This window comes from Triturus cristatus, chromosome 8 (genome assembly GCF_964204655.1).
Source record: "Triturus cristatus chromosome 8, aTriCri1.1, whole genome shotgun sequence".
NCBI classification, from domain to species: Eukaryota; Metazoa; Chordata; class Amphibia; order Caudata; family Salamandridae; genus Triturus; species Triturus cristatus.
The window spans coordinates 1,616,954,848-1,617,421,691 of record NC_140591.1 but is presented as its reverse complement, the minus strand read 5'-3'; the positions used below and the strand labels follow the sequence as shown (position 1 = coordinate 1,617,421,691).

At 46.7% G+C, this 466,844-nt stretch overlaps 1 protein-coding gene across 2 annotated transcripts; it reads left to right on the top strand.

The window, feature by feature from the left end:
• The first annotated feature begins 6,318 nt into the window (after nucleotides 1-6,318).
• Nucleotides 6,319-465,317, top strand: LOC146806345 (F-box/WD repeat-containing protein 7-like). Of its 2 annotated transcripts, none has more exons than XM_085623550.1 (13): nucleotides 6,319-6,527; nucleotides 31,158-31,361; nucleotides 168,704-168,955; nucleotides 311,797-311,879; nucleotides 342,101-342,236; nucleotides 349,403-349,537; nucleotides 355,672-355,795; nucleotides 388,423-388,559; nucleotides 391,320-391,433; nucleotides 402,799-402,980; nucleotides 437,683-437,908; nucleotides 439,974-440,184; nucleotides 463,951-465,317. In XM_085623550.1, exons 1-13 carry the CDS (start codon nucleotides 6,330-6,332, stop codon nucleotides 464,217-464,219), a joined length of 2,271 nt encoding a protein of 756 aa, XP_085479676.1. In that variant the 5' UTR covers nucleotides 6,319-6,329; the 3' UTR covers nucleotides 464,220-465,317. The 2 variants fall into 2 exon arrangements, with proteins under 2 accessions (XP_085479676.1, XP_085479675.1); XM_085623549.1 differs by having other exon boundaries at nucleotides 342,095-342,236.
• Nucleotides 465,318-466,844: the final 1,527 nt, after the last annotated feature.

Sequence of the window (466,844 nt, the reverse complement as noted above, 5' to 3'; positions counted from 1 at the left end):
CACCGCAACGAGCACCGCATCACTTCACACCGTGACCCTGGCCTCACCGACGCCGCCATCTGACGCCGCCACTGAGCTGCTGCTTGCACCGCGACCTGAGGGCATCGCACGCCGCACCGCTGCACTTTGCACTGCAGCACCCGACGCCTGCTGATGCCAGTGCTTCTGACTTCAACCGTGAGGAGTTCGATTTGCAACACGTGTGACTTCAAGGGCCCGACGGCTCCTGCATCGACCTCTGGAACGACTCCTGCGGACGCCGTGCTTTCGGAAGCTCAACGAGAGGTTGCTGACGCCCTGAATTTCTAATGGTACTGTTTTGCGGGTCTTCCTGACACCGTAGCTGGCCCGCTACGCCACGGTCCGCCAGAACTGTTTGGATTTATTTGTTCACGGCGCTGTGATAGCCCCAGAGGGAGCTATCGACTTCAAGGAACTGTTTTTCAAGGTTATTGTGATAACTGAAGATTTCTTAATACTGGTGTGGTGTCCTTTTGTAGTGCTTACACTGTATTACTGTTGGTTATGTGCAAATGCTTTACATATGAAAACAAGCATTTGCAATGCAATAGGTCTCGCATTTACGAGAGTTTGAGCTATTGGCATTGTAAATGCCAACAGCTTAAACTCTCACAAATGCTAGACCTATAGTATTGCAGATATTCTTGTTGTTGTTAAATCCCCATGCCGCACTTTCACGTGCATGAAGGCCGCACCCCTTTCTTTAAAGAAGCAGTGTCTAACAAAAGGTGCGCGGGCGCTATTAAAGTGAAATGGGGGCTTTTACAACAAAAAACGTATCTGTTCGTTAAACAAATGTTTTTTTGTTTTTTTTTTAAACCCTTGCTGCGGTTTCACTTCCATAGCGGCTGCGCTCCTTTCCTTAGACACGGCTCTTCTAAAGAAAGAGGCGCGGCCTTCATGTACATGAACGTGCGGCATGGGGGCTTTGACAATTATAAAAAAAATGTTTGCAATGCCATAGGTGTTGCATTTGCGAGAGTTTTAAGCTATTGGCATTTGCAATGCCAATAAATCAAACTCTTGTAAATGCGAGACATATGGCATTGCAAACAAGCGCCCGCTATTGTCCCGCCATCTTTGAAAGTGAAAGTGCGCATGGCGCGCTGAATAATTGGCCTTTTCTTGCCACATAAATTAGTCAGTCCTGCCACAAAATGCAGTCAGCCCCTGCCGCATAATTATATTGGCCCTATCTATAAGTCACACACATGCAGGATTTCTGCACTGCCTCGTTCATCACAAGTCACCCCCACCACTGATCTGTGTAACCATTCAACCGTTTATGATCCAAGGAACCGCTTTATTATCATGTACAAAGTTTTGTCGCAAAAAACATTCAAACGATTTGTGCTTTATATTTGGACCACGGAGTTACACGGCACTTGTGAACTTGCACACACGGATACTACTGTGCTCATCCGATTGGGGATATAATAGACTGCAAGCTCAGAACAGTCCGATCTCTAAACAGCGTAGTGTGGGCTGCGTCTCAAATGCCATACAAATATTGCATCTTGCAAGCGTTCTCTCCATATGAGAAACCGTCCACCTCATGGGCAGGCAGACACCTCCCGCCTCAGCACACTGAAGGCAGTAACGGCTATCCCGTTACGTCTGGCCTCTACCAGAGATGAAAGGGGCCCTTGACTGGGGTCGGGCCCTTGTAACCCAAGCCAGCGCCCGAGCTGCACCGAATGTGCAGAGCAGAACCAGGCTCTGCTCGGGGTCTGAGCTCCGCATAGAAGTGATATCCTCAGGTGGTCACACAGAGGGACAGAATCTCACAATAGCAACGACTTTGGAACAAACCGAGATTGTGCAACTCTGATGGTCTAGGCCCTGCTGCGTTGCGTGTCCACGTAATGGCAATTCAAAGCACGCGCCTCAAGTACACTTTAGCAGTGTGAGGGTGATAGTAACACCTGCGCTCTGCAATGCTCACAGTTAGGCACGGTGGACAAGAAAAGTGACTACAATTTAAAGAACTCGAGCGTTCCTGATAGTGAAGAGGAGGAGATGAAACGTGCGGCCCTTCAGCTGGACGAACCTCCGGTTTTAAGTGAGGCGGCTGAAGCCTTCACGATGACTGCACCGGGCACGGGAAGCCGGGGGTGCACTCGAACTCTAGTAAGGACACTTCCTTTTAGTTTGTCAGTTCAGATCTGCTCGCCCATAGCCCGAGCCTTAATACAACTGTTATATTTCACGGCGACGTCACAGAGTGGACCCTACAAAACTCCAAAGCATTAAGTAACTCTTACAAGCCTTATGTTATGTTATGTTATGTTATGTTATTACAACGAAGATCCCAGAATGATACGTCTGGCGTCCACGGATATATCTTTGAACTCTAGTAACCCCGGCATCGCCCCTCTATCCCCATCACAACAATTTTGGAATCTGACTGGAAATGCTGCAGTGCGCAGTACATACATATTTCAACAAGCCAAAACAAACAAAGCAATACCTTGCAAGATGCCGGTGTTCTTTGGCGCAACTTTCGGCTAAACGTCTGTGGCATTGAGATGGGGAAACGGACGTGCCGAAACCATGAAAGCGGTCATCAGTTGCCCGCCCGGACACACTACCAAGCGGGGACGCCCGAGCCTCGTCCCTCGATGCATTCCAGCAGAAGAAATTAACTGTGCATGCAAGCGCAAACGCGGCATGCCACCAATGTAAAAAAAAACAAAGGCGCGTGGCCGCTATGAATATTAAGTTTGTCCAGCCGAGATCGCCAGAGACGCCGTGTGTGAGGAAAAGGAAATAAAAGTGAAAGCACGCAATTCACACATGTGCCTGAAACGCCGCGAGCGAAAGAGACGCCGTGCGCGTGCACATCTCCTTTCCGGGCAGGCACGGCGAGCAGGAGACAGGGAGGGAACAAAACATGCCTCCTTCCCAATGAAAAGCACGCATTTGGGAGCCGCGCCAATCAGAAGCATGGGTGGAGCTTCCATCCCTGCTTTGGAAGCTAAATCGACAACAATAGATCTCGCAAGCGAGCATGCGCTGCGTCGCTAGGCGAGCCCTAAAAAAGGGAGTGACCCCACTAACCAAGAGACAGGGAACCACAGGTACAAGGTAAGAAAGAACTCTCTTGGACCATATATTATTCCCAAATATCATACAACTATATTTCAATCTTCAAACATCCGATCATTCAAAAGATCTCTCAATGATCATGAACACGGGCCCTAAGAACAATTATAAACACATTGATAAAGACTATAACTTGTATAAAAATAATTTTATTTAAAAATATATTTTCTTAGAAAGTGTTCATGGTTAAAATCAAAATGACACCAATGTAATTACAAACAACAAATAATCAAAGTCTAGAGTACACGAGAGTCAACAGACATGTGAAACATTCAGATCATCATAATACGGTTATTTCAAGTGAATCAATCAATTTCATAAAAGTCCATCAATGAATTGTGTGATTGGACATAGAGAGTTCCTTGAATATAACCTAAAAGAAACAAAGGGCGTCGACACGTTTCGGTGGCAGTAAATTATACAAAAACCACCTTCATCAGGACAAGAGTAATAATTGTCTCTCATAGTGATACAATACCTGGTGCAATTTCATGTCACCTAATTGAAAACACAAACACAGAAAAATCACAACCATATATTTTTACATCAACGAATATTACAAACACAATATCAATTACTAAAATTCTTTAAAACAGTTAATTCATCCTATATCCTCTCAAATAGAGGAAACATATTAAGAATGTGATTTTACAATTATTTGTAGTGGTCCGTAGCTATCATTTCTATCATCCTGCATACATACCCACACCAAGCGGGAGAGACATTACTCATTCAACCGTACCACACTATACTCACAACCTTGTTGATTAGCTCTTTAGGAACTACTATTTTTCAGACTTAATGCTAATGGCATATTTAGACTTTTATATAAAAAACAGGGGGAATGCCTCGCCTGGGCTTATTCTTTTAACGTGAACGACTACACTCATTATACCTCTAAATAGAGATGTCATGTCAACTCTCGTATCTAAAATGTGTTGTAATGATGGAGACCACATATGTAGGTTTAATTTTTAAGGAACCTTATATCCATAACACCCACCTTCTCAGTAAATGTGGAATGATCTACCAACCTCCAGCGTTATATGGAGACACAGCGATGATAAAATACTTTAAAAATCTTAGGCCAGTAAAAGTCCTACGGGAGAAATGAATATTTCTTCATTTAGGTTACTTGATCACTGCTAACCTACTCGACCATCCCCCAACTCCCCACTGTTAATAGCTCAATACTTGTATACCTACAGCCTATAATGCTTTTCAATGTAAAGACTGAGCTTTCCTTAAATCTTAAGCGAAGTTCGATACGTGATCCGCCTCAGGTCCAGGTCAGACCTGATCCCCTGTTATGTCAGTGGGATCCTAAATAAGGGACATAAACAATGGGTGTTTGTGAGTGTCTTTTTTATATATGCTCTCTATCTTCACTCCCCCGTTATACCCTGATCCAATGATAAAGCATCTCACCTACCTTTAATTTACGAAATTATCCCTCCAAGACAACTTTTATTAAAATATATTGCGTTTTTGTACTAGGGTGTCGGGAGACAATGCGTCTTTTGTTGACCGTTGTTGCTTCCCTCTGTTATGTTTAGTCTCTGAAATGATATATACATATGTATGCATACTAATCCAAAGAGTATAATGTCAAATGATCAGTAATTTTAGCAAAAAAGCATATGACCTATGTCAATGGTCCAATAATTACCATTCCCTATTTGCTAAAAGCTATTTGGTTTTATTATTTCTATGGTAAGAACACAGCCTCTACCTAATAAAGCAGATCTCGTTATTTACAGCCCACTTGTTAAATTGTATAATCCTTCCTACTTTCAAAAATAAGGGTCGCTTCCATAGTACTTACGCTAACACTTAGTGAGAACGCTGTCTTCTACACCATATCCGTTTCTAAGAAAATATATTTTTAAATAAAATTATTTTTATACCAATTATAGTCTTTATCAATGTGTTTATAATTGTTCTTAGGGCCCGTGTTCGTGATCAATGAGAGATCTTTTGAGTGATTGGATGTTTGAAGATTGAAATATAGTTGTATGATATTTGGGAATAAAATATGGTCCAAGAGAGTTCTTTTTAACCTTGCAAATGCTTTACACACTGCCTCTAAGATAAGCCTAACTGCTCATGCCAAGCTACCAAGGGGGTGAGCAGGTGTTATTTTAGGAATGTAACTCCCTTATCCTGACTAGAAGGAAGGGTCCCTACTTGGACAAGGTGCAAACCATTGCCAACTAGAGACCCCATTTCTAACAGTGGCCCAGGGTCTGCTGATGTGCTCCGCCATGCCTAGTGACCAGTGCAAGGGAGACTGCTGTGCACCATCTGGTGTTTGGGAGGTTGCCCCTGATGTTCGGCCATTTGGCCCCAGGTGCACTGCCAATGCCCCACTGTGCCCAGCCGACTGGTAGCAGGGAGACTACCGCGGCTGACATGTAGGCACCAAAGGTGCACCCGCAGCCCCCTCTGACTTGGACATTCCAGTGGCATGTCCCCCTCGCTCGTCCCTCCTGCCCCATCTCAACCCCAATCCGTGTGCTGGGTTCAGCAACACAGAAGCAAACTTTAGTACCTCCATCGGCACCCTGCAGGCCCCTGGGGATCTCTGCTGCTGCCTTGGAGGTGCTGAAGCAACTGGGACTGTGGGTGTGGGGGACATCTGGACATCACCAGCTCGAGCATCACTCCAGGCCCTAGATCACCGCTGGTGAGTGCAACAGGACCCTGAAGGCCAGGCTGAGTGTGCACCGCAAGAACCCCTGTAATGACAAAAAGATCATGCTCTGTACACATGTAATATATATTTGTCCAACCCTAACCGCTTCAACTCTTCTTAAAATGTAATCTTGAGTGAATTTGCAACTTGTAAATTTTAGAACTGTAACCGCTAGTATCTGTAGTAGACATATGCACTTACTACCATTCTTATGTGAGTTTAGAGGTTATTTGTTTTAAGTTTATTTGTTTAGAGTTTATTTGTTTGGTATATTTAGTTATTCATGTACTCTGAAGTCCTTATGCAATGTAACCAGTTCCATTGTAAAGCACTCTGACACCTCTCGCTATATAAATATGTATAAAAAAAAAATAAAGTAACTGTGTGTGTGTGTGTGTGTGTGTGTGTTTTGTCTTTTGTTTATCCTTTCACCTTTTTGCTTGGGCGGAGCTTGTTTCAGGCTCTTTTTTCGGTTCGCTGTGCCGGGCAGCACCGGCTCGCACTGCGCATGCGTCCGGAGGCCTGTAGGTCCTCGGAGTTTCCTGGCTGTGGTCGGAGTAGATACCCGGGTAGAGAGAGCATGGAGGATCCGGAGCCTCAGCGGAGGAGCGCGGTGGACATCAACCGAGCGGGCGTCAAGGAGCTGGAGGGGGCGCTGAGGGGTATCGGCAGGAGGAGAGCCCGGGGGATCGTGCGGAAGAGAGAGGTGAGTCTGGGAAGGGAGAGGCGAAGCCTGGGGTGCGGGGGCCTAGCCCTGGAGTGAGGGAATAAGCGAAGTCCGTGGTGAGTGAGGCTTGAGGAGGTTCTTTAAAGAGAAGTGCGGTGTGAGGGGCGAAAGGGACAGACAAAGCCTGGGTAAGATGATACTTAAGGGGACTAGCATGAGAGACCATGGGGTGGAGGGCTAGAGGAACCCTGGGGTGAGATGATACTGGGGGGCGCTAGCATGGGAGAGAGGGGACACCAGGGGGTGGAGGGATAGAGGAGCCCAGGTGTGAGAGAGAGGGGAGAGACCAAGGGGTGGAGGGGCAGATTAACCATGGGGTGAATGATACTCGAGGGGGAGGGGGTAGCATGAGAGGGAGTGGAGACCAGGGGGAGGAGGGATAAGGGAACCCTGGAGTAAGAGGATACTTCAGGTACTAGCATGAGAGAGGGGGTAAAGGAACCCAGGGGTGAGAGGATATTTGGGGGGTGGTAGCATGAACGAGAGTGTAGACCAGGGGGCGGAGGGATAGAAGAACCCTAGCATGGGAGAAAGTGGAGACCAGGGGTGGATGGATAGAGGAACCCTGGGGTGAGAGGATACTTAGGGGTGCTAGCATGAGAGAGGAACAATAAGGGGGTGGAGGGATAGAAGAACCCAGGGATGAGAGGATACCTGGGGGGAGGAGGGGGCGGCTAGCATAAACGAGAGGGGAGACCACGGGGTGGAGGGATAGAGAGACTCTGGAGTGAGAGGATACTTAAGGGAGGCTAGCATGGAAGAGAGGGGAAACCAGGGGGTGGAGAGATAGAGGAACCCTGGGGTGAAATGTTACTTGAGGGGACTAGCATGGGGGGCGGAGGGGACCGATGGCTGATAGTAGGGATGAAGACTGTGGTGAGAGAGTAGTCAAGAGGTGCTAGCATGGGAAAGAGGGGATGGAGGGAGAGAGGAAGCATGGGAGAGAGGGGAGGCTAAGGCGTTGAGGGAAAGAGTTAAGTGTGGGTTGAGAGACGCACTAGGAGAAAGGTAGATGCCCCATGGGCGAGGATGGGGCTCTGAGTGGAGGGGGGAGCGAGGTGAGACCAATTAGAGAAGGTAGACCCGTGTAGGGGAGAGGCAAAAACATAGTGAGAGGGGACACGGAGTGAGGTAAAACTATAGATAGGCGCAAGACACTCATGATTGAGGACTAAGGGAAGGAGTGTAGAGTAGTGAAACGCCAGAAGAGGGGCAGTGAGACTGGGGGGGGGGGGGGGGGGGAGGAAGGGTGAGCTGGGACCAGGGATGAAGAGAGATGCAGATACTGGGCCAGGAGCTGAATACTTGTAGTCAGTGGGGTCCTTAGAGATTGAGACTGATGGGCACAGTGATTCAGGTGTATTTGGAAAGTTTTAGGTAGGCCTGAACTAGGTCACAGAAGGCATCAGTGTACTTACTATTATTACAGTTTACACTACAGCGAATATAAGAGCTATGTTAGAAGAACAGTTCCAAGCGTTAGTAAAATAGAATGGATTGTTGTGTACAAATTGACACTGTCATTCCACTAAAGGCGCTAACGAGGGACTTGGGTTACACATAGCATCTTTCTGAAGGCATGTAATGATGTGTTGTTTGTGAAAGATGTATTTGCTTGGAGGAATGGAAATAAAACAAGGTAGATAAGTATGAAAAATTAAATGTTCAGGTATTTTCCAAATAAATGTGATTTTCGGCAACATTTACAAGAATAAGAGTTAGCAGCCTGATAAATGTAGGTAGGTTTTCCATGTTTGTGTGTATGCCCTGAGAAGGAATGGGCAGAGGGTGAACTTTTTAGAAACACATTTCGCATAGGTTTGTTTTGCTTCTGACCATGAATTAATACCCAGAGATCTCCAGGTTCTGAGATGAGCCTGAATAGGGTAAGAGGTGAGATATGAGAGAAGAATGAGGTGAATCTGAGAGGAGGAGTTGAGAGCTTACGAAAGAAAGTGATATCAGTGGGGGAGGGATTAGTGAAACTTAGTGCTGGAGTGATGGGTTAAACCTGACAAGAAAGCATGTGAGAAATGGGGGAGATGGGTAAAATTGAGTTTGGTTGAAATACCTGAGACTCCGTTTGAAGGGAGTTGAGACCTGGTTGTTTTGGACGGTGGGAATACGTGAGACATGGTAGGAGTGGGAAGGAAGGGAGAGGTGGGGTTGGGTGGTGAGACCCAGGCAGAGATGATTACTGTTTGACGTGAGACATGACAAGAATGGGAGCTGGAGAGAGGGACTGTGTTTGTGTCTGAATGAACCCGAGACTGGACGTCTTGGAGACGATGCTAAGGTATGGATGACCGGCCTACACACCTGAGCCCTTTCATGGAACTGTTCTGTATTTGACTGTAGTTGTGTTGATCTTTACATATGAAACCATGGGGAGATTAAGCAAGTTACCATTTTTTCGATTCACTTCTATTCTTGCTACCCCAAATTGTTTTTTTTGGACCGATTTTACGTTTAAGCCCTGATGAAGTTCAATGTCAATTGAACGAAATGCGTTAGCTGGAGTTGTTGCATTGACATTATTTGAATAAAGGAGAAGCAAAACAAGGAACTCTTGTCCGTATATTATATACTTTGGGAAAGATCTCAGTGGTGTACCATTCCAATATAATCCATATGTGTGTGTGTAAATATAAATATATATATGTATATATAATGGGTATTTGTATAATGCAGACCTAGATGAAAAGTACAAGGTTAAAAGCAACTATGCAGTCAATGAGTGATTAGAGGTGATGCTGGATTCTCAGAGTGGAGGGGCACTTTTACTTGGTTCTGATCTTGCTTTCTTTAAAGATGTGTGTCTTGAGCGTCAGCTCTTTCCTTAATTGTAGCAGTGTTGGGTCTGTTTTGATGGATATGGGGATGTTGTACTAGATCACGGGTACATAGATGGGGAAGACCTGTTGTCTTGTGTTTTCTTTTTTGCACTTCTTATTCTCTAGTCTAATGATGTCTTGGGAGGGCTGTGAGCCACCCAAGGTGGTGAACTTGTAACCCAGACAGATTGGTGTGCTGGGTTTGATGGCTTTGTGAATTATGCAGTGAGTTATTTTATATTACTTTTTATTTGTGTTTTGTTACATGACAGCATACAATAGAGAACTGAAGAAAACAAACAAACATCACAATATTGCAGGCAAAACTTGTGTTGACAGATGCAGCACGAGCTAGCAGTAACAAAACATCAGGTGTCTCGATTCAGTAACATGTTCTCATAAATCAGGTTACCATTAAGGTGATTCCATCATGGTTTAAGGCACGATGACTGGTAGTTTCTCAGCATATGATTTTATGTGTTATTTACAAAAGACCAGCTCTGAGATCCACTACTGCTTCGTGGGCGTTTACCCCAGTGTATCGCCACTCTTCTTTTGGCCATTGACCATGCCACTGTTGCCAGTTTTCACGTTGCTTGTTGAATCGCCTTCACAGAAATACACGTGGTTGCATTTGTACATGCCCCAGTAGCATGTCGGAGAGGACTTCAGTAGTAAGTGTCTGGTATTGGTATATTGGAGGACAGCCCCATGCCAAATGTATAAAATTTGCCCTTGGCGCCCCACATCACCTGAACCGATGCAGTTTTGCTGGGGTGTGATATATTTTATGTAGGTTTTTTAAATTTTATATACGCAGATTACATTTAAAAGTTAACTTTCCTGTTTGGGAGCAGCAGAATGTCCAGTCCGTATGTGTTAGCGGCGGGTCTAGTTCCATATTCGAATTTTCTAGTGCTATATCAGGTGTTGCTGGTCTGTCATTTTGCATAGAGGTGTAGAGCTTAGCAATAATCCCTTTACGTGTAGTATTTAATAGTGTATGTAGTGCGCATGGGGTCGAAGGTTCGTTTGGGTATTGGGGAACTCTTGCCTGCACAGCAGTGCGGAGCTGGTAATATATGAAAACCAATAAAGAGGTGTCTCGCTGTGTTCTAAGTATATCTTCTAGCCTAAGGAACTCTCCTCTCAGGTAGATGTCTTTCATGCTCTTCAGGCTTGCCTGAGGATCTTGAGTGCTTTTTGTTTGCCTGTTACCGATATCGATGGGTAATAAAGTAACTGTTGTGGTGCAATGTTATGTGGCAAATTCTTTCCTTGTAATATTATGCACTTGATTTGGTGAGATGACGTTTAAGGGATCGGGCTCATGCTATCGTTTTCTACTGCTATATATGGCATGTAGTCATGCGGAAAGTAGAGATCTGTGAGCACGTTTCACCACCGGTAGGTTGGAGAGGTTATCAGCTCCAAATAGTCATTAACATAGTTTCCACATCAAGCTCAGTTCTGCCAGTATTAGTAGATTCTGAGATTCCATAATGCGCATGTTGTTGCAGTGCGATCATGCCTCAAGGTCTTCATTTTTAGGTCTTGCCTGCGTTGCAGCGCGCAAGCGTTGCTTCGCCTTGGCGAGCTGTATTGTTGCCGCTTTTGTGTCCTGCTTCTCTGGAAGCGGGGTTTGTGTCCGCCCTGTCTGCATTAGGCCCCGCTCGTGCACGGCGTTTCTTCCAGACACGAGTGTTTATATATGCATCGCGCTTTCACTTAAGGTGAAAGTACGATGCATATATAAACAAGTTGCAGACATGCGCGATAACAGCAGCACCATGATGTAAGCTATTTTGATGATGCCCTGTGTGTGTTGGACATTCAGTGGAAAATGTGGCTTGTTACTGTAGCGTCTAGTATTCATAGCTGCCAAGGTTTCAGATTGCTAAGTGTGACATTTTCATAATTTCAGTGTAATTATGAGTGACATTTCAACAACTAGGAGTGACACTTTCTTGCGTGCAAAATCAAGCAAAGAAGACAAGGTAAATATATAAATATCACTAATTAGACCCATTTGAGCAAAAAGAAACTCTAAGAAGCTCTATAAAGCGCTGTAAAGCACGAAAAATGGAAGGGTGCTAACCTATTTCAGCAGTTATCCTAAGCAGTACTTTACTTTTGTTCCCAATAGTCATCGTATTATGCGGTAAAAGATCTCAGCTGCTATAATATAAATCAGTTATCTAGAGCCACTGTAGCTGACCTCGCTGCCCAGCCTGCAAAGGCACCATTTCAGCGTAGCCTAGGACACGAGCAGTGAGCTACAGCCTCATGCAGACGCACGCTCAGCTTCAAACTAAATATATTGAGAATGAGCACTAAGTAAATGTGTGCCACGGCCGCGATGAGTCGCCGGCATCCGGTCCTACTGTCAGAGGACAGACTGTACAGAAGTGAATAATCATGATGCTAGTTTGAGTTGCTGCAGCTTGACTCTTATTACGTCCTTGTCCTTTCAGTGCACCTAAACTCAAGCGCAACTCAGAGCGCAGTCAGAGGAGCTTCAGGATAGAACATGTAGCAGCAACTGACTGCAGTCCCGTGTCTCGCACTCCTTGAGAAATCCCATCAGCCCCGTGCCCTCCCACCGCTGATATCCGAAGCCTGCAATGCCACAGAGCCTCGGCGGCCTAGGCCCTTGATGAGATAAACAAAGTTAGAGGAAGGCTATATTCTCGGCCTGTTTGTTTGGTCGACGCTCACCACCAGCCGGCGGTAAGTTGTTACCATCGTATCGTGATGCGTAAGCTGAGCGGAGCGCTGCTCAGTGACGCTCTAAAACTAAATATTTTTCAAGTTCGATATTACTGACCTGAGTGTCCGTGACGGAGATCCAAGCGACGACGAGTCTGCAGCAGCCGTCCGGTCGCAGGGACGTATTTGCATGACGAAAGCCACAGGCATCAGCAGTGCGAGGAACGGTGGGCTGCCTGTGCCAAACAAAACTTAAGCATAACTGCCGCCCGCTAATCGCGCCATTGCAATTCAGGGACACAATGTTGCAGTCATGTGACGCCATGTCACGTGACTACCGATGCGGAGCAGTGCACTTCTGACTAGACTGTCTCACATACACTGAGCTGCCTGATGAGTGCTAATAGCAGCGCTCCCATTTCCTGCGTAAGCTGGTGTCCGCAACGTCACAAGGCTCTATGAAGGAGTGACCTTGCATTTTTGTACGGTGATGCGGATCATCACACGAAAATGTGTTAGTCTAACGCCTAATGCGTGATACTTGGCAGGGCTGAGTATTAGTGCTCAACAAATACGCAGTTTAATTAAGTTCCTGGGGAAATGTTAATGCTGTGCGCGAGATTAGTGTGGCACTGTCTGGGATGGGACATTTTTACCGATGCAGTTGGCGTAAAAGCTGCTTTTAGAGTGATGCTAGTAATGTACAGTACAGAAGGTTTGAAGGATGGATTCCCCTGTGGACATCTTGCACGGGTCCCAGAGATTTGAAAGCCTTTGCGTGTAAATGTGCCAAGTGCCACATAGGTGCAGGAGGTGTTAAAATCCTAGGCTTTTTTCATTTTTGACCTACAAATACAAATCGTAGCCTGTGAGTATTTTGATTTGCAGACTTTCAAATGGCTGCTGTGTTTTATTTGTTTTTTTTTTTTTTTTTTTTTTGAAAAAGTTTTATTAAGCAATAATTCGGTTACAAGTACGGGCCTACAACCACTCGGGCCGGCCGCTAGGTACAGAAGGAAATCTACACATATCAAAGCTACAATCAGTTCCCAGGGCACTGCCCTGCAGTGGCTCCAGATAGTTCTCGAGGAACAGGAAGCGTAAGTCCAACAATCACAAAAACAAAAAGACAAACAATACACAACATAAGGCGAGTTATGAGGGAAACCAGTGCGGGTCAGGCTCCCCCCGGGAAACTCCAGTCAGGACAATTGAGCAAACCGCTAAAGAAAGGAGTACCGGGAGGCCGGGGACGGAGGGGGGGGGGGGGGAGGGGGTCAAGGAAGATGAACGTCCATATGTAGTTGTTCCAAAAGGCGCCAGGAGCCATCAAGGGTCAGGGGGACATGGCGATATCAGTATCTACCAGGGGGGGCGTACAGATGCCTCCGCGATACGCGTTCCATTGCCCCCAAATTCTACCCCATGCCCCCGGCTTGCCACGGGCCACATACACAGTCTTCTCCCTAAACATACACCAGTCCATATTCTCCTTCCATACTGACACGGTGGGCGGCCGTTGAGCGCCCCAAAGTTGCGCTATGTCCCTCTTGGCAATCATGTTCCCTAGGGCCGCCCACCGAGTCTGAGCCGCGCTGTAGTCATTGGGCTCCCACACATTCAGGACACAGCGACGCACCTCCGGCAGCAGCACAACCCCGGTGACCTGTCCCATAACCGTGTGGACCCGGCGCCAGTAGTCCGCCACCTCGCGGCACTCCCAAAGGATATGAAGAAAGGTGGCGCTGAGCCCACAGCCTCGCTTACAGAGCCCGTCGCCGGAAAATCCCATCGAGACCAAGCGCGGACCCGTCACATACACCCGGTGGAGAATCTTGAGCTGTACCAACCGAAGACGAGCCGGAATGGCAACCTCCTTGGGGGACGACAGTGCAGACTGCCAATCTTCGTCGTCCAATTCCACCCCGTCCCCAGTCCAAGCCTCCCGAAGGCGAACAAGAAGGTCCGCCCGGTGATTGATTAATTTTTTATAAATTAAAGAAATAGTACTATCAGGGACATGTCCATCAAGTATGCGGTCCTCGAGGGGCGATGAAACAGGGATCTTGGTCCCCTCCCCGAAGACCGAGAGCAGGGCGTGCCGAACCTGGGCGTAGCGGAAGAACTCCCTGTCGGTCAGCTCGTATTCGGCCTGGAGCTCCGCGAAAGTCTTTACCGCGCCCTTGTGCCACAGGTCTCCCACTTTGCTGATACCAATCGTGTCCCACTGGTCAAACCCCTTCGTGGTCCACAAGCTTCCCAGGCGGTCGGAAGCAAACAAGGGAGTAGCACATGTTAATCGCTCACTCCAGCCCATGGCCGCAGTGGCAGCCCTCCAGGTCCGCACCGCAATCTTAGTAGGACCCGTAAGGGTCCGGCCAGCCAGGCGGGAATAAAGTGCCCTGTTGTAGTTCCCGCCGGGAAGCAGGAACTTGTCCATCTCATACGCCGGATTCAAGCCGGGCGCATACGTGGCGTGGTTAATGGCAGATAGCTGCGAGGCCCAATAGTACCTGCGAATGTCAGGAAGCGCGATGCCCCCGTCATACCAGGGGAGAGTGAGCTTGGCAAGAGCAATACGCGCCCGCCCGTCCCACACCAGTCTCCTCTGCAGGCTCTCCACCTCCCGAAAGTAGGCCACTGGGATAACATCGAAGGAGTTCTGGAGTGCATAGAGGAACCTGGGAAGGGACATCATTTTAAACAGCGCGGCCCGACCCAGCGGGGACAGGGGGAGCCTGCACCACCGGGCCGTGTCCTCCCGCAGCCGCCGAAGTGGACGCAGGAGATTCTGCTCATAGCGAGCCACCGGGTCCAGCGAAACGTATATCCCCAGGTACTTAAAGCCGCTCAGAGATATCTGAATCGGGAGCCGAGGCGGCAGGAGAGGAGGACCACCAGAGATGGGATAAACGCAGGATTTAGACCAATTGATCGTGAGACCCGAATTGTTCCCAAAGGAGGTCAGAACGTCAAAAAGGACGTTGAGTGACTGCCGCGGTGAGGTGAGATACAGGAGAATGTCGTCCGCATACAGCGAGACCCGATCTTCGAAGCCCGGGCCCCACCGGATCCCTCTAAGCGAGGGCTCCCAACGGAGCCAGGCAGCGAGTGGCTCCAGGGCGAGAGCAAAAAGCAACGGGGACAACGGGCACCCCTGCCTCGTGCCCCTGCCGAGGGCAAAGGGCCGAGAGACCCGCCCATTCACCACCACTTGAGCCATGGGTCCCGTGTAAAGGAGCCTCACCCAGCCAATAAATCCCTCTCCAAAGCCGAATTTATCCAAGACGGCCCAGAGGAAGGGCCACTCAATAGTATCAAAGGCCATCGTGGCATCCAAAGAAACCAGCACGGCCGGTTCGGAGAGGAACTCCGCCCTGGCAAGGGCACCGTGAAGACGCCGCAAGTTAAGAGCGGTGTTGCGGTGCGGGATAAAGCCGCATTGGTCCGGATGAATAAGGTCGCACACGACACTCAACAATCGATTGGCCAGGACTTTCGCCAGGATTTTGGGCTCCGCATTGAGCAGTGAAATGGGCCGGTAAGAAGTACAGCGGTCTCGCGGCTTGCCCTCCTTGGGGATAACGACTATAGTGGCCAAGCGCTGGTCGGCCGGAAGGGAACCCGCCGCGAGAGAGTCGCGGAACATGCGGCTGAGGAAGGGCGCAAGCTTATCAGGACGCAATTTGTATAGTTCAATGGGCAGACCGTTAGGACCCATAGCCTTGCCCGAGCGAAGGGAACGGATCGCGGTCGCTATTTCATCCGACGACAAGGGAGCGTCCAGCCGCTCCCGGTCCTCAACGGACAGGCCGGGCAGAGCAATATCTCTCAGTAGGAGGCGAGAGTCCTCCTCATCCCTGTCAGTCACCGGGGAGTACACCGCCCGGAGGTGGTCAGCGAAACATTCCACAATCTCATCCGGCTCAGTCACACACACACCGTCAGCAGCACGCAACTCGGGGACCACACGATTCACTCTCTCCTTTTTGTCCAGCCACGCGATCAACTTTCCCGCCTTGTCCCCCGCGCCATACAATCGGCCCTGCTGCTCCCTATACATAGTTTTGGCCGCATCAGTGACCATGGACCTATATTCGAACTGTTTCAGGCTAAGGGCATGTAGCCCGTCCGGAGTAACATTCGCCTCCAGGGCCGACTCCAACCCCGAGATGTCAGTCTCCAGCTTCACCACCGCCTCGCTCCTAACCTTCTTGGCCACCACTATCTGGGCGAGGGCGTGTCCGCGTATCACAGTTTTAAAGGCTTCCCAAAGGGACAACGCAGACGACACCGACCCCTCGTTTTCACTGAAGTATTGGTCCATGGCCCTAACCAGGCTGTCACGAGTCGCAGGGTCCCGCAGGTACCAAGGGTTAATAGGAGCTACCCGCCCTGCAGACCGCGACCCGGTGTCAAAGAGAAGCCACAGCGGAGAATGGTCGGAGATACCACGCGCCAAGTGTCTGACCTCTCGAATCCGACCAGTCTGCGCCGCGGGCATAAGGAAGTAGTCCAGCCTAGAGAGACTCCCATGCGCCCCCGAATGAAAGGTAAACTGACACTGGGTCGGATGCATTAGTCTCCAACTATCCACCAAGCCGAAGGTCTCCAACATCCCACCCAGCCATGACTGGGCAGCGGGGAGGGTCCTCGGTGGGTGACGATCCAGTTCACCCGAAACCACAGAGTTAAAGTCCCCGCCCATGAGCAGGAGGCCGTCCGGAAGGTCAAGCAGCATTCGACCCAAGTCAGTAAAGGTGGAGTTCTGGAGACCCGGGGGAACGTAGACTGAAACCAGGGTAAGGGGCTGCCCCTCCCACCTCCCAATCAAACACACATAGCGCCCTCTGTCATCCGAGACTATCCTCGTGATCTCCACCGGAAGGGAGGTTCGCAGGAGAATGCCCACCCCCCTGGAGCCCGTTGTGAAACCAGAATGAGCTACGAGGCGGTATCCCCCCCTGTTCATCGCATGGCAGACATTGCCGACCAAGTGCGTCTCCTGGAGAAACACCACATCAGGAGTCACACGACGCAAATATTGCAGTACAACACCCCGCTTAATACGATCCCCCAACCCATTGACGTTCCACGACATAAGCCTCAACCCGTCTCCCCCCATCCCCTCCAATAGATCAAGAGGCCCCCAGCCCGCAGCACGGTTCCCAAATATGGACAAAAATCAATACCTCGCCCTGTAAACAAAAAACACACAACAAAACAACCCCCCTTCCCCCCCAACCCCACCCCAAGTCCAGCTCCCCCCACCCTGCACCCCTGCGGGCCAATGACCCCCCCCAACTTGCAGTGTGCCTGTCGCCCCCCTAACCCCATTCTACAAAAAGACCCCGGAGGAGGAAAGGGACCCGAACCCGCCCGCGCCCCTCACGGGTCCTGGTAAGACACAGTATGCAAAAGAAGTAAGACCCAACTGCACAGTGCAAAACCGCAAAAGCAAGGACCAAATGTCAGTCTAAGGGGACCCGTCACCTGCGGTGCCCCCAGAGGGCCCGGGCCGGCCACCCCCGTCCGGCAGCGAGTCCAGCCAGTCACTTGCGGCCACAGGAGAGTCAAAAAAGGCTGTCCGCTCTCCATGCTCCACTCGGAGTTTCGCCGGGTAGATCATCGAATACTTCAGGCCCCGCTCGCGGAGACGGCGCTTCACCCCTTGGAATCCCATCCGCTGTTTCTGGACCAGTTGCGTGAAGTCCGGATAAAAATTGATGGTCGAGTTCTCGTAGCGGACCGGGCCACGGGTCCGTGAAGCCTGCAGAATAGCGTCGCGGTCCCTGTAGTGGAACAGTTTAGCCACGATAGGCCTCGGGGGGGCCCCCGGCCGCGGCCGGCCGCCCGGAACTCGATGGGCCCGCTCCACGGCGAAGAATTTACTTAGGCCAGCCGGGGACAGCTGTTGCAGGATAAGTTCCTCGACCACGAGGTCCACCGGGCGGCCGTCTGAGGACTCCGGTACACCAATGATGCGGATGTTGTTGCGTCGGGCCCGTCCCTCGAAGTCCTCAAGCCGCCGGGCCATATGGTCGTTGACCACTCTAATGTCCCCAAGCGCGGCCCGCAGATCCGACACCTCCGCACCCAGGGTGGAGGTCCGTGTATCAAGGGCCTGGACCTTCTCGTTGGTTTTGGAGAGGTCGGCCCGAATCAGGGTGACATCGATTGCGACAGTGTCGATCTTACGGGCCAGGGCCTCATATTGCGTCGCGATGGTTTCCCTGATGCCCTCGATGGCGCCCATAATGTCCTGCAGGGAAAGTTCCGCAGAGACGGTCGTGCCTCCCCCCGCAGCATCCGGGGAGAGGCCAGTAGCGCCAGGGGGCCCCCTGCCCTGGGTGTAGCGGTCCATGTTGTTGCTCTGGACCGCTCCCCCGCGCAGAGAAGCCTTGGTCTTGCGTCCCTCCGGACCCCCTTTGCCCGCCATGCGAGCGCAGTCTCTCAATGGGACCTCCGATCAAAAGGTGTGCGGGCGCCAGCCAAAGGACCACAAACTGCCGATGTGGGGGTCGGAGGCGTCAGGCCCACCAGTAGCAGATGGAAGCAAGCCTCGGGCAGAGGCCCAGGAGGCACCTCGCCACCTTGAGCACGCACGCCAGCCGATCTCCTGAAGGCCAAAATCGAAACCGAAAGCGCTGACTCGGCAACTGGCACCGCGCTGAGGCCGCTGTTGTTCAATTGCAGCCCGGCCCCACGGGTCACCTTCACCCCGGCCACCTCCGCCGGGTGGGTCCCAAAAGTTCCGACGACGACAACTCAGGATTCCCAGGTCCAATTAGAGTTTTAAAAAGAGATATATGATCAGCTGGTCTTCATCTCCCAGATTCCATAAACCAAATCAGGATAATCTCAGGATATAGTCCGAGGAGCAGAAAGGGTCCGGGGAGCCCTGTGCTCACGCGACCATCTTAGATGCGCGCTAGGCTCCTCCTCCCCTGTGTTTTATTTGTTGATGGTAACCTGCTTGCTGTGAACTGGCTAGCCTGCAGGTATCGGGGGCATCAATATAAAAGGAATCCAGGCCTGCCGGATAGGGAGATATATGAATATGTGCCTGGTAAGAGCAAAAAAGAGGACTCGGGGTCCTGACATAAGGACAGTAGAGGGGCCCAAATAGAGCACATGAGGATGAGGGGTGACTTCATTTATTCTCTTGAACTCTGAAGGCAGCACCCTCAGATCCCCCTCCATCACTCTAAAATATCTAGTTCTTGCAAAACTAGCGCTAAATATGACACATTAGGTGGGTGAGCAGTGTGGCTACTACTTTCAACACCCTTCCATGGCCCTTTCTGCTAGGAAGGTCTGGGATCAGAGAAGCTGGCAGCCCATAATGAGAGCATACTTCAGGCTCAGCCCCCATCAGTCTGGTTACACAATTTTGGCACCATAGTGCAGCATCTTTTGCTTGGTTGCCCCTCTAGTGAAACAGCATGGAAATAGCCAAATGTCTTCCTTGTTTAGTATTTAAAAAGTGTTTAGAGCAGACTAGTCAGTATTCCTGCTTGGATTTGCCTGTTGGGGGTAAGCAGGTCTTAAGCCTTTGCAGGAATCAGCTAATGCTTACAAACAGATCACCGTCGACTGTGAAATACACATAGCAAGAGTAACCAGCATTTGCAATACAATAGGTCTCGCATTTACGTAAATCACAATACCTTTTATTTATGTTTTTTAAAAACAAAAATAAAAAGCATTGTCGTTTGCAATGTCAATAGCTCAAACTCGCGTAAATGCGAGACCTATTGCATTGCAAATGATTGTTTGCTTGGGTCACTGCCAGAACCTTTTCTGTTTTTATAAACTGATGATGATAAAACATGAAAGTAAACAATAAAGCATAATCAATAGCGCCAACACATGTGACATTAAGCCAATAAAATCAGTTATGACGTGTACACAGTTGCTTCTCCAATTTGCGCATGACGTACAGGGTGGTATTCGGACAACAAGGAGAGTAATTATTCCAGCAATCCCAGCTTTTTACCCCAGATCTTGTGCTTTACCGGACAGCCTCTGGCCTCGTATAACGGTAGTTCCTGAACGGCATACCAGTCCACTCCTCTGTGCCATTTAGTTATAGTGGGCGGGGCGGGACTATTCCATGCAATTGCAATGTCTTGCTTGGCCACCACAAGGGCGGCTCCCAGAAACACTTTATCAGCTCTTGAGCCGTCCAGCCAGTCTCTAATATCCAGCAAGGCTTTTTCGGGGGTTGTGTGGGACTTACCTTTTCTGTGTTTAAGCATTTGGTTGAGGCTTGTTTTACATCATCTTAAGTGTCAGAGATGCGCTGTTCCACTGTGGTGATGTGTGCGATTTATCAAGCTTCACCGATGTACTATCAAAATGCACAAGTGTAATATGTCTATCTTTGCATCTGTTGAATAGGCTTTCTTGCATGGCCTGTAACGTTATCAATTCCTTTTCACTTGAGTCCTTATCTGTTATTTCAGGGCTCATATTTTCATCCATGGCGCCATCAATTTGAGGTGTGGTGATGCTCATTGCCTCAAACATGAAGCGGGACTGGTTTCGTTTGGTTTTCCCCATGCTTGAGTATGCTCTTGTGGTACATAGAAAAAGAAGATAAACAAATGTATTCATGGTGGATGAAGTACTCCGTAAACATAGGCACCCTGACCGGTGCTCATGGCATCTTTTGAATGCGTTTTGTACTTTGGCCGGGTGTCTGGTGAGTAGCCAAAATGCCTGCCCGGTCCATGTCCTACAGTTCATTTTAGGCGGGAGAAAAATCAGCGATTTGTTCTGAAGTGAGTGTGCTTCACTCTAGTCCCAGCCAGAGGGCTTATCCAGGTAGCAACTTTAGGGCAGTAATATTCAACAGTACTTAACACTGAGGTTTGGCTCCATGTCATCATTGAAGAGTCGGCTGCTGCCACCGTGTTTGCAGAAGGGGGCTGTCAGCACCCGGCAACCTCCAGCCCACTTAAGCTCCCGAGTCGAAGGATGCAGTCTTCTCAATCTGGGTCTCATTCCTTACTCTGTCTCTCCGCCACCCTTCGGAGCTGTGTAATCCTCCTTTCTCGATGGATCAAGCGCAGTGTAGTCACTGCACGGGAGCTGGACAAGCCAAGAGCGACCTGCCTGCGGACCACTGCCTCAGATCCCCCGTGATTTCTTGCTCCGAATAACTTCGGGTTTCTGCAATAGCTAGCTCCTGTAATGCCCATCAGCTACCTCCCATTATAGTCCTCTTCAGCACAAATTGTATAATATTTGGCGGATATTTTATTGCCAACCGGCATAGCGGCCATCTTGCCGTGGGCAGTCTAGCACCCCAGATTATGTAGCTAGTTTTGAAAAGCCAACCCCATTTTATTTTCACTTGCGTGTTGCTGAATTTTGACACTGTTATCCTAAGGGGCTGCATCTAGGGGTTTAACATCATGGGAGACGAGGTGTTTTTTCCATGAGGAACTTCACACGTGACAGGGATGTTGTAGAACCAGGAAGTGCCAATGTGAGTGGAACTGGTGATAGTTGGATAAGTAGAATGAGAACCTATAAAAACCCATTCCAGACTCAATGGTGTGGATGAGAGTGGGATGGTCTACAGTGTTCAAGGTAGCTGAGAGGTCCTGCAACATCAGGAGGCAGTGATCATCTTTATCTATGTTCAGGAGGGCGGCGTCTAATGTTCAATTAAGCCATTACTGTGCTTGTGGTCCTACAGGAAATGGTTGGCGTTGATAGGATGTTAGAGTATTGTATAGGCTGCTTTTTCAGTCGTTCTGCTGATAAAAGGTATGTGAGTGGTGGGCAACTTGTTCGTGAGGTCATCATCAGGAGGTTGCCTGTCTTGAGAACGTCTGCAAAGATATCTTGAGTGTGGGAGGCATTGAGGATGGTACGGGTGAGAGCGTCTTTGGAGATGGCTATGGTGAATGACAAGTCTGACATCTTCATAGAGTGTGGCTTTGGTGTGAATGAAGATGTCATCAAGGTCTCTGATAAATGCAGCCATATGTCCAAAGGAGAGACTCATGAAATTCGAGGTTGGGTGGGCCACCTTTAGGAAAGGAGTTTAACAAAACGTATGATGTGCCCAGCAGGCATTGTTAGAAGAACCCCAAGATATGAGTGGACAGGTGAGATCGAGGGTTAAAGAGGAGAGAGAGAAACCTGTACCCACAAGCAGCCACCTTCATACCTCTCACACTCCGGTGCAAAGAGCATAGGGCTAGGGAGTCCATGGTCTGTCCCTGACTGTTCGTATTGCAATATAATGTGTTGTCTGGCCACTGTCCAGAATTTGTGGCAGACCTGGGATTGTTGGACTTAAATAAATCAGGGTTGTTTCACATCATGGTATTGAATTAAATTGATTGCTAAAGTGAAAGTTGTTAGGAACATTCGATTAGTGGCATTTATCATCTCATTGTGCTAGATCTCTTTTTTGTTTATGAATCTCTGAGCCGGACCCTCTTGCTGAACCATCAGTCCCTAAATGCCCAGATGAGTTTGCTTTGAGTTTTTGTTGATTTCTTGTGGCCGTGATTAGAGTGCAAGCCTTTCCTTCATGTTCTCATTAGCAAATGCACCAAGATTCTCCATTTCCTGTTCAGTTTAGTATCTTTCAGTTTGTGCTGTTGCTGCGAACCCTAAACCTGTATTCTACCAATGCAGATAACAAGTAGACAATCTTTTCATTTAAATACAGTAAATGTTTTGATAAAAACGTAATAAGTAGTGACTGGATGCACCTCACTACTTTAAAATTGAATGGGGCCTGGATTGGGGTGCTGCTGCATGGGCCCCATAATGTCTTGAAGATAACACCCTCTTTCCCTAGTCTGCTTTTGGACAATACATTTCTTTTGCTACTAAAGTAAGACATCTGGGCAATGTTTGGTATGTAATATCTGAATGAAGTTCAAATCTGAGCTTTTGTCTTAGGGGTGAGTTATGGGGGGACCTTAAACATACACCAGGAGTTGCAATTTCAGTGTTGGGAGGCTGAGTCCAGGGGAGACCTCAAGTTGGAGAACATGGGAGAGAAGAAGAGGGAAAGATGGGTTAGATGAAGGGGGTGGTACTGGGAGTAAGTTAAAGACTGCTTACAGTGTTCATGGTAAGCTCAGAAAGACAGAGGACTGAAGTACGACTGGTAGAGGTAAAAGGAAAGAGGTGCAGTGGGTGGTGGATCGGTGAGACCATGAACATTAACTCTGTTGCAGCAGCAAACTACGAGTTTGTGATAAGGTGGGGACAAGAGTAGTAATCCATATGGGAGAAAGATGAGCTATATAGGTGCACCCCAAGGCACAACGCGTACAAGAGATTTAAGGCCTAGGGTCAGAGAGAAAGGACTAGCAGCAAGCTAGGAAAGTGCCACAGAGAGGGGGGAATATTTTGGCCAGGTGGAGCACAGAAAGGAATTGTGGGTTTCAAATAAGCAGCGAACATGGTCAGATCCCATAGAAGTGTGCATAGAGGTCTGAATGAGACAGAAATAAACTCCTGAAATCTTACAGAAAAGAGGCAGGGGTCATAGGAAAAATGTGAGTAAGGAGGTTGTGAGAAGTGAATTCTTGATGAAGCACAATAACAGAGCCCAGGGCATCTTATTGCACACAGGCAGATAGTAGGAGAGGTAGAAGGAGTACCCAGGAGTTTCAGCAGAAGGGAGGTAGTGCCTGGGGAGAGACCTCAGTGAGGGTGGCCTTAGATTGGAGACCCTGGAGTAATATAGGCTGAAGGAGGCGGCTCAAGGGAAAGAAGAGAAACATGAAGCGGCGGAGGATGTTTGGAGGTGATGAGGTGGGACAATGCCATAGGGGGTGTAAGAAGTGGGGGTTAGCGTGGGGAAAGGCAGACTGGTGGGTCAGGGGTTTGTTTAAAAGAGAGGTGAACCATGAAGAAGAGTTGGAGAGGGAGACCTGAGAAGAATGGGAGAGTTGAGGATGGAAAAAGATGATAAGTAGCAGGGGACAGCCAGTGGGACAATTGGAGGAGGGGCAGTAAAATATAGCAACATGGGGAAGACCCTGAGAGCAAGGCAGAATAGGATGACCGAAAGAGTAAGGCTGGCAGAATGACGGTGTGTGTATGGAAAAAGTGCTCCTTTTTAAGATTATATTCACAGTGTAAACGATATCTGACTTTTCTATACCTTTTCGAAACAGTAGATTATTCTAATCCCATATGACAACACTAACAAAGTTCACTGTTTGTTATTTATTAAACTTAAAAAAAGCAGCCAAAATTCAGTTTTTAACTTTGTGGAATTCTGTAACTTTTCCATGTGGTCAAGTTATCCACTATATATGAATGCCAACGGTCAAGCTTGAAAGCGTTGGTGGAAACTTAGATTTTTCGTTTCTTTTCAATGCCTCCAAGGAGGTCTTGATTTAGATTATGGTTGGGCTAGAGTTCTATGTATTTGTAACAGTCTCTGAGAATGAATTGGCTGAGGAGCACTATTTCCAAAAAGAGGAAGGTTTTTAGTCTGAGCTCTGAATGAAGCAGCTCCCACATGAGATAATTGGTAGTACAACCCTCTTTGAAAATACTGCAACCTTCAACTATCCATTAGAGGATGATGCAGATTAGGGGGTTGTGCTGAACGCATCTGACTCATAATAACAACCTGGTTGTGGCGTGAAGGGCTGCCTCAAGAGGGGCAGGATTAGGCGCATATATACCTGCGAGCAGTGCATTTTCAAAATGTAATCTTGAAACGACTAGTGACTTTACCACTGTTTTAATTTTGCTATTGAGTCCTGTTTACATTGGACACCATTTTTTTCTGAAGTTGATGTTCGCTTGGAAATTGATTTGTCAAGAGGGGAAATGCAGAGCTTTGATGCGTAGGGTGATGGTAGTTATATAGTCAAGCATGCGGAGCGAGTCAAACAAGCATTGGTAGGATGAAGCTCTTGAGTGCGGTGAAGGTGATAAACAGTAACTCAAGTTTGAAGGCTTTAGTTTAAATTGGTGAAAATACACCCAAAGCTGAACGTCTTAATAAGTCCGACAGAGTAGGAGTATGTCTTGGGTTCATATAAAGACGAGAGCCATCTGCATAGGGAGGACAAACACATGCGTGTTTGTGAAAAGAGGGCAGAGGTTCCCGGTAGCATTAAATGGAGTGTGAGATAGTTGTAGCCCTGTCAGATGAGTGATGGATTGAAAAAATTGCTGATCACTTTTATTTCTTGGTAGTGGCTTCCCAGGTAAGGAGTTAGAAGCGGTGGAGGAATAATTGCTGTGCAGGATGAGCTATTTTTGAAAGGGTTTCTTCCGTGCTCTTGATTCTCATTGTCTGCCGCTTCCGATGTTGGAGGAGATCACAGGTGTTTCCCTCTTCTTTTAGGTTTATTCCGATAACAGTGTGGTATTTTTTTCTGGTGTATTTATCAGTTGTCTTCATCTGTACTCTTGTGGAGTGTAATTTCTGTTCATTGTGATGTAAACCTTTTTTTAGCACCATTTTGGTGGAAGAATACGTTTTTAAATTCAAGCCATTTCTTTCTGATCCCCGATGATGGGCGCTGTTTATTCAATTACTTGTACCTTTCCACTGCCCTTGTCGGAGCATGTAGAGGGAGAGCAGGCAAACGCCACAGAAACTAACTCTGCAGTGGTCTCTGCTCCATTTGAGATGAAGCGATGCACTGCTTGGGTCATGGGTCTGTCGTCGGTCAGACAGACACACTATCTCTTTCCACTGCTGCTGAGTAACAGCGTGCCACCCAGCCCTTCCCCTGGGCGTTAACACCTAGAACAAGTGGTGTGACCTGCCCAGGCCTAGGAGCCTGACTGAAGTGCCAGTCCGCCCAGCTAGCGACCTGACAGTTAACTCTTTCCTGCTCTTTCAAAGTTATCCTCGAAGTAAGAGACATTTTAATTTACTTTCGGGAAGAAAAATACTTTTCAGTGCCTAAGCTTTGCAATTCACTGATTTGTGTGTTTTTGTAGCAAAAATATGGAATCCTTTCCTTTAAACTAGTGGTGGAGGAACAGCATGTACCCATTATTCAATGTGTAAGTGTTGCAAATGGTAATTTGAAATACGCAAAGCTGCCCTGAGAGTTGCACGTGTGCTTTCATGCTAGTAACTGGGCTACTGGAATCATACGGCTGTAGAGCTCAGAATTATACAACAGGATTCACCAATTTACACATTAATAAAGGGCAAGTTATGAGGCGCTATGTAGCAAATTTAGAGGCAATATTTCACTTTCATATTCTAACACCCATTTCTCTCAAACGGAATATCAGCTATGCTGAATCAAAGGTCTCTTCAGTGAGTTTTTTTTAAATATGTTTGCTTCCAAAACTTATAAGCTGCACAATTTCCCCATTGATTTGATTGTAATAGTCGTGCATAGTATCCCCAGTGCTGGCGCATACATTGTACGGTAATCTCTAAAGAACACAAACAGTTGGAACCCTAGCACACTTTAGCCGCATACACCAGGGGTTCTTAACCTGTGGTCTGGGGACCCTTGGAGGCGACTGCTCAGAAAATAAAATATATTAACAGAGTGATATAAAGTGTCAATAAATAAACAACCGGTTCACTTAATATTTTTTAAAACATCCTGTACCTGTTAAGCAATTGGAGCTTAAGAATTGAGTTGATGTCCTCAGATTGATTAGCCTGAGCAGTTCAAGTGCATTAAACGTGGCCTCAAAAGCTTCAACCTCCCATTGAAGATTTAGATTTTTGTTTTTAATATTTGTGAATAAAATTAAATATTTCGTAATTTGTGTATGTGTTGATGAATGTGTTGATGAATGCTTGTTTCTGTAATTTTTGTATTTTATTTTGCAGTTAAATCATCCTTAGGCTATGGTTCTAGTGGCGTGGACAGTTGGGATTTTGGGGGAGGGGTCGGTTAGTAGCACCCCTCAATAATTTCCATCAAAATGTATCTCAAGCAATCCCCCATGTGTGACCGTTCTCTTCTGAGACAATCACTGTTGCACCCTACTGTTTGCCACTGATACTGTGGCCTTCCTGTCAGTTGCTACAAAGCTGGGTATAAACCAGTGTAGTATAACTCATAATCAATATGCTGAATGCATATTCAGCTCTCTCCAACATAGCTACTTGTCTCGGCATAAACCTGTCAAAGTTCAGTTCCGAGCAACACACCACTATCAATAATCATTATTCTCTTAGGAATCACGTGGCCAGCGCTCATGGTAGCCTAGTATTTTGAGGGGAATTCGGTAATCTTATAATCTCTGACCACGTCTTGAGGTCCTCTATTCATTTTTCTTCCTACCGAGTTTGCTTTAACGCAAAAGGCACACAGATGATGGGTGGAATGCACAGCAAATCAAACATTCATCCATCGTTCTTTTGAACACCATGCCACCCCAGTTTAGACCCATCCATATGCAAATCAGTCTTGCCCTGTGCCTCATAGGAACCGTCCAGGCCGATCTGCCAAGTCAGGTCCTACCTGGACTGGAAAGAAACATCATGGGACCGGTTTCAGGGCATCGCCCCTCAACAGCCGGCCAGCTTGAATCCAGTGGCACAGTGAGCCCCGACCCACGTCTAGGCATACCTGGCACACGTAGGGCGAGAAAGCAAAATACACAGATGATGGATGGAACGCAGAGCATTCACCCACAGTCAATAGATCTGGGTTAATCAATTTTTCTTTTGCTCACGTTGCCACCCCAATTTATGGTCAAGACTGATTTGCATATGGCTGGGTCTAAACTGGAATGCCATTGTGTGTAAAAATACGATGGATTTAACCCAGATCTGTGACTGGGGGTGAAAGTCTGATTAACTCGGCATTCCATCCATCATCTGTCCTTTTTGAGTTTGCTTTAACACTAGTTCTTTGGCTGTGGCACACACAACCATTTCTTTCATTCATTTGTCAACTTTTGGCAGCCAAACACCAAGCCGCTCAAAGCGCATTTCCTCACGGGTAACATCCCCAGCAGTTGAAATGTACTAGTCACCGTCCCCTTTTTCCACTTGGGTGGAATATTGAATGGGCCACATCGCCTTTGCTGTGTGCGAGCTTATCCAGTACATCTGAAACTCTGTACCACCAGGTAATGTGTATGAAATCAGCTGCTTTGCCCTGACAGTACGGATGTCAACAGAAACACAAAGGGTGTATCTGAGTTTGTTAGAAGTCTGGTAAATCGCGTGATCATAATTATATTGAATATGTTTAAAACGGGCATTGCTAGACACTTGTCTCACCCCCATAGACTCTTTCTCTCAGTCTACATGTGTAATACGGTTGGAACCACTTCACAGAACTAATGAGTCCTGTGTTTTTAAGCTCGGCAGAGGTCTGTCCCCATGAAGGGCTCTCTGTACAAATGTTGCCTACAGTCTGCAGCTTGAAAGGTCATACGCTTTGACCATGGTTTAGCTGGGCGTGGGGGCTTACGGGAAAGTGGCCTAGATCTCCCTAGCTGTATGTGCTATTTTTCATACTAATGGAAAGGGCCTGCTCCCATAGCAAAGTGCTATAGTAAAGCGCAAAAATCTATTATCGGGGTACAGATCTGCCAGTGTCTAGCATCTCTCCCCTCCCAAAGATCCGGACACAAACTTTGAGCACTGTGCAAAGGGATAAATGTTACAAATATGCATAGCTGGTGCACACAGGGAGCCTTTTCAGATCTTTTTGATCACTGTGTCCCATATACCACAAACTTGTTTTTATGACAAATGGTATCTGGAGGGGCATCCTCTGATCCCCATCAATAAACTGCCTAATGCATTAAGCAGTCTTTTGCCCAGTTTTCCTGCTTCGCCAGCCAATGCACATCATGCTATACCTGGGATGCCTTGTAATACACCTCCATGTTGGGTATCTCCAGCCCTCCCAAGGTCCGTTCTCTCTTCAAAGTAGTTCTCTTTCTTACCTCTACTTCATTTCTCTGTCCAATCAGTTCAACGAGTAGTGAATCGAATTCCACAAACACTTGTTGTGGCATCTCAATCATTGTGACCTGATAGACATAGAGGTACCAAGGCAGAAAGGCCATTTTAGATAGTGCTATCCTTCCCATAACTGACAATTGTAGCATATTTCAAAATGTAATCGAAGTTTGAAGCCCTGGCACCACTCTTCGCATATTCAGCTTCTAGCTCTCGGTCTCATTATCAACACAACTCCCCCAATTATCTTCAGTTTGCTTCAGTGCAATCCAGAACCACCGTCTGTAGCTGTTGAGCTTCTAGTCTAGATCCATAAGTCCTTCCAACAGAAGCAACTTCAATTTCGTATAGTTGATGCACTGTACCAATACCTCCTCACATTGTTCAAAGGCGTGTAGGGACTGGGCAAGTCGACTGCCGGTCATAAATCAAGGCATCGTCTGCATACATAGACACTATGCGAGTGTGCCCCCTCCCCAAATAGCCGCAGGGCACTCCCAAGCCAGCCAGCTGGTGGCTCCACTGTGAGGGCAAATAAAGGGGAGAGGGAGCACCCTTGGCCTCGTCCCCACTCCAATGCAGATCGCTCTAGGACTACCTGACGTGCGCTCCCTTGCCAAGGAGTCGGTGTATAAAAACTTAACTCATCTGACATAGTTGTACCCTAATCCCAACGGAGTCAAAACCTCCAAGCATATACTCCCAGTTTACGGTGTCAAAGACTTGCTCAGTATCAAGCAGGGCCAAGGCGAACTCGTCATTCCCCTAGCTGTGCTTCATGTATGATTTGGGACAGCTGCGTAGGTTACAATTCTTGTTAATTCTCGAGATGAACCTGCACTGATCCTCGTGCACCAGTCCAGGGACAATTTCAATCCGCCTAGTCACTGACGCTTTACTAAGCACCGACCCATCAATTCTTAACAAAGATAGATAGCAATACGCAGACAGGTCGGATGGATGTCAGTCTGACTTGGGGGATGGGTACTGTCCCCGCCTTATGCATTGACTCGGGGAGCATACCGGATTGATATGCTTTAACATAACCCGCTAATAATTTTTCTGTCAAAAACCCCACATTGGCCGAGATAATTCTATAGGTAAACCATGCAGCCATTGCTTGAAAAGTCAATGGATAAAAAATCAAAGGCAGCTGCAGTTCTGTAACATTTGCAGAGCAGTAGCTTGATATTAACTAATGCGAGACATATTGCATTGCAAATGCTTGTTTCCTTTGTGAGTGGGACATTGAGTATTTCCTGTTGTTGGAGTGTGACCCTGCAGGGAGAGAGCTCAGAAAGGTGTAAACAGCGTAACCGCTGCAAATCATTGCCGAGGGCCGGTTATTCAACATGTCTGATATGACTGCCCTTAACCTCTATTATGGGAGCATGTGGTGTCTCTCTTGATGAGCCATGCCAAAGGCCTACCCTCTCTTTGTTTTCTCTGGCGATAAGTATGGCGAATGTGGTGATCCAGTCTATCCCTTATTGCTTTCTTCAGTGAGGTGTACGCATTCACCAGATATTAATGAAAATATTGTCCCCAACAATAACTGTGTTCTTGTTCAATCACAGGAACACTATTTTATTAACCCTTATGGGTCAATATAATATGAATTTGCACGGGTAATGAAAAAGCATTTTCCAGCAAAAAAGAATTATTAATTTTACTTTCTCTGAATGACATACAGATTCTACACGCACACACCACACAAATTGTATTTTCATGTTACACACAAAATATGATTCACGGTCCACCAGATATGTACATTAGGACTCTGTGGGCAAAAGTTGCACTACATTAGTACCAGTTTAATGGCTTACAATTACAATCCGCAATTGAAGTTGTCCAGCTGAAATGTACCTGTCACTGTGCTGCACACGGCATGGTATGTTTCTTTAATACCACTTGAGCTTTTTATGCTAAAACTAAGCTATTTTCTGTGAATTAGTCAGCAAAAGGAGCAATATATGGCAAGTTCAAAAATACATAATTATGCAGAAAACATTGCAACCACATAATTTTGTTTTTCCTGTGCTCCTGACTGTGTGTGCTGCCTTTTCAATTTGATACTGCAACCGTTAGATGTAAAATTGTATCTGTGCTTGTTTTGAGCTGAATTTCGTTTCTTACTATGCTAGTTTGTGTTCACAGGAGCTGAAGGGTTTCAACTCCTTAGAAGACCTCCTGCATGTGAAGGGGATTACCACTCGCATTCTGGAAATTAACAGTGACCGCCTGACGTGCAGGAAGAGGCAGTGCAGTGGTGATACTGGCCGGGGTAGCTGCTCGCACAACAACACACAGCCAAGGCCATCCAGTTCTACAGGAGATGCCTTGAATGGCAATGTATCTCAGGTATGTGGGAACGGAGAAACAATTCACTGGTAAAGTGGCTCGTTGTGACGGGTTAACTGCCCATGGAAAACACCTTCAACACACATTACCCACTGATGTTTAGGTGCAGAAGTTGGAGTTGCCATCTTCACATACCCTTGGAGTGCCCCCTGGTGCACTTGCCTCAGACCGGTTTCTGTTCTCCTTTGTCTGTTTCTTGCCACCCGAAATCCTCAGACTGTTTTAGAGTGGCAAGAAGCTTATTGTGGATAACAGTAGAGCCTGGCATTTTGTATAATAGGCCTACTCCAAGCTCTGATGAACATTGCAACCAATGGGATGCTGCAGCCGTGGGATGACTTCAGCTTAGATGGCACTCCTCTGTGTGTACCTGGGTCGTGTAATGCTTTTTTTTGTCGCCAGTGGGTCAAACTGTGCCACAGTTGAGTTTTATTTTTAATGAAACTTAGCAGGTGCTACAACAGGTACTTCATACTGCTTCATTTCTCTGGCACCAGATTCAACACCTCGGATAAATTATGTTTCATTATCAGCAATTGCTAAGTATGCTAATATTCCGCCATTGAATGAACCATTATTACTCTAAACCCACTCTGTGGCTCAATGTCCTCGTTTCCAGTCATGGAATTGGTGTGCATCCCCTAATCTTTTTTTTAAATTGCTTTTTATTTGCATTTTCAAAATGAGAGCAACACGAAAAAGAACATACATTGCAGTGCTGTAATAATTAAATCAGACATGTCAACATTCCAAGTAGTCCAGCCCTTTGTGTGGGCTTCACAATAGTTCCTGTAATATAAAGCGTCAATTAACATTCGTTTTGCAGTAGGACATCTCTGCATTACATCCCCGGGGTAAAGCTACATCTCGCAGTCTAGTGGGTATCACATTAGGAACACATATCATGGAATCGATACATTAATCATCTTCCGCTCTAGTATTTAACCAAGCTACAAATGGTTCCCAAATGTCTTTAGGTCGGGATTTGGTCGGCTGGAGTTCCCAGTAGGTAGACAGCTGTGTCCCAATCTTTAACGGGGGTCTAACTGCTCCCCGGTGTAAGGCTATCTGTCGTTTTGCCATCAATAGGAGCATTTCAGGTAGCTTGCGTGATTTAGGGGGTACCTTCACTAGCACTCCAAGCAGGGACGTAAGAGGTGTGCAGGGGAGGTCCAACCCAGTGATATCTTTTATATGTCTGTAAATTTCAAGCCAGAAGTTTGCTATTGGCCTCCAGTGCTAAGCTAAATGTAAAAATGTTGCTTTTGGGGTACCGCATTTCCAGCAACAATCATCTACCCGGAGCCCCATTCTGTGCAACTGTGTGGGCGTCCGATAAAGGCGATGGAGGTATTTGAAGTGTATAAGCCGGAGGCGGTAGTTGGGCGACAGACGTTCCAGCTGTTGACAGCTTTCCCCTAATGATCTTTCAATCCAGAGTCCCTATAGTGCTTCAGCTTCACCTCTAGCCCTCCTCTTCTGAGGGGGTGGGGGGTACATGCATGTTGGCAAGAAGCATATGCTGATATCTCAGGTTACATTTACATCTTACTCTGAGCCCCATTTTGTTTCGTTTTTTTTCCAGCACAATCCAAGTTTGATCCTGGGTAGTTAAGTACATTACTGCAGTCTCGTTTTGTAGTGCTGTTGGTATATTTCCTTAGCGCAGCTCTGCTTGTTATCTTTCCTCACTCTTTCTTTTGAACTGTGTTTTTTTTTTTTGCTGTTGTGCACTTTTATATTTATTCAGTGTTGTCTTGACATTTGTTTTTCTGAAGCTGGTGTAGCTTGTTTTTTTTTCTATAGTTTTGAAAAAGGTCTGTTAACAAAAATCTGTCTTGGTTAGTGCTTAAAGAGCTGGAGTCTCCCTGACTCTCCTTCCCTCTCTGTCCCCCTCCCTTTTTTGCTCGCTTCTAAGCCTACAGCGTTTGTAATCTTCAGTGAGCAATGGTAGAGCTTGGCTATCATGATCATCTTATTGCAGCATGAATTGCTAGACGGATAGGAAGAAAAGAGGGAAACAAAAGTGTGGGGTATAGTGGGTGTAAGAGGGCTTCAATTTATTGCTGCTTGTTTTGCGTGCATGTTGATGAGAAATTATTGTTAGTTTGTGGGTAGCTGTGTTAAGTGGTCCATCTGTAACTTTGCTTCTTACCTTTGTGATCATCCTCACCTTAGAGGTGTCACCTTTTGACTTGTACTAAGTCCTCAGGTATATGGTCTTTAGAATTCACCATTCAGTCTGATATATTTCGGCTCGTGCCAGACCTGCCTCAGTGACCGTGTCCCATTAACCACAATCTTAGGTAACTCTCTTGTCACTACATGTAGTTGCTTCTGACTGGTCAGGGGTGGAGGGGATGTGTTTTCTCGCTCTTGGTCCCGTCCTCTGTGCTGCTCTGCAACCCCCCAACTCTTGTCTGTTGCTCCCCCATTCACCATTCTGTTTGTTTTTCTTTGCCTCTCCTTCTAAGTGCTGGCACTTGGCAGCATTTAGTTGCTTACCGCACACGTCTCCTCCATTGCTCCCACAGATATTTTTTTTCATGCCAGTCCCCTCATTGCTGTTCAGCTCTGCAACACATTTTTAAAAATTCTTTGCCGATGTTCACCATCAATAACAAGCATTGGGAAAGCCAAAAGGTAAGTTATAGCCTTTTATAGGTGAAACTAAATCAAGGCAAAGGTCCCAGTGCTTGTTCTGTCAGCTGTTTTAAAGTTATTACAAATTGTAGTTATTCTACTATGACTGAGTTACATGTACCTCTGCTGGTAACTGTGGTAAATGTAGATCCGTGTTTTGCTTATCTTAAGTGGGAATGTTTCAAGCTGACTCGCTTGATTTGTAGTCTTCGTGGATTGTATTAAGAGGCTGATGACTTGAATCCAACCAAGAACCAGGACTACTACTTGAAATTTACAGAGGTTAGGGCCATACTTTTAACGTGACAGACTCAAGACTTTGGACAGGCAGGCTTTCTCTACAACAGCCTTACATACATTCACAATTGTCTACCCCATCAAACATCTTAAGACTAAACTTAGCTTTGCTAACACAGCACAATACCGTATTATTTTAATATCGCAGTTTACAGGTACTTTTGGCATTGTATAATTTTTAACTATGTATTAACAGAGCTTGACCCAAGGGCCTTGAAATCTATCTCGTCAGATGTAAAGAAGCTATTTACTATGTTGTACTGGTGGATTTTTGCACATCATCTGCATTCCTCAGTTGTAAGTGGGACCGGGGGCCCTGTTTGAACCTTGGTTTTCTCTTACTCAAAAACGTTTGTTAATATTTGGTTATTAACACCACACAATCAGTTACTTAGGACTTGGATAACATATGCCTGCTCACTGAACCAGTAATGGGGATATTGAATAAATGTTCATTGTTATGGAAATCCCAATATTGATAAATGTATTTCCACACCCACACCCATTGCCCTTGTGCCTGTACTGTCATGTGCCACAATACACCGAATATGAACACTACAGTACACAATAAATCTTTAATGTGTGAGGCACTCGTAGACTCCTTGTTGTGTTGAAGTTTGCTCTGGCTTGATTTGTATGTGAATATGTTAGATTCAAAATACATGATTATGAATTTGGACATATAAATCTGCTGTCTCTTTTGTTTTTTGTTGCTCTTGAGGTACTGTTGGTGTAAAGACAAATCTGCTGTTTCTGGGGTGGCTAAAATTAGGGCGGTTATACTCTTTCAGCAGCTGCAGACTATGTAACCTATTTTACCAAGCCTGAACTCCATTCGTAATTTATCCTTACGATTTTTGGAAAAAATAAAATCTAAGGTTGATTCTCTTTGTATATAAGCAACCCCTGTGTAAATAAGCATTGTTAGCATAATGTCTAGCCATCTACAAAGTTTTTTTTATACAGTGGAAATGCATGCACAGGTACGCCACGCTATCTGTGGGTTCGTGAATCCCCATTGCATTGTGAGCTGACAACTTCAACCTAGTAGTGGAGACCCAAATGGTAGCTACCTGGAGATTGTGACTCTAGGATGTTGAACAAGTGCTGCAGGAATGCAGAAGAAAGGGGTCAAAGCCGAGAGGGAAGAAGAGAAGTCTACATTCCTGTGAAAGACTTTCCTTACTTTAAGGAACACGATACTTAATTCTGAATGGAGGACTGAAGAGAGGATGGATGCAGGTACTGCACGCAGTCCAGAAACTTTGAAAATGCCACAAGATCAGGATTAAAAGTGTAGTAGTAGCAAAGAAAGTTGACCCTCGGCAGATGGCAAACGGAACAGAAGTAGGGACCCTCATTCAGTTGTGCTATGTGTAGTCAAAGGTGGCCATTAACTTAGGCTTCAAGAACTCGGGTGTTCTTTTTTGTAAAGCCATCTGTTACGTACAGACCCCTTTTGTATTTTACTCTTGGGCAGTACATGTACACTGGATATCACAGAGCCATGGCATCCTACTTACTATGAATGTAGTGCTTGGAATGGATGGATATTAGTGGTCTGTGCTCCAAAGAAGAGGAAACTCAAGCTGCCTTCTTATCCAAAGCTTACCTCACTTCCATGACTAACATATCTACAGCTGAGCTCGACTCTGGAATCAACTCTAGATTTTGGCTTTATATGATTTGGGGACCATTTTCTGTAAAACCCTCAGACTTCAGAAGCGCAGAGAGCAGCACATTGTAAGTTGGTGGCACTTGAGGGTGAGGGTCATGCATTTTGGGAGTGTGGATAAAGACATAATTAGGATGGTAAGCTACATTGTATGGTAGATCGCTGTGTTCGGCTTCTTCATATAGGTCCAAATGAGTTAGTGCCAGTTATGTCTGCCTATGCATTCATAATTCCTTTGCTGTGGGCATTTGAATCTTTAAATTAGGTTGAGTCATTATTTTCAAATAGTTTGTATTTCTTTAGCCATAAAATTATTTTTCTAATGCACTGAATGTGGGATACCAGGAGGTTCCTTATGAATTCGTCTTGAGCTAACTAGGGATTTTCCTTTCTGCCAGGAGTTGGCTTGCCTTTTCGAGACCTCCTATTGGAATTTTCATTCTATGCCTCTTGTGAACTGGAGTTGAATAATTCCCTACCTGGCTCGCTTTTGCATTTCGTTACACACGTTCCTTTTGTTTGTCATGTTGTTTGTCGGAGTTTAATTTGTTTTCTTGGTGTCCCTTGTTATTAAACGTTACCTTGCTTCCTTTTGCAGGAATATCATCTGCCTTTCAGACGGAAGGGATGATGCGATGCTTTGAGTAAATGTTTTCTTTGTTCCACCTGCCATTAGCTTGCGTTAGGTCCATCGTATATGAATCATCAAATGTTTGTGTTAATCATAGGATGATTCTGGAGGTTTTAGGGTTTTGAGAGCGTTTCCCACTTCTCTTCCTTTCTTCTTTTTGCTCTCGGGTAATGGCTCTGCTGTGATGAGTATTTGTGGTGGGGAGGCTCTGAATAGCTAATGCTTTGATAAGCTAATGCTTTGATAAATGTACTTTGAGAGTGTCCAGGCACCCTAGAGAGGGTTCCAATTGCTGTTGATTAGAGACTGATGCTGTGGTGTAGTGGTTGAAGAATCCTATAACAGTTTCTGGTCTTGACTACAGACCGCTTTTTAAAAACTTTATTCAAAGTGTTGGCAATGTTACAAACATTATATTGACGGTGTCTTGAACGACATAGCACATACCTTATGAATACCGTTACAGTTTTAGGACACAGCAAGAAGAAAGACAAAAAAAAACATTTGCGAGGTCTTAGAAAGGGCTTCACCTCCCCCGCTCCTCACCACAGCCTCGCCCGGTGCCTTCCCCATTGTCCATCCGGAACATGTTACATTTCAACCATGAGGGTTATCAGAGAAGGGTAATGGAGATTAACAGCAGTATGAAACATGATATAGCATATGTCCTTAAGATGGAGGTTCCGTAATCTGTCCATCGAACTTCGAAGGAGGGGACTCTGATAGCCGGAGGTGGTAAGCCAAGGGCTCCCAGATATCATGAGGGCGAGATTTCAGTGGCATCAGCTCCCAGTGGTTGACCAGTTGTTCGTGACCGTATGTAATGTCTTTGAGCCAATCTCGGACTTGCTGTGCCTGGGAGCACCCCCAGTTCATTGCGACTCTGTTTTGCAAGAAGAAGCAGTATTAAAGCAACAGGTTTGCAGGTGCCACGGGCCACATCCGCCACATATCCCAACAATCGCAATAGTGGGGAGGGGTCTAGTGGAGCGTCTATGACTTTCCCAATGGCAGTGAATATCTTCCCCCCCAGTCTGCAGTGATAGCGGGGTATTGCCAGACAAGGTGGATAAAATCTGTCGCTGGCAAGTGACCGCGTATGCAGTAAGGGTCTGGAGATAATCCCATTCGATGTGTTTGGACAGGGGTTTGATATACGGGGTGCAGAAATTTAAAATGGATGAGGCACAATCTGTAGTTGAGGGATAAAAACTCCAGTTGACCACAGCAAAATGTCCACTGCTCGTCGGTAAGGGAAGTGGGGAGGTCATTTCCCCATGCTTCCCGGGCAGGTGTGTCTGTCACGGGTGCTGAACGTTGTATTTGGTTGTACGGGGACGTGATGAGCTTGCGGGCAGAACTGGATGCATATATGGATTCTAGCCTTGTGGGGGGGGGGGGGGCTGGAAACGTGTCGTACACTGTCCGGCAGATCGCACGTAGTTGATAGTACAGGAGAATGTCCAGAGGTGCGCTTGTGCGAGATCCCGGGCCGGGGGGGGCAAGAAAGCGGTCATTTGGGTATAGATCTGCAAAGGTGTGAATGCCGAGCTTGTCGGCATGAGCGCAGGCGTCTTGCATCTGCGGCAGCATTGGATGTTTCGCCACTGGGACAGACCGAGCATAGAGGTGTTTGTGCCCTGCACACCGCGCCAACCCTGTCCACGCCCACCTCGGGCACTGTGGGCTGTCTGTCGGTGCCAGGGCGTTTGTATGGGAGAAATAGTGCTGTTGATAGCTGCCATGGGGAGACCATATCTATTTCCACCGCAGCATGTGGCTGGAAAGGTGTGGGATGTGCCCAGTAGTGTAAAAAATGTGCTTGGGTGCATAGCGCGTACAGCTGTAAGTCTGGCGCACCTAGTCCGCCTTGTGATTGTGGCAGCGTTTGGAGGTCTTATTTTACACATGGTTGTTTCCCTGCCTAGACTAGTGCGATTAGATTAAATCGGAGTCTCGTGAAAAAGGCCTGTGTAATTGGTATAGGGATATTCATGAACAGGTAATGGAACATGAGGAGGACCACCATTTTTGCAATGGCTATTCGCTCTGCCAGTGACAGTGAGAGTTTAGTCATTGCGTTGCCGAAATTGGCCCTCCAAATCTCCTCTGTGTCGCTACACACAAAGATCCCCAGATACTTAACAGGGCTATTTGCGCATTGGAGTGGACACTCCATGGGAAATGGAGTCATAGCCTCCGTTAGGGGAAGCAATGGTGGACATTTTTTCCCAGTTAATTTAAATGCCATGCATGCCTTCAAAGCGTAGAATTTCGCAAATGATTGGCAAGAGATTGTATTCAGGGTGATTTACCTTCAAGGTGATGTCATCTGCGTAGAGGGACACGACAATTTGTGAGTGGAAAACCCCAGTCCCCGATTCATGTCATGCTGCCAAATTTGCGAGTTCGGGAGCTCCATTGCGACAGCAAAGTGTAAGGGGGAGAGTGGGCATTCCTGCCACGAGCCCCTGCCAACCGGAAAAGGGTCCGATATCTGTCCGTTGAGACATATACGAGCCGTGGGCAGGGTATATACAAGGCATATCTTTGCAATGAAGTTACAGCCCATTCCCATTCTGCCCAACAGTGGGACCATATAGTTCCATTCCAGAGTATCAAACGGTCTTGTATTGTCGAGTAAAGCAGCTACCACAGGAGTCTGGGGATTCAAGTAATGCATCACTGCAAACATGGTTCGGAGGTTGTGGATTGTAGACCGGCCCGTAAAAATCCTTATTGATCAGGCCTGATCATCACCAGGAGAAGGAGTTTCAGCCTGTTTGTTAAAACCATAGCGAATATTTTTTTATCGATATTGATGAGCGATAGCGGTTTACAAGAGTCGCAAAGGTGGGCAGGTTTATCCGGTTTGAGGAGTGGAAAAATTACCGCCTCGCTCATCGAAGGGGGGAGCAGACCTACTTCCAATGCGACATGATAGACTTAGAGAAGCTTAGGAGCTAGGATATCTAAATATTCTTTATAAAAAGTGGCTGTAAGCCCATCTAATCCAGGAGCTTTATCTGGGGATACCCCAGCAATTGCATGCTGAAGTTTCTCAACCGTGACAGGGGAGTCCAGGAACTCTTGATGAGAGCTCAATAACCATGCTAACTCGATATCGTCTAAGTAGGTCTGGGGGGGTTGTTTTCTGAGCGGTGGAATAAAGATGCGTGAAGAAGTCAACCATGATCCTCATCAATACTGGTGTGGAAGAATGTCGTTGACCCTCTAGATCAAGCAGCTCCAAAATGTAAGATGCGGAATGCGGCTTGTGGAGCAGGCTGGTTAAAGTTTTGCCAGGGCGGTCTCCCTCCCCGTATCTACGCGCCTGGGTCTCTTTGCCTAAAATCAGGACTTTCCGCGTCGCCTCCCTCTTGGTACTCTGACATCTTTTCACTTATGCTGGCCATGATGTCATCGTCGCCACAGCTGTAAAACCGGACTTCGAGTGTAGAAATGTCTGCTGCAAGCACCGTGATCGTGCTGCGGATAGACTTCAAAATACCATGTTTTTTGGCTAAACGTTCACCCCGGATCACAACCATAAAGGCGTCCCAGATTATGGCAGGAGAGCCTACCGGCCCAGTGTTCTGCTCAAAATATTACTGAATTGCTGTGCTTATTTCCTCCCTGAAGGCTGAGTCTCTGAGAGCCCTATGGGGGGAGTCGCCCTGGAATTGCATTCGGAAGTGTGTTTGGGGGCTGGATAGACAGTTGCACAGTGGCGTGTTCCGAGAGCGTGTGAGGCAAGTGTGTGACTGTAGGTCGCCAGAGAAGCAGGTCTCTAGTTGCTAGTCAGTAATCTATTCTCGACCATGCTCTCTGTTGCAGGGAAAAACATGTGCCCAAGAGTGTTCTAGGGTATGTATCTCGTCAAATGTCCATGAGATGATTGTCAGCTATGATCGTGGTCCGAGTCAGGGCAGCTTGTGGTCTTCTGGGGCCGCCCTCCCTGTCCAGAGTGTCTATTAACGGAACATTGATGTCGCCACACCTTATCGTTGTCTGTGGTTCAGTGCCTGCAATCAAATGCAAGACCTTGGTAAAAAAAAAAAACTGCCTCGTCCCCGTTGGGACCGTAGACTGTAGCAAGGGTTACTGTGTGGTTATAAATGGGGCTGTCAAGTTGAGATATTGCCTGTTGCTATCACAAATGCAATTCTTTGTAGTCCAGGCCCATACAGATGAGAATACAGAAGCCCCTTGTGTAATTAGAATATGTGGCTAAGTAGGAGGTGCCCCATCCCCTAGTGAGTAGTGGAGGAAGAGCTTGGCCAACAAGGTGGGTCCCCTTGAGTAGGCAGATGTTTATTTTATGTCTATTCAGGTAGGCATGTACCAGACGGACCTTTCTGCCGTCATTCAGGCCCCTGTCATTCCATGTTATGAGCTTTACTTTGGCTAATGAGAATAAAGGGACAGGGTTTTGGACGGATGTGGTAGAATATGGCGTCTACAACAAGTTTACGTGTTATCTGGCTATGATGTGCATAGGACGGTGCCAACAGGAGGGGGTTGACCCTGAACCCCGAGTTACAGACCAGAGGTCATACTAAATTATTACAAGCTGTGCACACGTCAACAATCGACTGCAGAGTGAATACTCTGTGTCATGCAATTCTTCAACAAGGACATTCAATTTACAGAAATGTATTAAAAATGACGAACAGTCAGGAGTATTGTGTTCTTCTTTTAATCCTGATCGGTTGCCCAGCCAACACATGTTTCGTCTTGGGAAGTACCCCAAGACTTCTTCAGGGCTTATGGCAAAGGAAAGGAGATTATGAATCTTTCATCCGGTTGTACTTCCGTTCCAGCTAGTTAATGAAGGAGAGTGTTTATCGACATCTACGAAGGGAACACTGTCCTGGGCACACGAAAGGAGGATAAAACAATGGTAGGAATGTCTCGTATTGTACCAATTTCTGTGGGGGGCGTGGCTAAGTCAGCCACGATGGCGGTCGTGTATAGCTGAGGCTCCGTGCCCGGGCGCCTCTCTGCTGAGCTACGGAGCGTCGCAGCGGGTGCTTGGCGGCTCAAAGAGCACCGGACTGCGCCTGAAGGGTGGCAAGATGCAGCGGGACGCCTGGTGATGTCCTGAACCTCAGGACTGAAGCTTTATCTGGAGGGACTGGACACCGCCGCAGCCCGGGACCCAAGATGACGCCGAGACTCCCGTGAGTGAGACGGGGACGGTGCGGGGAGAGACGCTGGGGACAGCGGTGCATCGCGCTGTCCCTCCACCGCTGCCTAACCGGGAAAAGCCGAGAGCGGACCCGGGGCCACCGAGGCGGGACATCGCGAGGCGGGGGAGCATCGCCGCCCCGGGCGGATCCGCTATCTTGAACGCGGAGTGCCGGCTTCGAACCGGGAGAGGTTCCGGACACTGCCGACAAGAGCCCCAGGTACACTTGCTCCTGGGGGGGGCTGTGAGGAGGAGCTGGGACCCGGCGGGAACACCGCGACCTGGGGGTATCTTGACCTTCCCCCACGTCACCTGCCTGACCCTAAAATGGCCGCCGAGCAGACACCGGGCCCTTTTCTACACCACCAGTGAGGCCTCTACGTTTGGGACTGTCGCAGCGACGACCTCCTCAGGGGCGTCCGGGGGGGGTTGCTGCGTCCCAGCCTGTCCCACCTGCCGCCTGCCCACATCGAACTGCCAGGGAGCCTCCTAGTGCCCCCGGGGGGGCCTTGATGATCAAAGAGTACCGGAGTGACGGGCCGCACTGGTGAGAGGTAACAACGAGCCCCACACTCTGGAGGGGGAGCCCCGGACACAGAGGTCACCCAGGAGACACGAAGCGGGCGGAGACTCTGGGGAGGCGTGATGCGAACCCGCACTCCCCCGCCACACACAACCAGGCCTCGTCGACTACACCCTGAGGGACTGTGGGGGTCTCGCCTCTGTTAAGGGTCTCCGGAGGGGACTTGATCTAGGCGGCCACAGAGACGCTCACCTTCGCACCTGGTGGAATGCGCCCCTGGAATTCGTGGGCGCTGCAGGAGAGATCCCGCCTGCGGCATCGGAGACAGACGTGAATTCTGAGTGGGGATTCTGCAACCGGAGGCGCCGTGCAGGTGGCTCCTGGGGCCTGACATCGGTGACTCCTGTGCCCTGCCTGCGGAGGGAGACCCAGAATACCGGCCCGGGCCGCTGCCCTTCGGCACCGCCCTCTCGTCGCCCTCTCCCACTGCGCACCTCGCGGACCCCTGGCGCCACCGCGGGCTCCTGAGCCCTGACCGGCGGCACTGGCCTGTCCGCCGCACGTGACGTCAAGATGGGGAAATCAAGGCCTGCGCAACACCATACGGTTCCGGAGACCGCCCCGGAGAACATGCCGAAGGCCTCGACCTTTTCATATCCAGGACCAACTGGGCGATCGCTACCCTCGGGCGGCGTGCCTCATTCTGGACCTTGAGAAGGCGTTTGACACCCTAACATGGCAGTTCCTCTTCGCCGTCCTCGGACGGGCGGGACTGGGTCCCACGCTTTTAGCCTACACTCGCCTGCTCTACACCGACCTTACATCTCGGGTCTCTCTCGGTCGCTACATCTCCCCGGAATTCGCAATACACGGGGGCACACGACAAGGGTGCCCCCTCTCACCTTTATTATTCGCGCTCGCAGTGGAGCCCTTGGCTATCCGGCTCCGCCGGGACGAGCAAGCCTGGGGTATTCCACTAGCGGACGTTACGCACTGTGTATCCATGTACGCTGACGACCTCCTCATATACCTGCGAGATGTGACAGCGGATCTCACCATACTCGAGACCGCTTTGACGGAGTTCACGGAGGCCTTGGGCTTGAAAGTGAACTGGGAAAAGTCGATGGTATACCCCCTCCACCCGGACGCCCCCTCTCAGGATGTCTGGATCGGGGACCGAAAACTACATTGGGCGGCAGAGGGCCCCCGATACCTCGGGATTCGTTTATATCACTCCCCAGCCGACCTATATGAGGGTAACCACTGCAGGGCGCTCGCAGGGATACGGTCCTCCATTGGATTCTGGCGGAGCCTCCCATTGGCCCCTATAGGCCGGGTAGGTCTGGCAAAGATGATACTGGTCCCGCGGCTCTTATATTATTTCACTAACCTCCCAGTAATCCCGCCTCGCTCCTTCTTTAGGGACTTGGACACACTCCTCAGTTCTTTAATATGGGGTAAGGGGCGGCATAGGATCGCGCTAGCAAAGCTGAAGTTACCCACGACACAAGGGGGGCTCGGCGCGCCATCATTTGAAGCCTACTTTCTAGCAGCGCAGCTCCAGTGGCTTTCATATTGGACGGCAGACAGATATACACTCGAAACAAATACAGTCACGGGTCACATACCCATGCCAGAGTTATGTCGCCTACTTCTACCAGGATCCCGCCCTGCGCGTACATACCCCCTACAAGTAGACATAGCCCGGAAGTGCATTCAGCGTATACATCGCATGGCGCCAGATTGCCCCCCATACACACCATTACTGCCACTAGTCGGCTGGCCCAGACATGGGGGGTTCTTTACATCTGCCATGCTTCGGGAATGGACGTTTAGAGACCTCACCGAGGCGTAGACGCTGTTTGAAGAGGAACAGCTCCGGCCGTACCGACAGCTTATGGACGACTATGACCTACCCCCAGGAGAGTTCCTGCTTCACCGACAACTCCTCGGCTGCTACCGACCATACTCCGACCTCACATTAGGGGAACCTCCCACCCACCCAGTTCTCCACACAATCTTGCGAATGGGATCGGGTCGCCATCTCACCACATGGCTATACAAATCGATCAGAGAACTGACACCCCCACTACTGGGATCTCTACGGGCCTTGTGGGAGGAGGAAGCGGGGCGACCGTTTCATGATAGCGAGTGGGACAGAGCGATAGAGTTCCCCAAAAAAGTCTCCAGGAACGCTCGGTTTAAGAACATACAATTCCACATCCTACATAGGGCCTACCTAACGCCAGCGCGCCTTCAACCCCGACACGACCTTCCTCTGCCCTCGTTGTCAAGCGGGGGATGCAGCCTTTTCCCACATGTTCTGGACCTGCCCGGGCATTCAGGCCTATTGGTCATCTATCCACTCGACGCTCAGAGATCTCACCGGGCTATGCCATCTGACCTCCTGGGAGGGTTGCGCACTCTGCATACTGGGACGGAGGAAACGACACAAAATACCAATGCGCTTTGTTTTCCTAGCCCACTTACTGGCCAAACGCTGTATAGCCATGCACTGGCGGGCCCCATCAGGTCCTCCGATCGCGGCATGGGTGGGGGCGGTTCTCAAATGGGCGGCGGCCGAGGAAGATGCAATCCGGGAGGAAGAAGCCAAAGGTATCCGTAAGGTCCCAATCTCCCTAGAATGGGCGCTCCTGCTGCCTCAATTTCGACAGTCCCAGACCCCGGAGACCCCGGTCATCGACTTAAATACCCCCGGCACCACACAACCTCACACTGCACAGGCTCCCAGGATAGGAGGTTCCCCTCCACAACCCTCCGCGCTACCTCTAGACCCGTCGGGTCCATCCTCCCCCGGCAGGAACGCTCAACAGCACTCCATATCAGCCCGCACACCCACTCCCTCCTAGGCGAATAATAGTTGCACGATGGAGTAGACAATAATGGACTCGCAGTATGCGCCTGATCCAAACACTAAGAACCCCATGGCACCCCCCAGTTCAGTTCTCCCCCCAGTTTTTCTTTAACTGGCACAGACCTGCTACACCACAGACCACATTCACACTGACCAAGATGTAAATGTACTCTCTATGTCAACGATGGTCTACCTTGCTACTTATATATTAGTCATTAATGCGAAACATGAGGACCGTATGATTATATTACCAAATGCCAATAAAAAGAATTTTCAAAAAAAAAAATTGTACCAATTTCTGTGGTCGACACCAGTGTATTGTTCAAAAGTATTTAATAATGCAACTACGAAAAACAACCAGCCAACACGTGTTTCGTCACATTAGGGAACTATCCCGTGACTTCTTCAGGGCTGAGTGGCGATGCAGAGTGACCAGACAGTGTCGCGAGGCCGGTGATAATTCCAACACGGCCAGAGGGTCAAAGAGGACCAACCGGTCCACGTAACAGTTCCAGCTGGGAGGGTAGCCCAAAGTGGTGGACCACTATGGATGGGGCTGTAAGAGGGCCAGTATAGCCCTTAATTACAAGCAGACCTCTATTTTGATTGTAACACGTCTGGGTGTGACGTGTTGATGCGAGGGTGACAAAAAACGAGGAAAAGTGGGACGCCTAGGGATTAGTATTCTCGTCCGTCCAGTGTCTGGAGGAGGTAAGTGGGCAGGTGTGCTGTACTACTAGAGTTAGTATTGAGAAGAAGAGAAGACACTGGTTCAGTCTCGATTTCCGGATCCTCGTTTTTCATCACCCTCACATCAACACGTCACACCCAGACGTGTTACAATCTGGGTACAATCGGTTGGTCCTCTTTGACCCCCTGGCCCGGTTGGAATTATCACCAGTCTCGCGACAATGTCTGGTCACTCTGCATCGCCACTCAGCCCTGAAGAAGTCACGGGATAGTTCCCTAATGTGACGAAACGCGTGTTGGCTGGTTGTTTTTCGTAGTTGCATTATTAAATACTTTTGAACAATACACTGGTGTCGACCACAGAAATTGGTACAATATGAGACATTCTTACCATTGTTTTATCCTCCTTTTGTGTGCCCAGGGCAGTGTTCTCATTGTTGGTGTGAGTTTTTTGACTCGCACATTTACGGGGGTTACAGGGTATTTCCCCCGACCTGGCAGCACCGTGCACACTCTTAGCATAGCAGACACAACGCGAACTAGCCTGAGCCTCAATCTTCCTGTTTTTACTAAAAACCCTACCACGAGATATGACATCTACGAAGGGTCCGGAATATGGACCGAAAGGTGGAGCAAAAATAAGGGCTTCACTCTTGACCGGTTATACATCCAACCTGGCTGTAAAGTGTAGCCCAGGGAATGGACCAAAGGGTGGAGCCGGAGGTATGGGCTTCACTGTTACAGTGAGTACGCTGTGTGACAACGATTACCGCAGCGTCTGGGACCGGCTAATCCATCCAACCCTGTCCTGTGAGGTAGTGGTAAGTCACGGAGGTGGGGTGTCGCCATATGCAGGTGGTGTGAGCCGTGTTCCCAATAGCGTACATGATAAGAGAAATGTATGTGCAAGTCAGAAAGCCAACATTTTTTAAATGTCGTAAACAAATTTCAAGGAACTGAATAATCCATCCCCCCTCCTGTCCCCTCCGACCGCCCAATTAGGTTGCGAAAAAACCTCCCATGTCTGTAACACCTGGGAAATATCCTTGGGGGCAGCGGAGTCGCCGTGTGAACTAACCCGCCAGAGGAGGCTAGGTGGCCGAGCATTAAGCTGTAGAGAACGGAGCCCTCAGTCACAGAAACTCTCACATAGCGTTTTGGCGCCCCCCAACAGTCCCATAAACAAAATGCAACTTAAAGCCAACTAGAATGTGGTTCTGGAAAGCCCGGGGTAGGGTATCACAGGATTGTCAAAGTCTTTAAGGACCCAGGCTGTCCACTAGCATGTCCATATCATCAGCCTTCGATGCAAGGCCCAAGCAGTGGCAGGTTGCATTCTAATTGTTGTTGCTCAGCTGCGCTTCCATGGGTGTCTGAGGAGACGCCCCCTGTATGCTCAGACGTGAGTCCCTTGCTCACTTTGCCACTGGATTCAAGCAAGCCTGGCTGAAGACGGCTGAAATGCCAGAAACCGGTCCTAGGAAGCTTGTTTCCGGTCCAGGGAAGACCTGGTTTGGCAGTTCGGGCTGGGCTGTTCCCATGAGGCAAAGAACGGTGATGGATTAAACCCAGATCAGTTGACTGGGGGTGAGTGCTTGCAATGTTCAACACTCCGTCCATCATTTCCTTTGGTTTTTCTCCAGGATCTTGCCCAGGAGTGGGAGGAGCGTAATAGGTCTAAAGTTGGAGGGGACAGTAGGATCGGCACTGTTTTTTTTAATAATAGGAATTACCGCGGCTGCTTTGAAAACATCAGGTACAATTCCTGAGGTAATAACGTGTTAAGCAGGGTAATAGGGGTGGCTGGACAATGGGAGAAGATCTCCCTTAAGATATGTGCCGGGCAAACATCAGCGGGGGAGCCAGTTATGACTTTTCCCAGGAGAGTACAGAAGGACTCTTCTGAAATCAGGGGAAATTGTTCGAGAGAGGAGGGGGGCGGGGGTAAAGGAGGGCAAGAGAACAGGGGAGGTGCCCTGGGAATGTTCTGCTTGATGGTGGCAATCTTCTCAATAAAAAAGTCATTGAGGGAGTTAGAGGGATTGGGAAGGAATGGGTCTAGATGCGACTCTGTCGGAGGCAGCAAGCTTGCGGACGATCGCAAAGATCTCCTTGGATTTGTTGGCTGCCTGATGAATTTTCCGGGAAAAGTATTCAAGCTTGGCGGTGAGTATGGCTTTTTTATAGGCCCTAAGTAGCGTCAAGTAGAGGATTTTAAGGTCAGGGCAGTATCTGCGGCGCTACTGGCGTTCAGCCTGCCGGAGTGCCAACTTCTGGTCTTTTAAAGCATTAGAAAACCATCTGTTGGCATCGTGAGAGCGGCACGTTCTGACCAGTCTAAGAGGCGCAACCCATCTATCGTTAGCCCTCTCTCTATTTGCACAGGCACACTAACGGACCCGGCCCATAATTGAGCCTCTCCGATCAAGTAAATGTAGACTGCTCCGCCCCTGCTCCACACTTGTATGTCAATCAGGGTATCAAAGTCTGCCGGCCCGTAGCCGAGCCAATTCGGGATGCCGCTCCGCAGGACAGAGAACGGCGCCTGGAACTCGATCTTCTGGTACCTTTTATTTCACCGAGGGCCCCCGCCGAGCTACCTCCGACGAGGAGGAATCTGACTCCCTTCCAGGTGGTGTATGGGCCCGCACCGTTTCGTCAGTCCATTTAAACACCTCCTTCTGGCGAGTCAAAGAAATAAGTACGGGAACGGTAGTGTTCTATAGTTTTAACATGGCTGGTTGCAGGAATTGAGTTCACGAATGCCTTTGCAGGATGAAAGCCACCAGCATTGCCAGTGACTATAGTGGCTACCACAAAGCATTGTCAAAGCAAGAACTGTTGGCCTTGCCTGTGCTTGTTTTGCTTTGGCTAGCAGCATGCTCGCTGTGTTGTTTAATGGCATGCCATAAGCTGCTGGTTAATAGGTGACAACTGTGAGGCAGAAGCCTTTCAAAGCAAGTGTGTAGTTTAGGTCGAAAGAATAGCATTGCCACACTGATCCCAATTCATAAAGGTTTTTGTTGGTAGGTATGACTTGTACATTCTGGAAATTCAGGAGTAAGTGACTTATTTGTTCTCTCAAGGACTTGCTGGAGGGGTGGCGAGTCTTGACATCGAAGTAGTCCTTTGGCTTGGGACAAACCAAAACTATTGATGCAGGGAATGACAAGTCGTTCTAAACTTTAAAGAGAACAGGATTGTTTTCCTTCTAGGCCGAGTGAAAATGTCACGTTGCCCTTAAAAAGCTAAAGTTGTATAGATTGTTTGTCTGGAGCTGTCACACTTCTAGCCGTCATCTACGGCAACCTTTAATAAAAATGTAAACGTGGCAAAGAGCAGTTAACACTAGCTGCAGACGCTGACGGGTACATTGTAGAATATGTGAATTTGCTTTGCATCTGTTTAACTTAAAGAGTGGTGAAGAAGGGTTTCCTGTTGGTATGCTTAATCTCGCTCACTTCTCACTTTTCCAGCAGTCGAGCTTCTCATGTAGCTGGCGATAGGAGTGAGCACTGTGTGGCCTTCAGTGGGTGCATTACAAGAAAGTTATTTTCTCAGAAGGTGTTTTTATTTGACATTTGTGCTTCTGGTTTAAAATAAAGGTAGAGCACAGCAGTGTCTTAATCGTACCTAAATGATGGGCTGTTATCACCATTCAATACTTTACACCTTGGTTTTGAAACAAATCAGAAGCCGGACCATGGCTAATACCAGGGCGGGCTTTATAGCATCCTGCCACCTCTGCATCTGAACCCTGACACCAGGATGGGCTTTATAGCATCCTAATGCCTCTGCATCTGAACCCTGACAACAGGCTGGGCATTATAGCGTCCTAACGCCTTTGCATCTGAACCCTGACACCAGGATGGGCTTTATAGCATCCTAATGCCTCTGCATCTGAACCCTAACACCAGGGCAGGCTTTATAGCATCCTAACGCCTCTGCATCTCAACCCTGAAACCAGGGCAGGCTTTATTGCGCCCTAACGCCTCTGCACCCTGACACCAGGGCGGGCTTTATAGCATCCTAACTCCTCTGTATCTGAACCCTGACAGCAGGACAGGCTTTATAGCATCCTAACCCCTCTGCATCTCAACCCTGACACCAGGGTGGGCTTTATAGCGTCCGAACGACTCTGCATCTGAACCCTGACACCAAGTTGGGCTTTATAGCATCCTAATGCCCCTGCATCTGAACCCTAACACCAGGGCAGGCTTTATAGCATCCTACGCCTCTGCATTTGAACCCTAACAAGAGACTGTTTCGATGGCAAGTTGGGTCATGTTTTAGGCTTAGTACAGATGAGAATATATTCCAATGTCTTTCCTCCAGAAAAGTTGAGATTAAAAACATAAGTCATTTTTTTCTTTACAAACACTGTTTAGACACTCTTTCCGTAGGTATACACCTGTTTCGTTCATGATGTTAGTTTTAAACCCGGATACCATTTAGAAGTGATGAATGAAATATTGGACAATGACTGGCTCTCTCTAAGAGTTTATGAGATATGAGAACTGGATTAAAGGTGGGAATATCCTTTGCCATTTTCGCTGTCATGTCTGGTCACTGTTATCAAGACTAATTCTATAATAACACTTTCTTCTTGTCCCTTCCCTTGTCTCTATTCTTCCATTTTGATCGATAATTATGAACTCTTCATCCCATCTCTATTACCTTAGGACATACGAATGCCTGCATTCCTCCCCGTAATGTTTTATTCCCAGAAGCATCACTATTGGTCCTAATCTTAAAATTCATCACGGCTTGGAAGCTCTTGAAAATGATAATTATTCATGAATACTCTTCCCCTGGGCTTTTTGTGTCTTTTGTGTTTGACCCAAAGGACAAAATAATTTCTCATAAAATATGCTTTCAGTGCATGTTACTGAAAAACACAAAGGTCATCCGACCACACAGTATAGCGGGTACTACCCTCGTGGAAAGCGTAGTAATACAAAATGTATATGTTTTATGTATTTCAAGCAAAATCGAATACATCAAATTATACAGAGCTAGGTCATGTATGCACTATGACCCCCTGCGGGTATTTCATATGGTTACCTGTTACCAAGGTTAGTCCTACCCTCAGTGATATAGTTGTCTTAGATCAGTTAGTTAACTTGTGCTGGGATTTTGACAATCTAGCATTAATATAGTCCTAAAACACAAAGGTTTTTCAGGGCACACTGTTCAGTTCCATTGGCAAATATACCGAGCTGGGATTTTTCAGATAGTGAGGTCTTCTCTTGAGGTCCTGGGACAGTGAGTGGGTGTGAGAAAGTGGCTCTGTATATACTGTTTCTTAATAGGCACAGGGTGTAGAGTCCACAGTCCCCCAGGGTTGACAGAGGTTAAAGTTAGATATAACCTTACTCTCTAAAGTGGTAGCTTGTTCGAGCAGTAGTGCAGTATCGGAGGACAGTGTAAAGCATTTGTTGTACACACTCAGTCAGCAAATGGTCTCACACACTCAATAACTGAACTCTAGGCCAATGGTTTATATATAAAATAAAAAAAAATATGCTTGTTTTATTTTAGAACCAACAATTGGATTTAATATATACTTTCTCAGAATGAGATGCTTTATATAATTACTTTTGCAATATGCAATTGACTTTTGTAAACGGTTACAAGTGGTTGCAATAGGCAACTCTATTTTAAATACAACAATGCATTGGGCTCAATGGAAATTTCAAGTTATTTGCAACAGATTACTTTTAGGATTACTTTTGGAATTCCAGGACTGGATCCTAGATTCAGTCCTGGGTCAGTACTTAGAATCAAGTGATGAAAGTCGACTTAATTACTGTGATGATTTTTAAACAATATTTAGCTATTTTTAAAGTTGACACTTAGAAAATATTTCAAAGATAACAGTCAATGATTCCCTATGGAAGAAAATTCAAGTTACAGGTACAGTATGTTCTCGTTACTTTTGTAATCCAGTACTGGGTGCCTAGACTCAGCACTGGGACCTTTATCCAAAACAGGTAAGTAATTACGTTTTCAGATATTATACGATTTTTAAAGAATATTTAAAGATTGCAGAAATTGACACTTAGAAGAAATTTCACAGAAAAACAGTCAATGATTTCCTATGGGGGAAAATTGGGTTACTGGTAAGTACAGTTGTAAGTATTTTTCAGAGTCAGTGCTGGGCACCAAGATCCAGCACTGGGAGCTCACCTAAGAGCAGGTGAGTATTTTCGTTTTCGTTACTCGGCTGATTTTTGGTGAATATTTGAAGAGTTGAAAAGTCCACACTTAGAAGAAATTTCAGGAAAAAGCCAGTCAATGTTACCCTATGAAGAAAATAGAGTTATCGGTTCAAAGGTAAGTACTCGACTGGCAGAGTTGAGGTTCTGGGCATAGACTCAGGAGTCCCCCAGGGTCAGGTAGGTACAGTTTGTTCACCCTCAGCGACTCTAGGGCGGCCGGGTGCAGAGAGAGTTAGGCCCAATGTTATCCTATGAGGGATAGGGGGGCCTTGGTTGGTGGCTGCTGACTAGCAAGCCACGCGGCTGTGGGAGCTGGGCTCCTGGTCATTTACTCAGGGCAAGTGGGGAAGTAGGTAGGTGTAGTGGTTGCACTGCCAGGGCCACTCGGGCGGCTGGGTGCAGGGTGCTTTTGAGCCTTCGGGCGCTCAATTGATTTCAATGGGAAATCTCCGGTTTAGAAAAAGACTGCAAGCTCGGGGACGAGGATTCTTCAGGTGCCACCACCACTTCGAGAGGTAAGTTGGGTAGTTGGAGGATAGGTAGGTACCCCGGGATTGGGAACAGGGGGCCGCGGGCACCGCGTGCAGGGGTGCCTTTTGGTGTCGGGAAATCTTACCCTCTGTTGATCGCGGTAAGGGGGGCACCTTGTTCTGAGGCTGCAGGCTTCTTCAGGAGTGTCGAGGGAGGTCCTTGGGTGCCGGACTCGGGGTCACAGTCGCCGTGGGGTCGTCCTCGTGGTCTTTGTTCACTCCGGCACTGGCCAGGCTTGGTTGGTGCAGAGTGTGCTGGGTTTGCGGTTCCGGGCTGCTGCCAGGGATTAGAGGTAGGTTTTGAGTAGAGCCTCTACTCATGGGAGTCCCAGGGGCTTAGAGCCAAAAGGTTGCCAGGTCCTCCGGGGTTTGTGAGGTTGCTGGCCACAAGAGATGCCGGGTTGGAGCAGGAGCAGGTTCGAGGGTCGACAGGCCGGTAGGGCTGGGGCCAAAGCAGTTGGTGTCTTCCTCTTCTTAGCAGCTGCAGGGCAGGTCTTCTTTCTTCTTGCTCTTCTTTGTATTTTGGACTCTGGAATCTGGGGAAGGAAGGTTCAGGGTGCCCCTAAATACTAGATTTAGGGGCGTTACAGGTAGGTGAAGGGCAGGGACCAATGGGCCCCTGTCCTGGGGTGGGTACACCCCCTATCCTGCCTCTCTCCTGTGGGAAGGGGGCAGTAGCCTAGTCCTGATAGGGTAGAGCTTCCCATCTTCAAGATGGCGAGAGCCCGGAGATGTGCTTCACTTTGCCTCCCCCACCTGAGGGGTGGGGTTGGCAGGCTGGCACATCCCCTGTCCTTATTTGGGGTTTCCGGCCAAGCTTCCCGCCAGAGTGGGGGGTTGCAGTGGCCTGGGGAAGCTCACAGAGGCGGCATGCCTTTGAAGCTTCCCCCTGCCCATCCTGGGGGAGGAGATTTAGCACCTCGCCCAGGATGTGCATTGTTGCAGGCCCAGGAGAGCAGGGGCTCTCCCACCCAGGGGTTCCAGCAACATGTCTGCTGTGTGGCAGCCTAGGCAGCCTCAGAGCAGACGTGGATTGTAGGTTAGGTTTGGTTTAAGGGGGCATCTCTAAGATGCCCTCTGGGGTGCTTGGTACATTAAATCCCACACTGGCATCAGTGTGGGTTTAATGTGCTGAGAAGTTTGATACCAAACTTCTCAGTCTTCAGTGTTGCCATTATGGTGCTGTGGAGTTCGTGTTTGACGAGCTCTCAGCACCATGTACTCTTAAATGGCAGCACTGCACTTACAGTGCTTAGGAATGGACCTGGGTACTGTAGGGGCACAGGGCTCCTGCTCCTGTGCCCACACCATTGGCATAAGGCACCCAGCTAGAGGGGTGGCTGATGTATGCCATGGCAGTGTAGGTGATTGGCATGGCACACAGGGATGTGTGCCATGTCGATTTTGTTCTTGTCTTGCACCCAGACACCCAGCCTGCAAAGGCATTGTGTGTGTGTAAGGGTACAGGGCCCCTAAGGGTGGCACAATGAGTGCTGCAGCCCTTAGGGGCCTTCCCTGGTCACAATGCCCTGGGTACCTATGGTACCATTTACCAGAGGCTGACATGTGGCCAGGGTTTGCCAATTTGGGTTTTGTGTGTTTTAGGGAAGGAACATAGGCCCTGGGCACCTGATTGGCAGGAGTCCAGGGCACACTCAGTCAAAGTACATCCAGCAATTCAGCAAAAAGTGGGGGCATACTATGCAAGAAAGATGGCACTTTCTCACAGTGGGTAACTCTGCCGTTCTTTGTTGCACTCTGTTTAGAATTGTGGCCCAGAGCCACTAAAGAGCTCAGTAGTCAACATATTCTTTTTTTGCAATTACTTCTCTGTAACTTGCAAGGGCTAGGAGACGAGGCTTACTCTAGGAAATCAGAAGGATTAGAAACTTGGATACTGTATGAGACAGCCAGAACTATAAACGGAGCTACTGGAATTATGTGGCAGGAGAGGGTCCAAATATGTGGCTGGCTTGACTAAATCAAGCGGCAAGAAAAGGCAAATTACGTGGCGTAATGCAGCACATTTTGTGGTAGTATTACTTAATTATTTTGTTATTTTTATGTCTCGCCTGAGCCAATGCGCATGCGGTACTCTGTGAGGCTTTTTGTAAGGGGGCTTTAGAAATCTGACCACACGCTTGTGCGTGTGGTTTGTTTTTGATTAGAGGCTATTGGCCTTTGCGTGCGCCTTTCTAAGAAAGACAGCACTCAATAGGGCAAAGGTTGGTGCATGTCCCGCCTTTGCCCCGCCCACGGCCTATTGCTTGCGGTTACCCACCCAGGCACCATCTGTTTTGAATTATCGTGCCCAAACGCGTGTGCGATATTTCAAAACAGCTGTCTCGCTGTGGAGCGTGCACGCGTACCACTTGCGTGCTTGTTTTCTCCTTCCTGTTACAATGTATCCAGCCTGTCAACCAAGGGAATACCAGCAATATTTCCTAGATATTTTTTTCAGTATCCTATAAATGTTATTTGACGACAGCTAGCCACAGCAATATGAGGTCTCCTGATATATCTGCAGTTAAATATAAACCTCTAGCACAGGTGGCTTCACGACTATCTTGGGAAAGGCAATTACTGTGTGGAAATGTGTATATTCAGCGGTTAGTGTGCCTAGAAATGTTTGTTACACTTCGAAATCATTAGGTGGTGGTGATGATGTTACCATGCTAAAAATGTTCACAGAGCGATCTACTTCTGCATTTACATTGAGTTATAGTTATTTGGTAGTATTTTAAAGTTATGGCACTCAGTTAGTTTAAGGGACTTTGTATAGTCTGCATTGGAAACTGTTGGATCGCTCTTTTGTTGACGCCTTGGAACAAGACATGGCAGTGTTATTGTAATTGCTGAGCTGATAATGTCCATCCTTATCTGCCAATATCTGTGTGGTGGCCGTTGCCGCCCTCCTGTCATGCTGCTGCCCCCTTAAAAACACTCACACTCACTCACTCACTCACTCACTCACTCACTCACTCACTCACTCACTCACTCACTCACTCACTCACTCACTCACTCACTCACACACACCCTCTCTCCCACACACACACCCTCTCTCCCACACACACACCCTCTCTCCCACACACACACCCTCTCTCCCACACACACACCCTCTCTCCCACACACACACCCTCTCTCCCACACACACACCCTCTCTCCCACACACACACCCTCTCTCCCACACACACACCCTCTCTCCCACACACACACCCTCTCTCCCACACACACACCCTCTCTCCCACACACACACCCTCTCTCCCACACACACACCCTCTCTCCCACACACACACCCTCTCTCCCACACACACACCCTCTCTCCCACACACACACCCTCTCTCCCACACACACACCCTCTCTCCCACACACACACCCTCTCTCCCACACACACACCCTCTCTCCCACACACACTCACTCTCTCCCACACACACTCACTCTCTCCCACACACACTCACTCTCTCCCACACACACTCACTCTCTCCCACACACACTCACTCTCTCCCACACACACTCACTCTCTCCCACACACACTCACTCTCTCCCACACACACTCACTCTCTCCCACACACACTCACTCTCTCCCACACACACTCACTCTCTCCCACACACACTCACTCTCTCCCACACACACTCACTCTCTCCCACACACACTCACTCTCTCCCACACACACTCACTCTCTCCCACACACACTCACTCTCTCCCACACACACTCACTCTCTCCCACACACACTCACTCTCTCCCACACACACTCACTCTCTCCCACACACACTCACTCTCTCCCACACACACTCACTCTCTCCCACACACACTCACACACTCACTCTCTCCCACACACACTCACACACTCACTCTCTCCCACACACACACACACACTCTCTCCCACACACACACACACACACACTCACTCTCTCCCACACACACACACTCACTCTCTCCCACACACACACTCACTCTCTCCCACACACACACACTCACTCTCTCCCACACACACACACTCACTCTCTCCCACACACACACACTCACTCTCTCCCACACACACACACACACACACACTCACTCTCTCCCACACACACACACTCTCTCCCACACACACTCTTCCCCCATTCGCTCTCTCTCACCTCCCCCCTCTCCCACCCTCCTCCCCATGCTAGTGCGGAAGCATGAACGGGGCGCCATGAAAGCATGACCTGGGAGTTTGTCACTTTGGTTGAAGACTTCTCTACTTTTGAAGTTGAGTTCAGCGTGAGTGACGCCTCATCATTTCCAGACAGCGCTGACGTCACAGATGATGAGCACGAATTAACTGTCAATCACTGAGAGCCGCAGGCCGCCATTTCTTATTTCTGTGTCCTGCCTCAGCTTTCAGCAAAGCGCTGCTCCCAGCTTTGTGGTGGGAGGGGCATTGTGTGGCTGCCGATGTAGGACCAAGTTTTGAATTACCATTTATGTAGCCGTTGATTACAAATCGCCCCAGCCAATTATAGTGCAGGCCCCATCCAGCCCCTGTCATTGAGAAACCATGCAATTTCATGCATGGGGCGCGTGCTCCCCGCTCTGCGGAGCTCAGAACGCAGAGCATTCCTTTATTCACCGTATACACGAGAGAGGCCCGGAAAGCCGTTACATTTGCATCTATAAATTCATTTTGTCACATTGTTGACTAAAGCATATGGTGTTTCCTAGTTATGTTGCACACATCAAATATTAAGGGAAGGTCAGCGCATGGCGCACATCCCCGAACCTCATTAGGCTACAGGGACCACATCCCCTGGAGCTGAATTGAACTAAAAAGGAGAGGGGCCATCATCCCCAGGGACCACAGGTGGGTGCCCCATTGCCTATAAGGGGCACCCTCAAACCTGGGGGAGCCCCAGCCCCCCATGGCCCCAGCTGGCTCCCTGCATGATGGGGAAGCCGGCATTGCTCCTGCTTGGAGGAAGCAGCTGTGTTTTGTATGCTCCCTCCGTATGTATATTTCACTGAACTCCTCCATAATATTGCAATTTAACTTGAAATAACAAAGAGGGAAATGGGGCCCCACACTAATGATGTAGTAAGAATAATAAGCATTGGCATAGCCAATAGGTCTCGCCTTTGGGACCTTATAAGTGTTTAGTTATGCAGCACAATATCCTTGGTGCAACAACATTAACTGTTGCATGGCTAAGCACTTTTAAGGTCCAAAAGGCGAGACCTATTGGCTATGCCAATGCTTGTTACATTTAACACTGTCTTGACATAGTTTACACAAGACAAAAGAAAGGTGACCAGTCAACCTTTACAAAGGGCTTTCCAGAACGCAGCAAAATGTGTTGCCTTCATAGTAACTTTTGAATCGTTTGAGCTAGAAACAATATTTTTTGTTGAAGTCTGCAAAATATGCAGCAGGTGATAGATTATGTAATAAATGCAGCAAATCCATAATCGTGAGAAAAAACGCAGTGGCCGCACATGTGCATAATTCTGGTGGCCCTGAAAATACTTCAGTAATAAAAGTGCTACTGTTGAACCTAGAAAAATAGAGTACATCAAAAAACGATAACCTGATAAAATAGATGTTATCAATTAGTTGCTTTGGGAAATGGTTGTGCGATGGACCCTTTTGGACTGTGGACTCTGGAAAGGTGGCAAATTGTCAGGTTTTACCTTATTGAAGGACATCTTCCGCCACAACGTACAATTTGTGTAAGGAATACCAGCGAACTGTTTTGTGGCCAAGTCCTTGTACTAGGTCACCTCTGGGTAACGGGCTGGCTGCCGAACTTTCAGCATCTAAAGAACAAAAATAGCCTCATTTTGAATCTGGAAAATCTTCCCAAACAACAAACCAAATCCAGAGCCAGGGTGTGAATACAGTCAACCCTCTGTCCCTATGGAAATCCTAGTCTCAAAGCAGGACAAGGGTGGTGCGGGTTCACATATTTGAATTGGGGGGGGCAGGTGGTTCAGAAGCTACACAAACTAGGTGATATTAATCTTTAGACTTTTCTTGTCATGGCCAGGTAGCCTTGGTCCAGTGACGATTTTGCATGCAAATACATCAGTGAAATGGGTCTTGTGACAGTCTCTCAAGGATCAAGGCAGTTCTCCTCCTGGCATACGCAGTCCAGCTCCTACTGCAGGTGCAAGCTCTCAATTTCTCCTCAGGTCACAACAGTAAGGGATTGTGGCTGGGTGCAGTCTGGGGGAGGAGCAGCTGACAGATTCAGCTCATGGCAACATGGTGCTTGTGCGCTGGTTCTATGAGCCACATGGAAGTCCCAACTTGTAAAACTTACTGGCTCAAAAGGAAGGGGCAAGTGTCACTCAAAATTTTCGACATTAAAAACGCACTAGTACTGAGGAATTGCAGTCTCCCATTGTTACCCATGTTTTCCAAGTTGGTGGAGCAGGGTGTACAGATGAAGAAAGTTATGACTGGTCAAAGGACCATTGATTCCAAATTTGACAGAGCCCAGCAAAGCCCACCATTACTTTGATGATCAGTCACAAAAGAGTGGTAGTAGGGTGCAGTTCGCTCAACTGTAGCGAAATGGAATCTATCAAAGAGAAGGGGTAGACAGTCACTGCTGCCCTGTGCCGTCCTACCCATCTTGGGAGGTCATGGGGCCCTGAGCAGGAGTTTGTGCAGTCTCTGTTGCCACCCTGGAGACTGAGCAACCATCTTGTGCAGCATGCACGCCAGTTCCAAATGGATCCTATCACTCACTTGGTACTAGTGAACCACCTACACCATATATACAAACCCTCCAGAGATTGCACACATGAGTACGGCTTGGGTCCCCAGTTATATAAAGGGGACCGACTATTAACTGAGGAGCACAGTAGACATTCTCCTCAAATCAGTACAGGGGAAGAGCTGTGTACCCCCAAAACATGGGCAGCACTGACAGTGGCCACCCTTACTGAGAATGGGGGTATGCTTTTGGGATTCCCTACTTTTAATGACCTAGCTCTGATGGAGAACAGTAAAGACAGGAAGAAATCTCTCCAGTGCTCTTTCACAGCTGTCACTCACTGCAGGATAAGAAAAGGGCTGGGTAGTGGCAAGGCCAACATTTCTGGCATTGGCTACAAGCCTTCCTGATTTGTCGTTGCTTGCTTTATTTTTCCACGTTTTTTTGCAAAACTTTGAAGGGAAGCTGCTGGGCCTTCCTCATCCTAAAAATAAAACATAGGAGAAAATGAAAAATATTTATTCATGAAAAAAATACATACATTTCCCTAATAGTCCCAAGGTCTTAACGGAACAACTTTTTGTGTGTACCTTGTAAAAGAGCCGAATGCCATCACTCACAGTGAAGTTAAATGATGGCTGAAGTGGCCTGACCCGTTGCTGTATGCTCTAGGGAACGCAAGAAAAATGTGAACGACAAGATAACAGACAAGTGCATCAAGAGCGCTGGCTAAACCCCCTTTTAAATAAGGATGTAAGATGAATGTAAAAGGGAGCTTTCGCTCTTTACTCTCTTTTTAAGTTCTTTCAAAACCTCGCTTGTTAAAAAAATATATACCTCATTTGTGCTCTCATTCTACTGGGGAAGGTTGTGAATTTGTTCTGGAGGGGGCTGTTGAATTACTTTACTGTGGGTCTTTGACACACTTTGAAATTACACTTTAGATTGCATTTTTGCTCTTTAATGGCAGCGGTTTAACTCCACTGTGATTCCATCGCCTTTCCGCTCCTGTTGCAGCGGGCGGGTGGCTCGTTATCTCTTGATCAAATGCAACCTAAACATGACCAAAGCGTGGACGCCACATCAAAGTGATAGCCAATCTGCTCATTTCTTGAGCTACACCATGGTAAGATTTGGTATATTCAAAAGATTTGCTAGCCCTTCACATCTCTGCTATTTTCCCCAATATACTAAACCCTCATGAGGTGTACATTGCCCCTACCTGCACTATCTGCGGCTTTGAGATAGTTGTCTTATCCTATAAGGGAGTCTTGCTGGTTCATAAAAATAAAAATCCTCCCCCAGGTAGACCAATAGTCTCTGGCATTGGTTCCATTTTGGAACCTCTGTCCAAATTCACAGACCACTTCTTGAGACCACTGGTAGAGAAAATGCCATCCTATTTAAAAGACACCCAAGACATCTTGTGTAAACTCCAGTCTTTAAGTTTCCAACCAGCAACAGATCTCTTAATCACACTGGACGTGGAAGCGCTGTATACCAGCATTCCACAAGAGGCCTCCTTAAGAGTGATTGAAAAATTACTAAGACAAGAAACATGGACGGCTATAACACCGATTCAGTTCGTGGTGGATTGTGCAAGACTAGCCCTAACAAAGAACTATTTTGAATTTGAGGGCGAATACTTTCTCCAAACCCACGGAACTTCCATGGGCATGACCTGTGCCCCAAGCATTGCCTGCCTTTACGTCCATGATTTCGAGACTACATACATCTTCAATGAGACGAATCCATATCAGATGAATCTGAATGTCTGGAAGAGATTCATAGATGATATTTTTATAATTTGGAGAGGAGAGGAAAATGAAGCACAAAACTTCCTTACATGGTTGAATACTAGGGATGAATATCTGAAATTTACCATGACTTTGAAAGGAGACTCAATAACATTCCTGGACCTGAAAATCTGGGCAAAGGAAGGAATATTGGAAACTGAAGTGTTTTACAAACCAACTGATGTAAATAACTTATTAAGATATGACAGTTTCCATCCAAAGGCATTAAAAGACAATTTGCCGGTAGGGCAGTTCTTAAGATTGAGGAGAAACTGTTCAGACAAAGCCAAGTATGAAACCCATGCAAAACAACTATCTAATAAATTAAAGACCAAAACATACCCAGAGAGACTAATAAAACAAGCATATAGAAGGGCCAAAAATAACAACCGAGAAGGACTTCTGGAACCGGCAGTAAGACCAGAACAGAAAAGAATTGTGTGTGTTACCACCTTCGGAACAGACTCAAATAGAATAAAGAAAATTGTCTTACGACATTGGAAAACCTTGAACTCAGGGGGCCTGAAACTGGAAAAACCTTTGTTTGCCTTCAAAAGAGGGAAATCGATAAAAGATTCTGTTGTACACACCCGCCCGAAGTTACCAACAAGACAAGGACAACAAAATACATTGTGGAACCTACCAGAGGTGGTCGGACATTTCCCATGTGGATCATGTAATGTGTGTCGGCTGACACAAGCTAGTAAGACGATCGACGTGGGTTTACAAACCCCTTGGGAGCAACGCTCCTTTAGCAACTGTAACAGCAAGAATGTGGTGTATGTAATGACCTGCATTTGTAACCAGAAGTATGTAGGAATGACGACTAGAAAAGTCAAGGTCCGAATTAATGAACACCGGAGCACATTCAGATGTGGGAAAACGATAACAAAAATGATGCGTCACTTCCTGACTACTGAACATAATGAAAATGACTTCACGTGGACAGTAATCGAAAAGTTACCAAACAACAGTACTGAGAAACAACTATTTAAATTGGAACAGCGATGGATCTACCGCATGTCTAGCACAACACAAGGATTGAATGAAGAAATACCGTGGATTACCTTGAGTTAGCTCTAAATAACCATTAACTGATGGCAGACGCTGGAGGCCAATGGGCAAAGAAATTTTGTTTAAAAACAACATCAAAGTGCGTAGACCTGAATGCAGGACACACAGTAGGCTGGCTCCCATATACCGTATTAAGAATAACAACGAGGAGCGGAGAGTGAGAAACTGAACATGAAATACAATTTAAAACTACCGCCAACTAAACATTGTAAACAACAAATGGCCATGGTCCACAGGATCAGAAAGGTATCAAACTGTTTATAAATTGATTCCATCATTTTCTGAGTACATTTCCAAAAAGCGAGGGTGGAATTTGTTGTGCTGGTGTATACATAAAAAACACGTGGTTTAACACCAGATTTACACTGATGCACATAGTCCCAACGAAGCGCTTCAGTCCCTGAACACTAACAGGAGCGCGCTAACATATGAGACAAGGGATCGTAATAAAAGTGTCCCACAGAAAACGCGAAAAAACCGCTATAAACTACAATACCCATGATCACCCAAAATACAAACGCAGCACTTCCCGCGAGTCGAGTAGTCCTCCGATTGACGATAGAGGAAACACGCGACGGGATAGAGCGCCAGACAAACCAATCAGGAGCAAGGTTTAAAACAAGCCGAGGAAGTGCCATCATCATTCGACGGCAGGCGAGTGGTGTACTAGGCATATCGGCGGTGGCGGCTCCTTGACGAAGTAAGTTGGGAACATCCTGCTATAATAGTTTATGATATAACATAGACCAAAGCGGGTTGGCGAGTAGTATGCTAAAACCGGATTCGCATAGTGGAACGGGAAAAGGGGACGTGAATGGGTGCTTGTATTTAAGAGGAAATAAGTGTCACACGCCCACTGTTTGTTGTTTGCTTGTAAACGTTAAACCTAGCGAATCACGAGTAACACGGAAAAACGGTTCACTTTGACAACCGGAATGGGGATGTGAACGAGCGCTCAGAACACATAGAAGACCCACTGGGTTTTGTAACAGGTTGACAACCAAAATCAAGAATATACAATGGAAGCGGGACTTTACTACTCCCATGACCTAGAGGGACAGGGTCAGGGGAGAACAGTCGGCAAGATGTAGCAAACCGAGGGCGGAAATTACAGAGAAAGTATGTAATCAGCCATAATACTGGAGGTAGAATCACCATATAGGGGAGAATAGAAGTGAGCAGACTTTGGTAATAATGTCTACACGAATCCCTCATCCTTCACCCTGCGTTTACTATATAAGGGCATGTGAATAATTAATAAACTTAGTGGGAGTTCGAAGGTCGGAGACACACATACAAACGGAAGGGAAAAGACAGGATGTTTTAAATAACTAAACCCTTGTTATCTAATGCAGTGTGTGACTACAGGACGCCACCTTTGACACACTCCAGCCTGCATGATGCTTAATAGCATCCACCAGTAGGTGAGCAATGCACCAAGCAGGGTGCTATATTTTAAAGAATTGTTAGTTGAATTCACACACAATAAATAGTGATATGAGCACTCAACACGCTGCTATAACCTACGGATAAGAGCACAAAAAGACCACCCAGAAGTAGGGCACGTGTGGTCACAACTGAAACCCGAGGGGGTCTATTACACACCGATGGTTCGGATCCCAAGGTTAAACATTCGCTATGTCTACCAATAAACTAAGAAGAACTTCGTGTTTTTCTACAAACATCACAAATATGGATTAGAACATCACTAAAGGCGGTGGAAGTCATTTTTGAGGTTGCAAATATAATGGAGATGGCATAAATATATGTAACACGAACAAATAGTCTCACATACAAATGAATAGTGAGCACGTAGTCAGTTGGCACTAAATCACTCAATATCATTGCAAAACTTATGAGCACTATAACTGCACAGAAGTCATGGAATATATGAACTAGAGATGCGAGTGTATATTAAAGAGATCTTTTTTACTCCTTATAGAAATACTACTGGAGTTCGAACAAAAGACATACAGGTGAGTGCACTAGGCCTCACATTTGGTGTGCATGGAACACATGTAAGAAGCCCAAATTAGGACTCATAAGTAGGCTTTATAAACACCACGCCCTGACGAAGGCCCCAGACCCGACTGGGCTATTTAGGGAGGGCCGAAACATGTTGGCATTGAGCAGAGGGTAAAATTGAACACACTAATGTTCAAAAAAACCCCAAACTTAGGCTTTTATCGATATCACAAGTGCCTCAGAATAAAGGACCAAGAGGAGGTACACTTGTAGGTATTTTTAACGTATGCACCAAAAAATCTGGTTCGCCTCTTAAACCAGTGACCTACTTATCAGAACTCCCGGTATATCTATGGTTGAGTCCGCCCAGATAGTATCACCTTATCTGGGTGTGGAGGTAACGCCGATGATGAAGCATGTCACTATTATGTGAGTGAGGCGTTTCCGTCAATATCTTTGATATTCCAACTGACGCAAATACAGTAGGACCATCTCGAAAAAACTGTACCCCCGGATGGGGAATACAGTCTCAGGCTACAGTTGTCCTTAGTGAAAAAAAGTCTTGCTGGAATCCCTCCCCCAATAAAGGTATAGACTCCATTAACGCACTCCTTATTAACCCACGCTCCCTTCAAAAGCATGCGGTTTGGGTACACAACCTTTTTTGTGATGAGAGGCTTGATTTGATTTTTATCACGGAAACGTGGCTGTCATCCTCATCCAAGCCAATTTTGGAAATCGCCTTAAGCTCTGGATACAAGATTCAGAACCTAGGCCTTGCCAGTGGGAGAGTAGGTGTTAGCCTCATCATTTTTAAGCACTTTTATTCTTGCTCTAATTTTCCGGTAGGTGACTGACTTGAGGCTGAAGCTTTAGAGTTTTGTTTAGCGTTGAATACCCAGCAGTCAGATAGCGTCTTGTGAATTTTAGGCCACCTGGTCCATCGGGCCTCTTCTTGAACTCCCTCAGTGAGGCAGGCTCTTACGCGTTTTTCACATTGTATCATACTAGTTGACTTTAACATACACTGGGACTCCCCCTCTGATAAATATATGATTCGCCTTAAAGACATTATGGCCCCTCTAGGCCTCTCACAAGCGGTCACCAAACCCACACATACTGATGACCACACTCTAATAAATGTTTGAGCATGTCCGACCCCCTTCCTCTTCCATAGACAGACATCACCGTTTCCATTTCAGTTGGCAGGTTGCCTTACATGGAACCGAGAAAATCTGCCAACCCTGGGCCAAACTCGACCTTATTCCAGAATTACCCTTACAGCCTGCTGAGTGCCCTGGAAAACACAATGCCAAATGTTCTGGGACCACTTGAGTCGGACTTGCAGGAGTTCAACAAGTGAAGTGGATTCAGTCCTTGGTGGAACAATTGACCCCCCCGCCCCCCCATACTCCCTCCCCACACCCATACTAATGACAGCTAGAGCTAAAATCTCATGTCCCTTGTTCAATGAAACCCTGAAACTGGAGGAATAAATTGCAGAAAGGCTGAAAGAGCCTGGCGCAAAATCTACAGCTCTTAGGATAAAGCCAAGTACAAAACCGCACTTAAGAAATATTCAAATAAATTCAATTCCATAAAAAGGAAATTATTTGAGGGAAAGTTTGAAAGGACAGAAAACAAACCAAGAGAACTCTTTAAAATAGTAAGAACATTTTCAGATCCAGTGATTTGCCACCGAAAGAAAGGTCCTCTCGGCCAGGTGGTGTGAACAACTGACCTGCTTTTGTCAGAATAAAATTTCGGAAATTCGTAAAAGCTTAACCAAAACAGGGTACTCACATAATGGCTCTTCACCTCCTGCTAGGCCCCCCGGTATTGCCTCCTGCTGCCTTTCCTCTTTTGACCCAGTTTCTAGGACGACTGTGGAGCGGGCATTTTAGACCTTAAGTTGGGCTCCCCCTCTGATCCATGCCTCCCATTTCTTCTAGCTATGAGAGTGGATGTCATTAACCAAGTCATGACCTCCCTGCTCAACGTGTCTCTGGCATAGTCCATTCCATTTGGAAATAGGCCAAAATTCTGCCCCTCCTGAAAAATCCAACGCTGACCCCTAATGTGCCAAGCAATTACAGGCCTTTTTCCATGCTGCAAGTTTGTTAACTGGCAGCTGTCCAACTACATTGAATCTAACATGCTTCTTCACCCCAGCCAGTCTGGGCTTAGGCTAAAATTTAGTGAAGAGACTGCGCTTCTGGTAATTTCTGAACTAATGAAAAGCACTCTAGATGCAGGAGAAATGGAAGTCCTGGTACTGCTAGACCGGTCAGCTGCATTTGGCACGGTTCTTAATGCCAGGCTGCTCGCTTGCCTTCATGACTTGCGTATCAGGGGCACAGCACTAAAGTGGCTGAAAGTTTTCCTCGAAAATAGAATAGGAAGTTTGGCTGCCATTTTTTTCGTCTGGTGAGAGCCCCAGGGCTAGCCAATAGCCCTACTATTTTTAACCTCTCTATAACCCCATTAGCAGCATTGCTAGGGTCTTTTGGGGCCAAGATAATTTTGCACTTAAAAGAAATTTCACAGAAAAACAGTCAATGGTTTCCTATGGAAGAAAATTGGGTTACTGGTAAGTAAGGTTGTGAGTATTTTTCAGGGTCAGTGTTGGGCACCAAGATCCAGCACTGGGATCTCTCCTAATAGCAGGTATTTCCGTTTTCGTTACTTGGGTGATTTTAGGTGAATATTTTAAGTTTTAGAAACTCCACACTTGGAAGAAATTTCAGAAAGAACCAGTCAATGTTACCCTATGGAGGAAAATTGGGTTATCGCTTTTGGGTAAGTACTCGACTGGCAGAGTTAAGGTTCTGGGCACAGACTCAGGGGTCTCCCAGGGTCAGGTAAGTACAGTTGTTAGACCCTCTGCGGCACAGAGGCAGCCGGGTGCAGAGTAAGTTAGGCCCAATGTTATCCTATGGGAGGCAGGGGGGCCTTGGTTGGTGGCTGCTAACTAGCAGGCCACGCGGCTGAGGGAGCTGGGCTCCTGGTCACTTGCTCAGGGCAAATGGGGAAGTAGGTAGGAGTAGAGGTTACACTGCCAGGGCCCCTCGGATGGCTGGGTGCAGGGTGCTTTTGAGCCTTCAGGCGCTCAATGGATTTCAATGGGAAAGCTCCAGGATGAACAAAGGCTGCAAGCTCGGGGACGAAGATTCTTCAGGTGCCACCAACACTTTGAGAGGTAAGCTGGGTAGTTGGAGGATAGGTAGGTACCCAGGACTCAGGCACAGGGGGCCGCAGGGTGCCGGGGTGCCTATTGGTGTCGGGAAATCTTACCCTCTGTTGATCGCGGTTGGGGGGTCCCTGGTTCTGAGTCTGCAGGCGTCGTCAGGAGCGTTGAGGTGAGTCTTTGGGTGCCGGATTCGGGGTCACAGTCGCCGGGGGGGGGGACGTCCTCAGGGTCTTTGTCCACTCCGGCACAGGCCAGGCTCGGCGGGTGCAGAGTGTGCAGGGTTCGCGGTTCCGGGCTGGTGCCAGGGGATAGAATCTTGCTTTGAGCAGAGCCACTGCTCATGGGAGTCCCAGATGCTCAGAGTCACAAGGTAGCCAGGTCGTCCGGGGTTTGTGAGGTTGCTGGCCACGAGGTCCTGGGATTTAGCAGGAGCAGGTTCGGGGGTCGACAGGCTGGTAGGGCTGGGGCCAAAGCAGTTGGTGTCTTCCTCTTCTTAGCAGCTGCACGGTAGGTCTTTTTTCTTCATGCTCTACTTTGCTTTTTCGGAATCTGGAATCTAAGGAAGGAAGGTTCAGGTTGCCCCTAAGTTCGAGGCATGTGGGCTGCTGAATTCATATCTGTGCATAGATCGCCGCCTAGTGTTGGGTCCGGATGTTTGCACGTTGTTGTCCTGGAAGAGTCTTCGAAGTACCCTGAGATAGGTGACTCCTCCCCTGGACCACAGTGCGCATGGGCATCCTCTCCATCCTCAGATTGTTTTTTTCCGCCATTGGGTTCGGATGTGCTTATCTTGACTCAAGTTAGGGAAAACTTTTTTCAGGCCAAAAGGCCTTTAGTTCGCGTCGGTACTGTTCCCGATCGGTATCAACAGTTACTTGTTAGTTTACTGACTTCAAAAACGACTTTTTCGCATCGACCATCGACCCACATCGACGATGGAATCGAGGACACCATTCAAGCGGTGTCCTGTTTGCAATGCGAAATATCCCCATGTCGACGTCCACCCGGTGTGCAACAAATGCCTTTCACCGGATCACGACAAATCCACATGTATGGCCTGTGCCCGATTCCGATCCAAAAAGACTCTCCGGAATCGACGAGCAGCGAGACTTGAAGCGCAGCAAGCGGCACCGGCCCCGACCAACATCTTCAGCGCCGAAGACGAAGATGTGGAAGGCGTGGAGAACCTACCCTCCAGCCCCGCTTCCGAACACGATTCCGGATCGGAAGACATCGAAGAACAACTCTTTCACAGGGATGAAGCCGACACCGAGGTGGGAGACTACGATGAGGCCTTAGGGGCCGAAGAAAGTAGCTCCAGTGACGAGCAAGGCCTACCCGTACAGACGGAGGATATCCCAGTGCGTCAGTCTATGGCTCCGGTCGAGGGATCGCCTTCGGGCCTTACCCAAGACCTATCCCGCAGTTCTTCGGCCCCGCCCTCGGGCCCGGCCTCGGACATTCAGCGACAGCCATTAGTACCCAAAATGACTGATTTCCCTTCCTCGAAACCGAAACCGAAAGTCGTATCGGTTCCACAGAAACCGAAACTGAAAGTGACACTGGTCGGATCGAAGCCCACTACACCTTCGACGCCAGCCAAACCCGTCGGCACCGACCGCACCAAACGGGACTTCGGTGCCGAACTCGCAGCAGCCGACGTCGGCGCCGACACACGGAAAAAGGCCATCGGTACCGACAAACCGCCTCGGCCCCCGGCACCGAAACAATCTGCTCCGGCCACAAAGGTCAAAATGGCCGCTGCGTCGCACACCACTTCGAAAGCAGCACCGAAGGCCCAATCATCGACGCCTTCGACAGCTACTACCACTCCTCGACTCGATGACCTCGTGGCCCCAAAGAAGTCCACGCCTGCCTCTACAGAACCGCTCGGCGCCAAAGAACCGTCGGCGTTCCAGGTGCGACAAGTTGCAGCGTCCTTGCAACGCATCAAAGAAAAGGCAGCCCTCCAGGACACGTCAGGCTCCGAGCCGAAAAAAGCTCAAACAGCTTCTCCAGCACCACCCCACATCACTTTTGGCCTGCCGCCATCCACAGCGCCCAAACTGTTTGAAATAAGAACACGTGTCACCCAAACTAGGATCACACCTGCCGAACGCTCTCCTACAGAGACGTCACCGTCCCACATCATCGATGCCGACACCGGCAGAATTATGCTCCACAAGCGGAGAATATCTTCCGAACAAGCTTTGGACTCCTACCGGATCCCGCTAAAGAAAAAGCTGCCAGCGGATTCAAAACCAGTTCTTTACGAACGTCTCCATACCTCTTACTCACACTGTCCTTCTCTCCGACACACTCCGAAACCGACGTTTTGGAGGACTACATGGGTGACGACGTCCCCTACCCCAGAGAGATGGACCCTGAAGGCCAACAGGACCCTGACCAGGCTTGGGATGACCCTGTAGACCCGGGTGCACCTATGGATACACAGGACACGCAGCTATATGGCGCGAAAACGTCCCCCACAGAGGACACTGCCGCATTCAAAGCCCTTATTGAACGTGCTGCGGCCAATCATGGTGTGCAACTCCACTCTGACACAATCGAGGACGATTTTCTAATGGATACTTTCGCATCCTCAGAAAGGAATATCAAAACTCTACCCATGTTGAAAGGTGTCCTCAAACCAGCAAAGGACATTTTCAAAGAACCCACCAGGGCAAGAGTAATAAACCCCAGGATCGACAAGAAATATAGGTCGGCGCCTGGGGACCCTACGTACATTAAAGGCCAGTTGCCTCTGGACTCCATCGTAGTCGCTAATGCTCGCAAACGGGCGCACTCGCAGACAACTGGGGATGCTCCTCCCCCGGACAAAGAGTCCAAGGTGCTAGAGACCTCCGGCAAACGGGTTGCAGCCCAGGCAGCTAACATATGGCGTATTGCCAATACCCAGGCGCTCCTAGCTCGCTACGATCGCGCACACTATGACACATTAGAAACCCTACTCCAACATCTCCCTGACCAATACAAAGAGGGAGCAGAGATCCTCATCAGGGAGGGACAACTCCTCACAAACGCATCCATTAAGTGTGCACTGGATGCCGCAGATACAGCTGCCAGAGCAATAAACACCAGCGTCATGTTACGACGACACGCCTGGTTACGAATCTCCGGATTCAAACCTGAGGTTCAAAATAACCTTCTCAATCAACGGTTCAACCCCGACTACTTATTCGGACCAGAGGTTGACACCACCCTAGAAAAAATAAAAAAGGACACAGACACTGCAAAGTCCATGGGGGCTCTCCAAACGCAGACCTTTCGGAGTGGCTCCTTTCGTCGCCCCGGAAATAGAGGAGCAGGTAGAGGACAGGGGTCACAGCAAACCTACAACAAGGGCAACACACAAAGTACCTACGATAAAAACACCCGGGGTGGATATCGTGGCTCCAGCACAAAAGGCAGAGGACGCGGATACGGCAATACCAGGTCCTCCCCCAATAACAAACAGTGACGCACTCTCCCTTCCTCCCGACCACATAACACCTGTCGGGGGAAGGCTACAAAGGTTCCTGTCCACGTGGAACACCATCACCACGGACAGGTGGGTCAAAGATATTATCAAACACGGTTACTGCCTAGAATTAACCTCCACTCCACCCACAATACCGCCAAAACACCGTCCTATGTCCTCAGAGCACTTAGCGCTATTACAGCAGGAAGTGCTAAGTATGCTGAAAAAAGGCGCAATAGAGGTCGTACCCGTCCACGAGCAAGGTACGGGAGTGTACTCCCTGTACTTTTTAATAACAAAAAAGGACGGGTCGCTCAGACCAATACTAGACCTGAGACCCCTCAACCGCTACATTCTCTCAGAGCATTTCCACATGCTCACCCTACAACAAGTCCTCCCGCTTCTCAAACAGGGAGACTTCCTGGCCACGCTAGACCTCAAAGATGCGTATTTCCACATACCCATTCACCCCTCCCACAGAAAATATCTCGGGTTCACTATTCAGGGGCAGCACTACCAATTCAAGGTTCTTCCCTTCGGCGTGACAACAGCACCCAGGGTTTTCACAAAGTGCCTAGCTACTGTGGCTGCACATCTACGGAGGCAACACATTCACGTCTACCCTTACCTGGACGACTGGCTTGTTCAGGCAAAGTCAGCCCAGCAATGTGCCAGCCACATGTCCCGCACCATTCACCTTCACAGTCTAGGGTTCTCACTAAATTACCCGAAATCACATCTCCAACCCGCACACGTACAACAGTACCTAGGTGCGACCATAGACACTCTGGCAGCCACAGCTCAGACACATTTAGTGAGGATCAACAGCATGCAAATGCTGATTTCCAAGTTCAAACCCCAACACTCCCTTCCCGCGCGAGTGTTCATGCAGTTGATAGGCATGATGGCCTCCTGCATTTTCATAGTCCCACACGCGAGACTACATATGCGCCCGCTTCAGGAGTGCTTAGCACGTCAATGGAATCAGGCTCACGGGCAACTAAAAGACCTAGTGTTGGTGAGCGGTCGGGCATACAACTCTCTGCATTGGTGGAATCCACAAAACCTTTGCAAGGGCCGACCGTTCCAAGAGCCTGTTCCACAAATAATACTGACAGCGGACGCGTCTCTCCAGGGATGGGGAGCTCATGTACTCAATTACACAGTGCAGGGACTATGGACAATACAACAAAAGAAGATGCACATCAACCTTCTAGAACTGATGGCAATCTTCCTGGCAATGAAAGCATTGAAAGTACACTTGTGCAACAAAGTCGTGTTGATCCGGACGGACAACATGACTGCCATGTACTACATACAGAAACAGGGAGGAACACACTCTCCACAGTTGTCTCACCTGGCTCAGAGCATGTGGAAGTGGGCCATTCAGAGGATCATGTTCCTCATGGCGGAACACCTCCCCGGCAAGGACAACCAGATGGCGGATCTGCTCAGCAGACACAGCCACCAGATGCACGAGTGGGAGTTACACCCATCAGTACTCCAACCGTACTTCCAGCAGTGGGGTCATCCAGAGATAGACCTATTCGCCACAAACGAAAACGCAAAATGCCAAAGCTTTGCCGCCAGGTTCCCACATCTGCAGTCGCAGGGCAATGCGATATGGATGAACTGGTCTGGCAGATTTGCGTACGCTTTTCCCCCAGCACCATTGATACCGCTGGTGGCACGCAAACTCAGACAACACTCACTAACACTCGTCCTGGTTGCTCCAACATGGGCACGCCAACCATGGTACACCACCTTTCTCGAACTTTCCGTGGTGCCGCATCCAAGGCTGCGGATCAAACCCGCGCATTTGACGCAGAACCATGGAGAGATTCAGCACCCAGATCCGCAACAGCTGAACCTGGCAATCTGGCTCCTGAAGTCCTAGAGTTTGGCTACCTAAACCTGCCACCTGACTGTATGGACATCATTAAGGAAGCTAGAAGACCCACTACCAGAGCTTGCTATGCAGCCAAATGGAAAAGGTTCGTCATTTATTGCAATAACAATGACATTAACCCGCTAGACGCATCCATCCAAAACATAATTTGTTACCTCTTACACCTATACCGATGCAATCTGGCATACACCTCAATACGTGTCCATTTGACCGCAATATCGGCCTATCTCCAGAACAGGCAGCACCTCTCTTTATTCAGAGTGCCTGCCATCAAAGCATTCTTGGAAGGACTCAAACGTGTAATTCCTCCAAGCCACCCACCAGCTCCAATGTGGAACCTCAACTTGGTCCTCACACGCCTGATGGGTCCACCCTTCGAACCTCTACACTCATGCGAGATTCAATTCCTCACCTGGAAAGTAGCTTTCCTAGTAGCGATCACTTCTTTGAGGAGAGTTAGTGAACTCCAGGCACTAACCGTTCAAGAGCCATTCATACAGGTTCACGCCAACAGGGTCGTACTACGTACCAACCCCAAATTCATGCCCAAGGTGATATTGCAGTTCCACATGAATCAAACTATTGAACTGCCTGTTTTCTTTCAAAACCCACAAACTGTCGCAGAAAGAGCACTCCATACACTGGATGTAAAGAGAGCCCTCATGTACTATATAGACAGGACTAAAGTCTTTAGGAAAACAAAACAACTTTTCGTTGCCTTTGCCCCACACCACAAAGGTAACGCCATCTCCAAAGCAGGTATAGCCAGATGGATCGTTAAATGTATTCAAATTTGCTATCAAAAAGCTAAACGCACATTAACGATTCCCCCACGAGCCCACTCAACACGTAAGTTAGGGGCCTCCATGGCTTTCCTGGGAAACATTCCTTTGCATGATATATGTAGAGCAGCCACCTGGTCCACTACACATACATTTACCAAACACTATTGTGTAGATGTGCAATCAAAACAGCAGGCAGCTGTAGGACAGGCTGTTCTCAAAACTCTTTTTCAGACCGCTGCAGCTGGCACTGGTAGCCGCCGCTAAGAGAGGGTACTGCTATATATTCTATGCACAGATATGAATTCAGCAGCCCACATGCCTCGAACTGAATATGCTACTTACCAGTATGCATCTGTTCTTGGCATGTAGGGCTGCTGACATTCATATCGCCCACCCTCCTCCCCGGCGCCTGTGGCAGCTGCAGCTCTCAGAATTACTGTAAGCATGGTCATCACTTTCTGTATCTACTCCATCACTGCCACAATGGCGAAAAACAATCTGAGGATGGAGAGGATGCCCATGCGCACTGTGGTCCAGGGGAGGAGTCACCTATCTCAGGATACTTCGAAGACTCTTCCAGGACAACAACGTGCAAACATCCGGACCCAACACTAGGCGGCGATCTATGCACAGATATGAATGTCAGCAGCCCTACATGCCAAGAACAGATGCATACTGGTAAGTAGCATATTCAATACTAGATTATGGGGCGTTACAGGTAGGTAAAGGGCAGGGATTGGTCCCTGCCCTGGGGTGGGTACACACCCCCTTTCCTGCCACTCTCCCGCGAGAGGGGGGCAGTAACCTAGTCCTGATTGGGCAGGGCTTCCCATCTTCAAGATGGCGAGAGCCCGGAGATGCGCTTTACCTTGCCTCCCCCACCTGAGGGGTGGGATTGGCAGAGGCTGGCACATCCCCTGTCCTTACTTGGGGTTTCCGTCCAGTCTTCCTGCCAGAGTGGGGGTCAGAACCGGTGGGGGCCAGTTGCTGAGTACAGCAAGTGGCCTGGAGAAGCTCACAAAGGCGGCATGCCTTTGAAGTTTCCCCCTGCCCATCCTGGGGGAGGAGATCTAGCACCTCGCCCAGGATGTTCATTGTTGCAGGCCCAGGAGAGCGGGGGCTCTCCACCCAGGGGTCCAGCAACATGTCTGCTGTGTGGCAGCCTCTCAGACCAGACGTGGATTGTAGGTTAGGTTTCAGGGGGCATCTCTAAGATGCCCTCTGTAGTGCTTTGTACACTAAATCCCACACTGGCATCAGTGCGGGTTTAATGTGCCGGGAAGTTTGATACCAAACTTCTCAGTCTTCAGTGTTGCCATTATGGTGCTGTGGAATTCGTGTTTGACGAGCTCTCAGCACCATATACTCTTAAATAGCAGCACTGCACTTACAGTGCCCAGGAATGGACCTCATGCTCCTGTGCCCACCCCACTGGCATAGGGCACCCAGCTAGAGGGGTGGCTGATGTATGCCAGGGCAGTGGGTTGTAGGCATGGCACACAGGGATGTGTGCCATGTCGATTCTTTACTTTGTTCTGCACCAAAACACGCAGCCTGCAAAGCCAGTGTGTGTGTGTGTGTGTGTGTGTGTGTGCGCAAAGGTACAGGGCCTCTAAGGGTGGTACAATAAGTTCTGCAGCCCTTAGAGGTCTTCCCTGGTCACAGTGCCCTGGTTACCTGTGGTACCATTTACCAGGGGCTGACCTGTGGCCAGAGATTAGTTTGGGGGAAATAACACAGGCCCTGGGAACCTGATTGGCAGGGACCCAGGGCACACCAAGAAAAAGTGCATCAGTAGTCTTTCATACACGTGCTAACTGGCTACAATCAGTAGAATATGAGTGGTGTAGTTGAAACACGGTTTGAAACTACCTCCTTCCCTCCTGCTGAAGGGAGTAAGGAGGTTTATTGAGCCGGTACCAGTGAATCATAGCTATCACAAGATTAAGCCATTTATTTACTACTTCCAATCAATAATGAAACACTGCAGCGCACCTTGGACCTACAGCCTCTTAAACACTTAATATTTAGATGAAGCATTTATATGCTTGTTCGATGTATGATGGAGGGAGGATGCATGGTCACAGGTTGGTCCTCACACTTCTGGGTCTTGTCATTTAACATTAGGAACATTAATATTCACAAGTTGTCTGTACATGGTTGCAGCACACTTCCAAAGACATGTACATGCACCACTCTTTGGAGGATCAACTTGCAAGTGGATTATCTGCTGATCCATGCCTTTTGATCACACAAGCGAACACTCCTGTTACTGTATATGTGAGGCTACGTGGTCGCTAAAAGTCTCATTTGGTGCCGACAAAGCATGTTAAAGTCAAATTAGCATCATTCATGAATCCACAGACCATGGTAGCCTGTTCCACTGCAGACAGAAAGTAATCATTCCCCAAAGTGATAGAGGAGTCCTAGCTGTGTGGGTCTGTGATGGTGAGCATACTAAAGTCTTTATGGAGGAGACTTGTGTATTGAACTAATGCCTTATGGCAGGCTGTGGTGCACTACAGAGATATATCTGATCAACAAAGCGACAAAATGTAGCAATTGGACTTCCCACAGCGTAGGAAGCTGAAATCCATCCTTGGAGGGAACAGATTTGTCTCTGAATTTCAAGTGAGAGTATTAAACTGCAGGTGCATGTCCAAATAGGTGAAGATTAGCCAATCGAAAACACACAGCTACCAGATGTAGCACAGAAAAGTTACTTGTGCCCTAATTGAAAATATTGATAAGGTTTATAGGGTGAGATATGATGATGATCAGCGTTATCTAGCAGTAAAGAGCTCACTTAATCAGCTAACAAGAGACTCTGGCGTTGTGGTGGTAGGCTGTTGCAAGGAATTCTGCTTGAACTCGCATGCTGGCAGCAGAGACCAGCGGAAGTTGAGAATATATATTAAAGTGGCTACTGAGAAATGCTTTGTTGAGCCGTTGGTTGTCTCTGCTCATCATTCATAAATGGGCAGTCATTGCAGTGAGGGTGATGGATCCCGTAGGAGATCATTCATATAGCTCCTCTTAATAGTCATTCCATTCTGCTGCAGCTGGGTGTTCTTGGCTACCAGCATTCATGTGCTATTTTGAACTGAAAGGCTGAGATCCCTGCTGTCTTGGGTATAACTGAAATATTACATGCACTTTGTACAAACTCCCTAGCAGGTAGTTCTGGTTCCAGGGCGCTCCGTTGGGACACCTTCAATCACGAGAGTCACTGGTACCACGTGAGTGCAGGTCAAAGTTTACATTATCTAAGACACCTTTGTGATGCCACTGTGTCATGTGAACCACGTATGACTGCATCAATTTAAGAAGCGTACTTGATGCTGCTTAACCTTCATAATCCCTTTCACCCCTGTGTCCCTCAAAGCACACGTGTTTATTTACAAGCAATTTCCATTTCCGTAATGGACCATTACTAATAATCTCTAGATTTGTTTATTTTGAAAGGGCTGCTTTTAAAGCTGCACGCTGTATGGTCCAGGGTAGCCAAAACTGGATGGTGGAACATTGGAATCCCAATTTGGGAAGTGGTTTTGTTTGGAAGGTCAGATGGTCCAAGTCCTTTTTATCATGTGTACCAAAGAGACAGCTGGTTTCCTTGACAAATATTATCTTGAACCAACCATAATCTGCTGACCTGTGGGGTTTAAGAACTACCAACTGTGATCATGTGGGCTTGATTGATGCGCTTATTGGTGCTCTATAAGTGGCACTTCTTGATTTTGTTGCATATTGGATGCTTTTAATATGCAAAGGATTAAAGAAAAAATTTCAATTACCCTGCCGTAGAAACTTGCATCTGGTCTAGCCCTGACTGGATATCCTGCCTGTATTCCTGCATCTGTGAAACTTCATCTTAAGATGAAAGAGCCTTGCAGAGGTGATTTATTTTTTATCTTTATAGGGCTCGGTAGAGGCGGGATCCCAGGTTAAGGACTTGAATCAAATAAGACAAGAGACTTGTGGTTCTTGACCAACGTCTCTCAGAGACAGACAGTTCTGTGAAAAAATATTCCCTGCAGCTCTAATTGCTTTTATATTGGTTGAGGGTAGTTCAGTTGTAGCTGAAACAATCGAGCCCCAACCCTTGGAAACTGTCATTGGCTTCATCAGTTTGGTGAAACTGCAGGTAGGTGATGAGAGGCTAGATGGGAGAGTGCCAAACTCGTAAATGTGGGAGTCAGCGCCATTTGAACTGAAGAACCGTCTATGAGGTGGGAGAATGGCTAGAATAAAGTATGTATTTATTGGGTACTACTGGCCCATCCTGTTTGCAGGTCCTTCAATAAATGGATGTCCTTTGTCTTTGAAGCCAACTGTTTAATTTGCAATGTTTTTAGCTGCCAAGACACTACCTTTTTCTTCCTACCTCAGAAGAAGATATTGCTTAGGGAGCCTTTGGATTGTCCCTTATCCACAAAGCTCTGTGAGCCTCTCAATATTTGATAGGTGACCTGTTGAGAAAACAATTTGATGGGTCAAAATAATTTTTAACGGGGGGCGTTGTGACACCCTTATGCATTATCCCTTACTGAACTGAAGCATCCTTGTATATTTTTCTCTAAGCAGAAATTCAATTTCAAGCTGTCCCCTGCTCTTACTTGTGGAGAAGGGATCAGGCTTATCTGATTCTTTTCAGTAGTTTTTCTCTTGGCTCGCTAAGAGTTTCCTTTACCGTAAGCACTACACATACCCCTTACGTGGGAAGGGCAGAAGGTGCTGAACTGCCACCCCTCTCGTTCACCAGGGCACTCAAGATTGCACGCCCTTGTATGCACTTCAATCTTAGCATATAGATGAAGACATCCTAAAAATTCACTAAATAAACAAGGTTGCACTTCCAGGCCATCTTCATATACAAATACTTGCAGAGGCATTTGTCATGCCCCCCCAGCAGCAGATTTCGAATTCTGAGGCCTGCATTTGAGACTACGACACCTAATTGTAGATTCCTAGAAGGGAGCAGTAAGTGGCATCTTTCTTTGGAAATGTTGCAGTTGGCTTCGCAGAAGAGGCATTTTTCTCCCCCCCCCTGCCCCAAACCCACCAACGTCCATGCAGGTGAGGTATCTGGGTCTGTGGCCAGTCCATCCTCTTGTAGGGACTGCCATGTCAAATATCCTGGGCCTACCATGTCTAGGAATTTATCCTGACAGACTGTCATCTTTTTTGGAATCACTTGCAATCTTTCCCAGAGGTGTTAGCATTTTTCGTCGTTGTCAGGGATAGAAGGCACTCTGTTCTGCTTGGGACATTCTGCTCTACAGGCATTTGTGGACTACGTTGGCGACTGTGGGAGAGCTTGTACAAGCCTCCACCTTTCTTTGTTGTTCACAGACAGCCCCAAACCAGAAAAAACCCGAAATAAAAGCCACACTATGAGGGGACATCAATGGGCAGGTTCGAGCTTCCCTGGCATGAGCGCAGAATGCGCTGCCACAGAATGGGAAGGGTGCCAAAAGCCCACACAAATAAAGTATTATTCATGAAATCTTGAATAAAATGGTGGGGGGGGGGGGGGGGGGAGACTCTGGTAATGCACGGAGAACACATAGGAAAGAAAGAGGTTGATGTTGTTGCGAGATATGGACATTGCTACTCTGTGCCACTTTTAGTTACTTTCCCCACATGATTTTAATCATTGACTCTAAGTTTCATGCAGATATCCATTGTTTTTGGGTTGTGATTTTCATACTGCTAAATATAGTAAAGGTTCTGAGAGTCCTGCTAGTTTTTTAAGAAATGTATTTCAAATGGAACCACTAGGTGGCAGGATTGTGCTAGTCATTTCCCTCAATGACCAACTTGATACTGCAATACTGCAAATCCCTAGGTTTACAGTAAGTAACTGGCACAGTAGGGACATTTCTACCAATGCATGATACCTGCATTGAGACCATGTGGGATATTCTCTTTGAGACTTTGCTTCATTCTCTTCCACTAAAATGTCTTGCATCCAAGCCACCTGCACCATGATCCTTTCGGCCCCCTTCATGTACTCCTATCCCACTTACTCCACCTAACATGCCTGTTTCCTCTCTCTCCCCCTTCAATAGAGCCGATACCAAATGTACACCTCCTCAGAACTTTAAGCCCCCAACCTAATCGTACTGTAGCCTTCAACTCCTGGCTTCTGTCTTGCCAGAATTCACTGTTTGATTGGCTCCTACCCAAACTTGAAATCCACCTTCTACTTCTCAAATCCTTAGTTTTGATAAAGCTCTTCAGTATGTTGCATTTCATTGATTTGTTCACTTGCCAACTGCTAGACATTGGTCTTCTGGGCAACTCATTTGTTGGTAGGCAACTCATTTGTTAGTAGGCTGCTCTTGAACATGTCCAATCTGATGAGCTGTGCACATCATGATTAATCTTCTCAACTGTCCTCAAACTCTGATCTCTCTGTGGCATTCAGCACTATTTACTAATGCACACTGCGATCCGCCCATTCAGCATCACTCTATCAGCTCTTGAATGGTTCTTAGACTTTTTCTCTCTTCATTTTCTGGCTTTTTGCTCTCTGCTCTCATTTCCTCCACCACGCTTTTGCGTCCTACAATGCTGTGTGTGGCACCTTTCCTGTTGGACCCGGCTTCGTGGCGTGGTCCTGACTTCCCTGGGGTTGGGCCCGTTCCCCGCCCTGGCCTCCACGGGCCACCCGTTCGAGCCGCACGAGGTCGCATACACCTCGGGGCTCCACCATTTTGTTGCCTGCCACGTGACCCTGCACACCAGTCCCCCTGACTCCGCTCAACCCGGCCTCGGCCCCAGCGAGGCCCAGACATTGAGGCACCAAGAACTGGCCAGGGGGTATCACGTGAACACCTCATCGCCCTGGCAGAGGGCGGTATCGTTGGGACCCCCAACCGTCCCCACACACCGAGGTGCGATCGGCCTCCATCTCTGCTGGGCCCGGCGCCTCTCCTGCTGGGCGTCTGGCCGCTCCCAACCCGGCCTCTCCGCCCCTCCGGGCGCAAGGGTCCGGACTTCAAAGGGCTCCAGGCCTATATCTGGGGCAACCCCACAACAGACCGGCAGTTGTATCCCGGAGTCGAGAGCCCTGCTGATTGAATCGCGGCCGACCCTACGGAGAAGAACTCTTGCTTGAAACCACCACGAGCCCTGCAGACTGCGTCGCGGCTCCTTCTTGCTGAAACCTTGAAGCCCCCCGGAACATCGGGGCCCTGCTGACGCTGTCGCGGCCCAACCTCGCTGAAACCTCCCTCGGAGCCCTGCTGACGACGTCGCGGCTCGAGCTGAGCGGAAACCATCTTGAGAGCCCCGCTGACCTGGTTGCGGCTCTCCACGAACTGAACGCCAGAGCCCTGCTGACGCCGTCGCGGCTCGACCCCTCCGAGTTCCGGAGGCCCTCCAGCTTGAGGATAAGAACTGGGCCCCAGGTACCCTCATACCAAGCTCCTGCCAAGGACTGTCCCGCTACCCCTTCCCTTCTAAAGAGACACTGAGACCTTTGTGGATCCCTTGATCCCCTTTCGTGTAAATATTGATCCCGTAACGTGCTGATAAAGAATTGCTCGTCTTGAGACAACCTCCTTGAGTCCTGTGTGGTGGTGTTACTGTGCTAGTACATAATAGGAGAAGGATCTCCCAGGAGGCTTCTCTGCAGCGCTCGGCTACTTCGTACAGTGTGGGGGCCCCTCTGGGTGGTCTCTCCGACTCCCCGAGGTCCGCCTTCCAACATTTCCCATTTACCCTTTGCTCAAAGTCTTTGTTGGCTAGCTACTGGTTTGGTTTTTCCTACCTCATTTGCGTGGGTGATAACTCTTTTTCTCACTTGCAACATTCTTCTCTCACTCCATCCACGATACTCTTAAATGTTTACCAGCTATCCATCATGTAGTTGCTAGCTCCTTTCTCGTTCTGATCTTCTCTAAAACGGAAATCCTCTATTTCCCCACTTCTTTTGCATCACGCACCCTACCTAATCTAGTGTAGTTGCTACGATATGCTCCAGCGCACACACACTCCAGCATACAAAGTCATTCATATTACAGTTTCTGCTGCTAGGTTCTGGGTGGTAAATATTATAAAATCTGATTTCCTCACGTGCCTTCCACATATTTTTAATTGACTAAGAGCATGATCAGCTGTCACAACAGCCTTTTAGCTGACCTATTGCTTTTTTTCACTGGGTTGCCCCTGAACCCATTTTAATCTTCTCATGCAAATATCTATTTCCCCCCTACCATCAACAGGTCGAATGTTCAAATATCTGAACCCATTGACGCCTTTCCACAAACCCTTACTTCCTGCCCACATTGTCCTATCAAGCCTCCTTGGCATCACATACCACCCTGTGCTAAGTCTTGATTCTGTCTTTTAGCGTGCTAGGTCTTCTTCAACAGAACTCACTCCCACTTGTCCTGAGCTGCCTGCTGGCTGCAAATGTTCGTGCCCATCTTCAAGGGCCACTCCTCCAGCTCATTCTCCCAACTTCCAGGTAACTGCCTTCATCCATTAACCTCCGCCTTACACACATTGCTTAATGTACATATATATAGCGCATCAGCTGCATGTAAACCACCTAGACTAAGCAGGTACTTCAATCTGACCTATGTTGTTCTGTTGCAGTTCATTCTAAACCTGCATGTTACCTCTCATTTGGCCCGAAGCACATTCTGCAACCAACTTGCCACCGTTTCTGATTGAATGATGCTCAATTGCGTAAAATGAAATATAGTTGTAAGAAAGGTTGTGGGGGTTGAGTAACACCCCCAAAATCCCCCCCCTCGGCTCTTGGTCTTCGTAGTCAGGTTTGTCACACCAATGTTCCACACCTAAAACAGACAACAAAACATTACTAGGGGATATATTTCAACATCCAGTGTCCAAGGATTCATCGCCCGGCTTCGTCATTTAAAAGTTTTGAGAAAGAATCTACCTTTTTTTCCTGATCACAAACATTATAAGATCCTTCAGGCAGTAGTAGGCTCTTGGCCTGACTGACAAAGCTCTGTACCTTGGGCTTCCTTCCTGCACAGCTCAGCAGCTTCAGTTAGTTCACAGTACAGCATAATAAATACTTCCACCATAACTTTACCTTCAACATAGCTGTTCTTATTTTCCTAAAAATGCTACTTTTTCAAATAAATACAAATGAAGAGTCGAGATATGATGCAATAATTTATCACAGTAGATGTGGTGACCTGCATCCAACAGACCCTATTGTGATCCCAGAGGATCCAAAGATTCTTGATAAGGGAATCTCACCCATTCAGTTGCGGCATGCTTCGGCATAGGTGGCCCTACCCCATCCTGGCTTGGTCAATCTGCTTATGGGATTAGGGGCGGGGGGGAGGAGTGGTCAGCCTCCTCTTGGAGGCAGTTTTTAAGAAACTCAGCGCTGGATATTCATTATGTATAAAATTACTCAAAGATGAACCAAATAATTTTATTTGTGGTACTCCGGGTAAGGTTAAAAAGTACCTACCACCCTCTAGCAATGGTGGACTGGTGCGCACAACCAGAGCGACCTGACTACGAGGCCTGGGGATGCTCCCTGAAACATGGTTGAGTATGGGGGATGTGGCTGGGACAATTTACCTGGGGCCCCATCTTTTGATACGTGTTGATGTGTTGCCCCTGATCCATGATATTATACCGCCCTAATGACCTGTACTGTGGTTATCTGCTGTAAAACCTTCTACCGTAATAATTATGTGCATGTTATACATCTTGTGCAAAAATTCAATAAAATCTGTTTATCCAAAAAAAGTATATAACAACCAGTATGCACAGTGAGGACAATTACTCTAGCATCCCTATTGCACCAACATGTTTCTGCCTTTCTTAAAGCCTCTAAAGGTTGATGGCCTTCTTCAGGGCTAAGCCTGATCCTGATCTGTACACACATTAATACAGTCAAAAGCAATGTCTTAATTTGAGAGATCAAACATATTAGCACCTTTAAGGTTAGTTTTCTCATAATGTAGAATCCTTGCAAATAAAACAATGGATGTTATACTCAGGGTGGATTTAATTATACCCCAACGGTGAGTACAAATGCAGAAGCAGTGATCCCAAAGTGAAATAGAGTGGTAACACTATAAACGTGTGTGACGGGGGGTCAGGGACAGACAGGACACGGGTACGTTGTAAACGTGGCTTTATTGAAATGTATCTCTTTTTTAAACGACTTGTCAGTCTCTCCCTTGGCCACACGGCGGGATCCGTGGTTCCTCTGGGGTTGGGGTCTTCTATCCCGCCTTTGGTCTTGGTCCTCGTGTTTCGTGGTACGACGGGAGGTAGGTGATAAGGATCTCCCCGGGAAGGTCCAGGCCCCAAAAGACAAGGACACAAACAAGGAGAGTGTCAGGGAACCTTTCGTTACAAGTACTACCTGAGACCGGGACCGGGAAGTGAGGAGACACCCTAATGCGTGCACCCGTGAACAACCTAACACTCTACTCTTTGTGCAATCGTGTATTCAAACAGGAGGTGGGAACAAGGGAATATATACAGAGCACTAGGTACTGGTTTTAAGTATTCGGCTTCTCCCCTCTCGCTATCCAGCCCGCTACGCGGTCCCGTACCTGTCCTAGCCACGCTCCTCCCCTGGGAACGTGGCGGGGCGCTTCGCGGGATCCGGGGCTTCCTGGCCGACTGCCGATCGTCTCTCCGCTTCCTCCGCCGTATTCCTCGCTCTCACTCCCCGATGCACCCTCTTCTCCTCCTCTCGATACTCCTCTGATGTTCCACTCTTCACCTCCGCTCCTCCAGGAAACGCCGTCCGTCCACTGTTGGGTTGCTCCTCCTTTTGACGTTCCCGGTGCCGCGACGTCACTCAGGGGTGTGTCCGCTGACACGTCATGGTTCCACTTAAAGGGCTCCACTCCTTCCCGCAGCCGTCCTGTACTCATAGGAGATGGAAGCCACTCGTTCTGCTGTGGGGGGACAAGAGGGGGTGAGCACGGTACGTGGGTCCACCATTCTTTCATGTCATTCCGTCCTGCGTGTCCCGCTCCGTCACACTCCTCCCCCCCCCCCTGGCTGCTCCCGATCTGGGAGAGGAAAGGACCGCGACAGAAAGTCCGCATTACCATTCTTACTCCCTTTCCTATGCTGCACATCAAAGGCGAACGGTTGTAAGGATAAAAACCATCGAAGAACCCGGGGATTCTGACTTTTGTGTCTGTACATCCACTTCAGGGGGGCGTGATCCGTGTACAAAATAAAGGGCTTGCCTTCTAGGTAGTACCTAAGCTTTTCAACTGCCCACTTAATTGCCAGGCACTCCCGCTCTATGGTAGGATATTTGACTTCCCTAGGAAACAGCTTCCGACTCACGTACAGAATAGGATGTTCTAGCCCGTCCAACCCCACCTGGGACAATACCGCCCCTATCCCTGTTTCTGAGGCGTCTGTGGCGACCAGGAAGGGTTTACTAAAATCGGGAGAGACCAGTACTGGATGGGTGGTGATCACTGTTTTCAGCTTCCGAAATGCCTGTATTGCCTCCTCGGAGGGGGAGCTTAACCTGCTGGTAGAGCTCTATTTTCTGAGGAGGTCTTTTAAGGGGGTGGCTACCTCCGCAAACTGCGGAATAAACCTCCGGTAATAACCGATGAGCCCCAAAAACCCCCTAAGCTTACGTTTGGTAGTAGGGAAAGGGGTCTCGGCTATGGCTTTGATTTTCTCTGTCTGGGGTGCGATGACCCCATCTCCCAGTACGTACCCCAGGTATTTAACTCTATGAAAGGCTGCTTTTGATTTTTTTGCATTAATATGCAGGCCTGCTTGTCTGAGGTCATTGAGGATGATTGTCAGATGTTTTAGATGATCAGCCCAGGTTGGGCTGTACACTACAATGTCATCCAGGTAAGCTGAGCTAAAGGAGGAATAGGACCGTAGTATGGTGTTCATCAGACGTTGAAAGCCCCGTGTAGCCCGAAGGGTAGGACGGTGAACTCGAACAGCCCTTGGTCTGTGGAGAAGGCAGTTTTCTTACGGTCAACATCTCTTAAGGGTACTTTCCTTAGTAACCTTTCGTTAGGTCGAAGGTAGTGATGTAACTGGCATCTCCTATTTTCTCAATAAGTTCATCGACCCTTGGTATCGGGTATGCATCAAAGGTGGAAATCTCGTTCAAGGCTCGGAAGTCCATGCAGAATCGCGTCGACCCATCCGGCTTCGGTATCATCACAATGGGGGACATCCATTCACTCGTGGACGGTTGGATCACTCCTAGTTGTAGCATCTCTCCAACTTCTCGGTGTATCGCCTCCCTCCTGGCTGCCGGGATCCGGTAGGATTTTTGTCGGATGATCTTTCCGGGCACCGTCTGGATTCCATGTTCCACTAGGTGGGTCCGGCGTGGTAGGTCTGAGAACATCTGGGAGAAGGGTATCATGATCTCATTCAGTTCCTTTCTCTGGGTTTCTGTGAGCTCAGGGTTAACCACTAGTTCTCCGATCGTGGACATAATGTGGTCACCGCTGGGAATCCAAAAGTGGGCCGCTTTAGGCAAGGGACCAAGCCATTTTTTAAGCAAATTGATATGATAGCTTTGTACGTTTGCCGGAGACATCTGCAGTTTATAGGTCGTCTCCCCTATCGTTTCCCGCACTTGATACGGGCCTTGCCACTCACTCCTAAATTTGCTAGTGGAGGAGGGAAGAAGGACTAACGCCCAGTCCCCTGGCTGTAGTCTTCTTACTTTCGTTCCTTTGTCGTAGTGTTTTTTCTGTTTCGCTTGACTTCTTTCCAAATTCGAATAGGCGAGATCCCTTAACTTGCCAATTTTAGACTTCAATTGTGTGGTGTACTCTAATAAGGCGCAGTGGTCCTGTCTGTCTTCCGTTTCCCATGCGTCTTTAGTCATCTCGAGCAGAGACCTTGGTTGTCTCCCGTATAATAACTCGAAGGCCGAGCATCCCAAGCTGCTCTGGATTTGGGAACGGAGCACATATAACGCCAAGGGAAGCAGTCGGTCCCGCTCTCTTCCTTCGACTGTCAGCATTTTTTTTAACGTGCTTTTTAGGGTGCGATTGTACCTTTCGACGAGTCCGTCCGTCTGTGGATGATATACTGACGTACGCAGTTGATTGATGTCTAGGGTGCGACAGACTTCTCTCATTAACCGCGACGTAAAAGGGGTACCTTGGTCGGTTACCACCTCCTTGGGGAATCCGACACGTGAAAACAGTTCAATTAGCTTTTCTGCCAGGTTTTTAGTGGTAGGGGTCTGGAGCGGGAATGCTTCTACAAACCGGGTGGCGTAATCTACTATCACTAGGGCGTGTATGTGTCCTTTGCGTGTACGTGGTAGGGGCCCTATAAGGTCCATTCCTATTCTTTCAAACGGTACCCCTACAATAGGCATTGGTTGTAAGGGGGCAGGAGGTGGTCTGTAGGCGTTTTTCTTTTGGCACGTCTCACAGGTTTGGCAATACTTTTCTATGTCGCGATATATTCCCGGCCAATAAAACCATCTCAATACACTGTTGGTTGTTTTCTCCTTTCCTGCATGCCCTGCGGTCAGATGTGTGTGTGAAAAAAACAGAACCTGTTCTCTGAAGGGTTGAGGGACCAATAACTGTAGAGACTCTCCCTTTTTTCCTTCGCGGTATAATAAGTCATTTTTGATGAGGAATCGTGGGTATCCCTCCCCCCCCTCGGGTTTGGTTCTGGTGTGCCTGTTCCCATGCATTAAACAGTGTCCTGTCATTGGACTGGGCAAACCGAAAGCTACGGTCAATGACCCAGGGGTCGGGGCAGACCAAAGCAGGGGCGGGTAGTTCACTCCGCTGCTTGGCCTCTCTTATTTCCTCCCTAAACATTGACAAGAAACCGGGGTTGTCCACCCCTAGAATCACTTCTTCGGGAAGCGTATCCACTACCCCTACCCTTACCTGTTGAGTGGGTCGGTTGAGGGGAGTTATCGGGACCAGGGCAAGGGGGTAGGGCCTCACGTCCCTATGTATACACCGGATGTGAACTGTTGTGTTGGAGAGGTACTGGTGGGGGCGCACTAAGGTTTTTCTCACTACGGATTGTCTACACCTTGAATCTAATAGTGCTTTGACTACAGTCCCATTCATCCTTACACGTACATAGTAGGAGGCACCCAATTCGGCAGAATATAGTACTGTCTTTGGTAGATAACCAACTTCCATTGGCTCCTCGGTCCTTTTCCTGGGGCAAAGGCGGACAATGTGGCCCCATTCGCCGCAGTCGTAACATTGCGGTCCTCGCGTAGGTGCTAGGTCCATCCTGACTGGCTTAGGACGGACTACTTCAGGTTGTACCTTGCCTTTCTTCTCTATCCGGGCCAGAGGGACCGCTTTGGCGGATTTATCGTAGTCTCCAGCCCCATAGCGTGGTTGTGCTCTCCCAAAGTGTGTAGCCATCTCAATGGTTTGGGCCACTGATAGGTTGGGGTGCTGCTTCACCCATCTCTGTGTTCCGTAGGGTACGGCTTCCATGAACTGTTCTAAATAGACTCTGGCCATTATTTCTTCCTTGGTACTACAGTCCGGCTTCAGCCACTTATCTACGGCCATTTTTAGGCGGAAGTATAAAGTCTTAGGGTTTTCTCCTACCACCCCTCTCTCCTTCCGGAACCTTACTCGGTACGCCTCGGCGTCGAGGCCGAGATGTTCTAGGATGACTTCTTTGATGACCGAGTATGGGGTGGCCCCGGTCGTGTTGGCTACTTGGTAAGCGGCCTGGGCTTCAGCCGATAACAGGGGTGCTAAGAAGAAGGGCCACTTGTCTTCTGGCCATCCACACGCCCTTGCTACCCTTTCAAAATTGGTCAGGAAGGCATCAGGATCTTCGCCAGTTACGTATTTTTGAAGGGCCATACCGGTAGGGTGCGGAACATGTTCTCGTCGAGCGGCTGGTATCGGCATCCCTGATTCGGGGGCGGTCTTTTGGAGAGATTCTATGTGTGCCGTCATGGTGTTTTGGAAGGACTCCTGGTCGGCTTGGGCGGACGTCATTTGGCGTTCGACTGCCAACTCGAGCTTCTCCTGTCCCTGAATCAAGTGTTGTATAAGGGCCTCCATCTTGTTGCAGACAGAGTCTGATGGTAATCCCACTTCTGACACCAGTTTCTGACGGGGGGTCAGGGACAGACGGGACACGGGTACGTTGTTGAACCTTTCGTTACAAGTACTACCTGAGACCAGGACCGGAAAGTGAGGAGACACCCTAATGCGTGCACCCGTGAACAACCTAACACACTACTCTTTGTGCAATCGTGTATTCAAACAGGAGGTGGGAACAAGGGAATATATACAGAGCACTAGGTACTGGTTTTAAGTATTCTGCTTCTCCCCTCTCGCTATCCAGCCCGCTACGCGGTCCCATACCTGTCCTAGCCACGCTCCTCCCCTGGGAACGTGGCGGGGCGCTTCGCGGGATCCGGGGCCTCCTGGCCGACTGCCGACTGCCGATCGTTTCTCCGCTTCCTTCGCCGTATTCCTCGCTCTCACTCCCCGATGCACCCTCTTCTCCTCCTCTCGATACTCCTCCGATGTTCCACTCTTCACCTCCGCTCCTCCAGGAAACGCCGTCCGTCCACTGTTGGGTCACTCCTCCTTTGGACGTTCCCGGTGCCGCGACGTCACTCAGGGGTGTGTCCGCTGACACGTCATGGTTCCACTTAAAGGGCTCCACTCCTTCCCGCAGCCGTCCGTACTCATAGGAGATGGAAGCCACTCGTTCTGCTGTGGGGGGAACAAGAGCACGGTACGTGGGTCCACCATTCTTTCATGTCATTCCGTCCTGCGTGTCCCGCTCCGTCACAACGTGACTATCATACGACTTACAAGATGTAGGTTAAACATTCGTCAAGATCAGTAAGAGGGGCATCCTCTGTAGTCAAGCACTTTAATAAGTGGAAAAGTCTTGAATAAGTGTAAGCTGATATTTCCATTAATATGCTTAACTTCCTTGCAGAAGTAAGCCCTAAAGGCGAGATCTTAAATAGAATGCCCTTAGTTTTTTTTGTGTGAATTTCTAAGGTTTTTCAAATTTGATTTACTAATTATAGCGTTCCTGTAACCTTAACTATTTTAAGTGAATTTCTATGTTTATCTGGTAGTCATGTTTGCAGAGTGTTAGAGAAAGGGGGCAGTACTCCCTACTAGCTCTCAGGAATCCCACTGTAAGGGACTAACTAGAAGTGACCGGAGGGCTTTTTGGCCCCCCACGGTCCCTCAGCAGCCAAGGGGACTTCATCCCCCAACTAGTAGTTCACACGGAGGCATGTTTGGGAGTGGTGGAGAAAGGGGGCAAGGCCTCTGAAGTTCTCACAGCAGTTGTGCTCTGTGGGACTTACGGTAGGTAACAGCAGGGGTAGTTGGTCCTTAAGGACCCTCTGGAGCCAAGGGGACATCATCCCTTAACCGCCTGTGCACCAGGAAGTTGGTTTGCAGAGTGGTGGCGAAAGGGTGTGTGGCCTCCGATAACCTCTCAGCAATACCACTGTGTGCGACATACTGGAGGTAACGGGGGGGCTTGTTGTCCCCGAAGGGGACTTTGTTCCCCAACCAGAAGTGTGCCGGGATGTGCGTTTGCAAAGTGGTGGAGAAAGGGGGCATGGCCTTCGAAGACCTCTCCTCAATCTCACTCTGTGGGACTTCCTGGAGGTAAGAGGAGGAGATTGTTGGCCCCCAAAGCCCCCCCTCATTTCATTGTAATTAGCCCCAGGAAGGTAGTGGCCCCTGGGCTGTGGGGGAGGCCATATGGGCATCCCCAGCACTAATTTTACAAATCGCCCAGGGGAGGTGTGGCCTCCGCATAATTTTATTGATTCCCCCAGGGAGGTGGTGGTCTCACGTGGGCACTCCCGCATAATTAACAAATACTGCCCTCGGCATTTGGCCCACCCAGGGGCTTCATGAAAAAGTCATGCGGGAGCACACAATGTCTTTTTAAAAAATTTGACATAGATTTACGGGTCCACCAGCGAATTTGCAGTAAAATTGAATTTATTGAAGAAATGCTTATAACCCCCGGCAGGGTCCCTGTGGGACCCCCACCATATATGGGGGGGGAGGCGGAGGTTCAGGGTATTCCCAGCCTGCCCCTTTTCTTTTCACATTTTTTGTGGAACAAGATGGCTGCCAGCACTTCCCGGTTGTAGTGTTGGCAGCCAATCAAATTTCAGTAGGATACGTGAGTCAGTCCGTGGCTAAGATGTTGACAGAGCCAGGTGTGCAATCTGGAGCTCCGCAGCAGGTATTAAGGTGAGGCCTGTCCTGAATCATGGCCCGGCCTGACTGCGGGGCGCCTGTCACTAGCTCACTGCAGACGCCGGACCTGTCTGCTGCCGTTCTGTGAACCTGAGGGGTGTGCTTGCCGGTGGTGTGGCAGCTCCCACTCAAGACTTCCAACCGACGTGGAATTCCAAGTGCCGCCGCGCGGGGACCTAGTCCTCAATCAGATAGAGGTGAAGGGGGCCTACCTGGGGATTGCGTATGCTACCCTGACTAGTGCCCCAGGCAGGGTCCTGTGTGCTCTGGGCGGACTCAGTCGGATGTTGGACCCTTGGGCTGCCTGGGTCCCGCCGCTGGTATGCATGATACCTGGATGTTCTCGGCTCTCCACTTGCCCTGCGGGTGTTACTGCGGTACCTCTGTGACCCGCCCCACCATTTCCCCTGTGATTAGGCCACATCCCTGGCACCTGGCCACTACAGGAGACTGCTGAGGGAGAGACGACTGGCCTGCGACTCGTTCCGGCGGCTGGGGCAGCCCGTGTTATACAGATGGGCGCCCCACTGACTGCCGATGGTTCGAACCGGGCACTGAGGCCTTCAGAATATTGACTGGCTGTGTGACGGGACCTTGTCACTTGAGGCCCACTGGAAGGTGGACCCTCATCATCTCCCACACGATGCTTGTGGACATGAGAGGGACATCCCTACTTGCTCTTTAATTTTCTGACGCTCCCTCTGTGGAGCGTACGTTTCAGTGGATGATTTCTACGCGGCCCTGCTCAGCGGGCGGACGGTGCTGCGACGCGGTCCGCACAGTGATCCTTTACCCCTTGAACTACTGGGCCCTGTGCACCGTGGTGCTGGCAATTGCAGACATTGTCGGACCAGAGATTGATGAGGCCTTGTATATTTACTGCATCTCTGTGCACGCACCTGGCGGGCAGTGCCTGTTTGTCTCTCATTGCGCTTGATCCCACCTTTGGGCTTGACCTGGCTGGCCTGCCCACCATGGGACTCAAAATCTTTGATCCCTTAGGGAGTCCCTGTGGACCCGCCTGATGGTTACGTTTTTCGCTTGCTGAATTGGTACACCTCTGCATGGTGTCAGATCCTGTGAGAACATGTCCCTTAAATGAGCCTGACCGTGCCTACAACTCTGAGGGTCGCTGGGGGGCCGCCCAACCAGGGATCTCCGCCTCCGAATCCTAGTATGTGCTGGTGTTCTGAGTGTGCATTGACCCCGGGGATGCAGCACCTACATGCTAGTTGAAACACATCTACTTGCTGCTAGTTGGACCCCTGCTCTCCCAGGCCGCGACGCTTGATCTCCTGACTGTTCTGCAGCTCTCTGCATTGTCCTGCCACGGCCCTTCCTCACCTCTGGTTGAGGTCATCTGTTACCAGCATCTCTGGAGCCTTGACCTCTCTTACTGTGGTGGACATCCTCTACAGTGGCCTACCCGAGAGATTGAGCTGCCTCACGGCCATGGAGAAACCTGAATCCGCCAACCTGCGCCGGACGAAGACGACGCTGTGGATTCGCATTGACATGGTTTCGATAGAGGTCAACCTATTACGTGCTGAGCACCGCAAATTGACTGACGGATCCTTCTCCCCTCCAACAAGGAAACTGCAGGAACAGCTGAAGAAGGTGGAAGTGGAAGTCGTCCTCTTACATCACAGAGCGGAAGATGCTGAAGGCAGGTCTTGGCGCAATAACGTCCATCTGCTGGGCTTCCCAGAACGCTCAGAGGACCCCAACATGGAACTGTGCCTCGAGGAATGGCTGGTGAGAAATGTCCTTGATGGGAAGGCACCAAACTTCTTCTCAATTGAGAGGGCTCATCGTATCTTGGGCCACCTCCCTCCCCCTTCCCGGGTGCTCCCCCAGCTCCATCATAGCATGTCTCCTCAACTACCGAGATTGTGACCTGCTCCTGCAGTGTTTTCACACCAAAGGTCCTTGGACATTTAAAAAAAAAAAATAGCTCTAATCTCTGCTCACCCTGACTTCACACTGGAGGTGAAACACTGCCACGGCTTGTTCCTGCATGTCAACGCCTACGGGAACTGGACATCAAGTATGCACTCTTGTTAAACGGAAAGCTGCAAGTGTATGATGAATACGGGACCCACATCTTCCAATCTCCAGAGGATGCCTGGATATGGCTCCACGCAAAGGATTTGGTAAAAATGAAAAACCCGGAGAGCTCTGAGGACACCTGGCATGACCCCAAACCGTGGCAGTGCAGAAGCCGCCCACCGAGGTCACGCCCTTCTACTGTCCAGGCGGTGGCGGAGCATGCTCTGGCAGTGGTGGAAGCCACCCTTTACAGTACAAACCCTGTTGCCTCTTTGCGGGACAGTCACCCTTCGGGATCAGACTCTGGTGGCTCTCGCTCCACATTAGATGGGGTTCACCGAGGACCGATGGTGACTCCCAGGTCAGCAGATGATCTGTGAATATTGTTACGAAGCTGTGCTGGCACCCCCTCTCATTGCTTGCTGTTGACTTGTAAGTAGCTCATCATGTGTAAGACACTGAGAGCTGGTTCCATTAGACATTGTTGTTACTGCGATGCTGCTGCTTACAAGTGAACCCACGCCTCCCGCAGGTTCCTACTTGGACTTTATGCTTTCATGTAACACTGCTTCTACTATTTTTGTTGCTTATGCCATTTGGCTTAGCAATGTTTAACTGGACGGGGCCCATGGGGCAATGGTCCTGGGAGGGGGGTTGTGTTATTGTTATGCTTTCATGAGATGCTCTACGCGAGTCCAATTTACTTAACGACACTTGCCGCCATGGACTCCTTACACTGTGTACATTTTTGGGTGGGTTGATGGATGGGACAGCACGCATTTCTACCTCCTTGGCGCACGTTGCCCTCCCTGTGCCTTATCTCCAGACAAACACACAAGTCCCACTATATCCTCTCAGTGCCTCGAATGTACAAGGCATGGCCACGCCACTGAAACGCCATCTTATATACGCTTACCACATAGCAATGCTTCAGGAAACACACCTCACCGCCACTGAATTACAGAAACTCCGGGCACGCTGGCGGGGACAGGGACATGGCACCACATCCTCAACCTATTTGCATAGCACCTGGAGTTCCATACATTATGGCTACCCAGAAGGTGGACACGGAGGTTAGATATGTGGTGCTTGAGGCCCCCTCTTTCCACAAGCAAAGACGTTATCTGATCCAATCTTTCAGACTGACCTTGCCCAATGTATAGACTGATATTTTGCACTTAATGCTGGCACTACATCGACCTGTGCTATCGAATGGGATGCTCACAAGTCAGTGATACAAGGCTATTGCCTCTCAGACACGTGGGCTATACGTAAGAGACCTGACCATTGAACACTACCCTCGCGGCGAGGTTGACCAACCAAGCGGCTACACTTTTGGAAAAAAAGGGGACCCCTACATAACCAATAAACTTGCTATACGCAGGGACAAGACACAATGGGTAAAGAGATTATAGCAAGCTTCAATAAAATACGCCATAATATTCTAGGTGTGCAAATCGAGACAACCACTAACTATGATACACTTAGATTAAGAATACACAGTTGTTATTAAAGAAATATATGATTTTATTTATTTTCAACTCATTTTTTAAATATGTTTCTTAAATTCGTTTCAGTTCATTTAATTAGAAAGAATATACAATGACAATAGATATTAGCAAGACGTAATAAATAGAAAATTTATATTCAAAAATAGAAATAGAATAAAATAAATCATCATATTCACAAGGCAATCCAACAATTTGAACAAATAAAGTTGAATATACGGTCGATATAAGTGCAATGCGGTAGATGTGAACACTTAGAATATTTTGGCGTATTTTATTGAAGCTTGCTATAATCTCTTTACCCATTGCAATCAAGCGGCTAACACCGCACAGTTCACACAATTAGGCAAACAGCGGTCTGAAGCAGAACAGATCATAAGCAAGCATGATTGCAAGCAGCGTTGCTGAAGGTGACTCTGCCCGGAGGTTGCTGGCTATGTTGGTACGTGAGGCGCAGCAGCACGCCCCTATAGCTGCAATAAGGTCGAGGGATGGCATGTTGTTGTCCACATAGGTGGATATTATTTGCGCCGTGCACGACTACTATAATGAACTTTACTCCACCCCGACTCACGCAGACCTGCACCATGCATGGCTTTTTAGACACGTTACAGCTACCGCGCCTGAATGTGCTGCAGAGTGCTGACTTGGAGGTACTGCTGCGTTTTGATGAGGTGTGCACTGCCGTGTCCCAGATTGCCTGTTGTAAGACCCCTAGCTCGAATGGACTACCTATCAAGTATTTTGCCATATTTTCCACCCAGACCACACAGCGCCTCTTAGATATCTTTAACGAGGCCAGAGAGCATTGTCTCTTATCTGATGCACTCTGTGAGGCTCTCATAGTGGTCCTACCCAAACGAGGCAGGGATCCCCTTGACGTCTGCTCCTACCGCCCATTATCCCTCCTTAATTTAGACTGCAAGATATTGGGTACGGTCCTGGCCAACTGCCTCCTCCTTGTTCAATCACTGATCCACCCAGACCAATCTGGGTTTATCCCAGGTCGCAGTACATTTTTGAATGTCTGCAGCTTACCCCTTCTGCACAACATCTCATTGGATGCTCGTGGCCAAGTGGCAATGTCGCTGGATATCAAGAAAGCATTCAATCAACACACTGGCTTTCTGGGCTGGGTGTGCACTCTTTACGCAGACTTGGAAGCATGTGTTCTAACAGGACAGGCGATCTCTGATAAGTTCTTTATCCATGGGTGCACTAGACAGGGCTGCCTGTTATCTCCCCTCATCTTTGCCCTTCCTATGGAAACTCTGGCCTGCCAGCATCGCCAACGCGCAGTAGACTGGGGCATACACGAACATGATCTGCACCATATAATCTCGTTATATATACACTAATCTTCTTGTACAATGTCAAATTGTCCCTTCCTGACCTAATGTGGATTCTTGAGGATTTCGCCTCACTCTCCGGTTTACGGGTAAACTAGTCCAAGTCTTGTGTGTTCGCTCTGATGCACACATTGACTGCTGACCGCCTGACACATTCGGAATCCCGCCTATGGTGGTGCTACGACAATTTCAAGTGTCTGGGTATACAGATATACCACTCAGATCGTGATCTTAGAGAGGGCAAACTGGACATGGCCATCACTTCCATACGTCGCTCGCTCCCCTTCTGGCATGTCTTCCACTGTCCCCTCGGGCCGGGTCACTATCTCCAAAAGACTCATACTGTTGTATTATTTTGCAGCTCTCCCCCTCGTGCTCCCTAGAACCCTGTTTCATGATCTGAATGGACTGCTGCTGGAGTTTATTTGGAGCTCGGGCCACCGACTGGTAGCTCTGATGACACTGCAGCGCCCACTTATGGAGGGTGGGCTGCGGGCACCCAACTTTGAGTTGTATTACGCTGCAGCATAGCTACAGTGACCCAGGTCCTGGCTGTGCACCCCAATACGCCCGGAATCCTCACTCATCCGCACAGTCCTGCGGGAAACAGATACTTATACTTCGATGTCTGATTCTACAATCCGGCCTACACTTCGATTCCGACTGATGGTGGCCCGCACTTGCTGTCGCTGCTATTTGCACCACAAAGGCCCTCACCCTACCATACTCTCCCTCCATTCCCATTTGTGAGCTGCCTTTACTGCACCGGCACAAAGGCGAGTTGACTCGCGTCCATGGACCGATGCTGCATTCAGCTAGGCGAAGGACCTATACAATGAAGGATCACTCACGTTATTCCCAGATTTGATCAAGACATACGGACTACATGCTGCCCTATTCCTCTCCTATCATGCTTTGCAGTGGGTCTCTCATGAGTCATGGGGTGTTGGGTAGACCGAAGCGCTGTTGTCTCATACTCTTTCCCTATTGCTGACGTCTGACTATGTCCCATGCTGTCACGCTCCTGTACTGTGCCGTAAACGTTTCCTCTTCTGATCACACCATGAGGGCTTGCGCCTGATGGGGTACAGTGCTCCACCAACCTTTAACTGACACTGCGTGGGCCTGCACCCTAGATCGACTAAGGACGTTTCCCGTAATCCCAGGTTTCACTTCACCCAATTTAATTATATACACCACACTTATCTTTCCCCAGTCAGCATCCAATGCATGTTTCCCTCAAGTTCACCGGAATGCCCGCAGTGCAAACTACAGAATGCACACTTTATACATATGGTGGTATGGACTTGTGCTTCAATATTTCTGACATGGGTGGAGGTGACAACACTGGTGGCAGAGCTGTCCACACTTCCTTTCACCTCCTCTCCTGAATCCTGCTTATAGGGGTTGCGACTCCGAGCGAAGGGAGACAAACACTTACATCGCTTCATTGACCTGACCTTCGTTCTGTTCTAATAGAACATTGGAATGGCATAGAAATCCCCTGCGCCGAGGTTCGTAGCTGGCTTCGGGTATTGTTGACATAGACTGGAGTTGAGGCGCACACTCTCGGATTCCTCTGCATGAGGGGCTATTCCCGCACTGGAGGTGAGGAGTGGGAGTGGTTTTTGATTGCAGTTGAGGTCAAGAATGATGAACGCGACTTCCTTCCCTCTACACGCAAGTACTGTTGATGGGATTAAAGCACTCTGCTATGTTGGGGTGGCGGGTAGTTCGGGATTCGTCTGGCAGGGAAGCAGGGAGGGGGGTAGTTGAGGGGCGAGGGTTTCCATTATGGAATTGTTGGATTTTTCTGTTTTCTTTTTTAGTTTCTTGGTTTGTCAGTCACCTTCAGTGGGTCACGGGAACATACATACATGAGACACGTTCATCGACTACGACTATAAAAACCAGGGTAGATACACTAGGGGATTTGATCCTGACAGGGGTCGACTTGCACATGATTAGCAGCCACTCTGATGACAACTACAGTTCCGCAACCAGCTAGTGGCCAGGCCCCGGGTGGTCCATTGACAGTGCTGTCGTGGAATGTGAATGGCCTGGGCAATAAAATCAAACGGGGGTTGGTACTACAACACCTTAAACGGCATACCCCATCGGTGGTGCTACTGCAGGAGACCCACTTAGTGGGAACAGCCGTTAAGGCACTCGATAGATGGTGTTTCACAATGATAGCACATTCAGAGTTAACCGCTGGCTCTAGGGGCGCGGGGATCCTTATCCGGAAAAGTTGCCCCCTGGTGGTGAAAGGGAAGTGGACTGATGACCAAGGGCGCTTTGCTGCGATGGCCGGGCAGTGGGAGGGGCGCAGCTTCAATTTTGTCACAGTATATATTCCTCCGGCATTGCACTCTCTTGCTTTCCCGGCTCTGGGGAGTTTTCTGCTAGGCCTACCCCCTGGAGACCTGATACTAGGGGGCGATTTCAACACTACAGTGGACGATGCGTGGGACAGGCACCCCCCGAGGGAGCGAAGCGCGGCTACATCGCCCTTGCGCGGCTTTATAGATGCGATGGGATTGCAAGACACCTGGCGCATACACCACCCCACGGAGCGTCAATACACGCATCACTCCAGCGCGCATAACAGTCTTTCACGTATCGACTACCTCCTTACTTCCCCGGCATGCATTGAGAAACTACTGGAGGTCAAACACCTCCCCAGGGGGATATCAGATCACTCCCCGATGTTGCTGTCATGTTCCTCGGGCCTGTTGGGGCGGAGACGCATCTTCTCGATACACCCCAGCTATTTAAAAATCCCCAACATACGCAAGACCCTACATAAAACCACAAAACACTACTTCAAGGACAACACGCAGTCAGTTACCTCACCCGTTACCCTCTGGGAGGCCTACAAGGTAGTGCTGCGTGGACAGGCCATTGCGTCCATTACAGCCCACAGGCGCACCTCGGCGCAACAGATATTAGAGCTTGATGAGGCGGTGACCGAGGCAGAAAGGGAGCACGCACAAGAGCCCACTGACACGAGAGTCCAGGCATTGAACCTCGCTAAACAGATCTACAGGGACCACTTATGGGAGGCAGCCCGGGTGCGTCTTACGAAAACGCAACACACAATCTATGAGGTGGGAGATAAGGCGGGCAAACTACTAGCGTGGCTAGATAAAAAAGAGAGGGCAAGCAGATGGGTAGCGCAGATACGGTTGGCCACAGGTGAGGTTGTGACGAATCCTGACGAAATAGTGAGGGCTTTGCAACCCACTACGAACAAGTGTACACTCCTGTGGTAACGGCCTCTGTTGATGACAACCTGGCATCTCTGCGGGACATACGTCTTCCGCGATTGCCTGAGGAGGATGCGGAGGCATTAGAGGCTGACCTCTCCGCAGAAGAGATAGCCCTGGCCGTTCGGGGCCTCCAGTCTGGGGAAGGCCTTGGGGCCGAATGGGGTTCCGATAGAGTTATACAAGAAGGAGACAGACACGGTAGTTCCCCACCTGCTGAAAATGTATGAAACCAGCTTAAAGGAGGGCATACTCCCCCGCGACCAGAGAGTCGCGACACTGGTGGCGATATTAAAACCCGGGAAGCCTCCCCACGACTGCACCTCCTACAGACCTATCTCACACCTTAACGCAGAAGTAAAAATTCTAGCGAAGGTGTTAGCGACCCGTCTGCAGCCTCATTTGCAGAAGCTCATACACCCTGACCAATCCGGCACAGCGATGAATATTAGACGACTGCATGGCATATTGGCCGGAGGACCCCACATTCAGGAGGACGCGGTTATCTTGTCGCTGGACGCCAGTATGGCGTTTGACCGTGTGGAGTGGCCCTTCCTCTTTGCAGTGCTTGCGCGTTTTGATTTCGGGCCCAAATTTCGTGCTTGGGTACGTTTGCTATATAGTGCGCCTCTGGCACAGGTGGCAGTGAACGGACGGCTATCGGAGGACTTTCCGCTGGGGCGTGGAACTAGGCAGGGGTGTCCTCTCTCCCCACTGCTGTTAGCTCTAGTGCTGGAGCCCTTGGCGGCGTGGATCAGGCAGGATCCGGTCATCACGGGACTGAAGTGGACTGAGAGCTGGGACGACCGTGTCTCCCTCTATGCAGATGATATTTTGGTATACCTGACGCGGCCGAAATGGTCTATCAGTAGTCTGTTGGACATCTGTGAATCGTACGGTAGATTATCCGGTTATCTGATCAATTGGGCAAAGTCAGTACTCTACGTCCTGCATGGATCCATACCACAACTCCATAGAGGAGTAACACGAACGGTGGCGGTGGATGGTTTCCGATACCTCGGCATTAACATCACACCTGACCCGGCCCTATTCTTTGAACGCAACTTACTTCCGCCCCTCCGCAGACTCCGGAGCGATGTCAAACACTGGCACTCTCTTCCGCTGACGTTGCTGGGGAGAGCAGCCCTGTTCAAGCTGATGGCCCTCCCGCGTTTCCTCTATGTGCTACAAAACACGCCCATGCCAATCCCAGACTCCTACTTTAAATTGGTTGAGGCGGAGATGGGCAGTCTGCTGTGGGAGGGCGGACCCCACCGCATTGCTCTCTGCAAACTGATGAGGAGTTGGTACGACGGGGGAATTGCCCTACCCAACATACGCTTATATTACTGGGCCTCCCAGCTCACGGTAATCAATCAGTGGCTGCATGCGCCGCAGGACGATCCGGCTCTGCGCATGGATAGGCATAAGATGGGGGTGACAGGAGTACTTCGTGCCTTGTACAATAAATCCCCCCAAAATACACTAACGGGCCCCACAAAACACACCCTACACATATGGCACACGGCGCAGCGCAGGCTTGGTTGGGAGGGGGTGATCACTCGGCAGACACCGCTATGGGTTTCTCCCGCGATAGGCATGATGCATTTAAGTAAGGAATTTGCGGGGTGGGACCTGATAGGCATCTCCAGGGTCGGTGACCTCTGGAAGCGGGGTGAGATGGTCCCGTTTGAGCAACTGCAGATAGAATATCAGCTGCAGCGAGCGGAAAGTTTCAAATTTCTGCAAATTCAACATGCCTTGAGGAATGCTATACCTAGAGGGACCACCCCACCTGAGTCCTCCCCACTCGAGGATCGTTTACTCACAGACCATCTGACCAAGAAAGCAATATCACTGACATATCGTAAGTTAATAAACCATCAAAAAGACCCCACAGAACTTCTTAAACGGAAATGGGAGGTAGATATTGGGGACATGGATGAGCACGAATGGCAGGAGGCGACTGCGTCCCCGCGGGAGGTGGCGGTTTCGTCCAAACTAAAATTGGTGCAGCTTAAAATACTGCACAGGATATACTACACTAGATCCACGCTACATAAAATGGGGAGAGCGGTTGATCCGCTTTACCTGCGGGGATGCGGCCTCCAGTGTACCTTTTTTCATACGATTTGGGATTGCCCTGCCATTGCCGGATATTGGAGAGAGGTTATGGCAACGGTCTCCCGGGTAACCGGGCGTGAGGTTCCCCCTGAGCCTCGGATGTGTTTACTGAATATATGGGATGATACAGACCTAAACCACGCTGAACAGACCTGGATGACCATAGGGCTAGTATTGGCCAAGAGGAATATTGCACGACACTGGGGGGCGCAAGCAGTCCCCTCACACGCATGGTGGTGTCGTGACTTAGATAGTGCCATGGTAGCGGAGAAGGTGGTATGTGCTAATAGGGGTTGCCCCCGGCGATGGCAGATAATATGGGGAAAATGGAACACATTCAGGGGTCGTATATGCACACCCCCGTCATCGGGCTCAGAGTCCGACCTCAGTGAATGATGCAGAAGGTACACTTCATGATTAGAGGGGCGGGGGTCCACGTATGGGAATGCTTGCAGGAGGTACTCTGTGTTATATGTACAGATGACGTATGGTTGTTCCAAAGTGATATCACCTATGTTGATTTTGACAAAAAAGAATTCAACCTATGTCGTGAACGTGAACTCTATATATGGAAAGGTGCAAAATTACTGTTACTAAAAATTGTTTAAAAAAAAAAAAAAAAAAAAAAAAGATGAACGCCCACCATAAACCCTCAGGCACTGTGAACTCCCACATGAGTAACATCATTGGTCAACACTCTGTTGATCTCATCTGCCCTCTCTCTCACGTCTGGTGCCGTCTCCCTTGACACATCACCTTTCGTGTCATTCCGTTCAGAGGTTCAGGCTGTAGTCATACTCAAAATTCCCATGGGAAAAACATGTTTTGGGGCCCCCCTTTTTTCTCGGCCCCTGCTTGACGGTTCACCCCAAAACATTCAGTACAGCAACTGAACCAAAAAGGGGGAACGTTTTGTAAATTTCGTGAAGACTCGTCAAGGGGTGCCAAAGTTATTGGCGAAACTAAAAAAACGCTTTTCCTATGGAAACATGGTACGAACTATAACTACCAACTGGCGACCACCAGTGGGTAATAAATATGATTTGAGTTTTTATAAATCGCAGTCAAATAACCTGAGACTTCGTGTTAAGCAGGTTAAGACCGTGACCGCAGCTATTATTGTCGGAAAAAACATGTCTGTAAGGACTTTCGAAATCTCATGAGAGGGCTCTGTTTTTTATTACAAAGGGGAGCAAATTCCAGTTCCGTGTAGTATAAACCACAAAGCTCCTGGTTCACCTGGAGGGAAGTTTATAGGAGGGGACTACCAGGTTTCTGACTGAACTTGTGACAGCCTAGGGATTTTCATCTACATCCTAGCAGCCGAGTTCTGGAGAACACAGAACTTTTTGGGAGGTTTTGATATAGGCCGTTACAATAGTCCACTCTAGATAGTATAAGGGCCAGAACAACTGTCTTTAAGAGGTCGGATGGAAGGGACTGCACTTTTTTCCTGACAATGCAAAGAATATAGACGGTGGTGGAGATCACCTTACTAGCTTATCCTTGTAGGTAAGTCTGTCATCGATCAGTAGTCCCAGATTTCTTTACTTTATTTACTGGTAGTGGGAGTGATCATAGTTCATCTGGCCACCATTGTGGTAAATAAAATTCCTTTACCGGGACTGAATTTGATACAGAAACATTATAAAATAGCTCAGTAAAATGAGAGGCAGAATCCGTGATATTAGAGTTTCGGAATGGGCTTTATTCCAGTAATCGATTATAATCGGTTGCTCCAAGTTCCATCACCACGGGGGTTCAGGAAGTGAAGTACATACATTACTGACATGAAATGGCTTTTATAGAACATACATTACAATGAAGCGAATACAGTAGGCGTAACAATTGATAAGGAAAATGACGATATATCTACGTAACCAAAAAATGGGTGTAATAAGGAGTAAAAAGGAACATAATTGGTTGTGATGTCATGTATAGGTGGATCTATAAGATAATACTTGGCATAGATGCGCGCGCAGCAGTATGACGTGTAATTGACGTGTAACTAGGGGGTGAAGGGGACTTGACATTTAGCTCTACATGTGGAGACGAAAAGTCTGGGGGGTCAAGTCAACCTAATCCCAAATCATATCTAACATCCTATGTTTAAAGAACTATGTTATCCACAAAAGAAGGACTCTCGGACAGAATCTATTCTATACTGACTGTGCGTGAGTGTACAAGCGTCTAAGTGTCTACACTAAATGCGAGGGCAGGAATCTTCCATAGTAACAGGGCTATGAATTACTTGTATTAAGACAGAGAAGCCGGGCCCTTTGCTTGGTAACTGGAAGAATGTTTACTTAAACTACTAGGCAGGAATGCATCGGCTGAGGGGGAAGCAGATAACTCGAAGGTGAAATACAGTTCTTGGCAGAGAATAGGCTGATGTCAGGCTTCGTGAGCCGCGCAGAGAATGAGACAAAGTTCATGGTCACAGATGCAGGCTCAGACTGGAGCTTTCAGAGGCAGAAGGCAAAAGGAGTTTTGATGACAGAATCAGGGCCTACTTGCCTGGACTGTAAAATGGCATAAGTGAGCCATACAAAGCCGGTGGCCTTTCATATTTAGGAATGGAATATCCGGCCTGTTCATGGCGGATCTGACAGAGGACATGTTGACGGTGGACGCACATGTATTTGCGTCTTCATAACTGGAACTGGAGGGAACATACATGTACTTGTGACACGCACATAGAACCGTTGGGGTCCAAGATAGGGGACATAACTGACCAGAAAAATCCATATTTCCACATTCCCTCCTTGTCCCCTACTTGCCCTTCAAGAGATATCAATCTTCATTAATCCATTGATCTGTTCATATAGCATCATTTGTTCTTCTTTCTTCTTCCGTGACGAATGAAATCTTGGTGGTGGAATACACGATGTGGTACACAGACCACAGATCGCTGGTCCACATTGTAGACATAGACAGCAACTGAATAGTAGGAGAAGGCCAATACCTAGGAAGGATAAAACTCTCCATCCCCAGGCTGATATCACATTCCAAAACCAACTGGACCAAGTCCAAGTGCCTGGGTTCTGGTGTATCTGGCTTACAATCTTATGAAGGCGAGTGATGGCTTTATATACAGATGGCGAATTTTCTGGTATGAATACGCAGCAGCTTGATCCGATGACCCTACAAGCTCCGCCCCTATCAGCCAGGATGACGTCAAGGACAAGACGATTTTGAAGCACAACAATCCGCATAGCAGACTGCTCTTCTGTTAAATTGCCTAAGGCGGAAATAGTCTCATTCACTACTGCTTCAAGGGTTCTAGTTAATCTACGTATCAGCTTACTATTAGTAACGGTACCTATGTAGGGAAAGATGCCTTTATTAAAATCTACATACTTGTCCCATGCCGTCTCAGTGTAATCGACAATGGGGAGATCTCTCCGCTCTCTGTTGTGTACTAAATGAATATTTCTGTAATAATCAGGAGGAGCTAGGAAAACAGGTGGCAAAAGGAATGCAATGTAGCAGGTACCATCCCAATCTAGAGGTAAACGCATATATGCAGTCTGACCACATACAAAGTAGGAATGGCGAGAAGCTCTAAATGAAGATTTGCCTTGATCACTGAATTCTACTATAGTAGTGCATTTACTATGGCCCATATGTATGGAACCAACCTTTCTTACACACAATTCACCCTTCGCTGGAAATACTGACATGGTGGGTAAGACTAGTTCAACTTCGGATACGACATTTAGAATCATGAGATTAGGTGTAAAATTACCTAATCCATATACTTCATTTTCTAGATCAGTTCCTGTTCTTTTGGGGCGACCCTCCTTGTCAGGGTAGCAGACTTTGAGTAAAACTAGGTTCAGGTTTCCCCATTCCCAATGATCTTGGTAAACTGCTGTGTCTGAGTCTATGGAATTGATTAAACTAAACCATGCTCCACAGGAGCCGTTATGTGTAAATGGATGTGGAAAGAATGGCAGGACTCCTTCATAATTCTGATAGGGAGGGAGCCGGCCACACACCCAACAATTAGTGGCATTACTAGTCTGATGGGAATGATGTAACATACTAATGAAAGTATTATTGCGCAGCGCAAGTCTATAAGACAATTCATGCGGAGGTAAGTCACTAAAAGAATGTTCTGCAATAACATTGTGAACATTTCTGGCAATAGGGTAATATATGTGCAACAACATACTTGTAATAATTATTAAAAGACTTAAGGAAAACAAAATTAATAATGTCACTATACAATGGCTACGCAGTGATTTACAATACGCCTGTCGTTTCAACATTTTCCGGGTATTTTCTCTACTCAGGTCCAAGGGATACATGTCAGAGACAATTCAACCGCTTCACCTTGGAGAGGACTTAAACAATCAAATTGCTCGACTTGTTGGGCCTAAGCTTTAGTTTGTAAAGTTCGGTTTCAGTCTTTTCAACCAAAGGAAGTTTTGAATCAGTCTGTGAGGTAGTGCAGGGCATAATGTCTATTTTCGAGGATAGTCCATGAAATTTCTTGATATGACTTGAATGAATCCAGCCCTTGCGGCCCTCGATCTTCACGGCTGTCCTTGTAGTGAGCAGAACCAACTTGGGTGCTTTCCACCTGGGCTCCAGCTGAGTCTTTCGGTCGAAATTCCTCACACAGACGAGATCCCCCGGAACTACGTCATGGGGTTTTACCTCAGTGTTGTCAGGAAAAGCTGCAGCTACCTGTGAACGACAAGATTGTAGTGCAGACATCAAGGAAGCCAAATAATCTGTCAGCATATTACAGTCAACATCAGTTATTTTGCGTGGTATGGGCGTCCCCCACATATTTGGTGGTCTGCCGAAGATCACCTCATACGGGGATAGCCCTGTTCGAGAGTGTGCTACCATTCTCATGTAAAAGAGTGCAACTGGTAATGCTACTACCCAGTCGACACCTTTCTCTCTGCATATTTTGGACAATCTGATTTTCAGTATCTGGTTATGTCTTTCTACGAGACCTGCTGCCTCGGGGTGTCGGACACAGTGGAATTTCCACTGATATCCTAACAGAAGTGAGACATGTTTCATTAATTCGGATGAGAACGGCTGGCCGTTATCTGAGTAGACAACACGTGGTAAACCGTATCGTGGGAAGAATTCTCGAACTAACTGTTTGGCAGTGGTCGGGGCAGTGTAATCTGAAACCGGGTATGCCTCCGTCCAACGGGACAGAGCGCAGACAACTACGAGAACATATTTGAATCCTCGACAACGTTCCATCTGGATATAGTCCATCTGGAGTACTTCAAAAGGATTATTAGGAGGATGAAATCCACCCTGTTCTACGGGAACGCTTTTTCCTGGGTTAAACTGACAACAGATCATACAGGTACGGACTTTTTGCTTTGCTGCTGCTCGTAAATGTTTATTGAACCAACTGTGTTGAATGCTGTCTAGCATAGCTTTTTCTCCTAGATGTGCTGGACTATGTATAGTGTTAATTATAACTTGGACCATTGAATCAGGAAGGAACCATACAGACTTTTCCTTCATCATCCATCCTTGGTCCGTTTGGATCCCTCCTAATTCAGTCCATTTCTTTATTTCGTCTGGTGTAGCATGTGTCTGTATGTCAATCACGTCAAGAGTAGGATCTTTAACTGTCATACAATGTGTCGGTATCGGGACTATTGTCTTTGTCATGTCGGGGGTTTGAGTTTGAGCCGTCTGTTTAGCTGTTCTGTCGGCTAGATCATTGCCTTGGGAAATGATATCAGTAATCTTCGTATGAGCCTTACATTTCATAATTGATATTGCAGTGGGTAGATGTATTGCATCTAATAAGGCATGAATGAGGGGTCCGTGCTGAATGTGGGCACCGTGGGAAGTTAAATAACCTCTCTCTCGCCACAGCACGCCGAAGTCATGTACAACTCCGAATGCATAACGTGAATCAGTGTATATGTTGACTTTTTTATCTGTGGCTTGAATACAGGCTTGTGTCAGAGCGATGAGCTCTGCGGCTTGAGCTGACAAAGTATTTATACGATTAGTTTCAATGACTTCAGTATCTGTGGTGACTGCGTAAGCGGCCACTAATTCTCCTGCACTTGTTCTCATACATGAACCATCTACATACAACGTCAGGTCTGGATCGGACAATGGGACATCGGTCAAGTCTTGTCTGGGTTTTGTCGTTACAGTAATAACTTCAATACAGTCATGAGCTAGTGGGTCTGTTCCGGTTACTGGCAAAAGTGTGGCAGGATTCAATGTGTTACAGCGTCTGATTTCTATGTGTGGCTGAAACAATGTAAGTTCGTATCCTGTAAGTCGCGCTATAGTCAAGTGTTGTGTTTGTGTTCTATTTACAAGAACCTCCACTGCGTGTGGTACTTGAACTGTCAATGGATGTCCTAACACTATGGCATCGCTTTGTCTGATTGCTAAAGCTGTCGCTGCCACTGATTTCAGGCATGCAGGCAAAGCCTGAGCTACGGGATCTAATGTACTAGAAAAATAAGCACATGGTTTGTGTGCTCCTGCTTGATCCTGTGTGAGTACTGACAAGGCAGTACCTTCGCGTTCTGTAACAAAGAGTGTAAACTGTTTTCTGTAACATGGTGTTGCTAAAACAGGTGCTTGGCATAAAGCTTTCTTTAGGCTTTCAAAAGCTTGTGTATGTTCTTGAGTCCAAGGGAGAACAGTCGATGTGGCTGCCTCCTGTGTGGTTAACTGAATGAGTGGTTTTGCTAGAAATGCATACTGAGGGATCCACTGCCTACAATATGAAGTGAGGCCTATGAAAGCTCGTACCTCTTTTTGTGTCTTGGGTATAGGCATATTAGCAATTAGCTGGATGCGATCTGGTGTAAGCTGCCTTCCCTCCTTGGACAGCGAGTGTCCAAGATAAACAACTCGCTGGACACAGAATTGCAGCTTAGAAGGGGACACCTTGTGCCCCTTTTCGGCTAGAAATTGTAAAACTGTCAGTGATGCTTTTTCACATTCCGGTTCGCTTCTCGCGGTGATCAGCAGATCATCGACATATTGAAGCAAGGCGGTGTTAACTGGCATGTGGATACTGTCAAGTTCTCGTTTCAGTGCTTGGCTATAGATGCTGGGGCTTTCTGTAAATCCTTGAGGTGCGCGTGAGAATTTAAAGCTACGTCCATTTAAACTAAATCCGAACAAATATTGGCTCTCCGGATCTATTGGGACGCTGAAAAAGGCATTCTTGAGATCAATTACAGTAAAGAATGTTGCTTCGGAATCAATGGCTGTCAGTAATGACGAGATATCTGGGACCACAGGAAATTGTGGCACAATGCACTTGTTTAATTCGCGCAGATCAATAACCAATCGATATACTGGCGGGGCCTTTGGATCTGTTCGTTTAAGAATGGAATTATCGGTGAATTACATACATTGGAGTCCGTTTCCACGACTACTCCTTGGACAATGAGCTCGTCAATGATTTGTAGTAAAGCCACTACAGCATCTGGTGGTAACTTGTATTGTCGCATTCGTGGTAGCACCACTCCTGCCTTTAATGTGACTCTATATGGTGTAATATTCATGCATCCAACATCAGTAGGGCCTTGTGCCCATAGACGTGTAGGTAAAGTCTGCAGTCGGGGATCCATGTCTCTAGACACATAGTGACCTTTAAAATCACGTAAAAACAACCTTACACCTTCCGGAGAACAACATATTATGGCTCCTAGAGCTTTCAAGGTTTTAATTCCTAACAGATTTTCTGGACATGATTTAGTAAGCAATAAATCTGTAGTTCGGGTCAGAGGTCCTATCGTAAGTGGCAGAGGTTGTGACACTTCATTAACAATAGGTTTTCCTGAAAAACCAAGGGAAATATTTTGTGAGCCTGAGAGGGGTGCCCCTGGAACCTCACTACGTTTTATAGTTGTTCGACTTGCCCCTGTATCGAGTAAAAATTTTCTATCTTGACCTAATAATTCACTGTGTACATAAGGTCCTTCTTGATCTACAGGTATCTCGATAAGGTGTAAGTCAACTTCCCTCTCTAGGCTAGTTCATGCGTAACGCTGGTACTCAGGATATTCATACTGTGCGGTCTGATACATTTGTCGTGTTGTTGTCTGTGTGGCAGCAACAGGCAACGCTGGTGCAGCTGGCACGAACTGTATTGGCTGTTGTGCGGCTGGCATGGCCTGGGCATGCTGCGTAGCTCCTTGTTCATTCTGATCTTGTCTGAGTGGCCGTGATCTTTCTTGTGTTTTACCTATGCTGATATTATGTTTCAAAACTGGACAATCGTGTACGTAATGACCTGGCTTTTTACAATAATTGCATGTCCCTTTTACAGGTCCTGCTGAATCGGAATGTGTCATACCCTTTTTATGTCCTTCAGCTGGAACAGTCTGGGAAACTAGCATTTTCATTTTCGTGTCTTTCATGCGTCTGTGTTCATGTTCTTGTTCTTCTCTAATTCTATTGTGATGGTACTGTAACATTTGTAACATTTGTGATGGAGTGTTACCTTGCCAGGTACTCTCGAATTTTAATACTCTATTCTTTACTGGGGGCAGGGCATTTTCCACTAACTTTGTTACAAACAGATGTGGGTATGATTCGCTACTTGCTTTTATGCCACTATTTATACCAAAACATTTTTCAAATCGGGCATAGTAATCACTAGTGTCTTCATCTTGCTTCTGCTTACAGGCTGAAATCGTTCCCCAATCTTCCTTTTTCGTAGTTAATAAACGTGGCAGTACCTGTACTAGTAAACCTGGTAATGCTTTAGTTTTATCCCCAAGTCCTGCTCCTGCAGTTCGGGCCTTTTCTTCTGCTTCTAACCTGACCATTCTATCTTTTGGTCTCCTACCTCCCACTCTTTTTCCTTGAGTTTCTCATAAATACCAGCAGGCATTAATACCTTTAATATTGTCATAATGTCGGGATAGGTATACTCTCCCATGAGTAACATGTCTTTAATTTCTCGGTGAAAACCCGCTGGATCTTTGTCATGACTGGGTACCACTTTCTTCATTTGTAACAATTCTATTTTTGATATGGGCGTATATACAAATACGCGCCTAAACTCGTTGTCCTCGCCTTTTATTGGGTGCACTTCTCGTAAGGGATTCTGTCTATCCATGTGATACGTGGTTCTTTCTTTGACGGGCAATGAAACATGCTCTGAGCATACAAAAACAATATACTGCTTTCTTGATTCTAGAATTTCTTTAATTAATTTAGTACCTGGACCTCTCCATTTATTCATAAGCAATTCAGTCAATATGTCAGGTAAGGGACCAGGGTCCGAATGCTGACTCCGATATAGTATAATGAGTTGTTGAATCATATAAATCCCAGCTAACCTCTGTTCATCTGGGGTGAGATTCAAAAATGTGCGTACTACTGTATCATCACTATATTTTCCGGGACTGTCCACCCAATGGACAGCTGCCCTGGCTAAATCTTGTTCGTCCATAGAATCGAGAAAATGATAACCCCTTCGTTCTCGGAGTAGTTTGTCGGCGGTTTGGAACGAATGCTCGTTAGACCTTATATTAATTATAGGTATTTGAAAATTCCTGTTATTATCTGGACATATCGGATGTATTGAGTCAGTATGACATCTAGTCTGATTCCTATTACAAGATCTTCCTCTACCTACATAGGCGATGGTGTCCGACTGTCCTGCGGGCAGTCCTGACCCTTCTTCCTCGCTTTGTTCGAACTCGTCTGCCTCTAATCTCTCTTTGTGTAGGCGTTCTATTTCTTTACGGATCTTTCGGCACATGGCTATTATACAATTTTGCTTGTCATGTCTCCCTTCTGATATATTCTGACTCCATCTGGTAAGAATTTGCATTGCTTCCGGGTCTACCCCCGGTCGGTCTACATTTCTGATCACACAGTTTATGAGGAAACGTAACAGTTCCCCCTGTATCTCTACTTTCTGGTACTCCATAGCTCTGTTAATACATTCTGGATCTCGCCCTGTTTGGACAAAATGATATATTTCGTCTAGATGCACAGTCATTCCTGGTAACTTCGCTAAATACACTGCGGCTCGTCTGATACGCAATGATGCCAGGGTCATTTCGTCCTCTTTACCGGGCACAGGGTCATATCTACAATCTATAAGAAGTTCCTTCAGCGTACGGGCACTTATGAGTTTCGGTGTACGTGGATGTGCTGACTCTTGAAAAGTAAGTTTATTTATTCTGGGTGGCGTAGAAAAAATGTTGCTAGCACCTCCCGTAGCCCCATCTGGGGTGTCGGGCGTGAAAGGATTCGTCGAACGTGACACAGCAACTACAGGTGTGGACATAGCTGTAGAAGTAGCTGTAGGAGCGGATGCAGAAACAGATGTGCTTGCCGGAACTTGTGACTCGATATGTTGCTGTAGGGATACGGGCACTGGATCTTGGCGTTGAACCTCCCTGGTATGCGGTCTATGTGGGGCGGAGTTAGCATACTCGGGAGCTGCGTCATCTAAATATGAGGAAAGAAAAACATCTTCTGCGGTTCTAGGATGCCCCTTAGGATGTACCTTTATTGGGAACAATGGGGGTGGCAAGTCTTTCGGTATTTCTGGAGTAGCCTTAGGTAATCCTTCGGCCAGAAGGGGATACATACCATTCATAAGGGCATTTCTTTGTCTGTCTACTTGTTCTGATTTCACTCGGCTACCTTCCTCAATTAATAGATTCTCTCGAACTTTATTTTAACTTTCTTTATTCTTTTCTTCCTGTCTACGTGCTTTTTCTGTACGTCTATGAGATTCTTTACGCCATAACTCAACGGCGTCCTTCTGTGACTGTCTGACCTTCCTTTTCCATAACTCTTCCTCAACTTTCATGATGCACTCTGCATCCCAGGTTCCCGCTGTGGGCCACCTCTGACTTTCTGGTAATCCCTTGGTGTAGTCTACCCATAAATCAAGAAATAATATAGCGTCTAAGCCATGTTTGTGATACATGAAGTGCCCTGGAGTGTCCCTAGGAGGAATAGGAACGGCTTCTTCGAGAACCCCTTTTCTAGTAGTGATCTGTCTTAATTTCGAGAAGAGCGGCATATTGAGAACTGACCTTATACTTGATTTTGACCAACTGACCTGATACTTGAATTTGAACAGACTTAATACAATAAACACGATAATGAACAGTCATTCATACCACACTATACAGGACGTTTTTAAACACATTAAACATTTAACATTAAACCTTTAACTGAAACAACAATGATGATCGTCTGCATAACTAATCACCAAGCTTAATTCTTGACAATAACTGGATACTTCGGAATACTTGATATACTGCTAAACAGTACAGATACACTGCTAAAACAGTGCAGACCGGATTTGTGTACCCAAACCCGTCTTGACCGGCACAACCTATGTGCACGTCAGAAATGCCTCCCCAGCAATGGTACTCACCGGGTAGCTTCGGAAACGGAAGGCCTCAGTAACTTGAACTTGAACCGGACTGGACTCGACTCGACTCGTCGGACACTGGGCTTGACTTCGGACTGGTGGGTCTCTGTGTACCTCGGATCTTGCTCTCTCAGCTAGGCTCTGGTCGGGATACTTCGCACTTCTCACCGCCTCGTCTGGGTGTTGATCGCAGTCTCAGTCGCCCCCGCTTGACCGGAGGGAGATACAGGAAATCCTGCTGGTACGCGTTATTGTCCGTCCAGCTGTGGCAGGAGACCGGGCCTGCAACTCACCGCCGGCGCGTGAGATGAGAAAGTGTCCCTGTTCGGGCGCCATCATGTGGTAAATAAAATTCCTTTACCGGGACTGAATTTGATACAGAAACATTATAAAATAGCTCAGTAAAATGAGAGGCAGAATCCGTGATATTAGAGTTTCGGAATGGGCTTTATTCCAGTAATCGATTATAATCGGTTGCTCCAAGTTCCATCACCACGGGGGTTCAGGAAGTGAAGTACATACATTACTGACATGAAATGGCTTTTATAGAACATACATTACAATGAAGCGAATACAGTAGGCGTAACAATTGATAAGGAAAATGACGATATATCTACGTAACCAAAAAATGGGTGTAATAAGGAGTAAAAAGGAACATAATTGGTTGTGATGTCATGTATAGGTGGATCTATAAGATAATACTTGGCATAGATGCGCGCGCAGCAGTATGACGTGTAATTGACGTGTAACTAGGGGGTGAAGGGGACTTGACATTTAGCTCTACATGTGGAGACGAAAAGTCTGGGGGGTCAAGTCAACCTAATCCCAAATCATATCTAACATCCTATGTTTAAAGAACTATGTTATCCACAAAAGAAGGACTCTCGGACAGAATCTATTCTATACTGACTGTGCGTGAGTGTACAAGCGTCTAAGTGTCTACACTAAATGCGAGGGCAGGAATCTTCCATAGTAACAGGGCTATGAATTACTTGTATTAAGACAGAGAAGCCGGGCCCTTTGCTTGGTAACTGGAAGAATGTTTACTTAAACTACTAGGCAGGAATGCATCGGCTGAGGGGGAAGCAGATAACTCGAAGGTGAAATACAGTTCTTGGCAGAGAATAGGCTGATGTCAGGCTTCGTGAGCCGCGCAGAGAATGAGACAAAGTTCATGGTCACAGATGCAGGCTCAGACTGGAGCTTTCAGAGGCAGAAGGCAAAAGGAGTTTTGATGACAGAATCAGGGCCTACTTGCCTGGACTGTAAAATGGCATAAGTGAGCCATACAAAGCCGGTGGCCTTTCATATTTAGGAATGGAATATCCGGCCTGTTCATGGCGGATCTGACAGAGGACATGTTGACGGTGGACGCACATGTATTTGCGTCTTCATAACTGGAACTGGAGGGAACATACATGTACTTGTGACACGCACATAGAACCGTTGGGGTCCAAGATAGGGGACATAACTGACCAGAAAAATCCATATTTCCACACCATAAAGGGGTCCAGAAAGAGTCGAGTAGATAACTTAAGACATTTGTTGTCTAGCTACAAGCTCTCTTCCCTCATACAGTTTTGTAAGGTGTCATTCAGCTCTGGACCCTTGCTAGAAAGTGAGACCACGATCTGGGTTTTATCAACGTATGATACTAGCGACAACCCGAAGGATCGCACTAGAGCCGCCAGTGATAAGACGGAGAGATTACATAGAGTTGGGTTTAACAATGAGCACTGTAGAACCCTGGATGGTAAAGATAAGGGTTCTGATGTAATTTCCTCCAGGGTCACTAATTGCACACTGTCAGAAAAGATGGCAATAAAAATACAGCCACACCATCTATTGCCAGGCCTTGTAACCGGTCAGTCAAGAGCTCATGATCGTGTGGAAGGCTGCAGACCGCTCAATTTAGATAAGGACTGCATTGCCGCCCTTATCTACCTTTGCCCATATCATCTCATTGGCCACAAAAAGGGCTGACTCCGTAGCGTGACCGTTGCGTAAACCAAATTGGGAATCATCCAACAGATGGTTATTATCCAGGAAGGTAGCTAATTCATTGCCTTTTCGATCATCTTGGTGGAAACTTAAGCCTAGAGATAGGTCTGTAGCTATTAGGATCAAGGATGTTCAAATTGGGTTGCTTTAGCAATGGCAGAATTGATGCAGATTTCCACACTTTGTAAAAAAAATCTGTCTGAAACATAGCGTTAAAGATTTTCGTAAGTTGCGGAGAGACTAAGTGGAATACAGGGATCCAAGTGAGAGCCAGACTTGATGGTGAGAATGGTTTGTTTAACTTGCTCCTCCGAAAGAGATTCCAATTTCGTGAGAAAGTTCTTATTTTTGTCCCGGGGTTCAGGTCCTTAGTGATCTCATCCCTGGATCTGGATACATTAGAGGGGAATCTATTAAAGATGATCTCAACTTTGTTCTGAAAGAACTGTGGCAGAAGTCCTGATTATATCCTTCTGCGTTGTTTTTGGCAGGGGAGAAGAGTATAGTTACGTCTTGAAATAAAGCTCTATTAGACCAACAAGCCGATTCTATAGATTTGAGATAGGTGGCAGATTTTTCATGGAGGATGTTATTTTATATTGTGCGAGCAAGGTTATATATTTTTCTTTTTCTTTTGAATTGTACATTTTCCTCCAGATGCCTTTCTTGTCAGCGACATCCCTGCTTTGCGACACAAAGCGTTTCACCAAACGAGGGGGCTGAAGGTTTGCTTTTACATTTAATAGGGGCTAGTTTATCTGCTGCAGCAGTAAGCCATTCTGGGTAGTTAGACAGTAGATCAATGTCATCAGTCTGTTTTGCCTGTGAGTTGTTATAACAACCAATGGCCTGCCCTACGATACACCTACTCATATAATGCCTCACAGGTCGTGGTGTATCAATTTAAAAATGTCAAAGAAACCATCATAGCACCACTTCTACCCAAAGTTGACTAGAAAAAAGGTGAAGGAAGAGAAAGAGCACCTCACGGTAGTAACACCAAGGGGGGTTGCTGGTTGGTACTCACCGGCATACCCACTTATCATCATAGGTTGCTCTTACTCCATGTGAAAAACAAAAATTGTAATATACTGATACATAATCTCAATGTAGTGAGGTGGTGAAAGGAATATCCGTGCCAAATGCTTTTATGCGTGCCCAATGGACCCCAGTGAGAACATGAAAATATCATTCTCACCATTAAAAAAACGGTAGTGCTTACTAGCTTGACGTAACTTTATTAAATTCTGTAAGCTCCCACGATTAAAAACCTCTGATGATATAATAAAAAGACACAAGGAATTTTCCGCCAGTTAAAAAGGACGTCTGACTATCGAGATGAACTCATAGACTCAACAATTTTAATCTGAGAAAGTATACTTAATTCCATCTTTACCAGAAGGTTGCGAAGTCTTCTTATACCAGCATCTGTCTTCAGGATGGAACACGTGTCCTCTGATCACGTGCCCCTGGGGTGACTACCAAATGTCTCGTCCCCTATAAATGTGTAAAACAAGGGAACCTCGTTTCATCTTTTTTGCTGTTATAATTTTCTTACAAACCATAATCTATTCAGAACGTTATTCTAACACTTAGAAAACATAGCTTCTCCATACACAGGTAGGAAAAATCGCATCAAGCCCACTACCAGTCAGTAAATCGTACAACCATGTTAATGCATGGATGTACCAGTATTCAAGTCGTGCCACACAATGATCTTACATTGGCTTTTGCTCTGTTGGTGTACCTCAATCAGATCTCTTAAACTCATAGCATCACCAATCACCAGCGGCTCAGCAGTTAACTATTCCCCCCCATGTATCGCAACGTTTCACTTCAAAATTTCGAAGTCTACAGCATACTAAAACCAAGGGCGGTGTTTCAAAACATCCCGCCATTCCCTCAATCGTGCATCTCACCCGTGCCGCATCCCACCGGCGTGTGTGCAGCTTCCTCATTGAGCTCACACCACGCACGGCTATGGGACGTGCCAGACCACGCCCCACTTCAGGCGCATCATCAAACAGGAATGTATATCCATGCTATCCCAATTTGGTGGCCATCTTAGAGTGGAGGAAGTACCGGAACACCAACCATATCTGTGTACACCTCCACGAGACTCCTACTAAACTAAGTCCATTACCATCAAATATTGTAAGGATATTTTACCAAAAAATCATGTCGAACGAAATATCCAACCGTGCATTACCGTCAGACCTTCTGAAATCGATACTCATCGATACATTTGTAACTGGCAGCCATCTTGGAATGGGGACGGCACCCGGACCTGAAGCAAGCCTATGGACATTTTTCAGAATAATTTTATAAAATGTATAAAAATCAAACTCAAAGGTTTTAAGAGTGGATGTATAAACTCAAAAAGCCTAGGTCCAATTTAACAGCCATGCCTTAGTCATCCCTTTATATTTAACACAACACACCCAGCTCCAAACCAATTCAAACCTTCTCCCTTAATCATTCCAAACACTTGTTCAGTGGTTCAATCATCCAATACTGATCTATGTTATCGAATATTACTTGTCAGAGAGACCTTTGCACCCGTGCCTACCATGCTGCCCCCGGTGGTAGTCAGAGCAACAACCCCACGATGTTTATGCCAGGCCTAACAATATCAATCCTGAGAAACAGTCATGTAGACTCATGCAGGGTCAAATGATAATTTTTATACCTAGTAACTTCTAGGTGGGGGGCACTGATATCTAGTAGGCAAGACATTTTATCGTCTACTGATTTTGTTCCACTCAATTGAGTCATTCAATCCAGTCTGATCTGCCTTCTCTGAGAAAATCAATTTCGCCACTTTTCTTGCCAAAATGGAATCAATGTTGTATGTTTCACCCAACACTCTCTCCAGTACAGTCCATCTCAGGTCCCTAGGGTCATGATGTTTCCATTTAAATGTTGCACCAGCCGGGTTGTTAACTTTTTGGCCCTGAGAGTACTCAAATGTTTTTGTATGCGTACTTTCACCTTCCGCGATGTTAGACTGATGTAATGCAAACCACAACTACAGGAGAACCTATAGATGACAGACATTAACTGTGTTGCAATTACTAAACTTGTTCAAAAACCAAGTTTTACCATCTTGCAGGGTTACACTTCTAGTGACCAGAGTGAGGTTGCAGACTGAACAACCCCCACATGGGTAATGGCCCGATGGGAGATTGACTATTTGCGTTGTCATGAGTGTGTGGGTGTGGACAAGTTTATCCTTTAAATTCGGTGCTCTTTTGAATGCGAACCGTGGTGGTGGCATCTTACTGGAGGACGTGTCAAGGATGGACCAGTGTTTCCTCACTATCTGCCTCATTTTTGTTGAAAGGGGATCGAACATCATACCTACAGGAAGGCACTCCTTTTTCTCTTTCTTATTCCTCTCCAGTAAGACATCACGTGAAGTGTTTAAAGCACGTTTCCTCGCTTGTTTAATGGTTTTAATAGGGTATTCCCTTTCTTTCAACTTGTTCACCAATTGGTCTGATTGTTCCACAAATTTACAAGTTGTGGAACAATTGCGACGATATCGCAAAAACTGGCCCACTGGGAGATTATCCCTCAAAGCTCTAGGATGGAAAGAACGATAGTGGAGTAAGGAGTTCCTATCTGTGGGTTTTTGGTGTACTCTGGTGGCCAACCTCAGTTCTGTAGCCGTGATGTCTACATCCAAATACACCGCAGATGTGTTACTGAATGCCCAGGTGAACCGTAGACAATCATCAGCCTGATTTAACCACGTTAGAAATGCCAAAAGATGGTCCTCTGTACCTGTCCAGATACAGAGGACATCATCAATATAACGCCTCCAAAGAGAAATATTCCCTCTGAAGGGATTGGATGCATGGTATGCAATATTCTCCTCGAACTGGCCTACATAAATGCAGGCCAGACTAGGAGCGAATGTGGCCCCCATTGAAGTCCCAGATACCTGGAGGTATAGTTGTGAGTGCTAATTCTCGATACACTGCAAAACGAACGATTGGGGGGTGTCATAAAACCATTCAAGAGCCCCCAGAGCCCGCGCTGCTGCCACCAGCGTGGCGCCCTGGGTTATTCTGATATACAGTGATTCAATATCAATAGTAACCAGCAATTGACTCACAGGATCAAACTCCACAGTTTTCAGGATGTTCAAAATATCTGAGGTGTCCTGTGAGCATTGTGTTATCACTGATTCCCTGAGAAAGAAATCAGCGAATTGAGACAAAGGCTCTAACACCGACTGAATCCCCGAAACAATGGGGCTTGTGGATTTTAGGCAAGATATAAAATGCCGGGATCCGTGATTTTTGGTTGATGATAAAATCCGCCTCTTTACAGGTTATCCATTTTTTCCCCACCGCATCCGCCACCAGGGTTTTGATGATACTGAGGAGTTCAGATGTGGGGACTGGCATTAAGGGTTGAGAATTAGTGCGGACCCCCAAGAGTCTAAGGACCTCCGCTTCGTAGTCACAGGTGTTAAGTACTACCACGGCTCCACCTTTATCTGCTTGCTTTATAGCTATAGATTTATTATCCTGTAACGATTTTATGGCAGTCCAATCATTCTTACTCATGTTATTAGTATGGACCTGATCATGAGATTGCTCCAGTGCTTCAATGTCGCGTAATACCCGTTGTTCGAAAACAGCGACTTCAGGGCCCAAAGAGGAAGTGGGCGGACAGAAACCTGAAGGACGTATAAATTCGTTGCAAAAATCGATGGTGGAGCTCTTTCTGTTCCCACAAAAAAACCTGAATTTTGATCTTCCTCATCATTTCGAAGATTTCAGTCCGGCAGTTGACAGTGTCATGGCGTGGGGTGGGGACAAAACCCAGACCCTTATTCAACACTCTCATTTCTTCACCTGGTTGGTACTCAGCGGCATACCCACATGGCAGCCAGTGAATCTGGTATTCAGACCAAGCAGTTTGTAAGTCCTTCGTTACTGGCTATGTCTCTGTGGTGCTCCAATTAAACCAACTTGGACATTATGTAAATGAGGGTTGTGTTGTTTGCCATGAAAAGCACTGAAGAAGGCGATGTGCCGGAATGCATTTGCTTATCTTTTAATCTATTGTCCCGTGTGTGCTCCGCACCTGGTAGCTTTGATATATATTTTATCTTTAATAAAGAGGTGTTTCAGCAGCTTCGCGGAGTGGCAATGGGGGCATGTTTTTCCCCCACGTTGGCTGGTGGGAGGAGCATGTCCTCATGACCACTCACAAGGAGGCGTTTGAAACACATGTGATACAATGGTGGCGATTCATAGATGATGTTTTTGTCATCTGGTAAGGTACCAAAGAAACGGCATATGAATTTGTAAACAGTATCAATAATAATGATTTAAACCTTAACTTTACAGCAGAAGTAAATGAGGAGAAAATACAGTTTTTAGATGTTGAGATCTACATCAAAGACCATCTCATTCACACCAAACTACATAGAAAAAGCACAGCAGGTAATGCGGTACTGCACGCTAGTAGCTCTCATCCCTATCATCTGATTAAAAGTATCCCCTATGGGGAATTCTTGAGGATCAAACGTATATGTAACACAGACCAAGACCTCAAGAATTGCCAAAGGGAGGTATTTCAGAGATGTATCTATCGGGGGTACAAAGAGAAAGACCTAATGATAGCTATGAACAAAGCCAACACTTCTAGTAGTGATGTGGAAACAACTGAAAATGTTTGTCACGATAAGAAAATGATTGAATCAGATAACAACATAAGACTCATTACAGCATACAGCCAACAAGAAAAACAACTTAAAAAGATCATTTATAAAAACTGGCCTATTATCAAAACAGACATTACTATGTCTCAAATGGTGCCTAAGATACCGAATATTACTTTCAGACGGGCACCCTCAATGAGAGACGCATTAGTCCGATCTAGTCCAGAGGTTATGAAGACATCTAATTGGCTGACCAAGAGAAAGGGTTTCTTTAAATGTAGCTCCTGTAGAGCCTGCAAATTTGTTAAAAACACAAGTGAGATAATTGGAGCATTTGACTTAAATCCCATAAAAATCTCCAAAGTACTGACATGTCGTACAGAATTTGCAGTGATGTCATGAGTGATGTGTAAATTAAAGAGTATGCAGTTCCTCAAAGAAAAGGCGGGGGGGTGCCAAAGGAAAGAAGAGACCGTAAAGCAGAGGAATACCTCTATTCGGAACTAGGGTCCTCACACACCCAGCAAGCTAGGTGTCATGCTTCATCATATGGACCTGCTCCTCGTCGGGCCGGCGCTGCAATGCCCGACGGGCACCCTAAAAGGGGCTCTTTGGCGGAGATCTTCAGTTCCTGGCCGTATGATGCAGTGTGTGTGAGAGGGACCTAGTGGTGTAGATGTGAGTGCAGGTAAGTGAATTAAAACAAGTTAGGGAGTCCAAAAATAATTTTATTGGGGATGGCTCTCTACCTGAATAAAAATGTGTGGGAGCAGAATGGCAGCTAACTGATGTTAAGATTCAGTCTGGCTATGCTCATCTGCGCTGGTCGACATGTTTCTTGCCTGATGGTCCTATTGATCCGTGGCAATTCCTCAGGACCTACAAAAGCTGTCAGTAATCTACACTGGGTGGTAAGTACGGCTGTTACCTACTACCTGTTGTTAGGAAACGATCTCGCCATCTGCCTAGGGAAACCTAAAAGAAGAGAAGATCATAAGCAAGGCATCCCAAGCAGAGGCAATGTAAAAAGTGGATGTATTACACAGGTCTAGTTCACAAAGTGATATAAACCCCCTATTGACTAAATGATCTAACATGACTTCTATATTCACCATGTGTCAGTGACTCTATACAGTAAGTAGTGATAGACCTACAGCTAGTGAAATTAAAAACCAATTAAAAATTAAAACAGAAGACTGTAATTCACATGTTATCCAAATCGGTACTAGGATAGAGTGACTAAGGTGTTCTAGAGGCTCAAGGTGAAACTCATGGGACACTCACCTAATATGGTTTAGTACCATACTCCTATCCGTGGCCGTGGCGCCACCTGGACACCAAGACTCTGGTGTCCTAGTGAAAAACAAAGTGATATATGGGGTGACAACAACTGGTCCGACAAGTATTTACGGCAAATATAAATATCAACTCTAAAGCCCATGTGTGGTCCTGTTGCATGAGCTGCTGTGATGCGAGTCTCAGGCCGCTGGAGGTGATCAGATGATGGGATAGCACCGCGGAGCCAACTTAAAGATAAAGAAGAAGTCACAACAATTGTTAATGCCCAGCCGGTCAGGGTATCAGCCGGAATCCCTATGTGGGATTCCGGCCATGGTTTTCAACTTAATTACCATACTCGTTTTCCAAGGGTTACTCAGACTTGTATGTACTTAGACACCATCCCAAGATGGCCGCCGTTGTCTGACACTCTCATGCGAGGCTTTGTCCATACTCACGCATTCTACAAACTTCCGGGTACTAGACACGCCCTCCGCTAAACGATTCAGCCGGTATATCTGTTCTGGCACCACACCGGCCATCAGTATTCCCGGGTCGAGTGGCGCGAGGGTAGGTTGATAGCCCTTACTGCAACAACCTCAAAGTAAGTAGATCGGCGATATGACTGCACGCGCTGAGGCTATTGACTGGTCAGGTGAGTGGTGTGTTTGCGCTGTCAGCATTGATTGGGATATCTTTTGGTGATCTTATCTCCGCCGCCAAACTGACAATACATGACTTTGACACAGTGTTGTCAGTGCCTGCTCCATTCTAGATTCTGTCACCATATCTCGCTAGTGAGTGACACGGGACACATACTATGGGCGGAATTACGCGTCTCGCTCGATACTGGGGAGAGCTGGTGGTTCCTTGATATTTTGCCGATTTACACTCACGGCAGATCCGGACTTGCCCCGGACTCTCCGAGTGGTACGAGTGAGTGTGAATTGGTGCCATTAGTCAACGGTCACGCGGTTTCTACTGGCTGATACCCTGACCGGCTGGGCATTAACAATTGTTGTGACTTCTTCTTTATCTTTAAGTTGGCTCCGCGGTGCTATCCCATCATCTGATCACCTCCAGCGGCCTGAGACTCGCATCACAGCAGCTCATGCAACAGGACCACACATGGGCTTTAGAGTTGATATTTATATTTGCCGTAAATACTTGTCGGACCAGTTGTTGTCACCCCATATATCACTTTGTTTTTCACTAGGACACCAGAGTCTTGGTGTCCAGGTGGCGCCACGGCCACGGATAGGAGTATGGTACTAAACCATATTAGGTGAGTGTCCCATGAGTTTCACCTTGAGCCTCTAGAACACCTTAGTCACTCTATCCTAGTACCGATTTGGATAACATGTGAATTACAGTCTTCTGTTTTAATTTTTAATTGGTTTTTAATTTCACTAGCTGTAGGTCTATCACTACTTACTGTATAGAGTCACTGACACATGGTGAATATAGAAGTCATGTTAGATCATTTAGTCAATAGGGGGTTTATATCACTTTGTGAACTAGACCTGTGTAATACATCCACTTTTTACATTGCCTCTGCTTGGGATGCCTTGCTTATGATCTTCTCTTCTTTTAGGTTTCCCTAGGCAGATGGCGAGATCGTTTCCTAACAACAGGTAGTAGGTAACAGCTGTACTTACCACCCAGTGTAGATTACTGACAGCTTTTGTAGGTCCTGAGGAATTGCCACGGATCAATAGGACCATCAGGCAAGAAACATGTCGACCAGCGCAGATGAGCATAGCCAGACTGAATCTTAACATCAGTTAGCTGCCATTCTGCTCCCACACATTTTTATTCAGGTAGAGAGCCATCCCCAATAAAATTATTTTTGGACTCCCTAACTTGTTTTAATTCACTTACCTGCACTCACATCTACACCACTAGGTCCCTCTCACACACACTGCATCATACGGCCAGGAACTGAAGATCTCCGCCAAAGAGCCCCTTTTAGGGTGCCCGTCGGGCATTGCAGCGCCGGCCCGACGAGGAGCAGGTCCATATGATGAAGCATGACACCTAGCTTGCTGGATGTGTGAGGACCCTAGTTCCGAATAGAGGTATTCCTCTGCTTTACGGTCTCTTCTTTCCTTTGGCACCCCCCCGCCTTTTCTTTGAGGAACTGCATACTCTTTAATTTACACATGATTAACTGGGCATGTATGCTGGACCTCCTTGAATAAAAGCCCATCAGTCCCTCTCTTGTTTACATGTCATGAGTGATGTCACTGACCATGTCATGAGTGATGTAATATGTGATGTGATCAGCAGTGCATTGCGCGTGCGCGCGAGTTATAGTTAGCTGAACTAACTATAACGGGGGGAATTTCCATGGTTTTGTACGAGTGAAAAGTCCAGCTAACTATAACGCCCCTGAAACCTATGGTTTTTTCAGTTAATTTCTAAGGTTTTTTAAATGCTAATTCCTAACTATAACGTGCCTGAAACCTATGGTTTTTTCAGTGAATTTCAAAGGTTTTTTAAATGCTAATTTCTAACTATGCCTACAGAGATAGGACATGTGAAGAAAGACGAAAAAACGCACAGAAAGAAAAAAAAGAAATGCAGAAAGAAGCAACAGAAGTCCTCAAAGACTAAGAAAAGTGCAGGTAGAAGGAGAACGTGCAGAAAGAACAAACAGAAGAGCAGAAAGAAGCCTTGTTGCAAAATCATCCTGTACCCTCAACATTTTCAGACGGATACTGGTGGTAACTGAGTCTGACTAACCAGTCCTAGAGCCAGTGCTATGTTAAAAGACACTCCGAATACAGTGAAAACACCTACATACACTAGGGAACACTATGCGTTGGGGTCCCCCTGTGATCAGCATGACCTCCTCTGTAAGCCCCTAGTATATAATAGGGCAGGGGATTAAAACTACCTCTTAAAACGCGCCACAGGGCATGTTTGCACACGCCACCTCAGGCCCCGTCCCCTAACTTCCCCACTGTGTAAACACGCCCTGTGGCCGTTTTAAGTTGGGAGATTAAGTCCCCTTGAATCCTGAGGGTCCCTAGGGTCCAACTAGACCACTAGGTACCTCCAGTAAGCGCCACAGAGCTGCGTTGCAGAGAGATGTAAAAAGGGGCACGGCCTAGACCACCTCTCTGCAATGCAGCGGAGTGGTGCTTACTGGAAGCACCTGGTGGGCTAGTTGGCCCCCAGAGTCCCCCAGGATTGAAGGGGAATTATTTCCCCAGCTTAAAACGCACCACAGGGCTTGTTTGCACACGTTAACTCAGGCCCCGTCCCCTCCCTTCACCACTGTGTAAACACGCCCTGTGGCCGTTTTTTGTTGGGAGATTAAGTTCATTTGAATCCTGAGGGTCCCTTGGGTCCAACTAGACCACTAGGTACCTCCAGTATGCGCCACAGAGCTGCGTTGCAGAGAGGTGTAAAAAGTGGCACGGCCTGGCCCTCCTCCTCAGGCCACTTATGGCTCCGGGGACCCCATCCCCCGAGGCCGGCCTTTATTTTTTATTATTTTAAAAATATATATATTTATAGAAACACCTAGGACATGCTGGACCTACCCTTTTCACGGGCATTACATTTTGCGATGGGGGTGGAGGGTCAGGGGGTGTTTCTGCCAAGTGAGCCCGGAGTCACAGTCACAAACGTCCTCTTCTTCCTGAATAAAAGTGAGATTATGCTGCATACTTGTTTATATTTTAAGTAGTTCGCACAGACACACATTTTAAAAACAATAAAGTTCCTAATACCCACCTTCTCTGAACAGTTAGCTTGCTGCCCCATCCACCTCCTCCCTATCCTCTGTTGTCTGAATCCATGGACTAGCCTCCTCCCTCCTGCCATGCATGGTCTGATGTGCTGCCACTGCCCTCCATTTAGCATGATGTACCAGTCCACTCCTCCTGCCCTCCATTGCCCAATTCTATGGCCCATCATTGACCTCCTGCTTAGCCTCTGTGCTTAGCTTGCTGCCCCTATTCTCCTTCCCCCTGCCCTCCGATGTCTTTGTGCATGCCCCTGCTCCATCCTTTTTGCCCACTATGTTCCATGGACCTGCCACTCCTATCTACTCTGAGTGTTCTGTTGAGCTGCCACTCCCCTCCCACCTGCCTAGCATTGTCAGATGACTGTAACTTGTCCCTGCCACCTCCACCCTGCCTGTCCACATGCCATGCCCCTATCCCCTTACTCCTGTCCTCCAAGGTCCATTTTACTGCCACACCCTTCTGCCCTCCCTGGTCTGTTGTGCTGCAACTGCTCCTCCTGCCTGCCCCGTGCGGTCTGTTGAGAAGCCCCTTCCCCTGAACTCACTTGTCTGTGCCAGGTCCTGACCCTCCCTTCTATCCTCCATGGTCCTTTGTGCATGCCCCTGCACCCTCCTTCGTGCCCATCATAGCATTTGTGCTGCCACTAACCCTCCTGCTTGCCATGCATGGTCTTCTCTGCTGCCATGGCCCCTCCCACCTTCCCTGTGTGGTCAGCTAGCTGGCCCTGACCCCCTCCCACCCTCCCTCCATGGTCTGTGTGTATGCCACCATAGTCTCATTGTTGCTCTCCATGGAGTGTCTTGTTTCCAGTGCCCATCCTGCCTGACCTCCATGGTCATCTTGCTGCTCCTGCCCTACCACCTTGCCCCCAGCCCTCTGTTTCCATGTGCAGACCCACTATTCCCTCCCTCCTGGCTTGTCTGTTCCATTGTAATGCCCCTGATCCGTCCCTCCTGCCCTTTATGGTCTGTTATGCTGCAGCTTTCTCTCCTGTCTGTCCATTATGGTCAGCTAGCTACCATTGCCTCTTTCCCATCTCTTCTCTGTTGTCCATGTGCATGGTCCTCTCCCCTCCCTATTGCTTTCTATGGATTGTTGTGCTGCACTCCCGTCCCGCATGCGCTGTGTGGTGTATTGTGCTGCTGCAAACCCTGATGCCTGCCCTGTAGGTTCAGTTTGGTGCACCTCTCCATGTCCCTCCTGTCCTCTGTTATCCGAATCCATGTCCCTACCCCAACTCCTCCTGCCTACCATGATCCAATGTACCATACTTGCGAACATTTTGAACTTGGTAAGAGGGAGATTTTGAAAAAAAACTGGGGTATTGATTTTCCCCTTTGAGTTACATTGAAAAAGAGGAGATTGTAGACAGGAGACAGATCAAATAAAGCCCATTTGAGCATAAAAACATTGGACGTTTCCTGGCTGAAACGGGTTTGTTGGCATGTATGGTTGTACTACCACTGCCTCTTCCTTCTGCCCACAATGGTGTATTATATTGCCACAGCCTCTCTTGCCAGTCCTGTATTGTTGGTTTGTTGCCCCTGCCCCCCTTTCCACTGCCCTCCATAGTCTGTTGTGCTGCCACTGCCCTAACTGCCTGCCCAGTGTGGTCAAATTGTTGCCTCTGCACTCTCCTACCTGCCTTCAATTTTCAGAGTCCGTGCCCCTGGCCTCTGCCTCTCAACAGTATCCCAATGAACAACTAGATTGCTAACATTCTATATTTATTACAAAAGTGTGGAACGCCTGACGTCATCTTGATGTAATCAAAACTGTAATACCTAGAGTATTTCCTTTAGAAATTACATATATGAGAGGGTCTTATTTGCATCAAAATTATGGTTAGTGCTCTAAAAAACTAAAATGAGGACATATTTTCTGAGTTTTCAGATAGCGACAAAGAACTTTTAAATTATGTGTAATCTTTGTTTTTTTATCCAGTTGACCACTTGATTAAATGTTGCACCTTGGCAAGAGGATGTGGTGTTACTTCCAGAGCTGCAGACTTTGCAACTGGGGAACCAGGTTGGAGTTTCTGCTTCAGCTCAACATTCTGTGATTGTGGTCAAATCACTTGATCTCCCCATGTCTACAACCAAAATGAATTTGATCTTGTGTGATGTAACCAATGCTCATGTAAAGCATTCCAATACCTGACAAGTCTGCACTATATAAAACTGCAAATACACAAAAAATAAGTGTTTTGCACACTTCTGTCATTGGGCTACATGTGGGTGATATTCGTGCTGCATTTAGGCTCTTTTGTGTCTGGTGGCCATCTTGGGAGATTTATTTGTTATGAAGTTTCCTAATTTCCTCATTTACTGCAGTATCCTCAGTAGGAAATGCTTTCAGTTTTTTACTTTGATTCCGTCAAGAAGGTATTCAGATATGTCACACATTTGCCATGAATTCTGAATGTTAGCACTCTAGTTGCTCATTAGATCACTGTAGTAAAGCTACTGCTCACCACGGAAGTCTGCTGCTGGTATTAAAAGTGCATGTTTCAGTCTGCATATCAGAATTTTTTAATGAAATAAAAGAGGATTTGATAAGTCAAAATGTGCCCTAATTTTTCTTTCTGCAGAACTAATCATAATTTCTATGGCAAAATGAACCCACTCATTTTGTTCCTTTGTAAATTAAATGTTTTAAGTGTTACCACTTTATTCCAATCAAGATGGCTTCAGGTGTGCCATACTTTTGTCATAAGTAAGACTGTTAACGCTCTAGTTGTTCGTTAGAACACTCTGGGACATTCTGTCATTGGGCTATACTTGGGCTACATCTGGGTGATATTTGGGCTACATTTGGGCTCTTTTGTCTCTGGTGGCCATTTTGGGAGACTTATTTGTTATGTTTCCTAATTTCCTCATTTACTACAGTCTCCTCAGTAGGAAATACTTTCATTTTTTTACTTTGATTCCATCAAGAAGGCATTCAGATGTGTCACAAAATTTGCCATAAATTCAGAATGTTAGAACTCTAGTTGCTTATTAGATCATTGTAGTAAAGCTACTGCTCACCAGGGAAGTCTGCTGCTGGTATTGAAAGTGCATGTTTCAGTCTGCATGTCAGAATTTTTTAATGAAATAGAAGAGGATTTGAGAAGTCACTCAAAATGTGCCCTAATTTTTCTTTCTGCAGCACTAATCATACTTTCTATGGCAAAATGAACCCCCTCATTTTGTTCCTTTTTAAATTAAATGTTTTAAGAATTACCACTTTATTCCAACCAAGATGGCTTCAGGTGTGCCATATGTTGGTCATAAGTATGACTGTTAGCGCTCTAGTTGTTCTTTAGAGCACTCTGGGAAGCTGCAGTAGAACACAAAGGAATCAACTGACAGTCTCTGCCCTTGTTGGATGTACATGTTTTACTGAGAATGTCAGACTTCATTCTCACATGACTGAGAAAGATAATGTGAATTTACAGAAAATATGCTCTCAGTTAGCTAATAGATCACCTTCCAAACCTCTGTGGGAAAAGCATGAGAAAATAGTTTTCTCTCAAACATGATTCATAATATCACAGCAGAAGGCTTTTTCACATGGTAAAATCACCTTAGAACACACCACAATTTCTAAAATGAGTATGGTACCATCAACAAATGATTTATAATGTAACTAATGTCTTACAACTTTCTATTAACTGCAATGCTTTTTAATGAGGTGCTATCATGTATATTGGTCCCAAGATGGCTGCCAACACTTCTTGGATGAAGTGCTGACAGCCAATCAGATCTCATGATGAGATGTGTGGTTAGGCTCCGCCCAGATATATATGTGATTTTACTTTTGATTTTCTCAGGAACTACTGAACGGATTTACACCATTTAAGCAAAAGGCACATGCCTGACCTGAGGACTACCTCTTTGCCAAATTTCAAGTAATTCTGCGCCAAAGTTATTCAAAATAGAATTTTCAGATTTCCTATGGGAACTCGGTCCTAACTATAACTATCTAATAGATAATATATATGTATATGTATATGTGTGAGTGTGTGTGTGTATATATATGTGTGTATATATAGAAATGTTTCTATATATTCTCTCTAGTAGAAGGCTGTGTGCCGAAACGCATAGACAGTCCTTCTTTTTGCACGAATGCAAATAAAATAAAGTTTAAACTGTACCCGAGTCTGCTTTTCTTCTCGTTGGAGGTAGCGAGACAGTGTGAAGTGTGTGTGTGTGTGTGTGTGTGTGTATATATATATATATATATATTCAGTGAAAAAACCATAGGTTTCACACATGTTATAGTTAGCTGGACATTTTACTCGTAAAAAACCAATGAAATTCCCCCGTTATAGTTAGTTCAGCTAACTATAACTCGCGCGCCCGCAATGCACTGCTGATGACGTCACATATTACATCACTCATGACATGGTCAGTGACATCACTCATGACATCACTGATGACATCTCAAATGACATCACTGATGACCTCACTGATGACATCATCCAGTGAATGTGTGTTTTTCTGAAAATTAAATATGTTTTATATATGTACATCTCAAGGTCGATGGAAGAATAAATGGGTATATTACTGTCTAAATGGATGATTTCTTTTTGAAAAATGGATTGTGTAACTGACTGATCAAGTGTATCATAGTGAATACATGGCTTAGTGAGTATGTTTAAATATGTAAATATCTGTATCAGTCTCTCACTTTGTGTATAAGTGGCTGCATGGGTTGGAGAGTAGCTACATGGGTGTCTATATAGGTTATTAGTTGGTTTTTTGAGTATCAGTATGAGTGTCTGCATGGTTCGGTGGGGGGTATGACGTAGTGCATAGGTGCATGAATGAGTGACTCACTGTTTGTATGTGTTGAACAGAGCATGTGTGCAGGACTGCATGGGTGGATGAGTGTGTGTATGGGTGTGTTAGTGAGTGAATGACTGTCTCAATAGTGTCTTTATGAGTAACTACATATGTTTAAAACTAGTATATGTGACTATTGGTTTATATATGTGAGTATATGTGAGAGTGAGAGATTGAAAGAGTTCCTGTATGAATAAGTATGTGTTTCTATAAGTGATTGTTAAAAAGACTAAGTATGTGTACGTTTCCGTAGAAGTAAGTGTGGTGGTGTGTGTTTAACTGTATATGCAAGTAAATGGATGTTTGATTCTTTATTGGCATGAGTGACTATGTGTGTGAGTAGCTCTATGGATGAGTGGCGTTGTGTAATAGGATGTATAGGTGTATGAGTACATATGATAAGTGAGTACATGTATGAGTGACTGTATTGGACTGTTGGTGAATGAGTGGATGTGTATGTGGATCTTAGAATTACTGAAGAGGTTGTTGTAACTGTTATTGGTATGTCCATTGTTTTGTAAATTTGAGTCTCTATTTTTGATTGTGTGTATCAAAGGTTTTATTAGGGGAAGAGGAGGTCTGCCACTCTATCACAAGGATGATGTCATCAGTGAGGTCATCAGTGATGTCATTTGAGATGTCATCAGTGATGTCATGAGTGATGTCACTGACCATGTCATGAGTGATGTAATATGTGACGTCATCAGCAGTGCATTGCGGGCGCGCGAGTTATAGTTAGCTGAACTAACTATAACGGGGGAATTTCATTGGTTTTTTACGAGTAAAATGTCCAGCTAACTATAACATGTGTGAAACCTATGGTTTTTTCACTGAATTTCTAAGGTTTTTTAAATGCTAATTCCTAACTATAACGTGTGTGAAACCTATGGTTTTTTCACTGAATTTCTATGGTTTTTTAAATGCTAAGTCCTAACTATAACGTGTGTGAAACCCATGGTTTTTTCAGTGAATTTGCAAGGTTTTTTAAATGCTAATTGTTTTTTTTTTCTTCTATTTTTTTTAACATATTTTTATTTTATTTTTCTTACCTTTTATAAAGACTATGGTTAAATTTTTAAAATTCTTTAATGTTTTTTTTTTTATATTTTTTTTAAAATAAACATGTAAAATTTATTTGCAGTACTTTTTTTCTATTTTTTTTATTATTTTTTTAGTACGCGTACCGTAAGCTCACGGTAAGCGTACGGTTTACGCTACGTCCGTAATTTATCCACGCTGCTTGCGTATAGTTACGCAATTTGCGTAGCCGCGCGTACTCCGCGTGGGACGCGTACGCATGTGCGCTACACGCGCACGTTACGCGGAAGTGTCGGGTAGTGTCTGTTATGCGCATGCGCGCAAGCGCGTGTCTTTTTTACGCGCATGCACACTTTTGCCGTAAGCGTACCGTAAGCGTACCGTAAGCGTACGGTAGGTCATGTGATCATGAAACACAACTTTTGATTGGTTGAAACTACTTTCAGTTCTAGAACTCTCCTACACCACACCCATTCCCCTCATTTCTGCTTGTGATCCCTTAGGAGAAGGAGCTGGTTTGTCTTTGGGATACGATGGCAGAACAGCAGAGCTCTTCTGAGAGTGAGGCTAGCACTAGCAGCACTGTCTTGAGGCAGAGATCGAGGAAACAAAAGCCCTCTTATGTATGGGATTATTTTACTTTTCCTGAAGGCCAGCAAAAGGTGAATGCACCCTTAGTAACTTGCAGGCTGTGTCAGCGTGTACTTTCTAGAGGTAATCCTGACAGGAAGTATTCCTTTGGGAATCACACCATGAAGAGACACCTCAAGGATGTACACAAAAGGACACATGGTCATCTTTTTGGAGGTAACTCTTCAGAAAGACAAGCAAGTACATCCACAGCAGCTCAGCCTGGACCATCATCTGCAGAGCTGACTCCTTCTTCTGCAGGTCAGGTGAGCCCTTCATCTGTGGGGGGAGCATCTCCTTTTGCTGGCCCTCTGGAAATTAACCCTCGGTTTGCGAGGGTTGAAGTACGGTGCGCCACTTGTCACGATCTAATTACTTATAGGGAGACCAGTGTTTCCCTAGTGAACAGTAAAATAGATCAGCACACTTGTCGTACCGTCTAATATTCCCAATCTTTCTTTCCTCTGTCCCTGCATGAACACAACGGCTCTTTTAAGAGCCAACCTTACCTTTCATCTATTTTTTATATATGTTTTTAAAAACTTTTTTTTTTTTTTTACCGTACGCGTACGGTACGCGTAATTTTTTTTTTTTTTTTTTAAAAAACACTAAAAATCAATTATCACATTACAAGGTCCTTGAGAGACTACAATTATTATTATTGACTTACCATACTCACTCAAAAAAATATTTATTCATTTGTTTTTTTTAAAAATAGCTTTAAAAATGGTTCTAGTTTTCAAAAATTTTCTATATGAATCTGAAAAAAAAGAAAAAAGTATTAACATTTTATAATACAGTACACATATTTACATTTTTTTCCAAAAAATATTTTTGCCTTATTTTTGCTGTTTTCAGAATATATTGCATTTCACTATAAATTGTGAAAGCAATTGCATTCATCATTTTACAGCGGGCAAAAAAAAATAACAATCACAAAGATTGTAATAAAAAAGCCCAGAATCTCTTTTTACTTAAACTTAACATTATAGAAATGCACAATATTCTAAAAAAATATCATCTAATACCAATAGTTATTTCTTTAAAATACCGTCTGATATGTTTGTTTCAGAAGTATAATCACAATATTATATCTCAAATAACTCCACAATACATCTGATTCCATTTCCTTTAGGGCAAATAGTAATTTTAAAATTTTGTTTGGAATAATTTTCCAACAGTAATCAAATAAAATTCTAAAGTTTAATTTGTCCAGATCTCACTGATTCTCTGTTACATTTTGGTTCACGAAAATTTTTGGAATAATTTATTAAGTCCACAATAGAATTGGTTACTTTTCAGCATGGCCAAATAGTAATTTTTTAAATCATTTTTGAAAAAAATTCCAATGGCAGTCCAATAACATTCCAAAATTTAAATTGTGCAGATGTTACCGATTATCTCTAAATTATTGGTTTTTCAAAGTTTCATTAAAAATTAAAAAAGTCCACATTACAATTGGTTATCTTTCCATTAGGCCAAATGATAATTTAAAAAATAATTTTTCTACAAAATTGTAATGGTAATGCAGTAAAATGGTAAAATTATTTTGTCCAGATCTTGCCAAATCGGTCTAAAATTTAGGTTTCAGGAAGATTAGATAGGAATTTGCTAAATCAAAAGGCAAACGTTGTTTGAAAATCAATTGGGAATCATTACACAGTGTCCAGCCTTTTTCACATTTAAGATAAACTGTGTAATGTCCAGAAGTAACAGTAGGTCCATCATGGAAAATTATTGCAACAGTTACAAAAGTTTTTCCTGAAATTGATAATTGCTGTCCTGTAAACTTCTTTATTAAAGTATCCAATTTTGAACCATCAGCTCTACATCGTTGCATCATTAAAATTACATACTGTCCGTATTCCTTTAAAATTAATGTTGAAAACATGTCAGATTTACACTCACCACATTTCATGCTATGATTAGCATCTTTAACTAATTTTGCAAAAGTAACTGTTTTACTTTCTGGCAATGTCAAATAAATAAACCTTTCATTATCAACATTAGAACCACATATATTATAACAATTATCACAACTATGTTCCCATTTATAAGAGAGACCAAAAAAAATGTCAATGGGAACTCCTTCTTCTTCCACTACCTGAAGAAAATACATCAAAAATTCGTGTGCATCTTGCTGTTCATTTTGAGAAAACTGTGTTCGTCCTGAACATATATCTAAAAGTTTTCTAATTTCAGTAGCACTTTCTATTTGAGTTTTATCTTTACTCAGCTTTTGAAAAAGGAGACTCAGCTCTGAACAGAATCTTTTTCCCTGATTTACTATTATCTGCTCTTGCAAACTTTCCAGATAAAATGCAACATTCAGCACTACATTTGCGTAGCAGTTGACACCAGAGCTATTTTCAAAATGACATCCTACAACCTGTTCTTCATTTTCCTTTTTCTTTTTGCTTGCAATTACATCACTCCTTTTTTTTCCTCTTCTCTACATCTTCATTACAGATATTCTCATTTTTTCTTTTACGAGAAACTACACGTTTCTCCAACACAGGATACTGACCTAAATGAGGAGCATAGCTTCTTCTTAATCTATTATACTCCTTTACACAGTTTGTATCAGCACTAACTTTTGAATCATCAAAGTCTATCATGAATAAACCTGATAATGTTTTCACTCGTGACAAAGCAACATATGCCATACCTTCTTTGAACACAGTTGAACCAATGTTCACAAAAGCACAATCTACAGTCAATCCGTGAGACTTGTGAATAGTTACAGCATATGCTAGAGAAAACGGAAACTGCTTCCTACGTACATATAAGTCTTTCACAAGCATGAAACGAACTGTACAACGACAAATATCTTTAACTTCTTCTATCTGATCAAATTTTATTTTTAAACATTCAATTCCTTCTTTTTTCTGATAATTAATAAAACCCACAACTCTTCCCATAGCTCCATTAACTAAACCTTTTTCAACATCCAAATTTCTTCTTAAAAATACTCTACAGTTCATGCAAACATATAGATTTTTTTCTAATCCAGCTGTTTTGGAGATTTTCTTCTCTAGTGAGTCCAATTTATTTTTCAGTTTGCCTGTTACTGTGACAGTAATTCTTCCATCCTCAATTTTGTCCACTGCTTCCAATTTCCTGATCTCTTCCTTTTCCAATTTCAAAAGCTCCTCATTAAATATTGAGCATTCACGTAGAGTTGGCATTAAGCAGATGACACTTTTGTTTTCTGCAATGTTCTTGTATATCTTCTCTGCAACTATTTCTTCCTTTGGAAATAAATTATGTAGCAGCCGACTCTGTAATGCTTTTTTGCCAACTTCTGTGAGTAGTCCAATTCTGATATCTTTCAGAATACTTCCATATTCTTCATCGCTTGCTTGCCTCATATTAGTAGTAAGTTCCTTGTACTCAAAGAAGGACCAAATATTTGTATTTCCGATGCTTCCCAATGACTTCTTTGTGTCTTCATGTGTGACAGTACTAAACACTGGTTGTCCTTTAACTGGAGTAAGTTGCAAAAGATCTCCAAAAACTATGACGTGTTTTCCACCAAATAACATGTCATAGTCTGTCTTAAAAATTTGCTGCATTCTTAAATGCACAAAGGCAAGCATTAAGTTTGATACCATGCTCACCTCATCAATAATGAGAACTTGCATCTTCTTCAATACTCTTGAAACTTCCAAGGATGCTTCTCCAGTTAGCTTGTTGTATTGTATTTTGTTCTCATGCTCCACTGGTAACATTAGCAAACGATGTAAAGTGATTCCTTTTATGTTATATGCTGCTAACCCAGTTGGAGCAGTAACCACACAAGACAAAGTAGAATCCGTTTTTGGCTTTAGGTAGCTTCTGATGACTTTTATTAGGAAACTTTTTCCAGTTCCAGCTTGTCCGCTTACATACATCCTGATTGGATGAAATGATGTGCATGAGCACTCTTTTTTTTCATGTAGAAATCCGTGATCAATTTTGTTTTTGATCTCTTCATAAATTTGTTGCTGCTCTTGATTCAGTTGTCTTTCCAAATTTTCTAAGTCTATAAATTCTTCTTGAGCTTGATTCATAGCCGTTTCCACTTCATTCATGGCTATTGATGCTTCATTTTCAACGATTGGTTGTCCTAGGGGATCTTGACTGAGTGTTCCTGAACTTTGGCTGTCCTGAGAACTGTCTCTAGCTATTTCTGCTGCAATTGTAGTTTCCTGTTCAATTTCTTCATTTAACATTTGCAGATAAGTTGAGAATGTACTGCATTGTATGCTGTCTTTGCAAGCATTAAAAGAATCTTCATAGCTTTGAAATTCTCCCAGTAGTTCATCCTCTGTACGCCATGGTTTAAACTACTGTAAAAGAGCCAAGTAGTAAAATTCCTTCTAGTCAGTAGTGTCACAACTCAGCTTCCGGTGATTTATCAAACTTCCTTTTGTTTGCTTCACCAAACATCCTTCTTCACCAACGACTTTATATTTTCCATTGTTGATGTCTTCTGCAGCTTTCCGTGAATAAATGTAGTTCTGCAACACTTCATAGAGACACATGTTCTCCAGATGATGACTTCTCTTGGGATAATAAGTGTCCAACATGTTTGATTTCAAAATATCTGTACTTTCTGGGTCATTCTCGGCCAAATATTCAATTTCTCCTACAGATTTCAGTACCCGATTTCTCATTGCTGCAAGGCCTAAACTTGCCCAAATTATTCTTCTTGACTTCGAGTAGAGACTTGCAGAAGATAACCTATCTGAACATTCGTAGGATCCAATTTCTCGATGCGATAACATCTTCAAACTGAAACTGTACAGCTTCTTACTGACCGTCTTCTCGTGAGAAATCTCTTCCCACATTTCCTTCAATTCTGTTTTTTCTGATTTCGTAATGTAAGACGTTACATATCGAGCAACAGCAATGGAATTGTCAGCAACATACTGTATATCCATGTTAGCGTTCCACATGGATAAAATGACTGGGTTGTAGTCATTTATATTTTTTGATTCTTCTTTTCTTTTAAGGTTGTAGGTATTCTTTGGTGATTTTCTTGTGATAGTATGTCTCACAGCTGACATAAAACTGTTTACTCTTCCATTTGAAAGAACAGGTCTAGGAAATCCAAATCGACATTTAGTGTAGTATTTTTCTTTGCTCTTGTATTTCCGTCGACAGTATTTTCCACACCGATGACTTTGGAAACGTAAAACTTGCTCCTTTAACTTTTTCTCTTCTGTGCTTTTTGGTATAGCACATGTTGCATATTCTTCAATGTAAGATAACACTGCTTCATCAGTATCTGTTCCAAACTTTGGGGCATCCTTGATCCACAACAGCATATGAATATGAGGAGCACCTCTTGCCTGGTACTCTTTTCTCCAAAAGAAATCCACTACTTCTCCAAGAGGTGGATTTTTTTTATTGCAGATGAAGGACATCATAGCCTCAAATCTATGATTGAAATATCTGCAAACATTAACCGGATCCAATGAGCACAGTTCTCCTGCTGTCTTGTATTCGATGTTTTTAATGTTTGAATTGGCCTCTCGTAGAAAATCCAGTAAATCATCCGAAGCGTACTCGGCACAGCTTAGGGTAAGGAACCATGTTGGTGTTCCTAAATTCCGTAACATGCATTTTAGTTCACCATGGCGTCGGTACCAATATTCATTTGTCCCACGCTGACAAGCCATCAGATTGATCAGTTGTGTTTCCAAATGATCATCTCGGTGCTGCACTTTCTCCATAAAATCCTTAGCAGACACATTTTGTAAATGTACTCCACTTTTTAAAATGTGATTTACTGCATAAGACAGTGCAGACAAGTCGCTTTCAAATAAAAGATGGAACAAATAAGGAATACTTTGTCGAAATCTGGGATCTTCAGCATATAGTCTTGTAGTCCGATACTCAGAAGCTGGAATCTGTTCTGGACGTTCATCGTATCGTCCTCCTTTTCCTTTAGGAAACAGCTGGGGAAAACATAAAGCTTCCAAGCTCTCCTCCCATACACTCACGGGAGTTCCTTTTGCTTTCTTCATCTGAAAGAGATCAATATTGTCTCCCATAACTTCTTTTGAATGAAGAGGATGTATGCTAAAATGTTCATAAATTTCTTCTTCCTTTGACTTGTCCACTTTTTCAATTTGTCCAGTTGGTGTTTCTGTGTCTTCTTGTAAATCTTCTTCTTCTTATTCTTCTTCTATATAAATTGATTCATACCATTTGTTATTCCTTTTCAAATACAAATTTGCTTTTTGTACTTTCCGTACATCTACCAGCTCCTGCCAAATCTTCTTATTCTTTGTAGGTACACCATTAACCAGAATAATTAATGGTTCAGTTTCCAAAGTATCCGCATCAATAGTTTCCATATTTCTTTTCAAATCCAAGGGCACATACACCACTCTACCTTTTAAACCTCTCAGTAAATCTGAAGGAGGTAATTTACCAGTTTTGGGCTCCATACGTACTATGGTCTGGAACGGATGAACACATTGAATGAGTATAGACTCATATGTATTTAATTCAGAAAGTTCAGCAGGAATAGCATCCAATTCTAAATTATTATGTACAGCTCTGGTCGGCATTCTATTTTCCTCTAACTTGTTGTAACAGTATTTACAAATACGCTGATCTTCACCCAATTCAAAACCATTTTCTAGAAATATATATGTGGCAAAATCCTTCCACTTATAATTATCTTCATTTTCACTCTTTCTGTAGAGATCAACATTCCTAGTTTGTTTTCTATAATGAGTTCTGCGGCAACAAATACAAGTAAAATTTGGTCTTTCATTAGAGACTATTGCAAATTTTGTTATGTGATCATTAAATGTGTTACTTACAGAGGGTTCTACATTCTCTTCCACTTCTTCCTCATTTACTGTGTCCTTCTCTGCACTGTTTTGTTCAGGACCAAAGTAACAAAACTGAATTTCATCAACAACCTTCTCTACATCTGATACCGTTCCTCGGAACAGAGCCCTATTCAATTCATTTAACTTTATTGCTGGACTTTTGGCAAAATACAACCGTCTCACAAACTTTCTCATTTCAGTATGATGAACAGCCAGCATCCTAAAATGATGGAAAACACTATTGCACACTTTTCTAGATAGACAAGCCAGAGAATGACCCTGCAAACCAGTATTCTCTCTCACTCTGCATGGATCCAGACTTTGAAGCACCTTAATCTTCTGTTTTATACTTTTTTTACTATATTCTCTTAGAAACTCTCGAAATTTGTCAATAGATTCCTGACGCACAGTGCAAATACTACTACAATTCCAAGTGTACACTGGGGCTTTAGGACGTCTCCCCATTGCCTCATCTGCCATCACTTGTACCTCATCTCTTGGAACCATTATCTCCTTCTCCATTATGCAACCATTTTTTACTTCGTATGAACGACCTCTGGTGTCAACTGCATGCAGCAAACTATTACTTTGAAAATAGCTCTCTTCATTAAAAAAAGGTTCACTACTTGAACTATGCATCCACTTTCCTAAAAACACTTTACAAAAGTTTGTTCTGTTCACTACTCTTTTCCTTTTGCTATGTGATTTCAGTACATTAACCATTTTGTCTAATGTACGCATCCTATTCAAAATTAATATGAATATTTTCCTTTTTAATTCTAATGCCTTTGCTGCAATGGCTTCAATTTCTTTTTTTCTCTTATAAAACTTTGCCTTTTGCTTATATTTCTTCACATCCTTTATCAAATTGGACATAACTCTTCTCTGAAACATTTTTCTACGTATCTCTTTAAACGCTGTTTTTCTGTTTAAGTTTAACTTTTTAGTTGCAGAAGGTATATTTGCATTAACTAAATTCTCAATTTTTTCTTGTCCTTTTTGTTTGAAATCATTCTTTCCTGTACAGACATTTTGTACATTTTTCCTTTTTTTGAATATATTCCTTAGAAAATCTTTTTTTTGCTTACCAGAAGATTTTTTCTTCCTCCCAACATCAGCATCTTCTACTAACTTTGATCCTCTAGTTGTCTTCAAATATAGTTTTTTTTTTAGCGTTTTTTGAACTCTGGATTTTGTAGGCATCTTAAATTTTGTTCACTGCTCTTCAGCAATACCTGAAAAAAACTAAAAAAAAAATTCCTTTATTTTATTTAAATATATTACTACATTTCTTTTCACAATACTCACAAAACGAAATTTCTTTGCCAATTTGAATGCACACTTACTGCTCTTTTTTTTGGGCAAGTGAAAATCACTTTTACAAACTGACACATTATGAAACCACTTTTCAGATTTTTTAAAAAGCCCATGTCCAGACTGCTACACTCCAGCAAGGGCAACCAGCCTTAGTGATGCTGAATGTTTTTGCATTACAGACTGAAACCTGAAAACCCCACTCGCTTGTAAATACTGTGCATGATTATACATGGCAAGCAGATGGGTGTGTGCTAAGAGTCTGCTTCTTCCCCCAAAAAATAGCTCCCCCTTTCCATCTAATGCAACTGTGAAATCACCAGAAAAAAACGCAATAAATCTCTGCCTATAATTCCTCTTTGCACACAGAGTCATGTTTTCACATTAGTCCCAAAACGAAATTTCTTTGCCAATTTGAATGCACACTTACTGCTCTTTTTTTTTTGGCAAGTGAAAATCACTTTTACAGACTGACACATTATGAAACCACTTTTTTGATTTTCTTAAATGCACATGCCCAAACTTCTTTTTCAGACCACCACCATGTGTAACCTGGGTGGCTGCCTACACTCCAGCAAGGGCAACCAGCCTTAGTGATGCTGAATGTATTTGCATTACAGACTGAAACCTGAAAACCCCACTCGCTTGTAAATACTGTGCATGATTATACATGGCAAGCACATGGGTGTGTGCTAAGAGTCTGCTTCTTCCCCCAAAAAATCGCTCCCCCTTTCCATCTAATGCAACTGTGAAATCACCAGAGCAAAACGCAATAAATCTCTGCCTATAATTCCTCTTTGCACACAGAGTCATGTTTTCACATTAGTCCCAAAACGAAATTTCTTTGCCAATTTGAAACCACACTTACTGCTCTTTTTTTTTTTGGGCAAGTGAAAATCACTTTTACAGACTGACACATTATGAAACCACTTTTTTGATTTTCTTAAATGCACATGTCCAAACTTCTTTTTCAGACTACCACCATGTGTAACCTGGGTGGCTGCCTACACTCCAGCAAGGGCAACCAGCCTTAGTGATGCTGAATGTATTTGCATTACAGACTGAAACCTGAAAACCCCACTCGCTTGTAAATACTGTGCATGATTATACATGGCAAGCACATGGGTGTGTGCTAAGAGTCTACTTCTTCCCCCAAAAAATCGCTCCCCCTTTCCATCTAATGCAACTGTGAAATCACCAGAGCAAAACGCAATAAATCTCTGCCTATAATTCCTCTTTGCACACAGAGTCATGTTTTCACATTAGTCCCAAAACGAAATTTCTTTGCCAATTTGAATGCACACTTACTGCTCTTTTTTTTTTGGCAAGTGAAAATTACTTTTACAGACTGACACATTATGAAACCACTTTTTTGATTTTCTTAAATGCACATGTCCAAACTTCTTTTTCAGACTACCACCATGTGTAACCTGGGTGGCTGTCTACACTCCAGCAAGGGCAACCAGCCTTAGTGATGCTGAATGTATTTGCATTACAGACTGAAACCTGAAAACCCCACTCGCTTGTAAATACTGTGCATGATTATACATGGCAAGCACATGGGTGTGTGCTAAGAGTCTGCTTCTTCCCCCAAAAAATCGCTCCCCCTTTCCATCTAATGCAACTGTGAAATCACCAAATAAAAACGCAATAAATCTCTGCCTATAATTCCTCTTTGCACAGAGTCATGTTTTCACATTAGTCCCAAAACGAAATTTCTTTGCCAATTTGATAGCACACTTACTGCTCTTTTTTTTTTGGCAAGTGAAAATCACTTTTACAGACTGACACATTATGAAACCACTTTTTTGATTTTCTTAAATGCACATGTCCAAACTTCTTTTTCAGACTACCACCATGTGTAACCTGGGTGGCTGCCTACACTCCAGCAAGGGCAACCAGCCTTAGTGATGCTGAATGTATTTGCATTACAGACTGAAACCTGAAAACCCCACTCGCTTGTAAATACTGTGCATGATTATACATGGCAAGCACATGGGCGTGTGCTAAGAGTCTGCTTCTTCCCCCAAAAAATCGCTCCCCCTTTTTCCTACTAATGCAACTGTGAAATCACCAGAAAAAAACGCAATAAATCTCTGCCTATAATTCCTCTTTGCACACAGAGTCATGTTTTCACATTAGTCCCAAAACGAAATTTCTTTGCCAATTTGAAAGCACACTTACTGCTCTTTTTTTTTTGGGCAAGTGAAAATCACTTTTACAGACTGACACATTATGAAACCACTTTTTTGATTTTCTTAAATGCACATGTCCAAACTGCTTTTTCAGACCACCACCATGTGTAACCTGGGTGGCTGCCTACATTCCAGCAAGGGCAACCAGCCTTAGTGATGCTGAATGTATTTGCATTACTGAGTCCAACCTCAAACCCTTAAACTATTCTTTTTTTTTCCAGTACACCTTAATTTATTGTGAAAACATAGTCCATATTATTTTACATGTTCCTCACATTTAAATTTCTCCCAAAACAGAAAATGATAAACGCAACTTCAACAAAAAGAATTTCCATTTCTATTATTCATTTCTTAATTTACCATATACATCTCCTCTCAAACTCTATCCTCACCTTTAAAATTAGTTAGTTGTGAAAGAAATGTGGCACTCAAACAGCAGATTATCAGAGCCAGGATCTCTGTTGTGTTCACCTCTCTCCTCTCAGCAGAACCAGATAATGGCAAACTTTCCCTCTATTTTTCCACACATATACATGTAAGTTTCAAATCTCAGTGCTTCCCCCTTTTTTTCAAATGTAATCACACATTTCTATTGGTTGAAAACCAACCCTTTTCCAAAAGTACCCTGCCCCCAACTTGACTTCTGCCTAGTACCCTTCCCCCAACTTGACTTCTGCCTGCTACCATAGCAACAGCTCATGGAACACTGCTGTGTGGAGTTAGGTCAGAAGTTCGCCACACAATGTTTCAATTCCACAGAGCAAGAGTGCTTGACTTTTCAAACCTAACAGCAAATCCATAGTACTGTTCTTTGGTAACACATTTTTCTGTACCAATACAAAACATGCTTCTATTAATTTACACATACAGCCTAGTTTTTATTCTAGAATGGTATGAAACAGCCAATCAGTTCTTTTTGTTTTGAAAAAAATATGTATGCCTCCATTTCCAAACTGTCTTTCTTTTCATATTGCCATTCTACTGAAAGACACCTCCTGAGTGCATCCAGTTCTCCTTTGAAGATGTTCACAGTGTGGATTGTAGGGCACAGCTATGTCTTCTGGAGTGAAAAGTTTGCAGAGAAAACAGATATGGTGAGAGACCTTGCTTTGCCAAATGTAGACATTAAATGGATTGGTCAGAGAGGGTTAAAGTGGCACCAGTTGATGCCATTGGTGAAATCCTTCATGCGAATCCAACACCCTGACCTCATAATAGTGCACTGTGGTGGCAATGACCTAGGCACTTTGACTGGGGTAGGTCTGGAAATGCTTATGAAGGACACCTTTGCACAACTGTTTTCACTTTTCCCTAAAACTGCCTTTGTGTTTTCCAACATATGCCAAAGGCAAAAATGGAACTGGTCCAATCATTTCTGTCCGCAGATTGACAAAGCAAGAAAGCACGTCAACAAATCTGTTTCTGCTTTCCTCCGTGACTATGGTATGGGTGCCATTTACCACAACAACTTGCGTTATGACATGCAAGACATTTATCGAGGAGATGGTGTGCACTTCAATGATGAAGGGAACAGAGTCTTCCTTTTGAACCTTAGACTCTGCATCGGTACTTACTTGTAAGTACCACTTAAAAAAATGACTTCATAAACACAACAGCTCTTTTTAGAGCTCCCTAATATCTAAACTCTTAAATCTGCATTTCATTTATTTATTTATTTTTTTTGTTACCGTACGCTTACCGTACGCGTACCCCGTGATTTTTTTTTAAATCAATAAATGTTTTTTTTGTACTTTTCTGTCCTTCTTTGACCCCCTTACAAATGTTAGGGGGTCTGTAACTCTCCTCATTGCCCCCTTTTCTTGTTTTCACTCTTTTTTTTCAGAGTGAAATACACAAAATGGCGGCCGCCGCTTCCTGGTTTCGGCCGATTCGAATGTTTACTAAGATCTAAGAGCCAATCAGAATCGCGCTCGCGCACGCCACCGTACGCGTACGGTAAGCTTACGGTAAGCGTACCGTAAGCGGGCTCAGATATATATATTGATTTAAAGGCTATTTTCTCAGAATCTACTGAACAGATTTACACCAAACCTACAAAAGGCACTTCCTTGACCTGAGGACTACCTCTCTGCCAAATTTCTAGTAATTCTGTTCAGCCGTTCGGGCTGTAGCTCGTTCTAAAGGTCCTATGGAAAAATGCATGGGGAAAACGCGTTTTGGGACCCCCCTTTTATCTCAGCCCCCGCTTGACGAATCCCCCCCGAGACTTTCAGGGTAGGAGCGGAGCGTAGCGCCCCACCTATTTTGAGAAATTCGCGAGGATTCGTCAACCGGCGCCAAAGTTATTCAAAATAGAATGTTGCGGATTTCCTATGGAAAAGGGGTCCTAACTATAACTACCTACTGGCGACCGCCAGTAGGTAATATATCTATATATATTACCTACTGGCGGTCGCCAGTAGGTAGTTATAGTTAGGACCACGTTTCCATAGGAAATCCGCAACATTCTATTTTGAATAACTTTGGCGCCGGTCGACGAATCCTCGCGTATTTTTCAAAATAGGTGGGGCGCTACGCTCCGCTCCTACCCTGAAAGTCTCGGGTGGATTCGTTAAGCGGGGGCTGAGATAAAAGGGGGGTCCCAAAACGCGTTTTTCCCATGCATTTTTCCATAGGACCTTTAGACAGGGCTACAGCCCGAACGCCTGAACAGAATTACTTGAAATTTGGCAGAGAGGTAGTCCCTAGGTCAAGGAAGTGCCTTTGGTAGGTTTGGTGTAAATCTGTTCAGTAGAATCTGAGAAAATAGCCTTTTAATCAATATATATATCTGTGGCAGCTTACCGTGCGCTTACGGTGCGCTTACCGTACGCGTACGGTGGCGTGCGCGAGCACGATTCTGATTGGCTGTTAGATCTTAGTAAACATTCGAATCGGTCGAAACCAGGAAGCGGCGGCCGCCATTTCGTGTGTTTCACTCAGAAAAAAAAGAGTGATATCTTGAAAAGGGGGCAAGGTGGAGAGTTACAGACCCCCTAACATTTGTAAGGGGGTCAAAGAAGGACAGAAAAGTTCAAAGAAAACATTTATTATTTTTAAAAAAAAATCGCGGGGTACGCGTACGGTAAGCTTACGGTAAGCTTACCGTACGCGTACGGTAGAAAAAATAAATAAAAAGAGAAATAAAATTCAGATTTAAGTGTTTAGATATTAGGGGGCTCTAAAAAGAGCCGTTGTGTTTATGAAGTGATTTTTTAGTGGTACCTACAAGTAAGTACCGATGCAGAGTCTAAGGTTCAAGAGGAAGACTCTGTTCCCTTCATCATTGAAGTGCACACCATCTCCTCTATAAATGTCTTGCATGTCGTAACGCAAGTTGTTGTGGTAAATGGAACCCATACCATAGTCACGGAGGAAAGCAGAAACAGATTTGTTGACGTGCTTTCTTGCTTTGTCAATCTGCGGACAGAAATGATTGGACCAGTTCCATTTTTGCCTTTGGCATATGTTAGAAAACACAAAGGCAGTTTTAGGGAAAAGTGAAAACAGTTGTGCAAAGGTGTCCTTCATAAGCATTTCCAGACCTACCCCAGTCAAAGTGCCTAGGTCATTGCCACCACAGTGCACTATTATGAGGTCAGGGTGTTGGATTTGCATGAAGGATTTCACCAATGGCATCAATTGGTGCCACTTTAACCCTCTCTGACCAATCCATTTAATGTCTACATTTGGCAAAGCAAGGTCTCTCACCATACCTGTTTTCTCTGCAAACTTTTCACTCCAGAAAACATAGCTGTGCCCTACAATCCACACTGTGAACATCTTCCAAGGAGATCTGGATGCACTCAGGAGGTGTAATTCAGTAGAATGGGAAAATGAAATGAAAGACAGTTTGGAAATGGAGGCATACATATTTTTTTCATAAAAAAAAGAACTGATTGGCTGTTTCATCCCATTCTAGAATAAAAACTAGGCTGCATGTGTAAATTAATAGAAGCATGTTTTGTATTGGTACAGAAAAATGTGTTACCAAAGAACAGTACTTTGGATTTGCTGTTAGGTTTGAAAAGTCAAGCACTCTTGCTCTGTGGAATTGAAACATTGTTTGGCGAACTTCTGACCTAACTCCACACAGCAGTGTTCCATGAGCTGTTGCTATGGTAGCAGGCAGAAGTCAAGTTGGGGGAAGGGTACTAGGCAGAAGTCAAGTTGGGGGAAGGGTACTTTTGGAAAAGGGTTGGTTTTCAACCAATAGAAAGAGAATAGGAGAGAGGTGTAAAGAAAAGAGATCCTGGCTCTGATAATCTGCTGTTTGAGTGCCACATTTCTTTCACAGCTAACTAATTTTAAAGGTGAGTTTAGAGTTTGAGAGGGGATGTATATGGTAAATTAAGAAATGAATAATAGAAATGGAATTCCTTTGGTTGAAGTTGTGTTTATCATTTTCTGTTTTGGGAGAAATTTAAATGTGAGGAACATGTAAAATAATATGGACTATGTTTTCACGATAAATTAAGGTGTACTGGTATAAAAAAAGAATAGTTTAAGGGTTTGAGGTTGGACTCAGTAATGCAAATACATTCAGCATCACTAAGGCTGGTTGCCCTTGCTGGAATGTAGGCAGTCACCCAGATTACACATGGTGGTGGTCTGAAAAAGCAGTTTGGACATGTGCAATTAAAAAAATCTGAAAAGTGGATTCATAATGTGTCAGTCTGTAAAAGTGATTATGACTTGTCAAAAAAAAGAGCAGTAAGTGTGCTTTCAAATTGGCAAAGAAATTTCGTTTTGTGACTAATGTGAAAACATGACTCTGTGTGCAAAGAGGAATTATAGGCAGAGATTTATTGCGTGTTGCTCTGGTGATTTCACAGTTGCATTACATGGAAAGGGGGAGCCATTTTTTGGTGCAGAAGCAGACTCTTAGCACACACCCAGCTGCTTACCATGTTGAATCATGCACAGTATTTACAAGCGAGTGGGGTTTGAGGTTTCAGTCAGTAATGCAAATACATTCAGCATCACTAAGGCTGGTTGCCCTTGCTGGAATGTAGGCAGTCACCCAGGTTACACATGGTGGTAGTCTGAAAAAGCAGTTTGGACATGTGCAATTAAAAAAATCTGAAAAGTGGATTCATAATGTGTCAGTCTGTAAAAGTGATTATCACTTGTCAAAAAAAAGAGCAGTAAGTGTGCTTTCAAATTGGCAAAGAAATTTCGTTTTGTGACTAATGTGAAAACATGACTCTGTGTGCAAAGAGGAATTATAGGCAGAGATTTATTGCGTATTGCTCTGGTGATTTCACAGTTGCATTAGATGGAAAAGGGGAGCCATTTTTTGGTGCAGAAGCAGACTCTTAGCACACACCCAGCTGCTTACCATGTTGAATCATGCACAGTATTTACAAGCGAGTGGGGTTTGAGGTTTCAATCAGTAATGCAAATACATTCAGCATCACTAAGGCTGGTTGCCCTTGCTGGAATGTAGGCAGTCACCCAGGTTACACATGGTGGTGGTCTGAAAAAGCAGTTTGGACATGTGCTTTTAAAAAAATCTGAAAAGTGGATTCATAATGTGTCAGTCTGTAAAAGTGATACAATTACATTTTAATTATAAATTAAATTGTTGGGTGGGACAGGTAAGTGAGAAATTAGAAGGTCTCTTTCTTCCACTTTATCTCAAAAAGATTTTTAAAAATTAGTTATTAATTTCTCAAGGATCTTGAGATGTGGTAATTGATTTTTAGTGTTTAAAAAAAAAAAAAAAAAAAAATACGCTTACCGTGCGCGTACGGTAAAAAAAAAAAAAAGTTTCAAAGAAAAAATAAAAAAAAGTTGAGAGGTAAGGTTGGCTCTTATAAGAGCCGTTGGGTTCATACAGGGATGGAGGAAAGAAAGAATGGGAGTATTATGAGCGTCTACAAACATGCTGGTCTATCTTATTGTTAATAAGGGTAAGACTGATCTCCCCAAAAACAATAAGACCACCACATCTTGTACACCTCATTTCAACCCTCCCAAGTCGAGGGTTGATGTCCACAGGAAAAGAAGAAGGTGATGCTCCAACATCAGAGGAAGGGCTCAGCTGAGCTGCCGATGATGTACTCGGCTGAGCATCTGAGGCTGGGCTCTGGTGACTTACTGAAGAGTTTTCTCCAGTATGTCGAGCAAAGGTCCTTGGGTGTCTGTCCTGGAGGTGTCTCTTCATAGAGTGATTTCCAAAGTAATATTTCTTCCTTGGATTTCCTCTTGATAAAACACGACCACAAAGTATGCAAGTGACCAATTGAGCATTCACCTTTTTCTCCCCCTCTGGAAAAGTGAAATACTCCCATACAAAAGAAGTCTTTTGTTTCCTCCTTCTCTGGATCATGGTGGTGCTGCTGCTAGCCTCACTCTCAGAAGAGGTCTGCTGTTCTGCCATTGTATCCCAATGTCAATCCAGCTCCTGCTCCTAGAGAATCACAAGCAGAAATGAGGGGAATGGGTGTGGTGTGGGAAGAATCTGGAACTGAAAGTAGTTTCAACCAATAAAAAGTGTTCTTTGTAAGTCACATGACCTGCCATGCGCGCACGTGACTCTTACGGTGCGCTTACGAAGCGCGTATGTCACACTCGCGCATGCGCATTACACGCCCCTGCGTAACCGCGACGTTGCTTCCGGGTGTACGCGTACGTCACGCACGTATTGCGTATCGCGCATGCGCATTACACGCCCCTGCGTAACCGCGACGTTGCTTCCGTGTGTACGCGTACGTCACGCACGTATCACGTACGCGCACCGTACTTATGACGTACGAAGCGCGTACCGTCAGCTTACCGTACGCGCACGGGAAAAAATGCATTAAAAAAAAAAAAAACCTTTCCATAATGCAGGATATAGTACATATATTATTTTATACAAAGGCTTACAAAAAATGACAAAAAAAAATTTGCATTTAAAAATCCGTACAAATTCACTGAAAAAAACATGGGTTTCACACATGTTATAGTTAGGGATTAGCATTTAAAAAACCTTACAAATTCACTGAAAAAAACCATAGGTTTCACACACGTTATAGTTAGGAATTGGCATTTAAAAAACCTTAGAAATTCAATGAAAAAACCAAAGGTTTCACACATGTTATAGTTAGAAATTAGCATTTTAAAAACCTTGCAAATTCACTGAAAAAACAATAGGTTTCAAACATGTTATAGTTAGGGATTAGCATTTAAAAAACCTTACAAATTCACTGAAAAAAACCATAGGTTTCACACACGTTATAGTTAGGAATTGGCATTTAAAAAACCTTAGAAATTCAATGAAAAAACCAAAGGTTTCACACATGTTATAGTTAGCTGGACATTTCACTCGTAATAAACCAATGAAATTTTCCCGTTATAGTTAGTTAAGCTAACTATAACTCGCGCGCCCGCAATGCACTGCTGATGACGTCACATATTACATCACTCATGACATGGTCAGTGACATCACTCATGACATCACTGATGACATCTCAAATGACATCACTGATGACATCACTGATGACATCATCCAGTGAATGTGTGTTTTTCTGAAAATTACATATGTTTTATATATGTATATCTCAAGGTCGATGGAAGAATAAATGGGTATATAAGTGTCTAAATGGATGATTTGTTTTTGAAAAATTGATTGTATAACTGACTGATTAAGTGTATCATAGTGAATACATGGCTTAGTGAGTAATGTTTAAATATGTAAATATCTGTATCAGTCTCTCACTTTGTGTATAAGTGTCTGCATGGGTTGGTGAGTAGCTACATGGGTGTTTATATTGGATTTTAGGTTGTTTTTTGAGTATCAGTCTGAGTGACTGCATGGTTCGGTGGGGGGTATTATGTAGTGCATAGGTGCATGAATGAGTGACTCACTGTTTTTATGTGTTGAAGACAGCATGTGTGCAGGACTGTATGGGTGGATGAGTGTGTGTATGGGTGTGTTAGTGAGTGAATGACTGTCTCAATAGTGTCTTTATGAGTAACTACATATGTTTTAAACTAGTATATGTGACTATTGGTGTATATAAGTGAGTATATGTGAGAGTGAGAGATTGGAAGAGTTCCTGTATGAATAAGTATGTGTTTCTATAAGTGATTGTTTAAAAGACTAAGTATGTGTAAGTTTCCGTAGAAGTAAGTGTGGTGGTGTGTGTATAACTGTATATGCAAGTAAATGGATGTTTGGATCTTTATTAGCATGAGTGACTATGTGTGTGAGTAACTCTATGGATGAGTGGTGTTGTGTAACAGGATGTATAGGTGTATGAGTACATATGATGTGTGAGTACACGAATGAGTGACTGTACAGGACTGTTGGTAAATGAGTGGATGTGTATGTGGTTCTTAGAATTATTGAAGAGGTTGTTGTAATTGGTATTGGTATGTCCATTTTTTGGAAAATTTCAGTCTCCATTTTTGAATGTGTGTATCAAAGGTTATATTAGGGTGAGAGGAGGTCTGCCACTCTATCACAAGGATGATGTCATCAGTGATGTCATCAGTGATGTCATTTGAGATGTCATCAGTGATGTCATGAGTGATGTCACTGACCATGTCATGAGTGATGTAATATGTGACGTCATCAGCAGTGCATTGCGGGCGCGCGAGTTATAGTTAGCTTAACTAACTATAACGGGAAAATTTCATTGGTTTTTTACGAGTGAAATGTCCAGCTAACTATAACATGTGTGAAACCTTTGGTTTTTTCATTGAATTTCTAAGGTTTTTTAAATGCCAATTCCTAACTATAACGTGTGTGAAACCTATGGTTTTTTCAGTGAATCTATATATATATATATATATATCTCTGTAGCTTTGTTAGAATGTTCTAGCCAAGGCATGATGTTAGAACAAGGGCTCATGACAGGCTGAACGCAGGCTTGGGAGTAGGAGGAGGACATCCTTCCAAAGTTGGTAAATACAAGGACTTTTTTTGAGGCACACAGGAGTACTGATAGTACAAGAGTCAGTCACTGGCTCAGGGGTGTGCACACAGTTGCATTAGGTGAATTATCAGATACAGTAGATCTGTCTGAGTATTTGTGGACCAGTTAAGCTATGAATGGGATGCTACAGAACTGTCAGGCGGCCAGTTCTGTTGAGCAGAAACAGTCTGAGTCACTCAGCGACAGCTGCTCCACTGAGTCAGCCTTTTACGTAGCATGTGGGTGGGTCGTGCGTGCTTTTTCATGCATTGTGCCTTACTGTTGGAAATCATCCCCCGTACACCATGCCCACACTGTCTAAGTAGGCTGTGTGGTACTCACCAGCATCTTCAGTGCTGTAGGGCATGTAGCCACATCATTCTGGTGTTATTTTTCGCTGTGATACTTTAAAATAAAGGAAAAGATGGCCACTCTATGGTGCCTCAGATGGGCAGGATTATTAACGTGATTGCGCATTTGTAGAAGAAATCTAGCCCTCCTCGGTTACACTCTTTTCCCTATGCTGGTTGTATTTCTCACACATCAATGTCTGCTTTGGAGGGGATGGTTGTTTTTTTTCTCATTTTCCCTCTTGACCTCTCTTTTTGAAACTGACTTTCTGCAGCAAGAACTTTTTCTGCTGGTCCATCTTGATGATGTGGATGTTGTATGAACCAACCCCTTGCCTTTGACACTTAAGTTCCTGTTGCTGCATATCTCAAGTTCAGTCCTCTGTCATTGGGTGCAGCTCTTTTTTTCAGGGTGTTAATTTGGGCATCCTGTATTGTCATTCTTAGTGGCTCTTCCAAGTCCCACCAAACGCTGGCTCTTTCTGCCTTGTCAAAGGCATGGTCTTGCAGAATCATTAGTAGCGACTCTCAGAAACAGTCTGTGTTCTGCCTTGATGTAGTTTCCAGCTGGTAAGAGTTGTTGTCACCACTGAGTGTTGTGTGATTGCTCCGGGATAGTGATCAATCGCCATGATTCTTGGACACTACTCAAAAATGCATTTTTGCTTTTCTTTTTTTGTTAATCCATTTCAAACTGTGAACATCGTGCAGCTGATATAGTCTACTTGTGCATATAAAATGGTATCATAAATACATCAGTTATTTAGCTGTACAGCAAACAGAAAACCTTCACATTTCCCTTTCCACTTAATTTCATAGTGGAAGTTCTATCACTCTCTGTTTCCAAATGCATTGGAAAAGCCATTAACCTCCTATCCTGTAATTTCAAAATTCAGATCAATAGGATGTATAAACAATCATTTCAGCTAACATGTAAATAAAATGTATGCAAGATTCTCATCATGATTGTGATAAGTAACCCATTTCCTGTGTTGCTTGATAATTATTGCGCCATGTCTGTTTTTTTACAATTAGACGCATTGCTTTGAATGTAAAAATCGTATATTCAACTTCATCCTGGAGAATAGGGCCTTCTTCACAGATGGCTGCCTTCCCCTGTAGTAACAAGCATTTGCAATGCATTAGGTCTCGCATTTGTGAGAGTTTGAGCAATTAGCATTGTAAATGACAATGCCTTTTATTTATGTGTTTTAAAAACTTGCAAGCAGTGCGTAAACACGCACTTTGTACTTATAGTTGTTGCTTACGAAAAGCAAGGCTGGCTGTAACTGCGCCTCTTTTGCTGTCAGCCTTGCTTTTGTAAGCAAGGACTATAAGTACAAAGTGCGTGTTTACGCACCGCTTGCAGGTTTTGAAAAAACACATAAATAAAAGGCACTGACATTTACAATGCCAATAGCTCAAACTTTTGCTAATGTGAAACATAATGCATTGAAAATGCTTGTTATTTACGCTTGACAAGACTAGACAACTAGTGACTATTCCAATCAAGATTTGCTGTTTGAGTTTAATAAGAATTAGACCACTAATAAAGATATTTTGCTCTACCCCTCCAAAGAACAAACTCTATCTAAATTTCGAATGTGTTGGCCAAAGTCATTCTTGGCAGAGATGTAAATGAACTGTAATTAAAAGAACAAGATAGGTAGATGGTCGAGCGAAGCCAAAGCTACAGGGGCTGACTTAAAAGAAATGTCATTGGTTTTCTTGCAAACTTCTGTAGAGATGCTAACACAAGATTGCAAAATCAAATTTGTTGCCTAAAATACTACATACGCATGCAGCTTTGAGCCAAGCTACAAGTCTGAATGTGTCTAGAGGTTCTGCATGAAAATGACATGTGCTGCTTATCAAACGATTCTTTTAAAAATATATATCATGGACTATAAATATTACCAGTAGAAAGGTGATTTAAAACTACAATCAAACCAAGGGATGGGGTTGCCCATTCTTTCGCTCTTGTATGTAGGAAGTTGCTATTGTCTATACATACGTATGATAGACTGGAATAAAAGTGATAATCTTCCTTCGTGTTTTACAAAGTAACTTCCCTCCCAATTAATCAGAGATGGGACATTTTGCCACCCTGTGACTCAGCTATTCACTCAGGTAGGCATTCTATATCGCTGGCACATCTAAATCCAGCTAGAGTGACGATTGTCAAAGCTGCTTCCTATGTCATCCTGGGAGGGAGGAGGCAGCCTGCATTCAGTGTCTGTGTGAGCTTCTCTTGCAGTAGCAGTAGTCTCAGTGCGGCTATGTATGCATTGCGAAAGCGCACATAGCACGCTGCAAATGCAATCCAAAACAAGACGACCCCCGACGTCCACAGACCCTGCAGGGAGAGGAGGGAGTACCTCGACGACCCCGGACGTCCACAGACCCTGCAGGGAGGGGAAGGAGCGTCTCGACGACCCCTGACGTCCACAGACCCTGCAGGGAGAGGAGGGAGTGCCTCGGGAGGTACCAGCTTCGGGGCCTAGTAGCAGCTGCAGCCCCTATCCATGCCAGGGACCTGGAGGTGATTAGGAGGGCGAGGCGGAATCTGGCTCGAGCTGAGGGGAGCGCGTGCCTGCCCTCGCCGAACACACAGTGTATTGTAAAAAACAGAGCGCGGTGCCCGCTTCAGCGACACCGCGCTCTTTCCATTTTTTACAATACAATTTTGCCACAAGCACTCTGTGTTCGCGAGGGCAGGTGCTCGCTCCCCTCAGCTCCCGAATTAAAGTTAAAAAACAAAAACAAACGGAGAGCGGTGTCCCTAAAGCGGGCGCCGCGCTCTGAAATAAAGCTGAAAATAAATAAAACAAGCAAAAACAAAGTACCTTACCTCCCATCTTCTTCCTTCGGAGCCCACAAAAGCGCGAACCATACGCGTGTTTTATCTCCTGTCCGTACGCATGCACATCTCCTGTCCCCCTTCGGAAGATGACAGTAGATCCCGTCAACCGAGCAGCGCATGCTCTGCGTTGCTAGGCGAGATCTAAAAACCAACAGCCTTATCGCACTCGCCAATAAAAGAAGCCTTATGCACCTAGTTAGTAGGACAGAAGCCTGAAGGGGAAAACGACTGAGGTTGTGAAAGCCGTCTGAGTTACTGTCATGAAGCTGGGTGAGGAGGAAGAACCTCAGTCTACCTATGACCACTAGTGTCATTAAAGACCCAGGTAGTAGGTGTTTGACACCTATAGACTGCTTACAAGAGTAGAAAGTGAACACATCAAAGAAAAGGACACGAAAAGCAGTTACGAGCTGCACAAAATCTCCCAGAAGAATAAGACTTCTACTGAAGCCCTACTATCGGCTCATGAGAGCATGAAAAATAGAGAGAGAGCAAGACACTGGATAAAGACACGAGACAAGTCATAAATAAAGTGAGTGACTAAAGGGATGAGACTTGATAGGTCACTAAAGAACACACCAAACCCAGACACTGCTAAAGGGCGATGCAAATTTACGTGAAGCAAAGTGGCAGTTAAAAGTCTTGGAGAGATTAGACCTTTGGGAAACAGCAGCTAGAGGTACTAAAGAGAGCTACCGTATCACCAATGCACGAAGATGAATGATTGTCGTCTGTATAAGCTCTGCGAAAAGCTATTGGCAAAGATTTTAAGTCATTGAATGAGAACACAAAAATACCTTGTCCTCAGATATCAAATGAGTGCACCACTAGAAATGCATTAGTCCCAGTGACTTAATGACAAACATTCCATGCTGTTGGATCCTCTATGAAGTGTGCTAACATGGACTTTATGATCACTCCTTGTTTTAGCAGTGAGCGGTCAACTAGATACTCACTAAGCTGTTGTAACTGAGTTCTTTTGATACTCTGAAATGTATGCCTGTTTGCAGATTCACTGAGACTTGTAGTACTTTCTTATCTCACTTTTTAGGTCTCGGCTGCGAAGGCTGCGCTTGCGCAGTCTCGCTCCGAGATTTAATGACTTGGAGAAGAGGGGCTTAAACCCGCCCCTCTTCTCCCCTGTTCTCCATTGGCTGGCCTCTTGAATGCTGGCCAGCCATTGGAGAAGAGGTCAGTCATTCAGATTAGGCCCCGTCCTTTTCGGATCGGGGGGCGTGTTTTTTGCAAGAAGTCTCAAGGAGGAGACAACAGCAAAACACGCCCCCGAATCCGAAAACGACGCTGCCTTTCTCCGAGGCATTTCTTCTTGACCTCGGAGAAAGGCAGTGGTGTGCCTTTTGCTCTGCCTTGTTTTTTAAAGAATCAGCTCACGTTTCTTCAAAAACACTGTGATGAGTGAGCGTAGGGCGTTGCGCTACATGCGAACGTCTGGTGACGTCAAATCATCCCGTCCAAACTTCATAGATTAGCCACGATCGAAGGAACATGGAACATCGACTATGTGACGAGTGAATGGAAGGTGAGCTGCGGAGCGTGAGGGCATCCAAAATAGTTTGAAAAAAAATCAGAGCTCCACATGGCTGCAGCTGCGCGCTGCACTCTATGCTCGTTTTTGTAATGCTTCTGACGTAGCCCTCCCACCCCTATTTTTCTTTCTCACGATCTGTCTCCTGTCTATCTCTATTTCCTCTGCTTCTCTGTTTGTAAATATCTCTGCCCACCTCACCGTTACCTCTCGCTGCCTTCCCCTCCACGTCCTCCTCGTCCCTAGATCTTCCAACCGCCCTCTCTTTCTGTCTCTCCTTCACCCTCTTCCCTCCCTCGCCCTCTCTTACACAGTCACCGCATGCCTGTGTCTCGCGCCGTCTCACTGTCTCACCCACTCCTGCTTGTTTCTCTGCCCCCTCTCCTTTTTCGTACCTCCTCTCTCAACACAAACCGAAAGTGCCTCCCAGCAGAGCACACGGGCATCCCAGCACTTTAAAGCACGGATGGCGTTTTGAAAGTAGCAAGAACGTGTCTCGCAGGCACCCCGCCCCTCGAAAAACACCCAGAAAAGAAGCGTTAATCTGCATTTCGCAAACGACGCCGCCAGAGTTCACGGCCCAGCGATAACGACACACAGACATTACGACTAATTTCCGAGATTACCGCCTGCGGTAAACGAGCCTGCGCGGGCAGACGCATTTGCGCGTTTTTTGCGCGCTGAGCCCCCTGCATCTGTGGCATGGTTGTAGGTCGCACGGAAGTATTCGCAACCCAGTGCTCGACACTTCGATCTATTTCGAGGTGTATTGATCCGAGGGCGCTGTTAACCACACAACGGAAATTACCGGGCACGAGTTGTCTTTTATTTCGTTTCGAATCCGCGAAACGTAGGTGCGCTGCCGATCGCGAACTCGCTTCCCGCCGCCGTTCTGTAGCCGAGTCGGTATATTTTTCTCAACCACATAAGTGGAAAAGATGGATACAACCCCGACTGCGCCTTGACTAATATCAGTATTTTACATATGCATTTTACAGGACTGGATGGTGCATTTCTTTTGTTTTTGGTAGCTCATGTAGAAGATGTTTTGTTTCTTACTTCCTACCCGCCTGGTGTGTACACTCTCTGTCCTGCGGATTTTTTTCCCTGTGTTTCTAAATTGACGGGCAGTATTTTTTTTTTAATGAAAATCTGTGAACATCTTAACATGTCCAAAAAACATACATCACCCTAAAGTGAACGAGGTATTTTGAAGTTTTCCCTGTCTGAACTTGCACGAACACGAGGAGATGTAAGTGAAATAAATGTGTTCTCTCCCCCCCCCTCTTTAATCTGCTCGGCTCCTCCGCACTATTGCCTCTAATGGAATGTAAACTTTTTGACAAGGGAAAGGGCAGCGCAGGTGACCCTAAACCGAGCTCGACCCCCTCAAGCCACACCTGAGGCATTTAAAACGAACGTGTTTTTGCGAAGGAACATGTTAACTTTGGGGGAAAGGTCAGAAGTGTGATTTTTGGCACCACGCTTTGGAAAAGCAGCAGGTATTTTCAGCAATGCTAAGCGGCCTTTAAAGAACACGCGCTTAGACCTGTCCGGGGCAGAGTTTATTCCAAGAATTCGTTGTAGCCTGCGCAAGATCACACAGTTCATTAACAGTCGCGGCGGAGCTGTGATAGACAACTTCTGATTTGTAATAATAACAAGCATTTACAATGCAACGGTCTCGGCATTGTTAAAGTTGGAGCTATTGGCATTGCTCATGACCATGCTGTTTCTTTAAATGTTTTAAAAACAAAAACATAAACAAAAATGTCATGAGCAATGCCAATAGCTCTAACTTTAACAATGCCGAGACCGTTGCATTGTAAATGCTTGTTCTAGTAGTACTGGTTTGCGTGGCCTTTAGTGTTCCTGTGTTTTATGTGTTCTCATTGCCCTAAGTTCTCTTGTAGCCTATTAACTTGTCTCTCCGCACCCCGTAGGCAGTGGTTCTGGCTGTACATCTGTGCTGTTTTTGTCTCCTGTGGCTTGCTGTCTTAATCACCATACCAAGAGTTCTCCCCTCCCCCTTTCTCATGTGCCCTACTCACAAACCCATGTAGCTGCATGTGGACTCCTGATGTATGAGCACAGCAGTCCTCAATTTTGTGACATTAATTGAGCGGATGAGGTTGAAAGACAATTAGTTCCACCCTTATTAATTCTATTTTTAGTTTGAAGACTCAGATGAAATTTTAATTCAACACACAAAGGAATCCAAGCTATAGTGTGACATTTGCCTCTGCATGGTATCACTTGACTCTTATCCCGTTATGGTTAAATTGCTTTGTGGGAGAGAGTAGGGAGATGCAGCAGTCCTTGCTTAAATGGTTTGCTGGCCACTGTGAGCCATATTTACGTTTCTGACTCTGGCCTTGTGGAGCTTTCCTGAAGGATAGTTATGATACTTGCCATGCACAATAGTTATCCTTTCCATAAGGGCGTAGTGCATTGGGTGTTACCAAAAAGCTCCTCATCGAGTATTTGTTCTGATTGGTGACTGAAAAATCCATGCTCCGCTCGGAAAGATAGCATCTTAGATCAATAATAGATTAAGACAATATAGATGTCCCTCAAAAGATGGATAACCAGAAAAATTAAAAGTAAGGTGCACTGGTATTTTGAAACAACTGTAGTCTTTCTTTCTAAAAGGTGGAACACGAGCACAGGTATGATTTAAAAAAAAAAAAAAAAGATGAAAAAAGTAGGTTAATGAATAGCTTGTTAATAAACATGGTTCAGGCATACATATTCTCAGTTTTGAGGTCTCGCCTAGTGACGCAGCGCATGCGCTGCTCGCCTTGGCGAGACCTATTGTCGCTGGTTTCTCTGCCGAAGGGGGACAGGAGATGTGCATGCATATGAACAGGACATGTGCACTCCGTACTCGTGCACATCTCCTGTCCCCGCGTAGGGCTGGCGCGCTTTCACTTTCGTGCTGGATGCTTTTACGGACAGGAGATCTGCACTCCGTACGCGTGCAAATCTCCTGTCCCTGCGTAGGGCTTGTGCGCTTTCACTTTCGCGCAGGACGCTTTCAGGATTGTTTAATCATCCAGGAGACAAGAAGGGTCGGAGAAAGGCAGCAGGTGAAGGGGGGGGGGGGTCACGCTCCCCACTGGCAAAGGGTTGATAGGCAGGAGGCGAGCAGCAGTGGTAGAGATGAACATAGTAGTGGTACGCAAGAGCAGGGCCACACTCACCCGCGCCCCAATCGAATAGTGAGTTCCAGTAAGGCGACGCTGCTTTACATACCCTCGCCATCCCCTTTCCTTCTGCCCGGGTTGCTGCAAACGGCCTTTGAAGTGGCCAAATTCTGGCCCAGAGAGGTGACAACCCTTCCTGCGCCAGGGTCAACCCGCCCTCCTGGCTGGCGCCAGTCCCTTATCTTGAGGCACACTGCCCCTTCCTCTAATGTGTGAGGTGTCCTCCCCCAGTGCACCCCTGCTAGTACCCCGGCCCTTTAGGTGTATCGGTGAGTTGTGTTTTTCAGGGAAAGCATGGTTCTGAGAATGGTTCTGAGTCCGCGTAAGATCACCAGCCAGTCCATAAAGTAACATGCATATTACATTCTTCGCCATAATGACCCAGGGCTCGTGAAAACCACCGTATTTTGTCGCCAGGTTCATTTAGAACTGCACTGCTTGCATCACCCTCACCTGCGGGGTTTCCACCCTCGGCTTGGTACCAACACAATCTTCACAAGTAGTAGGACCTCTTTGCATTGCATGTTGTTGGTGTAGTGGATTTGCACTCCACATTTCATATCGTCCCGTGCGAAAGTGGTTAGGGGTACTTAGCCCCTTTACGATTAGTTTAAAATAAAGCATTGACTGGCGTGAAGTAAGTTAGCCTAAAACACTCACCTTATTCCTTGGGGCTACCAAGGACCACAAGAAAGGTATAATTTGACCAAGTCTCTGTAGGCCCGAGATCTTCAAACTTTTTTGCTCTGAGCCCCCCCAAGCAAAGAGTTTTGAGGGGGGGGGGGGAGGCCTTTCAAAAAATTTATGGCAAGAATAGGAAGAGTGGGAGGGGCAGCGGTGAGCTCCGGGGCAGCGATTTACAGGATCATTACAGGGGTATTTTTGTGTAGATCATAATCCACGCTATATGTGAGACTTATAAAGGTACAAATACATACAACCAAACAGAAAATTTACCAAAGACATGGGGTATTGTGTGCCTCAGCCCCAATGCAGCTGCACTTGCTGAACTAAAAAGCCCTTAAAATGAGAGCCCCAAACCTCCCCACCTTCCTCAAAGCATCTTTCAGAGGAAGCGGTCTCCTTCATTTGTAATCAAAATAAGCATTTGCAATGCAATAGGTCTTGCATCTACGTAAGTTTGAGCTTTTGGCTTTGTAAATGACGATGTCTTTTATTTATGTTTTGGTTTGTAAAACAAATAAAAGGCATTGACATTTGCAATGCTAATAGCTTAAACTCTCGCAAATGCGAGACCTATTGCATTTCAAATGCTTGTTCTATTTGTGTATATCTTGGAAAGATTATGAAGATATTCACTTAAATATATATGTAACACAGTTAAAAAAGAAAAGTGATAGAGAAAATAATTTTGTAATACATGCTTCGAAAAATAAATGTGAATTCAGAGTAGGACACAAAAAGTGAAATATAATGTATCTGTCACACATAGCACTGTCCAGACCTGTTGGTTTGGAGAATGTTATGCTCAATATGGTTGGTCTCATATTGTCATGACACTAGAGGAAGTGATCAGGAATCAAGATTTTCAAGGCAAAGGTAGTCTACATCTGGCTAATCAACAAAGGGACTGTTTTGAAGGTTGTTTGCCGAAGAGGGGTAGTCCCCAAGGGAAAGGAGGGGGCAGAGGAAATTAGTCGACAAAGTCTAGCAGAGGGCAAAAATGGGGATCATGTGCTGGGCCAGGTTCGAATGGCGCTTGCTCCACCTATTGAAAGGGACTAAAAGGATCAAACCTAGTTATCTCCCCAGTCTTGGGCTGCCGACTATGCCGCTTTTGTTGAACATGTCGTATCGGGAAGCTGCAAGCACACCATCTTATGCTTTCTGCAGTTAACGCCAAAAGAACGACTCTTGTGGTAAGAGATATAAACCAGAAAATATATGGATGTGTGCTTATATCTCTGCACCGTTACTTACGCCCTTGATGTTCGGAATACTTTTCATGATGCAGTGCATTGATCTATATATTTTGCAGCAGTAAATAAGAGTATCATGACACATGCTCATAGTTTATTGCGCAGTCATGCATAAAACTAATAATGACAAATTACCAAGCCTCCAGATTGCAACTTAGACACATTCATTTTCTGACCGATTAAAGCAAGGTTGTAGAGAGTGAATTTGTGTCAGATTCAGATTATGCATCTTTAACAGTTGTGCTATAGCAGCTGATGCCCACACGCCATTTATAGCAAGACCCAGTTAGGTAAAGCACTGGATTTATTTGTCATCTTAATATTTGTCATGTTTTATAGGACATTATTAAAAGGCAAATTAAGTTGGGAGTGCAAAATTCCTGTCAGCTAACCTCCGTGTTTTGGATTTTAATGAAGAAATCCACGAATTTATATATTTAAGGAGATTTGTATAGTATGTACCTGCAGGACTTTTTCCTGTCCATTAAATAGACAAATGAATAAGAAGGGATGGGCTCACAGCAAATACCTGACAGAAAACAGTGTTGAGTAGCCTGATAGAAATGTTCAAAGTACAATTGATGAACAGTATGCTAAACAATGTCGTACATTCACCATAGTACAGAGATCTGGGCCTAAATCCATTGTGTTGTTTGCTCCCCATGCCATTCCAGTTTGAACCCAGCCATATGCAAATCAGTCTCGATCCTGCACCCTATGGGAACAGTTCAGCCTAAACTGCCAGGCCAGGTCATCCCTGGACTGGAAACAAGCATCCTGAGACCGGTTTCGGGTGTTCACTCCTCATCAGCCAGGCCGGCAGCAGCTCCACATGCCCAAAACCTGGAACAACCTTCCCTTATTCATCTGCTCTGCCCGTTCTCTTTTTGACTAAAAACATTAAAAATCTGGCAGTTTATTTACCTCTACTGCGGTCAGGTTCCTGGCAGTGCCTTTCTCAATCCGCGGCTGTATAACCTGCATGGTTAACATGCGCATTCCAAACACTAATAACATAACATGGACAAAATATAAATTAAGACTCCTTGATCTTGAGCCCAAGAAATTTGTCTCAGGTGATGAGTTTTGGGAGTTTCACATCCTTGTTATATTGCCTACCTACCATTACTAATTCAGATTTACATGCCTGGCTTTTAAGAGGTTTTTCCTTCTTATTGTTGGTAAAGTTTGTCATCCAAAGACAACAAACCAGGTACTTGCAACATATGGACTGTACACACAAGCTGCTTGTACATATTCAAGTTCAAATGTATTGCACACAGAATAATCACTCCGACCTTTTGAACACATGCAGTGTATTTCAGAATCACTGGGAACCCAATCCAAAGATTGTCTCCAATCACTTTAAGGGGTTTTCATTTTCTATCAGTTTCTTCCCACACTCTTACAATCTACACTTGTTTGCTTTACTTTGATAATTTCCTGCATTTAATAATCAGACAGCACTTCGCTTGTTTTTTTTAGATGTCCAAAGCCTGTGGCTTGATTGACTTATCTACCAGTAGCTGTCACAGTTGTGTCCTGGCCTCTAAAATATGATCACACATTTACAGGTGTGACACTTTTTTTTAAACTCTTTTTTTATTGGTACTTATATGATGATGAGATAAATATGGAGAAAGTATATCTGCGCCACTAAATGACTCTTAGCACCCTGACTGTACTGCAGCTTGAGCCCAGAGTTGTGACTTCTACTAAAAGGATTTGTGTGTGTGCATCTGGATTTTTGGTACACCTTTGCAGTGATGTGCATAATAAATATCCTGCTTTTTGCCTGTTTGTGGCTGGTCCCACAGTTTCCCATTGATTCCTGTAAAATGCTGACATTGGAGACCAGTCTGGAGTAAAGAGAGTTTGAGGACACATGCATTAATGGAAAAGTTCATTATTTGTATCCTACTTCTCTTCATATAACGTGGGTAAGTTCATACTCTTGGAACATTGGCTTACCTAGCACCCTTGCTCCCTTCATTAGTCAGTCCAAACACCAACCGATCGATGCTACCTCACAGAGCTCTAGTCTTTGGATAAGTTATTGCAAAGACTACGGATTCCGATGAGCTGGTTGGTGTGCATCTTACATAATGAACCGAAATGTTCTACTGTGATTACAAGCTCAATTAATGCACTGCCAGTGTCAGCTCACACTTCTGGCATTTGCATTTTAATTAAAACAAGACATCTTAAGGTTTTACTCCTTCCCAGCGAAACCTAATTTGATGAAAACCCCACGGCCTGAAGGTTCTCTTATATTTGCTAACTGGTACACTGTCCATATTCATAGTAGAGCCACAGGCTGGCCACTGCAGATGCTGCAGTTCGAGAGAACTCATGACATTTTTATTCACTGCACACATGGGCTAAATGTACGACCGTTTTTAGCAGTCAACAATGGAAAATCGGGCTGTTTGCGACTGCTAAAAAGGAATGTGGTATATACAAACTCTGTTTTGCGAGTCGGTAACCTATTACCGACTCGCAAAATAGGGTTTGCAAGTCACTATTAGGAAGGGGAATGACAAGCCGCCCCTTCCTAATAGTATGATAGGTTTGCGACCACAAAACAATCACAGTTACCACCTACTACAAGTAGGTAGTAAGCCAGTTGCAAATGGGAAAGGGTCCCCAGGGGACCTCTTTGTGTCTGGCAGCGAAAGTAATTTTTAGAGAAGGCAGTGGTCCCACGGACCACTGCTTGCCCTTAATAAAATGAAAAAACTTTAATTTTTTTTCTTTAAATACATCCCGTTTTCTTTTAAGGAAAACAGGCTGCATTTGAGAAAAAAAAAGTTGCTTTATTTAAACAAACCAATACAGACCTGGAGATCTGTTGTCCCCATCAGGCCACCATCCCTGTGATTGTTGCCCATTCCCAATGGGTCGCAAATTGTAACCTGCCTCATGAATATTTATGAGGCAGGCCATTTGTGACCCCATTGGGAATCGCTAAATGTTTCTGAGACATATTAGTACAGTCTGTTTTGCAAGTCTCAAAACGGAATGGTCGTACATCTGGCCCATAGTGGCCACTTGCTATTTGGGGGTGGCTTTTGTTCCATTGATATCTTGCATGGCCATATGTATTTGCAAGGAGCTGTAGTGTGATACACTTCATGTTCCAGCTAGCTCCAAACCTACATATCGGCAGAAAGCAGTAACATAGAGGTGGTACTAAGGTGGTGCGGGTGTTAATGAATGTTCTGGTTTTTCAGCACTTGCAGAAAGGAAAGTCACTTCTATGCGATTGTTGCAGAAGAAAAATGAAAACGTATTAAAAAACATATTAAAATACATTGTCTGTAAACAAAGCGCAGCTTTGCAGTCCATCATCGTCTTAGTACAGCACTAAAGCCGCCCTGTGTGACAAACATAATCCAAGAATGTTCATGGCATTGGAAAGAACGACTTTCATTATTTTTTATTTTGCTACTCGTTGCCACATGGACCATGCCTGTTACTGAGGATTTACGAGCAGGAACTCTGCTAAGTTGTAGGAGCGGCGGTATTCTATCAGAAAAGACCTACTGACCATGTAGGTGGCATAAGACCCAGCAAGGACCCACGCGATCTCCTTGCATCTGTAAACACAAAGGGAGGAGCGTCACTTCACTTCTATACATCTTGTGAACAGTGACCACCCTTCTTGTTCTGCATTTACTTTAAACTGCTTCATCATGTTCCACGTCAGTGTGGTGGTAACTTTAATTCCCACGCCAATGCACCCACACAGTTCAGCAGACGCTTTGAACATCATTTCAATCTATTCAAAGCTTGACAGAGCTCCATGGTCTCGGTATGAATGGTAAAGAAGGCAAGTTGCTAGTAAAGACCGGTCAAGGCCAAGCTCGACTAGAGCACCATTGGGTTAGCTGACAAATTTTTAAACACCCCAAAGAAGGTTTGAAAGGCTGCTCATGTTTTGCTCAAGGTGGTGGTCGTGAATTCATCCTGACCTCCTGAATTCTGTAAATTACATTTGTGTGTGGTTGTTTCTATAACAATCTTGAAACGTCACATACATTCACTTACATCACATTTTGGAGAGCATCAAAGCGGTATAAATGTGCATCTTCCCATACAACCTGAAGGGGAAGGCTGCTCGCAGTATAGTAATTAACACACAAGTTAGTCACCACAATTGATATATTGAGGTATGGGGGGACCTAAGGCAGTGTCCCTCTGGCTTCCTCTACGTTTTCTGATTGGGCTTAAACCATGAGTAATGGACAAGCACTCCAATATCATAACAGTTTCATGTCCCAAAACATAGTTAGAAGTTTCATGTAGTATAGCATGGAGAAAGTTCTTCATCTGAATAGAAAGAGGGCAGAGTGATTTTTCTGCTGTGAAATCCTGGACTGGGGTTTTTGAAGTTCTTAGCAGAGCCTGTTGTGAACATAGATCCCTATCCAGATCCCCGCAGGGCTGCGGGAAGAGTCTTTTATTTGTGCACCTGTCCCGCTGTTTAATGATTGATTGAGATGAGCTTCCACCCACGGTAATTCTCAATAAAAAATGTTTGCCTCTTAACTGCAGTTTGTAAGTCTCTCCTATAAATTGCCCCTCAATTCATATGCGCTTCTAGAATGCAGCATGTCCACTCCTTTGTTGAAATGAAACCAATCAGCCCTTGTAGTCTTATTTGACAGGTCCCTCCTCTGCAAGCACTCCCCTACTTCTTCCCACTGTTGTATTCTATATAGACTGATTTTCATTACTAACTGTAGCAAATCTCTGGGGCATCCATGCAGTGTAAATTGTTCTGCTTGGTAGTCACTCATTTAGGTTCTGGAGCTGAGGTGATATACCCTTGAGTTAGCATATTTCTTGCATATGTTTGGTTGTAGAGTGGGAGGAAAGTATGTCTGCTGCAGAAACCGTAATTTAACTTTGAAAGGAAGCATGCTATCAGTCAGTACTCTCCTAGTGTTAAAAAAGCATGTCTTAAAGTGACTTGTAAAACCTTTTAACACCTTAAGTGCTTCTGTGCTATTAACAGTGACTACTAGCACGAGTCCTCCAAGTCCAGCAGATATTGCATTTATTGTGACAAACCTCCATTCTGCTCCCCGAACCAATAAAGGTCTCCTCGAATCTTACCTACACTGCACCCAGTTTAATTACCATGCCAGTAGAAGTGAAGAATAAGACACTTTGTGTATTGCTGCAAAAGTGTCAATTATGTCGAGCAGATTATGTACAGAATTAACTAATTGCTTGAATAACTGCTGTTTTTGAGTTGGCTGAGGGACGTAGAAGACTGGTCAACAGTGGGAAAGAACCAGGAGGGAGGAAGAAGTAGCAAAAGATTTGCCTTACTGGAAAGGAGTTCTAGTGGTACTGGTTGACTGCAGCATGCACTGGTTGACTTGCAGTCCTGCGAGGCCTACACCACTGCTGTGTCTGCAGAGCTGCATTGAACAAACATTAAGCACCATAAATGCTGAAAGCAAGATATGTCCCAAAATCCACATACTACCCGCTGTTACTCCTCAGCTCTCTGCAGCGTGTTTCATCAGTCTCAAATAATACTGCGTTTTCCGAACTGCAGATCTGGAAGTGTGGCTAGGCAGGTACTGTGCTGTTTCACACACATGCTCATTCCATCGTTCCAGCGGATTCAACCTTTCCCATGACCGCTGTTGGCCAGATGATGGTGTTCCTGATGGCCCCTTAACCTGACATGACTAACCCTGGGCGTAGTTCACGAAGTAGCGCTACGCGAAGTGCACATCGCACTACCCGAGCTACGCGTAGCTTCGCAAACTGCGTAGTGCACTGTGCAAGATGCAGTTCGCACTGATTGCACAGTGCCGGATGCTTGTCCGCACTGTGCAATCAGTGCAAACTGCATCTTGCACAGTGCTAGCGGTCGTTTTCTGCCGCTCGAGTAGATTTCTACTCGAGCGGCAGCTTTCTCAACGCGGACTGGTAGATTCTCAATGCGAGCGGTCGCGAGCATACGCGATCACTCGCAATGAGAAACCTGACCTCCCCGCGTTGAGAAGCTTGCTGGGAGATTTATTTTCCACGCTTGCGATCGGCAACTTGATGTTGCTGATCATGAATGAGGAAAAAGTCTCGCCGGGATGTAATTTTGCTTGCTCGCGGTCGCCAACTTTACGTTGAGGACCGCGAGTAAGCAAAAAATGACCGCTGCACTACGCTACGCGTGTTTGCACTGTGCTACGTGCAATTCGCGTAGTGCGAAGTAGCGCAAACTTCGCAAACTACGCGAGCGTAGCGTAGAGCTTTGCCCAGGCTTAGACATGACCCCAACTGGCCTTATTTGCTGGATAATATTACGGCTGCTTATTGTTCCTGATTGTACCTCCTCTCTTAAAGCTAATGGGACCTGGTCATGTGCATCAGAGGTCTTATTGTTCCTGTGACGTGTGTCTTTAATGGTCATGCTATGTTATTTTCTGGTACACCTTCAGTTGTGTGAATACTAAATTGATTGTAGTGAAAGAAGAGAAATCCAACACCACTGAGTTGACAAGGCATCAGAGGCAGGTGAGGAATGCATGAACTGTACCACCGGTTTCTCTTCAAGGGTAGCGCTGAAGTTTCACAAAGTTGCTCTTAAAATTAGTAGTGCATGCACCTCATCAGCGGTTTTAGTATCGCTCAAAATCTTCACCTTTTATTGTTTAAATGGTCTTCCTGTCTTTGTTTTGAGAGGCGTATTAATTTTCAGGTCTTTCCAGCTCTTGCAGCATATTTAATGTGGCAACTGACAGGCATCGTAATGATTAGCTGCTGTAATTTCATTAGATGTTGTTCTGGTCAGAACCCTGAGATCGCATTATTGGACCATAAATCATACAAACTGTTATGCACGTTTTATATTTCAGTGTCTGCTGTGGCGTGAAACTGGTTTTTTTTTCTTCTCAGACAGCAAGATGTTTGTTGAAGGTTTTTGGGGTTGTATACTCTAGAATACTATTTTCTTTTTTGCCTGTACTAAAAGAAATAACAACTTCTCAATTTAAGTTAACAGGTGTGGAATTAGTGGAGATGTTTTTCTTTTTTTAAACCAAGTCTTGCATGCATGGGTGTGCTACAATCACTTGTGTAAAGTACTGATAGAACAAAGGAAGTTGATTAAATTGGGTGTTTGTTTTTTGCACATTGGTCCTTGGAAATTGTGAATCTAGGCAGGGAGCAGTGCAGTAAGTCACAACATTTTTTTTATGTTTATGGTTTTTCAAATACACTATAATGCTCAGAGACTGATTGCTGAAGAACACATTTTCTATGTTTCCCATGTTTCAAATTAAAAATTTGTGGGAAAAAGTATTCAGGAGTATTGAATTTATTGCTTTTATTATGTTTGACACCTCTTCTAGTTATACAGTGGCAGTTGTCCCATATAGTCCTCTACTTTCAGTTTTCCTGGTCGCACTCTAGAGATTGAAAACTGATAGGAAGTGAGCTTGTCCAAATTAGACTGAACCCAGGATGGTAAACACAAATAATGAACTTGGGGGGTAGCATTTGAGGTCTTGGGTTGGACTCCTCACCTTTGTAGACAGTATTTGTAGCGCTCAGCAAAATTCGTGTGCCAAGGCTTGTATTTCTTTCTGGTAAAAGTTAGGATTCAAGGTTTTGGATACGTTTTCTATCTTTTTACTAGTCACTAAGTTCTTATGCTAGGAGATCAGTGCTGGGAATGTACACAACTTAGTATTTCTAGAACTTGCATCTCAGAACGTTGGTGCAATGACGCCTAACTACATTCAGGTCAACGTATCCATCTCCTAGTGTGCAGCTCTCCTGTCTAGGAGATTGTCTCACTTTGTTCTTAGGGCATGCAAGACAGCTCAAACCCTTGACACTTGTATCTCATTTATTCCTTCTTTTTTCTGCAGGAACATTCCAGAGGCACAGGCAGAGAGGAGGAAGAGGAGTCAGAGATTCAGGCTGTTTGGGGGGAGGAAGAGGAGGATGAGTCGGAAGAGTCGGACCGCTCTGGTGTGCGAGGAGAGGATGAAGGGGAGGAGGAGAGCGAAGATGGAGAGGATGGCAGTGACGTCTACTTCTATTATATGATGGATGAGCGTTGGATTGATTATCTGGAGCGTACTGAGGAGGGGAACCTCATTCGTCATGTTCGGCCCAAGGTAAGAGGGCCTACAATGAATACAGTATCTGTATCGCTGCAGAGCTCACTCAGTAATGTTAGTGTATCTCCAATAATTGCAAAACCTCTGCTGATAAGCGTATACCACTTGAGTCAAGATGACACCTGCTGCGGGGATAGACTCGATGGCTTGATTTAATCAATTTTCAGCATTTCAGCAGGGCTAAAACACACATGGTTTTCTCCTAAATCATTTCAGTTGTTCCTATTTATAGTGTATTGTTTAAAATGTATACTTTTTGTTTAAATAATGAAAACCTGTACATATGCGGTTAGGAAGAGCAAAACAAAGTTAATTCTGTAAGCCATCAGTGTAATAATTTCTTTTTCACTTGTTAGTCATTGATATGTATTCAATTTCTAACTAATATTTTGGCATGCTGTATACCAATTTGGATTTTTATCCTGCAGAACCTGAAGTTTTCTTGAATCTTTGGAAGAAAGTTGGTGACTAGAGAATCGTTTTTGTCAGAGCAATACGTTTAGTCTTGTAGCCCTTGTGAGATTATGGTGGCTCGTAACAGTATAGGTTTCAGCAGGTTGAGGGTTCTCCGAACACGTTCTGTGTGACAGATGACCTTCTTTGTGCCACACTTAGAGGTATGTAGAAGCTGTCAAGAATGTATCTAGTACCCTAGGGCTTTTTTATCTACGTTAGTGGGTATTTGATTTTAGACTCCTTGGGTTGTGCAGTATATAGGATGAAACCTAATGGTTCCCATAAAGGTATACATTTGATTCATCACTTTAGAATGTGGAAGTGCAAAAGGGTACCTATCACAATGCGGTTCAGTTTTTATTTTGAAACCAAACACTCTGTAGCTATTAATGTAATCCAACAAACTTACTTTATTTTGTATGCACCTAAGTTATCATTTTATGTCCAGGTATGTAAGCACAATATTTAGTTTAATAACATTGGTACACTATAGTGAACCCGTCCCCAAAGTGTGACAACTACCTAAAAAATCTTTAGTTAACTGGTAGGACAGTATTGTCAGATTATATATACAAATCTTTTTTTGTGATTCATTGGTCCTCATCATTTCTGGTGTGATACGGAGAGGAAGAGCTGTGTTCATTTGGTTTTGAATGTCCTGTTACCAGTAATAGAAGATTTCCGATTGACGTGGACTCCTTGGATTTGAAACTGTTTTGTTCAGTACATTTTGGACATATATTTATTGTTACTAATATGTCCTGTTAATATTTGTGTGTCCCTCACACTGTGTAGATAATGTGTTTTGACATCCTTAGGAGGCATTTTTTATAGTCTTCATCATGACTGTGTACCACCCTGTGATGCCTGAAGTATTTGTATATATTATGGTTTAAATGCCTTTATTAGTTTTCAACATATCAGAAGAAAAGAAAACAGCATATTCATGATAGCGTTTCTGATGGATACATCTGCCAGTGGATTCCTCACCTTGTGAATATCCCCTGAGCCTGCAACATTCGGAAACTTTTGTAGCAGTCCACGCCGATGAGGTCGAAGACGACGTCACAGAGGCACGGCTCCGCTCGCGACTCCGCTGATGTCACCGGCTCCATAAGAAGACCTCGTCGGCGTGATGACGTCGGTTCCCTTTTTTCCGCGCTGTCGACGTCAACGGATTTCGGGAATCGCTGTTGGCAGCTTCATTGTTACTTTGTGTTATCTCTGGATTTTCTCTGTTTCTCTTTTCAAGGATGTCGACAAGGAAGTCTGGCTTCAAGCCTTGTCGTGAGTGCGGCAAACACATGTCGATCACGGATTCACATGAGGACTATGTGTGGTGCTTGTCGTCTGACCACGATGTGGAAGGTTGTTCCAGCTGCCGCAAGATGAGCTCAAAGGCTCTCAAAGAAAGGGAAGCGAAGCTCTTAATCGCAAGGATGAAAAAGGAGAAGAGAGGAAGAAGGAAGTCGAAGTCGAGGTCTCGATCGAGATCGGCGTCAAAGTCGACTTCGGGGCATGCTTCACGAGCTAAGAAGCACAAGAAGAAGAGGAGGCACTCTTCACGACACCACTCGGACAAGAGTTCGGCTCCGAAGTGTAAGTCGCCAACTCGACGCCGGAAGGACTCGGTGTCTCCTTCTCCTGTGCCGGATTCGCCTGCTGGTCCTTTGTCTCCAGTGGCTTCCCTGGCTCCGGCTTCTCCAGCGCCGGTTCAGACTCAGACGCCGGTTCCGTCTCCGGCTTCGTCTCTGGTTCCATCTCCGGCCCCGGTTGAAGATCTTCAAGTCCTGGGTGAGCCTGCGACGCCGTTGATTCCACCGTCGGCGCCGGTTGGCCCGAGTCCGGTGATGCCTGACCAGTACCCTGATTTCCCTGGACCAGGTCAGGACCCCTCGCATTATTTAAATGCTATGTACGGGGTATTCGCTAGAGCCATGTACACCACTGGTGCACCTGCGGGTCCGATGGGTCCAATGGCGTTTAATTTGGGGGTGCCACAAGTCTATCCACAGGCCCCTTTCATGCTGTTCTTTCCGGCGACGCCGTCTTGGCATCTACCGGCGCCGAGGACGTCGACGCCGCTTCCATCTTCACCGGCGCCGGCTCGACCTCGTTCGACACCGGCTGCTCCTGCGGATCCACCTTCGGCGCCGGCGCCGTCGGATTCGAACACGGCGCCGCCGCTGGTATGGATTCAGTCCAGAAGGGAGGCTCAGAGAGTGATTGATGAGCGGAGGTACCTTCTGGAGGAAGCAGAGGAAGGAGAGCTGGTGGAGTCGGATGAAGTGTTTGAGGAGCTTAAGGAAGCTAGTGGGCTGAATTTGTCTCCTGAGTGGGAGATTACTCCGCCGTCAGATGAACCCTCCAAAGATGTGGCTCCATATCATGCAGTTATCAGAAAGGCTGCGTAACTGCTTGATCTCCAGTTGCCAACTACGGAGTTTAAATCAAACATTTTGACTGAGGTGTTACATTCTCCTACGGCAGTTTCAGAACCATTGTTACCTTTTTAATGAGGCCATTATTGACCCTGTGTTGGAGGTGTGGCGTAAGCCTTTTTCTGCTCCTGCAGTCTCCAAGACGGTTGCTAGGAGGTATAGGGCAGCTCCAGGGGACCCTGAGTTCTTGACATCGCATCCATCGCCTGAGAGCCTGGTGATTCAGGCGGCTTGTTCAGGGAAATCCAAGGGTGCTTTTCCTCAGGTTCCGGGGGACAGAGAGGCTAAAAGGCTGGACCAATCGGCCAAAAAGGTCTTTTCATTGGCCAGTATGGCTCTAAAGTCAACGAATGCCACTTGCCTTTTAGGACGCTATGTACATGCGCTTATGTATAGTGCCAAGAAGCTGGCGCCAAAACTATCTGAGGAAGATAGGGTTGGCTTTAATGAAATCTTGATTGATGCCCAGGCAGCAGCACGCCAGGTGATCCAAAGTGGGCTGGACACGGCGGATTCAGTGGCAAGGGTCATGGGATCTTCTGTCGCCACCAGGAGGAGTGCGTGGCTGAAGTCTTTGGAGTTTTCCCAGGATTTGCAATCGACTCTGTTGGACTTGCCATTTGATGGATCTGGCTTGTTTGGTAAAAAGGCAGATGCTGCTCTTGAACGTTTCAAGGAGAGCAAGGCAACGGCTAAGTCTCTGGGCCTTGTATCCCAGTCAAGGGGGTCTTTTAAAAGGTGCAGAGGGTTCGGAAGGGCATCCTTTCGATCCTACAGGCAGACCGAGCAGCAGCAGCAGCAAGGTTCCTCATCTAGAGGATTCAGAGGTAGAATTAGGGGTCGCACACGTGGCCGTCAACTCTCCTCCTCCTCCTCCTCCTCCTCCTCAGCCCCTCACACTACCGCAAAGCTGCCCTAGATCCGCCATTCTGGATCATGTTGGTCCTGTTGGGGGCCGGCTTACCCATTTTCTACAAGATTGGGAATCTGTAACTACAGATCTCTGGGTTCTGGATCTTGTAGAAAATGGGTACGCCCTTCCCTTTCGGGAATTCCCTCCAAATTACCCTCCTTGTCAAGGGGCTTGCTCGGAGGACCACCGTCTTCTCCTGCAGGAGGAAGTTCTGAAGTTGTTTCAAAAGGGTGCGATAGAGGTGGCTCCTGAGCAGGAGAGGGGTCAGGGATGCTACTCCCGGTATTTCCTGATTCCGGAAAAGGAAGGCAGATTGCGTCCGATATTGGACCTCAAGATCTTGAATCTTTATCTGAAGCAAGAGAAGTTCAAGATGCTCCCCCTTGCTCAGGTTCTTCAAGCGCTGAATCAGGAGGACTGGATGGTGTCGATCGTCTTGCAGGATGCGTATTTCCACATCCCCATCCTGAAGTCGCACAGGAAGTATCTCCGGTTTACGGTAGGATCGCAACATTATCAGTTTGCGGTCCTTCCGTTTGGTCTTACTACTGCACCCCGAGTCTTCACGAAGGTGATGGCAGTGGTGGCAGCCCATCTCAGAAGGTCGGGGATCTCAGTTTTCCCCTATCTGGACGACTGGCTGATCAAAGCGGAGTCGCCAGAGAAGGTGTTGCGTCATCTGCACGATCCAACTCAGCTGTTGTTCAAATTGGGTTTCTCAATAAACGTGCCCAAATCTCACCTGGTTCCCTCTCAGCGCAACCTGTTCATAGGTGCGGTACTGGACACTACTGTGTGTCGAGCATTCCCTCCTCCTCAAAGGATTCTCGACATACAGGAAATTATTCCTTTGTTTTACAATGGAGCGGTCGTTCCAGTTCTGAAGGTCCTTTGCCTGCTCGGTCTGTTTGCTTCCTGCATTCTGTTGGTCAACCATGCACGCTGGCACATGAGGGCGCACCAGTGGTGCCTCCGCAGGCAGTGGTATCAGCACAAAGGAGATCTCAGGGAGTCTGTGAGGATCTCCAGAGAAGCTGCGGCGGATCTATCTTGGTGAAGCGTGGAGGGCAATCTGTCTCAAGGAAAGCCCTTCCATCTACCTCCATCGGTGGGCACAGTGATTACGGATGCATCCACTTTAGGGTGGGGTGCTCATCTGGGGGATCTGGAGATCAAGGGTCTTTGGTCTCCAGAGGAGAGAGGTTGTTTCACATCAACCTTCTGGAATTGCGGGCGATTTGTTTAGCACTCAAGGCCTTCCTCCCTTCCCTTCGCGGTCAGTCTGTTCAATGCCTGACGGACAACACTACTGCGATGTGGTATATCAACAAACAGGGAGGAGTGGGGTCTCTTTGTCTCTGCAGAGAGGCTCTGCGTCTATGGTCCTGGGCTCAGGACCATCAGATTTGTCTGATGGCAAATCATCTGGCCGGGGTTCTGAACGTACGTGCAGACAGTCTCAGTTGGCAGTTCTCCGCCGACCACGAGTGGAGGCTCTATTCGGAGGAGGTGGTTCGTCACGTCTTTCGGATGTGGGGGACTCCTCGGGTGGACCTGTTCACCACTCACGAGAATGCTCACTGCCCGTCATTCTGCAGTCTCCAGTATCCGATGCAGGGAGTGTTGGGGGACGCGTTTCAGATAGATTGGAGCTCACAACTCCTTTACGCGTTTCCTCCGATACCCTTGATTCCTCGGGTTCTGAGGAAGATTCGCCAAGACCGGGCCCAAGTCATTTTGATCGCCCCGGATTGGCCAAGAAGGGTGTGGTACACAGATCTTATCCACCTCTCCTCGTGCCCTCCGCTCCGTCTCCCGCTGAGGGCAGACCTCCTCTCGCAATCGGAGGGGCAGGTTCTACACCCCCACCTCCAGAGCTTACACCTTCATACCTGGAGATTGAACGGGGCAACCTGAATTCTTTTTCTCTCCCACCTGATGTAGTAGATGTAATTTTGTCTGCCAGACGTCATTCCACCAAATCTATATATTCCTATAGGTGGTCTAAATTTGTTCTCTGGTGTGGAGAGAAGTCAATTGATCCTTTGAAGGCTCGTCTATCTAACATTCTACAGTTTGCCCTTTCTCTTGCTCAGCAAGGCTTTGCTGTGGCTACTGCAAAAGGATACTTATCGGCTTTGTCGGCTTTCCTTTGCTTGCTGGATCAGCCGTCATTATTCAAATCACCTATTGTTCTTCGTTTTCTTAAGGGCCTCACAAACAGATTTCCTCCTACTCCCTTTATTGTGCCTCAATGGGACTTAAACCTTGTTTTGACTTATCTTACGGGTTCTCCCTTCGAGCCCTTACACAAGTGTCCCTTGAGACTGTTGTCTTTTAAGACGGTTTTCCTCATTGCAATTACCTCGGCAAGGAGGGTAAGTGAGCTTCAAGCTTCAAGTTCAAAACCCCCGTTTTTGACCATTCATGCTGAAAGAATGGTACTCAGGACCAGGGTTGCGTTTTTGCCTAAGGTGGTTACTTTCTTCCATCTGGGGCAGTCCATTACCCTTCCTCCTTCTATCCTCCCCCTCACCCTTCCAAGGAGGAGGAGAGACTTCACCGCTTGGACCCTAAGAGGGCGGTGAGCTTCTACCTGGACAGGACAAAGGACTTCAGAGTTGATGACCAGCTCTTCATGGGCTTTGTTGGCTGCAGGAAAGGTCGAGCGGTGCACAAGCGCACCCTTTCCAGATGGATTGTCTTGTGCATCAAGATATGCTACTCTTTGGCTGGTTAGGAGCCTCCAGAGGGTTTGAGAGCTCATTCCACTAGAGCAAAGTCTTCCACTTCTGCTTTGTCTAGGGGGGTTCCTGTGGAGGACATTTGTAGGGCGGCAACTTGGGCCTCCCTCCACACCTTCGCAAAACATTATTGCTTGGACACCGAGATGAGGAGGGACGGACACTTTGCTTGTTCCGTCCTTCAGGACTTTCTGGTATAGAAGGGTGGACACCCTCCTCCGGGAGTGGGGACTGCTGTGGAATCTATTCACAAGGTGAGGAATCCACTGGCAGATGTATCCATCAGAAGAACAAGTTACTTACCTTCGGTAACGCTTTTTCTGGTGGATACAGTATCTGCCTGTGGACTCCTCACCTACCCACCCGCCTCCCCGTTGTCCATCCTTCTATTCCTGCACTTCTATTAGTGGTGTTTCAAAATGTGTTTTGTTTCTGTCGAAGGCATTGTGTTATTTCTTTTGCCTTTCTATTTATTCTCCACACTATGTGTGTTGCTTGTATATTATATACTGTGTATATATTGCTGTCAGTCCGTCCGTGTGCTTTGAAGGCACGGAAAAAAGGGGCGGAACTGACATCACGCCGACGAGGTCTTCTTATGGAGCCGGTGACGTCAGCGGAGTCGCGAGCGGAGCCGTGCCTCTGTGACGTCGTCTTCGACCTAATCAGCGTGGACTGCTACAAAAGTTTCCGAATGTTGCTGGCGCAGGGGATATTCACAAGGTGAGGAATCCACAGGCAGATACTGTATCCACCAGAAAAAGCGTTACCGAAGGTAAGTAACTTGTTCATCAGGACCCAACTACAACGTTCAAATTGTAACGTTCCCTCGCCCCCAGCCCCGGACCTGGTGACCAAGGAAGGAAAGCTAGAAAAGCTAAAACGTGAGGGGATTCTTGCAGAGTATATCATTAGTGTTGATCAGTGTCAGGGGCCGTACGTCCTCGGGTAGGCGTAACAAGTGAACATATTTGGGGCAGTTGGGTTCCCGGAATTTTGATGTTAGCAGCGATAAAAAATGGTGCCCATAGTTTGTGAAACTCCAATCCCTGGTTAGCTAACGAGAGGCTAATGCGTTCCATTCCTACTATATACCACAGACTGTGTAACTAGCCCAAATGTGTCGGTATGTGTGCAGTAGCCCAGTGTGAGAGGATGTTTTGCAGGGCCGCGCATAGTGCCACGCCAATTTGTTTACCTCGTCGAGACTTAAGGGGGAAAGTGAGAGGATTCAGAAGGCCCAAGATCACGTAGGCTGAAAATCTAGGGAGTTCTGTGTCCAAATGATTGTCCATGTCCGTGAGCAGCTGTTCCCAATCGGGCTAATCTTCAGGCAATCCCTTAATTTGTAGTAGTGTAACGGGGGAGCCGCACTGTTGCCAACAGTCAGGAGACGTGGTCTGATTGTATTTATGAATCCTGTGAGGTGTATAATACCAATAGGTTGCGATCTTTGTGGCTGTCTCGATACAGGCCATGTTGTGCACGGTGTGTCGTGCCCTGTAATAAATGTCCCCCCATTCTTTAGTCGTGAATTCCCTGCCGTTTTCTGCTTCCCAGCGAAGTTGGCCCTTGGGTTTGGGAGTCTGTTGCAGAATTCATCGAACGGTATAGGTCCGAAACCAGGCACTTGTCGGAAGTTCTCGCCAAGAGCCAGAGTTCAAAAGGGGTGAGTTGTAGTTCTGCCCCAGGGCGGATAGAGCGTTGCAGCACCCAATGACAAACTTGTGTAGTGCCAGCTCTCTGTTTTGGGAAGTGGAAAGTTTGTACGGAGTGCTTCGAAAGGGAGTGGGCCCTCTAGATCAAATAAATGGCCAACTGACCTGGAGCTTGCCTGCACACAAACTTGAAATGAAGGGTCCTGAGAACCTGGATGAAAGTCTGGATTATTGGCTATGGGAGTAAGCGGTGAGGATGAGGGAGTGGAATCGGTTGGGGATTTCTTTCTAGATGGCCAGTTGATGCAGCATGAGGAGTTTGTGCATGCTCATTCGGTGACTGACGCCTTGTTGCTTACCCATGCAACCATAGTACGTTATATTCGCACCTATTGGTTTGCTGATCGCGCGGAGCCCCCAACCTTTCAATTATTGAGGTCCGTACACATTATGGGCCATGGGCGTTATTTAGTGCGTTGGCTTTACCGCGGCCTGAGGGAGCATTTAACAGTTTCACTGAGTCATGTTAGACAGAAATGGGACTTCGTCTTGGGTCGGAATCTGGATGATGGGGAGTGGACTCGAATGCTAAACCATCCTCGAAAAATCTCACGAAACTGTCGGCTGAAGACTATCCAGTTGTTTATACTACATGCCGCATATCTTGCCCCGGCCACAATACGTAAGATGTACCCCTCGGCATCGGCGGCATGTCCGTGGTGCGATGCGTCAGACGCTGACTTTCTGCACATGATGTGGAACTGTTCCAAGCTGCGGGAGTTCTGGGCGGAGGTGACGCGGGAGCTTGCGGTGGTAACGGGACGCGCCCCTTGGGACACCATTGACGCCTGTCTTCTCGGATTATTTCCTATCCCCAAAAAGGCAAAGCTAATGCATAGATTCGCAGGGCTGGTTCTGATACTGGCGAAGCGCATGATAACGAAACGATGGAAGGCAGCTCGGGCGCCGAGAATGGAGGCCTGGCGCGAGGAGGTGGGCAGGTGGGCGGTGGCGGAGCGGGAGGCTTTATACCAGGAGGAGTACAGAGGCCTGAGGAAACGACCGGTGGCACTGGAATGGGCTCAACTGATTGAGCAGTTTAAGGCGTTAGTAGCCCCTGACCCCGCGGGGTCGCCTACTGCACTGCGAGTTAGCGGGGTGGATGTATAGAGGCGGGGGGTTACTAGGCACTGGCGGAGCTGGGGGGTGATGCACCTGTGAACCCCGCTTGTTAATTGGTATCTCGATTGTCTCCTGAGCGTGGGGGTCCTTCCTGGCCCCGTATATGGGCAGGCTTTCCTTCCCCCCCCCCCCCCCCCCCGCCCTGTCCCCTCTTCTGCCTTCCCTTTGGGGGTCTTTTCATCCCCCCCGCTTTCTCTTTCCCCCTCCCGCCTCTGACTCCTCCCCTTCCTCTCCCCCCCCCCCCTCCTTTCCCCTTCCTCCTCCTCCTCGGTACGGACCCCCCCAGGTGGGGGTATCTGAGCTGGGTGAGCGCCTGCCGCAGGTACATCGGCGGGGGTGGCCCTCCCGAGCAGCGGCACCAATGTTCTTAGTTAGTTGGGGGGTGGGGGGAGGGGGGGATTGTTGGGGAAGGGTAGAATTGCATATTATACTTATCTGCTCACTGTAAGTGTTGAACGTACCACTTGGGGCACTAGTTGAGTGTCTTATTTGCTGATAACCATTGACAATGTGGGATGGGATGTACCTCATCGTTGGAGGGGCGGATCTTTGTAAGTGGGATGCCAGAGCGTGGCTTATGCTCAGGAAAATGCACAGATGACGCATGCATACGGGATGTAACTGTTCACTATTGTTATTTGATGCTCAATAAAGATATTTTCAAAAAAAAAAAAAGGGAGTAAACGGTGAGGAAAAAGTAGTGAGGCTACTTGGCGCCGCTAGGTTATTTCAAACTGTCAATGATGAGATAAGATATAGCGATTTAGGCCGCGCTTGTTTAGTGAGAAACACAATGCCCCATAATGCCTGGCTTGTTCCATAAATTGTCAGCATCCCCGGCGGAGGCAAGGCCGGGAGCACTTGAAAAATAAACAAGATGTTAGGGAGGATTGTCATTTTAATGGCCGAGATGCGTTCAAGCCAGGATAGGGCATAGGACCGCCTTTGACATAGGGCACTTTTAATCTGTTGCGTAAATTTTTGGTAACAGTGTCTGTAAGGAATAGATACAGAGGCCCATTGTAAAGGCAAAGCACGTCATAAAGCGTTTAATGTCTGTGGCTTGAGAGTGAGGTTGAGAGCTTGTGATTTTTGGATATTTACTTTAAAGCCTGATGCTAAGCTAAAAGCCTGTAGCTCAGCTAGGAAGGCAGGCAGTGAAGTGGAAGGCTCCTTCAAAGAAGTTATGACATCATCCATGGATAGATCAAAAGTATGCGGCTCTCCCCTGAATTGGACTCCTTTTAATTGTGGGTTGGTGCTCACTTTCTGTGCCATGGGTTCCATGTACAGGGCAACCAACCTGCAGGGGTGACATTGGGCACCCCTGTCTGGTCCCCCTGATGACAGGGAAAGGAGCAAATGAGTGCCCATTGACCTGAATGATAGCTGTTGGGTGAGAGTAGTTGCTGAGGATCCATCTTTGAAAACGGTCCCCTATGCCAAAGTGGGTCAGTGTGGCTGCCAGATAGTGCCAATGGACCCTATTGAATGCTTTCTTGGCGTCTATTGCCAAGAGCATTCTTTCATCTGCATTTCTCTGGGCTTTGTCAATTATATGTAAAATCCTCCTTGTGTTGTCGCTACACTGTCGTTGAGGCACAAATCCGGCTTGGTCAACGTCTGAGTCCAGGAAGGAGAGGGTTAAGCCGAGCAGCGAGGATCCTGGTGAACATTTTGAGGTTTATGTTCAGGAGGGAGACGGGGCGGTAAGAAGCACAATGGGTCCTGTCGTTTGAGGATTACTACTATGTCTGCTCGGAGCATCGACAGGGGGAGTGATGTATCCCCAATCGTGTTAAAAAGCCTTGTGATGATTGGGGCGAGGCTTTGACAGAAAGATTTATAGAAAGAGGCCGGGAAACGGTCTCGGCCCGGGGATTTGGATAGCTTTAGATGGGAAATACTAGAGATAACATCCTCTATATTGATCAAATGTTCCAGATCCGCAGCCTGCGTGGGAGTCAGAGAAGTAATAGTGGCACCTTTGAGATAGGCCGAGATCGCGTCCGGTGGGAGATTGTGTGCCTTGTAGAGGGTCTGGTAGAATTCCTGAAAGGAATCTACAATGTGTGCGTCACCTGACAGCTCGTTTCTCTCCTTGTCTAGGATTTTTTAGATTTTGGACTCTTGGTGTTGGCCCCGTAGCCGGCTCGCCAAGAGGTGGCCAGAGCGGTAGTCACCCACGTAGAATCTATGCCGAAGTCTAAGTGCATTGTATTCAGCCCTGTCAATGTCTAGTCCGGCTACTTGAGCTTGTGCTGCTTCGAGCTGTTTTCAGATCCTGGGGGTCCCTGTCCTCTTGTGGATATGCGCTAATTCTGTCACTTGGTGAGACAAGCTCTCTCTTTTGTCCCGTCGGATCCTGTTGTCAGCTGCAGCTATAGCTATAAACTCCCCTCTAACATCAGCCTTCGGGGCGTCCCACAACATAGAAATCGGGGTCTCAGGGGTGTCATTAGTCATCAGGCAGTCCTGTATTGTCTTGGTTATCTGGGTTATGACCTCCGGACGGTGGAGCAGGGAATCCCTTTGATATATATATTACAAAGTACATTGACATGTGGTTTTCATGTCTGGCTTAGAGAGACTGTTTTAGCTGTTTTGTCAGCTTCATGTAATCAAAACAACCATAGATACATTTTTAAAAAGCATACTTTTATTTGCTTTTGGCCAGTCTTTTTCATTTATTAGCTGGTTCAGCGGTCAGCGTTGCTTCTGTCCATCATTAGAACATAAGGCATTGTGCAGCCAGCCCACTTCAGCCATTGGTACTCTTGTACTGAGTGGCAGCATTTTCCCAGAACATGTGCATATTCCTAGGAAAAAGATATTCACTTAATTGCCAAGGCATGTTGGCCAGTAATTGCCAATCCATTTTTTTTTTGTGTTCTTCATCCTTTTTATTTAGTATTTTTGTAAAATATTTTCTGCTGTGCCAATAAGAACTATTTTTCTTGAGATTTGTTGATAGTAAAATGTATACCTATTCCGAGTGCCATCTGCCTGATAGTAAGCACCCTTGCTGTTTTATTAAAAGTAAATGCAATGTTTCATTTTTTTTAAATTGACATCTTTCAATTGTAAGCATGTAGGTGGGATTATGTTTTCTTGTTTTCTTTTTATTTTGTGGCACATACTTGCAATAACAAATAGAAGCAAAGTCACCATTATGCATGCTTACCCTCTCCTGTACAGACTGACACCAAACACTTAATACTTCACTGTTGCACCCATAAGAGATGGGTGATGCTATGTAAGGGGAAAACAGAGCTTCAGATAGTCGCAGTTGTGTAATCCCAGCCAGGTACATCATGTATGCCCAAACATTTGTCATGAATCCTGCCCTCACCATGGTCTTCAATGCCGCAGGAGGCAAAATGTGTATCCAAATCTCTCATGGCAAAGTGTTTTAGTACATTGGTTTAAAATGGATTGAGGAGGAGGTAGTGGGGTTGCGTATATAAAGATCCAGCCGAGACCTCCTATTCCTTTATGCTTCCCTTGCAGTGTGAAATGCATTTTTTTTTTTATCAGCAATGCTCTCAGCAGTTCTAGTTTCAATTGAATACTGCATTTTTTATTAACCATTTTATTAGCATTTTGATGGAAGTATACAGCAATAGCATGCAAAATAAAAATGGTGCTGCATGGTATCATCGTGCATTCTAAGCGCACTGAGTATCAAAGCATTGCTCATACATAAAGTATTCGTTCATGTCCTGGTTCCACCACAACTACATGGCCCTGGGAGGGATACTCATTTAAAAGTATCATTGTGTTTTGTTCCAATTTAATCACATGCCCCATGCCTCCTAAATTGGCGTCTCCAAGCCTTGACCTCCGTTTTAATATTTTTGGATCTTCATTTGCGCTCCAATTGTGATTAGTATCTCACTTGGGGATAACCAGACTTAATCCTACAAATATCATGGCTTAACTGTTCAGATTTAGCTCCTCCAGTGTGTTCAGTAATGCCTATCGGGGTTGGGATTATGGGTCAACAAATTATTTCAGATAAAACCCTTTCCATTGCCTGCCAGAAGCTCATCAATACTTAGCAGCCCCACACTGTGTGCAGGCAATCTCTGTCCTCCTCCCAGCACCTCAGACACCAGAAACGACTTTGCTAGTGTCTTTGTTTAGTTGATCTGATGTAGTGCAAATATTTTTTTTTCATAACATATTTGATTGAATTTCTATGGTACAGTCTGGGCCACAGCACATACATATAGAAAACCAAAATGATTCGGTTCAAACAAGTTTCTATACGATATTAACTGCAAAACATGTATATAGAACAACACAAACTTAGTCAGGGGAGCGTGGGCAGGATCTCCCATCAGGGGGTCTGGGAGGGAAGGGGGGAATCGGTATAAACCGCACCTACTCTTCCTGGCCCTCACTATTGTCAAATGGGATATTGCCCAGTTATGGAAGGGCCCCTCCTCTGATATTGGGGAAATGGAGAAAAGACCTAGACAGATGCATGCGAGCAGAGATTGCGGTATTCCAAGCATAATATGGTAAGTCTATACCCCGATATGTTGTCCATCGGGACCATATTTTCCTATGTTTCTGGGGGCAACCTCATGCTTGGAATACCGCAATCTCTGCTCGAGACCGAAATGGTGAGAATCCTGCGACGGAAAAGGGACTTCGAGAAGATGAGCCAATGCTCCATCCCGCTGAAACCTGCGCTCTCGTTGAAAGAAACGACTAGGACCCCAAACCGCCGAAAACGCCCGAACCGGTCGAGGAACAGGAGGACGAAGTCTATTATTTCAAGGGCGAAGGTGATGAGGATCAGCAATCCTACCGGGACTCAACGTCCTCAGTGGCACAAGACTTCGAATGGCAGGACCTGGACGCCGAATCGCCGGAAGAAGGAGTAAACACTTACCCTTCGAGGCCCTCGCCGCCAGACGACATGGGGATCTACAATATGGTCATCCAAAAGGCTGCACAGACGTATGGAGTGAAAATGGAAGAGGAGAAGCCCAAGGCATGTTTTCTCCTGGAAACTCTACTGCCTCAACAAACTAGGAGCCAGTTCCTGCCCATGCTCCCTAGTGTGCTGGATCAAGGAAGAGAGGCCTTTAAGGAACCAGCAGTATGCAAGGCTGTGACTCCAAGAACAGAGAAGCATAAACATTCATCTAAGGACCCTGCATACATCCAAGGGTCAGTACCAGCCGACTCCATAATTGCAGCAACGGCTAGGAAGAGGGCCAATGTGCCCACTAATGCCGGACAACCCCCAGAAAAGGAGAGTAGAAGGATGGATCTCACAGGGAGAAAGGTGGAGAGAAATGCGGCAATCCATTGGCGCATCGCAAACTCTAACGCCCTGATCAACAGGCACGCATACCAGCACTGGGAGGAAGTGGGGCAACTCCTAAAGCATCTACCAGACCAGTACCAACAAAGAGCGGCTCACCTGGTAGAAGAGGGCAAAAACATGGCGAACGCATGCTTAAAATCGGCCTTGGATGCTGCAGAGACGTCCAGCAGACTAATGATGATAGGAGTGAAGCATGGCTCAGATTTTCTGGATTCAAGGCAGAGGTGCAAAGCAATATTCTGAACACGCCTTTTAACGGAGAGCAACTGTTTGGTGCAACAGTTTAGGACAAGTTAACGCAGCTTAAGAAGGACAATGAAACAGCAAGGTCCATGGGAGCGCTGCAGTTCAGGGGTCTACTCAACTTAATTCCTCGTGCCAAAGGTGGACGAAACACTAAGACCTATCCTAGATCTGCGGTTCTTGAACAAATTCATAAAAACTCGGATTCAAAATGACTTCCTTACAAGAAGTAATACCACAAATACAACGAGGAGATTACATGGCAACTATAGATTTAAAGGATGCGTACTTACACATCCCCATCAACCACAAGCACAAACGTCTACTAAGGTTTGTGATCAACCAAAGTCACTACCAGGTCACAGTACTAACATTCAGACTCAAATCCGCACTAAGGGTGTTTACAAAATGCCTAGCAGCTGTCGCAGCGCACCTACGAAGGCAAGGAATACACGTATACGCCTACCTCGACAATTGGCTCGTAAAGACAAGGTCGTACAGCCAATGCAACCAACACATCCAGCAGGTCATACTAGGAGGTCATACTAACGCTAACGCAACTGGGTTTCTCGATCCATTGGGAAAAATAGTCAACGGAACCAGAGCAATTCCAGATATTCTTAGGGGCGTAAATCAACACCATACAGGGCAAAGTGTTCCCCAGCAGGAAGAGAACATTGGCAATACTGAAGGAAACGCGTCATTACCGCAAGGGGCACGTTCTGACAGTGAGGACGGTGACCAAGCTGATGGGAATGATGGTGTTATGCATTCACCTGGTGCAAAATATTCAACTACACATGAGACCATTCCAGGAATGGATCCAGCAGCAATGGTCACAGGCAACGGGGAGTTGGGAAGATCTTGTGGTTGTCAAGCACGCAGTGCACCAGGAAATAGCGTGGTGGAACAAAGAAAACATATCGCAGGGAAACCATTCACACAACCAACTCCAACCGTGACCATCACAACGGACACCTCCCAGCTGGGGTGGGGCATGCACATGAACAAACTGAAGGAGAGGGGGCTATGGTCGCAGCAGGATGCGGTTAAGCACATCAACTACCTGAAACTAAAGACAGTGAACCTAGCCTTAAAAGCCTTCCAGAAGGAGCTGTACGGAAAAAGGGTGTTGATCCAAACAGACAACACCACGACCATGTTCTACATCAACAAACAAGGAGGAACACAATCAGTAGCACTATCAGGGCTAGCACAGGAAATATGGACATGGGCCATTCCACTAAAAATAGACCTACTAGCAATACATCTCCCAGGGAAGGACAATGTGGAAGCAGACGGACACAGCAGGCAGACGTCAGTATCTGACGAATGGGAGATCAACCAACAGGAAATTCCGAGAGTATTCTGGAAGTGGGGTACACCACAAATAGACCTATTTGCAACACACCAAAATGCCAACATTTCGCATCCAGACAACCAGACCATCGGTCACAAGGGAATGCGCTATGGATAAGTTGGTCAAAGACATTTGCATACGCTTTGCCCCCCGATACCACTGATACACAGGGTACTCAGCAAATGCAGGATCAGCAACATGTCGCTAATACTAGTAGCACCTCAGTGGGCCGGACAGTCATGGTTCTCACAAATAGTAGAGATGGTGCATGCACCAGCACACAGATTCCCAAAAAGAAGGGACCTGTTAACAATTCGGAACGGAAGAGTGCTACACCCAGAGCCAGAGAGCCTCAACCTAGTGGCATGGCTCCTGAGGACCTAGAGTTTGCACACCTCAAAATACCGGCGAGCACAATGGCAGTGCTCAGAGAAGCGAGAAGACCTACCACAAGGAAATGCTATGTAGCAAAATGGAAAAGATTCTCTGAATGGTGCATTAGGGAGAAACTGCAAAGGAAAATTACAAAGGAGTCAACAGTACTAAAATACTTAACGCATCTACTACAAAGTAAACTAAGCTACACACCCCCAAGGGTACACTTAGTGGCGATAGTGGCTTACACAAGAGGAGAAACGGGGAAAAGTTTCTTCACCTCCCAAGTAGTAAAAATATTTCCAGAAGGAGCAAAGAGAATTGCACCTCCAAACAGAATGCCAGCACCGGCATGGAACCTCAACGTAGTGCTAACTCAACTGATTAAGGCACCATTTGAGCCGATTCACAAGGCTACACTGCTCATGCTCACGCTAAAGACTGCTTTCTTAGTGCCTATCACATCACTACAAAGAGTAAGTGAGTTGCAGGCGCTAACACTTCAAGAGCCCTACCTGCAGATACACAATGATAGGATTGTAATGAGAATGGACCCACACTTCATGCCGAAGGTGGTGTCACGGTTCCACATCAACCAAACAATCCAAATACCTAGTTTTTTCCAAAAACCAACCACTAGCACAGAAAGGGCGCTGTACACACTGGACGCCAGAAGGGCTGTGATGCACTATATAGAAAGGACAAAGAAGTGCAGAAAGACAAAGCAATTCTTTGTCTCCTTCGCCAGCAGTTACCAAAAATACCATTACACGGTGGATTGCACAAACAATACAACTATGCCACAAACAAGCAAGTCAACTGTTACAAGGTGCAGCTCATGCTCACTCAACAAGGAAGAAAGGAGCAACAATTGTGTTTCTAGCTAACACACCAATTCAAGACATTTGCCAAGCTGCAACACGGTCTTCAGTGCACACGTTCACTAAGCACTACTGTGTGGATATCCAGATGAACAAAGAAGCGCAAGTGGGACAGAAGGTCTTACAACACATATTCAGTAACCAGTGCTCATCTTCCACCCAGCCACCACATTAAGGACAAACCGCTACAAAGTCTATGCACAGCATAGTGAATCCAGAAAGATTCACGCTGCAAAACGTATGGTTTCTTACCTGTTGGTGTGGTTTTGCAGCTTGAAGACTTTCTGGATTCACTAGCGAACCCACACTCCTCCGCCAGAAAGATGAGACCGTAGGAAAGGGGTTAAAAGATGAAAAGACTTTAAAAAGCAAGAGGAAAAATGAGAATAACACAAGACAAGAAAAAAAGAATCCGAAGATGGCGGCCATAGGTGGGAGCTTCCGGAGGAAGCACATCAACGTCACGAAGGACACCAAATGGTGGTATGTCAACGCCCACCTGGGCCACGGGGGAAAAAAAGAGAAAAAAGGCTACAATTCCGGACCCAACCACTAGATGGCGGAATAATGCACAGCATAGTGAATCCAGAAAGTCTTCAAAATGCAAAAGTACACCTACAGTTAAGAAACTATACGTTAGTCCCTCAACACGATCATGCAGGTCAGTCAGTATCTGCACATATCAGATATAGCTTTCACCGGAAGGCGTATAATGAAGTGCTCTAGGCCCATCTTCCCACTTCATGCCCCCGACTCTAAAGACAATCTTAGTAATTGGAGAATTCCCCTGCTGTGGCCGGGGAATTCCTTTCACACAGTCTCGACATCACGTTGGCTTATGTGTTTAGAACCGCCTCGCTGCAATCTACTCATTGCCCCATCATCTGCATTTTTTCTGTCAAACACCGTTCCATTTCCTTTTTCAACAATCTGTCTGGTTTTTAGGTCTCGCTGAGCCCAGCTCATGCGCTGGCTCGGAGAGACATTTTGGAGGTGAGTTTTCAAAGTGCTGCTGGCTGGCCTAGCGCTTGCGTTCAGGCGAGCGTGCACGCGCGAACCGCTAGCCTTCAGCAGCACTTTGAAAACTCGTGCTTTAGCGCGTCATCGCGATCACTTTCGCTTTTACGGCCGCGCGGCGTTACTTTTACTGCCGCGCGGCCAATGCTTGTCTTATTTCTTGCCACTTTCCGTTATTCACTCATTTGCTCTCCTCTGTTATTGTATTCTATATTTTTCTCGTTTTTACCCCTTTATGATATACAGAAATATTCAATGGGAAATTCCTTAGTAAACAAATAGAGATTGTTCTGCCATCCGGCCCAACAACGAGTAAGTCATTGGCAGAGATCGGTGTTTGAAAAGTTCATTCTGTATCTGACCTGCATGGGCATAGAGGCCGGCTTCTTTCTAGCCTCACAATAAAGGCCAATTCCTTATGCGCTGCTGTTCTTGCCGTAAACATTGAATTAAAAAAGATTTAAAACCCTCAGTTCAGGGCACTCCCATTTATTCTTTTTTTACGATTTAATTTTCAACAGATTATTTCCCCGCTTCTAAGTTCTATTATTAAAGAAGCCTCTTAAATTCCGTTTCTCCTCAAACTATTATTTTTGTGGCTTGGATTTTATGTTAAATTCTTTTGTAAGCACGTTTCTGTCCAAAAGGACATTACATAAATGGCTCTTCAGCCACGACCTACAACTGCAGTGCCAGAGCATCCATGGCAGCTCTCTGCGGTGGGTTCGAGGGAGTAGCTCATGGGTCAGAGACAGTTCATTATCTGCCCCTTCTATTAAAGCATCATCTTCTTTCTAAACAAGCATTGACATAGCCAATAGGTCTTGCCTTTTGGACCTTATAAGTGTTTAGTTATCCAGCACAATATCCTTGGTGCAACAACATCAAGTGTTGCATGGCTGAACACTTATAAGGTCCCAAAGGCGAGACCTATTGGCTATGCCAATGCTTGTTGTACTTGAGCTACGTTTTGGTGACGACTTGAGTCCGATGAGCTTGCACAACAGGCTCTGCTGGTGTGCAGTTGGGTGGGTCTGAGTCATGGCAACATTCCTTGGGGCAAGGCCACCATCCGGATCTGCGCTGTCATTTCTTGGTGAGTGTCCCTTTTGTCCACTCTGGTGCCCCTCTGAATGGTCTGCCTTACAATTGTTATTGATGCTTATCTATTTCTTTACCTAGTCTCAGACCAGCGAAGGTGTCTCAAAAAATAAATATTTTGTTTGGAAATTAGCTTTAAAGTTTGCTGGGTAGAGAAGTTTATGTTTGACTTGTTGATATAATTGCACTGTTGCTGCACCAGTTTGGTACAGTTGGAGAAAATCATCATTATTTCACTGAAGTCATAGGAGATCGAGTCTAGTTCCATAGCTGCTCTCTGGTTTGTGCCTTGGTCTTTATGACTCTGGATACAAGCTAAGGTGGTCTTAGCACATTGAGCACCAGGCGCTCAATGTGCTTTCTCGATCACAAAACAAACAGATGGTCTGTTTTCCGATGAGGTCTGCTCAGCCTTCATTCCAGAAAGAGTTCTAGAGTATTGCCCTTCCTCCTTCAGGGTAGCCCATGAAACATAGGTTATTGCACCAGTCTCAGCCAGTTGGGACACCCTGATCTTCAACTTTTTGACCTTCTTATCTAGTTCATATTTTGTGAATTTCCGCCTCTGTCCACCGGTCAACTTTGTTACTTAGATCTTGGTGCTGAAGTATGATATCTCGCCCCACTTGCCCTATCTTGGTTTTGGGAGCAGCTCAGGATCATTGGATCGCTTTCAAGATGAGGTCGGTTGAGTAAGCAGGACTAATAAGGCCAGCTCCTGACTCCTCTGTAGGTAATATATTTATACACAACAAGGGGACCCAATAGGTAGTTGAGGACCTTGGGTAATTGTTAATTTCAAGCAAACAGTGGTCCTCAAAATTATTTAAGGAATGAGGGGAATAAATATAGTACAGAATCGAAACTATATTTAAGAATGTCCAGCCGGACATCCAGTTTAATTCTACAATGAAAAAGCAAACAATAATCAACAGCAAAACATATGTGGGACACAGTCCTGTATCCGTTGGGAGAAGAAGACAAATACAAAACAAACAGACATTACAGGCAAGGCAAGCGGAGCTTAATTACGAAATCCAATGTTAAAGCTTTTTCCATACAAACAGTGCACTTTTTTACATAATAGATTAATGTGCATGCTGTATAGATTGGGGTCGACGACGTTTCGATCCTATTACAGAGATACAAGGATCATCATCAGGACGAAAAAATGAACAAGCCTGGTATTGAAAGAAATTGCCGAAGACAGTGGACGTGGTAAAATGCCGGAATATAAAACTCGCGTCTAGTAGTACAACAAGGTCAGGAGGTCTGCTGGCGGGTGCGGGTGTGACCGCAACGGTAGCTGTTAAAGTACGGAGATGGGCAATAGGGGTGTCTTGCTCCGATCCGAGGTCAATGAGAACAGTCCGCGCATCCGGGGTTAACAAGCAATTGTAATAGAATTGCGGGGATGAATGATCCGTGGATATGCACGTAATCCAAGTGGCGTCCTCAGTTAGCAATGAACGAGTGACGACAAAGGTAATGGCGCCTCAACCAAGGGCTGGGATGATGTCAGTACATGTAGATGTGTCTGCCTTTTGCTGGTGCAGGATAAAGCTTAACTTGACTTAGCCCTGTGTGAGCTGCGGGACCCCTTCACATAGGAGTATCACTTCTTAGCCACAGACACCAGTCCTTTAGGCCCATGCTGGTTCACAAATCAAAATCTGGTTTTGACAGCCCCATCTGCCCGGTGTTTGAGGCACTGCAAGAACCACTCAACTGCCAGTGCTTCTGGAAGGGGGCCCGCGATTTTGGTTGGCACCTCTCACTACCTCTTTCTTGAAGGTGCACCCTTCTCCTTGCTCTCTCCCCATGACAAGATGTACCAGGCACTCACCTGCAGCGAGCAACACCATTGGGCAAGTGTAACCCCCCCCTTCCTCCTGCAGCTACATGTCAGATTGCCAGGCACAGAGCTTCAGCCACCATGGTGTACAGGGTGTTGTAGAGTCTGCTCAAGCCTTATCCACTTCCGCCTCCTCCTCGGGTTAAACTGTAGGCCCACTGCGTTCCTCCCAGTGGTGACCAGTTTCCCTTAGAAAGCAAAGTCCCACAGTTTAGTTTCAGGCCGGGCTGCCATTCCTCTCCTCCTCTTGACCGCAGACACAGGCAGTCCTTCGAGTCAGAGGACTGACCAATTACAAGCAGATTGTTAGAGAAGCGTTTGAGCAGGTCTGTGGTTTTAAACAGTGGAAGATGTGAGACCCCTTCCCCCAGACACAAGCCCTGTATTGGCCCCTTTGGTCCTCGGGAATGGGGTCTCCAGGCCCTTAAAATTCATGCATTGGGCCCCAGGGAATAAGGTTCCGTGGGGCTTTGGTAGATCTTTGGGACATGGCCCTATGCAACACCCTCCCTGTGGCAATTAAGTCCCCCACAGTAGGGCTTGGCTATCCCCAGGAGAAATTAAGGATTTTCCTAGAGAACCGCTGTGAGAAGTTGGCCTGGTATATGATGTTCACTAGTTAAAGTGACCACCTTGTACCATGCCAAGCAACCCTTATGGTGTGGTTGTAAGTCAACCTTTTCGGACTAGCTGCCCTAGTGGTAGCGTAGGCTAAGCAGTCTTTGAGGCTAAACTCGTTAAAGCGTGTTAAGCAGGCTGTTTTACCATATGCAACCCCCCCTTTATACCAATGAAAGGACACCACACAGATATATTTTCAAAATATATATGTATTTATTACTCAAAGTATCCCCTAGACTCTTTATGAGCACAGGAGCACAAATCGTTAAACAAGACAATGTTATAATATACAGAAGTTGCACTTTATATGGATGGGCCCTGGTGGCCACTCAAACCATATACTAAAATAGTGGTATAAGTACCACGAACAGGAAAGGGAAAAGGCCTAGGGCCTCTAGAATCGCTGGGCCTACAAGGAGCTAACTTCAGTTAGTGACCAGGAGGTCCACGGGTCGCGTGTGCAGTGAGGAAAGTTACACGCGGGCTCCCATAGGTTTTCAATGGGTGCGTAAAAGTTTAAAAGTTACTGCAGAAAGGGTCTTCTGGATGGACTACGATCTTAAGATTCAAAACGCAGACACTAGAGATGTTTCTCTACACTTGGGCACCGGAGTGCCAGCTTTACCTCACCCACAGGAAGCGGGTGCATAGGTCTCGAAGTGTTTTGATAAAGCCAAACCAAAGATAGCATTTAACCGCGAGGTTCATAATGCACTTAAGAGTATATGGTATGACGATATCTGGAAACAGTAGAAGGAAGTTGTTCCGACCACTGCAGACAGGCTCAGCTCATGCCAGAGCACCATCTCACATGGAACCAAGCACTCTGCCTTCAGGATTGTTAAGGCCTGCCATAGGAGTGACTTATAGGTTAACATGTGTCCCATTTAAGGTTAGGTATAGGTATACTACACCTAAGTAAGAGGTGGTTACACCAACTTACCCCAGCTGAGCGATCAGCCAGTTGTGTCAAATTGTTAGGCCAGGCCAGGGGTGGCACAATATATGCTTCAGCCCCTGGTAGGCCTTAGATACACCAATGCCCTGGGTACCTAGTGTACACTGGTACAGGGGCTCACAGGGTGACCTAGTTCCAATGGGTTTTGCACCTAGGGTACATGGAGTCCATTTTAGAGAGAGAGCAGATAGGCTGAGATCCTGAATGGCAGGATCTCAGTCCAACTAAGTCGAAAAACCAGCTAGACACTAGGCAAAAAATTGGGGGTAACCATAGTCAGATATCCACCTTCCTACAACTGCCATGGATTTTGTTCTCAATCCGGCTTCCTGGGAGACCAGGCTGTATTTCTGGCCTCATGGGCAGGTTCTGCACCTTTTGGGGCTTGTTTTGCTCCTAGATGCCAGCCCTATCCACCAGACACATTTTTTTCAGACCTTTAAAGGGCGCTTTTCATTGGAAGCTGGATTTCAGGCTCTCTATGGCAGACCTGCCCTCTGCTTGGGCTCCTGGTGCTCACTCCTGCTGCGAGTGGGGTGGAATGTCATTTGCAGCCCCTCCACAGCCAGCCATCAGAACAAGCTTTCAACCGCACTCACCAGGTCCCCGAGCCTACTGGGTTTTTTCAAGGTCACCTATGTGTCAACGGAGTTGAGGGCCAGTCCACCGAGTTGTCTCGGGAACTAGCCATCGCCTCCAAGCAGGTCCATTCCCCCAACTGTCTCTCCATTGGCTTAAGACAGCAAGCCCCACTGGCCCTGGAGAGATCCGTCTAAGTTAGCTGGTCCATTTTTGCAGGGCATCAGGTTGCTTCTCCTTCCAGCCAGGCATTCTTTCACATTCATTGCTCCTCAGGTCCTGTGTCCTCTTGTGTCTCTGTTCCTTATGCAGGGGTTTTTAAGTGAGGGTTAAAAGTTCTAAATGCCAGGTACTGGCCAAGTCTAGGCTGCCACATCCATCACTCCACACCTGCCCCAAACATTCTGCATAGCATTCTAGGACAATCCAATATGGTGACTAAGTTGTCTGTGGAAAGAGCTTCCCTGAGAACCCCAGCTCTGCCCGTAGCTGACACAGCTGCCTTATACTTTGCCATCAAACTTTAAAGGTAAGCCCCTCCTATGTTTGGTCTTACTATCCTTCCTTGTTTCTGTGGTCTTGGCTGTCCCAGCCGCAGTGTGACAAGCTGCAGGTTTACTCCCCACCCCTTCCTTTCCCAGTAACTGGGTCAGGCACTGTTAATGGCTCTACTGTGTGGGAGGCCTCCTGCTGGACAGCAGAATAATTAATTTGGCTCAGTAGGGGGGACAAAGGCCTGCAATCCAATGTAACCACCGTAGACGTTCAGTAAGCACCACAGACCTACACTGTGAATACCCGCTCTTATTGTAAGGCCTACCTCCTGTGACAGCCTATCCATGTGCAGATGGCAGGCCATGGGGGGGGGGGGGGGGGGGGGGGGGGAGGGTGTGTGTGTGTGTTAGTGTTATATATCAGCCCAGACCCTCTTGCGCTAGTGACCTTTTCTTAACAGGCCGACACTGGCAAATAGGACTGTCAGTTCATTTACCTTGGATTTTCTGTGAGTGAGACTCTCACATGTTAAAAGTATAAAAGCTGTCTAGTCAAAAGCAACAAATCCAGGGGGATTAAGTTAGCAGAACCCATTTCGCTGCACATTTTATATATAAAAAAAAATAATCACTATTGCAGATATTTTTCAGATGCTTATGACAGCACTCGAGTGAGGGCCTGGCTTTAAGATGTCCATTCCTCAGGCATGTCCCTTTTCAGTTGAGAATGAGATGGCTGTAGGCTTGTGAGTTTAGCTATAAAAGGACCATTCAACTACATGTATCATGTTGTTAGAACATCAGAAATCCAACGGGCCACTTCTGCCTTTCAGTGCATCTGGCGGCTCATTTTTATTCTACTGCTGGGCTGCAGCTTATAACCTTTGGCAAACCAATTGGTCTTGCTTATAACTCAGAATGTAAGCCATATGTATTTTTTTTTATATATGATTTTTTGTGCACATACAAACAATACATAGATCAACCAAACCCCTGGTTGCTGTGGCATAAAGAAATGTAGGATAAATCGAGTGCCAGTTTCTGACAGTAATTGTGTTAGACTCAGTTCTGTGGATACTATGGTTACGTCCTCGGGTTCACGCGTGACTTGGTCTCCCAGGGATCCAGGGATACCGCAGCCCCTTGAAACTCATGTTGGGTGCACTACCCTCCAACAACAACTCAAGAGGTTCCACCTCCATCACGCTCACTCTATCTCAAACCAGCGGTCTCATATCGTTGTGAATTTCCGGGGGCATCTCAGTAAATTGGTTTCTCCCTGTCGGCGCCATTTCATATTGGATACCCAGTCTCTCCGTGTTGGAATCTGTTTGCACTCCCAGTACCTTAGCACATCTAGCGATACCAGTGCATTGTTGCAGAGCAGGAGTGCGCACTTGTCTTGGGTTACCTCTTCTCAGATGCCAAAGAAAGATCAGCCTAGGAGTGAGCTCTCCAGGTCCTTTCCTACCATCTCTGAAGCTCTACACTGTCGCCCGGTCCAGAAAGCCCTCCCTCTCAGGCACTCCCAGGGCTCGAGCACCAGTGGTCACCGCTGACTACATTCCCTCAGATATTGGTCCGAGTCACTCATCCTCATAGGGTAGAGACTTGTGCATGTAAAATATGCCAGGTACAGCGATTTCAGCTGTATTAGCCGAAACTTTGCCCGGATAGCGACCTCCCCTGGATATGTACAGGCTGCCCCACTCCTCATCCACCAATCTACCCATGTCACCTTCCCACTTCTCCCTTAGTTATGCAGCTGGCCTGACTATAGGTAAGGATCGTGTAGTACAGCTGGTATATAGCGTGTCTATAAAGAGGAGCACCCGGTATTCCAGTGGGCTCTTGACCTCAAAGTCTGGCAGGGTTTTCGTTTTACCCTCCCTGTAGAACCATTGTGTGAAACCATGCAGATCCAGCTCCCGCATGTCTGTCATCAGAGCTGGTTTCCTGTGGTCCACGAAGGACCAATCATTGATGATCAGCAGGCAAGCCATCCAGTAATAAGATTGTAAATCTGGTGGGGCAATACCCTCATACCCCTCGTCAACGTCCTGATAGCAATCATGGAGAAAGGTTCTAACATTCACCTCCACATCCTGGGAAAAATGGTATGGGACCACAAACATTGTTGTTTTTTTTCCACTACATAAAGAAACTTAACGAGATAAATCACTTTATATAATGCCATCCTTCCCACTAGGTAGAGGGGGAACAGGTGCCAATGTTCCATCTTTGTGGAAATTCCACAGGATTCTCCCCACATTTTTGTCATGAAACCGTACATGATCTGTGGGCACGTATATTCTCCAGCAGCTAAACCCATTATCGGTCCACACCAGCGTACCGCCATACACTCCGTGGCATCTGCTGAGACAGCGGCATCGCAGTGAAGGCTCCGGAACTGCACATCCGCCAAATCTTGTTTGCCAGCAGTTCCCTTGTTACTGTGAAAAGTAGCAGGGAGAGGGGACATCACTACTGGGTGCTCCTACCTGTCTCGAAGTCTTCAGATAGCATGCCATTCAGCCTTACTCTTGCCGTCTGCTTTTGATAGAGACGGTTCACCCACCCCCTATAAATATGGCCATCAGTTAGGGTCATTTCAGAGTATCAAATGCCTTCTCGTTGTCAGCTCCAGGAGAAGCACTGGTTCTTGTACTTAAAGTTGTCAACCCAAGAGCCACCAGATACGTTGTGTGGATCTATACAACATGAATCCTGACTGATCCGGAGCCACAATGCCATCTATCACAAACAGTAGGCGATTCGCCAATACTTTTGCTGGCAATTTAATTTCCAAATTCAGAAGGGACAAACCATTTTTAGCCCCTACTAATGTGTCCGAAGGCAGTGAATAATTTCGGTATATTTGCCGAATGGTCGTTTTTGGACATAATGAAACCTTACTGTATGTCACAATTTGTCACTTTTTAATATGTAGGTTCTAAGTTCACTTGGGACACCGAGCACTTTCTTTATCTGCAGCATAATACAGTTGCATTACTTACACGAACATCATTTGGTCTCTAATTTGTGTTTTGTCCAATTATTTATATCTTTCAGCATCCTTTGCCTTTGTGCATAGCTATTAAGTATCCCATACATTGTCCGCAAGAACCATTGTTCCTTTGATATATATTAGATAGCCTGGTTCCTTGTAAATAGGGTGGCCCTTGTTTCCCTGTACAAGATAATTGGTCTGGGTGGCATTCAAGGAGCTGGAGGTGAACGGGGACTCTCTGCGCCCTTTCCACCAAAAACTGCGTCTTGCCCCAACACCTCTGAGGAAAACAATTGCTCCCTAAAAAGCTCTATTGAAGGTCCTTCTGCCCTCTCCAGCACTCCCACCAAGCGTATGTTATTTTGGCCGGTGCACCCTTCTGCGTTCTCCACTCTCGCTGACAAAACGTCCACCTCCCTTTGCAGCATAGTCAACCCGTCCTCGTGGTCTGCCATGGTGGATTTAAGTTGTCCCGGAGCCGCCTCCATATCTGCAAACCTGTCTACCAATTTGGAATAGTCTGCCCTCAAGTGGCCCACGTGGATTACCACCACCTCTGTTTTTTGCTCCAGGGAGGTATCACAAATCACAGGCAGGATCTTAGCTTAAAGTTCATCCACGCCCCCGTTCTGGCCTGGCCCCTCGCATCTCCCCTGGCAGGCACAGGCCAACACTGTACCCAGGTGTAAATTCCATGGGTACCGCAGGCCACATTCGATCCTCTCGAGCCCCCCTGAATCTCCCAGCCTCATGCCCGTCTTTTGAAACCCCCCCCCCCCCTCCCTCCCCCAAGTGGGAGTGCGCGGCCCTCAGACTCCTCCCAAGTACCCGCTTTCAGTTATCCTTGCTCCAGGGGAAAAAGTGAGGGGACATCCTTCAACGTACGCCTAGCTTGGCTGGAGGGCTGTCAGCCTCTGCTCAGTTCTCTACAGTTTCCCCAGGCCACATGGGAGAGGAGTGACGCCTCTGCCTTTTGTCCTCGCTCCACGTACCCAAAGAAGCAGGCCTGTATTGTCACGGCCCCTGCCTGACTCGAAGGTACCCTGCTGTGTCCCACTGTGAGGCTCCGCAGTTGCATGGCTCATACCAATCCTCCAGTAGCGGTTGCCATGTTATTCATCTTCGGCCTGGGCAGGTGGCCCCTCCATCTCCTGCTTCTGAGCCCACCTCAGGAGCCTTGTGGCTGCCCCTATACTCATAGGCCCTACACAGCCGTCCAGTGCCACAGGGTTTGGGTGTAGCCAACTTGATGCTTGCCACCCGGCCTTGCACCAGTGGGCTCTCGACGTCGGAGCTCCGGGCTACACATCCAACTCTGTTGCTGCTGTGGCAATGTCCCACAAACAATTACATTTGGTAAAGCTCAGCCATGTATGAGTGGTCTGCTCTGAGCCTGACTGCCCTAAAGTGTATTCAGTATTCAGAGTGTTTTTGTGTAGGCAATCTGTTCTGCTTTGGATTGAGGTGAAGTGATTACGAGGTGTCTGTTTACCCGTGCACCTTTATTTGGTGAATATAACCAGTCTGTGCTCTCTTGTATCCTTTGATTATATTTTAGGAAGTTTGCTAAGGTATTTTGTGAGGTACGAGTCATGTTGTGCTCTCAATTCCCTACCTCTACAGCGCACTGAAGGCATTTAGGGCCAGATGTAGGTAAAGTTAGTTTTACGAGTCCTTAATAGCGATTTTTACCGAATCGCTATTAAGGACTCGCAAAATGGAATGTGTGTAGGAATCGCAAATTGAGATTCGCAATCAAGGAATACCTTCCCATTCATTCTAATGGGCCAAGAGGCCCATAGGAATGAATGGGATTTGCACACGCAATTTGCGAGTAACCAAGAGGTACTCGCAAATTGCGTGCGCAATTTCAAGGGTGTAAGGGTTCCAAAAGGACACCCGGTTGCACCCCTGAAATGCGCGTGTGTGCAGATGTGGCGCACATACATGCCCTAAGGGCATGTATGTGCCCCACATGGCACTTTGAAAAAAGCAAAAAAGTGCTTTTTAAAAGGAAATCGCAAAATACCACCAACTTAAGTTGGTGGTAATTTGCGATTCCTTAAGGCAGTATCACAATTTGCGATGCCTACTAGCATAGCATTTAGGGAATCGCAAATTGCGATTCTCTAAATGCTTGCGCAAAATAAGGAATCACAATTTTTGCGATTCCTTATGTTGCGAGAGGGTATTTGCCTACCTACATTGCACACAGCCAAATTGCAATTGCAAAAGCTGAAATTCTGCGAATTTCATCGTTTGACTTCCTGCATCTCTCCCTAAATTCTGTGTAAACTTCATTTCTATTGGTTGATCTGCATTGATTCACCTGTGCATTTTGCGTAGGCTTGCCGGCATGACTTAGTAAGTGTGGGCTGGTTTTGCCTCGTTTCCTCTCCTCTGTAGTGTAGGAAAAGGAATAGGTTTGTGTAGGTTTCATGCACCGGGTAGGTGTGAGTAGTCTGCACTCCCTGGCTCCCTGTTGGAGAGCAGTGAAGGCATTAGTGCGTCGATCTTTCAAGCGTTTGCATTGGCGGAATCCGCGTGGGCTGAGGGCTGTCCCCATGGAGACTAGCCTTGGCATGAATCACTTGGAAAAATAATAAATTAAGGATGTGAAGAGCTTGCGTGTATTTTTGTTGAAAGGAAGAATAAATCCTACCTCTTCTGTTATATGTGTGCTGTCTTTCCATCATTCTTAGCTGAAGGCGGTCATAATGTAAGATGTGTTGCTACTGCAGTGAATGTGTAACCTTTATAGGGCTCTCCTGCCCTTTTGCTATCTTGGCAGTTCCACAGCAGAACTTGCAGGCTGATGACATCGATGATTCGCAGTACTAAGTTGAAATATTCCTCTACTTGGATCCTGTCTGTCTTCTACTAATTTTCATCGATTAAAAATCAGTGCTCACAACTGACTGCTCAGGTTTTATTGAGCCATCTTAACTAATGGTGCAAAAGAGTTTGAAATTGTGGCTGTGCCTGGGGAAAAGGATTCATGTGCCCGGCACAGACTTTGAGAGGAGTTGGTTGCTTGTTGTCATTGTAGGCGTTTGTGGATGCTTGCTTGTCCTCCCTAGAAGGTCTTATTCTAGTGCCTGATTGGCCAGTTTACCTCGACTTCTAAGCTTTCCATGAATGACCGATACTTTGTTCTGCACCAACCATCCTGGAAGTAGCTTTAAGTAAGAATTGGGATATGGACAAGATCTAAATTTAATTGGTGGTTAATCAAAACTGTAATTCTCTCACCTGGTTATTAGCTGATGAAATTAGAACCAAGTGTTCAGTTTGTTTGTAATCTGAGACAGTCTTGGTATAGACTGGAGGGACACAAAGACCCCAAGCCCTGATACATTTCTGATAGTTTCCGAGTCGAGGGAGTGATTAAAAGACAGATTGAGAAGCTTTGAAAATGTAGCCCATGTGTCCCTGCATCTTCTCCAGGCGAAGATTGGAGATGGATCCAAATCACAAACCCAGGCTGTGGACATTGAATCAAGGTTTTTAGAGCACAGCCATCAGCTTATGGTGGTTGTGAGAACGCGCTGCCATGTGAGCTGTATTTGTTAAGCACACAAGCTGTTGTAACTCAGCCAATAATGGAAAATATATTTTGAAGTATCTTGATTTGCAACTTGAAAGCCTGCAGGTAATCATGACTAAGGTGTCACCTCGAGGCTTACAATATGCACAGTGAGTTTTGTAGCTGCTCAGAATATTTTAAGAAAGTGAAAGGTGCACTACCAGCCGGACATGTCTTGTGCTATATGAGACTAGACTTCGCTAGGCAAATGACTGATAGCTAGCACTGTTGAATGTTGGGATTTGCAGGCAGTGTTAAGTGCTGAAATGTCAAGAGCTTTCTAATTGGTAGTTTGTGTAAAAAAAAAAGACAGATGTTTAGAACTTGCATGGGCATGCTGCTGTCACGAGGGGATGCGGCGGTACATATCGGTTGTAAAGATCCATATTTTGATCTTTCACTTATACACAAAGCGTTCACTGTGCAAGGGGTGACCCACACTAGTCCCACTGGCTCTAGTAGAGAGAACAGTTTTATTTGTCATGTAACATTGGAGAGGGGATCCTCAAGCCTGTGAAGATTGGTAATACTATCTACCGCTTGCCACAAGCCTATATGAGAGGAAGGTTTCCACAGAAACATCTACCTTTGGCTTTAAGAGAGAAGCACCTGTCGCACATTTGGCTAAGTGATCTTTCCATATAAGGGTAAACCGGAAACCTTTGTGCAGAAGAATGCAGCCCGAGCTTCAGTTCTCAAGCATATATTCGGTTTAGATAACTTCATTTGGGGGCTGTACCTGAGGTTTGCTGAAATGACACTCGTCTCTCAAACATTGTGCTTTGCAGCCTATGCTTTATCCCCGGAGATGATTTGAATCTTTGCGTATGAAGCTCTGGTGGCTTCTAGAGGACATTCCTCAAATTCTCCTCTTGCTATGAGCGATACTGTACAGCACAAACCCCAGAATCTGTAGGTCACTGAAGAGTTCATCTGTTGCCGCGTTACCTGTCGAAACCTTCTTATTCTCCAACCTGCCCTGTCTTTGGTGTTAAAATCCTGCACTGGCGCTCCCCTATGGGACTGGCGCTCCTCTATGAGGCTTAACATTGTTTGGGACTGGCGCTCCTCTATGGGGCTCTCACTCCTGTATGGGACTCTCACTCCCGGCGCTCCTCTATGGGGCTCTCGCTCCTCTATGGGGCTCTCGCTCCTCTATGGGGCTCTCGCTCCTCTATGGGGCTCTCGCTCCTCTATGGGGCTCTCGCTCCTCTATGGGGCTCTCGCTCCTCTATGGGGCTCTCGCTCCTCTATGGGGCTCTCGCTCCTCTATGGGGCTCTCGCTCCCGGCGCTCTTCTATGAGGCTGGCACTCTTCTATGAGGCTGGCACTCTTCTATGAGGCTGGCACTCTTCTATGAGGCTGGCACTCATCTATGAGGCTGGCACGCCTCCATGAGGCTGGCACGCCTCCATGAGGCTGGCACGCCTCCATGAGGCTGGCACTCCTCTGAGGCTGGCACTCCTCTGAGGCTGGCACTCCTCTATGAGGCGTTGCACTTCTGTATGGGACTGGCACTCCTCTATGGGGCTCTCGCTCCTCTATGAGGCTGGCGCTCCCCTATGGGACTGGCGCTCCCCTATGCGACTGGCGCTCCCCTATGGGACTGGCGCTCCCCTATGGGACTGGCGCTCCTCTATGAGGCTTAACATTGTTTGGGACTGGCGCTCCTCTATGGGGCTCTCACTCCTGTATGGGACTCTCACTCCCGGTGCTCCTCTATGGGGCTCTCGCTCCTCTATGGGGCTCTCGCTCCCGGCGCTCCTCTACGAGACTGGCACTCTTCTACGAGGCTGGCACTCTTCTACGAGGCTGGCACTCTTCTACGAGGCTGGCACTCTTCTACGAGGCTGGCACGCCTCCACGAGGCTGGCACTCTTCTACGAGGCTGGCACGCCTCCACGAGGCTGGCACTCCTCTATGAGGCGTTGCACTTCTGTATGGGACTGGCACTCCTCTATGGGCTCTCGCTCCATGGGGCTCTCGCACCTCTGAGGCTGGCGCTGCGCTATGAGGCTTTGCACTCCTCTATGAGGTTTTGCACTCCTCTATGAGGTTTTGCACTCCTCTATGAGGTTTTGCACTCCTCTGAGGCGTTGCACTTCTCTGAGGCTTTGCACTCCTCTATGGGACTGGCACTCCTCTATAAGGCTCAAACTCTTCCATGGGGCGCCCTGCTCCTCTGAGGCTCTCTCTTAGTTTTCTCGGGGTTCGATACACACGATGGACATAATTAAAGTGAATCAATTCTGAGTTTCTCATCTTTGACCAATTATAGAGGTAAACCGTAACTGCTTGACTTTGCGCACGTATTGGTGGACCTCGGACACCACTGTCAAATTAGCCTACTCAGGATACTGCATGGCAACCACTGACTGACCCAAAGCACCATGGCATGCCTCACGGGCAGGAAGGTAACACAATAGTTTTCTATTGTAAATTGAAAATGTTTAAATCGCGTGGTTTCTGTGTAAGATTGCTCAGCATGCAGTGAATGATTTCAGAAAGATATTACTGTGAGTTTGGGAGCATTCTGTAGGGTGATGGGCGGCAGAGAGAAGGCTCAGCTTCTCTTCTACTGGTGCCTATGACCTGTGGTGGGGGATACAGAAAGCTTCAAAATGAATTAGCAGCTGTGTGGGGGCATCGGTTAAGTTTGCGCTGTGCCTGGGAGACACAATCACATTTCCTCCCTCTAAATACCAACCTCAGAACTGCATTTAACCGAAGGATGTAAGCCTAAATAAAGGATGCTACCATAATCATGCTAGGCTGATGTAAATGATAATTATATGGAATTTCTGAGGAATTAAATGGAACCTGTTTTAGCTGTCTCGGTTACTAAAAGTAAGCAAGGCGGACCACATTGATTTTGAGTTCTAATGTCAACTTTCTGGCTAATTACAATCACTGTGATGACTGGAGACGCAGAATCCACTCCATATGCAAGACTGCAGTCCCAGAGGTGCTTGTTGCCCATTGTTAAGACCACTGTCTTGTTCATATTCAGCACATGCAAGTTTTATATCATCCATTTGGTGAATACCAATAAACATGGCTGCAATTAGTTTGCAGAAGAATCCCGGACTGGTTATGTATTTGGATTTCATCATCTTTAGATTACATTTTTTATCTGGTTAGCTAAATACTGAACATAAACATTTACCATGACTCTCGATGGGGATGACCACAGAGGTACATTACAAGCGATTGAGTAGTATTTTGAGTAAAACGCAGAAGGGAACATACAAATGTGGTTCTCTAGAGGTATTCTGACAAGTGGGCTGGCCTGGGTTGGAGTCAGTGACATGAGTTTCAGAGGCACCATCTTTTTAGACATCTTTTATTTTATAATTTCTCACTAGACCATTCAAGCTATATACATTTTTAATTACTTTCTGAAAATATTTTCTTATGAAATTGCTTAATACCAGTCTCTTTCATGGTGCTAGGGAATATACAACAGTCTAGCAGAAAGCACATTAAATATGTAAGAATGCTAAAGGCATTAAAACTAAAAAAAGATTCATTTCAGAAGGAGAATGGTTAGAAGTCCACATTAGGTATGTTGAGATGATAGGAGTAAGCAGAAAAGAGAGTAGATGGCATGATGGAGTGGATATCAGGTGACAAGGTATATGGTGGTGAGAACAGAAATATGGGATCTAGATGTGCATAAGTCTCAACATCCCATGAAAAGGTCAGAATAAGTAGGACGGGCAGCCTCCCATGACCCATCTCTTGACCCATATCTTAAAGGGTTCAGACGAAAACCTGTTCGCAGCCTGAAAAATGTAAAGACTGATAACGCTCTAGCAATAGTTTGTGTGCGGTACAGCGTGTTACTTTTGTAGACCATTATGTCTGTAAAAAAAAAAAATTATAGAAAATTTGTAAGAGGTTACGAAAAAGTCTGTCCGTTGAAGCAGTTTATCTGATGAATATTTGTAACTGCAGATTCCTCACCTTTAGAATATCCCCATCTGGATCTGGAGAATTCTTCAGCAATGCTTTTGCACAATGGCGCCACTTTATACCTCTCCAGAACAGCATATAAGTGTCATCCATGTTCATTCTTTTCTTTCTGTGCTCTTTCTCATGGTTCTGGGGTGCTGCTTCAACTTCATTGGTCTTCTGAGGCTTTCAGGTTTCTTCTAAAGTGTGTTAGCGAAAATGCCCCCCCGAAGTCAACCGGTTTCAAGCTGCGCTGACACTACAGGAAAATGATGCCACTTACAGACCTGCACATGTCGTGGGTGTCTGGGCCCTCGTCCCTATTTCTAAAACGCAAGATAAATACACCATCATGCACCCAAAAGTGGACTCTTACCAGGAGGCAAAACTCTAAGTCGCTAAACAAGCAGAGGTTGCTGTGGAAATAAATGCCCTGCCTGAAGTGGGGGAGGCTGCTCGTGATCTCATTCAAGAGGCTGGTCCTGCTCAAAACCTCGTTTCTACTCATATTTTTCAGATAAGCAAAAGTTGAAAATGCACGCAAACGAAAGAAAGCTAGGTGGCACTCGACCCCATCCTGCCACTCATAATCAGATGAGACTGTGTCAAATGATAGAGCATACCACATAAGCCACACAAGCATCTTCTGTCTCTGATTCAGTCCTCCAACTGATCCCGACGTGCCCCATATTTCCTGAGATTTCGGCAACTCCACAGTAAACAGCGGCCTTCAAGGACACTATACTTCAACTCTTTCAGATGTTCCATCTCCCTTTGCCACACCTTGGGCCCCAACACAATTGGACTTTGCAGTTAGACCATCCTGTGATGCAAAATGTCCACTTGAGATCGTTCCCTGGCCTGTACCAAGATGGGTTCAGACTTGAAGCTCAGCTGCACATCAGTCCCTTCGACACCGATGCCAACAGCGTCAGCCCTCGACCTAATTCGACGCTGGTCTCAAATTGACACCTGCCTGTCACGCTATGAAATTACAAAAGTGCAGTCAGTCCTAACGTAACCAGGCTCTAATCTGCTGCCTCAATGCCACTTCTGTCAGAGCTAGAGGCCTAATTCGGATCCATATCGGACACAGTTTAAGGTATTCAAAATGTTCCCCACGACATTGATGATGAAGAGGCAGACAACCTGCTCCCTGTCAATAAATGGATGATTGGCTATATCTGAATTTACAGCGTGCATGTGGGCTAGATACTTCTCTAGAGATGGACTCGCCACCTCGCCTACCATTGGAAGAAAGTGCCTATTTCACAGTAGTAACGAGAAGAGCAGCAGGAGTTCTCGACTTAGTTACTGTTGAAACTAAGGCAAATTTATGAGATCCTTCAACATGGCCCAACCTCATCTAAGTTACTATCCTCATTTAATGAGGCTTTTGCCTCTGTCATGGCCTCTTAGTCTATCCCATGCTTTGGACCTCCAGTTAGTCGACCTGAGGCCAGGGGACATAGACCCACCCCCAGATAGATCGATTTCTTGACAAAACATCCTGCGCCTGAAAGCCTGTGGTACAGGTGTTAATAAGTATTGTCAATCCTCATGCCTCAGTGTAGAGTGTCCCCTATAGATGCTTTCGGAAAGAAAATGTTCCCTTTGTCTAGTCTAGGCATTTATGTTAATGTTTTATGAGGTCTGGCCTAGTAGATGCTTCTAGCCGTCGTGGAAGATGTCAGTGCCTCGCAGGCTTAAACATTACATGCTTGTTTGTACATAACAAACTGAGATCATTGGGTTTTCAGAAGCCATCTAAGCGTCCTTGATGGATGTGCACTTCGATGGCTCCAGATTGTTTGGAGAGAAGGCTAATTCAGAGCTGTAACAGTTTAAGCACAGTTGAGCCCTGTCTTGCTCCAAACAGTTCTACCAATATTGCAGAAAATGATAAGGTTATGCCAGGGCCTACAGACAGCGCCAGCTCACAACTTGTGTAGCAGACCCAGTCCTTTTGGGGCAAAGGATGTGGCAGTGGTCAGGGCCATTCACACTATCGGGGACAGCTTTCCTCTAGCTCGTCTATACCTGCTATAGTGAATACTAAGCTGTTTCAATTTGTCCTTATATGCACATACCTAGCTGGGAGGGGACTGGGTACCACATTGTCTCCACACTGGGGATCTATTATGTCAGACAGGTGGGTCTTGCAAATAGTTAAACGGTGCTGTGTATTCCCTACCCTTTATTTCCTCTCAGCCACGTTTTTCTCTCACATCAGTGGCTCTAAGCGATACATTCCAGTATTGCTTTACGAATTCAGCCTTCAGGCCAAGGATGCCATCGAACAGGTGATAGATTTGGAATGAAGAGAGGGGTGCTGTTTGTGCTACTTCCTCATACCAAAAGAGGACGGAGGCCTGAGGTCTATACCAGCCTCCACTCCCTGAATGTCTTTGAGGAAAGACAAATTCAAAGTGCTCACCCTGTCTCAGGTTCTTTCTGTTCTAGACTCGGTAGACTGGATGCTGTCCTTTGTAGGACACACATTTTCATTGCTGTCTTGGTGTCCTTATGGTTCATGATGGGATCAGAACGCTTCCAATGTGATGTGCTCCCCTTCCGACTTATCTCGTCTTCTTGGGTGTTCACTAAAGTTACAGCGGTGGTCGCTGACATCCTTCTTAGGATCCATGTGATCTTATGCTGCCAAAAATTGGCTGCTCAAGACAGCTCACCGCAGTTATGTGCCACATTCCTGACCTATTTGGGGTTTTCCATCAACGAGACAAAGTTCCACCTTGTCCTTACTCTGTGGATTCCCATCACTGGGGACAGTGGCATTCATGGACTTGCCACCACCGCAGCAAGTTCTGAGACATCTATGATGTGATCCCAATGTTTCCAGCGCCACATGTGGTCTTGGTTAGGACGACTATGAGACTTATTGGACTTCTAGCCTTGTGCATCCTCCTCATTCAGGACACCAGGTGGCATATGCTGGACTTCCACCAGGACTTGCAGTTCAGGCTCCATTCAGATTTCACGGGGATGGCACGCATTCTTCAGTGGTGAATGACAATTGTTAAGCTGACCTCTAAAAGACTGCTCTCCCTGCCCCTCCCAGAATCCCCACAGATGTTGGTTGGGGCGAAGGGAAGGGGGGGGGGTAGGGGGGTTGGTCACCTGACATAGTCAGAGATCAAAGTCCTCTGGTCTCCAGCAGAGGGTCAGCTCTTTGTGAATCTCTGAAGCTTTGAGCAAAATTTGCCTGGCTCTGCAAGCTTTCTTCCCATTCATCAAGCAGAGGCTGAGCCATGTTCTCATGGACAACACAGCTGCCATGTAATACTGCAGCAAACAGGAAGGAGTGGGATCTTGGATCCTGTGCCACAATCTATAGATGTCGTTTCTAGAAACCGGGGCTGCCCAAAAACATCTGGAACCAGGGGCATAAAATTGCAAGAACAACAAAAGGTTCTATGTGGCGTGCTCAATTAAACTATGAGCACCCTCTCTAGAGGTGTATTTTCATTGTCTGATTCGCATGATTTTTCCTGCCTATTCTTCGAATTAGTCAACTAGGCAATTTCCCCGAACTACTGCTTTTGCTTCTACATCTGTGTTCTTGGTCTGATGATGACCCTTCATTCACCACTGGTAGAAACACCATAGAACGACTATAACAATAGGAACTGATTTGTTTTAAACTGTTGTGGTACCTGGAATCCTGGGACCCAAAACATAAAAAAAGCACTACTGTTCCATTGTTTTCATGTATTATACACACTGTTGCACTGCACTATGTTGTACACTCACTGGAGTACTGAGAACCTTTTATTGAGTTGTGAATATATGTATGAAACGTTGACGTGGTATCTTTCTTCATTTATTGATATCTTTGAATAATGATGTCACTTGTGGATTGGTTATACATATATATTGTTCTTCTTGCGACGATCTCTGGAGGTGTTATTTAACTGTCTCAGCCTGAGCCAGGTAAGTATTGTACCCAGAGTATGAGCATTTGCCCTCCAATACAGCTGCTGCTTTGGGAGGACCTCCAGTCTCTGCAACAGGGAGGGTTCTTAATTAGTCTCTCCGCAACCTGGACCTCAATACACAGCGCTTGAGTGGCTGCAGTTAAATGTGTTCGATCTACCAACTGAAGTAATCAGTACCATCTTTCGCCCTAAGGACCTTCGACAAAGTTTATTTATCTATGCTTGGAAATATTTGTTGCCTTGTGTGCCACTATTTGTACCAACCCTCTGCAGGCCAAATTTCAGGTGTTTTGTTCTTCTGTTGCAGTGAGCACAGTAAATGGTTATCTGCCGACCCCGATGATCTTATTTGGATTTAACTGATCAACCCACTATTTTAATTACCTGTGGTGATATGTTTTATTTGAAACTTGATTGATGTTTCCACAGAAGCTGTTTGTCATGCCACAGTCTGGCTTGAACTTAGTTTTGACATTTCTAATGTGCATCCCTTTTGAGCTGATGCACAGTTGGTCACTGCCACTATTTAAGCTCAAAATCGTTTTTCCAGATAGCCATCACCGCTGCCACTTGACACTTGAGGTGCACTTGATGCAATGGCCCTACACCACCACCTTCCTTGACAAATTAGTGGCCAGAACCTGGGAAGGCTTCTTACCCAAGGCTGTGACACCCTGTCTCGTTGACAAATCTGTCACACTGCCATGCTTTTTTACTCCACCTCACCCTTCTAAAGTGGAGGGGAATTGACTCCATTTGCTCAAATTTTAAAGGGCTTTAACTTTCTGCATTGATTGCACAAAAGACAATTGTGTGGATGATCAACTCTTTTTTGGATTCTGTGGAGCAAAGAACAAAGGAGCATTCAAAGAAGGGACCCAGTCAAGATGGATAAACCTCTGCATCCAAATCTGCTATGCGCTGACCAAGAAGCAAATCTCTGAAGGTCCCTGGGGTCAGGACTCCGTTGTAGGAAAGTGGGTTTCTGTTGCAGTAACTTCCCCCCCCCACTTTTTGCGAGACTACTGATGCACTTATCCCGGCCGTCCTCTCCCCACCGCTCACCCCAAGGAAGTCAGGACTTACCGGATCAGAATCAAATGACGGTGAGCCAGAACCGAGCTGCATCTGCCTAGGAAACGATGATCCACGCCCCGGTACCTCCAGGACGGCTATGTCCCCACAGAGGTGACCGCAGCAGAAAAGATCTTCAAGCGACTCCTGGACAGCCTGAGTTGGTCCCGCAATAGTCCCGAATTCTGACGAACGACCACAACGAGGCAGGGTGTTTTTTTTTTTCCAAAAAGAAACTGGAGTCAAGAAGAATCCATCGCCGGGCCGGCACAGAGCTCTGCCCTTTAAGGGAGACTGCCTGACTCCATGATGGCCGTGCACGGCAATCCAATGGAGCTCTCCCGTACGAGCACTAGGTCCTGCTGAAAAAATCGGACCTCTCATCGCCACCCATCGCAGCGAGGCTCAGCTTCCTTCTCCTTGATCACGGTCCAAGATGGAGCGGCCACCGGATTCTCACTGAGCGCAAGTGGAGACTGCCTGACCCCAAGATGGACGCACCCGTAGCTCCCACCATGATGATTACTAGGTCTCGCTAATCAGCAGATCACGGCTCTCACACTCCACCTTCCAAGACCGTTAACTGGGATAGGACCACTAGGCTCCACTTAACACGCGAGAATACGTGCTCCTTGCTGACCGCCCTGGTGCACCCTGGGACACAGGGAGCAACAGTTACTCATCTCGGCCAACCACAAGATGGCCACCCCTGATGCAATCACGGAGCTAGATCGTATATCGGCACTACACACAGTTTCCAAGGATCTTTCCCTCTGCTGACTGCCTCGGCTGCCCCAGCATCAAGCAACAACAGGCCAGCTAATTAAGAATTTGGCTGCCTGACCCAGCATCAAGGCACCACAGGCCAGCCCATAACTCTGTTACCTGACTCCAAAATGGCCGGCCATAGCACAGATTTAGTATAGCCCATCACCGGCACAACCCCGCCGATGTGACCCTAGCAGACATAGAAAGGGTGTGCATCAGGAGCCCTGCGCTTCAATCTGCCCCCAATAAGCTACCTTGCCCTCAAGGAATCTCAGACGCAAGCAGACGCGTTGCGAATCACAACCGGACGCCTGACCCTAAAATGGCAGCCTCGTGGTCCTAACTACCCCCCAGGAGCATCTTATGACAATCGGGAGGAGCATTTATACTCCACGACTAGACCGCGCAACAATTCTGCAAACCAACGGTCCAGGCTGTTGTCCTTCTAACCAAGCATCACCTGGAACTGGAAGTCCTCAGCTTGAATGGAAGGTAAGGGAATGCTTAGTAGGGCAGAAATCCCCCACCTCCCTGCTCCAATGAGAGTGGCCTAACTAGACCTCCCCCGGCCGAGGTTCCCCAAAGTCACATCAGCCATTGAAGCATTGCCTGTAATAGACCAAGCCTGATCCTCGTTCAAGCTCTGACCTCTGAAGAGCTGTCCTCCTCCCACTACAACCAGTCTGGAAACAGACTAATGCACTAATTGATCTAGCCTGACCTGCTAACTAGAGCCGATCCCTCAAGCGTGGTCCGCATCCCCCCGTCTGCCAGTCCACAAGCTGATCAAGGTCCCCCGCACCTCTAATAAATTGAAGACACAGAGAGATAATGGCACCCGACACGTCAACTGTCACAAGCCCTCCCGTACCGACCTACTTGAAACCTCACGGCCCGAACTCCTTTGCGATAAGTTTCCCCCCAATCTCTCACTCAAAGCGAAAAAAAACCCCTTAAACACAGACTGATCAGACAGCACCCTGAAACACTTTTCGCAGACATGTACCACTGCTCCTCCAAAGGGCAGATAAAAATGGATCTAATCTTACACACAGATAGACCAGATGACAGGACCGCAACGTTCAGAACACAGCTGCCCATCTCCAAAACCACAACCACCTCGCACAGCTGCAAACTGACGACCTCACTCACTAACCGCTTGACACGGAACTGCAACACTTATGTGACTATTTACATGAATGGCACAGTTCTGATTCAATCCAACAATGAGAATCTAGAGGCCTTTGACTCTCTTTTTCCCTTGCTGTGAAGCACCCCCTAGCACAAGCCCCTTCCCGCCCTGCCCTACTCCGTACCTCCGGCCAGTCCTCCATGCCAGGAGAGATGATCAACCACCCCCACGCCTGATACCAAAACAACCACCCTGCCTACATAAGTCACCTCCTGCACCCCCACGAATCAAGAGCTACAACCTCTTGCCCAATGCCACCCTCATCCCCCTGATCACTCCAACCCTCAAGCTAGGAACGATCCTCACCTGCAACCACAGACCTCTAGACACCTCACCTCGCGGACAATTAGTCGGTTATAGCGCATCACGGCCCACTGTGCTCCCTGCCCACGGTCTCTGATACGGTCAGCTCCTACACCAAGAGGCCCTACAACACTGACATACCCACCTCCTCCTGAGACGCCCCTGCCGCCCCTACCCCGCCACGGGAAACATGGAGCTACGTCTAGCCCTTCTAGAAAGACAGCTAGAATTGATAACCCTGGGCCTGAGCGAAATCTTAAACAACCTCGACTTGGCCCGAAAGACTAGCCTCACTCCGCAACGTATCCCACTCTGACCAGCTCATCCCATCTAAGACCGGACAACGTGCCACGCCTGAGTGAGCTCCCAACCACCCCTGAGACCCTGACACAGAGACCCAGAGAAACCAATACAGAGTACGGAACCCAGAGACCTAGAAGAACCAAAGCAGCCATGTCCTCTAAGGAGGCGGCGGAGCTATCTTTATCCTAAGACTCTCCCCATACAGCCGCCCCTAAAGCCAAGATCCAAGTGATCACTGGTTTCGGAAGGGACCCCCGCACCCTGATTTCACCAAGACCCCCGGCCCTCCTTACTGCCATACCCAGAGCTCCCCCGTAAAGAAACACTAAAGAGGAGCACACTACCAACTGCATGCTCATAAACTGTAGATCAGCCTCCAAACACGCAACAGAATTAGAAGAAACCATCCTCTCCCATGACATAGACATCGTGTTCATCACCAAGACATGGCTAAACGAGTTCTCTGCACCAAGCCTAGATATGTTGCGGCCCCCAGGCTTCTCTATCAACAAGGACAGAAAAGACCAAAGAGGTGGAGCCATAGCAATCATACATAAGAACAACTTTGCCATTGTAGAAATGGACACCTTCAATTATAGCACCATCGAATGTCTTACTGCCAACATCAAGACAAATGACAACAGAGCAATTCTCTGCCATCAGCTAAATCATCCCCCAGGCAACACCTCCACATTCGGGGAACACTTGTCTGACCTAATTGCTCATTGCTCACTCGGTGACGCAAACAACCTAATTCTCGGTGACCTCAACCTACGTTGGAATGAGGCAAACAATTTGCTAATTCTAACCCTAAACAATCTTCTTCAGGACAACAATATACCCCGAATCTGCTCAGAAGAAACACACAACAAAGGAGTAACCTTAGATGCCATTATCGCTCAAAATGACACAGTGACGATCGACCACGTCCTCCACGTGGACTGGTCCGACCACCACAACATCCTATTCCATATCAACCAAAAGGCTCTACTCCAGCCCACCCCACAAGACCCCCCCCAAAGTGTCCAGAAATCTATCGCAGATACCCTAGCGAACCAAGAGGAACGGATACGCTCGCCCCCCCCCCCCCCCTTCCAAGCTCCTCTGATCACCTCTCCGCAACTGATCTCGCCTTGCATTACATCTCAGATATGACCTCCATTCTGGATCAATTCCTGAAATTAAAAAAAATAGGAGCACTCCATCAAGATCATGGTTTAGCACTGACATCAACTCCGAAAGGAGACAACTAAGAGCCATAGAGGGACTATGGAGAAGCAATCCTTCCGACATGCTCCGCGAGCAACTCAAAGCAGCTCGCTCGATGTATAAAAAACGGATGTATGACGTTACAACGCATGCTTTTACACCGCATGCCGTTACAACGCATTTTTTACACCGCAAGATCTGTTACAACGCCAGCCTTTACAACGCATGCTTTTACAACGACGTACACTAGATGGAGTGCTGACATTAGAAATGTATAATTTACTATTCTAACTCCAGTCCACGTTGCAGTAGGGAAGGTGTTTGGATAGTAAAACTACACTATTTCTAATGTTAGCACGCCATCTAGTGCATTTCGTTGTAATAGCATGCGTTGTAATGGCATGCGTTGTAACAGATTTCGCGTTGTAATAGTTTCGTTGTAATGGTAGTGCGGTGTAAAAGTTGCGTTGTAAAGGTTGTTCACCATAAAAAACACATCCAGAACGAAAAAACCTCATTTTTCTGCACCGCGTTGGATAACGCTAAAAACAGGCCCAGGGTGCAATTTAACATCATTAGCCAACAAACCTCCAAAGCAGCTACCTCCTCAGTACAAGCTTCCAAAGAGCTCTGCGACAACTTTGCAAACTTCTTCCAGGACAAGATCACCAAGATTGAGCTCTCACTGGACATCAACATCACTCCCCTCAGCAAGATCATCTCGCCTGGGAACAAAAACATCACAACCAAGCCCCCTTCAAAAGCCTGAAAATCTTTCATCCCTATACAGGAAGCTGAGATAGTAAACCTGATCTCCACATCCAAGCCCTCCTCACACGCTCTAGATCCTCTTCCTCCACAACTGACCAAAAAGCTTAAACTCTCCCTTGCCCCGCTCTGGTGCAAGATCACAAACAGCTCCCTGAGATCCGGAGTCGTCCCTGACTGTCTCAAAGTTGGGCAAGTCACGCCACAGCTAAAAAAAAAAATAAACAGGCCTAGACACAAAAGATCTGAATAATTTCAGTCCAGTCTCTAACTTACCTCTCCTATCCAAAATCCTAGAAAGATGCGTGCCTCTGCAACTTACTTAACACCTGGATAGCATCAAACTCCTCGACGCCCACCAATCTGGTTTCAGAAAGGGCTGCAGCACGGAAACCGCGATCCTCATCGTTATTGATGGCATCCACAAATCACTGGATGCGGACAAATGCTGCCTGCTCATTCTCCTAGACCTATCAGCAGCTTTCGATACGGTCGACCACAAACTCCTCATTAAGGTGCTTCAAGAAAGGGCAGGTCTAGATGAGGTGGTCCTACAATGGTTCTCCTCCTTCCTCCACAATCTCCCCCAAAGAATAAAAATCAAAAAATGTGCATCCGACCTACAGCCTGTCTGCAAGGGAGTCCCCCAAGGTTCTGTACTCTCCCAGCAACTTTTCAACATTTACATGGACTCACTCACAACCCTTCTCAGAAATGCCAATATCCCCTTCCGCCTGTATGCAGACGACACACAGATCTACCTGGGAACCACCTCCAGTGATGACATTCAGAGACTTAACGACACGCTTTGAGAAGTCCAACACTGGCTGTCAGGTAACCACCTAACACTTAATTAAGACAAGACTGAAATACTCCTCATCTCAAACAAAAAAGAGATTCCCCAAGTTGAGGAATGGCTAAATGTGATCGATGCATTCAACTGAAACATCACCCTGGCGGACTCAGTAAAATCACATGGCTTCACTCTAGACCCGAAACTGAACATGACCAAACACATTAAGAATTCCGCCAAGAGCGCCTTCCTCAACCTGAAGCTACTAAACAAAAAAAAGCCTTTCATCCCACCCAAGGACCTTAAACAAGCCACCCAATCACTGGTTTTATCTAGATTAGACTACGGAATTCGACCATATCTCACCTGCACTCAGAGAACTAAAATGGCTCCCAGTTGAACTGCGGGCCAGTTTCAGAACAGCTTGCCTCACCCACAAAGCCGTTCACACAGGCAAACCTGAAAACCTAGCCTCCAAACTCAAAAAAGCCGGTCAGACCGGGAACCCCCGGAGCTTGAACACTCTACTACTCATACCGATGAAGCACGCAAGCAAAAAACCGCAGCCCGGTCCTTTGTCGGCAACGCGCCCAAAATCTGGAACGCTATTCCCCCCCACATCAGAACTATCCCATCCTTCGCAAAATTCAAAGGACAGCTCAAAAATCTTTTCCTATTGCGTTCCCTGGCGAAGGGACTGATGACTACTCCCTGGATGGGAGCGTGACCCTAGACTATGCCACCCGGCGAAGGCACCTCGTCTTCATTGCCCCTTGGTGTTTTAACCTGCTGAAACTCATTGTCCATGCTTGATAATTTCACTGTATTTTAGTTACTTTTATTTTTGGTCTTTTGCAGTGCGAATGTTGTAAAGCGCTCCGATCCCCTCGGGTCTGGCCAGCGCTATATAAAACTTCAAATAAATATAAATAAATAAATGTGCCACCCTTAGAGGTCCTGTTCCACTACACTCACACACTGCCTTTGCAGGCTGCGTGTTTTAGTGCAGAACAAAGTGAAGAGTTGAAATGGCACACATCCCTGTGTGCCATGCCTACAACCCACTCAGTCACCCCTCTAGTTGGGCGCACTATACCAGTGGTGAGGGTACAGGTGCATGAGCCCTGTACCCATACAGAGTCTAAGTCCATTCTTAGACATCGTAAGTGCAGTCCTGCCATTAAGAGTATATGGTGCTGGGAGTTTGTCATTCCGAACTCCACAGCACCATAATGGCTGCCCTGAAAACTGAGAAGTTTGGTATCAAACTTCTCAGCACATTAAACCCACACTGATGCCAGTGTGGGATTTAATGACAAATGCACACAGAGGGCATCTCAGAGATGCCACCCTGAAAACGAACCCACCACTAGTGTCCAGGCTGAGTGGCTGCTTTCAGCTGCCACCACCAGACATGTTTCTGGACCCCGGGGTCGAGAGCCTGCTGCTCTCGGGGGCCGGAAACAATGCACATCCTGGGACGAGGTGCCAAGTCTCCTCTCCCAGGATGGGCAGTGTTAACGAAGGAGAAGCTTCAAAGGCATGCCGCCTTTGTGAGCTTCCCCAGGCCACTTGCTGCTTTCAGTAACTGGTCCTCACTGGTTCTACCCCCTACTTTGGGCGGGAGAACCGGCAGGGAAAACAAGTGAGGAAGAGAGGTGTGCCCTCCTCTGCGAACTCCACCCCTCAGGTGGGGGGGAGGTGAGGTGAAGCGAAGCACAACTCAGAGTCCCCGCCATCTTGAGGATGGGGGGACCCAGCCAACCAGGGACAGGCTCCTGACCCCCTCCCACTGGAGGGTGGCACAATAAGGGGCGTACCCACCCCAGGGAAGGGACCCAGTGGTCCCTGCTCTCTACCTACCTGTAACGCCTCTAAATTTAGTATTTAGGGGGCACACTGAACCTTGCTTCCTCAGATCCAACCTGACAACAAGAAGAAAAGAAGAAGAGGACCGAACAGCTGTGCAGCCAGCTAACAAGAGGAAGACGCCCACTGACTTTGCCCCGGCCCTACAGGCCTGACTCCCCTCAAACCTGCTTGGTAAAGCAACGGGGCCCCTACTAACTTGATATACAGCCCAAGCAGGGAATAAACTTATAAGGGAAAAGGTGAACACCGGGCACAGTGTCGGGTAAATACTAATTGCAAATTGACTCCCAATTGGACAAGGATATCTCACATACCACTAACAGATAGCAAAATATACCTAACACACATAAATCTTAAAATGGATAGACAAACAGGCTAATAAGTGTATGATATATCTCTTTAATTAATACAAAATATAGATATATATTTTTTTGTTTTTCGTTTTTCAATATCTTTTTTTACAATGGATTATTTTCTTCGTCCACATAAATATTTTTGGACAACAGTGTATCAATACGTCATCATATCACTAATATATATACAAGTTAATTCCTATATACAAAATGTAGGTTCTGATTAGACTATGATTAGTTTTTCATGATAAATGTCCATAGCCTGCTGATGTTATCACATTAATTTCTCATTTCTTTTACTATGATTGTTTTTCCTAACACATTCAATATATAGAAACAATATTCAAAAATCAGTGAAAACTTGTTTTTATCAGATTTATACTCAATTGTTGTGAAATGAGCACATAGGCGGTCGATTGACAACAACGCGTTTCGGCTAGGTCTTCGTCAGGAACCCGCTCTGAGTTTTACACCTTTTTTTTCTTCCCGGTTGGCTGTTCTCGTTTATGACCTCAGTTAGTAAGTTGAACCCAGATTATATTCTTATTTTGAACGGTGACATGTATATTTTGACTTTGCTCAACCTGTGTTCTGCTGGTTATCAATATGTTTTCCAATAAAACATATATATGACGGAGGTTTGCACCTTCTTTACTGTCTTCACGAGAGGGATCAGATCTTGGTCGCTCTTATCTTTTCGTTCTATGCATGATAAATCTTTTTCGTTATCATCTGTCTTGGCGATATCTATTCTTCCACGTCTTGCGATTTATTTCGTTCTCCTCCTCTCTGTTGGGCTCCGCGTCCTCATCTGGTTCAACAGTGATCTCCTCAAACCTGCTCCTGCGAAACCCTGGTGTGTCCTGCAGCCAGCAACCCCAAAAACCCCAGAGGACCTGCCTGCCTTCACTTCCAAAGACTTCTCCCGTGAACACCGGATTTGTTCAACTGCAACCTCTGGCAGCAGCCGGAAACAGCGAATCCAGCCCACTTTGCAGCCGCCGAACCCGGCCCGAGCTTGAGTGGAAAAACACCACGAGGGGGTCACCCCTGGTGATCCTGACTCGAGATCTGGCGACCCCTGACCTGCCTCAAGCCGACGCCTGCAGTCTAAATCCAGAAGGTCCCCCTAACCGCGACCAGGAGCTGGTAAGAAGATCCGACCCCAAAAGGCACCCCTGCACCCGACGCCCCACGGCCTTGTGTGCCCAAACCAATGGTGCCTAAGCAACCCTTAACTTCCCAACTTACTACTCAAAGTGGTGGGCGCACCCAGAAGTCCTTCGTCTCCATGCCTGCAGTGCTTTTGCAAACCAGAGGTTCTCCATTGAAAACAGAGCGCCCGATGTCGAAGCAACAGTCTGCACACGGCCGCCTTCGTGCCGCTGAGGGTGCATCTTTTGTGCTACTTTGTTTCCCCATTTGCCCTGACCTAAACCCTACGAGTTTTTCTCCCACAACCCACTGGCCTGCTTGCCAGCAGCCACCAACCGGTGGCCCCTTATCCCCCATTGGATAACATTGGGCCTCAACACTCTGCACCCGGCCACCCTAGTTCCACTGAGGGTGTAACAAGAGTGCATCATTGACCCTGGGGGACCCCTGAGTCTCACCACAGAACCTTAACTCCCACAGTCGACAACTTACCTGTGAACTGATAACCTGTTTTTCCTCCATAGGATAACATTGACAAAAGTTTCTATGTGTGGAGTTTTGAAATCTTAAAATAGTCTCTAAAAATCGCACAAATAACCAAAACGGATTTACTTACCTGTTTGCAGGAAATGTCCCAGTGCTGAATCTAGGTATAGTAATGTAAAAAGTAACTTACCTGTAATTTACTGAAAAAGCCTATTCGTTTCAATGTACTGTATTTGCTAAGTATTGCAACCTACTGCTTTCCCTGTAAATCAAACAAAGTACAAGTCCTATTGCATTTCCAAACTGTTCTACATTCAGCAACTTATTATTGTAAAGTATTTAATGCTTACCTGTGCCAGGCTTGCTTGGTTCTAAAAATAAAACAACAGTATATTTTTTATACAAAAACATTTGGTCTAGAGTTCAGTTCTTGAGTGTGTGAATTCATTTTCTGACTGAGTGTGTACATCAAATACTTAACACTGTCCTCTGATACTGCCTTACTGCTTGACCACTCTACCACAAATAGAGAGTAAGGTTCTATCTAAACTTTAACCTCTGCCTACCTCTGGGTTCACATGGACTGTATACACACTATACATCATTTTGGTGTAGTATATATAGAGCCAGTTTCCTACATCCATCCAGCAGGGCTAAGGCTGCTACAACAGCATTGATGGCTGTAGTTATGTTCAACATTTGCTGGGCCACAACGTGCCCACATTTATGAAGCACTACAGTGTTAACAGTCTGGTGCATCAGTAGGGCCTTTTTGCCTGCTTGGTCGTACAAGAATTTCTGGTCCACTTCCCAGGCCCTCCACCTTTCGGGTGTTACTGCTGTGATATTTAAGATGTCTCTTGGACCTGGACATTTTTGCAGGGGTATTATCCCCAAACCTTTTGCCTTCTTCCTCCTATTTTTCTGACCCTCTTTTTGTTGGCTTTAGGACTCCTGGGCACTCTGCACATGGCCTTTAGCACTGTTTAGCAGTGGTACTCTCCCTTTTAACATGGTATGATTGACTTGCACCTGTTTTACATATTTAATTTACCTGTAAGTGCCTTGTACAGTGTTATCCCATATACCCAGAGCCTGTAAATTAGATGCTACTAGTCGGCCTGCAGCGCTGATTGCGCCACCCACAGAAGTAGCCTTTCAAACCTGTCTCAGGCCTGACACTGCAGGGCCTGCGTGTGCAGTTTACTGCCACATTGACTTGACATTTAAAATGACTTGCCAAGTCTTAAAGGTCCCCTTTTCTACATATAGGACACCCCTAAAGTAGGCCCTAGATAGCCCTATGGGCTGGGTGCTGTGTAAGTAAAAGGTAGAACATGGGTCTTTATTGTGTGGCATTTCCTGGTAGTGACAAACAGCCTATTTTGTTTCTCACTACTTTGAGGTATGTTCCTCTCGTAGACTAGAATTGAGAATTCCCATATATATGTTTGTGGTATTTCCTGATCTGAAAGGAGTAGTGTTGGGTATGTTTAGAATGGCAGTACGAAATCATGCTTACTGGTGTAGATAGATTTTGTATTACTGTTTTAGAATTGCCTCTGTTAGAAAATGAGAATTTCTCAATGCTTATAACTTTGTGCTTTTTAGCCATTACTCCAATCCATGTCTGGGTCTGGTTGACAGCTACACTTTGTGCATACTTTCCAGACAGCCACAACACAGCAAAGGCTGGGTGTGACAAGAGAGGCATCTGTATACTGATAGTCTTCCTGGGCTGGGAGAGAGGGAGGCAGGCGCACTTACATTTGAATAGGCTGTGTCCTGCCTTACACAAAGGGCTCGTTTACACTCTACTGAGGTCTAGAGCCATGGGGGGAGAGGGGGTTGAGAGGGGGTGTTGTGCACTTCTAAGGTTTCTTTTGAAGTCAGATCTACAACAATGACATTGAGGGTATAAGCACATGGGTTCGGACCCCATGATTTTAGGCACTGTTAGATTTGTAACCAGACGACGCTGGCTCTACATTCTGCCTATTGTGAGAGGACTGCTGTGCTGTCAGGAGGAACCGCCATCTTGGGCTACTTGCTTTGTTGTTCTGATCTGCTGCCTACTGATATCTGGAATCCCAGCGACCTAAAGGATTCCCTATTTACAACTTGACTGCTGTTTTTGGAGTGTGAGTTAAGCGCTTCACTCTAAACACAGTGTGTGTTTAGCGCCTCATGCTAAATACAGTGCAGGTTTAGAGCTGGGTTGTCTGACAAAGCATGTGGCAAGCGCTTAATTTCCCCCGTTTCCAAGGCCACCTGCCAGCATCAGCCACTGCTGTGCTGCCCCGTGCAAGGAGGGGGAGCAGATACGTTTTGACCCCTTCTGTAGTCTGGGCAGCTCCACCCGAGACATGTTGCCGGTGGTTGTCTTGCCGAATAGTGCTGGGACCCGCATACTCTCACAAGCTTTGAGACTTCCGGACCTAGAGGGATCACCCCATAGTCCTCCATGAGGTGCTGTAGTGGGAGATACGGATAGGGCGGGCCCTGATAGCTGCGACTTGCTCCAGCTCTGCGGCCGTGCGTCAGCGGGCAGCTGCAGCTAATTACTCCGTGGGCAGTGGACCTATGAGGTCTCCCCACCGAGTTGTACGTGGAGGCATTGTTCTTGGCTTGCAGTCCCAGGGTGAGAACTTGAAAGGATCATCATAGGTCTGCCCCTGAGACGGGAGACCTTCGATACAGCAAACTGTTGTTTGGGTAATCACAAAGTTTCCTTCCCTTCTGCCCTTCGCATCTCATGTAGTAGACGCACAGGTGCTCCTGTGCCTCATGGATTGGGACACAATTAATGTACTACTTTAAGCTTGCGTACCATTGATAGATACTGGTATTTTCTTTGCTTATAAAAGCATTTTTATGTACCTTGGAAAGTATCTATGGGTTGCCTCCAGTTAAAGTGATATTAGTATGTTGGTTTCTATAGTGAGGTTTGGCATCATCGTAAAAGATCTAAAAGGAGCGCTAGTGCTCCTGGACCCTAAGAATCCTCCTAAAACACGTGTTTGGGGTGATATTCAGTGATATATGGGTTTCAGTGACATATGGTGACCCCTGTGTTTTCATGCCAGCCCCAAGCTGCTCCATTTCATGCCCTGATGTTCTAATAGATGTCGTTTTGAGTCTTGCATTGTTAGGATAACGAGTATTATCTCAGGATTTGAATAATATGCTCAGCATTTATGGTTTATGTTGTTTGAGTCTAATTTTATATGTACAAAATACTATATATTTTTATATAATTCTGTGTGGAGTCTCTTTTGTGGTGTATTCATTGTGTTACTGTTGTGAGTGTGCAAATACTTTACATATTGCCTCTAGAGTTAAGCCTGACTGCTCTGTGCCAATCTACCCGGGTGTGACTTGAGATTTCTAAAGGTGAGGAATCTACAGTTAGCTAGAGTAAGTTACGTGTTCGATTGGAAATGGGGCTGATAAATAATAAAGGTAGAACTTTGGGGCTTACAAAATCATTAAGAGTTAAAATAACTGTCGACGGTTAAGTCTGATAGTGGTTTTAAAAACGAATGTGGCATTGAATCGGTAGCGCCTTGGATTTATGTACAAAATGTTGAATTTGCCCTATCAGGCCAGGGTGTGACCTGGGATTATTTTTGGTCTTGAAATTCTATTGCCATGAATATACAGAACACCAAAAAGGTTTCCATGGCTTGTAGCTCTTCCAAAGACTTGGCCTATGTTAACAGTAGAAAAACTGCAGTCTGCTGGAGAGAGGCTGTAGAACCATCTGCGACGCAGGCCTTGCGTGGCCAGTGTTTGATGGTGCCTGGGTTATGGGTCGCTTTGGGCCACAGGGTGCCACTGGAGAACGCTGCTTCCCCATGAGGGCTGTGTGTACGGAGGAGAAGGGCAGAGTGTGGAAAGTTAATTGAAAGCCATCTTGCGGTTTTTAGGGATAAAGTCTGCTATGTCTCAGATTAATAAACCGCAGCGTTCACACTCCAGCCCTCCCAGGTGGCAGCTTTTATGTTGGTTCACATCTCTTTCCTGGTGTTTCCTCAAGCGTAATTAACAGCGGAAGAGGTTGAATGTGATAGAAGAGTTGGGGGTCATTCGCCTTATCCTATGTGATGCTGGACCCCATGCACCAGGAGCCTTGAAATGGGGATGTCTGATCAAGGCAGGAGGGATGCTGCTTTCCCATTGGATGCTTCTGGCCTGACCTTGGTATAGGAGGCTTCTGGCCTGATGTTGGTATAGCGATGTTAAATAAAGCATACAAATTCTTCCCTGCCTCGGAGAACAAGCGAGGTCAGCCCGTAGCCCATTTGTAATGCTGCTGGCATCCCTTCTGGAGCACAGGCGGGCACTGACATCCATATTAAACAGTGAGCAGTGAGACTGCTGCCAATGTTCTGCAGGAGCTTTCTCGTAAGGAAGACCCCTGTGAGCCACAACTGTCATGGAAAAACTCCTTCTCTGTCCCCCTGCCCTCCTCCGCTCTCTACCTGAGGCTAGGCTTGCAGAGAAGACTAGATGATCTGCTGAATGTGAACATGGTGTGGCATGCCTACAGGTTAAGTCCACAGGTGATTCATTCCCCTATTTGTGCATGCTTGTGCTCAGTCGTGTGCAGAGAGAAAATTGTGTGGTGCTGTGACTTCCATGATGCCACAGCTGTGATACTGGCACCCCCAAGGCAAAAGCAAGTGATGTTTAACTCTAAACTCATTCTAAATAATGTATCGGGGAGCAGTAGATTTGGGTATGGGCTGTCATGATGTCACCATCCCTAGTGGGGCAGTGCGGTTAAAGAATGGAAGGCGAACCTTGCATTATATGCTGTTATTGCTGAATTTTAGGCACTGTCCTGAGTCGGGTTAAGCATCATGTAGTCTTAGGAGCTTAAGGATTTAGGTCCCAGAATGTTGCCTCTGTCGTATTGTTCTATCTCGAGGATCAGTGTGTCCACAATCGTACTTTCATCATAGTGCAGGTGTTCACAACTGAGGTGTGCACCTGTAAAGAGGAGGATTATATTAGTCTTGTGACGTGCTGCTAAGAAGGGTGTAAGTGCAATATTTGGTCTGGAGTGCTGTTTTGCTCCCTCCTGTGAATTCCACGAGCAACAGACAATATTTCGTAGTTGATCCCAATAAATTCAATGGCCACCACAGCTATTGTTGAATGACACCTCCTTGAATGATTACAAGCCTGGCCTGATATGTAACTGAGGCGTTAGCAAACCATGTGTTTCTCTTGTCAGCACGGCGAGGACCAGCCCACCAGAAATGATTCAGTCCTTGGTTAGTACAATGGGGATCAGGCAGCATGTAGAAGCTGACCGTTGATTCTCTGTGTGAGAGGTTCTGAGTCAATGGCATGCTGGTGTGTTCTTTTTGGAGGATTGAGGTAAAATCTTTGGTTCTCGAGGTTCCCATGTTGTAGAGTATGTGGTTCTTGTGTTGAAAAACATGTTGTTCTCATGGTTCTTGTGTTGAGCATGTGGTTCTGGTGGGTTTTCATGTTGAGAATGTGGTTCTGGTGGTTCCTGTGTTGGGGAGTATGTGATTCTTGTGGTTCCCATGTTTTGTATGTGGTTCTTGTGTTTCCAATGTTGAGTATGTGACTGGTTGTTTCCCATGTTAAGGACTTAGGTTTTTCTCGTGGCTCTTGCATTGAGGAGTATGTGGTTCTGGTGGGTTTCCATGTTGAGAAGTATGTGGCTATGGGCATTTCCTGTTTTGAGTATGTTGAGAATAGAGCATGGAGGCTGACCCATCAGTGGATAGACACTCCCCACTGAGAACAGCGCATGAGTGTAGACCTCATGGTGGAAGGGCAGGTTCTTCTGAGAACAGAGCATGAACTGCTGACCCCTCAATGGAAGACCATGAACTCTGAAAACAGTGTCCCGTTTGTGCTCCGAGAACAGACCCAGATCTGCTCGGTTGTGAAATTCGTTGCACATTAAGCACATCACCAGAGGGACACAGATACATTACGCCGGGATATGTTGACCAGCCTGTAGACTGTGTATGGGATTTTACCCCCCCCCCCCCCCCCCCCCCCCCCCCCAAAAAAAACAAACCCCGCGTGCTATGGATGGATGGAAGATCTGGGGTCGGTTATAACGTAGGTAGAGCCTGGAAAGTGTGCCCCATAAGTTTACAAATCGTGACGCCTCCTCAGCCAGTCGTCACTGTATATTGCTGCCGCTGTCTCCCACACCACTCTGATACTGCACTGGTCGGAGGTGTCATGGCGGCCTCCAGTCTTGGTATCTGTGAACATGAGGTCATCTTGGAGGCCAACAGTGCCAGACTTTCGGCTCGGTGCTGTTTCTCTCATCTTGACCTCGCATTATCTGTGCTCCTGCACCTGTCTGATCTAGAACGAGCCAATACTGATCTCTGCATTATTCTTTTCCCCTCTCACATTCTCCTGGCCTCTTGTTTCTCCTCTGCTGCGGCCATATTCATTCAACTTTCTGCAGAGCTCCCCCTACCACCTTGCTGCGTTTCTCGCCTCGCCCCTTCCCCGGCCGCCCTGACTGTCCCTTCGGAGACATGAGGCGTACCTCGAGATCTCCCTAGCCGGCCTTCGGTTATATATCCACATGAAATGGACACCCTGCTGTTATTGGGGCTGAGTGTGCAGAAGACCCAGTACACCAGGGCCCTTTGCATCTACGGTACGCATGGGGCTCATCAGTGTGACAGAAGCCCGGCTCCACAGCCACTTCCGTTGAAGAACCGGATCTGACGCAGACGTGACGCAATGGCATCATTTATCGCGTGCTTCTGTTATTGATTCCTCTCCTATACGCCTTAATTGAATACAATTCCTTATTGCTTGGACTTCACTCAGTACCCGGCAGCGCCCCTGTCAATAGCTGCCCCCCTATGCCTCGCCCATCCTCTTCTGTGCCCACACCATGCTTGTCCAGCATCTGACACTTCTTTCCTCCATGTGCCCTGTCTGTCACGTGTCAAACGTGCAGACACCTATTTCCAGCTAGCGCCGTGTTTCAGAGTGTGTCCTACCTTTTGCACGTTGATTTTTTGTATGTGCCACTCATTTCATTACAGTCTCTTAGACTTTCGGCTCCTTTCATTCCATGTCGCACCTTTCATTCTTGGTTGCTGGCCTCCTTTTTCTGTCACATTCTGCCTCTGGTCTCCCTCACCTGTCTTCTCAATGCACACTCCTTGCCATCTTCTGCAGCTTTTCTCCCCCTTCATCTCCACTACTCCAGCTATCTCTTTAGCCCTGCTGCCATGTGTTTTTTCTAGCGTACGAGCCTCGTTTAATTTATCTTGTACCCTGGCATACTGGGTCTACTTCATTTCACCTGCTTTTCTGCATTGTATCTACTTCCATCAACATGCACAATATTTCTTCCTTCATCAACACACTTACTTTCCCTTCGGCCCTGTAGGAAGTATATCTAGAGATATAGTGAGCTCCTACACAGCAGCAGACACAGATTGCACAAAGCCTGGCCACCAGCCACTGTTCTTTGGCTCACCGTCAGCCAGAAACACACATGCGAAGTGATTTGTGGGCCCATGCAAAGGAACTCTTCAATCCCAAGACTCCACATCTGGAATCGAAAATGTGAAGGTAGTAAGCAGAACCTGGCCACCACATGCAATGAGGTAGTGATTGGCGGGCGAGGGGGGGTTGTGTCTTGGTGAAGGTTGCTGCACCTCTGTCAGCACCCGCTGCTTCTCCAACCCTACCAGCTGCTGCTGCTTATTTATAGTGTTTAAGGAAACAACCTAATTCATATCGAGTAGATTTTATGTCAGTTTGTTAGTTTTTACTCTAATTTAATGTTCATAATGAACCATCATAGTATTGCTAGCCCTTCTGGGAAGAGTCTGCAGAATGTTTGGGTACATCTTAATCCTTTTGCAGCGGGGTGCGATCTTACAAAATGGATGGATTCATGGAATAGCTTTTTATCAACTTTTTGAATATCTTGGGGATTCACTGGCTCTCAGATGTGTTGAGGACTGAGCTGAGTAGACCATTAACTTGTGTCTTTGCTGTATAGGCAGCCTCAGTCTCTCCAGATGTGGTGCATGCTGTGGTGTGCAGACCAGTTAGACTGTGACCTTGATGTGTTTGTAGTCTCAGGCTCTCCATATATGGTGTATGCTGTGGTATGCAGACCAGTAGCTTGTGACCCTGCTGTGTTGGTAGTCTCAGGCTCTCCATATATGGTGTATGCTGTGGTATGCAGACCAGTAGCTTGTGACCCTGCTGTGTTTGTAGTCTCAGGCTCTCCATATATGGTGTATGCTGTGGTGTGCAGACCAGTAGCTTGTGACCCTGCTGTGTTGGTAGTCTCAGGCTCTCCATATATGGTGTATGCTGTGGTGTGCAGACCAGTAGCTTGTGACCCTGCAGTGTTGGTAGTCTCAGGCTCTCCATATATGGTGTATGCTGTGATGTTCAGACCAGTAGCTTGTGACCCTGCTGTGTTGGTAGTCTCAGGCTCTCCATATATGGTGTATGCTGTGGTGTGCAGACCAGTAGCATGTGACCCTGCTGTGTTGGTAGTCTCAGGCTCTCCATATATGGTGTATGCTGTGGTGTGCAGACCAGTAGCTTGTGACCCTGCAGTGTTGGTAGTCTCAGGCTCTCCATATATGGTGTATGCTGTGATGTGCAGACCAGTAGCTTGTGACCCTGCTGTGTTGGTAGTCTCAGGCTCTCCATATATGGTGTATGCTGTGGTGTGCAGACCAGTTAGACTGTGACCTTGATGTGTTGGTAGTCTCAGGCTCTCCATATATGGTGTATGCTGTGGTGTGCAGACCAGTAGCTTGTGAGACAACTTTAGTTGCATCCCCGAACCCCTGATGTGTTCAGGGCCCGGTGGTGCAGAAACAAAGCATATACAGTGTTTTTGACTGACAGACCGTCTCACCCAGATGTGTTGAGAACAGTGTAACTCCACAGTATGCGCTGTGTCACTGTCCCATCTGACAGGTAGATGACTGTGGCCTTGTGGCACCACAGCAACAACAGTGCAGGTGCAGACCTGTAGGATGTACCATATCCCCTTCATATAGTGGTGTTCACAAGCACACTACATGGATTCCTGGCTGTGTGACGCAGATCCGTGTGCCTGGTGTATGCTGGCGACAATCAGGTGGCACGTGTGTCCAAGGTGAGACAGACCCCACAGTGTACGCTGTACTCATGCTGAATACTAGTGAGCTCTCACTCACCAGACCTGTTGACGGTTGTGGTGCACAGTCACAACATAAATTATGTCCCGTCAGTAGGCTGGTGACCCTGGACATTCCACACTTACTCCCTTTTGCACTGCTCCATAGTATATGCTAAACTGTTTTTCCATATTAGCATCCCCTGGCACACCAAATGTGTGGTGCCAATCCTCCACGTTTATCTATACCATGTCCCTGCTGTATATTAGTAGCCCCAGGGCAGAGCACCCTGCTAAAAGTAGAGTGGGGCAGAGTTGTAGTATTGCCGTGTTCCTGTTGTGTACTGCTGTCCTTGGGCGCATGGAGACTGGCAGACTTGGGCATGGCGAATGGCCATCACTATATCCCGCCCACATACTGTCAGCCATAAGTGTCTTTTGGATGGAGCTGTGTATATCCACAGCATGTACTATGTCCCTGCTCCATATTGGTGGCACAGACTCGTGTGCACAGTGGTGGCATGCACTACCAACAGCGTGTTCCATGCCACTGCCATGTGTTAGTGTTCCACGGCTCATACATGTGTTTAGGGAGGTTCTCTGCACTCATGCAGCACAATACACAGCACTTCCTCGTATTGCTGGCCCAAGGCACAACTTTGTTTCTTCTTTTTAGTGCTTCTCGACAGCATACTCCATATTGCAGTCTTGTATGACTAGGCACTTATACTTTTAATGACGTTGCTGTGCGTGCCTATGGTGTACACCATACCACAGACCCTTGCACTTGGTCCTAGACATTTCTGCTTGCTTTGCATGTCCACAGCTTACACTGTCCTTGCCACACATTAGCAGCCCCAGGCTTGTGAGCGTGCTGTACAACCACAACATGCACCGTGCCCTTCTTGCTTAATAGTGGCACAACGCACTTATATGTTTAGGGTTAAAACAGGCGCATCTGCAGCATACGCCGTCCCCTGGCTGCGAATTAGTACCCAGTCACATACATATATAAAGTGCTGTGCAAATCCCCAGCTTACACAAGTCCTCTACTACGTCATTGAGACCTCTGGCACATATTCACGTTTAGGGTGGTGCCGTGCACATGGCAGAGTACATCATACCCCTGCCATGTATTACCTTTCCCAGACACCTACATGTTCGAGGCATGTGGGCTGCTGAATTCATATCTGTGCATAGATCGCCGCCTAGTGTTGGGTCCGGATGTTTGCACGTTGTTGTCCTGGAAGTGTCTTCGAAGTATCCTGAGATAGGTGAATCCTCCCCTGGACCACAGTGCGCATGGGCATCCTCTCCATCCCCAGATTGTTTTTTTCCGCCATTGGGTTCGGATGTGCTTATCTTAGCTCAAGTTAGGAAAAATTTTGTTTAAGGCCAAAAGGCCTTTAGCTTTCGTCGGTACTGTTCCCGCTCGGTGTCGACAACCTTCTTACTTAGTTTAGAAACTTCTTCCAGTTTTTCGGATCCGTTTCATCCGACCATCGACATTACATCGACGATGGAATCGAGGACCCCATTCAAGCGGTGTCCTTTATGCCACGCCAAATATCCACACATCGACGTCCACCCGGTGTGCAACAAATGCCTCTCGCCGGATCACGACGAATCGACATGTATGGCCTGTGCCCGATTCCGATCCAAGAAGACTCTCCGGAATCGACGGGCAGCGAGATTAGAAGCGCAGCAATCGGCACCGGCCCCGGCCAACATCTTCAGCACCGAGGACGAAGATGTTGAAAGCGTGGAAGAAATAAACTCCAGCCCCGCTTCCGAACATGATTCCCAATCGGAAGACGCCGATGAAGCGCTTTTTCACAGGGAAGAAGCCAACGACGAGGTAGGGGACTACGATGAGGCCTTTGGGGCTGAAGAAGATAGCTCTGGTGAAGAGCAGGGCCTACCCGTCGAAACGGAGGCTATCAAAGTGCGTCATTCTACGGCTCCGGTCAAGGGATCGCCCCCGGGCCTTACCCGAGATCAATCCAAAAGTTCTTCGGCCCCGCCTTCAGGCCCGGCCTCGAACATCCAGCAAGAGCCATTAATACCGAAGAAGGCTGGTTTCCCTTCAACGAAACCGAAACCAATCGTCGCACCAGTTCCTCAGAAACTGAAAGTGAAACTGGCAGTGGTCGGCTCGAAGACCTCCACTCCTTCGACGCCAGCACAGTCCATCGGCTCCGAACGCACTAAACGGGATTTCGGCGCCGAACTCGCTGCAGCGGATGTTGGTACCGACCCGAAAAAGAGGGCCGTCGGTCCCACAAAAGCGCCTCGGCCCCCGGCACCGAAGCAGTCTGCCCCGACTACCAAAGTTAAGATGGCTGCTACATCGGAGTCCACTTCGAAGGCAGCGACACGGGTCAGGTCATCGACTCCGTCGACCGCTACTACCTCTCCTCGACTCGATGAGCCTGTGGCTCCGAAGCAGTCAACGCCTACCTCTACGGAACCACTCGGCACCAAAGAACCTTCGGCGTTCTCGGTGCGACAAGTTGCAGCGTCATTGCAACGCATCAAAGAACGGGCAGCCCTCCAGTCCACGTCGGGCCCTGACCCGAAAAAGGCTCCAAAGGCACCTCCGGCACCAGCCAACATCACTTTTGGTTTGCCGCCGTCCACGGCACCGAAGATGTTCGAGATCCGAACACGTGTCCGCCAGACGAGGTCCCCATCTACTGGACACTCTCCTACTGAGCCTTCACCGTCCCAATTCATCGACGCCGACACCGGCAGACTCATGCTCCGAAAACGGAAGGCCACGCCAGAGCGGGCCTTGGACTCTTACAGAATCCCTCTGAAGCCGAAACTGCCAGCAGAGTCGGAACCGGTTCTATACGAACGCCTGCATACCTCCTATCCGGATCCCCAGTCCTTTTCTCCAACGCCCTCCGACACGGACGCAATGGAGGATTACATAGGTGATGATACCACTTACCCCAGGGATATAGATCCTGAGGAGCAGCAGGACCCAGATCAAGCTTGGGATGACACTGCAGACCTGGGTACCGCAACAGACACCCAGGACATGCAGCTTTACGGCGCAAAAACATCTCCCACAGAGGACACTGCTGCCTTCAATGCCCTCATAGAACGTGCTGCAGCCAATCATGGAGTGCAACTCCACTCTGACACAGTTGAGGACGACTTCCTGGTGGACACGTTCGCCTCCTCTGAGAGGACTGTCAAGACTTTGCCCATGTTGAAAGGTGTCCTCAAGCCAGCAAAGGACATTTTCAAGGAAACAACCAGGGCACAGGTGCTGAACCCCAGGATTGAAAAAAAATACAAACCTGCGCCCGGTGACCCTATGTACATTAGAGGTCAGTTACCTCTGGACTCCATGGTGGTTGCTAACGCTCGCAAATGAGCACACTCGCAAACAGGTGATGCTCCTCCCCCAGACAAGGAGTCCAAAGTGCTGGAGACCTCGGGCAAGAGGATTGCAGCTCAAGCAGCAAACATCTGGCGCAGTGCCAATACACAGGCCCTCCTGGCTCGCTACGATCGTTCACACTACGACACGCTAGAGTCACTACTCCAACATCTGCCAGACGAATACAAAGAGGCAGCGGAGCTCCTCGTCAGAGAGGGCCAACTTCTTACAAACGCATCCATTAAGTGCGCACTAGATGCTGCCGACACAGCCGCGAGGGCGATAAACACCAGCGTCATGTTACGCCGCCACGCTTGGTTACGAATCTCCGGATTCAAACCAGAGATTCAAAACATCCTGAATCAGCCAGTCAACCCCGACTACTTATTTGGACCAGAAGTTGACACCACCTTAGAAAAGATAAAAAAGGACACTGACACTGCAAAGTCAATGGGGGCGCTGCAAACGCAGACATTTCGTAGTGGCTCCTTTCGTCGCCCTGGGAATAGGGGAGCAGCTAGAGGACAGGGGTCACAGCAGCCATACAATAAAGGGGGCACACAGAGCACCTACGATAAAACCAACAGAGGTGGATATCGTGGCTCCAGCACCAAGGGCAGAGGACGCGGTTACGGCAACACCAGGTCCTCACCCAAGAACAAACAGTGACGCCCTCTCCCTTCCCCCCGACCACATAACACCTGTCGGGGGAGACTCCAGCGGTTCCTGTCCACGTGGAAAGCCATCACCACGGACAGGTGGGTCAGGGATATTATCCAGCATGGTTACTGTCTCGAATTAACCTCCACTCCACCCACAATACCGCCAAAACACCGTCCTATGTCCGCAGAGCACTTCGCATTATTGCAAAACGAAGTGCTAAGTATGCTGCAAAAAGGTGCAATAGAGGTCGTGCCCGTCAACCTGCAGGGGACAGGGGTGTACTCCCTGTACTTCCTAATCCCAAAAAAGGACGGGTCGCTCAGACCTTTACTAGACCTCAGACCCCTCAACCACTACATTCTGTCAGAGCATTTTCATATGCTCACCCTACAGCAGGTTCTCCCGCTGCTCAGACAGGGAGACTTCCTCGCCACACTAGACCTCAAAGATGCGTACTTCCACATACCCATCCACCCCTCACACAGGAAATATCTCAGGTTCACTATTCAGGGACAGCACTATCAATTCAAAGTCCTCCCCTTCGGCGTGACAACAGCACCCAGGGTTTTTACCAAGTGCCTAGCTACAGTGGCTGCACATCTACGGCGACGACACATTCACGTCTACCCTTACCTGGACGACTGGCTTGTTCAGGCAAAGTCAGCCCAGCAATGTGCCAGCCACATGTCCCTCACCATTCACCTCCTTCACAGTCTGGGATACTCACTAAATTACCCAAAATCACATCTACAACCCGCACACGTACAACAGTACCTGGGCGCGACCATAGACACTCTGGCAGCCACAGCTCAGCCAAATTTAGTGAGGATCAACAGCATGCAACTGCTAATCTCAAAGTTCAAACCACAACACTCCCTTCCTGCGAGAGTGTTCATGCAGTTGATAGGCATGATGGCCTCCTGCATTTTCATAGTCCCGCACGCGAGACTACATATGCGCCCGCTTCAGGAGTGCCTAGCACGTCAATGAAATCAGGCTCACGGGCAATTAAAAGACCTAGTGTTGGTGAGCGGTCGGGCATACAACTCTCTGCATTGGTGGAATCCACAAAACCTTTGCAAGGGCCGACCGTTCCAGGAGCCTGTTCCACAAATAATACTGACGGCGGACGCGTCTCTCCAGGGATGGGGAGCTCATGTACTCAATTACACAGTGCAGGGACTATGGACAACACAGCAAAGGAAGATGCACATCAACCTTCTGGAACTGATGGCAATCTTCCTGGCAATGAAGGCATTCAAAGTACACTTGTGCAACAAAGTCGTGTTGATCCGGACGGACAACATGACTGCCATGTACTACATACAAAAGCAGGGAGGAACACACTCTCCACAGTTGTCTCATCTGGCTCAGAGCATGTGGAAGTGGGCCATTCAAAGGAACATATTCCTCATGGCGGAACACCTCCCGGGCAAAGACAACCAGATGGCGGATCTGCTCAACAGACACAGCCACCAGATGCACGAGTGGGAGCTGCACCCATCGGTACTCTAACCGTACTTCCAACAGTGGGGTCATCCAGAGATAGACCTATTCGCCACAAACGAAAACGCAAAATGCCAAAGCTTTGCCGCCAGGTTCCCACATCCACAATCGCAGGGCAATGCGATATGGATGAACTGGTCCGTCAGATTTGCGTACGCTTTTCCCCCAGCGCCGTTAATACCGCTGGTGGCACGCAAACTGCGACAGCACTCACTGACGCTCATCCTAGTTGCTCCAACATGGGCGCGCCAGCCATGGTACACCACCTTTCTGGAACTTTCCGTGGTGCCGCATCAACGGCTGCGGATAAAACCTGCACTCCTAACGCAGAGCCATGGCGAAAAACAGCTGAACCTGGCAATCTGGCTCCTGAAGTCTTAAAGTTTGGCTACCTAAACCTGCCACCTGACTGTATGGAGATCATCAAGGAGGCCAGGAGACCCACTACCAGAGCTTGCTATGCAGCTAAATGGAAGAGGTTTGTCATTTACTGCACCCACAATGACATCAACCCGCTAGACACATCCATTCAAAACATTATCTGTTACCTCTTACACCTATACCGATGCAATCTGGCATACACCTCAATACGCATCCATTTAACCGCAATAGCAGCCTATCTCCAGAACAGGCAGCACCTCTCTTTATTCAGAGTGCCTGCCATCAAAGCCTTCTTGGAGGGACTCAAACGAGTAATTCCCCCAAGACACCCGCCAGCACCAGTGTGGAACCTCAACTTGGTCCTCACCAGACTAATGGGTCCACCCTTCGAACCTCTCCACTCATGTGAGATTCAATTCCTCACCTGGAAAGTAGCTTTCCTAGTCGCAATTACTTTGTTAAGAAGAGTTAGTGAACTCCAGGCACTAACCATTCAAGAGCCATTCATACAGGTTCACGCAAACAGGGTCGTACTGCGTACCAACCCCAAATTCCTGCCTAAAGTAATATTGCAGTTCCACATAAATCAAACTATTGAACTGCCTGTTTTCTTTCAGAATCCACAAAATGTCGCTGAAAGAATGCTCCATACACTAGATGTTAATAGGGCCCTCATGTACTATATTGACAGAACTAAACACTTTAGGAAGACAAAACAACTTTTCGTTGCCTTTTCTCCACAACACAAAGGCAACGCCATTTCCAAAGCAGGTATAGCCAGATGGATCGTTAAATGTATTCAAATTTGCTATCAAAAGGCTAAACGCACATTAACGATTCCCCACGAGCCCACTCAACACGTAAGTTAGGGGCATCCATGGCTTTCCTGGGAAACATTCCTTTACAGGAAATATGTAGAGCAGCCACATGGTCCACTATACATACATTTACCAAACACTACTGTGTAGATGTACACTCAAAACAGCAGGCAGCTGTAGGACAGGCTGTTCTCAAAACTCTCTTTCAGACTGCTGCAGCTGGCACTGGTAGCCGCCGCTAATAGGAGGTACTGCTATGTATTCTATGCACAGATATGAATTCAGCAGCCCACATGCCTCGAACTGAATATGCTACTTACCAGTATGCATCTGTTCTTGGCATGTAGGGCTGCTGACATTCATATCGCCCACCCTCCTCCCCGGCGCCTGTAGCAGCTGCAGTTCTCAGAATTACTGTATAGCATGGTCATCACTTCCTGTATCTACTCCATCACTGCCACAATGGCGAAAAACAATCTGGGGATGGAGAGGATGCCCATGCGCACTGTGGTCCAGGGGAGGAGTCACCTATCTCAGGATACTTCGAAGACTCTTCCAGGACAACAACGTGCAAACATCCGGACCCAACACCAGGCGGCGATCTATGCACAGATATGAATGTCAGCAGCCCTACATGCCAAGAACAGATGCATACTGGTAAGTAGCATATTCATATATTTAGTATGGTACAGATTCGCAGAGTACGTTATATCCGCGCAACATAAGTGGTCCAAGGCACGTATTCTTCCTTGCATAGGACAGAGCTGTGCACATCCTTATCATATGTGTGCACTGTCTGTACATTGGTTAGCACACATAGGCATCTTTATCACACGTACTTGTGATAAGGATGGTGCATTGCACATCGACACCCATTGCCACATCCTTTCTGTATATTAAGACACAGCCGCCATCTGGGTTCACATCCACAGCATGCGCCAGATCCTTGCTGTGTATTGGTGAGCACAGACATGCAGGCGTAAGCAGGGTGGTTCTTTCCGCAGCATGTGCCATATGGCTGCTGTGTATTGGTGAGCACAGGCACTCAAGCGTGAGCAGAGTGGTGCTTTGCACCTCTACACCGTGTGCCGTATCCCTGCTGTGTATTGGTGAGCACAGACACGCAGGTGTGAGCAGGGTGGTGCTTTGCACATCCACAGCTTGTGCCATATCCCTGCTGTGTATTGGTGAGCACAGACCCGCGGGTGTGAGCAGGGTGGTGCTTTGCACCTCCACAGCTTGTGCCATATGGCTGCTGTGTATTGGTGAGCACAGGCACGCAGGCGTGAGCAGAGCGGTGCTTTGCACCTCCACACCGTGTGCCGTATCCCTGCTGTGTATTGGTGAGCACAGGCACGCAGGCGTGAGCAGGGTGGTGCTTTGCACCTCCACAGCTTGTGCCATATGGCTGCTGTGTATTGGTGAGCACAGGCACGCAGGCGTGAGCAGAGTGGTGCTTTGCACCTCCACACCGTGTGCCGTATCCCTGCTGCGTATTGGTGATCACAGACCCGCAGGTGTGAGCAGGGTGGTGCTTTGCACATATGGCTGCTGTGTATTGGTGAGCACAGGCACGCAGGCGTGAGCAGAGTGGTGCTTTGCACCTCCACACCGTGTGCCGTATCCCTGCTGCATATTGGTGAGCACAGACCCGCAGGTGTGAGCAGGGTGGTGCTTTGCACCTCCACACCGTGTGCCGTATCCCTGCTGCGTATTGGTGAGCACAGACCCGCAGGTGTGAGCAGGGTGGTGCTTTGCACCTCCACACCGTGTGCCGTATCCCTGCTGCGTATTGGTGAGCACAGACCCGCAGGTGTGAGCAGGGTGGTGCTTTGCACCTCCACACCGTGTGCCGTATCCCTGCTGCGTATTGGTGAGCACAGACCTGCAGGTGTGAGCAGGGTGGTGCTTTGCACCTCCACACCATGTGCCGGATCCCTGCTGTGTATTGGTGAGAACAGACCTGCAGGTGTGAGCAGGGTGGTGCTTTGCACCTCCACAACTTGTGCCATATCCCTGCTATGTATTGGTGAGCACAGAAGTGTTCTTTGGGTGTCCATACTCCTCACACACAGGGTCCCTGGTGCACAGAGGAGCTTGGGTCCTACATGCACAGAGAGAGGTTGGGATGATGAGGCGCAGTGCTCCCTATGCACAGGGTGCAGTTGTCCAGATTGGGTTTGAAGATTGGAATAGTAAAGTGCACAGCCTCCTCACACACCGGGCCCCAGCTGCACAGATGGGAAGGGATAGTGAGCTGCACATCCTCCTCGTACACAGGGTTGCAGCTGCACAGACCGGGTTGGAATGGTGAGGTGCACTTCCTCATAGGCAGGGTCCATTGTGCCCCCTGTATGCATGCATACCCCCGCACACTTGTGCTCAGTTGGTTTTCGGGTGGTTACGTATAAATCATCACCATACACAAGGCCCCTGGTGCACACCTGAAAGTGGGGTGCACATCCTCCTCATTCACAGAGTTCCAGTTGCACAGAGGCTGGGGTGGTGAGGTACATATCCTCCACAATCGCAGGGCCTCCACTGCACAGGTGGGTTTGAGTCTGAGCTGTACACGTAGTTATAGTTGGTCTGGTACACATCCTCATACACAGGGTCCTTGGTGCACAGACCGAGGCTAGGATGGTGACGTCCGTACACTCCTCAGACACAGGGTCCTCGGTGCACAGACAGAGGTTAGGATGGTGACGTGCGTACAGTCCTCATACACAGGGTCGTTGGTGCACAGACCGAGGTTAGGATGGTGACGTCCGTACACTCCTCAGACACAGGGTCCTCGGTGCACAGACCGAGGTTAGGATGGTGAGGTGCGTACAGTCCTCAGACACAGGGTCCTCGGTGCACAGACAGAGGTTAGGATGGTGAGGTGTGTACAGTCCTCAGACACAGGGTTCTCGGTGCACAGACAGAGGGTTAGGATGGTGAGGTGCGTACACTCCTCAGACACAGGGTCCTCGGTGCACAGAGGTTAGGATGGTGACGTGCGAACCTTCCTCACACACAGGGTCCTCGGTGCACAGACAGAGGTTAGGATGGCGACGTGCGTACACTCCTCAGACACATAGTCCTTGGTGCACAGACAGAGGTTAGGATGGTGACGTGCGTACACTCCTCAGACACAGGGTCCTCGGTGCACAGAGGTTAGGATGGTGACGTGCGTACAGTCCATAGACACAGGGTCCTCGGTGCACAGACAGAGGGTTAGGATGGTGAGGTGCGTACACTCCTCAGACACAGGGTCCTTAGTGCAGACAGAGGTTGAGATGGTGACCTGCATACACTCCTCAGGCACAGGGTCCTCGGTGCACAGAGGTTGGGTGGCCATGTGTATGTCTCCTCATACACTGCATCACTGGTGCACAGTTTGGATTGGGATGGGGGTGCATATTCTCCTTATACAGTCTGCCCAGTGCACAGGTGAACGTGTACACCTTCCACTTAAACAGGGTCTCTAGTGCACAGGTTTGATTGGATGGCCAGGTTTACGTCTCCTCATACACAGGGTCTTCGGTGCAAAGTTTGGATTGGGATTTGGGAGTGCATACTGTCCTCCTACACAGTATACCCAGTGCACAGGTGAAGGTACGCACCTTGCTCATAAACCAGGCTTCTAGTGCACAGGTCAGGTCGGAATGGTCAGGTTTATATCTTCTCATAACCATGGTCCCCAGTGCACAGATGGCGGTTGAAATAGTTGGGTGTATATCTTCTTATGCAGAGGGTCCCAAGTGAACATATGGGGTTGAGTCCACGGTGCACAGATGGGGGATGGGATGTTCAGGTGCACACCTTCTCATACACAGGGTCCGCTGTGCACAGATGGGGTTAGGTACCAGCAGCACAGAGCAGGTTGGTGTGGTGCACTAGCAGAGGATTCCTGGCGCTTTGGTTGCCAGGAAGCGGTGAGACACTGAGCTCTGAAGGCTGGTTGCTAACAGGGACTTCGCTGTGGGAGGGAATGTGTCATCTGTCGGGTGCTGGAGCTAATTATATACATCGTCTAGTTTGCATTTTCTCTTGGGGTTGGCATGCATGTTTGCAGGTTATCATGAAGCTCAGAAAACACGGGTGAAACTGAGCGCTACGCAAGGTTCACAGCGCTATTTAACCAGGTGCACGGTGATATTTAACAAGGTGCACAGGTGTGACTTCTCGCGGAGGGCGGTCCATGAACAAGAAAATCACTTCTGTGTCCATTTGTTTCCTTTTTTTCAGGCTTTGAATTCCAGATTGCTCCAAAGCTTGAGATCAGGTTGGACTGGAATGGCCCTTTGTATTATGTCTGATTTTTTTGTTGTTGATTTTTTTTTAACCTAACGTGACCTACTGTGATCTCATTCACTGGAGAACTCTCTTTTCAAACATAATTTTTAGAGAAACACAGATTTGTACATTGTATTAACGTGCTGATGCCTGATTGGGCCACTATGGCCCTCTGTGTGCTGATGCCTGATTGGGCCACAATGGCTCTTTGATTGCTGGTGGCTGATTGGGCTTCAATGGCCCTTTGTTTGCGTATGGCGGATTTGGCAACAATGGCTCTTTGTTTGCTGATTACTAATTGGGCCACAATGGCCCTCTGTTTGCTGATGCCCGATTGGGCCACAATGGCCCTTTGATTGCTGGTGGCTGATTGGGCTTCAATGGCCCTTTGTTTGCGTATGGCCGATTTGGCAACAATGGCTCTTTGTTTGCTGATTACTAATTGGGCCACAATGGCCCTTTGTTTGCTGATGCCTGATTGGGCCCCAATGTCCCCTTGTTTACTGATGCCCGATTGGGCCACAATGGCCCTTTGTATTGTTCGATTTGTTTTTGAAACCTAACATGAACTCATTGACATGAGGCCCCTTGTTAAACTTTCGTCTTTAAAAAAGAAGCAGCTATTTATACATTGAATTAATGTATTTTATTTCTTCTTGTGTAGCATGATCTTAGCCCTCGCTGGTGTGCTAGGGCATGTTAAAGAGTGAGAACATAAGTCACTTCGGCAGCACCCTTGAACATGTACACAGCTCGCACCACAGTCTGGATGTCTGTAGCCGTGAGTTCCATGGATTTAGTTTTAGTGCCCTTTTAAAGATGAAAAACCGAGTCTGTAATGCAAGCTTCCCAAATCACAATTTCCAGATTATTTGGGTTCGGGACTCTGTTGAACTAAAATGACCAACTTAAACCTCATCAGAGTAGCAAGCAGTCAAATGGCGTTTAACACAGAGAATTCTAGTGTGGGACAGGAAATATATGAATTAACTTCTTGACCTCATATGTTAAAAAACATTTACTGTCTACCCTCTACTTTTTATGATCCTCTCTTGTAGGATGTTTTTTAAACATAGTGAAAAACCCTGCTGCTTGGGGCTGATATGTACACACCTGTGAGTAACTCTGAGGAACGCCGGCCTCAGGAGTTCTGTCTCCAAGAATTTTCAAAGCTGGAGATGGTGTCGTTTCCGCTCCTAGACTGGGCTCTAAGGTGATCCATGGCCCGAGGCCTCTGAAGTCCAGGTCATGCCTCCATGTTTTGTGGGTGCGGGTTGCCCATTTAGTGTGTTCTGTCTAGGATGCAATGTGGAGCCAGTTTGGGAGGAAGGGGGGTCTTTTGTTCCAGCGTGGGTTTCGCAGCATCAATGCTTTTCTGGAATGACCGGCTGTACATCTATTCAGCTATACTTGTGTTTAGGTCTGAAATTGTGTTTTGTCCTTCTTCTCTCTTTCCTCTTTTGTTTTTCCTAGTGTTTGGGCAGTGACTAGGATCCTGATATTTCTTATCCACTTACTCTTCAAAGTTGGTGATACCTTGTTGGGATCTTTGCACTGCAGACCTGTGTGGGATCTTAAACAATGTTATCGGCAAGCTTACAGCCCAGATTTCTGCATATTGAGACTCGTATTCCCACCCTGTCATTACCCTGTCACCTAGCACTGAACCAGAAAACGTCATTTCAGAGCCATTGGTACCAAGATTTATTTGCTTAGTAGTGGGTTTCCATTTATACGCTGCCAAACTCCGCCCCGTAGTCATGTGCACCTCCCTATTTCCTTCCTTTCTTGTGTCTCCCACCATGCACTGCAACCTGCTTTTCTCCTATACTGTACCTTTTCTTTATAATTCTTTCTGTTTTATATACATCTTTTTTAGCATCCGCCTTTGGCTCAGGCATCCTATGTCATAACATTTTGAGGTTAAAGGCATGACAGAAACATCTCCTGCACTATCTCCAGAGAGAGGGCATTTGGCTTAGTTCCAGGAAAGATCTTCTGTCCATAGCAGGTGGTTACTCCTTGCCCATCCCTACAGTAGGCAGTCTTAACCAGTATTGTCCCAAGAAGCTAGTCTTGTAGGTCGTCTTAATTGTCCTTGGGCAGCACTGAGCATAAGGTTAATAATCTCCCAATTTACTTCAAGTACAACTGTTTTTTTTAACCAGACCCCTGGTAGAGTCAGCCGTTCAAGAGGATTCTTGAAAAACCTACTCAGCAGCTATCGAAGCTTTCAGCAGTAGCCCACAGGAATCATTTTTCACCACCAACAAAGCCATTGAAGTTATCTGATTGACCCTTTGCATTTGCTTCTTGTAGTGAGAAGGCCTTCTGCCCTGTGGGGCTCAACCTTGTCACATCATAGCCATCATGCCAAGCTGTTGGATTCCTGCATCATCAATCTACTTAAACATATAAAGAAAGACATCAGTATTCCTGGTTAGCAGGCACAGAAATGGGCTGTAATCCCTATGTGCCTGTGTACTTTACATCAATGTTTTGCACCAGGACGAAATGGGACTTTGGATTAACCTCTCTTTCATCCAATAGGTGTAATTTGAATGCTACTCAAGTGAGGAGATTCGTCTGCAAGTCCTCATCCTGCACCTCTCTCTCACTTTCGGAATGGATCCTCTCCTTCTTTCCCCACTGGGGGATCTTCCTGTCCCTTAAAAAGATGGTCAGGTGTGCACGACGCAAATGCTGTCTCTGTTGTGGAGATCTGCTTTTTTTTCTTTCAGTGCTTGTAGCAGAGTGCAGGTGCCCAGGCTTGGTGCATAGATGTAGTTTATTTCAAAGGTTTCTTGCATTCACTCTTCAGCCTGCTGTGAAAGTACACCTGAAATGTCCTGTCAGTAGAAAAGTTTTGAAGCTCTGCATTTTAGGTGTTGTAGAGTAATTATGTTCACTTACCCTGTGTTTATGAGTGAAGTTGTATGGAGAAACTGGTCTTGAGCCTTTAATTCACCAATAGGTGGGGGTCACAGGAATACTTAAAATGCCAAGACAAGTTTTTTAGGTCTCACCTGAGCCAGCGCATGCGCTGCTCTGGCCGAGACTTTTAGTAAGGGCTTCAGAAACTGCTACCACTTTGGCCTAGAGCTTGAGTGCGCGTGCACCCGCCAGCTTTCAGCGCCCGAGGCGCCATCTGTAACGCGATCACTTTTGCTGCTGCCACGCGCGCACCAGTCGCGTGCTTTTAAAAAAATTTCCTTATTGCGCGCGCACAACTCTCTCACCACTTGCGTGTTTTAAAAATGTTTTGGGGGGTATCACCGCATGAGGCATTTCAGCACGGAAGGGGCCGGGGAGGTGCTGTTAGAGCCGTGTGACACCATACATCGTAAGCACTAGGGCGCAGTATGCTATGCTTGCACCGCTGCCCTGCGTGTGCCTCTAATGCGGATACCCTCTGTAGGGTTGACAATCTGTTGCAAAATAAAGCTTCCTAATTAAGCGCGCGCACTCAACTCCCGGGCTTGCGGTATCACCGCATGAGGCATTTCAACACGGAAGGTGCCGGGGAGGTGCTGCTGGAGCCGTGTGACACCATACATCGTAAGCACTAGGGCGCAGTATGCTATGCTTGCACTGCTGCCCTGCGTGTGCCTCTAATGCTGATCTCCTCTGTAGGGTTGACAATCTGTTGCAAAATAAAGCTTCCTAAATAAGGTTTTCTAAATACCTAGTCTCCTCTCTGTTCCACTGTAAATTTACATCACGGTATCGGCTACTACAGCCTGAAACAGGCAATGCTTTAGATCGTACTCCCAACAGGAATTAACCAAAGACAGACCAGCCAAAGCTTGCAGCCATCTTGCCATAGGGATATTTCACGGACCAGAACAGCAAAGGAGGGCACAGGCAACTACAACATTATTTAAAAAAAATATATAATAAAGAGCAGCTTTGAGTCTCATTTTCTAGCGCTCTTTATAATCAAAGAGCTAAGTGTTTCAAATTGTATGGGTGTTATAATAGTACACGTCCACATTTTATTTAAAAGGAGGCTTGCACCCCACTTCTTTGTTGTCTTTTACACATCTCCTCTACAGTGTCTTTTTCACAAGATTGCGCGATAAGGATGGGGCGGAGTTTTGGAGTACTCATGAAAACTTTAAAACATATCCTGACTGGGACCACGCAGTGAGCAAAGGGTCACAGTGAGTGCGTTTGTTACTTGAATTTTCTGGAAGTTAACCCATCCACACCCAACAATAAGTCTTTGAAACTAAATCGGACCAGATGATGCTTTTTACAGCATGCATTTTTAATGTCATTGTTTAGTCAGAAGGCTGCACGTTTTCAAGGCACTTCTGAATGAGACACCCTCTTTTCTTAGAAGTGGGTCAGGTTGTTGGTGTTTCTCTCCAAAATGGATCAAAACTTTTATTTTACACTATTTTTCTCATATACATTGTCTAAAAGCCACATTTAAAGTATGTCCAAAGTGACATTTATATATAACAAAAAAACAGTAGTTGGAGTATTGGATGCTATACCTCCCTAAAACAATTTGCAAAGAACATGGACAAATGAAGCTTTTTTTAACACTGATTTCTCTAAAACAGAGCTAAACAAACATTTGCAATGCAATATGTCTCGCATTTGCGAGAGTTTGAACTATTGGCATTGTAAATGATAATGCCTTTTATTTATATGTTAAGAAAACCTGCAAAGTGAGTGTTTACGCACTGCTTGCAGGTTTTGAAAACATATAAATAAAAGGCATTGTCCTCTACAATGCCAATAGCTCAACCTCTCACAAATGCGAGACCTGTTGCATTGCAAAAGCTTTTTTTTAACATGGACTCTTTTAGAATACTTGTGTCTGCAGTCCCTCTCCCTCACCCCGCCCTACTTTTGCTGTTCCCTCCTTTGTGTCTCTTTCCCCTTGCGATCATCCCACTGTACGATATTTTGTTCTCACCTCAACCTACACTCTGCCAGTTGTTTCTTTACCACCCCCTGCTGTCAGTTGTTTCTTTGCTGGACAACATGTCTAAAACAAAACACTGACAAAGCAAATAGATCTCACATAGACCAAGCCTATTGACTTTGACAGTGGCTGTTTTCATTGTTTCCAACTTTGAAACAACCCAGCAAGACCGACCATTTCACAGATCACCAACAGTTTCAGAATCCATTTCAACAATTTGATTTTCGCATGTAATACCTAAGGGCTTGAGTTATTGGAAGAGTGATGGAGGTCTTTTCGAGGAGGTAGCATTAGACAAATATTCAGTCCCCAGCTTTCCCCTTTTCCAAATCCTTCAGACGAGGCCCTAACGTTAAATACAACTCATTAGGGCGAGCCTCCACCACATGCTAACAGGAGGGGAAGTTTGTCAATCACCGAAACAAACACAGGTGCCCCAATGTCATAAAACAGAGTCAACATCTGACGCAACAAAAGTCCATTAGAAGAAAAAACAAGCATTGGCATAGCCAATAGGTCTCGCCTTTGGGACCTTATAAGTGTTTAGCCATGCAACAGTTGATGTTGTTGCACCAAGGATATTGTGCTGCATAACTAAATACTTATAAGGTCCCAAAAGCGAGACCTATTGGCTATGCCAATGCTTGTTAAACATAACCTTGAATCGAAAGTGACTAACTTTCAAGAAAGTTTGCCTACACTTTTATAATCAATCATTCTAATTCAGTAGGTGTCAGTGCTCATGAATTAATCAAGTTCTAGCTGATTGTTCATATTAAAATAGGACTCTCAGGTAGCAGTTAGTTAGGTTGGAAAATATTCTAGCATTACATTTTGATTTCAGTTTTACCATACACATACTTCAAAGCATAAAATGGTGGTACTTGAGGGTAGAAAAGATACAGAAAGCCTAACACCTATTCTTCAATAGTTCAAATATTGCATATGAGAAAATTGAAGGTATAGGTGGTACACACGTCCAAATTGCTCTACTAACAATTTATATGATAAAGTGGCACGAGTTCAGCAACAGAATGTTGACGTTTCGGTCCTGAACATTCAGCAGCAGAACATCATCAGGACAGTTGCGCTTGGCAATCCTCATGCCAAGCACTTCAAACAATGCAACATCAGTCAGCACTTTTAGGCATGACCGAGATTCTTGCAGTGGCCTGGAGTGCAGTATGAATTATCTGCCTTTGGATCTGCTGAAAAGCACATATACATTTTTTTTTTTAGGATTTTGTAAGCAGCCTGAATCGGGAAACTGTGAATTCACTATTGATGCTGAGTGCTAATTTGCCTGCAGGTTTAATTGGTAAAGGATACTAGTTTTCAAAGTCCCCCTGCCCCCTAGCCATCAAAGTTACTAATCAACAAGGAGAATGAAAAACTCACTTCACTGAGAAACCCTCATCAGACAGCGTGATACTGAGATTTGTGATGCCAAACCCATGTATGTTATAAGCTGTGTGTGGTTGAGCATCTTCTCCATGTTTATTTCTGTCAACGCCCACACCAGACATGTAAAAGTAGAAGAAGGTGGTTGGATATATTGTAGTCAGGGGCATCCACTTGCGCCTCCTGTGCACTTCATCTGGCCACGGTGCAGCTCAAAGATGCTGCGATCAGGAGTTCAATGATTTTGACATTTGTGGCTGTGGTGATGATGATGATGTGCCAGTAGCTTCTGGTGGAACAGTCTACTCTCTGGAACCTCCGAGTCTGAGGACAGACCAGAACGCCGACTGACCAAACACATGATGCAGTCGAGCCCTCGAAATTCACAACCGCACAGGCTAAAAGACCATACTTCTCTTCATCCCCTCCTGCAGTTTGGCAGACCCTTCCAACCCGTTTCATAATGCCTTCCAACAAACTCCCCTTTCATAAAAGACTCCAGCCGTATGTGTTTACAAGATACCTAAATCAAGGGAACCCTGCATCCAACAGATTCCTTATGGGAGCAACCCTGTTCAGATAACCTTTAATTGATTACATAACCCAGTTCTATGGGTACTGGGGGGTTTAGCTGGTTTCCTCACATGATGCTGTTATTTAACTACTGTTTAGACGTCCCTCTTTTCCCTTTCTGTCAGGACCCCCCTCCACATGTCTCTCCTTTTTTAGGTCTCGCCTGACCCAGCGCATGTGCTGGTCTGGCGAGACTTACTGAGAGGGCTCCAAAAAGTGCTACCAGGCCAGCCTAGAGCTACAGTGCATGTGCGCGCGCGTGCGCGCCGCGGTTTACCGCGATTACTTTCACTATCGCGGCCGCAGGGCCGCTTGGCATAGCCAATAGGTCTCGCTTTTGGGACCTTATAAGTATTTAGTTATGCAACTGTTGCATGGCTAAACACTTATAAGGTCCCAAAGGCGAGACCTATTGGCTATGCCAATGCTTGTCCTTAGCTTTTGGTTATATTCTTTTGTAAGATTAGCACACATAAGCAGTTAAAGTTCTATGAAAGCACTCTAATTCTAGTTGGGGTAGAGGCACTACAGGAAAACAACGTGAAAAAAAAATAGTTTGCCCATTTTGGCCAAGCAGAAGGGATACCGTTTCTGCTAGGAGGGTTTTGTTAGAAGGTTTGGCATTAGCCAAGACCTTTTGGTTTTACTAAAATAATATGCATAATATACATACTTAAAGGGTCTTTCACTTGCCTCCCTTTACCCATTCGTCTGTTGTTGTGTCATTCACATTTTGCTTCCGCCTTCTACAGCATGGGAAATGGATCAGCCTACTTAGGCCTCTGGTTAATGTCACTTTGAGCGATGCATTTTGCTGTTTGACAAGGTGAACATCGAAGGAGTTTCCTTTAGTGCCAGTGTTGCCTGATTTGAAAGGAGGACACATTTCAACTGAGCACAGGGCACGTTCCAGATTTCGGTTCCTGTCTCCTTCCAGTGTGTTGTTGTAAATTCCTTTGGTAGTGGACTGCTGCTAATTCACACCATACTATATTGTGTTACTGGACGCGGTTTCGCTAATAGTTCTTTGACAAACTTTTCCCAGGAAAAAAACAAACGTAATAGTGTTTAATTTGCTGCACACATAACCGTTTTATTCAAACATAGGTAGGGTGTAATTTGAGTTTTAGTATTTACTATTTTAAACTGTAAACCCCCTTTCCTTTCCTCTTTCCATCTTTTTTCTTTCCTGTTTCACGTTTTTCTTTCCCTCTTTCCTTTTGCCTTCCTTCATTTAAACATAGGTAGGGTGTAATTTGAGTTTTAGTATTTACTATTTTAAACTGTAACCCCCTTTCCTTTTTTCTTTCCCTCTTTCTTTCCTTTTTCACGTTTTTCTTTCCCTCTTTCCTTTTGCCTTCCTTCCTTTTCTTGTCTTCGTCCATGTTCCTTAACTTTTTCCCTTTCTTTTATTTCTTTAGTCTTTACTTTTTTGCTTTCCTTTATTCCTTCTTTTTCCCTTTCTTCCTCTTTTGCCTGCTTTTATTTTTGCATTCCTTGTTTCTTGCCTAATTTTCATTTTCTATCCTTTTCTTTCTTTTGACTTTTCCTTATTTCTTTCCGTCTTTCTCTTCTTTCAATTTTGCCTTCATTTCTTTTTATTTCTTTTTGTTGCATCTTTATTTCTTGCTTTCTTTACTTTTTCATATTTTTTTCCGTCTTTACTTTTTGCTTTCTTAATTACATCTTTTAACCTCTTTCTTTATTTTTGCTTTCTTTTTCTTTCTTGCCTTTCCTTTTTAGGTCTCGCCTGACCCAGCGCATGTGCTGGTCTGGCGAGACTTGAGAGGGCTCCAAAAAGTGCTACCAGGCCAGCCTAGAGCTACAGTGCATGTGCGGCCGCTTTGACGTTTGATCGCGATCACTTTCACTTTCGCGGCCGCTTTGCATAGCCAATAGGTCTCGCTTTTGGGACCTTATAAGTATTTAGTTATGCAACTGTTGCATGGCTAAACACTTATAAGGTCCCAAAGGCGAGACCTATTGGCTATGCCAATGCTTGTTTTCTTTGCTGTTTTTAGGTCTCGCGCGCTGCGTAGGAGACCTTAAGCCGTCGTTCAGCTCTTTTTCGAAGCACATACTCGTGCTTGTGGCGGCATACACCTTGCGGGAGCGCGCAGGGACGTGCCACAAGCACGAGTATGTGCTTCGAAAAAGAGCAGGCTGAGCGCGCACGCACCACTCCCGGGCTTGATAAGATAATAGTTGAACGTGTTTTCTCAGGTGCGTTGTAATCCTTACCTGATATGCTGTCTCTCTATCTTAATTGAATTAATTTGAAATGAAATCGATTAATATAAATTACCAATGACGAGCACAAGCACGAGTGCTTTAAAACAGCTGCTGCTTGTGCTTTTTTGAAAGATGGGAAATTACAGGTTTTCAGAAGATGCGGATTGAAGTCTTCACTATAATTGTTTTTTATTTGTTCTGCATGTATTTATTTGCATATAATAATGTAGTATCCTCAGAGCATTAGGAATAGCCACAAATCGTTAAACTCTGCAAACATGTACGGGTTTTATATTCGAACCATTGTCACAATGAAAGTTGAGCTTTAGAGTACTCACCCTAATTGCAAATGCCTTGCATTAATGGCTGACTCACTCTCACTGACTATCACACTCTCACTGACACTCTCACAGACTCTCACTGACACTCTCAGACGCTCACTCTCCCACACTCTCCCTGACACACTGACACACTGACTCTCACTGACACTCTCCCACTGACAGACTCTCACTGACAGACTGACTCACTCACTCTCACTGACTCGCTCTCACTGACTGACTCTCCCACTAACTGACTCTCCCACTCTCTCTCTCTCACTGACTGACTGACTCACTCTCACTGACTGACTCACTCTCACTGACTGACTCACTCTCACTGACTGACTCACTCTCACTGACTGACTCACTCTCACTGACTCACTCTCACTGACTGACTCACTCTCACTGACTGACTCACTCTCACTCACTGACTCACTCTCACTCACTGACTCACTCTCACTCACTGACTCACTCTCACTCACTGACTCACTCTCACTCACTGACTCACTCTCACTCACTGACTCACTCTCACTCACTGACTCACTCTCACTCACTGACTCACTCACTGACTCACTCACTGACTCACTCACTCTCACTCACTGACTCACTCACTCTCACTCACTGACTCACTCACTCACTCTCACTCACTGACTCACTCACTCTCACTCACTGACTCACTCACTCACTGACTCTCACTGACTCTCCCCCTCTCACTGACTGACTCTCCTACTGACAGACTCACTGACACTCTCCCACTCACTGCCTCTCCCACTCACTGACTGACTCACTCACTCAGTCTCGCTGACTGACTCACCCTCACTGACTGACTCAGTTGACTCACTTTCACTGACTCACTTTCACTGACTGACTCACTTTCACTGACTGACTCACTTTCACTGACTGACTCACTTTCACTGACTGACTCACTTTCACTGACTGACTCACTTTCACTGACTCACTTTCTTCACTTTCACTGACTGACTCACTTTCACTGACTGACTCACTTTCACTGACTGACTCACTTTCACTGACTGACTCACTTTCACTGACTGACTCACTTTCACTGACTGACTCACTCTCACTGACTCACTCTCTCACTGACTCACTCTCTCACTGACTCACTCTCTCACTGACTCACTCTCTCACTGACTCACTCTCACTGACTCACTCTCACTGACAGACTCGCCCACTCTCTCACTGACTGACTCACTCTCACTGACTGACTCAGTTGACTCACTTTCACTGACTGACTCACTTTCACTGACTGACTCACTCTCACTGACTGACTGACTCACTCTCACTGACTGACTCACTCACTCTCACTGACTGACTCACTCACATGGACTGACTCACTCACTCTCACTGACTGACTCACTCTCACTGACTGACTCACTCTCACTGACTGACTCACTCTCACTGACTGACTGACTCACTCTCACTGACTGACTGACTCACTCTCACTGACTGACTGACTCACTCTCACTGACTGACTGACTCACTCTCACTGACTGACTGACTCACTCTCACTGACTGACTGACTCACTCTCACTGACTGACTGACTCACTCTCACTGACTGACTGACTCACTCTCACTGACTGACTGACTCACTCTCACTGACTGACTGACTCACTCTCACTGACTGACTGACTCACTCTCACTGACTGACTGACTCACTCTCACTGACTGACTGACTCACTCTCACTGACTGACTGACTCACTCACTCACTCTCACTGACTGACTCACTCTCACTGACTGACTCACTCTCACTGACTGACTGACTCACTCTCACTGACTGACTGACTCACTCTCACTGACTGACTCACTCTCACTGACTGACTCACTCTCACTGACTGACTCACTCTCACTGACTGACTCACTCTCACTGACTGACTCACTCTCACTGACTGACTCACTCTCACTGACTGACTCACTCTCACTGACTGACTCACTCTCACTGACTGACTCACTCTCACTGACTGACTCACTGACTGACTCACTCTCACTGACTGACTCACTGACTGACTCACTGACTGACTCACTCTCACTGACTGACTCACTGACTGACTCACTGACTGACTCACTCTCACTGACTGACTCACTCTCACTGACTGACTCACTCTCACTGACTGACTCACTCTCACTGACTGACTCACTCTCACTGACTGACTCACTCTCACTGACTGACTCTCTCACTGACTGACTCTCTCACTGACTGACTCTCTCACTGACTGACTCTCTCACTGACTGACTCTCTCACTGACTGACTCTCTCACTGACTGACTCTCTCACTGACTGACTCTCTCACTGACTGACTCTCTCACTGACTGACTCGCCCACTCTCTCTCACTGACTCGCTCTCCCTGACTGACTCGCTCTCCCTGACTCGCTCTCCCTGACTCGCTCTCCCTGACTGACTCGCTCTCCCTGACTGACTCGCTCTCCCTGACTGACTCGCTCTCCCTGACTGACTCGCTCTCCCTGACTGACTCGCTCTCCCTGACTGACTCGCTCTCCCTGACTGACTCGCTCTCCCTGACTGACTCGCTCTCCCTGACTGACTCGCTCTCCCTGACTGACTCGCTCTCCCTGACTGACTCGCTCTCCCTGACTGACTCGCTCTCCCTGACTGACTCGCTCTCCCTGACTGACTCGCTCTCCCTGACTGACTCGCTCTCCCTGACTGACTCGCTCTCCCTGACTGACTCGCTCTCCCTGACTGACTCGCTCTCCCTGACTGACTCGCTCTCCCTGACTGACTCGCTCTCCCTGACTGACTCGCTCTCCCTGACTGACTCGCTCTCCCTGACTGACTCGCTCTCTCTGACTGACTCGCTCTCCCTGACTGACTCGCTCTCCCTGACTGACTCGCTCTCCCTGACTGACTCGCTCTCCCTGACTGACTCGCTCTCCCTGACTGACTCGCTCTCCCTGACTGACTCGCTCTCCCTGACTGACTCGCTCTCCCTGACTGACTCGCTCTCCCTGACTGACTCGCTCTCCCTGACTGACTCGCTCTCCCTGACTGACTCGCTCTCCCTCACTGACTCGCTCTCCCTCACTGACTCGCTCTCCCTCACTGACTCGCTCTCCCTCACTGACTCACTCTCCCTCACTGACTCACTCTCCCTCACTGACTCACTCTCCCTCACTGACTCACTCTCCCTCACTGACTCACTCTCCCTCACTGACTCACTCTCCCTCACTGACTCACTCTCCCTCACTGACTCACTCTCCCTCACTGACTCACTCTCCCTCACTGACTCACTCTCCCTCACTGACTGACTGACTGACTCACTGACTGACTCACTCTCACTGACTGACTCACTGACTGACTCACTCTCACTGACTGACTCACTCTCACTGACTGACTCACTCACTCTCACTGACTGACTCACTCACTCTCACTGACTGACTGACTCACTCTCACTGACTCACTCTCACTGACTCACTCTCACTGACTCACTCTCACTGACTCACTCTCACTGACTCACTCTCACTGACTCACTCTCACTGACTCACTCTCACTGACTCACTCTCACTGACTCACTCTCACTGACTCACTCTCACTGACTCACTCTCACTGACTCACTCTCACTGACTCACTGACTCACTCTCACTGACTCACTGACTCACTCTCACTGACTCACTGACTCACTCTCACTGACTCACTCTCACTGACTCACTCTCACTGACTCACTCTCACTGACTCACTCTCACTGACTCACTCTCACTGACTCACTGACTCACTCTCACTGACTCACTCTCACTGACTCACTCTCACTGACTCACTCTCACTGACTCACTCTCACTGACTCACTCTCACTGACTCACTCTCACTGACTCACTCTCACTGACTCACTCTCACTGACTCACTCTCACTGACTCACTCTCACTGACTCACTCTCACTGACTCACTCTCACTGACTCACTCTCACTGACTCACTCACACTGACACTCACACTGACACTCACACTGACACTCACACTGACACTCACACTGACACTCACACTGACACTCACACTGACACTCACACTGACACTCACACTGACACTCACACTGACACTCACACTCACACTCACACTCACACTGACACTCACACTGACACTCACACTGACACTCACACTGACACTCACACTCACACTGACACTCACTGACACTCTCACTGACACTCTCACTGACACTCTCACTGACACTCTCACTGACACTCTCACTGACACTCTCACTGACACTCTCACTGACACTCTCTGTAACGCCCTGAACGTCCCAGGATCGTTTAACAGACACGATAATGAGGACGCAACCACTTGTGAAGGGTTAGTTATTTTAATGAAGGCAAAACAATACAACGAATAAACAAAAGTTATAGTCACTGGAATCCTCCAGGCTAAGTACGTTACCAGCCCACAGCACGGATGGTCCTAACCGTCCTCTGCATATACGCCGATCCCGGCGTATGCCAACAGAGGGCAGAAATGAAATGGCCGACAATGCCAATCGGTAGGCTGTGAGGGGCACGACGAGTGTTGGGGAGAATCGAGGAGTCAGGGAAACACCCAGCCGGGGTCTCTACCTGAAGGGAGCAGCCGCTCAACCTCTTCCTCAGACTGCACCGGGACGCGGAGTCACCTCCTGGTGATGCGTCACCGATACCCCAATCAAAAGCAAGAAGACTGAACCGAGAGCAGCCGCTCGATCGATCCTGTGGACTTCCGAGTCTGTAACGCGGCAAACACCTCCTGGTGTGCGTTACAGCTGGCAGTCCCTGTATCTCTGGTCGGGCTGGGAGTTACGACTCCAACCAGCAAAAGCGCCACTGCGCTTTGACTCAGCCGAGTCAAAAAGCGAAGCTCAATGGTTGACCGGTAGAGCTTCCGGGTCCTTCACAGGTGACGATGGGGCAAGACACGGCCCAGGGAGTAACGACTCGACCTACCTCCGTTCTTGCCTTACTGGAGCACCACTCCGGAACACTGCTCTTCACGAAGCAGGTACGTCGGTGTAAACACAATATCCGACAGCCTTGTACCTCCCGGTTCCTCCCTTTATAGGGCGTGTTTTCCTTGAGTTATGTAACAGCTCTCCTGTTTACATAAGGGCGTGTTTTCCCTTGAGTTATGTAACAGCTCTCCTGTTTACATAAGGGCGTGTTTTCCCTTGAGTTATGTAACAGCTCTCCTGTTTACATAAGGGCGTGTTTTCCTTGAGTTATGTAACAGCTCTCCTGTTTACATAACCTCTCAACCGCTAAGCATCCTGGGAGATGTAGTCCGTTTACGCTGGTTACTGTTTTCCTCCCCTCGCATGACAGGAATTCTTGACAGTACATCCTCCCTCTCAGCGGCTCCCCACGGGTCCAGCGCTGGCAGGAAAACACCGATGGAACAAGGAGACCAAGCGCGGAGCATGAACCCCTTCAGCCGGTTCCCATGATTGCTCCTCCGGGCCATAGCCTTTCCACGCAACCAGGTACCACAGCTTCCCCCTGCGCCATTTGGACGCCCGTATGCCCGACACTTCATACTCCACCTCCGACTCCACGCATACCGGCTTAGGTGTCCCAGACGGCTTGGAGGGTGCTGGTTTGAGCAATGATACATGAAAGACAGGGTGTATCCGTAATGACTGGGGCAAGCACACCTTCACGTTCACGGGACCCAAACACTTGGTAATGCGATAGGGGCCCATGTACTTGGGATGGAACACACTGTTCTTTCGAAACCTCATGTTTCTTGTGGATATCCAGACGTAGTCTCCAGTGCGGTACAGTGGCCCGGGCCTTCTCTTCCTGTCGGCCGCAGCCTTGTATCGTCTCTTGGCCTCTATTAGGACAGCCCTTGAGCGCATCAACGTGTCTTTTATGTGTGCCACCCTGTCCGCTGTGGCGGGAATCCTGTCCTCTCTGAACGGATGTAGAAATGGCAAGAACCTGGGATGTTGGCCATAGTTGCTATAGAACGGAGATGACTGTGTGGAGCTGTGAGTGGCGTTGTTATAGGCTATCTCTGCAACCCATAGCAAGTCGACCCATTCTTCCCTGCCCTGGTCCACAAAACATCGCAGATACTGTTTGAGCGTTTGGTTCAGGCGCTCGGTTTGGCCGTCCGTTTGAGGGTGGTAGCTGGTGGACAGGGCGGTCTTAACATGCAGCGCAGTGCACCAAGTCTTCCAGAATTGCGCAGTAAACTGCGACCCCCGGTCCGACACGATCACCCCAGGTAATCCATGCAGTCGTACCACATTCTTTAGGAGTAGTGACGCCAATTCCCCGGCCGTAGGGACTCTCTTGCAGGGGATGAAGTGCCCCATTTTCGTCAAGTAATCCACCACCACCAGTATTGCCGTCATCCCCTGGTCTACCGGTAGGCCCACCACGAAGTCCAGTGATATGCTATCCCATGGTCTATCCGGGGTCGGAAGTGGATGTAAGAGCCCTTGGGTTCGGCCATGGTCGGCCTTCATGGTAGCACACGTAGGACACTCCTGTCCCCACCTCCTGACATCCACTCTCATGGTTGGCCACCAGAAATGCCGTCCCATGCTAGCCACCGTTTTTTCAAAGCCCAAATGACCTGCGCATGGAGAGTCATGGCACCAGATGAATGCTTGTTTCCTTAGCCTAGGTGTGGGTATCAACAGGCACCTGCCCTTCAGGGGTATCCCGTCCTTCAGCTGCCATTCTCTGTGACTGAGGAGCCACCTCCGCCATGCGAATGACCTGATCCCTCTCTTTATTCCCCTCAGGAAAGTATCCGGTTGGATAACCCCCAATACCATCCTCGGGGAAATGATGGAACGCTCGGTCGCAGGCAATGGTTCCTTAACTGCAGATTGACGGGACAGGGCTTCCGCCTTCCGGTTTTCCGTCCCCGGCCGATATGTGATGCGGAAGTTGAACCCCGCAAAGAAGATCATCCACCGCAGCTGCCTGGGAGAAAGGTGTCTTGTGGCCGTCATGAACTGTAGATTCCGATGGTCCGTGTACACCGATACCACATGTCTTGCCCCCATCAACCAATGTCTCCATTCGGTGAAGGCGTCCTTGATTGCGAGAAGCTCCTTCTCCGCAATATGGTAGTTGCGTTCGGCGTCGTTGAGTTTGCGGGACATGTACGCAACGGGATGAAGCACCCCTGTGTCGTGGTTGCGTTGGGACAAGATAGCCCCCAGCGCCACATCCGAAGCGTCCGCTTCCACCACGTAGGGGAGATCCGGATCGGGGTGAGCCAACACCGGCGCCTTTCCAAAGGCGCTTTTCAGGGCCTCAAAGGCTGTGTTCGCTTCAGGGGACCAGACAAACTCCTTGGACTTCCTCAGTAGCTGTGTGATTGGGGCCACCAATCCTGAAAATCCATCTATAAACCGCCTGTAAAAGTTGGCGAAGCCAATGAAACTTTGGACGTCCTTCACGCTTTGGGGCACCGGCCATTCTTTCACCGCCTTGATCTTTCGTTCTGCCATCTCCTGTCCCTCTGGACTCAGCATCACTCCGAGGAATTCCACGGACGTGACGTGGAAGTCACACTTGCTGAGTTTACAAAACAGCTTGTTTTCCCTCAGCTTTTGGAGCACAGCATTGACGTGGTGTACGTGCTCCTCCACACTGGACGAGTAGATGAGGATGTCGTCGATATATACGACCACGTAGATATCCAACTCCTCTCTGAATACCTCATTCAGAAAGTACTGAAAGGCTGCCGGGGCGTTGCACAGACCGAATGGCATGACGAGGTACTCAAAAAGGCCGAACCTGGTCTTAAAGGCGGTCTTCCACTCGTCTCCGTCCCTCATGCGCACCAGATGGTATGCCCCTTTCAAATCCAACTTGGTGTAGATACGAGCTTTCTTGACCTGTTCCAGCAGTACACTGATGAGAGGCAAGGGGTACCGATTCTTTATGGTTATCACATTCAATGCCCTAAAGTCCACACAGGCTCTCAGCTCTCCATTAGCTTTCGGGATGAAGAAGAGTGGCGAGGCGGCCGGAGACTTGGACGGGCGGATGAATCCTAGCTTGAGGAGTTTATCCAGGTACCCCCGGAGATGCACGTTTTCAGGCTCCGTCAGGGCATACAGCCTGCCGCTGGGAACGCTGGCCCCTGGCACCAGGTCGATCTGGCAGTCAAACTGTCTATGTGGTGGTAGCACGTCCGCCTTCACCTCATCAAATACATCCTCAAAACTGTGATAAGCCTGGGGGAGAGCCACATCTTTTTCTGCTGCTGTAGCCACCGTCTGACTCCCGCTCTCATCTGCGTCAAGGGATTCCGTTCTTTTTCCACAATGCAGGATGCAATACGGTGACGTCATTTCGACGCGATGTGTTGGCCAATCCACAGAGGGGTTGTGTTTCTGTAGCCACGGCAATCCCAATATGACGCCATATTGGGGCGCTCGGATGATGTTAAAATCGATTTGTTCCAAATGGTTCCTCCCATATCTCATCGGAAGGACCCCCGTGTGCTGCCCGATGGGCCCCGTCACCAATCGCCTTCCGTCTACAGCATAGACGTCTTCGGGTACAGCTTTGGGAAGAAGCACTAGCCCTAGCCTGCATGCCTCGTTGTGGTCCATAAACATGCCAGTGGCCCCTGAATCCACCATGGCCACAACGGGTATCCACTGGTCATGCACTCCCACGTGCACCGTGAGAAACAGGTGTCGGTGTCCCTTAGTGACCGAGTTGGAGAGTGAAGGGATGGATGAGTGACTCCGAGATGCCCCTTCTTTGGTCTGGGAGTCCTCTAGTTTTCCGCCGGTATGTCCACCACGGCTGTTACCGACCGGTTGGCCCGATAACGTGATGTCTTCGGTTTGGCAGGGCATTCACGTACGTAGTGGCCTTTTTTGCCACAATATAGGCACAATCCTTGTTTACGGCGTGACTCTTTCTCCGTGGCTGTGAGGCTCGCTCGTATTGCGCCGATGTCCATGGGTTCTCCCTTGGATGCGGTGGAAGTTTCAGGACTTCCCACCGTCACATAGGATGGAAGGGATTTTCCTTTTCTCCCATGATCCCCTTTTCTTTCACTCAGCCTATGTTCCAGCCGTAATACCAGGTTGATAAGGCCCTCACATGTCTTGGGTTGAGGGTCAATATGAGCCACGGCGTCTTTGAGCTCATCGCACAGCCCGTGATGGAAGAGCGCCGTCTGTTTAGCAACAGGCCACTTGGTTTCCGCAACTAGCCGTCGGAACGCGTTGAGATACTGCACCAGGTCGTTGGATCCCTGTCTCAACTCAAGCATTTCACGGTCCGCCGTGTACGAGTCAGCCCTTCTGTCGAAGACCTTCAGGAATTCCTCGCGAAAAGCACCCCACTCACATAAGATGGGGTCGTCCCTGCTCACCAGAGGTACGGCCCATTGTGCCGCGTTTCCAGCCAAATAGGAAATAAGGAAAGCCACACGAGCCTGACTCGTGGGGAACGCCTTTGGTTTGCACGATAAATGTAGCGCCACTTGTGTGAGGAATACCTGCACTGTGTTAGGATCCCCACTGTACCTCTCTGGTGTTGCCAAGGGGATGGCTACCGGCATTTCCACTACTACCGCAGGGGTCTGGTTCGTGAGGGAGGTGCTGGGCGTGAGCGGGTCCAATTGGATAGCATCCAGTGTGGCTTTTACATCGGCTGTTTCTTGCCTAGAGGCAGCCACTTCAACTTGCACGGTCGCTAAAGCAGCCAGCACATCATCAAGTGTTGCCATGTCTGTTATCGACCGGGAGACAGTTAGTGTTATTACGGTCGGATATTTTGTAACGCCCTGAACGTCCCAGGATCGTTTAACAGACACGATAATGAGGACGCAACCACTTGTGAAGGGTTAGTTATTTTAATGAAGGCAAAACAATACAACGAATAAACAAAAGTTATAGTCACTGGAATCCTCCAGGCTAAGTACGTTACCAGCCCACAGCACGGATGGTCCTAACCGTCCTCTGCATATACGCCGATCCCGGCGTATGCCAACAGAGGGCAGAAATGAAATGGCCGACAATGCCAATCGGTAGGCTGTGAGGGGCACGACGAGTGTTGGGGAGAATCGAGGAGTCAGGGAAAAACCCAGCCGGGGTCTCTACCTGAAGGGAGCAGCCGCTCAACCTCTTCCTCAGACTGCACCGGGACGCGGAGTCACCTCCTGGTGATGTGTCACCGATACCCCAATCAAAAGCAAGAAGACTGAACCGAGAGCAGCCGCTCGATCGATCCTGTGGACTTCCGAGTCTGTAACGCGGCAAACACCTCCTGGTGTGCGTTACAGCTGGCAGTCCCTGTATCTCTGGTCGGGCTGGGAGTTACGACTCCAACCAGCAAAAGCGCCACTGCGCTTTGACTCAGCCGAGTCAAAAAGCGAAGCTCAATGGTTGACCGGTAGAGCTTCCGGGTCCTTCACAGGTGACGATGGGGCAAGACACGGCCCAGGGAGTAACGACTCGACCTACCTCCGTTCTTGCCTTACTGGAGCACCACTCCGGAACACTGCTCTTCACGAAGCAGGTACGTCGGTGTAAACACAATATCCGACAGCCTTGTACCTCCCGGTTCCTCCCTTTATAGGGCGTGTTTTCCTTGAGTTATGTAACAGCTCTCCTGTTTACATAAGGGCGTGTTTTCCCTTGAGTTATGTAACAGCTCTCCTGTTTACATAAGGGCGTGTTTTCCCTTGAGTTATGTAACAGCTCTCCTGTTTACATAAGGGCGTGTTTTCCTTGAGTTATGTAACAGCTCTCCTGTTTACATAACCTCTCAACCGCTAAGCATCCTGGGAGATGTAGTCCGTTTACGCTGGTTACCGTTTTCCTCCCCTCGCATGACAGGAATTCTTGACACTGTCACTGACACTCTCACTGACACTCTCACTGACACTCTCACTGACACTCTCACTGACACTCTCACTGACACTCTCACTGACACTCTCACTGACACTCTCACTGACACTCACACTGACACTCACTCACTCACACTCACTCACTCACACTCACACTCACACTCACACTCTCACTGACACTCCCACTCTCTCACTGACTCTCCCACTCTCTCACTGACTCTCCCACTCTCTCACTGACTCTCCCACTCTCTCTCACTAACTCTCCCACTCTCTCTCACTGACTGACCGACCCTCACTCTGACCGACCCTCACTCTGACCGACCCTCACTCTGACCGACCCTCACTCTGACCGACCCTCACTCTGACCGACCCTCACTCTGACCGACCCTCACTCTGACCGACCCTCACTCTGACCGACCCTCACTCTGACCGACCCTCACTCTGACCGACCCTCACTCTGACCGACCCTCACTCTGACCGACCCTCACTCTGACCGACCCTCACTCTGACCGACCCTCACTCTGACCGACCCTCACTCTGACCGACCCTCACTCTGACCGACCCTCACTCTGACCGACCCTCACTCTGACCGACCCTCACTCTGACCGACCCTCACTCTGACCGACCCTCACTCTGACCGACCCTCACTCTGACCGACCCTCACTCTGACCGACCCTCACTCTGACCGACCCTCACTCTGACCGACCCTCACTCTGACCGACCCTCACTCTGACCGACCCTCACTCTGACCGACCCTCACTCTGACCGACTCACTCACTGATCTCCCACTCTCTCACTGACTGTCACTGACAGTTCTCACTGACACTCTCTCCCACTGACTCTCCCACTCACTCTCTCCCACTGACTCTCTCCCACTCACTCTCTCCCACTCACTCTCTCCCACTCACTCTCTCCCACTCACTCTCTCCCACTCACTCTCTCCCACTCACTCTCTCCCACTCACTCTCTCCCACTCACTCTCTCCCACTCACTCTCTCCCACTCACTCTCTCCCACTCACTCTCTCCCACTCACTCTCTCCCACTCACTCTCTCCCACTCACTCTCTCCCACTCACTCTCTCCCACTCACTCTCTCCCACTCACTCTCTCCCACTCACTCTCTCCCACTCACTCTCTCCCACTCACTCTCTCCCACTCACTCTCTCCCACTCACTCTCTCCCACTCACTCTCTCCCACTCACTCTCTCCCACTCACTCTCTCCCACTCACTCTCTCCCACTCACTCACTGACACTCACTGACACTCTCCCACTCACTGACACTCTCCCACTCACTGACACTCTCCCACTCACTGACACTCTCCCACTCACTGACACTCTCCCACTCACTGACACTCTCCCACTCACTGACACTCTCCCACTCACTGACACTCTCCCACTCACTGACACTCACTGACACTCTCCCACTCACTGACACTCACTGACACTCTCCCACTCACTGACACTCACTGACACTCTCCCACTCACTGACACTCTCCCACTCACTGACACTCTCCCACTCACTGACACTCTCCCACTCACTGACACTCTCCCACTCACTGACACTCACTGACACTCTCCCACTCACTGACACTCTCCCACTCACTGACACTCACTGACACTCTCCCACTCACTGACACTCTCACTCACTGACACTCTCACTCACTGACACTCTCACTCACTGACACTCTCACTCACTGACACTCTCACTCACTGACACTCTCACTCACTGACACTCTCACTCACTGACACTCTCACTCACTGACACTCTCACTCACTGACACTCTCACTCACTGACACTCTCACTCACTGACACTCTCACTCACTGACACTCTCACTCACTGACACTCTCTCACTGACACTCTCACTCACTGACACTCTCTCTCACTGACACTCTCTCTCTCACTGACTCACTCTCTCTCACTGACTGACTCTCGCTAAAAAGACTGACTCTCGCTAAAAAGACTGACTCTCGCTCTAAAAGACTGACTCTCGCTAAAAAGACTGACTCTCGCTAAAAAGACTGACTCTCGCTAAAAAGACTGACTCTCGCTCTAAAAGACTGACTCTCGCTCTAAAAGACTGACTCTCGCTCTAAAAGACTGACTCTCGCTCTAACTGACTCTCGCTCTAACTGACTCTCGCTCTAACTGACTCTCGCTCTAACTGACTCTCGCTCTAACTGACTCTCGCTCTAACTGACTCTCGCTCTAACTGACTCTCGCTCTAACTGACTCTCGCTCTAACTGACTCTCGCTCTAACTGACTCTCGCTCTAACTGACTCTCGCTCTAACTGACTCTCGCTCTAACTGACTCTCGCTCTAAAAGACTCTCGCTCTAAAAGACTGACTCTCGCTCTAAAAGACTGACTCTCGCTCTAACTGACTCTCGCTCTAAAAGACTCTCGCTCTAACTGACTCTCGCTCTAACTGACTCTCGCTCTAACTGACTCTCGCTCTAACTGACTCTCGCTCTAACTGACTCTCGCTCTAAAAGACTCTCGCTCTAACTGACTCTCGCTCTAAAAGACTCTCGCTCTAAAAGACTCTCGCTCTAAAAGACTCTCGCTCTAACTGACTCTCGCTCTAAAAGACTCTTGCTCTAAAAGACTGACTCACTCTCGCTAAAAGACTGACTCACTCTCGCTAAAAGACTGACTCACTCTCGCTAAAAGACTGACTCACTCTCGCTAAAAGACTGACTCACTCTCGCTAAAAGACTGACTCACTCTCGCTAAAAGACTGACTCACTCTCGCTAAAAGACTGACTCACTCTCGCTAAAAGACTGACTCACTCTCGCTAAAAGACTGACTCACTCTCGCTAAAAGACTGACTCACTCTCGCTAAAAGACTGACTCACTCTCGCTAAAAGACTGACTCACTCTCGCTAAAAGACTGACTCACTCTCGCTAAAAGACTGACTCACTCTCGCTAAAAGACTGACTCACTCTCGCTAAAAGACTGACTCACTCTCGCTAAAAGACTGACTCACTCTCGCTAAAAGACTGACTCACTCTCGCTAAAAGACTGACTCACTCTCACTGGCTGACTATCCCACTGACTCACTCTCTTTCACTCTCACGGACTCTCACGGACTCTCACGGACTCTCACACTCACACTCACACTCACTCTCACACTCACTCTCACTCTCACTCTCACTCTCACTCTCACTCTCACTCTCACTCTCACTCTCACTCTCACTCTCACTGACTGACTTTCACCCTCCTGTTATTTATCCCCCCTTAACAAAACAAGCATTGGCACAGCCAATAGGTCTTGCCTTTGGGACCTTATAAGTGTTTAGCCATGCAACAGTTGATGTTGTTGCACCAATGATATTGTGCTGCATAACTAAATACTTGTAAGGTCCCAAGGGCGAGACCTATTGGCTATGCCAGTGCTTGTTGCTTTTTTCTTGTCCTTTCTTCCCTCCTGTATTCTTTACTTTTTGCCATTTTCCTCCTTTCTTTCTCTTTTGCATTTATTGCCTTCTTTCCATCCTCCTTTCCACCTTTCTTCCTTTTTCCTTCCTTCCCTTTTTGCCATTTAACTCCCTGCCTTCCATTTTTATTTATTTAGAGTTTTATTTAGCGTGAAAATGACCCAAATGGGTATCAGAGCACTTTGCCGAAGCTCAGGTACAGCAGACAATCATAAGTCATAATAACAGTCACACAAAACAATTTGCCTTCCTTTCTTCCTTTCATTTTTGCCTTTCTTCCTTCCCTTTTTATCTGCCTTATTTAGTCCTTTTTAATGCCTTCCTTCCTTTTTTTATCTCCCTTTTCTTTCTTCCATTCTTTCTCAAAGGCAAGGCTGGCAGCCAATGCCAGACCAATGGCTTTTTTAGGTCTACATTATCAAAGGCTTTCTGATTTTGCTAAAAGTATGTACAACATAGTTACTTATTGATTCAGCCAGACTTAATCCATTAGTTTGTGATTGAGCCACTCACATTTTTCTTCCAACCACTCCATTATGCATCAAGAAGCAATGCTAGCCCAGTTCAGCCCTTGACTAATTTCACTGAGTTATGTCATGTTGTCCTTTCCCAAGGAGCATATCCACACACAAGGTAGTTCCCTTAAGTGCTGAGGGTACCATTGTAATGTGTGCTTTTTTGAGACCAGGAAAACACTTTTGCCTTTAGGCATTGTGTTTTTTAATTTAACGAAAGCCCGGAAGGTTCCCGTACAAAAAGGTTTTGTAAAGAACAAAACAAGAATTGCCATAAGTCTTTACAAAAACCAAGGGTACCCAAAGGTATATAAGGGACCATGGTTACAAGTAATTATCAAGGAACAAAAGGTACTTTACTTCTAATTATTCTTAAACATAAGTTGTAGAAGAAAAATTAATTATTTGTCAAGAAAGATGCAAATGGATATATACATGTATTTAGTCATATAAACACACACAAAAATACTAAATTGGGGAACAGAACAAGAAGCAAGAATTTCAAAGTTCAGACATTTTTTAGTGACTGTAAAAACAAACAGGTCAGTTTACATATCAGTCTACAGTACCAATGCTATTACAATTCATTTACAGAACATTTCCAATAGTCGTGGTACTATTTGCCGACGACGTTTTGATCCCCTTCACCAACATGGGTATCATCATCGGGACTTAATCAAATGTGCCTGAGACAAAAAAATGCATATACAATAGCACTTAGTAGGGTAATAGGGTTTCTACAAAGGGCGGGAACCAATTTTCTTTAACGCACAGAAGCGTGTCACCGTAGTTAATCAGAATATATCTCTTCACTGAGAAGTGTTCATTTAAAGTGGGAGTTTTTAAACATGCACAGAGAAACATTCCTGCCCCCGCCCTGATGGCAGTGCTGTTGGTGAACTAAGAGGCAAATGTCATTTTCAAGTATACCCTATATGTGACCTGGATGCATAGATTGGATGGAGCAACATTATTATAAAAACAAGCATTGGCATAGCCAATAGGTCTCGCCTTTGGGACCTTATAAGTATTTAGTTATGCAGCACAATATCCTTGGTGCAACAACATCAACTGTTGCATGGGTAAACACATATAACGTCCCAAAGGCGAGACCTATTGGCTATGCCAATGCTTGTTTATCTAGACACAAGGGGTTTTCTGTGTATTTTGTTAATTGACTGGGGAGCCTACCCTCGCTGGTCTTTAAACTTTTTCTCCTTGGACCCTCTCTCCCCTGTGTTGTGTGTGGACCCAAGGAACCACCCAAGGTAAGTACCCTGGAACCCCATGGAGGCTGTGTGCAGAATGGAAACACAGCCGCGCACTTAATAGAAGTCAATGGAACAGTCGCTGTTGCAGTTTTGAAGAAGGACCCTTCTCAGTGGACCCTAAAGAAACCCAGTGGAAGGTAGAAAGTTGGAGTCAGCCCACCCGTGGATACCCCAGTAACCAAGGTACCTTTACCAGAGAAGCTGTGTGCATAAATGCCGCCATAAACCACAGTGGAGGACTTCAGTAAAGATGCCGCTTGTGAAGACTGCAAGAGTCTGTTGGGATCCAAGGTTGGATTATTGAAGAGAAGTACCTGCATGCAGAGGGGACAGAGTCTATGCCACTCTGAAGTGACCAGGAGGCATGGAAGCGCAATACCCACCGATGTCAGGAGATACAGGAGTGATGACTGTGACCTTTGCGCTGTAGCTGTGAGGACCAGTTGACACTGAGGAAGACCATGAGCTGTGCGCGAGCTGTCTATCATCGGAAGTGGAGAACCAAGAGGTCGGTGTCCAGCGGGAGCACCAACAAGCCCTGGCAGCTGCAACAGGCATGGAAAGTGTAGGAGCAACGTTGGGACCAGCAAGGTCCAAGGGACTCACCACAAGCAGGAGAGCCAGGCAGGCCCCGAGCAAGCAGGGGAGTCCGCTCCGGGCCAAGGTAACAGGTGTTTCAAGAGGACCTCAAGCAGCTCACCAAAGATGAAGGCCCACGGTGCAGAGGATGCTTTGAGGACGCTGATCTTGGCAGGAAGAGATGCTGGAGCTTCTTGTAGCCCAAAATCTGGCATGCAGAGCCAACAAGCCTTGGCAATGGCCAGTTTATGCGATGAAAAAATGAAAAATGTTTTTGTATAGAGCATGGCTACCCGAAAGCATCTCAGCACTGCGGAGGCGGATAGAGGAGCAGATGGGATTATGGGAATAGCCATGTCTTCAAATGTTTGCGGAATGTTAAGTGGTTAGCTTCCTTGCGGATAGAGAGAGGAAGGGATTTCCAGAGCTTAGAGGCGTTTAGGAGAGAAGGCGGCCCCCTGTCCTGGCCTTCTTAATTCTGCGGATCTCAGCCAGGTGGAGTTCATATGAATGGAGGCTTCTGGTGGCTTTTTTATGGTTTGAGGTTTTTGATGATGGGAGGACCCTTGTCCTGAAGGTTTATATGTGCGATGCAAAGGGCCTTGAAATGTGTTGTTTCCTGTATCGGGAGCCAGTGAAGTGCTCTCAGGGCAGGCTTGGCTGAGCAGCGGTTATTTGTGCCTGTGAGAAGTCTTGCTGCCGAATTTTGGACTACCTGTAGTTTAGAAATAACTGAATTGGGCGCACCCAGATAAAGGGCATTACTGTAGTCCAGCCTGGAGAGGATAAGCGCCTGAATTAGGAGCTTTCTAGAGTGGCAAGGTAGAAGAGGGAGTACTTTTCGTGCGGTTCGGAGCAGCCCATAGCAGGTGGCGACGGTTTTCCTGGCTTGGGTTCTAAAAGTAAGATCGTGATCGAGCCAGATGCCCAGGCTCTTTATTTTCTTTTTTGGCGTTGGTGCAGGCCCCATGCAAGACGCCACAGAGTGTTAGAATAAAAAATTGCTTGGTTGCCCAACAGCATGAGCTCAGTCTTGTCACCGTTGAATTTGAGGTGGGATGAGCTCATCCAGCTAGTGACTTCTTTGAGACGGGAGCACAGGTTCGTGGGGAACTGCTCTACCTGGTTCAATACCACGATAAGCTGGGTGTCCGCGTAAGTAACTAGTTGGATTCCGAAAGGGGCTACTATCTCTGCTAGTGGGGACATATACACTTTACAAAGTGTGGGGCTTAGAGACGAGCCCTGGGGAACCCCACATTGGAGTGGCACTGGTCGGGACCGGATGTTGCCTTCGAATACCTGAAAGAATCTTTCTTCCAGGAACGATTCCAACCAGGACATGGCCGTGCCTGTCCCTCCCACTTTTTTGAGCCTGTGTACCAGGATGCGGTGGTTCAGTGTCAAAGGCTGCATTTAGGTCCAAGAAGATGATGGCTGAGGACCCTCCGGAGTCGAGAATCTTTCTAGACTCCTCCACCACCGCTATCAGTGAAGTCTCAGCGCCCTGGCCAGGGCGGAAGCCAGTCTGGGAGGAGTGGAGCAATTTAAAGGTTTCGAGGTGCGCAGAGAGTTGGCGATTGACATATTTTTCTGCGACCTTGCTAATTCCAGGGAGTAGGGAGATGGGGCGGTAATTGCCCATCTCTGTGGTATCTAAGTGGTTTTTTTTAGTAGCGCCTTCACCATGGCGTTCTTCCAATCTTGGGGACTATACCCGATGCTAGAGAGGTATTGATTAAATTAGCGATGGGAGAGATGATAGCGGGTGTTGGCAACTTCAGAATATTGAGGGGGGCAGGGTCAAGTGGAGAGCCACTCTTGATCGAGTCTAAGATGGAAGGGAGAAGTTCCTCAGTGAGTGGAACGTATGATTCAAGGTAGAAGGCGTTATTCTGAGGTTCTAGTTCGAGGGGCTCAGGTGGGAGCTCATTGTTAGCGAGTGGGAGGAGATTAAGGATATTTTGGATTCTGGTGGAGAAAAAACCTAATTCCTCGCATCGGTGGCCTGATGGGTTAGGGGCTGGGGGGGGGAACTTTCAAGAGTTTTTTTGCGATCAAAAATATTTCTTTAGAGTACTTGAAGGGGGATAGGATTTTTTCCTCGTAATAGGCAGCCTAGGCTGCTTTTAGTGCTGCTTTGTAGGAGGTAATGGATGCCCTGTAGTCTGATTTTGTTTTTCTTTCTTGCAAAGTCTTTCCTCCATACTCTTTCTAATCATTTACACTGTCTCAGTTTGCGAAGTTCGGGGGTGAACCAGGGGGATTTATTGGGTCCGTTTTTTTGTAGTATGTTTTTTTCTCGGCAGTACTACATCTAGTGAATTCTCAATCCACGAGGAGAACTTTCTGTTGGCTAATGATGGGTCGGGTCGTGTGTGGGTATGGTTAATTTCAATTCAAGAGTCCAGTCCTCTACGAACAATTTGGGCCAGCGGCGGGTTTGGATACGTGATGTTAACAAATGAGAGCGCGGGGAGGATGGATGCCACGAAAAAGGGACTAGGAAGTGGTCTGACCAAGGGAAGGGGATGGGCTCCTTTCCTTTTAATTCTACTATACTTGAGAAAATAGGGTCAAGAAGATGACCTTTCATATGAGTGGCTTAATGAATCTTTGGGTGTAACTGGTAGGCTGCGAGATCGTGGGCGAGGTCGTCAGCCACTTTGTCTAAGGGGTCATCAAAATGAAAATTTAAATCTACAAGAAGGTTAAAATTGGGCGACGCACTGGCTAGGTTTAGGACAGTTTCAAGTAACGAGCTGCAGAATTGTCCCTGTGCTCCTGGGGGGCGGTAAAGGAGAATGCCAACAAAAGTAAGTGAAGGGGTAAATTCGATAGAAAATTGGGCGTTTTCGCAATCTAGGCGGGGGCTGTCCAGGATGCGGCAGACTAGATGGTCTTTGTAGACGATAGCGATCCCGCCACCCTTACTACTTGTTATATCTAAGCGCTGAATCAGGTAACCAGAGGGGAGCGCTTGAACAACGTCTGGGTCTGAACTTGGCGATGCACTTGGGTTCGCCCCAGCTGTTAAGACAAGAGATACTGGCCTCAAAATTGCAGAGAAGACAGGTCAGGCCTTGAGGGAGGTGCAGAACTACCACCTGTGTTGCTGAGCCTTTCGAAGTCTGTGGGACGTCAGGAGCAGCAGACCATTCTGCTTTGTTGCGGTGCCTGCAGATGCAGGGCAGTGACTCTTTCACTTTAAGGAGATTACTTCGGATTTCCTTGAGGCCCACAGGTCTGTTGAAGACCCTGGAAGATGCACAGACACCGACGACGAAGAAGACTTGTAGAACAGCAAGACCAGGAACATTAGGAGTTTTCCTTAATACAGTCTCGGTTCCAGGTGAAGTCCAGGTGTCCCGACGGTCGAAGAGTGATGTGGTTTCAGGCTTGAGTCTTGTCCCATGATGAATCTGAAGACCCACCCACAGGAAAGCCCTTTTATACCCTAAGAAAGGGGATAGGACTATTGTTAAAATACAAAGCAATCCAGGTGGTTTTTCCAAGTATTTATTCCAAACATGCAGCACAGCAATAGCACACAACTGGCCAGCAATGAGAAACATTGCAACTGACTCATTGGTCTGGCAGCAGCCACAAGGTTACAGGTGGAATTGGAACACACATTGTAATATGCACAATACAGTAAAGCAAGGAAACAGGGGAAAGGAGGAGATAACAAGCATTGAAAATGCAAATACAACATACCAAATACAACGACGACTCAGGGGTCTCATCCCATAGGAGGGGCTGGACATAGGGGAGGATATTCCCATGTCCTTTGTCCAGTTTCGTGCTGGAGCCAAGGGCTCCCTGAACTGGTTCCAACTTGAGTATGCAAGCAGGGCACCAAAGGTGCCCTGCAAAGCAGTCTGGTGGCGCTGGCCAGTGCCCCCACCCCAGCCCAATACATTAATTCCGGTCTGGGAGGTGGTCACACCTCTCTGGGGCAGGAAACCTGTTGTTCTACCTTCACCTGCTCGAGCTCAGCAGCAGGAGGGCAGAATCACTTTGTAGTGAGCCATTGCGTAATGATGGATGGCCACTATATGTATCAAAATGGCTGACAGCACTTACAAAGCCTGGAGAACTGACTCTGGGGTTTGTAGGGGTGTCTTGCTCATGCATGGGCATCCACACACTTATAACCCAGCACCCTGCCTTCAGGATTGAAAAGCCTGCCTTAGGGGTGACTTATTAGTTCTAAGTGTAGTGACCTCAGATATACGAAAACGTATATATGCCGTATGTGGTGCTAGCACCAGCTTACACAGGCCACAATGGCAGGCCTGTAGTCACAGTTTGAGAGGTGTCTCATGGGTGGCACAATACATGCTGCAGCCTATGGAAGACTCCAGGTGTACCCATGCCATGGGTATCTCATTGCCATGTACTAGGGACTTATATGTAGCCAATTGGGGAGGTACAGAAGAACTTACCATGTCAAATTTAGGGAGGAAGCACAGTGACTGGGGTTCTGGTTAGGAGGATCCCAGTCAGACTATTCAAAAAAACATACTGACACCAGCAAAATGTGGCGTAACCATGTTAGAAGGATCCTACTCTTCTGCACATTCTGTAAGTGAAAGTGGCCTAAAGATTGGAAATCATTCCTTTTGCCCGTTCTGGTAGGTGAGTGGAAAGATGTGGGCTTCATGAGAAAGTGATATGTCTTAACGCTTTCTTATAACACTGCCTTTCCAAAACGCAGTTGTAGTTAAACCCATGGAGGACCCATAGTCCCCTCCTATGAGACCAGCTTGCCATAAAAGGCTGCAGTTGTGGTTAAACACATGGGGAGGACACGTCTCCTCCTATGAGACCATCTCACAAGAAAAGACATTAGTTGTGGTTGAAGACATGGAGGGCTGATAGTCTACTCCTGAGAGACCATCTCACAAGAAAAGGCTTCTGTTTTTGTTAAAGACCTGATGGGCCCGTGGTCTCCTCCCAAGAGAACACCTCACATGAAAATACTTCAGTTGTGGTTAAACACATGGAGGGCCCATAGTCTACTCCTGAGAGACCATCACGTGAGAAAAGGCTGACAATGTATGTAGTTCTCTGTAGCCAGTACTCATTGTAGAAAATTAATCTGGCTCATTAAAAAGTTATTTGAGAATAACTAAACATGAAAGAAAGTAAACTGATAATGAAATGAACTAGACTAATAAAGCCACCATAATATCATGAAGTCCTTTATGGGGTTTAGAAAGTGCTTTTCCTTGACGAATACAACCAGGTGGAAGTTATGAAGGACCTTGTGTCATGATTTATTGCGTAGCGATTTCTCAAACAGATTAAAGGTTCACACCAACCTGACATTTATTTCTGATATTACATGTCCCGATTTAGTAGGACATTAAAAGTGTTTCCCCAACCAGGAGCATGATTATTGTAAGCAGTTAGCTGCTCACAATGTTTTTAATTTGTTTGCCAGTCATTGACGATTTAGTGAAGTTTCACTTTGTCTTTATATGACAGTTTTAAAGATAGTAGAGGGAAAGGAGAAAAGTACACACTCGAAGAAGTTCCGGGTCAGAATGCAGACTCTTCGTGGAGATGGCATACCGAGGTAGCTACAGAATCAGGCATTCTATAGCTGACCCTTTGTGTCGCCTGCTCTACGGTTCTCTGCCAGCCCACAGGGGAAGGCAGGGCTCATGGAGTAATGCCCCTTCAGATGAATCCTGCTCCTAGTGCCACTAGCATGATGAGTAGTGATAGGCAGGGTTGGGGTTTAGAGCTCGTACAGGAGCGGAGTGTACAGGTGTAGATGTATGTGAAGGGGCAATGAAATCTGAGTGTTGGATGGAAATAGTGGGCTCTCATGCACTCTGTGTACGGCCTTACCCATCTAACTCAATACACGTGGATCTAAAACTCCCAAAACATATTTTTTGTCTGTATTTGTGAGATTGGGGCCGGCACCTGCACTTTTTAGTGTTCAGATAACACCAAGAAAAGTTTTACTTCGTTGCACTTTATTATGAGTAGATTGGTTGCCTATGAGATTGATGTAAGTGAACAGTGTATTTTAAATATACATAGGGATTGTCCCGCCTAAAAAAGAAATAAGCAGTTGCGATGCAATAGGTCTCTCGTTTGCAAGACTTTCAGTATTGTCTTTGTAAATATAAAAGCGGGCGTTGTGCTGTAACATTAAGCTCGGTGCCCGTGGTGTAAAATGACAGCCCTCTGCATGCTGAAACTTGAAGCGCGGCACCCGTGTACATTAACGTTATGCGAATGGCGGCCCGTGAAGTGGGTGCCGTGCTAAAACATGAAGCTTGGTGCCCGTGCATTTTTAAGTTCGGGTAGGGGAGTGGGATGGGCTCAGATGGGAGAGAGATTCTGGGTGGGGGGGTTTTGACATGGGAGAGGAGTGCGGATGAGGGAGTGGTGGGCTAAGATCTAGTTGGGCGAGCCACACAGAAGAAAGGCGTGGCCACCATTGTTCAAGCTGATGCACGGCGTGCTACCCTGGTGAAAATAAAGCGTAAGATAAAGCACGGCTGCGGCGTGCTGTGATGCTTAAAATATATATATATATATATATATATATGTGTAGCGTTAAGATAGGTGAGTCGTCAAGAAGAAAAGAAAGGCATGCCCGTCATTGCTGAAGCAGAAACCTAAGATAAAGCGCATCATGCTGTGCTGCTTAAAAAAACAAGCGGTTGTGGGAGAGAGTGTAGTGCCTGCAATTGGAGAAAGTAATTTAAGAAAATAGTGCTTACAGACTGTAAATAAAACATATCGTTACAGGGGTAGCCCTCATGTAAGATAACGGCAAGAGTTAAGGAGGTAATAAGGAGGGACTACTAAGCCTATTAACGATTCAAAAGCCACCATTTACAAAGGACCGTAAGAGGAGCCAATGGAAAAGATGGATGGAGCTTCAAGTCTATACCTGAATACATCATGTCTCGAAGAGACCGCGCAAGCGCTACCTAGGCGAGATCCAAAAAACTAATGGTCTGATGAAAACAAATGTTTGTTCTAGGTTTACATTGGCTGAAATGTGTCACATGATGCAGTTTCCAAGAGTAATGGAAGGTAACTCATAGGCATTTTGTGTTCTGAATTATTTTTGAAAACACTCCTGTTGGTAAAGTAGCCAAACAGCTACAAACGTTGGTCCACTTGCTCTGTCCGCCTCGTTCCTCTTCTCCTCCACATGTTATGTTTTTGTAATGCAAGAGCTGTTCTGGTAGAACCTCACTATTCAATCTTAATTGCCAGTGAAGGTCTGGCGGTCCCTTCCCTGCGCGCCATGCATTATTAAATTGTATTGGATTGTGTTTTTTAGCTTTTGTGGGGAGATAGTGGCTCCATAAAAAGTAATGTTTGCTTGGTAACTGCCTCTGTTACCGTGCTTTTTAGGTCGAGCCTAGCGCAGGGCGCATGCGCTGCTCTAGGAGATAACCTCTTGGAATCGTCTGCACTTTTCTGAAACTCTGTGTGTGTGTGGCTTTTTTTTTGTTGCAGTAATTGTATTGGCTTTTGTGTTTGTCTTTCAGAAAAGAAAGCACGCAGTTGACCTAGAGCTGTTACATGTCCCACCTTTTTCTCAAAATGTTGACTCCCACTGCATCCACCTTGCGGGAGCGATCAGCGGCTCACAGGGGCCATCTTTTTCTAATTAGCGTGGCCACGCTTGTTTACAATTGCCTGTCTCGCGGCCACTTTTGTGCTGTGCTGGTTTCTTTCAGTCGCTCCACTTCAAGCTCCGTTGCGGTATGTTATTTGTCTTTGTGTGTTGTGCAAACCTTTACCAAGCCTCGGCGATGCTTTTCCTTAAAGCCGAGTTGTAAAGGAGGTAGGTTACACTGGTGCGGTGGCACATCATTCGGCTGCCACTTTTATTATGCTCAAAAGAGTGAATTTGGATGACAAAGGACAAAATAAAATACAAGCCAGCGCAGTCCAAAGTCCTGTCTACACCCATCAATGTAATATCTTCCGAACATCTTTGCCTGCTGTGCGTGCATTCTTTGTGTGGGCTCCGCAGCATCTGCCCTTTCTCGTTTTGCAGAAGAATAACAAATCTTTTGCAATTGACCACACGCTGCTAAAATCAGACCAGTTCTGCGTAGACTGCTAAGCACCGTGTGTTGCAGAATGCAATCATTCAGCGCCAGGTATGCGATTCCTCAGGTGCGCCTACAGTGACTGCTAAATCATTGTGCTCGTAATGCGATTCTCCACATGAGTGTAGAAATGCGGGGCATCCGCGATTAAAATATGTTTTCAGCAATCATGTATTCACAGGCCCTGAAAGGGATATTGAGCGATGAAATGTTAAATGATTGTCAAGATCAAGTTCGTACTTCGGAATGTTATTTTTGGTGTGTTTTGCCTCTGCTGATTATTACTTAATTCTTGCAAATTCTGGAATTCTCTGTTGAAGCATACTCCAGATTTTCTCTCCCTCTCTTTCAATGGCATGTCCCTTCCTCTCTCTTCCTCATTCAGAAAGCAAGTTCAAAATCTGGTGGGCCATCTCCACCTTTAATCTTTCTCAGGTTAATAAATTGTGTACTGTTAAACAGGGTTATAATTACATTTGTTTTTATATATATATTTGAATGGTGCAGCAGGTGCAATTGCACCGGGCCAAAAAGTTGTCAGAACTCCTTTAACACCTAATATTGCTATATTTCACTACTAAACGGTAAGTCAAATTGCAGTTACTTTGCATTTGAAAGAGGCTTTATTTAGATGGTGCAGCAGGTGTAGTGACACTGGGGCCCAAAGCTCTAGGAGCCCCTCGAACCACCAACTATTGCAATATTTTACTTCTAAGCAGGCAGTCACAAGTGCTCTACAACATAGCCTAAACCACATTAACAAAACCAATAGGTCTGGCAAAACACTTCTAAGGTACCAAAGGAGTGACCTATTGGCTATGCCAATGCTTGTTTAGCTTTGGTACATATCAAGGCATCTCTTGAGTTGCTGCAGCTTTTTGTTTTAGGTCTGGCGTTAGCAAAGGCCTTTTGAATGTACTAAATTATACACATAATATACTTATAGAGGCTTTGAACCTGCCTTCGTCATCCAGTGGTGTGTTGCTGTGATTCCCATTAGGCTCGACCTAAAAGACTATAAACTGTGAAGCGACTGCCACGGTCATTTAAACAGATGCTCAACAGAAAAAAATGCCGAAAAAGAAGTAATCGGCATAAGATCTGGTCTAGACATACCAAAACACACTAAACAAAATAATCTTTAGTCGAGGCTAGCGCCAGTATCCACAATAACACGAGCAGCTGCCCAACACAACTGCCTTGTGCAAAACACACACTCTGCCGTTTACACTCCACCGTTTGGTGCGGACATAACCAGGGTAGGGTGACAGTGCACACAGAGCATAGTACGACACGATAGAAACATGCAAGGCCAATTGTCATGCGTTATTTCCACCACACTCAAGCCCCTCACAACACCAATGCAGGGCAGGTGGGGACAACATGATTAAAACTGTCTCCAACCAGACCGACAGTTGACCCAAAAAAGGCATATTTAACTGCTATTGCGAGGACGCCACCATGTTGCAGGTGTCAACTAACTCCAAAACACCAGCTGTTGTAATTTAGCTAAGAGGTGTTTTTTCTATGAAAATTTGCACCTATCAGGGAAAATGAGTGCAGAAACGGAGGGTCCTAGGAAGACCCCCAGAGTCTGCCAGGGCTAGGTTTACAGCGGCTCTGCTCTCCATCACAAGCTGCAGGATGCTGAAGATGCTGGCAATGTGTTGCCTCCGTTGGCCCACGGCCTGGTTTATTCTTAAATGTATTTTTAACCCTGTTCTGTTTATGCGTGGAAATAAACACGAAAACCCTTTAATAAGATGTAATGATTGTTACTTAATGCGATAAAGCGCTGCTTTAACAGTCCAGTTTGCTGAGTTATGGTCCCTCCTTATCGCCACTTCGCACTTCAGGGAGCCACTGCACCCTGCTCGCCATTTTACACCAATTTCCCCTCCTTATCCCCTGAGGGAGGAGCTTCGATAGGGAGCACAGTAGAGTGCTGGAAGGGAAATGTGGAGGGGGGGTCTCTATTTACTGACTGCGATGCAGGCCAGCCTGAGCTGAGTTGAAGTGATGCCCTCTGTCTGCAAGTGCCACCTGCTTGAAGTGCACCAGTGGAAAGCCCTATAATAGTGAACTCCAGGGACTGGTACTGCTGGGTCCTGCACAATCAAATGAACAGAGGGACAGCTGACACTGCGGCAGTGAGGAGGTGCTTTTCATATACTCAAGGCAGATTTGTTTCCATTAAGGAGGTAGAAACAAAAGACAGGGCTGAACTCTACAGACGTACAGGGCAGACGTACTCTCCACACGGCAGGTTAGCCACATGTAGAGTGGAAGCAAATGACACTAGGGCAGGGTAGGGGAACAGATCGCAGTCAGAACACGTGAATTTTACAAAGGCAGTGCTGGGGTACATTTCGAATGGGACATAGTGAATTTTCACTGGGCAGGGCAAAGGTGCGCTTCACACGGACGGGGCAGAGGTGCGCCTTACACGGACAGGGCAGAGGTGCGCTTCACACGGACAGGGCAGAGGTGCGCTTCACACGGACAGGGCAGAGGTGCGCTTCACACGGACAGGGCAGAGGTGCGCTTCACACGGACAGGGCAGAGGTGCGCTTCACACGGCCAGGGCAGAGGTGCGCTTCACACGGCCAGGGCAGAGGTGCGCTTCACACGGCCAGGGCAGAGGTGCGCTTCACACGGCCAGGGCAGAGGTGCGCTTCACACGGCCAGGGCAGAGGTGCGCTTCACACGGACAGGGCAGAGGTGCGCTTCACACGGACAGGGCAGAGGTGCGCTTCACACGGGCAGGGCAGAGGTGCGCTTCACACGGGCAGGGCAGAGGTGCGCTTCACACGGACAGGGCAGAGGTGCGCTTCACACGGACAGGGCAAGAGGGGCACTTGACAGGGCAAGAGGGGCACTTGACAGGGCAAGAGGGGCACTTGACAGGGCAAGAGGGGCACTTGACAGGGCAAGAGGGGCACTTGACAGGGCAAGAGGGGCACTTGACAGGGCAAGAGGGGCACGTCACGCGGCCAGGGCAGAGGGGCACGTCACGCGGCCAGGGCAGAGGGGCACGTCACGCGGCCAGGGCAGAGGGGCACGTCACGCGGCCAGGGCAGAGGGGCACGTCACGCGGCCAGGGCAGAGGGGCACGTCACGCGGCCAGGGCAGAGGGGCACGTCACGCGGCCAGGGCAGAGGGGCACGTCACGCGGCCAGGGCAGAGGGGCACGTCACGCGGCCAGGGCAGAGGGGCCCTTTTACACGGACAGGGCAGAGGGGCCCTTTTACACGGACAGGGCAGAGGGGCCCTTTTACACGGACAGGGCAGAGGGGCCCTTTTACACGGACAGGGCAGAGGGGCCCTTTTACACGGACAGGGCAGAGGGGCCCTTTTACACGGACAGGGCAGAGGGGCCCTTTTACACGGACAGGGCAGAGGGGCCCTTTTACACGGACAGGGCAGAGGGGCACGTCACACAAATAATGCATATGTGCACGCCAAACAAGCCGGACAGATGTATAATTCAGAGAGGCAGGTGAGAAATCTATTTTACGCGGATCACAAGTGGATACACACTTTACGCTAGCAGAGCAGAAGCCCATGTTAAACATGCACGGCAGAGGGACATTTTAAGCAAGCATGTCATGTTTCATGCAGGCATCATATGGCCACATTTTACACAGGCAGTACACATATACCTTTCACCCTTATGTCACAGATACATATGTGGAGGGTTGAGGCAGGGGCCACAGAGACGTGCCCTGGCAGGGAGTGCTCTTGTAAAACAAGGGGCTATGTGGAGGAAACTATAGTGAGAGAACTGAGGGAAAGGGTGTGGACTGTATTCTAGTGTAGGAACAGTGGTAGAGTGTGGGATGGTGGGAGAGTGTAGGGATAGTGGCAGGTATGCGAATGGTAGTACATTTCTTTATCAGTGGTAGTTTGTAGGGCTAGGGTATGATATAATATAGTGACCAACGTGAAGTGTAGGAAAGTGATAGAGTGCGTGGTGTGTAAGGAGGGGGAGAGCGTAGTGAAAATGGTGCAGTGCAGTATCTAGAGTGTGTGTCTGCCTGTCTGTCTCACTGAGGACCGACAGAACACTGTCAAGAGACCAGGCAAGGTGGTAGGATCAAAATACACTGTCTAGCCCGTCGGCACCTAGAAGTGTGCCTCTGTCAGAGTTCTGCCAGTCTGCAGGGACCACAGGGTGTGCAGACATGCCCCAGAGCAATCAATGAGCTTGCAGTGGAGCTGGGAACTTTTGTCACTGCCACAACAGTCCACTGCTTCATAGCGACATGTTATATTCACAGCACATCAACTTGATAAAAAAGAAGAATCTGGAAAGCCAAGAATAAAGGGCCAATCAGGTGCCTGTTTCATTGTCATATTTCTATTACAGTCCATGCCAATTACTAGCAGAATCCACCCAACTTAAAGCCCCGGTGATAGTAAAACGCTGTTGGCCAAAAGAACGTGTATTTTTTTTGCTAGCATTGCATCCAAAGCCAGAAAAAGCTGCATCATATTCTTTAATCACCGCACGCTCCTCGGACATAGTGACATACGCATAAACAAGCCACTTTTGGAAACAAGACGCAGAGAGTGAGGACGAGCTAGTTCTGGAAACGCCTCTCTTCCCTGCTGTTTGTTTCATGTTTGCAGAGGGAGCAGTGGGGCAAGGAAGACCTTCTAGAAGGACATTGCTCAGTAATTACAGATCTTTTGAAACAGAGGGTGGCCCGATTAAAAAAAAAAAAAAAAAAAGGCAGGCCCAACTGCCGAGATCTGAAAAATCCGGATTGAATTGTACTCTTCACGGTATCTAAAAATCTGCCGATCAGAAGAGAAATAAACGCTTGTGTCTGTGTGCCCGCTGAGCAGCTCCTCCAAGCAATGCACAATACGGCAACGGAAAACACAATGCTGCACAAACTCAAACCACAATGCCAACTTTCAATCTTAGCCCCATCCTGTTTTGCGTGTCAATTCCTTTTGCAGTGGTCACTACTTAGCTGAAAATATAACCTAGTAACAAATAAAAGAACTTGTTAAAAGAGACTCAAACTCACATGACCGGAACCCACAAGGGAAACATCAAAGACTCTGAAGACAGGAGAAGAAAAGAAACAAGAGGTGACCGTGTGCGTGTAGGCTGAGCCTTTACATACCGGAGTATTTGTAGTGCTGATGACCAGCTATTGGGCGCCGTGCTGATAAAATCGAAGGCACTTAATGGTGAAACATGAAAGCAGGTGCCATGCTGATAAAAGAAAGGCACAAGATTTACATGCTTGTTTGTAATCACGCTCTAAATCGAAAGTCGGGAGAACATCTGTGCTAACGGAGAACCTTCCCATGCTGCTGTGTAGAAACAAAAAAGAAAATAGGGTGCAGAAAGCAGCCTTAAATACACATAAGTGGGGGGCTACAAGTAATGGGTTGCTTCTCTGTGGGAGTGAACAAATGACGAAAATGAGGGACAAATAAGAAATATTAGCCACTTGGAAACCAGAATTTTTGAATGACGCTCAATTAAACAAATGAAAAGCAATGGGCGGGATGTAAGCCCACAAAGTATATACAACATGTCTCAAAGAGACAGCACAAGCACTGTCTGGGCCTGACTCAAAAACAAGCTTGTTTCTGATGGCTTGAGAGCAAGGTGCTGCCTCCTTCTGTAGTTTCATATTTGGTGCCAGTGCTTCCTGCCATGTGGTGCTCGTGGAAACATTGCAGGTGGTAAGTTCAGGGCGGTAAGATGGCCACATAGCAATATATCACAGGCCAGAGGCGGAGTGGAATGTAAATGTCACCAGATCTTCATGGTGATACTGTCGGACCTTATTACTCAGTTGTGTTTTCCCCAACAGGAAAAGCTTTATTGAATGCAACGGGTTGAATATTAATAGACCATTACTGTGCGATGAGAATCGCATGTGTCTCCGCAAGCTGCCTTGGCTGCTCCGTGTCTACAGTCATGTTCACCATCGTGAGCTTGGTTTTTAGTTTGCTGCATAAAAGAATGCTCCGATTTAATTTTTTTAATGGGAAGATAAAAAAAGTTTCCTGCTCAAAAAGTTGAGCTCGAGTTATCCATCTCTCTGGTTGCAACTTCACTGCTACTCGCTGTGCCGCACTGCATCTCACTACTGGAGGATTGAACAAGCAAGTAGTTGTGATACTTTTGTAGCCCTCTACCTTCTACACTCCCCAATCAAGGGTCTCCCGAACTGGGCCCTGGGTGTTTACCATAGGCAGCCTGGTGTTTCTCGTGGCTCTTTCCGCTTTTGATACCTCCACCTTTCAATGCTGTTTATTAGCAGGATTGAGGCTCGCACACTGTCCCAGTATTACAAAAGATCAGGCAGGTTGATGTACCCATTTAAAATCATTGGTGCTTTAGGTTTCTTAGTTTTAGTTAACTTGTTTGTGAGTGATGTATAGAGTATGGTGCTAGCCACAAGGCTGCAAATGCCTTGCATAGATGGACCCACATGCATGTGGAGAGGTGGAGCGCTTTATATTGAAAAATGAAAACGCACCCTTGGCAGACTTAGAAGCCCAGGCACATGCCTTTCAAAGTATTATAGCCTACAAAGTGGAGCCATTGGATTTGCTTCATAATAAACCTTATAAAACCTGTACCTTTGTCTCTGGACCAGATCAGCGGCTAAGGACAGGATGGCTCTAACTGGAACTTTGTAGGACTTTGGCAGTTCCTCTGCCATGAGGTATCTCTTTGCATAAGAGGTGCCCCTGTCAGAGCAGATTTGTTTTGAGGTGAAATGAGTGTGTCCACCAAGAAGCATAGTCACCTGGCTTGCTTTTCCAAAGGTTCTCGCAAATGCGCTGGTTTTTAGAGAAGTTTCCAGTTGTTTTAAGCATCGGATTATACTTTCTTAAGAGAGTCGTTCAGTTTTAATCTGTTTCTTGTAAATAGTATTCCAGAATGTCCATTGTGATTTCGCCTGACATTTCCCATTTCATATGAGGCAGCTGGGGTTCTGTGTGTGAGGATTGGTACTGCCATAAGACCCCCTGCCTTCCCTGCTTCCTGTGAGAGTTGGATGTTCCCCCACCTCTTTCTCTACAGCAGAATGGGCCAGGTACGTCTTCTAGCTTATTCTGTCTGTAATGGATTTTTTTTTATTGTGTTTTTTCTCAAAGTTTCAGATAGGAAATAAATCAATGAACACTTACCTGGAAAATAAACTGTCCAATAAAAGGTGTAGAGGTTTCATAAATACATCTTACCCCCTCAACATTTCCAAAATGCCTAAAAGACTGGCTATTTATTTCTCTCCCATGTTGCACACAGGATCCTGCAGCTTAGGTGCAGTTCGGTGAGCATCAAAAGGTTGGACATATTCTCGTCCCGTCAGTGACAGGTCCCTCCCTCCCAGATAAAGAAAGGCATGCTTATTGCATCAGCCCTATGCCATGTATTTTAAGTGGGAAATTGAGAGATGGAGTTGCATTTATCAGATTTTTCTCCTACCAAAACAATGCCCCCTCTGCCGCAGAAATCAAATCTCTTTTGATCTGTAATCCTGAGATATTGATGAAAGGAAAAGATAGGAACAGTAACATTTCTATAAATTCTTGTGTTTGCTTACCTCTACCGTTACCCTCCTTTGAACCATTGAAAGTCCTGGATCCCAGGAATTCTGAGTGAGTGACAAAGGAGTGTAGCGTGGCATGCCACTGAAAAAAAAGGAAAAAAAGCTGCATTTGCCAGAGCCTCACACAGAGAGTAGATGTTCAATGTGGAGATAAATTCCCAATGATTCACCCAAAGTTGAACTGGGAGTTGGAGACTAAACTCTGTGCTGTGGAAACACAAGGCCTGCCTGACGTGTGGGAGACTGATCTCATTCAAGAGGCTGATCCCGCCTGACCTCTCATTCTCACTCAGTCTTCAGGTAAGCATAAGTCTAAAATGCGCACAAGCGCAAGAAAGCTAAATGAGACTTGACCCCGACCTGCCAATCAAAATAAGATGACGGTGTCAATTGAAAGCTCATACCACATAAGCATCTTCTAGCTTTGAACCAGTCCGGCAACAGGTCCCTTCGTGCCTCAAATACGCTAAAAATGCATTCTTTTGTGCGACCTATTCCACTCTCTGCCACTGTCACTCAAGGATGCTGATCGTGTTATACAACAAGCACTGGCAAAGTCAATAGGTCTCACCAGTGTGTTTTAGCCATATTGTACAGCAGCGTGGCTGTGCAGCATGGCTAAAAGTCAAGTTATAAAAAGCAATAATGATACGGTCTGCACTGGCTGCTGCTTTTTCCCCCTGTTATGGTGGGTGGACAACGGGTTGAAGGTGGTAACGGACTAGAGGATTGGAGGTAATGGCAACATGATGCTAAAAGGCTATTCTAGCTTTCTGTTTTTTTTCTTTTTCTCATGGTGGGTGGGGAAAGGGAGCAGACCACACGAGGGTGGGATGGGAGAAACAACATTGGCAAAGGTGGGAGGCTAAGTAGCAAAATGGCCAAGTGTGGGAGGGATAGAAGCAGCGTAGACAACGGGGAGAAAAGAAACAACACAGATGAGAAGAATAAATAAAATGCTACCTATTTCACAGACAGCAGAAGGACACTCATCAAAGTAAATCAACCAGTACTTGGTCCATGCTCCAAATTAAAGAGCAGGAATTGACATCAGCAAGCACTGGCTAATTAGAAGTCAGCAAATAAGAGCAACAATGAAGCCTATGAATGGTGAGCAGTGGGCAGGCTCTAAGCCCCTTATAGTAAACAATATGTCTCGTATCGACTGCACTCACGCTTTCGGCAGGTGAGACCTAAAAATGGAAAACCATTATTCACTGCTCCACAATAGACTGTAAGATAAGACCGGTTGAACTATTGCCATTGGGCTATTCCCCACGTCTGAGAAGGGATTACATTGTAGTCTTAAATCTTCAGCAAACAAATGATGGACGGAATGCTGACAATGCAAACATTCTCCCCCAGTCAAAAGATCGGGGTTAAATCCATTGTTCTTTTGCCCACTACACCACCCCAGTTTGGACCCAGCCATATGCAAATCAGTCTTGACCCTGTGCCTCATGGGAACAGTCCAGACCGAACTGACAGGCCAGGTCCTCCCTGGACCAGAAACAAGCATCCTGGGACCGGTTTCAGTGTATGTCACCCTTCTTCAGCCAGACTAGCTTGAATCCAGTGGCACAGTGAGCAAGGGACCCACGTCTGGGCATACCCATCCCACTTGGGGCGAAAAGTGTTACAGCACACAAATGACGGACAGAATGCTGACAATGCAAACATTCTCCCCCAGTCAAAAGATCTGAGTTAAATTAATCGTTCTTTTGCCCACTACGCCACCCCAGGTTGGACCCAGCCATATGCAAATCAGTCTTGACCCTGTGCCTCATGGGAACAGTCCAGCCCGAACTGCCAAGCCAGGTCCTCCCTGGACTGGAAACAAGCATTCTAGGACCGGTTTCACCCCTCTTCAGTTAGGATAGCTTGATTCCAGTGGCATGTAGAGCACGGGACCCACGTCTGGGCATACCCTTCCCACTCGGGTGACAAATGCAAAAACAACAGTTGATGGACAGAATGCAGAACAATGTCATACATTCACCCTAGTACAGAGATCTGGGCCTAAATCCATCGTTTTTTTTCTCACCATGCCATTCCAGTTTGAACCCAGCCATATGCAAATCAGTCTTTACCCTGTGCCTCATTTGAACACTCCAGCCCGAACTGCCAAGCCAGGTCCTTCCTGGACTGGAAACGAGCATCCTAGGACCGGTTTCGGGGTTTCACCTCTCTTCTGCCAGGATAGCTTGATTCCAGTGGCATGGAGAGCACGGGACCCACGTCTGGGCATACACTTCCCACTCTGGGTGGCAAATGCAAAAACAGTTGATGGACAAAATGCAGACCAATGTCATACATTCAGAAACCGGTCCCAGGATGCTTGTTTCGGTCCAGGGAAGACATGGCTTGGCAGTTCGGGCTGGACTGTTCCCATGAGGCACAGGGTCAGACTGATTTGCCTATGCCCATGTCTGAACTGGGGTCGCGAAGTGAGCTAAAGAATGATGATGGATTAAACCCCGATCAGTTGACTGGGGGTGAGTGTTTGAAATGTTCAACACTTCGTCCATGTACCCCTTTGGTTTTAGTTTTAGAAAGTAGGCATTTTCTTGTTTAACCATTCTGTGTACCTCTGCCTGGTTGTGAATCGAATGTCTGTTTTTGGAGTGGCAGAGGCTTGGGGATGTGCATTCTCTGTAGACAGCCACTGGGGGGGAGTGTGTGAGGTGTGCCTGGCCATTCCTGGATGACTCAGAGCTGAGCTGAATTGACCTTGGCTGCATTTAGAGTAGTGGGAGGAGTTTTCCTTGCACCTGAATAGGGCCTGTCTCCCTTGACCAATGCTGTTTCCACTCCCTGTGTTCATACTGCACCACTGAGAATAGAACTGGTTTGGACTGGGCTCAGAGACCCTTGCACAAAGATTAACAAAGTCAAAATGGGGTAGAAGTAGTGCACCTTAAACCCCAGAACTTTAGATCACATCTGGACTAAAGAGGAACGTTTGCCAAGGAGAAGAGCTGGAGAGCAGCGAGGAGTACTGTCCCGTTGCTGTGTGGGGTAAGCCTGCAGTTGCTACTTCTGCCAAGGAAAGGACCAAGACTGGAACTTTGCTGAGAAACCTACTTGAAGAAGAATCTCCAAAGTCTTGTGTGTGCTGGCCTCCTGTTCTGAAGTCTCAGGGACACAAAGACTTCACCACCAGCTCTCCTGAACTCTACTGCTGGAGCTGGAAGCACCTTGCAAGAGAAGAAATCTCTGCCGCAGTCAGCACCGCTGCCGTGATCCTGTGACCTGCACCAAGGCCAGGGGCACTGCTCGTGAACTGCATGACGGACCGCCTGGCCTGCACCACTACGCCGAGGCCCTTCGATGCCTGCAGTTAACGGCATTCTCGACCCCAGCGCTCGCGCCAACTCCATCAGTGCCTGCATCCTGTTATCGTGGCGCCGATTACTGCCAAGGCTGACTCCACAAACTTGCCGACTTCTCACTATCACCAGAACAGATGCCTCACGGCCGAGGCAACTGACTTCCCCTGTCCTGGATTCGGCACATTGCCTTCTGCAGGGCACGACGCCTTGCCTCCCCGTGGCAACTAGGGAGCCAGCCTCAATCTCGGCACCGACACCTCACCTCCAGGACACTGTGCTTCGGCATAGACTTCGTTATCCAAAGGTACTGTTTGTTCAGGGGGTCTGTGTAACTCCTCGCTGTTGGTGCCGTACTTTGGATTTATTGCTGTCACAAAGTTGTAACAGCCCCAGGTAGAGCTATTTGTTTTCTACAAGCTTTCTTTTGGAAATAACTGTTTTAAGTGCTATTTTACTACATGTATGATAGATTTTGTCATTTTGGTCTTGTTGAGTTTAGATAAAGATACTTTATTTTTCTAAACTGGTGTGGTGTCATCACTGTATTACTGTGTGTTTTCAGTTCAAATACTTTAAACATTGTCTTTGCGATAAACCTTTCTGCTTGTGCCAAGCTACCAAGGGTGTGAGCAGGGCTTATCTAATGTCTGTATCCCCCTTACCCTGATTAGAAGAACGGGTCCCTACTTGGACAAAGATGCATACCTCTGCCAATTAGAGACCCCCATTTCTAACAGTGTGGTTAAAGAATCTTTACTCCAAGACAAGAGGATGAAAGCCATCTCCCTTAGTAGAAATACCCCTGTCTGGAGGATGCAGTGCCTTGAGCAAGAGGGTCTGTCCAGCTTCCCCATGGGGTGAAGGAAGGTGTCCTGCCCACCATGAGCTGGTAGCCCTGGAAAGAGGAGGGCACCCAGTCAACCAGCATAACCAGAGACGGAACACATGGAGATTATTGAACACGTCGGCTTTTCAGCCACAACCTGAGCACGTGCCAGCTCCTGTCTTGTTTGCTTTAATTAATTTCTAAGGGGGTACGTCACCCAACTGAAAATTATTATTATTCTGCATTTTCTACTAAGTAGAAGGTTAAAAAAAGTAACATCCTTCGGTTTCTAGTGTGAGTTACACTGATACCAGAACTTTTGTTGTCGGCCTCCCCCTCCAATCTTTTATAACTAAAAGCTCCCCCCCCCCCCCCCCCCATGAGCGTGCTCCGTGAGGTTTAAGGGTCATAACAAGGCAGCTACATAAGCAACAGCTGTGACATTCCACTGTTGGAGTAAGGAATACAGAATACATCTCACAAACTGCCTGTGAGTACTCACCATCCAGGGCTCACGCCTCTTCTCCCTCTGTGAGTACTCGCCATCCAGGGCTCACGCCTCTTCTCCCTCTGTGAGTACTCGCCATCCAGGGCTCACGCCTCTTCTCCCTCTACTTGCCATCCAGGGCTCACGCCTCTTCTCCCTCTGTGAGTACTCGCCATCCAGGGCTCACGCTTCTTCTCCCTCTGTGAGTAATCACCATCCAGAACTCATGCCTCTTCCCCCTGTGAGTAATCACCATCCAGAACTCATGCCTCTTCCCCCTGAGTACTCACCGTCCAGGACTCACTCCTCTTCACCCTCTGAGTACTCACCATCCAGGGCTCACGCCTCTTTACCCTCTGTGAGTACTCCCCGTTCAGGGCTCATGCCTCTTAACCCTGCCCAAAACGAGAAGCGATGATTCTCTGAGATGTTTCCTCAGAGTGTGCTCGATTGACAGTGTGCTAACAGCAGCTGTACAGGAGCCTACTTGTCACGCCCTCAGTGGGTATGTGTGACTGAGCAGGTTTCCAGCGCCTGGTCGAGGCAGCGCTTGCATGTGCGGGCAGGGGTGGTAAGGTCAGTGCTGGTACTGGAAGCACTGCTGATGTGCCTGGGACATGCCTGCAGCAGTACTCATGACTGGGTAGCCCTGGTGAGGGTGGCGCTGGTGTGGGCAGTGCTGGTAGGTGCGGTGCCGTTAGGGGCAGCGCTGTTATGGGCAGCGCTGGTGGGGCGGCGCCATTTTGGGCGTGGCTTGTAGGGGCGGCTCCATTATGGGCAGCGCTAATGGGGCGGTGCCGTTATGGGCAGTGCTAGTGGGGCGGCGCCGTTATGGGCAGCGCTAGTATGGGCAGCGCTGGTAGGGGCGGCGCTGGTGTGGGTAGTGTTGTTGTGGACGGTGCTGGTAGGGGCATTGCCGTTATGGGCAGCGTTGGTAGGGGCAGTGCTGTTCTGGGCAGCGCTAGTAGGGGCAGTGCCGTTCTGGGCGGTGCTTGTAGGGGTGGTGCTGGTGTGGGCGGTGCCGATGTGCTGCGCTGGTAGGGGCTGTGCCATTATGGGCAGTGTTGGTAGGGGCAGTGCCGTTATGAGCAGCGCTGGTAGGGACAGTGCTGTTATGGGCGGTGCTGGTGTGGGCGATGCCGTTATGGGCAGCGCTGATAGGTGTGGTGCTGTTATGGGCAGCGCTGGTAGGGGCAGTGCCGTTACGTGCAACACAGGTAGGGGCGGCGCTGGTAGGGTCAGTGCCGTTATGGGCAGTACTGTTATGGACAGCGCTGGTAGGTGCATCGCCATTATGGGCAGCGCTCGTGTGGGCGGTGCTGGGGCAGGCAGTTGTGTTCAGGTGCCAGGCACATGTCAGCAGCATCACCCGCCAGGACACACGTGGATTGTAGGATTCTTTCCCAGTGAGTGTGGCCCCTCCACTGCTAGGGTCTGTGTTTTGAGCCCAGCGTATTAGGGTTTGTCTCATTACCTAAAGGTTTATGGCTCATGGATCGCCCTCACCCAGTCCCCGTCCGCACTTCTCCCATCAGTGTTTGTCCTGTAGTAACGCTTCAACCCCTCCTGCACTACTCCCATCAGTGTCTGTGTTTGTCCTGTAGTACCACCTCGGCACCAGCGCACCGTCACCTCGGCACCAGCGCACCGTCACCTCGGCACCAGCGCACCGTCACCTCGTCACCAGCGCGCCGTCACCTCGGCACCAGCGCGCCGTCACCTCGGCACCAGCGCGCCGTCACCTCGGCACCAGCGCACCGTCACCTCGGCACCCGCGCGCCGTCGCTTCGGACCCAGCGCGCCATCGCCTCGGCCCCAGCGCGCCATCGCCTCGGCCCCAGCGCGCCATCGCCTCGGCCCCCTCGCACCGTCACCTCGGCCCCTCGCACCGTCACCTCGGCCCCAGCGCACCGTCACCTCGGCCCCAGCGCACCGTCACCTCGGCCCCAGCGCACCGTCACCTCGGCCCCAGCGCGCCGTCACCTCGGCCCCAGCGCGCCGTCACCTCGGCCCCAGCGCGCCGTCGCCTCGGCCCCAGCGCGCCGTCGCCTCGGCCCCAGCGCGCCGTCGCCTCGGCCCCAGCGCGCCGTCGCCTCGGCCCCAGCGCGCCGTCGCCTCGGCCCCAGCGCGCCGTCGCCTCGGCCCCAGCGCGCCGTCGCCTCGGCCCCAGCGCGCCGTCGCCTCGGCCCCCTCGCACCGTCGCCTCGGCCCCAGCGCACCGTCACCTCGGCCCCAGCGCACCGTCACCTCGGCACCAGCGCAGCCCCACCTCGGCACCAGCGCAGCCCCACCTCGGCACCAGCGCAGCCCCACCACGGCACCAGCGCAGCCGTCACCTCGGCCCCAGCGCGCCGTCACCTCGGCCCCAGCGCGCCGTCGCCTCGGCCCCAGCGCGCCGTCGCCTCGGCCCCAGCGCGCCGTCGCCTCGGCCCCAGCGCGCCGTCGCCTCGGCCCCAGCGCGCCGTCGCCTCGGCCCCCTCGCACCGTCGCCTCGGCCCCAGCGCACCGTCACCTCGGCCCCAGCGCAGCCCCACCTCGGCACCAGCGCAGCCCCACCTCGGCACCAGCGCAGCCCCACCTCGGCACCAGCGCAGCGCCACCTCGGCCGCAGCGCCACCTCGGCCGCAGCGCCACCTCCGCACCACTCAGCACCACTTTCGCATCAGTGCACCTCTAGTGCAGGCCTACCTCCGCTCCAATGCAGCACCACCTCATCAGCACAGTACCACCTACTCTTCAGTGCACCACCTCTGCACCAGTGCAGCAGCACTTCCGCACTAGCGGAGCACCATCTCAACATCAGTACCAGCACTAAGTCAACTATTAATTATAGTCATGTTATTCTATGTTTCACATGTATGTAGGTAACTGCGTAAATAAGTAAATCTTTTATCATAGCTATTTACATACAATTGCTTCACCACTATTGAATTAAAAAAAAAAATTATAAAAGCAAATTAACTTAAAGTACAGCAACACTCGAAAGTCTGCTTTTATTAAATCAACTTCATATATTACTTTCCTTATGCATATATACCTTCCATGTACTTATGTATCTTTATATTTATGTATTTGCTTCTAATTCAGCATCTCCAATACACTACCCTATATCTCACCCTATACCTCTCTCAGTATATCCTCGACCTTCTCTCTGACTCATCTCAAACCTCATGCTGCTACTTTCCAATGCACTACCATATTTCTCACCCTATATCTCTCTCAACATATACTCTACCTCCTCTCACTCACTCATCCCAAACCATATTCTATTACTATGATCCCCCAAAGAACCCTTTTTAGACTCTTCCCCCTCTACAGCTCCTTTCATTTTCTCAAACTTTTTACTATTCATATCTCCTACAGTCTAAAACCTTCCCTCTGACTCTTCCCCTCCACCTTCCCTTTACTCATCCCAAACCACCTACTACTGCTATCCGTTAAAAAAAAAAATTTAAAACTTTTTTGGCCCCTACTTCTTCTAGACCTCCACTATCCTTTTCAATCCAAATACGGACTAACCGCTCAAATTAATGTAATATTTCCCTATACTAATTCCCCAGTAATACTGTTTGGGTTCCAGAGGAGCGTGTTACCTGCCAAAAAGTGCTTGAACACCTCCGCAGGGGTAGCAGGCGCTATGTAAATGTAGACCCTTCCCTCCAATATCCTTTTCAATCCAAATAAGACTAACATGTCCGCCACTCAAATTAATTTCATATTTCTCTAGACTAATTAACCATTAATCCCTTTTGGGTCCCGGAGTAGCGTGCTACTCGGCGAAAAAGCGCTTTGACGCCTAGTCAGGGGTAGTAAGCGCTATATAAATGCAATTACAATACAATACCCGCCCCTCCTGCACTTCTTCCTTTGGTGTCTGTGTGTCGGTCCTGTAGTAACACCCTGGACCCTCCTGCACTTCTCCCATCAGTGTGTGTGTGTGTCTGCCCTGAAGTAACACCCAGGCCCCTCATGCACTTCTCTCATCAGTGTCTGTCCTGTAGTAACACCCCGCCCCTCCTGCACTACTCCAATCAATTCCTGTGTGTATCTGCCCTGTAGTAACAGCCCCGCCCCTCCTGCACTTCTCCCATCAGTGTCTGTACCTGTAGCAACACCCCGGCTCCTCCTGCACTTCTCCCATCAGTATCTGTCCTGTATTAGCGCCCGCCCCTCCTGCACTTCTCCTTTCAATGTCTGTGTGTCTGTCCTGTAGTAGCGCCCGCCCCTCCTGCACTTCTCCTTTCAATGTCTGTGTGTCTGTCCTGTAGTAGCGCCCGCCCCTCCTGCACTTCTCCTTTCAGTGTCTGTGTGTCTGTCCTGTAGTAACAGCCCCCGCCCCTCCTGCACTTATCCTTTCAATGTCTGTCTGTCCTGTAGTAACAGCCCCCGCCCCTCCTGCACTTCTCCTTTCAGTGTCTGTGTGTCTGTCCTGTAGTAGCGCCCGTCCCTCCTGCACTTCTCCCCTCAGTGTTTGTGTGTCTGTCCATTAGTAACAGCCCCCGTCCCTCCTGCACTTCTCCCCTCAGTGTTTGTGTGTCTGTCCATTAGTAACAGCCCCCGCCCATCCTGCACTTCTCCCCTCAGTGTTTGTGTGTCTGTCCATTAGTAACAGCCCCCGCCCCTCCTGCACTTCTCCTTTCAGTGTCTGTGTGTCTGTCCTGTAGGAACAGCCCCCGCCCCTCCTGCACTTCTCCTTTCAGTGTCTGTGTGTCTGTCCTGTAGTAACAGCCCCCGCCCCTCCTGCACTTATCCTTTCAATGTCTGTCTGTCCTGTAGTAAGAGCCCCCGCCCCTCCTGCACTTCTCCTTTCAATGTCTGTGTGTCTGTCCTGTGGTAACAGCCCCCGCCCCTCCTGCACTTCTACCATCAGTGTTTGTGTGTCTATCCTTTAGTAACAGCCCCCGCCCCTCCTGCACTTGTCCTTTCAGAGTCTGTGTGTCTGTCCTGTAGGAACAGCCCCCGCCCCTCCTGCACTTCTCCTTTCAATGTCTGTGTGTCTGTCCTGTGGTAACAGCCCCCGCCCCTCCTGCACTTCTCCCCTCAGTGTCTTTGTGTCTGTCCTGTAGTAACAGCCCCCGCCCCTCCTGCACTTCTCCTTTCAGTGTCTGTGTGTCTGTCCTGTAGGAACAGCCCCCGCCCCTCCTGCACTTCTCCTTTCAGTGTTTGTGTGTCTGTCCTGTAGGAACAGCCCCGCCCCTCCTGCACTTCTCTTTTCAGTGTCTGTGTGTCTGTCCTGTAGGACCAGCCCCCGCCCCTCCTGCACTTCTCATTTCAGTGTCTGTGTGTCTGTCCTGTAGGCACAGCCCCCGCCCCTCCTGCACTTCTCCTTTCAGTGTCTGTGTGTCTGTCCTTTAGTAACAGCCCCCGCCCCTCCTGCACTTCTCCTTTCAGAGTCTGTGTGTCTGTCCTGTGGTAACAGCCCCCGCCCCTCCTGCACTTCTCCTTTCAGAGTCTGTGTGTCTGTCCTGTAGTAACCGCTCCTGCTCCTCTGTTGTCAGCGCCCTTCCTTTAGGGACATCCCTGGCCCCCGCACTCCTCGCTAGGATGTGTCTAGCCCTCCCTTGCATCCCTCACCCTCGTGTCTCCTGTAGCACCCCCCAACCCCGTGCACCAGCGTCCGTCCTTTCTTTAGTGTGAACCCCCGAACCCCTGAAGCGCGTGGCGTGAAGTGAGGTGTAAACGGGGGGCGGCTCGCTGTCAGTCGGGAGGGGGGAGGAGGCTCCCAGAGCCGCAGCACCCCCTCTCCTCCGCCGCCCTTCCTCCCTCCTCGCTCCTCTCCATCCGCGGAGCCGTGCCTGCTGGAGCAGCCGCCCTTCTGGAAGTGGTACCCAGCCCCTGGGGGCACTGCCCGGGCTGGGGGGAGAAGCACCGCCGAGGATGGGGTTCTACAGCACCTTCAAATTCTTCTTGTATAGGGTATGGAACAGCGACGACTGGGGGGGGGGGGGGAGGGGACAGGGGTGGGCGGCTGTTGGACTGGCACCCGTACCGAGCGAGGGGCACTACCCTGGCACCTGTACCGGGGGGAGGGGTACTGCCCTGGCATCTGTACTGAGGGAGGGGCACTGCCCTGGCACCTGTATCGAGGGAAGCACTGCCCTGGCATTTGTACCGATGGAGGAGCGCCTCCTTGGCACCTTTACCGGGGGAGGGACACTGCCCTGGCACCTGTACAGGGGGAGGGACACTGCCCTGGCACCTGTACCGGCGGAGGGACACTGCCCTGGCATCTGTACTGAGGGAGGGGCACTGCCCTGGCATTTGTACTGATGGAGGGGCACTGCCCTGGCACCTGTACCGAGGGAGGGGCACTGCCCTAGCACCTGTACCGAGGGAGGGGCACTGCCCTGGCACATGTACTGAGGGAGGGGCACTGCCCTGGCATCTGTACCGAGGGAGGCACTGCCATGGCTCATGTACCGGGCGAGTGGACTACCCTGGCACTTGTACGGAGGGAGGGGCACTGCACTGGCACTTGTACCTAGAGAGGGCCACTGCTTTGGGAACTGTACTGAGGGGCACTGCCCTGGTACTTGTACCTAGAGAGGGCCACTGCTTTGGCAACTGTACTGAGGGGCACTGCCCTGCTACTTGTACGGAGAGAGGCACTGCCCTTCCATCTGTACTGAGGGAGGGGCACTGCCCTGGCACCTGTACCTACGGAGGGGCACTGCCCTTGCAGCTGTACCAGGAGGGGGCACTTCCCTGGCACCTGTACCGAGGGATGGGCACTGCTCTGGCACCTGTACTGATGTAAGCGCACGGCTCTGGTGCCTGTACCCATAGAGCACCGTCTGTATCCCACTGCCCCTGTACCGAGTGAGGGGCACTGCCCCTGTACTGGGGGAGGGACACTGCCCTGGTTCCTGTATCAAGGGAGGGGCACTGCCCTGGTTCCTGTATTGAGGGAGGGGCACTGCCCTGCTTCCTGTATCGAGGGAGGTACACTGCCCTGGTACCTGTATCGAAGGAGGGGCACTGCCCTGGCACCTGTCCCGAGGGAGGGGCACTGCCCTGGCACCTGTCCCGAGGGAGGGGCACTGCCCTGGCACCTGTCCCAAGGGAGAGGCACTGCCCAGGCGCCTGTCCCGAGGGAATGGCACTGCCCTGGCGCCTGCACAGAGGGAGATGCACTGCTCTGGCACCTGTACCGAGGGGGTGGAGGCTGCTCTGGCATTTGCACAGAGGAAGGGGGGGCTGCTCTGGCATTTGCACAGAGGAAGGGGGGTGCTGCTCTGGCACCTGTACTGAGGGATGGGCACTGCCCTGGCACCTGTACAGAGAGAAGGACACTTCCCTGGCACCTGTACCGAAGGAGGGGCACTGCCCTGAAGGGGCACTGCTGTGGCACCTGCACCAAGGAGAGAACCTTTTTGTGTCCCACGGGCCCTTTCTCTGGTATCTGTACCCAGATAGAACAGTCTGTGCACCACGTATTCAGCCCTGGGATCTATACCCTAACTGTGCCAACCGTGACACCTGTACCCACAGAGAACCATCTGTGCCCCACGTACCCTGCGTTGGCAGCTGTGCTCCCACAGCCCTGCGTCTGTTTAACCAGCAGAGAACCGCCGGTGCCCCATGGACCTTAATGTGGCAGCTGTACCCAGAGAGAACCACCATCCGTCTGCCATTGACCCTGCACTGGTATCTGCATTCAGGGAGGGCGACTCACACTCAAACTATTCAGAACCCTGTCCTGGCACCTGTACCCAACGAGAATTCCAGTCTCCCATAGCTCCTGCCCTGACACCTGTACCCGAAGAGAATTCCTGTGCCCCTTAGCACCTGCCTTGGCATTTGTAGCCACAGAGAATTCCTTTGTCCCATAGACTCTGCCCTGCTACCTGTATCCAGAAAGAATTCCTGTGCCTCTTGGCACCTGCCCTGGCACCTGTACCCAGAGAGAATTCTTGTGCCCCATAGCCCCTGCCCTGGCACCTGTACCCAGAGAGAATTCCTGTCCCCATAGCCCCTGCCTTGGCACCTGTAGCTGAGAGAATTCCTGTGCTTCATAGTCCCTGCCCTGGCACCGGTACCCATTGACAGCGACTAGACAGATCAGTGGCCAGAGGATCTGGCGATCCCTGGTTACGGGAGTGGGTGCAGCTAGCGAGTAGATCGCTGCTGTAAGGGAGAAAGAAGTATGGCGCGTCTGTGCAGAGAGAAAGGTGGCAGGAGGGCAGGAGTGTTTACAATCTACTGTTAGAGGGTGAGGGGTTAGTTTTCAAACCCTTCTCCATGAAGAGATATATGTATGTTGTGGTGTCTATATTGGGCCCAGGGCCCTGTCTCCGAAGGGTGGGTGGGAGTGTGTAGCAGTACACGGAGGGCGCTGGTTCAAGAGATGGCAGTGCTCGCCCTGGGATGGGAACCGCAGAGCCTGGCAGGGGAATGGTTTAAAAAGGCCATGGGCCGTCGGTCATGCAGGGACGTGATGCCTTTAGACCGAAGCTACTCCTTAGTAAGTCATTTCGTCTTCTAACCTGTGGTGCTTGTTATGCGCGTGCATGTTTTAAATCCCCCAGTTTCTCACTTGTTCCTCTCGGTGCCCACAACTCCCTCCCCTCCCTCTCTTCTTGTGAACTCCTATGACCATGCGCACATCTGAGGCACATGGACAACTCAAGGGCCTTTCCACGTCTGCATTCACCACGGATTCCCTGGGTATCCTGAGAACACCTGTCTGTGGGTGGAGGTGTGTAACACCTGCACCGCAGAGAGGTGAAGAGACCCCTCACCATATATGCCACCTTAGAGGTGGGAGGTGTCTTATACGGCTCCACCTCGAGGGCCCTTCCACGTCTATAAGTAAAGGAAACAATCATTTACAATGCAATGGTCTCGGCATTGGTAAAGTTAGAGCTATTGGCATTGCTCATGACAATGCCGTTTCTTTAAATGTTTTAAAAACACAAACATAAACAAAAATAATGTCATGAGCAATGCCAATAGGTACACAAAAAGATAATCACAGTGGAAACATATTTAAAGGAGTAAAAGAGCATACATTTGTTAGTGATTCGAACAGATTTAAAGACAACACCTATTTTATGCATGTATGACCATAATTTAATCGATTATCCAGAGATTCAGTCAAAAGGAAGATCAGCAATTTAAATCAAGGCCAGATACATCACAATGTCAACATATTTAAATACATATAGGTGTAAGATACGTGATAAGTGCAAGATTTTGGGATGAGTGCAGGACGTTGTGAGGGAGGAAGGTTGCGTAAAATAGGAACATCCACAGTTTGTTGAAGAGCCTAACCTGCCAATTAAATGGCAACAAAACTTGAATCAGACAACACAAAATTAGAAAGCAGTTGTACAATCACTGACAATCTCCTGTGTTGATTGAAGACAGAAGTAAGTCGACGTTTCGACCCCTGTTAGAACCAGCAAATTGGTTTGCTTGGAGTCGGGGTCTTCATCAGGACCAAGGGAATGGGCTTACACCTAGGGGCAAGGATCAAAAATGTGTGATATAGTGAGGTGTCTATCATAAACATTCTGATTAAGAAAGAGAAAATAATAAAAATTACCAGCATCAGCAGCATGAATCAAGCTGGAAAATTGGGAGAGGGCCAATTAGTGCTCCTGGGAAAAAGGAAAAAAGAGACGAGGAATACCACGGAAACCGCAATTTAAAATCACAGTGTGTGACCGTGAAACCAGAGTGACAAAGATACTCACCAAAGGTGTAGTATTCCACCACTCGGTAAGTGAGTCTAGGAACAGCTGAATTAATCAGCATAAACTAGGATCCCTAAATGTCCAAAGCTGAAAAAAGGGAGGGAAAGGAGAATTAATCTCCAACACTCGGATCAGTAATTTCTAAAAACATGTCCGAGAGCGCAGCGCATATTTGACCTAATGGGATTAATTGAACCATTAATTGTAATATGCGGGAGAAAAGGAGAGGGAAACCTATCACTCGGATCGGAAAGTTATTAAAAACATGTCCGAGATCGCAGCGCATATTTAACTCAACATTAGTCATTAATTACAATATGCGGGAGGATGCAAACGAAACCTAGGAAAAGGATCTCCACACAGGGGGTTACAAACCGCAATAATGCGATAACGGGAGAGAGAGAAACACTAAGGCAGCAGGATATGACATACCTCAAGGGCCGCGTCGAGCAGTCTGACAGCTAACCCTGGGCTTGATCACATGACCATTAAAATACCAAACAGACGCGCGCACAACCGGAAGGATTGCGCCCTGATTGGTGGAAACTCAGGGGTGTGTGTGGCTACGTGTTCGGATGTGATTACACATTCAAACAGGGGGTTATAATGCGATAACGAGAGAGAGGGAAGCGAAAACACTAAGGCAGCAGGATGTGACATACCTCAAGGGCCGCGTCGGGCAGTCTGACAGCTAAAACCCCCTGTTTGAATCAACACAGGAGATTGTCAGTGATTGTACAACTGCTTTCTAATTTTGTGTTGTCTGATTCAAGTTTTGTTGCCATTTAATTGGCAGGTTAGGCTCTTCAACAAACTGTGGATGTTCCTATTTTACGCAACCTTCCTCCCTCACAACGTCCTGCACTCATCCCAAAATCTTGCACTTATCACGTATCTTACACCTATATGTATTTAAATATGTTGACATTGTGATGTATCTGGCCTTGATTTAAATTGCTGATCTTCCTTTTGACTGAATCTCTGGATAATCGATTAAATTATGGTCATACATGCATAAAATAGGTGTTGTCTTTAAATCTGTTCGAATCACTAACAAATGTATGCTCTTTTACTCCTTTAAATATGTTTCCACTGTGATTATCTTTTTGTGTACCTATCTATTCCCGAGTCCAGTGGTCTACCGGGTTACCCCATTGATACATAACTCATGAGCAATGCCAATAGATCTAACTTTACCAATGCCGAGACCATTGCATTGTAAATGCTTGTTTTAGTCTTTGCTGTGTACTACAACACTTCTCTGTGAATGTACATTAAGCATGGCCACCAGGGTTTTCTTGGATACTGGAGTATGTAAACCTGCCACTTGCAAACAATTGAATTACAAGGTTTTCCAGGGGTTCAGGAAATCTATCAATAACATGGGTTATCATAAGAACCCAGATGACGCAGATATCTCTTCACAAAAAGTGTTAGAATCAATCTTGTCGCTGTAGGTAGCTTTTTCTTTTCTTAATAATCAGCATTCCCTTCACAAAAAAAATGTACGAATGCATTCTTTTTACCAACTTGTACCATAAATAACTTTTTTGTGGCCCGACTTTTTCACATTGCCCATTATCTTAAATACCCTTTTCCCTAGCTTCCTTCCTCAAAATGTTACAATTTTGCAGGTGCTCATTTTGTCGATGACATCCAATTACTTACCCAACCTACCCCTGCAGTCTCTAAGATATCTAGCGGGAATGTAGTGAGCGAGCCCTTGCATAACAGTGAGATGGTGTGGTGGGCGCTTGCACCGGGAGATTTACCCGACAGGCACAGCTAAAGATTGGATAGGCTTCAAGCTTCTCAAACATACCCAAATAATAACTAGCATGGGGGAAACCAAGAGTAACTGTGTATGTCATTTGCTCAAAGGCACGCACAAGGTGGTGGTAAAACATTTGGATATTGAACAGATGAATGGTACTTGAAAGCAGACTGTAAGAAAGTACAATGCTACAACTTCAAAGAGTTGAAAAATAAGAATTTTATGAGGCACATTGTCAACCACTTCTAAAACAATGCACCTTGGAAAGCTAGGAAAGGAATGAACTACAAGCAACTGACAGGCAGAGAGTCATGCTAATTCATGCCCTGCCCTTCACTGTGCACAAGGGCTGGCTGTCGGGCGGCGACGCGCTCTTATGTCCGGCTAGAGGCAGCGCCTGATCTCGGGCGTCGAAAGGGTAGTTTTAAGCAGGAATTATTTTAAAATCAGTTCTACTTTGCATCACCAGGGAATAGTCACTAATGAAATAATGCATCCATTTAGAGCAAAATAATAAGCAGTGAGTTTTTGACGTGTACAATACATTCGGCATCAGTCACGAGGAACAAACGAGATAACGGCTGCTTCCGGGCTCTAAAAATATAAATGTCTTCAAGCAAGCTCCAAGGATGCACGCCAATCCCGCCACGGCAGCACGGAAAGAAGAGCGGCACGCTGCAGTGTTTACACGCCGACTCCTTCATCAGCAGTCACCAATCTAGTCATGGTTTACATCCGTTTTTAAATTCTGTTTAGTTATGTTCGAACATTATGAAGCCTGTCAAAAATAGTTTTAGCTGTCTGGCACGGGGGTTGGGGGGGTCAATACAATGGCTGTGTTTCAGCACTGGACTCGGGCGCACTGCTTGCAGAAATGGCAATAAAAGCTTACAGGTTCTTTGTGTTTTTACTTCAAGTGCATAGGAAAGCTAACACTGCCACACATCTCTCTGCTATCAAACGAGCACGCGCCCGCCACCCCTGGTAACGAATGAGGCGATTCAGAGCACTACAGGAAGGCAAACAATATGCAGAGAAAGGCTGGAAAGCAACGTTGCAAAGAGTGGCCGCAACACAGATCATAGTGAATTGCAATGCCATTTAAAGAGTTTAATGTGAATGCAAGAGGTGGCAGTGACGCCACGGATGCCAATGGGAGATGCTGCAGCAGGTGGGGGGAGGGGCAGAGTGGGACAGAGAGAAGGGGGGCAGCCATGGTTGACATTTCCACCATACCTTCGTGGGTAGGCTCGGGGTCCGGAGTGAGCGAGATGTCGTCCAGCTCGCGGAGACAGAGCCACTCCCCGTCCATGGACACTCGGAATTTGCACAGATAGATGGTCTCCATTGCAGCCTGCGTGATCTTGTCTGTCGTGGGGGTTGGCATGTCACTTTGAGGCGTCAGGGCCGACATGATGACTCAGCTGGCACAACAACAACAAAACACAATCCTAAAGAGAAGCCTTCTAAAATACAACGCACAAATACCTGTAGGATGGCGACAAAATGATTATCTTCGGAAAAAGGGTTTCGAATATCAAAGGCCACTGGTGGTCTCCCCCTCCTTGTCCTTAAAATCTAACACGGCTTTCACCAGCCGTACAACAAGCTATTCATCCCCATCTAGCGCCATAAAGCAAACCTGTCTCCCGGACGATGGGCTCTGCCTCAAAACGAAATTAGAGCCTGCTAGCTGGAAATAAAAGGGGGTGAAAAACAAAACAAGACAGTAAATATGGGACAGAAGAAGCAACAGTTATATGGAACGAGGGGAAGGGGCGGGGACCAAAGAGCAAGTGGCCAAGTCCAAGCAGACTATAGCCGCCATCTTCGAACGGGTCACTGAACTACAATCGCCCACACTAACCTTCATTTTTAAAGAGGACGGTCGCCATATTAGAACGGGATGTGAAATGTCGTAACTGGACTACTACCTTCGTTTTAGGAAAACACGAAGAACTCTATCTCGGAAAGTTCTAATTCAGAATTCGAGGGCAAACTTTGTACAATAATGACTGAAAGTGGGTTAGACAACCACAGATGCATGCTGCTGTGCCAGTTGTCAAATTCATAGTTTTTTTGGGAGGCAGGCTGCAAGAAATTAGCAAAATAATTCGTCGTTATCAGCGGCGTCATAAGCAGTCTATAAACAAGGCATTAATAATGGATACAGATAAAACGAGGAGAGCGAGACCAGGGGAAATGGATACCTCTGGAAATAAACGATTCTGGATCGGCAGCGCGCGCAGCGTTCGGTAATCTCAGCAGCAGAGGGATGAGGCACGTGGAGGGGCCGGGATGTTTTTTCATCGCAGTCTGTAAAGAGGGAGAAAACCAGGAGATCAGGTGAGGGAGCAACGCCGGGACACCACCGCCTTTCTCCGAGGCACAGCAGAAATGCCTCGGAGAAAGGGAGCGTCCTTTTCGGATTCGGGGGCGTGTTTGATCCGAAAAGGACGGGGCATGATTGGAGTGACGGGACCTCTTCTCCAATGGCTGGCCAGCATTTACTAGGCCAGCCAATGGAGAACGGGGTAGAAGAGGGGCGGGTTCAAGCCCCTCTTCTCCCAAGTCATTATCTCTCGCGAGCGAGACTGCGCAAGCGCAGCCATCGCTAGCCGAGACCTAAAAACCTCTTATCTGACTTATCTTATTTTTACAGTAGTAGTCACTTGTCCAACAGATCAGGACACATAATTCTCAATATTTGCTGATTTAATAGAGGGTAAGACATTATCACTCCGCTCCTCTTTTAAGTAAGTCTAATAATAAGGAAAAAACCACATACAGAATACTAAATTCTCCTTCTATCTTTAACAACAGAGTTAATTCCTAGAAGTGTCTATTTACTTGACGCGAGTTCAAACACGGATCAGGTGCCTTTGGAACTAGAGGGCATCCCACGCCATATTACACATGTAGGCAAATTCTATTTTAATACTCTCTTTTCTCTTTTGATTCTGTGCAAGCTTTATTTTAAGAACTCATGGGTAACTCTCTTTGAGCAGTACTTTAAAAGTTTGGCTTCTTATATGACACTCCCTTTTTTTTCGGTGCACATTCGGATTATTCAAATCTTGGGCACTATCCCTTTTCTTGTCCGAAATACTGCTATTGGAAATGACAAAATGATGCTATTTAAATTTGTTTTTGGCTGCAGGAGCTCTGAGTATGAGCACCCACATAAAACTTATAATTAATTATAATTAAAAATATTTGTCTGATATTCCCCAGTTTTTTATACATATACAGCCTTTTACATATGAAATTTCTTTGTTATTACATTTAGAGAGAACCCCTGCCTATCGCCGCTCAGACGATAAAGACATTTCTAAAAATGTACTGGTCCTGATGAAGGAGACGTGAAATTTGTATGTAGTCTCCGAAACGTGCGTAGACCAATAACCATACATCTGGGAGATCCATAGAAGAATCATATGTCAATGTTCTGACTAAAACACTCCATGAACTCTCAAGAACTCTACTAATTTTTGGATCACAACCCAAGCAGGATCTCACATCAGATGTGGTTCTCATTTTTAATTAAAATAAACCTTTTTTTGTGGAATGACTGATGGTATGTAAGAGTAGAGTGACAGGTGAGAATGATAGTGTGATGGTTTTCCTTGGGGGTTTCTTTCTAATGTCTCTTCAAACTGTTTTGTCTTTCAACTTTATAAATTGTTGTAATCTAATCTAATGTGGAAACATTTTTGTGGAAATGTACAAATTATATATAAAGTACATGCTAAAAGAAAGTATATGAATGTTTTGTTATAAAAAAGAAAATAATAAAAAGATGAAAAAGTAAGCTGTTTTTGAAATGATATTGTACTCTGGGGATTTCTTAAAGTTTAAGTGACTACTACTGTAAAAATAAGATAGGTAAGATAAGAGGTTTTTTCCTTTACTTGTTTTTCTCCCCTCCTTTTGGACCTAAAAGCAACTAGGGGAACCCTTTTTCACACACACCCTTCCACGTCTATAGTCACCACGGATTCCCTGGGTATCCTGAGAACACCTGTCTGTGGGTGGAGGTGTGTAACACCTGCACCGCAGAGAGGTGAAGAGACCCCTCACCATATATGCCACCTTAGAGGTGGGAGGTGCCTTGTACGGCTCCACCTCGAGGGCCCTTTCTGTGCCTACAGTCACCACAGATTCCCTGGGTATCCTGAGACACCGGTGTGTGGGTGGAGGTGTGTTACACCTGCACCGCTGAGAGGTGAAGAGACCCCTCACCATTTATGCCACCTTAGAGGTGGGAGGTGCCTTTTACGGCTCTATCTCGAGGGCCCTTCTGTGCCTACAGTCACCACAGATTCCCTGGGTATCCTGAGACACCGGTGTGTGGGTGGAGGTGTGTTACATCTGCACCGCAGAGAGGTGAAGAGACCCCCTCACCATATATGCCACCTTAGAGGTGGGAGGTGCCTTGTACGGCTCCACCTCGAGGGCCCTTCCACGTCTACAGTCACCACAGGTATCCTGAGAAACCTGTGTGTGGGTGGAGGTGTTACGACTCCACCGCAGAGAGGTGAAGAGACCCCTCACCGTTCCTTATGTCACCTTCGAGTTGAGAAGACCTTCCCATCAGTGATGGTGAAGACACTGACTAGGGCAGTGCCGGGCGGTGCCCTGTTCCATATATTCCTCGCCTTATCCGTAGAGCTCTTCCAAACTAGATGGAGTCTTATAGTTACACTGTGGAAAAGCCTGGGCTATAGAGCTCTACTCTGTACAAGGTTTCCCAAGGCTTGGGAGTCCTGAAATAAGGGTGAAACTTTGCATGAGATGTCGCATCCAAGAGGGCCCTTGAGAAGTAGTGAAAGAGCAGGGAGACTAGGTAAGTTCTCAACGCCCAGGGATGTGCCACTTTACACCACAAGGGTGGTGCCTGTAGTGGATATTGAGGATAACCACTTGAGATAAATATTCACTTATTGATTATATTTTACAACCATTTGCTTTGCAATCATTTGCTTATTCTGTGGATAATGTTTAATCGTGCGTCATAAGCAGGCACCCATGGTTAGCATGCTTTTGCTGCAGTCTTTCAGAAGATGAATAGAGTAAAAAGCTGGACACTGGAATGGTCAGTCGAAAGACCATTCCTTGGCTGTTGATGAAGGAATGGAGACATCAGACCCATGTGCGACTAGTATACAAATATATAAGGAGAAACAGTGGCTGAGGTCTTCCATCGGTGGTTCATGGGAAAAGCAGGGATTGTCAGGAGGGAAGTTGAGCTCTTTGATAACCGAACGTGAGTTATGTTCTGCTGAGGTTATCTGTTGAGAGGTTTTGTTTTTTTAAGGCCATTTAAGAGAAGGTGCTGGAAGGCATGCATGTTTACTCTTCCATACTGAATTTTATGGATAATTTGGTTGTTTCTGGTCTCATTGGCGAGCTATGACCAGTTAACAATGGTTCAGTGTCCTGAAACCAGGCCATGGCCAGGTCATACAATCTCCAAGTGCATGCTTCATCTCGCAGATATTTCCCTCTTACACATTTCATTATGCATGCTTGTTTTATTGAACATGCTTGTTTAGTTACTCACGTGTTTCACTTCACACACATAACCCGTTTCATATGTGTTTCACACACATGCACAATGCCAAGCTGTCCGAATTAGATTGCCCTGAGCTGGTTCAGAGAATGCTGGTCATGTCATCAAATAAGTTTCCAAGTGCAGGACATATCTTTAAGGCTCCTTTTGAGGGGAATGGCATTTTCTACTAGTAACCATTACATCTTCTTTATTAAGTGCTTCGTACCACAGATTTGTACCCTCAAAGCGCTGTAAAGAATAGTTATATCCTATGTCTACATGGCCATAGCCAGATCTCCATGGATGTGGGTCTTGGTGGTCTGCTGACTGCCCAGACTGACATCTACACGCAGATAGCATCTAGCTGGGGCAGTGCCAGCGGTTTGGTGTTCTGGTGGCTCTGAGCTACTAGAAGTACCCGACTTATGTTGACCCGTACATGCCCTGGGGGCGCCTCAGGGTGGCAGCATCTGGAGCCCGACCTTTTAATTGGGTTCTCTATCGTGCAGACACTTCAGTGTAGCAAACCCTTTCACCCATATGTGAACATTGTAAAATAATGAGTGGTGCTAGTGCAGGGCAATGCATTTTAATTGCAGCTGATACTCAGAGATGCAGACACTTACTGGATTACTTTGTTCGAAACCATATTTACAGCTTTAAAATGGACTGTCACCACTCAAGAACCTGGACAGAGGTTGGGTGCTACTGTACGCACCCCTCCCCCAGTATCCTCATCAGCTAGTTTCCGAAATCTCTTAAAGACTCATCATTTATTTCTGAGACCCCCCCCCACACTTCTCTTCTGAAATACTCTAATGCTCCTTACTAGACACACCCAGGGTCATTGAGCCTAGAACATTGAAATCTTATTGGATTTCTGATCCCTTTTTTAGGCTACCTGTTAGTGCCTTCAATTCATCTGGTCTAAATCTTTCCAGTACGTGCAAGTGCCAGGCTGCCCATGTCCGGCACCTTAATCGCTCCTTCTCTAAGGCCCATGGCTCTAGTGGCGACTGAATAGAATAGGGAGTTCAGTGCTAGAGTCCCTGCGCTTGACTGCACCACATAAGTCACTGAGCTGGGTGACGGCTCAGTGACTTATAAACGCTCTCTGCTGACATCCGTATGCTCTGAAGTCGCATCCCCACCAGGCCATCTCAGACAGCTTGGAAACGGCAGAAGTGCGATTTAAAGTGCTTTATAAAACATAGTTTCGTTTTTGATTATGTGTTGTGTTTCCTTCCTAATTAATGGCTGTGTTTGAATCAATTGGTGTATTTGTGTGTGTGTGTATTTATTTACTGAAAAAAATAAAAATTAAAGTAAAGTTACAGTTAGGTGAAATGTTCAGGAACAACAAAGTTTTAAACTCCGAACACCACAGAAATTCACAAGTTATAGATAACTTAATTATAACTCGTGCCCTCAGGTAACCATAATTTGCACTCCAGCCATGTACAGTTTTCTCATCAATAGTTTCATTTCAAATGTTGCAGTAATTATCAATGGTGTCCTAGAAGATGTCCAAGTAATGCAATATGTGTGGTTATTAGCAGTGCATGGCGATGGTTTGAGTTCTGATTACCCCAGGGCACTCCCCCGGGTGATGGAGTCCCCCCGGCCTTGTGGAGGCTAAGGAGGGGAGCCACACGTCCCACCTTCCTCTTAAATGAATATTGCTCCACCCTGGTTGCTGTAGAAATGGCAAAAGACTTTGTCCCTTTCTAGCTCGGTGTGGGTGGCACTGTGCTAATATATGCTTAAAAACTTTGCTAGAAAAACAGACATTTGAAGTGAGCAGATTCAGAGTGTCGCTGGTGTTGAAGGGTGCTCCTTACTGCAGTTAGAAATTTTATGAAAGTATTACATTTGTATTCCAGGTTTCTCACTGATGTTACTGTTGGCTCCCCCAAATATATGTATTTAGAAGTTTTAACCAAGATAAAAGTTTGCTAACATGGCACAGACAATTCTGTTGAAGGATATCTAATTGAACATTTTTTGAAAACTGCACATGGCCAAGCAAATGCTGCACTGGTCATTATCTGCACTTGTCACACTGTGGCCGTTCATTACATTGATACTTTTGGGTTGGAACAAAAAGTGCATGGGTGATAGTGCTCTTACCTCTGCTACCCCCTTTTCCAGAAATGTCTCTGCCAGGCGGTAGTTTCTTGCGGAGTTGGAACCAGAAGGGCCAGAGCAGGAATGGTCATGTGCTCAAGGCAGATGTTACTTGTGAATCCGTTCCTCTCACTGTATCTGCTTCTACTACAGCTGCACAACTGCCCCCAGACAGGAGTGGTGCACTTGGGATCCTGCATGCAGTGAGGCTGGTGATGGGTGGAAGATGTGCTGGTCTGGGGTTTCTAAAGAGCTGGTATGCAGGGCTGTGGAATGTAATAAAATATCTACTTGTCCATGGGGCAGGTTGCTTCATAAGTCTACTTGTCCTGTAACAAAATCCAGTTGTCCCTTTTGTGCAGTGTAATGCGACGACAAATTATGACAGCAATCTCAATATATAAGAGCTCTGAAATAGCCTCTCTCTGTTTATGCCAGGGCTCCTTCATAGTAGGGATTGAATACCAGCAATTCCTTTATGCTGCCACGTTTCCGCAGATCTACATACTGGGGCTGAAGGTAATGGTAATCAGTAGTTCCAGGGTTGGAAGGCCCTTCCGAGTCTGTGCAAATCTACCAACTTGCATGTTTTAAGAGTTCTCACCAACTCTTCTCTGATCTTTTCCCATACTGAGAGAGGTTGGATATTTACTCCTGACAATGGCAGACCTAAAACTTCTTCACGGGTTGGGAAATAAGTGGTTAGAGGGAGTGAACATGCAAACACTCAGATTTGTGCATGAGCAAATCTACACCTGCATATTTGATCATGCTAAAATGCAGTTCACAAATATTTTCTAGGAGTACTATTTCTTGGCCTAATTCTGTAAAGTCTTGTGAATTCACGAAAGTTGTACATCTGCACTTAATCCAAGGACATGGGTGCACTTTATTTGATAATTGGGCCCCTAATTAGGTCTGGTGTTAACCACGACCTTTTGTGTGTATTAAAATGTTGTCTCTCTCTTTCTGTCTATCGGCTAGCTTCACTGGGAGTTACAGCATTCTGTTCTTTCACAAGGAGCATATCGATAGTCGTTTTGTTCAGTGCCAGGAACTACTATGCAATGTGTGCTTTTTGAGCCATGGCAAAACAAATCACGCATTGACAAAACCAAAAGCCTGACCAACAATTTCAGATCTACTGGCTTTACCAATGCTTGTTTATTTTTGTTTCCCATATTCTTATTAAAACTAGTTACTTTTTTTCCATTATTATTATTTTTGGGAAATACTAGCATGCAGCAACACATTTTACTAAATGCCAGAAACCGGTCCTAGGAAGCTTGTTTCCGGTCCAGGGAAGACATGGCTTGGCAGTTCGGGCTGGACTGTTCCCATGAGGCACAGGGTCAGACTGATTTGCATATGGCCATGTCTGAACTGGGGTGGCAGAGTGGGCTAAAGAACAGTGATGGATTAAACCCAGATCAGTTGACTGGGGGTGAGTGGTTGCAATGTTCAACACTCCGTCCATCATTTCCTTTGGTTTTGCATTTTTTTTGTTAACATTTTATTTGGAAAGCAAAGAATCATCAAACATGCTTTCAGGCTTCTGGAAATATTTGCATGTAATCATAGAGCATTCTGGGAACAGTATACATATCCTCATATTGTTGAACTTTGCAAACATGTGGCACATTTTTATACTCTAACCACTTTCAGTAGTGCAGTCTGAGCTTACAACATTTACTTAGAGAGCTCACCCTAAAAATAAAGGCTTTGCATTAATGAACCATAAATACAGGTTTGAATAGCATTAACACATGGACAAATATATTACCTTAACTGCAGGCAATGCCTTTCCCTCATCCATAATGTGGTACTGTAAACTGGCAGCCAAAGGGTTTGTGCTGTAGGGGATTGGACCTACTTGTCTCAAGGACAAAATACACATGAAAACTTGTTGCCCTTGACCCCAAACAGTATGTCCTGGGCGTCGGGCTATAGGAATTCCTCATCCCTGGCTGGTATGGACTGGGAAGACCAATCGCACAGGAAAGCCTTAAAGACCTGGCTCTTCACCTAGTAGGGAGGCCTAGTTCCTTTGGAACCTTTTGGGACCATCATGTGGCATAGCGGGACTTCAGCACCTTGACACCCATGGGCAACTGCTGATCTCCTGTAAACCTTGTTAATAAGTAAAATGTCCTTGCCATGTTGATGGGACACACTCATAAAAATACATCATGTAAAATAAATCAGCAGTGCATTGGTACTTTGTCCTTACATTTTCTCCTGATATATTTAAATATATGGTTACTCCTTCACATGCAGGGTTTTATTTACTATTTAGTTTGCTGCGCCCGGGATCAACAGCACAGACAAGATTTCACTCTTTCTAATGTTGTGCCAGTGAAGAGTCACAGTGGTGCCTGTGGTTGGCAGACTTGGCAGTCCAGGTTGGGTGAACGGGAGAGACTCTTTCACTTAAATTGTTGTCCTCTGTGTACAGTGTGTTCCAGCTCTATAAACCTGTATTGATGACAACCCACTTAAAACAGGCCTGAGAGTAACATTGTGAGCCTGCAGTGCTTTACTTCCTGTGCAGCTTCAGGATTTTGTTCTTTGGATCATTTCAGTTAAAGAAAGGCGAATTTGGATGCCTTTTCTCAATACGTACAGGCTGTGACTGTATGGAAACATCCTTTTGCCAAGCAATATTTTACACCAACGATACCACAATACCAGTCTATCGTGGATCCAAATGGGCGCGGTACTAAAATGCCCACAAAACCGTAAATTTTTTGGAAAGAGATAAAAAGCCACCCATTCTTTCATCTACCTACTCAGTAGTCTTACTCAGAGCACTTAAGGCGGCTTTACAGTGTCTTAACAATCTGCATAAATCAACTTCACTTAATATCCTAGTAGAGTTCAGCTCTTGAAATCAGGTTTTCTGTCGAGCAACGAAGATCTATGCCACCAACTGTTAGAGATTTTAGTTCCTTGGCTCCCATGTTCAGTACTGTCCCACTTCCAAGACATGCCCTTGGAAAAGACAAGAGTCCTCTGGCTAATGCTGTTCTGGCTCCAAAGAGACCTTCACATCCACGGTCCGATCTGACTTTTCTCCTAGTGGAATCAATTGACAGGTGGTCAGAATAAACAACTAATTTTATTCTGTGCGTCTTGGAAGCTCTCGGTTGTTGGCCCAAGGTGGGGGCGGCTATCTCACTAGACATGGAGTGTGGGAGAAAGAAAGTCTCTTCTCAGTCTAGACATGAACACGAAGGCTGTATTAACAGCAGTAATTTCTTTAGATCCACAAAAAGGGTTTTGTACTGTTTTATTATAGATTTTAGGGATCAGTGCCTTTTATAAATTGTAGCACCCACTTTTTAATCTTGAATTCATTCTTCTGCTGCCTTAGGTTTTCTGGGGCCATACTGTGTGGGCCATCTTGTATTTCTGGCTCTAACTAATATCTGCTGTATTCTACTGGAAGAGTTCCACTGCTGTCTTTTCTTCTTCCTGCCAGTTTAGCTATTGAAAGGGACCTTACGCCACATTTTGCCTCCTATGCATCTCACCAAAGCAAAAAAGTAGCTAAGATATCCTACACAGATTGCATCATGCTGTACATCTCTACAAGTTCAACACTTGTTTCTCTGTGGGGTTTAGAGGCCTTAAAGCTCACTAAAGTTAATTTTTCATGCCATTGGTTTGCCTCTTTATTGCTGTGGGTAGGGACTTCTCTAGGGACACCTTTCCAATCATTTGATCGGTCGGATTTCAATGTCTTTCAGATCATTTGATCAGGTTCGGTCTTAGATGCCTATCTGATCAGATGTACATTGTTTTCAGTGCCTTTCCGGTTCGGTCTTTGCCTTTCTGATCATCTGATCAGGTGCAGGTGGTCTTTAATGCCTTTTTAATGTGGTGCAGTCTTCATTACCTTCCTTTTTCATTGATCCTTAGAAGTTTGAACAGCCATGAAGCCCACTAATTCTGGTCATCCTGATATAACCACAACATTTAGGAACAGGAAATGACCTTTCACAGAAGAAAGCAAATAGTGTGACAAGCAAAGGTTCGTACAGATGAAAACAAGTAATGGGCCGGTGGAGCTTTGCAGACAGTATAGCAGAGAGGCGTAGTTGAGGATGATTAGCCAGAACACACAACCTGGTAGGTATGATAATGGTGTCAGTCAGATAGTTAGGTGGGTGTAGAAACAAAGACACCAAGGCAGCCGAGAGTACAGCATGTGATCTTTCCTGTCTTATACCTTCCACAGAACCTGACATTTGAGGATTAAAGAGAAGTTGGTGCGATATGCTGTCGATGTTGAGTTTAGTGTGATAAAGAGAACTGTATATTCTCCTGTCCGTGCAAGTAATCAAGCTGCAGTGCATTTTTGCTTATCATTCTACTTGTTTCCTGTGGTTGGCCGCTTGTTTGCTCTCTGATGGGTCTTCCCCCGATTTCTAGCCCAATGTTTAACTGGTTCTCGAAAGCCTCAGTAACGCGTATAGGCATTGCTGCATCGACACGCCGGCCTCGTGCGTGGGTGATTTACTATGTGTACATTGGATAAATTATAGATCAGAAGACGCCTTCCATTATTAATAGATCTCCTATTCCAGCTCCAGAAGGAGGCACAGACGCCGCTTCGTGTCGCGTATGTGCTGGAAGGAGGATGTGTCCTAAGGCGGGGAAAGTGTATCCTTATGGAGAGAGAGAATTCTAAGTCTATGGAGCTGGAGTAGACCTTGGTTCTCAGGATCAAAGGACATAGGAAAGAAACCTTGTGTTTTTTTATAGTGGATCTGACACTAGTCCGGTACATTGCCTCATGCCAGCGGCTTCTGTGTAAGTGGAGTGTAGGTTGGTGGCCATTGGTCTGCAGAGTTGATGAGGGTGAGGAGCAGGGCGGATGCATCTCTACCATATGGAATTCTTCAGAAGGCCTGGTGTGTCAGCAGCACTGTGTTATTGAATTATGGCGCACAGACATGGTCTGGAGGGAGCCGACGCTCATCCATTAGCGGATATTGGTCCTGTTGGGCAGACATTGTAACGAAGTTAGCTAGATTACAGCGTGTGGATGGAAGAGCAACAAATCATTGAGGTCAGAAAGGCCAGCAGCTGCTCCTAACAGACACAGACCTCAGGCAGCCAGTAGGATCCTCTTGTGCACACCTGACTGAGGCAGACCACAAAATATAGCTGTCAGTAGGCGGTTTGCTGGCAAGATAGTGAGCAGTAACAAATGTTTGTGTTCTGGAGCAGCCTGGAAAACGTCTATGAGCAGCAATACATACGCCTTGTTTCATATGGGTTTGTGTTCCAGGCTTCCTTAAAGGTAGTGCTTATTATACTGTTTCCCGCCCCATGATTGAAAATCTGTTTATTGGAGGCTGCCCCACATGATGAAACTGCTAATTCCTTTTTAAGCGGAACAAGTGAAATACCAGACCCCTTTCTTTCCAGCGTCTCGTAGCTACTTAAGCACCACTTTAGTAGCAAAAGAGGCAACTCCCGCTGTTTGAAGATCACTATTCTGGGGGATACATAGAGACTGCTCCTTGGACACAGGCAGTGGACAGAAGAGTTGAATCCAGCTGCAGAGCAGCAAGACTCCACATCACATACCAAAACAAGATAGTATGACTGGGGGTCTCCCATGCAGTATTGGGACATTCAGGTGAAAGCTATCAACACTGCTTTGCCGATACGGAAGCATGGTGGAGCTCACCTGTAGGATGGCACAATTACTTTCTACGTACAATGTCAGAACAACCATTCAGATAGTCTCAAGCTTTGTCAGAAGACTCACATTGCCTGAACATCCCCCTGCTGCTCAGAGGGGCAGAACAGCCGGGGTGGTGGACACATTCTGGCACAGTTCTGATTGAACCCCTCACTTATTGTTGTGGAGCAGGGAGTGCACCTCCCAAGACCTCAGCAAGATTCCATCACACACAGAGGCTCAAGCCAGTAATACTTTACTTATCACATTCACACAGGCCCTCAACACTGATCTTCCCTAACCAATGCAGGACACCATGACTGCACTCTTACACGCACAGCAGAAGACTGTGCTTCTTGCATAAAGGCACGTCTAAAGCAAGACAGTGCAGACACAGGACAGCCACACTGAATGCTCCCCCCTGGACACAAGACTGAGCTGTTTACATACTGGCATGAACAGTCGGTCATCTCTACACTATATATGCAGCTGTGCAAAGTGTAATATGCTGTTTATTAGTATTGTTGAGTGTGTGGAGGTGCCAGGTGAATCCTCGAGTGAGTCATGATGTCCCTCGTCCATATGAAATGGTAATACATGGCATATTATAGAGTGCAGAGCTACATTTATGATTATTGCCACGATATGTTTTTCATGTGTACTTGTTATGGTCTGGCTTGATATTGCAACTGCACTAGAGAGAGGCTTTGGCTCCACCCTCATGTTGGGAGCCAGGAGTGTTTTGTGGGCAGTAGTTGTGTGCTTCCACAAAACAATGCTTGCCCTGCATGCAGCTGTGATCATTTTGTGTATCTATCCAGCTGCCTAAGCTTGAACTTTCAGGGCCACACACAGCATTGTAATGCTGTTAAAGTCTCTTAAATAACTAGGTAATTTATAGTGTTTTTCTCTGGTAGCAGCACAGATGGGAGGTGGGTGTTTAGGTCTGACTTGACAGTGCATTCATAAACCTGACTTGCTGGCATTGCCAGTGCTTGATTTAACAAACGGTATGTAACCAAAATCGGAATGTGAAGGGTTACATTTGGGCAATAAGGTAAAATGACATTGAAGAGACCTCCTTATTAGTAGTAGGGTTGTTAAGCTGTGTAAAGCAATTGTTGCATGCAATCCATGAGGCAGGAAAACGTGTTATCTTGACAATTTTACTGTACTTTCGCGATAAACTCAGATGTAACCTTTGTACTTTAAAATTAAATGTTTGAATGTGTATTTAATACAGCTCCTCCAGTAACGTTCCCTTCCAGAAAGGGAACAATCCTAGACAAAACAATCCTCTTACTACCCCAGAAGGATGGCTAAGCCCGAGCATCTAACACAAGTCCCTCCATAGGGGTCCCAAACACGTGCCTCATGCTTCATGCGAGTCCTCTGACAAACTTAGATGAGGACTCCTATTTGGATGTGTAGCTGTTCCACATAGCACAACAAACTCAGAAAAACTGTCATTGAGTTCTTGAATGAATAGCGGCCACTGATGATTAATCTGGGACTAGGGCCCTTACCAGTGGTTCATATCTTTTCAAGCATTTCCATCATTAATCATTTATCGATCTGAGTTGCTTTAAGTAGTTTAGGCCAAGTAGACATGGCTCCTGACCTTGCTGTGCCACAGACCTAGAGCTCCGCCTCACTGACTAGGCTCAATGGGGCCGAAACGTGTGGAGTTGCTTGTCACTCTGCTCAGAGTGAACAGAGCCTAACATTTCGAGCTAGACTTCTCCTTTTCGTACAAGACCAATGCTGATTTGCATATGTATGTATTAATCACATTTATTTGCTGATAATGTATTTCGTACACAACTTGATGTTCCACACTACTGCTCACACAGACACAGCAGAGCTCGAAAGAGCAGTCTGCTATTCACAAGCCTGGTACAGGGACACCATGGTCCTAACATAACGTAAAAGGGTAGATAGCTCTTTACACATTAGACATAGGCCTGTGTATGTTCTGGAGGATCAGACACTCATTCCGAAGTTGGAGAAATCTCAATCGTGTTTTCTTGTATAAGGATGAGAATACATAATACGCTCTATACTGCTAGTATGTGGGTGACTTGGATGCGTGAAACTGTTGGGAAATTTTAGCTACTAATAAGACATGCTTCAGATTGGCAGAAATACCGAGCCTTGTCCACATGCAGGGTAGGGGTTATTCGGGATTGGCAAAGGCATGCAGACTGTACATGATTAAAGGATTGGCACTTCTCTGACAGTTTCTCTAGATGTGAAGTGATCTCAGGGACCGGTATGTGTTAGTATAGAATCTTCCACTATTGGACACTAAGCAAGATGATTTCAAATGTATCTTTTTGTTTTTCAGATGAAACGAAAGTCTGAGAATGGTGTGGATTTGAGAGCCCTATCTCCAGGAAAGAAGTTGTGCAAAGGCTCAGAGTACAGTAGGTAAGCCAAATGCCAGAGCTTGAAGACTGCACACAATCTTCTCTGATAAATGCTTTGCAAGGGTGGACCACGGTTATACACTGCCAGTGGAGAAAATTCACATGATGTTGCAAAATAGGAGGCCATGTTCTCCCAGCATGTGGAGGTTGGCACTGTGCTACTGTGGTTGGTAGGGGCCTTACACACTACTCCAAGAGTGCAAGGGACATCAGCGGTTGTAGGCATCAGCAACTAAGATCTGCAGAATAGACGTGGACATTAATTGTGAAGAGTGCTGTATATCGTGATCACGAGGGCTCGCCTATCTGGAGGCTTGAGGTGTAATGCCCTGCTTTTCTTAATGGTAAAGGGCCTGGGGAGGTACCAGCAGTGGGGACACACTGCTAGAGCTTAGTATTTAATGGGTATTGATAAGGCACCCTTCTCTACGTTGGCACCGTTGAGCATATTAAACTTGGCAATGATGAGAGGAATGCTTCTCTGAGATTGCAGTATTTGAAAATCCTGTGGAATCAGCAGTGCTAGGCACTTTCTCTAAGGGCACGCTTCGCTGAGATAGCAGTACTTCAGATTCTTGGGTAATTGGCAAGGATCACCACCTTCACCTAGGGTTGGTAAGAGTGCTGATGGTAAGATTGCATTTTTTCAGAATAACGGAGATCAGCAGTGATGGGCACATTCACTGAGGGGTGACATCCAGAGTGAGCACACGACCTTGGAAAGGCAGCAGTTCTCAGCACAGGTCTCCAAGACAGCATTGTTTCAGAATGCTGGCATTTTGACCATTATGGTCACACCACAGTAGTATGAGATGGGTTTTTGCGATGAGTGATCATCACGACTCCCTAAAAATTGTGTTCTGCCACGATCCTGTGAAGTGAGCAGTCAACCCACTTCTTTGGACGGAGAACCTCAATCTTGGTAAGGTAGCAGTAGTAGGCAGTAATGCAGTTTGACATTGTACTGCAGCTGTCACATATTTTCTGTTGAGTAGTAATAAGTAAATGACTTTCATAGCCAGATTTGCGATTTGCTCATCTTAAGGTGTACCCTGATTTCTTTGCTTGAGCTGCCTCCAAAAACAATAGACTTAAACATTTTACTTGTGTTTTCATTTATTTGCCTTGTTTCTGTAGCTTCTGATATTTTGCCTTACTGAACACTTTTAGATCCAGACCATATTAATAGCTGCTTATGGATTCCTCTGAGGCAGAATATTAATATGGTAACAAAAACATATGGGATAATGCACTAATGTAGTCTGTCATCTGAATTAGTTAATAAGGGACGTGTGCTTGTTTTGTGTTGTGAGTGGTGAAGCCCTAATGTGATGTTGATCATAAGCATGCAATGCCCCTTTGCATGCCAACCATCTTAGATTCTTTTTTTCTACCATTGGGTGCATCAAGAGAGCAAACAAAGATTTTCATCAAAGACACTTGTAAAGACTTCAAGGAAAACCAAAAGCGACCAAGAAAGTGACTGAGATGGATGCATGATGCTGGAGAGAGGTTTTGTAAGGGTGGGTAGTGGAGATTCGACATGGTCAAAAAATAGTGCCTAGTCCTCGTGGAATCCGCGATGTTCCTTGACCCAATGATTATGAGCATTCTCTTTAATTTTATCCAAACTGCCTTAGGAATTTCACCCTAAACAAAGAGCATCAAAATACACTTGTTTTGCCTCCCAAGAGAACATAAGTCCGAGGACTGGTTTCCATGCTCGCAGATTAAGCCCAAGACTTTATTTCTTCCAGATGAAATTATTCTATCTCATTTGGGCTATCGGCGTTAGGAACACACTTTTCTTTTCGTCTTGTATAGAAAGCTTGCTTTGTCTGAACTCTATGCAGTTGGTGGTGCTTCTAGTAACAATTTATGGGAACTGTGACGTTTAGGCCCCTGTACTCTTAAGGATTTCCCCCCACTCTAGTCTTTTAGACTTTTGAATTTCTTGTTGCAGGTTGCAAATGAAGATATTAATTGGTGCTCCCTTGTTGGACTCTAGAGTGACATAAATGGTTGCTGGAACACATTTAGAATCCTTGAGTATTCTTTCTTTTATATTCGAATGTGAGTAGGTTTTTTATTTTTTTGTATTGGTTAAGAAGTTGTTAAAGGCCAGCAGATTGGTAATTTTATGAAAATTAAGTATTCTCCACAAGAAGTTCAGGGTTTTGTGTATGTGAATCTTTGTCTTTATTGTTATATTTCCATTGACCTTTTGTAATCACGGTTATTAAATATGTTTTCTCGGCTTTCTTGTCAAAAAAGCTTAGTTCAGGTTTGGCCCTGACCTTTTCTAGATGATCAGATGTTTGTTGGACCACCTCTGGATCAACCTCTGCCCTTGCTTTTGCTTTTTGAAGGGGTAACTCTTTCCAGTTTCTTTGGTACACTGTAGTAGATGATCTTTCACCAGCTCTCCTGCTTAGAGATTCCTGTTGGCTTTCATCTTGGGGGTTTCTTACGGTGTTTATTCTTATTTATTGAAATATCTTACGGTGTTTTTACCCAGGTTGGTGGGGACTGTTGATTATTGCGGTGCATGGAAGGAATGTCATCTCTATTAGTTGATTAGTACATGGTCTGACCATTGGTAAGGTTGTGTTGCAAATTGTTTTTTTTTTAAACATCGTTTAGTATGCGACTTCCTGCATGGACTGGACTTTTCACTTTCATGTCCCCTAAAAAATGTCATGCCCCTACAAAATCTGGTGCACACTTGTTTGCCGTTGTGTTCATCCTTAAATTGAAGTCTTCTGTGTTAGAGCTTGTCTTTCTTAATTATTATGTATTATAGTTATATATCTGATAGAGACTTCTAGCTTCAGATTCATTACCTTAGAATAATCCCAGGTGCCAGACAGTTGTCCAGAAGATTTTCGAGCGGTACCCCGTGCGCCGGTAGGTGGCATCATTTCACTCGTTGTTGGCACCAGAGTGACATGCGCACTACCTATATAGGTGCCACCCCAGTGCGCTGACGTTGGTTCTTTCCTTTCTGTGCCAGATGGTGCTGATCTGAGCTATCAGTTAGTCAACTTGTATTTATCGTGCACGGCTAACCACCTGATAGGGCATCCGGCGCTGGTTTCAATTGAAAAGCCATGTCTTTAGTCCCTTTCTGAAATTCTGCATAGAGGGTGCTGTTCGCAGGTGGAGGTCGTTCCAGTACTTGGCGGCAAGGTAGGAGAAGGATCGTCCTCCACTGTAGCTTCACCGGATGTGGAGAGTGTGAGCAAGGGTGAGGGAGGCGAAGTGCAGATGTCTGGAGGGTTGGTGGAAGTTCAGCCGGTGGTTGATGAATGCTGGTCTTAGGTCGTGGAGGGCCTTGTAGGTGTGTCAGCCGTAGCATCTTTTTCTGGATGGGTAACCAGTGGAGGTGGCTGAGGTGGGGGGTGATATGGGTTTGTTTGGGGAGGTCGAGGATGAGTATAGCAGATGCGTTCTGAATTGTCTGGAGTCTCTTCAGTAGTTTGGTAGTGATTCCTGTGTAGAGAGTGTTGCTGTAGTCCAGCTGGCTGGTAACTAGGTCTTGAGTGACGGTTTTCCTGGTGTTAATGGGGAGCTATCTGAAGCTCCTCTTCCACCCAGTCACCACAATAAGGACAAACCGCTACAAAGTCTATGCACAGCATAGTGAATCCAGAAAGATTCACGCTGCAAAACATATAGTTTCTTACCTGTCAGTGTAGTTTTGCAGCTTGAAGACTTTCTGGATTCACTAGCGAATCCACCCTCCTCCGTCAGAAAGATGAGACAGGAGGAAAGGTATTACAAATTGGAGAAAGACTTTAAAAGATAAAAGGAAAAGAAAAGAAACGGAAGAAAAGGGGAAAAAAAGAATCCAAAAATGGCGACCAAAGGTGGGAGCTTCCGGAGTAAGCGCGTCGACGTCACAAAGGACACCAAATGGTGGTATGTCAACGCCCACCTGGGCCACGAAAAAGAAAAAAAAAAGACTACAATTTCGGACCCAACCACTAGATATCGTAATAATGCTCAGCATAGTGAATCCAGAAAGTTTTCAAGACTGCAAAACTACACCCACAGGTAAGAAACTATACGTTGTGGAAGTTGGTCCTCGTGTTGGTGGGGTATTCTGAGAGCGATAGGATGAGCAGAGTGTCGTCTGCGTAGGAAATGATGCTGAGTTCATGGGTTCTGACTGTGTCGGCTAGGGGCGTCCTGTGAGGATTGCATCATTCCTCACAGGACGGACAAGAGAATCCGCCTACCACCCTTCACCTCGGAACCCAAGAGCACCATGTGTGGCATTCCTCTAGTGTCATCACTCAGCCCCACCCTGTTACACGAGGACCAACTTCCACAACGTATAGTTTCTTACCTGTGGGTGTAGTTTTGCACTCTTGAAAACTTTCTGGATTCCTTGGATCCTGATGTGGTGAAGTCCCTTGATGAGTGTATAGTGATGAGAGGTCGAGGAGGATCAGGGCCACTGTTTCCCCCTGAGCAAGGAGGGTTCTGATGTTGTCGGTGGCAGCGATCAGGGCGATCTTGGGGCTGTGGTTAGCGTGGAAGCCGGATTGGGAGGTGTCTAGCAGGTTGTTTCTCTCTAGGTGTTTGGTGAGTTGACGGTTGATGACCTCAAGTATTTTGGCAGGAAAGGAGAGCAGAGAGATGGGGTGGTAGTTTTCAGTTAGATGGGCTCGGTGGAGGGTTATTTGAGGAGCGGTCTGACTTCTATGTGTTTCAGTCCATCGGGGAAGGTGGTCATGGTGATGGAGACGCTGAGAAAAGCAAGGAGTTTGCCGCTGTTTGTCTCCCTCACTCTGTCTCCCTCACTCTGTCTCCCTCACTCTGTCTCCCTCACTCTGTCTCCCTCACTCTGTCTCCCTCACTCTGTCTCCCTCACTCTGTCTCCCTCACTCTGTCTCCCTCACTCTGTCTCCCTCACTCTGTCTCCCTCACTCTGTCTCCCTCACTCTGTCTCCCTCACTCTGTCTCCCTCACTCTGTCTCCCTCACTCTGTCTCCCTCACTCTGTCTCCCTCACTCTGTCTCCCTCGCTCTGTCTCCCTCGCTCTGTCTCCCTCGCTCTGTCTCCCTCGCTCTGTCTCCCCCTCGCTCTGTCTCCCCCTCGCTCTGTGTCTCCCTCGCTCTGTGTCTCCCTCGCTCTGTGTCTCCCTCGCTCTGTGTCTCCCTCGCTCTGTGTCTCCCTCGCTCTGTGTCTCCCTCGCTCTGTGTCTCCCTCGCTCTGTGTCTCCCTCGCCTGGTCTCCCTCGCCCTGTGTCTCCCTCTCGCCCTGTGTCTCCCTCTCGCCCTGTGTCTCCCTCTCGCCCTGTGTCTCCCTCTCGCCCTGTGTCTCCCTCTCGCCCTGTGTCTCCCTCTCGCCCTGTGTCTCCCTCTCGCCCTGTGTCTCCCTCTCGCCCTGGGTCTCCCCCTCGCCTGGGTCTCCCCTCGCTCTGGGTCTCCCCCTCGCTCTGGGTCTCCCCCTCGCTCTGGGTCTCCCCCTCGCTCTGGGTCTCCCCCTCGCTCTGGGTCTCCCCCTCGCTCTGGGTCTCCCCCTCGCTCTGGGTCTCCCCCTCGCTCTGGGTCTCCCCCTCGCTCTGGGTCTCCCCCTCGCTCTGGGTCTCCCCCTCGCTCTGGGTCTCCCCCTCGCTCTGGGTCTCCCCCTCGCTCTGGGTCTCCCCCTCGCTCTGGGTCTCCCCCTCGCTCTGGGTCTCCCCCTCGCTCTGGGTCTCCCCCTCGCTCTGGGGTCTCCCCCTCGCTCTGGGTCTCCCCCTCGCTCTGTGTCTCCCCCTCGCTCTGTGTCTCCCCCTCGCTCTGTGTCTCCCCCTCGCTCTGGGTCTCCCCCTCGCTCTGGGTCTCCCCCTCGCTCTGGGTCTCCCCCTCGCTCTGGGTCTCCCCCTCGCTCTGGGTCTCCCCCTCGCTCTGGGTCTCCCCCTCGCTCTGGGTCTCCCCCTCGCTCTGGGTCTCCCCCTCGCTCTGGGTCTCCCCCTCGCTCTGGGTCTCCCCCTCGCTCTGGGTCTCCCCCTCGCTCTGGGTCTCCCCCTCGCTCTGGGTCTCCCCCTCGCTCTGGGTCTCCCCCTCGCTCTGGGTCTCCCCCTCGCTCTGGGTCTCCCCCTCGCTCTGGGTCTCCCCCTCGCTCTGGGTCTCCCCCTCGCTCTGGGTCTCCCCCTCGCTCTGGGTCTCCCCCTCGCTCTGGGTCTCCCCCTCGCTCTGGGTCTCCCCCTCGCTCTGGGTCTCCCCCTCTCTCTGTCTTCCCCCTCTCCCTCCCTCTGTCGCACTCTTTCTCCCGCTGTAAACTCACCCGCTGCTCTCACTAGCTGCTGCCCCCCCCCCCCCCCCCCACCACCACCTCACCCTGTTGTCCCTGTCACTTCACCCCGCGCTGAGACAGCTTCCCTGGAATACACACAGCCGCCGCACCCAAGAAATTCACAGGTCTTTTAAAGACCATTCACTTTTAATGAGGCTTTGTTGAATTTCACCTCTTCTTAGCGCCCCTGCATCTCCACTCAAAAGCGCCCCTCCATCTCCACTTAATCAGAGTGGAGATGCAGGGGCGCTAAGAAGAGGTGAAATACAACACAGCCTTATTAACAAGTGAATGGTTTTTTAAAGAATCTCCCGGCCCCCATACCTCCGTGCTGCTGCAACCGGCGATATAAAAAAACAGAGGTATGTTGTCTGCAAGGTCCGCGGGCTGCCAAGGGTCGTACTATGAGTACCCGTGCCCTAGTGCATCCTCCATTTGGCCCGCCACCCGTTCCCAATACCCCTGGATAACAACACATTCCCAGAGAATGTGAATAAACGTGCCCTCCTGCCCGCATTGTCGTACACAGCCTCCCTCTGGAACATAACCCATACAAACCAGTAAAGGCCCTGACATATAGGATCTATGAAGTAACTTTAATTGGACCAGTCGGAGCCGGGAGGAAATAGCCACCTCACGAGGAGAAGCCACCGCTGCCCGCCACTCTTTGTCCTCTAGACCAGCGACGTCGTGATCCCATCGGGCACGTAGACAAGTCTGAGTATCTGCCATATTATTGATGAGCTTCCTGTATATAAGGGATATAGCTTTTTCCGGCAGGTCCCCGTCGAAAACCCTATCTTCAAGTGGAGAGGAATCAGGGAGATCGCTACCTCTCGTAATAACAGTGAGCAGGGTGTGTCTGATTTGAAGATATCTAAAGTATTCAGACTGGGCGAGATCGTACTCCTGCTGCAGTCGGGAAAAGGGCACCACATCACCCAATTTCCACACGTCACCAACTCTAGAGATACACATGAGGTCACATTTGTCGAAACCCTTCGAACGAATCAGCCTACCCTGTTGTTCACAATACCAGAGGCGCGTGGCCTGAGTGATTCTACCCTCCCAGCCTCCTGTTGGCCGCCTTCCATATGGTAACCTCATTCCCAGTCGGGCCAGACAGGGCAGGCCGCAAAGGCCGCGCATACAACGCACCTCCAAAGCAACCCCCCGGGAGGAGCCATCTGTCGATTTGCAAGGCCAGATCATCATGGGATCTGTAGGTGCAGTGGTTAATGGGTGCGAGCTGCGCAGCCCAGTAATTCTTCCTAATATCTGGGAGCCCTATACCCCCATCGAACCAACCCAGTGTGAGTTTGTGTGTGGCAATACGTGGTGGCTTTCCCTCCCACTGGAGATCCCGAACAACGCCGTTGAGGTTCCTTAAATATGCGGCGGAAACAGGAAGCGAAGCATTCTGTAACGCGTATCACAATCTGGGAAGTGACATCATCTTGAACAGGGCTGCGCGCCCCTAGAGAGTCAAGGGGAGTGATTTCCAGTGTTGAACATCGGATTTAAGACGCACCAAAGGCAGCAGGAGATTAGTTTAATTGAATCTGGAAAGATCGTTAGAGATCCAAATACCCAAGCACTTGAAGCCGTCAGTCGCTTCCGCAAGCTGACAGCTCTGGGGAAGTGAGGGCCGGTTGCCACAAAGGATGTAGAATACTGACTTAGACCAGTTGATCGTGTAGCCCGCAAACCTGCAAAACACACAGAATATGTCCATGACTACATTAAGGGATGCCGCCGGGGAGGCCAAGTAAACCAGGATGTCATCTGAGTACAATCAAATGCGGTCTTCCCAACTGTGCGTCCATCGAAGGCCCCTGTTATCGGGGTCCTCACGGACCCATGCCGCCAAGGGCTCCAGGGCCAGAGCAAAAAGGAGCCTTGTCGGGTGCCTCTTCCGAGAGTAAACACGGGGGATTTCCTGTTGTTAACAACCACCTGTGCGAGCGGTTGGCAGTATAGAAGCCGCACCCAGTCGATAAATACAGTTCCAAACCCCAATTTTCGTAGAACGGCAAATAAATAAGGCCACTCGATCGTGTCAAAAGCTGATGCAGCATCCAGGGATACCACAACTGCGTCTTCACTGATCGTATCCACACGGCCCAGAACTCCATGAAGCCGTCGCAGGTTGAGAGAGGTGTTTCTTGTAGGCATAAACCCCGATTGATCCGGGTAGACTAGGCGGGTAAGGACCCCGAGCAACCGAGAGGCGAGAACCTTCGCCAAGATTTTCACTTCACAGTTGAGCAGTGAAATAGGCCTATATGACGGGCATTTATCGGCAGGTTTACCCGCTTTAGGAATGACTATGTTTGCCAGTCTCTACTCCTCAGGTTGATACCCCTTTCCTTACATTCACGGTACATGACAGCAAGAAAGGGCGCGCTCCTGCTCGCCGTGATTTTAAACACCTCTATGGGGATACCATTAGGGCCCGACACTTTCCCTCCCCGCAGATCATGAATGGCCTTTTCGACCTCTGCCACCGTAATCTCAAGGTCTAGATCGGAGCGTTCCTCCTTGGTAAGGCGCGGCAACGAGATGTCATGGAGGAGAGAGGCGGAATCCTCCTCAGTATGCGTCAGCTTCAGCCCTCCGCAGCGCCTTGGAAGGAATTTAGGCGCTGTGTGTCAGCCAGAGCAGGGGCCGCTGCACAGCGAAGTCCGCATCACGAGAAAGGCGACCCCTCTCCACATCAAGTACGTCAACCGCTCGATCTCAGGAATTGCAGAGCGGAACTCAACAGGGATGGGCTCTTTCAATCCCCGGTATTTACATCTGCATTCCGGTGACAAGGGACACTGACTGCCGGATCATTTTACGACGGATAGTGACAAAACGGGTGCGCTCGGACTGAGCCGCCTTAAGACGCGGCCATCTTCCCTGACAGTTGGCGGTTGAAGGCTGATTTGAAGGTGGCTCGATCTGTGAGATCTCTGCTGCTCTGCCCCATCTTCTTTCTAGCCTTTTGCAGTTGCGCTTCATTGTCCTTAGTTTTGCAGCGTGAATCTTTTCTAGATTCACTATGCTGTGCCGCTATCTAGTGGTTGAGTGCGAAATTGTAGTATTTCTTCTCTTTTTTTTTTCGTGGCCTGGTGGGCGTCGACATACCTTCTGTGACGTCGGCGTGCTTCCTCCGGAAGCTCCCACCTTTGGTCACCATCTTCAGAGTCTTTTTTTCCGCCGTTGGGTCTGGATTGAGACGGGAGGGACTCCAGAACTTTGGGGAGACTCCAGAACTTAGGAGAGAAGAATCCACGAAAATTGACTAGAAGAACAAGAAAACAACTTATCGACACACCGGCCTTCGAGCCGGCGAACCGGGACACAGAGAAGAGGAAAACACACCAAAACTAAGACGTCCAACAGAGAATGCGCACCCAGGGGGCACCCTGGGCACTGTAATGGACAAGACAACATTCAAGTTCTGCGACAATTGCCACCACAAGTACGCACAGAAGGACCAGCACCCGGTCTGTAAGCTTTGCCTGCCGCTCAACCACTGCTCCGAAGACTGCAACGCGTGCTCGGCGTTCACCCTGAACACCTTGAGGGTGAGGGAAAGGCGAGCGAATTACATCATGCACGGTCAAGGACCACCACCATCGCTTCGAGACCTGGGTCTCTCCAGCGAGGACGAGGGCAACATCGCCGAAGGGCCCGAGGGCAATGAGGACTCGCACGTCCAGGCCGTCGATGGGAAAAGAACTCCTAAGGAGGTAAGAGAGACAGCGACCCCGAGACAGTCGACGGAGCCCGAAGTAAGTCCTCAAAAACAGCGCTGCGTTGAAAATTTTGATGACCGTGAGCTCGTCCAAGGACAAACAGTCCGTCGGTTCCTTTGATAAGGACTCCTAGAGGGCGAAAACCCTTGATAAGACTAAGTCGTCGAAGAGCAGTCACGAGAAGGACTCCTCGTCGTCGAAGAAAGAGAGGGTGAAGCAAGCTTCGATTTCAATGTCGATTTCAAGTGCCAAGAGAAAGCCAGAAGATCTGGACGCAGAAGCGTCGGAGCTCGAGAAGAAAAAGAGGGGCTCGAAGCCGAAATGGCAAGCATCTTGCAGTGCAAAAGAGATTTCGACGAGACAATGAAGCAGTTCAAGGTCTCGCAGAAAACCTCGACACTTCCCGAAAGGGACCTAAAGGAACTACAGGTTCCTACAACCCCAGAACCAGCTGACGAAGAGGAGGAAGAAGAATAGTACTTCGAAGCCGAGGGAGAAGATGAGGACCAAACCTATCACGGTTCAGGCGACCTCGGAGACACAAGACACTCCGTGGCAAGATCTCGACGCTGACTCGCCAGAAGAAGGGGTAGATACATACCTTTCGAGGCCCTCACCCCCGACGACATCGGGATTTACAATTAGGTAATAAAGAAGGCTGCTGACACCTATGGAGTACAGCTAGAGGAGGAGAAGCCACAGTAATGCTTTCTTCTAGAAACTTTGCTGCCCACACAAACAGGAAGCCAATTCCTGCCCATCCTCCCAAGTGTGCTGGACCAGGGAAAAGAAGCTTTCAAGGAACCTGTCACATGCAAGGCAGTAACACCAAGGGGAGAGAAAAAATACAAGCACTCCTCCAAGGACCCAATGTACATCAGGGGTTCAGTGCCTGCTGACTCAATAATAGCTTCCACAGCCAGAAAGAGGGCTAATGTACCCACTAATGTGGGCCCACCACCAGGCAAGGAGAGCAAAAGAATGGATCTCACAGGAAGGAAAATGGAACGAAGTGCCGCGATTCAGTGGCGCATAGCCAACTCTAATGCCTTGATCAATAGGCATGCATACCAGCACTGGGAGGAGGTAGGCGAACTGCTAAAAAATCTGCCAGAACAGTTCCAGAGAAGGGCAAGCTACTTGGTGGAAGAGGGGAAGAACATGGCCAATACATGTTTAAAATCAGCCCTAGATGCTGCGGAGACAGCAAGCAGGCAAATGATGATCGGAGCTACGGAGAGAAGAAACGCCTGGCTACGAATCTCAGGGTTCAAACCAGAGGTTGAAAGAAACATCTTAAATGTTCCATTCAATGGAGAACAACTGTTCGGAATAGCTGTGGACGATGCAGGTAGGAGACTACATGGCAACTATAGATCTAAAGGACGCTTAGTTGCATATCCCCGTGAACAACAGACACTAAAACCTACTCAGATTCGTAATCAACAAAGTCCACTACCAATTCACGGTGTTGGCGTTCGGACTTAAGTCAGCACCAAGAGTGTTCACAAAATGTCTAGCAGCAGTACCAGCCCACATAAGAAGGCAGGGAATACACGTTTACCCATACCTAGACGACTGGTTAGTAAAGACAAGCACATACAACCTTTGCAAACAGCACATAGAAAGGGTCATAGAGACCTTGTTCGAGCTCGGTGTCTCAATAAATTGGGAAAAATCATCAATAACACCGGGGCAAGTTAAGATTTTCTTATGGTCAGAAATCAACACAAGAGTAGGGAAGGTGTTCCCAAACTCAAAGAGGACAGTAGCAATTCTGAAGGAGACACATCTTAACCGCAAGTTGCAAGCTCGGACAGTGGGGAAGCTACTAGGGATGATGGCTTCATGCATTCATCTAGTCCCAAACATTCGACTGCACATGAGACCATTCCAGGAATGGATTCAGCAACAATGATCACAGGCAGCAGGGAGTTGGGAGGATCTAGTGGTTGTCACACAAACAGTTACACAGGAGATGACTGGAAGAACATAACTCGGGGGAGACCTTTCACACAACCAACTCCAACAGTGACCATTACAACAGACGCTTCCCAACTGGGGTGGGGAGTCCACATGAACAACCTCAGTGTGAGGGGTCTATGGACCCAGCAGGATGCGATAAAACACATCAACTGCCTAGAGTTAAAGACTGTGTTACTAGCCTTAAAAGCCTTCCAGAAGGAGCTTTATGGAAAAAGGGTGTTGATTCAAACAGACAATACAACCACAATGTTTTACATCAACAAACAAGGAGGAACACAATCAGTAACACACTCAACCCTAGCCCAGGAGCTATGGAAATGGGCTATCCCAAGGAACATAGACTTATTAGCAATCCATCTTCCTGGGAAGGACAATGTAGAAGCCGACAGACTGAGCAGACAAAAATCATCATCCCACAAATGGGAGATGAATCAATCAAATTATAAAAATCTTCAAAAATTGGGGACTCTGCAAATCGACCTATTTGCAACACCCCAAAATGCCAACACTTCGCATCCAGACAACCATCCGCACATCCCCTAGGGAATGCGCTATGGATAGACTGGTCAGGGACATTTGCTTACGCTTTCCCCCCAATACCACTGCTACACAAGGTACTCAACAAGGGCAGGACCAGCTGCTTGACACTAATTCTCATAGAACCACAGTGGGCCAGGCAAACCTGGTTCTCACTGATAATGGAAATGTCGCAAGGCACAACGCACAAGCTCCCCAACAGGAAGGACCTCCTAACTCTGCAAAACGGAAAGGTGCTACACCCAGAGCCAGACAGCCTAAGCCTGGCGGCGTGGCTCCTGAGGACTTAGAATTTTCTCACCTCAAACTACCAGAGAGCACAAGGGCAGTACTCAGAGAGGCAAGAATACCTACAACAAGGAAGTGTTACACAGCAAAATGGAAACGCTTTTCACTTTGGTGCCATAGGGAAACACTTTCGAGGAAGATCACAAGGTATTCAACAGTACTAAAATATTTGACATAATTGCTACAGGAGAAACTAAGCTACACATCATTAAGGGTACACTCGGCAGCAATCGTAGCTTACACAAGAGGAGAAACAGGAAAGATTTTCTTCACATCACAAGTGGTCAAGAGATTCCTTGAAGGAGCAGAAAGGATAGCATATGCCAAAGGTGGTTTCTGAATTCCATATTAACCAAACGATACAAATACCAAGTTTTTTCCAAAACCGAAAGACACAAGTAGAAAGAGCATTGCACACCCTAGACGCCAGAAGGGCGGTCATGTACTACATTGAGAGAACCCAGTAATGCAGAGAAACAAGGCAATTCTTTGTTCGTTTGCAAACAGTTTCTAGGACGACCAGTCACAAAGAATACCATTGCAAGATGGATCGCACAAGCCATACAGTTGCACCGCACGCTCACTCAACAAGGAAAAAAGGAGCAACAGTGGCTTTTCTAGCAAACACACCAATTCAGGACATTTGCCAAGCAGCAACATGGTCTTCAGTGCATACGTTCACAAAACACTACTGTGTGGACGTTGAGATGAACAAGGAAGCACAAGTAGGACAGAAGGTCTTACAACATATATTCACAAACCACCGTTCATCTTCCACCCAGCCACCACTGGACTAGCAAACCGCTACAAAGTCTATGCACAGCATAGTGAATCGAGAAAAGATTCACGCTGCATAACGTATAGTTTCTTACCTGTCGGTGTAGTTTTGCAGCTTGAAGACTTCTGGATTCACTAGCAAACCCACCCACCTCCACCAAGAAGATTACACAAGAGGAATAAACAAAGGGAACTAAGAAAAAAAAAAAAGAATCCGAAGATGGCGACCAAAGGTGGGCCATCACAGAAGGACACCAAATGGTGGAATGTCGACGCCCACCAAGCCACGAAAAAAAAATGGAGAAAAGAAATACTACAATTCCGGACCCAACCACTAGATGGCGGAATAAAGCACAGCATAGTGAATCCAGAAAGGTTCAAGCTGCAAAACTACACCGACAGGTAACAAACTACACATTCTGGTGCATACCAACTGGCTTGTTTGGTGGTCCTGGCTGGCTTGATGGTGGCAACTCTATCGGTGCAGTTGGTGATCCAGGCAATGACATTCTGGACGGCTTGTTCATGGTTGGCTGTGGAGTTGGGCTGGGTGGTGTTGAGCGCATCCGTCCTTTCGGTCTTGCGTACATTGTTCCAGTTGCGGTGGGAGGAGCTGGGGACCCTGGGGGGTTGTGCATGGCGGTCCTGCGATGGTGAAGTGGACGATAAAGCAAAAGGCACACAATTGATGGACGGAATGCAGAACAAATCAAAACATTCACCCCCAGTCAAGAGATCTGCGTTAAATCAATCATTATTTTGCTCCCCATGCCACCCCAGTTTACATCTGGCCATATGCAAATCAGTCTGGACCCTGTGCCTCATGGGAACAGTCCAGCCCGCACTGCCAAGCCAGGTCCTCCTTGGACGGGAAACAAGCACCCTAGGACCAGTTTCGGAGTTTCACCCCTCTTCAGCCAGGATAGCTTGATTCCAGTGGCACAGTGAGCCCAGGACCCACGTCTGGGCATACCTGGCGCACTTAGGACGAGAAAGCAAAAGACACACGATGGCATGGTTGGTCCAGGTGAGTTCGGTGACCTGACTGTACTTGACTCTGTCGCTGGCTGTGAAGAACGGGTCGACCGTTTGCCCTGCGCTGTGTTTGGGTTCAGTGACTAGTTGGGTGAGGCTGATGTTTCCAAGGTGAAAGTTGAGGTCGCTGAGGAAGCTGATGTGCTTGGAGTCAGTGGTGAGTGGGGCGATGAATTTGGGGATGGCGTTACAGAAATCGGGACGTAGTCTTAGGGGTCTGTAGGCGAGGGTGCCTCTGGTCGTCGTTTTGCTACATTTGACTGTCTTTATTATTTTGACATTTTGTCAGATTTGTTTGAGAATTTTTCACCTGGTGTGAGGTATGTAACCCCATAAACTGGCTTGTTTCAAACCATGTGGGTTCTGGTACAGGGAAATGCCAGTTACAGACCCCCATTTGGTGTGTTTGTGGTGCTTTGAGCGGGATCACGACACAAAGACCTGCGAGGACTGCTGTGTCATGCATCCCAAAGCGCTGAAGGTGTGATCCCTCAAGCGGCTCGCTGCCAGACATCCGCCGACTCCAATCCCTTCTCGAATGTCGTTGTCGCACTCCAGATTGTCGGTGAACTTGGGTGAGTTATACAAACATAAGAAATCTAAAAAGTCCAAGAGGTGTTCCGAAGACGAGGGAGCGTCTGCACTCCAGGCCCCGTGAGTTGGCAGAACCTGAATCCAGGTCCGCTCCGCGCCTCCCCAATTTTCCCAAAGCAAGCCCACCCTGTTAAGAGTTCTCTAAGGTCCAGTGCCTTCATGCCCCACGGCACCTGAAGGTCTTCTACTGGACCCACGCTGGTGCCATGGGTCCCATGCTGGATCCGGGGGATCGAAGGGGGGGAGCCACTGGCGTGACTGAGACCTTATCTGCGCCCAATCCAGTGCTTGCAACATAGCCCCCATCATTATTCCTGACCCAGATACAGAGCCGGATTGGCTCTGGCCATGCCTATGCTCCCTGGAGCAGAGCCCAGTGCCTTATTTGTTTGATAGGCCTGGAAAGGAAGACAAATGGGATGGGTCTATGGACTCTATGGGCTATGCCACTTTCAGAGGCACAACACTCCTGAGGCGGAAGCCGGGAGCACGCTCGATTTTTAAAAAAATTTACTTGTCACAAAATACTTTGTTTTTACTTGTCTTGCACTTACCTAGCCCATTCTCCCACTCTAATGTCCGGCAAAATCGCCGTGCAGCCGATATTAATGCTGCCACGGCACAGTGATTTTCGCCGCCATTCCTCCTCCACAGGCCATGCCCACGGCCCTGAGGCCACGCCCCCCTCGTACCAGCTATATAAGTCGCGCTGATTGGAAAGCTCGCATTCAGAGGCACAACACTCCTGAGGCGGAAGCCGGGAGCACGCTCGATATTTTTTAAAAAAATTTACTTGTCACAAAATACTTTGTTTTTACTTGTCTTGCACTTACCTAGCCCATTCTCCCACTCTAATCTCTGGCAAAATCGCCGCGCAGCCGATAATAACGCTGCCACGGCACAGTGATTTTCGCCGCCATTCCTCCTCCTCAGCCCACAGGCCACGCCCATGGCACTGAGGCCACGCCCCCCTCGTACCAGCTATATAAGTCGCGCTGATTGGAAAGCTCGCATTCAGAGGCACAACACTCCTGAGGCGGAAGCCCGGAGCACGCTTGATTTTTAAAAAAATTTACTTGTCACAAAATACTTTGTTTTTACTTGTCTTGCACTTACCTAGCCCATTCTCCCACTCTAATCTCTGGCAAAATCGCCGCGCAGCCGATATTAACGCTGCCACGGCACAGTGATTTTCGCCGCCATTCCTCCTCCTCAGCCCACAGGCCACGCCCACGGCCCTGAGGCCACACCCCCCTCGTACCGGCTATATAAGTCGCGCTGATTGGAAAGCTCGCATTCAGAGGCATAACACTCCTGAGGCGGAAGCCGGGAGCACGCTCGATTTTTAAAAAAAAAAAAATTTACTTGTCACAAAATACTTTGTTTTTACTTGTCTTGCACTTACCTAGCCCATTCTCCCACTCTAATCTCTGGCAAAATCGCCAAGCAGCCGATATTAACGCTGCCACGGCACAGTGATTTTCGCCGCCATTCCTCCTCCTCAGCCCACGCCCACGGCCCTGAGGCCACGCCCCCCTCTCATATACATATAATGTGCCTTCCCCGGACGCGCAGCGGATGCGCGCAGCGGGCGCGCCAAAGGCAAGCCCGTCTGCGCCCGTCGCCGGCCGGGGCAAGGGGTCACCCCCCCTGTCCGGTCGCCCTACCGGGCCAGAACTCATAGCCCTCACTCCCTCCTCCAACTAAAGAAGGAAGCTGCTCCACCCTGTCTCCACGCCTGGGATCCATCCTTACACCATCCCGCTTGCAACCAGTGTGGATTTCATTTCTCACCCCACGCAAAAATGGAACCCACACAATACTCCATGCTCTTGCTCAACTGCAGATCCCTCCCCAAGCATACCGCGGAAATCTCTCTACTGATAGAGGATGCAAACCCGGACATCCTCTTCCTCACAGAGACTTGGTTGCATGAACACTCGGAACCTGATTTGGTACAAACTCTCCCACACGGATACCAAATACTCCGCCATGACCGCAAAACAGGAATCGGTGGAGGACTAGCAGTGATTCTCAAGATAGGCTATGAAATCACTAGCACCCCCGTTTGTGTTCCAGATGGTGAATGCCTCCCCTTCACTATAAAATTCAGCCCCACCAATACGTTCTCAGGTATGCTTATATACCGCCCACCCGGTACGCAAAGACAATTTCTCTCTAACCTTGCCCCAACGGCTGCAAACCTCGTACTTAGCTCCGCTAACTTCACGCTCCTGGGTGACCTCAACACTCACCTTGATGACCCTAACGACTCAAACGCTAGAGAACTATCCTCCAGTCTAGGTGCCCGCGAACTACAGCAACTAGTCCTCGGGCCCACCCACCTAAAGGGCCATCTTTTGGACCCCATATTCAGCAACTGCCCGAACCTACAAGTTGGAAACCCTTCACCCCTCCCCTGGACTGATCACTTCCTTATCCCTTTCACATGGACCCTCCCCAACCATCCCTTACCTAAACCCATGACTGTCCAAAAGTCACGTAACTGGTCCAAACTTCCCCAGCCGGAATGGCGGGAGAACCTTGATCTAACCGTACCCACCAAAACCTCCAACCCTATAGAGGGCAACGAGAACTACAACAGCTGGATTACCAATTCTCTAGATCTGGTACTTCCATTTAAACGCACCCACCCCAAGCGGGGGAACCCGACCGCCCCGTGGTACACTACTGACCTCCGAGACGCCAAACGCAACTGTAAAAGAATTGAGAGAAAATGGCGTCTCGACTACTTACCAACGGACAAAACAGCTTATAAAGCACCTATCAAAAGCTACAAATCCAGCATTAAATTAGCGCAGGCAAAATATTTTGAGGAAAAAATTGACAAGGCAGCCTCTAAGCCCAAGGCGATCTATCGGATAGCAAAATCCCTCCTTCAACTACCCGAGACACCAAAGGAGCACAGTAACACCCAGGTCCACTGTGATGAGCTAGCGGACTTCTTTTACCGCAAAATAGAAATCATTAATTCCTCTTTCTCTCAAAATATCCCTCTGCCCAGCTGCCCTGTAGACCCAGGTTCTGTGGCAGCACTACCCGTCTCCCTCACATATATCCCGCCCTTAGATCTCAGCCATGTAGAAAGTATTATGCAACAGGTCAAATCAGGATCACCCACTGACCCGGCCCCTCCGCGAGTTCTCACCCCGATCACCAGTCAGATCTCAACCACCATTCGGGACCTGCTTAACTCCTCTCTCCACGCTGGCATCTTCCCGCCTTTATGGAAGAGAGCAATGGTCAAGGCTTTATTAAAGAAACCTAGCCTCGATCAAAACAATCCTTCCAACTATAGACCTATCTTTCTGCTACCCTGGCTCTGCAAACTACTAGAGAAATATGTCAACTCAGTCCTGACACACTTCTTGGAATCAAACGACATACTTGATTCCTCACAGACGGGCTTTCGGCCCTTTCACGGAACCGAAACAGCCTTGGTCGCAGTGACGGAGGAGGCAAGAAGGATCTTAGACAGCAGTGGGTCATCGGCCATCGTTCTACTCGACCTTAGTGCCGCCTTCGACACTGTAAACCACAACATTCATCTACACCGTCTCAGTAGGATAGGAATCTCGGGAGCGGCACTCACCTGGCTGAGATCCTTTCTCACAGATCGATCTTTTCAGGTATTTGAGAAAGATTTCACCTCCTCCAGCAAACCCCTGAACTGTGGGGTGCCCCAGGGCTCCTCCCTGAGCCCCAGCCTTTTTAATGTTTACCTTAGCCCTTTGGCTGATGTCGTCCGCCCCTTTGGAGTGAAAATGATCACCTATGCGGATGACACACAGCTGGTGGCGGCGTTGGACCCCCCTCTCAATTCCCACCACAGCCTATACAAATGTTTGGAAGCAGTCGCCGCCTGGATGTCGGCCTCCTGCTTAAAACTAAACGAGGAGAAAACAGAGATTATTGTCTTGGGAAATACCATCACCAAATCGATCGACTCCATCTGGCCCCTTTGCCTAGGCTGTCCCCCCGAACCCAAAGAACAAATCAAAAGTCTCGGCATTTGGCTGGATAGAACACTTAATTTTAACTACCAGGCAACTAAGCTTGCTGCCACATGCTTCGGGCTCCTGAGGCTACTTCGCAAAATCCTCCCCCTTCTCCCGTTCCACTCAAGACAGATCATGGTCCAAGGGCTGATTCTATCTCGCCTTGACTGCGGAAATGCCCTATACCTTGGGGCCCCACAGTCCACGCTCAATAGACTTCAAATTGTCCAAAACTGTGCCGCCAGGACCCTCCTCGATATCCCGCGACGAGTCTCAGTCAAAGCTCGACTGAAAGATCTCCACTGGCTTCCTGTGAAATCGAGGATTGAATTCAAGGCCATGTGTATTGCCCATCGCTCCTACTGGGGAACAGGCCCTGCTATCAACCGCCCCCTGGTAAATGCCTATCATCCCAATCGTTTCCTCAGATCCGGGACATCTTATCTCACCACAGTGCCCCGAATCAAGAGAGCCAGGTGTGGAGGCCGGTCGCTCTCCTACAACCTAGCCAAGATCTGCAACACTCTCCCCCTCTCAATCAGATCAGAACCTAAACTACTTAACTTCCGAATGCTCCTTAAAACCTGGCTTTTTAATAAATCATCTTTTTAATAAATCATCTTAATAATTCGTTTAAGTCTAGCGTACTCCGCCTAGCCCAACCTCTGCAGCGCTGGGACGCCCCAGGGTAGCCATCGCGCTTTATAAATTATCTTTTCATTTCATTTCATTTCACTTGAGTAGATTTTTTACTCGGTCAGCTTTCTCACTGTGAACGGTCATGACTGCCCGCGTTGAGAAAATCTCACCAGGAGCCCTCCTAGCACCCGAAAATGGTGCTAGGAGACTCTAATTCAATCTCGCCCTCGCCAACTTAGCATTGCCAAGCCGCGTGCGAGAGAGAACTCTGCTATGCAGCGGTTGGTGGATTTGGCTGGAACTCCACATTACAAACGTAATGTGGAGTGGCCAAAACTTCAGGATTTTTGCCAGAAGAGCAGAATTTATCACCCACCCCCTAATAATGTCATTATCACTTGCGTTCCATTTAGTGAGACCTGTGCCTTCCTCTCACTACTACTTGTAGTGTCTGGGTGAATCAGTGTGTCCCGTTGAACCTTATGGATGAAGTCATGTGTTTGCACACCCTGTCATGTGTTTTTCTAATGGCATTATGATAGCAAACATATCTGTAACCTATTGCTTTCTTGAGATACTGCTTTTTTTTTTTATTGAACTAGGATTGCAGCCAATATCTTTGTCAAGGCTGATCATATACATTGGACAAATGTAAGTGCATTTAGGGGATACTCAAGGGCATCTCAGTGGTGCAAAGTGCATGTTTTTACACTTTTCTTGTTAATTTTTCTTTTTTTTTGTCAAAGTTATGTTTATTAAATTTTTACAGCTTACAATCGGGGATAGTACCATCACATGATCCCGCGCAGGGGAACAGAAAACTTCAGCATGACCATAACAGTTGAATGATTTGCCTTAATCAACACAAAACTAGCTCCTTTTCTCGGTAGGTAGGCCGACTGGAGAACACAGTTTCTAAACATAATGGAGCTTAAAAAGAGTCTTTGCAGAGGTACGAAGCAAACAGGCAGCTCTGTAGAAAGTTTAACTTCCTTCTGCGATGGCAACCTCCCCAAGTTGCGCAAGTGGAATGCCAAACATAGCGTAAAGAAACATAAGGAATAGAAAGAAAAAGAAAAAAGCATGTACAGGTGTCTCCCAACGTGGGATAATAGCAGTATAAGATTAAAAGGAAAACCCCTACCCCCCAATGCCCACCCCCCACCCTACCCGTGGTGGCGGCAAATCACAAACATTCGAGATGGTATGCGACACAGGACTCTAATCAAAATTGAAAGAGGTGGAGGCTTCTTATGGAAGAGGGACAAACAGCAGCTGGGAGGCCTCTGGAAAGGAAGGAGACAAGGGGTCCCCACTTAAATTCAAAATTCTTATAGTCATCTCTAAAAATATCCGCCATATGTTCTAAGCTAAGCAATCTCCAGAGGCGGGAGTGCCAGAGGGAAACAGCAGGAGCCTCCCTCCGCTTCCAAGCGGCTGCCAGGGTGACTTTAGCTGCTCCGATACAAAGCCACATAATCATTTTATCGGCCCGTTTTCAATGTTCTAGGGAGGCATCACGAAGCCCCAGAAGCACTCCCGCCATGGTAGTGGGGATGGGGTAACCCAGCATATCTTTGATATGCGCCAGGATTTCTTCCCAAAAGGGGCGGATAGTCGGGCAGTCCCACCAAATATGTTGGAAGTCCCCAAGCAAACCACACCCTCTCCAACATCTATCCGAGGTGGCGGGGAAGATCTGCCGGAGTTTGGCTGGGTGCAAATACCAGTCCATCATAGTCTTCAGGTGCGCCTCCCTGAGTTCTGTAGAATGATTGAATCGCGCAATGTCGGACCAAAGATGCATCCGTTCATCGTCAGAGATAGGACGGTGGATTAAGTCCTCCCACATAGACCTATATCTGGGGCGTGGGGATGAAGCTGTTTTAAGAAGGAAGCTATATATGAACGAGATCACCCCTTTCATACTAGTAGTCTTGGTGAGATACGCCTCAAATTTCGTGAGGGGCCGAGTAGCAGCGTCCCGCACTTGAGGAGAGAGGGCCCAATGCATCAATTGTGTATAATGGTATCGTCCGTATTCTCTAGTTTATAGTCTCGCTTGCACTGATCAAAAGCGAGTGGATCAAAGTTATGGAACAAGTGTGTTAGAGCCAAGCAGCCTCCCTTTCTCCAGGCATCAAATGGTCCCTCATGTTGGGCAGGAGTGAATGCTGGATTAAAATGGATCGGAGTAAACGGTGACGGGAACGTGGTCCACCTATCGTCGCCCGAGACCGAATCCCATATGTGGTGCGTGTGGGGGTGCTAATGTACGTGTTCCGGGGTCTATCCTGCCGCGCGCGCCACACCAGGTCCCAGATGGTTCGCCCCGTCACACTGCGGTCCATATGAAGGCCAGTGTTTCTCGGAGTCCTGTTGGGACCATTCAGTTAGGAATCTCAGCTGTGCTGCTTTGTAATATAAGATGATGTCCGGTAGGCCCACGCCGCCATCAGAGCGGGAGCGACGCAGCAGAGAGTAAGAGAAGCGCGCTCGACCTTCCTGCCAGATAAAACGCAGGATCATGGTCTTCACTTTGCGGAAGAAATCGGGCTCCAATTTGATGGGTAAGGCTTGAAATAGGTAGAGAAGTTTGGGCAAGAGAGTCATTTTGATCGCATGAATGCGGCCTAGCCAAGACAAGAAAAGAGGCTTCCATTTCGTGAGTTCTGTTTGAATACGTGCTAGAATGGGAGGGAAGTTGGCAGCATATAGCCCCCCAATTCTCGGTGTCAGATGAACCCCCAGGTATTGAATGGAGGAGGTAGCCCGGGACAGCGGGGTGAGAGATTGAAGCCGGAGAACCTCCGTGGGTGAGAGGGTAAGATTGAGTATATATGATTTGCCTAGGTTTGTTTTGAACCCTGACACTAGTTCAAAACGCTCAAGTTCCCCCTGCAAGGGCGGTAGGGACGCCGCCGGTTCTGACAGGGATAAAAGGACATCGTCTGCGAACAACGATATCTTATGGGATTCTCCTGTAAATGGTATTCCCTGAATGGCAGGGTTATTCCTGATCGCTAGAGCCAAGGGTTCAATGCGGAGCGCAAAAAGTAAGGGTGAGAGGGGACATCCCTGGCGAGTGCCTCTCGAGTGGAAAAAGGTAGAAGAGTGTACCCAATTAATCACTACTCTAGAGCGGGGAGACGGTAGTTAGCTCTTATCATGTTGAGAAATTTAGGCGCAAAACCGAATGCCCCAAGCGTGCAAAATAGGAAACCCCAGTTCACCCGATCGAAGGCCTTCTCGGCGTCCCGGCCCACCAAGACTGCAGGAATCTGACGCTTATTGGCCTTTTCAATCAAGTGCATGATTCTACGGGTATTATCGTGCATCTGACGCCCTTTGATAAAGCCCGACTGATCTGGGTGAATGAGGGCGGGCATGAGGTCATTTAGGCGTTTGGCGATAATCGAAGAATACAGTTTAGCATCAAGATTAAGTAAGGCAATCGGCCTATAGGAGGCGCAAAGCTGGGGGTCCTTCCCCGATTTGGGAATCACTGATATCACGGCTTCAGACATGGTGCCGGAAGCTGAACCATCTTCTGCCATTTTGTTGAAAAGGCGGACAAGATAGGGAGAAACATCGGGGGCAAATGTTTTGTAGAAGAGGGCCGTATAGCCATCCGGCCCTGGGGCTTTGTGAGATTTCAGGCTGTGAATAGCCCCGGTGACATCCTCTAAGGTGATAGGAGCAGTGAGTAAATCATTCCATGAAGCCGACACCTGGGGCAGAGACAGCGACTTGAGGTATTCCTGCTGAGCGTCCGCGTCTAAGGAATCCCCAGAATATAAGTTCCCATAAAAAGTCCCAAATAGCTCCGCCTTGTCCCCGTCCCTATGAGTAAGTTCCCCCGAGGGATCCAAAATGCCGCCTTTGTATTCCTTCTCCCGTTTGCCTTTCAATTGTCTGGCAAGGTGTTTTCCAATTTTATTGCCCTGGGTGTATGATAGGTGTCGTAGCTTAAGAAGTGTGAATTCTGCCCTGTTATTGTAAAGTTTACCTCGGAGGGCCGTAAGGCCGCGTAGCGTTTGCCTTGTGGGGTTGGCCTTGTGAGTACGTTCAAGAGCCGTCAGTTCAGTCTCTAGTAGTTCTCTCTCGTGGGCGCGCTGCTTATTCAGTGGCGCGTTGAGAGCTATACACTCCCCTCGAATAACAGCCTTCAATGTATCCCAGGTAATAAACTCCGAAGTGTCTTCTGGCCTATTAGTGTTGAAGAATTCCGTGATGGCGTGTCGGATTTTGGAGCAGGATTCCTTATCACGCGTAAGCGACGGAGGAAAATACCACCTGGGAGTGGTCGGGCAGCCCCTAGCCAATTGAGGCAAACCGAGAACAGGCTGTGATCAGATATCGAGAGGGGAAAGATCTTGGCGTCCTGTAATACACCTTGCAGAGACTGGCTAACAAAGATGTAGTCCAACCGGGATTATGTACGGTGGACATGTGAATAAAACGTATAATCTCGTGATTGTGGGAAAAGAGCGCGCCAAGTATCAAGGAGGCCCAGATCATGCATGCGTTGTTGTGTCTCCCCGGAGAAGGAACCCAGGCCTGCCCGTTGAGCGTAGGAACTGTCCAGCTCTTTTTGCCATATTAAATTAAAATCGTCCATATGAACCAGCGGTCCCTCTGCAAAATCAGTCAATTTCCCCAGAAATGTGTTTAGAAAAACCGTCTGACCGGTATTGGGGGCGTATAAAGCCGCAAACGTGCAGGCTTTCCCTCTAAGGCGACCTTTAGTCATAACCCAACGCCCTTCTCTATCACTCTGAACCCCCAATGGTTGAAAATGTGTAGAAGAGCGAAACATAATGGCCACCCCTCGATGTTTCGTGTGGGCCAAGGACTTATAAATTAGCGGAAAGAGTTTGTGTCGGAGACGTGAATCGTCGGCCCTAGCTAGATGCGTCTCTTGCAGGGCCACGATGTCGAGGTGATGATCAGTAATATATTTCCATACCTTATGACGCTTTTGGGGTGAGTTGAGACCCCTAACATTCCAAGTTCCAATTGAGATCGGCATCACATCACATAAAGAAAACTATATCCCTTCCCCAGCCTGAATACTCCCAACGCACCTCCACCCCACTGAAGAAACAGAAGATCAGAGCCCACTGGCTGTGCCTTCCCAAAAACGCGGAAGTCCCCCTTAAACCATGCTAGAAAGCCGCCACCAAAACCCGCCCCCACCCCCCCCCCCCCCCAAGAAAGCATGAACAAGGAAAAACATGATATCAATTCGCACGTAACTGATGGTCCCTTCGTGGAGCCAAGACGGCCCCTCTGAGACCACGGGGGACAACAGGTCCGAGGACCCAGTCCACGCCCGCCTCGGCGGGGAAGTTAACCAAAGGCAAATATAAGCGGCTCTCAAGAAGGCCACAGAAACAGAAAGGCCAGATTTAACGTCAGCCCAATCCTAGACAATCGCACTAAGAAGGCAACCACATTGGAAAACAGAACACTCATCAACAGTGTGGCTCACAGAAGGTATCCGAAAGCTAGCACTAATACACCCTGGATTGACTAGACCACGGTACTAGTATCAAAAGGAAACAACATCAGTCTTACTTATGAAGTCTGCAGCGTCCTTGACCCCATCTCCTCGATAGGAGGGCTCCGCAGCCCCAGAGGCAGAGGCCCCAGCAGGGTGCAGGGCTCCCCCGGCAGGAGCCGGCCCCCGCCGTGTATCAGCGGAGGCTCCTAGGGGCCTCAGCCAAGTCCGCAAGCAGGCCAGGAGACGAGTTGTATAGCCCACGGGGCCTCCAGCAGACGTTCAGCGCCTCACCCTGCGGGACCAGGCAGAAGATGAAGAAGCTCCTCGGGTGAGTCCGGTACGTGTGCCCTGGACGTTGGCATCCCCTCCAGAGGGAATTCCTAGCAAATCCAAGCCGTCCTGAAGGTCGGTAATATGGCATCGTTTATTCTGAAATTCAAAACTGAGCCCAAAAGGATACGTCCATCTGTATCTGATCTTGTCGTACCGCAATTTAGTGGTAATAGGTCGGAGCAGTTGTCGCCGAGCCAACGTCGCTGGAGCGACATCTTGGTAGATGGTGCAAGTATGGTCTTGGAATGCGATGGACTCCTTAGCCCTGGCTGCCTGGAGCACAGCCTCCTTGACCCTGTAGGAGTGGAATTTGGCCAGGACGTCGCGCAGGCGTTTCTTCTCTCCCTGTTGTAGAGGCCCCAACCTATGAACTCTGTCCAGTTTTATTTTGAGAATCTGTGGAGACACGATTTCCCGAGAAGAGACCTACCACAAAAGCCTCTAGATCAGGCCCCTCAGCGCCCTCCTCCAGATCCTTAATGCTTATGTTCTCCCTCCGAGCCTTATTCTCAAGGTCCTCTGCCCGCAACTGCGATTGATGGAGCTGCTCCTTAAGGAAGGTGACATCGTCCCGGAGGCCGGTGGAGATCTGCTCCTGTTCCTGGTGGTGGGCTTCGAGGTCCAGGACTCTGGTGCCGACTGAGTCCACATCCCGTTGTAGGGAGGACAGACGCTCGGTCAGGTCTGCTCGTAGCTGGTCAATGGAAGTTTTGATGTCGTGTCCAATGTATTTGCGTAATTCAAATTGAAAGTCTTTAAACATAGTTAGCAGATTGGCTTTCGTAAGCGCCATCTCAGCAGAGCCTGCGTCTCCCCGCAGCGAAGAGCGCTTTTCTGCGGTCGAAAAGAAATCGGAGACCTTGTTGGAAGTCTTGACCGGTGTCTTCTTAGGCGGCATAGGGCAAAACTATCAGAGTCGTGCTGGTGTAGGCAGCGCTGAGTGCACCAACTTCGGACTGGTAAGTGATTGTAAGCGACGGCAATAGGATTGAATGCATTGCCACAAGGCCTCGCACCCTAACGCCTGCGGGGTGCGCCTCTCAGGAGCTCAGTCAGGAAACTCTCGGGAATATACACGTGTCCCTGTCAGTGGGTGAAATCGTGAGGTTCAAGAGAGTATCGGGGCCCATCGGACATACCTGACGCGGTGTTCCCGCGACGAACCACCGCAGTGGGGGCAGTAAGATGCTAGCTTGTGGGGAGCAGGTTCCCCAGCCGTGAGGACCGCGTACTGAAAGCGCTGGCGGTTTGCGCGATGAAGAGGAGCTGCGTAGGCTTGATAGTGCTGATCAGCGGTGAATGACAGGCCCCGACCCCTCAGGCCTCACCCAGAGAGGCCACCCAATGCCCAGTTGAACGAAGATTCTGGGCTGGACACTCAAAGGGACCCACTCAGGCAAAGCGGACAGTCTGCGCTCGGCCGCCGGTCAGGAGAGCGAAAGAACGCCACAAAACAACGCGCTGCCGCCATTTTAAAGTCAGGCATTCATGGAGACCGTTGCGACCAAGCGCCGGTATTACTGCTGGTGCCCCCAGGCCATCCCATGCTCGCTGCACAGTCCGATGATCACCAGGGGTCCTCGCAGCCGCCGTAGGTCCGCACTGGGCTCGGGTCGCCGTTACGGACCCGCCGCCATGATGATCCGGCGTGCCCCTCACTGTCCTGACGGCGGCGGCAGACAGAGCTAATCCAGCGATGAGCAGCGCTCGCCGGCACCCGCTGCCATACTGTGCCACACGCCCGCAGCCTTCATTTGCGGTGGACGCGAGTTGCCGCAGTCGCTGCAATCCCCGTCAAGGCGGCGCGTGAGCCGGGAGCCGAGACGGCTTAGGTCCGGTCGGCCATCTTGCCCGGCCATGCCCCGTTAATTTTTCTTTTAACTCAAAATGGCAGGTGACAACTTTCCTCATCAGTTACGAAACGGGAAATTAAAGTTTTCCCTTCATCTGGCAGTTCTTCACAGAAAGTTGTGAAAGCTCGGATGGGGCCTAATTCTCTTGAAGCTGAGCAGGTCCATACGTAACAAATATATTTCTTGCTCCACCCAAGTAAATCTTGAAATTAGCCCCCCACGTTTTGCTTGGTTTTGGTGTGGTTTCAAATGTAGTGGACCGGGTCCCTGCCAACGAGGTACTCTGTGCCAGTGCTCCTTCCCTTAAACAAACCCCCAATTGGTACTTCTAACCCCTGTAAGTCCCTAGCAAATGGTACCCTGGATACCTAGGGACTGGGAGCTGAAGAGGGTCCTTGTGGACCCCCCTCACTGGTACCATGTCACTGCCCTTGCAGCATGCGTGCTCCTGTGAGGGAGAAAATGACAAAGTCGCCATTGCACCCTGCCTGAGTGCCATGCCAGGTAGCACTGCCTGACAGCATAAGTAAGTCACCCCTCTAGCAGACCTCACAGCCCTAAGGCAGGATGCACTTTACTACAGGTGAGGGCATATCTGCTTGAAAAGATATGCCCCTACAATATTGGGCACCATTTCCTAATAGATTAAGGGCCAGTGAAGCCATAGAGAGTACATGACCTGGAAACTCGACAACTCTAGTTCCACAGCAGCATGATGGCTCCACTGAAAATAGGAGTGTTTGGTACCAAAGTATTCCTTGCAATACATCCACACTGATGCCAGTGTGGGATGCATTGTACCATGTACCCAGAGGGCACCCCAGAGGTACCCCTGAATCCACACCAACCCTGGCATGCTCTCTGACCAGCTGTAGGCAGCCAGCTACCACCAGACATGTTTCTGGATCCCTTGGTGGATAGCCCCTGTTTTCTGGGACCAGAAACAATGCACATTCTGGCCAGCGGTGTCATGCCTCCTCCCCCAGGATGGGCCAGTGCTCGAAGAGGTAAGCTTCAAAGGCCTGCCGCCTTTGTAATGCGACCCCAGCCTCTAATGCTAGCAACAAATGGCAGCCCCTAATTCACATCCCCACTTTGCGCAGGAAAATTAAAAAAGATAGGTGTACCCATCTCTGCCAACCCCACCCCTAGGGTGGGGGGAAGCGAGGTGAGGTACAAATTTCAGTCCTCGCAATCTTGAAGATGGGCTAGGTCTGTGCTCCCTCCCACAGGAGTGTCGCATAATAGAGGGTGTAGACACCCCAGATGAGGTGCCCATTGGCCCTACCTGCAACTCCTGTAAATGCCCCCTAAATGTAATAATTAGGGGGCTCCCCTAGACCTGGCCCCCAGATCTGCTCAAGCTAAGAAGAAAGAAGACACCCTGCAGCAGAAGCCAGAAGATGACAACTGCCTTGGGCCCCAGCTCTACCGGCCTGTCTCCTGCTTCAACGACCCTGCACTTGTCTTGCAACAGTGACCTCTGAAACCCCTAGGAGGACTCTTACCTTCAATATAGGCTCCAATCTCCCCTGGACAAACGAACATTTCCAGAAGAAACCAACTCCAAAGACTTGGGATCCGGGTCCCCAGCCCGCTCTGCATCCGACACCCACAGCCGAGTCTGAGTGGCTCACCTGTGTAGTGAAGTCTCCCCAGCTATCCTGATCTTGTGTTCAGCGTTGGCTGACCATTCCTGAACTCCGTGACGGCGCCTGCAGTGTGAATCCAGAGGCCTCCCCCCGACCACAACCGGCTCTGTTAAGAAGACTATGACATCGAAAGGCACCCTTGCACCAAAGATCCTGGGCCTTGGCGAGCTGAACTGACGGTGCCCCTACATCCAAATTTACCTCTACTGTCACTGGTCTTCCACTTGCAACCCTCCGGTGCCACCCCTGCGGCCTCTTTAGCGTCAGAGAGATCCTCATTGAAAGCATTGGGCGCCCGACTTCGAATTTGCATCCTGCACCTGACCACCTGTGTTGCTGGTGGTGTATTTTTTGTGCTGCTTTGAAAAACAGAATTCACTGTCCTCACTAGAACATAGATTGCAAATGCCAGCTTTACAGTCTTATGTGTACCTCGTCTCATCAAGATACCTGGAAAACCACCCATATAGTTGCGTACGCCATACACTTGAGTGTGTGCTCTTTGTAATGGCTTCGGGAAGTACAGATGAATTGCATCACCTGTAATGTAACACAATTTGCCTGCTGATGTGTCTAATTCTGGTGAACATTGTCTCCTCGTCCCAATTTCTGTTTTTTTGTTGACAAAGCCAATGTGCACTTTTACTTTTCTCGGCATGCTACACACTTTCCATTTTCACCAGCATCAAGAACAGCAATGTTATAATGAATAAATAAGAGAGGCCCAGATCAATCCTAGAAATGTAAAAAGTGTTGTGTCCCACCAAATTAAAGCCTACTATTATGGCCCCAGCAGAGCAGACTCCCAGAGTAAGAAAATGATAGGGTAGAAAAGAAAAGTACATTGGTCTGTTTTTGTAAATTTTCAAGACATTTCTGGTGGTGCCATTGATAGTTTGTGCACACAAGTCATGTTTTTTCCTAAGTAATGATGTGATCCTCATCTCTCCTTTCTAAATCCTTGAGTTTTAGGTCATTAGCACAATGCATAAACACTGCCACAACGTTTGGGGACCTGCGAAATGCCAACCACCATGGGCATCAGCGTCGACGAATCCCTTCCATCGCCCCTCCAGCAGAGCTGCAGGACTGGCTGCGAACCTTTCAGGTATGCTGTGCTTATGCATTACTCTCTACTTAACATTCTGATAATGCAGATTTCTTATTACTGCCAAAGTACAAAACACTGTCAACAGTGTATTAGTTCTACATGTCCCCAGCATCATCATAAAACGTAACTTTCCCTCTTTAATATTAACAAAAACACTGGGAACATGCCAAGACCGACTTCTCTACATGATGTTGTCTATTGCCGTCCAACAGATACGAGTTAAATAGATGGACTCTGCTCAGTCTTGCTATGAGCAGTTAGTGGATGGTCTGTACACTCCCATCTTCTGGAATGCGCAATTATATATAGCATGGGTGCAAACCCTCCTTTTGAAAATACCTGGTCCCATCTAATCTTTGTTTTTTTTAGCCCTCTGCCCCGACGCAGAAGTCGTCGATGAAGCTCAGTGACTTTAATAATTATCTTCCACCGGATGAGAGGCTCTTTTGTAATATCATGAAGACATTCTGTAGTCTTGGACCTTGTGCACCCTTTGATCTTCCTCCGTGTAGCACCCTCTTGAACATTTTCATGGACCAAGATAGCAGGCCAGGAACTGAAGTTTGTTGCTGATGTGTGGCGTGGAGCTAGTCTCTGCAGGTATGTTGGGCTTTTTTCCCCACAAAACTTTGTGAACGGGGCAAAGAATTCTAAAATGTATCCTGGCTTCAACATTTAAGCCAGTGGAGGGATTTCAGAACAGGTTTGCTGTGGTCCCCCATAAGTAGGTTACGGCACATTCTTGCCCAATGGCTTTGCAGCTTACCCATATACGTTTTTTGGGTAGGTAAGTGGTGGTGATGTTTCAATAGTCGAGGCGAGACAAAAAGAGTGCTCCAGTCAACTTCACGTTACTTGGTTTGAAGTACAGATGTAGTATTTTACGGAGTGGAGAGAACTATTTTACCACAGCATTGAGTTTTAGAGGAAGCAACCGTTTAGATTTAGCGTATAGCCAGGTTAGGAGCTTTAGGTGTCATTGAAGGAGGGTAGTCGAAAAGTATTGATGCAGGGTCACTTTCTCTAAGTCAGATGATCGCAGCAGGTATTTCAGACTTGAACATATGGAAAGTTGTGCTTCAGTGGTTTTTTTAAAATAGGAGATGCATATTACATTTCCTGTACTGAATAATCGGCTAGCTTTACATCAACCCAACATACCCACAGTTCATGTAGTAAAGAACTAAGCTCACGCACATCATTTCTGAGAACAGTATGTTGCAGCCCAGCAATAACAATGGTCCTCAGTTTCCTACCGTATCACAGATCTAGGGAAATGCTCAGCGATCTAGTTTTTCGGGAAAATTATGCTTATGATTCCTAACATATGCCTTCCACTCCGTATCCTAGAGGTGCTACATCTCTAGCATTTTTCTTAAGCAAAATGTTAGTATTCATTACTATTGTCTAGTTACTGCTCATTGTGGAATGACCTGGACTCCCCAGAACAGGTATTCGACCACCAGATGTTCAGTTCGCCTCAGCTTGTGCCTCAAGGGGTCTAAGTGTCATCTTTGTCCCTATGTTTCAGGAGAGAAGTGTCCCATTCCATTACGCAAGATCTGCCACTACACCTTTTCTAATGTAGAATCAGTCGGTTCCTCCTCTTCTGCCTGTCTTTAGAGTTCAGCATCCCAGTGTTGTGACTGTTGTTCTCTGCTACTCTTCCACGGCATGTCTGTTTGTGACTCATCAAGGATTAAGGCAAGGTTGGCACACCATGTTTTTTGTGTGCTTGTTTCTTGTTGGTAGTCCTAGCAAGTCCACCTTAGGGTTGGAGGCAATCACGATGTCAGTCACTTGATTCGTGAGGGCAAACAAATGAGTCCTGAGTGAATCTAACTTGTGGCAAGTCCTCAACATGCACATAGGACTGGCACCAATCATGCCACACCTAGACACTTGTCTGGTGCTGTATTAAACATTTCATGTCGGGGCTTGAGGCTCATGTGCTAGTACAAGCATCAGTGGTGCACCTGCCCAACTCTTTGTTGAGCGTCAGTGATTTAATCCAAAGCATTTCAGGTTTGAATCACTTTATACTGTTTCACAGCAGAGAATGACTTATCGAATACGAGCCGGATCTTGGATTCCATATCTGTTGCCCCTGCTAGCTTTGCTTAGCTCAAGCTGTCACTTGGCTATCCGCCCTACTCATTGCGTTTTAAGATTGTTTCTTTGCTGTCCATTCACTTTGGTCTTTACTGCACATTGCACCACAGTTTCGATGCTTAACCTGTGCTCCTTGTCAGAGGGGAGTCTATTCCAAGTATGTTGATGCTTCTTGATCCATCTTCAAATTTCCAGAATACTGCTGAGTTCGATCTGGGTCATATCTTCGTACTCATGTCCATGATGACATCAGTGGAAGAGAGAACGCGTCTCTCTCTGTCCCTTAATAATCCAGGAACGATCCCTATCTGTCTCTGTCTAGAAGTTCATGTTGATCTCAAGAACTCTGTGTTAGGCAGGAGTTTCCTGAAACACAACTTGTTGGGTTCACATATTAAGGAGTGGTGAGAGCTTTCCACAGTCTTTGGCTTAGCAAGAAGCCTTACAGCCTGCCCATTTAGTATTCTTAATATTTCGGTCCTTTATGCTGGAGGTGAATATTTCTCCTAAAAACCCTTAAAGCTCCGTTAGGAAAATATGTTGGCTAACTACCTTTCCTAACATATTCACTTCTTCCTTGCTTTGTCAGTATATAGCTTGTGCAGATTAGCACAAGTGTCTCAAGTAAAGTTAAACAGTTTGGTGGTCTGGAACCTGGGATATGTTGCTTTCGTAGTTGGCGACAGTTACAGCTGCACATTTCGCACTACGCCCTTTACCCACTATATCACTAGTATTCCGATTTCAAACAAAGGATGTCTAAGAACATGTTAAGAGAAAACCAACTAATAATTCCTTCCCAGATTTAGAATGTAATCCAGTTTTTGGATAGGTAACATTTTCTGGGTTCCTCCACTTATGTTTTACATTGGTAATAATTGTTAGAGACTACGCAATGACACTCTTCTGTCTATTTTTGGAGGCTCTTAAAAGGCATTGTTCATTCTTGTAAATTGAATGAAAATATTCGTGCATAGATTTGGTTTAAAGGAGAAATCCAGTGTAGAGATAAAAAAAATACAGTTCTCTCTGCTTGGTTCATCTCTAACAATCCTTAACAATGCTTTCGTCTGATGATATCAGCTGGGTCATGTGATCAATTACGACATCATTCACCATGTGGCTCCTTTAGTAATTTTTAGGGTGACTGAATATATGATGTGAACTGGGGTGGCAAAGTGAGCTAAATAACGATGAAGGATCCAACCCAGATCAGTGACTGGGGGTGAGTGTCTGAAAAGTTTCACCGCTCCGTCCATCTCTTTGTGTTGACTGAATATGATCACCCAGGCCTCCATTACAATCTGCAGTTGATGACCGAAAGAATTGAGTCCTTGTAAATAATCAAAACAGTTACTGATTTTTAAAAGTTTCCATTATCCTGCAAATTCATCACCTCATCCATCCCAGCTTCAGGCTAGTCTGGACATTTCTCCTTAGTGGTCATGTAGCTTCAACCATTATTCCACCCCTGAACATGATGACACCTGAATATATTAAGTGCCAGCTGAAGTACTGGTGTCAGTGCTTGTTTTTCTGCTCTTCGTTGACGCGGTTGTGTAGCTTTTTATTTGCCTCACTGAAAAAATCCAAAAGCACGTCAATAGCGACTATTTCAAATGCCTTCGCTGAACGGTTCAAGTATTAAACTATGTTGCAGATTCTGCAAGATAATATCCTGGTCGAACCCACATGACATCTGCATGTGGTGTTTGGAATTGGATCACAACGCCGCAGAATGCAATTCTTGTATCTCCAAAGGCCATCAGGGAGCAGGAGGCCAAGTTATTTTTGCGTAAAGACCTTAAGGAGACACATAATCGCTCTTCTGTCATTTGTGAAGGAACGCTTTACTAAAAGATCTATTCATTACAAGTATTGGCTAAGCCAATAGGTCTAGCCTATGTGGGAGCTTTTGGCTTTGCCATTGCATTTTTGCCATCTTGTACAGCAGCCTGGATCCTGTTCTGCATGGATAAAAGTGAGCGGTGTGTCGTAGAGTGCCACAGAGTGGAGTTTCATAGAGTGGCATTGTGTGGCATGGCATAGAGTTGTGTAGAGTAGAGTGGCATTGTGTGACGTGGGGTAGTGTGGAGTAGAGTAGCGTAGAATAGAGTGGCATTGTGTGGCGTGGGGTGACGCAGGGTGGTTTAGTGTGGCATAGAGTTGCATAGAGTTGCATGGCTTAGACTGGTGTGGTGTCGTGGCATCTTGTGGTGTGAAGTGTCGTATAGTAGACTGGCGTACAGTAGTGGGGAATATAGTGGAGTGGTTTAGAGTTCCATAAAGTGGCATTGTGTTGCATGGCACAGAGTGGTGTGGTGTAGAGTGGCATTGTGCGGAGTGGCGTAGACTGGTGTGATGTGATGTTGCATGGAGTGCCATAGAGTCGCATTGTGTGGGGTGGAGTAGTGTAGTGTAGACTGGAGTAGAGTGACATTGTGTAGAATGGAGTGGAGTAGGGTGGCGTACCGGAGAGTAGTATAGTTGTTGGGGTAAGTAACTAAAGCGTCAATGGAGACAGCAAATAGTGTGAAAGCAACATAAATAAGAAGCTGTATGCCTGTGTTAAAAGTAGGAAAGCACATTGCAAGTCCAGGAATAATACAGAGATGCTTATAAAATAAAATAAATAGTTCCTTGCAATAAGACGAGGAAAAACACACGTACTTGATCCATGCTCCATGGAGGAGCTAAGACGATAAAGGAAGGGAAGCTTACAGGAACTAAGCAGTCAAAGGATTGCAAATCAGAGTGACAACAAAAACAACAAGTGATATGCTTAGGGCATGTTTTAAGATGTCGGAATTGTAAACAATGCGTCTCGCAGCACAACACATTCAATCTGTAGGCGAGACCTAAAAAGTTAAAGAAGTAGAAGAAAGGAGAAGTCGTTTCACAAGTCATCTCAAAACACAGACCTCTTTCTCATCATTGAATAACATCCTAACACTGAAAAAGATGAGATTGGAGTTTCCAGCTGGATTGGCCAGCCCTGAGCAAGTTGAGGCCTTCGGCTGGCTTTGCTGGATGTGTTCAGGATGGCTCCTGTACCCACTGTGCCCACCCTCTTGAAACACCCAGGAGGGAACTTATTTCTGGGGGATTTGCCAACTTCATCTGCTCCATCTCCAGTAGTTCCAGAGACGTACCCTAGAAATTGTCGAAGACTTCCAAGATGCCGTACTCTGATCAGAAGCTGTACTGTTGCAGGTACCACTAATCGAGCCAATGACTCCTTTGAGGCCATCAAGTTCACAGGATGTTATTTATGTGGCACACTTCAACAATGTCCCCTTGGCAGAGTCCACTCGTAGGGTTAAAAGGTTTACCACCATTCTACTGTTCCACCTCCCAATTCACCCCAGGGTATGATTTTCTATCGGGGAGTAAGAGGATCTCCCACCTTTCCAGAACTTGAGAAACAATAACAATGGATATATGGGTAATCCACCTAACCTGCAATGGAAGCCCCCTACCCTTCCTGTCCCTCCCTCCTCCTACCGTGAGATACTCTCTGACAGAGATGAAAGCATTCCCCTGCTGATCAAAGGTGCCATAGAGGTGGTCCCTCTGGAAGAAAGTTGCTTCCTTTATTTTCTGGCATCCAAGACGTATGAAGGTTTGTGCCCTTTTCGAATCTTCCATCTTATGAACTTATTCATTCGGCAGGGCAAGTTTAAGATGCTGTCCCAGAGTTAGGTTCTGCTGACCCTAAATGTGGTAGATTGGTTGGAAACTCTGCATTTCCAGGGTGCCTACTTCCAATCCTCCATGACCACAGACCCGGTGGATTGACGGTAGGACTCCAGTTCACTGTTCATACCACTTCCTTTCAGACTGGCAACCGCTGCACATTTGTTCTTGAAAGTGCTGGTGATTACAGCAGCTTCACTCCATGGTCAGTAGTCCATTTATTATCTTTCTTGGACAACTGGCTAGTGAAAGTGGACTAACACATACTGGTCATAGAACACCTTGAGTAGGTGTTTTCTCTCCTCTACAGCTTGGCCTGTACCATCACTTCTCAAAAGTCTGACACTCCATCTCAAAGGCAGACACCCTTGGGGGCTTTTCTGGACACAACCTGCATGAAGGTCTGAGCTCCTTCCCAGATCATCATGGATATTCGCTAGATGATGCCAAGGTTTCAGCCTCACACTCATATCCCAGTTCTTTAAGTCTCGATTCTGCTTGGCTTCATTTCCTTGTGCATTCTGTTAGTGTCACGTGACCGATGTAGGCCCTTCAGCGATACATGAGGACACAGTGGCACCCCCATCAGGGGAGCCTCATGGCCTAGGTGGGGCCCTCCCACTCTGTTCATCCAGACATTAACTGATGTTAAGACCCCTGAAACCTTTTGGGGTCAGTGGTCAGCCTTTCAGCCCTCCACAGGCTACCGCAGTCACTGAAACCTCCACGCTGGGCTGTGGTGCCCCTTCCAGGTTAGGGGTAGGGTTTTTCATTGACTTCTGGTCAACATATGCACATAAATGTGCCTGAGTTGCTTGTGGTCTACGTTGCAATGAAGGCATTTCTACCTTGCATCTGGAAGCACAACGTTTAGATTCTTTTGGACACCACCGCCACTTTCCATCATATCAACAGACTGGGCAATGTGGGGCTATGCACCCTATTGTTGGAGGTGATTCACTCCAGTAAGTGGGCAGAGGACTTTTGCCTGTAGTGGCTCCAGAAATCTATCATTACCAAAGGTAAGTAACTTTCTTTACTAATGGAGACATAAGGCTTTGCTTTTGAGTTGTAAATGCTGAGCAGAAAAGTATAAAAAATCGAAAACACATTTTATTTTCATCACTTCCTAATGGTTTGTTTCCGTGCTGTTTATTACAGTGTCTGTTTTTATTATTTTTTTATGATGGAGTACCTTTTTAAAAAAAATGTCTGATCAAGTTCTCTTTAAGAGCTAAGTGAGTTGGAGAAAAGATATTATGATGCTTAGGTGACAAAATATGTTTAGGCGATAGAACCTGTGGCTTTTGCATGCCGCACGTTTCGACCATAACAAAAATGTCTTCTCTTCTTAGAAGTGGACCGGTCCTGAGAGGTTGCTAGCATTGGATGAGCTCATCGATCGCTGTGAACCATCTCAAATCAAGTATATGATGCAAGTCATCGAGCCACAGTTCCAACGTGATTTCATCTCTTTACTACCCAAAGAGGTGAGCTCCCACATTATTACTCTTCGCCTCTTTCAGCCAGATAGATGTCCTTTATCACCACACCTCTTTTCAACTATGGAGATGATCTCCCACATTGTCAATCTCCTCTGTCTCTTAAAGATTTGCACTTTACTTCCTTAACCTTTGGCACCTATAGACCTGAGCTTACAAATTGTCAAACATTTATTTCACTTTCATCCAAAGATATGTCCATTATCTCGCTACCCGCCTACACTCATAGACCTGAACATAGGTGGTATCAGTTGGTTCCACATACATCCATAGATGTTCATAAGCACTACCTTTTGCCCCAGAGAGTTTAGTTCACACATTACTAATCTCATCCTAGCCTTCTGGTACAGGTCCAATGATGTGTCCTTGCCTTTCATCCTAAAGATTTGACTACACTTTATTAATCTCTTCCTTTTGCAGCCAAGAGCCATTATGAGTTCATATTCCTGCTCTACAGAGCTTTGGCTAGAAATGTAACCTTTTATTCTTAAAAAAATACCTTTTCTAGTGAAGATGGTTGTTGACCAAGTGGATTTTGAAAAAGAGACTTCTTTGTGGCATCTATAGATGCTTCCTCAACCTGCCTCATGTTAGTATTTCTGATGGTTGGATAGGTCACATTATGAGGAGTGGAGAAAACACATCAGACACAGAAGCACAAAACGACATAACAAGGTTGTAGATTGGCTTGGGCAAGTAGATTTGGGGAGCAACATTTTTTTTTTTTTTTTAATTTGATTGGATTAGTTTGTGAGAGTATTTATATTTGTTTTTTGTTGTTTACCCTGTTTTATAAGCTATTATGCTATGTGACCTTAAAAATGGTACTTTTAAAGTTCTGCTCTTATATCCTAAGTTTCTCTTGTTTCGCTGAGATTAGATTTGGCAGCCACTGTCTGCCAAGGGATCATGAAGATAAGCATATGACTCACAATCAATTTTTACTGGGTATTCTCCAGACTCTGAGACAGAAGGGTTTAAATGGAGGCTGCTGCTCTGGAGAACTTGTAGGCATAAGTACGTGGCTCTGATGACAGAACTGGCAGGCAGCCCACATCCCACAAGACTCCAATAACACGGAGAAACTGCAACAGAGAGATGTAAGCTGTGTGAAGATCACCATTTCCATGAACTCTACTGTGCGTCCTGATCAGTCACAATTTAAGGTGCCTGTTATAAGACTGAAATGCTACGCCACATTAGTTGGTAAATCCCTTCTTGAGAAAACGCACAGCTGATGGCAGGAGAGCCATCAGGGTTGAAAGGCTTGACAGATGAAACACCTAATTCTTTCCGGTTGCAAGCCAAATGATAAAAAGCTGGCTGGTGTGGCCATGTTCCGGCGTTGGAGGTCGTTTTAGTGGTACGGTGCTGTGCTCCCTAGGAGGTCAAAGCAACAACCATTCCCACGGTTCTAGGAACCAAACTCTCCTCCAGCTGACCCAGCAATTCTTCCCAGAAACTCCTAAAAAATACCCTATATCCAAAATGGAACATGGCAGCCTTGGAGGGAAAAATATAGAGGAGTTCATAGAGCACATCCCGCAATCAAACAACATAAAGGCCCAAGCGTTTGTGCTCTGAGTATCACCAACACTACCATGAACTCCTCTCCGTGTCAGGCAGAGAGGATATGCAGTTGGGTACTTAAGACCAGTACAGACTAGCAGTACAAAGCCACAGCATACAACTTTACTTTAGTGCCTTTTTGGGAACAAATAGGCAAGTCCTAGGAAAATGTCAAAAAGGAAATAGACAGGGCAATCAGTGGGGGATCTCTTTCCAAGGGGATTTGGGAATCCGTGTAGCCAAGACGTTGATATGCTCCAAGGTACTCCTTCGTTGTCTAATATGAAACGTATCAGATGCCTTAGACTACTCCGTGGAAGCAATCACAGCACACCCACCGAGGGAGCAACCTGGGCAGTCTCTCCAGAGGTTGAGGAAGGAGTTGCTCAGGAAGAGCCACTTCTTTTCCTCCTATAATACTTCTCACTCTAAGAAAATGTAAAGTTCTTTGCAGACCAGTTAGAGACTTGGTGGCAGGATACATTACAGACAGAAATGACTTTTGCAAGCTGGTAGAAGCTGGGTTCTACCACATGGTATGGGAACGCCCACCATTGCGCTTGATGTGGGGGGAAATTACAACCACCACAGCCGAATTAGAAGGACGCGTACTGACAACAACCCCCGAATCTTGCCTCCTTGGCCTCAGTCGCAAAATCCCAGGGCGATAAACACCTACGCTGGTTTATCTATCTTACGTTTGTTCTCTTCAAACAACAGATTGCAATGCAGTGGAAAGCACCCAAGACCCCAGACACTTATACATGATTTAATACACTACTACAGTGGTCTTGAGGAATTCAGCGTTCTGAGATCTATGCATGCTAAGGAAATGGCAAGGGTGGGGTGTGAAAATTGGAACACCTATATTGTGAACATCGAGGCCAAGAATGACACACGCCACAGTGAAGGGAACACTTTGCAGCCACAGAATCACCTCTGTACAAGGGCGATATGACTGACCCACACACCCCCTACACTGTTAAAATCCAGCGGGTGATTGATGCTAGATACATAGGTGGGATCTTACATAGACGTTATTTGGCTTTATTTACAGTTTGTCTGATGTACCCCAGGCCCTACACACTACCCGTTGAATGGCTTTCACTCGCTCCCCCCCAAAACTGTTTCTATAATGAGGATATTATTGGAACTACATATACATTACTCTCTGTTTGTTTTGGAAGTAGATTACGCTATAGCTGTGTACTGTACACTTATGGATGTGTGATAAATAAAATGTTTCTGGCTTCCTTTTTGTTGTTGTGAATTTATTTTTATTTTTTAAAAAGACTCTTTACAACTTCCGCTCATAGATGCAGATTGTTAGACAAGGGAAAAACGAAGGAAGTGCTTCTACTCCAGAGAAACCAGGGCCTAGTGTCGCAGAAGGATGTAACATGGCCCTGAAGCCTCTCAACCGGTCTAATTACACACTGCTTCAGGACGACCACCTTGGAAAGACGGCATATTTATATTGCTAAAAGTTGAATTTCACACTACCCTTGATGTGAAGGATACAGACGTCAAGCTATCTCTGCATCAAACGCCACATCTTCTCCTTGGGTAAAGGATATGGCGTAACGACCAGAACTGCCAACTTTGGAACTGGGGAACCGGGTTCCATTTTCGGCATCACCCAACATCCTGTAATTCTATGCAAATCACTTAATATCCCTGCGCTCCAATACCTTCAGGTTGAGTTCGCATTATATAAAACTGCAACAAAAAAAAGTTGCTCATAAAATACCCTTGTTCAGAGTTTTACTCCTTAGGATAGATTAGTCTAAGAGTTTTTGTTTTTTATTAATGTCCATCAGTGGTTTGCACACGCTACTGATCATGTGAGTGAGACAACCTATGTGTATCCCTCCATAGATAACTATTTGGTAATGGAAAGACCTATGACTCTTGCACCAGGAAAAAACACAGAAGGACACTACTGGCACATCAAGTAGGATTCAAAGTAATTTGAAACAAATTGAAATCGATCTTGTCTGGCAGCAGAAACACTTTCTCTGAAGAATCTGACAACCAGAAATCTGTAACTTTCTCTTCGGATGTGAGAATTCTCACCCTACAAAAAAGAAGGTTCCCCTTGGTCATGTGCAACATTTCTGATAGTGAGTGCTGTGATGATGTTGACATTAATGTCTTCATGCCTCTATCTAATTACAGATACCCATCTCTATTGGAACACAACCACAAAAGCTTCATAGCTGTTTAATTCAGAGCACTAGAGGTAGTGAAAAGTGTGTAAATAAGTTGTTTCTGAACTGGAATTCAGACAATATGATGATTAAAGGACTTGCCTGAAGATAAAACCCTTGCATATCCGCACTACAGAGTCATCCTTGACATGATGGGCATTCCACATGGGAGACCTAAGACCCAAGGACAAATCATCAGCACAGGAGATAGATCTGCAAATAATTGTACTACACGCAGAACTGTGGGAAAGCTGCTTAAATACTTCGATGTAGACTTCCAGAACAAGAAAGTGCTGATCCGGCAATCAGGACCGCAAACTTGTACTACATTCTCAAATGGGGATTGTGTAAGTGGAGCAGTTTGGCCTAGCTTTCCCAGAATATTAGAGCATCTGGCTCTGGAACCTGGATATAGAGAGAAAGCACTTACATCTGGGCATGTACTAGAAGTAGGAAACAACTTTGCAGATGTATTTACTCATCAGTACATACATTCCCAAAAATGGGCATTAAAACGTTAACCAGTTCAGTTTCAGGAGCTGGGACCGGTTGGCTTGAGATTTGTTTGCCCCGTGTGTTGTCCGAGAAAGGTTCCTGGGTAATGGATTGTGGAAAGGACATTAATTTCTCCTTTCTGCATATTCCATTGATAGAGAAAGTGATCGAAAAACAGACATCCTCCCCAACAATAATCCTTATAGCTTTGACATTGGCAAAGGAGGTGGTGGCAATCCCACCTACTAGAACAGCACATTCTATGTAGCTCTCAGTACATCCCAGAATCACTCACTCCCAGGAGTCCAACCTCCCTGACCGGCATGGCTTCTGAGATCATTGCTAAGGTACCCAAAACTGCCACCTAAATTTATAGAGATTGTCACTACCTGGAGCCGAACTACCACAGAGATATTCCCATATATGGATGTTTGTAGTATTGTGTTTGGGTGATATGACACCCTTGTGCTGTTATAGGATGCTTCAAATTATTGCTCCTAAATAGAAAATGCATTTACATTCCAAAGTCAGACTTTCCTTAAGTTCTTTGACGCTTACTAGAATGTTCAATAAAACTGATCCTTCTTCAAGATATCAGTGAAAAAAAGGGTTTTATGGAAGACCTCGAACGTGCCTTACGCCAAATAAGACCACTTAGTACCAACTGAACATAGAACTCGGCAAAGTCAGAGGACCACAGTACAAACCATTCGGAAGCTGAATATAAAGGATGTCACACGAGGCTGCCTGCTCTTAGCCGTCACCTGTAAGCAAGACGAGGCACTCTTCTTAGAAGAGCTTTTTATCAAATTTTATAAGAAGACTGCAGTACTATGTCTGTATCCCAGCTTCATGCCGAAGTATCAATATGTTAAGCACAATAGCCAGGACAATGCCCATAATTCGTAAAGCACCAGCCCCAAGCCAGAATTCACCCTGTCTCAGCAGGCAATACACAATCCCCTAGGCCTGTACTCCAAATGACCCATTACGCCTGGGGTTCCCAACCTGGGGTGCTTGCAACCCTAAGGGGTGGGGTGCGAGATGGCATTTCAAGGGGTCGGACAAAGAGGGAAAGTATGGAACTTGGATTGGTATATATTATATGCAGTCCACACAGCTTCTCTCAGAGGTTAAACCAGTGAAGAGACACAGAGAAGTCACATCAACATACAGCACAGAAACAAATCTGAGGGTGTGCCGGCCGTGAGGCAAAGTGGAACCTTCGCTTGACAACATATCGGAGTCTCATTATAAAAATAAACAGCTCTCCAGATAACTCCCACTTCCACCAGAAAATTCTTTCAAGATTTTTTTATTTTTATAAAACATTTGATAGCTTGAATATGCAAAGGTTTGTAATTGTACAGAGTTTCAAATTGCAGACTTATTGTTACATGTAAATAATGAGTGTCTGTCTTCATTCTGTTATTTGCCCGGTACTTGTCCGACTCCTCTCAAAAAATGTGAGCTCTTGTGCTACTAATCTATGACACCTGAGTCTATAACCCGTGTATCTTATTTGTATTACTACTGTTACTCCTCTTGAGAGCAGTGGAATTCATTTCCCATGCATTGTAATTATATCTTTAAAGGAGTGTCTTTTACAGCTCTACCCCTTTCCTTCAACCAGAGAGTTTAGTGCATGCACTGTGAATATCCTGCTCACTCTGGTATCTACTCTTACAAATGTAATGTACGGTATTGTCCATTTACTCCTAAGTGAAGCCTAGTCGGCCTCATAACTTATTACCTGGGGGTATTCTTTGTGATCTTCTACTCTGCAGCAACACTCTGTAGCTTCCTTAAATTGAAGCAGAACCTCATGATGCCTTCTTCTCTCTTCAGCTTGCCCTGTACGTACTATCCTTCTTAGAGCCCCGGGACCTTCTGCGAGCAGCTCAGACCTGCCGCTACTGGAGGATCCTTGCTGAGGACAATTTGCTATGGCGGGAAAAATGCAGAGATGAAGGTAAACCATTTACATAGAACAGCAAGCTGGAAGGAATGTAAGGTTTGTAAATTTACTTTGAGAGGAATGTGAATTTCTAGGACATTGACCAAGATTTTGTGAAGGCTTTTCAAGGGGGAAGAGCATTTTTCTTTGTGACATGGGCAGTTGGCATTGATGCAGAGAGATTGTGTTACGAGAATGTTTGTCTCAACGTTTAGATGTCAAAGTACTTCAATCTCAAACCCTGAAGTCTGACCCAAGGCTCTTCAATCCATGAACACTTCCATGTTGGCAAGTGATTTTGTGTACAGAATTGGTTGACTTCATTGTGTTTACCAGGCAGTTTCTTATGAAAGTGGATGACAATTAAAATGCGTTACACAATTTGAATATGGAAAAAGTAGTTGTAGTAGATGCAATAGAATTTCATTTAAGATTTATTGAAAGCAAAAGCACTGGGGAAAAAAGGGGGACCTAGGATCTGGAATGGAAAAGGATAGCTGAGAAGATGTTGCATAAACTGTTTTGTGTAAAGAATGCCTTGTATCAACACCAAAGATGATGTGGGTGGGGCGGGTGCAGTATCTCACAAAGCTGTTCTTCTCTACCAGAACTCTTGTAACCAGGAAAAAAAACACACACACACCCCACACCCCCCCTCCACACACACCCCCCACCCACCCACACACACCCCCACCCCCACACACACCCCCACACCCCCTTCCTCCTCCCGGGCTTTCCACACAATGGCAATCCAGTCATTGTTTTGATTTATTCAACTTGCAATATTTTATTGAGTCAAATGTACAAAGAGACATGTGGCCAAAGTTAAGAAAGGAGACAAAATTTGCTTTTCGGCTGTCAACATGGGGGGTATATATATGAACCTGGAGCATCTGCTATACTCCAAAAAAAAAAAAAATAAATATCCCTTTGCCAAAAAATTTCAGAATCCTCCAAATGCAGAAGCAGATGATAGTTTTTAAAGAGCTGCTGTTCTCTGCACTGTCATGACATTTACCCTTGTTGTAGGGTTGCTTCTTACCCAGCACACAACCATCTTGATGACCAGGCCCAAAAAATACAGGGACGGGGGACATCCCTTTATTCGAGACTGTCCCATTCACCTGGACTCTCACAAATGATACTCTGTAGAGGAATCTAACGCAGCTGTGGATCAGGGCACAGAGGCTTTAAAGAGCCAGTTGTAACTAAAGCAATTATCCCCAGGGTGGAGAAGAAGTACCGCTTCTTATCAAGAGACCTGCCTTACATCCAGGGAAACGTACCAGCAGATTTCCTCATTGTGGCAACGGCATGGAAAAAAGCAAATGCACCCATATCTACAGGACCACCTCGTAACAAGGAGAGCAAAAGAAGAGACATGGTGGGGAGGAAAATGGAAAGGTTAGCATCAACACTGGCAGATAGCCACCTCAAACACCCCACTAAATGGGTGTGCTCACCAACAGTGTGACAAGATGGAGGAGCTAATGGAACATCTCCCAGAGGAATTCATGAGGATGGCAGGCACACTTGCCTAAAATCCATGCTGGAAGCGGTAGACACAGCCAGTAGACCGCTCTGCACAGCCACAAACCTGTGCAGGCACGCTTGGCTGAGAATCTCAGGATTCAAGCAAGAAGTTAAGTCAACCTTCATCAATATGCCTTTCACAGGAGACAGTCTATTTGGAGATACAGTAGACAAAGTGCTTCAGTGCACGACAAAGGACAAGACGACCACCAAGGCAATGGGGGCCCTTCAGTACAGGGGGAACATTCAGGGAGTCATGGCCCAGAAAAAGACAGCAATTTTAGCCAAGGGAACCATACAACCAGACACATCTCACACAGGCTTCACCAGTCAGCCAAGTGCGCCCACCAACCCTCCCCAGTGGCAGTACCGCTCAGCACAAGCTAACCCTTTTGTGAACTTAAAAGGGAAAGAGGCGGATCACCGAAAGGGGGAAATCACACCATCAAGGGACCCTCCTACACAAGTCACCGGTAGGAGGAAGAATCAGTGAATTCTTATAAAAATTTGAGAGAATTGCCTCCGACAAATGGGTACTAAATATAGTTAAAAAAACATCTATTGCATAGAGTTAACAGACACCATCAACAACGCAACTAAGGTTAAAGAAGGTAAGGAAAGACAAACCATGACTACAACAAGAAGTGGAAGAGTTGTTAAGCAAAGAGGCTATGGAATTAGTTTCCCAAGGACAAAGACTCTAAGGAGTCTATTTCATGGTATCGAAACCAGACAAAACATTAAGACCAATACTGGACCTAAGGTCATTAAACAAATTCATAAAAATGTAAAACTTAAAAATGACAACACTATAGAAGGTCTTTCCCCTGATAAAGGAAGGAGATTACATGGCAACCATAGCTCTTAAGGACGCCTACCTGCAAATACCAGTAAGCAAATGTCATAATCTGATGGAGACTACTAGCCGCAGATTCCTTTATGTAGAATTACCCCCAGGCGTGAGACTGGATCCGGAAAACTTTCTTGGCCAGCATCCCTGCGCGCCGGGGGGATGACATCGCGCACGTGACGTCAGCGAGGTCACATAAGTCCTACCCCGGCGCGCCTATGTCAGTTTTTTCCTTTTCCGCGTGCAACACGGATCCGGTTTGTGCTCTGGGCCTGTTTAGGCCTTTCCCTTGCGCTATTGCTGCATGTGTGAGAACAGTGTGCGAATGCCTTCGGGCTTTAAAACTTGCTCGTCGTGTGGCCGCCTCATGTCGTCGACGGATCCTCACCCCATCTGTATGTGGTGTTTGGGGGAGCACCACGACTCAACTGATTGTCAGGCGTGCCAGCAGATGAAGGCGAAGTCCCGGCGGGAGCGCCGGATGAAACTTCTTTTGTCTCGTGTGTCCAGATCGGCGTCGGTGCCTCGTCCGGCCCCTGCAGAGGGTTCTCGGGACCGCGGCTTCCCTTGCCGAATTTGATCTTCTAGTTAGCAAGATCGCCGCTCACCTATTGGTAAGTGTCGCAGTATGTCCCCAAGGGTCGGGTTCTGGCCTGTCGGGGGCGTGGGCTCTCCGCGGGTGGTTCGGCCCCGCGTGTCGTCCCCTTATCCGCCGTTTCCCGGTGTGGGGGTGTCCAGAGCCCAGATGGAGACATATGCGGTGGATTTGCAGGCCTCGCTGGCTTCTCCTCCTCCTTCCCCTCCTGGGATGTCAGCGGATCCCTTACAGTGTGTGGGGCCCTCCGCTGCGTCGCCGGCGGATCCGGCGTCGAGTGGTTTGGATCCAGGCTCGGAGGATGTGGTGCCATTGGGGTGCGGCCCTTCGGGGGTCCCTCCTTCGGACTACGACGCCTCTGCTTTGCCGCAAACTCCAGCGGGAGTCCCTCTTGGTCCTCGGGACAGTTGGCGTCCTTGTCCTAGGCCGAGGTTACGGCGCCGGCGGCTACTGGCCTTGGCGGCGACACAGGGGTCGCCCTCTTGTTCTTTCTGCACCGTTGTGCCTTCTTGGGGATTTAGTGGGACTGTCATCCTGCCTTCTCCCCTGCTTCCAGTGTGCCTTGCACTCGGTTCTACCTGTTCTCCCTGTGGGGAGGATGATCCCTGACTTTTGGACCCTCTTGCGGGCGCAGTTTGTCCCTGCGGGGTGTGGGACGCATCTTCCTGGGTGACCTTGGGTTCCCCTTTTCGGCTTCCGCCTGCTTCTTGCTGCCGGCGCCATCCTGTCTGGGATTGCCTTTGCTCTGCCTCTTCTCCTTGGAGTCTCTAGGTTGCTCTTCTCCTTCGGTGCCCCCTTTTTTGGCCTTGGGCGGAGGTTTTGTTGCCTCACATGGGGCCTTGCCTTGTTTCCTCTGCTCAGTGAAGACGGGCTATCTTCTTCCTCATTTCCCCTTGCCTGGGGGACGGGGCTCCTCGTCCTGTTTGGGACTCGGCCCCTGTGCGGGCCTCTGCTTGGCCAAGGTGGGTGGGGTCCTCTCGCAGACCCCCCCTTCCCCTTGGGTATGGCTAGGGTACGTGAAGGAATCTGCGGCTAGTAGTCTCTATCAGATGTACGAGTTACTTCCCTTTGGTAACGATGTATCTGGTAGAGACGTTTCTAGCCGCATATTCCTTCACGGCCCGCCCTTCCTCCCCGTTCTGCGATGGCTTGTGTTTTGGTCTTTGCACTCGCTTCCCTGTGGGCGGCGGTGTCTTCTATCAGTACGTTCTTTCCCTCTTTCTATCAGGCTGTCCCTTTTTCCTCCCTGTTGTCACATGGGAGGTTAGGTTGTTGGTACTTCTGGCTCTTTGCGATCCTTGAGGTTGGGGGCTTTTGGCTGTGCCTCTGCCCTTGTTCCTGATGGGGGTTGTCCTACTCTGTGATGGGGATGTCTTCGAGTTTTGTCGTTCCCTGTGTGTCCCCGACTGGTTTCCCTTCCTTGTCTTGGGTTGGGATTGTCGTCCTGTTGTATGGTATCGTGACCTTTTTACATATGTCCCTTGTCTTTGGGGGGTAGGGGAGTGGTGTCTCTGTCCTGGCAGGGTTGATGCTCTGTCCATTATTCTTTCCCTGCCTTTGGGTACTGCAGTGCCGGGCACTGCTCTTTGTGGTGTTGTTCCTCACCATGCCTATTTGGCACTTTCGCACACTGTTCCTATACTCTCACAGTTTTGTCTACTGGCTCCGTGTTGTGGCGCGGAAAAGTTCTCTGAAGAACACTGACGTAGGCGCGCCGGGTGTGACTTAAGTGACCTAGCTGACATCACGTGCACGGACGACGCCTGGGCGGAGTCGCGTGATGTCGTCTCCCCGGCGCGCAAGGATGCTGGGCAAGAAAGTTTTCCGGATCCAGTCTCACGCCTGGGGGTAATTCTACGTGCAGGAATCTGCGGCTAGAATCGTCTCTACTAGATGCATCGTTACCGAAGGTAAGTAACTCGTACGACAATTTGTTAATTTGTAGTGAACAAGACACACTACCAATTCAAAGTGTTATCATTCAGAATAAAGTCAGCACCACAAGTGTTAACGAAATGCACCTAAGGCATCAGGGAATACACATCGACCCATATTTAGATGACTGGCTAGTGAAAGCAAAGACACGCAGTCAATGCAAAAGGAAAAGCATTAAGGTGATGAGGACTTTACACACACAAGGTTTCGTCATCAACTACAAGAAGTCCTCTCAGATCCCTGACATGAAGAAAACATTCCTGGGGCAATCTTGGATTCCCAAGCAGCCAAAGCGGGGACAGGAGGATCGAAGAGATCATAGAGCAGAGTAAACCGTTACCAGAAGGGGGCACGTCTGATGATGAGTGCAGTGGGGGAATTGATGGGCATGATAGCTTCCTGCCTTGCCTTGGTACTGCATGCAAGACTACTCATGAGACCAATACAAGAATGGGTCAAGCAGTAATGGTCACAGTCAACCAGGACTTGGGACGATCTAGTGGTTGTTACAGAGAACGTGCAGAAACAGATGCAGTGATTGACTCGCAAAACACTAACAGTGGGGAAACCATTCAAACTACCTACTTCCTCATTAACCATCACAACAGATGCATCCCACATGGGGTGGGGAGCTCACATGTGCAAGCTGAGCGTCGGGGGTATCTGGAACTCCAAGGAAGCAGGGCTACACATAAATGTGCTGGAGAGACCAAAAAACTTTTTTCTGGCTCTGAAAGCCTTCCTGAAACGTGATGGAGAGGACAGCATTAATTCAAACTGACAACAGAACTACAATGCACTACTTGAGCAAACAGGGTGGAATAAGATCCTACATGCGATCAACCCTAGCTCAGGGCATATGGAGATAGGCAATAGCGGACAAGATATCAATATTAGCAATATACCTACCAGGAAAGAAAACACAGAAGCGGACAGGTTAAGCAGGAAGGCAAACACCACACACGAGTGAGAACTAAAACAAGAAGTATCACAACTGATTTTTCAGATCTGGGGGACCCCACAAGTAGACCTTTTCGCAACACACAAGAACTCTAAATGCCAAAACTTTGCCTCCAGGTTCTATCACCCAGAGGCACAGGGGAATGCCCTGTCGATAAATTGGTCAGGGAGATTTAACATTACAACATAACATAACATGTATTTTATAAAGCACACTTTCACCCAGAATGGTATCCTGCCACTGAATAACAGATGTTCTGTAGTAGGGGATCTCTGTGTATAGTCATAATCTAGTGAATAGTCCCGCCCATGTGCGCGGACCCCGGAGCAATAAAAAATAATCTCTAAAAGGTGACAAATCATGCAGACCTGCATACACCTTTAAGAGAGAATTTAATTTAAAGACAGATAATGCAGCCTATACCCACAGGCTACACTGTCCAGTACTTCAACTAGAATTCCACCAAAATCCACAAACAGCACTGCCTGTCCAGTTTTTCTCCCCATAGGAAAAAACCCTGCCTCTACCAGCAAAAGCCACTGGAATGATAGAGAGGAAGGAGTGGACAGACAAGCCCCATAGGCTGCCATTATGTGGCTTGGAACAGGATACTGTGCCTTTAAGAAAACTTTCCAGTTTTCCAGAACTTTCCCCAGTATCCCAGAATGCCCAGCAGGTCCCATTTACTTTCAGTTCTTTTTTCCGGCTCCTGCTAGCAGGACCCTGGAGCATTGAGCTCTACCTTTTTCAAGGTTTTCATTGAGATTTTGGCAATTTTTGTCACTTTTTCTTGTGTTTAATAGCTGGTACTGTCAACATGCCTGGCTTGTTCGACAAGTGCCCGGAATGTGGTCGAAAGAAGGCTAAAACTGACCCACACGAGGTGTGCATAGCTTGCCTTCCCCAGTCCCACATGCCTGAAAGCTGTACCATCTGCCACTCGTTTTCAGCAAGAACCCTGAGGGACAGGATGAAGAGCAGGCTTCAAGCTCTGGAGGAGCGAAGACTGAAGGCACCAGGTGGGTCTGGAGGGGCTGATTTGGCCCATGCTGAGGCCTCTGGGGGGCTCCCCAGGGGCAGGAAGACCAGTAAACGCTCCCGCTCCCCGTCGACGTCGAGGGCGTCGACGGCGACGTCGAGGAGGATGACCACCGTCTGTTCGCCGTCTCCCCAGGGCTCTGGGGAGAAACGGCGTCGACGATCGGCGTCGAGGGACCTGAATAGGCCGCCGTCGACTACATCGGCGTCGTCGGCGACGACGCCGTCTTCGACTGCGTCCAGCGGTCGACGTCGAGAGAAGACCCGGCGTCGGCGTTCGGCGTCGAGGGCTCGCAGCTCGCCGTCGATGAAGAGAAGGAGATCGACGTCGAGAAAGCGAAGGTCGCCGTCGAGGCGGAGGTCGCCGTCGAGGCGGAGGTCGCCGTCGAGGCGGAGGTCGCCGTCGAGGCGGAGGTCGCCGTCGAGGCGGAGGTCGCCGTCGAGGCGGAGGTCGCCGTCGAGGCGGAGGTCGCCGTCGAGGCGGAGGTCGCCGTCGAGGCGGAGGTCGCCGTCGAGGCGGAGGTCGCCGTCGAGGCGAAGGTCGCCGTCGAGGCGAAGGTCGCCGTCGAGACATAAGTCGACGCCGAGGAGGAGATCGACGCCGAGAAGATCGCCGTCGAGGCGCAGGTCGACGTCGAGGCACACGTCGACGTCGAGGAAGAGAGAGTCGCCGGGATCGGTGTACTCAGTGGTGTATACCCCGCCTCGGAGGTCTCCGTCGCCTCCTCCTCTCCCACCTCTGCCACCGCCTCCTCCACCGCCACCACCACCACCACCACCGCCACCACCGTCTCCACTTCCTCCACCGCCTCCTCCGCGGCCGCGGACTCTGTCTCCGCCACCCCGGCCTCTGTTGCTGCCAAGCACTCCTGCGGTGCCGCCGCCGGTCCCCCCGAGGTCGGTTTCCCTTCCACGGTACCCGACTCCGCCGCAAGGGACCCCGAAGCCACGACGCCCACGGTCGCCTGGACCAGCGAGACTGGCGGACAGGCCTAAGCCGAAGAGGTCGCGCTCCCGCTCTCACAGGAGGCGACGATCGCGGAGCCGAGGGCGATCCTCGTCAGACTCTAGACGACGCCGCAGAAGGTATAGGTCCAGGTCGCGCTCCTCGGACAGGGACCTTTCCCCGACGCTGTCGGACTCCCCGGGGACTAGGGTGTCGCCGGTGGACGACTTGGTCTCGTTCCAGGAGGTGCTGTTGCGAGGGGCTGCGAAGCTGAATATCACGGTGACGGTTCCAACACCCACGACGTCCGTGATATTTGAGACGCTTCATAAAAGACACTTGTCTCGCCCCCTCCTGCCTCTCGTGCCTGGACTGGTGGAACCAGCTTTGGAACTGTTCCTCACTCCCGCAACAGCGAAGGCCGCTCCGTCCAGGCTCATGAAGAAATATAGGGCCCCGGAGTCGGATCCGTCATTCTTGAGAGGGGACCCGAAACCGGATTCGGTTATCGTGACGGCGGCGAGAAAACAACATGCGACCGCCCCGGCCTCCACGGTGCCACCGGACAAGGAAAGCCGCTGGCTGGACTCTGCGGGCAGGAAGGTGTGTGGTACCGCTGCCACCACGATGAAGGCGGCGAGTGCAGGGGCGTTGTTGGGCCGTTACGACTGGGCCCTGTGGGAATCCCTGCAGCAATATGCGGACCTCCTGCCACGTGACAAGAAGGAGGACTTCTTGGAGACGGTGCGCGAAGGCATGCTGGTTTCTAACCAAACGATCAGCGCAGCAGCGGATATATCGCTATTGGCCGCCCACGCCTACTGTCATGGCGTCCACCAGCGGCGGCATTCCTGGTTGCGCCTGACGTCCCTCAAGCCGGAGGCGCAGCAGAGAGTGGCCAACTTGCCCTTCTCGGGGGAGACCCTGTTCGGGAAGCATGCGGACGATGAAATGGCCCGCATGAAGGCTGAAGCGGAAACCCTGACGGCCGTCGGGTTAGAGAAGGCCGAGAAAAAGAAACTACCGTTCCAGAGGAGGTTCGGGTCGTCGGGCCGAGGGCGTGGGCAGGGCTCGGGACAGCAGCAGCCACAACAGCAGCAGTTCCGCAAGCCCTTCCAGAAGCGCCAGAGGGGCAGAGGTGGCCAGCAGGCTACTACCACAAACAAGGGCCCGGCCGGGTCTCGGCCCTGAGCTGTTACTTCCCCCTCAACCGTTACCCACTCCAGTGGGGGGAAGCATTCGATTTTTTCCGGCAGAGTGGAGAAAAATTACTCAGGACAAGTGGGTGCTGAATATTGTTTGCAATGGATACAGTCTTCGGTTCATCAGCCCGCCTCCAGCGATTCCGCCGGTCAGCTCTCGCTTCCAGCTGAGGGAGCTCCAGGCGGAGGCAGACATCTTGTTGAGAAAAAAGGCGGTAGAAGAAGTACCTTTGTCTCAAAGGGGAAGAGGTCTGTACTCTCGGTTCTTCCTCGTTCGCAAGAAGGACAAGAACGAGTTCAGGCCCATTCTGGATTTGCGACAAGCAAACAAGTGGATTCGCAGAGAAAAGTTTCGCATGCTATCGTTGCACCAGATTTACCCTCAGCTGCAACGGGGAGACTGGCTCTGTGCCATAGATCTACAGGATGCGTACTTCCATGTGCCCATAGCACAGAAGCACAGGAAGTTCCTGCGATTCCAAGTCGGCGCCAATCACTATCAATACACAGTACTGCCATTCGGGCTAAAGTCTGCTCCCAGGACTTTTTCGAAGTGCATGGCGGTGGTGGCGGCACACCTGCGGAGGAACAAGGTGTTTGTCTACCCGTATCTGGACGATTGGCTGATCAAGGCGTCATCCTTCGAGGAAGCGCAAGAACACTTCCGTTGGACGTGCGAGCTCTTGAACAAGCTGGGGTTACACGTCAACATGTCCAAATCGGTCCCATCTCCGGTACAGTGCATACAGTACCTGGGGGCCTCCATAGATACGCGGTCAGCAAGCGTGTCTCCTTCGGAGGAGAGACGGTTATCACTCCTTCGGAAGGCTCAGGACCTCAGGACTGCTCCATCGACGACTGTGAGGAAGGTGTCGTCTCTGCTGGGATCGATGGCCTCCTGTATCTTCCTCACTCCGCACGCACGTCTACAGATGCGACCACTGCAGGAGTGCTTGGAGGATCAGTGGGATCAGAAGACAGGCTCTTGGGACGACAAGATCCGACTGTCTCTACATGCTCGTCAGTCTCTGAAGTGGTGGTGTTCGGCGGAAAACCTCCTCAAGGGGGTTCCCTTCCACAAGGACATTCCCACGACGAATGTGGTGACGGATGCTTCTCTCCAGGGCTGGGGTGCGCATTCCGGGGACCTGCAGATTCAGGGGCAGTGGTCTCCTTTGGAATCGACGTACCACATCAATTTCCTGGAACTCAGAGCTGTCTTCCTGGCACTGAAGGCTTTCCTTCCGTCCTTCCAGACCAACTCGCTGCTGATACAGACGGACAATACAACCACGATGTATTACCTCAACAAGCAGGGGGGGTCGAGATCGCGCACTCTGTCGCAGGAGGCGCAGGCGATCTGGCGCTGGCTGCTGGCCCGAGGATTGACGATCACGGCCACACATCTGCCAGGGGTGCAGAATGCTCAGGCAGACGCCTTGAGCAGGCTGATTCAGGAAAACCACGAATGGGTCATAGACGACGAAGTACTAGGAGAAGTCTTCGCAAGGTGGGGGACTCCAGACGTAGATCTGTACGCCACCGCCGAAAACAGCAAATGCCGAGACTTCGCATCCAGGTACTACCAGCGGGGGACGCTGGGGAATGCGCTATGGATCGATTGGTCGAACAGCTTTCTGTACGCTTTTCCACCCATTCCCCTGATTCCGGCGGTGCTCATCAAGCTGTCCCAGTCCAGGGCGCGGATGATCCTGATCGCCCCGGAGTGGCCCAGGCAGTGGTGGTTCACGGACCTTCTTCACCGGTCTCTCCTTCCTCACATGCGGTTGCCGTGCAGGCCGGACCTTCTCACGAAGTTCGGGGGGCGGATGGTGCACCCCAACCTCTCGTCTTTGAGTTTGGCGGCATGGCTCCTGAAATAGTGCAATACGGTCATCTGAATCTACCAGAAGATTGTATGGACATTCTGAAGGAGTCTAAGCGACCTTCCACTAGGACATCCTATGCTTACAAGTGGAAGAGGTTCTGTATCTGGTGTAAGTCCAAGAACTTTGATCCGACAACATGTAAGGAAGATGTCATCCTTCCATACCTTTTGCATCTGGCGCAGTCTGGCCTTAATTTCCATTCCATTAAGGTTCATCTGGCTGCTTTGACTGCTTACAGGAAGTGCCCTTCACAGACGTCCTTCTTTCAGATTCCTGTGGTCAAGGATTTTTTGGAAGGCTTGAAGAAGGTGTTCCCTCCTGTCAGACTTCCCTCGCCTTCTTGGGACTTGAATGTGGTGCTGTCCAGACTGATGAGAGAGCCTTTTGAACCTATTCACAAGGCTTCATTGCAGCACCTATCCTGGAAGGCGGCGTTCCTAGTGGCCATTACATCGGCCCGCAGGGTGAGTGAACTTCAAGCATTATGTTGTCAAGAACCTTATACTGTGTTTCATGCTGCTAAGGTTGTGATGCGTACTCACCCTAAGTTCCTTCCTAAGGTTATCTCTGACTTTCATGTCAATCAGACCATAACTTTACCTACGTTCTTTCAGAATCCCTCTTCACCAGCGGAAAGGGCTCTCCATTCCCTGGATGTCCGTAGGGTGTTGAAATTTTATCTAGATAAGACCAAGGATATTCGTAGGTCTGACCAATTGTTTGTTAATTATGGCTCAGTCAGGACTGGTCTTGCGACCTCTAAGCAGTCCATCTCTCGGTGGATTGTGTCCTGCATACAGTTGTGTTATCAAAAGGCTAATAAGACCTTAGGGGGTAAACCTAAGGCTCATTCCACCAGGGGCAAAGCTGCCACGACGGCTTTGCTGCGTAATGTTCCGATTGCGGAAATCTGTAAGGCGGCCACTTGGAAGTCGGTCCATACCTTTGCTGCGCATTACTGTCTGGACTCGGATGCCAGGGCAGATGCTCAGGTTGGGCAGGCTTCGCTGCGAAATTTGTTAGCACAGTAGTGGTTGTGTCTTATGTGTTCTCCACCGCTTTTGTTGTGTGGGGATGGGCTTGCCATTCTATTCACTAGATTATGACTATACACAGAGATCCCCTACTACAGAAGGAGTAGTTTCTTTTCTGTAACTCCAGTTCTGTAGTAGGGGTATCTCTGTTATAGTCATAAGCGCCCGCCCTCCTCCCCGGTGGAGAGATACTTATTCATATGGAAAATGCTACAGGTCTGGCGTGCTACGCCTTCAAAAAGAACTGAAAGTAAATGGGACCTGCTGGGCATTCTGGGATACTGGGGAAAGTTCTGGAAAACTGGAAAGTTTTCTTAAAGGCACAGTATCCTGTTCCAAGCCACATAATGGCAGCCTATGGGGCTTGTCTGTCCACTCCTTCCTCTCTATCATTCCAGTGGCTTTTGCTGGTAGAGGCAGGGTTTTTTCCTATGGGGAGAAAAACTGGACAGGCAGTGCTGTTTGTGGATTTTGGTGGAATTCTAGTTGAAGTACTGGACAGTGTAGCCTGTGGGTATAGGCTGCATTATCTGTCTTTAAATTAAATTCTCTCTTAAAGGTGTATGCAGGTCTGCATGATTTGTCACCTTTTAGAGATTATTTTTTATTGCTCCGGGGTCCGCGCACATGGGCGGGACTATTCACTAGATTATGACTATAACAGAGATACCCCTACTACAGAACTGGAGTTACAGAAAAGAAACTACTCCTTTGTTACCCAGCTCAATGGTACGCATTTGTTTACGCTTTTCCACCTATTCCTATGATACTGAAGGTAATAAGTGTAAACCGAAAAAAGTCAACCTGATCCTGATAGCCCCTCTATGGACTTGAAAGACATGGTTCTCGGACCTCATGGAGATATCCCAAGGCACTGCATTCCACTCCTAGCACACTGAGATCTCTAAACCATACAAGAGGGACAACTGTGGCGACTGGAATCAAACACCATCAACCTGGCAGCATGGCCCCTGAGGACTTAAAAGTTGGGCACCTCAAGGTGCCAATAAGGGCAAAAGAAGCAAAGCAGCCAACAAGAAAATGTCACAGCAACAAATGGAAGAGGTTCCAACTATGGTGTAACAGGCCAGAGAAAAACAACCACTGGACACAAGAGACCACAGTTGCAAGATATTTGTTACATCTTCTAGACAAACAACTCTCCTATGCTTCTATCTAAGTTCACTTGGCTACCATTGTAGCGTACAAAATAGGCACACTGCGTAGATGTTTCTTCACCTAACCAGTGATAAAGCGGGTCCTAGAGGGATTGAAAATAATAGCACCCCAATAAGCGTGCCAATGCCTACATGGAACTTGAATGTAGTGCTCACACAGCTGATGACGCCACCCTTTGAAGCAATGCGGAATGCACAGCTGAGGTTTCTAAACCTCAAAACTGCCTTGCTCATCGCTGTCACTGCACTAAGGAGGGTAACGAGATTCAAGCACTCGCCACTCGAGCTATACTTATGGATTCATAGTGAACAGAGGGTCATGAGAAGAAACTCGAGATTCGTCCCAAAAGTGGTACCAAAATTCCATGTTAATCAAGCACTCTACCATCCGGCCTTCTTTCAACAGCCTAAACCGCAAGCGGAGAGAGCATTGCACCCATTGGAGTTACGACAGCAATTATGTACTATTTGGAGAGAACAATGGACATCAGGAAAGGAGAACAATTCTTTGTGTTCTTCGCACACACTAGAAAAGGACACCCTGTCAGCAAGGGAACAATTGCAAGGTGGATAGTACAAAAAATACAATATCATCACACGGCAGGGGGATTAACCCTGACAGATAAGCCAAAGATGCATTCAACAAGGATAAAAGGAGCAACACTCGCCTTCTTAGGCAGCGTAGCGTTTGACATTTTTGCAGGGACTACATGGTCATCGATACATAACTTCACGAAACACTACTGCTTGAACATTCAGATCAACAGAAAAGCAAAAGAGGGAAAAAGAGTACTGAAACATTTGTTTGTAAATACACACTCCAAAGAACCCAACCAACGCACATGAAGAAAAACTGCTCTGTAATTAGTGCACAGCAAAACACACAAGATGATGGACGGAATGTTGTATATTGGCAAAACATTCACCCCCAGTCACAGATCTGGGTTTAATCCATCGCTATTTTGCTCACCACGCCACCCCAGTTCAGACATGGCCATATGCAAATCAGTCTTGACCCTGTGCCTCATGGGAACAGTCCAGCCCGAACTGCCAAGCCATGTCTTCCCTGGATCGGAATCAAGCATCCTAGGACCGGTTTCGGGGTTTCACCCATCTTCAGCCAGGATAGCTTGACTTCAGTGGCGTAGTGAGCACGGGACCCACGTCTGGGCATACCCTTCCCACATAGGGTGAACAGCAAAACACACAAGATGATGGACGGAATGTTGCACATTGGCAAAACATTCACCCCGAGTCACAGATCTGGGTTTAATCCATCGTTATTTTGCTCACCACGCCACCCCAGTTCAGACACCCCAGTTTTGGCAACTGTAATTAGTGCACAGCATGTGAATCAAGAAAAGATTCATGCCGCAAACCAAAATGGTTACTTACCGGTAGGAGTAGTTTCCCTGCTCGAAGAATTTTCTAGATTCCCATGCAACCAACCTAGCCATCCACCTGCACCAGTAGAAGTGTATTTACAAACTCAACTCAAGAGAACATTACCATCTACAAAAAAGAATATGAAGATGGCGACTGCGTTGAGAGATTTCTGGGGCATACATCTGACGTCACACAAGGAGGGGTTTAAACCCAAATGGTCGACTTTCAGAAGAAGAAAAAAGACTTCAGGGAAACTTTTCTGGACCCCGCCACTAGTTGACGGAATAATGCACAGCATTTAAATCTAGAAAAGTCTTCAAGCTGCAAAACTACTCTTACTGGTAACAATTTTGTTCTCTTCTTGTCACATTTGCTGTGCGTTCAAAGACAGAGGTCAAATGTTCAGGCTCTGTCTTTTAAGGGAGCTTGGTGTTTGCTTTTCTTTCTCTGACTAAAATGTGAGAGAATTTATGTAACAATCTTGCCTGGTACTGGGAAAGAAAAAGGCTTTTTTTTTCTAGTACACAGCAAAATGTAAATGTCTGTTAATGAACTATGGAAATATTTCAGAATATATCAGAAGTAGGAATGCACAAATAAAGCACTTTTTGCAATTCGGAAGTATGTTTTTATATGATTAGAACAAATCCGTACACTAAGTGATGCCATTTCCACATATTATCATTTTTGCGCTGTACAGTTTTATTTGTAAAACTATGTGCAAATGTAATGGTAATTTCAACTGAAAATGTGTTTTCTGTGATGGCACTGCGCTAACACACCATGTATACCACTCTGACACTCAGCTCCACTCTACGACGCTCCATGCAACTTTACCCTACACCACTGAATGCTACCACACTCCACTCTGACGTTGTACTACCCACTACGCCACTCACCTCTACTCCACGACACTCTACACCCCTCCAATATATGCCCTTCCACTCTACGCCCCTCAACTCTGACACTACTTTACTCCGTTCTACTCCACTGTTCTATCCTGCTCTACGCCACTTCACTGTGCTCCACTCTAGGCCACTTCACTGTAGGCCACTTCACTGTGCTCCACTCTAGGCCACTTCACTGTGCTCCACTCTAGGCCACTTCACTGTGCTCCCCTCTAGGCCACTTCACTGTGCTCCCCTCTAGGCCACTTCACTGTGCTCCCCTCTAGGCCGCTTCACTGTGCTCCACTCTGGGCCGCTTCACTGTGCTCCACTCTGGGCCACTTCACTGTGCTCCACTCTGGGCCACTTCACTGTGCTCCACTCTGGGCCACTTCACTGTGCTCCACTCTGGGCCACTTCACTGTGCTCCACTCTGGGCCACTTCACTGTGCTCCACTCTGGGCCACTTCACTGTGCTCCACTCTGGGCCACTTCACTGTGCTCCACTCTGGGCCACTTCACTGTGCTCCACTCTGGGCCACTTCACTGTGCTCCACTCTGGGCCACTTCACTGTGCTCCACTCTGGGCCACTTCACTGTGCTCCACTCTGGGCCACTTCACTGTGCTCCACTCTGGGCCACACTGCGCCACTCTACTACACTACACTCCAACACTTTATTCTACTCAACGCCCCTCTACTCCACTTCACTCCACTCTACTACACTCCAAAACACACTCCTCTACTCCACTAACTTTTAGCCATGCTGAACAGCAGCCATGTTGATGTATAACATGCTAAAGCACATTGGCAAAGCCAGTAGCTCTTGTATAAGCAAGACCTATTGGCTTTATCCTATGCTTGTTAAACAATGTCAGTCTTGTGCAATCAGGGCTGGAACTTCCCCACACCTGCTACTCAAGGTCAGGTCATTCTTTCACCAAGCCCACACACTCCTGTATCCTTCACCCCCTCTTTCTCATTACTGTGGAGATGACCTGCCCCCTAATGGCAGTCTTAAAGACCTTCCAAACTGTGACCTCCAATGCTCTGATCCTTCATTTTCCTCAGAATAGTGAGTGCTTAGTGGCCCTAATGAGGGTAGACAAGAGTTTCTTGTATTGCAAGTCCTATGAGTGCAGCCTCAATTCTGGCATCTGTGAGCTAAACAAAAGGGTAGTCACCGGGGTAGAAGGACCAGAGATACCCCATGCCATCAACTTTGTCTCTCTAAACTTAACATATACTCTAGTGGAGTAAAGATTTCCAGTCACTCTGAGAAGCAACACCATTTCTGGGAGACCAAGCAGTACCCTAGTCTCCAGGGTTGGAATGTGCTCTGTCTAGGGCAAAAATACTGAATTACAGCAGCCCTTGTCCCCACACCATTTACCCAACAACCACAATATCGCACCCATCTGGAGCCAGCAGTACATCCCACCTGAGCCAGCAACATAAATTTTCTCCGCTCATTAATTTGCATTTGGTGCCCACTAAATGTGTTTTTTGCAATTCCAATAGAACTCGTATCCACCGCAGTTTGCTTCTAACCTGCATTACATTTTAGAAAGATAGTTTACACGTAAATTCAAAATGGATAATGAAAAGTGTCTTTTTCATCATCCTAGCCAAAGATCCAACCCCCTGCACTTCTATATACTTTTACCACTAAGTGCTATGATACAGTTAACATGGTGGTCTCTGGCCAGTATTCTTCAATGGATGGATTTCGCTGAAACCTCCAATGAATCCACCTTTCACCATGGCCAAAACTAACTTTGCAAGATGATTATGCAACCAAACACTTGCATCAAATCACAGTCTTGCAGATACGCACTTCAAAGGCTGAGAGTCGTCGTTACACTTGAAAGGCAAATATGGTTGCTCTGTTTGGCTTGCAGTGATTTTTGTTTGTTATTGACTTAGGAATGTTAATGGCATTTTAGTGCTACGAAGCGGGTCCAGATTCTCATTGTTCCTGTGCACACCCTACACTTAAAATAAAGTGTCCACTGTCTCCTGGCAAATGGCAGTCATTGTGCTTGCGGACGTTTTCCGGCATATGGTGCCTGTGTGAGGTCATAGTGTATGGCAGTTTTCCTAATACATTAACTACTGGACTGATCCTAGGAGGCAGTGCACCTAGATACCAATGTAAATGGTTCAAAAGGTTGGGAAGTAGGGGATGGTGGCCAGGGATTGGCAAACTTGCAAATAATGGAGGTTGACTTGCATGATTGGCAAGTTCACTAATGGAAAAATGCCAAGAAATGGCAGGGTCACAAAGAAAAACACCTAAGGGTCACACAGCGCATCTCTCCAGAGCCATGCTGATGACTTTAATCCCAGCACTTGAGCTTGCAATTTTGCTGAAATTCAAAACTGGCACCCTGGGCCCCAGTCGAATAAGGACATGGCTCACCAACAGGATTTGACAATCATGAGTTAATGAGAATGGCATCCTTGTTTTCTTGAATATCCTAAAACAGTAGCTTTAGCTGCACAGCCATGAGTGCAATGGTGGCTGTCCTAGAGCCTTGTGGAATGTTGATTGACTGATTGTAGGAAAGTGCCCCTTTTTTGCATGGTTGCTCCCTACTTTTTGCCTGATGTTGATGACACTAAGTGTGTCCTGGGTTCCTGCCAACCAGGTACCCAGGCCCTATGTTCTTTCCCTAAATCTGTACTGTTGCACACCCAAATTGGCAACTCTCACAGTTCAAGTTTTGCACCAATTACTACCACAAGTACGCACAGAAGGATCAGCATCCAGTCTGCAACCTCTGCCTGCCGCTCGACCACAGCAGCAAAGACTGCAACGCCTGTTCGGCGTTTACACCGAAGACCCTCAGAGTAAGGGAGAGGCAGAGAAGGGCGAACCACAACATTCAGGACCAGGGGCCACCTCCATCGCTCCGAGACTTGGGTCTCCAGTGGAGAGGAGGACAACATCGCCGAAGAACCAGAGGACTGCACGGTCGTCTAGGTCCATAAGAAGACGTCGAAGGAGGTAAGGAAGTCGTCGACCCCTAAACACTCAGGCGACACTCGAAAGGGTGAAGCAAAAGCCCCGAGCGACACTCATAGAAGTGAAGCTAAGTCCTCGAAAGGAGCTCTGCCGTCAAAACACTCGACGAAAGCAACAGCTACCAGGGACAGTCAACCGAGTGGATCCTTCCAAAAGGACTCCCAATCGGCAAAAGCCCTTGAGAGACAAAGTTCTTCGAAGGTTCCCCTCGAAAAGAACGCCTCGGCGCTGAGAAAAGAAGGGCAGACTTCGTCGTCGACGGCCACGAATAGAAGCGCTCCAACCCTCGACGCCGAACATGCCGCCGAGATGGAGAGGAAGAAGAGGAGGCTCGAGGCCGAAATGGCACGCATCCTTCAGCGGAAAAAGGACTTCAAGAAGATGAGCCAATACACCATCCCGCTGAAAACCGCGGTCGAAAGAGAAGACGCGGAACCGCCGAAAACTCCAGAACCAGTCGAGGAACTCAGAGACAAAGACTACTATTTCGAGGGAGAAAGCGACGAAGACCTTCAATCCTACCGTTACTCGACGCCCTCGGAGGCACAAGATATGGAATGGCAAGATCTGGACACAGAATCACCGGAAGAAGGGGTAGACATGTACCCTTCGAGGCCCTCGCCGCCAGACGACATATGAGTCTACAACATGGTCGTGCAGAAGGCTGCACAGACTTATGGGGTGAAAATGGAGGAAGAGAAGCCCAAGGCATGTTTCCTCCTGGAAACTCTATTGCCTCAACAAACTAGGAGCTAATTCCTGCCCATGTTCAATAGTGTGCTGGATCAATGAAGAGAGGCCTTTAAGAAGCCCATGCAAAGCTGTGACCCCTAGGACTGAAAAGAAATACAAACATTCTTCACAGGACCCTGCATACATCCAAGGCTCAGTGCCAGCCGACTCCATAATTGCAGCAATGGCTAGGAAGAGGGCCAATGTACCCACTAATACCGGACCACCTCCAGACAAGGAAAGTAGGAGGATGGATCTCACAGGGAGAAAAGTGGAGAGAAATGCGGCAATCCAATGGCGCACCGCTAACTCCAACACCCTGATCAACAGGCACGCTTACCAACACTGGGATGAAGTGGGACGGCTCCTAAACCATCTCCCGGACCGGTACCAACAAATTGCAACGCACCTGGTAGAAGAGGGGAAAAACATGGCGAACACATGCCTAAAATCGGCATTGGATGCGGCAGAAACATCAAGCAGGCTAATGATGATAGGAGTGACTGAGAGAAGACACGCATGGATCAGAATTTCGAGATTCAAGCCAGAGATGCAAAGCAACATCCTAAACACACCTTTTGATGCAGAGCAACTGTTCGGCATGCCAGTCGACGACAAGTTGACACAGCTCAAGAAGGACAACGAAACAGCAGAGTCCATGGGGTCGTTGCAGTTCAGTGGAAGGAGAAGAGGCACACCCACAAGACGGCAGGGCGATAGAGGAGGCAACGTGCCCACCACATCGCACCAAACGTTCTAGCAAGGTTACCAAGGGAATAACCAAGGCCAGCAGCAGCAGGGACAGCAGCAGCAGAACTGGCAGTACCAGCCCCGGGAAGAGTCCTTTCGAGGGCGCGTAAACGGACGAGGACAAACACGGAGAGGAGGCCAACAGCCCTCAACCAAGTGACTTCACCAAAGAAGATGCCCCCACCCTAGCAGCACCCCGGGGTGGGCGGAAGGACATAAAGGAAAATACAGCCAAACGTTCAACGACAAACAGTACCTCGACCACTCAACACCGGTATGGGGAAGAATAAGAGACTTCATCCAGGACTGGAGGAAGGTCACATCGGACAAATGGATACTAAACATCATACAATACGGATACTGTATAGAGTTAGAAAAACAGCTTCCAAACTGAAAACCAAAAAACAGGGCACACTCAGCAAAGGAGCTCTCGCTCTTGCAGCTGGAAATGCAAGAACTGCTCAGCAAGAAGGCAATAGAGGTGGTACCAAAGGAACAAAGGGGTTAACTCCACTTACTTCCTGGTGCCAAAGGTGCACAAGACACTAAGACCTATCCTAGATCTAAGGTTCCTGAACAAATTCATAAGAACTGAAAGGTTCAAGATGACTTCCCTACAAGAGGTAATACCACAAATACAACAAGTGGACTTCATGGCTACTATAGATTTAAAGGACACATACTTACAAATCCCCATCAACCACAAACACAAGCGCTTGCTAAGGTTTGTGATTGACCAAAGCCACTACCAGTTCACAGTACTGGCATTCGGCCTCAAATCCGCACCAAGGGTGTTTACAAAATGCCTAGCAGCTGTGGCAGCACACCTACGAAGGCAAGGAATACACGTATACCCCTATCTCGACGACTGGCTCGTAAAGGCAAGTTCGTACAGCCAATGCAGACTACACATCCAGCAGGTCATACTAACACTGACAAGACTGGGTTTCTCGATCCATTGGGAGACATCGTCAACAGAACCAGAACAAATCAAGATATTCTTAAGGGCAGAGATCAACACCATTCAGGCCAAAGTGTTCCCCAGCAGGAAGAGAACATTGGCAATACTGAAGGAAACACGTCATTACCGCAAGGAGCAAGTTCGGACAGTGAGGACGGCGAGCAAACTTATGGGACTATTGGCGTCATGCATCCACCTAGTCCCAAATATCCGACTACACAGGAGACCATTCCAGGAATGGATCCAGCAGCAATGGTCACAGGCCACAGGGAGTTGGGAAGATCTTGTGGTTGTCACGCACGCAGTGCATCAGGATTTAGCATGGTGGAAAAAGGAAAACATATCACAGGGGAAGCCATTCACACAACCAACTCCAACAGTGACAATCACAACGGACGCCTTCCAGCTGGGGTGGGGCGCACGCTTGAACAAGCTCAAGGTGAGGGGTCTATGGTCGCAGCAAGATGCGGTCAGACACATCAACTACCAAGGGTCCAAACAGACAACACAACCGCCATGTTCTACATCAACAAACAAGTAGGAACACAATCAGTGCCGCTATCGGGGCTAGCACAGGAAGTTTGGAGATGGGCCATCCCACTGAAAATAGACCTACTAGCAATACATCTCCCAGGGAAGGACAACGTGGAAGCAAACCGACTCAGCAGACAGACGTTGGCATCCCATGAATGGGAGCTCAACCATGTAGGAAAGTGGCTCTATATATACTGTTCCCAAATAGGTACAGTGTGTAGAGTCCACAGTCCCCAGAGGTTTGGCAGAGGCTAAAGTTAGATATAACCTTACTCTCAAGTGGTAGCTTGGTCAAGCAGTAAGGCAGTATCAGAGGACAGTGTAAAGCATTTGTTGTACACACTCAGTCAGCAAATGGTCTCACACACTCAAGAACTGAACTCTAGGCCAATGGTTTGTATATAAAAATATATGGTTTTATTTTAGAACCAACAAGAGGTATCAAAATATACTTTCTCAGAATGAGATGCTTTAGTTGAATACTTTGCAAAAGACAATTGATTTGGAATGCAATAGTTACAGTTTGTTGCAATAGGCAACACAATTTCAAACACAATAATCCATTGAGCTCAATGGGAATTTTAAGTTGTATGCAATTGATTACTTTCAGGATTACTTTTCTAACTCCAGGACTGGATCCTAGATTCAGTCCTGGGACAGTTCTTGGAAACAAGTGAGTAAATACTTTTTTGTTACTGTTGTGATTTTTAAGCAATATTGTGCTATTTTAAAAGTTGACACTTAAAAACTTTTTCTGATCAAATTACCAGTGTTATTCTATGGAAGGAAATTCACTTAGCAGGTAAGTGGGGTTATGGTTACTTTTTCTAGGTCAGTGTTGGATCCTGGATCCAGCACCAGTGTCCCACCTGTAAGCAGTTGAGAAACTGCGTTTGTTATACAGGCGATTTTTAAGGAATAATTATAAGTTAGCAAAATCGACACTTCGAAGAAATTTCACAGAAAAACAGTCAATGGTTTCCTATCGAAGAAAATTCAAGTTACAGGTACTCGTTGCTTTTGTAATCCAGGGCTGGGCTCATAGGCTCAGTACTGGGACATCTATCTAAAACAGGTAAGTAATTACGTTTTCACAGTTGGTACGATTTTTAAAGAATATTTGTAGTTTGCAAAAATCGACACTTAGAAGAAATTTCACAGAAAAACAGTCAATGGTTCCCTATGGACGAAAATTGAGTTAGTGGTAAGTACGGTTGGGAGTACTTTTCAGGGTCAGTGCTGGGCACCAAGATCCAGCACTGGGATCTCTCCTGATAGCAGGTGAGTATTTCCGTTTTCGTTACTCGGTTGATTTTAGGTGAATATTTTAAAGTTTAGAAACTCCACACTTAGAAGAAATTTCAGAAGAAACCAGTCAATGTTACCCTATGGAAGAAAAGTGAGGTATCGGCTTTTGGGTAAGTACTCGACTGGCAGAGTTAAGGTTCTGAGCACAGACTCAGGGGTCTCCCAGGGTAAGGTAAGTACAGTTGTTACACCCTCAGCGGCACAGGGGCAGCCGGGTGCAGAGTGAGTTAGGCCCAATGTTATCTTATGGAAGGCATGGGGGCCTCGGTTGGTGGCTGCTGACTAGCAGGCCACTCGGCTGTGGAAGCTGGGCTCCTGGTCACTTGCTCAGGGCAAATGTGGAAGTAGGTAGGAGTAGAAGTTTCATTGCCAGGGCCACTCGGGCGGCTGGGTGCAGGGTGCTTTTGAGCCTTCGGGCGCTCAATGGATTGCAATGGGAAAGCTCAAGGACTAACAAAGGCTGCAAACTCGGGGACGAAGATTCTTGAGGTGTGCCTCCCACTTCGAGTGGTAAGTTGGGTAGTTGGAGGATAGGTAGGTACCCAGGAGTCGGGCACAGGGTGCCGCAGGGCGCCGGGTGCAGGGGTGCCTTTTGGTGTCGGGGAATCTTACCCTCTGTTGATCACGGTTTTGGGGGGGGGGTCCCTGGTTCTGAGGCTGCAGGCATGGTCAGGAGCATCGAGGTGGGTCCTTGGGTGCCGGATTCGGGGTCACAGTCGCCGGGGGGACGTCCTCGGGGTCTTTGTCCACTCCAGCACAGGCCTGGCTTGGCAGGTGCAGTGTGTGCAGGGTTCGTGGTTCCTGGTTGATGCCAGGGGTTAGGTACTTGCTTTGAGCAGAGCCACTGCTCATGGGAGTCCCAGATGCTCAGAGTCACACGGTAGCCAGGTCCTCCGGGGTTTGTGAGGTTGCTGGCCACAGGAGGTGCCGGGATTTAGCAGGAGCAGGTTCGAGGGTCGACAGGCCGGTAGGGCTGGGGCCAAAGCAGTTGGTGTCTTCCTCTTCTTAGCAGCTGCACGGCAGGTCTTCTTTCTTCTTGATCTTCTTTGCTGTTTCAGAATCTGGAATCTATGGAAGGATTGTTCAGGGTGCCCCTAAATACTAAATTTAGGGGCGTTACAGGTAGGTAAAGGGCAGGGACCACTGGGTCCCTGCCCTGGGTACACCACCTATCCTGCCACTCTCCTGTGGGAGGGGGGCAGTCGGGGACGTGCTTCACCTCGCCTCCCCCACCTGAGGGGTGGGGTTGGCAGAGGCTGGCACACCCCCTGTTCTTCCTTGGGGTTTCCGGGCAGTCTTCCCGCCAGAGTGGGGGTTGAGAACCGGTAGGGGCCAGTTGCTGGGTACAGCAAGCGGCCTGGAGAAGCTCACAAAGGCGGCATGCCTTTGAAGCTTCCCCTTGCCCATCCTGTGGGAGGAGACCTAGCACCTCGTCCAGGATGTGCATTGTTGCAGGCCCAGGAGAGCAGATGGCTCTCTACCCAGAGGTCCAGCAACATGTCTGCTGTGCGGCAGCCTAGGCAGCCCCTCAGACCAGACGTGGATTGTAGGTTAGGTTCAGGGGGCATCTCTAAGGTGCCCTCTGTCGTGCATTGTACATTAAATCCTGCACTGGCATCAGTGCGGGTTTAATGTGCTGAGGAGTTTGATACCAAACTCCTCAGTCTTCAGTGAAGGCATCATGGTGCTGTGGAGACCGTGTTGACGATCTCCCAGCACCATATACTCTTAAATGGCAGCACTGCACTTACAGTGCCCAGGAATGGACCTGGGTACTGTAGGGGCACAGGGCTCATGCACCTGTGCCCACACCACTGGCATAGGGCACCCAGCTAGAGGGGTGGCTGATGTATGTCAGGGCAGTGTATGTTGTGGGCATGGCACATAGGGATGTGTGCCATGTCGACTCACTGTTTTGTCTTGTACCCAGACACTCAGCCTGCTAGGGCAGTGTGTTTGTGTTAGGGTACAGTGCCTCTAAGGGTGGCCTAATAAGTGCTGCAGCCGTTAGAGGCCTTCCCTGGTGACAAGGCCCTGGGTACCTAGGGTACCATTTACCAGGGGCTGACATGTGGCCAGGGTTTGCCAATTTGGGTTTGAGGTTTTTAGGGAAGGAACATAGGCCCTGGTCACCTGATTGGCAGGAGTCCAGGGCACACTCAGTCAAAGTACATCCAGCAATTCAGCAAAAGGTGGGGGCATACCATGCAAGAAAGATGGCACTTTCTCACACAACTTCCCTCCCCCCCCCCCCCCCCCCAAAAAAAAAGGTGATGAGGCTAACCTTGCCCTATGGAGTCTTCATTGTCTAAGTGGAAGAACCTGGAAAGTCCATCTGCATTGGCATGGGCAGTCCCTGGCCTGTGTTCCACTTCAAAGTCCATTCCCTGTAGGGAGATGGACCATCTTAGTAGTTTTAGATTTTCCCCTTTCATCTGCATTCGCCATCTGAGAGGTCTGTGGTCAATCTGAACCAGGAAGTGAGTACCAAACAAGTATGGCCTCAACTTCTTCAGGGACCAAACCACAGCAAAGCCCTCCCTCTCAATGGCACTCCAACGCTGCTCTCTGGGGAGTAGGCTCCTGCTTATAAAAGCAACAGGTTGGTCTTGGCTTTCATCATTGGTCTGGGTTAGGACCGCTCCTATCCCTAGCTCAGAGGCATCAGTCTGCACTATGAACTGCTTGGCATAATCTGGAGCTTTTAGAATTGGTGCTGAGCACATTACTTCTTTCAGGGTGTCAAAAGCCTTTTGGCAACTAACTGTCCAGTTAACCTTCTTGGGCATCTTCTTGGAGGTGAGTTCTGTGAGCGGGGTCACAATGGACCCATACCCCTTCACAAACCTCCTGTAGTACCCAGTCAAGCCAAGGAATGCCCTGACTTGGGTCTCGGTTGTTGGAGCTACCCAGTCCAGGATGGCCTGGATCTTGGGTTGTAAGGGTTGTACCTGGCCTCCACCTACAAGGTGGCCCAAGTACACCACAGTGCCCTGCCCTATCTGACATTTGGATGCCTTGATAGTGAGACCTGCATTTTGCAGAGCCTCTAAAACCTTCACAAGGAGCAGCTCAGGCTCACTCAACAAGGAAGAAAGGAGCAACAATTGCGTTTCTAGCTAACACACCTATCCAAGACAGTTGCCAAGCGGCAACATGGTCTTCAGTGCATACGTTCACAAAACACTACTGTGTGGATATCCAGATGAACAAAGAATCGCAAGTGGAACAGAAGGTCTTCAAACACATATTCAGTAACCAGTGCTCATCTTCCACCCAGCCACCACAATAAGGACAAACCGCTACAAAGTCTATGCACAGCATAGTGAATCCAGAAAGATTCACTCTCCAAAACGTATAGTTTCTTACCCGTCCGTGTAGTTTTGCAGCATGAAGACTTTCTGGATTCACCAGCGAACCCACCCTCCTCCGCCAGAAAGATGAGACAGGAGGTAAGGGGGTAAAGATAAACAAGACTTTACAAATAACAGGGAAAACAAGATTAACTCAAGATGAGAGAAAAAAGAATCCGAAGATGACGACCAAAGGTGGGTGCTTCCGCAGGAAGGGTGCCAGCGTCACGAAGGACACCAAATGGTAGGACGTCGCCGCCCACCTGGGCCACGAAAAAAACAAAAAGAGAAAAAACTACGATTCCGAACCCAACCACAAGATGGCAGAATAATGCACAGCATAGTGAATCCAGAAAGTCTTCAAACTGCAAAACTACACCGACAGGTAAGAAACTATACGTTATCCACGCACACAAAAATTCCCACTTAAAGCATCTGTATAGGATTTTATCTGCTATCTAAGGCAGGGTTGCATGCACACCCATTCACTTACATTTAGCTGCAGCCCACATTCAAAACAGAGCTTATGTCTCTCTAAAATAAATACCTGTGATCAAGTTCTTCATGGAGAACGAATAGTGTGATTCCTTCAGCCTGAAATTCAAACATAGTCCTAACAAACGGGACTTCCCCTTTAGCATACTGTAGACCTACCACTGACTGTGACAACTGCCCTTACCTTGAGGAGAAGATGGCAGACATCAAGCAGGATCTCCTTACTGTCAAAGATAACCTGCAGAGCCTTTTACAGTTCTCCCTGAAGATGGAGAAACTTTGGAAACTTCTCCCCTCCCTGGGGACCAACCAACCTAGTCCTCCCCTAAGGGATAAACATGTGGGATGAACTGTCTTCCCACATCTACCAACTTAGCCCTCTCTGGCGAACCGGGCCTCTTCCAAACCACCAGTCTAGGCCACTTAGGTTTCTGCCGCAGTTGTCGGACGAAGACACCCTCGCTCTTCTTATATCATACAATGGCTCTGGGTATGGCCCCTCTGACTCTACTTTCAACATCCCAACTATCTCCCCTGACCCTGGTAGAGAACCCAATGTGAATCTAAGATCTACGAATAGGGATAACCTTCTTCAGATCTCCACGTCTCACAGTGAAGTAGTCACTACCAGCTCACACATCAAATAGTTACTTCTCAACTGCAGATCTGCCGTGAAGCAGGCAGCAGATATTTTGGAACTTATCTCACAAAAATTAGGCCTCTTGAGCCTCACTGAAACTTGGCTTGATGACTCCTCCTCTCCAGTTCTCGACATCTTAATCCCTCCTGATTATGACAATATCAGTTGCGATCGACCTGTTAAAACTGAGGGATGGGGGGGGAGGGGGGGCTGGGGTGGCAGGTGGGGCATTGATTGCATACATCGCTCCAATCTCGTGCAGAAGCAAGCTCAGAATTCTCTGATGTCCTCCTGTGAGCAACTTGTCATTGAACTCTGGAACAACAAGATTGTCTGTGTGCTAGACACGATTTATCATCCACCAGGGGACAATCTTCTCTTTATCGAGCAAATGATTGAGTCCATAACCTCTTGCTCAGACCAACTCAGCCATATCTTCCTCTGACACTTTTACCTTTATTGGAACCACACGACTGATCCTTTAATATGCTCCTTTAAGGTCTTCTTCTCTGACCCCTATTTCAGCCAGGTCTGCAAGTAACCTACATACAACAAGGGTGCCACTCTCGACCTTATAATAGCTTAAGGCAACATCATTCAACTTGATGACATTTCACCCTCTGACTGGTCGGATCACCACCAAATATCCTCCGCATTCTGGAAAATGTCATCCATACACAGGGCCAACCACGTAAAACCAAACAACTGTCTTGTAACCTGAGAGATATCAATATTAGTGATCTAACATCCATTTGCAAGAATATTCTCAAACCACCCCCTAACATGACCAATCTGGATGACCTTATTGATCACTACATTTACTCTATGATGAGTATTTTATACTCTAGTGCTCCAAAGCAACTCAAAAGGATTCCAATCAAACAATCCAAACCCTAGTTTAATAACTCTCTAAATGATGATCGTCACAAACTTAGGCTTTCAGAGGGACTGTGGAGAAACTCTCCCTCCACTACCAGCCTCAATCAGTTAAGGAAGATGAGAAGCCCATACAACCAATGTATTCGCAATGCAAAAACGATCACTTCAGGGCTCAACTTGACAGCGCTAAAAATAGACCCAAGAAACTCTTTAAAATCATCAAACAGCAAGCTAACCACTCTACCAACCCTTGCTCGGCACACATAACCTCCTTTCCTAGTGGGGAGGACTTCTCAACACACTTTGCTGAAAAGACTAGGAAAATTGAACTTCAGCTGCAACCTACCACTCCTAATCTGCACCTTCTGAACTCTCCTGCATCATCAGATGAACCTAGGGAAACCTCCTGCAGCAAGTGCATCTTTCTTCCACATAAGTTGTGCTCCCAAAAACAACGCATCATGGAATACTTCTCTTCTACCAGATGCCTCTGAGTTGCTCCAATCTATGGCGTCCTTAAAACCTTCCAATCACTTCAGTGATCCTCTACCGGCCAAGTTTTTTTGAAGAACTCGATCCAGCCCTCCTCCCTCTGTTGTCCCGGATCGTCCAAGAATCCCTCCTATAGGGGAGGATTCCAGATTGCCTCAAGTCAGGTCAAGTCACTCCCATCCCAAAGAAGCCCAGTGCCGACTTAGCTGATCCCAATAACTCCCATCCGACCACAGGCATCATGACTGAAGCTAAATTGCTAGAGAAATGCGTCCACACACAGCTTTGAAACCATATTGAGAAATTTCAGGTCCTTGACCTCTACCAGTCAAGTTTCAGAGTGGGGTACAGTACTGAAACAGCACTAACTCATATAGTTGACGATGCCTTGCGATCCCATGATCAAAACGTCCCTTGTCTTCTGATTCTTCTTGACCTGTCCTCCTTATTCGACACCATCAAACATGAAAACCTAATTGCTCTTCAATATAGGATGGGATTTTCGGGCCACGTCTGATACTGGTTTGCCTCTTTCTTACAGAATTGCACCCAAAGAATCAAAGTTAACCAATCCCTTGCAACCAGTGCCCTGGTCACCATTGGAGTACCTCAAAGCTCCACACTTTCGTCACCCTTTTCAACCTTTTTATGGAACCGCTCTCTGATATTCTGAACCGCTCTAACAGCTAGTACCATATGTATGCTGATGATTCAATTATATTTGAAGATCGCCTCTCCAGAAGACATAACATCTCTAAATGATGCACTCCTAAAAACTCAACAATGGATAAATCTTAACCATCTACTGTTAAATACCCTAAAAACTGAATTCCTTCTGATTGCCCCCCGCAGCTACTCTGCACCTACCCTGGACTGGCTCAAACATCTTACTACGCTTAACTGCACTCCTCATGTTGTTGACTTGGCTAAATCTTGAGGTGTAACCTTGGACAAATAACTAAATATGCAAGATCACATCAGTGCAACTATTAGGGGTGCCAATCTTCAGCTCAACACCCTTAGGAAAATCAAGCCTTTCCTTCCACCTGAGGACATACAGCCTGCTGTACAATCCCTAGTTATCTCACACCTGTAATATGGTTTGGTGACCTTGCTGGGCTACCTAAAACTAGCTTGGCTCCACTTAGAGCCACCCTGAACTCTTCAGCCAGACTCAAGAAAACATGACCACATCACACCAGACCTAATTCAACTAAACTGGCTGACCATTGAAGCGAGGATCAGGTTCAAGATAGCTTGCCTGACGCACAAAGCTATTCATCACAACACCCGCGCTTACCTGGCAAAAAAAACTTGGGCTGTCTGGATCGAGTCGGAGCTTAAGAAGCTCTAACACCCTATTATTGATACCACCCAAATTCAACAAGAAAAGAACTTACAATCGTGCTTTCTCTGGTCTTGCTCCAAGAATATGGAATGCTCTTCCCCCTGAGATCAGAACCACCCTATCTACTGCCTCGATCTACATGTCAAATGGCTACTCCTGAATGACTCGCAACACCATTAACCCTGATAATAACGCTATCTACTTCTGTCTCCGTTCTGGATACTCTGTTTAACGTATTTTTGTGTTGTTGCTTCTCTGCTGAAACCCTACCTGTCCCACTAGATAGGCAGCATCCCACTGCCCCCCCTTTGCCCTTGTGTCCCCCCTAGACCTTTTGCTTGCTAAGTTATCTCTTTTGATCCATTTTGTTATTGTACTCGTACTTTTCCCACTTTGTACTGCACTCTGATACCCGTTTGGGTCTTGTTCGCTCTTTTTAAACGTTTTCAAATAAATAAATAAAGGTGGGCACACTTCCCTTTCTGCCTAGGTTTTCCCACCATTTCTCCCGCCCAAAGTGGGGGTCAGAACCGGTAGGAGCCAGCTGCTGGTAGCAGCAGAGACTGGGGGAAGCTAACAAAGGAGACAAGTCTTTGAAGCTTCCCCTCCGTGGACCCTGTCCATCCTGCAGGAGGAGGCGTGACACGTCTGCCCAGGATGTGCTTTGTTTCAGGCCAGACAGAGGAGGGCTCTCTACCCAAGGGTCCAGAAACCTGTCTGGTGGTTGCAGATCGCTGGTAGCCAGTCAGGAACCACACCAGGGCTGGTCGTTTTTCAGGGGGCATCTCAAAGATGCCCTCTGAGTGCATTTTACATTAAATCCAACACTGGCATCAGTGTGGGTTTAATGTGCTGGTACTAAACGTCTCAATCTGCAGTAAAGTCATCATAGAGCTTTGGAGTTCGTGCTGACAAACTCCCAGCCCATTTACTCAAAATGGCTTTATGGCACTTGCAATGTCTGCGGATTGGCACATAGACTGTAGGGGCATATTGCTCATGTAGCTATGCCCTCACCAGTGGTATGGTGCAACCTGCCTTTAGGGCTGTAAGGCCTGGTAGAGGGGTACCTTACCCAGGCCACAGGCCGTGTTGGTGGGCATGGCACACAGTGATTTGTGCCTTGTTGACTCTTCACTTTTGTCTGCACCAAAACACGCAGCCTGCAATGGCAGTGTGTGGGAGTTAAGGTGAGGGATCTCTGAGGGTAGCAGAATACATGCTGCAACCCTCATAGGCCCTCTCTGGTCACAAGAATATTTGCACCAGGGGTACCATTTACAAGAGAGTTACATGTGGCCCATAGGTGTGCCAATTGAGGAGACAAAGGTACTGTTTTGGGAAAGAACACAGGCCCTGGAAACCTGATTGGCAGGGACCCAGGGCACACTCATTTAAGTGAGCATCATGTATCTAGCAAAATGTTTGGGGGTAGCCATGCAAAAAGGGGCACTTTTCTACAGGTGATCTAAAGGCAGTGCACTGTACTGTTCATACTTATTGTCATGCATGAGCCTTAAAGGTGCCTACATCTGTAATCTGATTCACCAGCTGTTACTGTGCATTTGGTACTAGGGGGGCTGGAGGGGGAGAGAACATGGGAAGATTTATTTACCAGGAATGTATGTACTTTATTCATCATTGACCAGTTGGCTGTAGGTGATGGTCTTTGTAAGCTTTACAACACATAAAAACTTAGTCTTAAAAACATGAAACACTTACTGTTCCATCATATCAAAATGGGGTCTGCTTCCCTCTCCCAGATACCAAGGTAAACCTCTGATTCCCAAAGTCAAGGGGGGCGAAGTGCTTTCAAAATGTGATTATTGGCTCCGATTGTCTGGTTAAAGTAGGGTCCCTTCATGGCTTTCTGGAGGTTCAAACATGACTGCTTAGCCTATGTTTGCAAGGGGATACTATTAACTCGTTCCGTGCTCATGACGGAACCACGCCGGCATGAGCCACGGTTGCCGTGTGCTCATGACGGAGTGGTTCCGTCATGCTGCGGCCATTGGCGGCCGCGCCGCCCACGCGGCGCTAATTCCCCGCCTGTGCGGGCGATTAGCGCAGTGGGCGGAGTCATGACGGAACCACTCCGTCATGAGCACAGCCCAACCGTGGCTCTTGACGGAGTGGCTCCGTCATGAGCACCGCGCCACCGCGCTGCCCCCCCGCACCCCCCAGCGCTGCGGCGGAATTTCCGCCACAGTGAAGGGGTTAAGACATCTTCCCCATGCCTCTGAATAATTAAAGGCGGAGTAAGATGCCTTTGGCAGTGAACTATTGTCATATGGGCAGAAATTAAAATTTTCCTCCAGTAGTGTTTAGCAATCTGTACATTGCACATACTGCAACACAATTCGCCTCAGTAGTGTGATTTATCAGAATAAATGCAGTCTTCTTGCTTAGTAATGTTAAAACATTCACTCCATGTTGCAGACACTTGTGATATGCAGTTCTCTTTAGCAAATGCTGGTACTGGACTATTAGAAAACACCCACATCTTGTTTGCTGCCTTCTTTGATGCTGCATCTTCTCCTAGAATTGGTCCCTTTGGTCTTCCTAGCCTATGCCTTACTGTCCCCACATCTTTTAAGTTCTATTTTCATGATCTCGGTTGTCTTTCTCACCTGCTTTTGTATTCCTAAGTGTTGCTTGAATATTTTTTACTGTATGATTTTCCCATCAGGAATTGATGAGCCCCTCAACTTGAGACGGCGGAGGATGCTGACACCTGGTTTCATGTACAGTCCTTGGAAATTTGGTTTCATGAGGCAGCACAAGATAGATATGAACTGGCGAAGCGGGGACATCAGGCCCCCTAAGGTTGGTAGGTGTGCTCTCTTCTCCTTCCTGTCTCTTTACTTCATCTGTCGTTTTGCAGCTGTTGCCTTTTTCCACCTTGTACATTTCCTCTGAGCACCCCCTCCTCTATGAAGGCTGTAGATTGGTGCTGTTTGAACCCCTGCCTACCATGGTTCACATTTCCAATGCATTTTCATTTGGCATGAATGGGTTAGTCGTTCCAAGGGTTGCTGCCCCTCATACCTCCCATATATCTTCAGTATTCTGCCCTAAAGCTCCTCCTAGTGGAACCCATGAGCAGCTTCTGAGTGATGCAAAGTGTTTTTAAAAAAGTTTAACCCTCGCTGCTTTTGGTACTGTGCTTTTTGTTTAAATAGGATTTTTAGTAGTCCAGCCTACGTTTTTTTATTACAGGCATAAATAAAGGTGTTTTGGGAAACGGTTCTGTGCTGTTTCTTACAGGTCCTTCAGTGTAGCTTAGTCTGTTTTAATCCTTCAACTGTTTGTTTTCTTCCTCCTCTGTGCTACTTCAAACAATTAATCCTCTGATAAAAGTTATGAACATCTATTTATTAAAGGACCTGTTTATTAGCTGCTTGGCCATGAAGATGTCTTAGACAGATAGAGCAGGCTGGAAGCTGAAGTGAAGGTGGGGCGTGGCCATAAGCAAAAGAAAGTTGTGTGGCTGCTGTTCTAACAGTGCCCAGAGCTCGATGAAGATCGTGGACAACCTAGTGGGTTGCCAAAGCTGTGCTGATCTTTGCATAGTCTGGCTCCCGGTGAAGGTGAATCAGACTGATTTACCAGAGTACGGATTCGCTTTGTATCGAGAACTTTTATCATTTTACTTGCACCTTGTTTTGTAGTGGTGATGACGGTTCAAGGATGGTGGAACACTCTACAGAGCTATTCGGGGGGCAGGCCATTAGTGCCAGACTTTGTAGGTCATGCGCAAAGCTTTGCAGTGTGTGTGTTTCTTGATCGTACGAGATTTCAAGCTGAAAGTTAGGGTAATAGCGGTCTTGGGGATGAAAACCTTAGCACTAGGTGGACCTGTGCGGACATTTGTTAACTGAGCAGCAGTGGATCCTCAGTAAGCTTGAGACTTCTCTCCGGTATAGCTTTGACACAATGCACTAAGGGTAAGGTGCCATTGACGACAGCTTGCTGGTTTTTGCTTCCTGTGTCAGTGGCTGAAGGGTGCCCAGAGAGGGTGGCCTTTAAGAAGTGAGAAGAGAGCGCTACTGAACCAAGTTGTAAGACCTCCTTCTCAGTTGGTTCAACTGCATCCAATTTGGAAATGCACTAGATCTGTGAGAACGTGCAGCGCACATTCTGTTCCTGTGCCTCAATGTCGGGCATTTATCTTGACCAGTAGGTCCCACTTTTCAGTCACTTAACTACAGGGCTTGAATGAGAAATATGAGACAAAAAGTTCAGAGATGCAAGACCCATTTCCATACACAATCTCAGATTCTAATCTGCAGCACTGATGAACCATAACCATCTCCACTCCATCAGGGGAATACCGAAGTGGCCCATTTTCTTGGTGTGCACGTGAAGGAAAAACTGTATCCCTCTCTCACAGAAAGATCATAAAAGGTACGATTATTTACCAATGTTTTCTGTCATCTCTGTAACTTGGCTTCCTGAGGTGGAGGTCTAAGCTCCAATGTGGCCAAAAGGTGACCTTGTGTTACTATTGAAACACCAAAAATAAAGTTGAGCCTGTCACAGATGTAAGTCTACAGGACATTGTTTCAGATTTTCATCCTCGTCTTTATTCGGAAGTTTCACTGTTTTAGAAAATGTCAACTGAGCAGCACCAGCAACACCTGCCAAGCCTGTTTGCCAAGAGTGTTCTGTTGTGCACTAAATAAGAATGGAGGGATCTGGGTGGCAGCACTGTTTTTTTGATCTATGTTCTATTTAATACCGTTATGAGACTCTTTTGAAAGTTCTTTTTATTGCGTCTGAAAGTCCACCGAGCAGGGAGAGCATTCTGCCTAACGTGCGCCAAGAGCTCCAGGCAGCTGCATTACTATTAGAGTTTCTGAAAGTTGCACATCAGTTCCACAAAGAGGAACCTATGTTTTGTAGTTACTGATTGTAGCCAGCGGCTCATATTGAAAAACATTAAGTGGGTGAACTTTTTTGCAATCTCCTATCCCTCTGGTTAGCTACTGTTTTTAAGAGTATGATTTGGTTGAGAAGAAAAGTGCACCAAATCTGGCTCTGTGCAGCAAGCAGTACGGCACAACTAAGCAAATGTAAAAATTTCTGAAATTGGTTCCTGCATAAAGAAACCCCAAATGAATTTATAGGGGTAATTTATTTTATTTTGACTTAAGTGACTGGCAATTAACCCTTTTTGGTCTACCAATTCCAGGAGCAAGTAAGTGCTCCTGAAGTACTGGTGGCTGTGCCAGCGCATATTCTAAATTGTGGAATCTATTAAGTTTACCCAGGCAGTCTTGTTATTGGTAAGTAACTTTCTAAGTACTCGTTTAGCCTAACACTCTTGATTCTGTCTTTGTTTCCAGTCTGTGTGTCTTTCTATTACTTTCTCACTGGGTAGTCATCTTTTTCAGTATGATTGCACCTTCTTCCTTTCTTGTTCTCATTGTAGCACGTGATCTTTTGTTCATCAGGCACATCTTTTTTGTTGTTCTATGATAGTCTTTGAACTTGGGGCTTTCTACTGTATTTCAGCCTTGTTCTTGACAGTCCTAGATCCTCAGTTTCCAAATCACCCAGGTTTTTTTTTAAATTTCTTTGCAGGTGCTAAAGGGACATGATGATCACGTCATAACTTGTCTTCAGTTCTGTGGGAACCGGATAGTTAGCGGGTCTGATGACAACACGTTAAAGGTGTGGTCTGCTATCACAGGAGAGGTAAGGGTTGCTTTATAGCTTTTCGGTAGTCCTACTCTTCTTTTTTGCTCAAATTCTGTTAATATTGAGTTTTGCAGAACAAAAAGGGTGTTATTACATAAAAAATCATTAAAAAAGCATACACATTGCCGCAACAGTGCTTACAAGCAAAACTGACATCTATTTGAGAGGGTGGAGCGAATAGGAGAAACCTAGGAGGAGCAAGGTCTGGCCTGCTAAGGGGCTGTGTACGGGCTTAAGGGTCTTTCAAGCGCTGTGGACATTAAACAGGGGGTGAGTGAACAAGGAGACGGGGTTAAACCTGGGAGAAGTGGATGGGGAAGGGAGGAAAGGAGAGAGAAATTGTGCCTAGTCTTCTTTTATCACCTGTTCGTTCCCCTTTGTACCAGCCTAGTCTTAATAATTTGATTCTTAAAGGATCCAATCGGTCCTTCTGGTTATTACTGATTGATTGAGGCAGGGGCTTTAAAAGGGTTTGCAGGGACTTCTTAACTTTCTTATTTAATTGGTGCCCTGTCCGCACCTCCCGAATACAATGATTCTTGTATTTGTAGTGCACATATCTCATTGGGAAGTGCTCTTTAAGTCTACTGTATGTGAACATTCTTCTGAAATGTGTGCTTTAGTTCAGTAAGCAGGGGAATTGAATTAAGAGGAGCCTGTCCCAAATAAGTAATTGTATTTAAATGGGGCATTTCACATTGGTATAGGGTCTTCAATCATACTTACAACGTGGATAATAAACAAGACTAGTGCGCGCACTGTCATATTATTAAAAAGTCTTATCTTCCAAAGTATTTCAGTGGCAGAATCAAGCCATTTACAGAGGTAATTCCTAATATCTGTAGTACTTCAGTTAAAGTTGATTTTAGGCACCGACTTTGGGTTTAATGTTTACTTTTACCACCCCTTTCTTTTTGCAGCATGAATCTCTTCTATATTCACATCTGTCCATTATTTCACCATTTGGTAGATGAATATGCACGTGTACATATAAACGTTTTTTTTCCTGTGTTTTTTTAAAATTGGGCATCTGGTCGATGCCCAATTAAAAAAACTACAAAAAACTTGTGATGCATACAATGCCCCAAATCGTTCACACGATTTGAGATGCTATGAGAACGCCGGTAGTTGTGAGGGGCATGAGGGCTAGATAATTCAGTTGGGGAGGAGGTGCCTGGGATCAACAGAGACGGGGTCAAAGTCAGCCGAGCAACCGGGTCCAGCACAGGCACGAGGAAAACAGGTTTGTTTACTATAGCCTTTATCCAGTTTTCTTTGAGGCTTCTCTTTGACATTTTGGAAAGCAAGTCTATATTGTTTAACCTCTGGCCAAACCGCTTCCGGATGTTTGCTTTAAACATCACAACCCAGTGTGTATGTTTTGTCTTCCGAAACACCATAAGCTGGAGGACTCCCATCCACTTGTACGATGAAAACAATAGCTGTTAAAAATCGGGGGGATAAAGTATTCTGCCTTACTCGACAGAAATGAAGAAGATGAGACCATCTGATTTCTCTAGACTGAACAATAAGGGCCTCAGTATGGAGGAAATAAGGTTTTCCGACAACAATGATGTACCAGCATCAGAGTAGGCCCAGGAGGAGCATCAAGTCAGTAAGGAGGTCCAGGAGATATCCTCATGCAATGTTGATTCACAAGCATCTGTCCTGCAAAAAGTCTTAAAAGTAAGACTAAAGAGTCTACTTTGCCTAAAAACAAAGTGAAATCAGAGTTGAAAGAGACAGGTCCTGTCTCATCCTCTTAGTCCTCCATGTCAATATGTTCAACGATAAAAGACAAATTAGACAAACACTTTCCACCAGTCCAGGATGATGACAAAGAATCCCATCCTTCCAGGTCCCAACCGAAGCCAACAAAATTGAAAAACCGAAAGGCATCGACCTGACTTTGAAAGATGTTTGGAGTGGAATGGAGATGGAGAGGTCATTGACTAAAAAAAAAAATGCTTTAACAAAACCTGTCAAACCTCATAAGTTATTGAGGGGTATCTAAGCAGATCAAAGAAAAAGTTACTTGATGTTAAGATAGCTGAAATTGGTTAAAAACAACCTATCTCCCAACCCCCTCATACTTGTGCCCTCCTACCCTTTAAGGCAGATATGCATATCATCCATGTCATTATTGTATATGGTTACTGTATAGGCTTAGAAGATGATGGAGCTCCAGGTTGCATATCTTCATTGCTCCTTAATAAAGAATTGCAACTCAAAAAAACCAACCAATCTTTTGACAAGGCTAAAAATGAGCTTCTTCCAAATGAAGACCCAGGGAAGACAGTGAAGGTTTGAAACAAAAATAAAAGGTGAGATCATGCACACCTCAGCATAAGCTGGCAAATGAATTCAATGTTAAAAATATAGATGGTGAATCTCTAGCTCTCAATGTCCCGTGCATACTGTGCCACTGGAACCAAGCTATACCTGGCTGATAAGCCTAATTAGGGAGAAACTGGCCCTGGGTTGCTTGTGTTCTTGTTCAGGGATGACCCGGCCTGGCGGGTCTGGCTTCCCAGTCCCTACTGGAGCAGGGTCAGGGCTGATTTGAATTTGGCTAGGTCCAAACTGAGGTGGCATGGTGTGCAAAATAAAGATGGATTGGGATGCGGCCACAAGTGATTACCAATGACTGAGATGAATTCCAGCATTCCACCCATCACTTTTTTGTGTACTTTAATGGAACCTAATATCCAGTAGGCGGAATTGCTAAACACTCTACTCTAGTGCAAGAGTAGATACCATGGCAGACCATAGACATGGACTCTCCTCAAGAAGATATTGAGTTGAGGCATTCTAGTGCTTTATTGTCAGATGGGATCACTTTATGCCACACATTAATTAAAAGGGCAGCAGATACTTATGGGTTGCAAGTGGAAAACAGCAGGAACAATCCTAATAGAGACATTGTCTGTTGAAAAAAAAGTCAGTATATGCCTGTGTTACACATGCTAGTCAAGAAGTGAATAGAGATTTTTTTAAAGCCACTCATGTCCTGCAGTAGCACCAAGAATTGGAAAAAAACCCATAAAACTTTATTTCAGGACCCTTCATGTGCCAAGTCCTGACAAGGATGGGTTTCGGACTGGTTTTCCTGCAGCTGATTGGGGTGCTGTACCATCATCCCTCCGCTGGAGTCAGAATTGGAAATCTGGTGACGGACCCCCTCGCCATCACCCGAGGGACGAGGCAGGAATGCCCGCTATATTATACGCCCTAGTGGCTGAGCCACTGTCCTTCGCATTACAAGAATACCACAGTCACAAAGGTATTAGATTGCCGAAGTATGAATTAATTGTGTCTACCTACGCTGACGACACATTACTATACGTCCGCGATCTGGAAAACAACCTTTCTTCAGTCTTGCGTGAGGTGGTGCACTTTGGTGCCCTTTCGGGTCTGAGGGTTAATTGGTCCAAGTCAATTGCTGTCCCTCTCAAGCCCAACACGACGCCACACGATCCTGCAATGGTCCATAGACTCGATCAGGTACCTGGGCATAAAGGTGCACCCTGACTCTGAGGTGGTCTTCAGGGAAAATGATGGTGCTGCTGTGTCAGTAGGTTGGAAGACGACGTGGATAATTGGATCAGGCTGCCTCTGTCCCTGAAAGGCAGAATCTCGATCATGAAAATGGTGGTCTTACCGCAGTTTTTGTTTTTATTCACGAATATCCCCATTGTATTACCCATCTCTTTTTTTTGTTTGGGTCACGACGTTGATGATAAAATTAGCATGGTTGGGCAAACATGCTAGAGTTAAGTGGCAGACGCTAACCTTGCCGTACCACATGGGGGGACTGGGTGCTCCGGGCTTAAATTTATATAATAGAGCTGCGCAGTGTGCACACGCATATCACTGGATACACGATCCGCCAGACGCCCCCCACCTCCGTCTAGAGAAGACACTTGCGAACCCGCTTCCTCTCCTGGCCTTGATATTTGAAGACACAGACTGTAGGACAGGCATACTTGATTCCATCAATGCTACACGGCACGCTTGGCACTTTCTACTGCAGCTCCAAGCTGGAGCTCTATCATATTCCCCAGTCATGCCACTCGACTGGACCCGCTGGCTGCCCCCGTGTAGAGACAGAGGGGTGATATGAGCATTGAGCTCTCTGAACATTCTGGCGGCCCGCGATCTCTTTCACAATGGCGTGGTTAAGAAATGGGAGGAGTTAGGACAGCCTGAGCCCCCTCATACCCTTTTCCAACAATTTAAATTCCACAGGACGAAGCATGCCTTGCGTGACATATTGGGGGAGGACCTTCTGGAGCCTCCTGAGGTCATGGAATTAACCTAGGTTATAAAAGCTGAATCACCCCGCAAGATAGTTTCCAATATCTATAAGATTGCGATGTCCCACAGGGCTAATCAGTTCTCCAAGGCCAGGTTGTACTGGCAACGAGACTAACAGCAGCCGATTGATGACTCTGTGGGCTTATTGCTGCACCAGTACACGTCGTATCTCTTTACATGGCAGGCACAGGCTGATCCATTTTAAATATTTAAACAGGGCGTATTACACACCAGAGAGACTACAGAAATACGGGTTGAGGGATACTCCAGCCTGTGAAAGATGCGCCGAACAAACGGCCGACTTCTTACATTTAGCCTGGTCATGCCCAAGGGTCCACAAGTTTTGGGAATTGGTTTTTGGTGAGCTGGGGAAAATACCTGACCTAGAACTCCACCTTAACCCTGCTCTGGCCCTGCTGGGTTATTCGAAAAATATCCCCCCAGGGGTACGTAGACTGATAGCCATGACTCTTCTCCCAGCAAAACGTAGAGTAGCGATTAATTGGCTTGGTGGCCCCATCCCCACAATTGCGCAGTGGTCGCACGACATGCTTTTTTGTAGCACGCAGACGGAAAACTTCAGTGATTTACTCCCCCCAGGAGTCGCCTGAAAAAGTATTGGACTTTACACAAAATATATTACTGCCAGAGGTACTGATCAGCCAGAGACCGATTGTGACTTGCGTGACCATGTCATCGCTGCACCGGCAGATTGATCCCCCTTGTGACATTGTTGGGCAGACACTTGGTCTGCTGACTTGACATCACTCCTGCACATATGTTTCTAATGTAATGCTCTGGAGATGTTGAAAGCGATGTTTCCACAATCGCCAGTATGAAATACGGTATTCGCTCACACTGACATGTTAATTGGTAATCGATCTGTTGCATAATGTCTTATTGTGATCAATTGTACACCATGTGTCCTCTTCACAGCGGTCAGGGTGTAGCATGTTGCTTTTTGTGTGTTCTGTAAAAGTTTAATAAATAAACTAATAAAAAATAAAAAAAATAAACTTTATTCCAGGATTCATAATACATAAAATATCATGTGGTTCTGAACTCCTAAATTATTTTAATTGCACGAAAGAGAGCACAAACACCTGTGCCAAGACACATTCCCACATAAAATGGTACGCATTTGGAGGCAGTGGGAAGAACAGTTGAGAAATCCTCTGCTGCACAGTGGCCCATTGTTAATTCAGACCCTCTCTTGTGCATTACGAAAAGTGCCTATAAGAAAAAGGCATGTTGCCTCACAAAAGAGAACAAGGAAGACAATCAAGGCAAGGCTGTGGGATTCTGCACCCCTTTCAGGGGAGGTCAGGACAACAGGATCTTTCTCGTAGAGAAACATCGAGGGCACAACTCTAGTGGTGCCCCACCTGCTGCAAAATGACTTGCTAATTCTGCTAACAAAAATCCACCTTCGAAACGGTCTAGAATAAAGGACTACCTTTATCAGTTGAAGTCCATAATAATAGACAAGTGTAAATGACAAATGTAAATTGTTTACATGCATTAAAAAATGTGAAAGAAAAATATCCTCCAGACATCACTCAGAGTTAAAATTACCCTCAAGGTTACATGCAGCTACTCCAAAAAGTTGTGAGCTACTACTAACTGACGCAATAGATAACGTGCTTTATCAGGAAAAGAACACAGGACTGTAAACAGTATATCTTGTGGTACCAAAACAGGTTTACACTTTAGGACTAATTCTGGATCTGCAGTTTGTAAACAGATTCAAAGACATGGGTTCCACATGACCTCTTGTCATGAGGGCATACTATTGTTGCAATAGTTGATTTTCCGGCAGCAATAGACCAAAAAGATGCAAACCATCCTATGGAAAGTTTCTCAAGTTTGTCATGAAAGATGTTCCTTATGAATTTAACGTCCTACCATGTTGCCTAACGTTTACCCCAAGGATGTTTACCAGACATTGAGCCATACATTGGCTACCCATACTTTGATGATAGGCTGGTGAAGGGGAGTTTTGTTTCTGGAATGTTCAGATAGTGTTATAACCAGTTGTATTGTTACTGACAAAACTGAGATTCACAGTCAACATGAAATCAACCTCCATTGAGAAACAAAATACTTTCCTTCATGAAACTTTTAATACAGAAATGGCAGTGGTCACACCAACAATGAGAGGGCTGGTATTACATAGTTAAATTATTCTGTACCTGGTGTCAGAATCTGACAGTGGGAGTATAATATAACTTCTTAGGATGATGGCTTCACGCATTCATTTGGTACTAAATGCATGTCTTCACATAAGACCAATTTAGGAGTGGGAAGCAGTCCGTGGTCACAAGTGGAGGACTGGAAGCATCTAGTGGTTATAACACACAGGGCACAGACTGTGTTGCCATAGTGGCTAATGTTGCTGTGCAGCATGGCTAACAAAAATAAAGCCAATAGATCTTGCATAGGAGAGACCTATTGGCTTTGCCTGTGTTTTTTTTATCCTGGACCACTGAGCATTTCGCTTTGCATCATCATCAAATACTTTTTCTGCTTTTATTTTTTGCAGCAGATCTCTTCAAATGAAAGTAATCTATCCTTTTGTCCTGATAATGACCCCATGACATTTGCTTAGGGGTTGAAACATCAACTTCGTAGTGGTTGGTCTTCAGGATTCCTTGAAATTGCTTGTTTTTGGCCTAGACCCTGAATTATCTAGCCATTTATTTGTCTTTCTAAGACGTCATTGTAAATTAGTTTGAACTATTTTGGCACTTAGTCATTTCACTTACTTTTGCATTGAGCACCTATCTTCACCACACTGTTTTAATCACCATATCCCATATTGCATCTCTTTATATTTAATGCAATAAGTGAATTATTTCATGTGCTGCTAGACTCTTAGCAAGCTTTACAGTGGTACTTTAAAAGTATGGGTCTTGATAAACACTACACATTCTGTTATAATCCTAAGCATATTCTACACTACTCGACATTATCAGAGAGACCAAATATAATCTCAGCAAATTTCTTCAAGTGGACAAGCTTAGGAATTCTCAAGTTGAGTAGATTTAAGTTTAGAGTCTAAACGATTACCATATATTTAGCTCTCCTCCATCCAGGGTACATACGTATTACCCTTCCAACCAGGATTCAGGAATCTGCGGCCCTATTACAGGATACCGAAATATCTTCCACACGTTCTAAGCCAAACGGCTCTTTACTGTCTTCGTGTATATGGTTCTTTGTGCCTCAGTTAGCCAGTAGGGATGTTCATGGTGCTACGGTGCTCCGACGAAATGTAAAAGGAAGCTTTTGGACCCAAGTGCCAGCTGTGAATATGGAATTGTTTTAATACCAAAGCAAGTAGCTGTCTGACTGTGAGGGTGTTTTACATCTTCAGTTCCTCCTTGGAGCAAAGCAGAAGTCCTGGAGGAGCATGCAAAGATCTATAGTTCGCAGGTTAAAATGCTTGCAGGAACAAAATAATTTATCAATCTTTTGAGCGAAATAAATGATATATCATAGGTGGGTAATGTTATCCAATATTTGAGCATGTAAAACAAGCAAGTTAAATGTCAGTTAGCGTGCTATTGTGCTTACCTGCAAACATCACCTGTGCTCTTAAATTGCCAGTTCCCCTTGTCTTACATGCTAGCGTTCCATTCCCTCCCGCAACAAGTTTGCTTATTTCCCTGTTTCAGAGCCACACCGCCTTACGATTATGCACACAACAGTAAAACTATTTGTACCCTTCCTTTTAAAAGGCTACATCAAAACCCCTACACTAGACTACACATTTAGGTATTTGCATCTCATCTTAAGATGTACCATTTCTAATCTCTCTTGAATAAGTCTTCAAATAAGGACTCCTAAACAATTTATAGAGAACCAGATTCTCCTGATAACAGCATTCCTCTCAGAACTGCACGTTGCCTTGGCATGATGATTTGCAACCTTAATGACTTTCTAATGGATAATCCTATTATTGCTCTCCCATGAAAGAGCCTCCTACATACTCTTCTTAGATTTCTGTGTCCGTCAGGCACTATTTCTCACTGCGCTGAATGGAATCATGGCTACCTCTCTCAGGTTACTGTCTTGAGATTCATGTCTCCATCTGTATGAACGTGTGGCATATGTGAATGCCCGTCTGGTGAGAGAAAAATCTTCTCTTTCAATCCCCTGCAATGTGTTGCTGAAAACTACAGTTGAGCCTTCCACCGTTCTTTTTCATAAAAGAATGTTCTAATTGAACTGCAAATCTGGGTCCCAGGAAGTTCACTACATGTTTGCCGCTTTTGTATTTATGAATTGCATCGGCAAACGCGTGGAGCATTTCCCTTTGCAGTATTTTTTGCTTCTGAAACAATTTTGAGCCTTGCACTGTTAGTCCGTTTGTGTTACCTGGGCCACCAAACATGGGAGGGCACTGTCTGCTAACCATGAAGCTCATTTCTGTAACTATCCCTTTCATGTTTTTTTTTTTATTCCCAACTTTTTTTCCCCTCCACCTTTTTTGTGATCTTATATGTTTTTTTTTTAGTGATTGTTACACCTGTGTCATGCCCTTTTTGTGTGGCCCCTTGCGTAAGTCGGGTAAGTGGCAAAGTGCCATTCCCATGGCTGCTTTTAGCGACTACGTTTTTTGTGTTGTGTGCTTTCATCACATTTTGTAACAAGAAACCTTATGCAAAATTTAAAAAAAGGCATGTTCGCTTTTTAGCATTGAAGAGAGTCCTGCAGACAGGAAAATCTAGCAACACAACACCTTTCTAAATACTGGATTTTTAGGGTAGCCTTGGGAGGTGGGAGGGGTCACTTACATGGACTGTGAATGTAGCATGTATCATCATCAATGTACTGCAGGTTATCTTTGGCCCTATTAATCGTTTAGCATTGAGGCAGATAGCACAGTGTTCATGTTTAGGGGCTGCACCCACAGACCTGGTTTCATTCCGCTTGTATTGCAAGGTTTGACTTAATGGGTCACAGATCCACCATGACTCGAACAATATCTTCACAAGAATAACGTATAGAAAGATGGCACCAATAGTTCTGGGATTAAAATGACCTCTCACAACCATCTGTTCCGGACCCCACATTGGGGATGGGGCTGTTGTGCGGAGGCCTTTCCTCCTTCCTGTGTAATGAGTGCTGGGGGAAACCTAAATATATGGCAATGAGGTTGCCAGCTCACGAGTTCACATGAAGCGTCTCTGATGCCGCTTCACTGCCCAACATTGCATACTGCTAAACTGGACTGTAGGCACCGTATGGTTCCAAGGCGATGTTAGTGCCTTTAGAAGTTCTCCAGCAGATTCTCCAGTCACTTGGGCCATGCGCAGATCTTTACAGGCTCAGAGCAGCTTCTGTTCTTTCAGGTGCAGTTAAACTGCACTTATTACAGGACAGGTTAGCTCCTTTCCACTCCACGGATCATTTCAACAAAACTACCTTTGTTCTCAGCCTGCGATTGCGTTTGTATTAAGATAGCGTCTTCAGTGGATGGGTAGCAAGCAGCTCTGTTTTAGGCCTTGAGTTCTCCAAGATGGATATGGACTTTGAATGTTTAGCAGAACTGCAGCCCAACAGTGATTCATTTCTAGGTAATGCTTTGCTCCAGTGTTGCACAGAGTCCCTTAATAGTGGTCAGGACGGGATCCTGAGGCAACCAAAGTGCTGTTTTCTTTTTTTTAGAAGTTCATGTCCTCTGCCAAACTGGAGATGGGAATCTTCCTTCTTGTCTTTAAATATCGCCAGTTCCTAGAACTCTGACTTCGAACTTTCACCAGGTTCGAGAGGTCATTGTGTGAATGGTGAGTGCCCTCAGATGAAGTGCAAAAACAACAGTTGATGGACAGAATGCAGAACAATGTCATACATTCACCCCAGTACAGAGATCTGGGCCTAAATCCATAATTTTTTTGCTCACCATGCCATTCCAGTTTGAACCCAGCCATATGCAAATCAGTCTTGACCCTGTGCCTCATGGGAACAGTCCAGCCCGAACTGCCAAGCCAGGTCCTCCCTGGACTGGAACCAAGCATCCTAGGACCGGTTTCGGGGTTTCACCCCTCTTCAGCCAGGATAGCTTGATTCCAGTGGCACAGTGAGCCTGTGAGCCGCGTCTGGGCATACCTGGCGAGAAAGCAAAAGACACACAATTGATAGACGGAATGCTGAACAACTGAAAACATTCACCCCTAGTCAAGAGGTTTGGGTTAAATCCATCATTCTTTTGCTCACCATGCCACCCCAGTTTAAACCTGGTGCAGCAAAAGGCGACAGTTGTTAGGCAATAGTTTCCAATAGGAGAGGAGGAGCAGGGCTAAACCTGGGCACAAAATTGAAGATTACACTATTTAGCTTTGTCCAAGTAGGCAGCTCATCAGATGGCTAATGTGGGACTCATTCCCGCTTCCCTTTGCCCTAGTCTCGCTCTAGGGTGGCTGCTTCCTCTCATACACAGGGCTCTTTGTCTTCTCTTCTGTATCGACTAATGCAATATTGGCTGCAATGTTCGTCCCCTGGGACACTGGTTTCAAGATTCCTTGCGTGTGGCATGATGTGTAGCATCCTCAGTCTCATCATAAAAATAACGATAATCTGCTGTACGTGAAAAGCATGTGCGGCACCTCTTCACTTCAGTGTTGGTGTTATGCACTGCTGACAACCACCTCCTGTATAATTACTCCCATGGAGCCACACTCCTCACACGTCTGCTTGTTCATGTATGACTTTTCACACTTTAATTGAGCATGCCTTGTATCTCTTAGCTGCCTAGGAAACTCACTACTCCTGACTGATCCCTCACCTACAAATGTAAAATTAAAATACAGTGAGGAAATTAAGCACTCCTTGATCGTTTTCAAAACCAGAAACCAAACTCATTCAAAGTTATCTTTCTCAGGTTTTAGGTTTTTGTTGTAAAATTGATTGTGAGATGACCTGTAAGGTGTTAATTGAGATGCAGTATGTTTGTGCATTGTTGTATCAAATGTTGTAGCATTTATGATTACTGTCCTGAGTTTGTTTGCTTTCATCTCTCTTCTTTGTTTTCCTTTTACAGTGTGTCCAGACATTGGTGGGGCACACAGGCGGCGTCTGGTCCTCTCAGATGAGAGATAATATAGTGATTAGTGGCTCCACAGACAGGACGCTGAAAGTCTGGAATGCAGACTCTGGCGAGTGCATCCACACCCTGTATGGGCATACATCCACAGTGCGCTGCATGCACCTCCACGCAAGCAGGTAATGGATCTCGACTTTACCAAAAGCTGTCTAGCTTCTATGATAATTACCTGAACATTCCTACTTGAAGATTGTTTGTCCGCGCCTTCAGGTGTGAAAAATCCTCTCCTCATTAGATACTGGTTCGCATCCTGAACCTATTCTAGATTTACATGCTGTGCACTATTACGCCGTCTAGTGTTTGGGTGTGGAAATGGCATTAATTCTTAGACGTTTTCTATCAAATGTGAGCCAGTAAAACTCCCTAAAAAAGTAGAGGCAGATCTAAGGTTGGACGATATGTAGTCACCATCGTCAGATTTTGTTTTCTTCGGGTTGGCTTGTGAGTGAGAGCATTGAAAGCATGCAGCATTTGCCAAAGATGAACGTGTCTCAGTTACCCAATGAGTCAGCAAGAGGGTGAGACCCTGAAATATTTAATGTTTTTGTTTTTTTCTTCGGATGGGGAGTTGAAGAAGGGAGTTATTTTACAATGGGCGATCCGGGTAGAATATTACATGCTTTGGGGGCTATGTTATTTCAAACGTGTCCCATCAATTCCACTCCTGGGTGATAGATTGCAAAGAATATTTCTTCTAAACTTAGTCTGAAGTGCTATGGAAAAATAGAGGCGTGAACACATAAATAATATGTGCCTACTAAATATTGGTATTTATAAAGTACACTTATACCACAGATTCATTGACCCGTAGAAGGCAACAACATAACCTAAATTGCATATTTAAGATGGAGTTTTCTGAAGGGATGCAAGTGAAGGCGAAGAATAAAGCTGAAGTGGCAGGTTATTCCACTCTTTGGAAGCAGCTATGGAGAAAGCCTTGTCCCGACTGAAACTGTATTTGTCTGGAGAATTTCTAATGGCAATTGACCATCAGATCATGGAGATTGAGTTTTGTGTGGATGTCTGGCAATAAAGGGTGGAGTTCTGAACGCTCTGTTATATTATTACCAAGGCCGGGAACATTCATTTATTAATGATTTGGAAGTCAGTGGAACGCATGCTGTGGTCTCTTCATCGGGTGCCAGTCTGTTGATGGTTTGCAGCATTTTGTATCAGTTAGAGCCAACGGACATGGAGTTGCCTTAGTTGAGGCGAGACAAAATCAAAGCCATGACTATGGAAGAGTGGTTCTCAGAAGCAGTATATTGTAAGATTTTCCTACGGTGTTTGATTTCCCAGAAGTAAGAGCTGATGAGTTTGACTATATTAACAAGGTGTTTGTTGGTGCACACCTTTTATAAAGAAAAATGTAATCCATGAAGGTAATAGTTGAAAAGTTCTGCATGCAGCTAGGGTATCGATGGCTGATCAAAAGCGTGAAACAAAGACGTACAAAAAGGCATTATCCAGATAGGTAACATCCCCCAATTGCACAGCCCACCTCCAGGTGAGGTAATTAATCCAATGGACAAAGTTACATTTCTCCAGTAAGATACATTTTAATGTGACTTCATAGACAAGGTTTCCAATTAATTTCAAAGGAAACATATCTTCAGCGTAGATGAGTTAATAAATTCCAATCACATAGATTAGTCGGAACAGACCCGATGCATTTCGGGCAAGCCCTTCATCAGGCGAATCCGTTTGCAGATGTGCCGCACCGGTACATGGAAACGGCGAGTTTGAATGTATGTCATTCTAGATGGAGATCTGAATCTGTATAAATGCATAGGTTATGAACAGAAGCAGGTCGAGGTGGTGACTGAGGGGGAGGTGTTTCTTTGGCCTGCAGGCAGGATATCATTTTGTCATAGAATATGTGGTAATAAACTGTATTGGTTGGGTTCAGTTTTAGGGGAGTTTTGAGCCATTGAGAGATGTGCTGTGATTAGGACATTAGCCACGTTGTCCTGTCTGTCTATGTTCAGACAAACCTAGCTACATGTGAAGCTGCCAAGTTGAAAAACAGATTTCTGTCCTTGGCGAAAGTATAACATTTTACATTGGTGGTGTTTATCAGTGACGCCGGTTGGTGCATATAGACATTGAATATTAACGGAGAAAACCGCAATGCCTGTGGAACACCTCAAGGAACTTTGTTGGATATGGAATTAAATATTGGGAGCAAAGTAGTCTAGGTGTGGGTGGTCAGGTAAGAGCTGATTCTTTTCGGAGCTTATTCTTCTCTTCCAGGGCATCCTCATCAATAGTCAAATAAAATTATATATGGGAATCATATATATACAGATATATATATATATATATATATGTATGTGTATATATATATATATATATATATATATATATATATATATATGTATATATTACCTACTGGCGGTCGCCAGTAGGTAGTTATAGTTAGGACCCCTTTTCCATAGGAAAACCTCAACATTCTATTTTGAATAACTTTGGCGCCGGTCGATGAATCCTCGCGAATTTCTCAAAATAGGTGGGGCGCTACGCTCCGCTCCTACCCTGAAAGTCTCGGGGGGATTCGTCAAGCGGGGGCTGAGATAAAAGGGGGGTCCCAAAACGCGTTTTTCCCATGCATTTTTCCATAGGACCTTTAGAACGAGCTACAGCCCGAACGGCTGAACAGAATTACTAGAAATTTGGCAGAGAGGTAGTCCCTAGGTCAAGGAAGTGCCTTTTGTAGGTTTGGTGTAAATCTGTTCAGTAGATTCTGAGAAAATAGCCTTTCAATCAATATATATATCTGAGCCCGCTTACGATACGCTTACCGTACGCTTACCGTAAGCGTACGGTGGCGTGCGCGAGCGCGATTCTGATTGGCTCTTAGATCTTAGTAAACATTCGAATCGGCCGAAACCAGGAAGCGGCGTCCGCCATTTTATCTCTCGCACTGAGTGTTGTTTATCAAACATGATGGCCAAAAACATGTTACGGGGCTGTTTTGACAACTCCCTCCCACATAGTAATGTTGAGGGAGTCCCCAAACATCCCCCAAGAGCAAAAACGGTTTTATTTTTTTTTCGGCAATTTCGCCGAGTACGCTTACCGTACGCTTACCGTAAGCGTACGGTAAAAAAAAAAAAAAAAAAAAACACTATCCACACTTACCCCACCCCCTGTGCTTTTGGTGGCTGTAGGCCACCAAATGTACAGGGCTTATTAATAGGTAAAAAAAACTAAATTTTGGCAACATGAAATTATAAAATCGAAATAAAAAAAACACTATCCACATTGACCCCACCCCCTGTGCTTTTGGTGGCCGAAGGCCACCAAATGTACAGGGCTTATTAAAGTTGATAAAAACCGTGCACGGAACGAACTGCGTTAAGTGGGCGCGCACGCCTCGAATGGCGTAAAGTAACTTAGCATTTAAAAAACCGTACAAATTCACTGAAAAAACCATAGGTTTCACACACGTTATAGTTAGGAATTAGCATTTAAAAAACCTTGCAAATTCACTGAAAAAACCATAGGTTTCACACATGTTATAGTTAGCGGAAATTTTACTGATAAAAAACCAGTGAAATTGCCCCGTTATAGTTAGTGCTGGCAACTATAACTCACGCGACCGCAATCTTCTGCTGATGAAATATGTGTCTTTATGAAAAAAAAATATTTGTAATATATGTATAGCTAAAAATGTATGGAAGAAGACATGGGCAAATAAGTGTCTAAATACAGTATTAGCATCAGCAGAGGATTGCGGTCGCGTGAGTTATAGTTGCCAGCACGAACTATAACGGGGCAATTTCACTGGTTTTTTATCAGTAAAATTTCCGCTAACTATAACATGTGTGAAACCTATGGTTTTTTCAGTGAATATATATATATATATATATTCAGTGAAAAAACCATAGGTTTCACACACGTTATAGTTAGGAATTAGGATTTAAAAAACCTTAGAAATTCAGTGAAAAAAACCATAGGTTTCACACATGTTATAGTTAGCTGGACATTTTACTCGTAAAAAACCATTGAAATTGCCACGTTATAGTTAGTTCAGCTAACTATAACTCGCGCGCCCGCAATGCACTGCTGATGACGTCACATATTACATCACTCATGACATGGTCAGTGACATCACTCATGACATCACTGATGACATCACTGATGACATCATCCAGTGAATGTGTGTTTTTCTGAAAATTAAATATGTTTTATTTATGTATATGTCAAGGTCGATGGAAGAATAAATGGGTATATAAGTGTCTAAATGGATGATTTGTTTTTGAAAAATTGATTGTGTAGCTGACTGATTAAGTGTATCATAGTGAATACATGGCTTAGTGAGTAATGTTTAAATATGGAAATATCTGTATCAGTCTCTCACTTTGTGTATATGTGGCTGCATGGGTTGGTGAGTAGCTACATGGGTGTCTATATGGGTTATTAGTTGGTTTTTTGAGTATCAGTCTGAGTGTCTTCATGGTTCGGTGGCGGGTATTACGTAGTGCATAGGTGCATGAATGAGTGGCTCACTCTTTGTATATGTTGAAGACAGCATGTGTGCAGGACTGTATGGGTGGATGAGTGTGTGTATGGGTGTGTTAGTGAGTGAATGACTGTCTCAATAGTGTCTTTATGAGTAACTACATATGTTTTAAACTAGTATATGTGACTATTGGTGTAAATAAGTGAGTATATGTGAGAGTGAGACATTGGAAGAGTTCCTGTATGAATAAGTATGTGTTTCTATAAGTGATTGTTTAAAAGACTAAGTATGTGTAAGTTTCCGTAGAAGTAAGTGTGGTGGTGTGTGAATAACTGTATATGCAAGTAAATGTATGTTTTATTCTTTATTAGCATGGGTGACTATGTGTGTGAGTAGCTCTATGGATAAGTGGCATTGTGTAACAGGATGTATAGGTGTATGAGTACATATGATAAGTGAGTACATGTATGAGTGACTGTATTGAACTGTTGGTGAATGAATGGATGTGTATGTGGATCTTAGAATTACTGAAGAGGTTGTTGCAACTGTTATTGGTATGTCCATTCTTTTGTAAATTTTAGTCTCTATTTTTGTATGTGTGTATCAAAGGTTATATTAGGGTGAGAGGAGGTCTACCACTCTATCACAAGGATGATGTCATCAGTGATGTCATTTGAGATGTCATCAGTGATGTCATGAGTGATGTCACTGACCATGTCATGAGTGATGTAATATGTGACGTCATCAGCAGTGCATTGCGGGCGCGCGAGTTATAGTTAGCTGAACTAACTATAACGTGGCAATTTCAATGGTTTTTTACGAGTAAAATGTCCAGCTAACTATAACATGTGTGAAACCTATGGTTTTTTTCACTGAATTTCTAAGGTTTTTTAAATCCTAATTCCTAACTATAACATGTGTGAAACCTATGGTTTTTTCACTGAATTTCTAAGGTTTTTTAAATGCTAAGTCCTAACTATAACGTGTGTGAAACCCATGGTTTTTTCAGTGAATTTGCAAGGTTTTTTAAATGCTAATTTTTTTTTTTTCTTCTATTTTTTCTAACATATTTTTATTTTAATTTTCTTACCTTTTATAAAGACTATGATTAAATTTTTAAAATTCTTTAATATGTTTTTTTTAATATATTTTTTAAAATAAACATGTAAAATTTATTTGCAGTACTTTTTTTCTATTTTTTTTATTATTTTTTTAGTACGCGTACCGTAAGCTCACGGTAAGCGTACGGTTTACGCTACGTCCGTAATTTATCCACGCTGCTTGCGTATAGTTACGCAATTTGCGTAGCCGCGCGTACTCCGCGTGGGACGCGTACGCGTGTGCGCTACACGCGCACGTTACGCGGAAGTGTCGGGTAGTGTCTGTTATGCGCATGCGCGCAAGCGCGTGTCTTTTTTACGCGCATGCGCACTTTTGCCGTAAGCGTACCGTAAGCGTACGGTAGGTCATGTGATCATGAAACACAACTTTTGATTGGTTGAAACTACTTTCAGTTCTAGAACTCTCCTACACCACACCCATTCCCCTCATTTCTGCTTGTGATCCCTTAGGAGAAGGAGCTGGTTTGTCTTTGGGATACGATGGCAGAACAGCAGAGCTCTTCTGAGAGTGAGGCTAGCACTAGCAGCACTGTCTTGAGGCAGAGATCGAGGAAACAAAAGCCCTCTTATGTATGGGATTATTTTACTTTTCCTGAAGGCCAGCAAAAGGTGAATGCACCCTTAGTAACTTGCAGGCTGTGTCAGCGTGTACTTTCTAGAGGTAATCCTGACAGGAAGTATTCCTTTGGGAATCACACCATGAAGAGACACCTCAAGGATGTACACAAAAGGACACATGGTCATCTTTTTGGAGGTAACTCTTCAGAAAGACAAGCAAGTACATCCACAGCAGCTCAGCCTGGACCATCATCTGCAGAGCTGACTCCTTCTTCTGCAGGTCAGGTGAGCCCTTCATCTGTGGGGGGAGCATCTCCTTTTTCTGGTCCTCTGGAAATTAACCCTCGGTTTGCGAGGGTTGAAGTACGGTGCGCCCATTGTCACGATCAATTACTTATAGGGAGACCAGTGTTTCCCTAGTGAACAGTAAAATAGATCAGCACACTTGTCGTACCGTCTAATATTCCCAATCTTTCTTTCCTCTGTCCCTGCATGAACACAACGGCTCTTTTAAGAGCCAACCTTACCTTTCATCTATTTTTTATATATTTTTTAAAAAACTTTTTTTTTTTTTTTTTTTACCGTACGCGTACGGTGCGCGTACTTTTTTTTTATTTTTTTTAAAAAACACTAAAAATCAATTATCACATTACAAGGTCCTTGAGAGACTACAATTAATATTATTGACTTACCATACTCACTCAAAAAAATATTTATTCATTTGTTTTTTTTAAAAATAGCTTTAAAAATGGTTCTAGTTTTCGAAAATTTTCTATATGAATCTGAAAAAAAAGAAAAAAGTATTAATATTTTTAAAACATTTTATAATACAGTACACATATTTACATTTTTTTCCCAAAAATATTTTTGCCATATTTTTGCTGTTTTCAGAATATATTGCATTTCACTATAAATTGTGAAAGCAATTGCATTCATCATTTTACAGCGGGCAAAAAAAAATAACAATCACAAAGATTGTAATAAAAAAGCCCAGAATCTCTTTTTACTTAAACTTAACATTATAGAAATGCATAATATTCTAAAAAAATATCATCTAATACCAATAGTTATTTCTTTAAAATACCGTCTGATATGTTTGTTTCAGAAGTATAATCACAATATTATATCTCAAATAACTCCACAATACATCTGATTCCATTTCCTTTAGGCCAAATAGTAATTTTAAAATTTTTTTGGGAATAAATTTCCAACAGTAATCAAATAAAATTCTAAAGTTTAATTTGTCCAGATCTCACCGATTCTCTGTTACATTTTGGTTCACGAAAATTTTTGGAATAATTTATTAAGTCCACAATAGAATTGGTTACTTTTCCGCATGGCCAAATAGTAATTTTTTAAATCATTTTTGAAAAAAATTCCAATGGCAGTCCAATAACATTCCAAAATTTAAATTGTGCAGATGTTACCGATTATCTCTAAATTATTGGTTTTTCAAAGTTTCATTAAAAATTAAAAAAGTCCACATTACAATTGGTTATCTTTCCATTAGGCCAAATGATAATTTAAAAAATCTTTTTTCTACAAAATTGCAATGGTAATCCAGTAAAATGGTAAAATTATTTTGTCCAGATCTTGCCAAATCTGTCTAAAATTTAGGTTTCAGGAAGATTAGATAGGAATTTGCTAAATCAAAAGGCAAACGTTGTTTGAAAATCAATTGGGAATCATTACACAGTGTCCAACCTTTTTCACATGTAAGATAAACTGTGTAATGTCCAGAAGTAACAGTAGGTCCATCATGGAAAATTATTGCAACAGTTACAAAAGTTTTTCCTGAAATTGATAATTGCTGTCCTGTAAACTTCTTTATTAAAGTATCCAATTTTGAACCATCAGCTCTACATCGTTGCATCATTAAAATTACATACTGTCCGTATTCCTTTAAAATTAATGTTGAAAACATGTCAGATTTACACTCACCACATTTCATGCTATGATTAGCATCTTTAACTAATTTTGCAAAAGTAACTGTTTTACTTTCTGGCAATGTCAAATAAATAAACCTTTCATTATCAACATTAGAACCACATATATTATAACAATTATCACAACTATGTTCCCATTTATAAGAGAGACCAAAAAAAATGTCAATGGGAACTCCTTCTTCTTCCACTACCTGAAGAAAATACATCAAAAATTCCTGTACGTCTTGCTGTACATTTTGAGAAAACTGTGTTCGTCCTGAACATACATCTAAAAGTTTTCTAATTTCAGTAGCACTTTCTATTTGAGTTTTATCTTTACTCAGCTTTTGAAAAAGGAGACTCAGCTCTGAACAGAATCTTTTTCCCTGATTTACTATTATCTGCTCTTGCAAACTTTCCAGATAAAATGCAACATTCAGCACTACATTTGCGTAGCAGTTGACACCAGAGCTATTTTCAAAATGACATCCTACAACCTGTTCTTCATTTTCCTTTTTCTTTTTGCTTGCAATTACATCACTCCTCTTTTTTTTCCTCTTCTCTACATCTTCATTACAGATATTGTCATTTTTTCTTTTACGAGAAACTACACGTTTCTCTAACACAGGATACTGACCTAAATGAGGAGCATAGCTTCTTCTTAATCTATTATACTCCTTTACACAGTTTGTATCAGCACTAACTTTTGAGTCATCAAACTCTATCATGAATAAACCTGATAATGTTTTCACTTGTGACAAAGCAACATATGCCATACCTTCTTTGAACACAGTTGAACCAATGTTCACAAATGCACAATCTACAGTCAATCCTTGAGACTTGTGAATAGTTACAGCATATGCTAGAGAAAACGGAAACTGCTTCCTACGTACATATAAGTCTTTCACAAGCATGAAACGAACTGTACAACGACAAATATCTTTAACTTCTTCTATCTGATCAAATTTTATTTTTAAACATTCAATTCCTTCTTTTTTCTGATAATTAATAAAACCCACAACTCTTCCCATAGCTCCATTAACTAAACCTTTTTCAACATCCAAATTTCTTCTTAAAAATACTCTACAGTTCATGCAAACATATAGATTTTTTTCTAATCCAGCTGTTTTGGAGATGTTCTTCTCTAGTGAGTCCAATTTATTTTTCATTTTGCCTGTTACTGTGACAGTAATTCTTCCATCCTCAATTTTGTCCACTGCTTCCAATTTCCTGATCTCTTCCTTTTCCAATTTCAAAAGCTCCTCATTGAATATTGAGCATTCACGTAGAGTTGGCATTAAGCAGATGACACTTTTGTTTTCTGCAATGTTCTTGTATATCTTCTCTGCAACTATTTCTTCCTTTGGAAATAAATTATGTAGCAGCCGACTCTGTAATGCTTTTTTGCCAACTTCTGTGAGTAGTCCAATTCTGATATCCTTCAGAATACTTCCATATTCTTCATCGCTTGCTTGCCTCATATTAGTAGTAAGTTCCTTGTACTCAAAGAAGGACCAAATATTTGTATTTCCGATGCTTCCCAATGACTTCTTTGTGTCTTCATGTGTGACAGTATTAAATACTGGTTGTCCTTTAACTGGAGTAAGTTGCAAAAGATCTCCAAAAACTATGACGTGTTTTCCACCAAATAACATGTCATAGTCTGTCTTCAAAATTTGCTGCATTCTTAAATGCACAAAGGCAAGCATTAAGTTTGATACCATGCTCACCTCATCAATAATGAGAACTTGCATCTTCTTCAATACTCTTGAAACTTCCAAGGATGCTTCTCCAGTTAGCTTGTTGAATTGTATTTTGTTCTCATGCTCCACTGGTAACATTAGCAAACGATGTAAAGTGATTCCTTTTATGTTATATGCTGCTAACCCAGTTGGAGCAGTAACCACACAAGACAAAGTAGAATCCGTTTTTTGCTTTAGGTAGCTTCTGATGACTTTTATTAGGAAACTTTTTCCAGTTCCAGCTTGTCCGCTTACATACATCCTGATTGGATGAAATGATGTGCATGAGCACTCTTTTTTTTCATGTAGAAATCCGTGATCAATTTTGTTTTTGATCTCTTCATAAATTTGTTGCTGCTCTTGATTCAGTTGTCTTTCCAAATTTTCTAAGTCTATAAATTCTTCTTGAGCTTGATTCATAGCCGTTTCCACTTCATTCATGGCTATTGATGCTTCATTTTCAACGATTGGTTGTCCTAGGGGATCTTGACTGAGTGTTCCTGAACTTTGGCTGTCCTGAGAACTGTCTCTAGCTATTTCTGCTGCAATTGTAGTTTCCTGTTCAATTTCTTCATTTAACATTTGCAGATAAGTTGAGAATGTACTGCATTGTATGCTGTCTTTGCAAGCATTAAAAGAATCTTCATAGCTTTGAAATTCTCCCAGTAGTTCATCCTCTGTACGCCATGGTTTAAACAACTGTAAAAGAGCCAAGTAGTAAAATTCCTTCTTGTCAGTAGTGTCACAACTCAGCTTCCGGTGATTTATCAAACTTCCTTTTGTTTGCTTCACCAAACATCCTTCTTCACCAACGACTTTATATTTTCCATTGTTGATGTCTTCTGCAGCTTTCCGTGAATAAATGTAGTTCTGCAACACTTCATAGAGACACATGTTCTCCAGATGATGACTTCTCTTGGGATAATAAGTGTCCAACATGTTTGATTTCAAAATATCTGTACTTTCTGGGTCATTCTCGGCCAAATATTCAATTTCTCCTACAGATTTCAGTACCCGATTTCTCATTGCTGCAAGGCCTAAACTTGCCCAAATTATTCTTCTTGACTTCGAGTAGAGACTTGCAGAAGATAACCTATCTGAACATTCGTAGGATCCAATTTCTCGATGCGATAACATCTTCAAACTGAAACTGTACAGCTTCTTACTGACAGTCTTCTCGTGAGAAATCTCTTCCCACATTTCCTTCAATTCTGTTTTTTCTGATTTCGTAATGTAAGACGTTACATATCGAGCAACAGCAATGGAATTGTCAGCAACATACTGTATATCCATGTTAGCGTTCCACATGGATAAAATGACTGGGTTGTAGTCATTTATATTTTTTGATTCTTCTTTTCTTTTAAGGTTGTAGGTATTCTTAGGTGATTTTCTTGTGATAGTATGTCTCACAGCTGACATAAAACTGTTTACTCTTCCATTTGAAAGAACAGGTCTAGGAAATCCAAATCGACATTTAGTGTAGTATTTTTCTTTGCTCTTGTATTTCCGTCGACAGTATTTTCCACACCGATGACTTTGGAAACGTAAAACTTGCTCCTTTAACTTGTTCTCTTCTGTGCTTTTTGGTATAGCACATGTTGCATATTCTTCAATGTAAGATAACACTGCTTCATCAGTATCTGTTCCAAACTTTGGGGCATCCTTGATCCACAACAGCATATGAATATGAGGAGCACCTCTTGCCTGGTACTCTTTTCTCCAAAAGAAATCCACTACTTCTCCAAGAGGTGGATTTTTTTTATTGCAGATGAAGGACATCATAGCCTCAAATCTATGATTGAAATATCTGCAAACATTAACCGGATCCAATGAGCACAGTTCTCCTGCTGTCTTGTATTCGATGTTTTTAATGTTTGAATTGGCCTCTCGTAGAAAATCCAGTAAATCATCCCAAGCGTACTCGGCACAGCTTAGGGTAAGGAACCATGTTGGTGTTCCTAAATTCCGTAACATGCATTTTAGTTCACCATGGCGTCGGTACCAATATTCATTTGTCCCACGCTGACAAGCCATCAGATTGATCAGTTGTGTTTCCAAATGATCATCTCGGTGCTGCACTTTCTCCATAAAATCCTTAGCAGACACATTTTGTAAATGTACTCCACTTTTTAAAATGTGATTTACTGCATAAGACAGTGCAGACAAGTCGCTTTCAAATAAAAGATGGAACAAATAAGGAATACTTTGTCGAAATCTGGGATCTTCAGCATATAGTCTTGTAGTCCGATACTCAGAAGCTGGAATCTGTTCTGGACGTTCATCGTATCGTCCTCCTTTTCCTTTAGGAAACAGCTGGGGAAAACATCGAGCTTCCAAGCTCTCCTCCCATACACTCACGGGATTTCCTTTTGCTTTCTTCATCTGAAAGAGATCAATATTGTCTCCCATAACTTCTTTTGAGTGAAGAGGATGTATGCTAAAATGTTCATAAATTTCTTCTTCCTTTGACTTGTCCACTTTTTCAATTTGTCCAGTTGGTGTTTCTGTGTCTTCTTGTAAATCTTCTTCTTCTTCTTCTTCTTCTATATAAATTGATTCATACCATTTGTTATTCCTTTTCAAATACAAATTTGCTTTTTGTACTTTCCGTACATCTACCAGCTCCTGCCAAATCTTCTTATTCTTTGTAGGTACACCATTAACCAGAATAATTAATGGTTCAGTTTCCAAAGTATCCGCATCAATAGTTTCCATATTTTTTTTCAAATCCAAGGGCAAATACACCACTCTACCTTTTAAACCTCTCAGTAAATCTGAAGGAGGTAATTTACCAGTTTTGGGCTCCATACGTACTATGGTCTGGAACGGATGAACACATTGAATGAGTATAGACTCATATGTATTTAATTCAGAAAGTTCAGCAGGAATAGCATCCAATTCTAAATTATTATGTACAGCTCTGGTCGGCATTCTATTTTCCTCTAACTTGTTGTAACAGTATTTACAAATACGCTGATCTTCACCCAATTCAAAACAATTTTCTAGAAATATATATGTGGCAAAATCCTTCCACTTATAATTATCTTCATTTTCACTCTTTCTGTAGAGATCAACATTCCTAGTTTGTTTTCTATAATGAGTTCTGCGGCAACAAATACAAGTAAAATTTGGTCTTTCATTAGAGACTATTGCAAATTTTGTTATGTGATCATTAAATGTGTTACTTACAGAGGGTTCTACATTCTCTTCCACTTCTTCCTCATTTACTGTGTCCTTCTCTGCACTGTTTTGTTCAGGACCAAAGTAACAAAACTGAATTTCATCAACAACCTTCTCTACATCTGATACCGTTCCTCGGAACAGAGCCCTATTCAATTCATTTAACTTTATTGCTGGACTTTTGGCAAAATACAACCGTCTCACAAACTTTCTCATTTCAGTATGATGAACAGCCAGCATCCTAAAATGATGGAAAACACTATTGCACACTTTTCTAGATAGACAAGCCAGAGAATGACCCTGCAAACCAGTATTCTCTCTCACTCTGCATGGATCCAGACTTTGAAGCACCTTAATCTTCTGTTTTATACTTTTTTTACTATATTCTCTTAGAAACTCTCGAAATTTGTCAATAGATTCCTGACGCACAGTGCAAATACTACTACAATTCCAAGTGTACACTGGGGCTTTAGGACGTCTCCCCATTGCCTCATCTGCCATCACTTGTACCTCATCTCTTGGAACCATTATCTCCTTCTCCATTATGCAACCATTTTTTACTTCGTATGAACGACCTCTGGTGTCAACTGCATGCAGCAAACTATTACTTTGAAAATAGCTCTCTTCATTAAAAAAAGGTTCACTACTTGAACTATGCATCCACTTTCCTAAAAACACTTTACAAAAGTTTGTTCTGTTCACTACTCTTTTCCTTTTGCTATGTGATTTCAGTACATTAACCATTTTGTCTAATGTACGCATCCTATTCAAAATTAATATGAATATTTTCCTTTTTAATTCTAATGCCTTTGCTGCAATGGCTTCAATTTCTTTTTTTCTCTTATAAAACTTTGCCTTTTGCTTATATTTCTTCACATCCTTTATCAAATTGGACATAACTCTTCTCTGAAACATTTTTCTACGTATCTCTTTAAACGCTGTTTTTCTGTTTAAGTTTAACTTTTTAGTTGCAGAAGGTATATTTGCATTAACTAAATTCTCAATTTTTTCTTGTCCTTTTTGTTTGAAATCATTCTTTCCTGTACAGACATTTTGTACATTTTTCCTTTTTTTGAATATATTCCTTAGAAAATCTTTTTTTTGCTTACCAGAAGATTTTTTCTTCCTCCCAACATCAGCATCTTCTACTAACTTTGATCCTCTAGTTGTCTTCAAATATAGTTTTTTTTTAGCGTTTTTTGAACTCTGGATTTTGTAGGCATCTTAAATTTTGTTCACTGCTCTTCAGCAATACCTGAAAAAAACAAAAAAAAAAAACTTTAATTTAATTTAAATATATTACTACATTTCTTTTCACAATACTCACAAAACGCAATTTCTTTGGCAATTGGAATGCACACTTACTGCTCTGTTTTTTTGGGCAAGTGAAAATCACTTTTACAAACTGACACATTATGAAACCACTTTTCAGATTTTTTAAAAAGCCCATGTCCAGACTGCTACACTCCAGCAAGGGCAACTAGCCTTAGTGATGCTGAATGTTTTTGCATTACAGACTGAAACATGAAAACCCCACTCGCTTGTAAATACTGTGCATGATTATACATGGCAAGCAGATGGGTGTGTGCTAAGAGTCTGCTTCTTCCCCCAAAAAATCGCTCCCCCTTTCCATCTAATGCAACTGTGAAATCACCAGAAAAAAACGCAATAAATCTCTGCCTATAATTCCTCTTTGCACACAGAGTCATGTTTTCACATTAGTCCCAAAACGAAATTTCTTTGCCAATTTGAATGCACACTTACTGCTCTTTTTTTTTGGGCAAGTTAAAATCACTTTTACAGACTGACACATTATTAATCCACTTTTTTGATTTTCTTAAATGCACATGTCCAAACTTCTTTTTCAGACTACCACCATGTGTAACCTGGGTGGTTGCCTACACTCCAGCAAGGGCAACCAGCCTTAGTGATGCTGAATGTATTTGCATTACAGACTGAAACCTGAAAACCCCACTCGCTTGTAAATACTGTGCATGATTATACATGGCAAGCACATGGGTGTGTGCTAAGAGTCTGCTTCTTCCCCCAAAAAATCGCTCCCCCTTTCCATCTAATGCAACAGTGAAATCACCAGAGCAAAACGCAATGAATCTCTGCCTATAATTCCTCTTTGCACACAGAGTCATGTTTTCACATTAGGCACAAAACGAAATTTCTTTGCCAATTTGATAGCACACTTACTGCTCTTTTTTTTGGGCAAGTGAAAATCACTTTTACAGACTGACACATTATGAAACCACTTTTTTGATTTTCTTAAATGCACATGTCCAAACTTCTTTTTCAGACCACCACCATGAGTAACCTGGGTGGCTGCCTACACTCCAGCAAGGGCAACCAGCCTTAGTGATGCTGAATGTATTTGCATTACAGGCTGAAACCTAAAAACCCCACTGGCTTGTAAATACTGTGCATGATTATACATGGCAAGCAGATGGGTGTGTGCTAAGAGTCTGCTTCTTCCCCCAAAAAATCGCTCCCCCTTTTTCCTACTAATGCAACTGTGAAATCACCAGAAAAAAACGCAATAAATCTCTGCCTATAATTCCTCTTTGCACACAGAGTCATGTTTTCACATTAGTCACAAAACGAAATTTCTTTGCCAATTTGAAAGCACACTTACTGCTCTTTTTTTTTTGGCAAGTGAAAATCACTTTTACAGACTGACACATTATGAAACCACTTTTTTGATTTTCTTAAATGCACATGTCCAAACTGCTTTTTCAGACCACCACCATGTGTAACCTGGGTGGCTGCCTACATTCCAGCAAGGGCAACCAGCCTTAGTGATGCTGAATGTATTTGCATTACTGAGTCCAACCTCAAACCCTTAAACTATTCTTTTTTTTTCCAGTACACCTTAATTTATTGTGAAAACATAGTCCATATTATTTTACATGTTCCTCACATTTAAATTTCTCCCAAAACAGAAAATGATAAACGCAACTTCAACAAAAAGAATTTCCATTTCTATTATTCATTTCTTAAGTTACCACATACATCCCCTCTCAAACTCATAACTCACCTTTAAAATTAGTTAGTTGTGAAAGAAATGTGGCACTCAAACAGCAGATTATCAGAGCCAGGATCTCTGTTGTGTTCACCTCTCTCCTCTCAGCAGAACCAGATAATGGCAAACTTTCCCTCTATTTTTCCACACATATACATGTAAGTTTCAAATCTCAGTGCTTCCCCCTTTTTTTCAAATGTAATCACACATTTCTATTGGTTGAAAACCAACCCTTTTCCAAAAGTACCCTGCCCCCAACTTGACTTCTGCCTAGTACCCTTCCCCCAACTTGACTTCTGCCTGCTACCATAGCAACAGCTCATGGAACACTGCTGTGTGGAGTTAGGTCAGAAGTTCGCCACACAATGTTTCAATTCCACAGAGCAAGAGTGCTTGACTTTTCAAACCTAACAGCAAATCCATAGTACTGTTCTTTGGTAACACATTTTTCTGTACCAATACAAAACATGCTTCTATTAATTTACACATACAGCCTAGTTTTTATTCTAGAATGGTATGAAACAGCCAATCAGTTCTTTTTGTTTTGAAAAAAATATGTATGCCTCCATTTCCAAACTGTCTTTCTTTTCATATTGCCATTCTACTGAAAGACACCTCCTGAGTGCATCCAGTTCTCCTTTGAAGATGTTCACAGTGTGGATTGTAGGGCACAGCTATGTCTTCTGGAGTGAAAAGTTTGCAGAGAAAACAGATATGGTGAGAGACCTTGCTTTGCCAAATGTAGACATTAAATGGATTGGTCAGAGAGGGTTAAAGTGGCACCAGTTGATGCCATTGGTGAAATCCTTCATGCAAATCCAACACCCTGACCTCATAATAGTGCACTGTGGTGGCAATGACCTAGGCACTTTGACTGGGGTAGGTCTGGAAATGCTTATGAAGGACACCTTTGCACAACTGTTTTCACTTTTCCCTAAAACTGCCTTTGTGTTTTCCAACATATGCCAAAGGCAAAAATGGAACTGGTCCAATCATTTCTGTCCGCAGATTGACAAAGCAAGAAAGCACGTCAACAAATCTGTTTCTGCTTTCCTCCGTGACTATGGTATGGGTGCCATTTACCACAACAACTTGCGTTATGACATGCAAGACATTTATAGAGGAGATGGTGTGCACTTCAATGATGAAGGGAACAGAGTCTTCCTTTTGAACCTTAGACTCTGCATCGGTACTTACTTGTAAGTACCACTTAAAAAAATGACTTCATAAACACAACAGCTCTTTTTAGAGCTCCCTAATATCTAAACTCTCAATTCTGCATTTCATTTATTTATTTTTTTTTTTTACCGTACGCTTACCGTACGCGTACCCCGTGATTTTTTAAAAAATCAATAAATGTTTTTTTTGTACTTTACTGTCCTTCTTTGACCCCCTCACAAATGTAAGGAGATCTGTTACTCTCCTCTTTGCCCCCTTTTCTTGTTTTCACTCTTTTTTTCAGAGTGAAATACACAAAATGGCGGCCGCCGCTTCCTGGTTTCGGCCGATTCGAATGTTTACTAAGATCTAAGAGCCAATCAGAATCGCGCTCGCGCACGCCACCGTACGCTTACCGTAAGCGTACGGTAAGCGTACCGTAAGCGGGCTCAGATATATATATTGATTTAAAGGCTATTTTCTCAGAATCTACTGAACAGATTTACACCAAACCTACAAAAGGCACTTCCTTGACCTAGGGACTACCTCTCTGCCAAATTTCGAGTAATTCTGTTCAGCCGTTCGGGCTGTAGCTCGTTCTAAAGGTCCTATGGAAAAATGCATGGGGAAAACGCGTTTTGGGACCCCCATTTTATCTCAGCCCCCGCTTGACGAATCCCCCCGAGACTTTCAGGGTAGGAGCGGAGCGTAGCGCCCCACCTATTTTGAGAAATTCGCGAGGATTCGTCAACCGGCGCCAAAGTTATTCAAAATAGAATGTTGCGGATTTCCTATGGAAAAGGGGTCCTAACTATAACTACCTACTGGCGACCGCCAGTAGGTAATATATATATATATATATATATATATATATATATATAACAAGCACAATCCTGAAGCGATCCCACTTCCGATCGAAAAAGCAGGTACGGACCACAATATGGGAAAAGTTCTTCTTTTATTGTTGCAGATAAAAAGGTTTCTGTGCAAAATTATAAATAAAGCAAGTGCTCAGCATGACGCGTTTCGACTGCCCACCGGCAGTCTTGATCACATATATATATATATATATATATCCACTGAAAAAACCATAGGTTTAACACGCGTTATAGTTAGGAATTAGCATTTAAAAAACCTTGCAAATTCACTTAAAAAACCATAGGTTTCACACATGTTATAGTTAGGTGCATATTTCACTCGTAAAAAACCAATTTAATTCCCCCGTTATAGTCAGTTCAGATAACTATAACTCGCGCGCCCGCAATCCACTGCTCATGACGTCACATATTACATCACTCATGACATGGTCAGTGGCATCACTCATGACATCACTGATGACATCATCCTTGTGATAGAGTGGCGGCCGCGAGAGTTATAGTTATCTGAACTAACTATAACGGGGGAATTTCATTGGTTTTTTACGAGTGAAATATCCACCTAACTAGAACATGTGTGAAACCTATGGTTTTTTAAGTGAATTTGCAAGGTTTTTTAAATGCTAATTCCTAACTATAACGTGTGTGAAACCTATGGTTTTTTCAGTGAATTTGTACGGTTTTTTATAATTTCAAATTATCTTTATTAAATTTTATGTAAAATCATAACAGGAGCTGGTAACATGGTCGAGTACCACAATGTACCTGAAATGGTATTTCAACTGATCATAAAGCAATTACTGGCAATAGATGTACATCTTGACAGTGAAGTAACCTCTTAATCGCCAGCTCAAGAACGGATGGAAAGATAGAATGAGTAAAGGAAAGAGGAAAGGAAAACCAGAAGGGGAAGAGAAAAGAGAGAAGAGACTGTCCAGCGCCTCGAGCCCTATACTTAACATAGCATAATACAGCAAATATCCGGCAAGCACAATTTTCATAAATGTAAAGCCCACATAGGAATTATCGTTCAAAATAAAGAGTTCATGGCGGCTTATGAGAAGCAAAGTATTCGTCCAGGGTAGACCATATACTCCTCGTTGAGGGTTTCCAAGCCGAATGTTGCAAGACAATGTTGTCTGCCCCCCTGAGGTGTATGACCCAGTTCATCCAGCAATTGTAAGAGGCCTTGCTAGTATCTGTCCAATTGGTGAGTACCATTTTAACTGCAGAAATCAACAATAGATCAAGAAGAGCTCGGTCATCCTCCGACTGCAAATCCTCCTGTAAAAAAGCAGTTACCACGGTCGGCAGATCCCTGGGAAGTACACAATTAAATAGTTTATTCAAAAATAAGTAGACCCTATCCCAGAAGGGTGTCACTACAGAACAGTGTAAAATAAGATGAGCCAAATCTCCTCTGCCTTGATTACAATTCCAACACATGTCATCCTCCCGGATCCCCATGGAAAACAGCCTAGCCGGTGTCCAAAAAGCCTTGTGTAATAGCCAGAATTTAGTTTGAGATAGAACTGGGGAAATCTTATTGCGTGAAACTGAACTCCATAATGAGGACCACGAATCTTCGGTTAACTGAGTAGACAAAAGCAAGTTCCAGTAATCGACTACCTTAGTATTAAGCTTTGAGGATTTTGGACGCAGGAGTTTGTAGATCTGGGAGACCTGATGGCCAAGGCTATTAAGTTTTGTTACAAATGTGGGTAACGATGGGGAACTAGGGGACAGTCTGGATTTCGCAATGGCAGCCCTCACTTTCAGGAAATTATAAAATTCAATATCAGCTAATTGATATCTAGTTTGAAGTTCCCTGAACGTCAATGGGTATGCAGTATTTTCCAATTGATGGAGAAAGAAAATACCTTGTTTGCACCAGGAGTCAAGGAATAGTGGTTTACCATTATAAAGGATTTTGGAGTTTAGCCAAAGCGATTCCATGTTGGAGCCCTTCAAACTGACTTCCATGGTCCTATCTATTTTCAAGAGAGCTAATTTAGTGTTCTTAAAGATGGACCTAGAGTGGGTGGCGACAAGACGATTGGCCGTGAGAATCGACAGGTGGTGTATATTATTGAGGAGGGCCCTATCCACTTCCAACCACACTGGTATATAGTTACCAGGAGGAGAAACCCAAAGTAGGCCTTGTTTCGCCAGAAAGGCGCATTGCTAGAGACGAAAGTCAGCCAGGTTAACGCCTCCTAGCGTCTTATCGAGCCTCAATTTTCGAATGCTAATTCTGGCTTTTTTCCCGTGCCAAAGGAAGGATGTTAAAAGAGTATCTAATTTATGATGAAAGGAGTCAGTTAACATAAGTGGAAGCATACTTATGAGGTAATTAACTAAAGGGGTAACCATCATCTTGACAGTCTCAATTCTCCCCCACCATGTGATAAATTTTGGGGACCAGGCATCCAAAAGTTTCTTAATTTTCTCTAGAAGCACCTTCTCATTTTGATACAGGGTGTCCATAATATTGTTTCCAAATTCAATCCCCAAGTATTTAATGTAACCCGATTGCCATGTTAACCCAGATTCCCCCAACATATCGCTAGTGCAAAACACGTTTAATGGTTTAACTTCCGATTTGTCTCTATTGAGTTTATACCCGGAGTGTATAGAATATAATGCTATAGTTTCCATCGGGGCTGTAATTGAGGAATCCGGGCGTTCTGGAACTATCAAAATATCATCCGCATATGCGGCCAATTTGACTCGTACGCCATTGATATCAACTCCTGTAATATCTGTGTTGAGTTTGATGGCCTGAAGAAGAGGTTCCAATGCCAAGAGAAAAAGTGATGGGGATAAAGGGTATCCCTGTCTGGTACCCTGATAAAGAGGGAAGGCCTCCGAAAGTGACCCATTAACAGCTATACGGCCAGTCGGTTTTAGGTATAGTGACATAACCATTTTAATAAAATCATTACCCAAATTAAAGAAATGCAAGCAACGTTCCAAGAACGCCCAAGAGACTCTGTCGAAGGCCTTCTCGGCATCTAACGTGATGGCAACAGAGGGTTCAGTTTTAGTTGCAGCATTTTCTAATACATGGCATAACAGACGTGTGTTAACATTGGATAAACGGTTCCGGAGAAACCCCACCTGGGAATTGCTTATCAATTTATGAAGGACCGAATTTAGCCTAACCGCAAGAATTCTGGCATATATTTTACAATCAACATTTATAAGCGAAATAGGTCTATAATGTTTTGGATATACAGGGTCTTTCCCATCCTTGGGGATAACGACAATGTTAGCTTCGGACATAGAGTCAGGCGTGTGTCCTGTGGTGGCACTATGGTTAAAAACCTGTTTCATAGTAGGACCTAATTGAAATAAAAAGGATTTATAGAAGGATGCCATGAAGCCATCTAGCCCTGGCGCTTTATTCTCTTTCAAGGACCTGACCGTCTTTTCTATCTCCGAGCTATTGATTTCCATACCTAACATGGCAGAATCCACTTCTGAGAGTTGTGGCAGATTGAGATCACGGAGGAAATCAATGCACCTCTCACTGTCAAAAGTCTGATTATTTGAATACAGGTCTTGATAAAATTGTTTAAAAGTACTGAGAATGCCATTATGTGTCGTATGAGTTTGATTATTAGCATCTTTGATTGAAGAGATGACATGTTGGTTTTGTCTATGTTTAAGATATGAAGCTAAAAGTTTCCCTGCCTTGTTGGCCTCACATAAATTCAGAGCTTTAAATTTATTAATCCACACCCCCGCGCGTTCACTTAATATCTTATTGTACTCATATTTCTTCTGTGTCAAAGTCAGCAATAGAGTAGAATCATTTAAGGAAGCAATGTGGGCAGTCTCTAAATCTCTAATTTCTCGTTCTAGCTGGAGTAGTCCTTGGTTCAGGCGTTTATTTATTTTTGTTTTTATTGCAATGACTAGCCCCCTTACAGTGGCCTTCAATGCATCCCAGTGTATATTTATATTAGTATCAGTCACCTTGTTATGACCAAGATAGTCTGTAATGGCCTCCGCAATCTTCTCTCTGTCCTCAGGGTCTGACAAGACATTGTTGTTAAACCGCCATCTTTTGGGAGTTTGTTCCTTGTGACTTCCCGTTAATTTAAGAGAAATGCAAGAATGATCAGAAATCAACCTTGGGGCTATATCAGTAGACTCGATGAGACAGGTGTATGCCCCAGAGACAAGGATATAGTCAATCCTAGTGTACGAGTTGTGAGGGGCCGAATAGAAAGTGTAATCCCGTGTGTCTGGGTGCTGGAGTCTCCAGGGATCTTTGAGATTAAGTTTAGAGCAAATAGTTGTGAGTACTGCGTGTGAGCTCGTGGGTTGATAATGGCAGTTGGACTGCCTGTCAATTATCGGATCCAGAGGTAGATTGAAGTCTCCTGCCATTACTATAAGATCTTCCTGAGGTATACTATCTAACCTGTCTGAAACGCTGGACCAAAAGGAGGGGTCATCCGTGTTAGGACCATAAATATTGACCACATGTAATAAATCCTCGCCTCTCCTCAAGTGAGTGATCAAAAAGCGACCTTCATTGTCGTGTGCATAGGATTCTAGCGTTATGTTAGCAGATCTCGAAATCAAGGTAATGACACCTCGTTTCTTCTTATCAGCTGGAGAGCATGCCATTTGCGAAATCCAGTTACATTTAATGAGGTTATTGTCATCCTCAGAAAGCTTTGTCTCTTGTAACAACACAATGTCACTTTTTGTCTTGGCTAAATACTCTAAGACCTTACGTCTTTTCACAGGGTGATTAAGACCTTTAACATTTAGAGACACTATCTTGAAATCGCTCGATAGGGCACATTGTTTGTTCGTGGCCATCAGGAACGGTTTCAAATGGTGAACTCAATAAGTATGGGTCTTGACATAGGAACAAATGCAAATATTTTAAATACCACATAGCAGGGCTCATATGACAGCCATCAAAATCATATATCTGCAACAGCATAATAAACTTGAAAGCCAGATATTCACATCCAGAAAATTGTATATGGGATACAGGGCACCAGACATGTCTAGCGAGTAGAAGAAGCCAGGAAAGGAGAAGAATGAAGGCGAAGGAGAAAAAGAAAGAAAAGAAAAGAAAGAAAAGTAGATGGAGAGCAGCCGAGGAATCAACTATAAAATCAGTGAAAACGTTATTGAAAACGTGGGCGCTCTCAACCCAGTCACCCCCCTTCCCCTCCCTCCCCACCCCAACCGGAATACTTAGCATGTGGGAGGTGCGACGACAGAAGTGTCCACCCGCACTCCGGAGGAAACATCATAATCAGATCATATACAGACCTTCCCAATATCTAACTATCAACCAACCTTCGGCTAAAATGCAAGCCTAAATAGAAACAAATACCATCACAACCAAATACCATCACAACCAATAAAGGACGTGTACATAATATCAAATTACTTATGAATAGATACAATACACCGGATCTTCTGAAGGGAACAATGTTAAGAGGTACAATGGAATCAGTGCACGCATTACGCCGGACCTGGTGAGGACTTCCTCTTACTGGCAGAGAGCTGTGATGAGTCCATGTCCTGAGTAGGAGGGCCTTCTAGATAATTCGCAAGGTCTCTGGGATCGTTGAAAAAGAGGTGTCTTCCCCCATCAGTGATCTTAAACCTAGTAGGGCCAACAAAAGAGAACAGGATACTTTTGCTCCTCAACTTGTCCCTTAGATTTAGGAAACCCCTACGCATATCAACAGTAGGCTTCGAAAAATCTTGGGTAAAAATAATTTTGTGACCCTTCCAGATGAGTTGATGGTTTTTCCGGGCATAGCTAAGTATTGCTTCTACCTGTCGAAATCGCAGAGGCTTACAGATGATTGGACGGACCCCCTGCCGTGATGAGGATTTAAATGAAGGGATTCTGTGTGCTCTGTCCAATTCAAAAGGATGATCAAACGTTATGCCAGTAAACTTAGGAATCCAGTCTTCTAGAAAGGCTAAACAAGAGCCTAGAGCCTCCTCCGACCCCTTCGGAACACCAAGGATTCGGATGTTGCCTCTTCGATTACGGTCTTCCAACTCAGCTGTCTGTCTCATGAGCATAGACGACACATTCTTCAAGGATTTTGCTTCATTACATGACTTGGTTACAATGTCCTCAACATCACTGATCCTCTGTTCAGCTACAGAAAGTCTGTTATTCACAGTGTTCATATCTGCTCTAATGGCCGTTATCTTCAGCTGTATAGTTTCTGTAGTTTGTTTGGTTGATTTGGCCATCTCATGGACATCAGCCAGCTTTTTAAGGATCAGGTCCAATGTACTGTTGATATCTGGTTTCACTTTGATGGGTGAATCTGACTGTGAGGGTTCACCTTTATTTCTTTTGTGCATCAACTTGGAATCGCGGTCAGACATTTTAAAGATTTTTAGGTTGTGGTATCTAATTGGATAATTAGTTGGTTGTCTGCTTGGTTAATGAAATTGCCTAGAGACTCCCAAAAGCGCCGTGCTGGAAGAAAAAGAATGACTCAAAAAGGACCCCTGTAAAGATAGTAGCGGCTCTCTGTAGCGATGCATGGTCATTATGTGGGTACTTACGAAGCTCCAGTGGGCCAGGTGGCCACAACACATGCTGATTGCCGTTAATTTGCCCAGGTGTGGTAGGATTAGCCGACAGAAGGCAGTGTAGCAGTATGTCGCAGATAAAAGGTATTGATCCAAGTAGGTAGCCAGTGGTGTCCGGTAGTATAGCAGCTTGCACAGATTAGCCCGGAAAAGAGAACAATCCTGTCTCCAGCTTGGTGTGCAACTCCCTCCCTCCGCAATTCGCACGTAGAGACAGAACTCACAACAGATAGAGCACACTAGAGCATCAGAGCTCAAAGACAGGACCCCAGCAGAGGGGAAAAACTGGAGTGCCAAGGCCGCTACCAGTTGTTAAGACACGAGTCATGCTTAAATGAAATGGCATTCAGATGTTGAAATAGCGCTGTAAGAGGACATCAAACGATTCACAAGGAGACCCATGGCATGCGCTGGACTCGCGCTGGTCTCGCGAGGTCAAACGATAATTTTGGATGTCTGAGTTTTAATAGACGTTAGTGTAGCCAGAAGCCCTTCAGCATCGCCGCCATCTTGAAGTCAGGCATGCCGATAAACTAACATACAGCTCGCCAAAGTTACTAAAGATGCTGAAAGTACCTTGACATCTATGCGACATCAGTGCGAGTGAGCAGTTATGCTCCGCAGATAATTATATACCTGCCGTGAGACGTCGGGTCAGCCGAGCGGGACCATCTAATCGAGACCTTCAGGTAGGCGCCATTTTGTTTTTTCTTCGTAGCGCGTCGCGAAGCGAATCCCTCTCAAAAGTAGACTATTCAGCCTCCGCCGTCAAATACAGAGGGCTCCCCAAACGCCAGACACCTTGCAAGGCGATGCCTGCGCCACCTGATGCACGATCAGTCGGTCGCAGGGCTCGGGAAGGACAGCGTTTTCCCCCGGTCCGACGGAGTGACTAATTCAGGCGGCCATCTCCACTGCCGTCCAAGCCACGCCCCCTGTACGGTTTTTTAAATGCTAAGTTATGTATGTATTATTATTTTTTTTATATATTTATTTTACAATAAACTACGTATTAAAAAAATATTTTTTTGGGGGGGGGGGTTTTCACGGTGCGCGCACCCCCGCGTTTAAAAAAAAAAAATTAAAATGTTTTTTTCTGCCTTCGGGGTCCTTCAGGGACCCCCTGACAAAGGCTAGGGAGGCAGGAACTCTCTACCCTGCCCCCTTTTCACGTTCGCCACCTTCCTTTTTCACTCTCGCACTGAAAACAAACAAAATGGCGGCCGACACTTCCTGATTTCGACCGATTCGAACGTTGACTAACATGTAACCACCAATCAGAATTATGCTTGCGCATGTTAGGGTGCTCGCACGGTGCTTGCACGGTGCGCGGCTATAGATATGTACGTGCTTTTAACTGCAATTTTCTCAGGAACTACTGAACAGATTGACTCCATATATGCAAAAGGCACATCCCTGAGCTGAGGACTACCTCTCTGCCAAATTTCAAGTAATTCTGTTCAGCCGTTCGGGCTGTACCTTGGACAGTAGATAATATATATATGTGTATATATGTGTATATATATATATGTATGTGTATGTGTGTGTATGTGTATGTGTGTGTGTGTATATATATATATATATATATATATATATATAAAAAATTCTCATACCAATGCAGCTCCCAATAGGAGGCTAAACAATGTAATTGCACACATAAAGACTGTATTTGCCAATATATATATAAAAACACAGGAGGGCAAGTAGCACTTGAACTGTTTTTTAATCGGCAAAGTATTCATAAATAGTAAACTGCAAATAAAGTAGACATTGTTAGCCTACAGGCTGCATTGTAAATCAATAGCATAGCAAATGAAAGCATTTTCAACAAAAACTGGCACCGTGCCTTTAAGGCAGCCATGACCCCTAGCTTCCCATCATGCCTCAGGGGTGACAGGTCAGTTGTTATTTCCGGCTCCTTCGGTCAGGACCCTGGATTTTCAGGTCTTCCTTTTTTTGACTTTCTGTCCAAAATATCTTATAGAAATCTAGTTTTCCTGCTTTCACTCGACGTCTTTTGGTCTTAGAGTGCAAGTAACACCTTTTTCGAGTTCCAGAAAAGGTTTATTTTCTTTAAAAATGACTTCTTTATTCGATCCTTGCCCTTCCTTTGGCAAAAAGAAGGCCAGAACAGATACACACCCTGTGTGTATTCTCTGCCTCCCTGAGTCTCACTCTTCTAACAACTGCCATCATTGTAAGAAGTTGTAGAGAAGGACCATCAAGGACAGGGAGAGGATTCGACTTTATGGCCTCTCTGAAAGAGGTAGGTCTCCTGTGAGGCAGCAGAAGAAGAGAACTCGGTCGACGTCGAGAGGAAAAGTCCTGACCTGTTCTCCGTCGGCATCGACGTCGAAGCTGCCGACGAGGAAGAAATCGGCGTCGAAGACTTTGGTGATGCCTGCGCTTCATCAATCGACAACGATCTCCGTTGGCTCGTCTAATACAAGCAGTGGATAAAGAACGATCTCCTTCAAGAGCCAGAGCTCGCAGCCCTGTGCACTCGCACAGAAGGAGGTCTAGATCAAGAAGCAGCAGGAGGGCGCACAGATCCCCGACTCCGTCCTCTTCTTCCACTCGTACGTCCCACTGAGACTACTCGCCTACTTTGACCAGCAGTCTGCCGTCGAGGGTCTCTCCGGTGGACGACATCTACACCTTTCAGGACATTCTTGGCAGAGGGGCGGTAAAGCTGAGTATCCCTATGCCTACTCGTCAAAGCAAGTCCTCTGTGATTTTTGAGACTCTACACCAAAGAGCAGCATCTAAGCCTCTGCTTCCCTTGGTACCAGGCCTCATAGAGCCAGTGATGGACATCTTTCTCACACCGGCGAGTGTTAAGACCGCCCCAGCGAGAATCTTAAAGTACCGTTCACCAGAGGACGACCCGCTCTTCCTTAGAGCTGATCCTCCCCCGGATTCAGTCATAATTGCTGCGGCAAAGAAAACCCATGCGGTAGCATCCTCCTCCACTGTTCCACCAGATAAGGAGAGTAAGACGCAAGATTCCTGGGGAAGGAAGGTTTGTGGCACTTCCGCCTCCATGTTGAAGGTCTCCAACGCATCGGCACTCCTGGGCCGCTACGACAGATCTCTGTGGGACTCACTACAGAGATTCACTGAAAAGTTGCCACAGGAAGATCGCAAAGATGTTGAGGAAATCCTGACAGAGGGCAGTCTGGTGTCTAACCGGGTCATCAGTGCTGCGGCGGATGGAGCTACCCTTTCGGCTCATGCTTATGCTCATGGGGTATGCGCAAGAAGAAATTCTTGGCTCCGCCTTACAGCACTCAAGCCAGAAGCGCAGTCACGCATCCTCAATCTTCCTTTCTCCGGTTCCTCTCTGTTCGGGACTCACACGGATGAAGAGATGGCCTGGATGAAAACAGAACTGGACACGCTGAAGGCAGTGGACCTTGAAAAGAAGAAGGAATTCCGTAAGAGATTCCGTCCTTACAATCGGCGATCCTCCCAACAGAGGGTTCAAACCCTTAATTGGCAGAAAAATCAGGATCAGCAAGGCCAGCAAAGATCGCAGTATTGGGGTAGTTGTTCCTCCAGAGGAGGAGGAAATCAGCGTCAAGACAACAACTCCGCCAAGACGCAGACAAAGCAATGAGTACTCACTTCCCCCGTCGCGGTTCACCACTCCAGTGTGGGGGGGGGAAAGTATCACAAATCATCTCGAAGAGTGGCGAGCTATCACAAAGGACCAGTGGGTGTTCGCTACGCTGCAGAATGGGTACTCTCTACGTTTTCGACACCGTCCCCCTTCAATCCCTCCAGTTCCACCATCGTGTCACCAGTTAAAGCTTTTGCAGAGAAAAGTTGCCACCCTTCTCAGAAAGTCAGCCATCGAGAGGGTGCCAGTATCTCAAAGAGGGAAAGGGGTTTACTCAAGATACTTCTTGGTAAAGAAAAAGGGCCAGAAGGCAGAATACAGACCCATTCTGGACTTGCGGACACTCAATCAATCAAAAAGGAGATGTTTCGCATGTTGGCTCTCCATCAAATATATCCACATCTCAGACAGGGGGATTGGATGTGTTCGCTGGATCTGCAAGATGCATACTTTTGCGTCCCGATCAATCAGCATCATAGACAATACCTACGATTCCTGGTGGGATCCTCTCATTACCAGTTCAAAGTTCTGCCCTTCGGGTTGAAGTCAGCCCCCAAAGTGTTCATGAAGTGCATGGCGGTAGTGGCAGCCGCACTGCGTCGCAGGGGCATCTTTGTGTACCCGTATTTGGACGAATGGCTGTTCAAAGGTCCTTCTCCAGACAGCGTGAGGAGTAATTTCTTGAACCGTCACGAGCTGTCATCGGCTGGGCCTGCATGTGAATTTAGACAAGTCAACTTCACAGCCAACGCAGAAGATACATTTCTTAGGAGCTCTGCTAGACTCCGAGGTAGGAAAAGTGTTTCCTTCGGAGGAGAGACAGTGTTCCCTCATACAGAAATGCAAGCTGGTTCTGTACAACAGAAAACTGCCTGTACGTCGGATTGCCTTCCTGCTAGGGTCGATGGCATCCTGCATCTTCCTCGTTCCCAATGCCATACTACGAATGCGTTCTCTTCAGCAGGATCTGGAGGACAAGTGGGACCAACAGACAGCTCGCTGGGACGACAAGATAAGTCTATCGAATGCTGCACGAGCGTCCATACCTTGGTGGATGAGAAAAGGAAATATGCAAGTCGGAATTCCTTTTCATCAATCTCTGCCTGCTCAGATGCTGATCACAGACGCCTCACTGCAGGGTTGGGGGGCACACATGGGTCCTCTCCAGACTCAATTACTGTGGTCTCTATAAGAGCGATCCTACCACATCAACAGGCTAGAGCTGAGAGCAGTTCACCTAGCCCTCAAAGCTTTCCTTCCCTCGATTCAGGCAAACTCAGTATTAGTGCAGACGGACAATACAACCACAATGGTACTACCTGAACAAACAGGGGGGATCTCGCTCACACACACTTTCACTGGAGGCTCAAACACTCTGGCATTGGCTCCTGGCGCGGAATCTGTCAGTCACAGCAGTCCACCGGCCGGGAGAGCAGAACGTGAGAGCGGATGCTCTCAGCCGTCACTTCGAAGACAGAGAAGACTGGGTTCTCAACGACTAGGTCGTCGAAGACATCTTCCAGTCATGGGGTCGTCCCACCATCGACCTCTTCGTGGACGACAAAAATACGAAATGCCGAGACTTCGCCTCAAGGTTCTACCGACCAGGATCGAAAGGGTATGCACTTTTGATAGACTGGTCAGGGGCATTTGTGTACGCCTTTCTACCTCTTCCGCTTATCCAGAAGGTGGTGACCAAGCTGTCTCATTTGTGCATGAGGATGATACTGATTGCCCCGGACTGGCAGAGACAATGGTGGTACTCGGACCTTCTGCACCTATCAGAATGCCCTCACAGAAAGCTGCCGTGCAGACCGGACCTGCTGTCAAAGATGAACAGGAGGATTGATCACCCCAACCTTCCCTCACTGAACTTGGCAGCATGGCTCCTGAGGTCCTCCAGTATGGCCACCTAGGACTACCGCAGGACTGCATGTCCATTTTGAAGGAAGCAAGAAGACCGTCCACGCGGCATTCGTATGCATGCAAGTGTTAGCGGTTTTATATGTGGTGTGTGCAAAACAACTGTAATCCAACCAAGGGTCAGGAAGAGGTCATCCTTCCTTACCTACTTTATCTGGTGAAAGCATGGTTGAAGTTTTCTTCCATTAAGGTGCACTTAACTGCATATTGACGCTCGCCTTCTTTATTTCAGTTTCAGGCTGTTAAGGATTTCTTAAAGGGTTTAAAGAAGGTCTACCCTCCGGTCCGGCCTCCTTCACCAGCCTGGGAGTTAAACCTAGTGCTATCGAAATTGATGGGTCCGCCTTTCGAACCCATACACAAAGCAACCTTACAACATCTTTCTTGGAAGGCGGTTTTCTTGGTGAGCGAAATACAGGCTCTCTGCCCTAAAGAACCTTATACAGTTTTCCATCTTAATAGGGTCGTGTTGAGAACGCACCCATCTTTCCTTCCTAAGGTGGTGTCAGATTTTCATGTGAATCAGACCATCTCTCTACCCACCTTTTTTCCCAATCCCTCCACTCCAGCTGAGAGGCCTTACACTCTCTGGACCTGAAAAGGGTTTTACAAATTCTATCTGGATAGGTCCAGATCTATGAGAAAATCTGATCAACTATTTGTTAACTATGGATCGATCAGAACTGGTTTTGCAGCTTCAAAGCGGTCCATCTCCAGATGGATAGTTTGATGTATCAAACTTGCTTATCAATTAGTGCAGAAGCCCCTTGGGTATTCGAATGTTCCTCTAAGATGCCCTGCATTAAAAAACAAAACAGTTTAGGAAGTGGCAGCACTTTGATGAGGTATTAAGTGCCTACAAAATAACTGACATCCCCCCAAAGTGCTTTTTTGCTCCCTATTTGCCCCCCCTCCAAACAAGGTAACTAGGGACATCCGCTGATATTGGGTACTTACGACCTGATTACCTCTTCTGTTATGAGATCTTTCCACTTGCTGGCGCTAGCTTGGAGACCATGCAGATCAGCAGTAGTTGTCACCTGTAGATCTCAAAGATGCAGACTTCTATTGTACAATCAAGAAAGCACATCACTCAACGTTTTAGCTGAGTGTTATTCCCAAGGCATTATCAGCGATCTCTTGTTTTAATAGCAAATTTGTGAAAGACTACCTACCAGTCCAGACGTAGTCACAATATTTACTTCCAAGGGCGAAATCTATAGCACTGTTTGAATTAACTCACTCTGTTAACAGTTGTTTAGGGGAACTTTGTCCAGTGGTTTGACAATGTACCAGCCCTTGTGTACTCAAACGTTATTGTGTGCAGCACAAATGGTCTCTGAGATCAATTAATAAGTTGCCTCTAAAATTCTAATCACCATTTTGATGAAGCTCTCCTGGGTTCTTGCTGATAGATTGAGTCCTCTGACTTGGACATTTCAGTCCTGGTTAAGCATCTCTGGTCTTATTGCCATGTTACCCAAAATGTAATTCAGTTCTTATTCAGATGGTCTCATTAAACCATTTATGTTCAGGATGCTGATATCTGTTTTCCCTGGTGTTCTCTGGAATCCCAGATTTTGAACTGGCCCCTTTTTCTAACTTCAACAGCTCACACCGGAATGACCACAGGTTCATCCGAGTATGGCTTATCAGCTCTTTATTTGAAGGAACTCAGATTCTAGAATTCAGGAATGTTAAGGACTGAGATTTATAAACCCGTCACCTGAAGTTTAAGGCCATTGCCATGGACCTGGACCTGGACCAAGAACCATATAAGTTCTTGCAGACAGTGATGCAGTGTTTAACCTATTTAAGAAGAACTACCTCATTCTCTTTGTGTCAGGTCCCTCCAGGACAATGCTCTTGGTGAAGCATATATTCAAAGGAAGCTCCATTGTGCTGTACTCAAGTGATGGGTCAGTCACAGTGTTCTATTGAACGTTTTCACGGGCTGTATAGATGCAGTTGTTACAAAGAACTCCTCTTACTTCAGGAGTTATGTCTTCAGTTTGTTTCCCAAGTGGAAGGGGAGAAGTTTTTCCCAAGAGATGTTCTCCTGTACTGGGGTGGATGTTTAAATCTGCTCAATTCTCCACAAGGTCAGCCCTTTTTTATGCCTTGCTTGTTTTGGTCACGTGAATTCCTCTTATCAGAGAAAATGTGCTGTATTTTCCCAAGCTCCAGATACCCCAGTCCTGCTGAAGACCTGATTCTTCATTATTGCTGGTGCCTTGGCACAGGGTAATCATTAATGACTGGGCATTATCCTGTTTCTCTATTCTTCTCCTCTAGTTTCTGAGGATCGCCAATGCTGTTGCACTTAAATATGCTAATCCAATGGGCACTTGCCTCTGGAACGGTCAAATCAGCCAAGGTTTACCCAAGGAGGTGATGGGGTTAGAACCTCTGATACAGCATGCTACACAAAGACTACCCATAAAATCAAAGTCCAGTCAATGGTATATAGTTGATGAAATGGGGCTTTGACTTTTACAGGGAAGTAAAGACTGTAAGAAAACAGTTAAAATCTGCTTATACTGGCCACCAGTTAAGATGACCAGTCTTCAGTGTACAAACTCTGCAAGCCCTGCAAATGCGATTCTTTTGGAGAAGGCCATATCCATCTATTCTTCAAATATCAAAATGTCTGCGTTGCACAGGTCACAATCCAAGGACCATCCCTGCCTGATAGCAAGTTAGTAGCCCAAAGCTTACGGTTGAGTTTCCACTTTGCATGGGCTCCTGAAGCAAGAGGACCAAGGTCAGTCCAGTTACGTTGCTCCAAGCAGACAAAGCTCACACAGAATGCTACGTTTCTAGCTACAGGCAGCAACATAGTAAGTAGGGAATGGGTTGGATCTTACTAGAAGTAGGAATGCACAGTGAATAAAAGAATAATGGATGCCTCCCCTCCCCTTCTGGTAAGGTTCACAAAAGGGGTCCTGATCAGTGATATGCAGGTTGTGATGTCCATTCACCCTGTATGAGAAGCATCTGCAGGTAGAATCTGCTTGTGTATTGAATCGAAAACATTGCCTACAGTAAGAGAAGAGGAACCCAAGGGTTGTCGATGACAGTTGAGGCTGTCCAAACTTCTGAGGTTAACATAGGTCACAGAGCCCCTGTTAATTTGTCACACTCTACAGTATAAATACTGTCATTGTCTGCAATACCTTCCTATGTGTCAATAAATAACCTGTTATTTTTAAATCATGCCACTTTGACCTGATAGACTTTAGATTACTTACTTAGGGTTCCAAATTGTCTTCCCACTCCTTGAGTACGCTTTTAATGTTCCTAGGCTGTACTTTAATAGTGCAAACTGTGTTATGGACAGTAGGTGTATGGTAAATGACCATTTTTACAATGTAGCATGCAATAGGTTAGTTTTTATTGTGTAGGGTGCTAATATTCTTTAAAGTATACAGGTCATTCTGCTGGTCTTGGAGGCTATGATCCTGTTTCCCCTCTGGTCTTTTCTGTCTGGCATTTCTTGGACCCCATGCTAGTAATGTCCTGGCTCTGCGAGGTGCAGATTGCCTAAAATGGTTAATTTTCAGCCCACTATTCAGGGGCGTAGGTCCTGATACATTTGTAGGTGACCTGTGTGGTTGTGAAGATGGTGAGCAACTGGAAATGGAACAAGTGCAGCTCCATCAGCACAGGGATGATTTGGTTGAATTCTTTCATGCCCTTACTAAGACGCATTGTAGGGTGTAGGATGTTGATCAGTGCCAATGTGGTTTTGTTGACTCCTTTGGACAGAGTGTTGTCCGTCGAGGTGGGGGAGGAGTAAGGTCTGTACTATTCAAAGTTTTTGTTTTTTTTAGATAGAAAGGGATTTACTTTTTCAGGCAGGAAAGCTGGTAACGTGGTATGTTTTTCAAATCCTCTTTATTTGCATGTTACATATGTGAAGTAGTTTACTATTACTATTCAGAACAACATTACTAATACAGTTCTGTTAGTTGTATGTAATCTCTGTTTTTGCTGTACGAGTCACTCAAGCTGGGGACATTTTTTTTTCTGTTTTTTTGGCGGAGTGCTTCTTGAAGGAGAGGTCTGTGGGAAGAATCCAAGTAATTTCACATCGGCTGTCAGCTGGCGGTGTGAAGCTGTCTAGGTTCATGTTAAATCTTTGGTTGTTGGATGCTGTTAGTGAGTGAAGGAATTCTGTCCTTGTTACAAATAACTTTAGATAAGTCCTTGACATCCACTTTCTGTTTAGCTTGAGGCATGTATTTACTTGCTGAATGTTCTGATTCTAGAATAATGTGAGGTAGAGTTGTCTTGCCTTCATAAAATAATATAACGTGGTTTTATCCTTCATAGCACTCATCCCATCACGCCGTATGCTGTACTTCAGATTGCATGTCATAAAAAACTTGCTGGGCATGTGTGGGGCAGTGATTAACAAACTTGGGCCTTGGGCTCAGGTATACAAAGCTAGATTCTTGCTGGGCTCGCCTACAAATACATTAAAATAAACATTGTCCTGTCAGAGAAATGTTTTCCTGTATTGCCAGTCGCACAGGCAGTTGCGAAGCAGTTGTGAAAGATGTAGAGCAAGCATAAGTATATCGGAATCCCAATGAATTCTTGTTCCTGATCTTCACTACAGGGTTGTTAGCGGCTCACGTGATGCCACCCTGCGGCTCTGGGACATTGAGACTGGACAGTGTCTGCATGTACTGATGGGTCATGTGGCTGCTGTTCGCTGTGTGCAGTACGATGGCAAGAAGGTGGTCAGCGGTGCTTATGATTACACTGTGAAGGTCTGGGACCCGGAGACGGAGACTTGCATTCACACACTGCAAGGACACACCAACAGAGTCTACTCCTTGCAGGTAACATAGTAAAAGGCTTTCGATTCAAAATGGGGGAAATGGCATACAGGTCTGTTCTGTTAGTACTCTTATTACAGTATTTTGTATAATAGGTTTCTTGCCTCTTACAAATAGCTTTCAGGGTTGAAGGTGGCTGTGTCTGTGTTAACCTAGAGTTTTTCAACTTTGTGCTATAGAACAGTAGTCCTGTAATTATAGACAACAAAAGGTCCCTAGGAGCGAGTAAAAATAGAGAAGGGAATCAATAAGGACCCAATCAGTGCTTATTTTTAAAGACTTGTCCAGCCGGACAGTGGTCATAAATTTTACTGATATAGTAATTATGCAACAGTTACAAAGAGAATTCGCAAAGTTGGACACAAGCCTGTGTTCCGTACAAATAATGGAGAAAACATAAACAACAAACAGGGTTCAGGCAAAAAAATGTTTGTTACAATTGTAAGTGGATGGAAAGTAAACTTAACAAACATTACATAGAGCACCCTTATGTATAAGGCATAGTATAGTTAGGTACATATAGGGTGTGTACAAGTGTCGACGGCGTTTCGATCCTACACACGCAATATTAGGATCATCATCAGGACAACATTAATAAGGCCTGTACAATTTAACCGGGATCATACGGGAGAAAGCATAAACCGCGATCCGGGTCATGAAGGAGGGATGGATGGAATTAGAAGTACGATGGAGAAGGAGGCAACCACAAGACTGGGGAGGTCGTGTGGAAGGGGCTCGCTGCAGGCCGCGTTAACACACGTGAACAGGAAATAAGGGAATCCAGAATTAGTACGCGACGGATACAAACAATTGCCAGCAGTCGGCAAGGTCCGCGACTGGTGGAGACAGCTTCAAGGGGATTATCCCGATCCGCGGCAATGCGCGTTCGCGGGGTGATTTCCGGAATCCGGCAGTGCGGGAGCAAGGTCCGGTGATACGGCAGCCGCACTGCCGGATTCCGGAAATCACCCCGCGAACGCGCATTGCCGCGGATCGGGATAATCCCCTTGAAGCTGTCTCCACCAGTCGCGGACCTTGCCGACTGCTGGCAATTGTTTGTATCCGTCGCGTACTAATTCTGGATTCCCTTATTTCCTGTTCACGTGTGTTAACGCGGCCTGCAGCGAGCCCCTTCCACACGACCTCCCCAGTCTTGTGGTTGCCTCCTTCTCCATCGTACTTCTAATTCCATCCATCCCTCCTTCATGACCCGGATCGCGGTTTATGCTTTCTCCCGTATGATCCCGGTTAAATTGTACAGGCCTTATTAATGTTGTCCTGATGATGATCCTAATATTGCGTGTGTAGGATCGAAACGCCGTCGACACTTGTACACACCCTATATGTACCTAACTATACTATGCCTTATACATAAGGGTGCTCTATGTAATGTTTGTTAAGTTTACTTTCCATCCACTTACAATTGTAACAAACATTTTTTTGCCTGAACCCTGTTTGTTGTTTATGTTTTCTCCATTATTTGTACGGAACACAGGCTTGTGTCCAACTTTGCGAATTCTCTTTGTAACTGTTGCATAATTACTATATCAGTAAAATTTATGACCACTGTCCGGCTGGACAAGTCTTTAAAAATAAGCACTGATTGGGTCCTTATTGATTCCCTTCTCTATTTTTACTCGCTCCTAGGGACCTTTTGTTGTCTATAATTACATGATTCCCACGGTCCCTGGCCGACCTCTTATGGGTGCTCTTGTTGTAAATTAAATAGAACAGTAGTCCAACATAGGATGGGAGGCTCAGACCAATGCCAGATTGTTGGCTTATCCACACAAGATACGTTTACATTCATTCATGCAGTCTAAATGGAAATTGTGTACATGGTCATTGGTTATTTCTATCTCCTGGGCCTACCCTTGGACACTCCATCTCTAAAGTATCTCCATTTTGCGTCCTTTACCATGAAATACTGCCCTATGTCATGTGATGTTTGCTGCTTTATCCCTTTTTGTTCTCATCCTTTGCTGTGCTGCTGTGTTTTCACTCGACTTGTTCTGCTGTTCTCCATGGTGGATGCTGTCTGACAAGTACTCTCCTTTCCTCTTTGCAGTTTGATGGGGAGCATATTGTGAGCGGCTCCTTGGACACCTCTATCCGTGTCTGGGATGTGGAAAGTGGAAATTGTTTGCACACGCTCATGGGTCACCAGTCTCTGACCAGTGGCATGGAGCTGCGGGATAACACCCTTGTCTCAGGAAATGCCGACTCCACTGTGAAGATCTGGGATATAAAGACAGGACAGTGCTTACAGACACTGCAGGGTGAGTCCATGTCTGGTGTATGGGTTGGGGAAATTGAGTGGCAGAGCAATAGCCTAATACTCTTTGTACCAATAATAACTCTCTCTTCCATCCTCTTTTATGTGCTACCAAAACCAGCAACAAACTTCTCTCATGCCTCTCACTATACTATGTTTGCTATTGATGTGTTTTTTTCATCATACTTAAGTTTCAAAATAGGCACGGGGTACTTCTTTAAGGCACTAGTTAGGACACTTGCAACTTCACCATGACACATTTGATAAGCCACCAAATGTATAGTGGTACCCATGTTAGAAAGTGAATGTTGCCTTGGGACTGGAAAAGACTCCTTCGAAGAAAAACAACAAACATCCAGACCCAGCACTAGATGGCAGGAGTATGCAAAGCATGTGAATCTACAGCTCTACAAGCCGAGAACAGATGCTTACAGGGTAAGTAACATCTGTTTGCAGTATTTTGACTAAAAAAGGTAAAAAGGTGAGTAAACTCGTGATGAGTGCCACTAGAAGCAGAGAAAAGGAATGCTATTTTCAGTGTCTATATATGTAAAGTAATGTTTAAATTGCTTCACATGCAGTCACAACAAATGAGTTTTAAATGAGTGAAACAGAAGGCTTGGGAGAGGACCACCCAGATATTTTCAATTTTTCTTTAAATCCACAATGTCTCCAATAGTCAAAATTATGCAATTCATTCTAACACCACGAAATCAACCAAATAGAGTCCTCGTGGTATCTAAGCAATTGCTCTGCGTTGGATGACATGCCCTAATACTTGAGCAGAAATATATTGTCAAGGGTTTTCCATTGTTATCTGGAAGAATGCCTTTATAAACTAGTTTAAGTGAAGTGAAGCAAGGAACTTTTAGATATAAAATTATTTCCTTTAACCAATTTTGACACATATGCACGTTTGTTAGACCCTGTGATTACTAATAGAGGAATGATGCACCTTCATAATGGGCTAGGACATAGCGGCAAAGCAAATGGCCCTCTTTCTTTGGGCTTTATGCCCTGCTCCTGGTTCATGAGGCAGGGGTGGGGCTATTATGTGGGCTCTTTAGTGATTAATACTACTGTGAAGCTAGGAACCGAGATGCTGCAAAACTACAGTTGCTTGAGTCGTCTTCCTGAGGAACAGCAAAGATTCAGGTAGCCTGCCGATTCATGGTAATGAGGCTTTGTCCTCTTACGTGTCACGTTTGTCACGTTCGAGACTGTGTGCCAAACTTCACCCTGCCTTTCGTAACCCCAGCATTGTGTAACCTGATGTGTACCCAATACCTCTTTCAAAGGAAAATAACTTAGTCTCCTTTCACACATCACACCTGGTAGTTGGGGAGACCCAGGTACAGAGCATTCCCGTAGTCCAGTCTAGATGTGATTAGGGCCTGCACCACCTTTCTACCCGCTGCCTCCGAGAGGAACGGTAGAACTTTTTTCAGCTTGCGGAGTACGCTGAAGCATGACCCCGTCAAGGCTTGGATCTGTGGGAGGAAGGAGAGTGAGCTGTCAATTTTAATTCCTAGGTTCTTGACACAGTTTTCAAGGGTCCAGGATGTGGCCAATTGCTTGGCGAGCAGTCTACCACAAAGTTGTGAGAGACCGCTCCAAAGGTCACAGTCTCCGTTGTATCCGGGTTGCATATTAGGTGATGCAGCTCCAGCCATTGAAAGACATTGGTAAGACTGTCGGAAATCTCCATCTCATCTAAGTCAGTGTCTTGTAAACAACAGCTGTGTGTCATTTGCATATGAGATGACCTTAGCGCCAAGAGACTCTGCCAACGTTGCAAGGGGTGTCAAGTAAACGTTAAACAGCGTAGGGCTGAGAGCCAACCCCTGTGGCACTCCCACCAAATGGGGCCTGGCATGAGCTGTAAAAGGTGGCAGCCAGAGTTCCAGCGACCGTCTGTCCAGGAATGATGCCAGCCAGCTATAAGCCTGATGTCTGGTTCCTATTTCATGTAATCGTTTCAGCAGCTTGAGATGAAGTACCGTGTCAAATGCCGCTAGGAGGTCAAGCACTATCAGCATTGCTTTGCCTCCCCCTATCAAGGACGTTTCGGATGTGCTTCGTCAAATCCTAGAGTGCTGTCTCAGTACTAAATTGGGGGCCGAAGCCAGATTGCATAGAGTGAAGAATACTGTTGGATTCCAGATATATGGACAGTTGATGATTAACTTCTTTCTCCAGAACTTTGGAGAAGGCAGGAAGAAGGGAAATAGGCCTGTAGTTTATTGCTTGCTTAGGGTCTGCCGTACCCTAAGCAAGCAATAAACTACAGGCCTATTCTTTTTTAGGTGGCAGGTCTTTTGCTTTTTTCTACAGAAAGGGAACTACCCCCGTAGCCAATGAAGAGTTGAAAATATGGTTTAATCGCTGGTACCACCATATTTAGAACCACGATTGGGCAAGGTTCTAGGGAGAGACAGATTTAAGGCTTTTTAGGGCTGCTAAGGACTAAGCAAGGGGGATAGGGGTGAAGGCGTCTAAGGTGGCATACGTGAGTGGAGGGGGAGCTAATCTCAGCCCCTCATTCTGCAAAGAGGGTTCTGGAATCCCAAAACTTATTCTACAGGGAAATTTTTTTTACATGAAAAACTGATCAAGCTCTTTGCACTTATTCTTAGAGGGGGTGCAGGCTCTCGAGGAGACCACAGGACGCAGAAAGGAATCAACGATTTTAAAAATTGCCTTTGCTTTGTTGTCCGCTTCCATAACTCTAGTATCCCAAAACTTTTTTTAGCAAGGTGCAGTTTCACTTGGTATAGCTTTAACGCAGCTTTGTAAGCAATGTTGTTATCAGTGGTGTACTCTTGTCTCCATATTCTCTCCAGCTTCTTGCATGGGCCCTTACAGAGGCTAAGCTCGGTACTATACCAAGGAGCCACCGGGCAAGATCTTGTTTGAGAGGACTTTTTTAAAAGTGCTTGTGCGTTCACCGTTTCACAGATCCAGTTATTTAGAAGGAAGGCATGGCACAGTCTGTACCACATCCACCCCTTTGTACCTCTCAAACATTCACTCACCAGACTATTAATTCTCTCCAACTGCCCATTGCTTTCCTCATGGGAACAGTCCACCCAAACTTCCAAGCCAGGTCCTTCCTGATCCAGAAACAAGCATCCTAGGACCAGGCGTGACAGTTCAGGCTGGACTGTTCCCATGAGGAAAGCAATGGGTAGTTGGAGAGAACTAATACCCTGGTGAGTGAATGTTTGAGAGGTACAAAGGGGTGGATGTGGCACAGACTGTGCCATGCCGTCCTAAATAACTGGATCTGTGAGACGGTGAACGCACAAGCAACAGGATCGGTTTAAGGAGTGTGAGGACGAGTGTGGCCGCCGTTTGCTGGCGGCCGCGAAGTAAGAGCCACCGGTGACCCACGGAGGTGGCCAGATTGAGATCGGGTGCAGCCTATGGACTCGCCGGGCGTGCCCCACTCAATCAGGGCAGGGGGCTGAGAAGTTTTAAACTAGCCATTTTTAAGAAAAGGAAAATAATATCTGCAGCCTGACCACGGCTTTAAGGGCTTTTCCAGCACTTTCTGCCATGCTTTAATCATACCTTAGTCTTAAGCTGGCAACAAAAGCACTGGAAATAAGGATTTCATGCACTTCATTTGGAGTTGGTGACGGCTTATATTACCGGGATTATCAATCAACTAGGACCATGGAGGAGCCAGTTGGAAAGCGGTAGGTTGGAGGTTGGACAGCGGCATAACGGCACGGAAGAGCAGCCACAGAGGGGGCGTGGCTGCCGCGGAGAACAGAAAGATTGTGGCTGCTGACCTCTCTTGAGTAGAAAAGATGGAAACATCACCAGAGAGGAGGGCAAGTACGCAAAATACTCCAGTGATTAAAGCATCAACTCTTTGGCGAAATAGAGCGGTAGTGCAAAACCGCCCCTAACCAGCAAATCTCAGTGACTGCAATCTTAGCCGGGCTCCTCTATCTGCGCTCACATTGCCATAACCCGGCCCCCAACCAAGCCTCCGTAAGTAGCTGGCGGCACCAATGTTCTGCTCTCCTGCCAGTTTTCGTAGACTGCAGCCCAAAGTGCATGCCCCTTTTCCCTGCAGAAGTGGACCAGCTAGAATAGGGTCCGGCTTGCGGGTGTGGGTTGGTGGGCCCTACTCGAGCCTTGAAGCTTTGGAAAATACGGTGGCTTGGTGTAAGGCATAGCAGCTTAAAACAGAATAGGAAAAGCACCACAACTCCCTCCTCTAGTTTATTCTGGATTGAGAATTAAGGAGGGGGAGAAGTCCCTAAGGGACAGAGGCCCGCGTTTTAAGAGGCTATTTTGAAGCTGCAGACACAGAGGTTATAAAAGGAAATGCTGCTGACAGGAAAATCACGCGGAGTTAATAAGGGACTGAAAGATGTCGTATCAAGGAAGGGCGGAAAGGATCAGGGAAGTGAGTGGAACACCCCTCGGACAATCTATAAAAGAATTTGTAGGGAAATATTCTAAAAGGAAACCCGATGCTTGTGACCATCGCTCTTTATCGCGGAGTATTGAAGGAAATGGCTGAAAAGAGGGTCTAAAGAACATAATGAGTGTAACAAATGACTCTATCCTCAAAACACTGCCAGATTTGGACCAAGTACTGGGAGATGAAGGGGGTATTAATTGAAGGCGGTTGTTTCTATCAGAACTTAGGTTGTCGTCGTCATACTAGTGTTATCGCTTTTAGGGTAAATATTTGGTAGTGGGAGTTGAGGTTCTGGGGCGGACTCGGGACCCCCAGGTCAGGGATGCACTCTAATTACACCCTCCGCGGCTCTAGTGCGGCCGGGTGCAGAGTGCTGAGGTCCAATGTTATCCAATGGGGGCCTCCGGTTGGTGGCTGCTGACCAGCAGGCCACTTGGTTGTGGGAGCAAAGCTCCTAGACTTTAACTCAGGGCAAATGGGGAAACAAAGCAGCACTATTGGTGCACCCTCAGCGGCACTAGGGCGGCCGGGTGCAGGGTGCTGTTTCGATGTTGGGCGCCCTGTTGCTTGCAATAGGGAACCTCCGGTTTGCAAAGGCACTGCAGGCTTGGGGAGGAAGGTCTTCTGGGTGAGACCACCACTTCGAGAGGTATGTTGGGGGTTGGTTAGGCACTGTCTGTTTGGCCACCCAAGGCCGTGGGGTGTCGGGTGCAGGGTTGCCTTTTAGCGTCTGATCTTCTTACCAGCTCCTGCTCGCGGTTTGGGGGGACCTTCCGGCATTTAGGCTGCAGGCTTCAGCTAGAGGTTTGAGGCAGGTCAGGGGTCGCCGGATCTCGGGTCAGGATCGCCGGAGAGACCTACTCGTGGTGTTTGCCCACTCGAGCTCGGGCTGTGGACGGCGGGTGCAAAGTGCTGTGGATTTGCGTTGTCAGGCTGTAGCCAGAGGTTGAAGATGGACAAATCAGGAGCTCATGGGAGAGACAGTTTTTGTGGTTGAAGGCAGGCAGGTCCTCCGGGGTTTTCGCGGTAACTGGCTGCAGGACACACCGGGATTTCGCAGGAGCAGGTTCGAGGTGGAGACAGGCCAGTAGGGCTGAGGCCAAGTCAGTGGGCGTCTTCCTCTTGTTAGCTTCGGCACGACTGTTTGATCCTTCTTCTTCTTTTCTTGTAGTTTCTTCTGGTCTGAGGAAGCAAGGTTCAGGGGTGCCCCTAAATACTAGATTTAGGGTCGTTTCAGGTAGGTAAAAGGTTGGGACCAATGGGTCCCTACCCTTGGGTGGGTACACCCCCTATAATGCCACCCCCCAGTGGGAGGGGGGCATAAGCCTTTACCTGGTTGGCTGGGTCCTCCCATCTGCAAGATGGCGGGGACTGAGAGTTGTGCTTCACCTTGCCTCCCCCACCTGAGGGGTGGAGTTGGCAGAGGTGGGCACACCTCTCTTCCTCACTTGTTTTTCCCGCTGGTTCCCCTGCCCAAAGTGGAGGTCAGAACCAGTTGGGACCAGTTGCTGAAAACAGCAAGTGGCCTGGGGAAGCTCACAAAGGCGGCAATCCTTTGAAGCTTCCCCTTCGTGGACCCTGCCCAGCTTGGCACCTCGTCCCAGGATGTGCATTGTTTCAGGCCCCCGAGAGCAGCAGGCTCTCGACCCAGGGGTCCAGAAACATGTCTGGTGGTGGCAGCTGAAGGCAGCCGCTCAGCCTGGACACTAGCGGTAGGTTGTTTTTCAGGTGGCATCTCTAAGATGCCCTCTGTGTGCATTTTTCATTAAATTTCACACTGGCATCAGTATGGGTTTAATGTGCTGAGATGTTTGATACCAAACTTCTCAGTATTCATGGCAGCCATTATGGTGCTGTAGAGTTCGAAATAACAAACTCCCAGCACCTAATACTCTTAATGGCAGCACTGCACTTACAATGTCTAAGAATGGACTTAAACACCGTAGGGGTACAGGGCTCATGCACCTGTACCCTCACCACTGGTATAGGGCACTCAGCTAGAGGGGTGACTGATCTATGCCAGGGCAGTGGGTTTTAGGCATGGCATACAGGGACTTTTTATTTTGACTCTTTAATTTTCTTTCTACTGTTGGTCTTAGTTTAGTCTATTTCCTTGGCCCTTGATTTATTCTTCTCGCCATACTGCATATCCTTGAGGATATTAGCATTTTTTAACCGTACTGTACTCTGTCTTTTTGTTTATCATCTGTCTCTTAATAGTTCTTAAGGATTAGTATTACTTGAGCACTTGTGAGTTTCTTTTGGGTTGTTACATTTATCTGGTCGAGTTCTTTTTTTGTGTACGATTTTCTTCGTTTGTTTAGCTTTTTACACTTGTTTAGCTCCTTGAGATGCATTCTTTCATGCAGTCTCAGTCATTTCACTCCTTTCCATCATGGCCGCTTAAGTTAAGTTTCGAGCTTGAGTAGTTAGTTTATCACGTGATCGGCCATGGCGTTGGCGCGAGCTACATAGCCTGCAGGCTCCCTCCTATTTTGCTGATCTCTCATCGTTGCTAAGATCCACGAGGACAACGTTGCGGTATCTTGACAGGGATTCAGGTTAGTGATACATGTCTTACATTCGCTTTTGTTGGTGTGCACTTGTGACTACCCTCACTGAGTTTTATACGTGTTTGTTGCTTTGGCAGGTGTTGCGTTTTTTTGGACTTCGAGTCAGGTATTTTGTGTTGGGTTTTCTTCACCCATTGGGTTTCAGTAGTTCTACAGGTGCACTTACCACACAAGTCTTTTCAGCAGAAGTTTCAGGCAGTTTGCATACTTGTCGTGACTGACACTCGCATAGGCTGCCAGTGAGTACAATTTTATTGTTGGCATTCACGTTTTTCATAGCATGTCATATGGTGGCACTTCTCGTTTTATGTTACAGCAAACAAATGATGGACGGTATGCTGACAATGCAAACCTTCTCCCCCAGTCAAAAGATCTGGGTTAAATCCATTGATCCTTTGCCCGCTACGCCACCCCAGTTTGGACCCAGCCATATGCAAATCAGTCTTGACCCTATGCCCCATTGGAACAGTCCAGACCGAACTGCCAGGCCAGGTCCTCCCTGGCCCGGAAACAAGCATCCTAGGACCGGTTTCAGGGTATGTCACCCTCCTTCAGCCAGGTTGGCTTGATTCCAGTGGCACAGTGAGCAAGGGACCCACGTCTGGGCATACCCATCCCACTTGTGGGAAGGGTATGCCCAGACGTGGGTCCCGTGCTCTCCATGCCACTGGAATCAAACTATCCTGGCTGAAGAGGGGTGAAACCCCGAAACCGGTCCTAGGATGCTTGTTTCCAGTCCTAGGATGCTTGTTTCCAGTCCAGGGAGGACCTGGCTTGGCAGTTCGGGCTGGACTGTACCCATGAAGCACAGGGTCAAGACTGATTTGCATATGGCTTGGTTCAAACTGGAACGGCATGGTGGGCAAAAAAACGATGGATTTAGGCCCAGATCTCTGTTTTGGGGTGAATGTATGACATTGTTCTGCATTCTGTCCATCAACTGTTGTTTTTGCAACATCTCGTTTTATGGCACACTTTTTGGCACTTATTATAAGGACCTCTTATCTATTCACGTTCTTCATCTGTTTAGATTCAACTGATATCATTTGTGGTTCTTGATTTTCAACGTCACTATTGTGTGGCGATGGTTCTACAGATAGGAGAGGTTCACGTTCAATCCTTTCCACTTCATAGGGTGTTGCTGGATTCAGTGGCTATGGTTGAATTTCAATTTATGTTCCAACAACCATCAACATTAAAATGCATTTATGTTTACATTCCAGTGTCCCCTGAAGAAGGGACTCCAGGTCCCGAAATGCATTGGGCACGGGCATGATATCATCAAACGCAATGTCAACTTAAATTACTGCCCCGTTGTTTCTGTTGTATAATTGTGTTCTGTGTATCAGCTATTATGATATGATTTTTTGTTGTTTGATTGAATGAGTTAATGACCAACTCTTATGTTTCATGTTTCTAATGAATATTCAATTGAAATATCATCTGAATATTGTTGTTTTGTTCATTCTAAGCATAAAATATTGGCTATGAGCTTAGCATAAATTCTGTAAAGTCGGTTGGTCATTGAATTGCCGTGCACGCGGTCTTTGTCAGGCTAAATTGCTTGATTCACTTTACACATTCATGTTCGATGAGGGACTGGCAGCCCTCAATCACTGTGTTGCACGCATTAGGAGTTGAACTAGAGAATCTTTTTGCTTAGTTTTATAGAGTCTCCCAGTACCTTTTGGTGTGCCGTGCGCCATTTATAATTCACACGGATGTGTGCTATTTCGACTCTTCACTTTGTTCTGCACCAAGACACGCAGCCTGCAAAGGCAGTGTGTGAGTGTACTGGTACAGGGCCTCTAAGGGTGGCACAATAAGTGCTGCAGCCCTTAGAGGTCTTCCCTGGTCACAGTGCCCTGGGTACCCGTGGTACCATTTAGCAGGGGCTGACCTGTGGCCAGAGATGCCAGTTGGGTACAGTTTTGGGGAAAGAACACTGGCCCTGGGAACCTGACTGGCAGGAACCCAGGACTCGACAAGTCAAGGTGCATCAGTAGTCTGGCAACAAGTGGGGGGTTACTGCAACAGAAACCCAGCTTCTCACACCATGGGGGAGGAAGATAGGGCGAAAACGGCAGAGGAAACTAAAACCCCTAAACGCTCACACCTGTTTTAAATACTGATTAAATGTTCCACCCTGGGTGAGGTTACATCAGGCGATATAAGGCAAATTAGCTTTACAACAAATTCGGAACGAAATGAGGTGAGAAAGGTCCTCTTCTATTCCCAATGTGTAAAGCAGATGGTGGTAAGGGTGGAGGGAGAGCTGGAAAAATACTTGTGCAAGTCTGTGAATTGGCTACAGAAGGGAGTAACCACAGGAACCTTGGGTTCCTTACCTACCATGCAGGACTACATCCGGAGCAAATACAGTATGACATACCAGGGGATCAGCATAGAAGAATTTGTACTGATGGAAGTCAGGGAGGGATGCAAGTAACCACAGCAAATGCTATAAAAGGTCCAGTATTGAGCAATCTGACTCGGAAGTTGAGATGATAATATAATTGGAGGATTAAGTGACCTGGACTAGGAAGCGGGGGTACTTGCACAGCTTGCAGATATTGACGTGGAATATTGGGAGTATATAAGAGACAGTTAACCCAAGACACCCTTAGATGTTGGGCAGGTATGAAATTGTGCTTTCAGGAGTCTTGGTTGTGCGAGGTACCCTAACCAATAGATGGTTTCTTTATGCTTACCAAAGAGGCAGTGCGTATGAACCTAGGGCGCACCTCAGGGGGGTTGCTTGCGTTAGTGTCATCAAAAATAGTTAACAAAGTAACCCAGTGAAAAGTCAGTGGCTACTAGCTAGTCAGGTAGAACTCTATAGTGGGCAAGAAGACAAATAATAGTGATCAATATATACATCCAGCCAGGAGCTATAATAGACTTTGAAGAGCAGCAGGGATTGCTAGGGGAAGACCTGGAGCTCATCTGCACAACAAAAGCATCACAGTTGATAATGACCCTAGGGAATTTTAGCCACAAACTGGATTCCTCCCTTAGCGATAAACTGTTTAAAGATCTATTAACCATGGCACAGGTGTCCCCAGCAATCTTTACCAGAGCAAGTGGTTCTGCACAATATGAATCTCTAGCAAAGTTGATATTGTCTGTTTCTTCCAGACTTTCCTCTCTGACCTTAACCTCTCACAGCTCTGTAAAGGTCCTACACACAATAAAGGCGCCACTCTTTACCTTATCATTGCCAAAGACAACATCAAACAAATAGGTGACATCTTACCCTGTGACTGGTCTGATCATTTTCAAATTCCCTTCCTCCTCTTAAATAAGGGCTTGGGTTGGCAGGGTCAACCCCTTAAAATGAAACAACTGACTCGCAATATGAGAGACCTCAACATCAACATGCCAACTTCAATCACCAAAAATAGACTACAGCCCCCCCCCCCTAATATGACCAACCTCGACGATCTTCCTGATCATTACATTAACATGTTGTCTAACATTCTTGACTCTATTGCACCGAAGCAGCTCAAAAACTCTTTGAAATCATTAAGGAACAATCTAACCAGTCTTCCAACCAGATCTCTACTCCGATATCCCTGCTCCCTAATGGTGGTGATATCTGAAAGAGACATGTTAGTGATAGATTCTTTACCTTAGAATTACACCCAGGTGCAGACTGGATCCGGAATGTTTTCGTCAGCAGTACCCCTGCAAGCTCAGAAGGTGGCGTCGTGAAGCTCCGCGTCCGTCATAGGAGTCGTGATCGCCGAGATTACGTCGCGGCAGCTACTTAGACGCCGCCCTCGCGCGCTGACGTCAGCTCTTTCTTTTTCCGCGCCAGCAAGCGCAGATCTGGAGAGAGCGGTACCCCCAGTCAATTTTTGACTGAGTGTTTTGGGACTTTTGTCTGTCTTTTTTGAATCTTTGACTCCTGGTGTTATAGCGATGCCCAGTTTCAAGTCTTGCGAGGTTTGTCCCCGCATGATGTCGGTGACGGACCCGCACCGTGAGTGTCTCTATTTCCTGGAGCGCGACCATGACCCCACATTGTGCCCTGACTGCCGGGCCATGGCTCCAAAAACTTTGCGGGAGCGGTCCCGAAAGTTGCTTGAGGCCCGGGAGTCGGCTCCGCGCCGCTCAATGTCCCGGTCCCGTGGGAGGTCGAGGGACCGGTCGCGGAGCCGCCACCATCGTTGGACAAAGTCTTCGCACTCTGGGTCAGTTAAGACGAAGCACAAGATGTCAAAGAAGCGACGCCGGTCTTCGCCTTCCCCTAGCCTGTCGCGCGACACAGCTAAGAGTGCGGGTGGTGCCGCTCCGGCGGAGCCTACGCAGTTGCTGACGGCCTACCCGCCTTCCCCGGGTCTGTCGGCAACTCCGGCCCAGCTGCAGGAATTTCTGTCAGCCATGGGCCTTCTCTTTGGCCCATCAGGCTCTGCCGGCGCGCATTCGGGCCCCGTGGGTCTGACTGGGGGTCCTTGCCCTTCTTCGTCGATGGCTCTGGCCCCAACGTCGTCGACGACTCCGGCCTCGGTGCCGCGAGACCTCCATAGATGCATGCATGGATCCCAGCCGATCCCGGTTGATTTAGTTTGACCTCCACCGACGTCTACTCCTCCATGGAGACGGTGCCGATCCGGTGTAGATAGACGCCGATTCTGACGCCGATGGGGAATTTTTATCCCTTTCTCTATTCTCCTCTCTCTTTCCCACCTTACCAGCAGGTTACAGAGGGCGGGGAGGACTGGGAGGGGTCTGAGGACCCTCTCGCAGCCCAATGCGAGTTAGACCCGGACGGGGAAGAGGATGTGGAGGACGCAGGTGATCTGGATTTCTCTCCAGAACCTGGCGCACTGTCTCCTACCGTGGCTGCGGAGGAGGCTGGTACTTATTCAGGGGCATTGCGTAGGGCGGCAGAGGCTCTCCTCCTCGAGCTCCCTACAGTGACCGTTAGGACTAACCTCCTGACAGAAGTGCTTTGGCCAGCGGCTTCCTCTGCGGAGACGCTGCTGCCCTTTAATGATGCACTTTCGGACGTTCTTTTGGGCACCTGGTCCAGGCCCAACACAGAGGCTCCTGTGGAGAGGAACGTGGCCCGACGCCATCGCACGGCCCCGGGCGACCCCATTTTCCTCTCCAAACACCCTACCCCTGAGAGCTTGGTTGTCCATGCTTCTGCGTCTTGGAGCGCATTCCCTTACGCACCTCTGGACAGGGAATCCAAGAAACTGGAGCAGTTTGGGAAGAAGATTTTCTGTTCCGCCAGTTCAGGGTTGCAGTTTGTGAACACCGCATGACTCTTAGGCCGTTATGCCCACTCTGTGTGGGATATGGTGGCGCAGGTTTTGCCTCAGTGGCCGGAGGCGGCCCGGACGGTTCTCTCCCAAGCTATTGCTGAGGGGAGAGATGCAGCAAGTTCAGGATTCGTTGTGGCCTTGACACCGCCGACTCGCTGGGCAGAGCGATTTGCACGACAGTGGTGCTACGCCGTCACGCCTGGCTGAGGACGGCTGGCTTTTCTGGGGATGTCCAGAACACTCTGATGGACATGCCTTTGATGGCTCTCGCCTTTTTGCGCGACGAGGCAGATAGTGCGTTGGAGCGTTTTAAGGACTCGCGGGCTACGGTCAAGTCATTGGGCTTTTCAGCCACGCGCATTCCTTCGGCTTCTGCTTTTCGCTCCTTTCGTGGCCAAGGAAGGGGCACCAAAACATGTTCGTTTCAAAGCCACAGGCCTGCCCAGCAACAGTCTCAGCACGGCCGCGGACATGGGACCTGCAGAGGTGGGTCACGGGGCCAGCGGGCGGGTCAGTCCACCACCTCCCCTGCCACCACTGCCTCCAAACCTTCCTTGTCCGGTGTTTCAGGCCCACCAAACGCCAGTGGGCAGCAGGATTCGCCATCACCTCCCCCACTGGCGCGCCATCACCTCCCCCACTGGCGCACCATCACTTCGGACAGGTGGGTTTTACAGATAGTCCGAAGGGGCTACTCACTCCCCTTCGAGACTACCCCTCCAGCCATGCCACCTGAGTACCACTGCATTTTGGGGGATCACTTGGCACTTCTCTAGGTGGGAAATTGCGACCCTCTTGGCCAAGGGGGCCATCGAGCGTGTTCCGACGCCAGAAGTAGGTTGTGGTTGTTACTCCCACTACTTCTTGGTTCCAAAGAAGGACAAAGGCCTGCGTCCTATCTTAGACCTTCAGAACGTCAATCACTTCCTCCGAAGGAGAAGTTCAAGGTGCTCACACTTGCTCAGGTCTTGTCTGCCCTAGACCCGCCAGACTGGATGGTAGCGTTTGACTTGCAGGACGCTTATTTTCATATCCCCGTCCTGCCGGCCCACCGGCGTTACCTGTGGTTCACGTAGGCCACAAGCACTTTCAGTTCACCATGCTCCCTTTTAGCCTTAACAGCTCCCCTCTGCTGTTCAAGAAAGTGATGGCGGTGGTCGCAGCTCATCTGTGCAGATCAGGGCTTTCAGTCTTCCCCTATCTCGACGATGGGTTGTTGAAGGCGGGCTCGCCCCAGGCAGTCGTCTCCCACCTCCAGACTAAGGCCGACCTCCTGCATTTGCTGGGGTTCTCCATCAACGTGCTGAAGTCGTACCTGATTCCCTCTCAGAAGGTCCTCTTTATCGGAGCGTTTCTGGACACGGCGCAGTTTTGGTTTTATCCTCCCGAACAGCGAGTCCGGGACATTCGGGCTATGATGCCGATCTTTCAGCCATTGTCCTGGGTTTCGGTGTGGATGACCTTGAGGCTTCTGGGCCTCATGGTCTCTTACATCCTGCTGACCAATCATGCCAGATGACATATGCGGGTTCTGCAATGGGAGCTGAAGTTCCAGTGAGCGCAGCATCAAGGGGACCTGTCTGAGTACATCCAGATCTCGGAGGGCACTGCAAGACAGTTGCACTGGTGGCTCACGAACCAGCATTGGGTCAGCGGCAGATCACTCTCCCTCCCCAACCGGAGCACACAGTGGTGACGGATGCGTCCCTCCTAGGATGCGGCGGCCACATGGGAGAGGCGGAGATCAGAAGCCTCTGGTCTCCAGCCGAGTCCAGGCTCTATATCAACCTCCTGGAGCTCCGGGCGATCCTACTTGCACTGAAGGCATTCCTTCCCTCTGTCAAGGGGAGAGGAGTGCGGGTGTTCACAGACAACACCACCGCCATGTGGTACTGCAACAAGCAAGGCAGGGTGGGGTCATGGATCCTATGTCAGGAGGCTCTGCGTCTCTGCACATGGCCGGAATGCCAAGGCATTTCTTTGGTGGTTCAACACTTGGCAGGTTCTTTGAACACCAGGGCGGGCGAACTTAGCCACAGGTGCATGATGGATCACGAATGGCGTCTTCACTCGGAGGTGGCGCAAGGTCTCTTTCAACAGTGGGGAGAGCCTTGGTTAGATCTATTCGCCACCGAAGAGAAGGCGCAATGTCAGCAGTTCTGCGTGTTGGAATTTCCAAGGCGGCGCTTCCTCAACGACGCTTTTCGTCCCAAGTGGAGTTGCGGTCTGTTGTTCGCCTTTCCACCTATACCACTTCTACCCAGAGTGCTGAAGAAGATCAGGCGCGACCGGGCCCAAGTCATTCTTGTGGCCCCGGACTGGGCTTGAAGAGTTTGGTATCCCGAGCAACTCAGTATGAGCGTGGATCCCCCGATACGACTGCCTCTTCGGGAGGATCTTCTGTCGCAGCAGCAGGGGACGGTCCTCCACCCGAACCTGTCCACCCTCCACCTCCTTGCGTGGCGATTGAGCGGCGACAGTTGATTCCATTTGACTTGCCTCCTGAAGTCTGTATTATCATTCTGGCAGCCAGGCATCCCTCCACTGATTCGGTATACGCCTGCAGGTGGAACAAATTTGTGGCATGGTGCACAGCAAAGGCTGTAGATCCCCTTTCTGCCCCTCTTCCAGAAGTCCTTTTGTTCCTTAATAGTGCCCAGGGCTCTGCTCTGGGTACTATTAAGGGCTACCTTTCAGCTATTTCGGCATTTCTCATGCTCCTTGATCAGCCCTCTCTTTTTAAGTCCCCTGTCGTAAGTAGATTTCTCAAAGGCATTACTCACCTTTTCCCTCCTATTCCGTTTGTGATGCCACAAAGGGACTTGAATTTGATTCTTACTTATTGGATGTGCGCTCCTTTTGAGCCGCTTCACAACTGTCCTCTTCGTTTACTGACTTTAAAGACTGCTTTCCTGGTTGCCATCACCTCCGCTAGGCGTGTCTGTTCACCCGGACAAGGTTGTGCTCCGCACTCATCCTTCCTTCTTGCCAAAGGTTGTTACTGCCTTCCACATCGGGCAAACTATCACCCTGCCCACTTTCTTTCCGCCACCGCACCCTTACAGAGAGGAATAGAGGCTCCACCGTCTGGACCCAAAACGTGCGCTCTCATTTTACCTCAATCGCACACAACAGTTACGGGTGGATGACCAGCTCTTTGTTTGCTACGTAGGCGCCAAGAAAGGCCGGGCTGTACACAACAGGACTATCTCCCGCTGGGTCGTTTTGTGTATAAAAGCCTGTTCTCTGGCTAAAAAGGAACCTCCGGTGAGGCTGCGCGCCCATTCTACCAGGGCGACAGCAGCTACTACTGCATTGGGACGTGGTGTCCCCCTGCAAGACATCTGTCAGGCAGCCACGTGGGCCTCGCTGCACACTTTTACTAAGCATTATTGCCTTGACAGGCAAGTCCGGAGAGACCGCTTCTTTGGCCGTTCTGTTCTCCGTGACTTTCTGGTGTGATCTTGGTTCGCAGACCCACCACCAGGGTTGGTATTGCTGGGGTATCTATTCTAAGGTAAGGAATCTATCACTAACATGTCTCTTTCAAATGCACAAGTTACTTACCTTCGGTAACGATATATCTGTAAGAGACCTTAGTGATAGATTCCTTACCGCCCCACCCATCCTCCCCGTTCTGTGAACTGATTTCTAGGGTTAAGGTCATCCCTTTCAGGGCCCTAGTTTCAATACACCAGTGGTCAGTATCTTGCATGGCTCGGTGTTCTTGGCGCGGAAAGTCGTGTACAGAACTGACGTCAGCGAGTGAGGGCGGCCTCTAAGTAGCTGCTGCAACATCATCCCGGCGATTACAACGGACGCGGAGCCGCACAACGCCTCTTTCCAATGCGCAGGGGCACTGCTGACAAAAACTTTCCAGATCCAGTCTGACACCTGGGTAAGGTAAGGAATCTATCACTAACTAATGTCTCTTACAGATATATCGTTACCGAAGGTAAGTAACTTGTGCTTCACAGCTCACTTCTCTGAAAAAACAAGGAAAATAGAGTTGGAGCCATTATCTGTCACCCCAACTTTGTTACCTTAGAAGTTCCCGCAGGATCAGTGGAGCTGGCAGAATCCTCGACAATATCTTAGCCTTTGGGCTGCTCTCTCAAAAACAACGCCTCCTGGAACTGTTTACTCCTACCAGATTGCACGGAGCTCCTTCACAACATGGAATCCCTTAAACCCTCCAACCATTTCAGTGATCCTTTAAGGGCTAAGCTCTATAATGATTTAAACTCGGCCATTCTCCCTCTTTGGTCCAGGTTCATTCATGAATCACTCTTACAGGGAATGATTCTGGACTGCCTAAAGGTTGGGCAAGTTACTCCCATTCCTAAGAAGCCCAATGCGGACCTATCCGATCCAAACAACTTCCGACCTATAACCAGCAGTCTGACTGAAAAATGCATCCACTCGCAGCTCTGCAAACACATTGAGAAATATCAACTCCTTGACCCTCATCAGTCAGGTTTCAGATCAGGGCACAGTACTGAAACGGCACTAACGCACATTGTTGATGATGCCTTGAGAGCCCTTGATCAAAATGTCCCTTGTCTCCTGATCCTTCTGGACCTGTCCTCAGCCTTCAATACCATCAAACATGAGAACCTGAATGATCTTCTTCAGCACAGGATGGGTCTTTTGAGCCCGGTCCTAAATTAGTTTGCCTCCTTCCTGCAAAACCGCCCGCAAAGGATCAAAGTTAAACATTCCCTTGCTTCCAGTACCCCTGTCATGATTTGAGTCCCCCAACGATCTACGCTCTCGCCCACTCTCTCCAACCCTTTTATGGAGCCACTTGCTGTCATTCTAAACCGAGCGAACATTCAGTACCACATGTTTGCGGATGACACGCAACTGTACCTGAAGATCTCCTCTCAAGAGGACATAAAAACCCTAAATGCTGCACTTGCACAAACCCAACAAGGATTAGCTCAGAACCATCTCCTACTAAATACTCTCAAAACTGAATTCCTTTTGATCTCCCCACCCAAACACTCGACACCTACCCTTGACTGGATTAAACACCTCACTGCTCTGAACTGCACCCCTCATGTTGTAGACTCTGCCAAATCTTAGGGTAACACCTTGGATAAACACTTAAACATGCAAATGCACATCAGTGCTACTACTAGGGGAGCCAATTTCCAACTTAACACACTTAAGAAAATCAATCCTTGACCGCCCCCCCCGTCCCCCCCCCCCCCCTTCCCCTCCTCCCCCGAAGACCTCAGGCCGGCGGTCCAATCTCTGATCATCCCTAGATTGGAATATGGGCTGGTGACCTTTGCTGGACTTCCCAAAGCCAGCTTGGCCCCACTCAGAGCTACCCTGAACGCATCTGCTAGACTTATAACGGGCTCAAGAAAATATGACTACATTTCCCCCGACCTTCTGCAGCTAAATTGGCTATCTATTTTAGCCAGATCCGAATCAAGATAGCTTGCCAGACTCATAAAGCCATAAACTACAACACCCCTTACTACCTAGCAAATAAGCTTGAACTATCGGGCTCCAGCCGGAACCTCAGAAGTACGTCCACCCTTCTTTTGAAACCTCCAAGATTCAAAAAGAAAAGATCTTACAACCGTGCTTTCACTGTTCTTGCTCCGAGAATCTGGAACTCCTTGCCATCCGAGATCAGATGCAATCCTTCCACTACTTCCTTTAAAAAACGGGCAAAATTACTACTCCTAAACGAACATTAACACCCTCATCATGTGATCATGCTCTTGTTTTTATTAATACCCTAATTCTTGTTGTATTACACTGATGCGTTTTATTGTATGCTTTTACGTTATTTTGATCTAGTCCCCGATGGCTCCTTAATTGCAGTAACTGGTGATCTCGCTCTTGTTTTTGTTAAAATTCCCTGGTTCGTATTGCACTTCTTTGGTGCTTTTTATTTTGTTGTTTTACTCTTCGTGTTCTAGGGCACCGTTGATACCCCCTACTCTGAACCTGAATGTTTTCCCCTATGTTGTAACTTCACCTACTTTCACATTGTGTTTGTACCCTTGCTTGCACCAACCCTACAGCGCTCTGATACCCCTGTGGGTCTTGTTCGCGCTTTATAAAACTATTGAAATAAATAAATAAATGGAAACTAGGGCAGAAAATTCCAAAACAGGCGCTACGTGCTATTATTAACACAAAGGCTCGAGAAGAAGACTTAAGTTATCTGGGGAGCAAATTGTCCACCCAATTCTTGGTAAATGGGTGGACTAAGGATCATATATTCCGCTGTATCGAGCCCATGCCTAATCCAAAGCTTAGAAATGCGGTATTGAAATTTAGAGTTGGCCTGAACCTATGTAGTGCAGACAGGAAGATAAGAACCGCAATGATAAATGATCAGGGTCTGTGTACATGTGGACTAAAAGTAAAATGCAGTGGCCCACACATTGTGCTAGACTGTTTGTGGTTTCTAGAAGAATGGAAGGAATTTTTAAAACCTTTTTAATACTTATAACATTGATAATAGGGATCAAGCTCTTAGACTGCTGTGAAATGTGAGATTCTTAAATTGTATGTGTGAGAAAGTGCCCTCTTTCTACATGGTTTCCCCCACTTTTTGCTGAACTGCTGATGTACTTTGACTGAGTGTGCCCTGGGCAGGGCCTATGTACTTACCTAAAACTGCATTGAAGCCTAAACCCAATTGGCATCTCTGGCTGACACAGGTCAGCCCTGGTAAAATGTACCACAGGTACCCAGGGCACTGTGATCAGAGAAGGCCTCTAAGGGCTGCAGCACTTATTGTGCCACCCTTAGAGGCCCTGTACCTTTACAACCACAAACTGCCTTTGCAGGCTGCGTGTTTTGCTGCAGAACAAAGTGAAGAGTCAACATGGCACACATCCCTGTGTGCCATGCCTACAACCCACTGCCCTGGCATAGATCAGTCACCCCTCTAGCTGGGTGCCCTATACAAGTGATGATGGTACAGGTGCATGAGCCCTATACCCCTACAGTGTTTACGTCCCTTCTTAGACATTGTAAGTGCAGCGCTGCCATTAAGAGTATATGATGCTGGGAGTTTGTAATTACGAACTCCACAGCACCATAATAGCTGAAAACGGAGTAGTTTAGTATCAAACTTCTCAGCACATTAAACCCACACTGATGCCAGTGTGGGATTTAATTAAAAAATGCACACAGAGGGTATCTTAGAGATGCCCCCTGAAAACTAACCTACCACTGGTGTCCAGGCTGAGTGGCTTCTCGCCAGCTGCCACCAACAGACATGTTTCTAGACCCCTGGGTCGAGAGCCTGCTGCTCTCGGGTGTCTGAAACAATGCACATCCTGGGACGAGGTGCCAAGCCTCCTCCCCCAGGATGGGCAGGGTCCCCGAAGGGGAAGCTTCAAAGGCTTGCTGCCTTTGTGAGATTCCCCAGGCATGTTGCTGCTTTCAGGCCCTGGCCCTTAACAGTTCTGACCCCCACTTTGGGAGGGAGAATCAGCTGGAAAACCAAGTCCGGCAGAGAGATGTGCCCACCTCTGCCAACCCCACCCCTCAGGTGGGGGAGGCGAGGTGAAGCACAACTCTGTCCCCGCCATCTTGCAGATGGGGGGGGTCCCAGACAACCAGAGTGAGGCATATGCCAATAGGGGGTGTACCCACTCCAAGGAAGTGACCCACTGGTCCCAACCTTTTACTTACTTTTAACACCCTTACTAGATTTAGGGGCACCCCTGAACCTTGCCTCCTCAGACAAGAAACTACAAGAAGAAAAGAAGGACTGAACAGCCATGCCGAAGCTAAGAAGAGGAGGACGCCCACTGACGTGGCCCAAGCCCTACCGGCCTGTCCCCACCTCGAACCTGCTGGAGCTAAACTCCGGTGTGTACTGCAGCCAGCAGCCTCAAGAACCCCGAGGACCTGCCCTGCCTTTCAAAGAAAATACTTTGTCTTTCGTGAACACCGGATTTGTTCACCAACAGAATCCAGCTCCGGCAGAATCCGCGAGTCTGCATCTCACTGCACCCGTCACCCACGGCCCGAGTGGATCACTCCCGTCCAGGTCCCATACAGTGCCTCTGAAGTGTCATTCTCTGCTTCCCAGAGCTTCTGATCCCATATAGAGACCTCCTTACTTATGGGCTGCATATCTTGAAGCAGTACTTCGACCTCCCTGGCACCACCAATCTCCGAATTAGCACTCCGATATTAAAGAGCGCTGTACTTATTTAAATCTAGACAGGGAACCACCAGTCTTTGCCATAAGTACTTCCCAAGGTAAAAGCCTTTGCACTGAAAAAAGATCCCCCATGCTGGTTATCCGGGCCTCCCTCAAAGGAGGGCTCAGCCTGTCCAGTAGACATTCTGTGGTGCCCGGAGAATCCCAACCTTGGGAGAAATCAGAATAGTACTTAATGCCCAAGATCGTCCTAACCTTGTACCAAAGGCTAAATGCAGCTTTTTAGACTTTCAGGCGGACTTTCTTAAACTTGGGTGCCCCAATTTTGTATAGAAAGCCCGTGAGTCCCAGCCCGTCACCATTTCTGATAGAATCCGATTCCAAGTTGAACTATCCGGTGTCCCAAGAAGCATCCTACAGTTCTTAAATTGGAAAGCCATACAGTAAAAATTTACATCTGGAAATGCCAGACCCCCTTTCTTTAAACTCCTCAATTTTTTCCAAGAGAGCCTAGCTCCCTCTGAAGCCCAGATAAAGATATATATTTTCCCCTGTATTTTTTCTTTCTCTTGTTTAGGAAACATGAGGGGGATACAATTAAAAAGATAGGTCAACGTAGGTAAAACCCGCATTTTTATCAAATTGACATTGGTTTCTCCATCTAATAAGGAACCGATCAAACTCTTTTCCGAAACCACCCTCTATGAATGAACTATTGAGATGCCCAAATACTTAAACTCGGTCACCTTTCAATCCCAATTGGTGATATTCCAGCACATAATCTCCGATTTAGTTGTGTTCACAGAACTGAAAGAGCCCCAAATTCTTCCGCTAACTTTTCTACCCTGGGGATGGTTTGAAGAGGGTCTGTTGTATAGATTATTAAAATTATCTGCGTAGAGTGCTATTCCTTAGTTGTTGCTTAGTTGTTGCTCTGAAAAACAGGATAACCTGGGGTCTCAACTAAGTAATGGGGCAAATGGTTCGATATAAATATCAAACAAAAGAGGAGAGAGAGGGCACCCTTGCTCGTACCCCGAGTAATCCTGAAACTGTCAGAGCTCCATTAAATAAAATTCTCGCTGACGAGTTTGCATACATTCACTGAAGAGTTAGAATAAAAAACTGACTAAACCCTAATGCTGCCAAGACCTCCCACAAATATGCCCAAGGGCCCGGTCAAAGGCCTCGGCAGCAGTCAGTGGAAATCTAGTGAGCCATGGCCAGATCGATGCATCCAATGAATTGTTCAGTAAAATTATGAATCTGGTGCTTGGAGACAAACCCTTTCTGATATGAATCTCCGAATTAGTTGTGGAGCCACGAATTGGGGAGCCATGAATAGGCTATCTCCTGAAATAGATAAACTGAGTTGCTTAAACCTACCAAAAAAGACCATGAATATTCTAAGGAAACCGTATAAACTTTCCACCAGAAAGTGGTATGCCCTAATGTAATATATATATAGATATAGATGTATATAGATATAGATATATAGATGTATATCAGATCAGATCAGGGCCACACCTACCAGCAGCCACAATAGGCCTACCGTCAACAAGGAGATAAAGGTTATGAAATGGATTCATATAGAGGCAATGGAGCCCGAAGGAAAAGTAGAGGTAGTCCAACCAAGGCTGCCTCCAGCACTAAACAATGACTCCCCTCTCGTTGTCGTCCCCTCCCCCAATCACAAAATACCCGTCAGGGGCAGGCTTTTAGCATTCAAGACACAGTGGACAGACATCCCATCTGACCAATGGGTGCTATCCATAGGACTGCACATAAACAGGCAATATGACCGCAATGGATTGCATTCACAAACTGGGAAGCACTCATTCTTTTCAGCTATCACAAAGCATATATGGAAATGGGTGATACAACATCACATACACCTACTGGCAGACTATCCCCTGGGGGTAAACAAGAATTTAGCCAACCTCTTAAGCAGAACACAGCAACAAGTCCACAAATGGGAACTCCACCCACAAGTCCTGTTGCCATACTTCTATGCATAGGGGATACCAGACATAGATCTCTTCACCACAGCAGAGAACGCAGAATGCTAAAGCATCGCCTCCAGGTTTCATCACCCACAGTCAGACGGCGATGCACGATGGATAAATTGGTCAGGGATATTTGCTTACACTTTTCCGCCTCCCCCACTACTTTCGTATGTGGTGAGGAAGGTCAAGCAAACCTCTCTCGCATTCATTCTAATAGCTCCCACATGGGCAAGACAGGCTTGCTACACAACCCTGCTCGATTTGTCAGTAGTTCGCCACGAGAGGCTCCCTAACAGGCAGGACCTTCTCTCACAGAATGATCCCAAACAGCTTAATCTAGCAATCTGGCTCCTGAAATCTTAGAATGTGTTTCTAAACTTGTTCTCTGAATGTCTGAACATTCTTAGAGAGACAAAACGACCAACTACCAGAGCTTGCTATGCTACAGAGTTGAAGAGATTTGTACACTATTGCAGTGCACAGTCTATTGACCCTATCAAAGCTACGTTTGAAATCTTGGTGTTTACAAAACGCAGCCTTAGTTTACACATTTATACACCTACATCACGCAGCCATTGCTGTATGTCTAAACAGCAAACAGCAATTATTTTTCAAAATTCCAGTTGTAAAAGCGTTTATGGAAGGTTTAAAAAGCGTAATTCCTTGAAAAACACCGCCGGCTCCAGTTTGGAATCTTAATGTGGTATTAACTAGACTCATGGGTCCTCCCTTTGAGTCGTTCCATTCATGTCCACTACAGTTTATTTTATGGAAGATTCCTTTTCCAGTAGCAATAACCTCAGTAAGAAGAATTAGTAGCCAAAAGAAAAAGGTTTTTTTACTTCTAAAAAAGCTTCCAGACCCAACCACCACACGGCAAAATAAGTGTCAGCATGTGATTCTAGAAGAGTTTGAAGCTGCTGAACAATTGTTACAGGTAAGTAACCAATTTCTTTCAGGTACCGTGATTTGATTGGAGAACAGTACTTCATCTCAAGTGTCTCTTGCGGTGTAAAGCTAAGCTCAAGGTCTGGCCCCATCGCACACCCTTCTTACTGTATTGTTTGCATTGGTATCTTCTACACTACAAGCGGCAAAATGATTGTTAGAGATTAGTAATATTTCCTAAACAAAAGTCCTGCATCACCATTGCTGGCTTTTTAGTTTGTTCCCCCGAATATTACAAATTAGTTGAAAGATAGTGCCTGATTAAGCAAACTTATCTGAAACAGGGGACATGCGTGTAGGGAAAATGTATTAAGTGCAGATATTGTAAATTGTAAGACTGTCAGATGCTAATATGAAGTCCTTTTGTTTTACAGGCCCCCAGAAGCACCAGAGTGCTGTCACTTGCTTACAGTTCAGCTCGAAGTTTGTGGTAACAAGCTCAGACGATGGCACTGTTAAACTTTGGGACCTGAAGACAGGCGATTTCATCCGTAACCTGGTGGCTCTGGAAAGCGGTGGTAGTGGAGGAGTCGTATGGCGAATCCGGGCTTCCAATACTAAGCTAGTGTGTGCAGTTGGTAGTCGAAATGGCACAGAGGAAACAAAGTTGCTAGTGCTGGACTTTGATGTGGACATGAAGTGACAATAAGCTAACTCTGGAGACAGATTTAACCAAGTGCTCACATTGTGATGTGTGATTTGACCTCAGGGGGCCAGCAGTGTCAGGTTCCTTTGTAGACGAGCCTTGGGGTTAGGAAGTCAGCTTTCCTTACAGCCGTGTGCGACCCAAAAGAGCAAGGCTCAGCTGGATTTTCCCAGCAGTAATCCTGATGGTGGAACAAGTGCTCTGTCCCTCCCATGAAAGCCATGGTCTTTAGGGCAGCAAGTGCTAGGGCCCTCCCTAGAGGACAGAGGTGTTGTGCCCAGGAGTAGCTTTTCATCTTTCTTACCATTACTTGAAGGGAGTAGGGTGCAGCACTGATAAAGTCAACAGACTCTAATCAAAGTCAACAGAGCAGGTTTGTTCCTTTGGGACATAACAATCTAACCTGAGGAAGGAAGAGTACCTGTTGTGCAGGGAGTTGGTGTTGCCCCATAAAGCAGCTGATTTTGTTCATCAATACCAGCCACTATGGCTGCTTAGCCATATTCTTGGATCAAAGTTGGTGGATTTCTTTGGAAGGGTGTTGGAAAACTATTTTCCTGTAATTGGACGATCTTCTGATAATGCCTGAATGCCATCATCTGACTGCAGCCCATGAACCGTGTCTCTGGAGTCATCCCATCACCTCATATGATCTTTGCTTCTTCCTGATGTTGAAGTATATGTGGCTTCGCTGGCGGAGCCAGATTGGTCTCAGAGGGAGTAGAGTCAGTGTCAGTAAGGTGGGAACATCTTGTAGGAGAGCCAATCCCAGCTGCAGTGGATAATCTATTGGATTGCCTAATACAGCCCCAGTCTAGTTTCATCGTCTGGTTTGTGTCGTCATGGCACCGCGTATTTCCCTTCAGTGACTTTTGGACTTATTTGACAAACGGGGAGAATCGCTGCCTTTGTCATACAAGACTTGTCAGAGAGACTGGTTTGCTTTTTTGAAAGCCTTTCAGGCATAGACTGTACACCTGAGAGTTATAGCCGGATATCTTGTACTGAAGGAGAGAAGAGTGTAAAATAGTGTAAAGCAAGGCATGTTTTATACATATATAAATATAAAATAAAATAATATATTTCTGTACACCACCAATTGAGTCGCAGTCTGTGAGTCGTAGCACTGTATGAAGTGAATGCATTTGAAATTTTAGGTGAATAAATTGAGTGATGCGCGCAGGGTCGAGGTTCAGCTGGTCAACTGTGCCATATCTGAGAGTGTAAACTGATCGGTAGGGGGCATTTTCTGTCTGTGTAGTCAGTATGTGCAGAATATTACCAAGGAAATCATGCACAGTTGCAGGTTCTCACATGCCACACCCCAGATATTTACTTCTGCTATTTTCAACAGGTGCTTCTGAGCAACATATGTTGTTGCCTTACAGGCACACTATTTCTTTGAAAGCCTCTTTTTAACAGCCATCGTGATGCTGACACCATTTCGACCTTGAACAAAGTTACAGATGGCAGATATTTAGAGGAAGCACTACCACTCGTTCAGCAGAGGGCAAACAAAGAACTATTGGCAAAGCCAATAGCGTACAGCCTTGGCGATCTGGTATGATGGCTATTTTTAGGTCTCGACCTTGCTATCGCGTAAGCGATCGCAAAGCGAGACTATAGAAAGCGAGTTTGAAAAGTGCTCCCAAAAAGCGGATTGCATGGCTAGCACGCGCACAATCACGTGCATCGTGCAGCCATGCAATCCGCCTTTTGGGAGCACTTCAAAGGGTCCGCTCCCCCGCCCCCAAGCGCGCGCGCGCCACGCTCCGCCTGGGTTGTTTTTCTCCAGGGCTTAACAGCCGCAGTCAGATCCCGGCACATGCGCTCATAAATCTTGTTTTGGTTGTTGTGTGTTTTTTAATCGGCCAGCAGTTCCTCGGGTGCATCAAATTCATCTGGTAAAATACATTAAGCACAAACATTTTACGAACGTCCTCCTTAGTACTTCTCAGCATTGTTAATACTGAAGACTCATACTATGGAAGGAAATGTTTCATGGACACCAACCCTGAAATGTAATGTGGACAAGATACAGTGCAAGTAGTTTCTTCAAACCGTTAGTGATTAAAAACACTGCTGCCTTGCGGGTAACGAGTTCGAGTCCCGCCTCAAACCACCCCAAGGTCAGTAAAGAAATACAGTAAATTCGGTAATAGTTCCTCTGTTGTTTACAGCTCGGGGTAGGACAGTTGTCGCCGCGGGTGCTGTCTGCTTATTAGCGGTGCCGACCATAACCGCCACTGGTCCCTTCACTGCCATTAATGACTTTACTAAGCTTTCTCGAGGAAAAAAACGCGACAGCCAATGCAGTTCAAACTTTCACTTTCGACTTACAACAACAATAATGTCAAGCCTCACCACTTTCATATGTCACCAGCCACCACTGGAACTCAAGTAAGTTCACACCGCATTTCCTCTATCTTTACTCACCTTTTCATCTACCCTACTTCCATTCACTTTTAACATTTTCACTTTCCTTTTCCCACCGTCTTCACCACCCTTCTGCTTTCACCCCCTCCTCAGTTCCTCCCGCACGTTTCCTCCCTCCCCCTTTCACTCCCTATTGAGTTCATGCTTTTTGCACATGCCTTCTTGTCTGTCTCGTGCCATGGGCAG

Bases quoted from the DNA above. Each gene is read 5' to 3' on its own strand.
- LOC146806345 (XM_085623549.1), top strand. From the start codon at position 6,330: ATGCGTCCGGAGGCCTGTAGGTCCTCGGAGTTTCCTGGCTGTGGTCGG. The intron at 31,362-168,703 runs GTATGTGGGAAC...TTTTTTCTGCAG, and splicing joins TGAATGGCAATGTATCTCAG to GAACATTCCAGAGGCACAGG. The intron at 168,956-311,796 runs GTAAGAGGGCCT...TTTGTTTTTCAG, and splicing joins TTCGTCATGTTCGGCCCAAG to ATGAAACGAAAGTCTGAGAA.